The sequence below is a fragment of the Harpegnathos saltator genome, unplaced genomic scaffold, assembly GCF_003227715.2.
Source record: "Harpegnathos saltator strain DR-91 unplaced genomic scaffold, Hsal_v8.6 scaffold202, whole genome shotgun sequence".
NCBI lineage: Eukaryota > Metazoa > Arthropoda > Insecta > Hymenoptera > Formicidae > Harpegnathos > Harpegnathos saltator.
The window spans coordinates 2,022,368-2,599,083 of record NW_020229987.1 but is presented as its reverse complement, the minus strand read 5'-3'; the positions used below and the strand labels follow the sequence as shown (position 1 = coordinate 2,599,083).

Genomic DNA, 576,716 nt, shown 5'->3' with positions numbered 1-576,716 from the left:
CAGCATTACGACCACTGCGAAATTTTTTGGTCCAATCAAACACTAAGGTTCTTGACAGGGTATCATCTTCAAACTGTGCTTGGAGTCTGATCAAAATCTCAGTTGGTTTGACGCCTTCGTTAGCGAGAAATCGGATGATAATGCGTTGCGCAACAGTCATAGGTACCTCTTGTTCAGTCATGGTGCTACAAGGGAACAGCAACTGAGGAATGTTGCGCCCCCCTCCACACATCTCTACCTAACTGCCTGGATCGCCTCGGCCCGCTTGCGGCTCTTTCTGAGCCCGCAGGTAAAAAATCTGGTTTATATTTGAATGACCCTCGTAGCAGAATATCGGTCAGAGTTTCGGGTCCCGTGCATCCCTTTGTTCTCGACAAGTCCTCGTGAAACATTCGTATCCGTATCCGTTGCCGTATCAAAGTCTTCTGTATAATAAACGATTTGACATGTCTGGAGACGCATGATGTATCGTTGCCCGCGTCCCGTTCCCTTCGTCCTGCTTTACAATTCAGCATCCCGTCCGCTTCGGACATTCGCTCGTGGCACTAACAGTGGCCGTCGGTGAGCATTTGATTCGCTCGGAGGAGCACGTGTTAATTAACGCGACGAAACTCCGATTATAAATATCCCTCGAGTCGACGAAATATCTGAACTTTTAAAGAAAGCATCAAAGATAATCACGTTGATGTTGTCATGGGTGAAATCTCATCCTGGTATATATTTTTTATTTTTGAAATAAAAAAAGCCAAACAAATGCAATTAAATGTTATTTGCCATCATTGAATATTAAATGAAAAGTAGAAGAGTTATTGTCCGCAGCGAATAATCTAACATTTAATAAGAACGAGACAAAATTCGCATGGGATGAAATTCCACTCTTTAACGCTACCATGACCTTTAATTATTCTCCGAAAACGGCGTCACAACAACTTTGACACTCTGTACAATTAGTTGCTAACACATTTTCTAATCGTACACATTCCTCTTTAATTAACATAAAGCTAACAAATGTCCGATGCTTCGACAGAGTAATTTTCTTTATTTTCAGTAATCAATAAATAGAGTAAATCAATGTCGCGTACAATTGAAAGGCCTCCTCGCATTCCCCTCGTCGTTCCGGAATCTTCGAGAAAAGAAGAGACGCTCAAGGGCAAGTCTCTCTTGCTTCAACCGCCGCCGAGGCCCGCAATGTTTACATCGCGCCGATTGTGTTGATCGGCTCGCGAGCGACGACACTTTTTGCCCTTCGTATTAATACTCGCGCGCCTCGCGTATTCGACCTCATTCCATCAGCAGCAGCCGTGCGCGACGCGCTCGTCACTTCCGTCTCGTGTAATTGAAAGAAATGTATCTCGTCGGTCCTCGAGATACTCAATCAGCATCGCGTCGGCATCGCGTTGATTAATCGCATGGTCGAATCGCGAATATCGGAATTAGAAGCGTGAGCGAGTGAAATCCGAAGGACTCCAGCAGCCGGGAAGCAGGACGCTGGCAGCGATACGTCACGTTTCCAGGTATGTGGAATCATTTATTATGCGGGAGGTCTTCGATAAAGAGAGCGGACGTTTAACGAATTTTCCGGGAATAAGAAGTCGGAATTTTGTGCTCGGCATTCACGATCTGGCATTCATCATCCGGCTAGTAATCATAACTTTATGGATCTGCAATTACTCTCGTCAATCTCTGTCTGTTTATCTATTTATTGTGTTGTTGTATACAAGAGATATTGATCCAGACAGAGACGGATAACGGTCCATGAACGCGGATCTCTAATTCATCATGTTCTCAATCAAACATTCTGAATAATTCTCAACTGTGTGAGTATACCGGTCTTGTGTAGAATATTCAACGTCTCATATCGATTCTTAGGGTCGTATCCATAGTCGGATCTTATATTTAAGACCGTCTTGAGTTCACGTTCAGATATTCTGTAGCTAATGAAATGATCTATACAGCATCTGAAAATAAACTTAAGACGATCTTAAATATAAGACCGGACTATGAATACGGCCCTTAGACTGTGACCTTTTTTGTTTTCGGTCAGAGCTTCTTTCAAGTTTGTTTACTCTCGTTACGGCATTTAAATGTCCACTCTAAGAGAGTATTTTCGAGAGCACACAACTGTTGTCTCCGCTTCTTGTTGTCGTTTTTTTCGTCAGCTCTTTCAAGCGCTCCAAGTCCTATCTAGACTTTCAATGTCAATAAAGAAAAAAAAAACCGTAGCGAATATTCTCCACTCATCCCGACCAAACATTCTTTCTCTACCGCAACTTACCAACTAGGAACGCTAAATTTTTGTTCCAGACCTTGCGGGAAGCAAGTCCGGCGGACATGAATGCCGCACCGGAGGATCTGGTTCGAGCAGAGCAGGGTCGGCCGGAAGGTAAAGCTTACAAGTTTCCTACACAACTGTGTTCCCCTTTACAATCTTTGCCTTTGCAACTTGTTCCCCATCTCTTGAAAGCTTCATGTCTCATTTAAATTTTCAATGGAACAAAAATATAAAGATAAAAATCCCATATAAAAATATTTACGTATTTTCGATTCGTCTCGGTCAAAGATATTCTCTCTCTACCGCAGATTATCAACTATGAAAATTACTTTTCTGTTTCAGTTGTTGCGGAAAGCAACAACAATCTGGCAGATTCGGATGCCGTACCGGAGGATCCGGTTCGGGCCAAGCAGAGTCGGTCGGAAGGTAAAGTTTACAAGTTTCCTACATATCTGTATTCAACCCTTTACGATCTTTGCCTTTGCAACTTGTTCCCCACCAGCTCTCTTAAAAGCTTCAAGTCTCATTTAAATTTTCAATGTTGGAACAAAAATATAAAGATAAAAATCCCATATAAAAATATTTCCGTATTTCCGATTCGTTTCGATCAAAGATATTCTCTCTCTACCGCAGATTATCAACTGGGAAAATTACTTTTCTGTTTCAGTTGTTGCGGAAAGCAACAGCAATCCGGCGCACGCGGATGCCGCACCGGAGGATCCGGTTCGGGCCAAGCAGAGTCGGCTTGAAGGTAAGTTTACAAGTTTACTATAGTCCTCTGTTTGACCCTTGGCGATCTAGAGCTGGGATATAATTTCCGGCTCGACTTGAATTACGATTGCAGAGAGTAAACTACTCTTTTGTTCGCCCGCACTCGTTGGTCAAATCTGATGAGCGAATGTGAATTTTTTGTTACAGAGTTGAAGCGGAACGTGGCCGGCTCTGACTGCAAGTCGTTTCGGTGAGTAGATGAACAAAACAATATGAAAAGAGAAACAAAATTCCGCATGACGGATGTAGGATTAGATAAAATATCGTTCGAGTCAATGCGAATTGCAAATAGATTCTTGCATGTTGGGATTTTGCATGTTTGTTTGTGACGTTGAATAAAATACATTGCTCGAAACAATCAGGGGATTACTTCATCGATAGCCTGCATTACATATAAGATTTAAAATACCGAATGATTCTCTTTTGATGTTCAGTCATCTGAATAAGAGATATTCATATCTACAAACGCGATATCGTCATCAGCTGCTTTATTTTCATTTTTCAAGCGGGCCGCAGAATTATTTAACGACAATTATTTGACAATATTCAATTGTCCATGTAAAATATATTCATACGCATAAATGCCGATATAGTTGGCTATTTTTTTTTTATTTCCAAAACAGGCTGTAGAAATATTTGGCAATATTGTCCATTCGTCACGATCCCTATTGTCTCGAGTAGCGTATAATGCGCGCAGAAATTGCGCCAGAGCACGCCGAGCTTGAGGTATCCTCGCTCGCGTGCCTTTGAATATCGCGGCCGCAGTTATCAATATACGTGTTTTTACCCGCGCTGCTAACAAAGAAAGCTTAAATTCTCATTTCGCCAAAGTATCGCGAACGTAAGCTTCGTTGTAACGGAACTATCATGCGTGAAAACTTTGCCCCGCTCTCTTTCTTTGCGCTCTCTCGGGGTGACCGGTTTCTGATTGTCTAATCTTTCCTCGCATACATTTGCGAATATTTCACTCGTACATATCAATATTCCCGCATTTTCGCGACTTTTTAGACGCGATCACGAAAAGTGCCGTAAAAATCCGTTGGACGTATCAATAAATTTTCACACGGTTCTTATTACTTCTCGCCGATCGAGTTTATAGAGTCCGTTTCGCAGCGCGTAAAAAGTTTCCACTGATGTCGACATAAAACATTCGTTAATTGACGCAAATATCCGTTCGCCGTTCTAATCACCGTTCTGATATAAGTATCGATCGCGTCACGGAAGTGTGGCGAAAGTGTAGCAATCAACGTGGGACGCGCTGCAAGATGGATGCTGCGCGACATGGAGAGCGGCAGCAGACATGGGCGGACATTGGTGGATCTGGTTGGATGCAACGGATCATCAATATCATCATCGGTGAGCGTTTGACTCAATGCTCGCAGAGAGCTCTTTTATTATTACATTGTGCATGCCGCAAATTTGCATTGACTTTTGTAACAAAAAATATATTCCATGAATTATTGCCATATATTATTGCTATATATTGTTGCCATATATTGTTGCCATATATTGTTGTCATATATTGTTGCCATATATTGTTGCCATATATTATTGCCACATATTGCCATGTATTATCGCCATATATGATATTATGGCCACTTGAAATCGCGGGAACAATCGAGAAAACTGAATTTGCCGATAATCGCAAAGGCACGCACTAGACGTCACGGATGGATGCCAGCAGCCCGTCTCAGATAGTCAATTGTTCCTTCATTTTTCGCCGCATAAAAAACTGCAGGTCACCAGGTTTCACGAAAATAGGTTGATTTCTTGATTTTCGTGTCCATCATATTGGATTCGCCATTTTGAATTTCTGTATTCTTTTAATTTTACATTTTGCATCTGAGAAAACTTCCAAATGTATAAAATTATAACAGATACTAATCTATTCATTTATAGTTTTATTTATAGTTTATATTATAGCACTTCTAGATGTCAGTAACAATGCTAACTATGCCTACTTGGAATTTGACAAAACATGTTATCATTAAAACTGAGCTAAAAACAGACTAAACTGAATCTACATACAATCTATATACTATTTCTTAGAAGAAGAATTCACTTTTACAATGGTGCAAAAGTAAAACGAAAATATCTCCTTTTTTGACTAAGTTATGGATTCTTAAATGCGTTTCTGGTATACTCAGCAAATACAATATTACATGTAATGTGCATGTTAGTTGTAATTTCCTACTCAACAATATAACTGTTATATAACACAATCAAAATGATCAAAATAATAATATCCGTGTAGTCCGAAGGATATTATGTGACACGCAAAATCCGTTTGATATGATATCCAAAGAAAATATTTCAATATATGTATGTACAAGTAATATAAACCTTATGCACCGACGAAATACTATAAATGATGGCCTTACGGGATTTAGCGTACCAGAGAAATTTCGCTGTGCATTAGCGCCCTTTTAGGAATATCATGGCCGAATTGTGTTATATAACACATGTGTTATATCAAACAGTTATATTGTTGAGTAGGAAATTACAACTAACATGCACGTTACATGTAATATTGTGTTTGCTGGGATAGTTACCAGTAAGCGTTAAAGGGTTAAGAAATGTCAACGTGTGTATATATTTATAAAATAAAAATTATTCTAAATTTTCTCACGTCTCGCAATTCTAAGAGACATACACACATACATATTCGACCTGTTTTCTGTATTAATAGTCTTTGATATCTTCTGATACCTTTCTCCCATTATTCCATATCTGTTACCATCCATGCTTATTTCGAGCTATGTTTCATATTTTGGCCACGATATTCCTAAAAGAGCGCTAGTGCACAGCGAAATTTCTCTGGCTCTACGCTTCTCTACGCTCAATCCCGTAAGGCCATCAGTCTTTATATAGTATTTCGTCGGCATAAGGTTTATACTACCTGTACATACATATATTGAAACATTTTCTTTGGATATTATATCAAACGGATTTTGCGTGTCACATAATATCTTTCGGACTACACAGTCATTATTATTTTGATCATTTTGATTTCTTTGATATTCATTAAGAATTATCCAGAACGCAACTACCATGTTGAACGATTCAATTGTGTGAAATGTTTCGATTTTCACAAATTCATATAAAATTTTTCATTTTTCACTAATTCACAGAAGTCTTTCACTTTTCATTAGTTCACGCTAGGAAAAAGATTCATGATCGCTGCTTGAGTAGCTGCAACGTTTCTCCAATCATCTATGTCGGCGCGTTCCTATTCCTCAGATTTCTGTCATTAATAACTCGATAATTATTGCGAATCTCGCAAAACGGTATGGGACTTTTATGTTTGTCTCAACCCAATCTACCCTCACACTTCGGGTTAGCGGCTAATTACCGGAAACTTTGTATGATCTTCATGATATTAATCATACACAATGTCAATTCTTCTTTTTTGCACATGTTAACATGTTAATTCATGTTATAAACGCGTAACAATGTGCGAGACCGTGCTTGTCAAGTACGCTATTATGGTTATAGCATGGACATAAACCGCCTGAAAGTGGATGCAGCACGGACTGGCACAACATGCAGGTTTTACCGCTGAAACCAGAAAGTGGATGTAGCATCGTAGTTCCTCTCTTAAAATGGGTGCAAATGGCGCTCTTTCCCAGTGCGGAAAGTCGGTGTCGCCGAAAACGCCGTGTTAAGCCAGCGGCACACGGTGCTTGTTTTCGTGCTGGATTGCTTGCTGGATGAAAATACTGCGTTCTGATTGGTGCATTTACATCCATCTTCGGAAATGTACCAATCACAACGCAATATTTTCATCCAGCAAGCAATCCAGCACGAAAACAAGCACCGTGTGCCGCTGGCTTTAGGCCCAGTTCCACAACTTGCTTTAAACGGAGTTTAAAGCTAAACCGATGGTTAAAAGCAATAGTATATGCGCATATACTATTTGAACGAAAGTCGCGTGTGACAAATTATAGTAATCAATGTTCCATCGCGCATAATGGAGTAATAATTGAAAAAATAACGAGTCGTTTGAATCATAGCGGCCGACTAAAGAGCAATTTTTTCGAGTATACGTTTTTACGTCGCCACTAAAATAATCGACGAGTATCATATCTTGGAACGAAACGAACCTTCTCCTTCTTCCCTCCTTTAATGGCGCGCAGTAGGTACAAATATGTTCTCGCACGCGCGTGTTTATAATTTATAGAAAAATAGTTCGAAGATGTCAGTTAAGTCAGTCTGCATTTATATAAAATCGTTTGCTCGTACAAGATATTTAAATTCACAATTGTTTTTTGAAATTTTGCAGCGAGATTTATTTGCTCTGCTGTTGGTACATAATATACAACCGCGAATAAAGTATATTCCTTCAGAAAATATTTTAGCGCGCACATTAACGTTTTTTGTTAATCGTTAATTTTTTTGTTAATCTCGATGATATATGTAATCTGAGATACGAAAGAATAATAAAAAATACGTGATCGAATGAGACATGACAAAGTAGACAACGAATTTATCGATGTAGATTTGGATTTCAGTTAAAAGGAGAAAGGTGGGGAGCTCGTAATCGATAAGATTATATTAGAGGCTTATGTACTATGGATAATGTTGTGTCGCTATTTTCTGAGTGAAAAGTATAGATAACGCATATTTCTACTTACATAAGATACTTTTATCAATTTCTACACTTCTAAATATATTTATTAAATTCTAAAGATAGAACACATATATACAATATATGTTCCATCTTTAAAATTTAATAAATATATTTAGATATGCATATATATCTTCCACAAATGAGGAAATATAAAAAATATAGACTAAAAACGAGAAATGTAAATTCATATATTTTATATATACATATATATATATATATTCATAAGATTGATAAAAAATAATAAATATAAAAATTACATTCTAGAAAGTTTGCATGTACTACAAAAATCATAAGGTTAATTAGTCAAGATTAATTACAAGTTGTAAAAGAATATATTTATTTTCTTGTTTTCTTTTTTCTTCTCAATGTCTAAATATTTGTTTATTTACTTTCGAGCGTGGAAAATGTAGGAAAACGCAGTTGTTTCCTATCAAATATTTCATTGATGATAAGAAATGTCTGTCGATATGTAATATATATTATTATAGTAAAAATGAAAAAAATATTTATGACGATAAAAAGTATAGTTGTCACATACATTGATATGATATACATAAATTTTATTGTTTTTATTCATGATTTTCTCTCTCGCTCTTTACGCGCGCTGTGCAGTGCCGTGAATTGCCTCAAGATGGCTGTGCGAATTGACGATCGAGAATCGCAGCGACAAGCCTCCGCGGCAGTTTGTGTCGCGATCGTGCAACAGGTGTTGCATCGTCGTATTTTTCGTGTGTGTTTTCAACGGCTATGCCAATAGATGCTGATAAAAAAAAGTGTTGCGTATTGCATTGTGTGTGTTTCGACGTATCTAAGAGGAGAATCACGACAAAACGGAATGGTGTAGACGCGCGGGCGCCGCCGAGGATTTTTCTTCCGGATCCTCCTGCATACATCTTCTTCTGTCTGTGACTTGCGAAGAAAGTTGTGCGGCAAACAGGTGAGTAAATTTGTCGGCACCTTTCTGAACACTCTTACCGCGGAAAAATGGATTTTCAAATTTGCATGCACCAAACGTGATTTTCCGTGAGCTGACGCTTTTCGAATCGCTTATTGGTTTGTCGTACTTTTCGAAAGTTCGCTCCAAATCGAGCGAGTGTAGACGGTGCGTGCGACGCGACCTGCCATTGAATTCGAATAGAATTCAAATGAGCGGGATATCACGATCGGAATCTACGCCGCGCGCGCGTGGAATCTGTGTCATGTGGTTTTACATTCGTAAGATCATAAAGTCGGAAGCAGTCTTTTAATAGAAATCTATTAATACTATTAGTAGAATATGATACGATATGGTTTATTACATTGATTGTGATGATTTGGAATAGATTTAAGAACGGGATCAGTGCCTCAAGATTTTGTAGAACTGAAATAGTATTATTAGTATAGTAGTATTATATAAGTAGTATTATATAGTAGTATTATATAAAAATACATTTACATTATTAAAATTAAATATTTTAATTAATTTAATATTAAAAACATTAATACTTTTACATATTTACAAATACATTTATCACATAATTATAATATTATACATTATTATAACTTTTATGAATATTATAATTACAGTACATTATAATTGATAGGATACATGAATCATTAGATATTGATAATTTGGAACTGAAATACAAAAAAATACAAAATTACTTAAAAATGAATTACTTGAATTGAAATGAAACAAAAAGAAATCCGACAATTTCGGATCAACTTGTGACATATCTCTTTTATTCTCGAATCTAAAAATTATATATTAATAAATTCGTATGCGCTTACAAAATAACATTTTATCATTTGATTCGGACTTGAGACTCATGTGTTGCGTCTAAATGTATGCAATAAAACAATTTACAATGTAGGAAAACGTATAAAATACTCGGAATTTACTCGCGCTCCAAAAATCCACATATCGGGGCGAGAAATTATATTCAGGAACTAGAATTGTAATTCCAATGAAAAATACATTGAAACTGAATTAAGATTGGGAATCTGTAGATTGCAACGAATATAAATTAAGATGCAGCGTGTGCGAAAGAGTTGAGTATAATCATGGAATGCTGTTTTCAATTTCAATATTTAAGAATTGTCTCATTGGCGGCTGTCGATGACACATCGCAGACGAATGAACTCAACGTAGACGCGATTAAGCACGCTCCTTGTCGTTCAATAATACGTGCGATGCACATTAATGGCTTGCGGTTACATAAAATAACGACTTTCGCGCTTCCCGAGAGTACATACTCCTCACATATGCGCATATCGATTTCTGTCTTTCACTCTCTTGATATTTGTTTACCTCGCTTGCTAATTACTATTTTCTCACTAGATGCGGAACGACATGACGTTTCAATTTGTCAGTTGCTCTATAATTTCACTCCGAAGGATTGCGTTGCCTTCTCTCGGCGATGAGAACGTGAGTTCGGGTTTCGCGTTGAACGATATCATCTCACGGGTCTCGCCTTGTACAAAATTGGCGCGAACGTGAGACCAGGCAGAATCACACTTTTCGGAACGATGACCAACTGAAACGCCTCCGAGCAGATACTTTTGGTACGTTCATTTCTGCCGGGACTCGCGCAGTTTCATAGAACGGAATGACTCAACTTATCTCGATTCGCTGCTTCTTCGAACGTGAGTTCGCGAGGCATATTTAACATACGAAAACGTTCAGCGCAATGAGACATTCGAAATAATAGAAAAAAAAAGAAAATATATATTTAAAACAGTTGTGTAAAAAAATAATAATTTTTCTCGCAGTTAGTCAATATAACAGAGTCGTTAAGATAAACGGTCTTCGTATCAGTGTCGCAAAAGTGAATGGTCGTTAGGCCCAGACGGCTCGTGGCATTCGTATAAAAGAACCCGTTTCTTCTATGCGTGGGTGCTGCAAAAGTGCCGAACCTACGCGCGACTCGCACGCATTTGGCGTGCGTTTAACTGATTGAACGTGATTCAAACGGTGGTGCCGGGAATAACGATTTTATCGGTGAGACTGTTTCGCGATCCCGCACACCCATATGAGTGATTCGTGTATTGATTAATTTTCACTTCAATTTTTATTCCAAGCTTTGTAATTCTTTTCTTTCTTAGCTTTTAATTGATTTTAATTAATTTCATCGATTTAATTTATTTGAACTAACTTTCTGGAATTGATTTATTTAAATTAAGTTTCGTGAAGTAATTTACTCTAATTACTTTCCTTGAATTAATTTATTTCAGCTGAATTAATTTAAATCAGTTGTCTTAAATTTTCCTGAATTCATTTACTTCTCATTTCTTTATTTTCACTCTATTTTTTTGAAATTTTTGCTTAAATTAGTTTCCTTAAATTGATTTATCAGGAAGTGGCGATGACTCGGGAATATGATAAGTTGATATTTGTACCAACGATATTTCACATATTGTATGCTGATATACCAATAACTGCAAATGAATATTCAGAGCCATTATTTATTATTCACGAATACATCCGCTTAACAATGGTATATTTTCTTTTTATTTTTATAATAAATGGACTCTCATGAAAATACTCAAGTTTTTACGATTGGGCACCGTTGTGCGTCCGTAGGAAACCGTATCGGAAAACGTAGGCATCATCCTACGTGTAGAAAGAAAACGGATGGACGAGTAAGCTTCTCATATATCTCTGACATTCTGCAATCTCATTATATAGCGGGTATTCGCGGAACTATTATTAATTGTATTCGGATGAGAATTTTATTGAGATATAAAATTAAAATTAAATAATTAGAGCGTAATTAATTTACTCAAATTAATTCCCTTCAATTAATTTACTCAAAGTGTGTTGAATTTATTTGCTTAAGTCAATTTTCTTGAATCAATATATTTACACAAATTGATTGTTGCAAAACAATTATCACGTAAAAATATTATCAAAAACTTTCGGGGAAATTTTTATATATTAATTAGATAATTTTTCTTTTTTGTATATTTATAGAATCTTATATACTCTGCTTTTTAAGTGTGTATAGTTTTTTCTACGATTGTGATTCGAAAAATATAAGACAAGAAGAAACTTCTTAGAAGTTATAACTTTATTGAGAAAGTTAAATCGTAAAAGGAAAAACAGTGCTGGTAAACTCGTGCAGTGGGTTAAGATAAACCTTATCCTACCTACCTACCTGAGTCGTTGACACTCGAGCAGTCGCGTTACAAATATTTCGTTGTTATCGGCCGCGTAACTCGAGATAAACTGAAGACGCTACAAAGGCGGTATTGTTGTTTCAAATTGGAATCATGGTCGTCGCTTGTGCAACAATCGTCATCGCGTCATTTGCTATGATTATGTACCAAATCGAGTGATAAATATTCTTTTGTTCTCGTAAAGAATATCAAATATATATACACATATATATATATCATTGTCCAGTTTATAAAGAATAGATTATAATTTTATATAGTAAGTTGAATTTTTCTCTGAGAAATTTTTATTACGGAGAATGTAGTTATAAACTAGTCGATAAATCTATAGTGGTGAAAGGTGGTTCGTTAAACACGAGACACCCTATAGAACAAGTAGTTACGCTCTGGTAATGATCGATCGCATCGTATACATATTATATAATCGTTTATTACGCGATAGTGGTATTTATATGATTTTACAGAAGGTGTTTCGAAGCGGCAATAATTGGAAATTTTCGCATTTTCGTCTATTTATTTTCCATTTATTTTATTGATTTTCGATTCATTAGATAATATCATTAGAGAATATCAGAGATACTAATTTTCTTCTCTCCCTTTTCGATATAATAATTTCTACACAATATATAAAATTTTTTATTATAGGGAAAATCTACAATATCATTAATAACATCAATACACACACACACACACACACACACACATATATATATATATATTTTATAGATATCATAATCATATAATATTTTATAGAATGATTTTCAAAATTACTTTTTGCTTTTTATGTTTTATTTTTTATCTTTCACTTTCTTTATGGATTACCTTTCCCGAAATCATTAAATGCGTATAACCGCTTCGTATTATTTGCAATAATTAAGCACTCGATATGGCGACCGTAATCCTCGCGAAAGCAAAGCTAACGGCTGCAAACTTCTCCTTCCGGCCAATTTCGCTCCACTTAATTTGCGCCAAGCATCTGTATCAATTCGCGGTTATTAAAACGTTGCCTCGCGCAAGAACGGTTTCGGTAACGAAGCGCGTAAAAATACACACATGCCGAGCAGTGGCCTATGTAATATAGCGTATAGGTATCGTAAACCGATAAAGCGTGGTAATAAAAGCAAACGGCGATGCGTTATATACGGCGGCTTTAAACACCCTTCCTGAAAGATCACCCTGATACGCAAAGCGTTCTAACAAGATATGAGCGAGCGAATATCCTCAATCCTTCCTAAAGATTGCAGAACTTTCAATGATATTACTCTGATCGGAGTATATTAAATTTTTCCGTGGAAAATTAACGAAAAATATTGCCATAAAATTAACACAGATATCAAAAATTTGTTGAATGATTTTATTTACTTATTAGTAATTTTATAAATACGAAATTTGATAAATTACGTGAAAAATGGCAAAAAGAGATGCATATGGGATTTAATATTTTTTGATTGAACATGGTGCTCAATCCATTCTGTTATTATTAAAGAAAAAAAGTGTGGTTTAAAGTCTGTCCAACTTTTGCAAATCTCTAAAAAATATATTTCGAGTGCTTGCTCTGAGAAAAAAGAACATTTGGTACTTGTGACTATAATTGCGTAATAAAATCATTATAGTTTAAGAAGCAATTTTTCCAGTAAATAGTAATATACTGTTATTGATAATAACTTTATATCTATATTGCTATTTTAGAAGAACAAACTACAGATTAAACATTACTAATACTACAAAACATTACTACTACATTACTGACTATTAAACATTACGTTAAAACAAAAGAAATATAATAGCTGAAAGCAAAAATAATTACAATCTCTAGTAAGATTAACAATTTTTTTTCTGTCAGTACAGTTAATCGTAATATCCAGTCACAGTGAAAAATTCATTCCTGTCATAAATCTACAAGTGTGTGTCGCAATTTTTTTATTTCGCCTATCTACGACCCAACGTACAGTCGTAAAATCGAGCTCATGGCGAGCTACAAATTTTCTGCATTTTCCGCTTAAAAATTCCGCGTTTGGACACCCTTTTCTCTGACTGATCCATTATCCGCTCTCTCGTTCTCGCTCTCGTCATCGTTCGGGAAACAGTCGCTACGAACAGAAAGGAAACGCACTCGAGTGCACCACCACGTATCGCAGTTATCGCTGCATAGCCAGCGTACGTCCTCGTCGATAAGGCACATTGTGCGTCAGTGTGCGTTCACGAATTATCTGCCGTCCGTTTCCGGCAATTGTGCACGAGGCGCGCGTGAGCGAGCGCGAGGAAAAATCTCGCGGACCGACCTTGTTTCTCGTTGACAGCGCAAGTGCAACGGACTGCAGCGACGATGATCACTAATAGAATTGCATTTCTCATTTGCTCGTCTCACGCGGAAGAAGCTCACAATCAGAATGTAGATTTAGGTAGATATGCAGCCTTGAAAAAACATTGTATGAACATTGTTTAAAATGTTTCCTGACAATTTCCTGAAAAGTCATAATATAATAATCGAATTCCGAATACCGAAATGATCTCCCAAAATACAATTTTTTCGAAGTGCGTAATTGTCTCCTCAACAACGAAACATCTCGAATATTTCGGTGAAATTATACTTTGAGAGATTGTCTCCATATTCGAATTTCGGTACTATGACATCTCAATAAAAATTGTTCTATTTTTATATTTTGATACACTTTCTTGAGACAATGCATACATATCTCGTTGTGTAGCCGTATATTAGTTTTTATTTATTTGAATATAGTAAAACTGTATTTAAATTTATGAATATTACGAGGGCAGTCTGAAAAGTTCTCGGCCTAACAATGAAAGAAAATTTTTCTTGCCGTGAAATATGTTTTATTTTTCAATATAATCCCTTGAAACTTCAATACATTTATTCCAACGTCTTTTCAATAATTCAATACCATCATTAAAGTGTGATTCCGGAAGGTTCTTTTCGCTCTGGTGTATAGTGGATCCAAGTTTCATCAACAGTTATGAAACGACACTTGAAATCCATTTTATTTTGCTTAAAACAATCCAAACACGCTTGAGAAATACGCATTCGAATGCGTTTTTGGTCAATTGTTAGCAAATGCGGCACCCATCTTGCAAAAAGCTTTTTCAACTGGTGCTACTACTCTGCTGCTAATGATTTGACAGATCGAATAAAATTTTACATGGGTTTATATCAGAGATGCCACTTTTCAACACAATTATAGTTTGACAGTTTTTAATGCCATGTATGTGTCAGGTCGAGAACTTTTCAGACTGCCTACGTATATTATACTTATGCGTGCCGTTTTCGGGTTGATAGTCCCTTGTTAGAACAACACGGTATATGATTATATTGTTTCGATATTTAGACGTCGATATTTAGATAATATTTAGATATTATGACTTTTCGAGGAATTGTGTCCCTCTTTCCGAATTATGAAGTTACTCATTGATATTTATCTCGTTGGGTTTTTTGTCGTTTTTCTCTCACGTCGCACCAGACTTATTTCATTTATAAGCGACGGTTTCCTGCTCGTCTGCTGGGCAATCTCCTTTCTCGCTACGGCAACGAGCATACGCCTATGGTGGTCCACGCGCCTAAAATCGATTCAGAGAGACACAGACAGGGCATGGACCTCCTATCTCTATAGTGCATTCATGATAACTTTCTCTCTCTCTCTCTCTCTCCCTCTCTCTTTCTCTTTCTTTCTCCCTATCTCTCCTTGCCATCTTGCATATTTCCGCTACGTTCAATTTTACTCACCCATTGGACAAAAAGAATCGAGGTATTTCTAGAGGTTGTAAAATCGAAGAGAAATGAACTTTGACTTGAAAAACTGATATTTTCGAAGATGAAGATAATTCTTCGATCTTAACCTCATTATTTTGTTACCGAGTTAATCGAATATTTTTTCTGTCATTTCTCTATAACTGGCGACAGACCTCACAAAATTTCGTTCAAAAAGTCGAGATTACTCGGTTGCACAATATTACATTTACCGCAGACAAATTTACGTCTTCTGTCAACAAATTTCGAGAGCTCGCTTAGATTGTAACCTATACGAAGAGAATTTCGTAGCACAAGTTATTATGCATTATTATTACCTTTTTTAATCTATTATTTTTCCATTTCATATATACTATTTAAATTTGGGGACTAAAGTTTTATTAAAAAGTTAATTGTATTTTCTAGTCAAATAAATTCACTGATGGTCTACTTCTGCATTATTGGAAAACATTGAAAAAATTTGTTGGTAAAATTGAAAAGAATTTTATATGAAAAAGCTTTAATATTCTTTCAATGTAAAAAATTTAAGAGTTTGATGATTGATCTATATTAACTTTACATAAAGAAACAAATGCTTGCTTCAATACAGGCGATTAATACAAGACAATGTAATATAAGACAACAATGTAGGATAATCGTATTCGGTTTTATGTTCGTATAGATAAGGTTTCGTGTGAATATGGGTTAAATTGAGAGTATGTCGCATATATAATTAGTCCCAACAAATCTCATCCTATATTAATAAATATATTTATATAGGAAGAAAATGATTATAAACTAACACGTTCGCGACAATCAATAAATCCATTGGTTCATTCTAAAGGACGCACAATTTATATTTTAACATATTGCTTCTTTGCGTTTGTTTTATAACAAAAGGCTTTGCTTTCATCTTATTCAATGCAATGCTTCATAGTGTGTGACCCACCGATGGACACGCACGTCTATTAATATAAACCACTGTGACCCACCAGTGGGTCACGATGTCGCGAACGTGTTAATATAAATTAATTACTATAAGTTAATATCCTCTTTCTCCGTTACATTTACGATACAACAATACAACAAAAGAGAACGTTTGCAAACATTTTGAACATTTACGTTGTTTTATGACGCAAATGTCTGAAATTTTCCAACGGCAGTGTATAGTCTATACCAATCAACAGATATTTTTTCATGAGGCGCTAAATCGCCAATAGAATGAAGTCGTGACAGCGGCCATCAAAGTGTTAATCAACCGCGTATAAATATAACCCATCAACGACGAGAGTATACATCGTAAAGCGTGAGCGAGAGAGTCCGTAAATAGAACGTTCCGCTGACTTTCTGTCGAAATTCCGCGAGGGAGGCAGCGGGAACGTTAACTGTCCTCTTAATTTTACGAGCGCTCGTAATGGACGCGCCGGCAAATTATTATGGGGAAAATTTGGCGCGTGGGGACGCGAATGAACGAGCGGGCGACCGTCGCCAGAGTTTTCAAAATGACCCCGAGATCCGTCGAGAGGGAAGTGCGTATTGCGTCTTTATGGGAGTTAGGTTTATTAGGTGCCGTTTTCGGAGCCGCATTCGCGACTGCCTTCGTCGGTGTGCGTGTGCATATCTGTGTGTACGTGTAGTTTCTTACAAATTGCACAGTTGCACATAGTTACAGAGGGTACAGGGTGTCTCGTGAGTTCCAATAAACATGAAAAATTGAACGTTAACGATCATTAGCTGATATCGATATTGTATGTAATTGTAATTGGCGAAAGATTGATGGCATATTTCAAGATAGCTGCATATAAAATCTGCGTTACTGTCTCGGTAATACGCACCGTGTGCGTCTATACCACATACGTATACAATATTTTGAGTCACCGTATGTATGGCCGAATTGTAACGATAGGAATTCCGGCGCTATCGCGGCAGTTTTCGTTCGCAACTTCCGCCGTCAGCATTCCATTTAATCGCGCTACGCGAAAATTCCTTTAACTATAGATATCAAAAACATTGTTCTATAGGGTGTTTAAAAATCAGAAGAAAATAAATTAACTATGCGGGTGGCAGATTTTTTTGTGAGATTCTCGGGGTGAAAAAATCGGCAAAATCATTTCGTCGTATTTTAAAATCACTTTACATATATATAATCTTAATAATTTCAATGATTTAAAAATTATCTTAAATTTTCAGTGTTTTTTAATGTACATCAATAAAACAAACACTAGAACTAGTTTAGAATTGTACAACAACCGCTCGTGCAAATCTCAGATTAAAATTGTCTCAACGTCTTCATATTTTCTTCATGTTATTTTAATTTAAATAATTCTAATTTCAGAATCATCTAAATAATTAAATTAATTAAAATTGTCTAAATAAATTATCTAGATTTTCGAGAGGCTTTTAATGTAAATTTTAAAGCCGTCGGAACTAAATATGTATTTTAGAATTCTGCCTCTATAACCATTCGCGTGGATCGTCTAAAGCGGCACTAACGGTCTGCGCGGCAATAATCCCCGAGGATGGGAGCTGTCCAGCACAGGGTTGAATATGCGTGTATATTCACAGGCAAAGAGATGACGCTGGGCGCGCGCGCGCGCGAGAGAGAGAGAGAGAGAGAGAGAGAGAGAGAGAGAGAGAGAGAGAGAGAGAGAGAGAGAGAGAGAGAGAGAGAGAGAGAGAGAGAGAGAGAGAGACTAGCAGGGTCCTCTCGTTCGCCGCGAGCTGTAACTTTGAGAGAACGTTCGTTAGCATCGGAATCCGAGCGATGCTAATTTCACGTGGAATTCCGGCATCCTACCCCGTTCCTGGTCATCTCGTCTCGAGGGCGGTGTACCGCGAATTATATTAACCACGACCTCAGCAAGCCCTCCTCCCGTTCTTCCCGCTTGGTCCTTTCATGCAGGATCAATTCGATCAGCGAGCGACTCCTCGGATAAATTTTCTATTCGTTTCAATTCAGGAAGAAACAGAGAAGACATTTACTGGGAACGCCGGAGATTTCGTAATCTCGCAAGTTCTAGCTGGCGTAACGTATCGAGTTTGAAATTTGTATGTACGACGCAGGCGACGCGGCGCGACCGATCCGCATTTGACTTTGTAATTTTCGTTGTGTGCGGAGAGTCGCAAAACTTCTGGGTGCCCGCAGAGACCGCCGATCGCACTATTCTCGCAAATATTTGCATCTAATGCTTTGTCCGTCTTCTCTTCATTCGCCTTCGACCTTGATTAGAATAATTGTCGTACTTCCAAGTCGTCACCTCTTGGCCTCGCGGATTTGCATGTCCGTCCGGAGCTTAAGGGATTATTTTGATGTATACAGCATTTGCGGGGAGGGGGAGGGGTTGTATACAAAGAATAATTACAGCTGTTAATATGTTTTTATAGATACATTTATTTATATAAGTTATATAAGTTATATAAACTACTACAGTATCGAATTCTCTCCTTTGAGAGGTTCCTTTCTTTTCGGTATAATGAAAACTTGGTTATATGAAAATTTACTGAGGACTGCATCGATTCTGATTTTATAATTTGACTTATGTATTCTTATATATTAATGTATATTTTCCAAGCATATACTTTGTGCTTCTCTCTGAGACTTTCTCTGAGGAAGTGCCTGCGCACGATGATGTCAAATCTCATTGTTTAAAAAGATATCAAACTCATTAGAGATTTTCTAATACATTTCGATATTGTTTTGCCTTCACGACTATGCACAGTGCGAACTTGTTGTTCTCGTGTCTGTCTGTCAGGTTCTCAACTGAAATACGCGTGTAAACATAAATGATTATTTTAATTGACATATTAATGTTGTTACGTCGTATTGATAATTTGGTTATTTCAATTATAATTATGTTTAAATAGTACTTTAAACTTTTGACATCTAGCGAGTTTTTATTTATTTATTGTGAGTGAAATTCCATTTCAAGAATTTCAAATAGTACGTTTATATGATCAGATTTTAAAACCGATTTTAATAACTCGCGATATCCCAACTAATATCTCACGTTACATAATACAATTGTAACTTAATTTTTTAGACAACATGTAAAACCGATAGGTATAATATCGAGAATTATTAAATTTGTTTTTACTTTTGAAACATAAATTACGGATGTTAATAAACTGATTATCATTTAAACACAATCAATTATTAGATTGAATGTGTATGATTGATGTGTAGATTAGATTTAAAGAGGATGTCATGAAACTTTTTCTGATACTTCGTGTATATCTATTAATACTTACGCAGATTGTCGCATTGTTCCAACAGTTGGTCACGTATAGTGGTTAAAAAGAAATAATAATATCCCAGTTTGGCATCTAACCAAATTATCAATACGACGTAACAACATTAATATGCCAATTAAAATAATAATTTATGTTTACATGCGTATTTCAGTTGAGAACTTGACAGACAGACACGAGAAGAACAATAAGTTCGCTTTGCGCATAGTCGTGAAGACAAAACAATATCTAAATGTATTGGAAAATCTCTAATGGCGTCTGTAAATTGTTTAAATTATTTCTGTAAATAGTTTTGCACTACGGATGAACTACTTTACTTCCATACAAAATTTCAGAATTTTTTGAATTTCCGCGTTCCCTAACTTTTCTTGTTAGTTATTATATTTAATTATTACATCCTCATTTGTCAATTTCTTCAAAACTAGACTGTCAATGAAAAAAAATGAAACTAAATTATTATTATTAGATCGCATTTCTCAGTCATTTATCAAAAAAATAAATTCAAATTTTTTTAAAAATTAGAAAAATATATAACACGATCATGACCTCAAATATTCAAAACTTCCAACGAAATCAGTTTTTTGCACTTATTTTATAAAAGGAGTATGTTATTTACCTATTAATTTATTTTCACAAAAAAGTTGCTTGTTTATTAGGATAATTACCTAACTGATTTTTATTTTTATCAATCTATACTTTTTTAGGAAATATAATTTAATATGAAGGGGATATTGTCAAGTGAAATTTAAATAAATATCATCATATTATATTTTTAATAGCTTCTTTTATACTATTATTTTATTTTATTATAATATTTTACTTTATTATAATATTGCATTCTATTATTACTTTTAGTATATGTGAGTAAAGTGTTATTTACAAAACCTTCATGAATCGTTTCCATTTGATATATCATAGAAAATGAAATTTTTAAGCAAATTAATGTAGTTAGGATAAAACATTTTATGCAATCTGCGTTATTATAACATTACGTAGAAACAAGACGCAAAAACCTATTTAATTAAAGATTAGTTTTACTTAAAATTAATATCTATTCCTTTCGAAAATATTTTAAAATCCTTAATAATATAGAAACATTACAATAATTTCAGTAGAGAAAATAAGTTAAAAATCAATACAACTAGATAAACCATATTTTCGGTTTCAGGAAAATGCAGAAAATTGCCCTCTCTGTTTCTCTCATTTCTTTCTCTCTTTTCTTACAAAAATAAGCTCCTATACTAATTGTACTCAAAGCGTATATAAGAAATCTATATAAGAAATTTTTGCGAAGAATCGAGACAGTTTCGGGTCTTTCCTCTCCATGAAGAAATTAACTGGAATATTCATAAAACGTTTAAAAAACCTACGATGGATATATCAATACGGAAATCAGATCAGCCGTCGGTTCACATAAAAATATTATAATTTAAAGTGATATATTTGAGAAACTATTATATTATATATATTTATGTAATTTAAAATATAAATATAGTAATTTCAGAATTCTATTCTTTATAAAAAATGAAACTCAGAGTTATTTCTGTGAGATGTTAATGGAATAATAATATGAATATTAATACCGATTAGAATATTCAAATATTTGTAGTAAATTTAAAGAGTAAATAATAAAGTGCGTAAAAAACATAATTTAACGATATGACAATTGAATTTGTCGGTTATTTGTTCCCGATGTAATGATATAGAGAAATATTCAAACTTGTATGCAAGAGAAAGTACAGTGGCGAGCAAAAGTTTCGAGCCATAGTGTCTTTTTAACACATTGCATGCGGGTATATTTCGCCGCGGACTTACGCGTAGCGGGCGTTTTTTCATGAATTTCACGGGAGTCATTCAATAAAATCGCAATAAATCGATTACTATTACGTTTTTCTCAACGAAACTTTTTTTTACTTAAAGAAACAATGGAAATCGTTGCCTAACAACACAAATACCATACACACTTACAATGCCTATCGTATTTATACGATACTCGCTCTCCAGCACAAATCTACTAAATACGTACTTTTATGTGACCCGCGCTCTAGTGACAGACTGCAAAAACGTAAAAGTACGTTGTAATGTGTTAAAATACACGACAATATATTTGCTCTAAAGATTAATTATATAAAATAATTGACATAACATTCTTACAAATAATAGTGCAGTTACAAAGTTTTCAAATTACATAGTTTCTATTTATTTAGGCATATAATATTTACATGTTTTCAAAAGTATTGAGCCGTATTCTTGTCGTGACTTTATGAGCCCGGTTTGTTTACGTTTCTTATGAAACTTCTTCGTAAATATTTGCTTTAACTAAGGTTTAGTCTATTGTCTACCGCAATGCCGAAACATACAAGCTTTCAGTTACGCGAAGCCGTGATTAATCTTTCTCAACAAGGAAAGGTTTCTCGCGAAATTGCTAATTACTTATTAATTGATAAAAGTACCATAAATAGGATTATTGCTAAATATAAGTTGACGAACTCTCTAGCTGGTAAACCACGAAATGGTAGACCTACAACTTGCCAACTATTGGGTTGGCAACTAAGTGATTGCGGATTTTGTCGACAGATGGATTTTACACTTTCTTTTGTTTCGTTAACGTGTTCAAAGTACCTAACCTATATTTTTTTCTTATTGTTTGGACTTCTACCTTTCATTTAGTACAAAAATTATATCGATTAGTTCTTTAGTTTTGTTTTTATCCCAATTTAAAAATGGAAGAGCAAGACGTGCACTTCAGACATATTTTATTGTATTATTTCCGAAAAGGCAAGAACATATCGCAAGCATACAAGAAGTTATGTGCCGTATATGGGAATGAAGCCTTGAAAGAAAGGCAGTGTCAAAATTGGTTTGCCAGACTTCGTTCTGGTGATTTTTCATTGAAAAATGCTCAACGATCTGGCCGTCCAGTTGAAGTCGATAAGACCCATATCAAGGCCATTATCGATTCAGATCGTCATAGCACAACACGTGATATTGCAGAGAAGCTCAATGTATCGCATACATGCATTGAAAAAAATTTAAAAAAGCAAATTAAAAATTTTGAATTTTCATTCTTATTTAAAATCCGCAATCACTTAGTTGCCAACCCAATACAATTGCAAAACTACAAAGCGTGTCGATAAAATGATTAAAAGAAAGTCGATAGCAGATGTTAGAAAAACTACCATGGATATTTCTCGAGAACTATGAGAAAAAAATCTTGCTGATGTTAGTCGAGGTACAATATTTCGACGTCTAAAGGAAGTAGGATTTTTAGGACGCGCTGGTGTAAAAAAACCATTAATTAATGCAAAAAATAAGAAAGCTCGATTAGATTTTGCAAGGAAATTTGAACATTGGACTGAAGTTGATTGGCGAAAAGTACTTTTCTCTGATGAGTCAAAGTTTCAGTTATTCGGAAGTGACGGTAGAAAGTATATACGACGTCCAACAGATACAAGATATAACTCAAGATATCAAATTCCTACCGCAAAATATGGTGGAGGTAACGTGATGGTTTGGGGATCATTTTCTTACAATGGAGTTGGTCCATTGGTTGAGATCACAGGTACTATGGACGCTATAATGTATCGAGATATATTGACACAGCATATGTTGCCATATGCAACTCGAAACATGCCACGTGATTGGATTTTCCAACAAGATAACGATCCCAAACATTCATCAAAGCTAATAAAAGAATTTTTCATCATGAAAAAAGTGCAAGTTCTTGACTGGCCCTCGCAATCGCCGGACTTGAATCCTATTGAGCATTTGTGACAAGAACTCAAACTACTTACAGGAAATAAGAAACACTCCAATAAAGCTGAATTGTAGCAAGGTTTGCAAACTCAATGGCAAAATTTACCTCAAGATCGCATTTCTAATTTAATAGCATCAATGCCTCGCCGTTGTGCTGCAGTGATTGCTTCTAAATGCATGGCAACAAAGTATTAAATTTAAAAAAACGTTGATAACATTTTCTGTTATTATTTTTCAATAATATATTTTCCTTATGCATAAAAAAACTTTTTCGCGCAATACTTTTGCACTGTTTGTAATAAGACATTGTATAAAAATAAAGTATTTAAAATTATTAAAAGTTTGTAAAGTTTATACAATTCTAGGATAAATAAATACATTTTGTTTATATATATATGTAAAGCTTTTAGTGCTCATTATGAAATGAATATATAATAATAATTGTATGACTCAAAACTTTAGCACGCCACTGTATATGTGCAGAATTTGAAATAATAAATGTTTTAGTAATTAACTTTGATGAAAGATCGACATGAAATGTCGATAAACAGGTTTTTGAGAGAGTCGTTTTTCAATAAATATTTAGTTTAGTCGAAGATTTCTTAGAACAACCTTATCTTTTATTATATCGTTACGAGAATTTACCTCAATAGAATACACGAAAATATACATACACCTCAATAGAAAAGAATAGATTAAACGATCTACAGTTAAGATTGTGCAAAAATAAGATTGCAGTAGAAAATATAAAATATTAATTATATTTAAAGAAAAATTTGCAATGATTCTGTTCGGAGAACATAATCATTATCGGCAGTAAACAAGCAACAATATTCTTCACTTTCACTTGGTCAGTTCCTGTTCTACGTATTTCTGCAATTAAAAGAAAATTTAATAAGTGCGAAAATTGTTTTTTAAAATGATAATAAAGTAAGTTACCTTCGTTGTTGCATTCATCTAATATTTCCTGATTTTTTTAAAAGTTAGGTTCAGACATAACATCCCGAATTACTTTATAGTTTTCTTCTTTTTGATACACATTGTTCTCATCAATAATCTAGAACAATACAAATAATATTAACACAATATTATATGGTATGTTAAGGCTCCTATGCTATTCTACATATGTTAGATACAAAGATACATACCTGACCTTTCTTCATTATGCAATAGGTTATATTGGCTGTAACACGCGTAATACATAAAAATATAATAACGTAAATGAGAAATTCTGAATTTTCTTTTTAGGACAATATATGTAAGGATATAACACACATATTAACATGAGTTAATTAGGTAACAAGTGAATTGAGTTTGACATCCTCGCTTCTTATCAGAAACGTGCAATTGTTAAACTTATAAACGAATATAAAGATTGTGAAATACATGGAACGATAGATGACAAGAAAAGAGACACAGTAATTCTTACGCTAGTTTCCCGTCAATTGTCCCATTATAAAACTACTATAATAACAAAAAACTTATTCTGTTTCTTATATTTCTTCGAATGTTTTAAAGGTTGATACTTACATCGTGAACATTCTGCAAAATTTTCGGCGCATTCTACTAAGAACTTCTTGAATTCTTATGTCTGGTCGGTGTCGTAATCGTAAATCATCTGTGAAGATGGATCATATCCAAATAAAAAAATTTTTGCATTTCGCCCAAATAATCATGTACAATCGCAATATCCATCGATTTATATTGATATATAACTTGAGTGAATTTATTATATATAATTTTTCATGTTGAATTATTATATTACATTTTTAACAAAAAACTCGGAATAATACGATTTGTTAAATAAAGCTGTTGCATCTTTGTTATTTAAGTGTCATTAAATGTTATTGAAGTGATCTTACAATTTTGTTATCACTCAAATAATTTTAATTTGCATGTAAAGTAATGTATTTCTGTTTTCATTTACAACTTATAGTTCTTCAATATTTATAGTAGAGATGTAATTTTAGAAATAATACTTTTAAAATGGTTTTTAAACGGTATAGAAATAAATTCTTTGATTTGATACCGAAATGTTTTTCACTTATACAGGCTATCTGGGATCTTTTGGAAATCATTGTCGTAGACGACGATTATAAACAAAAAATGATCATCGTATCTTGCGATTTGCATGTATCCAACGGACGACGTCTTCAGTCACATAAAAACTGTTTGATACACGTCGTGTTTCTCCGCAACAAAAAATGAAATATACTCCAGAGGAATACACACCGATATCATTATTGCTTACGGGCTAGCAGGCAAAAATGCGCGTGCTGCAGCTCGCATCTATTTCAGAAGGAACGATTTCTTGGGCGTGCAAGAGATCTGTGGGGAAAAGTGATTTTATGTGCAGTTCAAAAGTTATGTAAATCTGGATGTTTAACTATGCATGCATAACTATAGAGCATAGCTGGTGCATTAGTGCATCTTGTCGTTGAAGACGAGGAAAGGATTTTGTTAACTCGCCTCATACAATTATTTAATTATCTTTGATACAAATATTCAAAAGTAAGTCATTTGTCTTGTCTATTGTCATCATATTTCTGTCGAGTCTCGCTTATCGTTTTCCGTGCGCTCGTTGGCCCACACGTTTTAATTAAAAACTTAATAACTATTGCAATTTTTGCAAAATGATACATGACTTTTCCTCTCAGTTTAATCTGATTAATCTTCACAATCTTTCCTTTCCAAAAGATCCCGGATACCTTATATATATAATATATAATAATAATATTAACAATATAATATAATATTAACAATATAATATAATATTAATATTATAATATAATATTAATATAATGTAACATTAACGCTTAACGCCATATCCTGTGGGTACTATTGTATGAAGTGTAAATTAAATAGCAAACGGAGTATAAAATATATATAATAAAATGTGAGTCAAATATTTATTAAAAAAATAAATATTGTAGTAATATTATTATGAATAACACCAAAATATTACGAAGTAAGTACTTTGTGAATTTGAAAAAAGATTTAGTTGTTATTTTTTACTCACCGTAATGGTTAATATACCCACAATAATAACCAAAGTCTTCATTCTGGAATCTTCTTCTACGAGAATATATAAGGAAATATGTAATGCAATATTAGCAGTTGTTTAAACTGATGTATTGAAACTGCGTTCTCGTATTTATATGCAATTCACCTTTACACATATATATAATATATATAATATGTAATATAATATATATTATATTACATATTATATATGTAAATATATATATATAATATGCTGCTGCATATCTGCTTGCGTCACATGCGTGGTCGCAAATATTCGCGATTGCAATTACGAGCTTATTTTATGATGCAGCAAAAGTGGTTTATATCGAAATCGTGAAATGCTCTATGATAAAAACATCAAAAGAGAATGTCGTGAAAACCAAGAGCACCTATATTTATTTGACCAAACTTTTTTTCTGCATATCGTAAAAAATGTACGGAAAATTAATAACTTCACTAAGGAAAATATATACAGGGTGTTCGTAATTAACTGCCAACCCGAAGTACGAAGGTAAATTGGGTTAAGCTAAAAAGAAAAGTAAAGTACAATTGTGCAAGAATCAGAATAATTATCGAGTTATTAATGACAGAAATCTGACGAGTGAGCGCACATCGAGATTGGAGGAATGTCGCAGCATCTCGGGCCATAGTGTGATCATAGTGTGCGAGATAAAACAACGAATAGCGGCGCATCCTTCCTCTCGCCGCGCACTGGTGACAGTTTCAAAATCAACTGGGCCGCTTTTCGACCCGAGCAGCTGCAATGCTTCTTCAATCATCTATGTTGGCGTGCTCCCACTCCCCAGATTTTTATCATTAATAATTCGATAATTATGGCGATTTTTGCAAAATTGTATTTTACTTTTCTTTTCAACTTAACCTAATTTACCTTCGCACTTCGGGTTGGCAGTTAATTATCGGATACCCTGTAAATGTTGAGAGAGTGTAAGGAATAGTGCGCGTGTTCCTGAGTTAAGTAAGTTACAGTATATCCAGTTGATAATCTTTACTTATGCATTTATTAATTCCATTTCCACTCAAGAACAATATTCCTACCGACTTTATTAGTATCTTTTTAGTATCTTTTTTTTGAAGGAGCTCCAAACGTTTAATAATATCATTGCTTATATTTTATTCATCATTAGTATTATCCATATCTTTATTTAATATCTTTTCCGTTTCCCTTAGTCCACAGATTATAAATTTAAGACTTACTTCGCACTCGTTGATATTACTTTTAACTGAAATGAATAAATTAGAATGTATAGTATAATTATGACCAGTCGCGTCTAATTTAACCGGACATGAGATTATTTTGTCCAACAATAGAATGTATGAGTCAATGAATAATTTGAAATTTTGTGCGATTCTTCTGTCTCTGTATTTTAATTAATATTTACCCTCATTGCTACAAGTGTCCAGCAATTGCAAGCGTACATCAAGTTGCTTCGTGTCATCTCTTCTAAATTTGGAGCGCAGCATATCTTTTATCTTGTCTATATCTATATGTGCACCCGTCATCTAAAATTAGCGCATTAATTGTGACGATGTAGACGTAAAATAAATAAGAATATTAATATTCAAATGTATAAAATATAAATTATGTGTCACGTGATATTATTAATATTTAACAATGTTAATATCTACATCTTAAATTAAAATTCACTCAACAGCCTCAAAATTGAACTTAAATTTTATAAAACAAGAAATCAAAGTCTCTTTTTCCCCACATCGATTAAACATTAGTTGTCCGTTATGAAATATGTATTGCTTAGTAGTTTTCAAATTATTCTTGCATTTGATACTTACTACTTCCTTCTCTTGGAATATGCAGCTGAAGAGGCAGCCAACTTTTAAAACCACATTATCGAAATCGACTACTAGCTTGTCTATCAGAACTCTGTCAAAGTGCTCAAAATCCTCTAAAGAATATCGAGTATATTAGATTGACAACTGTTCGAATTGATAACACGTGCAAATGAAATCTTACCAATTGTTACATGTGTCTTGTTCATGCATTCCAGTACCTTTTCTCTCTTTAATTTGGCAATATTCATCAAACGACCCACGTAATCTTCGCTCATTGTCTGCAACAGGTGAATAAAATTAAGTTCAAGGTCATAACATAGTTAATGGTATGATTCGACAAGAAATTTCGACGGAGAAGTAGCTTTCCGTACCAAGTTTTTATAAAGATGTAATATTTAAAGAGTCGAGAGTTCACGCTTGATTGAAATAAATACTTCTTGAAATCATATCTCTTGTTTTGCGATTAATTACATTCGTTTTCGTTTAGTCATTAACGACAGTTACACGTTTTTCTAAATATATCGCAATGTCAGTCGCAAGCAAATGCAACGCTTATTGCGGCAATGAACGTAAAAGTTGGTTTAACTTTAATTGTTATCACGCCAATTGGAAGCGTCAGTGATATCTGCATTGTATCATTGACTCATCTAATTGACATCGTCTTTATAAAACTTGCAGTTCAACCAGCACTTGTTAACAGTGTCGCGATAAGTATTATTTCTGCTTTGGACAGATGCAAACGGATCTGAATTTCGTTTATGCCTCACTTATATTTATGTATTTACGTAGACACTTACAACAGCGATAATAGTGAAGAGAAGCAAAATCGTTCCTTTCATGTTTCGGTTCACGTGTCACTTTCTTTTCCACTATAATGGTTTCCAATCAAAAATTAATATTTCGCATTCGACCGGCTACTGCTTTCGATATCGCGATATGCGGTACTTATATACACTGCACAATGATAAAACATAAGGTCAAGTTGCAAGTGTATCGGAGGTTATCCTGCGTGATATCGATATAAAAGTCGATACAACGAGAAAAGAATCACATCAGTCGCTGTTCGACGAACCTCAATGAATGTGTTCAAAACTCATACGTTAAATAACAATGGAATTAATGCAATTAGAACATGTTAAGATTCGATTTCCTATTAAACATCGGTACTCTTGTGCTTTTGTATTTTCGAATAAACTGTTGAACTATTGAATGAACTGTTCTCCGGAATATACTAAATAAATTATTCGCAAGGAATAGTTAATATTTTATTGCTTCTTGCTTATGTTATGTGTCTGTACGTATATACCATATGTGTGCGTAATTGTATCTTTTTTATGAATACTTTAAAAATATAAATATTAATAAAAATATCTTCTGTCAGGAACCTGTACGCTGGAAAAGAGATAAATATTTGATAATTGGAGAAATGGCATTTTTATAAATATTTTAAAATTCTATTTCAGATAACTAATAATTATTCATAACTAGTAATAACTATTAGTAACTAATAACTATTTCGTACAACCAAGTTCAGTAAAATTTACAACCGCGCTATTATGACTCCGCAAAGTCACTGTTAGACAAGAACGGGATTAATGTAAACAAAATTCATTAGTATTCGGTTTCTTATTAATTATCGATAGACTCGTGTGTTTTCATTTGAACGAAATGAGCCTTGGACCGTGTCAAACAAGTTAGTTACGAAAGTTTAGTATTTTTCTCTTTCTTGTTCATTCCTATTTGTGCATCTCTTTCATCAATGTCTGTTTTATGAATGTTTTACTTGCATGAATGTTTTGTAAGAATAAATTAATTATAATATTAATTATAAAATTCATATAATTGTCTGACGGAATTAATTAATTAATTTTGTAGAAGGCAGTTATCGCAGATCTTTTCGCTGGAAAGAGATAAATTTTTCAATAATTGGAGAAATTAAATTTCTACGAATGTCCTTATTCCATTTCAAATAAATAAATGCAGGGAATAAAATGTGAATAGTATGTAAATAAAACTTTATTAATGCGAAATTAATAATATTTTCAACAACCATTGATTTGCCCAACAAATATCTTATTACATGTATTGTGTTCTACATACAAGTTCTGGACATATAATAATATACGTCTTACACTATTATTTCACTCATTATCAATGGTGTTCTCGTAGGGACGTTGTGTTTTATTCTCGTCCAAGCGTCGCATTTCCTTTATGAAGCAAAGTAGAAATTTGAAACTTACTTCGCATTCGTTAGTCTTGCTTTTAACTGAAATGCAAAAACGAGAATGTATTGTACATACGGAGAATGTGTATACTATATTGTATATTTATAGACACAGACATATTTAATTTATGCACATAGTTTATGGTCGTGAATATATGTACAAAATATATACGAGTCGATGACTATTCGAGCTGCTTTTTTGCAGTGTAATTTGCATATGTTAATCAACATTACCCCGATCGTTGCACATATCCAATGTTTGATAGACAATCGCAATCATGTCAGGATTAGGTTCTTTAGCTTTGGAGCGCACGAACAGTTTTAACTTTTCCACATTCATAGACGCACCATACATCTGCAATTAATATATATGGACATATATTTGGACATATATATATATGAATGATGTAGACATACAATGAATCAAAATGTAAATATCTATACGAAACGTAAATTACATATGGCATATTAATTAATATTAAATTATGTTAATATAACTTAAACTATAATCAAAACTATTTTCAAAACGGAATTTCAATTCTACAAAACGTAAATGCAATCCTGTTATCTACTTCGTCGAGCGAAAACTAATTGTCCAATATGAATAAATAATTTTATGTGCATGTGAAGGGAGGCTTTGAAAACTTATTTAACGAGAGAATGATTCTTACTATTTCACTCTTTTGGCTTAAGCAGGTGAGGAAACAGCCAATTCTTAATGCCTGTTCGTCGAAATCTACAGTTTGCAAATTGTCGAGCACAATTTGGTCAAAATGCATTATGTCCTCTAGAAAGTATCGAATCAGTATTAGCAGTAAAAGTAGCATTATTTAATTAAGTCGACTTAGTAAAAATTTCAAATGAGTTAGAGTTTACCTGGTGTTGCGTCTGTCTTTCCGATGCATTGTTGTACATCCTCTCTAGTCATCGATAACGAGTGCGCCAATTTTTCCACATAATCTTCGGCCGAGATTATTGTCTGCAATAAACAAGTAGAATCAATATCTACATAGAATAGTGGAGGACACGATGTACAAGAAATTTGAAAATATTGGAAATTTGTATTGATATAGTATCGATAGAATTAGCTAACTGTAGCATTGGAGTACAGGAAAGCAGGAAATGGCTAATAATACTTCATCACAGTTAGGAGATGCTCTAATATTACGTTAATGAAAAAGTATAATTATATTTAGGCGAACTAATACGTGTGCAATGAAATGACATTTTCAATGTATGTCGCCAAATAACGATAATTCAATCAAACAAGATTATATATAATTATATAAAATTATATATAACGATATATAAATTATATAATATTATATATTATTATATGATTCATATATGTATTTTGTCTCTATGTTGCCGTGTATATGATCAAGTCAAATTATATGTGCAAACATATTGAGAAAAATGTTAATCTAAGGAGAGGAGAAATTGTTTCCTTTAATTATACATTTTACATCACGATACATACTATTACATCACGAGCTTGTGTAAATAATTGTATTTGTACAATAGCATTGTTTTTCAATATGAATACATATAATTACGTATAATTAGATATAATTACATATTTATACATAGCAATATGGAAGCAAAATCCGTGTATAATTACACACGATTATTTTTTGTCGGGAAAGTATAATATGTAACATAAACTATTCCACATCTTTGATGTGTCTGCTCGTTTTATTTATAAATAACAACATGAGACACTGCAATTGTGCCTCTGGTCCGAAACCGTTTGATCACATTCTATCATGATTGTTGCTACTATACATAGTTATCTATAATGGCAATTGTCGCGTTATGTTGTCGTCGTAGGCTTTTGGCGCAAACTCAATTTTGTGTAAAAATTATTCAATTAACGTTTTCAATTGACATATATTTGCAATAGTTGAAATTGAATGGGGCCAACTTAGGCTATCATCATCGCAACGAACGTTTTTTCTGCTCGAATCTATTGTTGCTATAGATATAGAAGAACCTTAATTTTGTTTCCATTTTGTTTACACTTACATATTACATATACACTTACAAGAACGACAAGCGTGAAAAAAAGCACAAGTGGACGCTTCATGTCTTAATTCACAGATCACTTCCTTCTACACGATTAACCGATTAGCAATTAATAGTTAGCACCAAACTGATAAACTGACGCCAATATCGCGACTTGCCGTACTTATATACCGCGCTATAATAAAACATATTTGGTCATAGGCATATCGAAGGTTATCACGTACAATGTCAGCATCAATGCAGACTAGATGAAAAGAGAATTCTGTCATTCGTCATTTGACGAGCCCCGGCAAATAGTGTTTCTACTCGCGTGAATACATCGTCAGACAAAAATGAAATTAAGAGAATTTGAATGCACTAGCGTCTAATTTTATCTGTAAAATTGCCTGAAAGAGTCTTTTTAACAAATACGTGGTTTTATAAATCAAATATTGGTAAAACAATATTGTAAACAATTACTGAGTTACACATACTTCTTTACATATGTGCATACATGTGTTACTATTTTCAAGTCCAAGTTCTAGTTTGGGTTCATCATGTTAAGTCGAAGGATTAATATGTCTTTGAACATCATGTTAAGTCGAAGGATTAATATGTCTTTGAATGATTATTTTTATTATCATCTTTTTATCAAACACAGATTTAAGATGCAAGAAAGTTCTATAAAAGTATATCTCTTATAATACAGACGAACTTATTATATGAAACACACGTTATGAGTCTCAGAGACTCACGTGTACTGATACGATAGCTGCGATTTCAAGATTGCACATGCATGTTTGATTTTATTTTTAAATAACATTTTGGATAAAATTTTATTTTTAAATAATATTATGTAGCTCGCCCGCATCCTGTCGCGATCAATACTACTACTGTTCGTGATTCTTAATAATAACATTAGTCGCCTCATATTGTTGTCCCTGCGTCTCTTCCTCCTGTAACTTTATTTTTGTATGACAGTTATTCTATATCAATCGATCTTTATACATTGATGCTTGTGATTGACATGATATTTGTAACGGTTGAATTCGATTCGAGTTTCATGATCATGGTTGCGACGATCTCTGCGCCTACAGAGACTTGACATTACGATAAATATAGAAGGGCTTTAATTGCGTGTGCGTTTTGCTTACGTAAATACTTACCGCAATGATGGGCGTGAAGAGGAGCAGGAACGTTCCTTTCATATTTTAATTTAGGAATCACTTCCTTTTCCGTGATAGATTTAGGTTACCAACTAATTGTTCGCAAGCTTTTAATTAAATTGTTATCAGTATTACAATATAAAGGATTTATATTCCGCGTTAAAATGTAAAACATGGTTAGAGACGTATCAAAGATTATTATATGCATATGAACATATGCAAACGCAACTTGAAGAGAATTTCAATATTCTTCTTTCGATGAAAATGGACATATTTTTATATATTTTAGTGTTTATATTCGCGCAAAATTGGACGAAGGTAGAATTGATGTCATTGGAATATATTATTTCGCGATTTGCCATTAATTATCGACACTCGTAAGAATATAATTATATCGTAAGAATATAATCGACACTCGTAAGAATATAATTAACATCATTAGAATGCATTAGCTTGCGATTTCTTATTAATAATTGCCATTTTAATTTTTCCGTTTCCACAATAAAGTGTTCTCCAAAATATTGGATAAACAATTTCAATTTTGATTGCTATCGAACGATAATTTTTGTCGTCGATATAATACATTTGTCGTCATAATATATTTTTGGAATTGTTTCAAAACAATTTTAGACTCGAGAAATGTATTCTTTTGCAATAATATCTATATTTTATTATAAATTGATTTTAAAAACTATATAAGAGAGAGGTGATGTTTCAGTTAGTGACAGGGTCCCAATTTGAGACGATTGTACTTATTTTTCTTAATAAATTAGCTAATACAAATTTATATTTATTTTAGATATATATACTTTTACTTTATATTTGATATATTGTCAATTATAACAAATTTTGAGAGGGATTGAAAGCCATAGTATATACTAGAACATTATAATTACAAGAGTACTCACGATGATAGTTTGATAGTCGTCCATATTTTAGAAATTGATGTAATTTAATATCTTTGCGATTTATGTGCTCCGCATGTCATAAATTTGAGACTTACTTCGCACTTGTTAATTATACTTTTAACTGAAATGCAAAAGTAAGAATGTATAATATATAATTATGACTACTTATGTCCAATTTAACCAAGCATAAGTTTATTATGCCCAACAACAGAATGCATTAATGAATAATTTTAATATTTTTTTTGCGATATTCTATATTTCTATTTTGATTAATATTTACCCCAATTGCTACAAGTGTCCAGTATTTGGAAATGTGGGTCAAGTATCTTTAAGTTATGTTCTTCCTCACCAATTATGGTACGCATTATCTCCTTTATCTTGTTCACATTTATATGCGCACCCGTCATCTAAAATTAGCGTATCAATTGTACCGATATAGACGTACAATAAATAAAAATAAAAATGTTAATATATCAGATGTACAAATGAATAATCCAAATTTTTTAAAGCAGTTAAAGAAATAATTAATTTTCTCACTCTTTTGCGGTTATGTAGTGTTGACATATAGCTATTAAAAATGATATTTAGTATGATGGAAGACTCAATAGAAAAAAAATATATTCAGTTCAATAAAGTCAAAAACGGCAACAGATAAAGTATATTCAACACTTTTTTGTTAACGAGGGAGAAATCCTCATGGATATTCCGCCTCCTTGGGGGCTGGGCGGGGTTACGTCGGACTCTTACTGACACTTCCCCCGGGGGTGTCTACCAGTTGAGCCGGAGTGGATGTGCTGAGAGAACCGACACCTCATTCTCTTTCCAAGTATATTCGATACTGTACTCTTTTTACTGTACGATTTTCACCAAAGAAAACATGCCACAAAACATACAAATCGATTTATTTCTTTCTCGACGAAACTGTTGTATCGTACTATGTATATGCATTTTGATTTAAAAGCGGTGATTTCAGTCTGATCGACGATCAATATCCTGGAGATTTCGAAAGTGCAACAACGATAATTTGGAACAACTGCTTGCTGAGAAAAAGAAAGAAATGGATTCTGATACACTCTGATATATGAACAGAAATCAACGGCAGCGGCAGCGTGTTTTGCTCTTCTCAATAAGCAGCGTCAACAGTCTTTTTTTTGGGAATAGTTACGGGTGAATGCGTACTCTATGCATACTCTATGACAATCAAAAACACAGAAAGTCATGAATAAATCCCGATGAACAATCAACATCAGTCGCTAGGACCAATCACTTCGGAAAGAAGATTCTGCTTTGCATTTCATGAATTTCTGCATCAAGGGCGTGCTTTATTATGACCTGCTGAAACTGGAAAATATAGTTACTGCTGATTGCTACCAACGCTCATTAATTCGCCTGAGTCAAGAATTAAAACGAAAATGCTTATATAGGATGTCCCATTTTAAAGGGTCCACTCAAATATCTCAGAAACACAGCGTTAAATCGAAAAATGTTTCAGACAAAAGTTGTATGGTTTCAAAGAGTTTCAACATAAAACAACGATATCAGTTTGTTTACAGATGGCGCCACTTTCGAAATATTCACTGATCATTATTTTTTTTAAATGGAAGCCCCAATTTTTTATTATATCATCTTTTTGTACTTAATTTGATAGTTAATTTGAACAACTTTTATCTGGAACATCTTTTTATTTGCTTAATATTTAGACTTTTGTTAATTTGATGATTTTAAAATCCCCAAAGATCGATAAATTAATAAAAGTTAGGATATTTAGGAAATGGGACACCTTGTATACTGGTAAAAACGAACGTTCCGTGAAATTGTTGCATCACAACGCCAGGCCCCATATCTTGCTCTTTTAAAATAAAAGACATTATAATGAATCTTGTTTGGGACGTTTTGCAGCACCTTGGCGAATTCATCAGATATTGCTCCATTTGATTACCACTTGTTCTGCCTAATACACACTTCCAATCAGTGGACGAAATTCGAAAATGGCTTGACAGTTTATCACGTCTCGAGGCACGGTATTTTTCCGAAATGGAATTCATCAGCTGCCTGAAAGCTGGCTTAAAGTTATAGAAAGTAACGGCGAATACTTTGAAAATTTTATTTTAGTTTTTTTTAAAATAAACCTAGAATGTAGCTGAAAAACTTGGATTATTTATTTGTATACCTAATACAAAATATAAATTATGTGTCACGTGATATTATTAGTATTTAACAACGTTAATATTTATAATTTAATTAAAATGCAATTAATAATATCAAAATTGAACTTAAATTTTATAAACTAAATAATCAAAGTCCCTCCTTCCCCGTGTCGATTAAACATTAGTTGCCCGCTATGCAATATATAATATTTGGTATTTTTCAAATATTATTCTTTGCGCTTGATGCTTACTATTTCCTTCTTTTCGAATATGCAGTTGAACAGGCAACCAACTTTAAGAGCCACGTCATCGAAATCAATCTCCAGATTATCTTCGATAATTGCATCAACGTGCATTATATCCTCTAATGAATATCAGGTACATTAGATCAACAACTGCTTGAATTGATAAGAGCTATGGGTTATATTGATAAAAAAGTTCATAAGAGAACAAATAAAATCTTACCAAATCTTATATGTGTCTTGTTGATGCATGACAGAAACTCTTCCATGGTCAGATTGGTAATAGATATTATATTGTGTATGTAATTTATGTCGAAGCTCATTGTCTGCAATAGGCAAGTAGAATTAAGTTCAAGATCATAGCATAATCAAAGCCATGGTTCGACAAGAAATTTGGACGGAGAAGTAGCTTTCCGTACTAAGTTTTTAAAGAAATTCAGTTTTTAAAAAGTCGATAGAGTTAGCGCTTGATTAAAATGAGAAATCTATTTGTTTTCCAGTTTTCTGTTGTTTGTTGTCACTAGATTTCTAGCAAGTTTCATACTTCTTGTTTCGCGACTAATTACGTTCGTTTTCGTTTGTCGTCGTTATTAACGACAAATACACGTTTTTCTAAGTATATCGCAATGTCAGTGGCAAATAAATGCAACGCTTGCTGCGGCGATTAATGTAAAAATCGACTTAACTTTAATTTTTATGATGTCAGTTGGAAGCGTTAGTTATATAGACTGTATTATTGACTAATTGGCATTGTCTTTATAAGACTAGCAGTTGAATCAGCTTTTGTTATTAATGTCGCGTTGAGCGTTACTTCTATAATACTTTGGATAAATGTAGATGGGACTGAATTTCGTTTGTGTCTTGCTTATAATTTAGGTATTTAATAATAATAGTATTTACGCAGACACTTACGGCAGCGACAATAGTGAAGAGAAGCAAAATCGGTCCTTTCATGTTTCGGTTCACGAGTCGCTTCCTTTTCCACTATAATGGTTTCCGATCATCGATTAATATTTCGCACTCGGCCAGCTATAGACTGCTGTCAATATTGCGATGTACGGTATTTATGTATATCGTATAATGATAAAACATAAGGCCAAGTTGCAACCGTGTCGGAGGTTATCTTGCGTGACATCGACATAAAAGTCGACATAACGAAAAGAGAATCACGTCAGTCGCTGTTCGACGAACCTCAGTGAATTGTGTTCAAAACTCATACGTTAAATAACAATGGAATTAATGCAATTAGAACATGTTAAGATTCGATTTCCTATTAAACATCGGCACTCTTGTGCTTTTGTATTTTTGTTTGGACGAATTGTTCTCCGAAATATACTAAGTAAAGTATTCGCAGAGATTTATCAATATTTTATTGCTTCTTGCTTATGTTATGTGTGTATGCGTCTATGCGTGTGAGCGTGTGCATATGTATATGTGTGTGCGTGTCTTTCTTTTTTATAAATGCTTTAAAGTGTAGAAATGAAAAGAGTAGTGAATATTATACAAGACGTGTCTTTATTGTTCGGTCACTTCCTTCGCTCAAATCCCTCTGGTCTCTGGAATTTTTGACGCCGGTAATTGTGTACATCTAGATTATATACATATGCAAGACAAAAGATATTCTTGAAGCTTCTCATGTGAATCTGACGTCGTTCGTAAGTCAAGATAAATATCGGATTCAAAGAGTTATCCACAATCAAACGTTTCACCGCTCGACGTTTTGTCTTAGCGGGCGATTCGTTAACGGCCTTCTGCAAAAGTAAATATTTATCAATATTTAAAAGAATAATTTCTATTGAGGATCTGTGCGCGGGAAAGAGATAAATCTCTTAATAATTGAAAAAATGGCATTTTTTATAGTACAAACATTTTAAAATTCTATTTCGGATAACTAATAACTGTTCTGTATCAAGTTTAGTAAAATTTACGACCGTGCTAATATGGCTCGGTGAAGTCACTGTTAGACAAGAACGGAATTAATGTAAATATAAAATGCATTAGCGCTCGGTTTTTTATTAATCATTGACACACATGCATGTTTTCATCTGAACGAAATGGTCCTCGTCCGGTCCAATAGATCGTGTCAAACAAATTACTTGCGAAAGTTTGTCAGTATTTTTTTGTTTCCTGTTCATTGTTATTTGTACATCTCTTTCACCAATGTCCTTTTTATGAATATTTTACTACATGAATGTCTTGTAAAAATTAATTAATCAATTAATTATAATATTAATTATTAGTTATAAAATTCATGTAATTGTCTAATGGAATTAATTAATTAATTTTGTAGAAATTGGTTGTCGCAGATCTCTTCGCTGGAAAGATATAAATTTTTGAATAATAATTGAAGAAATTAAATTTCTACGAATGTTCTTATCATTCTATTTCGAATAAATAAATGTAGGGAATAAAACGTGAATAATATGTAAATAAAATTTTATTAACGCCAAATCAATAATATTTCTAACTGTTGAATTACCTAACTCGTATCTCATCACATACGTTTAAAAAGTCTGAACATATAATAATATAGCGTCTTATTTTAATATTTCATTCATTATCATTATTGTCCTCGTAGCGACGTTGCATGTCATTTTTGCGTAAGCGTTCTGTTTCATCCGCCATACATAATAAAAATCTGATACTTATTTCACATTCATTAGTCTTACTTCTAACTGAAATGCAAAAATGAGGATATATTGTACACACAACATACTATATACATACTATATTGTATACTTGTAGACACAGTCGTGTTTAATTCATACACGTAGTTTACGGTTGTGGATATATACACGATATATGCAAGAATCAATGGCCGTGTTCAGCAGAAAAAGCTGCTTATTAAGCACTTAGTGATTATGGTTCCTGGTTGTTCATTCTCCTGGATTCGTTAACACGTTCATTGTCGGTCACGCGATATCGCGTGTTATGGCCTCTCACCAAACGGCCGTTTATGCGATTGTTTTTTATTATGAGTGACAAACCAGGACCCTCGAAAAGACTCAGTTCAATGTCAGTTCAATCGTGCAAAAAAATGACTAAAAATAAATAAAAGAGAAAATTTTTGGCCACCACACGAAATTCAAATTTTCAGTCTGACAATGAACGTGTTAAAGATCTAAAAAAATACTCCAGTCATAGATAATAATCACTAAGCGCTTAGTAAGCAACTTTTTCTACTGAATGTGGCCAATGATTATTCGACCTGCTTTTTGTGATAATCGCATATGTTAATCAACATTACCCTGATCATTGCATATGTCCAATATCCGATAGCCTACAGCAAGTTTTTCAGGATTTTTAACTTTAGAGCGTATTATTTGTTTCATCTTGTCCACATTGAGATGTCCATCAGTCATCTGAAATTAGTACACATGGATATGATGATGTAAATGTACAATGAATCAAAATGCAAATATACAAAATATAAATTATATATGACATAATTATTAATATTAAACGATGTTAATATAACTTAAACTATAATCAAAACTATTTTCAAAACGAAATTTCAATTCTACATGCGTAATCCAAACCCATTTTCTTTCTCGTTGAGCAAAAACCAATTGTCCGATATGAATAAATAATTTCATGTGCATATGAGAGGGGCTTTGACAATTTATTTAACGGGAGAATAATTCTTACTATTCCCATTTTTTGGCCTAAACAGCTGAAGAAACAGCCAAGTCTTTTAGCTTTCTCGTCGAAATCTACAGTTTGCAAATTGTCGGTCACAATTTGGTCAAAGTGCATTATGTCATCTAGAAAATATCGAATCAGTATTAGCAATAGGAGTGGCATTATTAAATCAAGTCGACTTGATAAAAATCTCAAACGAGTTAGAGTTTACCTTGTGTTGTGCCTGTCTTTTCGATGCATTTCTGTACATCTTCTTGAGTCAGCGATAACATTTCTGCCAATTTTTCCACAAAATCATCAGCCGAGATTATCGTCTGCAACAAATAAATAGGATCAATGCCTTTGTAGGATAATGGAGAACACGATTAACAAGAAATTTGGAAACTGAAGAAACTTGTATTGATTCTGTGTAGAGAAGTAGGTTTAGCAAGAAGTAATAAGTTTTTATATAGATTATGTTGAAGAGACTCGAGGATTTGAAGTGGAATTGAAGTGAGACATTTCTTTGAACAAGATTTTTGATAGATTGTTGTATCTCTTGCTTTGCTGTTAATTTGTTATCGTTTTGTTATTTACAATAATAAAGTGCGCAAAAGCAGGATGGCTAATAATAATCAATCACAATTATCAGGCGGTCTAATATTACGAAAGAACGTAGTTATATTTAGGCGAATTAATACATACAATGAAATGAACTTTTCAACATGCGTTGTTAAACAGTAATAATCCAATCAAAAAAGATTATATATAATTATATAAAATTATTTATAATTATATAGAAATAATTTAATAATATATATTATATTATATAATTCATATATGCATTTTGTCTCCATACGATCGTGTATATAATCGTGTGAAATTATATGTGTAAACATATTGAAAAAAAGTTGTTAAATTTAGGTTGAAAAAAAAATAAATTGTTTTATTTAATTATATATTACATTACAGGCTGCCGTAAACATAAATTGTTATTTTAATTATATTTTAACAATAGCAATGTATTTCAATTTGCATATACATAGTTACGTATATTTGCGTCAATTTGCATATATACATCTATGTATATGGTAATGTAGAAACAATATCCGTGGATAATTATACACAATTATTTTTTGTCGGGAAGATGTAATGTAAACTATTCCGCATCTTTAACGTGTCTTCTCATTTTATTTTTAAATAACAACAAGATCTGGTAACATTATATCACAATCGTTACTACTATTCATGATACAATTAATCTATAATGACAATTATAATATTGTTATCGTTGTCGTTGTCGAAAGCTTTTAGCGCGCGCTCAATTGTGTGTAAAGATCATTCTACATCTTTAATACTTTTCTACATCTTTAAATCTATTGTTTTACTGTGTGCCATTAACGTTACCAATTGACATCGTATTTGTAATAGTTGAGGTTGAAATAGGCCAACTTGGGCTAGTATCATGGCGACGAACGTTTCCTCTGTTCAAATCTGTCGTTGCCATAGTTATGGAAGAACCTAACTTCGTTTGCATTTTGCTTACATTTACGTATTTATGTGTACACTTACAGGAATGACGAATATGAGAAGAAGCGCAAGTGATCGCTTCATATTTTAACTTAAAGATCACTTCCTTCACGATTAACTGATTAGCAATTAATACTCAGTACCAAACTGATAAACTGACGCCAATATCGCGATTTGCCATACTTATATACTACGCTCTGATAAAATATAAGTTTGGTCACAGGCATATCGAAGGTTATCACGTACGACATCGACATCAATGCAGAGGAGATGAAAAGAGAATTCACCATTTAACGAACCTCAGCGAATAGTGTTTGCACTCGCGTGAATTCATCGTCAGACAAGAACAAAACTAATAGTATTAGAATGCACTAGCGTACAGTTTTGTTAGTTTAAAATTATTTCAGTGAGTTTTTTTTGTCAAACGCGGTCTTGTAAACTAAACACTTGTAAAGGAATATTGTAAGCAATTATTGAGTTACATATGCTTCTTTATATACAGGGTCTGCCCAAAGTTCCGGAATGGTTAATTATTTCAAAAAATAATAATTATTTAAAACAATATTTGAAACAAAAGTTGTAGGGCTTAAAAAAAGCTATCAGATATTGATAACTGTTTGACCTTGGAATGACCTTGAAAAACGTTATCTAGGTTGACATAAAAATCTTAAATGGAAACTCCAATTTTTATTACACCGTCTTTTTCCACCAATTAATTTGAACAACTTTCGTCTGAAACATTTCTTTATTTGCCTAATATTTTTTGACATATTTAAGAATAACTTGGTAACTTTTTTAATATTTAACTTACAATATCTCGCGAACTGTTTGTCGGGATAAAAAAATAACACTAGACTTTTCTATTCTATTTTATTTTAAGAATATATTGGTACAATAATGCTCTATTTTTTTTAATTTATCGATCTTTCGAAATTTCAAAATCATCAAATTAACAAAAGTCAGGGCGCTATTGTAACAATATATTCTTGAGACCAAGTAGAATAGAAAAATCTAGTACCATTTTTTTATCCCAACAAATAGTTCGCGAGATATCGTAAGTTAAATATTAAAAAAGTTACCAAGTTATCCTTAAATATCTCAAAAAATATTAGGCAAATAAAAAAATGTTTCAGACAAAAGTTGTTCAAATTAATTGGTGGAAAAAGACGGTGTAATAAAAAATTAGAGTTTCTATTTAATATTTTTATGTCGACCTTGATGACGTTTCTCAAGGTCATTCCAAGATCAAATAATTATCAGTATGTGATAGCTTTTTTTAAGCCCTACAACTTTTATTTCAAACATTGTTTTAAACAATCATCATTTTTTGAAATAATTAGCCGTTCCGGAACTTTTGGCAGACCCTGTATGTGCATATGTATGTACTATTTTTAAGCCCAAGTTCTAGCTTGGGTTAAAACATGTTAAGTCGAAGGATTGACTTTGAATGATTATTTTTATTATATCTTTTTATCGAACACAGATTTAAGATGCAAGAAAGTTCTATAGAAGCGTATTTCTTATTATACAGAGAAACTTATTATACAAAATACACGTTATGAGTTTCAGAGACTTACGTGTATTGATACGATAGCCGTGATTTCAAGACATGTGACTGAACATGTATCTTTTGATTTTGTTTTTAAATAATATTTTGGATAAAATTTTATTTTTACATAATATTATGTAACCCGCCCACATTTTGTCGCGATTATTACTACTGTTCGTAATTCTTAATAATGACGTTAGTCGCGTTATTTCGTTATCCTTACGTTTCTTCCTCGTGTAAACTTATCTTTGTATGATAGTCATTCTACATCAATCGATCTTTATACACTGACGCTTGTGATTAACATGATATTTGTAACAGTTGAGTCCAATTTGAGTTTCATGATCATTGTAGCGTCGATCTCTACGCCTGCAGGGACTTGACATTACGATAAATATAAGAATGGCTTTAATTGCGTTTGCGTTCTGCTTACGTAGATACTTACCGCAACGACGAACGTGAAGAAAAGCAGGAACATTCCTTTCATGTTTCAACTTGAGAATCACTTTCTGTTTCGTGATAATAGATTTTGTTTAACGTCTAATAGTTCGCACGCTTTCAGTTAAACTGTTGTCGATATCGCGATGTACAGTATTTATATATCGTGATAAAACGTAAAACATGGTTAGAAGCGTATCAAAGGTTATTATATGCATCTAGACATATGCAGACGAGAAGAGAATTCCAACATTCTTCTTTCGATGAAAATCGATGTATTGTGTTTATATTTGTGCGAAACTTGGACGAGAGATTTAGATTTGATGTCATTAAAATATATTATCTTGCAATTTGCCATTAATCATCGACATTCACAAGAATAGAATTAACGTCATGAGAATACATTAGCTTGCGATTTCCTATTAATCATCGACATTTTAGTTCATCTGTTTTCACTATAATAAAATATTCTCTAAATATTAGATAAACAATTTGAACTTTGATCGCTACCGAACGATAATTTTTGTCGTCGACACATTACATACTAGATTAACATATTAGAATTTTTTCTTAAATTATTTTAAACTAAAGGAACGTATTCTTTCGCAATAAAGTATGTATATTTTATTACAAACTAATTTTAAAAACTATATAAGAGAGAGGAGATGTTTCAGTTAGTGACAGTGTCCTAATTTAAGACAATTGTATTTATTTTTTTTTAATAAATTAGTTTATATTTGTTTATATTTGTTATATAATTTTATATTTGTTTTAGATTTATGTATTTTTACTTTAAATTTTGTACGTTGTCAATTATAATAAGATTTTAGACAATTTTAGAGAAATTGAAAGCCGTAGTAAATGCTAGAACATTTTAATTATAAGCATATTATTCACGATAACAGTTTGATAGTCGTCGATATCTTTGAATATAATTTAATATTTTTTCGATTTGTGCGCTCCGCATATTATGAATTTGAGACCTGCTTTGCACTCGTTGGTTATATTTTTAACTGAAATGCATAAATAAGAATATATAATATGTAATTATGGCTAGTTATGTCCAATTAACCAAGCATGAGTTTATTATGCTTAACAACAAAATGTAATGAATAAGTTGAATTTTTTTACCATTTTCTATATTTATATTTTGATTAATATTTACTTCAATCGCTACAAGTGTCCAGTATATGGAAGTTTGGATCAAGTAGCTTCACGTGATGTCCTTCATTAGTAATCATGATACGCATTATTTCTTTTATCTTGTCCGTATCTATATGCACACCCGTTATCTAAAATTAGTGTATCAATTGTGACAATATATATGTAGAATAAATAAAAATATTAATATATTAAATGCACAAATGAATAACCAAATTTTTTCAGAAATTTAAGGAATTTATTGATTTTCTCGCTCTTTTACGGTTATGTAGTGTTAACATATAGTTATTAAAAATGATATTTAGTATGATGGAAGACTAAATATAAAAAAAATATTCAGTAAAATTCAATAAAGTTCAATAAAGTAACAAATGGCAACAAATAAAGTACATATTCGACACTACTTTTTGGGAATTTCAACACAGAAAAAATGTTACACGAACATATGGATTGATTTGTTCTTTTTTCGGTAAAACTGTTATACCGTACGATGTACATTTTGATCTAAACGTTTAAAAACAGTGATTTTAGTTTAATTGACAAACAATATCCTGGGGATCCTGTAAATACGACAACGATGATTTGGAACAAATGTTCGCTGAGAAAAAGAAGGAAAATGGGTTCCGCATAAATTTTAATGCATGAACAAAAATCAACGAACGACAGCGTGTCTTTCTCTTCTCAATAAATAGCGTCGAAAGTCTTTGTTTTGGAAAATCGTTACAGGCAGTAAGGAATATATACTCTGTCTCAATCCAAAACATAGAAAGCCATGAGTAAATCTCGGCGCACTATCAATATCAGTCACAAAGCCCAATCATTTCGGAAAGAAGGTTCTGTTCTGTATTTTATGCATTTCTACATCAAGGGCGTGCTTTATTATGACCTGCTGAAACTGGGAAATATAATTACTGCTAACCGCTACCAATGTCAGTTATCATCCTCTTGAGTAAAAAGTTGGAACGCCCATATACGGATAAAGGAGAACGTTCTGTGAAATTATTGTATGACAACGCTGGGCCACATCTTGTTTCTAAGACAAAAGACATTATGATGAATCTTGGCTGGGATGTTTTGCGGCAGCCGGCCACCAGATATTCATCAGATATTGCTATATCTGATTACCATTTGTTCCAGTCGATGCAACACGCCTTGTCCGATACGCACTTTCAATCTGTGAATGAGATCCGAAAATCGCTTGACGACTTTATCGCGTCCTAAGACAGCATTTTCTTGAGATGGAATTCATCAGTTGCCTGAAAGATGGTTTAAAGTTATAGAAAGTAACAACGAATACTTTGATAGAAAAATTTGCTTCACTTTTTTTTTAAATAAACCTAGAATTTAATTGAAAAATTAAAATTATTCATTTGTACACCTAATACAAAATATAAATTATGTATCACGTGATATTATTAGTATTTAACGTCGTTAATATCTATGATTTAAATAAAAATACAATCAATAGTATCAAAATTGAACTTAAATTTTATAAACTAAAAAATCAAAATTTCATCTTTCCCATGTCGATTAAACATTAGTTCCGTTATGAAATATACAGGGTGTCCCAAAAGTAATGGACCACCCTAATATCTTTTTAGTATTGAAGTTTGAAGAAAAATGATCTATACAAAAGTTGTAGGGATTTAAATGAGCTATCTTATGATGACCTTGACTTTGACCTTAACCTCTATTTTCAATGTCATTTGAAGGTCAACTTGCGTTTTTTAAATGGAAACCCGTATTTTTATTACACTGTTTTTTTCCATTAGTTAATTTGAACAACTATTGTCTAAAATATTTTTTTATTTGTCTAATATTTTTTGAGATATTTGAGGAAAACTTTGATAACTTTTTCAATATTTAATTTACGATTCTCACTAACTATTTATCGGAAGAAAAAGTAGTACTGGACTTTTTCGCTCTATTTAGTCTCAAGAATATATTTTTACAATAGTGCTCTGACTTTTGTTAACTTGCTGATTTTTGGAAATTTCAAAATCATCAAATTAACAAAAATCAGGGCGCTAAAAAATGTAAGTTAACCTTCAAATGATCTTGAAAATAGAGGTCAAGGTCAAAGTCAAGGTCATCATAAGGTAGCTCACTTAAATCCCTACAACTTTTATTCAGGTCATTTTCCTTGAAACTTCAATACTGAAGAGTTATTAGGGTGGTCCGTTACTTTTGAGACACCCTGTATAATTCTTAGTGTTGAGTACGCGAGCGATCGCAACGAAACGATCAGCGAGAAACGTTGATATCGGCAAGAAAAGGGAATGGAGCGACAGGGAACTGTCCAACGACAGAGAGTTTAAAATCACTTTAGTGACAACAAAAACGGATATATACAAAAAAAACAACAAAAGAAAATGTTAGCGCCGTATAGAGAAATGTTTGGCGATGCGACGTGATTCTGCACGGAAACGCGCAAAGAAGTTGCTTCGTTTGCCGACGTGCAGACCGGGCAATTCGCCGAATTGCAAGACAAAAGCCCGCAGTTTGTGAAGAAGTCGTAAACGGGCAAGACCGGAGCATTCGACTCAGAGACCTCTCAAAAAACGAACGAACCTAAGGACAACGGAGAATCTCTTTTTAATAGATTCCGATCCATTGTCCCGGTAGGCCAGGTAGGCCTCTTGCATTGGCTCCCGTTGATTCAATCGCCAGCAACGAATCAGGAATTGCCAGCTTATAGTTCGGCAACCCCCTGCTCCGTTACAGGTGACCGCTTGATAACGAGAGCCGCGATAACGACATGTGCGACACGTGCGGATCACGCATATATGTGCGTGAACATGCAGACGTACAAACCAGAGTGTGTTTGCTGGCACGCTGTTTACATCTCGGCTCGCGCCTTTTGTCTCCGAGCAACTGATGTTAAGTCTTGGCGACACCGTCTCCACGACGGAGCCGGCAACGTGACCATTTGCATCTATGCTCTTACCAACCATTTTTCCTGCAAATCTTTATCCCAAACACTTGGTATTTTTCAAATATTATTCTTTGCGCTTGATATTTACTATTTCTCTCTTTTGAAATATGCAACTGAAGAGGCAACCAACTTTTAAAACCACGTCATCGAAATCAATCTCCAAATTATCTTCGATAATTGCCTCAAAATGCATTAACTCCCCTAACGAATATCAAGTATATTAGATCGACAACTGCTTGAATTGATAAGAGCTATGGCTTGAATTGATAAGAGAGTTTATAAGAGAACGAATAAAATCTCACCAAGTCTTATGCGTGTCTTGTTCATGCATGACAGTAATTCTTCTATGGTTAGATTGGTAATAGTTATTATATGTTCTATGTAACCTATGTCGAAGCTCATTGTCTGCAATAGGCAAATAGAATTAAGTTCAAGATTACAGCATAGTTAATGTAAGGTTCGACAAAAAATTTAGACGGAGAAATAGCTTTTTGTACTAAGTTTTTATACAAATTCAATTTTTAGAAATAGATAGAATAAGCGCTTGATTGAGATGAAAAATTTGTTTGTTTTCCAGTTTCCTGTTGTTTATTATTGATTTCCAGCAAGTTTCATACTTTTTGTTTGGTAATGACTAATTACGTTCGTTTTCGTTTAGTTATTAATGACAATTACACGTTTTTCTAGTATATCGCAATGCCAGTCGTAACGTGTAGACACAACGCTTGTTGCGGTAATAAACGTAAAAATTGACTTAACTTTAATTATTACGACGTCAATTGGAAGCGTCAGTGATATATAAATTGTATTATTGATTGATTGATATCGTCTTTATAAGACTTGAGTTGAATCAGCTTTTATCATTAGTGTCGCGATGAGCGTTACTTCTACTTTGGATAAATGTAGACGGGACTGAATTTCGTTTGTACCTTGCTTATAATTACGTATTTACGTAGATACTTACGACAGCAATAATAGTGAAGAAAAGCAAAATCGTTCTTTCCATGTTCCGGTTCATGAATAGTTTCATTTTCCACGATAATGGTCTCCAATCGACAATTAATATTTCACACTCGGCTAGCTATAGACTGCTGTCGATATTGCGATGTATGGTATTTATGTATATTTATGTATATTGTATATTTATGTATATTATATAATAATAAAACATAAAGCTAAGTTGCAAGTGTATCGGAAGTTTTCCTGTGTGATATCGACATAAAAGTCGATATAACGGAAAAAGAATCACGTCAGTTACTATTCGACGAACCTCAGTGAATTGTGTTTAAACTCATACAAAATTAGCGTTAGATAACAATAGAATTAATGCAATTAGAACGTATTAAGATTTAATTTTCCATTAAACGTCGGTACTCTCGCGTTTTTGTATTTTTATTTGAACAAAGTATTCTCCGAAGTATGCTAAATAAATCATTCGCAGAAATTATCAATATTTTATTGCTTGTTGCTTATTATCCCAGACAGCGCCGGACATCCAATGGATGTATGTTTCACGTCCAATTTATATCCGTATGTCCGATTTATGTTCGTGGACATAAATTGGACGTAACAAGGATGTCCTTATTGAACATCGGATCTGTAGGACGTCCGATGTACGTCCATCGTCCTATGTCCGAAGTTGTGACAAACGTACGTCCTATGGACATCTTTTGTAAAAAAAATAGACATATAACGGATGTCCAATGGACATCCGTGTGCTGTCTGGGATATGTATGTTGCTTGTTGCTTGTTATATGTATATATATGTGTGTCCTTCTTTTCTATGAATGCTTTGAAATATAAATATTTATAAGAATATTCTCTACCCGAGAACTATGTGCGGGTAAGAGATAAATCTCTTAGTGATTAGAGAAATGGCATTTTTACAAAAATTCCAAAATTCTATTCCGGATAACTAATAACTTTTCCGTACGAAGTTCAGTAAAATTTACGATCGCGCTATTATGACTCCGTGAAGTCACTGTTAGATAAGAAAAGAATTAAAATAAACAAAATGCATTAACGTCCGGTTTCTTATTAATCGACACATTGGCATGTTTTCATCTGAACAAAACGCTTCTCGGAACGCGTGAAACAAGTTGCTTGAAAAAGTTTATCTCTATTTCTCTGTTTCTTGTTCGTGGTGTTTGTGCATCTCTTTTATCAATGTCTTTTATATGAATGTTTACATGAATGTTTTATAAGAATTAATTAATTCAATAATTAATTAATTCTGATATTAATTATTAGTTATAAAACTCATGTAATTGTCTAATAGAATTAATTAATTTTGTAGAAATCGGTTATCGCAGATCTTTTCACTGGTAAGAGATAAATGTTTCAATAATTGGAGAAATTAAATTTCTACGAATGTCCTTATTCTATTTCGAATAAATAAATGCAGGAAATAAAACGTAAACAGTACTTAAATAAAATTTTATTAATGTGAAATCAATAATATTTCCAACAACCGTTGATTTGTCCAACTCCTACTCTTTCTCTTGTTATTACATGTATTGTTTTATATAAAATACAATAATATCAAGTTTTATTCTATTACTTCATTATTAGTGGTGTTCTCGTAACGATATTGGATACTATTCTCTTCTAAACGTCGCGTTTCTCTTATTATGCAAACTAGAAATTTGAGACTTATTTCACATTCGTTAGTCTTGCTTCTAACTGAAATGCAAAAAATGCGAATGTATTATACCACAAAGTATTATACCACAATGTATACCACAATGTATACCACAAATGCGAATGTATTATACCACAAATGGTACACAAAGAGAATGTGTATACATTCTATATTGTATTCTATATTGTATACTCCATATTATATATATTGCATATTCTATATTGTATACTTATAGACACAGTTGTATTTAATTTATGTACATAGTTTATGATCATGAATATATGCACAAAATATACACGAGTCAATAATTATTTGAACTGTTTTTTTTTGCGATACAATTCACATATGTTAATCAATATTACCTTGATCGTTGCACATGTCCAATACTTGATAAAATTCAGCAATCATGTCAGGTTTAGGCTCTTTAACCTTGGAGCGCAATATCTTTTTTATATTTTCTATATTTATATATGCACCAGACATCTGAAATTAATATATTCTCGTAGTAGTCTCGTATTCTCTAGTATATAGACGTATATATTAGTGTATATGAATGATGTAGACGTATAATGAATCAAAATGTAAATATATACGAAACATAAATTATATATGATATAATTATTAATATTTAACGATGGTAATAGAATTTTAACTATAATCAAAACTATTTTCAAAACGAAATTTCAATTTTCTACAAACGTACATCCAATCCCATTCTCTACCTCATCGAACGAAAACTAATTGTTTGATATGTATAAGTAATTTTATATGCATGTGAGGGAGGCTTTAACAACTTATTTAACGGGAAGATGATTCTTACTATTTCTTTTTTTTGGCCTAAGCAGGTAAGGAAACAGCCAAGTCTTAAAGCCTTCTCGTCAAAATCTATAGTTTGCAAATTGTCCATCACTATTTGGTCAAAGTGCATTATGTCCTCTAGAAAATATCGAATCAATATTGGCAGTGGGAATAACATTATTCGATTAAGTCGACTTAATAAAAATCTCAAACGAGTTAGAGTTTACCTTGCGTTGTACCTCTTTTTTCGATGCATTTCTGTATATCTTCTCTAGTCATCGATAATGAGTCCGCCAATCTTTCCACAAAATCTTCGGCTGAGATTATTGTCTGCAACGAACAAGTAGAATCAATATCTTCAGAAGACACGATTAACAAGACATGGAGGACACGATTAACAAGAAATTTGAAGATATTAAAAATTTGTATTGATGTAGTATCAATAGAATTGGCTAATTATACAGGAATAATTTAATAATATATATTATTATATAATTCATATATGTATTTTGTCTCTATACAACCGTATATATAATGATGTGAAATTATATCTATGAACATATTGAAAAAAACGTTGTTAAATTGAAGTTGAAGAAAAGAAGAAATTGTTTTATTTAACTATTATATATTTATATATTATATATAATGGGCTGCTATAAATATAAGATATTACTTTAATTGTATTGCGCAATAATATTGTATCTCAATATGGATATATCGGGTGTTTCAGATCATCCGGGTCACCCGATTTTTTCATTAACACGACATTTTAGAGAAAAATATTTCAGACAAAAGTTGTAGGGCTTCAAAGGATCTATTTACTGACGCTATGAATTTGACCTTAGGATAACCTTGAAAAGTCCAGTCAAGATCAACATAAAAACTTTAGACGGATACCCTAATTTTTTATTACTTCATCTTTTTCTAGCAATTAATTTGAAATTTGTCTGAAAAAATTTTTTTATTTAATATAATATTTTAATCTAATATTTTTTTAGATATTTAAGAAAAGTTTGATAACCTTTTCAATATCTAACTCACGATATCTCGCTATTTGTCAGAAGAAAAAGTGGCACTCGACTTTTTTGTTCTATTTAGTCTCAAGAATATATTTTTACAATAGCGCTCTGACTTTTGTTAACTTGCTGATTTTTGGAAATTTCAAAATCATCAAATTAACTAAATAAAGTCATCATCGCGACGAATTTTTCGTCCACTCGGTCCTGTCGTAGCCATAATTATAAAAGAACTTTAATTCCGTTTGCATTTTATTTACACTTATATATTTATGTGTACACTTACAAGAACGACGAGCATGATGAGAAACGCAAATTCTCGCTTCATGTTTTGATTCAAAGATCATTTCCGTCTGCACGATTAACCGATTTGCAATTAATAGTCGGCACCAAACAGATAAACTGATTCCAATATCACCATTTGCCGTACTTATATACTGCGATAAAACATAAGATTTTATCATAGGTGTATCGAAGGTTATCACATGCGATATCGACATCAATATAGAAGAAATGAAATGAGAATTCAGTTATTCACCATTTGATGAGCTTTGACGAATGGTATTTGCACTCGCGTGAATTTATCGTTCAGGCAAGAACAGAATTAATAGTATTAGAATATACTAGCGTACAATTTTGTTCGTAAAATTGCCTCAGTAAATCTTTTTACCAAGTACAGTTTTGTAAACTAAATACTTGCAAAGCAATATTGCAAGGAATTACTGAGTCACACCTGCTTCTTTACATATATACATATGTATGTTACTATTTTCAAGCCCAAGTTCTAGTGTAAAACATCATGTTAGGTCGAAAGATTAATGTGACTTTGAATGATTACTTTTATTATATTTCTTTATCAAACAGCACAGATTTAAGATGCAAAGAAATCATATAAAAGCGTATCTCTTGTTATATAGAGGAATTTATGAAACACACACATGAGTCTTATAGACTCACATGTGCTAATACGATAACCGTAATTTTAAGACACGTGACTAAATATGCATTTTCTGTTTTATTTTTAAATAATATTTTGGATAAAATTTTATTTTCAAATAACATTATGTAACCCGCCCGCATTCTATCACGATTATTACTACTGTTCGTGATTCTTAATAATAATATTCGTCGCGTTATATCGCGTTATATCGTTGTCCCTACGTTTCTTTCTCGTGTAACTTTATTTTTGTATGATAGTTATTCTATATCAATCGATCTTTACATACTGACGCTGTGTGATTGAAATTCCGAGCATTTGTAACAGCTGAATTCGATTCGAGTTTCGCGATTATTGTTGGCGATCTTTGCGCCTGTAGAGACCTGACATTACGATAAATATAGAAGGGCGTTAATTGAGTTTGCGTTCTGCTTACATAGATACCGCACTGCTTACATACTTACCGCAACGACGAACATGAAGACGAGTACGAACGTTCCTTTCATGTTTCAACCTGAGAATCACTTTCTTTTCTGCGATAATAAATTTTGATTAATGATTAGTAGTTCGCACTATTTCAGCTAAACTGTTGTCAATATCGCGATATACGATATACGATATACAGGGTGGTTATAAGTTTACAACCCGAAGTGTGAAGGTAGATTGGGTTAAGACAAACATAAAAGTTCCATACCGTTTTGCGAGATTCGCAATAATTATCGAGTTATTAATGACAGAAATCTGAGGAGTGGGAGCGCGCCGACATAGATGATTGGAGAAGCGTTGCAGCTATTCAGGCCATAGCGCGGCCCACTCGACCCAGCAACTGTTGATCCAGAACGTTGATCCAGAACAGATATCCAGAATGTGATTCATTATTGATAGCTTCACGACCCTTTTTGAACACCTTATGTCACTCAAAAATTCTTGTTCGCGATAGACAATCCTCAAGGTATGTCTTTCTTAACATTCCCAACGTTTGCGTAAAGTTTATTTGGTTCGCGACACAAAATTTGATGCAAATTCTTTGATCAACTAATTTTAACACTGTAAAAATCATTGTGAACAACGATCACCATCTAATAAAAATCATTATCAATTTACTAAGTAGTGTAGCATCATGAAATTTGACACAAATGTCACTGACAGTTGTACCAACTTAAAAAAAATATATAAAATTCCACAAGAGCGTGTTTAAGTAAGAAAGTTTTGTTAGTTTCTGTTAGACAAAATATATTTTCGTTAGATATTTTTTCTTATCTTACAGTTAATTATGTTTATTTCCGTTTTCTTATTAATAATAATTATGGAAATGTCGAAAACGGTTCATAAATGTAAATTATAGTTGTCAGACCCGGTAATAATATACTAGTGAGAGAGTCTAATTATATTTTGGATGTTACGGTAATCGAAGACCTTCGACGTGTTTGACTAAATAGTAATATATTGCTATACATTATAAACCATCACATTTTTCACGTATTTCTCGATTTTATTTCTTAATAACACTGTGATATGTTTACATCCTATTCTGAGCGTAACTATCGTTCGTCTATTATTGAAGCGTAACTATTATTATAAACAAGAATTGTTACATTATATCATTATTGTAATATTTTCACGCGAGTAGATTTTTGTATAAAGTTTAATCAACATCTTTCATAAAATCAGTCGCAAATATTTATATTTGTCGCGACGATGATTGCAAACATGGCTTGATCTTAATTGTTACAAATACGATATGAATGGGAAATGCCATTATTTTAGCTGTTATATCAGTGACGTTTCTAATTAATGTATTTATAATGACAATCTCTGGTCTGTTAGGATCTTGGAGAATATTGTGATTAGTGTAAAAAAGTTTTATTTTCGTTTGCGTACTGCTTATGATATTATATAATGTAGATACTTACGGCAACAACGAACGTGAAGAGAAGCAAGAGAGTCCGTTTCATATTTCTATTTTATTCGGGAATAATTTTTTTTTTTGTTATGAAATATTCTAGTTAACAGCAAATAGTTTACACTCTTCCTATTATAAACTGGCATCAATATTGCGATATGCATTTATATAATACATCACTCAATAAGTTCGTAGGATGACTAATAAACCAATACTAATAAAACAACTTTTAGGCAAAATTTGACTTTATTCATCTACATAGTCTCCTTCAACGCTTCTCTAATATTTCGATGGCTCTTTTGTAGAACGATTTATCTTTGGTCTCAAGATAGGCTTTAGTTTCGGCTTTGAGCGGGTTTCGCCGGTTGCTGTCCACTCAGCTGACTGCCGATTTGACTCTGGAGTGTAGTGATGGATCCATGTTTCATCCATTGTCACATACCGCATCAAAAAATCCTTCTTATTGCGCTGAAACAGCTCCAAACAGCCCGCTGAATTGTCGACGCGTTGCTGTTTTTGATTGAGCAAACGCGGTACCTACTTCGAACCACTGTAACTTGTGAACTAAACGTCCGATTGTCATGAAATTTTGACACGTATCATTTGAAAGTTAGTACTTCCTAAAAATCATATGGATTTGTCAATAGTAACGCCATTTATATGTCATCCTACGAACTTATTGAGTGATGTGTTATAACAAAGCAATAAAAAATAAAATGTAAGTGTTATGTTTATAGATAATGATGTATTAAAGGTTATCGCGTGCGATATGCTTTAATACATTATCGATCGGGACAAATGCAAATACAACAGAGAAATTCATTGGTTAATATTTTATAAAAATCAGTTGTTGTATTTGCATTTGTTTAAATTCAGCGTTAGGGACAAGAGCGGAATTAATATAATTAAAACATGTTAACGTTTGAATTCCTATTAATTATCGATATTTTTGCGCTTTTGTGTTTCATTTTAACAAACTCTTCTGAAACGTGTAAAAGGAATTATTAACGGAGGAATTATTAAAGGAGTTTTATCGATGTTTCGTTATTTGTTTGTAGCAATATTGATTATTCAAGAATTGGAAAAGAAGAAATCTTTTAATAATTTGAGAAATAAAATGTTTACAAATGTTATCATTTTATCTCGAACAATTTTGAAGGTTGTCGCGTGCGACATCGGCAAAAATGTCAATGCGACGGAAGGAAATTCCATCAATTATCATTCGACGATGCTCATCATCGTGTCGTGTCATATTTACATTTGCACGAAGTAATTGTAGCACAAAAGTGGAATTAACGTTATTAAAATGCGTTGATGTTTTATTTCCTATTAATCACCGACACTCTTGCGTTTTCGTGATTCTTTTTAGATGTGATTTCCAGAAAATGAGTGCGAATTGAATGGGTTGTGAAAGTCTTCTTGCTCGTGTTGCATGCTTTTCTTTCATATTTTGTTATATGAATATTTTGTAAAAATATCAATTATCGGGGATTTTTTCGTTAGAAACAAGACAAATCTCTGGCATAATTAAAATGCAAAATAATTAGAGAAGTAACCATTCTCAAATGTTTTCACAATTTTACTTCAAATAATGAAATATAATACATAAATGAAACTTTATTAACGCAAAGTAATCCACATTTCCTGCAAATGTTAGGTTGCCTTCTCGTGTATCATCATGTATCATTTCTTATTTTCTTTTTAACTTTGTTAGTAGCTACGATCTATAGTGATTTATCTTTAAATCTAGAAATCGAGTTGTTAGCAATCTCTGTCAAATTAAATGAAGTCCTTCGCATACAGCAATAGGAGAGATTTCTCATACAGATCTGGATCTTGATTTGACTGAAACATATTTGCCTAGAATAATTTTTGTGATATTCTACTTGTCCTGTTATTATTTCCTCGATTATAGCGTCAAATATCGCTATAATCGTCGTTTTTGAAATATCCCATTTCATTCGCATAACATACTGTGGCTTTGATACCGAGCTTGCATTCGTCAGTTTCACTTTTAACTGAAATGTAGACAGGGGAAGGTATAATGTTACGAATAATTAAATTGAGTAATGAGTAAATTATATACAAAAAATGCATAAATCAACAAGTGATGTGAAATTCTTAATGATGTTTTGCATATATTTCGATTAATATTTACCTTGATTGTAGCATGTGTCTAACATTTGGTCCCATTTTGGAAAATCATTAATTCTCTCTCCCCACTTTAATCTAGTGTATACTATATTTTTAAATTTGTCTATATTGATATTTGTACCTTTCACCTGAAAATGAGACATAAACAATATAAAGACAGTATAACAATATAAAGACATATAGTAAATAAAAATTTTATTATTCACATTATATAATTATGTAATTATTCGGCATTCAAATTATATAATTATTACCGTAAATTATGTAAATGTATATTAATTATATAATTATAGTCATATGATTATTATCATTAAATAGTATTAATTTCCATAACTTAAAGTAAACTATAATCATAAATTTCAAAATTCAATTTAAATCTTATAACACAAAAATCAAAACTTATTCCCTGTCAACTAAAAATGAATTATCTGATATAAATAAGAAATTTTGCATATGTATATACGCAAGTGCGTGCGTATGTGTGTGCGTATGTGTGCGTATGTGTCTGTTTATATTTATATAACTTCAGTCATAGTAACTTCTTTCTTATAACTTTAGTGAGATTCAAATAGTAATCACTAATTCCGTTATTGAAATTAAATGCTGTAAAGCTAAGTCTATTCTCCAACACATCGATAAAAACTAATCGTCTGATATGAATAAATAATTTTGTTTTATGAGGGGAATATATTTTTAATAAATTATATATCATGTTTGACTCTTACTACTTCTTTATTCTGGCCAAAGCAGGTGACAAAGCAGCCAATTCTTAAAGCCTTTTCGTCGAAATTTGTAGTCTGCATATTGTCTTTCACAATTCGATATATGTTTGTTAATTCCTCTAAAATATAATAGTCGGCATTAGTAGCAGTAAAAGAAATATCATCGTTTGAATTGTTCGAATTATTAATATTCATTTACAGTATTACTAATTACAATAATATTGTAATAATAATAATAATAAAATTAAAATACTATTATAATACTAATAATATTATTAGTCATAATTACAACTCACCGAATACTGTATTCGATTTGTTGAAGCACTTCTGCAAATCCTCAATTGACATTTCTAAGTTTTCTGCCAATTTTTCCACCTCTTCGTTACTCATTGCCTGCAACAGGCAAATAGAATCAAGGTCTTCTTATGATAGTCAAAAGAACAATTCGAAAAAGAATTTGAAGACAAAAGGGAGGCAAAAATGTTGCTGTGTCAATGGAATTGAATAGCATTGCCATAGTTATAAAGTGAATTTTTCACATTCAATAGCAATATTACATTTAATAGCAATATTATTGGAACTGACGTATTATATATAATTTTTATAACACGACTAATTATTTTCATCGATATTATTTTTCTGTCGAGATTTATAGAAATCATAGTGCCATTAATTTAATATATTGGAACAATAATACTTGTTTTAGAGAAAAGTAATTTTTATTGCGCGAGTAACAAAATTTTACATAAATTGTGTAGTAAATCGAAGATTTGAAGGGGGTTAGAATGAAAAAACCCTTGAACAATATTGTCGGTAGATATTTTATTATTTATTTTACTATTAATTATCTTTGCTTCCATTCTGTTATTAATAATAATTATGGAAATGTAGAAAATGATTCATAAATGTAGACTGTAGTTGTCAGACTCGATAATAATGTGTTGGTGAGAGAGCATCTAATTATATTTTGGACGTTACGGTGTCAAAAATCTTCGATGTATTTGATTTAATAGTAATATATTGTAATATATTGTTATATATTATAAACTATCCTATATATATATTCTTCATGTACTTCTCAATTTTATTTCTTAATAACACTGTGGTACGTTTACATCCTATTGTGAGCATAACTATTGTTTCTCATTATTGAAAACAAAAATTACATTATACATTATGTATATGTATGTGTGTATGTATTGTAATATCCTTACGCGAGTTAATTTTTGCATAGAGGTGAATCAACATCTTTCATAAAGTCAATCGCAAGTATTTATATTTGTTGTGACAATGGTCGCAAACGTGGCTTGATTTTAATTGTTATAAATATGATCTGAATGAGAAATATTATTAATTTAGTTTTCATATAGTGACGTTTCCAATTAATATATTTATAATGACAATCTCTGGTCTATTAGGACTTTGGAGAACAATGCGATAAGTGTAAAAGAGTATTCTTATTTTCGTTTGCGTGTTGCTTATGTTATTATATTGTTGCGCTCACTCTCGCACTTGCGCTTGCACTCAGGTAAATGAAAACACTCGCGTAAGAATAACAAGCTTTACTATTTACAGCGCAGCTCACTCAAGCTTTAAACAAGAATAATTCTCTGATCTACAATTCTCGCGTCTGTCTACGATGACAGCTTGCCGGAAACTCTCTGTCAGCTGTTGTTGTTTTCTTCTTATCGATTGTCCGTCGTCCAGACAATCTTCGTTCAGTTGTCAAAATCAGCATCAGATGCCTAAGGCTTACGGACAACGGACGCTGCCACAAACCTTGTGGCTCAGACACAACAATATAATGTACAGGGTTTTTCAATTGGTGCGGGTCGATGATGGCAGCCTGTGGCGGCCATGTTGTTTTGGCGGCGTCTGTCTAACCTGTTGTTTATTATTCAGTCACTGATGCCAAATCCATGACCATGACAAGTTATACGATTGAGCAGCACGTCCAAATGATAAAACTTTATTATCAAAATGAGTGTTCGTTAGTACAAACGTTGCGCGCGTCGCGCCCATTTTACGGCAGACGCGGTGGCCCTTCAAAGTCGACTCTCCAACGTTTGGTGGCCAAATTCGAGACGACCGGTTCGGTAAACGATCAGCCAACACCCGTACGTCAAAGGAAAGCCAGATTGGCCGAGAACATCGCCGCTGTAAGTGAAAGTGTGCAGGAGAACCCGAGGCAGTCAATTCCTCGCCGTGCACAAGAACTCGGCCTTTCGCAGACTTCAACTTGGCGAATTTTGTGTCGGGACTTGGGCCTGCACCCGTACAAGATTCAACTGGCCCAGGAGCTCAAAGTTAATGACCATAGACAACGCCATTTGTTTGCTGACTGGGCTTCGGAGCATTTAGAAGAGGACCCCAATTTTGGCCGAAAAATCATCTTTAGCGACGAGGCGCATTTTGGATGAATGGCTATGTTAACAAGCATAATTGCCGTATATGGCACGACGCCAACCCACACGAGGTTCAACAGGTAGCAATGCATCCACAAAAAGTTACTGTTTGGTGCCGATTTTGGGCCGGCGGCATCATTGATCCGTACTTTTTCGAAAACGACGTTGGTGAGGCCATCACCGTCAATGGCGAGCGCTACAGAACGATAATAACCAATTTCTTTTGGCCCAAATTGAACGATATGGACGTGGACGACATGTGGTTCCAGCAGGACGGCGCTACGTGCCACATAGCGGACGCCACGATGGACATTCTGCATGAACGATTTGAGGGTATGGTTATCTCTCGCAGAAGTGACGTGAATTGGCTACCAAGATCGTGCGATTTGACCCCGCTAGACTTTTTCTTGTGGGGTTTTCTGAAGTCGCAGGTCTATGCCAATAAGCCGCAATCGACCGATGCCCTTAAAGTCAACATAACCCAGGCCATCGCTCAAATTCAGTCGGATCTATGCGGCAGAATCATTGAAAATTGGACCACTCGGATCCGTGCCACCGTGAGAAGCCGTGGCGGACATTTGAACGATGTTATATTCCACACATAATGGCATACATGGGCCTTTCAAATAAAAAAAGAATTTCGTTAATACCTCACACACATCTTGTTTTATTCCATTGCAACATCGACCCGCCCTTATTGAAAAACCCTATAGATACTTACAGCAACGACGAACGCGAAGAGAAGCATGAGAGTCCGCTTCATGTTTTTATGCTATTCGGGAATTATTTTCTTCTTTGTGATGAGAGATTCTAGTTAATAGTTAATAGTTTGCACTCTTCCTGCTATGAACTGGCATCAATATCGCGGTATGCAGTATTTATATGCAACGATGCAATAAAAAATAAGTTGTGAGTATTATATTTGTAGATAAAGATATATTAAAGGTTATCGCGCGCGATGTCGGGACAAATGCAAATATGACAGAGAAATTCATCAGTTGATATTTGATGTAAATTAGTTGTTATATTTGCATTTGTTTAACTTCATCGTTAGGGACAAAAGCGGAATTAATATAATTAAAACATGTTAAAGTTTGAGCTCCTATTAATTATCAATATTTTTGCGCTTTCGTGTTTCATTTTAACAAACTCTTCTGAAACGTATAAAATGAATTATTAACGGAGTTTTATCGATGTTTCATTACTTGTTTGTAGGAATATTGATTATCCAAGATTTCCGTGATGGAAAAGAAGAAATTTTTAACAATTGGAGAAATAAAATGTTTACAAATGTTCTTACCATTTTGTTTCGAACAATTTTGGAGATTATCGCGTGAGACAATTGGAGACATCGGCGAGAATGTCGACGCGACGAAACTAAATTCCATCAATTATTCGACGATGCTTGTCATCGTATCGTGTCATATTTACACTTACATGAAGTGATTGTTACACAAGAGCGGAATTAATGTTATTAAAGTGTGTTAACGTTCCATTTCCTATTAATCACCGACTCTCGTTTTCGTAATTCTATTTAGACAATGTAATTTTCGGAAAATAAGTGCAAATTGAGTGGATTGTGAAAGTCTTTTAATATTCCGTTGATTTTTGCTCATGTTTGCATGTGCATGCTTTTCTTTCATGAATATTTCGCTATATAAATATTTTATAAAAATATCAATTATTGAGGATTTTTTCGTTAAAAACAAGAAAAATCTCTGGCATAATTGAAGTGGAAAATAATTAAGGAAATAACAATTCTCAAATGTCCTCACAATTTTATTTCAAATAATGAAAGACAATACATAAATGAGACTTTATTAACGTAAAGTAATCCACATTTCCTGCAAATGTTAAGTTACCTTCTCGTGTAGCATCATGTATCATTTCTTCATTTCTTATTTTCTTTCTAACTTTGTTAGTAGTTGCGAACTAGTGATTTATCTTTAAATCTAGAAATCGAGTTGTTAGCAATCTCTGTCAGATTAAATAAAATCCTTCGAAAGGCATACTAGCAATTGGAGAGATTTCTCACACAGATCCGGATTTGTTTTGACTAAAACATATTTGCGTAGAATTATTCTTCGTGACATTCTACCTGTCTTTCGCGTATATGTACGCGATATCTTGTGAGCTAAATTTCAATTTTCTCTTACTCCCTCTTTCTTCGGTTAAAATGTCACGATACGTAAAAAGTTAAGACACAAACAGCTATGCGATAATTAATTTTTCATTACACTTACCTTCCTTCACACAACGGTCTACAGTTGCGTATATAGCGTCTTGGACGTCCTGAGGTACATTAACATGAGCTTCTTTGCCATACAATTTATCTTTCTGGATCTCTGTGCCAACAATCTAAAATAATTGATAAGAAAATACATCCCATTTGCACTTTCATATTTGAAATACGTCATTGCAGATATACAGTATTAAGCTGTCTGGAAAGCTCGTATGATTTTATTTATGATTTTTAAGTATATGTAAAGAAAACATGTGTGTGAATATTATACGGGCATTGAATATTACATTGAAGATATTATAAATAATGATATTGAAAATTCTAGATTGATGGAGGAAGATTATAGAACAAACAGTGCATATGCAAAATGTCTCTAAATTTGTTGAGATTCATGAGACAATATTGCGCGTTTGAAACATGTTCATTATTGTAATAGTTTACATGAATAACTGCGTATATCTGTAAATTTATGTAATTTAGCTTTCGATGCCATAATTTTTCCGTATTTTCTTAAAATTTCTTGTTGTTGCATCGTCATTAGTCTCGTCGTTTGTTTCTACATTATTATATTCGAGACTTATACTATTTCCTACTATAGGAATGATGTCAATGATTGTTTATTAGATATACAAATGTATAATTCGAATTTTTTAAAGCGGTTAAAAGTAAAAGATGTCTTATGCAGTTTCCTCCCGTTCTTTAATGACTTCGAAGATTTTATCCAGTTCCCCTTTTTTTTTGAGTCTTCAATATTTCACGGATTTTATCAAACTGATTTTGGCCCTCTAAAGGCTTTACACATATAAGTTGACGTTCAGATATAAGATTTATTTTTTATTGATGAACTAGTGTATACTTTCATGGAACTTAAAACAGGACAGATATACAGATCAGATTTATTGAAGAAAAAGAGGGAAAAAAGACCCTAAGGTAATATAGCCAGTTCATCAATAGCAAATAAATTTATAATCAATCCTGCTGAAACATTTTATCGATAAGCTCTTCTTTCGTGACTTATATATGCGCTGATAGTTTCATTATCCCACATTTCAGTATTGTTCAGTTCTTCCTTAATATCAATAGCTATTTGCAGCTCGTCTGGCGAAGATATCGTTTATCGCCTTCTTTAACTACTTTGCATTCGTCTCGTTAGCGAACTGCATTAGCGTAATGTTTGTTCGTCGCTTAATAATAAACGTATACATGCCACAACGTCGGCATTGTTCTCGTCCCACTCTTCATTTTTCCTGGCATCTTCCGATGATTGGTCATTCTAACTAGAACTAAGAGGACTTAAAAGTCTCTTTAGTTACAAGATTTTATCTTCATGTCAGTTAAAATAATTGCTACTATTAATAACGGGACAACGGGTAATGCCGGTTTTTATCATTTCTCGAGTATTAGAATTCTAATCTCGAATGTCGTCTCCTTGTCTTTGTCGAACTGTGTTCTTTAAATATGTTCATCTTCCTATACAATTTCCATTCCAAGAGCCATGATAATAATTATATTCTGCTACCAAATAGTTAGGATTCAAGAGGCGATATTGCGATTAAAATATGTTTAATATATATATATATATATATATATATATATATATATATATATATATATGATATTTGATACTATATAATACTAGTTAATATTAATCTAACATTTTAACACTAATATTTAATACTATAATAGCTCGTGGTTAACTTAATATAAGGCGGACGGCCATTATACAAGATTGTCAATTATGATTATATAACTAATTGAAGAAAACAAAAAGTCGCTTATGAAAAAATGCTTTAATCAGTACTTATAAACGTAATTAATATTATCCATCGATTTATTAATAGAAATAAGCCAATATTCCAGAATCTGTCCCTTTAATTTTATTAAGAAGTTCTCTAAACAATTTAGAGTTAATTTGTATTGTACGAAAATGTAAGCAACAGTTTCCGGGATACAAGCAATTCAAAAGTGGAACTTTCCATACATTAGATTTCGGTCGACTAAGTGAACAACAAAATAATTTTTTTCGTTCTATTTTAGGTGAACTTTATCTCAATAGGATTCTAGGCTCAATAGGATTTAGGGCTTGGCTACAAAAATAATTTCTGTTGAAAACAGAAAAATTGCTTTTAATAATAACTTTTGACATGATCGTTAAGAAAAACTGGTCTTAATTGTTCCCGTAAAACTTCTCGGTAAAATTAAACTCGTAAGTTCTGGAGCATCCTGCATAATTAAGTTTGGATTTATCATGTTTCAAATTTTAACTTGCAAATATTTCCGAAAAATGTTGCATTAACTTTCCAGACAAACGAATATTAGGTGAAATAACAACGTGATAACATAACACTTTGTGAATACTCACCAAGTTACGCTTTTGCAGTACACATGCCGAGAAGCAGCCGTTCTTCTTCGCCCTTTCGGCGTCTTGATTGTACGTACCGTCCTTTATTTCGTCTTTCGTGATAAGTTCGTCTGGATAGAAAATAAAAATAATAGAAAGATAATAGCTATTATCTGTCATTATATTCCATCGAAAAAACAACAGAACATCCAAGACAATAAATTTAACGATACAATTATCATCGTATTCTTAATTTCACGATATCTTGGTGTACATTTCTTTTCTTTTTATTTCAATCAGTTTATTTCGCGCTGATATTTCGCGAAAGCTATAGGGAAGAGATAAGAGTCATACAAAACACCGAGATTAAAACTGATTTCATGTACCTTCTGTCATATTCGCACTCCTATAACATGCCTGTATTTCCGCACGTGACAGCTTTGCACCATGTAAAGCTGCGTTACCGATAGTGTAAGCGTGGGAAATCATCTGGAAAATAGATTACTCGTTATAAATTAGAATATTGCAGAGTAATTGATATGCTAATACAAATTTTAGACAAATTTTAACTGTTTGAACTATTTTAATATTTCGTAATACATGGTGAATATCATAGCATGTACTAATTCTAGCACAAATAATTTATCTATATTTACTTAATCGAGTAAATTAATTAATTTAATAGGTAATCTTATTAAAAATATAACTGATAAACTATATTATATCCAAGCAATATATGATGGCAATTATCAGAAAGAACAATTAGACGACAGAAAGATCAATAATGAGTTTCAGCCTAGTATATGTGTTAGTTTTATTGCAACTTGACATATATATTCTTATATTTAATGTAGTTAATTTGAACTTAAATGGCCAAACAGTTTCGATACATTTTACGAGAAAAATGGCGATCAATTGATTCGATCAAGCTAGGATTCAAACCGTTTGCTAGGTTTGCTCTAATGTTTTATGTAAGTGCATAGCTTTTGGGTGCACTGAATTCAGGGTGCGTTTAACAAGGCTAAAGCGGTATAATATATTCTAAATATCATAATAGCTACTTACGACAGTTGCCAGCAGGCAGACAGAGAGTATAAGCAACTTCATATTTCTTATCAGAGATAAGCAGGGTACAACACGTAGGTTTGGCACAACAACGCAAACTGACGAGGGCGATCACCAACTGGCACTTATATCATGTGGTCGCACATCTAATATGGCGACTGTTCACGAGGAAACACTCTCGAGGAGGAAAGCTAGTTGGTGGAAATACAATACGTGGAAGAATCGTATCATATACGGGCACGGTCAATGCACGTTCAAGGAAAGTGCCGCGCGTCCCTGGGGGATTCACGCCGATCGCGATTTGCGTCAAATGACCTTCGGTCGAAAATACCGCTAGCTACAAAGTGATTTTTGCACTATGTAAACCGGACAAACCGGTCATTGCACTGAAGATCACATCATCGATCTATCGGCTCACGGTGTGATCTGCTAAGGAGCAGTTCACCTTGTTTCGAGTTTTCGAATTTCATTCGGAATGCAAATAGATCGATATAACAACCTTTGATATCCAGTGACTTAATAGTAAGGTTTGCTCAGTCATTCATATCGTTGCGGCATATTCGTTTATCACGACCAGTAATTGTTCAATGAAGTGCGACATTGCTTAAACCATTTATTAAAAAATCGTGATATTTGTGACGTAAAATAAAATATAAAATGTGTAGTAACATTCTATACATTCTTGCTGTTTTGTTGAATAATTGATAGTTACAATGCGCGGATGTATTTTGAAATTTTAGGAAACGGTGTTTCGTTGACGATCAATGAAACTTTACTCAAAACAATGAAAATGCTGCTACTCGGTATCACAAGAATGAATGCTTTTTTCTCATTTTATATTATCATATTATATTTTATATTGTCATTTCCCCGGAATGCTTAATAGTTATGGTGTATAAATATGTGCGTGGTCGAGATATTCAGAACGAAAGAGTCTAGATAAATGAAAAAATCATTTGATTTCGAGTGAGTTTGTTATCATTTTTCGAGTGGAATTTTACTCGGAAAAAGTTAAATGAATATCTCTTAATTTATATTCTCTTAAGTTTGTCGGAGTAGAATTTTATACGAATAAAAATTCACTCGTAGCAATTGTGAGAATATTAGAGCAAAGTAATTTCATTGACAATAGAATGCATTAGATTTATTCTTCATTGCAAAGTAAAAATTTACTTTTCAATTTAAAGATAAAAAAATATTCGCTTGATGATTCAGAGTGGAAGAATTGGCTTTGCACAAATAAAAAATTATTCGATTTCTAGTGACCTGTTATCACTTTTGTTTTTTACGTACCTAGCTGTGCTTTTATTCGAAATATAAAGAGGAGATAAGATACATAAACGAGAAAATCTGATAATCCTACTCGTATATAAACTTTAATAAAGCGGTAAAGTTATGCAATCTACATATATAGATTACAATGGGCTTAGGTCGATTAAAATATTCGAGACTTTCCGTTTGCAGATCTTAATCTCAACTCAAAATCAGCAATGTTTGTGCATGGGATCAATTGTTGATATAGTCTTCTAAAATCCCTCCTATTCTCTCTCTCTTTCTCTTTCTTTCTTTTATTATTCTCGACTAATAGGTAATTTGAGAATTCGGGTTTAGCTTTTGAACACAGCCGAAATATTATACATAAAAAATAGATAAAAATAAAATAAGTAAAAAAATAGATAAAATAAAAAATATAAATATATATATAAATAGTAAATAAAAATAGATAAAATAAAAATTTAAATACCAAAATATCTCGATTATCGTCTATTGATGTGTTATTAACAATCGAATCTACGAATTACATTTTATTATCGGAAGAAAATGAACGTGAGGGTCGACGTCGCAGCATACATAGGTTATCATCTTAAGAAAATTAATCATCGGGGTTTTCCCTTTTAAAATCCGAGTTAACGATTTCTTGGTAATAACCTCGTGTAATGTGCGAATGATACTTCTTCATCAACATGTTGTTCCATTTTTATGTATTGTTTGCTGGAATGAGTTATAAAAACGTTATCTGGCGATAAATTCTGCGATTTATTGCGACTTTGATTTAAACATTAATGGGTATATGGCGGGTATATGGTATGTGTGTGTATATATATATGTGTGTGTGTGTGTGTGTGTATGTTATATATATATATATATATATATAACAAATAGTTTAGCGCACATTGACACATTCACATATTAAACAAGTTATCGATTAATTCAATTGCTGTGTCTGATATTTGTACGTTTATTGCGAATCTAAAAGAACGACATCTTAAACCCCGATAATGGAAATTTGTGCCTGTTACTTTGATGCCCATTGCCCCACGCGATTTCCGGTCCAGATAGATGCAACGTCGTATCGACACTTCTCTTTACTTCTTCTCATCTTCGTCTTTCTCGTTTTTTATTAAGCATATCATCATCCCCATCGCCCTCATTTCCCGATCCAGTTCTTTGTCATTGTTTACTGAAACAGTCAAATACAGAATCATGAGTGGTCGGTTTGAATTCATATATGGTGAGGTACTTCAAAATTATTCATAAAATATTAGATAATTATTAATAGTTCGAGATTGATTTTTGCAAAATAATTCGTAATTCTAGGATAAATTTATTTATTTGTTTATTCATTTATTTACGAGAATAATCCTTTTAGTACGATATTAAATATAATCATCTAAATATAATCTCAGTAAAAGAAAAAGAAACAAGAAAGAAAAATGCGAAAATCATATACAAAGAGCAAATAGTTGATCGACAAAATATTAAAAAAATGTCTACTATTAAGTTAAAAAAGTGTATATTTTTTTTTAAGATAAGATATATATTCACTAAATTTTCTTCCTACCCAACAACAAGTGTTTTATAAAAATGTTTTATATAAAATATTTTATAATGTTTTATACAAAATATTTTATACAATTGCATGAAACTAATACATAAAATATAATAAATTATATAGAAAGATACAGGGTAGTTTGTTTGTGGTGAGTTCCTTAAATGGTAGCGTAGTAGCAAATACGTTAATATTAAATTCTCATAGAAAATTATGAAAAATATATGAAAGATCAAAAGGCGCGAGAACTTTTAGAATTGTAATTGTCCGGCTTTGAGTTTACTCACGTGTATTCAGGCATTCCTTTACTTCGTCCTGCTTAACGTGGTATTTACTATCCTTCTCTATAGCTTCCAGTATTTTATCCACATTCAATTTCGAGTCTACCATCTTAAATTAATATGAAAGGACATATAATAAAATTAACTTAATGCGGCAGAAGAATTATTTTAACGTGTTGTACAAGTCAGATATTTATGTAGTGCTATCTAACTTCTTCGAATGTTAACACAAAATTATTATAATAATGAATTACTGCTCTAACACATCATTACTTCTTTCTTTATTTGACTAATCAACACATAGCAAATTAATAACGTATACTATTAGATAATCCTAATAATCTAAACATATTATGTGTTAACATTCTTTAGCGGGTTAATAATTTCATAATTGTAGATTACAAAAGATAACTTAAACAAAATAATAAATAGGGTATCGACCTCTTAAATAAACATTTTGATCGTCATTTCGGTCACCAGTAGAGAAACTTCCGAAAAATTTAATGTATAAGATATGTTTTCAACTTCATTTCTTATTTTATTCGTTTCTCAATCAATATTCTGCTTGCTGGCCAATTGGCTTTCGTGAACTACTGTTGATTGCGTCTTTACAGAAACTTAGTAATTCGTTTATTTCTTTTTCCTCGTAATTGTATTTCTTTTTTTATGAATGTTGAATATGATTTTATGTAATAGTTGAATCGCAAAGATTGCGAAGGCGCTGTTATTACCATTTCTTTCTTCTCCAACATGCAGGCTATGAATCTATTGGTCTTTTCCAAAGATTTCTTAGTTTCATCGTCAATGTTATCATCCAGTGTGTCCAATTTGTCGATCTTCTCTTTTATAGCCTTCATTTCCGCTGTTGTAAAAAATCTCTTTAATTATATGACATATCCAAGGACGCATATTTTTACATCAATTTTTATATGCATTTTGAAATTGAATCTTGTGTTATTTTCACAAACGACTTACATTCTGTAGTTTCCGCTTCGTCTAGGCACAACTGCACAGTTTGCACGTCAGACTCGAAATTTTCTGCCATTTCTTTTAATTCCTTTGCATCTTCGGCAATTGCCTGAAACAAAAAAATAACACAAAGTTACAATAAGCGTAGTTGCAATATGGCTGTTAAATATTCCGTAAATTCCCAAAGAACATTTGATTCAGGGTTAATATTAGCGACATCTGTATAATCAATTATTTATGAAAGATTTCATAAATAGTTGATTTATACAGATTTCATTTTTATCACCTTTTACTTGAATTTTGTATGTGTGTGTATGTGTATAGTATATAGAATGTGTATGTGTGTAGTATGTAAGTAACATTTTATGTTATCTTTACAATATATTGTAACAGATTATTTTTCTTGTGTTATTTGTCTGCATAAGATGTGTTTAATTTATTATGTTATTAATTGAAAAGTAAGACTTTCTCTGTAAACTTTTAAATATGTTTTATTCTAAAATATTTGATTACTTAAAATATTTGAGTATTTCTAATATTCTAATGTACAAAATAATAAGTTATTATCATGATATTTGAGACCTTCACAATGTGCAATTGCGTTTTTTATGGACTTGTTTCCAACATTTTAGTTCATTTCATCAGGAAAGAGAAGAGAAACTTGATAATATTACGATAAGATACAATAAAGACAGTATCAGGTTGCTCTTTCCTCAAATGAAGTGAATCGAAATATTCATGAAACGTTGGAAACACATTTACTAAGAAGAATGTTTTTAATCCGGAAATCAAATCCAGCAAGACATTACCATTATTGAAATATGTTATGATTAATTATAAAATAATAATAAACATTAATATTATATAATGTTTGAAGCTTTCACGGTGAAGAGAAATATTGGAATGGTTTTCCAGGTTGAATTCGCTTTTTTTGTGGATTTAATTCTAACGTCTTGTGAACATTTTTATTCACTTTATTAAAGCGAGCAACATGATATTATCACGATTTTCCTGACAAAACGAATTAAAATGTCTATCAAATGTTGGAAAGAAATTCACAAGAAAGAACGTAACGCCAACCTGGAAGTTAAATCTAGTAGTCATTATCATCAATATTACAATTATAATTAAATGCAGACAAAGTATATTAATAACATATTTATTTAGGTTATTTTTATTTTATATATATGTATAGTGTTTGTTTTTGTAAAGAAACTCACGGAAGCAGCGAAGACGAAAACGAGAAACGCGATTCTCTTCATGCTGATTAGCGTTTTGCAAGGGCAACTTTGCGTAAAGTCAGAAACTGATTCGCGCACACACTGAACCTGAGATTTTCTATGACGCATTTTTATAGTGCGAATCCCACACCCGGACTCGGCCATTCGGTCGTTGTAATCTTACGTCACATCACAATCGACAATTCCTGTACGGCGTTTGCGGATTTGCGGAAGCGCACCGGACATAATTGGTTGGCGTATCAGATTTGCATAAGTTTCGATGGCGTCGCCGATATCGTGTGCACCATACCGTCGTCGTCATTGCTTCGCATTGTCTCGCGTATGAATGTGTGAGTGTGCAAATTGGATATCGGCCGATGTGGTGGTGCGGCATTTGCATTGCAATTGTACGCGAAGGTATAGAGCACGTTATACAGTGTTACGTTCGACGAACGTGTTTAAAACATGTTCAGCGAGAGAACGCTATTCTTGCGGACGGTTTGCTGATTTTAGATAACGTGTTCATAAATGCGGATGTAACTAAATTTGTCGCGGAATAGAGACAATGGAAACATAAGGTAGTGTTCCGCGAGACGCGGGATAGATTTTCTGCAGAATAAAAATAAGAAATTGATATTTAGAATAAAAATCTATTATTTATTATTATTTATTATTGTTTATTATTTATTATTATTTATTATTATTTATTATTGTTTAGAATTACTTGAAGTTACATTTAATTATATTTCATGTGTTATATTTTACATTTTATTTAATTATACTTTATATTTTGAAGTTTATTTTATATTTTAGAATTTGGAACTCAGAGAGAGAGAGAGAGAGAGAGAGAGAGAGAGAGAAAATTTTGAGAATGTAATTAGAAACTTAACATTTAAAATTTAGTTAGTTTTAAAAAATCATTGGTTGATTAAACGATCACTGTTACACTGATTTGTTACTTTTCAAATCGCTTCCATAATGTATACGATAGCGATAAAGCCTTTAATTAAGATAAATAATGGCCGGTGAAACTGAGCCTAAAGCCGATAGTCGCTAGTGCGAACGAAGGACGTTCCACGAGCTCGAAACGTGCGCCGCTTAAAATAATCATGGACATCGTTTAATCATAATTAAATCTGTCGCCAATATTATCACACTGTCGCTCAAGAACCGAGTTACTCGAATCGCTTAATAAGATTTTCCAATAAATCAGATAAATTGTCATTAAACAGAAGTGTACACGCGGGATTCATCGATTAACTCTGTAGCGAAGAGGAGAAATAATAACGCATTGCAAAATAATAACGAATGATGATGAGCGATGCAAATAACAACGGCAAATTACGATGACGATAAGTGATAAAAATAACGATAGCAATTACGGTGACCGTCCAAGGTCAGGCAGTTCGTGCAGCTCGTGTGTCACGTTATTGCCCGCAATAGGCACACAAAGCGCAGACAGCCGTCGCGCGACCGTCCGATTTTGCGCGTCCTCTGTCACGGTTAAACGGGCAAGTGGCTTCTGCGAAAGCGAGACTCGGCCTTGCTCTGCACCTCGGAATTGGTCGTTCGGCAATAAAATATCGGCACAGTATGCAAAACGGCTCTAACGCGTGAACTTCGTTCATGCGAAACCACGGAGGATTTGAAAGCTGCTCGCGTTTTCCTCACAGCGCGAAGATGCGTCACCGTGTTTCTCCGTCGTCGTTTTTCGCGGTTTTCTCACGCATGGATTTTCTTCTCTTCACATTCCTCGCGCCATGCATTTAATGTGGCAATTATGACAGACGATTCTTGAAGCGAGAGGCCACTCGATCGATATCGCGAACCGGCACGATTAATGCCAATCTGCGTGGTTGAGGTTTCAGGAAATTGATGTGGAAAAAATGTCGGGCAAGAATTTACGTCGCAGACGAATAGTTTTTATTCAAAAACTATTCTATCAAGTCTGCTAGGACTTCATCAATTTTGAAGTCTAGCTTGTGAAAATCTCCTCTTCTGCGAACGTTCCATAATTCTAGAGCCATCGTCGCAGAAAACTCAGTCGCTTCTTGGCTTCAAATTAGTCCGTTGATTCTGTTTGTTTTTTATCAAGCTTGGAGTCTAATTTGCAAAGAAAAGAAAATATTTTTCCGCCTAATGTTCATAACCTATGGTCCATCGTCGAGGAAATCCCGTGAGTGAATCATCCTCGTCTCCAAATTATTCTGGAAATATATTTAGTTTCCCTTACTTCTAAAATCTCACTGATATAAGAGATATCTTTCTAATAATCATAACTCAAAAAGTTATTTTCAAGGGGGACATTCACAATCGGGCCGTCTTCGTTTCTGAATCATTCCGTCCGTTCCGTCTTTGTTAATCCTAAAGTTGAATATGCGAAAAAAAGACATTTTTCGTCCTAACGCTCGTAACTCAAGAATTATCGTCAAGAAAACCTCGCGAGCTAGTCTTCTCTCGTTTTTGAATTACTCCGTCCCATCTGTTTGGTCTTCATTAACACTAAAGTCTAATTCGTAGGAGAAGGCACAATTTTTTTTAATGATCACAGTACAAAGAGTTACACCGTCGAGCGAATTGTCTTTGGCTGAGCGTTTTCGAAAGGAGAGCGCTCCTTACTTCGCGGCATGGAAGTCGCTTTTAAAGCCGGCCATTTGCCAGGGTCTACATTGACCCCGTCTGCAACCCCTGTTCCAGCTCGAAGCAGCTACAACTTTACGCGACGCTGCATGTACGAGCGAACTTCCCACCGTTACCGACCACCATTATAACCGGCGACGTGAGTCGCTTATACGATATCTCTCCCTCAGTCCCACCCTCTTCCCCCCTGCCACGCGTTTGCACACATTTATACACGCGCAGCCACGTGAGTACACGGAGTCGCGATCACCGCGTACTTCATGTACGTACACATGTTACACAACCGCGTTGGCAGAGGCACGTTCGCGCGAATATACCGGTCGGCCGTTAAAACCGCGTCGCGCTTTATCACCGGCGCGAGCCGCAGCCGCAGCCGCGGAGGCGGCTGCGACGCTAAATAATTCACGAGTGCGTTAAGGTCGCCTCGGTTTATTCATAAGCTCATGCTCAGGTGCAGCGGATGCAGCGGCGGAAACAGGTCGTTAGGCATTCGGGCCTTCGTTTCGAGAACGGATGATATGCGAGGCTGAAAAACGACGTCGACGGACGAGTCATTCGATCTCTAACAGTTCTTACGATGTTGTCTATTGTCCTTTCTTTAGCGCAGTGTTCTTCTGAGTAACGCGTCTGACAGGTGGATACGCAATGTCTCGAAAGAATGTATCGAAATATTGGGAATCAAAAAACTGAGAAGATTTCCTGAAAAGTCGACTTACGGGTCGACTGAAAAGTCGATCTTGTCCTTCGGTCGTTGAATCAATTTCTGATCTTGGCGTATGAACCAGACTTTTAAAGTGCTTGGGCTTGTTTTTCGGTACCGTGATCAGTTGTTATCTTTTATTATAAATAGAGATAGTACAAAGAGAACATGATGCGTTATGGTATCGAGAGACTTATTGCACGACTACTGATAACTTATGTGCAGACGTTATGGGCACGTATAAAAAAAAATACGTATAAAAAAAAATAAAAAAAAACTCATTACTAGTTACTTCAAACTCATCGAAATATTTTTTTGAAGAGGGAAATTTCCGCGGATTTCCTTGTAATTATTTTCTTGTACAAAAGACAGAGTTTCATTGCCTGAATTTTATTACATTTAATTACTGTTTTATGAAACATGGAGTAAGATTATTCGAGATTTTTTATGATTTGACTTTTAATACGGAATAGTGCAATTTGTGGACAACGATTGAGACAATTTGTACACATAACGGACGAGACATGCAAAATTTAGTCAATGATAAATTTTTGTTCGAATAAAATTTCCTTCAAATTACGAATAGGGTTAAAGTTATGAATAACGATAAACTTTTTTATGGATAACCTTTTATGGATAAGTGTTAATGTAAATATTTTCTAGGACAATTAAAGTTATCACTTATTACCTTGTTGGAATAACTATTACTTGTTTTCTTTTAATTGAGATTAATTATGTTTAATTGAATATTTTCTAACATATCAAAAATTCTTCATTAAATTCCATTAATATATATATACCATTTACCAAAGAGATGTGTAAAAATGTTTGGGAAAACTATTGAGAACGTTTCATCCGTTTCATACAGTTGACTTGGAAAGAATCGAATTCGTGCTTTTATTCCGCTTTGTCGAGGATAGACATAATCGGTTTATGGCATCTGGTAGCTATCGCCGCTTGTTTATCACCGGTGATTTCGCTTGTCATCACTGCAATTAAAAGAAAATTAACCAATTATGGAAATTATATTATCTAAAATATTAATAAAATAAATATTACCGTCATTATGACATCTTATATACGTTGCGCGCGTTCGTTCTAATTTAACCTTGTCGGATGTAAAGTCCATTAATGATTTCAAAATCAAATCCTTTATGTTTTCGCTTCTTTTGTAAAGCGTCTGAAATAGATGATAATATAATTTAATTACATTGTGTAAAGTGTAATAATTACTAAAATTGATATTACAAAATTAATATAATGAAATTGGTCCATTTTTTACAATTAGAAAGATACGTATATCAACTTTATCTGTTAGAAAATTAATATTTAGATATAAGTAAAGAATTCTTTGTATTGAAATGACTTTGGCATGGAATGAGAATTGATTTTCTTGTTAACAATGTTGAAATTTATTTCTATGTGTTTATTATATGGGCAATGAATCATTTCGAAATTTTAGTAAAATAAAGAAAATATATTTTTATGTCGTTATAATTTGATAAAAAATGTATGCGTCATTTTAATTTACGATTCACTGGTATCTTTTGTATATATTATATTTTAAATTCATAACAACTTTACAACATAACAAAATATCTTATGTTCGTTTTAACTAGAAAGTCCGAACTTATGTATTTTACAACTTAATTTTATATACACACACATGCAATTTTATGTATAATATTGTATATCAATTTTAAATTCAGAGAGAGCATTTTACGTATATATATATTAAACATAAGTATACATACTGCAGCATATCGGACCATCGCGCATTTGAACGAGTTAATGTGGGGCTTACCTGTAAAGCATAAATTATAGATACACTAACGTATTCGCAAAATTTTTAGCTCTCATTTCTTGTTGAGAATAAGACGAGATAATTTGTTATTATGTTTCCAATGTTTTCAATGAAGAATGTTTTCAATGAAGGATGTAAAATAGATGAATGCAATACCCAAAGAAGTAGCTAATCATTCATAATTTGCCAAGTTCGCCGAAATATACATTTAGTTTTTCGGATTAATGCTTTCTTTGTTGAATATAGTTATTTTTATACTCTTCTTATTTAGTTATATGTTTTAATTGAATTTTTACAATTAGTATTGAAGTTATTGGCTCATCGATGATATTAACACTGTCGCGTTATCTGTTATCTTTTATCTATTCATGTTTTTCTTTTTTTTTAATCATAAAGCGGTAAACTAGAAAATTTTCAGATCGAACAAAACTTTTGAATTGACCTAGTAGTACAATAAACACGTTTTTGATAAAAGGGAAAGAAACTGCAAATTTCACACAATATCCCACCGATTATTATAAGGTAACATTAATTAAATTTTGATATGAAATTATGAGAAGTTAATTTCAATGTTTTATAAGATGTATTTCTTAACATAATTGCTTTTAATACTCACTCGGTGACGAGCCTGTTTCCGCATTACATTTCATGAGATGATCGTTGAAGTCTCTCATCAAAGTTGGAGCATAAGCAATTAAGCAATTGCCATAAACCACCTGATACACATAATTTAAATATATAGAAAATTGTTTCATATTATTTTAACATAAATGTTATCACGAGATTGATCGATTTTTATTCGAGCTAGACCCGATTTTTTTATTCACAAGAAGTAACACAATATAGATTAAATTGTTATTTTTGCTTTCTAACAGAGAGAGAGAGAGAGAGAGAGAGAGAGAAAGAAAGACAGAGAGAAAGAGTATATGAATATTACATAAATGTCGGTATAGTGAGTAGATACATAAACAACGCGGTATTTAAATATGAATGAAAATTTGTTGCTGTCTTATATAGAGGAAAATAGAGTTTATATGTATTTGATAGTTTCACATTCATAAACTTCTAGTGTTTTATTACCATTTAAGAGGTATATAAGATATATAAATAAAATGGTATTTTTTAAAATAACCTAAGCGGACCTAAGCGGTTAAGAAAGAATTTCTTTGATTTAATATCGAAATTGAAAGAGAATTCAGTAAAAGCTTTGCATATCCATTCATATCAATTTTTGAATTATGAGCGTCATGAGAATTATATTGCTAATTATGACCTAAAGGTCGCAAGTATCTTTCATAATTTGTAATTTCGGTCGAGTATATTATCGCAACGTGTGGTTGAAATATTTCAATAGTAAATTGAAATAGAAATAGTTTGTATTTAAGTGTAAAATACTATATTTACAATAATATAGATTGCAATGTTTCTTCTTCCCGCTCACTGCTAATTTACTGTTCGATTTTACAACTAACATTTATTCTTATTTATCATCGTTTGTTTGAAATATTCCTTCGTACTTACCGTGACAGCCAGCACACACATAATAACTGCAAAAATCTTCATTTCGAGTCTCTGGAAGATATACAAAATAATACAACAATTTGTAGTACCTGTTTTTTATCGTACACTGCGTAGTATCAAAGCTGTAGCTGCGGATTTATAGAGAATATGAAGCGTCGCACGCGTTACCACATACTTTGCTAAATAAAGTGTGCCTTACCACCTGATTTATGTCGTTGGAAAATGATGTGAGTGTTGCAAAAACAATGATAAGACGGTCAAACAGAAAAAGATGTGAAATGTATGATTGTGAAATGTTGTGTTTGATATTTGGGTTCCGCTAAAATACAATATGATGTAATGTATTATATATAGGGTGATTCAAAACAACCTTCCATTATTAAAAGTATAAAATCCTGATAAAATTCTAAAACAACTTTTCCTCTTGCAAAATTTTGGCAAAAGCTTAGATTTTAAATTATTAAAAAAAGTAGTAGACCTATTGCGGGTCGGGTACGGGAGGTAGACAGGTGCGGCGCAACTCACCGTCAGACGTGGGCGCTAACGCGGAGTACCCGCAGCAATCAGCTGATCACACTACACATGTTATACACTAGCTACGTTCCAATATTCATTGCCAGCATAAAAATTTGTATTTTCTGTGACGTTAGGTGATTGTTATAACTGGCAAAAATTTTGGAAAACAGCCAGGATTGTACGCGCACACACATGCAAGCACATTCTCGGTCTCTCCGAGTTTTTCTGTCTCCTTCTCACTCATTCACTCGTATTCATTGCACGACCAATGCGAAGCGGCGGTCGTACGTGGTGGGGGATGGACCAATGGACGTCCCGCGACGATTGTATAAATGCGTTGAAACAATCGATGCGTTAATCAATAATCCTGCGGTTATTGGAAGCGTTAACGTCAAGACGATATGGCAGCATACACGAACGAAGAATATTATGACATGCTATTGACACTCGGAGCCTGTCACGGCCAGATCGCCACTGCTGCTCGAAGATACGCCGAGCTGTACCCCAACCGAGCAAGACATCCGTCGCACCACGTTACAGATACAAAATACAGATTTTTATGCTGGCAATGAATATTGGAACGTAGCTAGTGTATAACATGTGTAGTGTGATCAGCTGATTGCTGCGGGTACTCCGCGTTAGCGCCCACGTCTGACGGTGAGTTGCGCCGCACCTGTCTACCTCCCGTACCCGACCCGCAATAGGTCTACTATTTTTGTTAATAATTTAAAATCTAAGCTTTTGCCAAAATTTTGCAAGAGGAAAAGTTGTTTTAGAATTTTATCAGGATTTTGTATTTTTAATAATGGAAGGTTGTTTTGAATCATCCTGTATACACCTGTATACACTAAATACAATACAATATGATGTAATATGGTGTAATGGAATAACAATATAAGAGTTAATACCCAAGTATTTGCATCAAATAAATAAAAAGGATAAATAATAGATCATATGTGAAATTTAAAGATATGACAGTTAAACTTGACAGTTATTTGTTTGCGATGATATAATATAGAGAAATATCTTAATTTATGCAAGAGAAAATATATGTGTAGACATTGAAATAATAAACATTTCAATAATCAACTTTGGTCAAAAAAATTGATATGAAATTGATATCGCTAACATAATCATACATATTTCCCGCACAAATGTAATGTAGTTTACATAATGTAAATAATGTAAAAATGCAGAATTTATATAATTAGGATATAATACGATAAGAAACAAAATTAAAATTGTAAATTATTGTTGAATTACGGAAAAACAACGTAGAATTACGAGAAAGAAACACAAAGAATCTATCATGTACTTGCGACAGGTTTTTATAAACTTACTATTCACAATAAGGGTAGCAAAAATTATGCGGTCAGTCTCCATTATGGTTTCTTTTCTTATTTTTTCTATCATGGTTACGACAAATATTCTTTCAAGAATATCCAAATACGCATGTCAAAGTATAAACTCTCTGCTGTTATTAATACTTGTAAGCGTTTCCTTTGCAAATATCTTTAGCTGTACGAAACAACAATTACAACTTGATATTCCGCTTAAGATAATTCACATGTTTCCGAAATAAAATTATTGCATGGTAAGGAAAAACTATTATTTCCATACCACGAGAGCTTAAATTAAATTACAGACTTCTGCTTATCGGAACCTTATCGTGAATTCATGACTAATTCTTTATATTTTATTTTCGTAAATATCTTATTAGAGAATTAGGAAGATGTGTAAAATACTTAGCCATTATGTGTTACGTTCATAATGTATGTGCAGCAGTGTAATACGTTCTTTGTAATTATGTGATAGAAAAATATGTTTTTTAACGATTTTACGATAGATTACGACGCGCCTTCTATCGTAATTACATTTAGTGATCAATTTTATGTCAATTTTATATCGTTGATGTATAATTGACAACAATGAGTTTTCTTTTCTTAGTTATATGATAAAAAACTTTGAATTTCTCTTATCGTTAATATTACACTGCTTATGACAGATTTCCGATACTTTTTTCACGATATGCGGAAAAAAATGTTTGGTCCAATGAATATAGAACCCCTCGGTTTCTACGATTTTTCTTTTAATTTTTTTTTATAACAACACTTTTACGATTTCAACATAAGCTATTTTTACTGCCTCATAAAATAAACTCATAATTGTAATCACGAAACGTATCGAATCATAGTGATCATATCGATGTGAATATAAGTGTGTTGCGTCATTGAAACGTAAAAGCGCCGGGGACAAGAATAACGCTCCATTACACATATGTTTCCTTAAGCTAACGTTAATAAGGCTGCTAAACATTCGTGATTACAATATTATTTTATGAAACAGCACAAATTGAGCTTTATCTATTTTAATATTTAACAAATATTTAACGACCATATCAATGAAAATTTTGGCAAGGTTGTGCGGAACGTAACAGTAAAGAAAGATAAGCACACGTGCTGCTATACTCTTCATCCCCTCGCCGTGTGACAGCAACAGTTGCTAGAACAATTAAGTCACGCTAGAAAATAGTTGAAAGAGAATTAAGTCAGGCAAGAAAATAGTTTCTTTTCTCTATGCGCGTTCATTCACGCGACTTTTATAATTAATAACTTGATAATTATTGCGAATATCATAAAACAATACTCGAAACGAGACTTTACGTCGTCTTAACTTTGTTCGTCTTAATCTGTTCTACATTCTGACGAAGTTGTGGCACAATTATTCTGGGACACCCTGTAATGTAATAATAAAATGTATTCCTTTCAAAATTATTTAAAATGCACTTAAAGAGTTGGCTCTGAACATTCTGTGCTGCTCAATAACTAACTACAAAGGTCTAAATATTATTGCAATGAAAATTTATTCATAATCCGCATATAATACATACTTTATTCGTCATTTTGTGAGGAAATTATTCGAATGTGAGTTTATTATTAATCAAATTCTTACGTAAATTTTCAATTCTCTTTGCTATATGCATATGATGTTTTTAATCGTTATCAATTAATTATGTGACGTTCCTCCTTATTGTAAGGCAAGATAAAAATTCCTGAAATACTTTTCTCTTTACTAGATAAGTAAAATGACAGTGAAATATTTAAATTTAAAGTAAAGTTACGATTGGTCCAATGTAAAACATTAATCTGTACATGTAATATATCACACTTAAGCCGAAAATAAGTGACGCGTCTGATGTTTTAAGTGCATCTTCATTTTGTAATAACTTCTCTCCACTTTTGCAAAATCAATGTTTCACAACCAAGTCATGTAAACTATGCATACAACGATAAATTGCTCACTAATTTGCATATAATGCATATGCGTCACTCTACTACTATGTACTCTAATGTATGTGTCAAAATAACTTGGTTTTGCAGTATATAGCTTCGATGCAAAATAGTCTACTATCTACTATCAATAGTCTTTCGCAAAGCATGTGAAGATTTTTATAATTATGGATGTATTATTATAGATGTGCTAGCCATTATGATAATTAACAAGTAGAGAATAAACTTTATACGTCGATAAAATTTCGAAATTATTAATATTATTATTACCTTACGACAATGTGAATACTTAGCTTACATTTTAACACATATATTTTTCGATTGACGATGACAGAAAGTAAGGAGCGAATATAATAATCTAATAGTTAGCTACATCTTGTAAACACAAAATGCATGAATCATAAGCATCTGATATCGCAATTGTATGTGATTATAAAGCGAAATAAAACAATTTGCAAATAAGTTTTGATGGGATTTTTCTCAATCTTTTATAACGTTGTTTTGTAGTTTCAACGTTGAACATTTATAAAAATTTAACCAGAACATAATCAAGTATAGCCAGAAATTGAACCTGCCACTGAGAGAATATTAAAGTTCACAATCGAAATGCATTAGAAAATCGTGGAACACTTTTGTCTTCTTGTATGTGGATTATAAATAATGCAATAAGCGTTACGAAACATATTCACGAAGGAAATTTCCGCATGAGAATTGATTTGTCGCAAAAATATATTGTATGTTCTTGAAATAACCGAAGAGGAAAAAGCCATCTATGAGGAAAAAGTGGAACAAATACTGAATAAAACCTGAAGGTTACATTTCCTACGTAACAGTTTGATACATTAGTAATACAGTTATTATGGTAATTACAACGGATCTATTACCATTGTAATAATTGCGAACGCTAAATACAGTTGTGAAAGAATAACAACGAAGTAAAAAGAAGAGGAACTGTATTAGAATGTATTGCTATTAAAATAAATCATTATGTTAAAGGTATTTAAAGTTGCAGAGCAACATTTCTAAATTGACTTTTGTTCGACAGAGATCTTTAGAATACAAAATTTGTTTCAACAATATATTTATTATGAATAATATTGCATTGAATATTTTCGTAATAAATGAGAATATCATACACAAAATAAAAAAGAAGCAACGTAATTCGATTCTTAAAAAAGCTTATCTTAATTTGTTTCTACAATATCTTAAATATGGTCGTTCACCACATATAATACTTGTTTAATATTGCATGATAACAATTTTAGTATATTAGAATGTTAGAATATTACTGGATAGGTATGTTGAAAATAAATATGTAATACTAGGTGCGCAACTAAGTTTCCGGGTTTCACACATGGATAGCTCTAACGACACATGTAGTCGACATACATGTCTGAAGTTGTGTTTTTTTTATACGAGCTCGTAGCTTGGACATCTGTTAACAATAACCAGTCGTAATAGTAACACATATCGCAACGCAAAAATATTTTTTCTAACAACGAAGAAGTCGAATTTTGTGCCAAATAAACAGCATTTGCGGGAAGCTTTGCTTTTCTGTTTTAACTTGAAAAAAAGTGCAGCTGAAGCATGTTGTTTGCTTGAGGAGGTCTACGGCGAATATGCACCATCGAAAATTACCTGTGAAGATTGGTTTAAACGCTTCAGAAGTGGCGATTTCAACACTAAGGACAAGGGGCGTTCCGGAAGAGCAAAAACAATTGAGGACGCCAATTTGCAAGCGTTATTGGATAAAGATGATACGCAAACACAAGATCAACTTGCGGAGGCATTAAACATGACTCGCAAAGGTATTTCTAAACGTTTACATGCCATGGGAAAAATTGAAAAGGAAGGAAAATGGGTCCCGCATGAGTTGACTGAGAGACAGATGGAAAATCGAAGAGCCACTTCCGAAATTTTGTTTTTGCGGCATGAAAGAACGAGTTTCCTGCATCGAATTGTTACTGGCGATGAGAAGTGGATATATTTCGAGAATCCCAAACGTAAAAAACCGTAGCTTTCACCTGGCGAAGCATCAACATCGACAGCACGGCCAAATCGTTTCGGAAAAAAGACAATGCTCTGCGTTTGGTGGGACCAGAAAGGAATCGTGTACTATGAGCTGCTGAAACCGGCCGAAGCTGTGAATGGGCATCGCTATCGACAACAACTGATCAATTTGAACCATGCATTGCTCGAAAAACGGCCAGAATGGGGCACGAGACACGAACGAGTGATATTGCAACACAACAACGCTCCGTGCCATCGCACTTCCATCATCTAGGACACCATCAAAACGCTGAAATGGGATCTGCTACCGCACCCGCCATATTCGTCAGACCTGGCCCTTTCCGATTATCACTTGCTCCGGTCGATGGCGTATGGCTTGGCTGGGCAACACTTGGCCAATTTCGAAGAAGTGCAAAATTGGTTGGATGAATGGTTTCAGTCCAAAGACTTTGTTTTATCGTCGCGGTATTTATGTATTGCCAGAGAGATGACAAAAATGTGTAGCTAGCGAGGGACAATACTTCAAATAAACCATTTTTTGTATTTCTCTTGAAATTTTTCATTTTTCATTGATCAAAAAAACTCGGAAACTTAGTTGCACACCTAGTATAACCATTGAAATATTATACCTCATCATTTCGCAATAGAATACGCTAGCTGGTATTAATGTTTCATTTTGCATAAGGTATGCCACAAATTGTTTTATCCTTGTTTTTGCAACATCAGCGATCTTTATATAAAAATGCAAGTCAGGTATCAAGAATAAATCAGTGACAAACATACGATACCAATATATACAAGATGTGCAAATAGTTCCTGAACATCGTAATATTTCAGAAAATGTAAGTTTTACAAAAAAAATGTTTTAGATAAAAGCTATAGATTTTAAAAAGGTTTATTTACTGATTTTATCAGTTTATGATTTTAAGTCACTAAATTTTATGATTTTAATGTCACTAAAAATAGAACAAGATCACTTTGAATTTTTTTTATATAGAATTTTATATAGGATTTTATTATGTAGGATTTTATGTAGGATTTTTTATATAGGATTTTTATATAGGAGTTTTTTATATAAGATTTATATATTTTATCACATATCTAGCTCTATTTGAGATCCTTTATCAAAGCACTACATTTTATTCGCTTTTAGTTAGTTTCGAAGTTATCAAATTATTTTATATATACGAGTAAATAAGATATCGGCGATACTAATTTTACTTAAGATAAAATAAACGAGGACATCACACTATTATATTATGCTTATAGAAAAATGGTGAGTAAATACGTATATAGCGGATTTCCATAAACAAAGTAAAAGATAGAGTCGCATTGAAAATATTCAAAATGACTCTGATGTTACCTTAACAACACCATTCAAAGTCAAATTCCATAAAAATTACATTTTTCGAGATATTTTATTGTCCTGAAAGTTTTTGCACACCCTGTATAGTCTACATGTTAAAGCAGGTTGCTTATAAATACGAGAATACATCTCTAATTGAACACAGTCTACTACAAGGAGCCTCTACAGCTGCATCAAGTATTTTTTTACAGGCGTTTTCATAAAATCCAAAATGAAGTCTTTGATTATTATCGTGTCTGTATTAACTGTTATGGTAAGTAAAAAACAATAAATAAATCTCTTTTTAAACTCACAAAATACTTCGTGATGTTTTGGTGTTATTCATATTCTTTTTTTAATAAATATTTTACTCTCATTTTATTGTATATACTTTATACTCCACTTGTTTAATTTACATTTCATACAATAGTACTCAAAAGATATGGCATTAGGTGCATTGTTAATATTATATACAAGGTGTATTGTATAATATTAGCGATAAGTTCAAGATTCAGGGTTTAAAGTTCAACATACTCATATCTATCACTAGATACAATAGCCGTCATATAATTATAAATTAGATCATTCTGAATAAAATGTCCTTTACCATTTTGCAAATAAATGCGCAGATTTTCAAGTTATCAATTAAAAAAGCCTCTGGATGTGGTTATTTTCAATTATTAATAACTTAACAACTATTACGATTTTTGCAAAATGGTACATGATTTTTCTTCTTAGTTTGGTCTGATTAATCTTCACAATTTTTCCTTCCCGAAAGATCTTGGACACCTTGTATAAATGTGCGTTTTCGATTTCGATGAAACTTGGCATATTTATAAAGTAGCCAATAATAAGAGACCCATATTTTTTTATCGGCAATGGTTCAAGCTTAAGGGGTGGAACTGTCCCTTAAAGTTTCATCCTTTATGTTATCTCGACAATTAATTATTGCAGATAGGAAAAGACTTTTTGAACGAAAACTATATGATTTTTTGTACTGCCCAATTTAAAAAGTTTTTTTTTTATCTGCAATAATTATCGGGATAGCATAATGGGAATGAAATTTTGAGAGGCAGTTTCACCCCTTAAACCTGAGCTATTGCCGATAAAAAAAATATGTGACCCTTATTTTTGGTTATTCTACAAATATGCCAAGTCTCGTCGAAATCGAAGACTCACTTCGCGGATGTTCCTTGTACAGTGAGTGTAAGTGAGAATTTAAATAACTTATACAGGGTGTCCCATTTAACCTGACAAATCGTAATATCTGGAAAACTACATGTCGGATCAAAAAAAGTGGGTAATGAAATTTGTTCATCTCGAAGGGGGACATCCAATGATATCAAACTCGACCTCCTACCCCATTCCCGGGGGGTGGGAGTGGGGGGTAACTTTGAAATCTTAAATGGGAACCCCCATTTTTTATTGCAGATTCGGATTCTACGCCACAAAATACGTAAGTTTTGTTCGAAACTTTTTTTTTGATTCGTGATAAATGGTGCTGTGATCGCAAAAAATTAGATTTTCTGCAATTCTCCAAAAATGATCATTGGATTGAAAAATAAAAAAATACCTATTCAATATTTTTAAAAATATTTTTAAAAAACATAATAACAGTTATTCCCCCCATCCCCTCGGGGTAGGGTGGGTGGTAACGTTCAAATCTCAAATGAGAACCCACATTTTTCATTGCAGAATTAGATTTTACGTGAAGTTTTTATGGAAACAATTTTTTTCATTCGTGATAGATAGCGTTGAATTTTTCCGAGAAATTACTTTTAGCGTTGCCCAGGAACAACGACGAAGACGTAATAGCTTTCTGTTCCCTTCGGGGTGCTTGTTTTAGGTGAGTCCCCACGTCTCTCACCATCGGGGTGTTTTGCATAATTAATTTGTTAGTGGCATCTCTCCATCGTCCGCGCCCATAGAACTTAAGAGACGATCATTATTAGATACTTACCTTTCTAATCAGGAGAGGTGCTTAATCAATTTTTGAAGAGTGTTCCATGCCACTATCATTCTCTTCTGACTTTGCATCATGGACCGAGGGGATGGAGGGGAATAACTGTTATTATGTTTTTTAAAAATATTTTTAAAAATATTGAACAGGTATTTTTTTATTTTTCAATCAAATGATCATTTCTGGAGAATTGCAGAAAATCTAATTTTTTGCGATTACAGCGCCATCTATCACGAATCAAAAAAAAGTTTCGGACGAAACTTATGTATTTTGTGGCGTAGAATCCGAATCTGCAATAAAAAATGGGGGTTCCCATTTAAGATTTCAAAGTTACCCCCCACTCCCACCCCCCGGGAATGGGGTAGGAGGTCGAGTTTGATATCATTGGATGTCCCCCTTCGAGATGAACAAATTTCATTACCCACTTTTTTTGATCCGACATGTAGTTTTCCAGATATTACGATTTGTCAGGTTAAATGGGACACCCTGTATAACAAGATGAGACGTTCGGTATGCAATAGGACTTTGGTATCAGGCAAATATATACATTAACTGACAATTCGAAATATCTATTATGAAAGTATTTATCGTTTCGTTTTAAACAATTTTTCAAGTCATTTTTGTATGTACTTTTATTGTGCAAAAGCATTCTTGATACTGTACGAACAATATGGCGTAAAATTCGCAGAAATAAGTCAATGCTCTGTCGATAATGCTTTCAGTTGTGTTACATTTCTTTTTAAGATTAAACTTTAGTACATATTCTTTATTTTTATTTGTTTTGGTGTCATTAATCCTGTTAGACGAATGGTTTCAACATTGAACGTTTGCGAAAATTTCGACAAAACCTTGCAAAATGCAACGAAGAATTTGGCGGGCCGATATGTAAGTATCTGAATTTAAAATATCCAAAGAAATATAAAATAAAAACAAGATAAACCTTTGTTGTAACGATGATTTAATAATGGAACTTAGTAATAGAACAGTTACGGGAAACTGGCATGAGATCACAATGTCTTTTTTGTATATCAAAGATACAACTTTATTCTATATTATTCTATTATATATATAATATATCATCTCTGCTAAATCTCTACTATCATTACAGCTGAACATATCGCCGAAAATGTTTACTGCGCAGCGAAAAGTGATGGTCAGGTATATTTGTATTAAATACATATTAATCTGCAAAATAAGCTTAACACTCATTTGGTTAATAAGATTTCATAATTCTATACACATTTTTTTCTGGAAATTGACATGAGGCTGTCTTAGTGCTTTTTTCAATATAACATCTTCTTATCTCTTAAACTAATTAAATTAATAATGCGTATTATAATAATGCGTGTATTATAATAATGCGTGTAATATAATAATGCATATATTTGGAATATTCTAATAGTTACGCAACATATTAAGATTACTTAGTCAATTAGTGATTATGGAATCTTTTCAACTTATAAGGATTATCTGTTTCACCTTTTTTTACGTCTTGCATTCTATGTAATCGTCCTATGACAATATTATTGAATATTATTGAAAAGCTTATAATTATGTAAAGAGGCGAGTAATATTATGTGAAATTGACTTTAAAAGCATAATCTATTTTTATTGTTTATTGTTTTTACATTATTTGTTTATCATTGTTGAATTATTTATCGATATTAAACGAATATCATATTAAGAAGGTAGACAATAATCATTTTCTTAATAAAAAGTATGTAATATGGTTCATTCACATATATAAGAAAAGATGTTATTTTACATAATACAGTCAGGCATACAAAATAATTAGACATACAAATAATCCAATGTATTCCAGGTGCTTGATTCCAAAGGCGAAATTATCCAACAAAAAGTGTTGAAAGCATATGAAGAGGGTATCTCCGACACAAATAGATTGCAACAGGCAACAACAAAATTCAATAAGTGCTACGACGAAGGTAATCGATTCTATTGGCGTATTGAATAATAATTATCGATATTACCGAATATTCTAATTGAAGGGCTGCAGAGTGGAAATACCGGTAAGGAGCAAACGTTGAAAATATTCATGTGCAGTGCGGACACTTTGGATCTCTTCGACAAAATAGATTAAAAACATATCGCAAATTCTCTTCAGGATGTTATACAAAATGTGCTCTTCATATTTTTTATCGAGAGTTTTCAATGAGTTTTCAACTTTATGTATATTGTTTCTTTATTGAATTATATTGAGCTAATTTAAAATTACTAATTTCATACATCTTTCCTTTATTGGATTATATTAAACTAATTAAAAGAATATGTTTAAATTAAAGAATCATACTGAACGAATTCTATATCCTAAGAAGATAGTCACCCGAAGAAAATATTATTGCTCCCAAATAGTTTTCCGAGTTAAAACATGCGCAACGTATGCATTAACCGTTAACGTGTTCGATTTCTATCGCTTTATAAATAAAAATTACGGCAAATCTGCTAATTAATGAAATTAAAAATGTAATAAGGAAAGAACACGTTATTAAAGTTTATTTATTTTATTCCTTTAGTTATTTACTAAATTTAATAATTCATTTGAATAGAATAAGTGGCTTAATATAGTTTTGTTTATTTATTAAGATAGTATTTATCGTTTCGTTCTGAACAATTTTTCAAGTCATTTTTGTACGTACTTTTATTGTGCAAAAGCATTCTTGATACTGTACGAACAATATGGCGTAAAGTTCGCAGAAATAAGTCAGTGCTCTGTCGATAATTCTTTCAGTTGTGTTACATCTACAAGTTAGGAAATATTAATACAAAATTGTGGAACGTTCAAAAATTCAGCTAATTTTAATCAGCTAATTTTAAGCCTGGCTTTTCTCCTTTTTAATTGTAATAGTTTTCCTAATTTAATGGTACTTAAGTAAAAAGTGTCTTCATTTTTGGTATATGAGAAAACCGCTCATTATTCTATATTATTAACGACATTTTATGTGCATTTGGAAATTACTGTCAAGACTTTCTCGTTTCTAATAAAGAAATCTCAATGTTGCTATCATTGATTCTCGTTAATTATACCAGTCCAACAGGATATGAATTCTTACAACATAATTATTATATTTATAATTTGTGCGTCACAGATAAGCCTTGTATCGATGTTGTCAGATGCATATCAGAAAAAATGGCAAGATATGTCTTTTTGCATTTAACATATGTCAACTGGCAGATATGCCATTCCCATTCTTTCCTTCAAATAATCAATACACAATAAATTAATAATCAGTACAGTTTAAAAATGTTTACAATCCAATCACATTGCATATTAACCTTTTGCACTCACAAAGAGACCCTCAGACCAGTTAATAAAGGATTTTGATGGCTCTTGAATATATTGTAGAGGGACCTCCCCTGTGAATGAGGGTCAAAGGGTTTTCCTCAATGGGCCTTAGTTTCGGAGAAAAAATTTTGAAGTTCCACACGCCATAGAATACTCGGTACGTAGCAACAACTTACGAGTCAGTGAACGTGGCGCAGCGACTGCGGTTGCGGCTAGTACGTTGTAGGACCCAAGTTCGGTTCTGATCACTTCTTTTTTATCAATTAGCAAGGAATGTTCACAGCATATATCGTGATATTCGTAATAAGTAAGAACTGTGTTATGATTATGTAGTATTTAATATGTAGGTCAATTCTAGGGTAGAAAACTGAAATGCGAAGAATTGGTGGAGACAAATGGTATTTTATTATTGTATGCAAATATAGTTATAGTAATATTAAATAATTCTTACATCACAGATTCCTCTGTATGAAATGAACAATTTTCAGGGTGATACTTATCATAGAAACAGGAAAAACATAAATTCACAGAGCACCATGCACATCGTATAAAAGCATTTTCCTTACAAGCACATGGTTGTTTTAAAAGCGAGACCGGAAAACAAATCATTAACATTCGAAAATATATTTCTCTCTGCATACATTGTGATAAATAAGAACATATTCGTAATAAATAAGAACAGTGATATTATTCATACTTCACTTATAAATCCCGTTTTATAGTATCGCAGTCGATTTTAAATATTATTTGTTTTGTATCCAATGTGTTAAGCATTGCTTTGCTCTACACTCCAATATTTTGATGGAGACAGTATAGCAGAGGATTCAACGTGTTTGAATTTGGCCGTTGGTTTCTCGTTCGCATTCGACCCGAAGCCTAACAAAGAAACCTTTGTCAAAAGACCGTGGTACCTGATTTAAAAAAGAGTGGGGACGTCGGCTCCTTCGTTAGTAAGAAGCAGCAGCCTTGTTCACTTTTACTTGTTCAGGGCTCCCGAGAGAGAACGATCGAAGCGGTATTGTGTACTGGATAATTTTGATACAATGGAATTAGACGACAAATTCAAGGGAGAAGTGACAAACGCGTTTAAATATTGTGAGACCTTGATGCAGAATAACAATTTATTAACGGATACACCTCCAGACGAAATTTCTTCTTCTTCCATCTCGCTTTTAAAATAACCATGTGCCTGTAAGGAAAATGCTTTTATACGATGTGCAAGGTGCTCTGTGAATTTATGTTTTTCCTGTTTCTATGATAAATATCATCCTGAAAATTGTTCATTTCATACAGAGGAATCTGTGATGTAAGAATTATTTAATATTACTATAACTATATTTGCATACAATAATAAAATACCATTTGTCTCCACCAATTCTTCGCATTTCAGTTTTCTACCCTAGAATTGACCTACATATTAAATACTACATAATCATAACACAGTTCTTACTTATTACGAATATCACGATATATGCTGTGAACATTTCTTGTTAATTGATAAAAAAAAATTGATCAGAACTGAACTTAGGTCCTACAGCGTACTAGCCGCAACCACAATCGCTACGCCACGTCCGCTGACTCGAAAGTTGCTGCTACGTACCGAGTACTCTAGGGCGCGTGGAACTTCAAAATTTTTTTCTCTGAAACTAAGGCCCATTGAGGAAAACCCTTTGACCCTCATCCACAGGGGAGGTCCCTCTACAATATATTCGAGAGCCATCAAAATCCTTTATTAACAGGTCTGAGGGTCTCCTTGTCAGAGCCATCTCGCGGGTTATCTACCAACAACTCAGCGGCACTCTTTTAGGAAAACGTGCAAATAGCAATCATGTTATGTTAAATGTGTGTAGTTTAGTTAGTGTAGTGTAGTTTAATTAGTGTAGTGTAGTTTTGAAACCAAGTAATTTATTGTAATGATATTTGGTTTATATGAATCTTTAGACGTTGAGGAACATATTTATAACAAAAAAGTCAAAATTTTATATCTTCTAACGTGTGGTAACGTGTGAAATAGTGACCAATATGCATTGTAGGTTCGTTTTACCATTGTTCTGTAAACTAAATAAATGGGTCGGAAATTTCTAACTGTAAATTACGAAATCACAAAATGAAATTTATTAAAAGAATATTACTTTTTCAATTCTACTTTTCTGACTTAGTGCAGATAACAATCTGTGCTGTACGATACTTCAAGACGATCTGCTTTCAGCTTTGAGAATCTCTTTTTTTCTTGAGCTACAGTCTAAAACTTGTTTGTTTATCTTCTCAAATAGCACCATATCATGTGGTATATCACCGCATAAAAATATGTGTTTTTGAAAAATTTACGCTCACATAAGTTTATCTTGTATAATCATTAATAAAATCTTTATATCCCTTGAAAGGGAATCCGAGTGCAAAGGATTAAGATTTGTGATTATTGGATTTTCAGACCTCAAAATATCAAACATTTTCGATGTATTGTATGAATAAAAACCAAGAAAGCTTATTATTGCCAATATAAATATTGGCATACATATTTTCATTAAAAATTACTTTATTTCTTATTCTTATTCGTGAAATATAAGTTCATTTCACGGATTATTACCATAAAATCGATATTTAGATAGAGCGATACTTCGACAATCATATTTTTCCAAGTCCCGTAAGGATCAAAGAATTGTGAGCCTTGGTAGTGGCTATCCGCTGTGGTAGTTCCAAAAAATGTTAACGTCCTGCAGTTGGTGGTGTTGGGAAGCAGGTCGAAGTTGCCAGCGATATATAAGAAGGTTCTAGTTACGTGCATTTTGGAGCAAGATTCATGGTCTAAATTTACTAAATATCAGGTGTAGTAAAAAGAAATCCATTATTTTTCCAATAGATGGCTTTAGTTATCTGTATCTTGCGTTGTATAAGTCCGATCGGGTTCCACTAGATGGCGTTAGAAAGATAAGATTTCGTACTAAAAAAACCTTTCTGACAGTTTTGTGATTAGTTGACTCCGTTTTGTTTGAGCGCGCGTCAAAGATGGACACTAGCAAAGAGAAAATACGCTATATTTTATAGTTTTTCTTCGATAAAGGCGAAAACGCAAGCCAGGCGGCTGAAAATATAAATAGTGTTTATGGTCCAGATACTATAACAGCCAATCACGCGCAATTTTGGTTTCGTCGATTCCGTTCTGGTAATTTCGATGTCAAAGATGCACCACGCACTGGAAAGCCAATTGTCGAAAATATCGATAAAATCATGGACATTGTCGAGTCCGACCGTCATGTAAGCACTGTTTCGATTGCCCAAGAGCTAAAGATTGCACAAAAACCGTTTGGAACCATTTGAATAAGGCTGGATACAAAAAGAAGCTCGATGTATGGGTGCCACACGAGTTAACGAAAAAAAACCTCATGGACCGAATTTCCATCTGCGAATCGCTGCTGAATCGCAACAAAATCGACCCATTTCTGAAGCGGTTGGTCACTGGTGATGAAAAGTGGATCACTTACTACAACGTCAAGCGAAAACGGTCGTGGTCGAATCGCGGTGAGCCGGCGGAAACGATGGCCAAGCCAGGATTGACGGCCAGGAAGGTTTTGCTGTGTGTTTGGTGGGATTGGCAGGGAATTATCTACTATGAGCTGCTCCCCTACAGCAAGACCCTTAATTCGGAACTGTACTGTCAACAATTGGACCGTCTGAAGGAAGCAATCGCCCAGAAGCGGCCAGCTTTGGCCAATAGGAGAGGAATTGTGTTCCATCAGGACAACGCCAGGCTACACACATCGATAGTGACTCGCCAGAAGCTCCGGGAGCTTGGTTGGGAGGTTCTTATGCATCCACCTTATAGTCCGGATCTGGCACCAAGTGATTACCATCTGTTCCTGTCCATGGCGAACAATTTTGCTGGTGAAAAATTCGTTTCAAGAGAGGCTTGTGAAAATCGACTGTCTCAATTTTTTGCCAATAGGGACGAGGGCTTCTATGAGAGAGGCATAATGAAATTACCTTCAAAATGGCAACAACAATGGCAAGTTATCGAACAAAACGGCGCATATTTGACCTAAATCGGATCATTCTAACTATGGTAATTAAAGCCTTCAATTTCATGCAAAAATAATGGATTTCTTTTCACTACACCTGATACTTACGACGACTATTATAAACTAAGGATATATGCAAGTGATAAGGCTGCTAAACATTCGTGATTATAATATTATTTTATGAAACAGCACAAATTGAGCTTTATCTATTTTAATATTTAACAAATATTTAACGACCATATCAATGAAAATTTTGGCAAGGTTGAGCGGAACGTAACAGTAAAGAAAGATAAGCACACGTGCTGCTATACTGTTCTTCCCCTCGTCGTGCGACAGGAACAGTTGCTAGAACAATTAAGTCACGTTAGAAAATAGTTGAAAGAGAATTAAGTCACGCAAGAAAATAGTTTCTTTTCTCTATGCGAGCTCATTCACGCGACTTTTATAATTAATAACTTGATAATTATTGCGAATATCACAAAACAATACATGACACGAGACTTTACATCGTCTTAACTTTGTTCGTCTTAATCTGTCCTACACTCTGACGAAATTGTGGCACAATTGTTTTGGGACACCCTGTACAGTAAAAATTTGAATAAATTAATTTGAATAAATTCTTAATAAAATTACGCGTAAACAAGAAATAATTCTTTCGTTTGAATACATTTTATCATGTATATGTTTTGGAATAATTAAAATGATTGAGAAATATTTTAAATGCGTTTGTAACGAAATTCAATTTGGGAACAAATATATTTTATCCAGACGTTACTATTATTGTCATCGTTATTATCATTACTACCATGTATTCGCATGCGCTACTATATAGTTTGCTAAATAATATAAAATTTACCTTACTATCTAATTTATGTTATTAATAATGGCGTTAGTCTTGCTAAAACAGTGATGAGTGAAGAAAAAAGTGAAATATTCGATTTGCGTTTGACACTTGTATTTCGTTAAAGTACAATATGATGCATATAATGGAATAACAAGGTGAAAATTAATACCGTTTGGAATATCCAAATATCTGCAACAAATAAATTTGAAATAGTAAATGATAGAGCATATACATATAATTTAACGATATGACAACTGAAATTGACGATTATTTGTTCGCGATGTATTAATATATTGAGATATATTATAGAGAATATTATAGAGAATATTATAGAGAAATATCTAAACTCATATACAAGGAAAAGTATCTGTGGACTATAAAAAGAAAATAAATATTTTAATAATCAACTTTAATAAAAAGTTGACAAAATTGATATCGTTGACCAAATATGTATTTATGTATTATTGTTATAATTTTAACGTCAACATGTTTAAAAAAGGCTATGTGTGTTATATCAAAAATTAATTTTGCCCAAAAATAGTTTGTTATGAGATAATATATAACATCTTGATAGTGTTGCGTATTGTCATAATTAACTCTGTCGCTATGATTGTCGACGTGTAACATGTGAGTTAAGAATTGAGCAACTTAGAACGGGACAATATTGCGGCAACACGGTAAACGCACGTAGTTATGAAATATTGAAACGTAAATACTCTCTTGTCCTATATCCGCTCTTGATTTATTTTTGTTTAGTTTACTTTTTGTCACAACTTAGCCTATGTTGATTCGCTTGAATAATAATGAAACATTATCCAATTTATCGAGTTTTATGAAATTCTCCAACAGGATCGTGTCCATTATAGTTATATCAATTTATTGCAGACGATGTGAATTTACAAGCTTTGAATATTTATTAAAATCAAAAGTCATTTTGTTGAAAATAATACGGTGCAATTTTAAATATTCTTTAAGCAGCGATTTTAATTAATAACATCAAATAGAAAGAATACATGTATAGATTTGTAATATTTTCCGATAATCTTCCCTTTGTTCCGATAATAAATAAATAGCTATAAAATTGACATGACCAAATCACATAATAATAAGGTAACTTATTAAATTAATGTTTCCGTTATTTCTTAATTATTTTAAAAAAGGAAAAGTTTTCAGAATATTTGACAATTGATCATATGTTATTTTGTAAACATCTTAAATCATTGAGCAAAAAATCATTGATGAAATGTTACTACAATACAATGATATGGGGAAACTTTTTAATATATTGTTTAATATATAGTTTTTAATAAAAAGAGTAGCATTATCAATATATCTACATCGCTTTAATATTTCTACAATACGTAGTTTTACAATATTTGAATGAATCGTATCAATATCGAATCACTAATCTTTTTAAGATGCTGCTATATATGGATTTTTTAAAAAAGTTTAAATGTGCTGGAAATATGAAATTGTATTTGTCATAATAATTGAGAGACGTGATGAAAAAGCGTTAAATCGTTGATATTATTAATATTTTCAATAAGAAAATCATTGCCAATTATTTATTGCCAATCTTTACGTTGCTCTTATGAGTCAAATAATTATAATTTATTATGATTGAATATCAAATAGGCCTCGGTACAAAAAGATATTTTAGTTTAATTTACAAAAATAAATTTATGCACGAGTGTGCGTTTTTTTGCATATATAATTTCCTTGCCTCATGGGCAAATTTGCTTAATGATAATATTTCATTTTATCTAGTAAGCTATAGAGTTGTTGAATCAATCAATTGATTTTCACTAAAAGTGAAATTTTATATATAATATGCAATATATATTTTGCTAATCTGGGACTCGAACCTGGATTTTTACTTTTCAGATCGAGCACTGTACCTGCTTAGCTGCCGAAGTACCGGCAATATTTAATGTAACATTGAAGCTTATAAACATTACCTAATTCTAACATTACATACTCGCTTTTGGATTAAGAGCGAGCATAAATAATACACTTTTTTGCCGGCATATTAAATAGAACTAAATAAAATAGCATTAATTTTCTCAAATATATAAACATTAAGAATGAGTTCTTGGTAAATAAAAACTATATAAGGGCATTGATAGTGAATAATTTCCTGCGGGAAGATAATAATAATATTGTCGAATATTCTGTAAGGAACATTCTGGAAGGAATATTCAATAAGGATTAAAACTTCTGCAGATTGTATCTGTCGAACGCATGTTGGTTTCACTTAGGAAAATTACAAACAAAAGTTTAAATTTTTATAATTGAATTTAAAAGCTTCAAACTATATTTGAAAGATTCTTCAGAGAAATTTACATATATAATATATATATGTGTGTATGTGTGCATAGTAGTTGCATTGTATGAGGCGTTATTAATAGATCTATCTTTTAACATCATAATGTTAATAATATTATTTTCATGTGTAATTGTGTACATGTATAGCATATCATATAATAGCAAAACAATAATAAGTATATATAAAGAGGGCGAAATGTATATAATATATAAAAATATTTATTTATTTATTAATGTGCTTTAATATGTTTTTCCATTACTATCAAATACAGTTATACTTTAGTAAATATAGGTAATTATGTGTTATATGTATTTTAATATTAATCATAGAATGTCCATCCATAATGGATGAGGTAGTGAATGTGTTAATAATATCTTCGGTTGAATTTTTTTTAACATATTACGAATATAAGGTGAATATTACTGGTGAATAGCGAATAACTTTTCGTTGCCACGATTTTGCGAGGAATTTCTTTCTTCGATAAAGATTTTCGTTTAATCATAAGTTTCTTAGAACAATTTTATTTTTTATTGCATCGTTACTACTAACATATACTTAACCAAACAAAAATTGAACCGTTTACAGTTAAGATTATATAAAAAAATCCTAACGAAGGATATAAGGTGTACATTGTTTTCAGAGTAAAATCTACAATTTCCTTTTATTCTTGTTTGTCAACAAGATATGAAATTGGCACTGTGCACGTGTAAATTTTGATTGTTGTGTCGTAGTTGATATTTGCGCCTTGCATTTCTATAATTAAAAAGAAATATATGTACAAAACGTTTTTAAAGCGATAATAAAACGGGTTACCTTCTTTCAAGCACTTATTTAATATTTCCATGCTTTCTTCCAACCTGGCCGAATCAGAGATCAAATCCCGAATCATTTGCTCGGATCTATCTTTTACGAATAAACCATTTTTATCGAGAACCTAAAATAACCAAAATAATGGTTGCACCATTATGTTATATGTTAAAACATACAGGGTTTGCCAAAAGTTCCGGAATGGCTAATTATTTCAAAAAATGATGATTGTTTAAAACAATGTTTGAAATAAAAGTTATAGGGCTTAAAAAATGCTATCAGATATTGATAATTGTTTGATCTTGGAATGACCTTGAGAAACGTTATCAAGATCGACATAAAAATCTTAAATAGAAACTCCAATTTTTATTACATCGTCTTTTTCCATTAATTAATTTGAACAAGTTTTGTCTGAAACATTTTTTTACTTGCCTAATATTTTTTGAGATATTTAAGGATAACTTGGTAATTTTTTTAATATTTAACTTACGATATTTCGCTAACTGTCGGGATAAAAAAATGGTACTAGACTTTTCTATTCTACTTGGTCTCAAGAATATATTGTTACAACAGCGCCCTGACTTTTGTTAATTTGATGATTTTGAAATTTCGTAAGATCGATAAATTAACAAAAAATAGAGCATTATTGCACCAATATATTTCTGAGATCAAATAGAATAGAAAAGTCTAGTACCATTTTCTATCCCAACAAATAGTTAGCGAGATATCGTAAGTTAAATATTGAAAAAGTTACCAAGTTATCCTTAAATATCTCAAAAAATATTAGGCAAGTAAAAAAATATTTCAGACAAAAGTTGTTCAAAATAATTAGTGGAAAAGGATGGTGCAATAATAAATTTAAGTTTCCATTTAAGATTTTTATGTCGGCCTTGATAACGTTTCTCAATGTCATTTCAAGGTCAAATAATTATCAATATTTGATAGCTTTTTTCAAGCCCTACAACTTTTGTTTCAAACATTGTTTTAAACAATCAGTATTTTTTGAAATAATTAGCCGTTCCGGAACTTTTGGCAGACCCTGTATGTTGTTCTGTTATTATATTAGATACAAAGATATATACATTGCCATCTTTGTTCAACATGCAATAGATTATTTTGCCAGTGGGTTTAGCTGTAAAGATAAGTATATATAAATATACAGAATGTCTCAGAACTTTGGGACACGGGCTCCGTAGGGACATAGAGCTAAGTGAGAGGAACAAAACAGTCCTATAACATAATGTGAAAATCGTAATAGTTTTTTAGTAATAACCGCGTAAAATTTGGCTTTTTCCATGCCCAGCGCGGCCTATAGACGCTCCGCGGCAAGCTGTGTGCGCAAGGGCTAAGTGATAACGCGGCTCGCGCTGACCATCGCGCGGCGTCAAAGCGCCAAGAGCAAGACGCTATCGCGACAGTCAGCGCGAGCCGCGTTATCGTTCAGCCCCTACGCACACAGCTTGCTGCGAAGCGTCTATAGGCCGCGCTGGGCCTGTAAAACGTCTAACTTTGCGCTGTTATAATTAAAAAACTATTACGATTATTACATTATGGCAAAGAACTTTTTTGTTCCTTTCACTTAGCTCTATATCCCTACGGAGCCTGTGTGCCAAAGTTCTGAGACACTCTGTATATATAGGGTGGGGGGTTATAAGTTTACAACCCGAAGTGTGAAAGTAGATTGGGTTAAGACAAACATAAAAGTCCCGTTTTGCGAGACTCGCAATAATTATCGAGTTACTAATGACAGAAATCTGAGAAGTGGGAGCGCGCCGGCATAGATGATTGGCGAAGTCGATCCAACAACTGTTGCCGGTGCGTGGCGAAGGGAAAGACAATACGCCGCTATTCGTTGTTTTATCTCGTCGAACCTATGTCTCGCCGCACGCCGTCAACAGTTGCTTGGTCGAGTGGGCCGTGCTGTGGCCTGAGTAGCTGCAACGTTTCTCCAATCATCTATGTCGGAGCGCTCCCATTCCTCAAATTTCTGTCATTAATAACTTGATAATTATTACGAATCTCGCAAACCACGCTTGCTGAATCACGCTTGCTTCTTACCAAGAACGTGCAGTTATTGAGCTTATAAACGAACATGAAAGATTGTGTAATACATGGAACGATAGATGACGAAACAGGAGCAAACACTGATTTTTACGTTGATTATTCATCGATTCTTTCATTACGAACTTGTTACAATACTAAAAACTTATTTTGTTTATCATATTATTTCTTTCGGGTTCTAAAGTTTGATACTCACATGGTGAACCTTTCAATTCCTTGCTGCATTCCGCTAAGTTAGCGTAGTATTTGTTTAACCGGTCGTTCTCGATACTGTAAACCACCTGGTGGATATCTGGAAGAATCGATCATACCCAAACGTAAAAATGTTTTTATTTTGTTTAAATAATTATGCAGATGTGGTATTTAATAGTTTTTATGCTTCGAACATATTTTTGATGTACAATTTTCATGTTAGATTATTATATTCTCTTACAAAGAAAATCAGAATGGTAGGGATTGTTAACAAGAGATTCGTGTTCCTTTTTATATAAAAGATATATAAATTTTGTTTTTCCTTAAATAATTTCAATTTATATCTAAAGTAATATACTAGAGTTTGCATTCAAAATCTACAGGTTTTTAATATCTGTGAAGAAAAGTGCGATTTAAAAAAAATATAGTACTTTTAAAATAGAATTTTAAATAGCATAGAAATAAGCTGTTTGTTCAGATGATTATATTTCTTTTGTTAATATATAATATTAATGTTAAAGCTGCCGCTATATGCATTAGGCGCTATTGTATGAAATATCTTTATTATATGAAAACAATCAGCAATCCGAATATAAAATGTATATAAAATGCATTTAGTAAGTACTTAAGATTACAGCAATAATATTATTATGAATAACATCGAGATACCGCGACTGCTTCGTTTGTTTGAGAGGAAATTTATTTGTTACTTTGTACTTACCGTTATAGTTAATATACCTACGATGATGATCAAGGTCTTCATTTTGGATTCTACGAGAACAGGTAAAGAAATATATATTACGATGTTTGTGCATGTATATGTATGTATGTGACTTTTTAACGTAGATTGCTGATACGTTCCAATATTCACTTCCAGTATTGAAACTGTGTTCGTTTTCAGAGAGTGTATGTGACATGAACTATAGATTTTCAGTATTTACTGGCAGTAAATATTGGAACGCATCTTATATTGCATTGAAACAGCATTCTCATATTTATATGTAATTTACAGTGGGGGGCATGCATTATAAAAATTAGTGCTCCATTTTATACTTTGATCGCAGTCTATTTGATTTACAGTTTTACAATGTGATGAGATACTACAAATTATATATAATTCTCACGTTGGATCATTATATTACATTTCTAAAAGAGTAATTTAAAATAACACAGATATTTAAATCATAATTGTTAAGTGTAGCCGTTGAAATACTAATACGGTTCAGAAATGAGTTTTCCGAATTGATATGGAGAAATTACCTTACGATGACTTTTGCAGATATGTCGAAATGTTGCCACGTGTAGTTTTGTATTTACTGTTTAGACCGGAATATCGCTATATTCAGGTTTAATCTTTGTCGTTCTTAAATGCTTCAGAATATTGTTATCCCAAAAGCGATGAACATGCTTTTATAAGTAATATGATGTAAATGTCATTGTACAAATATATTATCTTTTTTCGTTAAATATTACGTTATCTCAATATTAGCAATTTACTCTGTCGCTCAAATACGTATGAGGATAATATACAGGGTGTCCCATTTTAATGTCCCATCCCAAATAATTCTTCAGTATTGAAGTTTCAAGGAAAATGATTAAAAGTCAAAAATCAGTAAGCTAACAAAAGTCAAGGCGCTATTGTAACAATATATTCTTGAGACTAAATAAAGCAAGAAAGTCTGGTACCACTTTTCTTCCGACAAATAGTTAGCGAGATATCGTAAGTTAAATATTGAAAAAGTTATCAAGTTTTCCTCAAATATCTCAAAAAATATTAGACAAATAAAAAAATGTTTTAGATAAAAGTTGTTCAAATTAACTAGTAGAAAAAAATAGTGTAATAAAAAATAAGAGTTCCCTTTAAAAAACGCAAGTTGACCTTCAAATGATCTTGAAAATAGAGGTCAAGGTCAAAGTCAAGGTCATCATAAGATAGCTCACTTAAATCTCTACTACTTTTATTCAGATCATTTTCCTTGAAATTTCAATACTGAAGAGTTATTTGAGGTGGGACATTAAAATGGGACACCCTGTATACAGGATGAGTAAAAAATATGGAAATCCGTAAAAACCATAAAAAATATAAGTTTTATAAAAAAGTATTTCGGATAAAAGTTATAAGACTCAAAACGATGTATTTACTGATCTTATCAGTTTGACCTTGAGTGAGGTTGTCAAAGTCAGGTCAAGGTCAATTTAATTTCTTTAAACAGAACCATCATTTTCATTATATCATCTTTTTCTAACAATTAATATAAACAACTTTCTTTCAAACAGTTTTTTATTCGCCTAATATTTTTTGAGATATTGAAGGAAAACTTGATGACTTTTTTAATACTTAACTTAAGATATCTCACTAACTATTTGTTGGAAGAAAAAATGGTACTAGACTTTCCTACTCTATACTTTTAATAATAGAAGGTTGTTTTGAATCACCCTGTATAAACATAAATACGACGAAACCAAAAGATATCCATTTCTTAATGGTCGCGCAGTATTTAATCTTTATAATATATATATGTGTAATATATAACGCCTGAAATATGTGTGGCCGATTATAAAGTCAAAACGACGAAGACGATAGCGTGTAGATAATTTACAATATAAATACGAAGTGTTATTTTTCATGAAAATATTTATATATGATATGTCTCATGCGTCACTATGCTATTATTAGAGATTACGAAGACTTTGGGAACAAAATTTGGTTTGTTTTCAATGTTACTGTACAATTTCGACATGTTTTAAGACGCAGATTCGTAACTAGTACTGCTTATATCATTACTGTTTTCGCCGTGTATAAAATGTAGTATATATTTAAAATATTGAAACACATAGACCCCTTCTAATTAATAGTTTTATCAAAATTTATTAAGAGTATTTTCTTATTATTATTTAATATAATGCTGAAAATTTGCGAAAATAATTTAATTTTATTCATTGGCATACAAGTTTGGAGCAGTAATTATTATCCGAACTTCGTCTTTATCACTGACATTTTACAAAATAGTGACAGTGTAGATAAATAACAAAAATAATATTTTGTTTATTTATTGGTCTATGTTTAAAACAGAAACTATTTTCTTATTTTAAAGTAATTAAAATTAGATAATTGATATTCAAGAATAATTAGTTTAGTATCAAGAGTAATTAAAATTGAGAAAAAAATAATTTAATAGAATTTTTAACTGTCTGTATGCTTGAAAAGAATAAGGCATTGAAATAATCATATTATTATGTAGTGGAATTTAAGGATGTATAATAATATTAAACAAATATTAGGTGTAGTAAAAAGAAATCCATTATTTTTTCAATAGATGGCTTTAGTTATCTGTATATCGCGTTGTATAAGTCCGATCGGGTTCCACTAGATGGCGATAGAAAGATGAGATTTCGTACTAAAAAAACTTTTGTGACAGTTTTGTGATTAGTTGACTCAGTTTTGTTTGAGCGCGCGTCAAAGATGGACACTAGCAAAGAGAAAATACGCTATATTTTACAGTTTTTCTTCGATAAAGGCGAAAACGCAAGCCAGGCGGCTGAAAATGTGAATAGTGTTTATGGTCCTGATACTGTAACAGCCAATCACGCGCTATTTTGGTTTCGTCGATTCCGTTCCGGTAATTTCGATGTCAAAGATGCACCACGCACTGGAAGGCCAATTGTCGAAAATATCGATAAAATCATGGACATTGTCGAGTTCGACCGTCATGTAAGCACTGTTTCGATTGCCCAAGAGCTAAAGATTGCACAAAAAACTCTTTGGAACCATTTGAATAAGGCTGGATACAAAAAGAAGCTCGATGTATGGGTGCCACACGAGTTAACGAAAAAAAACCTCATGGACCGAATTTCCATCTGCGAATCGCTGCTGAATCGCAACAAAATCAACCCATTTCTGAAGCGGTTGGTTACTGGTGATGAAAAGTGGATCACTTACTACAATGTCAAGCGAAAACGGTCGTGGTCGAATCGCGGTGAGCCGGCGGAAACGATGGCCAAGCCAGGATTGACGGCCAGGAAGGTTTTGCTGTGTGTTTGGTGGGATTGGCAGGGAATTATCTACTATGAGCTGCTCCCCTACGGCAAAACTCTTAACTCGGAACTGTACTGTCAACAATTGGACCGTCTGAAGGAAGCAATCGCCCAGAAGCGGCCAGCTTTGGCCAATAGGAGAGGAATTGTGTTCCATCAGGACAACGCCAGGCCACACACATCGATAGTGACTCGCCAGAAGCTCCGGGAGCTTGGTTGGGAGGTTCTTATGCATCCACCTTATAATCCGGACCTGACACCAAGTGATTACCATCTGTTCCTGTCCATGGCGAACAATTTTGCTGGTGAAAAATTCGTTTCAAGAGAGGCTTGTGAAAATCGACTGTCTCAATTTTTTGCCAATAGGGACGAGGGCTTCTATGAGAGAGGCATAATGAAATTACCTTCAAAATGGTAATAAGTTATCAAATAAAACGGCACATATTTGACCTAAATCGAATCATTCTAACTATGGTAATTAAAGCCTTCAATTTCATGCAAAAATAATGGATTTCTTTTTACTACACCTGGTATATAGGGTACACCATTTTATTCAATATATCCGAATATTTGGAAAAGGGGAAGCTTTTCAAAAATATATGTCAGACAAAAAGTTTTATGGCTTCGAGGAAAAAAGTGAGTACACTATTAATTTAATTGTAGATGGCGCCACTTTAGAGATTTTATCATAGCGGCAATTTCTTACATGGAAATAAATTTTTTTTTTAATAAAAGTTGTAACTCATAATGAAACGAGTACAACAGTTTCTTGTTTTTGCAATTGGATCATTTATCAGTGAGTTATAGCCTTCCAAAACTTATAATTTAAGTAAAGAGCTTCCATCCTCATACAGTCTCTCTCTCTCTCTCTCTCTCCCTCCCTCTCTCTCTCTCTCTCTCTCCCTCTCTCTCTCTATCTCTCTACCTCTCTCCCTCTCTTCCTCTCTCCCTCTATCCCTCTCTTCCTCTCTTCCTCTCTCCCTCTCTCCCTCTCTGTCTATCTGTCTATCTCTCTGTCTGTGTATGTATGTGTGTGTTGCGCGTGTACGCGTATGCGTGTGTGTGTGTGCGCGTATGCGTGTGTGTGCGCGCGTGTGTGCGCGTGTGCATGTGGACGCGCGCGCATGTGCATGTGTGTTGTACTTATCCGTTATCTGAATTCTGTTTGATTGACACATGCACACACACACTAATACACACAGATTTAATTGTTTACCAATGTACTTTATATATTGGGGACTTGAATAAGTTCCCACTGTTTTTTCGTGAAAATGAATGCTTTATTTAAAAAAATTAATAAAGGACATGTCATTGAAAGTATTGTCCATCGCTAGCCACTACTTTCTCCCATCTTTCTGGCAACATATGAATACCATGTCGAAAGAAAGATTCATCTTTTGAGGTTATCCACGAATTAACCCATTTTTTGGCATCTTCATAAGAATGGAAGTGCTGCTCAGCCAGGCCATGAGTCATCGATCGGAACAAGTGGTAATCGGAAGGAGCAATGTCCGGTGAATACGGCGGGTGGGGTAGGACTTCCCATTTCAGCGTTTCCAAGTAGGTTTTGACCGGTTTTGCAACATGTGGCCGAGCGTTATCATGCTGCAAAATTACTTTGTCGTGTTTTTCCTCGTATTGTGGCCGTTTTTCCTTTTGCCTAATGCTTTTAAATGTTTGGCAACTGTTGTGTGATCAACTCCTAATGATTCTGCAAGTTCATTTTGTGTCTGACATGGGTCTTCATCGAGTAATGCTTCCAATTCTTCGTCTTTAAACTTTTTCGGTGCGCCAGAGCGTTCTTTATCTTCAGCATAAAAATTATTATTTTTAAAGCATCGAAACCAATCTCTGTATGTTGTTTCCGACAAAGCATGATCGCCGTAAGTCTCCACAAGAATTCTATGTACTTCTGCTGCAGATTTTTTTGAAAAATATAATGCAGTAAAATTCCCTGCAAATACTCTTTTTTTTAGCACGAAATTCGATATGTTTAACGCTACGAAAAAATATGTTGTTTATGCTTCGGCGGAATAACATATACTGTCCCTTCGAGCCTAATGGTGGAACTCCACTATGAAATAGGCTGTAGTATTGCCCGATGCAAAAAGGCTAAGATAACACCATCTGTCGGGAAACAGCGACAATTTATTCAAGTCCCCAATAATATGCTTTCGATTAATTAATATTAAACTCAGTTATAATTTAATACATATGGATAATTGCATGTTGCACATATTTTAATATTTATTGCATAAGTTCATTGGTGACCGACGAAACAATGAATACATTAATAATGTCTCCGGAGATAAATGTTTCTCAATATATTATGGATATAAAAAGAATATTTCTGGTGAAAAAATGAGTCATTTTTCAATGCGATAAATCTTTGTTGACGGATTTTTGAGGATGTCTTTTTCGAAAAAAGTTTTGTTTAACCTAGTCGAAAGTTTCATTAAATAATATAACTTCTTATTATATCGTTATTACGCAAAGATATATTTCAACGAGAAAAGACCAAATGATTTACAATTTTTACAAGATTGCACAAAAAAATTGCAATAAAGTATATAAACTGTACATTATATTCAGTGGAAAATCTATAATTCTCTTTTATCCTCTCTTATCTGGATCAACGAGAGACACAAGTGGCATACCGCACTCGATAAGTTTCATCGTTACATTGCCTGTGAGGTGCATATCTGCAATTAAAAAGAAATATATGTATGAAACTTTTTTAAAGCGATAGTAAAACGGGTTACCTTCTTCCAAGCACTTATTTAATATTTCCAGGCTTCTTTCCAACTTGGACGGACCAGAGATAAGATCCCGAATCATTTGCTCAGTTCTATCTTTTATGAACATACCGTCTTCATCGAAAACCTGGAACAATAAAAATAATATTGACATTATGTTGCTCATATAAAAGCACATATGCTGTTCTATGTTATTACATATCAAATACAAAGATACGTACATTTCCATCCTTCTGCAGCGTGCAATGCATTATTTCGGGAGTGGGTTTAGCTGTAAAGGTAAATAGAGATAAAATTGCGTATCTACGAAATTTCAAAAATTTTTTTCGACGATTGTATAACCAATATGAGCCAATTGGGTAACAAGTCATTTGAATAAACATCCTCGCTTCTCATCAAGAATGTGCAATTATTGAGCTTATAAACAAACATGAAAAATTTTGTAATATGCAGAACGATAGATGACGGAACAGGAGGAAACACTGACTTTTACGTTAATCTTTCATTGATTCTTTTATTACGAACTTATTACAATGATAAAAATTTATTTTGTTTATCATATTATTTCTTTCGGGTTCTAAAGTTTGATACTCACATGGTGAACCTTTCAATTCCTTGCTGCAATCCGCTAAGTTAGCGTAGTATTTGTCTAACCGGTCGTTATCGATACTGTAAACCACCGTCTGGAAAAATCGATCACGCCCAAATGTAAAAATGTTTTTATTTTGTTTAAATAATTATGCAGATGTAGTATTTAACAGTTTTTATGCTTCGAACATATTTTTGATGTACAATTTTCATATTAGATTATTATATTCTCTTACAAAGAAAATCAGAATGGTAGGGATTGTTAACAAGAGATTCGTGTTTCTTTTTATGTAAGAGATACATAAATTTTGTTTTTCCTTAAATTTCAATTTATGTCTAAATTTCAATCTATGTCTAAAGTAACATACTAGAGTTTGCATTCAAAATCTACAGGTTTTTAATGTCTGTGGAGAAAAGTGCGATTTTAAAAAATATAGTACTTTTAAAATAGAATTTTAAATAGTATAGAAATAAACTGTTTGTTCAGATGATTATATTTCTTTTGCTAATATATAATATTAATGTTAAAGCTGCCGCTATATTCATTAGCCGCTATTGTATGAAATGTCTTTATTGTATGAAAATAATCAGCAATCCGAATATAAAATGTATATAAAATGCATTTAGTAAGTACTTAAGATTACAGCAATAATATTATTATGAATAACATTGAGACACCGCGACTGCTTCGTTTGTTTGAGAGGAAATTTATTTGTTACTTTGTACTTACCGTTATAGTTAATATACCTACGATGATGATCAAGGTCTTCATTTTGGATTCTACGAGAACAGGTAAAGAAATATATATTACGATGTTTGTGCATGTATATGTGTGTATGTGACTTTTTAACGTAGATTGCTGATACGTTCCAATATTCACTTCCAGTATTGAAACTGTGTTCGTTTTCAGAGAGTGTATGTGACGTGAACTATAGATTTTCAGTATTTACTGGCAGTAAATATTGGAACGCATCTTATAATGCATTGAAACAGCATTCTCATATTTATATGTAATTTACAGTGAGGGGCATGCATTATAAAAATTAGTGCTCCATTTTATACTTTGGTCGTAGTCTATTTGATTTACAGTTTTACAATGTGATGAGATACTACAAATTATATATAATTCTCACGTTGGATCATTATATTACATTTCTAAAAGAGTAATTTAAAATAACACAGATATTTAAATCATAATTGTTAAGTGTAGCCGTTGAAATACTAATACGGTTCAGAAATGAGTTTTCCGAGTTGATATGGAGAAATTACCTTACGATGACTTTTGCAGGAGATCTGTCGAGGTGTTGACACGTGTAGTTTTGTATTTACTGTCTAGATCAGAATATCGCTATATTCAAGTTTAATCTTTGTCGTTCTTGAATGCTTCAGAATATTGTTATCCCAAAAGCGATGAGCATGCTTTTATAAGTAATATTATGATGTAAACGTCATTGAACAAATACATTATCTTCTTTTATTAGGTATTATCTCAATATTACCTCAATATAATATTCTGAACATTATCTCAATATCAGCAATTTACTCTGTCCCGTAAACACGTGTAAGGATAGTATACAGGGTGATTCAAAACAACCTTCCATTATTAAAAGTATAAAATCCTGATAAAATTCTAAAACAACTTTTCCTCTTGCAAAACTTTGGCAAAAGCTCAGATTTTAAATTATTAAAAAAAGCGGTAGACCTATTATAGGTCGGGTACGGGCGGTAGATAGGTGCGGCGCAACTCACCGTCAAACGTGGGCGTTAACGCGGAGTACCCGCAGCAATCAGCTGATTACACTACACATGTTATACACTAGCTACGTTCCAATATTCATTGCCAGCATAAAAATTTGTATTTTCTGTGACGTTAGGTGATTGTTATAACTGGCAAAAATTTTGGAAAACAGCCAGGATTGTACGCGCACACACATGCAAGCACGTTCTCGGTCTCTCCGAGTCTGTTTTCCAAAATTTTTGCCCATTATAACAATCACCTAACGTCACAGAAAATACAGATTTTTATGCTGGCAATGAATATTGGAACGTAGCTAGTGTATAACATGTGTAGTGTGATCAGCTGATTGCTGCGGGTACTCCGCGTTAGCGCCCACGTCTGACGGTGAGTTGTGCCGCACCTGTCTACCTCCCGTACCCGACCCGCAATAGGTCTACTACTTTTTTTAATAATTTAAAATCTAAGCTTTTGCCAAAATTTTGCAAGAGGAAAAGTTGTTTTAGAATTTTATCAGGATTTTATACTTTTAATAATAGAAGGTTTTTTTGAATCACCCTGTATAAGCATAAATACGACGAAACCAAAAGATATCCATTTCTTAATGGTCGCGCAGTATTTAATCTTTATAATATATATACGTGTAATATATAACACCTGAAATATATGCCTGAAATATGGCCGATTATAAAGTCAAAATGGCGAAGATGATAGCGTGCAGATAATTTACAATGTAAATACGCAATGTTTGCTTTTCATGGAAATATTTATAAACAGGGTGTCCGGAATGTGATCATTAATATTTTGTATACTGGTAGAACTCGTTAAAACAATTAAAAACGTCCTATGTCATTTTACAATTTTTTCAATATTTATTCCGTAATTAGTTAAAATGCGTAAACGAATGAGCACACGAGAATGCGACAGGACGGACTCTGTGTATAAGAAGATGGCTTACCTCACGCGGCGAGAGACAACCGTAAGCGACAAGAGGCGTGCGCGCACGACGAGGAACGAGCGAGCGAACAAGGGACAAGAGGCGGCCGCCCAGCGCTCTCTACGCGCTCATTGACTCACATGTTTTAATTAATAACTCGATAACTATTGCCAATTTGACATTATGGTACATGACTTTTCTTCTCGGCTACACCCAATCTACCAGTACACAAAATATTAAAGATCACATTCCGGACACCCTGTATAATATATGTCACGCGTCATTATGCTGTATTGTCAGAGATTACAAAGATTTTGGGAACAAAATTTTGATCGTTTTCAATGTTACTGTACAATTTCGACATGTTTTAAAACGCAGATTTGCAACTCGCGCTGCTTGTATCATTATTGTTTTCGCCGCGTATATAATGTACTTTTAAAATATTGAAACACATAGATCTTCTAACTAATAGTTTTATTAAAATTTATTAAGAGTATTTTTTTACTATTATTTAATATGATGCTGAAAATTTGCGAAAATAATTTAATTTTGTTCATTGGCATACAAGTTTGGAGCAGTAATTACTATCCGAACTTTGTCTTTGTCATTGGCTTTTTACAAAATAGTGATTGTATAGGTAAATAACAAAAGCAATATTTTGCTTATTTATTGGTCTGTGTTTAGAACACAAACTATTTTTTTATTTTAAACTAATCAAAATTAGTTAATTTATATTTAAGAATAATTAGTTTAGTATCAAGAGTAATTAAAATTAAGAAAAAAATAGTTTAATAGTATTTTTAACTCTCTGTATTCTTGAAAAGAATAAAGCATTGAAATAATTATAATATTGTGTAGTGGAATTTAAGGATGTATAATAATATTAAACAAATATATAGGATAGGCAATTTTATTCAATACATCCTGGAAAAGGGGACGCTTTTCAAAGCAATATTTTAAACAAAAGTTTTATGGTTTCGAGGGAAAAGAGTGTTGACATTATCAATTTAATTGTAGATGGCGTCACTTTAGAGATTTCATCATAGTGGCCATTTGTTAAAATGGAAATTGATTTCCTTCTTGAAATAAAAGTTGCAGCTGACAATGGAATGAGTATAACGGTTTTGCTTTCTGAAATTGGATTATTTGTCAGTGAGTTACAGCGTTCCAAAATTTATAATTTAAGTGAAAAACTTCCATCCTCATACAGTGCCCCCCTCTCACTCTCTCTCTCTCTTTCTCTCTCTCTTAAATTGATTTTACGTTTAACGTCACGTTCTTTATTCAAATTTTCATAATTTTCTCCAAACTACAATCAATTTATCGAAACCACATATTAAATTTTAATTAGATCCCAGGAAATTTTTTATATAAATATTAATATGATTATTCGTAAGATTACTCTCCTATAAAGCTGCTTCATTACGTCTTACATTTAATTTATCATAATTTTCACCTTTAATGTACGTTTCGCTGAAATTTAATAATTCGGCCAGGTGATCGCAATTCTTCCAGACGAGAACAAAGCTCTCTCTCTCTCTCTCTCTCTCTCTCTTCCTCTCTCTCTCTCCCCCCTATCTTCCTCCCCCTCCCTCACTCTCCCCTCCCCTCTTCCCCTCTCGTCTTCCTCCTTCCATCTCCCACACCCCGCTCTCCCCCTCCCTATCTACCCCTCCCCCCTCTCTCACTCTCTCTCCCCCTCTGTGCGTGCGTGCGTACGTGCGTGCGTGCGTGCGTGCGTGCGTGCGTGCGTGTGTGTGTGTGTGTGTGTATGTGTTGTTCATTTCCGTTATCTGAATTCTGTTTGATAGCGTACACGCACACAGACACAAATAAATACAGATTTAATGATTTACCAATATACTTTAATATGCTTTTACTTAATTAATATTAAATTCAGTTATAATTTAATGAAGGTGGATAATTGCATGTTATACATATTTTAATATTTATTGCATGAGACATTTATCGGTGATCGACGAAGCAATGAATGCATTAATAATGTCTCCGGAGATAAATGTTTTTCAATATATATATTATAGATATAAAAAGAATATTTCTAGTGAAAAACGAGACATTTTTCAATGCGATAAATCTTTTTTGACGGATTTTTGAGAATGTCTTTACGAAAAAAGTTTTGTTCAGCCTAGTCGAAAGTTTCTTTAAATAATATAATTTCTAATTATATCGTTATTACGCAAATATTAAATATTTCAACGAGAACAGACCAAACGATTTACAAATTTTACAAGATTGCACAAAAGAATTGCAATAAAGTACATAAAGTGTACATTATATTAAGAGGAAAATCTGTAATTCTCTTTTATCGTCTCTTATCTGGATCAATGAGAGACACAAGTGGCGTACCGCACTCGATAAGTTTCATCGTTACATTGCCTGTGAGGTGCATATCTGCAATTAAAAAGAAATATATGTATGAAACTTTTTTAAAACGATAATAAAACGGGTTATCTTCTTTCAAGCACTTATTTAATATTTCCAGGCTTCTTTTCAACTTGGACGAATCAGAGATAAGATTCCAAATCATTTGCTCGGTTCTATCTTTTATGAACATACCGTCTTCATCGAAAACCTAGAACAATAAAAATAATATTGACATTATGTTGCTCATATAAAAGCACATATGCTGTTCTATGTTATTACATATCAAATACAAAGATACGTACATTTCCATCCTTCTGCACCGTGTAATACATTATTTCGCGAGTGGGTTTAGCTGTAAAGGTAAATAAAGATAAAATTGCATATCTACGAAATTTCAAAATCTATCTACGAAATTTCAAAAATTTTTTTCGGCCATATGTATAACCAATATGAACCAATTGAATAACAAGTCATTTGAATCAACATCATCGCTTCTTATCAAGAATGTGCAATTGTTGAGCTTATAAACGCATATGATAGATTGTGAAATATGCAGAACGGTAAATGACGAAACAGGAGACATTGATTCTTGATGTTGGTTTTCAATTGAGTTTTTTATTATGAACTTGTAATAACAAAAATTTATTTCGTTTTCCATGTTTTTTCTTCCGGGTGTTCTAAAGTTTGATACTCACATGGTGAACCTTTCAATTCCTCGTTGCATTCCGCATATTGAGTGGTAAGGAAAAACTATTATTTCCATACCACGAGAACTTAAATTAAATTACAGACTTCTGTTTAACGGAAGCTTATCGTGATTTCATAACTAATTCTTTATGTTCTATTTTCGTAAATATCTTATTAGAGAATTAGAAAGATGTGCGAAATATTTAGCCATTATGTGTTACGTTCATAATGTATGTGCAGCAGTGTAATACGTTCTTTGTAATTATGTGATAGAAAAACATGTGCTTTTTAACGACTTTACGATAGATTACGATGCGCCTTTTATCGTAATTATATTTAGTGATCAATTTTATGTCAATTTTATATCGTTGATGCACAATTGACAATAATGAGTTTTCTTTTCTTAGTTATATGATAAAGAACTTTGAATTTCTCTTATCGTTAATATTACACTGCTTACGACAGATTTCCGATACTTTTTTCACGGTATGCGGAAGAAAATAGTTTGATCCAATGAATATAGAACCCCTCGGTTTCTACGATTTTTCTTTTCATTTTTTTTATAACAACATTTTTTACGATTTCAACATAAGCTATTTTTACTGCCTCATTAAATGAACTTATAATTGTAATCACGAAACGTATCGAGTCATAGTGATCATATCGATGTGAATATAAGTGTGTTGCGTCATTGAAACGTAAAAGCGCCGGAGACAAGAATAACGCGTCATTACACATATGTTTCCTTAAGCTAACGTTGATAAGGCTGCTAAATATTCGTGATTACAATATTATTTTATGAAACAGCACAAATTGAGCTTTATCTATTTTAATATTTAACAAATATTTAACGACCATATCAATGAAAATTTTGGCAAGGTTATGCGGAATGTAACAGTAAAGAAAGATAAGCACACCTGCTGCTATACTCTTCTTCCCCTTGCTGTGCGACAGCAACAGTTGCTAGAACAATTAGGTCACGCTAGAAAATAGTTCAAATTTTCTCTTCTCAATGCGCGCTCATTCACGCGACTTTTATAATTAATAATTTGATAATTATTGCGAATATCACAAAACGATACACGATACGGGACTTTATGTCGTCTTAACTTTGTTCGTCTTAACCCATTACGGTCCATGCTTAAATCAGTAGAGATATGAAAAAAGTAACTATTGGGTTTCTGGCATGGGTCCTAGCAATGATTACTGGTGCTTCGAATTGGTTGAAAAAATACTTTTGTAAACAAATTGTTGTAAACAAATTAAGAAAAATTAATTTTACAGATAGACAAACCACGCCAATCTATTCTACTAGAAAAATCACTAATGAAACGTGTTACATTTTCGATTTTCCGTTTCATTTGTTGTTAAAAAGTTACAAACAATCTCTATATGGATGTACTCGCTCCAGCCCATGCCTAGATCAGTAGAGATATAAAAAAAGTAACTATTGGATTTCTGACATGGGTCCTAGAACTCAATAGTTATTTTTTTCATATCTTTATTGGTCTAGACATAGGCTGAAGCGAGTACATCCATATAGAGATTGTAATTTTTGAACAACAAATGAAACGGGAAATCGAAAATGTAATACTTGTTTCTTTGATGATTTTTCCCGTAGAATCGATTGGCGTGGTTAGTTTTTCAGAAAAGTTAATATTTCTTAATTGGTTTACAATTTGTTTAAAAAAATTTGTTTTCGACTAATTTGAAGCACCAATAATCATTGGTAAGACCCATGCCAGAAACCCAATAGTCACTTTTTTCATATCTGTGCTGGTTTAAGCATGGGCCTTAATGGATTAATCTGTTCTACATTCTGACGAAATTGTGGTACGATTGTTCTGGGACACTCTGTACAGTAAAAATTTGAATAAATTAATTTGAATAAATTCTTAATAAAATTACGCGTAAACAAGAAATAATTCTTTCGTTTGAATACATTTTATCACGTGTATGTTTTGGAATAATTAAAATGATTCAGAAATATTTTAAATGCGTTTGTAATGAAATTCAATTTGGGAACAAATATATTTTATCCAGACGTTACTATTATTGTCATCATTATTACCATTACAATCATGTATTCGCACGCGCTATTATATAGTTTGCTAAATAATATAAAATTTACCTTACCATCTAATTTATGTTATTAAGAATGGCGTTAGTCTTGCTAAAATAGTGATAAGTGAAGAAAAAAGTGAAATACGCGATTTGCGTTTGATACTTGTATTTCGCTAAAGTATAATATGATGCGTATAATGGAATAACAATGTGAAAATTAATACCGTTTGGAATATTCAAGTATCTGCAGTAAATAAATTTGAAACGGTAAATGATAGAGCATACATATAATTTAACGATATGACAACTGAATTTAACGATTATTTGTTCGCAATGTAATAATATATTATAGAGAAATATCCAAACTCATACATAAGGAAAAGTATCCGTAGACTATAAAAAGTAAATAAATTATTATATATAAATATTTTAATAATCAACTTTAATAAAAAATTAATAAAAAATTGATATTGTTGACTAAGTACGTATTTACGTATTATTAATTTTATAATTTTAACGTTAACATGTTTAAAGAAGTCTATGTATATTATATTAAAAATTAATTTAGCCCAAAACAGACGTCGATTGAGCTGGCACAGCCATTTCAGCACAATCGCATGGGACTAGCACAGAAATTTAGTGCTTTCTCATTGCTAATTTGTTGCACTATTCTCGATTTTGTTGCTCCAGCCATTTCGAAGAAAACAGTAGCCATGCTAGCTTAACATTAAAATTAGCACAGCCATTCCAAAAAAACAATAAAAAACGAATACATATTTTTAAACTGCGATTTTATTGCTAATTTGTTGTTGTTCTATTCCTGGTTATATTGCTCCACCCATTTCGAAAAAACAGTAGTTGTGCTTGCTTAAGATTTAAGTTAGTACAGCCATTCGAAAAAAAAAATTAAAACGAAAAACGAATACATATTTTTAAGCTACAAATTTGTTGTTAATTTGTTGCTTTATGCCTGATTTGGTTGCTCCAACCATTTTGCCAAAAATCGGTGTGTTAAACAATAGTCAGGAACCTATAGGTATATGCTGGCTACAAAAGTAAAGTACTCGAAAAAATTTTGTTGCTCGCCCAATTTCGGTCTCAGTATATTATATGATTTTATTGCTTTTAAGATATCCCAGTTTCACATTTGTTGCTCACAATATATGTTTAACCGTTTGAGTCCCAGGGGGTATTGAAAAAACACTGTCGAAGAATCCCAAACAGCGTAACCGCGCTTTCTATAAATGAGTATGAAAAGACCCAAGCAGCGCGATAGCGCTTGTTTTATTTTAGGTCGAGAAATACCAAGCAGCGCGATAGCGCTTTGTTTATTTTACATCGATGAATCCCAATCGGACCAATACCGCTTCTTGTATTTGTTAGGTAACGCGATTCTCGTCTTTTTCTCATCGCTCTGTCACATTTATTGTAGTTTGCAAAGCGATCGGACGTATTCTTGCGTAAGTGTTTCTCATTGTTAATAATTGTGTGTTTCAAAATGATTAGACGAAGCAACGGAGCAACGAAGCAAAAGGAATCCATCCAACATGTTTTGATAAACACCGATGTTACAAATTATAATTGTTACTCTCCATTTAAATTATTTGTTCATAACACAAAAATATTGTTAATTTGTAATTCGTTATTTTATAAAATACATCTGTATTATTACATATGCATACTGTAAATTTATAAATATTTCAAGTTTTGTTCGATAAAAATTATTGAGAAGATAACAATGAAATAAAAATTTTTATTTTGTAATGTATTATTGCATTATTATAGTATTATTCTACCTATTATAAAATGTACTATTTACATTAAAAGGATCGGTGTGATATACTTGCTTCAGTAAATCTGAGCGCGCGACTTCGACAATCGGTAACGCACCGTCAGTTGTCCACAATGATCGAAATGTACTGGGTTTTCTCGACATAAAATCTGAACAGCGCGATCGCGCTGCTTGGGACTCAAACGGTTAAACAATAGCCGAGAACCTATAAGTGTGTGCTGGCTACAAAAGTAAACTACTCGAAAAAAATTTATTTCTCGCCCAATTTCGGTCTTAATATGTTGTTTGATTTTGTTGTTCTTAAGATATCCCAGTTTCAAACTTATTGCTCGTGGTATATGTTTAAACAATAGCTGAGAGAGAACTTATATGTTAGGTGTGTGCTGGCTACAAGAGTAAACTACTTGAAAACATTTGTTGCTCGCCCGATTTCGGTCTTAATATGTTGACTGATTTTGTTGCTCTTAAGATATCGCAGTTTCGAATTTGTTGCTCACAAGCAACAAATTTTTCTCGAGGAGTTTACTCTTGTAGCCAGTACATATTTATAAGTTCTCAGCTATTGTTTAAATGTATATCGTTAGCCACAAATTTGAAACTGGGATATCTTAAGAGCAACAAAGTCGGACAACATATTAAGACCGAAATTGGGCGAGCAACAAATTTTTTTCGAGTAGTTTACTTTTGTAGCCGGCATACACCTATAGGTTCTCAGATATTGTTTAAACATATATTATTAACAACAAATTTGAAACTGGCATATCTTAAGAGCAACAAAATCAGACAACATAGTGAGACCGAAATTGGGCGAGCAACAAATTTTTTTCGAGTACTTTTCTCTTGTAGCCAGCACATACCTATAGGTTCCCGGCTATTGTTTAACATACCGATTTTTGGCAAAATGGCTGGAGCAACAAAATCAGGAATAAAGCAACAAATTAACAACAAAATTGTAGTTTAAAAATATGTATTCGTTTTTCGTTTTAATTTTTTTTTCGAATGGCTGTATTAACTTAAATCTTAAGAGTCATTAAATGTTATTTAAGTGACCTCAATTTTGTTATCACTCAAATTTTAATTTTAATTTTAATTTACATGTAAAGTAATTTATTTCTGTTTTCATTCACAACTTATAGTTCTTTAATATTATAGTAGAGATATGATTTTAGAAATAATACTTTTAAAATGGTTTTTGAACGGTATAGAAATAAATTCTTTGATTTGATACTGAAATGTTTTTCATTTATACAGAGTGTCTGGATCTTTTGAAATCATTGTCGTAGACGACGATCATAAACAAAGGATTATCTGTATCTTGCTATTCGCATGTATCCGACGGACACTCTTCAATCGTAAAAAATTGTTTGATGCGCGTCGTGTTTCTCCGCAACAAAAAATGAAATTTACTCCAGAGGAGTACACACATACGATATAATTATTGCCTATGGGCTAGTGGGCAAAAATGCGTACGCCGCAGTTCGCATCTATGTGGAACGATTTCCCGAACGTGTAAAATCCGTGGGGAAAAATGATTTTATGTGCAGTCCAAAAATTATGTGAGTCTGGATGTTTAATGCATAACTATAGCACAGCTGGTACTTAGTGCATCTTGCCGTTGAATAATAATACTAAAACATCACAAAGCAAATACTTCGTAAATTTGAAAAGAGATTTAGTTGTTATTTTTTACTTACCGTAATGGTTAATATACCTACAATGATGACCAAAGTCTTCATTCTGGATTCTACGAAAACGTGTAAAGAAATATGTAATGCAGTATTAGCGTCTGCTTAGACTGATGTATTGAAACTACGTTCTCGTATTTAAATGCAATTCTCCTTTACACGTACAACGTGCTACTGTATATCTGCTTGCGTCAACATGTATGATCGCAAATATTCGCGATTGCAATTACAAGTCTATTTTATGATGCAGCAAAAGTAGTTATTTTGAAATCGTGAAATGTCTTACGATAAAAAATTGAAAGAGGAAATCATAAGAACCAAGACCATCTATATTTATTTTCCAAACTTTTCCTTCTGCGTATTGTAAAAAAAGTGCAGAATATTAATAACTTCAATTAAAGAAAATACATGTACAAATATGTAATATCTTCCGATAACTTCCCTTGATTTTAATAATAAATAAGTAGCCTTAAAATTGACGTGAAAATAATATATAGTTAATAAATATCATACAGTTACAAGGTGAGTTACTTATTAAATTAATATTTCGGTTATTTTTTGATTATTTCAATAAAGGAAAAGTTTTTGTAATATTTTACAATTGATCACATGTGTCATTTTGTGAACATCGTGTACAAAAGTTATTGGTGAAATGTTACTGCAAAAGAGCATGAAAATATTTTATGTTTAAATAAGTTCTCTAAATTCTTAAAAAATGATTGAAGCTTATTTATATTAATTAATATCATTAAATTTGTATTCAACTAATTTTTTTTTGATTCTATAAATTCTTTAATCTCCTTAATTTCAAAATTCTTTAATTTTACAAATAAATCAGCGAATGAAGAGTAAGCAGTAAATAATTTTTTATTCAGATGTATTTGTTTTATACATGTTTTTGAATAACTTAAACTTTAATGGGCAACATTGGGATAAACTTATCACGATTATTGTCTGCTTTTTCTTAATCAGGAATTCATTTAGTTTCATTAAATATTTTATTGAATCATGTTATTACGAATAAAATCCAACATAGTTCAACCATAGTTTAAATAGATTAGAAGAAGAATAGATAAAAATACATAGAGAATCCCAAAACATAGAGAATTCTAAAATATTAAATATAAAAATAATATTTTTCATAATATAGAAAAACTAGTATATTTGTATAGTATGAAAAAGAATGCTATACTTTTTATGGTATTGTATGTTCTATGTCAGAGGCATCAGTTTCGATAAAAGGCATAACTAGCACAATACACGTGATAATTTTCATCTTCTGCTTTTCGTCAGTTCCTCCTTCTCGTATTACTGCAATTAAAAGAAAACTTGGTAATTGTGAAAATTATATTTCAGAACTACTTTAGACTTACTTATTACACATTAGATTACAAACAAATAGATTACCTCTATCGTAGCAGTTGTTGTACATCGTCAGCGCTTGTCCCATTTTGTTTGCGTCAGGGATAACGTCCTCAATCGCCTTCAAAACTTCTTCCTTCATAAATTCGCCGTTTGCGTCAAAAATCTGAAATTAAACAGATCAATTATTTCTTATGTATAATTGTAAATGATATATACCTTTTTAAAATATATATCATCCATAATTATCTATAATTATCTATCTCACAAATAAAACATATAATATTTGTTACTAACAATTTTTACCTAAATTGTTTGATTTTTTAGATAACAACTATTAATAACAAATGTTATACATTTCATTTAAATTGCTCTCTTATTATTTCATTCATATTATTATTTTTCATATTGTTATATTCATATTATTATTATATACATATTATTTTACATATATCACCTAAATTTTTCAATTTTTCTCTATTGTGTAATTATACCTAACAATATAGTTATCAATATTGTCAAGAGACAATTACTTTTATTGCAATATACGAAGTACCAGTGGTCTTTTATAAGAACATATATTTCTATTTATATTTATATTATATTTTTCTTTTTTTACCGCTCGTAAAACATATTGAAACGAGGTGAGATATTCATATCTCAACAATAGCTGAACCGATTGACGTTTTTTTAGTCCCAATCGATTCAGCCTTAAAAATTAGGAAGAAAAGTGTCCTAGTGTTTTTTGTGACGTGGAGACGTTGTCTCCAAGTGTATATATTTTAAGATAAAGTCCAAATTACGGAAAATTACGATTCAGTAAGAAAGTATAAGAAAGAAACGCTAGACCGCTAAGGAGAGGGGATTTGTGCATCTCGTTTTTCCGTCACCAGAGGCGTTACGAGCGCGTTGAAGAAGCAAAGAGCAGCGAGTGCGAGTGAGCAAGTGATAGAGAGTAAGAGAGAGAAGAATATTGCTAGAATATAGGAAGTGAAAATGTGTGACAGAGAGAAAGAGAGTGAGAGCGAGAGAGAGAGTGAGAGAGAAAGAGAGAGAGAGAGAGAGAGAGAGAGAGAGAGAGAGAGAGAGAGAGAGAGAGAGAGAGAACGGGAGAGAGAACGGGAGAGAGAACGGGAGAGAGAACGGGAGAGCGAACGGGAGAGAGAACGGGAGAGAGAACGGGAGAGAGAACGGGAGAGAGAACGGGAGAGAGAACGGGAGAGAGAACGGGAGAGAGAACGGGAGAGAGAACGGGAGAGAGAACGGGAGAGAGAACGGGAGAGAGAACTGGAGAGAGAACGGGAGAGAGAACGGGAGAGAGAACGGGAGAGAGAATGGGAGAGAGAACGGGGGAGAGAACGGGGGAGAGAACGGGGGAGAGAACGGGAGAGAGAACGGGGGAGAGAACGGGGGAGAGAACGGGAGAGAGAACGGGAGAGAGAACGGGAGAGAGAACGGGAGAGAGAACGGGAGAGAGAGCGAGAGCGAGAGCGAGAGCGAGAGCGAGAGCGAGAGCGAGAGCGAGAGCGAGAGCGAGAGCGAGAGCGAGAGCGAGAGCGAGAGCGAGAGCGAGAGAGAGAGAGAGAGAGAGAGAGAGCGACAGAGAGAGAGAGAGCGACAGAGAGAGAGGGAGGGAGGGAGGGTGGGAACAGGCGAGAAAGAGAACGGGCGAGAGGGGTGAAAGAGAGAGGCATAAAAAGGTGAGAATGTTGATATGGGTTGATATTGGGTCTGGGAAAAAGTTCGTGGCGTTTTTCCCGATAGATGGCGTCAATTGCAAATAACTCAGGAAATACAGATCGCAGCGACACCACTAAACGCTCGTTGGAAAGATGACACTTCGAGCGTTACTTTGGGCGTATAAACATCGAAATTGGTGTAGTAGTTGGAAAGTTGTTTGCGTTTGGAAATGGAGAAAAGTAATGAAAAATTGCGCTATATTTTGCAATATTATTACGACAAAGGGAAGAACGCCGCGCAGGCTTGTGAAAAAATTTGTGCTGTGTACGGTGAAGGTACTTTATTAAAATCTGCTGCGCGGAAATGGTTCGCTCGCTTTCGTTCTGGTAATTTTGATGTGAAAGATGAGTCACGCTCTGGTTGTCCAATCACTGAAAAAGCTGATGAAATTCTTGAAAGAGTCCAGCAAGATAAGCATATCAGCAGTGTCGATATTGGTATGGAGCTAGGCATTGACCACAAAACTGTTTTGAACCATTTACACAAAGCTGGCTACAGAAAGAAGCTCGATGTATGGGTTCCTCATGAGTTGAGCGCGAGAAACATGATAGACCGAATTAACATCTGCGATGCGCTGCTGAAACGCAATGAAATCGAGCCATTTCTGAAACGTGTCATAACCGGTGATGAAAAATGGATCACGTACGACAATCGGAAGCGTCAAAGATCGTGGACAAGGGATGATGAGCTGTCACAAGCGTTCGCGAAGCCAGGATTGACACCGAAAAAAGTGATGCTGTGTGTGTGGTGGGACTGGAAGGGAATCGTCCACCATGAGCTACTTCCAGTTGGTCAGACGATTGATTTTCAACTCTACTGTGGACAACTAGAGAGATTACGCCAGGCAATTGAAAGAAAACGGCCCGAATTGAATAATAGGAAAGGTGTTGTCTTCCGTCATGACAACGCCCGACCACACACTTCTTTGATGACCCGTCAAAAATTGCGAGAGCTTGGTTAGGAAGTTTTGATGCATCCACCGTATAGTCCAGACATAGCACCCTCTGACTATCACTTGTTCCGATCTCTGCAGAACTCTCTAAATGGAATTAAGCTGGTTTCAAAAGAAGCCTGTGAAAACCACTTAATTCAGTTTTTCAAGCCAAAACCACAGATGTTCTTCACCGATAGCATTATGACTTTACCCGAAAAATGGCGAAACATTGTCGATAATAATGGAGTATATTTGGTTTAAATAAATTCATTTTCACACTATAAGAAAACCAGTTGAATTTTACTAAAAAAACGCCACGAACTTTTTCCCAGACCCAATATGTTATGGCGCACGTCATTTGATTGCCGATCAGCTGATGCTGAGCAGACGATGTGATGAGCTATGTCATCGAAAAATCAATACCGGTGTTTATCGACTCGTCGTCCAGGGTGATCGTCCTTCAATTATAGGACCGCTTCATACAATTTATAAGTGGTGCAGGTATTACGCGATCTAGCTGGATAATTAACAAGTAAGTATAAATTAATAACATTTATATATTATTGATATATGTACGTGACGTATATATAAAATTTTAGAAATTTCAAATTCAAATTATTTTTTTAAGGTATGTATGTGTATATAACATAAGTTTTTACAAGTAAAACTGATACAAGCGCAACATGTATTGTGTTATATTTAGAAATTTCAAATTCAATTCTTTTTTAAAGGTATATATATGTACATAACAAGTTTTTACAAGTAAAACTTAAAGATCATACATAAGATTTTACAAGTAAAACTTATATAAAACTTACCTTTTTAAACAAAAACGTAAAAAAAGGCGCCAAGTACAAGCGCAACACGTATTATGTTATTTTTAGAAGTATTAAACTCAAATTATTTTTTTATTGTATATATGTGTACATAAGTTTTTACAAGTAAAACTTATAACTATAATAAAACTCTGCAACACTTTTCTACTGTACAAAAGAAAGGATACATTAGAACAGTAGCGCCAACTGAGAAACCTAATATATATATATGATTATTGTATACTTAACTTAATATTTTTAGAAATCTCAAATTCAAATTATTTTCATTTTTAAGATATATATTATGTACATAACATAAGTTTTTATAATATATGTACATAAACTTTTAAAAGTAAAAATTATATCGTATTATAAAAATTTAACACGTTTGTTAATAGTGTCCAATATTAAAAAAAATATCTTTTTAAATATTATGTATATAACATAAGTTTTTATAAGTAAAACTTATCAAATTATTTTTTTTGTAAGATATATATGTACATAAACTTTTAAAAGTAAAAATTATATCGTGTTATAAAAATTTAACACGTTCGTTAATGGTGTCCAATATTTAAAAATAAATATCTTTTTAAAGGTTATGTTATTCAAAATATTCAAGAAAACCTATCTATAAAAAATGTCCATAACATAAATTTTTACAAGTAAAATTTATCATTATTTATTAGAACACTGAATTATATGGTTATTTTACTTGTTATTGTAACAAATTAATTATTATAACAATGCAATAAAAAATATTTGATACAAAAAATTTTGGCGTGGCTGCACCAAAAACTATATCGAATAAAAACTTGTTTAATACATATATGACAGGTTAGACATCTATCAATAATATTCAGTTTATATAGCTTTGAGTTTCATATAAAAACCTTGCTTTTTACATTGTTGAATTTTGTTGAAACATTGTTGAAAATGTCGAATTTTGTGTTAACCAAGCAGCATTTGTAGTAGGTTTTAATTTTCTGCTTTAATTGGAAGAAAAGGGCTGAAGCCCATCGAATGTTTGTTGAAGTTTATGGTGACGCTGCTCCAACTGATGAATCATGTAGGGACGTTTCAAGGATGGAGATTTCAGCGTCGAAAACAAGCCTTGCTCCGGATAGCCAAAAAAATTCGAGGACAAAGAATTAGAGGCATTACTCGAAGAAGATCAGAGTCAAACGTAAGAGGAGCTTGCAGAATCATTGGGAGTGACTCAACAAGCCGTTTCCGTACGATTGAAAGACATAGGAATTATTCAAAAACAAGGAAATTGGGTGCCTTATGAACTGAAACCGAGAGACGTTGAAAAGTGTTCTTCATGACAACGCTCGGCCTCATGTCGCAAAAGTCAAAAAATATTTGAGCGAAACGCTCAAATGGGATGTTTTACAGCACCCGCCGTATTCTCTGGACATTGCTCCTTCTGATTATTGCTTGTTCTGAAGGATGCAGCACGATTTGGCAGGCCACCGGTTCACTTCTTTCGCAGATATCGAAAATTGGCTCCAAACTTGGATCGCCTCAAAAGACGAGTCATTTTTTCGAGATGGAATTCGAAAATTGCCTGAAAAATGGGAGAAAGTAATAGCCAGCGATGGAAAATATTTTAATTGATCTATTCATTCATTTTGTTTTGAAATAAGTACATCTTTTAACACAAAAAAACGGACTGAACTAATTTGTACTCCCAATAACACAATACATGTTGTGCTTTTATAAGTTTTACTTGTAAAAACTTATGTTATGTACACATACATACCTTAAAAAAATAATTTGAATTTGAAATTTCTAAAATTTTATATATACGTCACGTACATACATCAATATTATATAAATGTTGTTAATTTATACTTACTTGTTAATCCAGCTAAATCGCGTAATACCTGCACCACTTATAAATTGTATGAAGCGGTCCTATAATTGAAGGACGATCATCCTGAACGACGAGTCAATAAACACTGGTATTGATTTTTCGATAGCATAACTTATCACATCGTCTGCTCAGAATCAGCTGATCGGCAATCAAATGAAGTGCGTCATAACATACCAACGTATACCAACATTCTCACCTTCTTATGCCTCTCTCTTTCACCCCTCTCGCCCGTTCTTTTTCTCGCCTGTTCCCACCCTCCCTCTCTCTCTCTCTCTCCCCCCCCTCTCTCTCTCTTTCTCTCTCGCTCTCTCTCGCTCTCGCTCTCTTTCTCTTTGTCATACATTTTCACTTCCTGTATTCTAGCAATATTCTTCTCTCTTTTACTCTATCGCTTGCTCACTCGCACTCGCTGCTCTTTGCTTCTTCAACGCGCTCGTAACGCCTCTGGTGTCGGAAAAACGAGATGCACAAATCCCCTCTCCTCGGCGGTCTAGCGTTTCTTTCTTATATTTTCTTACTGAATCGTAATTTTCCGTAATTTGGACTTTGTCTTAAAATGTATATATTTGGAGACAATGTACACAAAAAACTAGGACACTTTTCCTCCTATTTTTTAAGGCTGAATCGATTGGGACTAAAAAACGTTGATCGGTTGAGCCATTGCTGAGATATGAATATCTCACCTCGTTTTAACTCGCAGTTTCGCGTATAATGGGCACAGTGTGCCTCTTGATGGAGAAACAATTTGATCGATTAAGTTCAGAATAGTCTATGTACGCTCGTTTACACAACGATTTGAATTTTTTTTTTCGGGTAGAATAGATGTTCATGAATATAGTCACGGACGTTGTATATTTTATACATTTGAAGCACAAGATTTTTCAATTCTTCTAGCACTACTGTAACAACAGTTGAATAAGAGATAATACTTAAATGCATTAACATGTTGACACGTTTGCACAATAAAATTCATTTTTATCTTATAAATTATCACTTCTCTTTCGGTCTGTTCTAATCGATCACTGAATAACCTCGTCAATAGCGGCCGTTACCTTGATCATTTGATGGCATCTTAAAAAGTCAGCGGAAAAAAATATCCGAACTGTTGTGCATGCGAATGTACATAGATAGGCAGTATAGTTCTAATATTTAAAATAGACAGATTATTAAAAGTTTTCAACTATTACTGAAATATTCCGTAATTAATTATTCAAAGACGTGGGGACGATCAAATCAATAATCAAACGTTTTTAACGACTTTATGTAAATGTTCAAAAGTGAACGTGTACAGTTATTAGATAACAATAATTCCGTTACAACACATGTTAAAGTTATATTGTCAGTTAGTAATATATAATATACTGGGTGTTCCGTAAGTCGAGGTCAATCGCTCGAGAGATGAATAGGGAACCACAAACAAGAAAGAAAATTGATACAAACATAGGTCCAAAAATGCGAGAAAATGTTTTCGATGCTAAGCAGGCTGTACCTCCACGCGGTGCATCCTGGGTAGTACTAAAGCAGCCCGCAACTTTTATTTGACTTTAGTTGTGTTTTGAAACTCATAAAAACCATCGAAATTCCAAAACCAAAAAAATTCGAAAACAAAGCAATTTCAAATTTTAACATAAAAATAGCGATAACTCGAAAACAACGCATTTTTGGACCTATGTTTGTATCAACTTTTTTTCTTGTTTGTGGTTCCCCATTCATCTCTCGAGCGATTGACCTCGACTTACGGAACACCCTGTATAATACGTAATACATACCCGGCCATCTTCAATCAACATGCAATTGAGCACTGGGACAGTGGGATTATCTGTAACACACAAAAAATGTGTTATAATATAATTAAAAGATGTTAAATTTTAATTAGATGCTAAAACGCAAAGCAATCAGTTATAACAACACCGTCGCTCTTTCTGTCAGAAACAAAGAACTGTAAAGCAGCTTCCAAATAGACATGAAAGATCGTTCAAAATATAGAGATTATTAATCTCGTGCTAGTTCTTTCTGGTTGTCTTGTTATGTGTATTAACTTTTCCGTTATAACAAATATTTATTTTCTTTTTCATATTAATATGCCTTTAAATTTTATAAATTTTTATACTTACCCGTTGTTGATAAGTGTTGATATTTTGTCGTGCAGTTCTCAAAGTTATTTCTAAACTTTTGTAACCGTTTGGGATCGAAACCGTAAACCACCGCCTAATAGGATTCAACATACCCAAACATAAAATTTTATTCATATTTGCTCAATAACCGACTATAATCGTGGTATTTGTTAGTTTATAATAGGAGTGGATTTTTTATTTATATGTTTAAAAATTTATATGTATAAAAATTTATTCATTTTTTTCATATTTATATATTATACTTCATATTTATTATTATATTTCATATTTATATACTTAACGTTGAATTACATTGTTGCGCCAACGTTTTCGAATGGAATTACGTGATCGTTAGATTGATAATCCCAAAGAAGATGATAGCAGTCTGATAGATGAAATGGATGTTCCCTACGATAATGAAGAAAAACAGGAGTTGCACACATCACGTGCTGACGTGTGTCAATTAACCGCTTAGCTGTCAGTGACACATGTATGGGTAAATAAAACTCGTGCCACTTTTGCTTTATGACACATACATATGAGCATCTTCAAAAAAACATATTTATACTATTGCAATTTGATTGTGCTTTGGTATTTATATGTTTTTGGGGTCACTGAATCCGAATCTGATATCAGATTTCCAAAATTCAAAATGGCGGACCCAATATGGTGGTCAAAAATTCGAAATCTTAAAATAAAACATATTTATACTATTACGATTTGATTGTGCTTTGGTATTTATATGTTTTTGGGGTCATTGAATCCGAATCTGAAATCAGATTTTAGAAATTCAAACTGGCGGTTCCAATATGGTGGACCAAAATGCAAAAAGTTATTTTTTTAATGATACTCGATACTCTGGGGTTTTTGAGATCGCCGAATCCGAATCTGATGCCAAATTTTCAAAATTCAAAATGGCGGATTCAATATGGCGGTTGAAAATTCGAAAAATATTTGGATATTTATAAAAATTGGTATCTTGTGGTTTACTGAAGTCGCTGAATATAAATCTAATACGATATTCTAAAATTTCGAGATGGCGCATTCAGTATACAAACCGAAATTCGAAAAAGTAATAGAAATACATAAAAAATAAGAGTTTTTTTCAACTGATCTTAAATCCCGCTCTCTGCCGTACTCAGAGTCATGAAACGAGGACGTGGCGGTTTTCGTTTACCTCATATTTTTTGTATTTTTAATGTTTTTTATTTTTTGTATCTTTAATGTTTTTTATTTTTTGTATTTTTATTTTTTAAAATTCTTTTTGTATTTTTAATATTTTGTATTTTTAATGTTTTTTTGTACTAACTTTTTTGTATTAACTTTTTTGTGTTTTATGTATTTTAATTTTCTTTATTTTAAAACCTTGTATCCTTTTTTTGCTTCGAGATTTCTTTTTTTAGTTATATGTTTTACGTGCCATAATGGATGTGCCATTTTGAATTTTCAGAATATGGTTTTAGATTTATATTCAGTGACTTCAATAAACCACAAGATACCAATTTTTATAGAAATCCAATGATTTTTCGAATTTTCATCGGCCATTTTCGATTCGGCGTTTTGAATTTTAAAAATCTGATAAGATTCGGATTCAGCGATCTGATCGGGTATAATTAAAATAAAAAAATATATAAAAAAAATAAGTTTCTGCGTTTTAGTCCGCCATATTGAATCAAAATGGATCCGCCATTTTGAATTTTGAAAATCTGACATCAGATTCGGGTTCGGCATTTTCAAAAACCTCCGAGTGTCAGGTACCATTCAAATAAAATAACTTTTTGTTTTAGTCCGTTATATTAGATCCGCCATTTTGAATTTCAGAAATCTGATTTCATATTTGGATTCAGCAACCCCAAAAACCGTTATAATGAAATTTGGGTGTAGTTTTGAAAGAAAAAAATCCAACACACTTTTGGCACGAAAAGTTATTTTTTGCCCGACTGTTAAGCGGTTAAGAACGCGAAGTTACAAAACTGTAGATGGCAAGTGACAGAATTTGCAGATAATCTGATTAAAAGCTTGTCATTTTTACGCGTTCGTTTTTTCTTCCGTGTGAGTGTAACAGACGCAATAGTATTATATAGGGTGAGGAAAAGATATCGAGACTCCGAAATATATCGAAAAATATAATTTTTATGGAAAAATGTTTCAGACAAAAGTTGTAGGGATTCGAGTAACGCATTACTTAGTAATATCAGTATTACTTTGAATAGCGTTGTCAAGGTCACATGAAGGTCATCTTAAATTTCTTAAATGGTACCCCCTATTTTTATTACATATAATTCTTGTAGCATATCTCGAGGGCTTTCCAAAACACTATAACTTAATGGTTTTTCGTTAAATATTTTGCGAATTACAAGATAAATTCTTGTAGCACTTTTTCAGATCTTTTCAAGCTTACCCACTTTACCCACTTTAAGTAAGTCATTTCGAAGTTATCGAGCTTTTTATGGTAAGATATCTAGCTCATGAAAAGCGAGATCGCCAATTATCCACTCAATTCAAACGAGACTGTCTAGCCAACTAAGGCAAGACTGTCCAGCCAACTAAGGCGAGACTGTCCAGTCAACTAAAATAAGACTGTCCATTCAACTAAAATAAGACTGGAAAGGTTTATTGCAATTGTTTAAAATGTCCACCATCAACAGTTTGATAAAAAGCTACTCTATCGTAAAAAGATGAAATAGCATTTTGAATGTAATCAATAGAAATAATAGCAGCTTCATCAAGAATCCGATTTTGTAAATCATCCAGATTTTGTAGATTCGTTTTATAAACTCTGTTTTTTAAATAGCCCCACAGAAAGCAATCAAGAAGTGACAAATCTGGCGATCAAGGAGGCCATTCTACAGGTCCTCTTCTGCCTATCCATCGCTGAGGAAATACTGTATTTAGATAATTACGGACGTCCCTCGTAATGTGGCGCAGCACCATCTTGCTGAAATCATGTATTCTCGAAGTCGTCACCCGTGATTGTTTGTATCGCTGGAACTATTTCATTTTTCAGCATATTCTCATATTTTATCGCTATTAGATTGCCTTCAATAAAGAATGGACTTATGAGAACATTATTCAAAATGCCTGCCCATACATTCAATTTCTGTGGATACTGCGTATGTGCTTCTTGAATCTAGTTAGGATTTGTATCTGACCAGAATCTACAATTGTGTCGATTAACATAGCCATTTAACTAAAATGTTGCTTCGTCTGAAAAGACTATATTTGACAGATAGTTAAGATCTTCATCTATTCTTTCCATTATCAACTCACAAAATTCAATGCGCCTATCAAAATCATCATCATTTAGCTCTTGCATGAGGTAGGCTTTATAAGGATGAAATTTATTAAGCTTTAATATTTTAAGCACAGATTTTTTATCTAGATCATTTTGCTACCCCATTTTGCGGGTAGAATCATGCGGATTTTTTATGAGGGATTGTAAAACATCTAATGATTTTTCTGCATTTGTTGCTGATGCAGGTCTACCTGATATTTATTTACGATTTTTCACGCTATCAGTTTCCTCAAAACGCTTTATTGTCCTCTCAACAGTAGATTTTGAAATGGCGAGTATTTTGATCACGAAATGTTTCATTAAAAAGCTACTTTACATCATTATACGACCTTAATCGATCATCCCATCCCTTCATTATCAAGAGAAATATGCGTTCTCGCTTTGAAAGACATAATATATTGACAAGCGGAAGAATTAGTCAAACCGAATAAATTAATACTTGGATCAATTCAAAGTTTTTCTAAAGACAATGCTGAAGAATAATGACTGAATGAAATGCAAGTGACGACAGCTAATGCTGTTTCTTAACTGTTGCTCGAATTCGAAAATCGAAATATTTAATATTCCTTTCACTGTGTATTTTAAGAAAAAGTCGAAATATACGCAGGCGTGCAACCTCCATGCAGTACATTTTGGGTAATGCTAATGCCGGCGGTACTGTAACTTTTAAATCTTGTAACTCGCAAAATACTTAACAAAAAAACATATAGTTATAGTGTTTAGAAAATCTTTCGAAATAAGCTACAAAAATATATAATGAAAAATAGGAGGTTCCATTTAAGAAATTTAAGATGACTTTCACCTGACTTTGACAACGCTATTCAAGGTCATACTGATATTGCTGTGTAATATATTACTTGAAACCCTACAACTTTTGAAACTACAACCCTGCAACTTCTGAAACGTTTTTTCATAAAAATTATATTTTTCGATATATTTCGGGGTCCCGGTAATTTTTCCTCATCCTGTATATATCTCTAACGGAGAAAATTATATAATCATGGATTACTAATAAGGCCTGCTTTTTTAGTATTTCGGCGGATATAAATATAAATTTTACAAATGTTTTATATTTATATAAAAAAGATCTGGCGTTAACAACAAGACTTTTAGAATGTATTCAAGAGGTTCAGAAATGTACTCTACGATTTAACATCGGAACATTTTGTAATAAGGTATAATATTAATATAACATTATCGCGTAGTACTTTTTTGAGTATTATTACATAAAATGCCCTAAATTTACCTAAATTAACAAACAAGCAAACAAACAATTAACAAATAAATAAACGGATAAAACAAACACAAAACACACGTGATAAAATATAAGCCGTGTACGAATCATAAAGTAAAGTAATAATATTATTAATAATACTGAAATGACTATAAGTATTTCGTGCATTCCCGACGAAATTATTCGTCCGTTGCTACTTACCGTGATTGCCAATATACCCACAACAATCATAAAAGTTTTCATTCTTGATGCTATTAATGCGCCCAAGAAAGTATCAAATGCTGAGAAGTTTAAACGTAGACTGCATTACATCGAAACTGCATCAGTGTTTTTATAGGCAATTCACGATTACGGATTGCTTAAGTGTACAGTTTGTTATAATATAATATGTATCTATTTTTAGCCATGATGCATTCAACCTATCGCAAAGTGCGAGTTAATGTTAGTGTTATAAGGATAAAGATAAAATAGAAAAAGAAAAAATGATACTCATATGTGAATTGATCCTCATACACATATCACATATATTTCTCGCACGTGTAATGTAATTTACGTAATATAAATAATGTAAAAATGGTTGCCGATTAAAATATTTTTATGTAAGCAGTAAATAATCTGTAGGTTATCTAGTCCGAAGATAAGAAATAAAGTCGCAATGGTTGCTTTGTATGTGACGTTGTTAATATGTATACTCTGTAACATTATAACATTATTAACGTTATTTTCATATTATTGTAATTATGTGCATGTATAGTATGTCACTTTAACTAAACAACAATATGTACACCCACGGTAATCGATTCTGTCCCTTGGAAATTTTCACAAACTGAGAAGTGACTACGTTTCTACACTACTCACAGTCCATGCACGATTAATAAAATAACTAAAACTTACGCTCGCTTATGGAGGATTGAGGCTTGGTCTACGATACGTGTCGTAAATTGTAAGCCGTAAGAATTGGCGAATCACAGTCAATTATTATAAAAATAATCGACTATAATTAGCCACTTCTTACGGCTTACAGCTTACAACACCTATTATAGACCAGGCCTCAATCCTCCATAAGCGAGCGTAAGTTTTAGTTATTTTATTAATCGTGCATGGACTGTGAGTAGTGTAGAAACGTAGTCACTACTCAGTTTGTGAAAATTTCCAAGGGACAGAATCGATTACTATGGGTGTACATATAAAAATAGCGACATTTATTGCGACGCTAATTTCTTAACGCCGACAAATTGCCATCTGCCCACGCGTCATGGTCTCTCACTCCAAAAAAAATATGTTGGGCGCCAGTTGCGGACAGCCGCACCACCGTTCACCAACGCTAACCGCTGAAAGATGCGACCGCGACGCGGGATTTCGACGGGACCGGTAGCTCCTTGAGATTGAGTCGGTAGATGGGATGAGTTAGGCCGAAAATGGGGAAAGCGTGAAGAAAGACAAAGAGCGGCGTTCTTACTATCGAAATCACAATTTATTATCTCGGGAATCGGCACGCTCCGAAACCCAGCGGGACGATACAATTTTCCTCCGCTCTTTTCCGCGAGATCGATACCGCTCTGCGCAACACAATTCAATGCTCCGACGAGACACGCAAACGGAACACGAAGAAGAAACAAGTGAACGGTCTTACAAATTCGGCAATCTCCCGGCGGCGTGGTCCTGGCTAGTCGTCGTACGGGTCGCTTCCGCCTCTCACTCACAGGTCTCGGTGCACGGCAGCCAGCGCAACCCGAATTTCTCCTCGCTATTCTCCAGGCCACGGGTCGCTCACGATAGTCCTTTTTATTTTTTCGGCACGGTCGAAACACTCAAAAACTTATTTTCTCGAGAACAAGCGGAACACCAGAACTTTTCTTCGTCGAGAGCGGAACACCAAAATTCTTATCTCTCGAGAGCGGAAAATGAATATGCCTCTTTCGAGAGCGAAAAACGGAAGCTGAATCTGATCTCTTCTTTTCGCCGTTTTTCCAGAAGGGGTTCCTCTCTTTCTCTCCGTTCTCTTCTCTTCTCGTTTCGTTCGGCGAAAATCCTTCTGCGAATCGCGGTTGTCGATCCGCGTGACGAAGTCTCTCTCTCTCTCTCTCTCTCTCTCTCTCTCTCTCGCTCTCGCTCTCGCTCTTTGTCTAGCTCGTTTTTTTCCACGAGCATTATCCCGGGGCCGTCTAGCCGCTGTTTTTTGGTGAACGGGCCACGCGTCGTGATCATGCTCGACAGTATCCCGCCTCGCTCGTTCCGTCTCCTTCCGTGTTGTCATAGTGGCCTGTCTAACAATACCAGGTATGTAAATATGAAACCGGAATTTTTGTATAGAAAATACACGTTTATTTTATGAAAATGATAAAAAATATTTTATTCGAGCGATGCCCATCGCTAGCTATACATTTTTCCCACCTGTCTGACAATTTGTGGATGCCACGCCAAAAAAACTGTTGCTCTTTTGAGGCAAACCAGTCATCGAGCCATTTTCATACATTTTTGTAAGAAGTGAAGCGCTGCTCAGCAAGTGCGTGTCCCATCGATGCAAATAAGTAGTAATCGGAGGGAGCCAAGTCTAGTGAGTAAGCCGCATGCGAAAGTATTTCCCAACTAAACTCCTCAATCGTTTCCTTGACCAGTTTTGCTGTGTGTGATGGTGCATTATCATGAAGCAAAATCACTTGTTGCCTTTTTTGATAATCTGGTCGTTTTTCACGCAAAGCTTGATTCAAATCAATCATTTGTCGGTAGCGTTCAGTATGAACGGTTTCGCCAGGTTTTAGCAGCTCATAATAGATCACACCCTTCTGATCCCACCAAACACAGAACATTGTCTTCCGTCCATAGCGATTTGGCCTTGCAGTCGATGTCGATGGTTCGCCTGGAGTTACCCATGATCTTTTACGCTTAGGATTCCCAAAATATATCCACTTTTCATCGCCAGTCACAATTCGATGAAGAAATGACTTTCTTTTGTGCCTGGCGAGCAGCATTTCGCAAGTGGTTTTTCGGTTTTCCTGCTGTCTTTCATTCAGTTCATGTGAAACCCATTTTCCCATCTTCTGGATCTTTCCCATAGCTTTCAAACGTATGGAGATGGCTTCTCGTGTCACATTTAATTGATCCGCGAGTTGTTGTTACGTTTGAGCGCGAACAATTCGCTTGCAATTCGCTGTCTTTAAACTTTTTCGGTGGTCTTCCACGTTCTTCGTTTCTCATGTAAAAATCGCCACGTTTGAATTTTTTAAACCACTCAAAGCACTGTGATTTACCAAGAGCATGCTCACCGTAAGCTTCGATACGATTCTGCAGTAGTTTTCTTCAAGTGGTAAGAAAATCAATGCTGTCCGCAAATCGTAGCTTCTAGGCACAAAATTCGACATGTTCAACGTTATTACAAACTATGCTGTTGTATGAAACTTGTATTGTTGTGAGTTGAAAATCTTTGTCAGATATCAACAAATGGAAATGGCGCCAATGACACGGTTTGACAGTAACTACATTGACTACATTGACATTGCCATCTATGGGCAAATTCCGGTTTCATATTTACAGATCTGGTAAATACAGCAGCGATAATCTCTTTCGGGATGACATAAAATTTTCTAATGCAAAAAGAGAAACGAGAGCAATCACCTGATGGACGGGTGACGAGCGACGTTCTCCACTTCCTCTTGCTCCTCCAGTCCTGCTGGTCGGTTCGGGAGGTCCAGGGGCGCAAAATCGTGGGACGCGAGACCGTCTCACCTGCGCGCTCTTAACACTAATTGCCGTTACTCAAAAGCTTATAATTTTTCGGGGAATCATCTCGAGCTCCCCATTGACCGCGCGAGGAATTCTGCTCCTCTCCCCGCGTCGTGACCGAAGGCTTGCATACTAGTGACGGATGCCCCCGCGACTGCCACGTCACATTATATAATATATAAAAATAATAATTTGCTCATCAATGTACTTTAATGCTATTCCTTAATTAATATTAAATACCGTCATAATTTAATAAATATGGGTAATTGCGTGTGTTACATCCTAGAGGAGGAGTGCAACTTTTTTGTTCGCAGGAAAGGCGAACCTTGTCCGTACACACGTGCCAGAGAACGGGTCAGGAATCCGACGGGTCCCCTTCTGTCACTGACGTACTGAAAGGTATATCGTATCTGAAAGGTATGTCGATTAAGGATAATTAAAATGATTGAAAAAATATTTCATGCAATACACGTGAAATAATGAAACACATTATCATCAGCCTAATTAGAAAATCTCCTAACTTCAATTTTTGACAAAATTAAGATACTCATGTTGTTCAATTTATCTCGTCGACTTTGTCGATCGAATAAAATGAGTCTCAATTTTGTCAAAAATTGGAATTAAGAGGTTTTCTAATTAGGCCGACGTTATGTTACCTCTGCAAGCGTGTAGTGTGACAATACAATATATTTTATTAATTGCTGAATGAAATATAACGAAGGGCCTAACAAAAATTATGGAGTAATAATTTATAGGATAGAGAGGAACAATACAATAAATTATAGAAGAATAATATGTTATTATATATATTTCTAACTTTGCTTTGTATACACGGCATTATAAATGCTCATAAATAAATGTACAACTTATAATTATACATAATTTATAATTATATATAATTATATATAAAATATGTTCGCATATTATTATACATAAAGATATAAAATTATATATAAATTGTCATATATAATTACACGTATTTATATATAAGATGATATAATTTATATATGAGATTATATATATAACCATATATAATTATGTCAAATTAAATATTATTTTATTTAATTATATTTAAACAATTTCCCGAATGATAGGGGAACTTGGGGTATAATGAGACCACGGGGCATAATGGAGCATGGTCGAAAAGTTTTTACGGAGATGCTGTCATGCAATAAAACGTTTTGCCATTATTACTGTTAAATATCTCTTATCACATACCATTATTAATTGTCATATTATTTTTAGTTGAAAGATGCTACAAATTGTTTAATGCGTTTGCTACGTTCTCCGCATCTCTATTACAATTTGCTACGTATATTTACACAAGTTAAACTATGACAAAATTCTTTTTTCGTTTTCGTATGAACATCAACGTTATTAAACCATCTTTTCTCGTCATTTTAATCAAATTACTGTACAAACACCGATTATCTCTAACGTTTTATATTACATAATCCAAACTTACATATGTCTGGATATAATGAGATTATACCATTATGTTCTTAAAACATTAAGTTATATTATTTCTGATCGTATGCTTGTTTTATTTTATATAATGAATTATATATATTTTTTATATATTATATATATTTTATATAATGAATACGAAATATAAAAGCTGGACGCTAGCCAGCTGAAAGCTAGAAGCTTGCGTTTCAAATTTTAGGGGATAATTTTTTTGTTAGCAATTTATTTCTGTCAAATTAATGTCCGAATACGTTTTCATACATATTGATTCAATAATTTTTATTAATATTATATAAAACACTTTTTAGTTTAGTTATACGCGCTTTATAATTGTCGTTAAAATTTTATAGGCATCTAATTGTATATATAATTGTCAATCTTAAATTTTATAATATATTATTAAATTATATTATGCGCTAAATAGGTGAAATCATATTTGATAACATTTAAGCGATAATATAAAATTCATTCACACGTATACATAATAATGTTTTACAATAAACATATTAGTATATCTAGTTAATATTTTTTAATATTGTGTTATATTATCAAGATATTCAATGCACTTCATGCATAACGCGCTTGCCCTTCTTTATTCACTTTGACTTTTCTGTAAAATTGCAGTATAAACATAAATTTCACAAATATGTGATTCAGGAAACAAACGAGAATAAAAAGACAATTGAGCTAGTACACTGTTAATCGTGCGTCAATTATTTATTTTTAATAATCATAGTTAAAATCTATAAATATCCATACGTATGTTCCAGTCGTAATTTTTCGACTTTTTTCAATAGTAAAATATAAAAATTATAATTCGTGACATTTGTGTGATAGTTCATTCGGGAATCGTGGAGATAACATATTTTATAATTATATCGTGCATATATGTAAGTTTGTGTTATTCGGAACTTGTCTGTGTAGAGTCCTTATTTATAACAATGAAGGATTTATAAAATATTCCGTCGGCGAATCCGGTCAACGAAAGTTGAGTATTTTCATGATTAGATAAACGTTACTCACCAACAGTAAACGCCGAAGCTCCGCTATTTGCAAGTATTATGTGTGAAAAGTCAAAACCCTACAGCGCCCAATGGCCTCGATAATAAACGTGATTCACCTGTAGGTTAAACAAAAATAAGGAGCAACGCAGATTCGCCAAGAAAAACAACTTCAACAAAGTAATCGTTCACCAACTGAATCAAACACAGACAATCACAATGAAATCGAGCACGTGGTTCAATAATAAACAATAACCATTATTGGCGTGCGATAAGAGATATAATAAACATTGACTATTATTGGCGTGCGTCCACGTTCAAAAATCAAGGACGAGTGACGAGTACCGGACGGCAGAAAGACTTAAAATGTATCTCGAAAACTCTGTTTGTAAACAGGATGGTACATTATAATCTATCGAATATTTTGATGATGGATAGATAATTCAGAAAATATACATTTGAAATTCCTGTACAAATAGCGTGCCCCACACGCATTTGCTACGTTGTTTGTACATGGTATATATGCGATTTATCTCTGCTCACATGTTTATTTTGTGTAAAGGACTGGTCTCACGATTGTGTTAATAATTTTCTATACGCTAACTTTTATGAAGTTGCATATGGAACATTATATGACATCGTTCATGATTTTGAATTGTTAGTGTTATTGTTTTGTCGAAATCATGAAAGTTGTCATGCAGAGCTCCGTGCACAACTTCATAAATTAACATATAGCAAATCATTAACACAATCGAGCATCGTGAGACTAATATCATATCATTACGATTAATTATAGTATAAGAAAATATGCACAAACAGTCGTGAAGCATAGTGCAATTGCAGAGAAATATCACAGCGTATCTACCTATAGTATCTATCTACTCGGGCAGCGCGGCACATATATCATGAAGTTTTCTCATTGCGTTTTGTCCAAAATATTAAATACCATTTTCTAATATTATACATGGATCGATTTGGTATTTAATTCTCTACAATTTTTGTCCTTATAAAAACTTAAAAATTTTGCCAGAGTAAGGAGAGAGGGAGGGGAGTAGTTCAATATTTGAAATTTTGAAAAACTGAACACATGGTTGCAAAGAGCATAAAATATTGCAAAACTTTTGTCTGAAACTTTTTTTCATATGACTCATAATTTAGAAAATATTTGATAAAAACGATAACGGCTATTTTTTTCAAGGGGTGGTTTCCCCCCTAAACATGCTCCGAAGCCGATATAAAAAAATATGTATTCCTTAGTTTTTGATGCTCTACAACATATCCGAAGCCCATTTCAATCGATGAGGGACAGTTGTGACACTCTCCTTGTAAAGGTAGTTATTCTTGGAAAACACTGTGCACTTGCTACAACTGAGTCACGCTTTATCAAAATCTGAATATCTGAATCTGTATGTCTGAATCTGAATACTTGGATATTTGAATCTGAATGCTCGAGTACGAAACTTGGATATTCGAAACTTGAATATCTGAATCTGGAATTGAGCGCGAAACTGAGTCTGAACCTGAGTCTGAATCTGAGTGCCCGCAGAGGCGTATGTTGCGGTTTTTATACTGATGATCGGAAGTAGGACCCACCAAGGTGCGTAGAGAGATGGCCCTTGGAGAAGGAGTGAGGCCCTAAGGAAAGCCCAATGATGTCAAAGATTTAATTAGTAGATTTTTAGTATTGGTCCTGGTTGACCTTAGTGGGAAAAAGTCTTAGCCATTAGAAGTTAAGAGCGAAGTTAAAAGACATCGTGGGAGAAGACAATTAGTTCTAGAAGACATGGATATAGATGGGATAAGGAGTGGAGCGTGGATGTCTCATAGTTTTGGGTGGATAGGTTATAATTGGCCGAATGGATTAGGCACGACAAGTGTGATGGTGGTGGATTCTTGTAGGGTAAAGAGATGTATACAAGCCAGCTGGAAAAGTCAAGATACCGAAAATTAAAGGCTGAGATCAGACTTTACGATTAAGCTTTGTTGTTAGGCAGCATATGGTTTTAGATTAAGGAGATATAGGTTTCAAAGTATTAGAGCAGGAATGTTTCGAGTTGCTTTGTTCTACTGGAGATCTGTTAGCGCAGAGTTTCAAATTTTGTAGCTAGGCCGACGGACACACTTGACGAACACTACCCAAATATAAACTCTACATTTTTACAACAGGGCACTGTTTCCTGTTATGAAATTTTCCTGAATCGCCTTTCATTTGGCGTGACGGCTGTTCGCCAGATGGGTCTGTTTCCTATGTCCATTGTTATATTAGGAGAATAGAAGTTCGAAAGGAGAGACAGAAAAGAAAAAAAAATTTATAATTAATTGTCCGGAGTTCGCAGGACGTAACACGTGTTATACGTATTATTTAAAGCATAAGACGTTCATCGGTAATCGACGAGGCGGTAAATGTGTTAATAATATCTTCTCGCGAAAATGTTTTTGAATATATTGCGAATATAAGGTAAATAGCGAATAATACTTTTCATTGCGGTAATTTTTTTAACGGGTTTTTGAAAGAGTTGTTCTTCAATAAATATTTAGTTTAGTCGAAAGTTTCTTAGAACAATCCCATTTTTTATTATATTGTTACGAAAATATGTACCTCAATAGAAAAAGATCAAACGATCTATTATTAAGATTGTGCAAAAATGAGATTGCAGAAAATATAAAACATTAATCACATTTAGAGAAAAATCTGCAGTGTTTCTTATTCTTGTTTGGAGAACATAACCATTATCGGCAATGTACAATAGGCAATATTCCTCGCCTTGTCCTCGTCAGTTCCTTTTCCTTGCATTCCTGCAATTAAAAGAAAATTTAATAAGAGCAAAAGTTATTTTTCAAAACGATAATAAAATAGATTACCTTTGTCGAAGCACTCATCATGTATTTTCATACTCTTTTCTAAGTTAGCAGAATCAGAAAAAATATCTCGAAGTACTTTATGGGCTTCTTCCTTTTGATATATATTGTTCTTATCAATAACCTAGAACAGTACATATAATATTAATATAATTATATTGCACGTTAAAGTTCTTATACTGTTCCATATATGTTAGATACTAAGATACGTACTTGACCATCTTTCTTCAACGTGCAATAGATTATTTCCTTAGTAGGCTCAACTGTAACGTAACGTAATACATAAAGATACTGGGTTATTTTATACTTAAGGAAGTAATTTCGGTTTTTTCAAATAGATGGTGTTAGTTGCCTTTTTAAGCAATTAATTTTATTCTAAATTAGAAAATCATTTTACATTTTTACGATACATATTTCAAGCTTTATTTGAAAAACAAGTTGTTTTGGAATCTGTCAAATTGTTTTTGTTTGGCGTCGCATCAATGATGAAAAACCAACGTGAACATTTTCGTCACATTTTGCTTCTTTATTACCGTAAAAGCAAAAATGCAAGCAAGAAAAAAATGGTGTGCAGTGTATAAAGAGAATGCGTTGATTGAACGCCAGTGTCAGAATTGGTTTTCGAAATTTTATTCTGGGAATTTCGACCTCAAAGATGCACCACGTTCTGGAAGACCAGTTAAGGCTGATGAAGACCAAATAAAGACATTGGTGGACGCAAATCGTCATTTAACAACACGAGAAATTGCTGAGAGATTAAATTTATTGAATTCGACCGTGCATGAGCATTTGAAATAACTTAGTTTCGTTTCGAAGCTCTCAATATTTAGGTTCCACATATTTTCAAAGAAGAAGATTCGATTCGTCGAATTACCACCTGCGATTTACTGTTGAAACGTGAGGAAAACAATTCATTTCTGAAGCGACTCATAACTGGAGATGAAAAATGGATTATGTATTATACAATACAACAATATTAAATGCAAAAGATCATGGAGCAGACGTGATGAACCAGCTCAAAACACATCGAAAGTTGATATCCATCGAAAGAAGGTTATGCTCACTGTTTTGTGGGATTGGAAAGGGATGATTTTTTTGAGCTGCTACCAAACAACCAAACGATTGATTCGAATATATATATCAATTAGACAAATTGAATGGTCCCATTAAGTAGAAAAAACCAGAATTGACGAATAGAAAAGGTGTTGTGTTTTATCATGACAACGCCAGACCTACACAAGCTTAATGACTCGCCAGAAGTTGCTAGCGCTTGGATAGGATTTGTTACCGCATCCACTATATTCATCTAATCTAGCATCATCCGATTATCACTTGTTTCGGTCACTGCAAAATTCTTTGGATGGTAATACTTAAATGAAGGTGTCAAAAACTACTTAATTCAGTTTTTTGCCAATAAGGATTAGAAGTTCTACGAACGTAGAATCATGTTATTACCTCAAAGATGACAAAAAGTGTTAGAACAAAATAGTTAGTATTTAACAGAATAAAATTTTTTTTCCATTAAAATCGTCTTTCATTTTCATGCAAAAAACCGAAATTACTTCCTAAACAATCTAATATAATAACGTAATTGAGAAATTCTGAATTTTTTATTTAGAATAATATATATGGATATAATTAACGCTAGTTAATTAGGTAATAAATCAGTTGGGTTGACATTCTCGCTTTTTGCGAGGTATTGTTAAGGAACGCGCTATTGTTAAGCTTATAAACAAACATAAAGATTGTGAAATACATGGAAAGATAAATGACAAGAAAGGAGATACATTGATTCTTACGCTAGTCTCCCGTTGATTGTCCCATTATTAAACTATTATAATAATAAAAACTTATTTTGTTTCTTATATTTCTTCGAATGCTCTAAATGTTGATACTCACGTGGCGATCCATCTAATTCCTTGATGCATTCTGCTACAGCATTTTTAAATTTTCGTGTCCTGTCGGCGTTGAAACTGTAAACCATTGTCTGTAAGGATTGATCATATTCAAACATAAAAATTTTTGCATTTTGCTGAATAACTGTATATAATCGCGATATTCATCGATTTATAACTTGAGTGAATTTTTTATGTACAATTCTTCACGTTGAATTATTATATTGGGTCTATGCATAATTCCGTAGTGGAATTCCAACAGATGTCGTTCGCAGTTGTTTTCCGCTCGCACATGTGTCAAACATATGAAATGTCGTACATTAATGAAAGCTGAAATTTGTGCCGACATTTTAAGAAAGTATTCATCGAGATCCGTGACGTGTATGAAGTTTAATTATATTTTGAACATGGAAGGAAAAAACGCGTATTTTTGGAGCATTTCGCTTTTTTATTTCCGAAAAAACATAACACGTCGCAAATTCACAAAAAGATATGCGTTATGTACGGAGAGAATATCGTAAGCGAAAGTATGTGTCGAAAGTGGTTTGCGAAATTTCGTTGCGGAGATTTTAATCTCCAAGGTGCTCCTCGCTCTGGTCGGCCAGTCACTACTGATGTTGATCAAATCAAGGCTTTAATCGACTCCGATCGGCATTTTACGACTACAGAGACCGGACATAACCTCAACATTGACCAATCAATTGTTTCAAGACATTTACGGAAGCTTGGGATGGTTAACAAGCTTGATGTTTGGGTACCGCACGAACTGAGCGAAAAGAATTTAATGGACCGAATTTCAGCTTGTGATTTGCTGCTCAAACACCATCAAAACGAACCATTTTTAAAGCAGATGATCATGGGCGATGAAAAATGGATTGTCTACAACAGTCAGTCTACAACATGTCAGTCGAAAAAGATCATGGTCGAAGCGCGGGGAGACTGCTTAGACGGTCGCAAAGGGTGGATTACACCCGAAGAAGGTCATGCTCTGTGTCTGGTGGGATTAGAAAGAAATCGTTTATTATAAGCTGCTGCCACCTAACAAAACGATTGATTCGACCAAGTACTGCTCACAACTGGCCAAATTAAAGTGAGCAATCGATCAGAAGCAGCCCAAATTGGCGAACAGAAAGAGCGTTGTGTTCCACGAAGACAACCCTAGACCACACGTTTTTCTGATGACCAGGCAAAAGTTATTGCGGCTTGGATGGGATGTTTTGATGCACCCACCGTATAGTCCGGACCTTGCACCTTCAGACTATCACTTGTTCCGCTATAGAACAATTTGAATCATAAAATCTTCAGTTCCCTGGACGTCCTCAAAAACCTCAAAACCCACTTGGATGACTTTGCCAAAAGATCTCAGGACTTCTATGAAAGAGGGATAATGAAGATCGTGGAGAGATGACAGAAAGTCATTGAACAGGAATGGAACATATTTAGTTGATTACAATCGCTTTTCTTGTTATAAATATTTTGCGTTTGAAATTTATTTGATTTTCGCTACGGAATTATGCATAAACCCATTACGTTCTTGACAAAAAATTTCAGAGTAATACGATTTATTAAATAAAGCTCGTGCATCTTTGTTATTTAAGAGTTGTTAGGTAGTATATAAGTAACCTTAATTTTGTTATCACTCAAATAGTTTTAATTTGCATATAGAATAATGCATTTTTGTTTTCATTTATAACTTATAGTTTTTCAATATTTATAATATAGATAAAATTTTAGAAATAATACTTTTAAAATGGTCTTTGGACAGTATAAAAATTAATTTTTCGATTTGATACCGAAAGATTTTTCACTTATACAGGGTGTCCAGGATCTTTTGGAAAGGAAAAATTGTGAAGATTAATCAGACTAAACTAAGAAGAAAAATCATGTACCATTTTGCAAAAATCGTAATAGTTGTTAAATTATTAATAATTGAACATAACCACATCCAGAGGCTTTTTTAACTGATAAGTTGAAAATCTGCGCACTTATTTGCAAAATGGTAAAGGACTTTTTATTCAGAATGATCTAATTTATAATTATATAACGGCTATTGTATCTAGTGATAGATATGTGTATGAGTATATTGAACTTTAAACCCTGAATCTTGAACTTATCGCTAATATTATATACACCTTATATATCAAGAGACACGGTAGTGTCTCACGCCAAGTACGCGCGAAGCGAGCAAATGAGCGCGAACTTTACGCGACAGCTTGAGTTAGGAAATAACCAAATAGCTGTAGCTCTGTAACGGTTGGTCAGATCAAGTTCTAAGTAGGCGCAATCGAATCAACAGGAGCTTATTACATAAAATATACGGAAATAAAATTTATTTTTGCCCTAAATGCTTTCATTACTGAGTTATTTGTAGTCAAAGATGAAAAGTGTAAATTTCATATTAAGAAAATCCGTCGTCGGATGTTCCTTAACAACACAATATATATGTTATTTATTGATTTAACAATATATATATGATTATTTTATTAATTTAACAATATATATATATATATCTTTCTTATACATATGTTTTAATTTTATTATCTCAAACTATATATATATATATATATATATATATACACATGTGTGTGTGTGTGTGTAATTTATTAATTTCCATATTTACAGGCACGCACACACACACATACATACACTCATCAATGTCAAGTTGACACACGCAAGCATGCACGCACGCGCGCGCGCCCCCCCCCACACACACATGCGCGCGCGCGCGCATACACACACATACGCACGCACGCACGCACACACACAGTGTTTGAAACCTATTTTTTCACGTGTAAAAATTTATTTTTTTATAAATTTTTATAAAATAAACTTTCTTATAAAATAGAAAATTAATTTTTAATAATTAATTGTGGTCAAATTTATGTTGCACTATCGCGAGTAACATCTAAAGAAGGAGGGCATTTAAATAATTTTGATCCCTCATCAGTAAAAACAAATGAAGAAGTAATTATTGAGTACAATCGTTTAAAACAAATATATAAGGAAGACACAAAACAAATTACTATACCAAAAAGACGTTATCATAAAGTAAAATATGTTATTTGGATATTGTAAAAAACGGTTTCTTCTGTTCAAGAACCATATCAAACTCCATATATTAATGATAGGGTTATACGTGGTTTTCAAAATACAGATAAAGTTTCGTGTTATGCAAATACAGTATTATAATGTATATTACATACAGAGGATATTAGAAAGCAATTATTTAATTCTTAGCCTTTAAATGTTTTAGATAAATTAGCATATCAATATGAACATGGTTTAATAAATAAATTAGATACATATGCAATACGGCAGTCTTTAGGAGAGTATTTTTCTAATAATGTAAAACATGATGCAATAGAATTTCTTACAGCTCTTTGCACAAACTATGATCATATAAGGAATATAATAGAATACAAAGTAAATACTATAAGTCGATGCAAATGGTGTAATAATACTAAATTTAATACAAAAAATAATATTATTATTTCAATTCCTATTAACGATTTAAAAGAAAAAAGTTATAACCTTCAGGATTTGATAAATATTACGTTCTCACATTGGCATAAAGCATTTAATAAATTATGTGAACAGTGTGCAAGAAATGACATAATAATTAAAAATGAATTAATATTATCCAAAAACATAATTATAATACATATTATACTGTTTTCATTAAAAAATGGTAAATTTTAAAAAACATTTAAAATAAATTTGCGCGCTGTTCTAACAACTAAAATAAAAATCGTTGGACAGATTTATGAAGTAATAAGTGGTATATTTCATCGTGGCTCAGATACTGATAATGGTCATTATACTAATATATGTAGAGAAGGGACTTCTAATGTTTGGATTGAAGTTGATGATATGCAAATAAGAAAAAGTAAATGGCCAAAAAACTCTAAAAATATTTATATACTTTTCTTGAAACGTGTTGCTAATAAATATAAATAATATATACATATATATATGTATATATATATATACACACCCACATAAAATTTATTTCATTTGTATTACATACGAACACAAAAAAAGAACTGATATCCGTAAAAAACTTACCTTATTTAAAATAAGGTTAAAAAAAGCGCCAAGTGCTAATATAGGTGTAGTAAAAAGAAAACCATTATTTTTCCAATAGATGGCTTTAGTTATCTGTATCTCGCGTTGTATAAGTCCGATCGGGTTCCACTAGATGACGTTAGAAAGATGAGATTTCGTACTGAAAAAACTTTTCTGACAGTTTTGTGATTAGTTGACTCAGTTTTGTTTGAGCGCGCGTCAAAGATGGACACTAGCAAAGAGAAAATACGCTATATTTTACAGTTTTTCTTCGATAAAGGCGAAAACGCAAGCCAGGCGGCTGAAAATGTGAATAGTGTTTGTGGTCCTGATACTGTAACAGCCAATCACGCGCAATTTTGGTTTCGTCGATTCCGTTCCGGTAATTTCGATGTCAAAGATGCACCACGCACTGGAAGGCCAATTGTCGAAAATATCGATAAAATCATGGACATTGTCGAGTCCGACCGTCATGTAAGCACTGTTTCGATTGCCCAAGAGCTAAAGATTGCACAAAAAACCGTTTGGAACCATTTGAATAAGGCTGGATACAAAAAGAAGCTCGATGTATGGGTGCCACACGAGTTAACAAAAAAAAACCTCATGGACCGAATTTCCATCTGCGAATCGCTGCTGAATCGCAACAAAATCGACCCATTTCTGAAGCGGTTGGTCACTGGTGATGAAAAGTGGATCACTTACGACAACGTCAAGCGAAAACGGTCGTGGTCGAATCGCGGTGAGCCGGCGGAAACGGTGGCCAAGCCAGGATTGACGGCCAGGAAGGTTTTGCTGTGTGTTTGGTGGGATTGGTAGCGAATTATCTACTATGAGCTCCTCCCTTACGGCAAAACTCTTAACTCGGAACTGTACTGTCAACAATTGGACCGTCTGAAGGAAGCAATCGCCCAGAAGCGGCCAGCTTTGGCCAATAGGAGAGGAATTGTGTTCCATCAGGACAACACCAGGCTACACACATCGATAGTGACTCGCCAGAAGCTCCGGGAGCTTGGTTGGGAGGTTCTTATGCATCCACCTTATAGTCCGGACCTGGCACCAAGTGATTACCATCTGTTCCTGTCCATGGCGAACAATTTTGCTGGTGAAAAATTCGCTTCAAGAGAGGCTTGTGAAAATCGACTGTCTCAATTTTTTGCCAATAGGGACGAGGGCTTCTATGAGAGAGGCATAATGAAATTACCTTCAAAATGGCAACAAGTTATCGAACAAAACGGCGCATATTTGACCTAAATCGGATCATTCTAACTATGGTAATTAAAGCCTTCAATTTCATGCAAAAATAATGGATTTCTTTTTACTACACCTAATATATATATATATATATATATATATATATATATAATTAAAAATTTAATTTTACCTTTTTTAAAAATAAAATAAAATATTCTAAAAGATATTAAAAAATTATTCTTAAAATTTAATTATATTTTTATATAATTTAATTTAATAATTCTAAAAAAACAAAAATATATTATAATAAATAAATCCAAAAAAATAATATTAATTAAAAAATATTATATTTATAAAATAACAAATAATGAAAATATAAATATAATAAAAAAATTAATTATAAATTTAAAATATTAAATATACATTTTCGACAATTTTAAAACTTTTTAAATAACAAAAAGTTACAATAGATAATAAAATTGAGAACTACAAGAAAGCACTTCGCGCACCCAGAAAATAAACGTTCTGGACATTATTTTCCGGGCACGCCAAGTGCTTTCTTGTAGTTCTCAATTTTATTATCTATTGTAACTTTTTGTTATTTAAAAAGTTTTAAAATTGTCGAAAATGTATATTTAATATTTTAAATTTATAATTAATTTTTTTATTATATTTATATTTTCATTATTTGTTATTTTATAAATATAATATTTTTTAATTATTATTATTTTTTTTGGATTTATTTATTATAATATATTTTTGTTTTTTAGAATTATTAAATTAAATTATATAAAAATATAATTAAATTTTAAGAATAATTTTTTAATATCTTTTAGAATATTTTATTTTATTTTTAAAAAAGGTAAAATTAAATATATTTTTAATTATATATATATATATATATATATTAGCACTTGGCTTAACTTATTTCATATCAGATATTTTGTAGAAAATACTCTTTTTGTTGAATCTTTTTAAAAAAAGGTTATTTATACAAGTCGCATGCACTTGGTGCTTTATTTAACCTTATTTTAAATAAGGTAAGTTTTTTACGGATAATATTAACAGTGCACCTAATGTCATATCCTTTGAGTACTATTGTATGAAATGTAAATTAAACAACAAGTGGAGTATAAAGTATATAAAATAAAATGCGAGTAAAATATGTATTAAAAAAAGAATATGAATAACACCAAAACATCACGAAGTATTTTGTGAGTTTAAAAAGAGATTCATTTATTGTTTTTTACTTACCATAACAGTTAATACAGACACGATAATAATCAAAGACTTCATTTTGAATTTTATGAAAACGCCTGTAAAAAAATATTTGATGCAGCTGTAGAGGCTCCTTGTAGTAGACTATGTTCAATTGGAGATGTATTCTCGTATTTATAAGCAACCTACTTTACATGTAGACTATACAGGGTGTGCTAAAACTTTCAGGACAATAAAATATCTCGAAAAGTGTAATTTTTATGGAATTTGACTTTGAATGGTGTTGTTACATCAGAGTCATCTTGAATATTTTCAATGCGACTCTATCTTTTACTTTGTTTATGGAAATCCGCTATATTTTACTTACCATTTACTTACCATTTTTCTATAAGCATAATATAATAGTGTGATGTCCTCGTTTATTTTATCTTAAGTAAAATTAGTGTCACCAATAGCTTATTTACTCGAATATATAAAATAATTTGATACTAACTTCGAAACTAACTAAAAGCGAATAAAATGTAATGCTTTGATAAAGGATCTCAAATAGAGCTAGATATGTGATAAAATATATAAATCTTATATAAAAAGCTTCTATATAAAAATCCTACATAAAAAATCCTACATAAAATCCTACATAATAAAATCCTATATAAAATTCTATATAAGAACTGTTGGACAGGAATTAGGCGAAGGCAGTAATATAGAGTACATACGCGTAGACATAGTTCTCGTATTTGTTAACTTTACCCAGTCGTATAAGAATACATTATCGCGTATACTTCCGCACAGCTGTTCACACACAGTCAACAGTACGCTACTGGAGCGCCGCCAGGTGTTCGCTTTCGTGTACTCGAATTGCGGGTTGCATAACCGATATTACCGCCAACAAAAACAATTCAAAGTGATCTTGTTCTATTTTTAGTGACATTACTTAAGATCATAAACTAATAAAATCAGTAAATAAACCTCTTTAAAATCTATAGCTTTTGTCTAAAATATTTTTTTTTGTAAAACTTACATTTTCTGAAATATTATAATGTTCAGGAACTATTTGCACATCTTGTATATATTGGTATCGTATATTTATCATTGACCTATCGTTGATACCTGATTTGCATTTTTATATAATGATCGCTGATGTTGTAAAAGCAAGAATAAAACAACTTGTGGCATACCTTATGCAAAATGAAACATTAATACCAGCTGGCGTATTCTATTACGAAGTGATGAGGTATAATATTTCAATGGTTATATTATATATTTGTTTCTAAAATACCTATCCAGTAATGTTCTAACATTCTAATATAATAAAATCGTTATCACGCAATATTAAACAAGTATTATATGTAGTAAACGACCATACTTAAGATGTTGTAGATACAAATTAAGATAAGCTTTTTTAAGAATCGAATTACGTTGCTTCTTTTTTATTTTGTGTAAGATATTCTCATTTATTACGAAAATATTCAATGCAATATTATTCATAAGAAATTTATTCATAATAAATACATTGTTGAAATAAATTTTGTATTCTAAAGATCTCTGTCGAACAAAAGTCAGTTTAGAAATGTTGCTCTACAACTTTACATACCTTTAACATAATGATTTATTTTAACAGCAATAAATTCTAATACAGTTCTTCTTCTTTTTGCTTCGTTGATATTCTTTCACAATTGTCTTTAGCGTTCGCAATTATTACAATGGTAATAGATTCGTTATGACCATAATAATTATATTATTAATGTATCAAAATGCAGGGAAGTAATGCGTTACTTGTAACGCCGTTACTGGTCTCGTTACTTTTTTGAATAACGATTAGGTAACGCCGTTACTTTTTGGTGTCAATAACGAAAAAATAACGGCGATACATTTTTTTTGTAACGAGTAACAAAACGTCCGTTACTTTAATCGTTACTTTTTAATTTTTATAAAATTAAACTTAATTGTATTTAATTTCTATGCATTTTTTGTTTTATGCTGGATTTAATGAGAACCAATAAAGATGGTCTCACATATTGTCATCCATTGGCCGTAGTTATACAGAAAGGTTTAAAAGAAAGGTAAGTTGGTGTAATTTGGTTAATACATATGTTCATTAAACAACATTCATCTGGTCAAAAAGAAAAATCAATATGTTCATATTTAATTTTTTTGATTTAACTTTAGGTTTTGTACTACACTCGAAAAAGAAGAATTGATAATTGCCAGCTGTTTGCATCCCAAATTGAGTTGGTTAGCTGAAGATAAGTGAAAACTTGCGCAAACGTATTTAGAAGATTTATAAGGAATTTCTTCAATTAAAAATTTTTTGATGTCTGATAAGCACAATAATAACGATGACTTCTTTAATTTTAAATAGCAAACATCAAATGAGAAATCTGCCTATGATGAATGGCAAAGATTTTTAAAGTCAACAGGCACTAATGTCCAAATATTAAATTCATATCCATTAATTAAGAAACTTTTCATTAAGTACAATACTAAATAACATAAAATAATAAAAATATATATATATATATTTCTAATCGTCTTATGTCCGATTTATATCTTGTCTTAGCATCTTTCTTATAATCCTGGATTTACAACAAAAAAAAGTAACGGAAAGTAACGAAATAAAATATCATTACTTTCAAGTAACGGTAACACGTTATTTTTTAGAAGATCAGTAACGAGTAACGGTAACGAGTTACTTTTTACCGAAAGTAATGGTAACGGTAACGAGTTACTTTTAAAAAATAACTTTCCCAACCCTGTCAAAATGTTACGTAGGAAATGTAACCTTCATGTTTTATTCAGTATTTGTTCTACCTTTTCCTCATAGACGGTTTTTTCCTCTTCGGTTATTTCAAGAACATACAATATGTTTTTGCGACAAATCAATTCTCATTCACTTCCTTCGTGAATATGTTTCGTAACGCTTATTGCATTATTTATAATCCACATACGAGAAGACAAAAATGTTCCACGATTTTCTAATGCATTTCGATTGTGAACTTTAATATTCTCTCGATGGCAGGTTCAATTTCTGGCTATACTTGATTATGTTCTGGTTAAATTTTTATAAATGTTCAACGTTGAAACTACAAAACAACGTTATAAAAGATTGAGAAAAATCCCATCAAAACTTATTTACAAATTGTTTTATTTCGCTTTATAATCACATACAATTGCGATATCAGATGCTTATGATTCGTGCATTTTGTGTTTACAAGATGTAGCTAACTATTAGATTATTATATTCGCTCCTTACTTTCTGCCATCGTCAATCGAAAAATGTATGTGTTAAAATGTAAGCTAAGTATTCACATTGTCGTAAGGTAATAATAATATTAATAATTTCGAAATTTTATCGACGTATAAAGTTTATTCTCTACTTGTTAATTATCATAATGGCTAGCACATCTATAATAATACATCCATAATTATAATAATCTTCACATGCTTTGTGAGAGACTATTGATAGTAGATAGTAGACTATTTTGTATCGAAGCTATATACTGCAAAACCAAGTTATTTTGACACATACATTAGAGTACATAGTAGTAGAGTGACTTATATGCATTATATGCAAATTAGTGAGCAATTTAACGTTGTATGCATAGTTTACATGACTTGGTTGTGATTATAAAACATTGATTTTGCAAAAGTGGAGAGAAGTTATTACAAAATGAAGATGCACTTAAAACATCAGACGCGTCACTTATTTTCGGCTTAAGTGTAATATATTACATGTACAGATTAATGTTTTACATTGGACCAATCGTAACTTTACTTTAAATTTAAATATTTCACTGTCATTTTACTTATCTAGTAAAGAGAAAAGTATTTCAGGAATTTTTATCTTGCCTTACAATAAGGAGGAACGTCACATAATTAATTGATAACGATTAAAAACATCATTATGCATATAGCAAAGAGAACTGAAAATTTACGTAAGAATTTGATTAATAATAAACTCACATTCGAATAATTTCCTCACAAAATGACGAATAAAGTATATATTATATGCGGATTATGAATAAATTTTCATTGCAATAATATTTAGACCTTTGTAGTTAGTTATTGAGCAGCACGGAATATTCAGAGCCAACTCTTTAAGTACATTTTGAACAATTTTGAAAGGAATACATTTTATTACATTACAGGGTGTCCCAGAATAATTGTGCCACAATTTCGTCAGAATGTAGGACAGATTAAGACGAACAAAGTTAAGACGACATAAAGTCTCGTGTCGAGTATTGTTTTGTGATATTCGCAATAATTATCAAGTTATTAATTATAAAAGTCGCGTGAATGAGCGCGCATAGAGAAAAGAAACTATTTTCTTGCGTGACTTAATTCTCTTTCAACTATTTTCTAGCGTGACTTAATTGTTCTAGCAACTGTTGCTGTCACACGGCGAGGGGAAGAAGAGTATATTGTCATGGCATTGTATATTGGCATTGTCATGAAGCAGTATCACTTTACGACGTCCTTTGCCAGTAAATGGCCTCTTTTCTTCAAACGCATCGCTCAAATTGCTCAATTGTTGCTGATAGCGATCTGCCGTTACTGTTTCACCCGGCTGTAACAACTTGTAATAGAATACACCTTTCCAATCCCACTATATGCAAAGCAAAACCTTCTTGGCGTGGATATTGGTCTTTGGCGTCGATGTCGAAGATTGACCAGGGTCAACCCATGATTTTTTACGCTTCGAATTATCATAAATTATCCACTTTTCATCACCTGTAATGATTTGGTGCAGAAAATCCTTTTTCCAGAACCTTGAAAGCAAAGTGAGTGCCGTGTCACGCCGTCGATTTTTGTTGTCTTCGGACAGTGCATGCGGAACCCATCTGCCTTCCTTTTGAACTTTTCCCATTGCATGTAAACGTGTGGAAATGGCTTGTCGCGTAACGCCAAGTTGCTCTGCAAGCTCCTTTTCAGTTTGTGCAGAGTTTATATCCAACAATGCTTGCAGTTCGTCCGTTTCAATCTTTTGAGGGCGTCCAGCACGCGGTTCATCTTCAAGACTGAAATCTCCTTGGCGAAATTTTTGATACCACCTTTTACACGTAGCATAACTTACAGCGTTCTCTCCATATGCAACACAGATCATTTCAGTGGCTTCAGCAGCATTTTTCTTCAGATGAAACGCGAAGTGGATGGAAAATCGAATATGCTCTTTTGTTATTGCCATCGTGAACACTGCTGATTTTAAGGTTATGTGCATCAAACGCCAAATCGCACGATGTTTCGAAAGACCAAATGTCACTGCTTTAAAACCGCAAGAGGGCGGGAAAATTAATGCAATTTAAATTGTGGTTTCAGTAGTATGAAATCTAGGGCTCAGAACTTTTTTGCGCTCCTAATATGATATGCGGATTATGAATAAATTTTCATTGCAATAATATTTAGACATTTGTAGTTAGTTATTGAGCAGCTCAGAATGTTCAGAGCCAACTCTTTAAGCGCATTTTAAACAATTTTGAAAAATTTTAAATTTTTAAACATTTTAAACATTTTCCTTACATGTTTCGATTATTGCAAAGAATATTGCTACAGCCTCAATAGTCAAGTTGGTTAAGAAAATAAGTCATTTATAAAAGGCTAACGTCCATAAGCAATAATAATTAAATATAGACCGTGATGTAAGTATATCACACAATTTGAATTTTAAATAAGTTCTTTGTATTTTCTATTATAAAGAAATAAAAAGAGAGCTCTTAAAAGACGTTAATACAAAAATTATACTTCTAATCATTGTTACAAATATGTATACACCTATGTATACGCTTGATCAGTAAATTATTCTTTAAGTTCAATGATACTATTTAATTATCACGTAATTATGCAATATTTAGAATAATAGGACGCTTACAGCTCGCAAAACATATTACTATTTACATTTGTCTTTATTTTCAGATAATATTGTGCAATCAGACAATATTTTATTCATTTATTATGTAAGAAATAAAGGCAGTACTTATTTTATTAACTTTTCATTATTTAAGCAATATAAATACGAAAGTAGGTTAAATTCCGGTATTGTTCATAATTGGTTCTTATTATTTAAAATTGTCTCAAGCACAGTCTTAAAATGTCGTAAACTAATCACAACAGAACCGTATGAGCGTCTTAAAAGACACTACTTATGATTACTAATCACGGACTAGGTACACGCGAGTGAGGCGCTTGCGCCGGCCCTGAACGCTACATAGATAAGAACGCCTATCCATTAAATTTAACACGTTCTCCTGCAAAAACTACTTGTCGGACGCAATTTTGCTAAAGGAAAAAGTTGTTTGATTTAGCATAAAGTATCATGTCCTGTACTCCGAATGCGGGAATTTCTGATCACCCAGTATATACGATTCTTTTTTAGAAAATATAGATAAGAAAATATATAGTAAGAAATATAATGTAGAAAAACTTATTTCGGATTCTTTTGGAGAAACTTATTTTGGATTATAAACATCTAATATTGCGATTGCTTACAATTGTTAAAACAAATGAAACAATTTTTATACGTTTTAGTGTATTCCACAGATTAGTTCACAGATATTCGACGCTTAGCAAAATTTTATTAAAATTTACTCAGATACACTTGTGAAATGAACGTGCCGTTAAATAAATAGCAAAATTCGGCATATATAAAAAAAAGAAGATATTATAAAAAAAGTTTTAAGATATTGTCAACTAAAACTATGTGCGAATAAGTAAATACAATATAAATTAGGTTATCGTATATTAAAATTTAGTCCGCAGAAGAACATAAACATAATTTCTTTTCTCCATTGTATGTTAGCGCTAACTGTTGGCGATTATATCAGTCATGCGACCCGCAATTCTAGTACACGAAAGCGAACACCTGGCGGCGCTCCAGTAGCGTACTGTTGACTGCGTGTGAACGGCTGTGCGGAAGTATACGCGATAATGTATACTTATACGACTGAGTAAAGTTAACAAATACGAGAACTGTGTCTATACGTATGTACTCTATATTACTGCCTTCGCCTAATTCCTGTCCAACAGATTATGGGCCCAGAGACTCGCGAACAGTGCTAATCGTCGAAAATTCGAGACAGAAAGGAAATCTCGATCTGTGCGATCGAGACCGACAACCATGATCAACAGTGTAAGAGCCACAGCGCGAGGGAAGTACAACATTCGTGCAAAAAGGAAGGCAAAACGTGCCAGGACGCGATAAGACAAATACGGGAACTTGTGTTTTCTGTATATTTTCGGTGGCGTTTCATTCCTATCGTACGTCGAGCGTAAACGCGCATGCGAGGACTCTCGTTATTACCGTCGGCCGTGTAATCGTCGTCATAACCTTTCTTTCGCGCACGCCAAAACCCGACGAAAGATGAGTGTAAGTAACGTTATACGCATCGAGGCGCTCGGACGCGAAAACTACGATACATGGAAGATGCAAATGCGAGCATTGTTAGTGAAAAATGATGCCTGGGGTTACGTAAGCGGCGACATCGTGAAGCCCGAGCCGACCGCAGCAAATGAGAGAGAAGTACGAGACTGGATCGTAAGAGACGAAAAGGCCAAATCTGATTTGATATTATCCATAGGAGCAGGCCAACTCAAATTAGTAAAGAATTGCCAAACGTCTCGCGAATTGTGGATTAAGTTAGAAAACACATTCCAGTCCAAAGGACCCGCTCGCAAGGCCACACTGCTGAAAAGCCTGACATTACAAAAAATGAGCGGGGACGTGCGTGAGCATCTCCATGAATTTTTCGATTCGGTGGACAAACTCGCCGAGATGGACGTGACAATCAATCCTGATCAACTCGCTATCATGATGCTATACAGTTTGCCTCTAAGTTTTGATAATTTCAGGATCGCCATCGAAAGCCGAGATGAACTCCCTACGCCCGAAAACCTACGTACTAAGATAATTGAAGAAAATGACGCAAGAAAGAGCTCAACGGTATCGCATCAACAACAAGATGCGTTGCTCATTTATAAAAAGAGACAAGGAAAACGAAACGAAAAATCCACAAATAAGGAGGATCTGAAGTCGGCGTTCAAGTTCAAGTGCTTCAACTGTCACAAGAGAGGACATAAGGCATCTGAGTGCTCTCTCCCTAGGACAGACGAGAAAGATCGAAGAAGACCTCCGCGCACATCTCTCTTGTCTACTAAAAACGTATCAGATGCTTGTCAGATCGTAGGGAACGTCAACGGGAATACATGGTGTATTGATAGCGGCAGTACATCTCATCTCTGTCACAACGTAAACTTATTTACAGAAATTGACAGAAGCAAATCGGGAACACTAAAATTAGCCAGCGACGCATTCGCGGAGATAGAAGCCAGGGGCACAGCCCAAATCGAAATGAACTCGAACAAAAGGAAAAATCATATGGTCCTAAACAAAACTTTGCATGTTCCAGATCTCAGGATGAATCTGTTGTCAGTTTCCAAAGTAACGGACAAGGGTTACACCGTGACATTCGACAGAGAGAAAGCTGATATAGTCGATCGAGAGGGGCATGCGATACTGACTGCGAGGCGGATCGACGATCTTTATCTATTTGACGCAACGTCGCAAAATAGTTATCGTAACGCCAAGGCGCATGCGGCGCGAGCCAACGAGTCGAGGGTATCGAGGAGCGCAGTCGAAATCTGGCACCAACGAATGGGCCACTTAAACTATCGAGATCTCGTCCAAGCATCAAATAGCGGAGCTATACGAGGGACTGGCGCGTTGAACGATACCGGAGTTAAGGACTCAACCTGCGAAATATGTATTAAGGGAAAGATCGCCCGTCGTTCCCAAAGGCTTCAAATCGAGAGACCGAAAAGTTAGGAATTGTCCATACAGATATATGCGGTCCGATGTGCGCGAACGGTGGATCTAAATACTTTATCACGTTCACCGACGACCACATCAGATGGACGGAGGTTAGATTCTTAAAAGGCAAGGATCAAGCGCTTGAGGGATTTAAAACCTACAAATCATCGGTCGAGAGACAACATGGTATGAAGATAAAAACCCTCCAATCCGATAATGGCCGCGAATATATAAATAAAGAGTTCGACGAATATCTGAAGTCGGAAGGCATTAAAAGACGACTCACGACTGCATACACCCCCGAGCAAAATGGGGTAGCTGAGAGGAAAAATCGAAGTCTAGTGGAATCCGCACGCTGTCTTCTGTTGCAGTCTGGCCTGCCAATTAGTTTCTGAGCCGAGGCAATATCCACTGCTAATTACGTTAGAAATCGATGTCCCACAAAAAAACTTAACGGAAAAACCCCTCATGAAGCTTGGAACGGCAAGGCACCGACAGTAAGCTATTTTAGAACTTTCGGATGCAAAGTATTTTGCATGAATAGAGCTCCGAATAAGGGCAAATTTGACGCTTGATCGAGAAGCGGTATATTCATCGGATACTCTGAAGAGACAAAAGGTTTTCGAGTCTGATTACCGGAAGTCAAAAAGGTCGAGATTACTCGAGATATGAAGTTTCTTGAAGAATCGTTAGACCATCGAAAAGTAAAAACATCTAAAGACTTTTACACAGATACCTCTCAAGACGGACCTCAGGACATAACAACAACGAGTCTCCCCGAAATCGAATTGATCTCGGGAACGGACGACACAGAGCGGGTACATCCAGAAGAAGATGCGGAAGAGCCAGTGGAAACGTTCGAGTTGAACAAGGACGAAGCGTCAGGTCGTAGACGAGGACGCCCCCGGTTGATAAAAACAGGACGACCCGGCAGACCTCGGAAAGACTACGGCTGCTCGACCAACGAATTAAGAGAATCCGCCGGCGCGGCCGAAGTCAACATAGAGGAGGTTTTTTCGAACGAGGACTCATTAGAGTGGAAGAATGCAATGATATCAGAAGTGGTATCGTTGCTGAAGAACACATAGAATCTGGCCGTAACGACGAGCAAGTAATTGGAAGTAGATTCGTTCTACGAAGCAAGTACAATCCCGACGGGTCCATCGAGAAACGTAAAGCACGTGTGGTAGCACGCGGTTTCCTACAAAGACCTGGAGTGGATTTCCATGAAACCTTCGCCCCAGTAGCCAGAATGAGTTCAATACGTGCTGCCGTAGCCGTTTCCGCTCAAAAAGATATGAAGATCAGGCAACTCGACGTGGTATCGACCGCGTATCTCAACGGTAACATTGAAGAAGTCATCTTCATGGAACCGCCGGACTATCTGGAGGATATTTTGGAGCTGATAGCCCGATCCAGGAAGGAAAACTCCCACGTCAAGGAAAAAGCCGAGAAAATGCTGAACGTCCTGAAAAAATCTGACTTCGTCTGCTGGACGAACCTGGTATTTAAACTAGACAGTAAACTACGAGAACTAGGAGCGGTCCTGTCGAGTGCAGATCTATGCGTTTATTATACCGGACCAGTCGAAAACAGGAGCTTTATCATTATCTACGTGGACGACATCCTTCTAATGTCACACGACGACACCGAGATTGAGAGGCTAAGGAACGGTCTCAACGCCGCTTTCAAGATCATGGACTTAGGCAACGTTCGATACTGTTTGGGTCTTGAGTTTACGAAGACGAAGAACGGAATTGCCTTAAGTCAACGTGGATATATTCTCGATCTCCTCGACAGATTCGGTATGCAGGAATGCAAACCAGTATCGACTCCGATGGAAGTGGGTGCAAATCTGACGAAAGGAAAAGCTGAAACGGCCGATCATGGATCGAAGATGCCTTATCGAGAACTAATAGGGGCACTCATGTACTTTTCCATAGGCACTCGACCCGACATATCGTACGTGGTTAGCTATCTGAGTCAATTCAATGACTGCCACGCCGAAGTCCACTGGAAAGCTGCCAAACGGGTATTACGGTACTTAAAAGGAACCGATAATTTAGGTATTTTGTTTTCCAGGCAATGCAATTCTCCTGTCATGTACGTGGACGCCGACTGGGGAAATTGCTCCATTGATCGCAAATCTTATACCGGTTTTGCGTTGATCATGAATGGTGGAGCTGTCAGCTGGGAGTCTCGGAAGCAGCAAACGGTGGCATTGTCGTCCACAGAGGCCGAATACATGGCCCTGTCCGAGGCAACCAAAGAGGTCATTCACATGAAAAGATTGCTCCAGGAATTAGGTGCGATTACAACTGGGATCGTAGTAAAGACCGACAGTTTCAGTGCTCTAAAGTTAGCAGCCAACCCTATTCATCATTCACGATCGAAACACATCGACGTTCGGCATCATTTCGTACGTGATGCTGTGAAGGACAAGGTCATACAAGTTCAACACGTGCCTACTCAAGAGATGGCAGCCGACGCACTCACCAAAGGTCTGCCTAGAGGCAAGCACGAGCACTGCACTAACCTTCTAGGTCTTAGACTCGTCCTATAATCGAGACCAATTGTGGTTCGAGGGAGAGTGTTGGCGGTAATATCGGTCATGCGAACCGCAATTCTAATACACGAAAGCGAACACCTGGCGGCGCTCCAGTAGCGTACTGTTGACTGCGTGTGAACGGCTGTGCGGAAGTATACGCGATAATGTATTCTTATACGACTGAGTAAAGTTAACAAATACGAGAACTGTGTCTACGTGTATGTACTCTATATTACTGCCTTCGCCTAATTCCTGTCCAACACTAACGATACAATAAAATAATTGTCCTAAAGATACATTTGTCAAGACTAAATGATTGCTTGTTAAATAGAATAGTCAATAGTCTAAAAAGTATGTAATAAAATGTGTTCTTTTCAAAATTGTTTAAAATGCGCTTAAAGAGTTGGCTCTGAACATTCCGAGCTGCTCAATAACTAATTAAAAAAGTCTAAATATTATTGCAATGAAAATTTATTCATAATCCGTATATAATACATACTTTATAGTCATTTTGTGAGGAAATTATTCGAATGTTTATTATTAATCAAATTCTTACGTAAATTTTCAATTCTCTTTGATATATGCATATGATGTTTTTAATCGTTATCAATTAATTATGTAACGCTCCTCCTTATTATAAGGCAAGATAAAAATTCCTGAAATACTTTTCTCTTTACTAGATAAATAAAACGACAGTAAAATATTTAAATTTAAAGTAATGTTACGATTGGTCCAATGTAAAACATTAATCTGTACATGTAATATATTACACTTAAGCCGAAAATAAGTGACGCGTTTGATGTTTTAAGTGCATCTTCATTTTGTGATAACTTCTCTCCACTTTTACAATATCAATGTTTTATAATAACAACCAAGTCATGTAAACCATGCACACAACGATAAATTGCTCACTAATTTGCATATAATGCATATGCGACGTCGTTGAAGTTTGCAGCGTTCTTGGAGTGAAAATTGAAAATAGCCTTTATTTAAAAAAAATCACTTAATATAAATGTAAATACATATAAAAGATAAATTTATGTTAAATATGACATGACATTATAAGAAAGTTGTACTTCGCGAAAATTACGCACATATAATCATTCATACAGATTATTTCTGGCACTCACAGCGCTCTGTGCCAAAAACTCACAATGCATTTTCACTCTCTGGCATGTGGGAAAATAGAAAAAAATTAGTTTAACAGCAATATCATCCCGGGACACTTTCGTTCTCCCCGAAAATGGTGTGCATACCACCACACTCAGACAGATTATAATTATTTCCAGCACTCATAGCGCTCTGTGCCGAAAACTGACAATGCATTTTCACTCTGTGGCATGTGGAAAAATAGAAAAAAATTAGTTTAACAGCAATATCATCCCGGAACACTTTCGTTCTCCCTGAAAATTGTTTATTATAACTTATAAGGATTATCTGTTTCACCTTTTTTTACGTCTTGCACTCTATGTAATCGTCCTATGACAATATTATTGAATATTATTGAAAAGATTTATAATTATGTAAAGAGGCGAGTAATATTATGTGAAATTGACTTTAAAAGCATAATCTATTTTTATTATTTATTGTTTTTACATTATTTGTTTATCATTGTTGAATTATTTATCGATATTAAACGAATATCATATTAAGAAGGTAGACAATAATCATTTTCTTAATAAAAAGTATGTAATATGGTTCATTCACATATATAAGAAAAGATGTTATTTTACATAATACAGTCAGGCATACAAAATAATTAGACATACAAAATAATCCAATGTATTCCAGGTGCTTGATTCCAAAGGCGAAATTATCCAACAAAAAGTGTTGAAAGCATATGAAGAGGGTATCTCCGACACAAATAGATTGCAACAGGCAACAACAAAATTCAATAAGTGCTACGACGAAGGTAATCGATTCTATTGGCGTATTGAATAATAATTATCGATATTACCGAATATTCTAATTGAAGGGCTGCAGAGTGGAAATACCGGTAAGGAGCAAACGTTGAAAATATTCATGTGCAGTGCGGACACTTTGGATCTCCTCGACAAAATAGATTAAAAACATATCGCAAATTCTCTTCAGGATGTTATACAAAATGTGCTCTTCATATTTTTTATCGAGAGTTTTTAATGAGTTTTCAACTTTATGTATATTGTTTCTTTATTGAATTATATTGAGCTAATTTAAAATTACTAATTTCATACATCTTTCCTTTATTGGATTATATTAAACTAATTAAAAAATGTTTTTAAATTAAAGAATCATTTAGTAATACTGAACGAATTCTATATCCTAAGAAGATAATCACCCGAAGAAGATATTATTGCTCCCAAATAGTTTTCCGAATTAAAACATGCGCAACGTATACATTAACCGTTAACGTGTTCGATTTCTATCGCTTTATAAATAAAAATTATGGCAAATCTGCTAATTAATGAAATTAAAAATGTAATAAGGAAAGAACACGTTATTAAAGTTTATTTATTTTATTCATTCAGTTATTTACTAAATTTAATAATTCATTTCTAACTGAGTTATGTTGTGTTGAGTACAAATTAATCATACACTTTGTTGTATCGTATATGTTAATGATATTTATTTTGAATACACAAAACTATATACGTGCGTACGTCAGGCGCGCAGAACAACATGACAGACAAGAAGATGATACAGAGAAGGAGAAAAGAAGGGCCGATTCACATGGGAGAGAGAGACGAGCCGTTCGCATGAAACGCAGAACATAGAAATAGGACCAAATAAAAGTATGGTAATTCTTAACGCGATATACGAAAATAATCTGTTTTGCCCTAACGGAGTAACGCATTGATCAACTAAACATTATTTTCTCCAACACTCCTCCTATCAATGTGTCCGTAGTACATACAATGTTTCTTCTATTTGATCAGATTTAGCAAACGCATACGTTTACATTAAACAAACGCAAGTATAGGATAAACAAAAGTAACTTATTTATATTTAGTCAAAGATGTAATCTTGTACTAATTTAACCTTAATAATTTTACATTCTTCGTGTTTTGCCTTAGTTAAGGGTTTCGTCAACAAATCCACTATCATTTTATCAGAAGGTAAATAGTTTAAATCAATTTCGCCTCTTTCTCTAACTTCTCGCGAATAGTGATATCTAATATCAACATGTTTACTTCGGCCGTGAAATACGTGATTTTTGTTCAATTCTATTGTATTTTGGTTATCGCAATATATCTCTGTTGCACTTTTTATACTAGTCTTAAATCCCATATGTTCTAACAACTGTCTTAAGTATACTACTTCTTTACAAACTTCCGACAGAGCTACGTATTCTGCTTCCATTGTGGATAAAGCAACAGATTTTTGTTTTCTCGATTCCCAACTTATTGGGATGCCAGCTAACATAACTACATTACCGCTACACGATTTTCGGTCTTCTACGTCGCCAGCCCAGTCCGAATCTACATAAGCTTGCATTTCTTTACAATCTTTAGTGTATGTTATACCGTAATCTATAGTATTTTGTAAATATCGGAGTACTCTTTTCGCGAGTTTCCAATGAATCTCATCAGGATCAATACAAAAACGACTTAATGCACTAGCAGCAAATGCTAAATCTGGACGCGTTGCATTAGCTAAATAAATCAAACAACCTATCAGTTCTCGACATGATTTATGCTCTATGCGTTTCCTTCTTTATTTACTGAGTTTGATTCGACCCTTTTTGTTAATTTTTGATTCGTCTCAAGCTGCGTTCATATTGGTCTACAATTTTCCATTGCAAACTTTTGTAAAATATCTGTGATGTACCTCTTCTGTGTTAACTTTATTTCAGCTGTAGGTTCATTTCTTTCTATATTTATCCCAACATCGACTCGCCTGTTTTAAACCATAAAGTTGTCTTCTCAGCAGACAAACCTCGTCTTCTTGTTTTCGAACTTCAAAAGCTTCTGACTGCTCCATGTAAATTTCGTCTGTTAGATCATCCTGTATACAGGGTGTTTAAAAGTTTATCATGCAGACGAAAGTTGGAGATAGATTGGGTGTAGCCGAGAAGAAAAGTCATGTACCATAATGTCAAATTGGCAATAGTTATCGAGTTATTAATTGAAACATGTGAGCCAATGAGCGCGTAGAGAGCGCTGGGCGGCTGCGGTAGCACGTAGACATTTGATACAGGCGGAGTCAGCGAGTGTCGATAGGCTAGCGCGCGCAGCGAGGGGCAACGTAAGCGACAAGAGGCGAGCGCGCGCGACGAGAAGCGAGTGAGCGCGAACGATGAGGAACGAGCGAGCACAAGCGACAAAAGGCGAGCGAACGAGCTATAAGGAAAAAGCTCTTTGTCGCGTTTCTTGTCGCTTAAGTCGCCCCTCGCCGCGCGCGCTCGCCTATCACCGCTCGTTAACTCCGCCTGTACCAAATGTCTACGTGCTTACTGCGGCCGCCCTCTGCTCTCTACGCGCTCGTTGGCTCACATGTTTTAATTAATAACTCGATAACTATTGCCAATTTGACATTATGGTACATGACTTTTCTTCTCGGCTATACCCAATCTATCTCCAACTTTCGTCTGCATGATAAGCTTTCAAACACCCTGTATATAAAAGTAATATGATATTATCAATGTAAAATAATCTTTGATTTCTCTAGATCTCTGGAAACAAGAAAATTGTAAGTTGAAAGATTCACTCTGCATCTTTTATTTATTTCAACACAAATATTTACTCTAACGTAATTATTCTATGGCAACAATTGTATATAACGTACATTTAACGTATTGTATTTAACATATGTATTTTATGTATTGTTTTATTGATATGTTACATCCATATATTAAATAGTTGGTTATAAAACAAAAGAATACTAAATTAACACTTATTAATATATTAACCTTAGCGCTCCATTGGCTCCGGTACGGAGCTCATTTGTTCAGTAACTCCGGTGGCTCCGCTGCAGAGCCAAATGTTTTTAACATGATTACGCTTAAGATGCTATGTCATCGTCGGCGTTGGCAATTGTTATCTGTAGTTAAAACGTGCTAAGTCTGTAATATTGAGGTTAAATTATTTTACGACTTTTTTTATGGTTAAAAACATGGAGACGATTGAATGTTATGATGAAAATTTAGAGCTGAGTGATAGTGAAGACGTATTTGATTTTCAAGTATTATTATTATTATTATTATTTTATTATTATTTTCAAGTATTGTTTTCAAGAAAAGGATGGCAGACTTCAAACTGGTGAGTACTGTGACACTTGCCCAAGTAAACACAAAATATACATGGGAGATGTTTCCAAAGATATCACACGATGGTGAATTATAAAATTAAAAATTTATATTTCATTTGTAAGAGGAATATACATATTTATAAAATAAATAAAATCAAAAACATTCACAAGCACGTAATTCCTTCCACATAAAATAAGACTTTTTCTCAGACGCTCCGCTGCAAAAATGTGCCGGAGTTGCTGGTAGGCAGTGGTACAAAAACGCGCAGAGCGCTAAGAGTTAAAAATATTACTGATAATTCTGACCATATCTGCGTCTATAGCATCTGCATCTATAGTATCTGCGTCAAAGAGAAGTCACACAATTGAAATTATACCTGACAGTTAAAATATATTTCTCCTTTTTATTCCGTTGACTCTTTTTCACTCTTTTTTTTTAAACTGCCTTTAGTGTTTATAATAATTATCATCACGAAAGATAATAATTTTAATAATGTCACATAAAAATGTAATTTTCACGATTATTCCATGTTTGCTATATCATTTCTATATAGACGGAAATTTTATGCGATCTTCATTTATCATTAGCAATAAATATTTTGTAACGCTTAATATTATTCTCCTTCAACAAAGACAATAGAGGCTTGGGATATTTTAAGTTGTTTTTTATTAAGCAACGTAATAAACGTTATGTAATTAAAGTGGATGACAATTAAAAATACGTTCCATATATATCGAGAAAAATTAAACATTTGCATGATATTCAATTAATAGTGATAATTTAATTAGACATAAATAGCGAGATTTAATTAACTTATTTTCGAGAAAAGTTTTCTTGAACTTTACAAATTAAAGATAAATAACGCGGATAAACATTAATCAAATCTTTCTTCTCGATAAATCTTTTTAAACGGGTTTTTGAATAAATGAAACTATTAATGAACGATTAAAGTGAGCTTGAAACAATTCAGACGCATCTTGTCACACAACTATTCAGACAATTATTTTCCATCTTGCTCGATATCGATATTTTTAGTATCAAAAGTTTTTTGCGAAAACAGCAACTTTTTTTTTAACTGTGTCATGAATATAAAAGTCAACAAAAAGAGGTCAAACAATACAAGAGCTATAAAACAATTGTTGGAAGAATTCAATAAAAATCCAGCATTTCTTATGATATATGAAGTAAAGCTGATGTCACTGTGGTCGGCTAAAGAAACGTATAATTGGCATGGCGCATATGGCTATGTTTTCCGTACGATTAATTCGTGATGATGCCTTTTTAAACTCTGTAAATGAAAAGAGATATGATAATTGCAAAAATTAATTATTAAAATGGAGTAATTATTTTTCAAGAAAATAAATCTTTTAAAATTATCTATTTTTCTAAAAGATTATCTATTTATGAATATTATCTTTTTATAAGGATTATTTATAAATATTATAAATATCATAAAATTATCTGTATTTCATAAAATTATATTTTAATTATCTTCTGATAAAATCAACAAAAACCGTTTTTGTAACATTCGTTGAATAACGCTTGAGCCTCTCTCATTGATTCCTTGTCAGCAATAACATCCTTAATAAATCTTAAGGCTGCGCTTACTCTAAATTGGCCATGCGCATTCAAAACCTGAAATAGATAAGATTGATTGCTTTTTTTTGTATATCTCAATGTCTACAGCTCTTCTGGTACATAAGTGAGACTTCGTGGATATGGATTACATCGAAAATGTGTCGCGTGTAATTAATACTGACAAATTACATTCGATGTCAATATATATATTTTTGGAATATGGTATAATTAAAATAATTACACAAAATATAATTATGCAAAGGGTAAATTAGCTATAAATAAATATCCTTCTTCTCCATTAAATTTGGAAACCTTACGATATATATATATATATATAACAAAAAGAAACGTCTTGAATATACACATATGCCCGTGTCCGATTAAATTAGCAGATCTTATAATCATCAGTTGTTACAATAATCTTAATATACAATGTTACTAGATTATTTTAGAATCTATTGATCATATAGATCATATAGAAGAAAAGTTTTAATATCGCGAAACATATAGTTATTTTCAGTGCCAATTATATTTTCTTGTTGTTCTAACAAAGTATATGTACATTTGGTTATTGTTACTAACACTGTAACATTTAATACATAAATATTTCATATCTAGTTATATAATTCTTTCATTATAGCGATTATAGTTGCATATATTAAACATCTTACATATTGTCAATATAGTAACATAATTGCACCATATCTTAAGATTATTTTACTAATAAATGTATATTAAATAGAAATATACGTACCTGTCCATCGTGTACCATTATACATAGTAATAAATTGCTAAAGAGTGCTCCTATAACGCAAAAATTACAGCAATAATAAAATTGAGACACTTTGTTGTTTGTTTGAATGCTATAACTAACTCGAGCCGACTAGTCTCAGAAATGTTCTTGTTCTCCCAATTAGAAATGCAAAACTATGGTTACCAAATATACGTACGTAAAATTGTTAACAAAAAATCAAAATAACAGCATGCTTGACGAAATAAAAAGGCAATGCAAATCTAAAGCTATTTTTTATCCAACTTTCTAATTGTGAAATAATTATTTAGACGATTATAACAAATTCCATAGTTTGTAACCACATCAACTAAACTTTATTATTTAAAATTATTATGCTCTATAGACATTCTAGCTTTAATTTTTGATAACGACAGAATTTTGCTTCAAAAAGGTAGCACAAAAGAGTACTTGAATGCCTACAATCGTCTTTCATATAAATGTTTATCACGAGTTTTTGCAGGCATCCTGTTGCAGGTTAAATTCTAATACCGGCGTCTTAACGTACATCGTGTTTATTTCTTTGTCTAGATCTTTATAATCCCTGACTTTTTGTAATTTATTTTTTATAATTATCGAAATTTAATACTTACTTGTCTTAAGTTTTTGTTGGCAATTATGTACATGCTCCACAGCTTCCCATGCACGTTCAACATTATAACTGTAACTCATTATCTAAAAGGATAAATTGCACGTAAACATATCATAATTTTTTTATTTCAATTTAGCAATCATGTGAAATTTCAGTGTCAGAAGTTTATAATTTATACGATTTTTTTTTTACAATTTTTTAAGGAATAATAAACTTTGCGATAGATTATAATATTCTCTTACTATCTATTATAATAATGTCTTTTACAAAAAACATTTTCCACGAAAAAAATAAGTGTATAAATATTTAAGAAAGAATATCGTCACATTGTTTAAATGAGGTTTTAGTTTTTGTTCTCTTGCAAATTCAAATACGAATATAAAACTTTTTATTATTAATTAAATTATTTAAATTACTTAAATTACTTTATTATTAATTAAATTAATTAAATCTACAAATTGAACATATATAACGTTTCCAAAGATTAAATGTTAAGTTAATATAATTAGTATATAATATAGTATATATAGTATATATATATATATATATATATATATATATAGTATATAGTATATAATATAGTATATATAGCATATATAATATAGTATATATAATTAATAAATATATAATTAGATGTTAAGTATAATAATCTTTGCATTTTACACAAACTGTTTGATAAATAGGTATATCGATTTATTATCGGAACTAATGATAAAGTATTATATTAATATCATAATATTAATATAATTTATCGTAATATAAAGGCAATCATTTCAAAAGGAATATTCATTACAGAAGTACTACTACATAAAATATTTAAATTAACGTAAAAAATACAAAAGATATATAATACGATGTAAAATTTAAGGTAATTTTACGATGTAAGATTTAATTTATTTATTGAAGTAAAATAATAATTATAACTATTAACAATATTGTTGAAATATATTTTGTAAATTTATAACAAAAAAACTTTAGTTGTTTGTTTTGTAATTACTGACCGTAAAGAACAGTACACCAACAATAATCAAAATTTTCATTCTTAATTTTTTGAATATATTTAAGTAAGTAACAAATTGAAGTACACGGATTTTGAATATGGACTAGTCTTCGTCAAATGAAAGCCGCGTATTTATAGCTGACACGCTTTACATACACGCAGGCGCATTATGTAATGTTTGTTATTCTTTCTTTTAATTGATATGCTTTACATTATATATCGATTTATAATAGTATATAAGAGTATATAATAGTATATAGAAGTATAAAGTAATGCTGATTTCGCAGAAACTAAGGTAAAATAATGAAAAGGAAAATGGATAATGAAAAGAAAAAATCTGTGATATCTATTTTCTACTTAAATATAATATGTATAATATGAGTAATATGTAAATTAATATCTAATAAAACTGCGATATGCAAATGGTAATTATAATTAGATAATTATTTTAAGAGATTGAGAACAAATATATTGACAATTTGGTAATTTAGTAATTTGACTATTTAAGTTAGGATTTATTTTTCACGTTGTAGTGACAAATAACAGCTTGAAAAATAAATAATTTAAGCCATTTTGCGACTTTATCAACTCAGATTTGATACTTGATAGATAATCAAATCGCTGAAATAAATTTTATCAGTTTATATCATAATTTTTTTAATGTAAATACGTTTTATTGAATTGTCATCGTGAACATATAATTCAAAAGAAAAAGACGAAGTAATATAAAGGAAAAGTTACACACAGAATTTGAAAAACGAAAAAAGATATGTAAAGAATGGTCCGTAATACTGTATGAATACTATATGAAGTCCGTAATACTATATGAAGGAAAATCTACAATTTGTTTTTAATCCTGATCTGTGAAAGTAAGTAACTTTGGCAAGATTTCCATATAGTTGTAGTCTTCCTCCTTCAGGTACCTTATTATGGGAAGTTTGCCTTTAAACATCGCAATTAAAAGAGAATTCGTTTATTGCATAAATTTTTATTAAGATAAAATAATTATTCTTCAAGATTATATTTTTTCAGATTTTTCAAAATAAATTATCTATCAACAAGATCGAATACCTTCATCGTAACATTTCTTGAATATTGTTTGTGCCATTCTCAATTTGTTTCGGTCGGTAATAACATCTTCAAGTAAGATAAGAATCCATTTTTTCTAATTATGTCATCTTCGTCGAAAACCTGAAATAGGTAAGACCGATTGCTTCTTTTATATGCCTCGTGATATCATATAAAATTTGTAATATATTATTGTAAATCATTAACTTTTATGTATATATATATCTTTTTCATATATTTCCCAGCAAACACAATATTATATGTAACGTGCATGTTAGTTGTAATTTCCTACTCAACAATATAACTGTTATATAACACATGTGTAGGAAATTGTAACTAACATGCATGTTACATGTAATATTGTGTTTGCTGGATTCATTAATAACATATTAGTACGTTGTGTTTTAATATTGTATTATATTGTGTGTTAATATTGTATTATAACAATATATTGTTATATCTACTATTCATAAAATTATTGCCTCTTTTTATATCGTAGAATATAAATTTATATTTATAATCTATTAATGAATTTTTCATTTTTCAACATTGTGTCGCGAGACTATTTTAATTGTGCGCGTGCAATTTGTGAAACATGATTAATATTTCAAGGATATATATTTATATCTATATTCATATCATACTTCTTTTCTTTTACTCATAAACGTTACATCGAAACAGTTCTTTATAAATTCAAAACACGTTGTAACTACCAATTGGTAGAATAATCTTGATATATTATATAACTAGACTATTAGACTTTTTCGACTGCATACATGTATTGTTAATTTATTATTTATTATTATTTTATTTATTGGTAATTTAAGAAAGTATGATCAATAGCTCAGCAAACATAATAACGCATTGATGAGGTTGTTGCCGTCGTTAATGTTATTTGGTATTATTATTCATGCTTTTGTAATAGTCTTTTGTCCAGAGAAACAAATATGTACGGTTGTAAACTAATACTTTAATAATACTATGTATAAAGAGTAATTTGATAGTGTATGTAAATTACAATGTATATTGAATACAAATGTACATACTCGTTCATCTTTGAACATTGCGCATTTGAATGCTTCAGCATTGAATTTATCTGCAACGTACAAATTAAAGATATAATAAGACAATTGAAGAATTTTCTGTTTAAATGCTGTAATTAATGCGAATTAATCGGTAGTAGCGTTCGTGTTATCATTGTTTAAAAACGTGAAGCTTGAGCAGTTATAAAACAAACACGAAAGATTGTTAACAGTATAGAGCAACAAGTATACACTGGACAAAATAAGGATACACTGTGAATCTGAAACGATTTCCTTTTCAACTGTTAAATTATGAAATTATTATTATAATTTTACTGTAACGTTATTTTGTTTTACAAACAAGCTTGAATGTTTTTTTAAAAATATTTGTCCCCAATATTATAATTGTGATCCAAGGGGGGAATGTAATTTATTTTATTTTAAAATAATTATTTTATTAAATCTCTCTCTTTCTCTCTCTCTCTTTCTCTCTTGATTGATCGACAAACTATCTAGTAATATCGTTGACAAATTAAATAATTCAGAAAAATGTGAATCAAACTTCCTTATGTAAACTTTTTATACTTTCTTAATAGCTTAGTATCGACGACAAAGCCTTCAATATGTGTCACAAAAGAACAAAGCTCGGACTTTTATTACTTTTCATGTAATTATCTTATGTAATTATTTCTTGTAAATCTTTTTCAGTGACATATTGTTGCCGGTTCAGTTCTGATAATTCTATCGTAATAAAATCCCCGATATTATGATTTTTATTGTATTTATTTGTCTGCCTAAATCTTTGTAATTCATGATTTTATAATTTTTTAGGATATGTTGCTGTAGGTAAATTTTAATACTCACCCGATGGCACATTGAATACTTTGCAACAAATTGCGTAATTCTCCTTATAATTTTTTGCACTATAGTAGTCGTAGCCACAAACTGCCGCTTGAAAGGCTCGATTGTACCAAAACGTATAAAATTGCTTATAATAATTATTTATAATAATTGTTAATAATAATAATGGTTCATCTTGTCTTAGTACTTTATCTACCGACATCATTAATGTATAGTAAGCCTATTAATAAGCCTATTTTTAAAAGGTAAGATGTTAATTATTGTATGCAATTACGATATCAGCGTTTATAATTTAAATAGATTTTTTGCTCACAAGAAGAAGTAACAAATTTTACGATTAATTATTATATTCTTCTACTATAATCTATAGTATTGTGGCTTCCCACAGAAGAACTTAAATAAATACGATTTAAAGAAAAGAGAACAATATTAATATCTTGTTATTTATTAAGCATATTTAATTTTTGTTATCTCGCATATGCCAAACATGTACTAAAAATTTTTTAAGATAAATTATATCTACGACTCGAACATACAGGATGTCATCGAAGAATATTGGACGTTAAGAAAAAAGCAAATTTTGAAATGGATGTAAATTATTTAATATTGAGAAATACTTTGAGTTAGGTGTTATATTAATATCAAAGCTGTCGCTTCACTCTTTCTGTACTACTGTAAGAAGTGTTTTAATTAACGTGTATTGCTATAAGAAGTATTTTAATTAATGTGCAAACTAAACACAAGAAGCATGTAATAAAATATAAGCCAATTACTCATTAAGAAAAATAATAATTATATTAACAATATAGAGTCGAAAGATATGCCGCGAATATATCGTGAGTTTGCAAAGAAGTTCACATGTCACATGTGACTTACTACAACGGCCAATACACCTATAGTAATCACCAAAGTTTTCATCTTGGATTCTCTCAATTCTTTCAAGGAGGAAATAAATTTGATGCAAGCAAATTTAATCGTAAATCTATATCTCGTGCCAAAAATAAGCCGCGTATTTATAAGCGATTCTTATTTATAAGTAAAAATATTATTATACGTATGTAGCCCGCTTTTTTGGTGACCTTTCAGCATAATTTATCTGATTTGTTTTGCTATAAGATAACATCGAAATTAAACGAAAAAACCTCTTATCATTTTGCAATCAGTTATGATAATTATTCAGATATTAATTGAAAAAATGTGTTAACTCAAATGTATAAAAAATTTGCTTCGTGAGACAGATGTTTTCGTGACACCAGCCGATAATTATTTTATCGAGTCGTTATTACAAACATAGAATGTAACGGAAATATCAAACAATGTTTAGTACAATATTGCTAATCTCGGAGAAAAAGAAAAGATCGTTTTTATGATGTATTCGTGGAATACGATTTGCTTGTAATTTAGTTGTCGAAGAATTTAGTTTCACAATTTGCTTATTGATTATGTTCCCCAGTCTGAAATTAAAAATAAATTTATGGCAATAATAACGAAAATAAATTTTTGACGTGAAGACGCTCAAATGTCTTTGTTGTAATAGTTTATCTTCGTCGGAGATATCATATTCAAATATCTCGTCAAAACTTCCTTCTTTATGTACTCGCTATATTCATGTTAAAAATCTGTAAAATATTAAATCAATAATTTAATGCTTACTGTATTATGTAAAAAGATCTTTCGATAATAGATTTCTTTTGATAATAATTTTCTAAACCATAAAGTTGAGGACCTTCTTTAAATCTTTTAATAATAATAATTATATTAATGTGTAACGTTTTAAAATTAACAATGTTATCATATCACCTATCATATATATATATATATATATATATATTCGAATTATTTAATAATTATTTCTCATATTCAGTGACTAAATTTTTAGTGTTGTTTCAGCACGGGATCACTTTAATTGTAATTTGTAAAGCAAAAGAAACATTCTAAACTTTATGTTTGCATTTACATTTATTTATATTATGTATTATGCTATACTTTTTATTTTTGATGAAATCGTTAAACTAGATAAATACAGAAACGATTAACAATCTTTCCACCAATATGTGTTTTTCCTTACTTCTTGAACGTTATACATTCTTTATTTTTCATATGTTTCTTATGTCCCTTACTTCTTATGTTGCTTATGCCTTCTATTCTTATCTTTTCTTACGTTCTTTCTATCTCTGATTTAAATTATTTGTGTATACCGCACTTTTTCTTTCATCACGCGTGTCCCGCGTGTGTTTTGGACACAGTACGAAGTCGTTATAAGATGGTATCGAAAAAAATTATAGAAAAAAAGAGAGAAAGAGAGAGGGGGGGTTAAATTAAACCGTTACTTCGTTGTTTTGCTTTTTCTTGCCTTACTCCATATTTCAAGTATATTAATATTCGGATCTCAAATTATCCGATTGTAATAATCGATAATAGATAATTAGATATTGGATAAATGTGACGCTTAAAATTCCGGTTTATTTGGGTAAAAATTGAAGGATCGGAATTAAAATTTGGATCCGGATGCAGATATAGATTTGTAACGAAAGCGGCCAAACAAATGCGTTCACAGTAATTTAGATTTCTCTCATAATTAGCAATTAATAATTAATTATTTATATTAATGTTATATATTAACCTATAGTCTTTTCAACATTTGCGCTTCTTTTGCTAATTGCGCGTTATATATGTAAGCGGATAATACTTTGTACTAATGCGTATGTAATATAATATCAAAATTTTATTTCTATTTTGAATACATTCCCGATTTCTCGATTAACAATAATAAGAAATGATTAACAATAATAAGAAAATATAGTTATAAAATTATTTATATTAGCTCGTCGAGAATTTTTAGTAACTTTTGATTTATTGAATGATATGAAATCAGAAAGGTGAAAATGCAATGTATAATTCTGTGTAATTAATACGCAATAATTAAAAAACATTCCATATGTTGAAGATGATTGAAAATTTACATGAGATTAATATAAACACACACATATTTTCGAACAAATTTTGTTCAAGTTTCAAGTGTTGTATAAGGTAAATATTCTTCGTGAATAACGATTAATCCTTCCATTTCAATACATCTTTTTAAACGAATATTTAAATTACTCAAATTGTTAATATATAGCTGTTTAAATGTTTTTAAGACTAGTCGAAGATGGAACGGAAGATGGACGAGTCGAAACATATCTTATCACATACTTACCAAATGATTATTTTCCGCTTTGTTTGATATGGATACGTTTAATTTTGTCAAATATTTTTTCTCAAAAAATCATATTTTATTGAATGTTTATTATAAACATACAAATTAACAGAAAAAAGTCAAATGATAAAGTACAGATAAAGTTATACAGAGAATTGATAAAAAAAAGAAATGTAGAGAAAGTATTTTTTATATTGTATGGAATAAAATCTACGATTAGTTTTAATTATTATTTATCAACTGAGGTAGAATCGGTAAACTACACTCCATAATCTTTGACGTTTGGTTAGCTGTGATATTTTCGGTAGATAATTCTGTAATAGAAGAAATCAATAAATGCTACATTTCTTAAGACAAATAAAAGTTGTTTGAACAAATTAACCAAAAATTATTTTTTAAAATATGTTTTATTAAAATTAAATACCATCGTAGCACTTCTTGAAGGACACAAATGCCATCGTCGCTTTGTGTCTTTTAGGAATAACATCCCAAATTAAACTCAAGACTTCATCCAATATAAATAAACCATTCTCGTCAAATATCTACAACAGATAGAACCAATTACTTCGCATGTCTTATACTTATTATATAAAATATTAACATTTTATGTATATATATAGTTCATATATATTTGTACATAATATATATCTATAATTTACTCATCTTCTGTATCTTTTGTTATTGAGCTATTAATATATGCTGCTCATTTTAAAGATAATATTGTCATATTCACTTTGTATTTTACCTACACTCATTTGAGTCTTTTTATAATATATAATAAATTCTCTAATATTACAGTTTCGCGAGATAACTATACCAATATGATATATAAAACATAAGTCACATTTCAAGAATATAGGCCGGCGTCTAAATCCATATTGTATTATTTTTTTGCCCATTTGAGAAGAACATATCGAAACATTTGATTAAAATCGAGAACATTTTAAAAGAGGGATCATCAATCGGTAGAATAATCTTGATATATAATATAACTAGGTTATTAGAAATTTCTGGCCGTTGGAAATTTTTATATATTATTTATTGATTGATCAATGAAACAGAAACTGTAATTTGTAAGCACATGTTGATATGTTAAATGTATTATTAACTCTGTTATTGAAATGTTAAGAGGCAAATATTATACAAAGAGACAAATTTATATGAATATAAAATATTAATAATTTAATTACAGTACATGTTAAAGTTACATTGTGAAGATACATTAGACAAATATATACGTACAAAGTACAAATATATACATACTTTGCTATACTTTTCCAATACGCAAATGAACGTGTCACCATTTAATATATCTGCAACGTAGAAATTGTGAATGTAATAATGTAACAGAGAGTTTTTCGTCTTGTTTGTCGCAAGATTTTACTTTAATTCTACTGCGAACTATTAGCTATTAATGTCAATTATCTTCTAATAGACATTGTATTTACTTGTCTGTCTTGATTTTTATTATTCAGTATCTTGCAATTTATTATGATGTTTCTTTACGTAGATATATAGAATTTTAATACTTACTATTGTTCAATTTCTGATTGCATCTCATGATATTCTGTTGAAACTTTCGTGCACGTTTAGGATCGTAACCATGAACCAATACCTGAATGAATTGATTGCATTAAAACATATATAGTTTAATATAATTTTAACGTAATTTAACAATTGTGATTTAATAATTTAACAATATGATAGAACCACTTGATGTTTATAAATCGGATGGTTTTTTTTTTAAAAGAAATATTTGATTTCGCGATATTATAGCTTGTCACGAAGAAAATCACAAATAGAAGTTTTAAGAAAAGGACATCATTGCATTATTAATAATACTGAGATATAAAATTAATATTTTGAGAAATTAAACTCGCATTATTCGCAACTTACCATAATAACCAATATAAACACGAAATTTGACAAAATCTTCATTCTCGATCTTTTCAGTATATCCGTAAGTATACATATAAGTGAAGAATTTGGCGAAATGGATTTTAATGGTTGACTCTTGCGTTAAAAGTGAGCTACATATTTATAGCTAATACATAGTCACGCAGGCGCATAAATCTTTGTCTTGATTCGCGATATACGTTGGTAAAAAATAATGCTGAAGGAACTAAGATAAAACGTATAGATATAGGAGACCAATGGAAATTATTTGCGAATATGTGTGCGTATTTGTTTTTCATTCAAATTAGTATCTAATACAATATAAATTAATATCTACAATGAGACTGTAATGAAATTAAAAAGTAAAGCGTAAGAATATATCTTGGTAATTTAGTAATTTAGCAATTTATCTTGGCTATTTTTATTAATGATAAATAATCATCTTTAAAATAAAAAGTTTAAGCCGACTAAAATCTAACATTTATTAAATAGTCAAGTTGCTAAGGTTGCTTTTACTCGCAATCTATCTTATAATAATTGTAATCTTCGTAACGCACTCAAGCTCTTAAAGAGATTTCCCACGATAAAAGCCTTCTCCACTAATTTATGTTTTATCGTCATCTATAATAATTAAGATGAAATATAAACAACAGATAATTGTCTATCTTATTCAAATTGATTATCAGATGTTGTCTTTAATTAAATGAGCTTTGTATCTGTAACATGATCAAAATTTCCCACAAAGTTATAATCATTTATACAGCTAAGACTTTATTCTTATTAATCTCCAATAAGATAAAAAGTTAAAAGGTCTCTTCCCTCAATTAGCAATTAATAATTAATTATTTATTAGACAAGTGCAAAAATTTTGATGGGTTTTGTAATAAAAATAATGTATGTGAACTGAGTGATTTTATTAAAGCTGATATATTTATTTTATAAAATAATCGCCGTTGTTTTTTATTAGCTTTATATTAAATATTGTATTATACATTTACAAACAAATAAATAACTGCCATAAAATAAAAATGGTCAGTCACAACATTATTGATAAACCGATTAAAATTTTTGCATCCACGCATTATAATGATATTATATATTAATCTCTTATTTTAACATTGTTATTTTTATTTTAATATCCGTATACTTCTTTTGCTAATTTCATATTACACAATTTTATGTGGAATTTCTGTTTTAAACGCGTCCCCGATTTGTTAATTGATTAATTAATAGTCATGAGAATCAAATAATTAGAAAATTGCAGCTAATCTTAAATAATTTTTAGTAAATATAAATCTATGTATAGAATGTAGTATAGATCTAGATATATAATGCATTTATTGCGATAAAATATCTGTGAAACAGAGTGATCAGCACGTTATACAGGGTGTCTCAGAACTTTGGAATACGGGCTCCGTAGGGATATAGAGCTAAGTGAGAAGAACAGAAAAGTCCTCTGCCATAATGTGAAAATCGTAATAGCTTTTTAATTATAACAGTGCAAAGTTTGGCATTTTCCATTCCCAACGTGGCCTATAGACGCTCCGCGGCAAGATGTGTGTGTAGGGGCTGAGCGATAACGCGGCTTGCGCTAACCGTCGGACGGTGTCAAAGCGCCAAGACGTCATCGCGACAATTAGCGCGAGACGCGTTATCGCTCAGCCTCTACGCACACAGCTTGCCGCGGAGCATCTACAGAGTGGTTGATTATAAGTGGTTGATTATAAGGTTATAAGTTGCCAACCCGAAATGTGAAGGTAGATTGGGTTAAGATAAACATAAAAGTCCTATACCGTTTTGCGAGATTCGCAATAATTATCGAATTATTAATGACAGAAATCTGAGGAGTGGGAGCGTGCTGACATAGATGATTGGAGAAGCGTTGCAGCTGCTTAGGTCGCAGCGCGGCCCAGTTGATCCAGAAACTATTGCCGGTGCGCAGCGAGAGGAAAGACAATGCGCTGCTATTCGTTGTTTTATCTCGCCGGACCTACGTCTCGTCGCACGCCGCCAAGTAATTTTGTGAGATGATTCAGAGGCAAACAAATACTATAAACACGAGACTGTTCAAACGATTGTTTTTTTATTTCATTTGATAAATACATTTATTTTTATCAATAATTTCTTTCACATTTTATTAAATTACTGTTATGGACATATAAATCAACAAAGAAAATTGAGCATGACATGAAAATTAAATGTACAAAACTTATACAAAACGTGTACAAAATGTTATACAGAAAATCTATAGAAAAAAACGTCAAGATTGAGGAAGAAATCTTATATTGTTATACAATATTATATTACAATGTTATATATTGAAATACAATCTTATATTATTATATGAAGCAAAATTTGCAAGTTGCTTTTAATCTATGTTTCGAAAGTATTGAGACATATCCGAATCCAACAAGGTGCACTTGATAATCTTTATTGTCTGTACATCTGGCATATCAAAGTTAAAATATTCTGCAACAGAAGAAATCAATAAACGCGCGCAACAATAATTTTTTAAAATAAATAAAAATTGTTTTTAATAAATATTTTTTAAATTTCTTTCTTTAATTATATTTTATTAAAGTTAAATACCAGTCGTGTAGCAAGCCTTGAAAATATCATATACTTTTAACGCATCATCTGCTTTAGGTATAATATCCCAAATGAAATTTAAACCTTTATTTAATACCACCCGACCATCTTTGTCAAATGCCTGTAACATATAAAATTCATTACTTTTCATATTTTATAAATGTTATGTAAAGTGTTAACTTTATATGTTGTTTACTAATTGTACGCTCCATAAGATTAATCCTGCCATACACATTTTATCTAAAAATCTTTGTAATTCTTTTTTTGCAATGTATGATAAACTTTTCAACAACATTATGTCGTTAAACAACTATGCTAATACAATTTGTGAAACATAAATAATTGTTTCACGACATTAATGTATGTCGCGTATAATATCTTATAATATCTTATATCTTCTTTTTGTTCATTTATAAAGAGTACATTGAGACATTCGATTAAAATCAAGGATATTTTGGATTAAAATCCAAAACATTTGAAAGCATTCAAGATAAACAATAGAATCATTTTAATATGCAATATAAATAGATTACTAGAAATATTTAGCCACTCGAAATTTTTGTTTATTACTCATTGATTATATGACTAAAGAGACATGAGCCATATTTCAAAGGAAAGTATTAAAAACTTTACTGACGCGATTTCAATATATTATTTGACATTATTAATTGGGTATTATATTCTGGATACGTTAAATTATTAATCAATCACTAATAATTTTACGTTAACGAATAACGAAAAAGTACGAATGTAAAATACTAATAACTTAATTATTGTTTACGTTAAAGATGTATAAACTGTATTAGATATGTAAAAATATCTTAGACACAAATATACGTACATGGCGATCCTTTTTCAACGCGCAGTAAAATATATCAGGACGAAAAGAAACTGCAATTCAAAAATGATGGATGTAACAGTAGAAAATTTTTCTTTCTGAATATAACATATAAATATAGCGAAAAACTATTGAGCAATTATCAAACGACCATAGAAGATTACTAACAATAATGTGCTTGACAAAATGAAGAGGCAATATGAATCTGAATTTATTATATATCTTCTAGGACTATACAAATATGAAATAATTATTATAACACGACAGTAATTTTATTTTTATATGTTTATTTCAAAATTTTGCAAACATTCCCATCCAGAATCGCGTGAGAACTAGATATAATTTATTTCAATATAAATATATTACTAAATTTCTTGACGGAGAATATTGTTGAATAATACATTTAACAGACAATACATTTAACAAAGAAAGCAGTTTGTAATCACACTATCCACATTTCGTTATACGAAATCCTTTCGCTTTCTTAAAACACTGGTTCTTTGAACGATAGAATTCCGTTGCCAATTTATTAACAAATAGTAACAAGCAATAGGAAGAGAACTCGTGTGTCTATTACCACGTTTCTTACAAGTATTTGTGTCGGGTTTATGTTATTGTCCTGTCGCATATTAGATTTTAACACTTGGTGTTGTTTCTAACATATATTGTATTTATTTGTCTGCTTTGATTTTTATTATTCATTATCTTACAATTGATTATGATGTATTCCTTTAAATTAGCAGAATTTTAATACTTAACCTTCCGTCTTGCCAAACTGAGTGCTGCATCCTGTCAAATAGTAATAGAACCTTTGTGCGCGTCTGTAATCGTAACTGTGAATCATCCTCTGAAAAGATTGATCGTAATAAAGCATATCATATATGTTTTATCTTAGCTTAAAAATCGTGTGTAATCGAACTCTTCATTGTTTATCAATGGAATGGATTTTTTAGAAATTAATAAATAATGATAAATTATTAAATATTCCTTCCATCACGCAGTATATGTTTTCACAGAGAAAATAAATACGAATATTTAATAAAAGAATATAATCGCAACATTATTTAAATAAGAATTCAGTTTTTGTTGTTTTGCGAATTCAAATATAAACTTATAAATATACACCATTTATATTATTATCAATATGCAAAGAAGTAATATTAATAATATGCCAAAATATAAAACTACGTAGTATTTAGTTTGCAAAAATATTTTCGCCTTATTTACCGTAACGACCAGCACAAACAGAATAATCGACAAAGTTTTCATCCTCGATTTTTCTTTTTTTCGGTACATTTAAGGAGATAACGAATTTTTAGTGAGATGGATCTTAACACGATTAATCTGTTTATCGAAAGTGAGTTGCCTATTTATAGGTAATTCAACATCACGCAGGCGCATCAATTTTTGTTTTGATACAGAATTTACGTTGGTAAAAGGTAATGCCGAGATTATGGAAAAACAAGGATGAGACGTGTAAATAAAGGATATTCCAATAGAAATTATTTGTAAAAGTCTATACATTACATTTACATTAATATTGTGTCCGAGCCATAAGGCAGCGTCCGTTGTCCGCGAGCCTTAGGCATCTGATGCTGATTTTGACAACTAAACGAAGATTGTCTGGACGACGGAAAATCGATAAGAAGAAAACAACAACAGCTGACAGAGAGTTTCTGGCAAGCTGTCATCGAGGACAGATATAAGAATTGTAGATCAGAGAATTAGTCCTATAAAAAGCTTAAGCGAGCTGTGCTGTGAATAGTAAAGCTTTATATTTGTTACGCGAGTGTTTTCATTTACCTGAGTGCAAGCGCGAGTGCGAGAGTGAGCGCAACAATATTTATAAAATATAAATTATTTATTAGAATTCCTATGTGCAGATTATAATGTAATTAGAAATTTAAACAGAAGAAGAATAAATGTACATATAACTTAGTAATTTAGTAATTTAGCAATTTATTTTAATTGTTATTTCTTATGATGTGATGAAGTAAAAAACATAAAAGTTGCAGGTAAAGATATCTTATCATACATTTTATTAATATAATTATTTTTCGTCTTGTTCAATTGGAATATGTTCAGTCTCATTGAATGTTCTTTAGAAAATAATATTTTTTTATTAAAGTATTTTCATGAATATATATAATTCAGTATAAAAAATTTAAATGGTGCATGGAAAAGATTATGAAACAAATATAAAGAAAACATTTCGTATACTGCATGAATCAAAGTTTCCAAATAATTTTTATTCCGGATTTTCGAACTGGTACATAATTGACAAACTGTATTGAGCAATTTGTCATATCTGTTCGTTGGGAGTATATTCGCTTTCAGTTACTGTAATTAAAAGAAAAGTTGATAGTTTTAAAACAATATATTTTAAGACAAAGGAATCATTTTTTAGAACATATTTGCATTTAATTTTTAGTTATCTTTTAACAGAAATGAATACTCGTATCGTAGCATTCCATGAATTCTTGCTTCGCTAATTCTAATTTATATATATATATATATTGTATATATATATATATATATTGTATATATATATATATATTGTATATATATATATATATATTGTATATATATATATATATATGTCAAAGATATATATATATATATCAAAGATAACATCTTCAATAAATCTTAATGTTTTATTCTCTGTGAACCGGCCATCATCGTCAAATACCTGCAACAGATAAAATCGATTGCTTTGCATACTTCGTTATATTCTGCAAAATGATAGCTATATATGTATAATTGATCGATGTTATTATTGAGTTATTAGTAAAAAAAGAACGATTAAAACGGAACATTATAATTGTCTTTGTTTCTATAATAGCACGATTATGGCGCATTGCATGTCAGACAATTCTTAATAATTATGATTTATTTTCAATGAGTAATCTTGCCAATCTGTGATTAAATACCACTCTATTTTTTATTTTTACGTGAAAAATCTGGAATTAAATTTAAACTTAACAAATCATTATTTATAATAATTGTAAGTGTTTATTTGTTTATTGTATGAAATAACACTTAATAATTAATTTTACTATTTAGTTTTGCAAATGAATACGTATATATAAAATGAATTTCTACGCTGTTATTTATTTAATAATGCTGCGTTCCGATATTCATCGTCAATACTATCTATAGTTTTATCCATAATTCGTGTTATGTACGTTATAGATGCTATTATAAGTAATATATACTTATACATATATAGCAAATACATATAAGCAAAGTGGAAAAAGATACATAGGACAGAAAAATATGAAACACGACATGATATTTCATCTTACTGTCAGGACAAAATTAATTAAAATTTGATTTTCAAAATTGATTTAAATAATTTTCTTTTACTCTTTTTGCCGACTTTTTTTCAGTAATGATAATATAAATTATGAGTAATGGCTGGAGCAACAAAATCGAGAATAGAGCAACAAATTAGCAACAAAATCGTAGTTTAAAAATATGTGTTCGTTTTTCATTTTTTATTTTTTTTTTCGAGGGGCTGTGTTAACTTTAATGTTAAGCTAGCACAGCCCCTGTTTTCTTGGAAATGGCTGGAGCAACAAAATCGGGAATAGAGCAACAAATTAGCAACAAAAGAGCACTAAATTTCTGTGCTCCCATGCGATTGTGCTGAAAGGGCTGTGCCAGCTTAATAGACGTAACTATTTTCCAGAATTCTTCAAATTGGGCTTTAAAACTTTTTATAGTATTACGTAAAGTTTGAATTAATAATTTTACATTCCCAAAGTTAAGTTGGTTCTTTTGAATAACGATATTTACCGCATCTAAATGACTAAAAATTTTCTGTAAAATGGATATCATAAAAAAATCAAAAGATTCCATATTTTTTAAAAAACCACTTGCTTTCGCAGCTGCGTCAGATGTATCGGATGAGGAATAATCACTGAAAAAATCTTTCAAAGTATTGTAATTTTCATAAATTGAATGTATAGATGCGTATCGTACTGTCCAGCGAGTAGGACAAAATGATCTTAAATTTCCCTTCTTATCTAAGTTTTCTTCTTTTATACCTGCACATAAAACATAACAATACAAAAAATAACATAACAATACAAAAAATAAGTAGTATATAGTTATCGTATTAAAATAAAAAAACGAAAATAAAGAATAAAGGTTTTTCTGTCTGTTATAGTATGTACCTTTAAAAATTGCTAGCCTTTTGGGTGAATCTTTTATGAAATTTATTAAATCTTTTATAATATTTAACGTGTCTCGACATTCTGTTTTGGACTTGACTGAATCTCGAACAACTAAATTCAAATTATGTGCCGTGCAGTGAACGAAAAAAGCCTTTTCTTCAATTTCCAAAATTCTGGCTTGCACTCCATTGAAAATACCAGACATATTCGCTGCACCGTCATAGCATTGTCCACGAATATTAGAAGTCGACAAATCGAATCGATGTAAAATATCAAGAATTATATCCGTCAAAATCTTTGATGTCGTACTGTCAGTATTATAAAATCCAAGAAACACTTCTTCTATTTCTATAGAATCATTTACAAATCTAAAATGCAAAGAATTAGTAACATTAAATTAGTAGACCTAAAATATCGATCGTTATATGTCATGAACATAGTATTAAATAGATGTAATCTTAGTGAATCCAAGTTTAAATTATTATACCGTAAAAGCTATGAATCTCAGCATAAAAATAATTTTTTTTATTTCAATTTTGTTAAAACTGATTTTTTGCCTGCTGTGATCAAATTTTCTATCAATAAATATTTTTATGAGTTCATAGTTCAATATTTAGAATAAAGTACATTATTTTTAAATAAATAAATTTTATTTTAAATAGATAAAAATTCATACCTGACACAAAAACTGAATTGTTCTTTAGTAGTGATATCGCTCGTCTCGTCCGCAATAATAGAAAAATAAATCGCGTTTTTCACATTTTGAACTAGTTTGCGTAAAACAGAATGACTCATTATGTTCAAAATTTCATTCTGAATTTCGTGAGACATCCATTTATATGAATCTTGGCTCAACCATTTCTGCAATTCTACTGAATCTTTGGATCTTAGATTTAATAAATTATTAAAGTTACTCTTTTCATCGGTATGGCCTCGAATTGGAATACCTTGGACGCCAAGGTAACGTAATGATGATATTATTTTTAACAAACAGGATCGATTTTCCCTTATTTGTCGTAATTTTTCGCTTGAAATACTTGCTGCTACGTTGACATTCGTTTTTAGACTGACAAATTTCAGTACAGCTTCTTTATGACATGCTGACATTTCATGGATTCGAAATTTTTCAATAGCTTTTTTCCAATTCGTAAATCCAGCCTCGATAAATATATTTTCTATTTTTGAGGAAAATGTCAAAATACCTTTTTCGTACACAGTCTTACACACATTACATAAAGCTACCTTCTTTTTCGAATCGTATATCAACCACGTAAATTTTTCAATCCAAGACGGCAAAAAATGACGTGTAGACTTAATATTACATAACCCTATGCTTTTCGATATAGTAGGCTGACTGTCGGCGGATTTGTTGGATTCACTAATATTTTGAGATTTCTCGGTACTGACAGACTTACGCAAGACGAATTTATCCATTTTACATAAATTGGGATAAAACCACTTAAAAGAAAATCACTTTGACAAAAGACAGATTACTAAGTTCACGTCTCTGTACAAGATGTCGTAATATAAATACTGCAATGCGACATAGTCAAGTGAGCATCATTTATCACCTAAACTGTCCGAAAAAAATTGAAAAATGCCACTCTAACTCAGAACGCGCAGCAGTCCTGCCATCCAGTCTATCCGTGAGACGAGCGCTTGGCTATCTACGGCGCGCCGAGCGAAAAAAGATGTCATGCCGTCCTTCTTTCTCTCACTCAACCTTGTACGCTGGGAAATTGAGCCCGCGCATTGACAAGCAATAACAGCTCAATTCTGAATAGAGTAAGGCATGCGTAATATTTTTTTCATTTGTATTATTTGGTTGTTAAATAACCAGTAAAGAGGGTAATAATAAAATTATTGGGGGGGCGTCGCCCCTCCAATAAAATTATTGGGGAGGCCAAAAGTGCTCTGCCCCCCCTAAGTCGGCGCCTATGCCTACAAGTAAAAGTCTAGCGGATGGAGATCCGGGAAACATAGAGGCAACGAAAGGTCTATCTCTTTCTAGGTTCTGAGTTTCTTTGAGTATTTTTCAGGTCAATCTCATTTTATTTAATCGTCAATATAAACATATTCAATTTAATAGAAAATAAACCAAACACCAAGTATGATTATAGGCAATATTTCAAAAAGAAAAAAAATTGTTTCATAATACAGTATGGAAGAAAATTTGAAATTCGCTTCTTTGTTTATTTTAGTTTGTCAAAGAAAGAGAAAATCGACAGAGAGCACTTGGTAATTTCCTTCGTCTGATCCATGCCGGTGGTTTTCTTTTCAATTTCTGCAATTAAAACAAAATTACTTAATTATAATAAGAAAACAAAATTTCAGAAAAATTATTAAAATGTTTGTGTAAAATAGAATTTGGAATTATAAAAAGTTCTCTGCAAGACAACAATAAAATCAATTACCCTTATTGTAGCAGTTAGTAAAAGTTTTCTTCGCCTTATTCAATGAATTTTGATCAGAAATAGCATCTTCCAATCCCTGCATCGCTGCTTCAAATTTATATTCGCCATTCTCGTTAAATATCTGTATTTGACAGCGATTTATTACTATATCAATTACTCGTAAGGAGTATTGCTGTATATAAAATGTAAGATAATTCACTAAAGCTGATATATGTTACGTATATTTTATTTTAATGGGATATTAGCTCATATATGATGACATATCTTTGAAAATATAAAGTATATGAAAAATATTTTATATAAAAATTTTAAGATATTTTATTCCTTTTATAACAGTGTATTGGCGTTTTCGAAAATGTCGGTCTTTTTTAGAATTTGTTCTAATTTACTTTAATTCTCACCCGTTACTTTTTTCGGAAGAAAATACTAAAAAATTGAGTTTTTACATTTAATTGTTCGAATTTACTCTTAAATGGAGATATATAAACCTAAATTTAAATATATATACCCACATTTGAGAGTATATTTGAACAGTTGAGTGTAAACACTTTCTCAATATTTGAGTGCTTTTTCTGTAAGGGATCTTTGTAATCTTTTTTCTAAATTTCTTTCTAACTTAAAAATTTTTAAGAACAAAAATTAAAGAGCCGAATTCATACATGTAGAATAATATATTTCTACGATTCAATTTCTGGGAAAACTGAATAATAACATCGTACTATTGACGTCGCGCTGTAAGTAAGTATTGCGTTATTTATTTTTACTATATTCAATAATTGCCTCTAATACATATTCTCATATACTACAAAATAAAAACGGATTACTTTTAATGTACTATATAACTATACTATATATAAATATACTATAAAACATACTACATATATATTTATATTTAAATTATGTAGCATTAAGTTTTATTATTGAAAAATTATATAACTGCGTTCATTACGTTGGATATAGACAATATATAATATTTCTAACAATTGACGGAATGGTGTCGATCTACAGTTTGATTGTTATAAATACTAAGCATGTTTTTCGAATATAATATAAATCTATAATATAAATCTGGAATCGAGCAAAGTCAATTTTTAAAGAATTATTATTATAAATCAACCAACATTTTAAGGATAATTTTTATAAAAATATATTATACGTTTCTCGAGAAAAATATAAATAATTTCAGCACTATTGCGCAATTTAGTTAATATATCTCACTGTAGCACTTAAATATCAATAGTTAATAAAATGAGTTTCAGTAACAAGTACAGGACAGTAGCTGTCCTTATTTTAAAGACACATCTTAGCTAAGACATTGTCTTAACATATTCTAGTTCTTATTGCTAAACTTTTTCTTATGCGTGTATTTGCATCTATATCCAATGTTCAATACCTATGTCTATACCCAATGTTCAATATAAACGTCAACATCACGTATTTATTTTCATTTGCGAAACATATCTAAATTTATTTATATAAATATACTACAACTGTTTTCGAAGTTCAGAGTGTATATTCTACATACATTAACCAGATTAACTATTAACAGATTTGCCTGAATGTGCAATGTAATGAGATAATTGGAATTTTTTAATATTACGGATAAATCAGTAATAGAATGCAATAATTGCTCTACGTTAATGTTAAAGAATGAAAATGTAATTTTATGAAGACCTGGTAACTTAATTATATTATGTGTTACGTTTACTTAGCATACTTTAAATACAGTTATACATACCTTACCATCATTTTCTATAGCGCATATCACCGTTTCGAGACTTAGTCGATCTATAAAGCATAAATTGCAAAAGAAATATTTCAATTGTGACATTCTGAATTTTGTTTGGATTTTATAACTAATACGATTCAAATAACTACAACAACGTTGTTTTCTCAGTCGCAATCGAGGAATTCTTGAGAATAGTTTCCAGACAGATACGGAAGATTGTTCAGAATACAGAAAAATAAGCGCTTTTTTGATGAAAGGTAGTAATATCACGAATCTAAAATTAGTTTTCTTTTGAACTAGGCTATAACAATAGTAATTTTGTTCTTCGTATTTTATATTATATTATACAAAGTGTCCAGGATCTTTTGAAAACGAAAAATTATGAAGATTAATCAGATCAAACTGAGAAGAAGGGTCATGTGCCATCTATCCGCAATAGATATTGAACATTGAACTCTATATCTTGAACCTGTCACTAGGCACAACCTGTCACATTATTATAGATTATGTCATTCTGAACAAAAAAGTCCTTTATCATTTTACAAATAAATATGCAAATTTTCAAGTTATCAATTAAAAGAGCCTTTAGATGTGGTTATTTTCAAATATTAATAACTCAACGACTATTGCGATTTTTGAAAAATGGTACATGACTTTTCTTTTCAGTTTGATCTGACTAATCTTCACAATTTTTCGTTTCCAAAAGATCCAGGACACCCTGTATATACTTACCGCCCTGTAACCTGGTTGGGCTCTTTTCGCACTTCGATAGATTACGGAGGAATTTTTCTGATCGCTCTTCATTGTAACCATAAACTACCGTCTAAAAATATTGATAATATAATTATAAATATATCCGCAATATACAACAGTTATTTTGTATTAACTGAATAATCGAATACTATCGCGGTATTTGTCAATGCATAACACAACTGAACTTTTTGTTTGTAAAATTTTTGTAAACTTTTGGTTTGTAGTAAATATCGAAATTTATATGCAGTTTGAATACAGAACGCGTGTAATGAGATGTGAGTTAAATATACGCTATTAAAAATACTTCTTGAAATCAAAATGTTTACTTGCTTATTGATACTTACCATAACTGCCAATACACTAATGATAATCACTATAGTCTTCATTTTTAACCCTTCTAATACGTTCAACGTTCAACGGAGTATATTATCGCATGAAGAAGTTTAGTTGTAGACTGCGTAACATTGTGGCTGCTGCTGCGAATTTATAGAGTGATATGCTTTGCATATGATTACTTTTTATGAAACGTTTGACTTATAATTTCTATAATGCTTTGTATATGATTTGCTATCATTATTACTTTTTATGAAACATTTGATTTATGATTTCCACTTAAAACTGATGTTGCAAAACGACGTCAAAACGACAAAAAATAAAACTTAAGCGGATTATATAATTATTTTTTTAGTTTTAAAGCGATATATTTTGTATATGAAGTGTTGTATCTTTCATTTTTTAACACGTGACTGTTTAATATGCCCATTAAACAAATGTACTCTACTACGACGTATGGATGTTGTAGTCAAAAAACTTGACCAGTTGCTAGTTTCTGACTATCACGATGTATTAGGGGCTTGCATGTATTCTGATCATTTTTTCACTTTAAAAAGGCATTTATTGAAAAAAATCGGTATAATATATTTCAATCAAAATATTTTCCATCATTTTCTACAACTTTTTCCCATCTTTCTGGCAACATGGCGATACCGTGTTGAAAGAACGATGTTGGTTCGGAAGCGATCCAATCATCGATCCATTTTCGCACTTCTTCAGCATTTCGAAACCGTGTGCCAGCCAAGCCATGCTGCATCGATCTGAACAAGTGATAATCAGAAGGCGCTATGTCTGGTGAGTACGCTGGGTGAGGCAGAACTTTCCATTCGAGCTGCAACAGTGTATCCTTCACAACTGTTGTAACCTGAGGTCTAGCGTTGTCATGCAAGAGGATGACTTTGCGTCTGTTACTCGCTATTGCTGGTCTCTTTTGCAACAATACGTCGTTCAATTTGTTCAATTGACGTCGGTAGACATCTGCAGTAACAGTTTCATTCGGTTTTAGCAGCTCGTAATACACTACACCGTGCTGATCCCACCATACGCACAGCAAGACTTTATGGCCACGAATATTTCTCTTTGGTGTCGATGTGGATGGCTCTTCTGGACTAACCCATGACTTTTTGCGTTTGGGATTGTTGTAGTAGATCCACTTTTCATCGCCAGTAACAATACGCCACAGAAAACTCTTCTTTTTTTGCCTGGCAAGCAATGAAACTGCGATGTTGAAACGGTTCGAAATGGCATTTTCAGTCAATTCGTATGGTATCCATTTTCCCTCCTTTTGGATCTTTTCCATCGCATGTAAACGTCTGGAAACAGTTGATTCATCAACTGCTAAGCTGTCTGAAAGTTCTTTGAGAGTTTGAGCTGAGTTTTCGTCCAATAAGTCTTGCAATTCGTTGTCTTCGAACTTTTTTGGTCCTTCAGGCCGTTCTTTGTCATTGACATTAAAATCACCACTTTTAAACCGTTGAAACCAAAACCGACAATTGGGATATGACGGAGCAGCATCACCATAAATTTTAAAAAGTGTTTGATGGGCTTCGGCAGCAGATTTCTTCAAATCAAACAACAAAAGTAATGAATGTCGAAAATGCAATTTTGAGCGTTCCATGATTAGCGTCTGTATACACTGAATAACTCAATAATACTAAATGGTAAACTGTTATTTTATGTAGAGAAATGTGAAAACCATCGAATTTAACAGTTAGGTTAGGTTGTTTTACATTGATACTTCGCATTTTCACCAATATATGGCGCTGATCAAAATACATGCAAGCACCTAATAATATATCATATACAGGATGTCCGGAATGTGATCATTAATATTTTGTGTACTGGTAGAACTCGTTAAAACAATTAAGAAAGTCCTGTGCCATTTTACAATTTTTTTAATATTTATTCCGTAATTAATTAAAATGTGTAAACGAATGAGCGCACGAGAAAGCGACAGGACGAGCTCTGTGTATAAGAAGATGGCTTACCTCGCGCGGCGAGAGATAACCGTAAGCGACAAGAGGCGTGCGCGCGCGACGAGGAGCGAGCAAGCGAGCACGAACGACGAGCAAGCGAGCGCAAGCGACAAGAGGCGGCCGCCCAGCGCTCTTTACGCGCTCATTGACTCACATGTTTCAATTAATAACTCGATAACTATTACCAATTTGACATTATGGTACATGACTTTTCTTCTCGGCTACACTCAATCTACCAGTACACAAAATATTAATGATCACATTCCGGACACCCTGTAAAATGTTTAATATCTATTCTAATAATACAACGTTAGTGCCGAGGAAAATCGTATTGGATTGATGAATAAATATACTATACTATTTTCAGATTCAATAATAATTCAATAACAAACTAAAAACACAATTTTTTTAAATGTAATATAAGTAATAGGTAAAATATATGAGTAATTGAAAGAAGTTCCTTTCAATATCTTTCAATATCAATTTTTATGATAACAATTCGTGAAATTTACATATACTTCACAAGTAGGAATAAAAAATAAAGTAATTTTGTATGAAAATATGTGTGTCAATACTTACAATAAATTTTTTAGGTTTTTATTTATACAACATATCGAAAATGTTAGATATTTTAAGATCTAAAAATTCAATAATCACAAATCAGCAGAATAATCTTAATATGCAACGTAATTGGGTTATAAAAATGTTTAAACCACACTGATTATTAATTTATTATATATTGATTATTTAAAGAAATAGAAATGGTACATTAAATCATAATCTGTCCCTTTGATAATTTTACGTTAATGGAAACGTATATGGTGTGTGAAACATTATATTAATTAATCCATGTTAAGGTTATTCTGACAATTGACATAAATATAAAAAGATATATCTTGCCATTCCTTCCTGATATGCATCCAATAACATCGATACAGGACTTATCTTTAACGCACAAATTATAGATATAATAACTGAGTTGTGAGAATTCATATTCTGTTCGGCTGATGTAATTAACGGGAATTAATCAATAGCAACATTGACATTACCTTTATTAGAAACGAGAAATACTTGACGGTGGTTTCCAAACACACACAAAATATCGTTAATAATATAGAATAATGAGTATTTTCATACAATACTAAAAATGAAGACCTTTTGATATTATATAAACTACATTTTTCGATTATTTAATTACGGAATTATCATTACAATTATTTTATTTTCATTTTGTTATATTTCTTTAGGCATTTTAATTATTATACTCACTCTATGACTCGTTACATTTCGAAAAGTTCTGATTGAACTTCTGGATCTGCTTAAATAAAGTACGATTATAAATTACAATCTCTAAGGATTTATCCCAAACAAATATATAAAAATTTTGTTTTTATTTAATAATTAATTGCTATTAAAAGCGAAACTAGAAAAAGAAATTCAGGCTTTATATTTTCGTTGCGTAAGGAATGTTGAAAGCGAAATGTTTTTTCTCGAACTGTTTCTTCTGAAGAATATAAATGTTTTTATTTAAGTATCATTAATATACAGTCGAAAAGGAGAAAAGTCTGGCTTAAAATTAGCTGATTAGTATTAGCTGAATTTTTGGATATCCCATAATTTTTTGTTAATATTTTCTACTTTAATAAATAAACAAAACTATATTAAGCCTCTCATTACATCCAAATGAATTATTAAATTTAGTAAATAACTGAAGGAATTAAATAAATAAACTTTAATGACATATCTTATTTTTTATTACATTTAATTCTACTAATAAGTAGATATACCGTAATTTTCACTTATAAAACGACAGAAATTGAACATATGAACAGTTAATGTATACGTTGTCATATATGCTACGTCGTTTTAATTCGGAAAACTATTTGGGAGCAATAATATTTTCTTCGGATGATTATTTCCTTAGGATATAGAATTCAGTATTATTAAATGGTTTTTTAATTTAAACACATTTTTTAAAATTAGTTTAATAGAATTCAATAAAGAAACGATATATAATTAAATTAGTAATTTTAAATTAGCTTAATATAATTTAGTAAAGAAACAATGTATATAAAGCTACATTGAAAACTCTCGATAAAAAATATGAAGAACATATTTTATATAACATAAAGATATAAAACTTACCTTTTTAAACAAAAAGTAAAGAAAGGCGCTAAGTACACGCACAACACGTATTGTGTTATTTTTAGAAATCTCAAACTCAAATTATTTTTTTTTTTAAGATATATATGTATGTAACAAGTTTTTAAAACTTATAACTATAATAAACTCTACAAAACACACTGTTCTACTGTATAAAAAAAGTGATATATTAAAACAGTAACGCCAACTGAAAAACCTGACATATATATATATATATGATTATAGTATATTTAATTCTTTACTCAACATAAGGGACAATGTTTGTGCTTTTAGTACTGTGCATCGTACCACACCTGAGTGTGTACTTTTAGGCAATGTAATTAATTATTTCCGTTATACAAGTAATAAGTTTATAGAAGTAAAACTTATACCTCTAACAACAAATTAATTATACGATGCAATAAAAAATATTTAATGCAAAAAATCTTGGCGCGGCTGCACCAAAAACTAATTTTGTTATGATAGTAATGTTTAATATTTTTGACTCTTTAGTTTAATTATATAATATTATTTTCTTATTAAAACTTGTTTTGAAACATCTATGCATAACATATGTACGTACATACGATAACATTGTATGTACGTAACGATATAAATACTCTGAAATGAGACACTTTTTGTCAAATATTAGTACTTTGCGGCAAGATACGCCGATGAGTATTTACGAAGAAAAATTGAAAGATAATTTATTGAATATTATACAGCAAAGTGTGTAGAAGATACCGTATTTATTGCGGAGTAAGAGACATACCTGGATATTAATAAATATTTAAAATTTTAATGCCTCTATATACGTATATGTATGTAATATGTCAATAACTCATATGCATACCTTCAAATTCATGCCTACCTTCTTCATCTGTTATATAACACACTTAAAAATAATGTGATGTGGAATATATGTTATAAATAAAAAAATGTTCGGCGGCCCGTGTTTGTGTTAATAGTTTCTGAATTACTTTATTTTGTTGTATTAATTAAAATGCGTTCAAAAGATAGATAAATATATGTCACCATAGCACCAGTTTGCGTAGCGATATAACGATTAAGCGCTCACGCATGTTATTGACCTTGCTTATGGTACCACTTACACTTATGAAATTGCAATGTCCGTTTAATTTAAATATAAAACATTATATATGGATAGATTCAGAATGAAAAATACTAACTTTTACTTTCATATAATGAATTGATAAATAAATTAATTAAGCCTGATATGGTCATTTTGTTAATTGTTGAAAATATTTTTTTATTTTAACCAAGCATATTTTATTTTTTATGAAAAACTGTGCAACTTTTGTTTAAAAGGTTTTTTTCTATCTGCAATAGTTATCGAAATAGCATAAAGGGGATAAAACTTTGAGGGATAGTTTCACCCATTAAACCTGCGCTGTTGCCGATAAAAAATATACGGGTCTTTTATTTTTGGCTATTTTATAAATATGCCAAATTTCGTCGAAATCGGAGACACACACTTCGCGGATGTTCCTTGTTAGTATCTTTTTCTCGCAAAATTGACAAGTAACACATTGGAGAAAGAAACCTTCAAGTCAGTATTAACTGAATTTTGTCATTTAATAGAGAAACAAGTCGATGAAGTCGATAAACTTTATTCGCCGACCGGTTTACTATGATCTGTACTTACGAAATGCGTTTTAATATATTATAGAATTTACGAGGGAATTTATGTATATAGAAAACTTCCGAAAAAAATATATAAATGTATAATATATTCAGAATGTTATATATATATATATATATATACTAATATTTATCAAATATATTTGTAAAGAATCTTTACTTTTATTATGAGTCTTCGATGGAAGATGCAGCTGACAAACCACACATGATAATTTTCATTGTCTGGTCATTGCCAGTGGCTCCGCTTTGAACAACTGCGATTTAAAAAAAGTTAATAGTTGATAGCTATAAAAGATATTTTCCAAGAAGAAAATAAAATCCATTACCATCATCGTAACACTTGGTCAATATTAATCGTGCCAGATTCAACATGTTCGGGTCGGAAATTAAGTCGTCTAATTTCTGCAAAGCTAATTCCTTTATATATTCGCCATTCTCATTCAAAATCTGGAATTCCCCAAAATCGGACCGATTATTTCATGTCTTTCAACTTTATATATTACGTATTGGACAAATTATACAATCAGTAGAAAGAAGGTTATATGAAATACTCTTATCGCGATAAATTTTAAAACGCATTTAGAAATAGAAGTTTTTCAATAATTCTCGGAATATAAATTTTTTGTTTGAACACTCACATTTTGAAATTGATTGAGATTAAAGTATTAAAATCTGTCTTTTATTAACTGTTCACTAAAAAAGAGTCATGAGATATTTTGTTTGTGCATTTTTTAATAATCATTCTGCTATTGAATACTAAATAAATGAATACTTCTATTGAATACTGAAGATCAAAGCATAAAAAAAGAATAATATTTTCTTCTAGATGACATTTTAAAGTCATCTAAAAAAAATCTAAATAAAGGTATTTTACACGCATCTTTAAAATGTTATTTAAAAATTCGTACTCCTTGAGACATCTGCATTAATTGTGATCAATATATTATAAATATCTTTTTAAAAAGTAATATTCAATATTTGTGGCAATAAATATAGCAATAAATTTGGTAACAGATCAAAGAAAGGAGGGCGAGAGAGAGAGAGAGAGAGAGAGAGAGAGAGAGAGAGGGAGAGAGAGAGAGAGAGAGAGGGAGAGAGAGAGGGAGAGAGAGAGGCAGAGAAAGAGAGGGAGAGAGAGAGGGAGAGAGAGAGGCAGAGAGAGAGGGAGAGAGAGAGGGAGAGAGAGGGAGAGTGAGAGGGAGAGAGAGAGTGAGAGGGAGATGGAGAGTGAGAGGGAGAGGGAGAGGGAGAGGGAGAGGGAGAGGGAGAGGGAGAGGGAGAGGGAGAGGGAGAGGGAGAGGGAGAGGGAGAGGGAGAGGGAGAGGGAGAGGGAGAGGGAGAGGGAGAGGGAGAGGGAGAGGGAGAGAGAGAGAGAGACAGAGAGTATGTATTGAATATATAAATATAAATGTATACTTACTTTGTCATCCTTTAACATCGCACATTTAATTGCTTGGAAATGGAATCGAACTGTAACGTATAAATTACAGATACCATAACGCAAGGAGAAATTTTGCAATTTATTTATGTATTAGCGGAAGTTTTTGTTACAGTATCATCGTCGCTCTACCGATAAAAAGCTCACGGAAGCTTTAAAGACTTTTAAAAATTTTTAAGACGCGATTGTCACTAATACAATGAACGTATTCTCGATCAAAAAGGAAAGAAAAACTCTAACTGATTTTTCTTTCATTGTTCAATTATGAAAACGTTCTAATAAAGAAAATATTAAATTATCTCTTCTTACCACATTATCTTTTTTCTCTTCCGGATTTTATAAATGTTATCACTCACCAGATAACTCGCTCGATTCCTCTTTACATTCCATGAAATCTTGTCTGAATTTTTCTAACTGTTCAATGTCGAAACTGTAAACCATCCCCTGAAAGAATTTAACATCCAAATGTATAAAATTATTTAGTTCGAGTTTATTAATCGAATACAGTAGGAGCTTCGATTGATTTTTGACTCGAGTGAATGTTTTACTTGTAGGAAGCATCAAATTTCATTGAATTATTACCTTACGTTTACAACAAATAATTAGGAAATGGCATATTACAATTTAATTATTAATTCAAATTTTGTAGTTTCAAATGTTTTTAAGTGTGGACCTAAACTATTTTATTACTACCTAAATCCAGAATTAAAAAATTATTGTTATTTATAGAAAAGATATGGCATTAAACAATGTTTTTAAAACATACTTAAGTATTTAATTAATTTTTATAGAACATTGTCTTCACACATGGTTTAGAAACATAATAATTTAGAAAATGCATGTAATAAAATGAAAATTAAAAGCACTTATTTAAATAAAAAAATAATAATATCAATAATAACATGGAAATATGTCTTTAGTATTTCGTAAATTCTCAATAAACTTTGATTGTTCAAAATTTACCATAACGGCCAATACACACACGATAAACACCAAAGTTTTCATTCTGTATCCTCCAAGTATGTTAAAATAAAATGTCTAATGCACTGTCAAAGACTTCTTGTAACAAACTATTGCATCGAAGCTGCAGCCATATATTTATAGGTAATTTATAGGTAATTTACAAGTAATTTAGAGGTAATTTATAGATAATTTGTAGGCAATTTATAAGTAATTTATAGGTAATCTATAAGTAATTTACAGAGATGCCAATACGCTATATTATTCTTGATTTATTTGATATGTCAAATTTTAATTATTAAAGATCAAAAGCAAAAATCAACATTGAAATTGCGGGAGGTAGAGTGAAACAATAAACAATTTTCAATTTTCTAACAAGAATATGAAGCGTCTTTTTTCGAACATACTTCTTACATACTTTCGAACTCCCTACTCAAAGTTATGCATAAAAATCACGTTACAAATAAAACAATAAAGAGAACAATAATTACAGCTTACGGTAAATGTGGTATAATAAATAATAAATTTAAATCAGTAGTAACAAATGTAAAATCGAGTTTTGGATAATGTATTATATAGTGTTATTCAAGGCTATACATATATTTAATATATTTATTACACATTTCTGATACATTACAAATCTTGAAACAAGTTTCTCTTACGCTTAGTTAATTTTTATAAAACATTGTCTTCACAAGCTCTGTAACAATTACTATCGCGAATTCATATTAAAGTAATAACTCGTATGTATAACTTTCATATTCATCCTATTTTGTCGTCCTCTACAACTGATTCTTATATCATCTTTGCCAGTCACCAGAGACTTATTATGTTATCTTGAATGCTAAACACTGAGCAGGAAACACATTATAGCGTTTTACATACATAATTTTCTTTCAGGAAACTTGATCATTAGCAACAACACGTAATATACTTTATAACGTAGCAATATTTCTTTTTTTTTATTCGACGATTAGTATCCTTCCTAGAATGACATATTTTGCATATCAAGTTTGCGCTTTATATTTTATTAACTTGGATCAGACACTTATTGAACAGGTCAATGTAAATTATGATCTCATCGCTGTTTTGATATAAGTAAGGATAAGAAAAAGATAGATCGACAAATTTTGACTTTTTCGAAATATTAGGTGTACAAATGAATAATCCAATTTTTTCAGCTACATTCAAGGTTTATTTTAAAAGAAAGTAAATTAAATTTTTCAATCAAAGTATTCGCCGTTGCTTTCTATAACTTTAAGCCATCTTTCAGGCAGCTGATGAATTCCATCTGGGAAAAATGTTACGTCTTTGGACACGATAAAGTCGTCAAGCCATTTTCGGATCTCATCCACTGATTGGAAGTGCATATCGGACAAGGCGTGTTGCATCAACCGGAACAAGTGATAATCGGATGGAGCAATGTCTGGTGAATACGCCGGGTGCTGCAAGACGTCCCAGCCAAGACTTATTATGGTGTCTTTTGTATTGGAAGCAATGTGTGACCTGGCGTTGTCATGCAACAATTTCACTGGACGTTTTCCTTTGCCAGTATACGGGCGTTTTCGTTCCAATTCTTGACTCAAGCAGATTAATTGACGTTGGTAGCAGTCCGCAGTAACTGCTTCACCCGGTTCCAACAACTCATAATAAAGCACGCCCTTGATATCCCACCAAATGCAGAGAAGAACCTTCTTTCCGAAGCGATTGGGTTTTGCGACCGATTTTGATGATTCTCCGCGATTTACCCATGACTTTCTGCGTTTCGGATTGTCATAGAGTATCCATTTCTCATCGCCCGTAACGATTTTCCACAAGAAAGACTTTCGACGCTGCTTATTGAGAAAAGAAAGACACGCTGCCACTCGTTGATTTTTGTTGGTTTCAGTGAGTTCATGCGGAACCCATTTTCCTTCTTTCTGGATCTTTCCTATCTCATGTAGGCGTTTGGAAATTCATTGCTGCGTTACTCCCAACTGTTCTGCAAGCTCTTTTGTGTTTGTGTCGAATTCTCGAACAGTTGTTCCAAATCATCATTATCGCACTTCAGAGGGCCTCCAGGGCGTTGTTTGTCGATTAGATTGAAATTACCGCTTTTAAACCGCTTAAACCAAAATGCATACATCGTACGATACAATACCTTCGCCGAGAAAGGAACAAATCGATTCGCACGCTCTTGCAGCATTTTTTCCTTGTTGGAATTCGTAAAGAATGCAGTGTCGGATATGCACCTTATCTGTTGCCATTTTCGACTGTACTGAACTGAATACTTTTGAAGGTTATGTTAGGCCTTTCGCCAAACTATATGTTCTTTTTAATAGCTATATGTCAACATTGCATAATCACAAAAGAGCGGGAAAATCTATTCAATTTAAAATTGATTTCATAACTGCTTAAAATAATTTGGATTATTTATTTGTACACCTAATATAATGCATTTCGGTACGTAAAAATTTCTTAGTATTGACATAATGCTGTACCGTACATCTCCATTATCATCCAGCATCGCGCACCACTCATCATTACAAGAAAATTGTTAATAGATTCTTCTTTAAAATTTTTAAACGAAAATATAATACAAAAGTACAATATATAATAAAAACAATAAACAAATTAGTACTTCTAGAAAAATATGCGTATGTAATATATGTGAAATAGAAATATTTAGCTAGAGATATATATATTTACAGTTTGAGGTAATAATTGTAATATTAACATAATTATAACATGAAACTTACGTTACAAAAAATAAATTTCTTTATTAATAATCTTTAAACCAACAATGATTAACCATTAAAATATTTTTACGTTTTATTTAAAGAGATAGTCTTAATAAATGAATAAATAAATATACATATATATATATATATATATATACAGGGTGTGGCAAAAGTCTGGAAACACTCAAATATCTCTTAAAAAATGAAATTTAGAAATTTAGAAAAAAATGTTTCAGACAAAAGTTGTAAGGTTTAAAAAGACGCATTCAACGGAAATATCCGCTTGGGCGGACCTTGGGTGGCGTTGCCAAGATCAGGTCAAGGTCAACCTGATATTTGTAAATCGAATCCCCCATTTTTTATTACATATTCTAGTAGCTTACCTCGAGAGCTTTTCAAAACACTATAACAAAGTGTTTTTTCGTTAAGTACTTTCCGAGTTATGAGGCACGAAGTTTGCAGTACCGCCGACATTAGCATTACCCAAGATGTACCGCGTGGAGGTTGCACGGTCGGATTTACATCTCGTGTGTGCATGTGTGTGTGCGTACGTGTGTAAAGTGTAAAAGTGAGTGAGTGAACGATTGAATGAGTATACGTCTACAAATATAAATGTTTGAATTGTTGACCTTCTTCAATTTGACACTGTACCCGGAAGTACGCACTCAGACGACCGATCGTAACCAAACTGTATCAATCAATATCCACAAAAATTTATGTATGGGCGGGAATAGTTGGAACGCACATAATATGGCCATTCTTCATTGATGGGACTCTAACGGCTGAAAAGTATGCTGCCATGCTTCGAAACGATATTATTCTTGCTATTCGCAATATTTTCGGTTTAAATTTTAATACAGTTTGGTTTCAGTAGGATGGTGCCTCTCCACATTTTGGATCGCAGGTATGATAGTTTTTAAACGACACTTTTCCTAAAAGATGGATAGGAAAGTGGGGACCAATCGAGTGGCCACCCCGATCACCTGACATGAATCCCTTGGATTTTTTCTTTTGGGGTTATTTAAAAGATTGCATTTACAAAACAAAACCTCGAAATTTGGATAATTTGCGACACCGAATTACCACTGAAGTGACATTAATTACCTCCGAAACATTGGAAAATGTTAGTAGGAGCTTTCATGATCGACTGCTTCAGTGTCAAGTTGAAGAAGGCCAACAATTAGAACATTTATATTTGTAGATGCATACTCAGTCAATCGTTTACTCACTCACTTTTTTACACACGCACGCACACACACATGCACACACGAGATGTAAATCCGACCGTGCAACCTCCACGCGGTTCACACATCTTGGGTAATGCTAATGTCGGCGGTACTGCAAACTTCGTGCCTCATAACTCGGAAAGTACTTAACGAAAGAAAACTTCGTTATAGTGTTTTGAAAAGCTCTCGAGGTAAGATACTAGAATATGTAATAAAAAGTGGGGGATTAGATTTACAAATATCAGTTTGATCTTAATCTGACCTTGGCAACGCCACCCAAGGTCCACCCAAGTGGATATTACTGTTGAATGCGTCTTTTTAAACCTTACAATTTTTGTCTGAAACGTTTTTTTCTAAATTTCATTTTTTAAGAGATATTTGAGTGTTTCCAGACTTTTGCCACACCCTGTATAAATATATTTAAAGATGAAAAGCATATCTCGTTACTTTATTAAAAGTAATATACCAAAAATTTTTTCTATTCTGGAAATGTATGAAATGTGTATCTTTGTTCCAACAAGGATATTTGTATATATTTGAATATAAACTATAATATAGAAGCATACTGTTGTATGTTTCTCTATTATCCAAGTTTATTCGAGACAAGTCTGCTTATTGAACGAAAGTTCTTAATTCGTTATACATTTAAATACCAATTGGATCGTGTCAACATTTACTAAGATAAGCAGGGGGACTACTTGTAAACATTTGATTAGTGTTCATCAAACAGTTATCGAATCAACATCTATATTGAATATATAATTTCGTTACAACTATAGGATTTGGTAGGTTTCGCTCGCTATGTTTCTAAAAATATTTCTAAACGTCAATTATATATATATATATATACATATGGTATATATATATATATATATATATATATACACACATATATATATATATAAGACTTTTAGAAATATATATGTATATATGTATATGCAGATATATTGTTCTGGAAGTAATGGCACAAAGCATAACGCCTCAGCTACGAGATCCAGCTATAAACTATAGCTACTTTTTCCATCCGAATATTTGTTATATTTGCAAGTCGGAAGACCAGGGCACATTGAAACCGTGTCTTCAGTGCCATATGATCTCTTATTGCAGCGAAGCGCACAGAATGTTGCATCGTGAAAAACATGCAATATTCTGCCAGACTATAAAATATTTAAAATCACGGATGAACATATGCGATACTCGTAATATGACGATGTACGAATGGATCACATCTAGAGAGAAGAGTATAGAATATATGGAAATTGTGCTAAGACGTCAATTGACAACGATCGAAAAGCAAATTATCTTATTAACTAAATCATGTGTTATTTGCCGTCAACAGGACAACCTGGTCGCTTGCGCATCCTGCAAATCCGTCAATATGTGTCCCGATCACATATCTACACCTAATGATCATAAATGTTCTCAGCTACGACTTTGTCTCAACTTAGATACTCATAGATCCTCGGTAATTTATCAAGATAGAAGAATTTCGACGAAATTTCTGGATATAAACATGCATTCTGTTAATAACATGCAATCATATATAAACAAGTATCTGAACATAAATAGTGATAAAAATCCTTTTGTTTGTCCTTATATTTGGTCCTTTGTAGATTACATAAATACTGAAAAGCTTTCAAGACCGCTGACATTATTGTATACTTTGCAGGATGCAAATTTATTACGGTGTATATGGGTACGTGCTTTCTTCATCATTTATATTATCGCTGGAAGTTTCTTAGATATGCACAGTTTGTCAGCTTGGGAAGTCATTTTACATCAATTTTGTCCAGGCTCAACATTGTTAATTGTAATGATAGAGCCAAATTTACCGCAAAAATGTGAATCGATACGGACTTGCTATTCTTGCATTCGCCGAAATAAGAAACTTCAATATGAATATCATCCTATGTTATACTACAGGTACGCAGATCTGTTACATACAGAACCAGATATAATCATAATGTTTCATGCCAAATTTGGGAACGACGAGCTATCCGTACAAAATATAAAAGCACTACAGCGTGAAGGCTGTCCTGTACTTCTGACAACTGTATCGAAAAGTAAAGCGCAGGACGCCATAATGCGGATACAGGAAGTACTAAACATACCCATAACACCTATTATTAATAAACAAAATAAATTCGCGTCTTGTAGATCATACAGAGACCATAAGAGTGGCTCTGTGATTTTTCCTAATGAATATGTAATTTTCTATCAGGATTTATTTACTTTGAATAATCTAGCCGAGGTCAATAAAAGCACTGATGGTTAATTATATCGACAACTGGCGATATCGTTACAAACAATATACAAGAGAGTGCTATGAAAATAACTTGTTTTATAATTCTGTAATATAATTCTGTAAATTATATATATATTTTTTAAAGCATATTTTGAAAACGTTTTGATCGCAGCTACATTATTCTTCTTCAAAAGGTTTTTTCAAATGCTGATCAAGTTAATAACACATATTTTAAATAGTAAAAGTATCTACACAGGTATGAGATGATACAAAAACCATAAGAATAATTATGTGCTCTCACACATAATAAATATTTAATTACTTATAGTAATATATATTTTTCAAGCGATCGAATTCGAGTCAGAACTGCATCGCTCGTATATTATTATTTTATTGTTCGATATATTTTGATCTCTCTTTTTGAAAGCGTCATGAATAAGATGCAAAGCGGAATTTTATTATGTATAAACTTACCTATGTGATGTATTTAAATATGAATCCAAATGATTTTATTAAAGCATATTCCAAAATAGCATTTATCATATTTATATTCTTTTCTTCAGGAATAAGACAATTGTTCTTATACATATGATAGCTGTGAGATTGTTTTATAATTAATGGGCGATGTTTTGGTCTTTTTTTGTAGGACCGTTTAATACCCTCACTCAAATTTTACTCGTGATTTCATATAATGCACTACGATTATACACTTACAAACGAACTGTTGCAATGTCTGATATTGACTTTTACTGTTTTAAACATATTGCATAATATCAAAAAACAGCTATATTGCATAATATCAAAAACAGAAGTCCTAGAAGTAAAACAGAAGAATAGAAGTAAATTTGACCTTTACGTCGCGAATTATATTTTTATTTTAATTATTTTCAATATATAATATATATAATATATATTTACTTAATCATCGGTATATTAAAAATGATTCCTAACGGCGGCAAATCGCACCGATTTTTAGGAGAAATATGTACATCCCAGAAAGAAATTTCTCTGTTTTAACATTATTTTCCATATTTGCAACAGTTACCATCGCATATTCGTATTAAAGCGATAAATGTATGTAAGCTCTGGAGACATAGACATGGGTTTATGCGAACTCCGCATGATTATCTCCTTAGACGAGTATCTCTTATACGATCCTCCTACCGATCATTAACTCAGCTATGAGGGTGGTCCGATAAGTACTTAGCCTACAAAAGAAAAACGAAAATTTTGGAAAAGTGGCGATTTATTTCTCAACATAGTCTCCTTTTAGCTCGATACACTTGACCCAGCGATGCTCCAACTTCTTTAACCCGTCTGAAAAATACGTTTTCTCGAGGTCTGCAAAGTAGGCCTCCGTGGCGGCGATGACCTCCTCATTCGACTCAAATTTCTGCCCGGCGAGTGACTTTTTCAAGTTTGGAAACAAAAAGAAGTCGCACGGGGCCAAATCTGGAGAATACGATGGATGGGGCAGCAGTTCGTAGCCCAATTCGACCAATTTGACCGTGGCGAGGGCGGAGGTGTGAGCCGGTGCGTTGTCATGGTGGAAGAGCACTTTTTTCTTCGTCAAATGGAGCCGTTTTTTCTGCAATTCGGCTTCGAATCGGCCCAGTAATTCGGCATAGTACAGCCCTGTGACCGTTTTGCCCTTCTCCAGGTAGTCGATGTAGATCACACCTTGTGAATCCCAGAAAACGGTGGCCATCACCTTTCCGGCCGATAGGACAGTCTTCGCCTTCTTCGGAGCACGTTCGCCGGGTGAAGTTCACTGTTTCGACTGTTCCTTGGTCTCTGGTGTATACCAGTGGATCCATGTTTCGTCGACGGTCACGAAACGACGCAGAAACTCCTTCGGATTGAGCTTAAATAGCGTCAAACACTGCTCTGAAATGGTCTCACGGTTGCGCTTGTTGTCCGGAGTGAGCAAACGCGGCACTCATCGCGCCGACAGCTTTCTCATGCCCAAAATTTCATGCATGTATGACCTACGCGGTCTTTTGAGATGCCTACTATCTCAGCTATCTCGCGCACCTTCAATCGGCGGTCTGTCAATACGAGATCGTGGATTTTTGTCATGTTATCCTCCGTGGTAGCCATTTTCGGGGCACCTGGGCGTGGCTCATCAAAAACCGACGTGCGACCACGTTGAAACTCGTTAAACCAATTTTTGACGGTCGCCATCGAAGGAGAAGAGTCACCGTACACAGCATCCAAGCGCTCTTTGATTTCGCTGCGCGATTTCCCTTCCAAAAACAAGAATCGAATCACCGACCGATATTACTTTTTTTCCATTTTTCTAAAATCCGCGGACACGCCCGCTTCCACACGCGGTCAAAACAAAACTACGAGTCCTATTCGACTGAAATTTCGACAGTAGCCGTCTACGAGAATGTACTACACGATAGTAAATTTCTCTTGCGATAGTGGCGCCATCGGGCGGTGAGGCTAAGTACTTATCGGACCGCACTCGTATATATATATATTTAGTAAACTTATCAATAACATAATATCAATAAAATAATAATAGATGATTATAATTCTTATTGGTTGAATCCAACGATCTAATCTAAACGCTTCCAAATAATCTAAATGGTAAGTGTATAATAGTAAATCATTTTTGGTCAGTTGATTAAGAAAACCTTCTGTTTACTCGTTTTCTTATTGCCTAAAATACAAGGTACATAATTAGCGATCACTTCTAGTCTTTCACATTTTCAGTTTTTCTTGTTAACGTCGGAATGTAAAATTCTTGTTTAATAGCTTCCTCTATATGTTTTATTATGAAATGACCTTTACTATGATCATCATAATACATATCTTGCGATACCACGAATAATTCCCGACTGTTTTTGTACTTATGTAATATATTATTGCGCAGAAAGTAATCATTATAAGGTTTATTCTTTAGGACTTCCATAATAGCCTGTATTTCTGGGTCATTTTTCAATGCGTTTTTACCTCTAATTACAATATTGTTTTCATGGTTAATTGTCACAACCGGATAGTGGCTAAGCATATCGACATATTTCATTTTAATATTGAGTCTATATCCGACATTAAATTCTTCAATCAACAAAGCTCACCTTGCAATTTTAGCCGATAACTTGACCTTATTCATCGTATGCTTGAAACAATGCAATCTGTGATAATTTTACATTTTAAACCCAATAGATAGTGGCGGAATTTCTCTAGAGTTCTTATCATTGCTAGAACTTGAAGCTCATAGCTTGTATATTTGGATTCTGCTTTTGTCATTTTATGATTCATATAATATACAGGATGAAATTTATTATCATCAGGATTCTTTTGTAATAAGATTACTCCAAAGCCGTCTTGATACTTGTCAATGTATAATTCCGTTTCAAATTTTGGATTAGAGATCTTCAAAACCGGATTACGGCTTAAATCTGATTTTCATTGCTCAAAAGATTCTTCTTCCTTAAAGTCAAACAAATGAATTTTCTTTCTTTAATATATCACTCAAAGTCTCATTTTAATCGAATAAGATTTAATAAATTTTCTGAAATATCCTGACAATCTGAGAAAACTCTGAATATCTTTCAATAAACGTGGCTTTGGAAAATTTAAAACAGCTTATACTTTACTGAGAGACGGATGAATTTCACCGTTTTTTATCATTTGTTCGAGATATTCAATTTTAGATTGCAGCATAAACTGACATTTATCTTTATTAATATCTAAGCCATAATTACTTGATTTAACCCTTTAACTGCTAAGGTCGAGATAACTCGAGTATGGAAAAAAATGGCGGCCTTGCTACGATGGAGTTTACTCGATTTGAACTTTCAATGTATAATACTCATTTAATTTAGTTTGTAAAAAGCAAGCTTTGAATTGAACGGGCATATAGTGTCATCTTATAATTATAAAATATTTTATAATTGTAAAAATAACTCAGCAAAGAGGGTCATATTGGTCATTTAATATCTCAGCAGTTAAAGGGTTAAAGAACTTTCGGTAAACGTCCAATACCTTCTTCTACATTAGATGCAATTAATTGAATAATAATTAAATAATCCAAATAGATTAATCAAATAGCATAATTAGCTAAAGATCGAAAAATGTGATTAATAAATCTTCGAAAAACAGGTGGTGACCCACCCCAGATAGCCAAACCTGCGCGAGCAGATTTCGAACAAAGCCTGCTATCATAGTTTGATGGCAAATAGGCAACAAATTTAACGCAGAATTTGTTATATCAAATTATGCCGCCAATCTGCGATCAAATATGCGCCAGATCCTGCTGTCGGATATTTGACGGCAGATTTGTAGCAAAAATCGCGTAAGACTTGCAGTAATTTGATGGCAGATTGGCGGCAGAAACCGAGCAAACTCTGCGCGCAGACTCTACGCGTAGTTTGGCAGCAGGACCTGCGCGGTTTCTGCCGACAATCTGCTCGCACAGCCTGTCACACAGGTCCTGTCGACAAAACACAAGCCTAATGAGGACACAAATGGCTATGGTTTTGATGTAGAGATCTGATCGAAATTGGCGTCAATCTGCACGCATTCTGCTAGCATTTTGCTTACTGGGACATAACACAAAACGTCCAAGGGACATCCCAGGGATGTCCTAAGGACGTAGGATGTCCTTAGGACGTCTTTGGGACATCCTTTGGACGTCTGTGCTATGTGGAGAGTTATATAAAATCAAAGGGTATTTTTAAGAATTGGTATTTTCCCTGATGTGAATAACAAAAACGGTGTATGTCTTTGCTCTTTTACATTAACGTAAAAAAATCCATTCCGAATGTCGATCATATTGAATACACGAGAAGAAAGAATAAAATTAGAGAATAATATAAAATAAGACAGCATATAAGAAAATAAGAAACGCATAGGAGTCATTTGTCAATGCATGGCATTTATTTACCACTCTAACATGTAACATAGTTTATATGATATAAATATTGCACAAATAAATACCGATCAAAATACTAGATATGAGCGATAATTTAATGATTATGCTATGCGTTTCGTCCGAGTAGAAAACATGTAGTCATGTCGCATGACTCTCCTGTAATGAACAAGCATCTTTAAAGATAACCGCCAAAACAAACAATTTAGCGTCCCGCTCGGTGCCGCGCGCGGCGCTGTCCGTTGCGCGCGCGCGCATCTTTATTGGCTGCGTTCAGCAGAACAAAGTGATTAGTGAGCGCTTAGTAATTCTCGCTCCTGATTGGTAAATACTTCTGGGTCTATGAAGAATCTAAAAGAATTCTCCAATCACAGACAATAATCACTAAGCGCTCACTGATCATTTTGTTCTACTGAACGCAGCCATTGTGTTGCTTGTTTTCCCGAACAATAGCATTGAGTGTTTCCTCTCTTTACGATTATGGGAAAGCACTCTCATTCAAAGTCCCGGAAACGGCCTCGCTTCCGGCCACACCCTAATCTATTACTTTCTTCCTTCAGGACTCCACGGACATTCTAGCGAACGTTCTCCGGACACCGATTCATCTCACGGATACAGAGGTAACATATCCTCCAGATCGAAGCGTCCGCGTGACGAATCCCGTGGACAACGACACTGCTCTTCCAGTACGCATTCTCGTTCATCAGAACGTCCATTGACAATTTTCTTGAAGAAGAAACTGGATGCTCTTCTCAATTTACTCATGCACTTAGGCTCAACCCGCACGGATCGGCAGGAGGCCGATTGTGTCAAACATAACCTCTCCATCGGTGCGGTCGGTCAGGAAGCTTGCACGGCGGAAATAAATCCTTCGCTTGGGGATATAGAAAATTTTAACCTTGTAGGTGAGCCTGAGTTAATGTTTTGAGGCTGTCCGTCGAGGCAAGTCCAGTGACATCATTTCTGGACTACGAACCATTACCCAGAGTTTGGTCTTGTTCGCTAGATCCTCTCATAGCGAGGCTGTCCTTAGAAGCATGCCCAGAGCCGCCCATCTCATTCTTCTTGAGAATAACGTTTCTCTGGCTCTATGCTTACTTGCAATAATATGTTCAGCGACTGGCCTTAGCAAGAGGAAATGAAGGAGATAGCTCATTCTTCTGTTACTTTTGCGAAATCCTCTCTTCCGGACACGACGTCACACCTGGGCAAGATGAAGTTGCTGCGTTTAAGAGAGTATTATTGAGGAGCGATCCAGATGATGCAGCCTCAGGTCCGCCAGTCCATAAGCTAATACCTGCGACGTGGTCCTCCATCTTTATCAACGAGCTTAGCTTTAAGCAAAAAAAAAATATGCGACTCTCCAGAATTTATCTCTTGCTAAAGCTTCGGTCCTTAATATCGAGGTACGTCGAGCTATTCTTTTTACAGTGGTTAGGCGAGATGTTTATCAAGTCGTCACTCAAAGTGTTGTTGAAGCTGCAATTGCAGCGTAGGCACATCTCCTATTCAAATTGTTGAAGCCAGAGAATCAGTGGGAGGCCAAACGTAATTTTGAAACTGCAAGCGATGCTAGCCACTTAATTTCTCAGGTTCAGCATCATATATCTAAGGCTAAATATGGTCTGATTAGGCCTATGTTAACTTCATCTGCTAAGAACGCTCTTGACGCATCGTCTATTGACAATCAACTTTTTGGTGAACAATATTTAACCAAAAAATGAAAGACATTGCAGCAGCGGATAAGTTAGTTCGCAGTTTTACCATCCTAGCTCAGGCGCCTGCAAAGCCGAATACTGCGAATAAGAGCCGACCTTTCTTTACTCATAAATCTTCATTCTAGGGAAATGCAAGAACCTTTGCCAACAAATCAACGTCTCGTTATCCGGCAAAGGATTATATCTCAGTCGACAAGACATCGGTTGAGCTTTCAGATAAGGAGCCATCGCATATAGAGGTAAGCATTGCGGGCAGGCTTACTCATTTTTTCGAGACCTGGTCATATCTCACAAACGACTCTGTCGTTTTAAGCGCAGTTTCAGGCTATAAAATAATTTTTCTTATAACCCCTGCTCCTCGTCCGTATTTACGGGAACCTTGGTTGAGTTCATTGGAACAGATGCTGTGTGCAGAGGAATTAAAGCGCTTTATCTGCAAAGGCGCCATCGCCGAGATCACTTTTTACGGGGATCAATTTCTCTCTTCATATTTTCCCATTGATAAATCCTCGGGTCAAAAAAAAAGATTCACTTTGAATCTGAAAATCTTCAACAGATACATTCTTCCACCTCATTTTAAGATAGAGGATCTCGGGACTGCTACCCGTCTGCTGTCTCAAAACTGTTTTATGGCAACATTAAATTTAGAAGATTCTTATTTTCTAGCGCCAATTCATGCAGATTATCGCAAATATCTCCGTTTCTCTTTCCAGGGACGCCTTTTGAGTTCTAGGCGTTACCTTTGGCCTCTTTACAGCTCTGTACATCTTACAAAAATATTACGACCTATTGCAGCCCACCTACGCGAACGAGGTTTTTCTTGTCAATTATCTACCTTGATGACTTCTTGGTTTTCGGGGAATCGTTTAAATAATGCTTTGCCAATGTAGACGCTACTCTGAACTTACTTAATAGTCTCGGTTTTGTTATTAATCCCCAGAAATGTAGACTTCTCCCGGCGCAAGAACAAGGATGTCTTGAGTTTTTTGGTGAATTCATCTACTCTGAATATAACGTTACCTGAAGATAAACGTTTAGCTATTCTGGAACGCCGCTAGAAGTATTTCAAGAAACGTTCCTGCAAAATTCGGAATTTTACTAGTTTTGTAGGTACATTGCATTCTATAGGTCGTGCGGTTTCCTACGGCCTAATGTACCTTCGCGATTTCGAACGAGAGAAGTTTCTCGCCTATGTTGACTTCACCAATGACTACACCTTTCGCCTGTGTAGCGATTGCTACAAAAATGGAACTTCTCTGTGGAAAATTTTTCAGATGCCCCCCTTACAGATTGGGGTGCATCTGTCGGTACAAAAAAGAATTTACGGGTGGTGGTCATACTCGGAACGCAGAGAGCATATAAATCCTCTAGAATTAAGGGCTGTGGAGTATGCTCTCAGATCATTTGCGAGTCATTTACGCTCCCAACATATCTTGTTGCGCATTGACAATATAACCACTATAGCGTATATTAATAAGGGTGGCTCCTGTCATTTTCCCAAGCTCCCAACTCGCCAAGTCAATCTGGCAATGGTGCGGAGCATGTGACATATATATATTTGCTTCTTATACCATATCAGCTCTGCTGACAATGTCGTGGCGGACACAGAATCTCGCTCCATAGGTGCCGAATGGGAGCTTGCTTCCTCCTTTTTTTGCAAAGATTAAGAAACGATTCAGACTATTTGACATTGATTTATTTGCCACTCATAACAATGCAAAATATGATACCTTCATTTTGTGGTTTCCGGATCCCTTTGTTTTTGCAGTCTACGCTTTTATTTTGGATTGGGGGAATTCTAATTGTACGCTTTTTCGCACTTATTACTAAAAGCCTGCGGAAGATCATAGACGATCGGGCGGAGAGAATTCGTTCCCCGATGGCCAGCTCAATCTTAATTTCCCCTCTTCCACCAATTATATACATCGGATCCAATTCACATTCAATCTGGCACAACGTTTCCTTGGTAGGGAAATTATCCGGCAAGCGTTTTGACATAAAGGTTTCTCAGACGACGCCATAGAGATAGCCCTCGCATTGCTTGCGGCCTCGACGCTGTCACAATATACTAAGCCCATTCAATTGTGATGGAATTTCTGCATTCAGCATCAACTTGATTGGTTTCGCCCGGCAATAATACTAGTTCTCTTCTTCTTACCTTTGCAGCTTTGCAACGTTAGCGCTTACGGAACCCTTAATTCGTATCGTTCAGCGCTCTCGCTCATCACGGATATTAATCTTGGCTCAGAAGATAAAATATGGCGTTTTTTCAAGGGTGTTTCGGTTTTAAAACCTTCTAAACCCAAGTATGCACTGACATGGGATCCAACGCCTGTCTTTGCATACTTGGCCTCTCTCTGGCTCCATGAAGCCTTGTCTTTAGAACTCGCAAACTTGCCACCTTGCTAATTTTAGCTTCCGTACAGCGTGTACAGACTCTGGCATTAATTAAGCGAGAAACTACTGCTATTATTAAAGTACCTGATCGTATAAAAAAAGGAAAAAAAACCTTCGGTCCGAAGTGGCCTCAGCCGGTCATGTTTTTCCATCACTTTGATGATCAGTCTGCCTTGTCAATTTTTTCGTTAATGTGTTTATATATTAGTAAGACAGCGCATAATTCTTCAGAGTCCTTTTTTCGACCTTATTTTTCACCTTTAAGAAGCCTGTCTATACCGTATCCGCTCAGACTATTAAGGTGCGAATAACGCTGTTTGAAGGAGAAGTCGATACTTCAATCCTTACGACTCACTCTACTCACGCCGGCTCTTTGACTGCGTTTCGTAAAGGTAATTCTGTTGACGATATTTGGAAAGCGGCAGGCTGGTCGTCCACTTCGTCAACTTTCACGAATTTTTATAACTGTCCGTTATTACCCACAACTAATGTTGCTGAGGCGATTATCTTGAATCCTTAACTGCATATACTGCGAGCTTATTCCTTTTGCTTGGAAATTGCATTATGCTAGGTGTTGCACTAGTAATTTTTTTATTTTACTTATGCATATTTCACCTCGTTTGTTGCCTATCAGACGCATTGCGTCTTTCGTTCTTCGTAATGTCTTTCTGTTGCAAAAGAAAATACAGTATCTCATGGTCACAATCGTGACTTTGAACAGCTACATGTTTTTTTACTCGGACGAAACGCATAGCATAATTATGTGATCAAACAAACTCCTAAGTGAAGTTTGATCATAATTATGCGTATGCTTTCGTCCGAGTAGAGTCACCCTCCCTTTCTTTGGAACTTCGTTCGTCGTTCCCTTCTACTTTCGATTTGTGACGGCTTTGAACTATGAAAATGCGTGTATGCGCAGCGGACAGCACCACGCGTTCGGCACCGAGCGGGACGCCAAATTGTTTGTTTTCGCGGTTATCTTTAAAGATGCTTGTTCATTACGGAAGAGTCATGCGACATGACTACATGTTTTTTACTCGGACGAAAGCGTACGCATAATTATGATCGAACTTCACTCAGGAGTTCGTTTGATCATACGAAGGCAGTCTGAAAAGTTCTCGGCCTAACAATAAAAGAAGATTTTTTTTGCCGTGAAATATGTTTTATTTTTCAATATAATTTCCTGAAACTTCAATACATTTATTCCAACGTTTTTCCAATAATTTAATATCATCATTAAAGTGTGATTCCGGAAGGTTCTTTTTGTTCTGGTGTATAGTGGTGGATTCAAGTTTCATCAACTGTTATGAAATGACGCTTGAAATCCATTTTATTTTGCTTAAAACAATCCAAATATGCTTGAGAAATACGCATTCGAATGCGTTTTTGGTCAATTGTTAGCAAATGCGGCACTTATCTTGCACAAAGCTTTTTCAACTGGTGCTACTACTCGAATGATTTGACAGATCGAATAAAATTTTACATGGATTTATATCAGAGATGCCAATACAATTTCCAATACAATTATAGTTTGACAATACAATTATAGTTTGACAGTTTCTAATGCTATGTGTCAGGTCGAGAACTTTTTAGACTGCCTACGCACAATTATCTTATACGAAGTAGTGAGAGATGATATTTTATTATAGTTGAGCTACACATTACACGTTATTAATATGGCTATACTGTAATATTTTAATGATAATAACGTAGTTGTGTGTCACATACAATTGTCTAAGTATGATCTTTTACATAATTTTATAATAATAATAATTGCTAAGTAACAATACATAAAAATAATGTGATATTGTGGATAGATAACATAAATAATCTTTGATTTCTGCAAATTTCTGGAAACAAGAAAGTTGTAAGTTGAAAGATTTATTCTGCATCTTTCATTTATTAGTACTTAATATTACAACACGAGTATTTACATTAACATAATTATCCTATGGCGACAGTTATATATCGCGTACATTTAATATATTGTATTTAACATATGTTTTATGTATTGATTTATTGATGCGTTATATTAAATTGTTAGTTATACTAAATTAATACTTATTAATACATTAAAAATATTAATATATTAATATATTAATAAAAAATTAATATATTAAAAATATTAATGATAATTCTGACCGTATTTGCGTCAAAGAGAAAAGTCACACGATTGAAACTATACCTGACAGTTGAAATAAATTTCTCTTCTTTACTTCGATGATTTTTTCTTCAAAACTGCCTTTAGTGTTTATAATAATTACCATCGCGAAAGATAATAAATAATAGTATAAAATATTTTAATAGCGGTATGTCACATACAAATATAATTTTCACGATTATCCCATGTTTACTATATCATTTCTATATAGACAGAAATTTTATGCGATCTTTATTTATTATCAGTAATAAATACTTTGTAACGCTTAATATCATTCTCCTTTGACAAAGACAATAGAGACTTGGGCTACTTCAACTTGTTTTTTAATAAGTAGCATAATAAATGTTATGTAATTAAAATGAATGACAATTAAGAGTACACATCAAGAAAAACTGAACGTTTGCATGATATTCAATTAATAGTGATAATTTAATTAAACATTAATTAAGACAGCGAAACTTAATTAATTTGTCTTCGAGAAAAATTTTCTTGAATTTTATGAATTAAAGATAAATAATGCAGATAAACATTAATCAAACTTTTCTTTTTGATAAATCTTTTTAAGCGGGTTTTTTAACTAAATGATACTATTAATGGGCGATTGAAGTGGGCTTGAAACAATTCAAAACAGACACATCTTGTTCAGACAATTATTTCCCATCTTGCTTGATATCGATATTTTTAGTATCTTTCGGACAACAGCATTTTTTTGAACTATCATCATAAGTATAAAAGTCAACAGAAAGAGATCAAACGATATAAGGGCTGTAAAACAATCGTAGAAGGAATTCAATAAATAAATAAAATTGCTAGCGTTTGTTTTAATACACAAGATATATATGAAGTAAAGCTGATGTCATTGTAGTAGTAGGCTAAAGAAATGTATTATTGGTGTGGTACATATGGCTATGTTTACCGTACGATTATTTGGTGATAATGTATTTTCAAGCTGTTCTGTAAATGAAAAATTATTATTAGGATAAAAAATTACTTATTAAAACGGAATAACTATTTTTCAAAAAAATAAATCTTTTAAAATTATCTATTTTTCTAAAGATTATCTATTTATAAATATTATCTAAATATGCTAAAATTATCTGTATTTCGTAAAATTGTCTTTTAATTATCTTTTAATAAAATCATATACCGTTTTTATAACATTTATTGAATAACGCTCGAGCCTTTCTCACTGACTTCTTGTCGGCAATAATATCTTTAATAAATCTTGAAGTTGCATTTACATTGAACTGACCTTTCGTCAAAACCTGGAATAGATAATATTGATTGTTTTTTTGTATATCTCATTGCCCACGGCTTTGTATCTTATACATAGGTGAAACTTCGCAGGTATGGATTAGATCGAAAGTATACCACTTGTAATCGACACTGACAAATTACATTTGATGTTAATATATATATTTTTGAAATATAGTATAATTAAAATAATTACACAAAATATAATTATGCAAAGGGTAAATTAGCCATAAATTAATATCTGATAATTCTTCATTAAATTTGGAATGATAATTCTTCATTAAATTTGGAAACCATACGATATATATATAACAAAAGGAAACGTCTTGAATATGGTACACATATATAAATATATGCTCGTGTTCAGTTAAATTAGCAGATCTTACAATCACCAATCGTTACATAATAATTTTAATATACAATATTACTAGATTATTTTAGAATCTCTTGATTATATAGATCACATAAAAGAAAGTTTTAATGTCACGAAAACTGTGATTATTTTCAATGCCAATTATATTTTCTTATTATTCTAACAAAGAGTATATGTATATTTGGCCATCGTTACTAACACTGTAACTCTTAATACAGAAATGTTTCATATCAGGCTATATAATTCTTTCATTATGCGATTATAATTGCAAAAATATTAAACATTTTATTTTCAGTGTAGTAACAACTGCACTGTGTCTTAAGATTATTTTACTAATAAATGCATATTAAATATAAATATACATACCTGTCCATCGTTTAATATTATACATAGAAATAGATTTCTAAAGAGTGTTCCTGTAATGCAAAAATTACAGTAATAATGCAATTGAGAGACTGTTTTTTGCTCGAACGCTACAGCTAACTCGAGCCAATCAGTCGCAGAAATATTCTCGTTCTCTCAATTAGAAATGCCAAACTATAATGATCAAATGTATATACGTCAAATTGTTAACAAAATAAAACAAAATAACAACATGCTTGACAAAATAAAGACAACGCAAATTTAAAGCTATTTTTTATCCGACTTTCTAATTGTAAAATAATTATTTAGACGATTATAATAAATTCCATAGTTTGTAATCACATCAACCAAACTTTTATTTAAAATTATTATGCTCTGTAGATATCCCGGCTTTGATTTTTGATAACGACAAAATTCTGCTTCAAATAGGTACAAAAAAGAACTGGAATGCCTACAACTGTTTTTCATACAATTGTTTATCACGAGTTTTTGCAGGCGTCCTGCTGCGGGTTAAATTCTAATATCCGGTATCTTAACGTACATTGTGTTTATTCCTTTGTTTAAAATTTTATCATACCTGATTCTTTATAATTTATTTTATATATGTATCGGGATTTAATACTTACTTCTGTCAAGTCTTTGTTGGCAAATATGTATATACTCCATAATTCTCCGTGAACGTTCAACATTGTAACTGCAAGTCATCGTCTAAAAGGATAAATTGCACATAAACATATCAGAATTGTTTCACCTCAGTTTGACAATCGTGAAATTGCGATATCAGAAGTTTATAAATTTTACGGTTTCTTTTACAAGAAATGGCTAACTTAGCGATAGATTATTATATTCTCTTACTACTTATTATAATAAAGTCTTCTACAAAAAAAATTTTCTACAGAAAAAAATTAGTATTTAAATATTTAAGAAAGGATATCATCACATTGTTATTTAAGTGAGATTTCAGTTTTTACTCTTTTGCAAATTCAGATACGAATATGAATCTTTTTATTGTCAATTAAATTTACAAATCGAATATATATAATGTTTTTGAAGAAGATTAGATGTTAAGTAATAATCTTTGAAATCTACAAAAGCTATTTGATAAGTACCTATATTGATTCATTATCGGACGATTCGAATTAACAATAAAGTATTATATTAATATCATAATATTAATGTAACCTATCGTAATATAAAGGAGTTATCGCTTCTTTTCAGAAGGAATATTAATTACATAAGTATTGTTACATATTTAAATTAACATAAAAGAAAAATCCAAACATTATGTAATACAATGTAAAATTTAAAGACTTATTGAAGTAAAATAATAATTATAATTATTAACAATATTGTTGAAATACATTTTATAAATTTACCAAAAAAAAAACTTTATCCGTTGCTTGTTTTATAATTACTAACCGTAAAGAAGAGTATACCGACAATAATCAAAATCTTCATTCTTAATTTTTTGAATATATTTAAGTAAGTAATAAATTAAAGCACACGTATTTTGAACATGGAATAGTCTTCGTCGAATGAAAGCCGCGTATTTATAGCTGACACATTTTACATACACGCAGGCGCATTATGTAATGTTTGTTATTCTTTCTTTTGATATGCTTTACATTATATATTGATTTATAATAATATATAAGAGTATATAATAAAAGAGTATATAAGAGTATATAATAGTATATAAAAGTATAAAGTAATGCTGATTTCGCAGAAACTAAGGTAAAATAATGAAAAGGAAAATGGATAATGAAAAGGAAAGATTTATATGTTGATCATTTAAGAAAAAATCTGTAGTATCTATTTTCTACTTAAATATAGCATATATAATACGAGTAATATGTAAATTAATATCTATTAAAACTGCCATATTCAAATGGTAATTATAATTAGATAATTATCTTAAAAGATTGAGAACAGAAATATATTGATAATTTGGTAATTTAGTAATTTGACTATTTAAGTTGGGATTTATTTTTCACGTTGTAATGACAAATAACAGCTTGAAAAATAAATAATTTAAGCCATTGTGCGACTTTATCAACTCAGATTTGATACTTGATAATCAAGTCGGTGAAATAAATTTTATCAGTTTATATTAACATTTCTTCAATACAAATATGCTTTATTAAATTATTATCGTGAACATACAATTTAATAGGAAGAGATGAAGTAATGTAAAAGAAAAGTTACACACAGAATTTAGAAAACGAAAAAAAATAGAAAAAGAATGGTCCATAATACTCTATGAAACAAAATCTGCTCTATGAAAGAAAAAGAAAATTTGTTTTTAATTCTCGTTGAAGGTAACTATCACTGGCAAGTTTAGCGTACAGTTGTAATCTTCCTCCTTCTTGTACGTTATTATGGGAAGTTTGCCTATAAACATCGTAATTAAAAGAGAATTTGTTTATTGTATAAATTTTTGTTAAGATAAAATAATTATTTTCCAAGATTATATTTCTTCAGATATTTTGAAATGAAATATCTATCAACAAGATCGAATACCTTCATCATAACATTTTTCGAATATTTCTTGTGCTCTTTTCAACTTGTTTTCCTTCCTAATAACATCTTTAAGCAATGATAAGAATCCATCCTTTCTAATTATGCCATCTTCATCGAAAATCTGAAATAGATAAGACCGATTGTTTTTTTTATATGCCTCATATCATATAAAATTTGTAATGTATTATTGTAAAACATTAACTTTTTTTATATATTTTTTTTCATATCTTTTATTAATGACATATTAGTACGTTGTGTTTTAACGTCAATATATTATTTTATGTGTGTTATCCATAAAATTATTGATTCCTTTTATATTGTAGAATATAAATTTATATTTATAAATCAGTAAATTTTTTAACAATATTGTGTCGCGACGCTACTTTAATTGTACGTGCGTAATTTGTGAGACATGATTGAACATTTCAAGGATGTATGTTTATATCTATATTCATATCATATTTCTTTTCGTTTATTCATAAAGATTACATCAAAATAGTTTCTTATAAATTCAAAACATCCAGTAATTACTAATTAGTAGGATAATCTTGATATATTACTTAACTAGATTATTAGAGTTTTCCGTACGCGCACATAGTTAATTTATTATTTATTATTATATTATTTATTGATAATTTAAGAAAGTATGATTGATAACTCAACGAACATAATAATGTATTGATGAAGTTGTTGCCGTCGTTAACATTATTAATATGACATTATGTTCTATAAGTATGTTAGATCAATACTTTGGCTCTGTGATAGTCTTTTGTCCGAAGAAATGAATATATACGGTTGTAAATTAATACTTTAATAACACTGCGTATAAAGGCTAATCTGCCGGTGTATGTAAATTATAATGTATGTTGAATATAAATATACATACTCGTTCATCCATAAACATTGCGCATTTGAATGCTTCGGTATGGAATTGATCTGCAACCCAGAAATTACAGATATAATAACACAATTGAGGAATTTTCTGTTTAAATGTTATAATTAACACAAGTTAGTCAGCAGCAGCAACATTCTTGTTATCATTGTTTAGAAACGTGAAATTTGAGTAGTTATGAAACAAACACAAAAAATTGTTAACGATATAGAGCAACAAGTATATGCTGAATAAAATAAAGGTACATTGTGAATCTGAAACGATTTCCTTTTCAACTGTTAAATTATGAAATTATTACTGTAATTTTACTATACTGTTATTTTGTTTCATAAACAATCTATACAGCACAGAAGTTGCAATAATATTGCTGCAACGTTGAAACAATGTTGCAATATTGCAGAAACGTTGCAGCAACATTTTTTTAACTTTGTATGCTATATTGTGCTTGCTATATGGAAAACTTGAATATTTTTTTAAGAATATTTGTCCCCAGTATTGAATAATTGTCTTGTGAAAAGAGAAAATGTAATTTATTTTAAAATAATTCTTTTATCATATTAAATCTCTTTCTATTTCTCTCTCTTTCTCTCTCTCTCTCTCTCTCTCTCTCGATTTATCAATAAATTATCTAGTAATTGACAAATTAAACAGTTTATAATAACGTGAATCAAACTTCGTTATGTAAACTTCTTACACTTTCTTAATAGCTTAGTATCGAAGACAAAGTTCTGCTTTCAATATGTGTTACAAAAGAACAAAGGTCGGACTTTTATTACTTTTCATGTAATTATTTTATGTAAGTGTTTATCGTGACATTTTTTCACTGGCATATTGCTGTGGATTCAGTTCTAATATTTTATTCTGTCGTAATAAAATCTCCGATATCATAATTTACATTGTCCTTATTTATCTGCTTGAATTTTTGTAATTCATAATTTTATAATTTTTTAGGATATATTGTTGTAGGTAAATTTTAATACTCACTCGTTGACAAGCCGAATGATTTGCAACAATTCGCATAATTCTCCTTATAATTTCTTGCAATTTCGAAATCGAAGCCACAAACTGCCGCCTGAAAGGTTTGATCACATCAAACATATAAAATTGTTTAAAATAATTTATAATAATTGTTTATAATAATTGCTTATAATTGTTTCATTTTGTCTTAACATTTTACCTACTGATATCACCAATGTATTATTAATAGGCTTTTAGAAGGTAAAATGTTAACGATTGTATGCAATTACGATATTAGCATTTATAATTTAAATAGATTTTTTGTTCACAAGAAGTAACAAATTTTATTACTATAGTCTATTATCTATAGTATTGTAGCTTTTCACAAAGGAATTTAAATAAATATGATTTAATGAAAGGAGAACAATATTACTATCTCGTTACTTATTAAACACATTTAATTTTGTTGTCTCGCGTGTGCTAAATGTGAACTTAATTTTTTTAAGATAAATTAAATTTATGACTCGGACATACACAATGTTATCGAAGGGAATTAGATGTTAAAAAAAAAGGATTTTGAAATGGATGTAAATTATTTAATATTGAAAAATATTTTGAGTTAAGTGTTATAATAATGTGAAAACTGTCGCTTCGCTTTTTCTATATTGCTATAAGAAGTATTTTATTTAACGTGCAAACTAAACACAAGAAATATGTAATAAGATATAAGCCAATTACTCATTAAGGAAAATAATAATTACATTAACAATATAGGGTCGGAAGATATGCCGCGTATATATCGTGAGTTTACAAAAACTTTACGTGTCACTTACTATAACGATCAGTACACCTATAGTGATCACTAAAATTTTCATCCTGGATTCTCTCAATACTTCCAAGGAGGAAATAAATTTGATGCAAACAGATTTAGTCGTAGATCTATATTTCCTGCTAAAAGTAAGCCGCGTATTTATAAGCAATTCTTATTTATAAGCAGAAGTATTATCATATATAGTCCGCTTTTTTGATAACCTTTCAGCATAATTCATCTGATTTGTTTTGCTATAAGATAACATCAAAATTAAATGAAAAGGCCCTCTATCATTTTGCAGTCATGATAATTATTCAGTTATTAAATAGAGAAAACATGCTAACTCAAATTTATAAAAAATTTGCTTCATGAGGCAGATGCTTTCGTAATACCGGCCGGTAATTATTTTATTGAGTCGTTATCATAAACATAGAATGTAACAGAAATATCAAACAATGTTTAGTATATTGCTAATTTCAGAGAAAAAGAAGAGAGCGTTTTTATGATGTATTTGAAGCGTGGAATGTACGGCTTGCTTGTAATTTAGTGTATTGAAGAGTTTAGTTTCACAACCAGCTAATCGATGATGTTCGATGAAGTCTGAAATTAAAAATAAATTTATAGAGATAATAGTGAAAATAAATTTTTGACATGAAGACGCTCGAATGTCTTTATTGTAATAATTTATCCCCCCCAGAGATATTATACTCAAATATCTCGTCAAAGCTTCCTTCTTTATGTACTCGTTATATTCGTATAAAATATTAAATCAATTATTTAATACTTATTGCATTATGTAAAAAGACTTTTTGAAAATGGTTTTCTTTTGATAATAATCTTTAATTTTCTAAAACCATTTTAATATAAAGTTGAGAAACGTCATCCTTAAATCTTTTATTAATAATAAATACATCAATATGTAACGTTTCAAAATCAACGATTTTATCATATCATCTATTATACTTATATACATATATATATAGTATATGTATACAGGGTGTTTGATAGCTGATCATGCAGACGAAAGATTGGAGATAGATTGGGTGTAGCCGAGAAGAAAAGTCATGTACCATAATGTCAAATTGGCAATAGTTACCGAGTTATTAATTAAAACATGTGAGCCAACGAGCGCGTAGAGAGCGGAGGGCGGCCGCAGTAAGCCCGTAGACATTTGATACAGGCGGAGTCAGTGAGTGGCGGCAGGCAAGCGCGCGCGGCGAGGGGCAACGTAAGCGACAAAAGGCGAACGCGCGCGACGAGGAGCGAGCGAGCGCAAGCGACAAAAGGCGAGTGAGCGCGACGAAGAGTGAGCGAGCGCGAACGACGAGGAGTGAGCGAGCTATAAGGAAAAACCTATAAAGAAAAAGCTCGCTCGCTCCTCGTCGCGCGCGATCGCCTCCAGCGAGGTTTTCGAGGTACCTCCTGACAGGTAGAACATTGGCGGAAAAAAGTGCACGATCAACTATGCGAAAATTCGAATGAATTCCTTGCAGCATTCCAAGAACTTTTTGTCTTCTGCAATTTCCCCCAAACCCCACCATTCTCGAGTAAAAAATTCAGAAAGTTTGAAAATTTCTATTTTGGAGGCTAAATAAGTGAAATTAGTTTGCGTTATAAAAAAATGCTTCAGACAAAAATTTCATTTTTTTTTACGTAGAATCGATTGCCGATGTGAAAAATAGGGGTTCCCATTTAAGAAAAAAAAGTTGATCTTGAATGACCTTGAACCCTTCACCCGAGGTAAAAATTGTTGATGGCATCGAATGTCCCCCTTAGGACTGAGCAACATTTGTCTGACATTTTTTTCTGGAAAATATCATCCCCGAATTTTATTCAGTCGGTCGGATTAAAATGGGACACCCTGTATATATATTAGGTTAGGGAAAAAGAAATCCATTATTTTTCCGCTAGATGGCTTTAGTGCTTTATATTACGTGATGTATTAATCGCATAGGTTAATATTTATACTCATTGGAAAAGTGACATTCCGTACTAAAAAAAATTCTTTAACGGTTTTGTGATTTGTCGATTAAGTTATGAGTTATAGCACGTAAAAGATGTACGTCAACAAAGAGAAAATTCAGTATATTTTACAATTTTGCTTCGATAAAGGCTTCGATAAAGGCGAAAATGCAAGCCAGGCGGCTGAAATTGTGAATGGTGTTTATGGTCCCGATACTGTCATAGCCAATCACGCGCAATTTTGGTTTCGTCGATTCCGTTCCGGTAATTTTGATGGAGGTCGTTTCTGGAATTGGATCCTCACTTATGTGTAAATGGAAAACTAGTTGATTAAATGTTAAAATTGAAGGCCTCTAACCTCTTGACATTATGCGTTGATAAAAATCAGAGACAGATCTTCTTATTATATCTTGGTCCATCGAGATACACTCTCGGATAATACAATTTCGGAGTTCATATAAATTATTTGGCTTTATTTCATAGATTCTACTCTTCAGATAACCCCACAGGAAATAGGTGAGGTCAAGAGGTGATAGATCTGGGGATTGAGGAGGCTATTCGATTTCATTTTTCCTTCCAATCTATCGACGATGAAACTGATTATTAACAAAGCCACGAACAATTATGACCTAATGAGGTCCTGCTTCATCTTGTTGAAACCAAGTTTGTTCAAAATTATCACCTGCAATCTCTTTTATTCTTAGTATTTGATTCCTTAACATATTCAGATATTTTGCGGCGTTCAAATCACTATCAATAAAAAAAGGACTCACTATTGAGTTATTCAAAACACCTGCCCAGACATTCACTTTCTGTGGATATTGAGATTCTTGCATCCAGTGTGAATTAGTGTCACTCCAATATCTGCAGTTGTGTGTATTCACTTCGCCCTTTACAAAGTACATTCGTTAGAAAATACTATAAGAATTATTATAAGAAAATATTATAAGAAAAATCCTGGTCCCTGTCGTTCAAATCTATCATTAATTCATAAAATTCGATTCGACGAATGGGGTCGTCTTCATTGAGTTCCCGAAATAAATGATCTTCATACGGATGGAATTTGATTAACTTCAAGATTCTATGAACGAATCCTCGAGTATTTCCATGCTGTTCAGCTTGCGAATAAAAAGGTGAGGGTTTTCTACAAATGCTTGTGCAACCTCCATCTGTCTATCCTCATTTGTAGCTGATTTAGGCCGTCCAGATCTCTGACGATCTTTTACTCCACCAGTAGTTTCATATCGCTGCACAGTTCGAATGACTGTAGATCTGGAAATTAACGGCTGACCATTATTTCGGAACGTTTGATTAAATATTGTTTGAGTTTGCGAGTAAGAACGTTGAAGGTCACCCCAACCTCGCATCATTAATAGGGATAATCGTTCCTGCTAATCGTACATACGCCATAGTTTAGAGATAGAAATTGACTGAACATAAAAAGACACTTGGAAGATTTCCAAAAAAGACTGTTTAATTCGAGAGAAACTTTTTATAATGGAATGTTCTGTAGAGAAATACGTAGTTGCATCAGAATAACGTCAGGTGAGTATAGTCAATTTCATTCATAATATTCTACTAATGACAACATGAATGAGCCTTTATTTTCTAACATTAATCCATATTACAATTTTGATTCTGACACGAAATTTATACTACTTTGGATTTATCCTAGTCACACTCAACGAAACAGCGAGAAACTCCCTTTTGATTTATTAAACTTGGACTAGGTAACACTAGGACCAGAAGTCCATAGGAGAAGTGGTAGAATCGGCTGCTCAGTTGATCACATGATTTAAAAGCTTGAACATTTTTTGCAGGGCTATCTGAACTGTATCTGTAAGTCTATAAAACAAGTCCGAATAATTTTGATGAATTTAGAAATTACATTAAAAATGATTTTTTTCGGCGATGTTCTAATTTCGGAAGCTACTTAGATCTTGGATCATTACGATCTTGCCTTCAGTGGCTGAATCACATGGGATCTGAAAATCCAGCCTACTACGCAGGCAATGGTTACCTAATATTTTATTCAATCAAGTGAACATTGGTAGCGTATTCCGTTACTGCACGGTGCTTTCAAGGTCAAATAATTATTTGTCCTTTGAATGACCCTCAATGTTTGCCTTGACTCCTACAATAACCTGAATGTTTAACAACCTGAACGCGCTCTTCAGAATCCGAGGTCAAAAGTAGGGGTTCCTATTTAAAAAACACGAGTTGACCTTTAAATGAAAATTACCATGGAAAGGTCAAGGTCAAAGTCAAGGTCACCAGCTTATAACCTTCTTTGATTCCAATAAGTTTTATTCGGGTCATATTTCATAAAAACTACAATTTATCAGCTATTTCGTACCAATAACATATTTCAATGATACACTTCAAATGACCTTTACAGTTCATTTCGACCCGATATGGGGTCATATAAAAAGTCTAATCGAGCACTAGCGTAATGGTATAGAAAACGAGATATGTGAAGCTATTGTTGCGGCTTTCGATACTATTACGCCGGACATGGCGCTAGCGCACCATGCGACGCGCAATATTGTACGAAGGGCCGAACTCGGTATACGAGAGAGAGGACAGCACTTCGAACAATTCTTACATTAGATTGTAAGAGTGGATTAGGCCTACCGGGGAACCACTATAAAAAAATGCAGTTGAATTTAGTTGTTATTTCTTGCAAAATGAGGATAGAAAAATTCTTTAAAAGAATGATGAAAAAATTAAGCCACCTAATGATGTTATGAATTGAAATTTAATGTTTAATCAAGCCGGTTAATGAATTATCAACTTTACTCACAAATGAAATAAATTTTACTCATAAATTAATTTGTATTGCTTAATGATTACTAAACTAATTATTGCCAACTTGAATAATGCAGTATGTTTCTATTTGCATCTAATTAATGAGTAATGCTATAATAAGTGAGCAAAGATTGAAAAATATTTCATATTGAAGAAAATTAAAACGACATATTATAACATTATAAATAAAATAAGAATTATGCCCCTATGTCTCGTCCGGATGGAGAAACTACGTAGTCGTGCCCTTGCACGGGCCTTGGCAACAGAATTCAAAAAACCCGCCATTCAGAAGTAAACGTCGTTCTGTGCGGTGGCGCCCGTAGCCGTGGCGCCCGTATTTCCGTGCGCTGCGCGCGCCCTCGTTCTTTATTGTGTTCTGTTCGTTAGCCTTGGTAACATGTTGGTTAATTTTATCAGTTTCTTTCAGTTAATTTGTGCCAATTCTCTTTTTCAGCCATGCCTAGGCATAAAAAATCTAAAGAATTCCTCCTCGAGACACTCGAGAAAGCAAAGGCGCGCGCATACGCATAGTTCAAGATTACTCGGGGGACAGGCGATCGCGGGACCGTTCACGCAGTTGATCATGGAATGCACGTCCATCTTGTATTTCTCGGACGCCGAGGATCTGTGTTCTTGACGTTCCCTCGTGGAAATTCTCGATCGAATGCGTGAGTTTATCACCTCCAGAGAAGTTGAGTATAACCTCCATTCTAAGGAGTACTTTGGAAGTTATGTCATTCTCAGAACTGTCCGCAGGAGCCCCTCAAATATTCATCAGGGAGGTTCTGGTACTACTTCCTTACTTACGCCACAGGTTCTAAACCAGATTGTAGAAGAGCAGCCGGTCGCACAAGCGACCGGGCAGTTGTCCCACCAGGTATGTCCTCTTGTCGACCCAGCAATATATGATAAATCCTGGCAAAGAGAGGACATAACCGATTGTCTCTTCTATCTGGCTACTCCGGTTTTTTCGAAAGTCGATAAGATCGAGCCTCTGGCTCCTGGCACTGTGGTTTACGCTGACACTCTTGTCAAAGAGATCACTCGGAGGACAGGCGATCGCGGAACCGTTCACGCAGTAGATCGTGCACGTCCATCTTATATTCTCGGACGCCAGAGGATCTGTGTTCTGGATGTTCCCTCGTGGAAATTCTCGATCGAATGCGTGAGTTTATCACCTCCAGAAAAATCGGGCATAACCTCCATTCTAAGGAGTGCTCAGGAGGTTATGTAATCTTCAGAACCGTCCGCAGGAGCCCCTCAAGTATTTCTTCACTTCTTTATATTACGTTCGAATAGCTTTCGAAACAAAATTCAAGAGGTGTGCGAAACTCTCGACGATTTTCTCGATATACTTATCCATTTATAAACGACGTATATTTAAATAAATTTTGAAAGCTGAGCGACGAGAAATAATTATGCAGCAGTAATTGCAATTTTAACACATTATTTTTAGTTTGGAGATCAATTGCAAGATTGCACCATGACAGAGTGTGAAAAATATCTTTAATAAAATTTGTATATAATCTGAAGCTATATACATCCAATGATTTTATTTATATCTCTTCCAAGGCGATACGAAAATCTAATCGTCAACGTAACCTTTAGTCGTTGACGTATAACATTTAATATCGATTAACCTTTGCAACCTATTCACAGTTTGCGCTATTTTCCCGATTTCTGAGAAAGCAATTCCTCTTACTTTATTTTGCATCTAGTCTCTTTATAATTAAAAAGGAATTAGTACCGTTTACGCACGAAGCACTTTCGTGCGGCTATTGTAAAATAAATTAGTTGATCACACTTATCTTGCTGTCGAGGTCGAGACATGACATTGTAGATAAATTTATCGACTCTCTTAAACATATATTCGACCTGATGCGAAGCTTCAATTACTACCGCGGACAGCTTACAAGGGACATTCGGCAACGCGGAAATTCAAAAAAATCTGAAACTCTGCATAATTGTAGAGCAGATATACCTAATAACAAAACAATTTTTCGTTGGTGCCCAAAAACGGTTTTAAGGGTGGAAACAACCCCTTGAACAAAGTTGATTTTTGTCTTTCTAAGCGAATATTATCGAAACTATTAAAGATATGAAAAAATGTTTTAGACAAAAGTTTTATGGTTTTAAAAGTACTTTATTATGCTATATTTAGATTTTTTAAAAATGTAAAATTGTGTATAAAATACCCCCCTCCTTCTCTTTTTTCAAATTGTTAAAATCAATTGTCCAACCAAAATAAAGCTTATTTTATGACAAATTCAACCATATATAATAACATTATGTTTGGAAAAGGCAATATTGAAAAAAAAATTAAACATGCTCTTATATGTATGCTACGCGTACCAAACTTAAGGATTCGCTACTTGACGATGGCATTTCTTTCTTCCTCAAATCTTCCTCATAATTGCAAACTGTAAAAGATAAGGAAGGAAGAAAATAGAAAATCTAAAAAAGCAATAAAGTTGATGTTAAGAAGTAAGTTGAAGAAGAACAGCATGATAAGGAGGACGCAGAGAGAGTGTATATAACCCTAATATAGATAATCTTTTAAATTCAATTGTAAAGAACAAATAAGGAAATGAATGATATGAAGAAAAAAGGAGAACACACACGGATTTAATAATGAAAAATATAATTTATAAATTTATTCAGTGTACATTTGTGTGTATGTGTTTTGCTTCATTCAGTATATAGGTTTTATTAATTAAGTAGTCGATATAGATATTCGAGTGAAAGATATCTTATATTTTGGTATGGATTATAATATATACAAATTTTACAAGAATTGAGGACAGTAAAATATTATTTATTCTATATAATTATTACAATAATGATATTGCTCAAAGAAATGTTCAAAACAAAAATATTGCTTGCACCATGCACAACGTATAAAAGCCATTTTACCACAAATGCTACATTTTGGTATACGTTTTTCTTCTTTAAAATAACAATAATCGATTGGATTATGAAATTTTTCAGGCCGTGTTGATAAATAACCACTTTTATACCAGCTATATCTAAATAAATTTCGAAATCTTGGAGAAGACAGTTGATTATGTGTTAAAGATTGCAATTTTATTATGTTATTACGTAAATGTAAATTTATGTCGTAATTATTTATAATAACACTATCAGAAAAGCTTCGAACAAAATTTTTCCAGATTCTGAAACCAAAAACATCTAATGGCTGTATAAAAGCAGTTGTTTTTTTTGGTATTGTTAGAATATTTACATGTTTGTCTTTTGGTACAAGTTCTTCCAATTGGTTCGGGCAATGTCCTGTCCATGAATCAAGCAGTAGTATACTTTTCTCTCCAGTGTTTGGTAGATACACTTCTTGGAACCAATTTTTGAAATGTTCAGTTGTCAATTTCCCTGATTTTGAAGCCGCAATGTAAATATTCACTGGTCTAAAAAGAGTTTGTTCTACTTGTGGTCCAAAAACACCAGTAGATTCTTTTAATACTATATACAAAGGCGAAAGGAGATGTCCATCTGCAGATATAATAGGCATAATGGTGTAGCTATGAGTCATAGCAGATAAAGATTGGATAGTAGCTCCAACTGTCTTCACTCCTACATTAGCTAATGTTCTTCCTGCATGTATTTCTAAATTAAAGCCACTTTCGTCCGCATTATAAGTTGATTCAGCACCGATTACATTAATATGTGGCTTTACTGTATTTACAAATTCCTCAGCGTTTTGACGTATAGTTAGATCAGTTAAATGAGAAGACCGCGTTTTAAATGCAGTTATTTTACGTGATGTAATACGATGTGCCTTTTTAAAATTCCATATCCACCAATTTCCTGCTTTAAATGAAGAAATATCCACTTGTTCCTTTGCTTCTAGTGCCCATTTTCGCAGATTTATATCATGAATAATAAGTCCTCTATTAACAGCTTCTTGGAATTTTATAAGAACATATTCAGCAATAACTACAAGTTTGTCTGTATTTGAACCCCCACGCATTACATGTTCTTGCCATCTGTGCAATTGTTGAATAGATTTTACCTAGAAGAAAACAAATCTCAATATTAAACAATTCGAATTCAAAAATAAAAGAAGTTATATACGAATTAAATGTTCACGAAACATCAAATTGTAAAACTTAAAATAAAAAACAACGCGACTCTAACTATATAATTTACAGCTTTGGTCATAAGTATAAAGCATCTCTAACTCATTGTATTTTCCTAGAAATCAATGCATATACTCATAGTAAATATATAATCTCTTTACAATAAATATTATATTAATATTTTATAATATAATGTGTATATTATATTTATGTATATTATATTTATATTATATTTATGTATATTATATTTATATTATAATTTATATTATATTAATATTATATTATATTACAATAAATATTGTAAAATAAATATTATTTTCCACATATTCTTATATTATATTTTTTTATTATATTATTTTTCGATATACTCGTATACTATATTATGTTCTCCATATATTCATATAGTATGTTTTTGTTACACAATTTAAATAAATTTTTTGGGATGCTTTATACTTATAGTCAAAGCTGTATGTACAATGACCGACAATGATGCGTTCCGCGAGAGGGGAAATAGAGTTCTCTCTGTCGCGGAACGAATCACTGCCGGTCACTGTACACCGTAAAAGCCTCAAGTATTTTACTATATATTATTCTTCTTATTTTTTAATTAAACTTTACTTTTCTAAAACGATGTTGTACAGAAGTAAGAGATAAATGTCCTTTCTTTCCACTCTTCCAAAATTCGATTGCCTTTTTCTTATAATTTAAGTTTACATTTCCACCTTCATCATCCACAGTGCAAACTTCATTTCCATAATTATCTTCTTCAGCATCAATATCGTACACATCTACAAATTGTACGTCATGCGGTTCTGATGGATCGTCAAAATCAAGTCCCCACTCATGTTCGATCGTAATATCGTGATGTATAGCATTCTTTATTAAATCAGTAATTGTATCATGGAGTTCCACCTCTTGATGATTAACAGGAGTTATTGCAATATTTGTGAAATGAAATGTCGCAATTAACAAATTAATAACATTAGCTGGATTTATTACTGACATTATGATACAAATCTTAAGGATATTTTAATTAAACATTTCTCACAGCAATAATAATATACGTACTGCTTCAATAACTGCTTCAATAACACTGAAATGTATTCCAAAATGGACAGCTTTTATATGCAAATGAATGAAGATAACATATGTCAATATAATGAACCTTGATTGCACTGTACTTGATAAAGAGTGCTATTTTGGTCGGACAGTCATAAAACTTGTGACAAGTGTTTTGCATGTTGCCATGATGTACACACACGTGCGCACGTACAAAAACACACATACACACACACACATATTTATTTATATTTACGCGTGTCGTTTAAATTAATGAAAAAGGTAGCCGCAATGTTGGCAAAATAAACGTCTATTACGTGAAATTTTATAATTGATAACATTTTTAAATATTAGTGACTGTATCCTTATCATGCTATTTTTCTCCTACTTACTTCTTAACATCAACTTTATTGCTTTTTTAGATTTTCTATTTTCTTCCTTCCTTATCTTTTACAGTTTGCAATTATGAGGAAGATTTGACGAAGAAAGAAATGCCATCGTCAAGTAGCGAATCCTTAAGTTTGGTACGCGTAGCATACATATAAGAGCATGTTTAATTTTTTTTTCAATATTGCCTTTTCCAAACATAATGTTATTATATATGGTTGAATTTGTCATAAAATAAGCTTTATTTTGGTTGGACAATTGATTTTAACAATTTGAAAAAAAGAGAAGGAGGGGGGTATTTTATACACAATTTTACATTTTTAAAAAATCTAAATATAGCATAATAAAGTACTTTTAAAACCATAAAACTTTTGTCTAAAACATTTTTTCATATCTTTAATAGTTTCGATAATATTCGCTTAGAAAGACAAAAATCAACTTTGTTCAAGGGGTTGTTTCCACCCTTAAAACCGTTTTTGGGCACCAACGAAAAATTGTTTTGTTATTAGGTATATCTGCTCTACAATTATGCAGAGTTTCAGATTTTTTTGAATTTCCGCGTTGCCGAATGTCCCTTGTTAGTGTAAATTATAAGAAACGAAACTAACATACTCTTGATTATATCAAAGACTTAAGAAATGCTATCATTGAAAGTGATCAGAATCTTTATAAATGTGCTCTCTTAATAATCAAAATAGCGTGCATTGATTCATTTGTTCTCGAATCGTTCTTCGAAGGTCTCTCAGCCGAATATCCTACGGAAAATCGGACCGGAGAATATGGGAGTTTAAGCGATGTGTATAATAAGGCTATTCTAGTTGATAAACGATTGAAACGTGACCGCGCGCGAGCGCGAAATTCGCAAAATCAATCGTCAAATTCTTCCGCTCCTTCGTCTTCTCGTTCCCAAGAGTCCGACCGGTATACGAATCTGCCCGTCACACTTCTAACACGCGTTTCTGCCCCTCAAATGTCCTCGTCTCCTAGCGTATCGCAACGAAATTCTGATCCTTTCCTTCATCTCTTGTCGAATAGACATCGACCGGCATATTTACCATTGCGGATTGCACTTACACTTGCATATATCCTTAGTTTATAATAGTCGTCGTAAGTATTTAATAAATTTAGACCATGAATCTTGCTCCAAAATGCACGCAACTAGAACCTTCTGATGTATCGCTGGCAACTTTGTCCTGCTTCCCAACACCACCAACTGCAGGACGCTGACATGTATTGGAACTACCACAGCGGATAGCCACTACCAAGGCTCACAATTCTTTGATCCTTACGTGACTTGCAAAAATATAATTGTCGAAGTATCGCTCTATCTAAATATCGATTTTATGGTAATAATCCGTGAAATGAACTTATACTTCACGGATAAGAATAAGAAATAAAGTAATTTTTAATGAAAATATATATGCCAATATTTATAATAAACTTTTTTGGTTTTTATTCATACAATACATCGAAAACGTTTGATATTTTAAGATCTGAAAGTTCAATAATCACAAATCTTAATCCTTTGCACTCGGATTTCCTTTCAGGGGATATAAAGATTTTATTAATGATTATACAAGATAAACTTATGAGAGCGTAAATTTTTGAAAAACACATATTTTCATATGGTGATATACCACATGATATGGTGCCATTTGAGAAGATAAACAAGCAATTCTTAGACTGTAGCCCAAGAAAAAGAGACTCTCAAAGCTGAAAGCAGATCGTATTGAAGTATCGAGCGGCACAGATTGTTGTCTGCACTATTGTAAGTCAGAAAAGTAGAATTGAAAAAGTAATATTCTTTTAATAAATTTCAGTTTGTAATTTCGTAATTTACAATTAGAAATTTCTAACCCATTTATTTAGTTTATAGAACATGGTAAAACGAACCTACAATGCATATTGGTCACTGTTTCACACGTTACCACACGTTAGAAGATATAATATTTTGACTTTTTTGTTATAAATATGTTCCTCAACGTCTAAAGATTCATATAAACCAAATATCATTACAATAAATTACTTGGTTTCCGGACTATACTACACTAATTAAATTACACTACACTAACTAAACTACACACATTTAACATGACATGATTCCCGTTTGCACATTTTCCTAAAAGAGTGCCGCTGAGCTGTTGGTAGGTAACCCCGCGAGATGGCTCTGACTGCAAAAGGTTAATATGCAATGTGATTGGATTGTAAACATTTTTAAACTGTACTGATTATTAATTTATGTATTGATTATTTGAAGGAAAGAATGGGAATGGCATATTTGCCAGTTGACAAATGTTAAATACAAAAAGACATATCTTGCCATTTTTTCTAATATGCATCTGACAACATCGATACAAGGCTTATCTGTAACGCACAAATTATAAATATAATAATTATGTTGTGAGAATTCATATCCTGTTGGACTGATATAATTAACGAGAATCAATGATAGCAACATTGACGTTCCCTTTATTAGAAACGAGAAATTCTTGACAGTAATTTCCAAATGCACATAAAATATCATTAATAATATAGAATAATGAGCGTTTTTTCATATACTAAAAATGAAGACACTTTTTACTTAAGTACCATTAAATTAGGAAAACTATTACTGTTAAAAAGGAGAAAAGTCTGGCTTCAAATTAGCTGATTAACTGATTAAAATTAGCTGAATTTTTGGACGTTCCATAATTTTGTATTAATATTTCTTATCTTAATAAATAAACAAAATTATATTAAGCCACTTATTCTATTCAAATTGTTGGAGAAAATAATATTGTTTAGTTGATCAATGCGTTACTCCGTTAGGGCAAAACAGATTATTTTCGTGTATCGCGCTAAGAGTTACTATACTTTTATTTGGTCCTATTTCTGTGTTCTGCGTTTCATGCGAACGGCTCGTCTCTCTCTCCCATGTCAATCGGCCCTTCTTTCTCTCCTTCTCTGTGTCTTCTTCTTGTCCGCCATGTTGTTATTCTGCGCGCCTGACGTACGCACGTGTATAGTTTTGTGTATTTAAAATAAATATCATCAACATATACGATACAACAAAGTGTATGATTAATTTGTACTCAACACAACATAACTCAGTCACAAATGAATTATTAAATTTAGTAAATAACTGAATGAATAAAATAAATAAACTTTAATAACGTGTTCTTTCCTTATTACATTTTTAATTTCATTAATTAGCAAATTTGCCGTAATTTTTATTTATAAAGCGATAGAAATCGAACACGTTAACGGTTAATGTATATATACGTTGCGCATGTTTTAATTCGGAAAATTATTTGGGAGCAATAATATCTTCTTCGAGTGATTATCTACTTAGGATATAGAATTCGTTCAGTATTATTATTATCAGTATCAGTATTATTATTATCAGTATCAGTATTATTATTATCAGTATCAGTATTATTATTATCAGTATCAGTATTATTATTATCAGTATCAGTATGAAATGACTTTTTAATTTAAACACATTTTTTTAATTAATTTAATGTAATCCAATAAAGGAAAGATGTATGAAATTGGTAATTTTATATTAGCTCAATATAATTCAATAAAGAAACAATGTACATAAACTTGAAAACTCATTGAAAACTCTTGATAAAAAATATGAAGAGCACATTTTATATAATATCCTGAAGAAAATTTGCGATATGTTTTTAATTTGTTTTGTCGAGGAAATCCAAATTGTCCGCACCACACATGATTATTTTCAACGTTAGCTCCTTACCGGTATTTCCACTCTGCAGCCCTTCAATTAGAAGAATATTCGATAATATCGATAATTATTATTCAATACGCCAATAGAATCGATTACCTTCGTCGTAACACTTATTGAATTTTGTTGTTGCCTGTAGCAATCTGTTCGTGTCGGAGATACCATCTTTATATGCATTCAACATTTCTCGTTGGATCATTTCGCCTTTGGAGTTAAGCAACTGGAATATATTGGATTATTTTGTATGTCTAATTATTTTGTATACCTGACTGTATTATGTAAAGATGTAAAATAACATCTTTTCTTATATATGTGAATGAACCATATTACATACTTTTTATTAAGAAAATGATTATTGTCTACTTTCTTAACCGTTTGAGTCCCAGGGGGTATTGAAAAAACACTGTCGAAGAATCCCAAACAGCGCAACCGCGCTTTCTATAAATGAGTATGAAAAGACCCAAGCAGCGCGATAGCGCTTTGTTTATTTTACATCGATGAATCCCAATCGGACCAATACCGCTTCTTGTATTTGTTAGGTAACGCGATTCTCGTCTTTTTCTCATCGCTCTCATCACATTTATTGTAGTTTGCAAAGCGATCGGACGTATTCTTGCGTAAGTGTTTCTCATTGTTAATAATTGTGTGTTTCAAAATGATTAGACGAAGCAACGGAGCAACGAAGCAAAAGGAATCCATCCAACATGTTTTGATAAACACCGATGTTACAAATTATAATTGTTACTCTCCATTTAAATTATTTGCTCATAACACAAAAATATTGTTAATTTGTAATTCGTTATTTTATAAAATACATCTGTATTATTACATATGCGTACTGTAAATTTATAAATATTTCAAGTTTTGTTCGATAAAAATTATTGAGAAGATAACAATGAAATAAAAATTTTTATTTTGTAATGTATTATTGCATTATTATAGTATTATTCTACCTATTATAAAATGTACTATTTACATTAAAAGGATCGGTGTGATATACTTGCTTCAGTAAATCTGAGCGCGCGACTTCGACAATCGGTAACGCATCGTCAGTTGTCCACAATGATCGAAATGTACTGGGTTTTCTCGACATAAAATCTGAACAGCGCGATCGCGCTGCTTGGGATTCAAACGGTTAATATGATATTTGTTTAATATCGATAAATAATTCCTTACATATTTCAGTCTTTTTTTTAATTAGCGCAATATATAATTCAACAATGATAAACAAATAATGTAAAAGCATTAAACAATAAAAATAGGTTGTTTTTAAAGTCAATTTCATATAATATTACTCGCCTCTTTATATAATTATAAACTCTTCAATAACATTGTCATAGGACGATTACTTAGAGTGCAATTTGCAAGACGTAAAAAAAAAGTGAAACAGATTATCCTTATAAATTCAAAAGATTCCATAATCACTAATCGACTAAGTAATCTTAATATGTTGCATAACTATTAGAATATTCCAAATATATGCATTATTATATTACACGCATTATTATAATATACGCATTATTATAATATGCATTATTAATTTAATAATTTTAAGAGATAAGAAGATGTTATATTGAAAAAGGCACTAAGACAGCTTCATGTCAATTTCCAGAAAAAAATGTGTACAGAATTATGAAATCTTATTAACCAAATGAGTGTTAAGCTTATTTTGCAGGTTAATATGTATTTAATACAAATATACCTGACCATCTCTTTCCGCTGCGCAGTAAATCTTTTCGACTAAATGTTCAGCTGCAATGATAATAGAGATTCAGCAGAGATGATATATTATATATACAACACAACATAACTCAGTTACAAATGAATTATTAAATTTAGTAAATAACTGAATGAATAAAATAAATAAACTTTAATAACGTGTTCTTTCCTTATTACATTTTTAATTTCATTAATCTCTATAATAGAATAATATACAGGGTTTTTCAATTGGTGCGGGTCGATATTGGCAGCCTGTGGCGGCCATATTGTTTTGGTGGCGTCTGTCTAACCTGTTGTTTATTATTCAGTCACTGATGCCAAATCATCATGACAAGTTACACGATTGAGCAGCACGTCCAAATGATAAAACTTTATTATCAAAATGAGTGTTCGTTAGTGCAAACGTTGCGCGCGTTGTGCCCATTTTACGGCAGACGCGGTGGCCTTTCAAAGTCGACTCTCCAACGTTTGGTGGCCAAATTCGAGACGAGCGGTTCGATAAACGATCAGCCAACACCCGTACGTCAAAGGAACGCCAGATCGGCCGAGAACATTGCCGCTGTAAGTGAAAGTGTGCAGGAGAACCCGAGGCAGTCAATTCCTCGCCGTGCACAAGAACTCGGCCTTTCGCAGACTTCAACTTGGCAAATTTTGCGTCGGGACTTGGGCCTGCACCCGTACAGGATCCAACTGGCCCAGGAGCTCAAAGTTAATGACCATAGACAACGCCGTTTGTTCGCTGACTGGGCTTCGGAGCATTTGGAAGAGGACCCCAATTTTGGCCGAAAAATCATCTTTAGCGACGAGGCGCATTTTTGGATGAATGGCTATATTAACAAGCATAATTGCCGTATATGGCACGACGCCAACCCACACGAGGTTCAACAGGTAGCAACGCATCCACAAAAAGTTACTGTTTGGTGCGGATTTTGGGCCGGCGGCGTTATTGGTCCGTACTTTTTCGAAAACGACGTTGGTGAGGCCATCACCGTCAATGGCGAGCGCTACAGAATGATGATAACCAATTTCTTTTGGCCCAAATTGAACGATATGGACGTGGACGACATGTGGTTCCAGCAGGAGGGCGCTACGTGCCACACAGCGGACGTCACGATGGACATTCTGCATGAACGATTTGAGGGTATGGTTATCTCTCGCAGAGGTTACATGAATTGGCCACCAAGATCGTGCGATTTGACCTCGCTAGACTTTTTCTTGTGGGGTTTTCTGAAGTCGCAGGTCTATGCCAATAAGCCGCAAACGACCGATACCCTTAAAGTCAACATAACCCAGGCCATCGCTCAAATTCAGCCGGATCTATGCGGCAGAATCATTGAAAATTGGACCACCCGGATCCGTGCCACCGTGAGAAGCCTCGGCAGACATTTGAACGATGTTATATTCCACACATAATGGCATACATGGGCCTTGCAAATAAAAAAAGAATTTCGTTAATACCTCACACACAGCTTGTTTTATTCCATTGCAACATCGACCCGCCCTTATTGAAAAACCCTTTAGAATAAAGTTGTATCTTTGATATACAAAAAAGACATTGTGATCTCATGCCAGTTTCCCGTAACTGTTCTATTATTTTTTTTTTTTTTTTTTTTTTTTTTTTTTTTTTTCGTATTACATCAGTTCTTGCATTTTGCAAGGTTTTGTCGAATTTTTCGCAAAACGTTCAATGTTCAAACCATTTCGTCTTAACAGGAATATAAATGACACCAAAAACAAATAAAAATAAGAATATGTATACTAAAGTTTAATCTTAAAAAGAGATGTAACACAATTGAAAGCATTATCGACAGAGCACTAACTTATTTCTGCGAACATTACGCCATATGTTGTACAGTATCAATAATGCTTATGCAACAATAAAAGTACGTACTAAAAATGCCAGTTTCCCGTAACTGTTCTATTACTAAGTTCCATTATTAAATCATCGTTACAACAAAGGTTTATCTTGTTTTTATTTTATATTTCTTTGGATATTTTAAATTCAGATACTTACACATCGGCCCGCCAAGTTCTTCGTTGCATTTTGCAAGGTTTTGTCGAAATTTTCGCAAACGTTCAATGTTCAAACCATTCGTCTAACAGGATTAATGACACCAAAACAAATAAAAATAAAGAATATGTATACTAAAGTTTAATCTTAAAAAGAGATGTAACACAATTGAAAGCATTATCGACAGAGCACTAACTTATTTCTGCGAACATTACGCCATATTGTTCGTACAGTATCAATAATGCTTCTGCACAATAAAAGTACGTACTAAAATGACATGAAAAATTGTTCAGAACGAAACAATAAATACTTTCATAATAGGTATTTCGAATTGTCAGTTAATGTATATATTCGCTTGATACCATAGGCCTATAGCATACTGAACGTCTCGTCTTGTTATATAAGTTATTTAAATTCTCACTTACACTCACTGTACAAGGAACATTCGCGAAGTGTGTGTCTCCGATTTCGACGAGACTTGGCATATTTGTAGAGTAACCAAAAATAAGGGTCACATATTTTTTTATCGGCAATGGCTCAGGTTTAAGGGGTAAATCTGCCTCTCAAAGTTTCATTCCCTTTATGCTATCCTGATAATTACTGCAGATAGGAGAACTTTTTAAATTGTACAGCACAAAAAATGATATAGTTTGTGTTCAAAAAGTTTTGTCCTATCTGCAATAATTATCGAGATAGCATAAAAGTGAGGAAACTTTGAGGGACAGTTCCACCCATTAAGCTTAAACCATTGCCGATAAAAAGAAATATGAGTCTTTTATCTGTGACTACTTTATAAATATACAGAGTTTCGTTGAAATCGAAGACCCACACTTCACGCATTCCTTGTTAGACATGTATGATGTCTAACAAGGAATAAGATTTTAGCTTAATTTACAATATATATCTAAATTGATAAGAAGTCTGATTTCCAAATCGGAATGCTTGGAGCAAGATATAACATTAACACTAAATCTAGTACCTTGCTTTCTGACTATTGCTATAAAAATGTCAAAAGTAACATGCAAATCACAAAAGGCATGCGGCAAAAGATAAGCCAAGTGGTTATTGGAGTAAGAAGTAATAATGAGACACTGAAATATTGCGAATATAAATGTGTGAATCACAAATATGCTTTATTCGTTGCTTGACACTTACCATAACGGCCAGTATACCCATAATAATCAACAAAATCTTCATTCTAAGTTCAGTAAGTATATTTAAAGCTCTTCAAACAAGACTGTCTTGCATCGAATGTGCAATCGTGTATTTATAAGCGATTAATGGGAACGCACATATGCTTTATATAATATATACTTTTCTATGCTGCTATAAGCTGTCCTTAGCCGCAATTCATTTAATTTGCATTATTAAGAAACCAATATTGCGAAAATAAAGATAAGATATACGATAAAGAAAAGAATTTACATATATTTATCATATGAGAACGCGTAACATTCATTTTCCCCTCAAAATTAGTGCATGTAATATCATTAATATATAAATTGATATTTATTGGAATATGCACGTGCAGGCGATAAGTTAAGAAGTCAATGAAAGGAGCATGCATATAACTTAATGATTAAATAATTTAGCAGAAATTTCGTATATTTTTCTTGCAAAATTATGACAAGTAACATATTAGAGAAAGAAAACTTCAAGTTAGTATCAACTGAGTTTTGTCATTTTGTTCATGTAAAATTATTATCATTACATTACATTATTGTTACGTGCTGGAGGAGGACGCAACGTATATTCGCGTTTGCAAGTCGCGCACGTACTTGCGTATGCGCAGGCAGGTCAAGGACTAAAAAGGTCCATTTATTCCAATCGTGACGTAGGATGGTTCACTTTTAGGTCAGATAATTAAATCTCTTTACCTGGGATTGGACCACGAGTAAATAGTTGGAGTCGGAAATGAATTGGAAAGGGAGTAATGTGATTTAAATCATAAAATAAAATTAATATAAATTATAGAAAATTAACGGCACATTTTATTGAAGTTGAATTAGGAGCAAATTTAAAACGACTTTAACAAATATTGCCAGAACGAAGTTCTTTTTTTTTTTGGTAACGCAGGGGAAATCCATCATGGATACCCCCGACCCTTTAGAGGGGTCGGTGGTTATGTCAGACTCCTACTGACTAAAACCCCTGCGAGATGTCTACCATTCGGACCGTTGTGAGGGGAGTTAGGGGAACTGCTCCCGCATTCCCTCCCCAACACCCCGGCCCCAGGGCTCTTCGGGAGCCCCACGCCATCGAGTACCGCGCCTTGTCCCATTCAGGGAGTCCAGGACGCGGTCCCCCGGTCGGTTCCCCGACCGGGTTGGCCTTCCGGTTATTACTTGGAGGGGAGGACATCCACCCTCCCTCCGCGCCCCCAAATTGCTCCCCTCCAAAGGAAAGGGGGGCGGGGGAGTGGAGCCCAGCGCCAAACCGGGCTTCCACTCCCCCTTCTCCTACCCTATCCGACGCCTAGGGGGGAGGCGGGCGGGCATCTCGCACCCGTCGCCCTCCTCCCCCCGCACGTCCGAAGACGAGCCCGAGGCGGCGAGACGGCCACCGTCTAGCCGGCGCCCTGTCCTCCTCGGCTGGCGTCCCCTCGGGCCCGCTGCCCAAACCCGGGGAGCGCCGCCCTCCCCTCTGCTGCCTGCGGCGGTCTCCGGAGCGACGCTCCCACTCGGCGGCCACCTTCCGCGACAGAACACTGCGACAAAAGGAGGCCACCTTTCCCCATACCTCTTCGCTCCCGCACATGACTCTTGCCATGCACGGGAGCGACAACTGATTCTCCCCGCACCCCACTGCCCGGGCCAGGACACCGCGCTCCCTGCTCCAAGCTACACACTCGGCCAGGGTGTGGTGCACGGTGTTGTCCGGCTCCGGGCAGTGGTGGCACCCGGTGGTGGGCTCCTTCTTTATCTGGTGCAGGTAATGATCAAAACATCCATGTCCAGTCATCACTTGCACCAGATGAAATGTAAGTCCGCGCCCCCTCCTGCCTGCAAATTCTGCAAGGCAGGGGCGGACAGCCGTCGTCGTCAGCCGCCCGAACTTCCGCGGGGCGGACATCGCGTCCGCCCACCGCTCCAGAGTTCGGGCAGCCACCCGGGACCTCAGGGCCGTCAATTCTCTGGTCGTTAATTCCCCCCTTTCGCGGAGCTCCTTGACTCTCCAATAGAGGATACTTCGTTCCTCAGCAAGGAGCTCCACGGGGGGGGGGAGCCGACCAGGGTCGTCGCCGCCATATATGAAACGGAACGGAACCCCCGAATTGTCCTCACAGCCACCGCCCTCAGCGCCTGGCGCATTAGGCGTTTGCTTTGAGCAGTGGCCAACAATTGGGACGCACATATTGGCGCCCCATAGAGGGCGATCGAGAGAACCACTCCAACATATAGGCGGCACGCGTGCCAACCCGGACCCTCCTGGGTCTGCATTAGTCTGGCTAGGGCCAGACCTGGCTTTCTGACCCGGGGGATCCCTGAAATGGGCCCTGAAGTCCCACCAGCCGTCCAGCGTCAGGCCCAGATACTTTATGCTGGGTCCGACGCGGACGCGGACTCCGTCCACCACGACCTGGATCTCCGGTGGCGCCCCACGGCTGCCGTCGTGAAAAAAGACGGCCTCCGTTTTTTGGGGCGCCACCTTCAGACCCAGGTCACGAATGGTGCCCACCACCGATGCCAAGGCCACCTCCGCGTAGAGGCGGGCCTCCCACCGGTGGGTGGGTGATAACGTTCAAATCTCAAATGGGGACCCACATTTTTCATTGCAGAATTAGATTGTACGTGAAATTTTTATTGAAACAATTTTTTTCATTCGTGATAGATAACATTGCACTGCCTTTTATAATAAGCCGTAGTTCGCCATACACCCACAGTGGCGCGTCAAGCAGTTCCCTCTTCGATTCGGGTTCCCATTTGAAATTTGAACGTTACCACTCACCCTACCCCGAGAGGATGGGGGGGGGAATAACTTTTATTATGTTCTTAAAGATATTGAACAGGTATTTTTTATTTCTCAATCCAATGATCATTTCTGGAGAATTGCGGAAAATATAATTTTTTGCGATTACAGTACCATCTATTACGAATCAAAAAAAAGTTTCGGACAAAATTTACGTATTTTGTGGCGTAGAATCCGTATCTGCAATAAAAAATGGGGGTTTCCATTTAAGATTTAAAAGTTGCCCCCAACCCCCACCCTCAGGGGGTGGTGTGGGAGGTCGAGTTTGGTATCATTGGATGTCCCCCTTCGAGACTAACAACTTTCATTAACCACTTTTTTTTATCCAATGCATAGTTCTCGAGATATTTCAATGTCTTCAGATAAATCGTGCACCCTGTATATATATATATATATATATATATATATGATTATTGTATACTTAATATTTTTAGAAATCTCAAATTCTAATTATTTCCTTTTTTAAGATATATATTATGTACATAACATAAGTTTTTACAAGTAAAACTTATCAAATTATTTTTCTTTTAAGATATATATGTACATAAGCTTTTAAAAGTAAAAATTATATCGTATTATAAAAATTTAACACGTTTTTAATAGTGTCCAATATTTTAAAAAAATATCTTTTTAAAGGTCATTGTTATTCAAGAAAAACCTAGCTGCAAGAAATGTCCATGGCATAAGCTTTTACAAGTAAAATTTATCATTATTTATTAGAACACTGAGTTACATGGTTATTTTACTTGTTATTACAACAAATTAATTATTATAACAATGCAATAAAAAATATTTAATACAAAAATCTTGGCGCGGCTGCACCAAAAGCTATATCGAAGATATATACATACATAAAAGTCAAATTCAAGTCAACAAAACAAACAAAAGTCAAAAAAAGATATCATTGACATTTCGTCAATTATAATAAGAATAACATCTTTGAATAAAAAAATATCAAAATATATAGAATATATACACATTCAATATATATATTCTATAGTGAAGGTTTGTAATTTATTAAAATACTATAGAAACTTAAATAAAACATTACACCGTATATGTATAAAGAGAATTTACAAATACATTTTATTATAATAAAAATGCTGTCATGTATGTATTAAACAAGTTTTAGTTCAATATAATTTTAATATTTTTATTTTAATATTTTAGTTTATTAATTAAGATTTATTTTATTTTTTATTTTATACTTCTTTGGATGTTTTAAACTTAGATACTTACACATCGGCTCGTCAAATATTTCGTTACATTTTGCAAGGTTTTGATGAAACTTTCGCAAACGTTCGATGTTGAAACCATTCGTCTAACAAGATTAATGTTATATTAATATAATTAACATCAAAACAAATAAAAATGAAGAATATGTATACTAAAGTTTAATCTTAAAAAGAGATATAACACAACTGAAATCATTATCGACAAAGCACTGACTTATTTCTGCGAACTTTACGCCATATTGCTCGTACAGTAACAAAAATGCTTTTGCACAATAAAAATACGTACAAAAATGACTTGAAAAATTGTTCAGTGACGAAACGATAAATATTTTCATAATAGATATTTCAAATTGTCAGTTAATGTATATATTTGCCTGATACCAAAGCACACCGAACGTTTCGTCTTGCTATATAAGTTATTTAAATTCTCACTTACGATATAAAAATATGGGTCCCTTATTTTTGGTTACTTTATAAAGATGTCAAGTTTTGTCGAAATTGAAGACACACACTTCGCGAATGTTCCTTTTTAGACATATACTTCGCGAATGTTCCTTGTTAGATATAGATATATGATGTCTATAAATAAGACTAGCTTAATTTACAATATATATCTAAATTGATAAGAAGTCTGATTTCCAAATCGGAATGCTTGGAGCAAGATATAACATTAACACTAGATCTGGTACCTTGCTTTCTGACTATTGCTATAAAAATGTCAAAAGTAACATGCAAATCACAAAAGGCATGCGGCAAAAGATAAGCCAAGTGGTTATTGGAGTAAGAAGTAATAATGAGACACCGAAATATTGCGAATATAAATATGTGAATCACAAATATGCTTTATCCGTTGCTTGACACTTAACGGCCATTACACCCATAATAATCAACAAAATCTTCATTCTAAGTTCTGCAAGTATATTTAAAACTCTTGGTCTCAAACAAGACTGTCTTGCATCGAATGTGCAATCGCGTATTTATAAGCGATTAATAAGAACGCACATACGCTTTATATAATACAGAGCTTGACGCAGTTTGCATATTCGTACCGATTTTGAGAGTCATTGCCTACGGTCTCTCCTCCCGCTCTTGACGTCTACGCAATAGTAATTAACACGTGACACTCTGTCTCGGGTACAACGCATCTGTAACGCGACGTGGTTCTCACATCATATGTAAATTGATATTTATTGGAATATGCACGTGCAGACGATAATTAAGTTGAGAAGTCAATGAAAGAAGCATGCGTGTAATTTAATGATTAAGTAATTTTCCAGAGAATTTAACTTAGTATCCTTTTCTTGCAAAATTATGACAAGTAATACATTGAAGAAAAAAAACTTTAAATCGATATTAATTGAATTTTGTCATTTTGTTTATGTAAAATTATTATCATTACATTACATTATTATTACATTGGGAATTCTAAGGCGGCTCTCATGAATATTTGCTGGTTTTGCTGAGTTGCTGCCGTTTAACGAAGAACAATGCTTATTTTGTTGGCGTTAATGCCGGATATGGGAACACCCAGTATGTATATCAAAGGAAGATTGAAAATTCGCGTAAAAACTATGATTAATAATAATTTTTTACTAAACATAATAAACAAAATCAATCATCAATGAACATTGCGTTTAAACATTAGACATGAAAAGGAAATTATGGTACAAAATCCATAAAAGTAATACGTGCTCCCATGCGTAATAAACATTTAATTATTTATATTAATATATATTTTTCAAGCGATCGAGTTCGAGCCAGTATAGCGTCGCTCGTATATTATTATTTTATTGTTTGATATATCTTGATCTATCTCTTTGAAAGTATCATTATAAATAAGAAGCGAAATGGAATTTTGTTGTGTATAAATTTACTTATGCGACGTATTTAAGTATAAATCCAAATGATATTATTAAAGCATATTCCAAAATACTATTTATTATATTTATATTCCTTTCCGCAAGAATAAGATAATTGTTCTCGTATGTATGATAACTATGAGATTGTTTTACGGTCTATGAGCAATATTTTGGTATTTTTGTGTTGGACCGATTAACATTCTCGCTCAAATTTCATTCGTGATTTCTCATAATGTACTACTATTATACGCTTACAAACGAACTGCTGCACTGTCTTATGTTGACTTTCATTATTTTAAACATATTATATAATATCAAAACACAGATGCTGTAGAAGTAAAACAGAAGAACAAAAATAAATTTGACCTTTACGTCGCGAATTATATCTTCAATTTTAATTATTTTCAATATACAATATAATATGTTTATTTAATCATCGATATATTAAAAATGATACTAACGACGGTAGATTTTACCGATTTGGAGGAGAAATATGTACATGCCAGAAAGAAATCTTTCTTTTGAGTTGGCAAATAAGTTCGTTCGGATTTTTAGAGTAGAATAAAATACAATTTTTTGATACACAAGATGAATTTTAATCAATTATATATTGGCCATCTTTATCGATGACCTGTAGCCATCTTTCCACCAACTTCATTATGCCGCATTCGTAAAACGTCTGGGGCTTATCAGCGAAAAACTAATCTAGCTGTTTTTTAATGGCCTCTTCATCCTTGAAGGTTTTCCCGTTCATAGAGTTCTGCAGCGACCGGAATAAATGATAATCGGAAGAGGCAAGATCCGGTGAATATGGAGGATGAGACAAAACATCCCAGCCAAGCTGAAACAATTTGTTCCGAGTAGTCAATGACGTATGAGGTCTGGCATTGTCGTGATGGAAGACGACACCCTTGCGATTTGCCAATTCTGAACGTTTTGTGTTGATTGCTTGGTTCAATTTCGTCAATTGCGAACAGTATACAGTTGAATCAATCGTTTTGCCTGACGGTAACACGGTTCGTAATAGATGACATCCTTGAAATCCCACCATACGGAGAGCATTATTTTCTTCGGATGCAATCCCGCCTTCGAGGTTGTTTGCGGTGGCTCGCTGCTGTGCCCCCATGATCTTTTACGCGTTACATTATCGTAGACGACCCATTTTTCGTTACTCGTCACCATTCATTTAAAAAATGGATCGTTTTCTTGGCGTTTTCGTAGCGAATCACAGATGGATATGCGTGTGGTCAAGTTAGCTTCGGTTTTAATTGATGCGGCACCCAAACATTAAGCCGAGAAATATATCCCAACTGACGCAAATGCTTTTCTACGCTTGTGTGGGATATATTCAATGTCGTAGCAATCTCTCGTACCGATTGGGATGGATTTAATTCGATTATAGCCTTAATGTCACTTGAAATAATCTCAGTCGGGCGACCGGAGCAGGGCGCATCATTGGCGTCGAAATCTACAGAACAAAAATTGGTATACCACATTTGGCATACGCGTTCTGTTAAGGCATCATCTTCATACACACGGCATATCTTTTCATGAGCATCCGCAGCTCGTTTGCCTTTTTTGAAATAATAGAGCAAAATGTGACAATAATGCACGTCATTTATTTCCATGTTCACAGCTACGCAGCACACACAATACTGATGTTAGCCAAACCAAACACAGCACAACATAAATAGTGAAACATAACCTTTCCAATGTATATTCGATTTGCACGATAGCGCTGAGAAAAAAAGCGAATCCGCACAAAACTTACACTGAAACAAAAACCGAACGAACTTATTTGCCAACCCAATACTACATTTTCCACATTCGTAACAATTACCATTCATACATTTATACTAAAGCGATAAATTGTTTATATAAGTCTCCACATTTATGTGAATTTCGCAGTATTATTTCTTCAGACGATCGTCTTTTACACAACTTTCTCATCGTTAACTCAGCATATTTCAAGTACAAAATTTCGCGCAAAAATATATTGTAACGCCTCACCTTTTTCATATCACTTTATTTCGAAGAAACCAACAATTAATATCATTGCACTAACACCTGTGTAGTCGATATGTTTCTAAATAATTGCGCTGCGTTTTGCATACCAAATAATACCTTCATTCGTTATTATTGACTGCATTGAATCTATCCGATCTAACCGGTTTATTAATTTACATTCATTTATATTTCAACATCTAAAGACTGTTCCAATTAATTATGGAAAGAGAGAAAAGAAAAATTAATGAATTCTTTATACCATAAATGTCGCGAAGCGAAGCGTTATGTAAAAATGTATCAAAATATTTCAAACTAGCTTGGAAGATATGTCATTGACACCACCATGTCATTATGTTCTTTTAACATTAGAACTACCAAAATAACTGGTTTGTAGTTTCTTATAAAAATTGTTCTCACTTATAACGGTGCGTTTCATATCTTTAATTGACGTTGAAAAAGATTTTACAAGTAGATATTTTCCACTTTCGTCAGATATTTAAAAAAATCTGTTATTTTTTTAACTACTCTGGTAGAAGTAGATTATTCAAATAATTGATAGATATCAGGTATAGTAAAAAGAAATCCATTATTTTTCCAATAGATGGCTTTAGTTATCTGTATCTCGCGTTGTATAAGTCCAATCGGGTTCCACTAGACGGCGTTAGAAAGATGAGATTTAGACGTGCTCGAGTCTGGGACCGGGAGCAAAAGTTCCTGTTGTGGCTCAATTTCTGCGTAACGAGCCGATGTTGTTGATCGATGCGCAGGGGGCTTGAAGTTTCCCGAGCTCCCTGAATGTTGAATAGGTTGTCGACGAGCTGGCTGAAGAAAGGCCCTAGATGCTGGTGTTAAGCCTGACTTTGTCAGATCTCTGCTTGCTCTTGCGTAAGCTTGCGCCGACTTTAAGTCTTCTGCAAAATTTGTCTCAAAAAGCCAGTCGTCTACTGCAGAGTAGTCTGTTGCTGATTTACCCACAAACGTCAGATGAGGTTTAATAAAGGCCTGCCTAGTGAGTGATAACCGAAATTGAAGATCTGCTAATAAATGTATCCCTTCGGCCAAATTGGATAAGGCGTTTTTTAGATTGCCCTCTGAGGGAAGTTGAAGCTTCAGGAGTTCTGAAGCGCCTGTCCCTAGAGCGTTAAGATAGGCCCCAACCTGTTTCTGTGTTCTTGCTTGAAACTCATCTCTCCTAAGTATACTTTGACGTTTGGCAAGGGCTGATGATACCTCCTTATTAATTTTGGGAGGACCGAGGCAAAGAAGATCGCCCCTGAGTTAATGTTTTGCCAGAAAACTCTGGCGCATCTCGTTTAGTCCCGAGCGCATTTCGTTTTTCGCTGCATTGAGGATAACCGGATCCTAAGTTGAATCACTTGTCGAAGGTTGATCTCCCTTGAACAGTTCTTTCACCAGCGACGTGTTATCCTCTTTGGGCGGAAGTAAGACATCTCCACTCGTTTTTTGAGAAAGATCATCAAAGGTTACCCTGAGATCTGTAGGCCCTGATAAATGCCCTACTGCAACAGACGGGGAGATGAGAGGTAATGCAGATGAGACAGTCGGTTATGTCCTCTTTTATAAATTGGGAAGAGAACATAATACGTCACTCAATAAGTCCGTAAGATGACATATAAATGGCGCTACTATTGACAAATCCATATGATTTTTAGAAAGTACTAACCTTCAAATGATACGTGTCAAAATTTTATGACAATCGGACGTTTAGTTCACAGTTTAGTTACAGTGGTTTTAGTGACGCACGACGTCGACTCGTTTTAGCAAGGCTTCAGTTTCGGCAATCACTTCTTCACTGGAGCCAAATCTCTTTCTTTGGAGCTTTCCCTGCCGATTTGACTCTGGAGTGTAATGATAGATCCATATTTCATCCATTGTCACATACCGCATCAAAATATCCTTTTTATTGCGCTGAAACAGCTCCAAACAGCTCGCTGAATCGTCGACGCGTTGCTAAAACGAATCGACGTCGTGCGTCACTAAAACCACTGTAACTTGTGAACTAAACGTCCGATTGTCATGAAATTTTGATACGTATCATTTGAAGGTTAGTACTTCCTAAAAATCATATGGATTTGTCAATAGTAGCGCCATTTATATGTCATCCTACGGACTTAGTGACGTGTTACCTGGTTCGCAGCCCCGGTTCTCGAGAACCGTCTGCTCATCTGTCAGAAACACCTCTGCAGGAGCGATGTTTTCATCGCCACTCTCCTGAGGGATCAGAGTGTTCAAACTAGAGTGTCGAAGCTAGTGGGTCAGAATACTAGTCTGGTACACTCTGTTGCTTCATAAATGTGAGGATTTCCTTTAACACCTCGGTTAGATTATCTCGCGATGTCGGATGTAAAGGTGAGCCCTCTCTGGACGAAGATTCTAAGAGCACGTGTTTCTCGGACTCACGACGCATATTGCCTCTCCTAATCTGTACCGGACGCTCTCGCGTTCTGCCTCTAGATCTACGTTTCCTTTTGCCTGATCGATGATGCGAGCGGCTTCTCTATCTATCTTTAGGCATTCTGAATAGACCCTGAAATAAGAAGGCTACAGAATTAAGCACACAAAGCTAACTGAGGAAAGACGAACTACTGGCGCTACGGACAACAAAAACACAATGAAGTCGGGGCGGCGTGCGCCGAGCGTGGAGAGCGGTGCGTAGCGCCCCTGCCGGTTTTCCGCCGTAGCGAGCGTTTTGAACTATTGGCTGTTGCGCACCAGAAACGCTACTACATAGTCCATCCGGACGAGACCATTAGGCATAATTAAATAGTATCATTAAACTTAAAGAATAATTTACTGATCAAGCGTATACATAGGAGTATACATATTTGTAACAGTGATTAAAAGTAAAATATTTGTGTTAACGTCTTTTAAGAGCTCTCTTTTTATTTTTTATAATAGAAAATACAAAGAACTTATTTAAAATTCAAATTGTGTGATATACTCACGTCACGGTCTACATTTACTTATTATTGTTTATGGACATTAGCCTTTCAGTACGTACTTTCCTTACATGTTTTACTTTTAATCACTGTTACAAATATGTATACCCCTATGTATACGCTTGATCAGTAAATTATTCTTTAAGTTTAATGATACTATTTAATTATCACTTAATTATGCAATATTTAGAATAATAGAACGCTCACAGCTCACAAAACATATTACTATTTACATTTGTCTTTATTTTCAGATAATATTGTGCAATCAGACAATATTTTATTCATTTATTACGTAAGAAATAAAGGCAGTACTTATTTTATTAACTTTTCATTATTTAAGCAATATAAATACGAAAGCAGTTCAAATCCCGGTATTGTTCATAATTGATTCTTATTATTTAAAATTGTCTCAAGCACAGTCTTAAAATGTCGTAAACTAATCACAACAGAACCGTATGAGCGTTTTAAAAGACACTACTTATGATTACTAATCACGGACTAGGTATACATGAGTGAGACGCGCGCACCGGCCCTGAGCGCTACATAGATAAGAGCATTTATTCGTTAAATTTAACACGCTCTCCTGCAAAAACTACTTGTCGGACACAATTTTGCTAAAGGAAAAAGTTGTTTGTTTTAGCATAAAGTATCATGTCCTTTACTCCGAATGCGGGAATTTCGGATCATCCAGTATATACGATTCTTTTTTAGAAAATATAGATAAGAAAATATATAGTAAGAAAAATAATCTAGAAAAACTTATTTCGGATTCTTATAGAAAAACTTATTTTGGATTATAAACATCTAATATTGCTATTGCTTACGATTGTTAAAACAAATGAAACAATTTTTATATATTTTAGTGCATTCCATCTCATTAGTCCACAGATATTCGACGCTTAACAAAGTCTTATTAAAATTTACTCAAATACACTTGTGAAATGAACGTGCCGTTAAGTAAGTAGCAAGATTCAGCATACCTAGAAAAAGAAGATATTATAAAAAAGGTTTTAAGATATTATAAATAAGGTTTTAAGATATTGTCAACTAAAACTATGTGCGAATAAGCAAATACAATATAAATTAGGTAATCGTATATTAAAATTTAGTTCGCAGAAGAACATAAACATAACTTCTTTTCTCCATTGTATGTTAGCGCTAACGATACAATAAAATAGTTGTCCTAAAAATACATTTGTCAAGATTAAATGATTGCTTGTTAAATAGAATAATCAATGGTCTAAATAAGTATGTAATAAAACGTGTTCCTTTCAAAATTGTTTAAAGTGCGCTTAAAAAGTTGGTTCTGAACATTCCGAGCTGCTCAATAACTAACTAAAAAGGTTTAAATATTATTGCAATGAAAATTTATTCATAATCCGCATATAATACATACTTTATTCGTCATTTTGTGAGGAAATTATTCGAATGTGAGTTTATTAATCAAATTCTTACGTAAATTTTCAATTCTCTTTGATATACGCATATGATGTTTTTAATCGTTATTAATTAATTATGTGACGCTTCTCCTTATTATAAGGCAAGATGAAAATTCCTGAAATACTTTTCTCTTTACTAGATAAGTAAAACGACAGTAAAATATTTAAATTTAAAGTAGAGTTACGATTGGTTCAATGTAAAACATTAATCTGTACATCTAATATATTACGATTAAGCCGAAAATAAATGACGCGTCTGATGTTTTAAGTGCATCTTCTTTTTGTGATAACTTCTCTCCACTTTTGCAAAGTCAATGTTTTATAATAACAACCAAGTCATGTAAACCATGCACACAACGATAAATTGCTCACCAATTGCATATAATGCATATGCGTCACTCTAATACTATGTATTCTAATGTATGTGTCAAAATAACTTGGTTTTGCAGTATATAGCTTCGATACAAAATAGTCTACTATTTACTATCAATAGTCTCTCGCAAAGTATATGAAGATGATTATAATTATGGATGTATTATTATAGATGTGCTAGCCATGATAATTAACGAGTAGAGAATAAACTTTATACGTCGATAAAATTTCGAAATTATTAATATTATTATTACCTTACGACAATGTGAATACTTAGCTTACATTTTAACACATACATTTTTCGATTGACGATGACAGAAAATAATGAGCGAATATAATAATCTAATAGTTAGCTACATCTTGTAAACACAAAATGCACGAATCATAAGCATCTGATATCGCAATTGTATGTGATTATAAAGCCAAATAAAACAATTTGTAAATAAGTTTTGATGGGATTTTTCTCAATCTTTTATAACGTTGATTTATAGTTTCAACGTTGAACATTTATAAAAATTTAACCAGAACATAATCAAGTATAGCCAGAAATTGAACCTGCCACCGAGAGAATATTAAAGTTCACAATCGAAATGCATTAGAAAATCGTGGAACACTTTTGTTTTCTTGTAAGTGGATTATAAATAATGCAATAAGCGTTACGAAACATATTGACGAAAGAAGTCTCCGCATGAGAATTGATTTGACGCAAAAACATATTGCATGTTCTTGAAATGACTGAAAAGGAAATAAAAAAAGCCATCTACGAGGAAAAGGTGGAACGAATATTGAATAAAACAGGAAGGTTACATTTCCTACGTAACATTTCGATACATTAATAATACAGTTATTATGGTCATTATAACAGATCTATTATCATAGTAATAAATATCATAATAATTGCGAACGCAAAAGATAATTGTGAAAGAATATCAACGAAGTAAAAAGAAGAGGAAATGTATTAGAATTTATTGCTATTAAAGAAAATCATTATGTTAAAGGTATCTAAAGTTGCAGAGCAACATTTCTAAATTGACTTTTGTTCGACAGAGATCTTTAGAATACAAAATTTGTTTCAACAATGTATTTATTATGAATATTATTGCTTTGAATATTTTCGTAATAATGAGAATATCACACAAAATAAAAAAGAAGCAACGTAATTCGATTCTTAAAAAATTTTTCTTAATTTATATCTACAATATCTTAAGTATAGTCGTTTACCACATATAATACTTGTTTAATATTGCGTGATAACGATTTTATTATATTAGAATGTTATATTAGATTTTATTATATTATTATTAGATTTTATTATATTAGAATATTATATTAGAATATTATATTAGAATGTTAGAATGTTACTGGATAGGTATGTTGAAAACAAATATGCAATATAACCATTGAAATACTATACCTCATCACTTCGTAATAGAATACGCTAGCTGATATTAATGTTTCATTTTGCATGAGTTGTGCCACAAGTTGTTTTTTCCTTGTCTTTGCAACATCAGCGATTATTATATAAAAATGCAAATCAGGTATCAACGTCAACGATAAATATACGATACCAATATATACAAGATATGCAAATAGTTCCTGAATATCGTAATATTTCAGAAAATGTAAGTTTTACAAAAAAAATGTTTTAGACAAAAGCTATAGATTTTAAAAAGGTTTATTTACTGATTTTATCAGTTTATGATCTTATGTAATGCCAAATAATGTAAAAATAGAACAAGATCACTTTGAATTTTTTTATACAGAATTTTACATAGGATTTTATTATGTAGGATTTTATGTAGGATTTTTTATATAGTATTTTTATATAGGAGTTTTTTATATAAGATTTATATATTTTATCACATATCTAGCTCTATTTGAGACCCATTATCAAAGCACTACATTTTATTCGCTTTTAATTAGTTTCGAAGTTATCAAATTATTTTATATATACGAGTAAGTAAGATATCGGCGACACTAATTTTACATAAGATAAAATAAACGAAGACATTACACTATTATATTATTCTTATAGAAAAATGGTAAGTAAATACGTATATAGCGGATTTCCATAAACAAAGCAAAAGATAGAGTCGCATTGAAAATATTCAAAATGACTCTGATGTGACCTTAACAACACCATTCAAAGTCAAATTCCATAAAAATGACATTTTTCGAGATATTTTATTGTCCTGAAAGTTTTTGCACACCCTGTGTAGTCTACATGTTAAAGCAGGTTGCTTTAATAATAAATACGAGAATACATCTCCAATTGAACACAGTCTACTACAAGGAGCCTCTACAGCTGCATCAAGTATTTTTTTACAGGCGTTTTCATAAAATCCAAAATGAAGTCTTTGATTATTATCGTGTCTGTATTAACTGTTATGGTAAGTAAAAAACAATAAATAAATCTCTTTTTAAACTCACAAAATACTTCGTGATGTTTTGGTGTTATTCATATTCTTTTTTTAATAAATATTTTACTCGCATTTTATTTTATATACTTTATACTCCACTTGTTTAATTTACATTTCATACAATAGTACTCAAAAGATATGGCATTAGGTGCATTGTTAATATTATATACAAGGTGTATATAATATTAGCGATAAGTTCAAGATTCAGGGTTTAAAGTTCAATATACTCATATCTATCACTAGATACAATAGCCGTCATATAATTATAAATTAGATCATTCTGAATAAAAAGATCTTTACTATTTTGCAAATAAGTGCGCAAATTTTCAAGTTATCAATTAAAAAGCCTCTGGATGTGATTATTTTCAATTATTAATAAGTTAACAACTGTTACGATTTTTGCAAAATGGTACATGATTTTTCTTCTTAGTTTGGTCTGATTAATCTTCACAATTTTTCCTTCCCGAAAGATCTTGGACACCCTGTATAAGTGTGCGTTTTCGATTTCGACGAAACTTGGCATATTTATAATGTAGCCAATAATAAGAGACCCATATTTTTTTATCGGCAATGGTTCAAGCTTAAGAGGTGGAACTGTCCCTTAAAGTTTCATCCCCTTTATGTTATCTCGATAATTAATTATTGCAGATAGGAAAAAGCTTTTTGAATGAAAACTGTATGATTTTTTGTACTGCCCAATTTAAAAAGTTTTCTTTATCTGCAATAATTATCGGGATAGCATAGTGGGAATGAAATTTTGAGAGGCAGTTTCACCCCTTAAACCTGAGCCATTGCCGATAAAAAAAATATGTGACCCTTATATTTAATTACTCTACAAATATGACAAGTCTTGTCGAAATCGGAGACACACTTCGCGGATATTCCTTGTACAGTGTATGTAAGTAAGAATTAAAATAACTTATACAAGACGAGACGTTCGGTATGCTATAGGACTTTGGTATCAGGCAAATATATACATTAACTGACAATTCGAAATATCTATTATGAAAGTATTTATTGTTTCGTTCTGAACAATTTTTCAAGTCATTTTTTTTTGTACGTACTTTTATTATGCAAAAGCATTCTTGATACTGTACGACCATTATGGCGTAAAGTTCGCAGAAATAAGTCAGTGCTCTGTCGATAATGCTTTCAGTTGTGTTACACCTCTTTTTAAGATTAAACTTTAGTATACATATTCTTTATTTTTATTTGTTTTGGTGTCATTAATCCTGTTAGACGAATGGTTTCAACATTGAACGTTTGCGAAAATTTCGACAAAACCTTGCAAAATGCAACGAAGAACTTGGCGGGCCGATGTGTAAGTATCTGAATTTAAAATATCCAAAGAAATATAAAATAAAAAATAAAATTAACCTTTGTTGTAACGATGATTTAATAATGGAACTTAGTAATAGAACAGTTACGGGAAACTGGCATGTGATCACAATGTCTTTTTTGTATATCAAAGATACAACTTTATTCTATATTATTCTATTATAAATATAATATATCATCTCTGCTGAATCTCTACTATCATTGCAGCTGAACATTTCGTCGAAAAGCTTTACTGCGGAAAGAGCGAGTAGCGGAAAGAGATGGTCAGGTATATTTGTATTAAATACATATTAAACTGCAAAATAAGCTTAACACTCATTTGGTGAATAAGATTTCATAATTCTGTACACTTTTTTTCTGGAAATTGACATGAAGCTGTCTTAGTGCTTTTTTCAATATAACATCTTCTTATCTCTTAAAATAATTAAATTAATAATGCGTGTATTATAATATATGTATATAATTATAATATGTGTATGTAGTATATTATTAGGAGCGCAAAAAAGTTCTGAGCCTTTTTTTGCAAAATTCAAAATTTATTTAAAAACAAACAAAACTATATTAATCAACAAAATATTCCCTGTTTGCATCGATGACCTTTTGCCATCTTTTGGGCAGCTTGCGAATTCCCTGATGGTAGAAGCTCACCGGCTTCGAGGCGATAAAGTCATCATTGCATTTTCGTATCTCTTCAAGTGTCACAAAATGTGTATCAGCCAAGAAATGCTGCAGAGACCGGAATAGGTAATAATCGGAAGGCGCCATGTCTGGGCTATACGCCGCGTGCGGGAGAAGTTCCCAGCCTAACGCAAAGATATGGTCCTGAGTCACTTTCGCAACATGTGGTCGGGCATTGAAGCAGTATTACTTTACGACGTCCTTTGCCAGTAAATGGCCTCTTTTCTTCAAACGCATCGCTCAAATTGCTCAATTGTTGCTGATAGCGATCTGCCGTTACTGTTTCACCCGGCTGTAACAACTCGTAATACAATACACCTTTCCAATCCCACCATATGCAAAGCAAAACCTTCTTGACGTGGATATTGGTCTTTGGCGTCGATGTCGAAGGTTGACCAGGGTCAACCCATGATTTTTTACGCTTCGGATTATCATAAAGTATCCACTTTTCATCACCTGTAATGATTTGGTGCAGAAAATCCATTTTCCGGAACCTTGAAAGCAAAGTGAGTGCCGTGTCACGCCGTCGATTTTTGTTGTCTTCGGACAGTGCATGCGGAACCCATCTGCCTTCCTTTTGAACTTTTCCCATTGCATGTAAACGTGTGGAAATGGCTTGTCGCGTAACGCCAAGTTGCTCTGTAAGCTCCTTTTCAGTTTGTGCAGAGTTTATATCTAACAATGCTTGCAGTTCGTCCGTTTCAATCTTTTGAGGCGTCCAGCACGCGGTTCATCTTCAAGACTGAAATCTCCTTGGCAAAATTTTTGATACCACTTTTTACACGTAGCATAACTTACAGCGTTCTCTCCATATGCAACACAGATCATTTCAGTGGCTTCAGCAGCATTTTTCTTCAGATGAAACGCGAAGTGGATGGAAAATTGAATATGCTCTTTTGTTATTGCCATCATGAACACTGCTGATTTTAAGGTTATGTGCATCAAACGCCAAATCGCACGATGTTTCGAAAGACCAAATGTCACTGCTTTAAAACCGCAAGAGGGCGGGAAAATTAATGCAATTTAAATTGTGGTTTCAGTAGTATGAAATCTAGGGCTCAGAACTTTTTTGCGCTCCTAATATAATGCATGTATTTGAAATATTCTAATAGTTACGCAACATATTAAGATTACTTAGTCGACTAGTGATTATGGAATCTTTTGAATTTATAAGGATAATCTGTTTCACCTTTTTTTTACGTCTTGCAAATTACACTCTAATTAATCGTCCTATACAATATTATTGAACAGCTTATAATTATATAAAGAGACGAGTAATGTTATGTGAAATTGACTTTAAAAGCATAACCAATTTTTATTGTTTATTGCTTTTACATTATTTGTTTATCATTGTTGAATTATATATTGCGCTAATTAAAAAAGAGACTGATATATGTAAGGAACTATTTATCGATATTAAACGAATATCATATTAAGAAAGTAGACAATAATCATTTTCTTCATAAAAAATATGTGATATGGTTCATTCACATATATAAGAAAAGATATTATTTTACATAATACAGTCAGGCATACAAAATAATTATACATACAAAATAATCCAATATATTCCAGGTGCTTGACTCCAAAGGCGAAATAATCCAACAAGAAGTGTTGAAAGCATATGAAGATGTTATCTCGGACACAAATAGATTGCAACAGGCAAAAACAAAATTCAATAAGTGTTATGACGAAGGTAATCGATTCTATTGGCGATTCTATTGAATAATAATTATCGACATTATCGAATATTCTTCTAATTGAAGGGCTGCAGAGTGGAAATACCGGTAAGGAGCAAACGTTGAAAATAATCATGTGTAGTGCGGACATTTTGGACCTCCTCGATAAAACAGATTAAAAACATATCGCAAATTCTCTTCAGGATGTTATACAAAATGTGCTCTTCATATTTTTTATTAAGAGTTTTCAATGAGTTTTCAAGTTTATGTACATTGTTTCTTTATTGAATTATATTAAGCTAATTTAAAATTACCAATTTCATACATCTTTCCTTTATTGGATTATATTAAACTAATTAAAAGAATGTGTTTAATTTAAAGAATGATTTAATGATACTGAACAAATTCTATATCCTAAGAAGGTAATCACCCAAAGAAGATATTATTGCTCCCAAATAGTTTTTCGAATTAAAACATGTGTAACGTATACATTCACCGTTAACATGTTCGATTTCTGTCGCTTTACAAATAAAAATTACGGCAAATCTGCTAATTAATGAAATTAAAAATGTAATAAGGAAAGAACACGTTATTAAAGTTTATTTATTTTGTTCATTCAGTTATTTAATAAATTTAATAATTCATTTGAATAGAATAAGCAGCTTAATATAGTTTTATTTATTTATTAAGATAAGAAATATTAATACAAAATTGTCCAAAAACGAACGTCCAAAAATTTAGCGAATTTTAATCAGCTAATCAGTTTATTTTAAGCCTGGCTTTCTCCTTTTTAACTGTAATAGTTTTCATAATTTAATAACTTAAGTAAAAAGTGTCTTCATTTTTAGTATATGAAAAAACGCTCATTATTCTATATTATTAACGATATTTTATGTGCATTTGGAAATTACTGTCAAGAATTTCTCGTTTCTAATAAAGGGAACGTCAATGTTGCTATCATTGATTCTCGTTAATTAGATCAGTCCAACAGGATATGAATTCTCACAACATAATTATTATATTTATAATTTGTGCGTTACAGATAAGCCTTGTATCGATGTTATCAGATGCATATTAGAAAAAATGGCAAGATATGTCTTTTTGTATTTAACATTTGTCAACTGGCAGATATGCCATTCCCATTCTTTTCTTCAAATAATCAATACATAAATTAATAATTAGTACAGTTTAAAAATGTTTACAATCCAATCACATTGTATATTAACCTTTTGCATTCAGAGCCATCTCGCGGGTTATCTACCAACAGCTCAGCGGCACTCTTTTAGGAAAATGTGCAAACAGGAATCATGTTATGTTAAATGTGTGTAGTTTAGTTAGTGTAGTGTAATTTAATTAATGTAGTGTAGTTCGGAAACCAAGTAATTTATTGTAATGATATTTGGTTGATATGAATCTTTAGACGTTGAGGAACATATTTATAACAAAAAAGTCAAAATTTTATGTCTTCTAACGTGTGGTAACGTGTGAAACAGTGACCAATATGCATTGTAGGTTCGTTTTACCATTGTTCTGTAAACTAAATAAATGGGTCAGAAATTTCTAATTGTAAATTACGAAATCACAAACTGAAATTTATTAAAAGAATATTACTTTTTCAATTCTACTTTTCTGACTTACAATAGTGCAGATAACAATCTGTGCCGCACAATACTTCAATACGATCTGCTTTCAGCTTTGAGAGTCTCTTTCTCTTGGACTACAGTCTAAAACTTGTTTATTTATATTCTCAAATGGCACCATATCATGTGGTATATCACCGCATAAAAATATGTTTCTGAAAAATTTACGCTCACATAAGTTTATTTTGTATAATCAATAATAAAATTTTTATATCCTCTGAAAGGGAATCCGAGTGCAAAGGATTAAGATTTGTGATTATTGAACTTTCAGATCTTAAAATATCATATTAAACGTTTTCGATGTATTGTATGAATAAAAACCAAGAAAGTTTATTATTAGGAGTACAAATAAGTTTCCGCCGTTTTCTATCAAAAATTAGGAATTTATTGTGAAAGAACGGTACATTACGTTTTATTCAAAGTATTGTCCATCACTAGCCACTACTTTTTCCCATCTTTCTGACAGCATTCGGATACCACGTCGGAAGAACTCTTCATCTTTTGAGGCTATCCATGAATCGACCCAATTTTTAGTATCTTCATATGATGTAAAGCGCTGCTTAGACAGGCCATGTGCCATCGACCAGAACAAGTGATAATCGGAAGGAGCAATGTCTGGTGAATACGGAGGGTGGGGTAGGACTTCCCAATTAAGTGTTTCCAAATAGGTTTTGACCGGTTTTGCAACATGTGGCCGAGCGGTGTTATGTAGGAGAATAATTTTGTCGTGTCTGGAGTAGTAATGGGCGCGTTTTTCCTTGAGTGCTCGGCTCAATCTCATTAATTGTGTTCGGTAGAGAGCTCCAGTAATGGTTTCGCTCGGTTTGAACAACTCATAATACACGACATCAAGCTGATCCCACCAAATACACAACACGAGTTTTTTCCATGAATATTCGGTTTGGCTGTCGATGTTAAAGCATGGCCAGGTGGTCCCTATGATTATCTCTTCTTTGGGTTATCGTAGTGGATCCATTTTTCATCACCAGTGACTATACGATGCAGAAAACCCTTTCTTTTATACTTGTCAAGCAGCATTTCACACATGCAAAATCGGCGTTCAACATCATTCAGCTTCAGTTCATATGGAACCTAATTTCCTTGTTTTTTAACGATTCCCAACGATTTTAAACGATGTGAAATTGCTTGTTGAGTCACTTCTAATGTAAGTGCAAGTTCTTCTTACGTTTGGTACGAATCTTCCTCCAATAATGCTTCTAATTCCATGTCTTCGTACACTTTCAGCCTTCCACTACGTTCTTTGTCTTCCACGTCAAACTCACCGTTTTTAAACTTTTGAAACCACTCACGACAACTTCTCTCACTTAAAGCAGTCTCACCATATGCTTCTACAAGCAATCGATGCGCCTCAGCTGCAGATTTCTTCAAATTAAAGAAGTAAATCAAAAATTCCCGCAAATGACGCTTATTCGGCACAAAACTTGACATTTTCGCACGAAAAAAATTATGTGATGCTGATACGGAGTCACTAATACTTCAAGGTTGTGTTGTTACCAGATGTCCAAACTTACGATATTACGTTTTACATTTGACAATTTCAACATAACCTTTTGATGAGGCCATCTTTTGTCAAACGGCGGAAACTTATTTGTACACCTAATATAAATATTGGGATACATAGTCTCATTAAAAATTACTTTATTTCTTATTCTTATCCGTGAAGTATAAGTTCATTTCACGGATTATTACTATAAAATCGATATTTAGATAGAGCGATACTTCGACAATCATATTTTTCCAAGTCCCGTAAGGATCAAAGAATTGTGAGTCTTGGTAGTGGCTATCCGCTGTGGTAGTTCCAATAAATGTCAGCGTCCTGCAGTTGGTGGTGTTGGGAAGCAGGTCGAAGTTGCCAGCGATATATGAGAAGGTTCTAGTTGCGTGCATTTTGGAGCAAGATTCATGGTCTAAATTTACTAAATACTTACGACGACTATTATAAACTAAGGATATATGCAAGTGTAAGTCCGCAATGGTAAATATGCCGATCGATGTCTATTCGGCAAGAGATGAAGGAAAGGATCAGGATTTCGTTGCGGTACGCTAGGGAACGAGGACATTGGAGGGACAGAAGCACGTGTTAGAAGTGTCCAATCAATCACGTGATCACTCATCTGAGCGTGAATAACATCTGAGACGTGAATTCGTCTCATTTTCACGGTTTTTCATTATTGACTTAAAAATAAATGTAGGTACGCGTCTTAACTCGACTCGCACGACATATACCTTTTGCGAAATTTCTAATATTTTTGTTAGCCCTATGAAGATTTTACTCACTGTTTTCGTCATCACCATCATGCATATAGTAGCATTGCAGCTTCCGGCCTAGTACGAAGTTACCTTTGTTCGCTTCGTCGACCATTTCTAGGTTGGAATGAAACATTAGAGGCTTATCGCCTTATTCTCATTCAGACGAGGTTTACTAACATTTAATTGTTCTCACTTGGAAATTACGATTCGACGTTCTCGCCAGTGAATATCAATACCTTACTCGAATACCGCAAGCGAAATATAACTAATGAAATAATAGTTTAGATAAGATAGAATAAAATAATTTTAGTCAAGAGTGTGACAGAAAATGAGTATTGTTCTATTAATATTGAACTTGAAATTCATTTTGAATTTTAAGGAGATTCCTGTTAAAAAATATTACCGACAAAATATTGACTGCTTTCCGGGAAATTCATGTTGTTTTCGTTACACGACAAATGTTTTTATACAATAAAAGTAAGTGTGAAAATCAATTGGAGCATTATTTAATACATGTTTTTAATATCCTCGTAAATACCCAATTTTGCAGTCAATGGAATGTTGAACGCTCGTTACAGTTAAATTTGGACGTTAATAATATGATCAAAAATTCTGATAAGATTTCTTTGGCGACATTGTCACGCGAAATTCGAACAATTTGATTCCAACAAACAAATTGACCCATGTGCGATATTTGTTACGTATTCGAATCGATGCTCACTCTCTCCATATAGATTTTCCTTACTGTCTGGAAAATCTCTTTGATCTGTTCAAAAGTCAATCTTTTCTGCGAAAGAAAGAACGTCAATTCACACCATTTGTCACTGATATATCGTCTGTGTTAATGTCAGGAGTAAAATCAAAGCGAGACTTGAATTCGAAGCTAAGTTCGAGGCAAATTGTCATTTCGAGAAATATATTTGTTAAATGCTTTCATTTATCGAATTTATCGAATCAATAACGAACTCAGCGGTTTGAAATCTGAGCAGTTTTGCGGACATAGAACCGGAGAATTATTTGAAACTTGTGAACAATGGTAGCAGATACTTTGATTGAATATGATATCTAATATTTCGTTACCTTAAAATTTGGAGAAGTGAGCCTTAAAATGTAGCGAAAGAGGGGGCAGAAGATATTATTTTTTCCTGTTACACATTTAAAATTTTTCTCTTATCTTGATACGCAAAGATTAAGGACTTTTAGAGCTTGATATTCTTATATAAGATTATGTATTAATAACAAATAATACATGCTACAGTTGTTTATGTAACATCATTTTATTATTAAATACATGTAACTTAAAGTTTACTTCTCAACTTCTCTACGTATTTATGAGTGATAATCAGACATTTATTTTAATGTTAATAAAAGAAATACGGCTAAGAGAGAAAGAGAGAGAGAGAGAGAGAGAGAGAGAGAGTTCGCTGAATTTCAGCCTCTAACTAAACTAGCCTCTAATTTATGGGAAATTCAGTTCAAATTTTTATCAAGCAAATCTGACTGGCCAAATCTAAGTAATGGCGATGTCTTTATTCAAAATAATTCAAATACGTGCACGTGTTCTTCGCATCATGAGATTTACGTTCTGGGCATCCTGAAAGAGACTCGTCGTTAGCACGAGCGAAACGAAGAGAACGACGTTCCTCATCTTTGCATGCTGTCTACGGTTTTATTAATTCTTTTCTAATTCTTTCGTCTCCTTTCGTACCACGATGACCCTCATTCTTGCAGTTAGGCCTTCTTTTGGAAGATCGCGTCATGCACAAATACGTCCGGTCGTTTTTATAGACAGTAAAATAAGCAGATTTACAGAGCAAGAACCATCAATTTTGATCTCACGTTCCGTCAAAAGTGGCATATCTTGATACGTCTAAATTATCATTCGGTCGATGTAATTAGCGATACTTAGCGCAAATAGCGACACCGAGGGCTCCTATTGTTATAGCCGGATGTTGGACGAATCACAAATATATTATACAAGTGATATTACGGAATTATTAATTCACCGCAAAATCATGCGGGGGAACAAATCCTGAAAGGAAGAAAGCCGAAAATACAGAAGTTCCTAGACGTCGTGAGTCTTCACCATGCATGGAAGTAAATCGTTTAATTGTAAATTTATTTACATATTTATCAATTATGCTATAAACAACCGACGAATTTGCAGGTCCAAGTGAAAATAGAAAATGTTAAAAGATTTAAAAATATTTAAAAAGTATTGCCTTCTTTTTAACTCAAAATATATGTTCATCGTCTAAGTTTACGCAATTATTAATTAAGCGAGAATTGGTGGTTTATCAACTTGGGAAATTTAATTTGAAAGATTATTTGTATCATGTTTTGGCAAAAATGTTTGTTAAGACATGACCGTTCAAACTTAAATAAAAATAAAAATAAAAGATTTAAAAAAAATTTTTTAATATTAAGAAATATCTAAGTTTAACTCAAAATATAAAAATCGTTTAAATTTAAGATGTTTTGCTATGTTACGCAACCAATTCTTCAATTTCATTTTTATAAAATTCTAAAAATTTCAGAATTCTACCGATTAATACACGCATAGTTATTTCTAGGATTACTGACGATTCCATCAGCTTTAAAATTTTAATCAAACAGTATTACGCGCCTTGTTTCGGCGAAGATGTGACGGACGCGCATATGGTGCGGCCCTCGTTGAGACACTACCGCGCTTGAGAGTTGACAATAACTTAATTTACGTAACTATCTATCTACGTAATTATCTTACGTAACAATTTCATTAATTTGTCTAATAATTAATGTAATAATTAATGTAATAATTAATTAATGTAAAAAATTAATGTAATAATTTGTGTAATAATTAATAACTGTCCCTTATACTCGGTACAAATCCTATCGCTGATATACAATCTGAGAGGCATTGTGATTCATCAAGCGTTTCTTTTGAATACTTTGCATTTATTGCAGCATTTGAAGGGAGAGAGAAGGGAAGTTTCCGGAAGCTGCGTGTATTTGTACAAGCCTCCTCGTTATCCTTCACAAAATGTTCCTTCACAGAATGTTTCTTTTGAAAAATATAAATATTTTTACTTAAATATCATAAATTTGGAAAATTATTATAGTTAAAAAGGGGAAAAGCCAGGCTTAAAATTAGCTGATTATCTTATTAAAATTAGCTGAATTTTTAGACATCCCACAATTTTGTGTTAATATTTCCTATCTTAATAAATCTAAACAAAACTATATTAAGCCACTTCATTCAAATGAATTATTAAATTTAATAAATAACTGAATAAATATAATAAATATACTTTAATATTGGGTGAGTGCAAAAGTTCGTGCGGAGTTTGTGAGTAAAAGTCACACAGTGATTAGGCAAACAAAAATCTTTATTCAATCAATGATATATTCTCCATCGTTTTCTATAATCTTTTCCCAACGTTCTGGCAGCATACGGATGCTTCGATCATAAAAACTGCGCGGTTTAGATTCGAAGAACGAAGAGACGCCGTTTTTTAAAGCCTCCAAAGAGTCAAAGTTTTTTCCATTTAAATAATTTTGCAATGACCGGAACAAGTGATAGTCAGATGGTGCGATATCAGGAGAATACGGTGGATGCGTTAAGACATCCCATTTCAGGCTCTTCAGTTTGCGCAGCGTCTTTTTCGAAACGTGTGGTCTGGCGTTGTCGTGATGAAAGACGACTCCCTTGCGATTTGACGAAATCGGACGTTTCTCTTTTATTTCTCGATTCAGATTGGTTAATTGGCGACAGTACTTGTCCGAATCAATCGTTTCGCTAGCGGGGAGAAGCTCGAAATAGATTATGCCCTTGCAATCCTACCAAACAGAGAGCATCACCTTCATCGGGTGCAAACTGGCCTTTGGCATTGCGTCACCATGCTCACCTGATTGTTTCCATGTCCGTTTGCGCTGAACATTGTTGTAGAGGACCCATTTCTCATCGCCCGTCACTAGTCGATCCAAAAACGACTCGTTATTGAGCCGCCTGAGTAAAGAAACGGCTGCAGAAATTCGCTTGATTTTGTTCTTCTCGGTCAGCAAATGGGGCACCCATATATCGAGCTTCAAATCGAATCCCATCTTTTTTAAACGCCGAAAAGCGGTTGATCGGTCAACGTTTAGTGCTGTAGCAACTTCTTCTGTTGAAATTCGCAGATTATTGAGCACTAAAGTACGCAAAACATCGTCATCAATGTCAGAAGGTCGACCAGAGAAATTTAGCAAACCATTTTTCCACAGTTCGTTTAGCTGGTGCTCATCCTGATAAACATCCTGAATGTTTTTTACGGCTGCGGCAACGTTTATTCCCTTCCGAAACTCGTAAAGCATAACATGCCGTAAATGCACCTTATCGATACTCATTTTTAAAGTGATATTTCTCGAAGCAGTTTGTATGAAAACAAATGATTTTTTTTTTAATAACAGCTGAAGACGTCACCTTTCCAACGTTATATAATATGTAGATGGAAGTATTAATGACAACACTTTACGACGCTTATAACTCCATCTATTGAAACTCCGCACGAACTTTTGCACTCATCCAATAACATGTTCTTTTCTTTGTTACAGTTTTAATTTCATTAATTAGCAGATTTATCGTAAGTTTTATTTATAAAGCGAAAGAAATTGAATACATTAAGGATTCTCGTGTAACCGGTTCAAAAAATCGATTTTTTTTTATGTAAATCTATAATTATCTATTTGGAGAATATATTCCCAAAGTTTTAAATCAGTATCTTGTCTCTAATCGGAGTTATAAAGAAGTTTAGAGCTACGCGTCGAGCAGCTAGTTGAAAACGTGAGAGCGGGTCGGTCGGTTTCCAATATTATTCGCCTCGGAACACATTAAACTTTAGGTAAACCGAACTATCTCGAGTAAATATTTTTGTTTATAGTTTAAATTTCAAGTATGACTCATTTATAGTTTAGATAGAAGCAGTATTTCAGCGGTAGTAAGAGCATATGTACATTGCCTTGTTCAGTCGTGCTTTAGATTTTAATCCGTGTAGAAGTGCTCCGAAAGTTTTTGCACACGAATAAAAATGAACCAGTTACGAAAAGAAAGCAGAGGAGATCAGCGTCTTTATTCACATCTGTTAAAACGAAAATTCAGAGACAATCAGTATACGAAAAAAGATGATGCTTCAGTAGGCTTCGCCTACTGAAAAACTTATACTGAAAATCTATATATGAAGATTTGTCGAAATCTGTTGGGAGAGCATACGTAAACGAGAGTTTTAACTCAATCGTTTGGCGCTTAGCCCCCAAACACTTGCACTCAGGCATAAAAACCGTTGAAATCGCGGCTTATATTGCCGCGGGCTTATTCAACAAGGGCTATTTTGCCATTCTAAAGTTGATGGATGTCCTAGAAATAAAAATTGGACCACAATGTAAAAAATACGCCGATTCATACGATGCCGCGCAAATCAAGCGCTCAGAGTGAGCCAGCCTCAGCAGCAGCAAAGAAGCTCGTGCAGCTCTTAGATTGCAGCAAATCGAACAGCAGTTTTTCGAGGAATCGGAAGGCTTATTATACGGCCTTGAAATTGTTGATTAGCTCAAAGTAACTGTAAGTATTTAAACACTAATATTTTTCTCGAACGAAAACTTTAAACGCGTTTTTCTCAGAACGACGTTTTTTAAACTGGTGGAATAGGTAGCTCAAAAACTACTTAACTTATCATGTTCACCCGACGTATGCTTATAACAAAATGTTTTTTTCAGCGACTCTGTACCTGTCATAACAATATTTTTAATTTAACTTTTAATAACTTTTATAGCTTAATCAAAGTGGATTTTTATGAAAAAAATCGTACTTTATTTCTGTATGCCACAATTTTGTCAATTTCAACTTTCTTTACATCATATTAGGTACAGTCGCTATATTTTGATGTAAAATGAACAAATCTTTTTGGCTTGTTTCAGGCTACTATAGCCGGAGCTAGACGTTTCACCGTTTGATGCCTGCATTGCTCAAATGGTTGGAAGCACACTTCTATATTTATATATATATGTATATAATATTTGGCATTACAAAAATTTTTTTTACTTTTTCAAACATCTATTTCATCGTATAAAAAGGTGCAAGTAATTTCAATAAATAGTTTCTGAATAAAAAATCTTTAAAAATCACCTTTATTTTAGCCATTTACACAAGAAGCCCCCTTAACAGTTAGTGTATACATTGTGCATATCATGTCGTTTTAATTCGGAAAACTATTTGGGAACAATAATATCTTCTTTAGATGATTATCTCTTTAGGATATAGAATTCGTTCAGTATTATTAAATGAATCTTTAATTTAAACACATTTTTTTAATTAGTTTAATATAATTTAATAAAGAAACGATATATAATGGAAATTGGTAATTTTAAATTAGCTCAATATAATTCAATAAAGAAACAATGTACATAAAATAACATTGAAAGTTCTCGATAAAAAACGTAAAGAACATATTTTGTATAACATATCCTGAAGAGAATTTGCGATATGTTTTTAATTTATTTTGTCGAGGAGATCCAAAGTGTCCGCACTACACATAATTATTTTCAACGTTTGCTCCTTACCGGTATTTCCACTCTGCAGCCCTTTAATTAGAAGAATATTCGATAATATCGATAATTATTATTCAATACGCCAATAGAATCGATTACCTTCGTCGTAACATTTATTGAATTTTGTTGTTGCCTGTAGCAATCTGTTCGTGTCGGAGATACCATCTTTATATGCATTCAACATTTCTCGTTGGATCATTTCGCCTTTGGAGTTAAGCAACTGGAATATATTGGATTATTTTGTATGTCTAATTATTTTGTATGCCTGACTGTATTATGTAAAATAACATCTTTTCTTATATATGTGAATGAACCATATTACATACTTTTTATTAAGAAAATGATTATTGTCTACTTTCTTAATATGATATTCGTTTAATATCGATAAATAATTCCTTACATATTTCAATCTTTTTTTAAATTAGCTCAACATATAATTCAACAATAAAAAACAAATAATGTAAAGAGAATAAACAATAAACAATAAAAATAGGGTGTTTTTTAAAGTCAATTTCACATAATATTATTCGTTTCTTTATATAATTATAAGCTTTTTAATAATATTGTCATGGGACGATTACTTTAAATGCAATTTGCAAGACGTAAAAAGAACGTGAAACAAATTATCCTTATAAATTCAAAAGATTGCATAATCATTAATCGACTAAGTAATCTTAATATGATGCGTAACTATTCGAATATTTCAAATGTACATATATGTACAAGCATTGTTAATTTAATTGTTTTAAGAAATAGGAAGATGTTATATTGGAAAAAAGCTTCATTTTAATAACTATGACAGCTTCATATTAATTTCCAGAAAAAATGTGCACCGAATTATGAAATCCTATTAACCCAATGGATGTTAAGTTTATTCTGCAAGTTAATATGTATTTAATACAAATATATGTACCTGACCGTCTCTTTCCACTGCGCAGTAGAGATTTTCAACGATGTGTTCAGCTGTAATGATAGCAAATTCAGCAAACATGATAGATTATTAATAATATAGTATAGAGTTGTGTCTTCGATATACAAAAGAGACATTCTGATCTCATGCTAGTTTCTCGTAATTGTTCCATTATTAAATTCCATTATTGAATCATCATTACAACAAAGGTTTATTTCATTTTTCGTTTCATAATTCTTTAAATATTTTAAATTTAGATACTTACATATCGGCTCGCCAAACACTTCGTTGCATTTTGCAAGGTTTTGGTGAAACTTTCGCAAACGTTCGATGTTGAAACCATTCGTCTAACAGGATTAATGAGACCAAAACAAATAAAAATAAAAGATTTTTTAGCTTAAAGTTTAATTTTAAAAAGAGATGTAACACAACTGAAAGCATTATCGACAGAGCACTGACTTATTTCTGCGAACTTTATGCCATATTGTTGGCACAGTATCAAGAATGCTTTTGCATAATGAAAGTACGTACTAAAATGACATGAAAAATTGTTCAGAACGAAACAATAAATATTTTCATGATAGATATTTCGAATTGTCAGTTAATGTATATATTTGCTTGACACCATAGTCCTATAGCATACTGAACGTCTCGTCTTGTTATATAAGTTATTTAAATTCTCACTTACACTCACTATACAAGGAACATTCGCGAAGTGTGTGTCTCCGATTTCGACGAGACTTGGCATATTTGTAGAATAACCAAAAATAAGGGTCACATATTTTTGTATCGGCAATGGCTCAAGTTTAAGGGGTAAAACTACCTCTCAAAGTTTCATTCCCTTTATGCTATCCTGATAATTACTGCAGATAGGAAAAATGTTTTAAATTGTACAGCACAAAAAATAATACAGTTTGTGTTCAAAAAGTTTTGTCCTATCTGCAATAATTATCGAGATAGCATAAAAGGGAAGAAACTTTGAGGGGCAGTTTCACCCATTAAGCTTAAACCATTGCCGATAAAAAAAAATATGAGTTTTTTATTTGTGACTACTTTATAAATATACAGAGTTTCGTTGAAATCGAAGACGCACACTTCACGCATTCCTTGTTAGACATGTATGTCTATAAATAAGATTTTAGCTTAATTTACAATATATATCTAAATTGATAAGAAGTCTGATTTCCAAATCGGAATGCTTGGAGCAAGATATAACATTAACACTAGATCTGGTACCTTGCTTTCTGACTATTGCTATAAAAATGTCAAAAGTAACATGCAAATCACAAAAGGCATGCGGCAAAAGATAAGCCAAGTGGTTATTGGAGTAAGAAGTAATAATGAGACACCGAAATATTGCGAATATAAATATGTGAATCACAAATATGCTTTATTGCTTGACACTTACCATAACGGCCAGTACACCCATAATAATCAACAAAATCTTCATTCTAAGTTCTGCAAGTATATTTAAAACTCTTGGTCTCAAATAAGACTGTCTTGCATCGAATGTGCAACCGCGTATTTATAAGCGATTAATGGGAATGCACATATGCTTTATATAATACGGAACTTGTTGCATATTCGATTTGCATATTCGAACCGATCTCTGAGAGTCACCGTCTACCGTCTCTCCTCCCGCTTTTGACGTCTTAGCAATGATAATTAACACGCAGCACTCTGTCTCGGATATGATCTATAACGCGACATGGTTTTTATATCATTAATGTGTAAATTGATATTTATTGGAATATGCACGTGCAGACGATAATTAAGTTGAGAAGTCAATGAAAAAAGCATGCGTATAATTTAATGATTAAATAATAATTTAATAATTTAGCAGAGAATTTAACTTAGTATCTTTTTCTTGCAAAATTTTGACAAGTAATACATTGAAGAAAGAAAACTTTAAATCGGTATTAACTGAATTTTGTCATTTTGTTTATACAAAATTATTATCATTACATTACATTACATTATCATTATATTAAAAATTTTAAGGAGGCCCTCATGAATATTTGTTGATTTGCTGATTTGCTGCCGTTTAACGAAAAACAATGCTTATTTAGTTGGCGTTAATGCCGAATATAGGAACATCCAGTATGTACATCGAAGGAAGATTGTAAAGTCAAAATTATGATTAATAATAATTTTTTATTAAACATAATAAACAAAATCAATCATCGATGAACATTGCGTTTAAACATGGCATGAAAAGGAAATTATGATACAAAACCCATAAAAGTAATACGTGCTCCCATGCGTAATAAACATTTAATTATTTATGTTAATATATATTTATCAAGCGATCGAATTCGAGCCAATGTATCGTCGCTTGTATATTTTTATTTTATTGTTTAATTTTATTGTTTGATATATCTTGATCTGTCTCTTTGAAAGTATCATTATAAATAAAAAGCGAAATGGAATATTGTTATGTATATATTTACTTATGCGATGTATTTAATTATTATGCGATATAATATTATGCGATGTATTTAAGTATAAATCCAAATGATTTTATTAAAGCATATTCCAAAATACTATATATCATACTTATATTCCTTTTGATAGGCCATAATACTTCGATTCCATCAAAAATAAATACTCCACAAGTTCCTTTTCTAGATTTTCAGGAAGTATTGGCCTTCTTCCTAGCTTCTTCATAACAACGTCTTCGGGTGACAATTGTGTTTCTTGAACCAGTCTATGCAATATCGTTTTCGGAATCTTTTAACTACTTTCTTAAGCCCCATCTTTTTTTCTCTGATTAAAGTAACAGCCTCTTATATTTTAGCCTTATCCCAAGCCTGTCTTTTCTTTGGTGGTGTTGGGTCTATAGTTTTCCGTGGCAATAGTGGCACCTATAGACGCATATAACCAAATTTTTTAAAACGTGTATGTAATATGGAACCTGGGTCCATATTAAAAGCATCTTCTGAGCCCATAATGCAAACATCATCATCTTTAAAAACAATACTGGTTGCAGCAAAACAAAGAGGACTAAATATTATAAAATACGTAGGAAACTTAGATTACACTCTATACTTAAAGTGTCTGGCTTTAAAAGTTATCTATTAATCATAAATAGTTTTAAATAAACATAGTTTTATATACCTTTCAAACATTCGGAAATTAACGAAAGAGAAATATGCTTACTATTCGATCACGATAACAGAACTAGTGAATCTAGCGCTTTAACGGCCCAAAGGGTAACCTAATAAACAAGTTTCAGCTGTCGCCCATAGAGTGCAGCTCAAAAAATTTCAGATATTGAGGGGTTCCATAATATCAGCAGGGTTCCATATTATCACTTTCTCCTCTATTTATTTGTCTATAAGGAGAATATATTATTTCATATTATATATTTCACATTTTCAGATTGCAGGGTTCGATATGTCATTCTGCCTGTTTGTCTTCACCGCAGCAACCTGAAAACATAAAATATGCAATGTGAAATAACATATTCTTGTTTGGGCAAGAATATATATAAAAGAAATCTTTTAGATGGTGTATTTATGTGGTGGTTGGATGTGACCTATCGATTCTGTTTCTGCTTAATAATAAATATGATCCAACGCTGCAATTAGAAAATGTGAAATATACAGTACGAAATAATATATTCTCGTTAGGGGCAAATAAATACATATAAATACATATAATAATAAAAGATATATTTTATAGTATTATATGTTACCTGATAGTGAATATGTTGTGCTTCTGCTCAATAGTAATGTCCCAACGCAGCTATGTGTAAATATTAAATCAAATGCAGTTGCCTGTAAATGTCAAACATACAATATGACGTAATATATTATTGTTTTATTTACAAGAATACGTATAATAATGAAACATAAAATAAAAGAATAAATTTCATTCATAGATCAACAATCAATAACCAACCTACTTACCTGTTCTAATGTGCAGTAAAATTCCGTCACATATATTATGCATATCTTGATTTCCTCTCTTTCTTCCTCGTTTTCTCGTTCGGCTTTTCTTATAAGCTAATCAGCGATCACCACTTTTTCTGGTAGCATTCAAATATCACTACATATGTCAAACACACTCGTATACAACTTTCGAATTATAGCGCTTCTGACAATGAGCGAACTCGTTCGTGGCGCTTCTGACGATGGGTTCGTAACGCCTCTAACAGAAGAAATGTGAGATGGACATTTTCGATGGGATATTTTTAATAATGCTAGCGATAGCGAACGTGAAATCTTCGTAAATTGAACTTTGGACTAGAGTATTTCGATTCACAGGATACGTAAAGCAAAAATAAATACAGTTTTATTAACTAATTTAGACCCAAAGAATCGATTCAGACCACTCAGAACTGCATCGGTTTAGTGATTATAGCGGAACTCTAAATTGTGCCCCCCTCCAACTAGTTGGTTCGCGTGTATACCAGGTATGTCGGTAATTTCTTTCCGGTTTTTTCGCTAAAGAAAACACGTTATTTACAATGGATAGTTAAAATATATTTATTCAAAGTATTGGCCATTTGATTCTATACATTTTGCCCATCTCTCAGGCAATTTATGGATGCCATTCCAAAAGAACTGTTTCTCCTTTGAGCTAAACCATTCATCGAGCCATTTTTTAACTTCTTCGAAATCGGCGAAGTACTGCTCTGTAAGCACGTACCCTATTGATGCGAAAAGGTGGTAGTCGGATGGAGCCAGGTCTAGAGAGTACGGCGGGTGCGATAAAACTTCCCATTCAAGTGATTTCAATACTTCTTTGACTGGTTTTGCTGTATGAGACGGCGCGTTGTCATGCTGCAAAATCACCTTATCATGTCTTTGAGCGTATTGTGGACGTTTTTCGATCAATGCACAGTTCAAATTGATCATTTGTTGTTGGTAGCGATCAGTATTAACTGTTTCTCCAGGTTTCAACAGTTCATAATATACGACACCAACCTGGTCCCACCAGACACAGAGCATGGTCTTGCGACCAAAGCGATTTGGCCTTGCAGTCGATGGGCCGCCTTCGCCAGGTGATAACCATGATTTTTTTCGCTTGAGATTTTCGAAATAAATCCATTTTTCACTACCCGTTACTATTCGATGCAGAAATGACTTCCTTTCATACTTTTGAAGCAGCATTTCACTGACGATTTTTCGATTTTCCAATTGCCTGTCATTCAATTCATGTGGCACCCATCTTCCCATCTTTTGGATCTTTCCCATCGCTTGTAATCGTTCACAAATTGCTACTCGGCTCACATTCAACTTTTCTGCCAATTGTTTTTGAGTTTGTGTTGGGTCTTCATCCAATAACTCCTGCAATTCCGCATCGTCAAACGTTTTCGGCCTACTAGGACGTTTTTTGTCTTGAACGTTGAAATTACCACATTTGAATTGTCGAAACCACGTTTCACATGTTCTTATGGTTGGAGCATGCTCACCGTAAGTCTCTACCAGCAAACGATGACTTTCAGCGGCTTTTTTCTTTTGATTTGACAAGAAAAGTAATGCGTGCCGCAAATGCACGTTTTCAGGCACAAAACTCGATTTTCAAAAAATTATTAATCTATAACGCTGTTATTTTGGCGGAATGTAACTTGTGTAGTTTTGAGGTTAATGTCAGTAGAATAAAATGACATATGTATCAAATCATAACATTGCATACTTATGGCTAGTGACATCTGTTACAAAAACCGGAAAGTAATTACCGACATATCTGGTATATCACGGTAGTCAACACGGCAGCTCAGGAGCGTATATGGCAAAAAACGTACCTTGGCGCAAACCACCGTGGTTTTTGGTAACTATGAGATTGTTTTACGGTCTATGAGCAATATTTTTGTATTTTTGTATTGGACCAATTAACACTCTCGCTCAAATTTCATTCGTGATTTCTCATAATGTACTACTATTATACGCTTAAAAACGAACTGCTGCACTCTTATATTGACTTTTATTATTTTAAACATATTGCATAATATCAAAACATAGATATTATAGAAGAAAAATAGAAGAATAAAAGTAAATTTGACCTTTACGTCGCGAATTATATCTTTAATTTTAATTATTTTCAATATACAATATAATATGTTTATTTAATTATCGATATATTACAAATTATTACTAACGACGGTAGATTTTACCAGTTTGGACGAGAAATATGTATATCCCAGAAAGAAATCTTTCTACAACATTTTCCACATTCGCACATTATCGTCGCACATTTATATGCGATTCTAAAGCGATAAGTTGTTTATGTAAGTCTCTACATTTATGCGAATTCCGCATGATTATTTCTCCAAACGTTCGTCTCTTACACAACCTTCTCATTAACTCAGCATATTTCAAGTGCGACATTTCGCGCAAAAACATATTGTAACCTTACCTTATTCATATCATCTTATTTCCAGGAAACCAACAATTAATCATTGCACTAACACCTGTGCAGTCGATATATTTCTAGATAATTACGCTGCGTTTTGCATACCAAGTAATATCTTTATTCGTTATTTATTGACTGCATTGAATCTATCCGATCTAACTGGTCTATTAATTTATATTAATTTATATTTCAACATCTAAAGGCTGTTCTAATAATTATGGAAGGAGAGAAAAGAAAAATTAATGGATTCTTTATACCATAAATGCCGCGAAGCGAAGCGTTATGTAAAATATCAAAATATTCGAAACTAGCTTGGAAGATATATTATTGACACTTCAATTTCATTATGTTCTTTTAACATTAGAACTACCAAAATAACTGATATTTAGTTTCTTATAAAAATTGTCCTCACTTATAATGGTGCATTTCATATCTTTAATTAATATTGAAAAAATTGTACGAGTAGATATTTTCCACTTTCGTCAAATATTAAAAAAAAATTTGTTATTTTTTTTAACCGCTCTGGTAGAAGTAGGTTATTAAAATAGTCGGTAGATATAATGTTAAAAAGTAATGTGAAAACACAGGAGTTATGTGTGATGGATATATAGGGTATTTGAAAGCTTATCATACAGATGAAAGTTGGAGATAGATTGAATGTAGCTGAGAAGGAAAGTCATGTACCATAATGTCAAATTGGCAATAGTTATCGAGTTATTAATTGAAACACGTGAGCCAATGAGCGCGTAGAGAGCGCTGGGCGGCTGCGGTAAGCATGTAGACATTTGGTATAGGCGAAGTCAACGAGCGTCGATAGGCAAGCGCGCGCGACGAGAGGCAACCGTAAGTAACAATAGGCGAGCGCGCACGACGAGGAGCGAGCGAGCGCGAACGACGAGCGAGCGAGCGCAAGCGACAAGAGGATAAGCTTTCAAATACCCTGTATATGTATATACATGTACATATATATTTACATACATACACACATACATACATACATACATACATATATACATATATACATACATACATATATATATATATATATGTGTGTATACACACACACACACACACACACATATATCATATATAAATCTCGTTATAATTTTTCGTTGCTAAAGTACAATGCTGAATAACTGCGAGTTTTTATGTTGCTTCGTTCGATCGAATAAGCTGATTGTTTCCGCGTTGACGATAAATGAATAATCATTTCGGCCTTCCAGATGCGCCGAAGGATCCACAAAGAGAGATGTCTTCACGGATAGAACATGAGCTGCAAAAGCAACGCTTGTTTGAAAGCTCTCGCTTGTAACGCATACGGAAAAAATGGTCATAAAATGCGCGAGATGATTCAATCGATATTTGCATATACACGCGTGTCTTACCGAGGCATCGTAGTCGTAAAAACATTTAGTTACTTCATACGCCAATTGACATCCTTCCAATGACTGCTCAGCTGTGAGAGAGAACGAAATGCAACCTTTTTGCTATTACATGTCACTATAATGACTTCATGTTAGGTGATTGTTTCATGGATATGCGTTGGCTCGTATAGAGTATAGCAGAATTTAAAAAGTGGAACAATTTTGCGAGGAATCATATTGTCAAAATTCGAATACCGAGACAATCTCCTGACATGCAACTTTCCCCAAATATTGGAAATGTGTAATTGTCAAAATGATTGTGCAAAGTTAAAACACTGAAATCAATCCAACAAGATAATAGTTGAAAAATTATTATTATTATTATTATTCTTTTGAAAAAGATGCACTTTAGGAGAACGTTTCCGGTGTCTGAATTTCGGATATTCTGGGGATTGTGTTACTTTCTGAATTTCCAGATTTCTCGGAACAATGCATGTTGAGCAGTGATCCACTGAATGTTTATTTAAGATAAATCGTCATATCGTCATGTTTTAATTTTGCACAGATGCTTTATCAAAAATCAAACTGTAAAAATAAATTTCACTCACCAACTGGCCCGCAGTGTTCTATTGCTTTCAAAACTGGTTCCACGTACTTTTCTTCCAACATAATCTGCACGGTCCTAGTAAACGATTGTCGCTGTACCTTATCGTCCTTCGACATCTACGATGAATAAATCAAGGAGTAATAGGAAGACAATCTTCCGCTTATTGAATTAAAACAACGCGAGGTTATCGTCCAAAAAATTATTCGTTCAAGACCTCGATGTAATCGAATGTGATGCGAGATTACGACGCTTAAACGAGATTAGAAGTATTCCAATCAATCACGTGATAAGAATCACTCATCTGAACGTGAATAACATCTGAGACGTGAATTCGTCTCATTTTCGCGCTTTTTCATTGTTGTCTTAAAAATAAACGTAGGTACGCGTCTTAATTCGACTCGCGCGACATACACCTTTCACGAAATTTCTAGTATTTTTGTTAGCCCTGTGAAGATTTTACTCACTGTTTTCGTCATCACCATCATGCACTTAAAGTAGCATTGCAGCTTCCGGTCGGGTACGAAGTTACCTTTATTCGCTTCGTCGACCATTTCTAGGTTGGAATGAAACATTAGAGGCTTATCGCCTTATTCTCATTCAGACGAGGTTTACTAACATTTAATTGTTCTCACTTGGAAATTACGATTCGACGTTCTCATCAGTGAATTAGTACCTTACCCGAATACCACGAACGAAATATAACTAATAAAATAATATTTTAGATAAGATAGAATAAAATAATAATTTTAGTCAAGAGTGTGACAGAGAATGAGTATTGTTCTGTTAATATTAAATTTGAAATTCATTTTGAATTTTAAGGAGATTCCTGTTGAAAAATATTACCGACAAAATATTGACTATTTTCCAGAAAATTCATGTTGTTTCCATTGCACGGAGTTGCAAATGTTTTTATACAATAAAAGTAAGTACGAAAATCAATTGAAGCATTGTTTAATACGTGACTTTAGTATCCTCGTAAATATCCAATTTTGCAGTCAATGGAATGTTGAACGCTCGTTATATTTAAATTTGGATTGGACGTTAATAATATGATCAAAAATTTTGGTAAGACTTCTCTTGCGACATTGTCACGCGAAATTCCGGACAAATTGACCCATGTGCGAGATTTGTTACGTACTCGAATCGATGCTCACTCTCTCCATACAGATTTTCCTCACCGGCAGTAGAGTCTCTTTGATCTCTCCAAAAGTCAATCTTTTCTGCGAAAGAAGGAACGTCAAATCACGCCATTTATCACTGATATATCGCTTGTGTTAATGTCAAGAGTAAAGCCAAAACAGAGACTTGAATTCAAAGCTAAGTTCAAGACAAATTGTCATTTCGAGAAATATATTTGTTAGATGCTTTCATTTACCGAATTTATCGAATCAATAATAATTTCAGCGGTTTGAAATCTGAGCAGTTTTGCGGACGTAGAACCGGAGAATTATTTGAAACTTGTGAACAATGGTGGCAGATACTTTGATTGAATATGATATCTAATATTTCGTTATTTTAAAATATTGAAAAATGAGCCTTAAAATGTAGAGAAAGAGGGGGCAGAAAGTATTACTTTTTTCTTTTACATATTTAAAATTTTTCTCTTATCTTATTATGCAAAAATTAACAGCTTTTAGAGCTTGATATTCTTATATAAGATTATGTATTAATAACAAATAATATATGCCATAGTTGTTTATGTAACATCATTTTATTATTAAATACATGTAATTTAAACTCTTCTTCTAAACTCTTCTTCTAAACTTCTCTACGTATTTATGAGTGGTAATCAGATATTTATTTTAATGTTAATAAAAGAAATACGGTTAAGAGAGAGAGAGAGAGAGAGAGGGAGAGAGAGAGAGAGAGAGAGACAGAGAGAGAGAGAGAGAGAGAGAGAGAGTTGAATTTTAGTCTCTAACTAAACTAGCCTTTAATTTATGGAAAATTCAGTTCAAATTTTTATCAAGCAAATCTGACTCGCTAAATCTAAGTAATGACGATGCCTTTATTCAAAATCATTCAAGTACGTGCAGGTGTCCTCCTTCTTACGAGACTTACGCTCTGGGCATTTTGAAAGAGAGTCGTCACTAGCACGAGCGAAACGAAGAGAACGACGTTCTTCATCTTTACGCACTGTCCACGGTTTTATTAATCCTTTTCCAATCCTTTCGTCTCCTTTTATGTCACGATAATCCCCGTTCTTGCAGTTGGGCCTTCTTTTGGAAGATCGCGTCATGCACAAATACGTCCGGTCGCTTTTATAGACAGTAAAGTAAGCAGATTTACAGAAGGAGAACCGTCAATTTTGGTCTCACTTTCTGTCAGAAGTGGTACGCCTTGATACGTTTAAATTATCGTTCGGCCGACGTAATTAGCGATACTTAGCACAAATAGCGACACCGAAGGCTCCTATTGTTGTTATGGCCGGATGTTGGACGAATCACAAATATATTATGCAAGTGATATTACGGAATTATTAATTCACCGCAAAATCATGCGGGGAACAAATCTTGAAAGGAAGAAAGCCGAAAATACAGAAGTTCCTAGACGTCGTGAGTCTTCACCATGGGAGTAAATCGTTTAATTGTAAATTATTTACATATTTATCAATTATGCTATAAACAACCGACGAATTTGCAGGTCCAAGTGAAAATAGAAAATGTTAAAAGATTTAAAAATATTTAAAAAGTATTGCCTTCTTTTTAACTCAAAATATATGTTCATCATCTAAGTTTACGCAATTATTAATTAAGCGAGAATTGGTGGTTTATCAACTTGGGAAATTTAATTTGAAAGATTATTTGTATCATGTTTTGGCAAAAAATGTTTGTTAAGGCACGACCGTCCGAACTTAAATAAAAATAAAAAATATTAAAAAATTTTTTAATTATTAAGAAATATCTAAGTTTAACTCAAAATATAAAAATCGTTTAAATTTAAGATGTTTTGCTATGTTACGCAACCAATTCTTCAATTTCATTTTTATAAAATTCTAAAAATTTCAGAATTCTACCGATTAGTGCACGCATAGTTATTTCTAGGATTACTGACGATTCCATCAGCTTTAAAATTTTAATCAAACAGTATTACGCGCCTTGTTTCGGCGAAGATGTGACAGACGTGCATATGGTGCGGCTCTCGTTGAGACACTACCGCGCTCGAGAGTTGACAATAACTTAATTTATCTTACGTAACAATTTCATTAATTTGTCTTTAATAATTAATAACTGTCCCTTACATTCGGCACAAATCCTATCGCTGATATACAATCTGAGAGGCATTGTGATTCATCGAGCGTTTCTTTTGAATACTTTGCGTTTATTAAAGCGTTTAGAGGGAGAGAGAAAGGAAGTTTCCGGAAGCTGCGTATATTTATACAAGCCTCCTCGTTACGTGAAAATTTATAATTCCGAACATGGAGACGTGCGGTGTGTGTGTCACACGTTTGCGATCGTCATACTTGTGTTTGTGATCGCCGTGAGATTTTGCGGCGGGTCCACCGAGCTCGCGCGATGGCGCAACATCTCGCGGCGCGATTCCACGAATTGCACGCGATCGTGTACTTCTACGTTTCATGATGCCGCTAAGAAAGAAATGACCACAACTCTTTATTACATCCATGCTGCGTCTGTGTAATCGTGTTGCAATCGAATAATCATTATGCCTCCGTACGATTGCGCTCAGGGGAAGAAGAAGTGGTCCGGGTCATTATTGTAGCTGCACTTAACGAAGTTGAAGGTCGTTTCGCAATCGTCACCAGTGGGTGCTGTAAATATCAAGCAATTCAGTATTCCGTATGTTTCAAAGCGCGGGCCTTGCATTCTCCGCGTGACCGAGGAAAAACAACATCAACAAGCTCACCGAAAAGTACAATGAAAAAATATGACGAAAATTGCAACGAAACTTTTGTAATCGTGGACCATAAACAAATATGACCGAAACGTATATTTACGTCGTGATGGACTTACGTTCCGCCGCGCAGATTTTTGTGGTCTCCTTCATAAGCACAGCAATATCGGCCGGCATCATCAAGTCCAGCTGCTTAAGCATCATTCCCTCGTCCACACGTCCGTTTTTATACTTGATTGAAACAAAAAAAACGTATATGTTTAACCATGAACAATTATTCTCACCACATTGGCGCTCAAAAGACGTTGTATCTCGCTTACAGTTCGTATTGTCTTCATTATGCAATGCGTGTAACATTTTAACGAGCGGTCGTCCGGGAACTCTCCCTTCTGAATTGCGAGCACCGTATCTATAAAACAGAAAATATAACGAAGTTTAAAGTTTGACATAAGTCGCGTGATGAATTTCAGTGACGGCTATTTTCCCAGAACTTTTCGCAGCACTTCGTCATTCAAATCACTCGTGATTCGAATCGCTTATTCTTAAACAGCAATTTGTCGAATCGAATTTCTCGCTTTTTAATATATTAAAATCCAACGAGAGAATTTTTATTACAAAACTACAGCATCGAGAAAAAAATGTTCAATATTTGTGATTATAACTGAAAATTGAAATAAATATTTATAATTAAGGAAACTATTTTTATAATAAATATTTCTATAATATTAGTAATAACAATCTTATATGTATATATGTATATTGTTAGTTTTTTGTTAAAATAATAAAAAAAATCAGACGTTCAACCAAAATAGAAAAAGTAAATTAAACTACTGAAACAAATTGACGCTTTAGCGAATGGCTCTTTTGCATGCTTATCTTTTCAACTTTAGTCGGAAAAAGTATTATTGGTGCGGAAAATAATAATAATTCAAATCAAATTATGATATGTTGAATATCATAATGATTTGAATACTACCGCGTCTTGTCAAGTTGCATGTGAGATGTAATGAATTGCATCTATACATAATTAGTTATACAATAAATAATAAGTCGAATATGGAGCGAGGTAAAAGATACTTCTATTTTTGGAATTACGCTTATTAAACGCATCTTTGAGAAACTCAATTGTTAATTATTAACGTGGCCGTTGACGTGTACTAACACAACTTTTTCGATACAAAATCACAGAAATCAGTCAAGTTGTGCATTTGGTCGTGATTTTGTCGACTAATTATTTACTCATTTAGTCGGCTTATATTTTATTTTGTCGTTAAATTTCTCTTTGCCGGGAGATTAAAAATGAGGCGAGCTCGGGTTGGAAAATTCAAGATCTCTCGGTGAAACGCGGATATAGCGCAATGTGGGTTTCAGAACAGTGTAAGGCTAAAGAATAGTGTCTGCGTGGACGTTATGCAAAGTCCGCAAGATACGCTTGGAAGCGGAAATTAAAGCGTAGATCGTTACGATTTCTTGGCGAAGTCGCACGCGCAGCTCCGTATTCGCTTTCATTGCATCGCGACTTCGTTTCAACGCGACGATGATTCTCCATTTTCCACTCAATTTCTTCCCACTTCTCCCCGATTTTACAAGATAAATCGCGGAATATAGCCGACGCTCACCCATATTCGCGTTCACCTTCGACACGCACGTGTTCCGTAGCGTCGCCGCAGTCTTCTCTATCTGTTCCATCGTCATCGCCTAAATCGAAATAAAATTCAATTATTTTAATATATGACTTACATGATATCATTGTTTGTCAAAACATTCAAAAGAATCATCAATTAATAAAATCGCAGAAATGCAACGCATGATGGAAACAATTGCTTATTTATACAATAGAGTCAATTAGTGGACTCGTTCCGAAAGTATGAAATATATCCGGCAAAATATTCGCTTTTCTTTTACTTTATCTCACCATTTTTATTTTTGACGGAGGAGGAAAATTGATAAGCGAAAAATTGAACAAAATTTGATGAAGGAAACAAAACTAGGAAAGCATATATACAGAAAAATTTGTGTACAAAATTCTGCAAAGAAGACATGAAAGACACATGACAGCACTATTCACTATTTCTTTAACAATTCTTTAACGGGATAATGAGTGACTTTTGGAATTGAATAATAATAATTATATAAGGGAGATCAAGTGAGGTTTACCCAAAGTCTATATCGAGGCTATACGCTTCTTGTATATATTTATTGCGAGAGTGACAGTGAAAAGGAGATTGCAGAACGTTCTTTTCAGGATTTAAGAAGAGTACCGATATCTTGGAAGGAACGCTTCGTTTGTACAAGCCGTTATCCCTGCAACTTTGTTTTCCTTGACATAACGACTTGGTAACGGCGTTATTTCTTGCGATCCCTTTTTCACTATTTCTCTCGCGATAAATACACAAATGAAATGCATGGCCAAGATGACTTAACCTGGTTTCATCCGACGAATTACTTTTAAGAAATCAACTCTTTAGCCTTGCCCCTTCGAAGAATGCAACCACGCGTTTCACATTAAAATCATCACAACTGAACCACGACTTACGGCGTTTGCCTGCTGCATCGCGACGAGTGCGATCACGAGCGCGCATATCAGCGTACGGGCGCGCGTTTCACTGGCCATGCTCCTCTCGTTCACGCACAGGGGGTTGTAAAGTGGTGTCTCAATGCCGCTGAATCCCGGAAACGTAAGCGATAAGCCGCGTAAACTAGCTGTCGTTGCATCTTTATATAGACTGACGACTGTCAACGAGTCGTCCACGGCTAATATACGGGACGGCGATCTCGTTGAGAGGCTAATTTCAGAGAATTTGCAAAAATTTGTACTCTCGTGGCATCGTGAGGGCGTAACGCGGTGAGACAAGACACTGGGTGAGGGATGCGGCGGGAAGTGAAGAGGAGAGACGAGTTTCCGCGATTTACATGCGCGATACAAGGAAGGAGCCGATGTTTAACCGCGAACCGGCAATCGACGATTCGCGATTCGCCTAATAATATGAGGCCCCGTATCGAGACTACATATTAGCGTCGGTTGTGACTGCCTTATTCGCAATTTGAGAATATCGTGAGCACTTTCGCACGACCTTCGTGCGGGACGAAGCAGCGCTTGGGATAATAACCGAATTAGATTTGGTATTGCTTCAATTCAAGATTGGGACTTTTCCTTCATGTTTCTATATTTTGTAATTTTATATAATAAATTTATTATATTAATTCAACAACAAATTTGTTAAAAAATACATTCGACTACGGAACGAGATTATCCAAATGTTTTAATCGTTATTTCGACCCTTCTCAATAGGAAAGGAAGAAAAGAGTTTTCTCACAGCATAGACAAAATTCCTTATGTCTCCAAATTAGGACAAGACCCTAAAACGGGTAATGATGACTATAACGAGTTCTTTGTTTCAACGGATGACGAGTAATAATAACTTCTGAAAAAAGTAACTTTTCCAATTCTGGCTTCAGTCAGATTTTCAATTTTATTCGACTCGTCAAACCATCAAACGCAGTCGCGATTCGACTCTACCTTCGCTCTAGTCGGGAACTGTTCGGGCCGAGAAGCCGACCCTTCGGCGGCTGCAGGAGGATCCTCGTGCTAATGTCGAATCCTTGTATCTCACAGAGAGAACGGGACCGTCCGCGTTGCGGACCGACAACCACCCTTTGCAGCCATCCCAGTAGTTCGTCGGCTCGGCCATTAGTCCAAGAGCTTCTTCCCTCCGCGGCAGGTCGATAATTACATTTTTTTCTGCGTACTCCTACCCCTTACCTACGTCGATTCGTTTTTGTCCTGTTGTGTCGTATTCGACACTTTCACTTCGCTGCGATTAATTTCCACGTGCTCGTTACACACTCGTAAACATAATTCGCTTGGAATGTCTGCCTTGTTTCGTCGGTTTGGAATTCCCGAGAATCTTTAAAAGAGATATTAAAAGCTCCTGCTTTTTTTATATCTTCGCGAATTGATGTCTTAATAATTCAAAAATCATAATAGCAGCAACTTAAAAACAAGAGTGTAGCTTTTAGAGTTTCAGAATCATCTAAAAATATTTTTTGAGTTCTTTGTAATAATTAATTAATTATTTCTTTGTAATAATAATTAGTTCTTTGTAATAATTAATTAATGTTTATAAACTAGGCAATTATGTAATCAAATATCTAAGCGCTTATAGGTTATTCAAACTTGTAAATATTATATAACTACACGAAGTAAAAGAAATATTTCTTTATATAAATCAATATGCGTATGAAAGTATTAACATAAGATTGACAAAATGTAAATCTTTTGTTAGATATTTCATATTTTATATTTAATTTTGACATATTTTCATACAAAAACTAAGTCGTAAAATATTTATTTTTTCTTGAACTTGCATTAATATTTTGACATACAAGATGATTTACGTGATAAATAAAAAGAAATAATAATAAGAAATAGTAAGAATAAATAATTGAATATACTTGAGTACTTAAGTAATTTGTAATTTGTATAATTAACCTGGTACCTAGATTGGACATCATTATTATATCTCATCATACAAATTGAAAGAGATATAATAATAACTGAATAACAATTGAGAGAGATGAAATAATAATATCCATGCCTCCGAGAAATTTCAAAAGAGACATCGTGGAAGAAGCTTGAATTTCCAGCTAAGAAAAGGACATTCAACTGCAAGAACATTGGTCTCTCTCTCTCTCTCTCTGTCTCCCCCCCTCTCTCTCTCTCCTCTCCCTCTCTCTCTCTCCTCTCTCTCCTCTCTCTCCCTCTCTCTCTCTCCTCTCTCTCCCTCTCTCTCCCTCCCCCCTCTCTCTCTCCCTCCCCCTCCCCCTCTCCCTCTCCCTCTCCCTCTCCCTCTCCCTCTCCCTCTCCCTCTCCCTCTCTCTCTCCCTCTCCCTCTCTCTCCCTCTCTCTCCCTCTCCCTCTCCCTCTCCCTCTCCCTCTCTCTCCCTCCCTCTCTCTCTTTTTTTCTGACAATGATCGCGTGAAGGGGGGAAGGAGACGAAGAAATGCGAGTAATAAGAAACGGCTAGCAAGGATATTATGAACTGCGTTAAAAAGGTGCGATCCTGTTGAACGAAATGCCATGCAGACATCTCATGAGAACAACGTGACCCTTCCGTGACGGCGCGGCTCAATTATATGCCCTTAATTAGCAGCAATAACGTCGACCATTGTTGTGTGTATTCGCTTGTATGTTTGTGTGTGTGTCTTATTGTGAGACAGTAATTCGTAATTAAAATCCCGCCGATAATATACCGTCAAACTTGCGCAACCGCGAGTGTAGTTGTTTACATAATGCGCGGTACACGCGAGTGTCAAGCGCAGCCCTCTTTCTCGATATCTCTCCCCGATAATGGCGTAGAAGATTTATTAAGCGATCTCCCGTGAACTAACGTAGCAAGGTCATGCTCGACAAAAACAGCATTGAAGAACGAGCCGACCCGAGGGTGTTTCACACGAGCGGCTTTGCTTCCCGAAGAAAGTCGCACGGCGCACACGGTACTCCAACGCGACTGCTCGCGTACCTCCTGCTATTGCCCCTCCTCTTCAAGATGCGGCCACTCGACGTCCTTTCATTAAGCGTATGACCTCGATCGCGAACTTAGTCCGCCGTCATTAAAACAACGTGTGTGTTCGACTGTACTACATAGGGAGAAAGGGACAGACGACAGAAATGATGAAAGAGAGAATGGAGCCGCGTTGACATATTCGAGAAACATATCGGCGGCGAGCGGGCGAATTAATTATAAGTGCGTCGACGCGAACGATCAAAGCGGGACAATAATCGGGCGAAAGTTTCGCAAAGGTATGCCAAATTAATCCTCGCGTGCACAGCTGCCACACCCGGCCCACGTCGGCGTCGGCCTTTTGTGATGCTAATTGGCTTTCAATTAAACTCAGAAACTCGACCCACCATCGGCCGATGGTGGGTATTGTTAGTATCACGGCGATTTCGGGAGATTTCAAGGGATTTTCGATTGCTTACGAAATCTCTCCCTCTTCCTCCCTCCGTTCTCCCGGAATTGCTTTTTTCTTTGTGTACTATTGTGTCGAATTTCCTTTCTCTACAATTTTTCTACAAATGAAAGAAAGAAAATCAGCGGCGTGGTGTAATTCATCGGCGATCGAACGACTGCGCCGTTCCAGGGTTCAAGAAAAAGAGATAAAGAGAGAGAGAGAGAGAGAGAGAGAGAGAGCACAGAATAATATATTTATTATTATTATTATATAATTAAATAATTATACATAAATTGTATTAATTTGTAGATCTTGAGAAAAATGGTCAAAAATTAATTAAAGAAACTTTTATTTTTTATCTAATTAATGAAAATGGTTATGATTAATTTATTTTATTACTTTATATTATATACAATATAAATTATATTTATCATAATAAAATTTTATAAACTGATCACTATGATACTTTTAAATATTGTCATAATTAATTATTTCTTATCTACCTCCCATGAATCTAATTCTATAAACTTTTTTATAAAATATAAATCCCTCTAGCTTGGCTTTTTTGCTCTTCTGTCTCTCTCTCTCTCTCTCTCTCTCTCTCTCTCTCTCTCTCTCTCTCTCTCTCTCTGCCTCTCTCTGCCTCTCTCTGCCTCTCTCTGCCTCTCTCTGCCTCTCTCTGCCTCTCTCTGCCTCTCTCTCTCTCTCTCTCTCTCTCTCTCTCTCTCTCTCTCTCTCTCTCTCTCTCCGCCTCTCTCTCTCTCTCTCTCTCTGCCTCTCTCTCTCTCTCTCTCTCTCTCTCTCTCTCTCTATCTCTATCTCTATCTCTATCTCTATCTCTCTCGTTCGTGGAATTTCCGAACGGAAGTGACTAACTGACGATTTCATCAGACTTGCATCGTGCTTTGTTGCCAATGCGTTTTTCTTCGTGACCATTTGCGTCCATCCACTTACCCGTACTTACATATACGCGCATATGCAAACGCAACATATACACATGCCACATACACTTCCGGGATTTAGAAACGTCGCTTGAAACAGCGATAAACAAATTAAAAGTAACTACGCAACTCATGTTGGGGAATAACATGTGTTATCGCGAAACAGACTGTTCGTATCCGATCTCCGTTGCCTGATTATGCCGATTATACAATGAGCGGCTTCTCTTTACTCGTAGCTCTTTGCTCTTTGCTCGCGACTCGTACGTCTTGTGATGAATAATCGTTGTTAAAAATATATCTCTTTGTTGATCTTATTATCGACGCCATTCGCGTTACGTCACTTTTCATCAATGAAAAAAATTATATAAATATTATCATTATTTTGATTACTCTCGCTCTGAGACAGAATCAAGAGCGAACATACTTCATTCCGTTGCAATTTTTATTTTGCACGGATAAACGATAAAACGCAAGTGTTGATAATTTTCCAAATTGATAATTTATATTTCTCGTTAACACGTTTAACGCCACGTCATTTATATTCTGAATATCTCCTTATAGACTTATTTATTTAAAATAATTTAGGGCTCAATTGATATATAATCAAAATAATTTACTAAAGCACGTACTAAAAGCTTCTTTATGTACGGATTTTGTTAATTGAGGACGAGTTCAGGGTTATATATCTATTGCGCAAATGAATTATGAAATAATTATGTCGTTCGAGATATTCTGATTTATTACAGACTAAATGTCTAAACTAGATAGAGGAATGAATCATCTGTGCAAGATAATATGATTTAAAGGAGATCAATTACGACTAATCATGTCATCACCTTGAGCAGGACGGTCGATTGAATATTCGATTATATTGATAATATATCGATTGAATATTTGCCTCAGTTTCAATAAGTTTTCCATCACGAAAGGATGTATACTTTATCGGCACTGATAATGACGCGCTGCGGACGGAAACGCGGCGACGTTTAGTCAAGCAATTAGAAACATCTGTGCTTATGTAAGAAAATAATAACATTATTCTGCCGCTAATTCCGCTAGTACAGCGAACCGACCAATCTCGCGTTAATTATTAGCTATTTGCATATATTTTAATGTTTCTCACACATCATAAAATAGTTAAAAAGTCAATATATGCACGGCCAGACATCACAATATCAAAAGGAAAATCTCATGACTTTTGTCTTTTAATTCATCGCGAAGTAGCTCTGTCTTTATGCTTTTCTCTTTCGTTTATGCACCGAAATGCGTTACACAAGAAATTAAATTATATTGATACAATTAATTAAGAGAGAATGTAAGATATGTTTATAATATGGCTTGCTCGGCGTTCAACTTACCGTTATGAAATATTACACGGGCCAGTCGAAGCCAAACTGCAGATGTTAATGCGTAAATTTACCACTAATTTCTGATGAGAAAAAGAGGAAAGAAAGAAGATGGAATTTGCCTTAAAAATTAACGAGGAAAGGATCGAAAAGCGATGGAGTCAGACTGAAGAATTTTGATGATAGGAATCGCATACGCTCATCTTAACTTTAATCTCACATTGATCCTCCGAAATGACCATAAATTTACGCATTTAACATCCGCGGTCTGGTTCCAATTAGTTCCAATTAGTTCTTTCATTTAACAACAAAATTGCAAGTTATACTGTATACAGTTTACATAATAAATTTAAGAGAAATATATGCAGAAGACTAAATAAAAAATAAATAATTAATGAAATTAGTAATGAAATTTGAACAAAGTATATGATGCATAAAATGGTACGCAATATGTATACATTGCACAATTAAATTTAAAAAGATTAGGACACGAAATAAAAATAAATAATGAAACTTAGATAAAGTAATGTATATTACACACAAGATTGTACAACATGCAATTCGCATTGTATAAATAAATTTAGGATATATCGGTATAAGACACTAGATGCGGGAAAAAATAACGAGACTAAAGTGAAACATATATTATATACAAAAATATATCATGCAATCTGCAAAATATAAAAAAATCTAAGAGAAACAAATGTAGACAGAGAATGCTAAAGTGCCTTCGTAAATTGTCGTTACTTGAGATTTGTCTCAAATAAGATGCACAAATTTGAATTTAGAGTCAGACTTAAATTTTTCGGTGATTTTTCGAAATGAAAGTATAATGTCATAAGTTCTATCTGAGAAACTCAGGTCTAACTTTAATTTCAAATCTTGGTGTCTCACAGAATATAAGTTTCAAGTAACAGATATTAACACGGATTTGAGCGTGGAAAGAAATGATGAAATTTAGATAAAGCAACCTATATTACATGTAACATGATGCATCTCATGTAATTCGGAACACACAATAATATAATTTATACATACATTATAATATTATAATAATTCGTATTCGTAATTTCTATAAAAATAACATGATTGTACAGAATTGCGTTGTTTTGCTTGATCAATAGGAAATTTTACGCTGGGAAATTTGAAGATCCGCTGTATGCTGATGAGCCAAGTCCAGGCCGTTAGCACTAATATCGAGTGTGGTGTGATTTTGCTCACAAAGTCGATTACAATGGCGGGGATTAGCATGACAAAACAGCGGCGTAATTTCGCGGTGATTGACGGCGAGACGATTGGATTTCAGGCTCGACTTCTTACGAGCCGCGCGTTGCATGAGGCGTTTCTTCATTTCCGCGAAGCTAATTAAGAATAGCTGAGAGCTGAGATACACGCGAATATCATTAAATTGTCTTATTAGAATAGAAAATTATACGCGGCTTTTCCAGTCGTTGCATGAAAAAGCATTTTGCAATCATTTCCTTTCGCACTAATTTGTCGCCGATAATTCAGCCGCTCTAACGACGAAAATGCGTCCATTTTTTGTAAAATGATGCGCGCTTATGCTATTTCTGAGTCGGAAGCTCGTACAAAAATACATTAAAGCTATATGTGAAATATAAATAGAATATAATCGCAGGATATAAGAAGAAAATCTTATAACAATAAATATCGAAAGCTATTGGAATGGTATTACTATTAGAAACAAAAACGAAATCGATGAAAATTACCAACTGATTGATTCGCGTTACTTTATTTTTCAAATAAAAGATAATAATAGTAATCAAAAAGCGGGTAAGTCCACCTCAGATCTTAGGACTATGTAGATCTCATCGATCCATTATAATAAAAATAAAAATAATAGTAATTATAGCAGAAGCATTAAAAATAAAAATTATTGGTCGCAAAAATAAAAAGAAGAATAAACGATAATATAGCGTTCACTAATCTTCAGCGGGAAAATATTTTCCATATGGAACAGCAGGATATAAAGAAAAGATACTTACACATCCCATTGTTCTACTGATAATCTCATTGCGCAAACTGAGGTATGTTAATTAGCGAACAGTCACGAATAACGATGAAACACAAACGGTCGCGTTGGCGCATCGCGTGCGCTGTCGGTGTCTTCGCCGAGACAATTTTCTGAGGTGCATTTCTATCTATAGCGCACTCTAATCTTTCATCGGTTATCGAGCATGACATTGGATCACGGACGATTGCGGCAATCGTAACAAACTTCGTTGCCGGGGAGCAAGAGAGAGAAAAGAAAAACGAAAAATAAGAGAGAAAGCATGACAGCTACGCGCCTGCTCTTCGTGCAGTCGCAAGAGGTAAGAGAAAGAGCGCTTTGAAAATATAAAATTATAAATAGAATCCCCCTGCGAATTCCACCGCGAATTACAAATCGTCCAAAACACTTTCCCCGCGTGCGACCCCCGAAGAGGCAATCCCCGATTTATTTCGAACTTTGCGCCCAACGGTTACGTGAATGACGATCAACAGATTGATCCTTATGAGCTTCAGTCGAGGGTTGACACGATTTCTTGCCGACGCGATCACCTTCCCGTAATCCCCGTAAACGATCCGATCGCCAGAATCATTGACGCGTTTCAAATCGTTGTCTGTCAGCTCAGTTGCTTAAACGACAACAGCAGCAGCAGCGCAGCGATACGCCAGTAGCAACGACGGCGACGACCGCGATGGTACTGATGGTGGTGGTAGTTAGGTTTATGGTGGCGGGAGAGACGGTTGATGGTGATGATGACGTTAATGCTGGGACCAGTGCTGGTGCCCGAGGCCCTCCGTGCTCTCGTCGTTGTCGTCGTCTTTTCCGTCGTCGTTTCTCGCTAAAAATACCGCTAATTGTCCAACTGGAATCTCATGAACCGCGCGGTCGTCGCGCGAAGCGCTCGTCCGTCTCGTATCGCCGGCGAAATCGATTGTTATCGCGAGTGAATGTGTTCCTCAAGTGTCCGTGAGCAATTCACCTCGTCGTTCGTCTATTGACAACGTCGGTAATTGGTCATAGACATAGAGCAAAGTCGCGCACAAGTGTGTGTATGTGTGTACGTGCGCATGCATGCGCGTCGTGCGTGACACTGCGGTGTGACGCCAAGTGATTTGCCAACACGGTATGTTACTTTTTTCTATTTCCGTTCTGTTACTTTTTGTAAAAAAATTTCAACAATATCATGATGAATCCGTTTTTTATAATTTGCTAAATGTCAAGCTTTAAATTATATTTCGACTGTCACGAGTAAGCTTCCCAGATACGAAAACTGAAAAAAGGTGAACTGACTTCCAAAACAGCTGGAAAGTGTAGCTTGCAAAAGTATATTTTTTGAAGATTATATCAATAGATAAGAAAATATTTAATAATTTAGACATTTTTAATATTATCTGGACATTAGCTATGAATATTGATAGTAAACTCTGGGCTGTCTAGCTATGAAATTGGCAACCTTGCTGTTGAACTAATTAATTTATTATTACAGCCACGATATTTGGCTTTTTAATTTTAGATAAAATTATTAATCACAAAGAATTCATTAAGAATTCCTCATATGTTTAGAAATTTTGCAGAAATTACTAATACATTGTTAGAAAACCTTCCAAACACAACACAGGAGACACACATATATCATACACATATATGTTATAAAACCATGTTAATTTTACACTATTGATAAAGAGATACAACCGAATGGAATGATTTAGATCAGGAGCAAAATGGTGATTAATAACACGACTCTGTTAGATCTCTTTTTTTGTTTATATCCCGAGTCGAAGGCTAGAAATTCTATTAGACTTAAAATCTCCATAATTTATTCCCTTGCAAACACGTGCGTGTCGACGATTACTCTGGATACTCGTTGTTATGTCACTAATTATTATGCAACTAGCGTAGCTTAGCAGACATCTTCGTAATCAAACTGCGCAGTACTTATCCATCATTAATCAAGTGTCTACAACGTCTAGAATAAAAGTCTCGTTCGAGTCGTGCATATCGTCTGACTTATTTACATCAGAATGATTCACGGTGATATATTTTAAAGAGATTCTATTATTTATAATATCCGTCGTTAAAATTATATTCCTGTGTAATATAAATTTAATGTATTTAATGTTCATAGAGCGTTTATTATTTTCTTATAAAATATATACGTGATATATTGATATATTAATGTTATAATATTTATTATAAATTAAATATTACAATATAATATAATATTGCTATATATGTTGCATTATATACAAGAGATATTCTAAATTTCGCGATTCTAATTTTTTCTTTTCTCTAATTTCTCTGAATAATTAGCAGATTTTTTCAGCAGAAATGTCAGAAAGGATCATTATTAATGGAAATTTTTCACTTCCCAAAATATTTTTAGTAACTAATCTCTAAATTAAACATTTGTAATAATATTTCGTTAAATAAACTCCCCTTGCAATTTAGTTAATTTAATTTGCAAAAATTTAATTCGCGGGAAGTTTTATTTCTATCGTTTCGATGTTTCGAAACTTATTAAAACTTATTGATACTTTGGCGTCTGCGTAGAAGATAAGTCAACTCTAAATCGTTGAGAAAACCTCTCGATAAAATTAAAATCGCAAGTTTTACGACAATCTATGTATTTATATCTCCGGAGAAAAGAAAAGAAATCAAATAATAATAAGGACCGGAACGACTGATAATAAATTAATTTGTTGTCTTTCATTGGTGCTTCCTCTATCGAGATTTCGTCGTGCGTTCTTAATTTCCTCATTTTCTCCTATTCCCTTGAATGAAATGACGTTTTACTACTCCAGGCGATGTTCGCACAACGAATTTCGCACGCCGGCGTTGATTCATACATGCTCGCGCGCTCGCGCACTTTCAGATGTTCCCCGCGGAATTTGCGGAGGCGTTTACACCCGCTGCTTCGTCGTTTCACCTGCCTTGAACTGCGGCCGACTGACTAAGGGATTTTCTCCTCGCTCGTATTCAGAGAACAGGAAGTACGGTCGGCGCCTCGGCGGAATGCGCCTTCCGTGCCACGAATCTGCGACCTCTTGAATATCCATAGCCGAATTTGCGAATGTTTAAGTTCTCGGGAGCTCCGAAAGTATAATCTTCGCCCGACGATTCATAATATAAAGGAAGAGAAAAAGAGACGAAGAGAAATCACAAGAGGAAGAAAGAAAGAGAGGGAGTAGGGACGAGAATTTCATATTTTATTATCCTTGCATATTGTTACACTCATTGTCAGAGAAAGAGCCGTTTCTTCTCCTCTGACCTCACCCCCTCCTTTTTCCTTTGCATTACCGTTCATGGTTCTCACATTCAACGACACTCGGATGTACGCGTGAGAGAAAAATAGGCGGTCCCGAGGAAACGAAAAACAATACCGTAATCGCTTACCTCGTTCGGGCTTGAACTTACCATATAATCGCAGCGTGAATGATTATTATTATGTACGAAGAGTCGTACACTTGCCTCGCGGTGTCTAGTTTCATTAACGGTTATCGTCACCGTGGGTTCTTCTCTTTCCTGCAAATTGACAGGAGGCGACGCGAGAGGTCGTTGAAGCGGTCGGGAGGTCGCTCAGAATTCGTCGTTCACGTTCCAATGTTCGAGATTGATTTTTGGCGAAAGAACAACCGAAGAACGCAACGACATGTCTAACATCCTTTTCTACCAATGTCGATCCGTCTGAAAGAATTCAAGCCTTCGTCTCAATAGACTTTAAACTCTAGTCCAAAGGTTTAATCGATATTGTGTAGAAACAGACACAAGAGCGACGTTCTTTAGGCGCTATGCACCGCGCGAATACATCACCTTGTCCGTTGCCACCTGTTGCCACCTGTTGCCGCGCGGTGCAATCAATTGCGATGTGAGATCTCTTCGTCAGTTGATAGGCTCACTCGCTGACTTTAACGTAGAATTCTTTTGCTGCTTCGATATATTGAAATAGTGAAGACTAAGAGTGAAGTTGTATTTACTGCATCCGTCTAGAGAGCGGCAGATAGAAGACCATTGATCCGCCAAATTCCTTTTTTTCTAATAAGAATTGTTAAGATGTGGTGGGGTGACGAATACTGTGAATGTTTCAATGGAAAACCACTGAAGAATATGCCGACGGAAGATTAACGGACTCTTATCTGCTACCGTATGGGCTGGCAGTGTTACTTAACATGCTTCACATGCATGCCAGCTTAACATGCCAGAATAAAATTCCTCATTCATTCTCCCGATAGTCTCAAAGGTGTAGATTTCCAGTTGCATTTCTTTAACACGTTGGATACTATGGCAGTCATCAGTGATCGGCATATTACGAAACTACTTCGTCTCATTAAATTACATGTAAAGTATAATTATGTGTATCTAAAAAAATATGATATTTTAGTAGGATTTAAATTTCGACTTTGATATTCACCAATTTATTTTATCGTCTCTTTGTTAGTTGTATGCAATTGGTTATGTTTTATACGTAAATTAGTGAAACACGATACATTAAAGTGTCGGTCACTGCTGACCCCCATGGCAATCAACTCTATCAAAGGCTGACGAGTAAACGAGGAGCGAATTCTAACACGAGACCTCGAATACCTCCGTCGACGTGATTCTCTAGACGAGTTCGTTGCTGCGAAACATTAACGTGAACTCGGTGAACACGCATGTAGTCGTCGGTCCCGTTTCTCTGTCGATTGGTGTCGATTGAAATTGCCTCACTTGCGAAATCGTTTGCACGAGTTTCCACAATGACGTCAGACAGTTCAAAGGACCGCTCCTCTTGTCAGTAATGCGCGTTTCATCGTCTCACGAACGTTCTCACGAACTCTCGCTGCGGTGTTTGCGTTCATAAACTCATCGTAGGAAACAGAACCAGGATGTGCAGCCTTTGTTGCGTAATAATGCGCGTAATAAATTAAAATGCGTATAATTGCTTACAGTTATCTCCTCGCGAAGATCTTTCGTCTCCACCTTCGCCTTCACCTTCGCTTCCGACGTTTAAGCAGTCGAATTTGAGTAGGAATATTGAGTAGAAATTGAGAAATTGAATACTGAATATTGAGAAATAGAATATTGAGGATTGCAGATTATACAGGGTGTCCAAAAAATCTCAGACCAATAAAATATCTCGAAAACCAAGCATTTTAGAAAATAATGTTTCGGAAAGTTATATGGTTTCAAAGGGGACATAAAGCAACTATATCATTTTGTTTACAGATGGCGGCACTTTCAAGATACTCACTAATCATTACTTTCCTTAAATGGAAACCCCAATTTTTTATTATATCATCTTTTTCTACCAATTAATATGAATAACTTATGTCTCGAACATTCTTTTATTTGCCTAATACTTTTTGAGATATTTAAGGAAAACTTGGTCATTTTTTCAATATTTAACTTACGATATCTCGCTAACTATTTGTCGGAAGAAAAAGTGGTACTAGATTTTTTTATTTTATTTAGTCCCAAAAATATATTGTTACAATAGCTCCCTGACTTTTATTAATTTATCGACTTTTGGATATTTCAAGATCATCAAATTAACGAAAGTCAGGGCGCTATTGTAACAATATATTCTTGAGACCAAATGGAGTAAAGTAGTCTAGTATCACTTTTCCTTCCGACAAATAGTTAATCTCAATCTAAAGTTGTTTCGTTCCGGCGCTGGTCAGGTTTCCATCTTTAATTTGTACTTCTTAAAATTTGTAATATTTATACCGGGAGAAATAAATATCTGCAATATATAGAATATTTATTCGGTATTAACGACATCTTTTTTAGATATTTATTTTTAAGTATATTTTTTATACGAATTTAACTCACTTGCAAAAGATAAATATATCTATCTATTTGACTTAATTATTACAAAAACAAATATATTTGCGCTCAATTACGGTTAAATTGAATAACAAAAAAGAAATCATATATTTTTGACATATTTTATTACATTTGACACATAAAACTGTTTACTGACGTGAGCATATTTTTCAAATCTTTTAATAATATAAATGACACTAACAATGACAAGAACTCGAAATTGAAAATCTTGACAGACGATCTTTTAATCTTTTATGTTTCAAATATTGTAGAAACATTTTTTATAAAAAAGTTTCAAATTTATTTAATCAAAATTTCTTATGAATTCAGAATAGCTTATAAAACTCACTCTCAACTCTTTTGGATTTTGAAGCAATTGTGTACACAACTTAGTGGCATTTAGTTTATATTTAGATTTGAAGGCCAAAGGTCGCGCTACTAAAGAATTCTATAAGAAATTTATCTTGTAGCGCCCTGCAAGAGCAGTGCAAGGGTTAAGATCCCGAAAGAGTAATTTATTACGCGCGCTTTTCCTTGAGATAAGAATCTTCCGAGTTTCAATATGAAACTGCCTCTCGTCATACAAGTAAAAAGCATGACAGATAACATAGTCGCGTCGCGACTTCAGGAACGCGGATATGTTGGACTTCCGATCTGTAATCTGTAGGCTGGCGTCAGTGTGGCGCTCCCGCAGTAAATATCAATAGCGAAAATCTCACTCTATGATTAGTGGCTTTCATTGCAAGAATCTCATTAAATGCTACGCTACTGCGAACTCTTCCCTGCTAATAGATGATTCTCAGTCGGACGGTAACTGGTTAAATTTTTTTCTACTGCGCAAACAAGCATACGCACAATCGATTGTTTTGAGTTGATTATGATCGCATTGGATTTCCCATTTTGTCTATTATCGTCAGACAACAGCATTCTTGTTTAGTGTTGTTCGTTCATTACGTTCGTCACATATGTGTGTGTGAAATAGTAGTTTCTTTACTAGAAGCTAGAGATGTGCGAATCAAGAATTTTTATGTCGAATCGAATCGAATCGAATCTCATTTTTTAAATTCGAATTCGAATCGAATCGAATGAAATCGAATTGAATCATTAAAAAATTTATTAATTAAATTTATAATAACATAACTATTAAATATGCAAATAATAATGGAAGATTTTAATATGAAAGGGAATATTGATATTGTAATATCATCTTAAAGTAAAATACATATTTAAATATTTAAAGTAATTTATAATTAAGTTGTTAATTATAAGTTAAGTTAATTACAAGAGTTCAAACATACAGGCCCAGATGGCCCGTTTTATAGCTGATGCACGCAAACGATAATGTATTTGATTCCTATTCGAATTATCCGGATTCGTATCATAGAGATTCGGATTTGAATCGAATCGAATTACATTAGATTCGATTCGATTCGATTCGAATTCGAATAGTTCGCACATCTCTACTAGAAGCCTAAAATTTTTTTCATGCTAACACTCTTTATCGTATTTGCATCAGAAGCGAATGTATTCATTTCATTCATTTCGTATAGCTATTATAACGAAAGTAGAAACGTTCACATGCAGTCGAGATTAGACCGAATTACAAAAATCTGTTTTTGCTATGTTTTGTTACATTTGACGCTAGTTTAAAAAAGAGAAATTAAATAATATGAATCTTGATAATCACAGTCGATGAAAGGAAAATAAGATTCAGCACAATTTTCAAATCTCTTGATGACGCAAACGGTTTAACTTTACGTCGGTGCACAGAAAAAATATTTTACTCTTGAAGAAAACCGATTATTCAATTTATCTTCTTTCTTTCAAGTAATGATTATCTTCAACAAAGAATATTTTCTTAATAATAGTCTCTTCTTAAATATACTTATCATAAATTTTAGAAAAACTCAACAGATAAATTTGTTCTCTTTTAAAAAATATCATAAAATTTATACTCTCTCGTAGAAAAAAGAAAGCAGATTGAATTTTTGTTTTAATTTAATATTTTTCTTTAAAGTCCTAAACTCACTAATATTTAAAATGCAATTTTGAATAAATTTGACGCTTATGACAAACTTGTGATAGATTTGCAGATATATAAACCAATGAAATTACTCGAAACAAGTAACATTTGTTTGCGATACAATGAGTACTTTTTTTAAACGTGGGATATGCAGGTACTCGTGTTCGCGCGCGCGCTCGTCGTGTAATGTTGCAAATGATGTAAATATCGCAAATATTATTTGACATGCTAATGAAACAATTGTGCGGCATAGCAGAATTCATGCCTTCTCATGGAATTTATTAGCCCTTCTTCCGCCATGATTTTTGTAATGAGAGGGAATCACGTAAATACTTCACGCGTCATGACTTATTCACGAATTATTCCCGTTTGTTTCGTTTTCCCATTGCGCCTCCTCCGTGATGCTGAGAGAAACAGAGATCGAGTTCGCCTTCGGGTTTGTTATCTTCAAGAAGGTCGCGGCCTTGATAACTCCCACGGCATAATTTCGCGACTTCCTTGTAGATTAACAAACTCGCCGTCGGCTTATGCGTCCTTAAATTTTCTTGCGAAACTGCAATCGCGCGGCGGAACTGCCCTGAGAAATGCTGAGAGAGAGAAAGAAAGAGAAAATACATTAAAAAGATAATTATACGTAATAATTATATAATGTAATCGCGCACATTTAATCGCGCTGATTTTCTTTTCCGTTGCAGATACATCGTTTGTGAAGCGGGTGTAACTCACGAAAAGTGTATGTGCATATGTGTTCTATTTCTGCCTTCCTCTTCAATAAAGTGCGGTATAATTTGTTAATTAAGTTTCGCCTGAGAGTGCCGCGTAATGTGATACGTGTTGTGACTTATATGCGAGAGGAAGATGACGTCTTTGGTGCAGAGGGACTCTACCGATGGCGGGGCGCAGAAGAAGAGGGAATCTATCAGCAGCAACGCATCCAGTTACTTATTGGTGAGTGGTGAGGAATAAGTTAGTAAAGTTAGTTCTACCGATATATAAGTCGCAAGATTAACGTGACGATTCGTATATCCCGAGATAAAAATTTCAAATTCAAACGCGAAGTTTTCAGCCTGATCGGTAAACAACTTGCACTTACGAGTTACTTCTTCCTCATTAACAATTTGGCAACGGTGTTATTATTTTTTTTATTAGTACGATAACACATAACAAGTAACGATAACATAAAATTACATTTTTGGGGTAAAAGTAACGAATATCATCGTTATTTTTATCGTACATGTGAAATAGGTGCGCACGCTGGAAATTGCAGCGAATTGTAAAATTGAGTGTCTTAAAAATTTGGGAAATTAGGAGAGCAAAGGGAAAAGTTAGAAAAATAACGGAAATTGTAACGACGCTTTTTGACGATAACGAGATATCTTTCAAAATAATAATCGTAACAAGTTACTTCTCTCAATGGATGACGAGTAAGAGATATCGAGTTACTTTGGAGTTAACTTTCCTCATTTCACAATTTTTTTTATATAACTTTCTTTCTCATTTATAAAATTATGTATTTTATTTCATATTTATCTCCCATATAAGTTAATTCTTTCAATTATCCTCGTAAACAATTAATAAAATGTATGACTTGAAGTATTAAGGGAAAATTAAAGAAATAAAAACTCATTGCAAATACAATAGCACAATTTCAAGGGAAAATCGAAATTGACTGAATAAAGAGCAAAGAGAAAAGGCTAATCGAGAGGGAGAGAGAGAAGGAACACTCGTCACTTTTCTCAAGACACTCTGTAGGGCTGGCGATTCGCACGTATCACGAAGCGAATATCCGCGGACGAGAGGTTCTCTAGGCCGCGAATGAAGCCTATCCTTTGCCGTACGAGAAAAGGAAATTGCGTGACGCACGAGAGAAACTGACGCCATTTGTCACGGGGGAAAATTTTCGACGGGCGCGCGAAAAACTCCCATCCTCTTCCTCTTCTACGTATTTATTACCGGCGTCTTCGCTTTGATTACCCGCACTTGCTTGCGTGCGAGCATGCATGCGTTATTTCTACATATATATATATATATATATATCTTTTTTATCTCCCTACGCATCCGCACGAGTTGAGAATTCAGATCGTTCTCTCATCCTCAGTCGAAAGAGGAAAAGAAAAATTGCGTGACACCGCAATTTTTTGCCAGAGGGATGAAGATAAAAAGCGGGGAATCGAAAGTACGGGACCGTCGAAGTGAGGCTCCACGAAGGACGAATACATTTGCGAACGATTGCGCAGACTGTTTTAAATTCCCTGCGAGGCGACATCGAAGCGAGGCATTCTCAGATACATGTTGTAGATTGATATAAAAAAATAAAGTATAATCTCCTCATAAAAGAATTCGAAAGGGTGATACAGACATTTCAATCTTCCGAGTGATATATAAATCGTCAACATATAGGAAAATTTATCTTGCAAATCGTGGAAATGTACAGCTTAGTGTTTTGTTTGGTGACTTATTATTAGGGCGGTCATACGATTAAAAAACAAAAGCAACGTATGTTCAAAATGTTCTTTAGAAAGCTCCATTTTTAAGATTAACGCGATTTTTACTGCGTTTATTGTTAATAAATGATTAAATATCATGGATTAATATTAATACTTTGACAGCCGCATTTTTCACAAAAAATTTGCTTTTGCCGCCGGCATATAATGACGAAAACTACTGGCTACTGTTGGCACTTTTTGTAAACTTTGTTACAAATTGTTGAAGGCATGCTGTTGACATGTTGTTGCAAATTCGGACATAATTAGTATTTAGTAAATAAAAAGGCGTAATTATTTCAGTAATAGATTTGTCATCATTCTGACTATAATCTCACTTCCATTGTCTCATTCTTCATCACTGTTGTCTGATATCTGATCGCTAACATTTAATAGGTTATCAGCATACACTTCGTCGTCTCTTATAGAAAAAAACACTCAAATATTGAGTATCTACATTTAATTGTTCGAATTCACTCTCAAATATGGGTATATACATTTAAATTTGAGTGTATATAGACTCAAATAATAGTCGTTAAAGTGCTAAAGCATTAAGAAACGATAGCTGTGATTGAAGTGTCTTCGACAAAATTGATATTAGTGTTATCTCTTGCAAAATCTTCAAAACTAAATCATACTCCTAATAGTATCTACGAGGATACCTTGTAGAATAAGTGTTTTAAAGAGAAAGAGAGAGAGAGAGAGAGAAAAAGAGGGAGATACATTAGTTTTATACCAAACTTTATTAACTTATTTAAAAATATATTAAGAGATTTTCTTTTTATACATGCTGTAGATTGGTAATGAAAAAATAAAATATAATCTAATCAAAAGAATTTGAAAGGGCAATGCAGGCACTTCAATCTTTCAATTATCTCAAGTGGTATATAAATCGTAAATATATAGAAAAATTTTCTTGCAAATCATCTTGCAAATCGTGGAAATGTATAGTTTGGCATCTTGTTTGGTGACTTGTTATTAGGACAGACATGCGTTGTCTCGAAAAATAAAAATCTCGAAGTTCGGAAAGTAGGATAATTTACCGGAAAGTTAATTCCGAAATCTGAAACAACTCTCCAAAATACAATTTTTTTTCCTGAAATATTGAGCACGCAAAATATTATTTTAGGAAGTTACACCAAAATTAGTACAAGACGAAGTATCGAAAAATATAACTAGCTCAAGTTAGCTAATAATACTAACAATAATAATAACAACAATGAATAAAAATAATAATTTTTTGCTACATTGTTGCCTTATATTAATTTTATCATTGTAATTTCTCGAGAGACGACTGCATGTTTCCAATATCTCGATGAAGTTGTATTTCAGAAAATTACTTCGATATTCGGATATCGGGATTTTTCGGGAGATTGTCCTGCATTCCAAATTCCGACAGATTTTCTTTTTCCTTTTGGAGTGATATATATCCGCCGTTATTCGTGCGATTGCCCCGTCTGTCTCGTTTGACGGTTAATAACCTTTCTTTGACGGCGCTACGGTTCGCGTAGCAGACAAAATCTATCATTCTTCACGTTTCTCGCAACGTTCAGGATTACTTAAACATCGGACAGTCAATATAGAGGGAATATTACAAACGTCGACGGGGGATTGTATGAAAAGTAAAGCGCGCGAGTGCGCGCTAGAGTAGCCCGGGGACGGAAAGTGAAGTATCATCGAGATTCGTCGAGGAGAGGAGCGAAGAGAAGGGGCGGCAGGACGAAGGGGAAAGCAGAAGGGAGGACTCGACGAAATACGAAGTCGGCGAAATCCCGTTTAATGCAAATTTCGTCATGCACACCGGGACGAGATATATCGTGCCTTTGTAGAATTAATGTTCGCAATGTTTCCTTTTCATTTCCGGCTTGTCGTGGAGGCCGCGAAAGAAGGAGCGCGCGCGCGCGAGAGGGAGAGAGAGAGAAAGAGCGGACAATTGCGGAGATGGTTTTCAAAATGTGATGGATCGCTCGGACGGACTGTATACCAGAGGGATCGGCCTCGTGAAAATCGATCTTCCATGTCGACGAATTTCGCTCGTAAATAACGCGAGTAATCCGAGCCTTCGCGTCTCGACGAGACACCTACGTTTTCAATAACGCGGCAGCATGTAATTTTTTTAGTACTCTGTGTATGTGTACAATTACGTTTTACTTTTTAATTTATTACACGATTGGTCCACAGGAATAATTCATTTGCCGCAGTAGTTTATGGTAGTTATTTACAGTAGTAATAATTTATATGTACTAATAATACAAGAATATCGCGATGAGAACATCACGACGCTACCAATAGCTAATCTGGAATTTTTACATCTCAATTACACTTTGAATTATAAAATATCATTCTTGTCTACAATGTCACTAAAAAGATTTTAATCACGACCATTCCGATTAAGATGAAAATTGGTGCAGTCGATCCGGAATTTGAACGTTTTTTTATGCATTTGGTATATTTTTTCCCCTATAAATTACTCCTAACTTATTTACAATAGTGATAAATTGTAAATTACTATTGCGAATCGCTACTTCCAAATAGCTACTACAAATTATTACTGTAAATAAATTACGTAAGAGACTGAAAGGTAAAAAGCAACTAGTAGTTCAAAAAGAAAAAAGTAAAATATGCTGAGAATATTCTAGCAAGGAGATATCTCATTGCATATTCGATTTAAATAAAGATATTTCGTGAATTATTTGCAAGCTTTTATTTCACGTTCGAGAGGAATGTTCACGTTCTGTTTCACTGAGTGACGTTGAACCATTTCATACATTTAAATCCAAGAGAGATGAGCGATAAAAGCGCTTGCAATATCGGCGAGCAAATGAATGCTCAAATTATAGATGTAGGATCCTGTCACAAATTAGAGACAATCCGAGGCGGCGGGCTTTGTGTTTCACGCACGGTCACCCGCATGTGTTAAATAGGTGGGGGACGTGTAGGTCACTACACGAAACTACTCGTGAATATTCAGCGGAGCATTAACTACTCGCGCTACGCAGCTCACAGGAGGATGAAGACCACCATCTGTTCTTATCCGCGCTCTGAGTTAAAGCATTTTTAAGCTGCAGGAACAGGGTAACCCCTAATATATGCGAAGGATTACTGCATGTATAGTGTATAACATTAATTATATAATAAAATAATTGTATTAAACAATATGAAAACGCGCGTTGTGTTAAATAATAATAATAATAATAATAATAATAATAATAATAATAATTCAGAAATATATTTGTATAGTATGAAACAATGTCGGAAAAATTTTTTAATTCTTAAGAATTGCAAGAACGCTTATGAAGGATATTTCTTGTTAAAGCAATTTATTTAAAATTTTAGTTCAAAGTTGGGGAGCATATGAATGTTTCCTGAAAAGTTTCGCTCGTCTTACATAATAATTTAATAATAATATTAAGCGCGATAGAGAAGAGAGAATAAAAATGCAAATGAAAGTACAGAGGTTCGTGCCTTAACGACAATCGTGAGAACGACGAAATAACAAGTTGGGGTCTAAATCGGTGGAATTTCTCATGAACGACGATAAAAATTGTTTAAACAAACGAAACTGTAAATTAACGAGCGGACATCACGCAACTCTCACCCATGCTAGAAATATAGTTCTAACCGTGCGGCTCGTAACTCTGTTCAAAGTTAACTCCATACTCAGCGTAAAGGGATGACGGATACTTCTCTCCACTCCTTCCCGAGTTTCATGCAATTAACAACGACTGATAAGCGAGCCGTAATCAAAGTTTCGCAGCAGCGCGGCGGAATTGTCCATTTGTAAAATGTCCGCTGTTATTCGGAATGCGGATAAAGCGATCTTGCGTTGCCTACGCGATTATGCGACGTACATTTCATCATCGTTAAGGAGGTAGTCCTCCCTTTCATCATAGAGAAAGAGAGAGAGAGAAAGAAAGAAAACCACCGTACAAAAGAGAAAAATATTTCTAATAATATAAAGTGTAAAATAGTGAGTGAAGTAATATACAAAATATAAAATATATTTTATTTCTCTTTTATTATATAGATACTTTATTATTATCTTATTTTCAAGCGAACGCTTGTAAATTTTTCCAGTAAATTGTCATTTATTATTTGATAATATTTAACATTGACTTCCATTAAATCACATCACGCTGTGCCGTTTCAGATATTATAAAGTATATCCTTCTTTTCTTTTATCACGGATATGTTATTATTAACTTATTATTTAACCAAAGTTTGAGTTCTTCAATAAATAATTTATTATTTAACATGACAATGTGTTTGTCTTCCGCTGAATCGCCCAATGTGTCGCTTTGAACGTAAACTCTTCCGACAGCTTAGAAGGCGTCAGACAAAAGAAAAAGAACACGCTGCGCAAAGTGGTAATTTTGCAAGGTCCTCTCTCTCTCTCTCTCTCTCTCTCTCTCTCTCTCTCTCTCTTTCTCTCTCTCTCTCTCTCTCTCTCCCCCTCTCTCTCTCCCTCTCCCCCCCTCTCTCTCTCTCCCTCTATCTATCTCCTCTCTTTTTCTTCTTCTTCCCGTCGCGACGACGCAATTTCGCGACAGTCGCCTCTTCCCCCCTTTTGGTTGACCGTTTCCGGGGGGTAGACTTGAAGGGGACGAGCTGTCTGCTTTAAGTCGTCGACTTAAAGGCGCGCTTTCTCGCGCGCTTGCTAGATCGAAATAATCCGCAGCCGGGCGTCGTATGTTCTCGAGGTTTCGACTTTTAGCGCCGCGGCGCGGGCCCCTTCCAAATAATTTAACATCGTTTTAAGCTGATTGAAGGCGAGATTTATCGCTCCTCCGCGCGTTACTCCCTGAGGATCGCGCTCGCGCCTACGATTCCGCAAGCGTGAAGGACGCGCACAAGAGGAACGTAGTCGCCGCGAACCGCTCCTGGACAAAATACCCCTAACAGGCTCACTCCTTAGAAGTATCCACATGAATATTCTCGTGTCTCGAGGGTCGGGAATTTCTTTATGTTTCACTCGAAAAGATGACGCAAGAACGAAGAGGTTACCACGAACGTCGAGAGATCGATTTTGACAAGCCGAGCGGGAACTTACGATGGAAGGAGCCGAGAGCCGCGCTCCGAACACGCGTTTTCTGTTTTGATCAGATGTTGCTATAGCAATTCAAGTCGGCCGCCGTTCCGGCAGTCCGGGATCGATTCTCCGACTGCCGGTGGCAGTTGGTGCCTGCACATTCGCGGGTATTAAAGTTCGGTTCAGTCATCCGCGCTCTACGGCGACACCGCCGAGTGTAACATAGTGCTATACACGCGATACAGTTTGTAGCGAGTTATATATCAGTTAGTATCTCAATACGGTAATATCTTCTATGATGGGACTTTGAGTTGACATTCGAAAGTAAAGTTCACTTTGAATGAAAGTTTTGCTTAAGCGGGGTTTTTAACATATTAATAATATTAAGATGACATAAATAGTATTATTATAAAAAAATATATATAAATACGTGGTATACAATGTATTATATATAAAAAAATAATGTCACGGTTTTAATTCAATGCAATAATAATAATTCTAATAAAGTTCATTTTAAATCAACCGGAGGACTACTGGTTTTTCACACAGGATTCTATAATTTATTTTATAAAATATTCGAGTTTTCCTTCTACATCGGTCGGTTGCTTGAGAGACGGTGAAATCTGTCGTCGAATCGCGATAAATGTCATCGAGTGATCGTCCCTGTCACGACGCGCGAGATTGAATACAAACAGACGCGAAACGACGCACGGCAGGATCATCCCCGAGTCCTTTTTCCTCCCGCGACGGCTTTGCAGGCGGTTGGGATTTCTCGGAGAACTTCTCGTCTGCAAGTCGCGATATTCTAATAACGTTGGGCGGCGTAAACAACCAGCGAATGAAATTTGAAATTGTCAAAGGCGGGTTTTTTTTTTTCTAAGCGTGGGATGTCATAAGGACAGTGAACGAATAACCGGAGAGAGATATCTTGAAATAAAATTTTTTCTTTATATCGTGAATAAGGATTTTGGGGGAAAATATAGAATAAAGAATATAAGTGATGTAATGAAAATGAATATTCAGGGATCGTCGACGACAGTTAATTGAAGAAGAAGATATCTAATTGCCTCTCTCATGATTATAATCCTTTCTCTGAATCAGAAAGAATAAATCAAAAAGAAAAATAATCAGAAAGACAGGAACGATATTCGCCAACGAGTCGAAATAATAGGGAAAATGTGGATTTCGCGAAATCCTGTCACGAATATTTATTTATTTATTTATTTATTTGTTTATTCGTTAGCGCGACTTTTGACATATTGCAGAATGAAAATATTCCCTAAGTTTCTTGACGTCTCACTCAAAACGAGATGGGGGTTTATTTGAAGCAATAATAAAAATATTGCCACTTGTAATCACAAGAATAAGTTTTAAACTCAAAGTGATCAACTCAAACTTGTAATTTCAATTCAGTTGAGTGTTTAAATCAAACTTATATATAGTTTCTATTCATAGAAGTGAACGTTAAGTGGATCGATTAGAGTAAATTTATGCCAGTGAGACAGTAAAGCAGATGCCTCCTTCCATTTTCAACGAAAATATTCGAAGTGGAGGATTTATTCTGTGCGAGAACGTGAAAAGTTACTCGAGTTCAAGTGAGTAAACTGTCAGTCTTCCTTTTCCCCCGTAAAATACGCGTTAAATTTAAAGAAAAATTTAGAGAGTATAAACTATACAAATTTTAAAATTATACAAATTTTAAAATTATTTTATTACAGATAGAATATAATTCTAGAGATTATTATCGGACACAATTTGTCTCAGGAAAAACTTCGCTACTGTGCAATATTCTCGCATAGGCAATTCCACGGATTTTCGCTTGATAGATCAGAGCGCGCACGTGCGCCTGCCTGCTTTTCCGCGATCTCACCTCGTGAGCGTAAAGTTCATCGCGCAGGTCGGCGAGGGGACGCGCGCGTGAAGTTTCTCGCAAAGTTGCTCGACCCAGCTGAGTGAAATCGTGTATCACGATCCCCCGAGAAATGTCATTTCTCGAGGCCGCGTTTCGCTTCGCGGCCGCGCGACCACGATCGCCATCGGAACGACGTGCAAATTTGGAAACGGGGTCGCGAGTCATCGCTGAGTATTTTGACAGTTGTTTATTTACGGCCGTCCCACACACGTGCGTGTATATGCGCGTATATGTGTACACACTAGTGTTGCGTACATCGGCGTTGGATTGCAGGAAAACGACCGGCTTTTGTGTGTAATTGTGCATGCGCGATCGTGTTGGCGCTGGGTCTTCTCTCGTGAGCGAGTCGTTGGATGGATCGCCTTTTCGGGAAGTTCCAACGAGAATTTGGCTGTGTACTTTTTTTTCCTTTTTTTATTCTTTTTTTTTTAATGCCCTGGATATGTGAGCACACACATGTATGTCACTATTTAATTAATCGCCCACTCGGTGATAAGACGTTTCGTCGATGTGCCAACCGTGTGTATTCCGTGCAAATTTCGCGCAGTAATATAATCACGTAAATATAAAGAAAACTGATCTCATTGCGAGATATTTTTATTCTTCTTCATTTCTCTGTTACGGTATTCCTGTATTCTTCCGCAGCATAATTGAAAATTGAAAAGAAAAAAGGCAAAAGTCCAAAGTGATTATTTATATTCGTTGATTGGACAAAGAACTTCAGCTTTAAATCAGAGATGTAGCACGTTTAATCTATTTTATCTATTTAATATCTCTCTCTGTAATTAAAATGAGTTCATGAAGTTTATTAAGATGTTGTTTGTAAGTTTGGCTTGTTCAAAATTGGAAACCAGTGACAGGAAACGAATTGTTATTTTCTCTTATTCTTTCTCTCTCTCTCTCTCTCTCTCTCTCTCTCTCCCCGCTTTCTCTCCTTCTCTTTCTCTTTCCGCTGTATTTCATTCAGACAATAAAGAGAAACAATTTGCGCCATCGATTGCATCGGACATGGAAAATAAATGCGTCTCGTGCGTGCCGCGGATATTTCCGCGAACTCCCGGCCGTGAGATCTCTCGTTCCTCTGCGATTCGTCACCCGAGCGCAACGTGCGAATTTTAATTACTACACACATGCTATCAACGAGAAAAAATTTTCTTCATATTTCTTGGAATGAAATTCCACCCGGAAATTAGAACGACAGCCGAGTTACTCGAATTCAAAGTACTCAGATATCCGGATAATATCCGAGATACTCGCTTGTAATACTTGAAACTGGTATTATTAGAAAAGACGATATAACATTGCGTTTCTTATTACCTTCGAGACACATTGTATAAGCTGGCCTTCCCGCCGGTCAACCGGCAGCCCGGCGCGATCCTATTAAACGCATTCTTGCGACGGCGATGCAGTGGACATTCGACTTTTGCGGCGAACACATGTTATCGCCGCTAACCGTACGATCTGCAACGTGTTTGACGTTTAATTGTCTTCTTCGCGTCTGCGGATATATTGCGTACGCGCGTGAACGTGAGATAAAGAAGAAAGAGAGTGTGTGTGTGTGTGTGTGTGTGTGTATGTGAGGCCGCCATTTGTTGCGTTGTTCGTAGGCACGTTGTTCCCTATCAGCTTCAGCGGTTATACAGTATGTGTGCAAGTGCATTATGTGGTCGGCGCATCGTCCATTACGATAACGAGCAGTATCACCGGAGAACAACCCGTTTAATCACCGTCCATGTTGCATTGTGTTGTGTGCCTAATCGCCGTTGTTCTTCCACGTCCACGTCACCGCCGCAAACTTCGGAACAGAGGGGGTGAGAAAGAGAGAGAGAGAGAGAGAGAGAGAGAACGCGAACGTATATTTATAGACATCTAATAAAGTTGTGATAAGTCCGTTATATTAAGGTAATGCGTATATCAGCATGTGTGTATTGATACAGAACCGCGATTAATTATAAATTAATTATAAATTAAATGTACGATAATCGACAACGACCCGCGGAGGCAGTTTTGGTAACTGTCAAACGGGAAAAAATAAATAATGCCAACGAAAGAGGGAATCGATAACGTATGTGACAGTTCTTTCTCCTCCTTTCTTCCACTCTTTCCATTCCTCTTTCCCTTGCAAATTGAGACGACACGAGTCAAAAGGACTCGATGGTTAACCGAATACTTCTGTTAGTAGTGTGATTTAGTTTTAAAGACTTTTTTTCTCAAAAACTGATTTACTTAAATAAGATAATGAACGAATACCTTAATCAAAATATTTTCCTTCGTTTTCTACAACTTCTTCCCACCTTTCTGGGAAGAGATGAATTCCGCGACGATAAAAAGATTCTTCTTTGGAATTGATCAATTTTTAACAAATTTTCGCACTTCTTCGAAATTGTGAAAATATGTATCCTTTAGAACATGTTGCATCGACCGGAACAAGTGATAATCGGATGAAGTAATGTCTGGAGAATACGCGGGTTGCGGCAAGACTTCCCATTCCAGCGATTGCTTCACTGATAATGAAGTCGAGCATTGTCGTGAGAAAGATCACTTTACGTCGTTCACTCGCAATTGGTGATCGTTTTTAGTCCAATACTCGCTTCAATTTGTATAATTGTTGTCGATAACGATTAGCGGTGACAGTTTTATTCAAATTTAACAGTTATTAGTACATAACACCTTCTTGATCCTATCAAATACATACCTTTGAACCGTGAATATTGCAGTTCGAAGTGGATGTTACTGGTTGGATCAGCCCATGATTTTTTTTTGTTTGAGATTATCGAAATAGATCCATTCCCAGTAACAATTCGATACAAAAACTCTTCATTTTTTGTCTGGCGATCAATGAAATCAATACAAATGTTCAACCGGCTTGCAATGGCATTTTTTGACAATTGATGTGAAACCCTTCTTGTGATTTCCCTTCTTTATGAATATTTCCCATATTATGTAAACGTTAAGTAATACGATCAATATTTAATTCTCTGGTGAGTTCTGAAGTAGATTGTACTGGATCTCCATTCAATAATGCTTGCAAATATACATTTTCAAACTTCTTTGGTTATCCTGAGCGATCTTTGCCGTCAACATTGAAATCACCATTTTTGGATCATCTAAACCAATATTCATATGTCTTAATTGGTGGAGCAACATAAGTTTCTATCAGAATTCTATGACCTTCAGCCGATTTCTTCTGATTAAAAAACAAAAGTATCTTCAAACAACTATCTTCAAAATGTTCTTTAGTAAGCTCTATTTTTAAGATAGTATTAATACGATTTTTATTGCATCTATTGTTAGTAAATGACTATAAATATCATGGATTAATATTAAAGCATTAAGAAACAATAATTATGATTAAAATGTCTTCGACAAAACTGACATTAGTATCATCCCTTGCAAAACCTGCAAAATTAAATCACACTCCTAATATTACCTACAAGGGTATCTTACATAGTTGTTTTAGAGAGATTGAGAGAGGGAGAGAGAGAGAAAGAGAAAGAGGAATGCATTGACTTTATATCAAACTTTATTAACTTATTTAAAAATGTATTAAGAGGTTTTCTTTTTATGAGAAATAATTTTTATATATATCGAAATTGCAATTATTATATTAATTATTAGAAATACAAAAAGAACATTTTATTTTGACTTATATTTTCGTTTATATCAGATTCGAACTATTTGCTCAATTAATATTTAAAATGCTGATAGATATCTTGCATTTTCTACTACTATAGTTGTCCAATACTCTACGAAATATTTAGTAAATAGGTACGTTGAACTATTTATCGCTATATGGCGCACGATTGTTTTTCTTCCTCGCAGTTCAAACTTATTCAATATTTGTATAAAGAAAGCAATATGTAAGAATATCCCATCGTAGATTACGTTCGACTTTGTACGCATAGTGCGAAGCAATAATAATTTTTAGAAGTCAGGGCTGTCATTTGTCGCTCTGGCTCGATAATAATCGACAAAAATCATTTTATTTCGAGTGAATATATTTTAGAGTAATGATCTCGTTTTATCGTTAAAATTAAGTAATCGTTTCAAATTTTAAACTGTTATTAACGTCGTTTATCACATTATTTCTTGTCATGCGTTCACACGTATTATTCGAAAAGAAATATATCCCAGGACAGCGATAAAGGATTTGCTTGTATCAGAGGCTTGCAAAAATTCGATGGATATTTCTAGTTATATTTTTATTATTAACACGTTACACCAATTTTAATCGACTTTTCGTTCAGGCGACGCGTGAACATACAAAATATAAACAAGAGATGACGAGGTGCAGGGTGGGAAAATGCCGGCTTACCAAGTCTACTAACGAACTATCAGTTAGACAAGACACAGGAAAATTACGTTCTATAAAACACTTATCTATCTATCGATTATTTTAAAAAGGATTTACCCATAAAACTAATTCAAAAACACTTGATCGAAAAATAGCGAAAAATTTTACGAAGAATGTTGTAACTTTTTGTAATGCCTGCAAAAAAACCGTATCTTTGTTTAAAGTGTTTTAATAAAACCATTAATTAATGATAAGGTATTATTTTCCGCAGGAATCAGCGCAGTGCTTAACATATTAAAACATTCCTGGATAAACGAGATAAATTCATGTTTGAACGAATGCACGGTTTGCTCTCCTTCTCTCTCTTTCTCTCTCTCTCTCTCTCTCTCTCTCTCTCTCTCTCTCTCTCTATTAAATTAATTACTATATACAATTAATAACGATCATTTTGCTGAATAGAATATTCTATTTAAAAAGAACATTGCAATGTCTCATAAATATTAAAAAATAAATAAAGAAATAAATTTTCAGAATATTAAAATGTTTCCGAAAAATTGTATCAAATTCGTTTTCAAGAACTTGGATAACAATCATATATTATTCCCTTTTATATAAATGCCTACTCTTTCCCTAAAGGAAGGGGTATAATGAAGAAAATAAGGATTTTAGACAGCATTGAACAGTTAGTTGATAATGTGTCAATAATAAACCGTACATGCAATGTTCAATCGAAGTCTCAATCATTATCCGTTGCTTTCTCTATCATCTTATGGGTAATTATCTGATTTCGCGTTTGTGAAATGACTCATTTTACGATAAAACCATCGACTATTTATCAAGCTTTAGTTAATAGTTTGCTCGAAACATAACAACGGGCAGATAAAGGTACCGATTGAATTTGACCGAAGGACGCGGAATCGCGTGAGTTGAACAAGTACCCGTCATTACGTAACGGCGTTGCGTGCCCGTAAGCTTCTCCTTCGGCGAGCAAGCAATGGCGACGGTGGCTAGCAGCCGCAGCCGCGACGGGAGTTGATTGGATCTAATCCGTTTAATTCGGGGAATGAGTTTCAGTGGACCATTTTAATTCGAGCGTGCCGCGTCCGTCGCGCCGGGTTGCTTCTTTTCTCTCGTTCACTCTCCCCCCCTCTCTCTCTCACTCCCCCTCTTTCGTTCTCTCCTATCTTCAAGTGCACTTGTAAAACTTCAGCGCAACTCAAGAGCGCTTCAGCCACGCCATCGTGATATCGAACAGCCTTTTACATTCGTCGTCCTTTAATGATCAACCAGGAACTCGAAAGTCACACAGACGGCCGCCCGACGCAATTCGCATCCGTTACAATCTCGAGGGAGAAGTTTCTTCGCTCGGGGGAGCTCCTCAGACCCGCTCGTCTCGAGTCGATGGAACCGACTGGTTTCTAAGAGGAATCACAGGGAAATAGATCAGGACCAACGCGAGTAAAGAAGGAAAAAGTTTAGCGGTTGTGCACTCGTTCCATTTCCTCTTGACTTATTAAAAACGAATCGATCAGGGACAAAACTTGTCTTTTTAAACACAAAGCGAGTCTAAACATCGTTCGCCGCGAAAGTAGCGAATTCGATTCTCGCATAAGTCGACACGAAGATCACATTATCTTCTTTTACATAAATGTCTGCGTTTTGGGAAATAAAAGGGACAGCCGGAAACAAGGATTAGACAGCACTGAAAACAATTGACTCGCTTCTTTTATTTCTCAATGCCAGCGTACGAATTTTTCTCATTCCTCATTCGTGTGAATGTTGACTTTGGACAAATGGAAGAAAAATTCATGGAACTCGTCGAAACTGAAATTTTCCTTGCCGCAGTCTGAAACTGAGCACGACCGAGGACGCGTGCAAAGCCGGAATAAACGTTCGCGCTGGAGAAACCACGTGGAAATACAATCGCGACTCGTATGCATACATTCGGCGCGCATTCGGTGAGTCCATGGGGTTCCGGTGGAGCATGAAACCCCATAAAGTGGCAAGCCGGCCGAATATCCCGGGTGTTGGAGCTCCTGCTACCGCGGAATCGATAGATTCGCCGTGAAACGCAGACTGAGAAAGACTGGCAGGGAAGCCTTTGTCGATCCGAGGAAGCGAAAAATCCAGTAACTACCAGCAGAATCCGTACGAATGACGCCGGGCAATCGCGATTCGTTTAATTGGATACACACCGGGTGTACCGTGATGACACGTGCCCGAAGTTTGCCGCGAAGATGGATTTTCTGTCCATCAACGCGGACACGATTTAACCCTCCCGCGTTTGGCAAAACGGTACGCTGTTCTGCCGATTTCAAAGCGTTCGGGTTTCATTAATTTGCAATTGACCGTTTGGGATATAAAAATTTCCCAGGAATATAATTTGAAAATGCGTAAATGCATATTTTAATAAATGTAAAATTTTCTTCCCTTTACTGTGATATGAATTTTCTCTCTTTACTAAGTTTCTTCATTCAATAACACTTTAGTAATTTTTGTAACTTTTGTTCCCAGCTTTACTATGTATGACTATGTTTCGCTTCGAAAACATTCAGACCATTTTCGATAATTTATAGTCGACAGACTAGAACGTAAAAATTTCCCATAAAAACGTAAATGTAAAAACGTAAAAAGAAATACATTTCGAATCTTCGAACGCGCGTATTTTAGTCAACATAGTAATTTTCTTCCTCTTTCTCTTTGAGTTTTTTTCCCTTTCTAAGATTTGTTATGCACTAAAATTTTAATAATTTCGCTTTCAGCACTTAACGTTGTTTTACTGGTAAGAAAGCGTTCGATCCAGCTTCCACTAACTCGGAATAATTTGCTCAGAGCATAAAATTTTTCCAGTAACGTAATTGAAATCTTTTGATAAGCGCATTTTAATCGTCTCTATTAATCTCCGAGTTTTCTTCCCTTTTTGAGTTTCTTGATCAATAACGTTCTAATAATTTTGTTGTCGATTTCCTTACGTTGTTCTGATTCGGAAACATGCGGATCAGTTTTCGATAATTTATAATATAATATAAACATATTAATACATAATTTTTTAGGACATAATTTTTCTCTTTTCAATAGGAGATTTCAGAGAGCTTCAATAGAATTTTATTAAAAAATCCTAATTATAAAATAATTCAAATAAAATTCTAAACACGAGTAAGATCAGCATATTTCCCACTGTTAATTAAATTCCCCAAGTCTTAAATTTAAATAAATACACCTCGTTTCGCGCGCGCGACTGGCTCCTCCAAATTACTCATACGCTTTACTATATAACGCTCAACGGATCGGCTGAAACACGAAAACAACAGCTCGAACGCAATTCTTCCTCCAGAGAGGCTCGTCAATCTTAATTTGAATAATTTAACCGCCTATCGAATTACTCACAGTGCGATCAGAACGATTCCGGCTCGCTATGAAACTTTCAGGAGAACACGAACGCGTAAACGCTCGTGACATGACAGTGGCCGTGTCACGCGGAAGTCGATGGTACACGCACTGATAGATTGCGGTTCGTACTATCTATCGGAGGCGAAATGGCCAGCGAAGAGGTGAAGGGCCGGGGGGGGGAGGAGAGGAGAGAAGGAGAGCGGATCACGGGATATCAGCGGCGTGGTATATCGCAATTACATTTTCGCGATGACCCCTCTGAGCTTGTTTCTGGGGGATAACTTCCCTCCCCCTCCCCCGCCGCCCCCTCGCCAATCCCCTTTGCCAGCACCCTCCGTGGAGGGTGGCGCCGCTCGTATTTGAATTGCGCTCTCGCACGCGCATTATTGCGTACCGCAAGTGCGCGCTTGTATTTACGCGAGAGCGGTGGCCCGCTAATGACTTCGCGTCGATGAGAAAGGGTGGGCTGAACCGGCCATCGATGCGGAACAAATTGTACCGCCGGTCTCATCCTCACTTCACGAGGACAATCCGTGTATTGGCAAAAAGTCCGTAAGAAGCTTGTCGTATGAAGTGAAATCGCACTGTTTTCTGGTGAGTTCCATTAGTCGAAGCAGCTGCTATTCGTTCCGACGCGCTTTTCTTGTCCGGAAGAAAATTCCCACACGGAGGAAAATGATTAGTTGAGTTGACGCGACGTTGAACGAGTAGAAGGCGCTTTGGTTTAAAGAAGAGAGATTTCTAGGAACCAAAAATTTAGTTTACTTTAAGACAAACGTGTTCGGTTCTTTTATCGTCGTGTTAATTCGCTCGGCTTTTCTTCTCCATCTCCGAAAATTTCTTCGTTTTACGGTTTCCCGATTAATTAATTACAGTTACACGTAAATTACAATTTTATATTAAGTTAGCAATAATATTTTAGGTAGCACGTATATTTTGTAGTTTGATTAATAATGTTCTATTCATCATTTGTCAGCAAATAGCGCGATATTTCCAACTGTATACACACGCACGATACGTTTGCTCGATAATTAAGGGTACGCGGAACACGAGGGAGGGATGTTATTCAAATGTCTCAGAATTACGCGTTGATGCCGAACGAGATGCCGTACATCATGAGACGGTAATCGTGAATGATGTATAATGGTCGTCGCGAGAATGTTCTTCCTTGTCGAGTTATCCTCGACAGGCTGCTCCTGTATTTGCGTTGCGCCGACGAATCGCGAGGCCGGAAAATTAGAAGGTTTCCCGTTCGCGAGCACTCTCGCAGTGTCAATATTGAGCTTTTGAGGGAAGCGATCCGATAAAGCTTCCGCGACCGTCGCAGCACGTGCGCGCCAGTACACGTGTATGGACTCGAAAATCCGCGCGAATGACGGATCTCGCTCGATGTGTCCCTCCTCCGTCGAACGATAAACAGAAGATTCGATCGGGAATGATAAATGAATTCTGTTGGGAAATATGTATTTTGCACAGATCGTATTAACAATAGTAACAATTCCCTTTATAAATCGTAATGATTGTATTAACAATCTAAAAATTTACAATTAATTTTAACGATCTTTTAACGTACTCACGAGATAAAGTAATTAGGATAATTAGGGTAATTATCCGTTATAAATAGTAATAATTCCAAACTGTTTTGTCAAATAACAAATAAAATAACAAATGAAATAACAATAAATGAAATTAAAAATCAGTTAAGAGGATCACACATATTATCTAAAAATAAAAATATATCATCCAAAAAGAAATACTAAACATATAAGATACATGGAAAATTGAATCTTTAATCCGATACTCGATATATGAGAGTATAAATATAAGTTGTGATTTTGCACTCGTTGTTTCTACGGTTATTTCCATGAGTTAGTTTCACCATATTTTAATAATTATAATCCGAATTTGAATTTTTTGTTGTGCAAGCGCTCTTGTTATCGATTCTCTCGAGGTCGACATACAAATTTCGAAATGCGCAGGTTCCGTAATGACAGCAACGTTTTATTCATCAGTCGTAGAGAGCTAGTTGAGAGCTATGTTGACCTATTACTGAAAGTCTATTTGAGCTTGGGCCTAACCCCGTTTATGCTTCTCTCTGTTTCAGCTACTTAACTCTTTGGCGACCGATTTGGACTGCATGCTGAGTGAGCTGTGCACAACGCCTGATTCCTACGACCGGTGAGTCCCTCTCGGTTCTTTTTTCCTCTTCACCTTCTCAAACCACCTCTCGAGGTCAAGTGCGGATGACCACTGGCCGCTTCGAAGCGCTAATCAATTGGGGAAACCGCATTCGAGTGTACGTCTCTTTATTGTCGTAGCTTGCGATTCGCGAAGAGATCAAAGTTCGATTAAAGCATTTATCACTTTAATTAAAGAATTATAAAACTAAATAATTAAAGAATTAAAGAACAAAAAAATTGAAGAATTAGAGAGTTAAAAATTTAAGGAATTAAAAGAATAAGAAAATAAAGAACTAAACAACTGAAAAAAGTTGAGAAATTGAAGAATTAAGGAATAAAAAGATTAGAAAGAAATGAAGAAAGATTTAAAAGATTAAAAATTAATCGAACGATTATAAAATTATAGAACTTACATATTTTCCAATTATCCTGAATTGTCAAATTTATATGATCAAATTGATAGCACAAATTCCTTTAAACAAAGCTGCAAATTTGTAACGTATTTATGTGCAATATTTATCGAGTTATATTTTTCCGAGGCGAAGAAAAATCGCAGTGCGGTTTCTTCGCTTGGGAAAAAATTCGGGCCGCGCCATAACGAGAGAACGAGTTTGAGGGGGGAGGAGAACACATTAACCGCCCTCTCTGCTACGTGGCGTCGGTTAAATCGAATTAATTCCTGTAATTTATGGCGAAAATCTCGCCATGCACGCCGAATAATTTCCATATCGCGAGGAATCCTCCTCGTGATCTATGAGAGAGACCCCGCTCACAATATCCTGCGGACATTATGTGGTGTATACCGGGTGGGCACAGCCGCTCATTAAATCTCAAATGAATCATACGCGCCCCGCTGTAAATCGATTTGTCCAATTTCGCGGTTTTATGCAAATTCCGACTATCTGTGACAAATCGCAACTGGCCACGGATGAGTTTCCCCCGACGATCGCTCGCCATTAAATGCCCGATCTCGCCGTCCCGTTTTGGCTCGGTACTTTTACCGAGCGAATATTTCTCACTTCCGCTATCGCTGTTTGACGGAACATTTCCCCATTTACGTTTATACACAACGTTCCATTCTTCTTTCTGCTCGTCGAACGTATTGCTTGTGAAAGATTCAAGGTTCGATCGTTACGATTGGAAGCACTGTATATACAGATTCCCCGAATATATAGATGGTGCAAACGCGGTAAGGGTTAAACCTTAAGATTTAACACATCTGGGGTGCGTCGTATTCACTACGGGAAGATGGACGACGCCTTTCTGTGAAAGGACGCGAGATTTCAATGGATTCCACAGGGGGGTTCGAAAACTCGCTCGAGTTTTCGGCGCTCCGCGTGACTCGACTCCGTGAGACGCATGATTAACTCGCGGCAATTAGCAAACGGAACAACGATTACGCGTGTTTCGTTTGGTACAAACGCGCCAGAGCTCAGCTTGCAAAGTGGAGCATAGGATCAGCGGGGCGAGAATAATGAAGAACAATAGCCTATTCGAATTGTCGTTCCGCGGTAGAAATAGCATGCGGTTTGCGCGAGCGCCCGCTCAGTTATTGCCCACTATCAATGTATTCTTATTAGTTGCAAAAATACTGACAAGAACTCTTGATAGAGTTTTATTCAGTGACTAAACTAGCTTACTGTGCGATACGTAGACCGATTCTTTCCAAGATATAGGGTACTATTCAGAGACAACGTGTAAAACCGTAATAATCTTACTTTAGTTCTGGCTTAGTTAGTCCTTTGGTCTGGCCTCTATCTATGAACTAACAATGAACTAAGACTTTATTATTCAGAGACATTTTTCCGAAATAGTTTAAGTTTGGTATCCGGACTAGGGAAATTAAACTCTTCAAATAGTATTCATAGTAGGATCTTATATTTATTCTTCTTAAATTTGTCTTTGGTCTTAAATTTATCCTCAGATACTTCGTAATCGTATCAATGAAATGCAATCACCAGGGAATTGTCAAAACGTGACTTTTGAAGTTCGTGTTTATATTTTAAGACTCTTTTTTTTAATTTGGGACAGTAAAATTACTCTCAATAGATACATCAAATACAATTAAGTAGAAAGTCTAATTGGGCCACAGAGGAGAAAAGTTTCCTGACGAATTCTATATTAAAAAGGAAGAACATTGTGGAGAAAAGATGTACGATACGAATACGAATAAAGTCAAACAAAAACATTGAAAAGAAATTCTTGATAACATCAATGGACATATCAGGGCCTATACATCTGTAGCAATTAAAAGATTAAACCAATCTTAGACTGTTACTTAGACTTAGGTTTAAATTAAATTTAAACTTAATTTAGATTAAATTTAATTTAGTTTAAATTTAATCTTAGGGTTTAATACAAGACTAAATCATGAAAAGTATCTCTGAATATAAATGTTAGTCTCTTCTTATACTATTATTAGACTACGATTAAACTAAAACTCATTTTGTCTCTGTGTCAACAAACAATTTCGTCTGAAACATTTTTTATTTGCCTAATATCTTTTGACATATTTAAGGAAAACTTAGTAACTTTTTCAACATTTAACTTAATTTAATATCTCGCTAACTATTCGTCGAAAAAAAGATAATACTAAACTCTTTTACTCTATTTAATCTCAAGAACATATTATTACAATAGTGTCCTAACTTTTATTAACTTATCGATCTTTGGATATTTTAAAATCATCAAATTAATAAAAGTCAAGGCACTATTGTAACAATATATTCTTGAGATAAAATAGAGTAAAAAAATCTAGTACTACTTTATCTTCCAACAAATAGCGAGATGTCGTAAATTACGTATTGAAAAAGTTATCAAATTTTCCTTAAATATCTCAAAAAATATTAGGTAAATAAAAAAATGTTTCAAACAAAAGTTATTAAAATTAATTAGTGGAAAAAGATAGTATAATAAAAAATTGGGGTTTCCATTTAAGAAAAATAATGATCAAATAATATTTGGAAAGTGATGCCATATGTAAACAAAATTACATGTTTTTTATGTCCCCTTTGAAACCATACAACTTTTGTCTGAAATGTTTCTTAGTATCCTTCATATTTTTCGAAATACTTGCCTGGCTCATTTATAATAGGACACTATCATAATAATAATATTACTCATAAAAGGCTTCTCGTACTATGACTTTAACCAATCTTGAAATTTTTCAATTAGCAATCACACACGAAATATGAAATACCACTTGTCCATTTTATAAGCAGTATAATTTAATTATTAATCAGTTAAATAGTTTTTTTTGTTCGTTTACTGTTCTGATCTCGTTCAATATATGGATTCCGATTTTGCATATCTTTCATACGCAGTAACTGCAGGAAAAGTGTTTCATATTGATCGAAGTCCCAACTAGTTTTATTTCTCGAATATCTGACAAAAGTTAATGTAACTGTTCAGTAACTGCATTCAGTAACTCGAAAATTGCATTAAATTTCCACCAGGATCTTTTGTGTGTGTATTCGCAGGAAAAGGGGGAGAGCAAAAATACCTCCCATATGTTCGGGGGCGGATCTTTGTACAATTTAGGTGAAACTACCACGAAAAGTCAGAAGCTGCGCAATTTTCCTGAAGATGCAAAGTAGAGGCGGATATTACGAGATGAAGCTGTGCTCTCCGGCCGGAAACGACGGACGGCTGGCAGGCCGCGCGGCAATTATGCATAATATTACGACACTAATTCTGCGCACATGTTACGAATTAGGTCATTTACTAGCCGTCGATGCTAATCTTGCACATATTCGCGATACTGGAATGGGCACCGCGCAGTCATTAGACGATACGTGATGACGGAAAACTGTGTTGAACTTTGAGTCTCCGCTTGAAACAAAATTGCGGGATAACACAGGAGGGAATATTTTTGGGTGTGGAGAGTGACAAGTTTCACGTGTGAAGAGTCTTGCACTGTTATACAGGATGTTATAAAAGTCCTGGAAGAGCAGAATAACTTGAAAAATATGAGTTCTAGAAAAAATTCGAAGTACTAGGTTTTTATGATTTTTTCCTGGCTATCTGACGGTGACCTTGGATTTGACCTTGACAATGATCTTGAAGGCCATTTCAAGGTTAGGTCAATTTTTTTAAATAGGATCCCATACTTTTGACCCCAGAAATGGAAAGAGCGGAAAATTTTACGTTCAGATATGACCTTGAACACTGCAAAATTGATCTCTGAAGGTCACATAAAGGTCTAAGCTTGTTTTAGGCTGAAAACGCGAATATCTTCGAAAATGCACCTGCTAGGGAGCAATGTTACGCATAAGAATAAGAATGTAGAGGTCAACGAGGGACATTCAGTCGTGGCCTTGCCCTTATTCTCAAGGTCATGAGTTAAGATTATTATTAAGGTCAAACCGGACTTTTTAGGACTGAAAATCCATACTTTTAACCTAAAAGTGTCAAGATTGAAAAATTTTACTTTCGGATATGACGTTTTCAACCTTGACCTTGTCAAAATTATGCGTTTTACTTCACTGATCGTGAAGTCTATTGAAAGTAAAGCGTCTCGGAACCCGACCACTGAAGGCAAGGTGTCTCAAATCCGACCATTGAAGGCAAGGTGTCTTAAACCCGACCAGTGAAGGCAAGGTGTCTCAAACCCGACTACTGAAGGCAAGGTTCAGTTAGTCCCGGCCACCGAAGGCAAAGCATCTTGTAACTCGACCTGAGATTACAAGAGGTGTTCAAAATGTTCCCCATTGACCGTTTGAGAGTGTGTTTGACAGGTCAAGGTTGAAAACATCATATCTGAACGTAAAATTTTTCAATCTTGACACTTTTAGGTTAAAAGTATGGATTTTCAGTCTAAAAAAGTCCGGTTTGACCTTAATAATAATCTTAACTCATGACCTTGAGAATAAGGGCAAGGTCACGGCTGAATGTCCCTCGTTGACCTCTACATTCTTATTCTTATGCGTAACATTGCTCCCTAGCAGGTGCATTTTCGAAGATATTCGCGTTTTCAGCCTAAAACAAACTTAGACCTTTATGTGACTTTCAGAGGTCAAATTTTGCAGTGTTCAAGGTCATATCCGAACGTAAAATTTTCTGCTCTTTCCATTTCTGAGGTCAAAAGTATGGGGTCCTATTTAAAAAAATTGACCTGACCTTGAAATGACCTTCAAGGTCATTGTCAAGGTCGAATCCAAGGTCACCGTCAGATAGTCAGGAAAAAATCATAAAAACCTAGTACTTTACATTTTTTCTAGAACTTATATTTTTCGAGTTATTCTGCTCTTCCGGGACTTTTATAACACCCTGTATATAAAAATTACATGCCAAAGTTCTCGAATTTAGAGACTTTTCATAATTTTGCACTTAGGAAAAAGAATCACGAGATTCTTATCTCGGGCAGATTAGAGTTGCTTTCTTCATATAATGCGGAGCTTTCAAATAAATTGACGGAATAAGATTGAATTTTATTCTCCGGTGAGATCGTCCGAAGATTGATTAATCAATTAAACACCCGCTACTTCGACATTCGATATTGCAAAAAGTACATATTTTTCTTTCCGTTCCGTTTGGAAGAAGTAGTTTTATTATATTTAATATATGATATACAGTTTTAAATTATATATTTAATATATTTTAGACTAAAATGATTTTTTCAAGCTTCTCTCGATCGCGAAAGGACGAGATGCTGGGAAAATGTCTTTAAAGTATCAAAAAGATTTTTCAAATTTAAATGGCGCATAAATCCACCTGTTTTTTCCGCGTTTCTTCGGATTGGAGTGGCATTTAAATAGAACGCCGTTCTACATTACAACATACTCCGACACACTGTTAGAATAGCCGAGTTTTGAAAACAAGCAAAAAAATTCGACTCCACAGCGCTTTACAGATTCTATCGATGTATTCGGCAGTGGGAAAAATACATACGCGCGGGCGCGAAATGCACGTCGTTCTCGGGATTTGAGTGCTCCGATGTCATACTACTGCAAATTGCGCACGAGAGAGTGTGAGTTCGCGGCGACAGCTATAAAAAAGTTTTTAAAAATAAATAAAAATTCGCACATGTGTCAACGACAACGAGCGTTTTTTTCGGAAACGCTCTTTTTCACTCTTCTTCTTCTATCTCGCTCTCTCTCTCTCTCTCTCTCTCTCTCTCTCTCTCTCTCTCTCACTGCTATCCGCAGGGGCGAACATCGATGTTTCCATCGCGAATTTGACGAACAAAAGTGTCGAGCGTGTCGGCGGCGGAGGACGACATTTCCGGCGTATATGAAAACAACGCGGGGGAAAGAACGGAACGAGCTCGATATCTTTATCGGAAGCAGAGAGACAGCGAGAGAACAAGAGAGAGCAAGAAGGGAGTGGAATGGAGAGAGGGAGGGGGAGAGAGAGAGAAAAAGAGAAAAAGAACGAACGGATAGGAGAAAAATTGGAAATTTCATTCGCAAAACGCGTTCGTGTCACTCCTCCGTTCCGTCTCGGCTAATTTGCATACAACAGTGGCTCGCAGCCGAAAACAGTGGTAACGCGATTTCCAACTTTATCTGCATTCGATCGCGTATCGGATCGTGGATCTGGCAATTTTTCGTCAACGCGATGCTCGCTCGTACTTATTCGCATGTCGCTTGCTATTCGCCGCCCAAAGGGACATCTTGTCCCGAGGCGAAATGAAATACTCCGCGCAACTTCGTAGTATTCGCCAAGTTGCGTGTTGGTCGAAGTAAGCAGCACTCGAATCGACGCGTTCGCATCCCGTCTAATCTAAGAAGATTGACAGTGGAGGATGGTGATGGAGAAAGACGGAATTTCTCCTCGTGCCCACTTCTCTCGCCGCGTCTATAGGGTGCGATTGTGAGCCACTGTGCACAGTCGATATACGAACGTATAAACCGAAGGGCGGGCTCGATCATTGCTGTTATTCCCGTCACGTTCTGCGCAAGGATTAAATGCCGCGACGTGACGCGTTGAAAAGCGCAGAATGAAACGATATATGTATCGCTCAATTTTTTAAAGAGACGTAATCCGGAAAATTCTCCAATTTCCACCGGAAGTCTCGTCCACAGAGAATATCGGAATTACTTTCGTTTTTTAACATTATGTTTCTTCCTTTTTTGGATATTATCTTATTTCGAACATTTACTTCCATATATCCGTGACGTGAAAGCGTATATTTTATTCAGCGAAATGAAGTCTCTTTCGCCTTTCCTCCCTTTCCTCTCTCTCTCTCTCTCTTTCTTTCTCTCTTTTCTCTTCGCGTTCAATGTTTATTATTAAATAAAATAATAATACACGGGAGCGAACTTAAAATTTCGTTAAATTTCACCCGGGGGATGAGAATCCTTTCTGCTTTTCCTTTCCTCTCTCTTTCTCTCTATCTCCGAAAGTCCGCTGAAAAAGAAAAATGGACCGTTCTGTAGATCGTCAAGTATGAAATCCCTCAAATTACTGCTCGGACAGCTGTTAAGAGGGAAGGAGTGGATAAGCGCGAGACTAAAGTGAGCCACAGACTGAATCCGGAGTTCGCCGTGTTGTTAAGAATTTGAAGTGCACGACTGGACAGACCGGAAAGAGAGAAGGGGAGACGGAAAAAGGGAGACACGCGTAATACACTCACGCTCTCGGGAGACTTTTGATCGACGACGACGTCGTAAGCAGATTTCCTGGCTGGTCCCGCGCCACTGTCACTTACAGCCCTTCGCATAAGGGGTAGGCCAGAGAAAGAGAGGGTGGCAGGGCGAAGCGTAGAATTGAAATGAAATTCCGAGCTCGGGCCCTTCTTCTTCGACCACGTGCGTACTGCTCTCGCGGTTGAATTATTATCGGCTGGTAATCCCGCTAAAAAGTTCGCCGTCATTCCTCTCCTCGTTCTGAATATCGTTTAGGATGTTAGGTTGGAGTGAAGGACTCGTCGCGAAATCGAAAACGCGCGAATGCTACTTCGCAGTAATTTCCATTTCGTACAGAGGCATCTTTTTTAAAACAGGATAAAAAAGAAGATAAAAAATAAGCTATGTTCACATGTTCCCCTACGCATGTATATTTCGGAAACAGTGCATAAATCCAAAATTTTAGCGGTTATAGATATACATACGCACCAAATATTTATTTTGAAGCTTTCTTTAGGAAGTTTTAAAAAAAAGTAAAACCGAAATTCAAATACACTCAGTGCGCCCGAGCCACGCTAAAATAATTGCTAATGATATCAGGTACTCGAGTCAAATGAGAATAATTCGTGCGAAAATAATGTAAAAAAGAATGAAATAATAATGCACGGGAAATGAAATAATAATACATACATATATAATAATACATATATACAATAATAATACACGGAAATAATAATAAAATAGTATAATATAAAATATAACATAATATATAATAAATAATATAATATGAAATAATAATAAAATAATAGTAAAATAAACGTTAGGAAAAGATGTGATAAACATCGAAAACGATTATAATTTATAGAAATATTAATAATTGTTTCTCAATCACAAATTTTTAATGATAATAGTAATGAAATAACTTCTTTATCTTACTTTATCTTACTTTAGCAATAATGAAACAGTACATGTCGTATGATTAAAGTTATCCTTTGTTTTTACTCTTCAAATAAAATATATCTCGCGTCATTTTCCACTTTCTAGCATGTTTTCAGTTTCGGGATATTTTCTATCGTCTTTCAACTATTTCATCCCACGTCCGCAAAATGACTCGTCTCTTGAGCTTATGAAATCGTCGACCCAATGAAATTCTTTTATGTCTTTCTCGGGGGTTTCAATGATAAGGGATAATTTCTTACAAAGATTATTCCGGGGTAATTTTACACCTAATTGCGCCACACAAGTTTCTTGATATCACGCTGCCACTTTTGCAATTGCTCGTGATTTCCAGCGACTCTTCTTCGCATTGTTAGGCCTTTGTGATCGAGAATGCGTGCGTACATTTTAATAACGGCCTAATGGCCGTATTAAGAATTTAATAACACGTTCCACCGACTTAATGACGCATTTCTCTCCACTGGCATACAACGCGTACTCGCACACATTTTATACCCGAATATTTCCCCTACCATTAAGCGAGTACATCTCGACAAACGTGGATTTCGTGAGTGCAGCAAATCCGCTTTTAATGCGTGCTCCTCCTTTCTATCTTCTCTCGTTCGGCGATATACGCTCTTGACGTGGAAAAATAATGCAATTCCTCATCTCCTCGTCCTCCCATACCCACCTTGTCCCCCGCCAAGCTCAGACACCAGGCTACAGCTGCGCGATTGCGACATTAGATTCGCGTTAGACTGGACCAGAGAACATCCGGAGCGTTCGCTACGAGGAGAGAAGAGATAACATTCTCGCCAGGACACGTAAAAACGCGTGTTTACTGCCTAGCTTTACCGCCGTTTCCCCGGCCTCTGACTCGCCTCGAACGACCGAAATGGAATTCCTATCCAGGCCAGCCGTGAAATAAAATGCCGCACCGCGAAGATGTATGGAAGCCCCTTTCGTCTTTTGTGTCGGATAAATCGATTTGGGATATTATATATCGTGTGTATAGTTATTAAACTTGTTCGAAGACGGCCGCTTTAGCGATGGACGCGCAGTATTGAGATCCACATTCACGTTAAATGTCATGAAGCCATGCGTATTGGAATGCTCGTGTAACGAGTTCATGAGAGTGCACTTTTCCTTCTTTTGATTAGTGAGTCAAAGTAGCACACGATTTATGTGATACGGTTCTCGTGATTGGCAGATCATATGATAGAACAAAAAGTAAAACAAACCGAATTTCAGGGTTAAATTTTGTTGTATAAACCGCGGTCGAGTCAAGTTGAAGAAAAACCGATGCGGATAAATGATCTGTTGTTGAAATGCTAACTACAAGTCAACAGTAAAAACTGGAGCATTGAAAGAAGCATAAACATCTTACCGAAAGAATTAGGATAGTTAGTCCGCCAAGCAAAAGCCTGAGATTGAAATCGTTTGATTCGATTCGAGTTGTTTCAACCGATCCGCTTTCTAACGGTGTATGTTGGAGAGATCGCAAGTTGTACCTCGTTTGTACGATTATAATTGCTCGCCGACAGAGTGTGCTAAATTTAAAATAATTTCTTATCGACATAGCAAAACAAAAGCTTACATCAGCACGGTCATATATGTCGAATCGGGTTCTGGAGACGAGTCAAGAAAATTGGGATTACATATTGGGTTCATAGCGAACGTTAAATATATCTTACCGACTTTCAAGTTGAGAAACAATGTCACAAGCGCGAGGTTTGTAAAAAAAAAGCGGAACTTACAATCAGAAAATTATGTTTAACATCAAACGTACGTTAGAGGCCCCGGAATACCCAGAACTATGCAATGAGTTAGGGAACGCAGACTTGCGACGTTGTTCGAGCTTCTCCTTGAGCGAAGTTAAATCGGTAGACGTGCCTCGCAACTTCGAATTCCCCGCACGGCACGACGTCGCTTCACAAACCGAGGTTTCCCGCGGTTCTTCAGCATAGAGGCAGACTTCCACAGAGGATCGGAGAACCTGTGACGAAGAGAGGAGAGAAAGAGCACGCGAGGAGGGAGAGAGAGAGAGAGAGAGAGAGAGACAGAGAGAGAAAGAGAGAGAGAGAGAGAGCAAGAGCGAAAGAGGAATCTGATGGAGTTTGAGCTACGATGCTCACGGGAGTTGAGATGTTCTCGTGGAAGCTGCATCTTGCGGCTATATACCAAGACGAACTGCTACTGGAACGGCAGCGTCCCCCTTGTGTATGCGGTCGCGCATAACCACGCCTAGGAGCCTTGCAGACGGCGAAACCGTCCAGGACATCGCCTGTCCGAAATTTATGGCGCTATCGCGTCGCGGCTTCTCCTCTGCTATTGGCAGTTTTGGGTGTCCTGAGTAACTCCCTCGGACGCAGGAAGTGGCGTCCGATAATATATCGACGTGGGCGCTCGTTAGAAAAGAATGATTGAGGATGTAGGAGGCAGATCGTGTGATGGAAAAACGCCCGTGAAGTGCAGAGAAGATCGAGGAAGGATTTTAAGAAACGACTAAAAGATGGCTAATATCGGTATCTTGCCGATAGGCCCCCTAATGAAAATGTAAGCACGGTCGATCTTATTGAAAAGAAAATAACTAATGTGTTAATACAGGCTAGATTAAATGTTTCAGCGTGTTATCATCTCGTTACTGGCTTACTCACTGAAATGCAGAGTCGACTTTCTGATCTAGCCGTTATCCGGCTATTACATATCGGATATGTTAAAATAGACAGCTATTGGCACTTTGAAATTGGATAGAATGAGATGGAAATTGAAGTTGTGTTATTCCATAGAAATCATTAGCTAATTTATATAGCCGCTAACAGATATGAATATTTCTAACAGATGTAAGCATTACATCAGTGGCTAATAGCGATGCTAAGTACAAATTTATTACCCCGTAACCATACAATCAGAGTCAACTTCTACTCGGGTCTTATTAGTCGTTAACGAAGGTTGGCCTTCAACCCGCATTAAAATGAAGAGAAATTCGAGAAATTAAGAGCGAATGGCGGGAGAAGTAGAATAATACGTCAGGGGGGGGGGGAACGTCGAACTGCTCCCAACTTTTAATTCCCCAGAAAGCAGATGACGACAGATGAGCCTAAGACGACGGCAGTGAGTTCGGGCGACGTAGGTCCGAGCGATTGTTCGAAGGGTAGAGAACAAGGGTAGGAGAACTTCCTACGAGAACTCGGGGCGAATCGCTGTCGGTCGATCTCTTTGCGAGGAGAGAGGAACGTTGATTTGCAAGAGTGAGAGAGAGAGAGAGAAAGAAAGAGAGAAAGAAAGAGAGAGAGAGAGAGAGAGAGAGAGAGAGAGAGAGAGAGAGAGAGAGAGAGAGAGAACTGCGCGAATCGCGAGGCTCGACTCCGGCTATCCATGCGAGAGAGAGGAGGAGAGAGAGGGAGAAAGAGGAGAGACGATCGAATTATCGGGAAACTCGATACAGCGACGCCGGGGATTCCCGCCGCGGCTCGGTTTCTCCGGCTACACCGGATATTCCCCTGATTTCTGACAGCTAACGCGAGTCTGATGTTTACCGAGGGGACCGTTGCCGCCGCCGCCGCTGCTGCGAGTATGTGCGCACATCGCCACCCTTATATATATCCGTGGGCACCCCATATCGTTAGCGGATAGACAAAGGGTGCGTCGCCGGAATACCGGGTATGCCCCGAAGGCGTCGCTAATTCCGTCGATAATAGATTTCGCAGCGCAACGCAGCGCACTGTGCGCCCCCGTGGCTCACGCCTCGCTCGCGCAGATTACGCCGGAAAACGGGAGCGTTTGAATTTTTCGCAGGTTTTCTCCCTCGCTATCCTAGTTGCTGTCGCATCTTCATGAGGAAAGGAGATACCGGCTTGGAGCGTGTTATTAAAAATTCCTCGGTTTTTTAATCACCGCGAGGCTGAGCAGAAATGCGAACCATGCGCATGGCAATGTTCTTCACTGAAACAATGGCGCGCAATTCTTCCCCGACGAAATTTAATCTATCAGAGACAGCGCGAGAGCTGACTATTGCTCGGGCCGCGAATGTCGTTCGCCAATCGTGAGGCAATAACTGCACTCACTAAAGCTAACATAACAATAACAAACAATAACAACGATGACAATGACGATGACAATGAATTAACATTAGCAATACGTTAGTTTGAGTTCGTAGAAGCCGATTCTTATCCTAAATTCTGCAACAACTTTCTAATCCAACGATAACTTTGCCGAATTCAAGAGCACGCTCTTAAAAAAGATAAGCGGCGTCGCTAACATGTGTGTGTGTGTGTGTGTGTGTGTGTATGTGTATGTGTGTGAGAGAGAGAGAGAGAGACGTCTGCTTTTCGCGGTACTTCAAGATTAAAGATCTCGACGCGCGCTGTCGCGACACCGTGCGGAGTATTGTCGGTCTTTAATTAACTCTCACGTCTGCTCCCGTAACTCCTGGTTGGTATGCAACCTAGTCTAACAATCACCTAATTTCCGCCAGCCGTCAACGACAGTCGTCGCACCGTCGAAATGTCGTTTGAAACAGAGTCGCGCTCTGTCGCCGACAGACATCAGACCTCCGTCATTGCGATATTCGCGGGCGCGCGTTGGTGTACAGGGCGACACAAATGGATCGGTTCGAGATACAGTTCCTTTCCGACATTCTTTGCTCTTTCTCTTGTCTTTATTTGGAGAAAAAGCGTTCTCGTATCAATTGAATAATGCAATGAATATTAGCAAGAATTAAAATTATTGTCGTTATAGAGAAAGAGAGAGAAGTGAGAAAGTTTTTGTAGGATTTTTGATCGTATTTCTTTTGTTGACACGACGTTAACCAATGAAGGAAAATTCCTGTTTGGGCAAATGCACAATTTGCTTAATTTATTATAATTAATTATACTTCTTATAAATTAATTATAATTAATTATTTATTGTTCTCTACAATAACTGTTTTAGAGAGAAAGAGAGAGAGAGGGAGAGAGAGAGAGAGAAAGAAGAATGCATTAGTTTTATATCAAACTTCATTAACTTATTTAAAAATCTATTAAGAAATTTTCTTTTTATAAGAAAGAAATTTTTATATATATCAAAATTGCAATTATTATGTTATTTATTAGGAATACAAAAAAACAGTTTTATTTCCATTTCGACTTATATTTTCCTTTGTATCAAAATCGAATTATTTGCTCGATTAATATTTAAAATACTCGATTAATATTTAAAATGCTGTTAGATATCTTGCATTTTCTATTACTGTGGTTGTTCAATATTCTACAAAATATTTAGTAAATAAGCTCGTTGAGCTATTTACCGCTATATGGCGCACGATTGTTTTCCTTTCTCGTAGTCCAAATTTACTCAATACTTACATAAAAAGACGTAAACAATATGTAAGAATATCACAGTTCTTTTGTAATAGTTATATGTAAATTTTTAGAAGTCGGGACTGCTATATGCCGTCCTGACTCGTAATAATTGACAAAAATAATTTTATTTCGAGTAAATATATTTTAGATTTAATGCAATGGCCTTATTTTATCGGTGCAATTGAGTAATCGTTTCAAATTTCAAGTTGTCGTTTATCATCATGTTATTTCTTATCTCACGCGTATTGTTCGAAAAGAAATATATCCCAGAACAATAAAGGATCTACTTGTAACAGAGGCTTACAAAAGTTCGATGGATATTTCTAGTTATGTTTCTATAATATTATTAACATACATTAAACGCTACACCGATTTTGATCGACTTTTCGTTTCGGCAGTGCATAAACATACAAAACATAAATAAGAGATAACGAGATGAGAGATGGGAGAGTGCCGACTTGCCGAGTCGACTAACGAACCGTCAGTTAGTCTCAAGCCACAAGAAAGTTACGTTCTATAAAGTATATTTATCTATCAATTATTTTAAAAAGTATTTGCCCATAAAACTAATTCAATAATATTTGGTCGAGAAATAGGGAAAAATTTAACGAAGAATGTTGTAACTTTCTGTAATGCCTACAAAAGGATACTGTACCTTCATTTAAACTGTTTTAATAAAATCATTAACGAATAATAAGGTATTATTTTCCGCAGGAAACGGCGTAGCGTTTAACATATTAAAACATTCCTGACTGAACGAGATAAACTCATATTTGAACGAATGCACGATTTGCTCTTTCTCTCTCTCTCTCTCTCTCTCTCTCTCTCTCTCTCCCCCTCTCCTTCTCCCTCTCCCTCTCCCTCTTCCTCTTTCCCTCTCTCACACACATACACTTTCTCTCTCTCTCTCTCTCTCTCTCTCTCTCTCTCTCTCTAGGATATTTGAGACATTGTGTTATTAATATAATTTAAAATAGATATTGTTAGGAACATTATATGCCACGCAAGTAATATTATGCTCCTAGTAGATTACTTTCGACGTTTGCGAAACTACCATATTCCTATAAAGTGATTAGTTACGTCACGATCCACTGTCAGAGTCATGTACGATCGTTATCGATCGTTAGCAGCAGAAGAAGGGAATCAGGACTTGTGCGAAAGGGTCTTCGAGTGGAACACATAGCCAGCGGCAAATCCTTCCCTCTCTTCCCCCATGTAACCAATTTATGGTCTACATCGATTACAACACCCTCGATCGTGGTGGACACGGATCGTTATCTTAATGATTATATAGATGTTTCGTACAGCGAAACGCAGAATCAATGAGAAGGACGTTTTAACCCTTCCGTATTTTTGCCACTTGGGGAGATACGATTTATAAATTATATTATTCATTTATTCGTGAATTGAAGATAGGAGACCAAGGAAACATTCAAATATTATTTAAATCGTATCAGTATTCAAAGGCTCTTGTTATATTATAGCTCCTTAATTCTTTAAACGAAGTACAAAATAATCCTCTAATGATTTTGCATCAAAGATAATCCCTCAATTATTTTATACTAAAATATAAAAAATCTTTCGATTTTTGTACCAAAGTAATGCACTCGAACGCGAATTCTTGCTCAAACTTACCTTTGTTATCTGAAATTACGTGGTTTTATTGTTTCGCTAATTTCGCTCGAATTTAAATCTCCGAGATTCCGTTCGCTCAGAATTTCCCGACGCGGCAGACGGATTAGGAAGGGGACGCGGAACTGGCGGCGAGCACTTTCCCGGCCGGGAGGATGCGACAAAGTGTTTATATATTTAATCGCGATCGGCGGTGGGCCCGTCGCTTTATGGAGCGTCGCGCTATAAAAGGGTCGCGCGCGGCATTCGAGCGGAACGATAACGCCCGATAGCTCATCTTTTACGTTCCGCAATCGCGGCCTTACCCTTCTTTCTTGCTCCTCCCTCTGTCCCCACGCTCTCACTCTCCTCTCTCTTCTTTCGCCCTCGCCCCCATTTGCTATATATTTCTCCTTTCTTCCGAAGTGCCATTAAAGGGGAAGAAAGGGACCGGTCCGCCGAATTTCCGCGCGCGCGAGCGAGAGTTTTACCTCGGCTACGAGCGCGTGTCCTCGCGCAATAAAGCTTTCGCTCGAGCGGACAGGAAAAACCCCGGAACGTGGTTCCGCGAGGTGAAAAGGAAAAGAAGGAAACGCGGGGGAAAAAAGAGGAAATGGCGGGAGTCGTGATTTTCCATCGACGCGCGGGTGAAAGTGAGATATAATCGATGTTACCCCGTAATAAATAAAAGAGATGCCGTGTAAGAGAAATTTCTCAGCGCGAGAGTACACTCCTGAATTTTTCTACGTCATTTTCGTATTGTAGATATTTATTGATTTTATTATTGCTATCTTTATTGATGGAAAAACGAGTCTCTTAATGCTATGACATATACACGCGAAGGTGATGTAGAAAGTGGGAAAAAAATACGAGATTTAAAAGCATCCTTTCGTGGTCTCAAAATGTCTTTTACTCGGATAATAGAAAGACAGCCGATCAGTGGAATTTCAGTCATTTATATACAGCTAATAATTTCGTTTGTGTAAAATGAATTCTCCAATACGTCGGCTTCAAACAGCAATATTTAAGTGAAAGAAATTCAGAAAGCAACAAGCATGTATTCTTATATTTATATCGGAGTAAATTCGATTTCAATATTTCTTTCTCATCTCGGAGATGAATAATTATATGGTTTGCTGTACGATGTAAAATTAAAAGCCAATAGCAGAATATTCATGCACTGTTTATTCTGCTCGGAATTAATTCATGCAAAGAAAAAGAAAGAAAGATTCATGCCAGAAAAGAGAGAAAAACGACAAACGATGTTAAGGGAAAAATCTCCGGGAGCCACTGGATTGCACATACTACTGTGATCAAAAAGTATCCGAACTTTATTTTTTAAAAATCGCGGGTAAACTGTAAATCAAATCCGTTAGCTTTCTTAAGTTAATACACATGTCTTTCACATTTGGTGAAAAAATCATGGCGTTCCTTCAAGCCGTTTGAAAATGGCAGTTGTTTATGTCAGTGAAGATTGTTGTGCACGGCGATTTTTACGATGATGTCAAAAAATATGGAGCAAAGAATTTGTTTAAAATATTGTGTTGCGAACGAAATTTCGTTTACAAACACATTCAAAATATTGCAAAAAGCTTATGGCGATAATTGTTTATCGAAAACAAGTACGTTTGAGTGGTTTAAGAAGTTTCAAGAAAGACGAGAATCCGTTGAGGACGACCCACGGCTCTGGAAGACCATCAACGGATGACGCTCACATTGAGAAAGTGAAAGAATTGGTGCTCCAAAGTCGTCGATTGACTGTGCGAGAGATATAGCAGATGAAGTTGGAATGTCATTTGGATCGTGCCAGCACATTTCGTCCAATGTACTGGACATGAAACGGGTGGCATTACGCTTGATTTCGAAAAACCTGAACACACCATCGCATACCTCGACACTTGTGCCTGAATTTCTGACAAAAACTCAACGAATGTCGTTCCGCAAGCACCGTATTCACCAGACATAGCCCCCTGCGACTTTTTCCTGTTCCACCTACCGGAAAAACCACTTCGCGGACAACGTTTCGAATCGATTGAGGACATCAAAGAAAAATCGCTACGTGAATTGAAGGCCATATCGTCTACCGCGTATGAGCGATGTTCCCAGGATTGGATCAAACGCTGGCATATGTGCGTTGCAAGCAACGGGGACTATTTTGAAGGAGACTATAGGAATTTTGATGATTGAATTGTAATTTTGATTTTTAAAAATAAGGTTCGGATACTTTTTGATCACAGTAGTATGAAGAAATACTACGAAAATACGCCGGTATATTACGGAAGAAGGCTCCTTTCCGTAATGTCTCTCGCTCGCTCGCTCATTCGTTCGTTCACTTTCACACAGTCTCTCTTCCGTCTCTCTCACTCTCTCTTTCTCTCTTTCGTCTCTTTTCCCTTCTCGAAGACAAAAATGAAAAGGGAACAGCTCGCGCGCGCGCGTAGCCGGCAACTCAATCGATAGCGGTCCACCCTTGAATTATGCACGCTCTGGTCGGCAGGAAACGAAGCGTCTTCTTTTAAGGGTCGCCCACACGGTTAGCGGTCTCCTCCTGCAAACTTCAACGAGTCAATGTGTTTTGCTTTACCGACACTGCACCGTAAGTACACGATCCTTTCAGCTTGAGGACACGAGATTGCGAGCAGCACTAAGAAAAAAAGGAACAAAAAGAGATCGAGGCAAAAGGAACAATTAAAGACGAGGAGAGGAAAAAAGGAATGAACTTCTACGAAAGTATGAATTCTTTTTTCATACTAATACTATACAATATACTATACAGTAATATCATTCCTTATTTATTTATTTAATAATTCGTTTTGTTCCGTCGTACGGTCTTTTCATAATCGCTCTCTGGGACGTTGCACGAACGAGGAAATTCACTCGAGCTTTTTTCCGCGTTCTTGCGATTGATTTGGCGGCGCGTCCGATGTTTGCTCGCGACAGTCTGGATAGGTGCAATTTTTCAACCGACTGTTCCGATATTCTCAGTTCGCTTTGTGACGCGATGCGACGCGACGGGACGCGCCGGTCTCCGTATCGGGTCGCGGATTTGACAGGAGCTCTCGATGAACAAGATCGCCTGTCTGCGGCGCGGAGGAGCGATTACAATTGCGATTTGCGATTCGATTGTATTCGCATTCGTTTGTCGTCCGCAGACGCGATGCACCTGTTGCAAACGCGTTACACCGGAAAACATGCGAACGTTCGTTCAAGCCGGCTGTTCTCACAGGGACGACATGAGAGTGCTTTGATCAACATGAATTGGCGCAATGTCGAAGGTGATCGAACTAAGACGCTGATGTTAGGCAACGGGATACCCTATTGACCCCGCCGTCTCGGAACGAAACGCGCTCTGGGAAGCGGGAAATTAAATTCATCGAGAGCAAATCGGGTTTACGTACGCACTCAGCCACCAAAAGGACCTAACGAACCAAAAAATGGGCCTCGGTAGAGGTGGCTTACGTACTACAACGTGTAATTCGGCGTGTTATTCCCGCCGAGATTTCAATCCAAATCCCCACGAGCGTCGAGATGCCTCAAAACATCCCATAAATTTTAAGTAATAAATATAATGCTATATTTCTCATACGTGTTGTCGATCATACACTCATTTTCGAGAGAAAGAAAAAAAGGAAGAAATGGAACATTTTAATAGAGAGTCGATTTTTCAACTCTTTCTACGAGAGGAATCGGAAATGGATCGGTCCGAAGTACAGTTCTTTTTCGACATTCTTTATTCTTTCTCGTATCTTTATTTGGAGAAAAAACTCGTATCAAATAACGCAATAAATATTAACAGAAATTAAAATTATTGTTGTTATAGAAAGAGGGAATTGAGAAAGTTTTTGTAGGATTTTTGATCGTATTTCTTTTATTGACACGACGTTAACTAATGAAGGAAAATTCCTGTTTGGACAAATGCACAATTTGCTTAAATTAAATTGATTATAATTAATTATTCATTGTTCTTTACAATAATTGTTTTAGAGAGAGAAAGAGAGAGAGAGAGAGAAAGAGAGAGAGAAAAAGCAAGGAATACATTAGTTTTATATCAAGCTTTACTAACTTATTTAAAAATGCATTAAGAGATTTTCTTTTTATAAGAAAGAAATTTTTACATATATCGAAATTAAAATTATGTTATTGATTAGGAATACAAAAAAAGATTTCATTTCAACTTATATTTTCGTTTATATCAAATTCGAACCATTTGCTCAATTAATATTTAAAACACCATATGGTGTTTTTAAGTTAACAGTAGTGGTTTGTCATTGACATTCGCCGATTTTTTATTTTGTTACAAAATAAAAAATCGGCGCTTGTTACAAAATAGCGACGAGTTGAAATTGAGATTTCTATAATTGCGAAAAATTTTCGTCTTTCTGAAGTTATTTTCTTTTTCAACGAGGATCGATAAAAATAATGAGATCGTTAACGATAAAAGAAAGTTTCTGAGAGTATTGTGTAAAAATGTGAGAGCGATCCATCGATTGTTTTTTGAGATATCGTGTCCACCGTCTTTGAAAACCGTGTTTCGAGAAAACGCGTTTCAAGTTTAGTTCAGCTATTGTTAACAGCAGAATTTTGCAATTTACCTCTAGTCAATTCCGGGGCTATATGAAGTACCTTCCACTTCAGTAGTAGCATCGCTTCACGAAAACCTCTGTTGATGGCGAGCAATTCTTCTTTCGCACGTCGCCTCCTGCGCTTGCATTTCGGCTATATCGATGCGCGCTCAGTCTTGATATTCATAATATGCGACACAATTGTGACCAATATTAATTTCTAATGCATGCATTATTAATAAATATGCGACAGCACCTTCATTAAAAGTGCATGCAGCAATATTCGAAACAATTTCAAATCAAATTGTTCATATTTTCATTTACGTTTAGCATAAATCCACTGACGCATCTCTCCAGTAAATTGTCACTAAAAAGTTGTTCATATATTAGACAAATGGCTTTAATCACATCATCGTGCATCGGCGATTTATGTTGATATTGCTCCAAAGTTCCTTCGGCTTTTGCTCGCTGCCATGAATACCACGAGTCTGATCCTGGAGGGCAATTTTGATGACGAGACTTTTCATTTGTTGACGATTTGTGATATAGCGTAGTGTATATTGCGTCCTTCATTTTTATTACAGAATCACAATTCCGTCAGATAGCGAAGCCATAATATATTGTAAGTTCATCCATGAGCTTCCCAGTCAATTTTAACGGTTTTCTCTTTCTCCATGTACGCAGAAGGGAACATCAAACAATAGAGACCCGAAATCAGTGCCTCCAGAAACATGCGCACACAGAAGAATGCCATGTTCGTAAGCGCTCTACTGGCCGTGTCAGGTAGTAGAATTCGACCGCTCGAACGCTCGATCCCGTTTTACTCAACTCTCCGTAATTTCGTCATTTTTGCAGATATCTATATGAAATTTTCAGGATATATCGAAACTTGAAGCTTTAAGAAAATGTACAAAAAATTCGATTTTTTTGACCCTGCTAGATGTATATAATCTCTTAATTAATGGGGCAACACCATCACAAGTTTCTATCAGAATTCTATAACCTTCAGTCGCCATTTTCTTCTGATTAAAAAACAAAAACAATGTATGTTGAAAATGCTCTTTAAGAAATTCCATTTTTAAGATTCATTAACTTATTTACAAATGTATTAAGAGACTTTCTTTTTATAGGAAAGAAATTTTTACATATATCGAAATTGCAATTATTATGTTATTTATTAGGAATAAAAAAAAACATTTCATTTAACTTATATTTTTGTTTATTCAGATTCAAACTATTTGCTCAATTTTTAACATGCTCAATATTTAAAATATTGATAGATATTTTGCATTTCCTATTATTATAGTTGCCCACAAAATATTAAGTAAATAGGCTTATTGAGTTATTTACCGCTAGATAGCACACGATTGTTTTCTTTTCTCGCAATCCAGACTTATTCAATACTTGTATAAAAAAATGAAAGCAGTATGTAAAAATATAACTACTCAAATATGAATTTTTGGAAGTCGGGATTGCTATATGCCGTCCTGACTTATAATACAACAAACAAAAATAATTTTATTTTGAATGTATATATTTTAGAGAAAAAAAGAAAGGAAAGAAAAGGGACATTTTAATAGGGGGTCGATTTTTCAGCCCTGTCCACGAGCGGAGGAAAGTTTTAGGGTGCGCAGGTGCACTGGTCAGCCTAGAGGCGATTTCGTAAATTACCATGTTACAAATTACGAATCGAACACACGTTGGGGGATTGAAATAGATCAGTTCGTTAATGAGGTCATTTAGTAGGCGCAACATACGATGAATTGCGGAAAAGTGCGAAAACATTCTCTTACCGAAATCTATGCGGACTGTTTTGCTTCGAGTGAGCCAGTAGAGATATTTTTATTATAGCTTGTCTTCTCCTCCAACTATCTCCTACAATTATCATGTTCTCTATCGAAATTTTTATCGCATACAACATATGTCATCGCGATAGTATTAATCCTCTGTCTCTCTCTCCCCCTCCCCTCTTTTTCTCTGTTTGTTCTCTGTTCACTAGAACTTCACTAGTGTTTGGTCTCACTAGAGACAAATTGCGATAAGACTATTATTACGGAGTATATTCGAAGAATCGCATGCGTGTATATATATATATATATATATCCGTAAAAAACTTACCTTATTTAAAATAAGGTTAAAAAATGTGTGTTTGTAGGTGTTTGAGTTTATATGTATTTGAGTTTATGTGTGTGTGTGTGTGTGTGTGTGTGTGTGTGTGTGTGTGTGTGTGCGTGCGTGCGTGCGTGTGTGCGTGCGTGCGTGCGTGCGTGTGTGCGTGCGTGCGTGCGTGCGTGCGTGCGTGTGTGCGTGCGTGCGTGCGTGCGTGTGTGCGTGCGTGCGCGCGTGCGTGCGTGCGTGCGTGCGTGCGTGTGAGCGTGTTTTACGTGTATTTGTATATGTGATTGTGTGTACGTACATACGTCTGTGTGTTTGTGTGTGTATATATGTGTGTGCGTGTATGCATGCGTGTGTCAACTTGAAATTGATGAAATTAATAAATTACATATATATATATATATATATATATAGTTTGAGATAATGAAATTAAAACATATATATATATATATAAGGAAGACATATATATATATATATTGTTAAATCAATAAATAATATATATGTTGTGTTGTGAAGGAATATCCGACGACGAATTTTCTTAATATGAAATTTATATTTTTCATCTTTGGCTACAAATAACTCAGTAATGAGAGCATTTAGGGCAAAAATAAATTTTATTTCCGTATATATTATGTAATAAGCTCCTGTTGATTCGATTGCGTCTACTTAGAACTTGATCTGACCAACCGTTACAGAGCTACAGCTATTTGGTTATTTCCTAACTCAGGCTGTCGCGTAAAATTTGCGCTCATTTGCTCGCTTCGCGTGAACTTGGTGCGAGACACTATACCTATTCTATCCTTGACGATTTTTCCTCGTCGATATAACATCGATGTCGTTTCCTCCCTGCTACGCCGAGAGGGAAACGCATCAGATAAGAATTTCAGCTGTAAATCAGCACGGCGTATCAGATCAAACGGCGGAGTCAGCGGTATGCAAGAGCAAGCACGAGATGACATTTGGCGAAAGGGTTCTCTCAATGTACGAGAACGAGAGAGACGGAATAAAAAAGGAAGATCCAGCAAGGGTAAACGGAGACGGGAGAGGGAGAATAGGAGATTCAAAAGCAGGATATGATCCATGAGTTGAAAAAAACTCCAATATCAGTTTCTAGTTTCCTCTTCTTTTCTTTTCTCTTCCTTTGTTTTCTTTATTTTTGCTTTATCTCCTTTATCTTCGCTTTCTTTCTGTAATTTTCTCTTGTTCCACTTTTATTTTACTTTTATTATTACGACGACCGATTAATCACTAAAAAATTAATAATTAGATTCTTACATAAAACATTTCTTTGATTGATTTAAATGGCATCTAATGCTAATTTTTTCAAAATATAAGCAGCTTCAATTTCCTGCATGAGAAATTTTCTAGGGCATAATTGAGATCTGATTTCCAAAAAAAGAAAAAATAAGATAGGAAATTTCCTATTGGAAAATCTACGAAGAGCCGGATTAGAAGTATAATGTTTTAAAAATGCAATTCTAATTGAGAAACTCAAATTCCATTTTCTCTAACGAGTTTTCTGTACTTTTCTCTTTTCCAGTTTCTATTTTACATTTATATTAAATAAAATATTTGAAACATTTTGAGTATTTACATATCCTGCAAGTATAAATATTTAAAAAGCGCAAGTGTCCAAATTATTTCAAATATTTTGTTTAAACTCAGTTAATGTGTCTACATACTTCAATCTCTGTACTAATAATTTAGAATTGGAATAAGAGTGAATGTTACAATATAATCTATTTATTTATTAGGTATGTGAATTAATTCGGTCCATCGGTGGTCAATTGCTGTACTATGTAATTTTTTAACCTTTAATGTCTGCAAAAGGCTTTATTTTTTAATTTTCATATCTGGCAATAATATTCAGTTGATAAATGTTTGGGTTTGTAACAATAATATCGTGTTCACCTGATTCGAAAATGTCGAAATTCGAGCCAAAAAAGCATCATTTCCATCACTGCCGTCAAACCATTACTGCCGAATTTTACCAACAACAATTGATCCGTTTAAACAACGCATTGAACAATAAGCGGCCGGAATATGCAAAGAGACACGACAAAGTGATCTTCCAGCACGATAACTCTCGGCCACATGTTGGAAAGATTGTGAAGACCACCTTGGAAGCACTTGGCTGGGACGTTTTACCTCACGCGCCGTATTCACCAGACATTGCTCCATCCGATTATCACTTGTTCAGATCGATGGCACACGGGCTTTCAGACCAGCACTTCAACAATTATGAAGAAAGAGAGAAATGGCTCAATGAATGGATCGCTTCGAAGGACAAGTCGTTTTTCCGTCACGGAATCCAACAACTGCCAGACAGATGGGAAAAAATAATAGCAAGCGATGGCAAATACTTTGATTAGTGTACTTTTTCATGTTTTTTCATACTAAAGTATTTTTTGGAAGAAAAAAACGGACCGAATTAATTCACATACCTAATAGAACAAGTTAGGTAATCTTATTTGGATCTATGTTAATAAAAATATGCTCAAACAATAATGCATAATAAACTATATAATAAATAATTATTTGACAAAATAAATTTGACAAAATTATTTGAAAAAATAAAATCTGTTTAATTATAATATCCACTTTTGTCCAGCAAGCTATAGATCTGTGGAAAATTTAAGCAATTTAATTTTTCATGTGCAAAAGTACTGACGTTATAATGACGAATGAAAAAAAATCGCCATAATATTTCTATTTTCGTTTTAGATGGAAAACTCATATTTAGATTAATAATAACATTTTCCAATTGGTATTCTAACTAATTATCGAATAAATCTGGATATTTTAACTGAAATTAACAATGTATCTGAAAAAATCTTGAGAAATCTTTATATATATATATATATATATATATATGCAAAAAAATATAAAGTCCCAAATATGCTATTCTCTAAGTGTAAAATTCAAAACTTTTTAAATTTCTTCTGATCTTCATTTATTTATTTTTACATTAAAATTTCATTTTTCTGCTTTTTTATTCTTTATGTACTATAATTGTTATAAAAATAAGATTTTCTGTTTAACATTATATCGACGTTACCGATAGAAAAAACGCAAGTTTCCATAGTAATATTTCCGTTTCGTTCTTAAACAGAGAATCCGCGTTTAGAATAAGAATTCGCAATAAATATCATGATCGGATAATCAATTTTAAGCTAAATTGGGAAGTTGTAATCAGAATTTACGTCACATCTGGGAAAATCCTGAGAAATTTCCATGCGAATGCACTTGCGCAACACCATTTCCATAGTATTACGAATTATTCGTCGGGTCGAGTTGGATGTTCCAACTTCACGCTGTCGCGTGAAAAACACATATGCAGGATTTATTTATCGGGCCCGACATCGCGGAATGCACCGGGTGGGGTTCGACAAAAAGCTGTCCGGTTTTTCAGCGACAACCAAAGAGATCACTGTGTTTTGTACTAAAATCCCCCACTTCTCTCTCGTGTATTCGGATTATATTTATTTATAATTTAATCTGCTCGAAATCCAGAAACTGATGGAAGCCGATTAGAGGAAGCTCTTCACTCCCTGATCTATTTCCGTCTCTGTCTAATGTTAGAGCACGCGAATGCACTGTCTCGTCTACTGCTGCCGCTGCTGCTGACCGGGACGTATTGTATCCTCGGCGCCGACCGATGTCGTATCGGTCTCTGCGATCACGTTGTTATTAATATAATTAATAATCCCTGTTGATGCGCGCTGATTAAGTCGCGACGCGTAAGTGCACAGAAATGAGCGCGACAACAGTTGATATCTCTTACGGAATATTCGGTATCTTAATATGGTGAAAATAGTATTGGTGTGTGTGTATGCGTGTGTGAAATAACATCGATCCTGCTCGTTAACGAACGATTTAATCTCGCGTTAATTCACCGGCTACGCGTGGGTCAAACCGCGAAACGTGAGTTGAAGACGCGCGAGTGAAGTGCGAAGGTCACGCAAGCGAACAGTATGCTGGTGTTTTGCGACGTGATTGTCGGTTTGGTGGACGCTAGGCGGAAAAGGTGAGCCCCTTTTAACGATTGCAGCAAGTTCGAGCGTTTGCGATCGAGAACTTAGTTGATCCCGGGGCGGAAAGGAGACTTCTCATTCGTAAACATAGAAGAGTAACTTTATATCCATTGCTTTCTCATATGCAATATATTAATTATTAATTATTTAAACACAGGAAAGTATATATAAGAAAACGTGTGTGTGATTAAGTGATGTAAGCAATTTTGATGACATGCGATTGGAATCAACAATTTTTAGATATTAATTTTTTATTATAAGCGCCTATTGTTTTTAACATTTATTTTCTTAAACCCGCTAATACAGCTCATCAAGTTTAAATCAGGGTTCGTGCATTTGAGGATAATCGAGGATATATTGAGTATATATATATATTTTTATTTTTTACTTCTGTTGTTGTGTGTAAGTTTCATCGAAATCGAACTATTTTTATTTCCCTGTCATTTAGGGCACAAACAATAAAACATTGTTTGCCATGTGAATGATTAACCGCAACTATCAAGTCTCACGTTTCTTATGATACAGAAGAAAGTAAAATAATCTATCGATTCTACTTGTTTTTTGATTCGGCAATATATTCCTATATTAGGTCATAAAATTGGTTTCATTTCCATTACAAACAAATTTCCATTAAAACATGTAAAATTTATTTTGTTCTTTCAGTAGTTGCTTATTTCGTATCTCAATTAAATATATAATCATAGACCACAGTTGTTGATTATCAATACTAAAATTATTACGTGCAAATATATATATCTGGAACAAATAATTTAGATATTAATTAATGAATAATAATATTATAAAAGTCAATATAATAATAAATATAACGATGTAGTTTCTCGCATTTTAATAAATTAAAAAATAACTTAATGTACACGAATATACACATGAAGAAAAATTGGAAAAGTTAATAAATTGCTATAGAACTTTGTAATATAAAATTTACCTGGTCCAGCTCTTCCTTTGAATATACACTCATAATAATATGACTAATTAAAGTGCCATTACCAAAATCATTAAATCTATAAAATTGACAAACATCGGATTTAGTCTCAATAGACACAACATTTACAGTGATAAACAGCATAAATTTCTCATGGAAAGTAATACCTGAGTATTGCTGTATTATAATTTTCTAACACATATTTCATCACAGCATCTTTTCTCGCGTGTCTTTTTACAACAGAAATATATAATCGTCTTATTTCTAATTCTGCTTGTTTTTCAAAATTTGAATTCAGCATCCAATATAAATAACTCGTAATGATGTTTGTTTCTTCTGAACAGACTAAGTATTGTACGAAATCCGAACTTTCACCTTGAACAATGCTTTGCAAAATCTCTTCTGCAAGCCAGTCTGTTAACATCATTCCTGTGCATAATATCCAGTCTTTCCACATCAGGTTAATTCTATGATATACGTGAAAGAAATAAACAGTCATAAGAAAAACTTCTCGATCTTATTTCTCAACTAGATATTTCATCCATCATGATATATACACTAGAGATATTATATAAAACTAATAAAAATTAACAAGTGACAATTATTAAAAAAATTTACTCGTACAATTCAGGATTATGGATAGACTTTTGCAATTGATTACTGGCAGCTTTTCTACAGTTCCAAAGACCAAGTTTACAGGCCCACTTTAATGCTAATAATCTTAATGTACTTGTCATATGGTTTTCCTTTGCACTTTCTTCGTATGTTACATGTTGAAGAAGTCCATGTAGGATATTTAGAAAATGTTGCTTCTGAAAGTCGTTACGTAACATAAATCTTGCATAAATATCTTCTTATTTATGAAGATGTCATTTCTATGCAAGTAAACACCAAATGTGCAAATCACTTTTAGATTTGCACACGGAGTGCCATATTTTCTTATTTCTTAGGATTTATAGGTAAACATGTATATAAAAATATAGCAAAGAAACTTTATCAATGGAATTTAAATACTCACTGTTGCATTTGCTCTTAAATAATTTAAATAAACCGACATATTATCCAGAATATTAAACATAGGATACCACCCTATGTAATTCGTCTCCCGCTTTAAATATCGAATGATATCAATGAAGACAAATGAATCGAGTTCACCTTTAACCGCATAATAATACGAGTCACTAATCAATTGAGCGCGATTGAGAACAGGTATATTTAAATACTTGTCAAACTGTAGATAAGAGGAAATCATTAACCAGTTCCTGTAGTCATAATTAACGCGATATAAACCTGTCATGAAAGAAGTTAGGTACATGAGTTATTTTCAATTGTGCTTACCAAAAAATATTTTTGGACGTTTCATTTATCTATCATCAAATTATTTATTAACGTTGTAAACATTTTTAAAAAGAACGATTGAACGGTTTTTGAGGCTTATATAACGGGCAAATTCCTTTACAAAACGTATGCATATAATACATATGTATGTACGTTAATTTGTATATATTAATATAGTTATATTATATTATGTAATTAATATATATTTAATAATATATGCCCTTTATATAACATGTGCATATGTACATGTATATGTGTGTGTTTTTATATACACACGCAAGTAGATAACATAAAATACTCTACTGTACATAACTCGTATTACCAATAGTCCGAAATATTCTACACAAATATTGTTACTATTATAATTATTAAACTATTATAATTATATGTATGGACTAGGTGTAGTTTTCTTCTAAGATAAGATAGAATTATGAAGTAAATCGCAAAATATGTCATAGAAAGTGTTAAACAAAATGTGATAAGTTGATTAGATTACACATACCGATTTGTCCTACATTAAGTATGTAAAAATCATCTCTATCGATGTCATTAATAATATCCATTTGCTTTTGTCCAAACCAAATAATATTTGTGATATTGTAAGAAGTGAGATTTGATTTTGTAATATAATTTATAGGTATCTTCCATTTAGCCAAATCGTCAGAATTATCAAAAGTATAGCATATTATGCGCCGACGATTATTACTCTGGATGCTCAGTACAGGGTAGTACTTTGTCGTTAACCATGAATCTATGATTTCTTTTATTGTATATCTGCTCTTGTTTTCATGATTATAATACTTTTGCATAATGGTCCATAAATTATAAGTACTGGCGTGAAACAATAACAATTAAATTATAATTACAAAATTTAAACGTTGTCGATATTCTTCTTCAATATTCTTGCTAATATTTAATTAAAATATGCTAAAATTTATATATATACATATATATATCAATTCTTTATTAAATTTTGAACTGATTCATATAGTTATCAATTTAATAAAGTTAAAGTTAAGTTAAGTTAAGTTATCAATTTAATAACGTTAAAGTTAAATTAAGTTAAAAATTTAATAAAGAATTGTATTTCTTTACATTTATTCCGTATAATTTATAATGTTTGAAATATATAAATGGGATTTTGAGAAACTATACTAATACGCTTATAATTACGTTTCAAGTAAGATAAAATATAAGATTTCATTATAATAATGTTAGTCATACACACCGGCTCACTTTTACATATTCTTCAATTGCCTGTTGAAAAATTTCCGGAGTAAGAAGGTGGTGTAACATATGTATTAGTACAAATGCTATAATAATTTATATAAAAATGCATATATAAAATTCATATAACTTAAAATGATTAATTAACCGACTGATTATGATTAATTAAATATGAAGTTTCACCTTTCTTGTGATATAAGAGAGAGTAAAGTAATCCATCAATTCCATTATCCATCTTAGCTTTATGCATAATAGGTTTCGGCTCTAAAGAAACATCAATATTTAGTACAGTCTGTAAATTTTGAACTAGGAATAATTCTGTTAATCTTTCAATATCTTGTATCTAAAAGAAAAAGAAAATATAATTTATCACATTTAATACCAATTTAATATTATAAATGATATTGGTATTGTTCAAATTAATAAAAAGACAAAGTATTACCGCGATATTTATCAAAAATATTTACCAGTTCTTAAGTATTTTTAATAGATTAATTTAGCTAAATTAACAATATATATTAATTGCAAAAGAAATTTGTTTGTGTTTTACTAGTTCTGACTTGATTCTGAACAAGGTATAACCTGAGCTGTAATATAATAGCTGTAGAACGACGCTAAGATTTCGTTTATCCAAATGTCATTCTCTAATTTCAAACTGACAAAACCGACGAACCATTGGCGTGCCACTTCGTAAGCTACCAATGTCGTTACACTAATATTTCGACCAAAATAGTTTGAAGCTTCGTCGTACTTAATATCTTCTTCTCTGTAAATCAAATAGAAATATGTTTTTTCTCAAAGAATCTCGTCGTTATTAACATGTACAATTTAAGATCCCTGTTTATTATAATTAAGAATTATTTATGAGCCCTGAGTGAAATAACTAACAATTAGCTTAAGGCATAAAAGGCTTAATGTACGTGTGTATATGTAATTATACGTAGAAACTAGATCAATATCAGAATTATTACACCTAGGATTCTACGGAAATATGTGAAACAGAAACGTATTTTTAAGCAAATTTATTATATTTTTCTTCACCAAACATTTTAAAAAAGTATATAGTTCATGTAGTTTGTCATACATATATTTATATATTTATAAAAATGTTTGTTTATTCTTAGTAATTTATATAATTTATAAAACACCGTATTTCGTATTTGATTTTGTCTGTTCTTATGAATATAAATATTCTTTCTCAATACTGTCAACTTTGATACAAATATATGTTCTCGAAATTTACGTTTTTCAAGTTTCTTTCCGATGTTAACAATTTATATAAAATATTAATATTTTAAGAATGTATGTTAAGTACCTATAAAGAACGAGCTGGCGTCCTCCTGCAGATATCATACCATTCAGTCCATTAGGAACGATAATATAGTTAAGTTTCTCAAAAACGCTTAACGTTCTTATATTTGTGTATGCAGAAAGATAGACTGTGGCTGAATATGCTATATTATGTGCGTATTTAAACGTTTTCCATATATCTGTTTGAAACCACATGGAATTGATGCCTTGATAGCTAGTATATGTTGTTATATTACTGATTATTACAATCGCTAAGAGATATATTGACATCGATGGAGTTTCTCGAAAATACGTCCATCGTACACCTTGCAATTCTTCAGTCGTCCTTAATATAGGCATGTTCGAAAAAACAGTATAATATATAGGATGATTGATTGAAATGTTGAAAATTGCTGTTATTGTCGGATTGTCCCAGCATGGAAAAAAACTTCGTATCGCATTTCGTGTATATAGGTTCGTGATAAAGGGCCTATTGGATTTTAAGAAAGAACCATTATTAAAATAACTTCTGTAATCATTTAATCTAGATAAATAACATGTTAGTATATGCTTGTAAAATACGCTTATTATAAAATCTGTGTTTCAATAGCCGATTTTGAGTAATAAAGAAAATATCGGAATATTGAACAATAGCATATAGCAAATGACAATTTTATTATGCGATTGTAATATTTCTTCATTTACTTACCGGTAATTATACTCACTCGAATACGGAAAATAAATATTGTTTTCATTTTTAGATAAAATTGAAATGAGTTCGAGATATAAATAATATTGTCCAATATCTATGTTTCTTTCAAAAATTATGATTAAAATGTCATTTTCTTTGCAATGTTTAAAGTCCAACAGTTTATTAGGCTTATATCTACGGTCACGATAATGATGACTCAATGTTGACTGAACCGGTATGATTTCTGCGTTATGACTAATCGTTTCCATACCACGTACATGCAGATTTATGTTTGTCGTCAATTCTTTGATATGAATCATAATTTCAACCATAGTTAATATAATTCCTTCTTCCGGTTTTATCGTAAGTTGAATGTTATATTTCCTTGGCTTTACTTTAGTGATTGATGAAGGACCAGTTGTAAGCGAGCAATTCATGATATCCTTGAGATGTATATCAGCCAATGCCAAGGTGATCATGAGGACGATACTTAACAATAGCTTTAAAAATACCACCCCCATTGCAGCTGCAAATATATGCACGAATGGTTTATTTTTTAACTGTAAAAACTACTCAGTACTTGTGAAAACAATTATCTGTGTTAAAATATCGTTCTTTTAATATCTTTTATAACAAGACAGAAAAGTGGAGTAAGAAAGACAAAACAGGTAGCGCTGTCTATCTAAAGAGGTAATATATCATATATGGATCGAGAAGCATCTTTGATCGCACGGTACACTTTAGGTAATGCTAATGCCAGCGGTACTGTAACTTTCAAGCGTCATAACTCGAAAAGAACTTAATAAAAAATGACTTTATTATAGTGTTTTGGAAAGCTCTCGAGATACCTACAAGAATTTCCAATAAAAAATTAGGCATTCCATTTAAAAAAACAAAGTTAACCTTCATATGACCTTAGGATCGCCACCTATGGTCAAACTGATATGACTATTAAATAGATTTTTTAAACCGTACAACTTTTGTATCAAATATTTTTTCGTATCTTTCATATTTTTCGAAATATTTTAGCGTTCCCGGACTTTTTGAGGACCCTGTATATATATATATATACATATATATATATATATATACATATATATATAACTATATATATATATATATAGTTATACATATATATACAGTTATATTTAATCATCTTGTTTATACATACTTTGAAAAGCACTTAAGTAAACAAAAACCGTACAGAACACAATATAAACACAATGTCGTTTGTATGGTTTGAGATAAAGAGATTAGAAAAAGTCACAGTTATAATATGTACATAATATGCGGGATGTAAAGATAATACTTTTAACGAGCATTGAAATAATTTTTCGTGGAAAATGAACAAAAATAAAATTAGATTAATAACCAGTTAATAATAACATATCTTGTTGACAAATATAATTTGGAATTTCGGTGGCATCTACACACAATATTCGTTAAGAAAACTGTTTGATAATATATTGACAATGAGTCACTCGCAAAAGACAGAACACTTGAGTGTGATATCTTGAACATAAAAATAAAACATAAAAATAAAACGCAAACTATACTAAGGACTGAACATGTTAAAATACATATTTGTATCATTTGATTTCATCTGCGATATATAGAGTGTTTGTAATCTTAATTTTATCGAAAATTTCGCTGAGCAATTTGGAGATAACCTTTTCTTATTAAAATTATCCAGTGTCATAGTGTTATGAGCAAAATTATTGTTCATGATCACTGGTCTATTTTTATCATAACAGTTGTAGCTGAACTCTAAATTAAAATTTAATTAAATTGAAGACTTGAAGTTTATTGAAAATAATATTTTCGTTATCCATTTAGTCGTTCAAAGTTTATTTAGTGAAAATCCTTGCTTTGTTTCAATTTTATTTATGTCTTCAATACTATTACTTAACGTTTCTGATCAGGAAAAATTGACGTTATATTGCTCAGAAAACTTCTAGATGAAATTAATGTTGTGAATTTTTAAACATTCACCTGTATAAAAAATAGCTACTTCAGTAAAAAAGACGTGTGTTATTAATAACTGCAAAAATGATATGTTCAAGTATAAATGTCCACGTTTATCATATTCGTTTTTAGAAAAAGCGAGGGTTATATATATTTCCTAGAAAATATTTATAGTGTCTTAAAATCTGGAAAAAACACTTAGATTTTCTACTTTTAATGTACATCGCCTTACATGCCAAACAAATGCTGTACGAAAATATTTTCTTGCAATAATTAATTATATACATTTGACTATTGGTTAATAATTAATTGTATACATTTAACTATTATTACCTATAGCTTCAAGAAAAAAATAACTTACGATTATTATATCTTGACGGACTTACTTACAACTAATTTACTTACAACTAACTAACAATAATAGTAGTTATTATCGTTATATATGTGCGAAGTAAATAATGGCTAAATAGACTGATTATACATAGGAGACGCCTCTTGTATCGTTGCGTACATGCGTACGAGTATATTTATCGAGGCGACATCTATAAAATTGGTAATTGAAGCGATTTATCTGGAAAAATTGCACGTTCGCCATTAAACAATATATTATGCAATAAGTTATCCAGATGAGTTATTTAGATTAATTATAGTTACGAGTTATCTAGATGAGATAGAGAATGTGAAAGAGAAAGTATGTGTTTGATTGCAAATGACAATATTGATCATAATCATAATGACAATTTTCAGATATCAATTACTAATTATAAGCCGTCAGAGAAAGACTTTGCTTCTTTGTGTTATCCTGAAACATGACCCTTCTTGTTTATTTTATTCTTTGATCTTAATCGGGTTATTACATTTTATTCCAAACTTACAATAGTTGCAGCTAAACTAACAGTTAAAATTTATACATACGAAAACATTCGTAATAATGTTTTCGCAAGGATATTTTCAGATCGTAAAAATATTTTCACCGAAATAATGAAACAATATAATTTATTTAATAACAATAACATAACAATTATTCTACATGAACATGTATAGTTCAAAGGTTACAAAGTATATACACCAGTTCTTCTACATAAATCGCTTTTATAATAATCTCGTTCCCTTCATAATATTTCTCTTTTTCGTAATATTTATCTTCTTCGTAAATATTTTCCAACATACTGAATGAATAATTACTCATACTCTTAATTATGCAAGAATATATTATTTTATTTCAATATATCAAATGTATGTTTTAAATAAAAATTTGATGTTATAAAAAGTCAAAAGTCATATAATCTCTATGGTATGTAACTATCATGATGATTACCATTGTAATATTTCAATTACACCATATTATATATATATATATATATATGTCTCCCTTTCTCTGCTGAATGTGCAGATTATATTGATTTTAAAAAGTTTCTAAACTTATAATCTACTTTCCCTAAATATTTTCGCCATGTCTGCAACAACATTTTAAAGGACAAAGATAATGTATCATTCTCAGATTTTAAACGTACGTATTTATTGCGTGCAAAACTTTCTACCTGAAACAAATAATTGAAAATTTATCAGCATTAAATTTTAACAGCTTAGTTTTGCGAGATAATGATATATTACATACGACATTTCTTGTTTTTTAATACTTGAAACAAATTAATATACACAATAAACATAGAGAGGGAAAAAAGAGAATAAACAAAATTATTTAATAGATGAATAAATAATTAAAAAATTAGACATTATGAAATTTACCGATGTGAGTTGATCATCCTCATACACGTTTAGAATCATATCGCTTAATAAAAGGCCGCCACGAAAATCAATTGGAAATCTGCAATATTATAAAAAGTTTGATTTAGTATTAATAGACTCAACTACATTTTACGATAATAAATAACGTACATTCGAAAAGGAATACCTTTCTAATAATTTATCATAATTCTTTATCACATATCGTAGAACAGGGTTTTTCATCACATGTTTTTTAATAACATAACGACATATCTGTCCTATAGGTTGTATTACTTTATCAAACTTATTCGTTTCCAACATCAAATCCAAAATGTGTATAATAATCGTTGAATTCTCAACACAAGACAAGTATTCTATATTTTTATAAGTTACGTCTATCTTCATAAAATTTAACCACACTTCTATACTTGCTGCCATCAATCCTGAACAAAGCACCCAGTCTTTCGACATCGACGAAATCCTAAGATATTTGTAAATAGAAACAAATATTTATAACGAAATTTCAACTTCCGATTACTACTTAGTTACATAATTTATAAGACGTCGAACAAAAGATATGAGACAAATATGTAAGAAGAATGTGCCGATTGTAAAAGGAATTACTTGTTCAAGTCATTTTTATATGAGTTAGTCTTCATATAATGTATCAACTCAGCAGTTGCGGCATTTGTACACGCTGGCACACCTAGCTTACATGCCCACCTCCGCGCTAATAATATTAACGGCGTCGTCATACTATTGTCGTCTAATTTCGGTTGGTATCCCACTGCATTAAGAAGACTATTTAGGATTTCCGCAAAACTTTCCTAGAAGCATTGTATAATATTGTATAAAAACCTTATTTTTTATTTATAAATATAAAATATTCTTAAATATGAAAATTAAGTGCTTATTCAAATCTTTCAAATTTCCATTTCAAATCTTCATGTTTTCTTTTAAGTAACTATATCCATTAAATAATAACAGAGAGATGATGTTAATGAAATGTGTTTTTACTTACTCTCACATGTGAAGCCCATGACAGTTTAAGAACGGTGGACATGTAGAACATAATATTAAACATAGGATACCACGCTATGTAATCCCTCTCTTGTTTTAGATATTTAATAAGATCCATAAAGAAGGATGCATTATATGTGTATGTTATCATAAAATAATACGCATCGTTGATCAGTTGGGCGCGATTGAGAACCGGTATGCGTGTAAACTCGTCAGACTTTAAGTAAGAGACAATCTCATCCCAGTAATTGCGTGGATATTTAACACGATAGTAACCTGTCTCATAAAATAAAGTTTGTTTATAAAATAATTTTTATTTTTCTTATAGAGAAATGTTTCTGGACAATTGATTCGCTTCTAGCTCAATCACAAATTGTCCTTGTGAAAATTTTCCGTAGAAGCGATTGCATGTTTCGTGACATATAATCCACCGTCAGGAATTTTACAACGTACAATATGTTCGACGCAATGCGTAAGATACAACATTCATGTGCAGGAAAATCATTTAAATTGATCAAGCAAATCCTCTAACATTGCATAAATTTTGCAACAACTATCAACACATTTTGCACTGACCAAGTAGAAACCAGGTTTCTGCCGGTTGTACGTAGGTTATCTGAAAATTTCTCGGCTTAACAATGAAAGAAAATTTTTTTTGCCGTGAAATGTTTTATTTTTCAATATAATCTTCTGAAACTTCAATATATTTATTCGAACGTTTTTCCAATAATTCAATACCGTTATTAAAGTGTGATTCCGGAAGATCTGCAAAATATCCATCCATGGCTGTAATAACTTCGTCATTTGATGTAAAACGCTTTCCAACCAGGAATTTTTTCAGGTTTGGAAACAGATAATAGACAGAAGGAGCCAAATCTGGTGAATACGTTGGATGTTCAAGCAATTCGTACTTTAATTCGTTGAATTTTGCCATTGTCAAAATACTTGTGTGAACACGTGCATTGTCTTGATGGAAAACGATTCTTTTCTTCTTTAAAGCAGGTCTTTTCTCACGAATTTTTACATCCAAGAATTTTAGATCCAAAAGGTTACAATAATATTCAGAGTTAATTGTTTTACCTTTCTGAAGATAATCGATCAACAAAACATCTTTGTAATCCCAGAAACCTGTTGCCATAACCTTTCCTGCTGATGGAACCGTCTTTGCCTTCTTTGGTGCACTTCCACCGGCTTCAATCCATTGTTTCGACTGTTCTTTTTGCTCTGATGTATAGTGGTAAATCCAAGTTTCATCAACAGTTATGAAACGACGCTTGAAATCCATTTTATTTTGCTTAAAACGATCCAAACACGCTTGAGAAATACGCATTCGAATGTGTTTTTGATTATTAGCAAATGCGGCACCCATTTTACACAAAGCTTTGTCATATGTAATTCTTCATGCAAAAGATTTCCAATTCTTTTGAGATGCCTATGGCCTCAGCTATTTCACTCCCCGATCATCTAACACCATATCATTGTTGAATGTTTTGTGGCGTTGTAGCAGTTTTTGGACGACATTCGCGTGGATCATCTTCGAGGCTTGTACGATTTAAAAAGAACAGCCCATTTTTTCACAGTGGAAAGTGAAAATGATGCATCCTTATACACTTTTAACAATTTCGGATGAATTTCTGTTGGTGTTAAACCATCCAAAACAAAGAATTTAATCACTGCACGATATTCAATTTTTTCCATTTTAAAAAAGACAGTGATACGTCAATATTAAACTGGTGCTACTATTCGAATGACTTGACAGATCGAAATAAAATTTTATATTCCAATATAACTTTCCAATTATAGTTTGACAGTTTCTAATGCCATCTATGTGTCAGGCCGAGAAGTTTTCAGACTGCCCTCGTAACATCAACATATAGGCCAGGATAACGGATTGCTTGCACCCATAGACATAGTATATCTAAACTGAGCGTTCTCCCAAATTTCAAGAGTGGAGGTATAACTCTCATAGAAAAGGAAGCACTCTGTTTTTACTGCTCGTTCTCTCTCGCACAGTCCCGATGGGAGGGGAATAGGGGCGGTGGTTACTGTACAGCACTGTACAGCAACTGCCTCCCCTATACCCCTTCCATCGGGACTGTGCAAGAGAGAACGAACAGTAAAAACATATATATCCTTTTCTACGTGAGTTATATTCCCATTCCTTGCACACGCAGTCTAGATATACTATGTCTATGCTTGCACCCATTCCGACGATAATGCAGAGTTACATTATTGTCCGAATAGGCAGGTAACCTGTCATATTGATGTATATGTTGATGTTATACCTTGTATGTCACCTATCATACATTACCTATCGTTGTCAAGAAATTATTAATAGATTCAAATATTTGCGAAGAGATTTTACCTAATGAACTTATTATGAATGAATATGAGGTAATGAACATCACCTATTCGCTAATTTTCTTTAATTAATCTCTTAATAATTATTATAATTGCTTGCAGAATGTAAAATAATTTTCGTCCCGTTTGATGAGTTTCACCAGCACAAGAAGGGATGTACGAATTACGTCGGATACCCTTTATACAAGTAGATCACATCTAGTTGTTAATGCACGTATATAATGAATATATAATATCAATAGCTTGAATTTTTGTAAAATTGTTGTAGAATTGTCCTAACAATGTAAGGTTTCTAACAATTTATTCTTACCAGATTGGTTTAAATTAACTATAAACAACTGATGTGGTTTCGGGACAGGAATAAAGCAATCGTTCCGCCTCACCCAGGTCACTTTCGGCTTAATGTAGAAGCTAAAATTTGATGGCATAAAATAAATATAAGGTAACTTCCATTCAGTAGGATAAAAAATAGGTGTTATAGCGCATTTTGCTATCGGATCATCATCATCATCAGTTAAAATATGCAATTCAGGTTGATGTTTTAATGTTAACCATGAATTCATTATTTCTTTTATTGTATATTGGCGATCTTGTGTTTTAGGATAGACTTCTTCCAAAATACTCCACAAGTCCTTGGTTCTGTCAAAAAATAACAATATAATAATTTATATTTCATTGCCATTTAAAATCTATGTTTCAACAAGATTAATAGAAAGAAATTGTATCAAAACTATTAATCTTTGTTTCCAAGGTTTTGCATGTAGTGTGTTAGAACAATTTTTACAGCTCGTGGAGACATAGAGGGTTAAGACAAACACAAAAGTCCCATGAGTTGCTGGATCGACTAGGCCGTGCTGCGGCCTAAGCAGCTGCAACGCTTCTCTAATCATCTATGGTGGCGCGCTCCCATTCCTCAGATTTCTGTCATTAATAACTCGATAATTATTGCGAATCTCGCAAAACGGTATGGAACTTTTATGTTTGTCTTAACCTAATCTACCTTCACACTTCGGGTTGTAAACTTATAACCCCCCATCCTGTATAAGTTACAATTTTTTATACTCACCGTGTGTATACATATCTCTGAACTGCTTCTTCAAAATTTTCCTTTGTGACTATATTAAGCAGCATACGAAGTAAACCGAATGCTAGGATAATAATACGTGTGAAAATAAGTTAATTATGGGATAATCGAATAATCATCTAATATTCAGTATTCATAATATGGAGAAAGACTTGACCTGACTTTCAATTTAGTATTGTACTCTTTGTGGATTTGTTTTCGATATTATGGGAACATTACAGTTTACTTCTCTTATCAGAGGGACAATTTAAAACTTTCAACTTGTTCTTCTCTTTGAAGAAGTGAGCTCAAATATTTATAAAATGTTGAAAATTAATCAATAAAAAACACAAAATTAAAAAGAAATTAAATTTAAAATTAAACAGAAAATCAAGTTTAATAATCGCTTAATTATCACAGAAAAGATTATTACAGAATCTCAATTCAAGTGTTCAACCACTCATCCGCAAATAAAATTCGTTAAAATAAATAGCAGAATCCTTATCATTTTGTAAACTATCACGTAAAGTATCGATAAAAGAAATAAAGATACTTTTTAATTTAAAAAAGAAAGAAATATATTAAAGAAGTAAGATTGTGCACGCAATTGACGCTATGGGACAAGCTTTGTAAAGTGATCTAAAGTATACAAAAAAATAAGGATTTCGCTATTTAATTTAACGAGCTCTACCAATAAATGAATGGGCGGACATTTAAATCCAAATATTATGCATATACTGAGAGATCTCACCTTTCTTATGATATAAGAGAGAATAAAGTAGTTCATCAATTCCACTAGCATCTTCTTAGCTCTATGTATAATTGAATCATTTTCCATAACAACGGCACTATCAAAAGCTGGTTGTATAATTTGAACTACAAACAAGTCCATTAATCTCTGATTTTGTCTCTGAAAACAACACATCGTGACCATCGCGGCCAGAATAAATAAATGCTATTTCGCAATTGATATCAAATATATTTTTGAGTGCTTAAATATTTTTACAGGAAGAGGCTCTAACTGCAAGTGGTTTGCGTCTTATTAATTTTGGTGACATAAAGTACCTGATCTACAATATAATAACTATAGAATGATGCGAGTATCTCGTTTATCCAAAAATCAGTTTTCATATTCTTGCCGACTATACCAACGAATATTTGACGCGCCATTTCATATGTTATTAATTTTCTAACATCAATTGAACGACCCGGATAATCTGAAATTATATTATACCTAAGATCTTTTTCCCTATAAAATAAAAAAGAAATTATTTTCATTGAAAATCTTTCAATTACTTATATACAAGTTAAAGTATGCATATACATACTAAACTTATATTCTTTTTGAGCTATAAGCAAATTATCATTTGGAAATATTATTTTGGAAGAAAATTTTAAAACACTTTATTCTGATAGGTAAAATTTCGAAGACAACGTATGTTTTTTCCATATCCAAGATCGCATTCTACTAGTGTAATTTATGAACTTTAGAAACTCATTTCACGTTGCAATATGTATGGTGAGAATGTGTATATGTTCTGTATTTCATTATTGTGTGAAATTATTGTAGTAATAAGAAAGAAATTAAACAAAACTAACAAGCCTTATAATAAAAAATTGTAACCTTTTTTCGGAAGGCAATATATTGAAATTGCATATCTCATCAAAAAAAAAACAAAATTGCTATTTTAAAAAAATTTTTTAAATAAAATTAAAAGCATTACGATAATTTATATAGTTTACGTATTATGTCAAAAATAATATGATATTATTTATATATTACAGAATGATAAATGGGTTTTAGTTCATCTTACATTTGTAGTCGGCATAATCTTACAGAGTAATAGGCGTCTTAAAATTAAATTTGCTTTTTAAAAATTGTGCATACTTTTTTTCGTCATACCCAACTTTAGCGAATATATACGAATATGTTATCAAGTTTTATCATATTAAGAGATATCTGTCTGCTGTTTAACCCTTTTATTACCAGCCACAAATATGTACGAAAAATGCGACAGCCGTTTTAATATGTATGTGCCATTTGACACTCAGAAGAGAGATAGTCTGAACGTAAACAAATGAGGCCGACATATCGGCTTGCAAAAGAATTAAATAAGAAAATTGTAAGCATATATATTATATACCTGTAAATAATAAGTCCGGGTTTTCCTATGGATCTCATTGGGTTATTTGGAAGTACAACATGATTTATTTTTGGAATAATGCTTTTCGCATGTAATTGTAATTTCATGGTAAGATACAACCACGTTGCTTCTATCGTTTCGTATGCGTATAGAAGTGCTTTTCTATTATTTGATTTTGTCTTCACTTTATGCCACATAAAATGAACGTCGCGATTCTTAGGATCCTTCGTAATATCATCGGCCATCATTATGGCCAAAAGAGAAGTGGACATAGATAGGATTTCTTGAAATTGCGTCCAATGTGTGCCAAATTCACTAGATGTTACCTTCAGTATAGGTAAATTGGAAAAAACCGTATATTCTATAGGATGATTAATTGAGATGTTGAAGACTAATTTAAATGTCGAATTATCCCAGCATGGAAATAATCTTCGTGTAGTGTTCGGTGTGTATAGATTTGTGAATAAAAACCTGTTACATTTTATTAAGAGATACTTAATAAAGACAAATTTTTTATTGTTATCGCAAGAACCATTAAGTAATTGTGATATTACATTAATGTCATTATACATTTTCTCAGCAATATAAAAGGCACAAAATACATGTTACTCATAGCAGTTACATCCTTGTACGGGATGATATAACACTGATGTAATGTTACTGTACTTAATGTTTACTGAATATGTAACATAGATACATGAGTAGCTGTATACATTCACAGAAATGGCGCGTTCATATTGCGTTTTATATTACAAGTATATTGCATGACTTTCCAGACACTATACGTTATTCTTTATGTAAAGGTTACAACATGTTTAACATGCTTAGAAAAAATATATGATAGTATATTTTCTAAAGATATCTTGACAAGAATTATATTACATTTTATATTTGCAAAATATCTTGAAGAATAATTCCGATCTTTTTTTCAATTTCATATATTTCTTCCAATAATCATGATACCAAAATGTTTCTACAGTTTCAAAGCTACATATGAGTCTAAAAAGTTTACTTGGCATTTATTCAATTCTTTTGGCGTGTATGTAGATTTTTACTAAGTTTTAATCGTAATAGAAGTATAATTTATATATAATATTATATATATAATAGTAATAGTAATATAATAATAATAGAAATATTAAGTAAAGTATTGCCATAAAAACTATAGTAGTTTAAGAATATAGATAAAATAGATCTTCTGATATTTTATTATATCAATTTTTTGTATCAAGATTTACTTCTTTTACAAATATGAAATATTATAATTTATGCGGTCATCAAGCGAAAAGTCCGTAATATGTTACTGGTTTTTTAATGTATTTTATGTTATAAATTGAAATTTTATGTTTAAAAATTAAAATCAGAAACTAACTAATTATTTTTAGTAGATACGAATTACATTGTCTATATTTTCATGCATTATTTTTTTTAATTATTATATATACTAATACATTTACTTCGTTACTACTTGTTATATACAACATGTCATTGTAAATCGAATAAAAAGTTCTCGAAATATTATTCTTTGCTGAGGATGAATTTTTCGAAATTTTTCTTTGATATTAAATAGATTATAATTCGTATGAAACACGTATAAATGTTTCAAGAATATTTTGAAAATTTTTTAGTTGCATGAAATTACATGAAAAATCCTATTAATACATCAATGTATGTAAACATTAATCGATAGTCAATATAGTATATAATGATATGTGCGAATTTATAGCACGATCACAATATTGAATTTACTTACTCATTACTACCCTCAATCCGTATGTATGGATACATGATGTCTCTATTTTTTTATCTAACTTAGAAGCGTATTCTATATGTAAGGAATATCGTCCAATAATGAAGTTTGTGTTGTAAGACAGAATCAGAATATCATTACCACAATATACAAAATTTTGTAATTCAAATGTGAACGTAGCATTAACTATCTTTGGTTCAAACTTAGTAATTATTGTATGCTCACGATCAATTTGTAATTTGTATGCATTTAGAATTATCCTGTTTATTGGTTTTTTTATATCAATCAAGATATCAGCTTTGCCTAACAACATTTTTATGAACGGCTTTACTATAAGCTGAATGTTGTATCTTATTGGCTCTACTTCATCCATAGGTATACGCCAATCAAGAGGAGAGCAGTATTGTGCAAGCTTATAGACATCCCTGAAAGTAGAATCAACGGCCATCATGGCGGTAAACGTTAGGACCACGCAGAAGAATAATTTATAAAATATCGTTCCCATTTTTGCGTCAAATATCTGTATCAAAAAGTTGTTATATGAAGAATCTATTAAGTATATATGAAATGTGCATATGAAATATATCATTTTTTAATTTCGATTTTTATCAAATTAGAAGGAAAGATCTAAAACAATTTAAAAATATAAAACAATTTGTAGCAAAACAGAAATATTGACATCTATTAAAAAGATTAACATTCATTTAAAAAATAATATGTTAATATATATATAATTATATATATATATATGTATATATATATATATATATATATATATATACGTACATTTACGTTTCCCATTTAAACTAAACAGTTATTTTAATCTTCTACTTATTTTATACAAAAATAAAACAAATCCAATAGAAAAACAAAATAAGTCACTAGTATACATATTATTTTAACAAATACAATTTTAAATTTCGACCGCAATTACATACAGTAACAAAGAAGCAAGTCTGCAATAATATTTAAGGTCAGAAACAGAACATTAACGTACGTTATCTTAAATATACAATACAAAGTTTAATATAGAATTCATGTGGAAGAAATAATATATTAAAATTCACAATTGAATTCCTGCCTGCTGCTATTTGCAATAAAGAATATATATATATATATATATGCAATAACAATATATATATATATATATTGTTTACTTTATCAAAAAACATAAGGGTGCTTTTGGGCTGCGAAAATGAATAAATAATATTATCACATAATATAAATAACGTTCGTTGGTGCCTGTTTCTTGAAAGTATATATGATAATTTTGTGAAGAACATTTATTGTATTCTAAAATTGAAGAATAACATTTATAGCTTTCTGGGCCTTGCCATATATATCGAATTTGCACGAATAAACTTTTGTTCCAAGAATTAGTATGCTTAAAAGAATAAGTTAAAATTATCGTCTTACCTTCTCGACAAATCACTGCTAACGACGATAATAGTATATGATGTTATATGTTTGAAGAGAGAGACAATACTAAACCATTATATGTTTAAAGAGAGAAACAATACTAAATCATCATCATATGTAACATGTGTTTACCTTATCGGTAAACACATACGTGCGAGTGATCTATCAAATTGAAATATATTTCATTTCTGTGTGAAACAAATTTTTTCAGAAAATTACTCAGCCACTGCTAAACATAATTTTATGCAATATAAGAAATTTAGATAAAAAAAAGAGTAAAACAGAAACAACGCATTTTGTTAACGCAATTAATTACACTGGCTTTAACGATTATGGCAATATTTAAATGCCAGTAGCTAATTGTAAACTACTTTATCATTCAGTAGTAAATTTATCACTCATTTTCTTGTGTTATTTGGTCTTGCGTTATACAACAAAATCCATCTTATTTATTAAATGTATCATATGCTTAGTTAATTACTGCAGTATTATTACAGACTTTCATGAAATATTATAAATACATTTCTATTTAAAAATAACATGAATCTAATGATTCACAAATATATTATTGTTATGCAACATTAACAGTTCCACAAATAATATTAAATACATCGAGCATTATTTATTTCTTCCGATTTACGTAATGTGAGATTTTGCCCGTTTCTTTATCGAAACGTGAATAGTCGCTCGAATAGCCCGAAGTCGTGGAAATGGACCATATTCTGGTATCCTGCAATATGTTTATGGGTATTTTGGATGCAAAATGAGAAAGGTGAGTTTGTTTTATTATTCACAAGCAATTTCGTGATTGTTACTTTAATAATAAACTTCTAGGAGAACAGTCACATGACATAACCTAAAAGGTTAAAGTATCTGGTTCTTGCCGAGATACGAGGATAGTTTTACAGGTGCCTACTACTATCGAACGGTCATCTACAACGGTTGTATGTAAAGAGATATACTGTAGTTGGTGTGTTACAAAGTGAAAATTAAATGATCACTAATAAAGAAAAAGATAAAGAATAGTTCTTGCAAAAAAGTTATACATGCTCTTTCTTAGGCATTCCCTCTTGCTCCACTATATCTCACTATTTACGAAATCGATTTTTGCATTACATCAAGAGGCACGGTAGTACCTATATTACGCGAAACTGCGAGTTCAAACGAGGTGAGATATTCATATCTCAGCAATGGTTGAACTGATCGAGGTTTTTTTAGTCCCAATCGATTCAACCTTAAAAAATAGGAAGCAAAATGTTCTTGTGATTTTTGTGTACGTTGTCTCTAAATGGAGATATTTAAGATAAAGTCCGAATCACGGAAAATTTCGATTCAGTAAGAAAGTAATACCTTTTTAAACAAAAAGGTAAAAAAAGGGCGCCAAGGTTTAAACAAAAAGGTAAAAAACAGGCGCCAAGTACAAGCGCAACACGTACCAAATAGTGTTGTAGAGTTTTATTATAGTTATAAGTTTTACTTGTAAAAACTTATGCTATGTACGCATATATACCTTAAAAAAATAATTTGGATTTGAAATTTTTAAAAATAACACAATATGTGTTACGCTTGTACTTGGCGCCTGTTTTTACCTTTTTGCTTAAAAAGGTAAGTTTTATATAAGTTTTACTTATAAAAACTTATGTTATATACACATTTATACCTTAATAAGTTATACAGAAAGAATATACATCATATTGTGTGTAATAAACGTATTTTATATAAATAGTCGTTACAACAAAACAAATTATAATATAGAGAGAAAACATTAGAAATTATTTGTGCGTTTGTACTATATATTAATTTGCTCATCAATTTGACAGATAACAATACTAGTTTCTTTTTCATTGTTTTAAAAATGTTTAAACTTCTTTTGCACTTTACTTATTTGATTTTGTCGTTCTTCACTCCATATGTTGAATATAGACCGATCAATATAAATGTCTTTTACAAAATGAATTATTATTCCCTCGATCTAAAACAGATTTGTATAGATTGATTTTAAAAGATAATTTAAATGCAATAACTGGTGTTAAATAATAATCACTTGATTAATAATAACAATCCAACATAAAACTGATAAATCGCAATATTGACTCCTGAGTTTTAACAATTAAAACAGCTTAACGTACGCGAAGAATACAAAATCAAAAAAAATTATGTCAGAGATAAATATATAAGTAGAAAAGTCAGCATTATAAATTTACCTTATGGAATTGTTCTTCGCAATACACATTCATAAGGATATCACTCAATAGAATATTATTATCAAGTTCAGCTGGAAATCTATGAAATTACAAAGTACACGATTTAGTCTTAATTGATACAATTACATCTCACAATAATAAAAAGCGTACAATTTTCAAAATAAAAAGTACCTAGTTAGTGCTTTCTTGTAATTGAGTAACACATATTTCAGCACGGCATTTTTCCTGACATGTTTCTTCACTATAGATCGATATATTTTTCCCATGTTTAATCCTGCCTCCGTCCCAAGATTCGTATTCAATATCAAATTCAAATAATATATAATGATATCTTCATTATCTGAACAAGACAAGTATTCAAAAAACATCATATTTTTCTGTTCGATAGCAAGGTGCAAAATATTTTGCCACAAAGTTATATTTAAAGTCATTATCCCCGTACAAAACATCCATTCTTTCCACTGAGGAATTCTATAACATACGTCAAAAGAAATAAACAATAATAAACAAAATATCTAAATCATCAATTATGGTGTGAGAGATGATATTAAAAATACTATTAAAAACATGCTAAATTGATGCTTGTAAATTATATTAGCTTATTGGAAACATGATGATATCATAAATAGCGGTTTTAAACAATAGTTACGCGTCATATTCAGTATTATTGAACAAATGCGATTGGAATTTGTCCCTAATGACGTTTCTACATTCCTCGTGACCCAGCTTGCATGCCCACTTTTGTCCTAATAATACTAATGCCGGATTTATTTTGTCTTTATTGTCTTTTTCTTGGTTTATTATATTTTTTAGAAGTCCATCGAAGATATCTAAAAAAACTATCTGGAAACAATTATATAACGTCCATTTTGTTGTATGTTACGGTACACATGATAATAAACGTGTAATGCAGAGATACATCTCTAGATTTGCTTGCGGAGTATTGTACCCTTCTCCGACATTCTTTTGAACGACTGTACATATAGAAAAGTGTTGGAAAATTTTATTTGTAAAATTTACTTTTACTCACCTTCACCATTGCATTTTTTGGACATTCCAAGTAAGTTGACATATACGACAAAATATTAAACATGGGATACCATACTATATAATCTAACTGATATTTTAGAAATCGAATGATAATGAAGAAGATATCAATGTTTAATTTGCCTATTGTTGTAAAGTAGAATGCATCATTGATAATCTGTGCACGATTGAGGACATGTATCTGTGTACTACCGTCTCTTTGGAGATAATCAGAAAGTAATAGCCAATTTATTTTATCGTAATTAACACGATAGTAACCTGTCATAAAAGAAATTAAGTATGTACTTTCGAGAAATTGCTGGCGATCACAGTTTATCAAAAATTTATTAACAAATAAATATTCATATATGGTTTTATAGGTTTCTTCACTTTGCATAAAAACGTACAAGCTAACATGAAACTACAAAATTATATTTCCAAATTATCGTTAAAATCTTTCATATTACTAAATTGACGAGTTTCTCATATAAACTAAAATTATCGTAGAAATAACATTTGGTAATTATTTACATCAACGGACATCTCATGGATCAGCTTTACCTTGACATATGTTATAGATAGATATCAAGGATACATTCTTGAGTAACTTTTTTTAATAAATTAATCGACGCTCGTGCTTTATTAAAAACTTATTAACCAAAAAAGTAAGGAAAATATAGCAATGATTTCACCAATGGGGACCACCTCCCGATCTCAAAAATTTTAGTTATATGTTATATAGATCATCACTCTAAGTAATGCTGGAAGGTTTTAGCTGGCGGTCACTGTTTATTAAAAAGTTATTAAAAAAATGTTGGTGGGAAATATATAGAAAAGGGTACACTTCACCGATTTTTTTCATTTTGAAATATGTTATAAAGGATGAATTCTGAGTGACTTTTCCTAATACAATTATATAGGGGTTGCTTAAAGTTTCTGAAATATTTGACTTTAAAGTTTTATAATTGTACGTTGAAGTATATTTGAAGTAGAGGTAAATGTATAAAAAGGGATGCACCTCACCTGATTTTTTTATTTTGAAATATGTTATAAAGGATGAAATTCTGAGTGACTTCCTGATACAACTATATGGGGGTCGCTTATAGTTTCCAAGATATTTGATTTTAAAGTTTTGGAATTTTGATTATCCTGGAATTAAATTCCAGATATCATAAGCTGATGTTATTTACAGTACAATCCAAACAGTTAATCCAAACATAGTGTATACATAGAAATATAGGAAGCAGTATAAGCCCCTTCACCCCATCCTATTCCCCCACCCACTCTTCCACTGTACCAGTACAAGCAGTATGTTTACAAAAGTGATTGGTTACGTTCAGCGGAGAAAACTGTTCCACTATCACTCAGTAGCAAATGTTCATGATTGGAGAATTCTTTTAAATCTTTGATAGGTCCGAACAGATGTACCAATCAAAGACGGGGCAGGTGATATGGTGGTGGGATGGGGAGTGGTGGATAGGACGCGCGTAGCGCGCCGTGTTAAATACACTTGCAACTTACGCATATACCAAACTTCTTTTGTTAATAACTTTTTAATGAAGCACGAGCACTGATTAATTTATTAAAAAAAGTTACTCAAGAATGTATCCTCTATAACATATGTCAAGGTCAAGCGTGATCCGTAAGGTGTCCGTTAATGTAGATAATTACTTAACATTTTAGCAACATTTGTTAGGGCTTCTAAATAAGATTTGTGTAAGATCTGTAGGAATATTGTTCGAGTCTTTTGCCTCATGCGATTGCCTTAACAAACGAGCATGCCAAGATATTGACCCCTAGAAAAATTAATACAGTTCTTTCTGCAAGTTTGAGTTTAAATGTATAAAGAAATTCATGAATAAATATGTCAATGATAAGTTTAACAATTACTACCGTATGGTAAGTCGTGGTCTAAAATTGTAAAGTGATAATAAATACAATAACTTGTTAATAATTTTTTTTTAATATACAATGGCCATCAATTAAAATCTTGTGAACATTAATCACAAATGACTTTCTACAACATAAATTAAGATTAAATTATACTAAATTATAATATATATATATAAATAATATATATATATAATATATATATATATAAATAATATATATATAATATATATATATAAATACACTAAATTATAATAAATTCTACAACATAAATTAAGAACCAAGATCATCAGAAGTCATTTCCATAAATTAAATGTTCACCTTTTTATCTTTCTACAACATACGAACACTGCTTTGAAAATGCTACTTTTTAGAATTAGATAAAAAAACTTCGATTCTTTTCAAGAATATGTACAAACATAGGAACTTTTATAGAATAAATAATGAAACATTATAAGTTTATTAGTCTGTACTTACCAATTTGTTCTATATTAGCTATGAAAATATAATTTGAAGAGACGTTAGTAATTAATTGCGTCTTAGTTCCGTTGTACCAAATAATCATTCCAGTATTGAAGGAATCGAAATTTGACATAATTGAATAAGTTATAGGTATCTTATATTTGGAATTCTCATTAAAGTATGACGCACTGTATTTCACTACTTCGTTTTTATAATCACGAGAAAAATGTATTTCAGGATGGTGTCTTTCCATTAGCCATGAGTCCATTATTTCTTTTATTGTATAACCACCATAATATGTTTCATGGAATTTTCCCAAAAATTCAAAGAAGCTCCAGTCGACACTGTCAATAACAATAACAATTTTACTGTGTAAATAAATTTTAATCTTTAATTTTTCCGTTGCTAGCATTTATATTACTATTCAAAAATAAATTATAACGAAAATTTTTAAAATAAATTATATTATTAAAGAAATGCATAAACAAACGTGTCATTTAACTGCTTATATACCTATGCATGTATAATATATTATAACTGTGTACATAATATAAGAATAATATAACCATATGTTATCGTATGCAAACTGTTCAGGACATTATTTGATAAAGAAGTCAAATATTTTTTGCTTAACACATTACAAATTAATAAAAATGTAAGCATCACAAGCGTATAGTTTACTTTCATCAAATCAAATAATTTACAGATACTTGAATCGTAACAAATATTGTCTAGACCCCCGATAACCAATGATTTAGTTTAGCATGTTGCTGGATAAATGAGGAGATTCAAATTTGAGACTCCTGACTAAGGCAGTATGTTTTGCAAATTTAACGAGAATTGATTAATGCTGAATATTTTTATTAATTAGTTCTGAGGGTAGTGAGTTTTTCATTAATATTAATGAATAAATAAATTAATGAAATAATTAATGTTAAATCGTGATCGAATATTTTTCAGATTTGTTTTATAATTTGTCTACTCATTTATTAAATCCATTAACTTTTTATAAAATTAATGAATTTATAAATTCAAATTAATAATAAATTACTAATAAATTAATGAATAAAAAATTAATAATAAGTTACGGAATTGTTTGGCGTAGAAGATTTACTCGCCGCATACATGAATTTGGAAAGATATTCATATTCCTGCGTCATTATACGTTTAAACATTATAATCCCGGAATTTAAAATTATCAGCAATAACACCCGCACGATTGGCTTTCATATTCTATGATTTCTCTTACTTTTGTTGTATATTAATCCTTTGCACTCGGAGCCATCTCGCGCGTTATCTACCGACAGCTTGGCAGAAAAATGTACAAATAGGAATCGCATCGTATCAAATAGTTTTGAGACCAAGTAATTTATTGTAATGATAATTGGTTTATATGATTTATATGAATGATATTTGGTTTATATTTATATGAATCTATAGACATTGAGGAACATATTTATGATAAAAAATCAAAATTATATATAACGTGTGGTAACGTCCGAAGCAGTCACCGATATGCAATGCAGTTCCTTGATGCATATTGTACAACAGTAATTTGTTTAGCGTCTTTCACTTGGTGTTTTCCTATTTGAGCAAACAATGCAGTCCCATTTTCAAGTGTTGACATTAGAAAAGTGCTGATACTGCTATAAACGCACTTTACACATTCTCTTTCTACGTAACATTGGTTGATATATTTTTACATATACCTCAGTACATATATCATATTTTGATTTGATTTTTCGTGACATTTGAGTGAAAACTTCAGAAAATATGCATTTTTGACAAATTTGCGCTCGCATAAGTTTATCATGTATAATCATTAACAAAATCTTTATGTTCCCTCAGAGAGGACATCCGAGTGCAAAGAGTTAAAAGAGCCTGTGCTTATAAGTATTTATGATATATTTAATATTGTAGAAAATCAACTCACTATATAACATTCATAAGATATTCCTTGATCATTGCATGAAACTTTAACGGACCGACAAGATGGAGCATCATGCGAATTAAAGCAAATGCTGTGATGATCCAGACAATAATGCATATGAAAAATTCAGATAGTTTAGAAATATTTTTTAATTACAGTTTTTAACTATCGTAAATCTTACCTTTTTTATGATATAAAAGAGGATAAAGTAATCCATCAATTCCATTATCGTCCTTAACTTTATGTATAATCGGTTCACGCTCTAAATAAATGTCACTATCCAGAGCAGTCTGTAGATTTTGAACTACAAACAGTTCCATTGCCTTCTTTTCCCACACCGTAAACTAGAAACATAAATTATTGCGCTGAATTTAATATAATATTATAAAAAGTAGATTTATATGAAATTAACATTGTGTTTTAACGATAGAAGCAGGTAGTTATACTTTTTACTAATACTACTACTTTTTACTAATGACATAAAGTAACCTCCGTTAAAATGTAATAGTTGAAGAACGACGCAATTATCTCATTCATCCACCAAATTTCCTTTGGATATTGCTTTGGAAGATTGCTGAACATTTGACGTGCTATTTCGTACGTTATTAGTTTTGCAATTTCCACACGTTTGCTTGGAAAATCTGAAGTTTTATTGTACGTAACATCTTTTTCTCTGTAAATTGGAAAGAGTTCTATTTGTTTGGCTCTTTTCGTAATTAATATGTCCAATTTAATGAAGCTTATATGTATATTACGTATATTGTGTGAGGCTTAACTTATTTTTTCTGAACAGAATAGAACTTGTTTAATATAACGGAACTTCATATTGTATAACGGAATGTCATACGATATCATGACATTTAGTCTCATAATGACGTAACATAGACACATCAGTTTTAATAGTATATAATGTGACAAAAATCCTTTGTATCATAACACACGCACACACATTACATACTTTTAACTATTATACGAGTATATGCTTACATCCGCAAAATTGTTATATATTATCATTTAGCTATATTATTTAACAAGAAATTGAATGTTATTGAAATATCTAAACTCTTCTTTTTACTATCTAAACTTTTTAAGATTAAATTGTTATTAATCAGCAAATTATGTATGTATTTACTACCACACCAAGAATACTTTATAAGATCTTAAACAAACTTAGTACGCTTTACGAAATTACATAAAGGATTATAAGATTGATCTCAAATGTATTACAATTATTGTTAGGGAGATTTCTTTTGGATTAATAATTTAAATGATAACATTTTAAGCAGAGACCTGCATACCTGTAAACAATAAGTCCATATTTTCCCATGGACTTAATTGGACTATCTGGGATTAAAACATGATCAATTTTTGGCAAGTGTTTCTGTAGGATTTTATCAGTAATATTCATGTGTGTATAAAAATATAACGCTGTAAATTCTATTACTGAGCTTGCGTATTCAGATAATTCCATTATCTTTGAACGGCGCCACAATCGATGATACTTGAAACTGTCATATTTTTTTAGATCGTGTGCTATCACAAACGCTATAGAAAAAGGAGATAGATAGGGAATTTGATCGAAAATTGTAGTCTGCAATCCCTTGTCCGTTTTTCCGTAATGTAGAACATCGACTTTGTTATTATTTGATAAAATCGTATATAATTTATTATGTTGGACTGTAATGGAGAAAGATGATACTAGTTCCGTTTGGTCCCAGCATGGAAACAATTCTCGTATCCCGTATGAATTGTATAAGTTTATGATGATCCAGCTATCTCATTTTAAAAAGAAACTTTTTAAGTCAGATATAAATATTTAGTATAATTTATATACATTATTAATTGGCATATATTTGTAAGAATAGCATAAAAAGAATTTTTCATATTAAATGCATATAGCATCATGCTTTTTTTCACTTTTATAAGTAGAATTTATGCTTATTTTTAATATAAATGAAAATTACTAATATAATTGAAAATTACTAGCTTTCAGCCGTAGCAAAATATAATATTCGTATGTAAAAACGTATATAAACGTACTTAGTATAGTAAATTCGAATTATGTTGAAGTATTTTATATAAATCAATCTAAGTTGCTGTCGTGGAATATTTGGTACAAAATATTGAAGTTAGTGAACTCTATGTATGAAACCATACAATAAAACAATGTACACGAATTATTTTGCACATTAACATGTATATTAATTTCATTGAAAAAAAAATAATTAAACAAAATAATAGAATAATTATAAAGTATTAAAATTAAAATATTAATATAAATATAATAATAATATAATTAAAAAATTAAAATAAAGTGGAAACATTGATGTCTGTGGATATACATATTATATAACCATAATAACGACTTGCATAAAATTCTATATTTATCAATGATGTAAAAATATTTCTGAGAATTTATTTTTATATTTAAAAGTGCATTTCACAACATTATAATTTCATTATTGTTATTCACAATCAAATTGTTATTCACAATGACTTATATCACGACTTATATAAGATGTCCTATTTTAATGTCCCACCTCAAATAACTCTTCAGTATTGAAGTTTCAAGGAAAATGATCTAAATAAAAGTTGTAGGGATTTAAGTGAGCTATGATGACCTTGACTTTGACCTTGACCCCTATTTTTAAGGTCATTTGAAGGTCAACTTGCGTTTTTTAAATGGGAATCTTTATTTTCTATTACACTGTTTTTTTCTACTAGATAATTTGAACAACTTTTGTCTAAAACACTTTTTTATTTGTCTAATATTTTTGAGATATTTGAGGAAAACTTGATAACTTTTTCAATATTTAATTTACGATATCTCGCTAACTATTTGCCGGAAGGAAAAGTGGTACTAGACTTTCTTGCTTTATTTAGTTTCAAGAATATATTGTTACAATAGCGCCTTGACTTTTGTTAACTTACTGACTTTTGGAAATTTCAAAATCATCAAATTAACAAAAATCAGAGCGCTATTGTAAAAATATTTTCTTGAGACTAAATAAAGCAAGAAAGTCTGGTACCACTTTTCTTCCGGCAAATAGTTAGCGAGATATCGTAAGTTAAATATTGAAAAAGTTATCAAGTTTTCCTCAAATATCTCAAAAAATATTAGACAAATAGAAAAATGTATTAAACAAAAGTTGTTCAAATTAACTAGTAGAAAAAAGCAGTGTAATAAAAAGTAAGAGTTCCTGTTTAAAAAACGCAAGTTGACCTTCAAATGACCATGAGAATAGAGGTCGAGGTCAAAGTCAAGGTCATCATAAGGTAGCTCACTTAAATCCCTACAACTTTTATTTAGATCATTTTCCTTGAAACTTCAATACTGAAGAGTTATTTGAAGTGGGACATTAAAATGGGACACCCTATATATCACATAAATAGATTATATCGAAAGTGGTTTCAAACTCTTCTTTGGCTTGATTCTTTAATTTGTTACAAAATAGCTTAAATATTATGGATTATTTTATCCTGGAGAAAACATTTGTTAAAAACATACTTAGCGGACTTCGAATCTTTATGTCGCTTACCGCGTTAGTTTTTCCAATTCAAACTTCTATCGAAGGTTAAACGCCATGAGAGACGCAATATCATCGTTTATACCAATGGGTAATATAACAAGACACCGTCATGTTGTATAAAAAATATATGTTATGTTTTAGATTTGTGTTACAAAATATCTATTGATATATTATGAAATTTTTAATAGCAATTTTTCAATAAAATAATTTCAAGAACTACGATTATAGTTCTACATCAGATAAGACGTCATTGTGTCTTTGCAGGCGTTATTAGACGCAAATGTCCGAACTCTAATTATAATATCTTGTTAATCAAACAAAAATATTTTATATTCTAGTCATAGAAAACATTCTAAAATCATTTATATATATATATATATATATATATATTAGGTATACAACTTTGCTTCCACCGTTTTCCTATAGATGGCTTTAGCGGTAAGTAGTGGTCGAAATAAATAGATCATAGACGTCATGCAATAAACTTGGGCATCTGTCAACATAACCCCATAGAAACATTAGTCGATTTGTGTCTGCATCATAAAGTTATTCTCGATTGAAAATATCAGTTTACGAGCCAAATTCTCGTCATTTGCGGGAGGTTTTAATTTTCTGCTTCAATATGAAGAAATCTGCGGCTGAGGCTCATCGAATGCTCTCAAATACTTATGGTGAGGCCGCTATTAGTGAAAGAACGTGTCGTGAGTGGTTTCAATGCTTCAAGAACGGTGATTTTCATATCGAAGACCGGCATAGCGGTGGAAGAAAGAAGGTTTTCGAAGATGCAGAATTGGAGACATTACTTAATGAAGACTCGTGTCAAAGTCAAGAAGAACTGGCACGATCATTGGGAGTGACTCAACAAGCAATTTCAAAACGCCTCAAAGACATGGGAATAATTCAGAAGTAAGGAAACTGGGTGCCGTACGAGTTGAAACCGAGAGATGTTGAACGGCGTTTGTTTGCTTGTGAACAGTTGCTTGAGAGGCAAAGACGGAAGGGATTTCTGCATCGCACTGTGACTGGGGACGAAAAATGGGTTCATTACGATAACCCCAAGCGCAGAAAATCATGGACATATCCCGGCCATGCTTCCACATCGACGACCAAACCGAATGTTCACGGCTCCAAGATCATGCTCTGTGTTTGGTAGGACCAGCTCGGCGTAGTGTATTATGAACTGTTAAAACCGACTGAAACAATCACAGGCGATTGTTATCGAACGCAATTAATGCGTTTGAGTCGAGCATTGAAAGACAAACGGTCGCAATACAACGAGAGACACGATAAAGTGATTTTGCAGCATGACAATGCTCGACCCCATGTTGCGAAAGTGGTCAAGACATACTTGGAAACGTTGAAATGGGAAGTCCTACCCCACCCGCCGTATTCTCCAGACGTTGCTCCCTCTGACTATCACTTGTTTCGATCAATGGCATACGGCCTGGTTGACCAGCACTTCCGGTCTTATGAAGAAGTAAGAAATTGGATCGATTCGTGGATCGCTTCAAAAGATGACCAGTTTTTTCAACGCGGGATTCCTATGCTGTCCGAAAAATGAGAGAAAGTAGTGGCCAATGGACAAAGCGATGGACAATATTTTGAATCATAAATGTATAACCAGTTTTTTACAATAAAGTCTCGAGTTTCGAGAAAAAACGGCGGAAGCAAAGTTGTACACCTATTCAGGGATTTTATAAATTTTTTTCTTTGAATATCTCTTGTTATAGTTTATTACATCATGTGAAGAAAATAAATTCGTTTCAACAACATTATACAGTATTGATAAATGCTGTGAATTTTGAAAATTCGTACTTGGGCATTTGAAATATATTAGAATTTGCAAAAAATTTATGTAAATTTGTTAAAGAAACTAAGACAAACTTTAAAACATATTTATATTGAACGGTTGTATGAACGATTCCGGCAATGTTTTTCTCCAGGATAGCAATTGAAGTGCCATAAATGAGCAATGGCTAACAAAAAATAATTATAATTGCAATCTTGGGATTATAATATTTCATTTACTTACTTTAGATCTTTAGTCAAATCTTTTGGATACACAATGTGGCTTTTTTTCCAATGGAAATTGTTTTCTATGTGTAAAACATGTTCTCCTTCGGGTATTAAATCGGAAAAGCTCAGGGTCAAAACTTCATGTTTAGCACAATATCTTAGTTTGTTTGGTCTATAAACTTCATTCTTCTCATCATTACACTTCCATAGTACATCAGACTCTTTATACACAAAATATATTATGCACAAAGCATTTTTCAAATCCGGATTGCGTATATGAAAACTTATATCTGCTGTTGGTATTTCAACTTGTATTTTAATATCAGTTATGACCGATATCATTTCAAATGTAAATGATGGATAAAGTTTTATTTTATATCCTATTGGCGCTACTTTTGTAAGGTTTATTCGCCCAGAATTGATTGTACATTTTTCGATATTTTCTATAGTAAGTAGATCAACCAGATTAAACAGCAGAACACCGCAGAATATTCTTAAGTATATTGTCCCCATTTCTGGTCCAAAAATCTCTGTATGAAAAATTTATTTTTTAAATTAGACAACACGTTACTTAAATAATGCATAACATTTATATAGCAATGCTACCTTTTAATTTTGATTTTGTTACATGAAAAAGAAGAAAGAATATATAGAAAAAACGAATCACTAAACTAAGCAAGGCAGAGTTAGTACCGTCTATCAGACAAAACAATACATGTTGGTCAATATAAGATATATTTGTCTCAAATATTCTAAATAAAATAGGTATCATAACATTTTGTTAATTTTGTAAACCATGATTAACCTGACAATAAAGTGAAATTGCCGTAATACTTATATGTCGCAAGGAATTTCATGAAAGGCATTTGGGTCAGATTAAGTCGAAACATTTAAGACGTATCATAAACGAAATATAACATAAACACGATATTGGTCGAATAATTGAAGATCAAGAAATTAGGAGATCTCATGCAATAGCTATGCGCTTTATGATAAAGTTATAATATTTTTACACATTAACATAGACATTAGAGTAATTTCCTATAATAAATAATAAGAATTACATATATACTAAAACGTTAGTTAGAATATGATAGTATAAAGAAACACAGTATTAAATTTATTTTCTTGGAGTTGACACAACTTACCTTCTTTAAGGAACAATACAAACTAACGGTGATAGTTGTGAGTATCGTTATATGTAATAAGTGAATGTTGACCAAATGAAAATAATATTTCACGTAAGAAATGTCCTTTACAGTTAGACATTTACAAACACGTGATTTACAGAAACAATATGTAATAAGTTTCCTTCCAAAACGATTTGTTTAAAACGGTTTCGTTTACACAACCTTTGTTAAACATTATTTTATATAACTCACGTATTTAGATAGGAAAGAAAATGTAATTAGAAAAATATATGATTGACTAATTTAACCCATAACATTAATCAAAACAAATTACTACTGATAATTTTTAAATAATCTCTGATTATAAACAGCTATAAATGTTAGTATTTACTTTTCCAAACAATCAGCACAAATGCAATTCCTCGTGTTCATTTTAAATATTAATGTCATAATAAACGGAAAAGTTTCTATTAAATATATAATATACTATATATTATACAGGGTCCTCAAAACGTCCGAGAACGCTAAAATATTTCGAAAAATATGAAAAATACGAAAAAATATTTCATACAAAAGTTGTAGGGCTTAAAAAGATTTATTTAGTAGTTATATTAGTTTGACCACAGGTGGTATTGCTAAGATCATATGAAGGTCAACTTTGTTTTTTTAAATGGAACTCTCTATTTTTTATTAGAAATTCTTATAGCTTATCTCGAGAGCTTTCCAAAACACTATAAAATTATATTTTATTAAATTCTTTCCGAGTTATGACGCTTGAAAGTTATAATCGGCATTACCCAAAGTGTACCACGCGGAGATTGCACGGTCGGAATTACACCTCGCATATGTGTGTATGTATGTGTGTGTGTCACTACGGAGATCAGGACCCTACGGTTCGTCACTCTCGCAGTATTTTAAGACTCCAAACCTTCTCCGTAGTGTGTGTGTGTGTGTGTGTGTGTGTATGTAGGTAACATTTTCGAAGCTATTGTTTTTTACTTTTTCAATTAATCAAATGTTCAAAATGTCTTTCTTCTACTGTTTGGCAATGAGCTAAACGTTCATAGAAACTATTGATCACATGGCTTATTTGTTCTAAAGTGATCAGAGATGCTTCCTGCATTATTTGATTCTTCAGGTCTTCCAAATTACATGGTTTCGTCGCATAAACCTTATTTTTGATGTGTCCCCAAAAAAAGAAATCAAGAGAAAATAGATCAGGTGATCTAACAGGCCACTCAATGGCATTTCTTCTACCTATCCATCGATTAGGAAAAGAACAATTTAAAAATTCTCGAACTCGTACCTCAAAATGAGGTCCTGCTCCATCTTGCTGGAACCAAACGTTTTGCATGTTTGCGTTAAATAAATTTTCAATTTCAGGATTGATATGATCTCGCAATAAATTTTCATATTTTTCAACATTTATCATCTATGAAAAAATCATCATCTATGAAAAATGGGCCTATAATATCGCGACTACAGATCTCTGTCCAAACATTCAATTTTTGTGGATATTGTGCGCGAAAATCATTCATCCAATGTAGATTTTCGTCACTCCAATATCTACAATTGTGGCAATTAACAGCACCATTTATTTAAAGTATGGTTTCATCAGAAAAAATAGCAAAATTCAAAAAGTTAGCATTATCCTCACACCGATGCATCAGTTCTTCACAAAACTGAATTCTTCTATCAAAATCATCTTCTATAAGTTCTTGAGCGATAACAATTTTATACGGATAATATTTATGCTTTTTTAAAATGTTAGAAACGCTGCCTTCACTGATATCATGGGCTTGTGCTGTTTTTGATACGGACAAATGACGATTTTCCTGCAGTGATTGAAAAACATCCAAAGTCTTATCGTCATTAGTTGCGGATTTTGGCCTTCCGCTACAAGATCGATCCTTAGCTGTTCTCGTTCCAAAAAAAACTAGTCACTGTTCTGCAAACGGTGGATTTAGAAATAGGAGATCAGGATCAGGATGTGTAACATTGAATAGATCAGCTACTTCTTGATATGATCTAATACGGTCACCAAATCCTCGATAAATAATAAGTATAAATAATAAGAAGTAGCAATATTCTTTCTTTTTCGGTCAATATTTTTCAGAGAAAAATGTAATATTATAATCGGAAAAAGAAACAAAAAAGACAAAAAGCGAGATACGAGCGAGCGCAATTCGTTTTTGGAATATGTGGACCGAGAAACATCTTTAATCGCACCTCCGCGCGGTACACTTTGGGTAATGCTAATGCCGACGGTACTGTAACTTTGAAACGTAATAACTCGAAAAGAACTTAATAAAAAATGACTTCATTATAGTATTTTGGAAAGCTCTCGAGATAAGCTACAAGAATTTCCAATAAAAAATAGAGAGTTCTATTTAAAAAAACTAAGTTGACCTTCATATGACCTTAGCAACGCCACCTATGGTCAAATTGATATGACTACTAAATAGATCTTTTTAAACCCTATAACTTTTGTATCAAACTTTTTCGTATCTTTCATATTTTTCGAAATATTTTAGCGTTCCCGGACTTTTTGAGGACCCTGTATATATATATTCTATAACTTGTGATATTTTCATATAATCCTTCAAATTTATATTTTACGACAATTAATTAATAGTTTAATTAATAGTTGCGAATATATTTCTAGCTTCGATAATATAAAAATATACACCATAAAATACGCAAAATAGTACGTAAAATATCCTACACTTCTTTCAAATATTTTGAATAAATTGAATATATTCTGGCTTCAGCTGATATAGTATTTTTCAATATACAAATGTTAATATTTTCAAGAAAAATTTTTCTTCTCTGAATTAAATTCTTACATTGTGTACATATCTTCAAATCATAGTGGTTCCTATCACCAATGATGCGTGTACATGCGAAAATGCCAAATACAATTTTAAATATAATTTTAATGCAAATCAGAATACATTATACATGAAAGATCGAAACATTAAAGTCGAAAATACCAAATACAATTTTAAATATAACTTTTAAATAGAAATTAGAACATAACGTATATAATATACCGATCGACATCAAATCGCTCTTTAATCACATTGTTATAAATTCGTATATTCAACCAATCTGTTCATATCAATTTTGTCACGTGTGAATTTTCTTGACGTGAGAGACAAAATTTACATATAAATCATATATAACTTATAATTTATGTATAATTATATATGATTTTATATTATTATTAATTATTATTAATTATTATTAATTATATGTAATCTTTTTTATTGGAGAATGCTTAGAATATTAACATAAAAATATTGGTATCTCTGTATGAAATAATATAATTTTACAACGGTGTTTTTTTTGGACAGACAATCATGTCGCGGTAAATCATCGATGATGCTATATTTACATTGCGAAACATAATCTGTAAACACTGTAATAAAGTGCAAAGTCGTGGATGTAGACTGTATAACTGGTCCAAACCGGTGTTATCGATTTAATGGACATTAAAATAAAAAATAAGGACATTCTATAATTTGCAACTAACTTCACATTCAAAATCTTAATTAAAAAAATAAAAACGTTGCACTTCCAAGGGATCAGAATTCTTTGTCCTTCACAAATGAAAGATTAAGTTTACAGATAACAACTGCGTCTGAAGAAACGCTTACAATATACGGGTATGAAAAAAATAATATTGTAATTCAGGAATTACGAAGTAAAAATTAAGAGTTAATAGTTTTTGAGAGAAATTCGTACGTCTCTTTTCTTAGATACGCTTACTTTCTTCGAAATATCCATTTGCTCCGTTAATGTTTACATTATGAAACTTTAGAAAAATATATATGTTAATTATGCAATATGTATATGCTTTATATAAATATTTGCTATTATAAAAGTGCAGTTTACAAAGTAGAGAGTAGAATTCGTGCATTTGAATTGTATTTGAATAATTTGTTTGCTGATTCGACAGATTAAAATTCTCATTATTCATAACTTCCATTGTTTTAAAACATTTCAAACTTTTTTATTATTTGACCTATTTGATTCTGTCGTGCTTCATACCAAATATGAAACTTACTATGAATATTAAGATCCACAATCTGATATTTAGTTTTTATTAGCTTAAATATCTAAAACAGATAATTTGAATAAATTTATTAATATTGAATAATAGTTGCTCAGATCTATATATAATCAATTTGCGACATATTCTTTCACGTTTAATAACTAATGCAGCTGAATGTATTCGGAATGAATATATTTAATAACCACGCGGCTCAATGAAAATATAAAATTATATAAAATTATTGTTTGGATAAATAATTAACTCAGAATATCAACATTGTAAAATTTACCTTGCTTAATTGTTTTTCAGAATTCAGATTCATTAAAATATAACCCAATAAAGAGTCATCTTGAAATTCATTAGGAAATCTATAAAATTACAAAATATTAGATTTAGTCTTAATAGACCACTATATATGATGATAATAAAAAAGATCATGAAAAGGAGTACCTACTTGGTTATTGTTTTATTATAATTCAGTAACACATAATTCAACACGACATCTTTCCTAATATGTTTCTTCACTATGGAACGATATATTTTTGCCATGTTTAATTCTGTCTTTATTTCAAGGTCCGAAGTCAATATCATATCTAAATAACGGTTAATAATACGTGTATCATTTACACAAGACAGATACTCAAAAAGCATCATATTTTTCTGTTCGGTGGCATCATGCAAAATCTCCATCCAAGAATCTAATTGTATATTCATCATTCCTGTACAGTATATCCAGCTTTCCCACTGAGGAATTCTACAGCATGCGTCAAAAAAATTAATAGTAATAAAAACTTAACTTTCGGTCTTATTCCCTACATAATTCATCAGTTACAACGTGTGAAATAATATTAATGATTAATAACTATTACAAATATTTAATTACTAAATTAATACTTATAAATCATATTATGTTATTTGATATTATTAGGTGTGTGAATTAATTCGGTCTATCTGACGGTCAATTGCTGTACTATGTAATTTTCTAATCTCTAATGTCTGCAAAAGGTTTTAATTTTTAGTTTTGATATCTGGCAATAATATTCAGTTGATAAACGTTTGGGTTTGTAACAATAACATCGTGTTTATCTGATTCGAAAATATCGAAATTCGAGCCAAAAAGCATCATTTCCGGGAACTTCTTATTTTCTGTTTTCATTTAAAAAAAGCAGCCGCTGAAGCTCATCGAATGCTCGTAGAAGCTTATGGTGAAAGTGTTCCCACCGATAAATCATGCAGAGAATGGTTTCGACATTTCAAAAGTGATGATTTCAATGTCGATGACAAACCTCGTCCAGGTCAGCCGAAGAAGTTCGAGGACGAGGAATTGCAGGCGCTAATCGATGAAGATCCGTGTCAATCGCAACATGAACTCGCGCAATTGTTGAATGTTGATCGATCAACAATTTCTGTGCGTTTGGCAGCCATGGAAAAGATTTACAAAGAAGGAAGATGGGTGCCATATGAACTGAAAGAAAGAGACATCAAGAGGCGAAAAGCCATGTCTGAAATCTTGCTTGCCAGGCAAAAAAGAAAAGGTTTTTTGCATCGTATTGTGACTGGAGACGAAAAGTGGATATATTTCGATAATCCCAAACGAAGGAAATCTATTAGTGATCCAAGAAAACCATCCATATTGATACCAAAGCGGAATATTCACGGGAAGAAAGTATGTATGCTCTGTATATGGTGGGACCAGAAGGGTGTAGTGTATCATGAACTATTAAAACAGAGCCAAATCATCACTGCCGAACTTTACCAACAACAATTAATCCGTTTAAACAATGCATTGAAGAATAAGCGGCCGGAATATGCAAAGAGACACAACAATCTTCCAGCACGATAACGCTCGGCCACATGTTGGAAAGATTGTGAAGGCCACCTTGAAAGCACTTGGCTGGGACGTTTTACCTCACCCGCCGTATTCACCAGACATTGCTCCATCCGATTATCACATCGATGTCTTCACGACTTCACACGGGCTTTCGGACCAGCATTTCAACAATTATGAAGAAAGAGAGAAATGGATCAATGAATAGATCGCTTCGAAGGACGAGTCGTTTTTCCGTCACAGAATGCAACAACTGCCCAACAGACAGATGGGAAAAAATAATAGCAAGCGATGGCAAATACTTTGATTAATGTACTTTTTCATGTTTTTTCATACTAAAGTCTTTTTTTTTGGAAGAAAAAAGCGGACCGAATTAATTCACACATCTAATAAAAATATCATGATGTCATAAAAAACAAATATTAAAGATATTAACTTACACGTGTAATTTATAATTATTATGTATATGTGCCTTGAATTTATTGGTAATTGCATTAATGCAATCTGTATGACCAAGTTTGCAAGCCCACTTCATTCCTAGCAATCTTAACGCTATTCTCATATCTTCTTCATGTGGTTGTTTTTCATATCTAATATTTCGAAGAAGCCCATTCAAAATAATCAAAATTTCCTAGAAACAGTACACAACATCAATATGCATGTTATAGTATGTGATAACAAACGTGCAAAGTGAAAAAATATTTCTAGATTTAAATGCAGAATGCTATACTTTTTCTCGACATTTCTGAACAACTAAAAATGTAAGAATTAATTTGGAAAAATTTATTTGTGAAATTTATTTCTACTCACTTGCAACAAATATTCTTTTGAAGGCTCTCTATCAATTTCTAAGAAAGTCGACATATAAGACAGAATATTAAACATAGGATACCATACTATGTAATTTGTCTCACTCTGTAGAAATACAATGACATCAAAGAAAACTGAGGTTTCTACCTGTCTTGTTATTGTAAAATGGTACACATCATTTACAATCTGTGCACGATTGAGAACAGGTATACGTTTACTGCTGGACTGGAGGCTTAAGGAAAGCAGTAACCAATTTCTTTCATCGTAATTAACACGATAGTAACCTGTCATATTGAAAATTGAGATATAAATTTAAGATATTTTGGATTGTGTTTATTGAGAAATAGTTGACGATCATTGTTTACTAAAAAATGATTAACAACTAAATGTTGATATATCATTTTATTAATTTCCTCGCCCCATATAAAAAATTGCAAGCCCATATAAAACAATTAAATTATAAATCTAGCTTATTGTTCGAAGCTTATCTTTCGTCTTACTAAATTGATTAACCAATCCTATATTAAAATAACGTTTCAATAATATTAATTAAGGCTTCAATGCAAGACGTGTATTCTGTTGATGTATTGTTCAAATCTTTCGCAATGAAATTAATAAATATGTTATATATTAGAATAAAAATCTTGTAAGAGAAATTGATCAACAATTTCTTTAAAAGGTTTACGTTCTAGTGAAATATTGTTTGATACTTTCATTTTATTAATTAGATGAGTCTAAATACTACATATTCTGAAATATTAGATCTCGAAAATATGATACAATGCTTTATGCAAAGCTTGGGCTTAAACACACACACACACACACACACATATATACAGGATCTCCCATTTTAATGTCCCAACCCAAATAACTCTTCAGTATTGAAGTTTCAAGGAAAATGATCTGAATAAACGTTATAGGGATTTAAGTGAACTACCTTATGATGACCTTGACTTTGACCTTGACCTCTATTTTCAAGGTCATTTGAAGGTCAATTTGCGTTTTTTAGATGGGAACCCTTATTTTTTATTACACTGTTCTTTTTTCAACTAGTTAATTTGAACAACTTTTATCTAAAATATTTTTTTATTTGTCTAATACTTTTTGAGATATTTGAGGAAAACTTGATATCTTTTTCAATATTTAACTTACGATATCTCGCTATTTGTCGGGAGAAAAAGTGGTACTAGACTTTCTTGCTTTATTTAGTCTCAAGAATATATTGTTACAATAACGCTTTGACTTTTGTTAACTTACGGACTTTTGGAAATTTCAAAATCATCAAATTAACAAAAATCGGGGCGCTATTGTAAAAATATTTTCTTGAGACTAAATAAAGCAAGAAAGTCTAGTACCACACTTTTTCTCCCGACAAATAGCGAGATATCGTAAGTTAAATATTGAAAATGTTATCAAGTTTTCCTCAAATATCTCAAAAAATATTAGACAAATAAAAAAATGTTTTAGACAAAAGTTGTTCAAATTAACTAGTAGAAAAAACAATGTAATAAAAAATAAGGGTTCCCATTTAAAAAACGCAAGTTGATCTTCAAATGACTTTGAAAATAGGAGTCAAGGTCAAAGTCAAGGTCATCATGCGGTAGCTCACTTAAATCCCTACAACTTTTATTCAGATCATTTTCCTTGAAACTTCAATACTGAAGAGTTATTTGGAGTGGGACATTAAAATAGGACACCCTGTATACATATGTATATGTGTATATATACATATAGAGAGAGAGGAGAGAGAGAGAGAGATTTAGGAATATTTGAATAATAAATCTAGTCAAAATCGTTTTGTAATTAATGAAGAACAAAATATGGAATAATGATAAATATCTAGTTGTTATCAACTTTTGATTAGCTATTTGTTAATAACTTTTTAATAAATAATAACAGCCAACTGAACTCTTTTGAACATCACTCAGGATCATGATTTTCACAATATATATCAAAGATCAAGATTACTGGAAGCTTTCATAAATGAAATATATATTAAATAATTAAGAATGTTATATTGGTTTCTTATTATTTATTATATCAGTTTATTATATCAAGATGAACGATGTCAATTATAAGTTGATTGTTGTTGCGTTATTTTTAACATAGGACATTATACCTTTTGAAAAATATAAGGACGTTTTATAAGTATAATTCCCTAAGATATCATCGCGAACTAAGTAGCATTACCGGTTCTTGTTCGATCATTGAGTTAAAACAACGTCGGTCATGGGAAAAGATAGTGATTGTTGGATTGAAATCATAAGACGACATATTTCTTTTATTATTTAGCAAAAAAATGTCATGCCTTGATTCACTTTACCTTATCTATTTCTATCAAAATTTATTATGAACAATATTTTGCAGTAATAGCGTAATAAATCATAATAATTCATAATTAAACACTGGCCAAGTAATTACTGAGATATTGATAGTATTTAATCGTTGCAAATTTCTTAGTAATTCCTAATATTAAACTTCTACAAGGATTATGGGATAAATAAGGAAGAATTATGTATTAATCTATACTTACCGATTTGATTAATGTTAGCTATAAAAAAAGAATTTGAAAAGACGTCCTTAATGAATTTGTTTTGCTGATCTTTATGCCAAATGATATTCCTATCTTGCAATATGATATCTGATATATTCGCATAGGTTATAAATATGTTGCGTTTGGAGTTGTTATTAGGAAATTGGACGTTATATCTCACTAAGTCCAACTCATATTTACGAGTAAAGTGGATTTCAGGATGGTGTTTTTCCGTCAGCCATGATTCCATTATTTCTCTTATTGTGTAAACATTATAGAGTTTTTCAGGATATTCTTTTTCCAAAAAATCAAAGAAGCCAAAACTGTCGATGCGAGAAAAATTCAAATTTAATTCTTTTCTATGTTAGCATCTGTTACTTTTAAAAAATAAATTAATAGGAAGATATACAATGTCATTTAATCGCATATATATATATATATAATGTATGTGTATAATAATATAACTACATGTAATTATGCATACAAATCATTATTCAACAAAGGAAATCGACAATATATATTTTCTTTTTTCTTTCACATATTGTAAATAATTAATTAGAATGTATACATATATATACAGGGTGCACGATTTATCTGAAGACATTGAAATATCTTGAAAACTATGCATTGGATGAAAAAAAGTGGTTAATGAAAGTTGTTAGTCTCGAAGGGGGACATCCAATGATACTAAACTCGACCTCCCACCCCACCCCCTGGGGGTGGGGGTTGGGGGTAATTTTGAAATCTTAAATGGAAACCCCCATTTTTTATTGCAGATACGGATTCCACGCCACAAAATACGTAAATTTTGTCCGAAACTTTTTTTTTGATTCGTGACAGATGGCGCTGTAATCGCAAAAAATTATATTTTCCGCAATTCTCCAGAAATGATCATTGGATTGAGAAATAAAAAATACCTGTTCAATATTTTTAAAGAACATAATAAAAGTTATTCCCCCCCCATCCTCTCGGGGTAGGGTGGGTGGTAACGTTCAAATCTGCATGACGGTTGCCCAGCGCATAACTCAATAGCAGCACGGGAAGTATTAGACCGTGATTACAATGGTCGGTGGATTGGCAGAGTTGGCCCGATTAATTGGCCTGCTAGGTCGCCTGATTTGACATCGCCGGATTTCTTTCTGTGGGGTTACCTAAAAGATAAGGTTTATCAACAAGTGCCAACAACTCGTGAAAACATGGTAGAACGCATAAGAAACGCTTGCGCTGAAACTCCCGCAGATATGCTTCTATCCTGTGTACAGTCATTTGAAAAAAGGATCAATAAATGTATTGAAGTTGAAGGTAAAAATTTCGAACACTTACTCTAATTAATTGAACAGTGAGAGGCAAGGGGATTCACATTAAAAAAGCACCCCGATCTGTGAGAGGCAAGGGGACTCACATTAAAAAAGCACCCCGATCTGTGAGAGGCAAGGGGACTCACATTAAAAAAGCACCCGAAGGGAACATAAAACTATTACGTCCTCGTCGTTGTTCCTGTGTAACGCTAAAAGTAGTTTCTCGGAAAAATTCAACGCTATCTATCAAGAATGAAAAAAATTGTTTCAATAAAAATTTCACATACAATCTAATTCAGCAATGAAAAATGTGGGTCCCCATTTGAGATTTGAACGTTATCACCCACCCTACCCCAAAAAGATGGGGGCGGGGAATAACTTTTATTATGTTCTTTAAAAATATTGAACAGGTATTTTTTATTTCTCAATCCAATGATCATTTCTGGAGAATTGCGGAAAATATAATTTTTTGCGATTACAGCGCCATCTATCACGAATCAAGAAAAAAGTTTCGGACAAAATTTACGTATTTTGTGGCGTAAAATCCGTATCTGCAATAAAAAATGGGGGTTTCCATTTAAGATTTCAAAGTTGCCCCCAACCCCCACCCCCAGGGGGTGGGGTGGGAGGTCGAGTTTAGTATCATTGGATGTCCCCCTTCGAGACTAACAACTTTCATTAACCACTTTTTTTTATCCAACGCATAGTTCTCGAGATATTTCAATGTCTTCAGATAAATCGTGCACCCTGTATATACATATATTTAATATTGTGTATAAGCAACATAACACCCGAACATAGAACTTATATTTCCAAGGTACTATTATAAAATAAAATAAAATGTTATTATATGTATATTTATAATATTGCATTAAACCAACTTACGATGATAGCTTATATCCCTTAATGATCTGATGAAACTTTTTCTGACCGACAAGATAGAATATCATGCGCATTATTGCGAATGCTATGATAATCCAGACAATAATGCATATGAAAAAAGTTTAGATAGTTTAGAAATACTTTTTAATCACATTTACCACACGCACGCAAATCTTACCTTTCTTGTGATATAGAAGAGGATAAAGTAATCCATCAATTCCATTATCGTTTTTAGCTTTATGTATAATTGGTTCACGCTCTAAATAAATCTCACTATCTAGAGCAGTCTGTATATTTTGAACTACAAGAAGATCCGTTATCCTTTCTCCCCATATCTAGAAACAAAAGTTTTTATGAATAATTTTATGTCACATTATGGGAGTTATTCATATTAAAAGAATGAAAAAGCGCTGCTTAGTCACTTATGATATGTTTGTCGTTTTGCTTCTCTTGCGGTATTAACATTAGTATTTAACAGCAAGAGCGAATGATTTTCGTTTTCTAATACTGATGGCATAAAATAACCTGTTGTAACAAGTAATAGCTGTAGAAGGAAGCGATTATCTCGTTTATCCACCAATCATTCGTTGTATACTGGTCTATAGATGAGTACTGGTAATAGACGAACGCTTGACGTGACATTTCATATGTTACTATCTTTCCAACTTCAATAGCTCGACTAAATAAGTCTGAATCTTCATCATATGTAACATCATCTTCACTATAAATTGGAAAAAAATATTTGTGTATGTAAATTCCTGTTTTGATTGTTATGAGTAATTTAGCTTGTTCATTTATATGCTCATGATTTGTAGGTTTTAACATATTTGTGATTAGAAAGTCTAGACTTTGTCTGTCAATTAATAAGATCTTAAACGTTTAGGTTCATAACGACACAACATATAAAGACATGACATCTTTTACTGGAACATAATGCAATTGAAATTTCTATATTATATCAGACATATACACGCACACGCGCGTTCTCTCTCTCTCTCTCTCTCTCTCTCTCTCTCTGTGTGTGTGTGTGTGTGCGTGTTTTTTCTCTAGGGCTATTGCATTACAATAAAATAAACAAACTATATTCTACATAATTATGTATAAAACTACAGAATAAATTGAAGAGAAAGTTTGTCAAATGAACTATAATGAATATCTTAAAGATATTTTTTGGCATGAACAATTTAGTTACATACTTGTAAATAATGAGTCCTAATTTTCCCGCGGACTTCATCGAACTCTTAGGAAGGATGACATAATTAACTTTCTTAAAAATATGCTCCATATCGAAGTTTGTGCCCCAGTCAAAAATTAATATGATCTTATATGTCAGTGTTTGCACATATCGGAATTTTTCCGTTAGTTTTTCTGTTTTCCTATACCATAGACGATGTAAAACATCATCTGTGATATCTTCGATCAATGCAAATGTAAATAAATGAATGGACATCAAATTAGTTTCATCGAAAAACTTCCACGGTGTTTCTTCCCTTCCTACCGCGTTCGAAAAAACTGCGTATGATGAAGGATACTCTACTGAAAGTATGAAGCGTACAAGTATAGTCGGATCATCCCAGCATGGAAACAATTCTCGTACCGCGGTTGAGTCAAAGAGATTCGTCACCAGCCACCTAGCGTATTTTAAGAACATCTTTTTGAAGAAAGTACATATTTAGCCATGATATAGGTTAAATGTACGACTGACTACCATCATTCTTTAGACATATGATTTATACGAAAATTTTAGTGCTTCATATCCAGGAGAAAAATTTGCTTTAATGTCTCTATAATTTCTAAGAACATCTTGTATTTTATGCTTACAGAACATTCTAAAAAGCATTCGAAACATGCTGTCGTCGAAACATGCATCGAACATTTGTATGACACACTCATAGAGCGGTGTATATATTCAGAACTTCCTATTTCGTTATATACGTATGTTGTAAGATTGAAAGAAACTCATGGAGAAGAGAATATTAATTTATAATTATTTTTCCTTATAAAAATATATTTATTGATATTAAGCGCGATTTATTGAAACAATTATACGTGACACGTTTTCGACTTAATGTACACGCAAACTCACCTAAAGGAAAAAACAAGGTCATGGACGATTGTTTCGCATTATTATTGTACCTTGTTGTTTTACGTTCGGGAAGCGAGTGCTTATTTTCTGCATATAAATAAAACTTCGCAAATTAAGTCGAAAACGTATTCTGTACAGTTTGTTGTGACAAATTATAACTGATATTGATAAATATATTTACGTAAAAAGGAATTAACTATAAATTAATATTCTTGTCATAAAATCAAATGAAATAAATATATAACATATTTACAAAGAAAACGCGTTTACAAAGATTCCAAATATACACACGCTTTATAGTACATGTATCCGAAAACTTTTCGACGATAGAACATGTTCGAATTTTATTGTCTACTACGGATTTGATGTACAAGGTTACATATCGCAGAGAATATAATTTAGAAAAATTGTTCTCTAGTTTAGCAACTAAAATGTCGCAGATTGATATCGGTTAATAACACATAATATTGCTTACAATCCAATTTCTTTCTTTATTGCTATCGTATTATTTTGTCATTAACTTACTTCTTTTCCTTGTTTGTCCTGGAATATGAATAAACGATCTTATCTAAATTTTTATTGAAGTCAGAATGATATGTTATATATAACACATGTTTCCCAATGGATATGTCACTTTTAAAGATCAATAGCATAATATCATCTTTGGTACAATATTTGACTTCCTTCAATTCAATAGCTACGTTCTCTTCAGCACAGTACTCAAGTGCATTAGGTTTCAAAATCATCGTGCATAAAGATTGTATTTTTATATTGCGTGCGTGCAGACTTATATTTCTCGTTGGTTCTTTGACATTTATTGTGATAACATTACTGCCTGCCAGGATACCTCTATGCGGCAATGTCATGTGAAAAGTAAGATCGTATTTTGTTGGTATTACATTATTAGATAGTCGGCCAGAAGTAAAGGAACAAATACTGGCATCTTCCAACGTGAGGTCAACCACAGTGAACATGAAGGCAATATTAAAGAGTATTTGTAAAATTGTTGTCTTCATTTTTGGCACAAGTATCTGCATGAAGAATTTATTTGTTAACCGAAAGAACTGTTAAATACATAAAACATTCACGACAAAAATTTAAATTTCATTCTTATATGAAAAAAAATGTGAGGGAGATAATCGGGAAGGATGGATACAAAGAACAATGCATGAGAACGTGTGTGCGTATTTTCCTTATGTGTGTGCATCTATTTGATTTGATTATATATATGTATATATATATATATATATATTGCGAATCGTCAAATCAAAGAGATATTCAAATATTTTGTTAATTTTGTTAAGTAGGGTTTAATTCGGCAAAACAAAATTTCTATAACTTCTATATATCATAAGAGACATCTTGAAATGCATTTAAACAGGTTTAAACTTATTTAAAACTTGTAAAACAGACTTAAACTTGTTTAAAACTTATAAAACAAACTTGTTTAAAATATATCAATAACGACATACAAAATTTTCTTTAGTTGAATAATTTGAGGTCAAAAAATTAAAAATGATAATTTTTAATATCTACGTTACTCCCGGCGAATATTCAAATGATTTACCGTGTATACGGTAAATAACAAGAAATAAGTTAGGCTAAAAGTGTTCGTGCGATTACATGTAGCGAGGGAGAGTTTTAAATTTAGTTCTCTACAATACGTATATAGAGTCGTAAAAAAAGTTTGATGATATACGGGGTCACACATATATACTGAATAGAAGCTAAACAATTTCGAACGTTACTTCGAGTATACATTGCAAAAGTGAGACGAAATTTATGTCGACTAATAAACATACTAAAATATATTTTTATGTGTTTGAAACATCCATTTGATTTCAACTGCGATTTACAAGAAATGCATATATGTTGCTTTAGCAAAGAACTCTGCGGTTTAATAAATAAATATTTACGATATTTTCTTTTAGAATATTTACTACTACTATCTAATATATAATGAGACGCCCGAAATGACGTAACACTTACGTTCTTTATTTGTTGCATCGCTTTGTATATCGAATTCGTTAAAAAAAAAACATTTCTTTCTAATTATTATTTATACTTGATACTTCAGTTGCCTGGGAAAATCGGGAAAGACCTCTATCTACATCTTGCAATTCAAGGAAAAATATACAATTAATTTTTCTTTCTCCGATATTAAATTTGCATGGAAACATTCTTTAATATTATTATTTATGCCTGACACATCGCATCGATTACTTCTGAGAATACAGCAAATATATAAATCGAAATTGTAGTAACTTACCTCTTCCGTAGATTACAGTCAACTAACGACGATAACACTTGTACATATATATATATATAAGAAGTGTGTGTAAGCCAAATAAATACAATATCGGACGTAAGAAGCGTGCCCTAGTTAGATATACCAGGTGTGTCGGTAATTCCTTTCCGGTTTTTTCGCTAAAGAAAACACGTTATTTACAATGGATAGTTAAAATATATTTATTCAAAGTATTGGCCATTTGATTCTATACATTTTGCCCATCTCTCAGGTAATTTATGGATGCCATTCCAAAAGAACTGTTTCTCCTTTGAGCTAAACCATTCATCCAGCCATTTTTTAACTTCTTCGAAATCGGCGAAGTACTGCTCTACAAGCGCGTGGCCCATCGATGCGAAAAGGTGATAGTCGGATGGAGCCAGGTCTGGAGAGTACGGCGGGTGCGATAAAACTTCCCATCCAAGCGATTTCAACACTTCTTTGACTGGTTTTGCTGTATGAGACGGCACGTTGTCATGCTGCAAAATCACCTTATCATGTCTTTGAGCGTATTGTGGACGTTTTTCGATCAATGCACAGTTCAAATTGATCATTTGTTGTTGGTAGCGATCAGTATTAACTCCTGTTTCTCCAGGTTTCAACAGTTCATAATATACGACACCAACCTGGTCCCACCAGACACAGAGCATGGTCTTGCGACCAAAGCGATTTAGCCTTGCAGTCGATGGGCCGCTTTCGCCAGGTGATAACCATGATTTTTTTCGCTTGGGATTTTCGAAATAAATCCATTTTTCATCACCCGTTACTATTCGATGCAGAAATGACTTCCTTTCATACCTTTGAAGCAGCATTTCACTGACGATTTTTCGATTTTCCAATTGCCTGTCATTCAATTTATGTGGCACTCATCTTCCCATCTTTTGGATCTTTCCCATCGCTTGTAATCGTTCACAAATTGCTACTCGGCTCACATTCAACTTTTCTGCCAATTGTTTTTGAGTTTGTGTTGGGTCTTCATCCAATAACTCCTGCAATTCCGCATCTTCAAACGTTTTCGGTCTACCAGGACGTTTTTTGTCTTGAACGTTGAAATCACCACATTTGAATTGTCGAAACCACGTTTCACATGTTCTTATGGTTGGAGCATGCTCACCGTAAGTCTCTACCAGCAAACGATGACTTTCAGCGGCTTTTTTCTTTTGATTTGACAAGAAAAGTAATGCGTGCCGCAAATGCACGTTTTCAGGCACAAAACTCGACATTTTCAAAAAATTATTAATCTATAACGCTGTTATTTTGGCGAAACGTAACTTGTGTAGTTTTGAGGTTAATGTCAGTAGAATAAAATGGCATATGTATCAAATCATAACATTGCATACTTATGACTAGTGACATCTGTTACAAAAACCGGAAAGTAATTACCGACATACCTGGTATATGTACAAGTAAATTATCTACCGAATAAGCGACACTTACTGTATCCTTTTAATCTATAAACTATGGAATGTTAAAATTAATTTTGTCTATTAACGAAAGTGTATGCCTTTTCTGATGTTTTTCATTCAATTTCCAGCTTAATTTTAGCATGATCGTATATCAGACGTATTATTAAATTTCATAATGTTGAAGACTCGACATAGTGTTTCATTTTAAGTAAATAAATGTTATACGTGCAATGTGTACCTGTAAGCAATAATTGCGAGTCTTCCCATGGATTTCAGAGGACTACTCGGAAGCACGATATGATCTACTTTCGGGATAATGTCCGTTCACGCTGTTTTCAAGTTTCTGGTAAGAACAATGCTATTTCTGCTATTTTTTTTATATGTATGTATGACTTTATCGTACATTTTTGGTGCCACATAAAATGAATGCCGAATTCTATAAAATCCATCATATCCATCATATCATCGATTATAAAAAAGGCCAAAAATTTGAAGGGAATGTAAAAATCTATATATAGTATATATGATCATCGCATGCCAAGCTGTTCAAGGTTAATTGTCTTTGCAAGCTTGTTGGAATAAATTTTATATGCAGGATGTTTAATTACAATTTCAAAGCTTGTTTTCATTGCATCGTCCCAATATGGAAATAACTCCCGTATTGCGTGTGATGCATATAGATTCGTGACCAACGTCTTGTTATATTTTAAGAAAATGTATCTGATAAAGATTAGTGTTTGGTTATTCTGTGACTTAATTTTTGATGAACATTTGCAAAAATGGCGTTGATATAATATAATATTTCATATTAAAAGCATATTTCATGACAATTTAGTTATATACGCTATATACCATACGCAAAAGTTATAATGCCTTTAATTGTAGTATGCCTTAAATAATTGTAATCATATATTCTGTAGATTAAAAACATTTTCTACTTTTAACATTTACAAGTGTTTTGGAAAATAATTCTGATTTCTTTTTTACTGTTTTCGTAAGTTGTGAAATAAAATATTTTAACAATATCAACACAATGTCATTATTTAAATGTTACTTGTATATTACGTTCTAAAGAAGTCAGTCCAAGATATCACAAATAGCTCGAATGTTTGTAACAGCACGAAAACATTATAATAAATTTTTAGATCAAATAATGATCTTGCTGAAATTATGAAACAATACAATTTATTAAATAGTAATAAAACAAAAAACATGAAATATATTATAACATATATAGTTTTAAAATTAGAAAATATATATGGAGTAACTCTTTCCGTATTATTTTTCTTTTTTTCTCCTTGATATGCTCCTATTTTCTATATAAATCTCAATCATCATACTGAAAGAACGATCACGATTGTCCACTGTATCAATCGTGCAAGAATATAAATTATTTTATACCAAAAATGTGTGTTTTCCGTAAATGTTCATGTTACCAAAAGTCAGATTATACATATCACATACGACAAATTAACTATAGATTAAATTAACTCAAATTGTTTACAAAATAATTAAGTTATTAGTTTTCCAGATAGTTAGCTAAAAAAAATGATATTTTTCATATCTGAAGATGTGACATTTAATATTTATAAGGTTATTTGTAATATCATTTTCTTTCTTCTAACTTTCTTTAAAAAATTCTACGGATGATTTACTTATAGTGGAAACCAAAGCTATTACCAACGATAATGGCAATAATAGAATCATAATGTTAGAAACATTGGGAGTGTAAAAGAAACCTGAAATTTTTAATTTTACATAGTTAAACTCTTTGTCTCAAGCGATCTCAACATACTAGATGAAGAATATAACTTAATCCTCTTGCAAGCTATTTGAATGTATCTATCCAGATTAACTAGAAGTTATTCATCATTTAGAACATGCATTTTCTATAACAGTTGCAAGTGTTACGCCAGTTATTGCAATTACTCTATTTGATATTGATTTGTTTGCTGATTCAACAGATTATGTGATACAATTATTTCAAAATATACTAAACGTGTCCAACAATGTCTTTAGTTGCTTTTCCCGTATTGTAATGGATTTCGCGAATGCAATGCCTACTGGTTCTTGCGGAAACTGAGGGTATTTCTTCAATGTAAAATTCCTTATCTAAACACATAATTAGATATTTTTTTAATATTATATGATAACAACACAATCTGTATAATAAAGTGGATTAGGGCACAATTTTTTTGTTTTCTAATATTTGAAGTATATTAATACATGCATCGTACACATGAAGCACAAGCAGCAAAAATATCGAATAAGAGATGCACTTTCCGCGACTTGGACCTTGGCATATATTATCAAAATTATGTTTCCGAATAACATTTAAAGGATTTTAACCATCGTTCATTATGTATTGCAATATTATTAACAAAAGAAGTTTTATAAATGGGATATAATTTTTTAACACAGTGTATATTTAAATATAGTAAACAATATATGTATAGAGAAAGGGGTTACGTCAACAAATTTAAGCATACATCTATATTGCCTGACATATTTAATTGTACACTATGTAAAAAAAATTAGTTTTTAAAATTATTAATTTAATTCAATTTATCAAACTTTCCTTGTTGATAAATTTTTAATAAACAATGAGCGACGAACGAAACTAAAAACTGTTGAAGATTATCCAGAAGAGTGATTTTTATAATACATATAAAAGATAAAGTGATAAGAGATAGAATTCTTATTCAACATTTTTGCCTTATAAAATGAATCAATGAAATTACGTAACAGATAAATAAATGATTAATTTAACATTGTAAGACTTACCGTTTCGAGTTGTCTTACAGTGTATACATTCATAATCATATCAATTAATAAAATGTCAGGAGTATAGCTAATTCGAAATCTGTAAAATTGGTAAACATTCGATTTAGCGTTAACTTCGTTTCATGTTGATAAATAATGGCCACTTGATAATTTAATCTTGATAATTTTATAAGTAAATTATGAAAAAGCACACCTTTGCAGTATTTCATCAAAATTTTCTAATACAAATTGCAGCACAGTATCCTTCTTCATGTTTCTTTACAACAAAACGATATGTTTGTCCCATAGGCATATTGAAATATTGCGTTCGCATCATTAAAGTCATGTAATGTATAATGATCATTGGATCTTCAGAACAAGATAAGTACTTTAAAAATTCCGTCATCATCCGTCATCATTGAAGTTAACGACTTCAATAAACATACTTTGCCAAAGTTTTATGTCTGCCATCATCAACCCCGTACAAAGTATCCATTCTTTCGACTGTGACGGAATACTATGGCATTTATGAAAATAAATAAATATTTGTAACGAAACTATAGCATTCGCAATATTGTTTCTTAGCTATATAATTCATCAAGCATATTTCAGAGAATATTAAAAAAATATCGCAAGGGAAATATACGTCGATTATAAAAAAAATTATTAAAAATTTACTTCTGAAGTCTGTTACTATTTATATAATATCCCAAGTGATTGCCTGCTGCTGTTTGACATATCGAATTACCAAGTTTGCAAGCCCATTTTCGCCCTAATAATTTTAACGAATCCTTCATGGCATCATTGTACGAATCTATGTAGCCCATTTGAGAAAAAAGGCTCCCCAAAATTCCTAAAAAATGTTTCTAAAAACCGTTGAATGAGATTAAACTTTTATAAGCACTTTATTATTTATGAACGTGTTAGGATGCGGATTAATACGTGATGTCAAAACATTTTATGACTTGCTAACAAAATATTTTACTATTGCAAGTCTATCATTTTTATATATTAGGTATACAACTTTGCTTCCGCCGTTTTCCTATAGATGGTTTTAGCGGTAAGTAGTGGTCGAAATAAATAGATCATAGACGTCATGCAATAAACTTGAGCATCTGTCAACATAACCCCATAGAAACATTAGTCGATTTGTGTCTGCATCATAAAGTTATTCTCGATTGAAAATATCAGTTTACGAGCCAAATTCTCGTCATTTGCGGGAGGTTTTAATTTTCTGCTTCAATATGAAGAAATCTGCGGCTGAGGCTCATCGAATGCTCTCAAATACTTATGATGAGGCCGCTATTAGTGAAAGAATATATCGAGAGTGGTTTCAATGCTTCAAGAACGGTGATTTTCACGTCGAAGACCGGCATAGCGGTGGAAGAGAGAAGGTTTTCGAAGATGCAGAATTGGAGGCATTACTTAATGAAGACTCGTGTCAAAGTCAAGAAGAATTGGCACGACCATTGGGAGTGACTCAACAAGCAATTTCAAAACGCCTCAAAGACATGGGAATAATTCAGAAGCAAGGAAACTAGGTGCCGTACGAGTTGAAACCGAGAGATGTTGAACGGCGTTTGTTTGCTTGTGAACAGTTGCTTGAGAGACAAAGACGGAAGGGATTTCTGCATCGCATTGTGACTGGGGACGAAAAATGGGTTCATTACGATAACCCCAAGCGCAGAAAATCATGGACATATCCCGGCCATGCTTCCACGTCGACGGCCAAACCGAATATTCACGGCTCCAAGGTCATGCTCTGTGTTTGGTGGGACCAGCTCGGCGTAGTGTATTATGAGCTGTTAAAACCGACTGAAACAATCACAGGCGATTGTTATCGAACGCAATTAATGCGTTTGAGTCGAGCATTGAAAGACAAACGGTCGCAATACAACGAGAGACACGATAAAATGATTTTGCAGCATGACAATGCTCGGCCCCATGTTGCGAAAGTGGTCAAGACATACTTGGAAACGTTGAAATGGGAAGTCCTACCCCACCCGCCGTATTCTCCAGACGTTGCTCCCTCTGACTATCACTTGTTTCGATCAATGGCATCCGGCCTGGTTGACCAGCACTTCCAGTCTTATGAAGAAATAGGATTAATTCATGGATCGCTTCCAAAGATGACCAGTTTTTTCAACGCGGGATTCGTACGCTGTCCAAAAGATGGGAAAAAGTAATGGCCAGCGATGGACAATACTTTGAATCATAAATGTATAACCAGTTTTTTACAATAAAGCCTCGAATTTCGGAAAAAAACGGCGGAAGCAAAGTTGTACACCTAATAAGAATATATTCTTTATAAAACAGAAAAAGAAGAAATATCTAGTTAAAAATGTGTTATGCATTGTCGTATATATTCTATGTTATGTTAAATAATACACATATAAAGAATATACAAAGGAGGCAATACATTTTTTTTCCGTATTAGACAAGATTATTTTTTGCTGAAATATATAATATCTATAATAAAGTGTGTATATAGAAATTTAAAAGTTATTTCTTTGAATTAAGAAGAAATAAATATAAGATTCTTATTCAAATTTAAAGTAGCATATATCAAATGACGAACTAATGTCCGCCATTATCATTTCCAACGTGACGGAATATAAGTAAGCAAACACGACGTCTGCCATATATTCACACCTCAAATCCCTTGAATTTGCAGGGTTTGTATATGATGTATATGCACAATGATTAATATAGTAAAATTGTACAATAGTTTGTACATTTATTAATATATAATTATAATATAATTAATGTTATATATTAAATTCATCACGAAAGTTAATATGTTTATATGAAAAAAATAAATAGCAATTATTTTTTTGTCATTTCAAAAAATATTTTCTCTTAATTTCTGATTTACATTTCCACTTAAAAAAAAAACATATTTTGCCTTGAACAAATTATTATTTTCTTTTAATGGAAAGAATATATTCTTTATCGATACTTGAAAATAAAAATAAGTCTTTTGTTAAGAAATACTTACTATAATTAATGTTTGTTTCAACTAAAAATGACAAATTGAATGTAGTTAAATAATCTATTAGTACTTATCAAACAAATAACTTTTTTACTAAAGTATAATTTTTTGTATTAAGATATTTTCTCTTTGTATACTTACTTTCACATTTGCACTTTCTGCGAGTTCGAAGTAAGTCGACATATTAGACAAAATATTAAACATAGGATACCACGGAATAAAATCCAATTCTTTCTTTAGATACATAGTAATATTAAGGAAGATATATTGATCAAGTTCTTTTCGCATGGTAAAATAATATGCATCATTGATTAGTTGAGCGCGTTGATTGCATACCGTTGATTGCTTAACAAGAAATACTTTTAAACAGTTAAAATGTAATACTTGTATCATAGTTACATATCGACTTTGCGAAATGCTTCAAAGGGAATGATTATATGTTTATGAATCTTATGTAATAATTAAAATTTCAAAATATACAGAATATCTGATACGAGACGCAGCAACATGCACATGCAAAACGCATAAAATTGAATAGTAAAAGAGTCTCCGAATTGTTCGATATTTTTTAAATAAAACGTAATTAAGAAATGTTTTTATAATTACCACAAAAAGACTATTCAACATATAAATTATACCTCATACTCGGACAAAGCCGCTCATACTTCATAATCGGAAATATCCGTTCTAGGTGAATGATAACTGATATGAAATTACTTCTGCGACTTCTACACGAAGCATGCTCAAATATTAATTAGAACATATTTAACAAAACTTATCTTACAATTTTTCACGTACTACATATTATTCTTAAATTAATTCTAAATTAACAACTCCAAAGACTGCACGACGATACGACGGTAGAGAATTTTGTTATTCCATTCGCTGAACAACATTGCATACAAATGTTAGTATGATAATTATCACACAACTAATATGATACAAATATATGTAATATAAGCATATCACATCGAATTCTGAGTACATAATATAACATCAATAGCCAATATGTTTAGCAGAATACTTTACAAATAATGTCATATTTGTAATAACATATCACATGTGTCTGTTTTTTCGAAGAGTATATGTCAACAAAATTGTACATATAAATAAGGTTGTCATAAGCTGAACAATCAGACTTAATAAATGTATCAATCTGTGCTTACCAAGTTGTTCCATGTTGAATATAACGAAATCTATTGGACTAATCTCGATAAAAACTTGTTCTCTATCCCCTATAAGCCAAATGATATCCGAAATTTTATAGGAGTTTTCCTTGAGTTTTGTCTGAGTTATGTAAGTTATAGGTAACATCAATTCAGGATCATAATTAACGCGTGGAGTGCAAAATATACCCCACGTATCATAATTACGACGGATAAATACTTCAGGATACTGATTTGTTTCCATCCATTTATTCATTATTTCTCTTATTGTAAAGCCGCTTGATGGCTTTTGAGGATATATTTCTTCCAAAATGGTCCACAAGTCCTTGGACCTAATGATTAATAATGCAACAGATAGATTTTGTCGGCAGTCTCTGTTTCTTTAGCAACAAGCATACTATATTATTAAACAATTTATACGTATCATTTAACAATTAATATTACATCATTTAACCGTCCATCTATTAACATAATTTAAGAAATGTGCATAAAAGCACGAAAGAAATGAAATCACAAATATTACTATAACCAATTTAAATTATGCTCCAATAAATAGTCGCAATTTTTCGCAAATATATCATATAGATAATAAAACTTATAATGCATAATTAGTTTTCAAGTAAAATCAAATATCAATATATAATTAAAATATCACAATTTGTCACTCACCTTTCATCTATATATATCCTGATGGCCTCATCAAAAGTTTCTGGAGTGAAAATATAATACAGCATGCGAATTAGAGCAAATGCTACAATAATTCACACAATAATATATATAAAATTAAACGTATTTAGGATAATCTAACTATAATTAGTAATCATTACCTTTTTTGTGATAAAAATGGAATAAAGTAAGACGTCAATTCCACCGGAATGTTTAGCTTTATGCATAACAGATTCTGTATTCAACGAAACGTTATTATCAAATGTTGGCTGTATAATTTTCACTACGAACAATTCCATCAATCGGTCTGATTTCCATATCTAGAAATATGAAACTCTGATTAAAGGTTTACTACAATTAACTAAATAGAAATATTTTAATTTACAAAAAGCCTAAAACTATTTAAAAAACTATTTCGCCACTGACAATAATTCGATTATAAAAGATTATATATATTATAATTATGCACATACAAAATTCTCTCTACATATAATTATATGTAAATTATATTTATATAATAATACAGGTCCCATTTTAAAAAACACACCTCGATAATTCTTCAACGAAGCATTTTCAGCACAAATGTTTCGAACAAAAGTTGTATAATTTCAAGGGGGACATAAAACAATTATACTATTTTGTTTACAAATGGCACCATTTTCGAGATATTCACTGATCATTACTTTTCTTAAATAGAAACCCCAATATTTTATTATACCGTCTTTTCCAACCAATTAATTTAAACAAATTTGTCTGAAACATTTTTTTATTGGTCCAATATTTCTTAAGATATTTGAGGAAAGCTTGATACTTTTTCAATATTTAACTTACGATATCTCGCTATTTGTCAGAAGAAAAAGTAGTACTAGACTTTTCTGCTCTGTTAAATCTCAAAAATAGATTGTTACAATAGCGCCCTGACTTTTGTTAATTTGATGATTTTGAAATTTCCAAAAGTAAATTAACAAAAGTCAGGACGCTATTATAACAATATATTCTTGAGATTAAATAGAGCAGAAAAGTCTAGTACCACTTTTTTCCGACAAATAGCGAGATATCGTGAGTTAAATATTGAAAAAATATCAAGTTTTCCTTAAAGATCTCAAAAAATATTGAACAAATAAAAAAATGTTTCAGATAAAAGTTGTTTAAATCAATTAGTAAAAAAAGACAATATAATAAAATATTGGGGTTTCTATTTAAGAAAAGTAATGATCAGTGAATATCTCGAAAATGATGCCATTTGTAAACAAAATAGTATAATTGTTTTATGTCCCCCTTGAAATCATACAACTTTTGTTCGAAACATTTGTGCTGAAAATGCTTCGTTGAAGAATTATCGAGGAGCGTTTTTTTTAAATGGGACACCCTGTATATGTATGTCTATCCACGAAAGCATTTTTTCTCGATAGACACAGATATAATTATATATGGCTATATAGAGAGACAAAATTTTTACATGAACATATAGTCACTTTTCGTAGAGAAGTGTTAACAACTAGTGTTTAAATATTTTTACTAGAATAACGTGTTTTAAAAGCAAAAGCAATTTTATATTTTGATAATTCTGATAGCATAATATAACCTCATTTGCAGTAATGTAACTGTAGAACGAAGCGAGTATCTCGTTTATCCATATATGAGTAATATTTAAGTAAGGGCTCACTAATCCGACAAACACCTGGCGTGCCATTTCGTATACTATTAATAATGTAACATCAATACGTTTACCAGAAAAATCTAAACCTTCAACATAAGTAATATCTTTTTCCCTGTAAAATAGGAAGGAAAAATTATTATATTACCGAAAATGTCTTTGCCATCGATATACATGGTTTAAAGTATTCGTACATGTCACCAATTGAATTCATAATCACACCTTCACACACACACACACACACACACATACACACACTCACACACACACACATATACACCTGTCCTGGTTTTAAAATTAATTCATATATTCTTTATATAAAATATAAAAACAGAGTACGCTATACGTTGCAACATATATTGGCAGAATATATAAATATTTTATGCTTTGAGTTTTAAAGAAATTGCTGTTGTAATATCGAAAATGTTAATAGAGATACAATTTTTCAAATCTTCTTTTCAAAAATAAAGATTGAGTATTTCCATGAAAATTATATTAACATCTGGTTTACTTTAAATTGTAAGGAAATCTGTATATAATCCGATATAAATCTGTATATAAATAAAATGAAAAGTATTAGAAAAATTTATTACGCATTTTGTGGAAAATATTACCCCACGTTCGTAAGCATTTTATGATTCAACTAATAAGCACCCAATAAATATCACGTGCAAAAGAACCTGATGCCTCCTTTTCTTCTATAAACTAATGAATATTAAAATTAATTTGTCTATTAACGAAAGTGCATGTGTTTTCTGGTATTTTTCATTCAATTTCCGGTTTAATTTTGGCATGAATATATATTAAACATATTATTAAATTTCATAAGTACAAGTTTTCGACATAGTATTACGTTTTAAATAAATAAACGTCATATGTGCATTCTGTAATGTATAACTGTAATGTAAATTTTGTAAACCTATAAACAGCAAGTCCGGGTCCTCCCATGGATTGCATAGGACTATTCGGAAGCACGATATGATCCACTTTCGGAATAATGTCCGTCCACGCTGTTTTCAAGTTTCTAGTAAGATATAACATCACCGCTTCTGCTTTTTCTTGTATATATCTATATGATCTTATCGCATCCTTTTTGTGCCATGTGTGGTGAATACCTTGTTTTTCACGATCTCTCCTGATGTCATCAACTGCTAAAATAGTCAAAAGATGAGCGGGGATGGGAAGAGTTTCATCAAAATAAATCAATTGCATGCCAAGCTGTTCAAACTCTGTCTTCCATTCAGGCTTATTCGAAAGAATCGTATAATCTATAAAATGTCTGACTGTGACTTTAAAACTTATTTTTATTGTCGGATCGTCCCAGCATGGAAATAATTGCCGTATTGCGTTTGGTGTATATAGATTCGTGATCAACGTCCTGTTGTATTTAAAAAAAACATATTTTATAAAGGTTATTATTTTATTATTAACTTATATATATTTTAATAGTTGATATGACGTTCTATATTAAAAGAATATTTAACAAAATATTAAATAAATATTTAATGATTTAGAAACTATACAGGATGGGGCAATAACTATTAGGACCTTAAATATCTTAGAATCTATAAGGCCCAGAAGAATATTTATGTAACCAAAATTATACGGTACAAAGGCGGCTATCATATAGCGATAATAATTTTTGTCCAGGTGGAGGTGCTTAGGAGATACCAAGGTCAACTTGCATTTTTTAAATGGGAACCCTAATTTTTTATTACACTATCTTTTTCTAACAATTAATTTGAACAACTTTTGTCTAAAACATTTTTCCATTTGTCTAATATTTTTTGAGATATTTGAGGAAAACTTGATAATTTTTTCAATATTAAATTTATGATATCTCGCTAACTATTTGTCGGAAGAAAAAGTAATACTAGACTTTCTTGCTTTATTTAGTCTCAAGAATATATTGTTACAATAGTGCCCTGATTTTTGTTAATTTGATGATTTTAAAATTTCCAAAAGTCAGTAAGTTAACAAAAGTCAGTGCTCTATTGTAACAATATATTCTTGAGACTAAATAAAGCAAGAAAGTCTAGTACCACTTTTTCTTCCGACAAATAGTTAACGAGATATCGTAAGTTAAATATTGAAAAAGTTATCAAGATTTCCTCAAATATTTCAAAAATATTAGGCAAATAAAAAAATGTTTTAGACAAAAGTTGTTCAAATTAACTAGTAGAAAAAACAGTGTAATAGAAAATAAAGATTCCTATTTAAAAAACGCAAGTTGACCTTCAAATGACCTTAAAAATGGAGGTCAAGGTCAAAGTCAAGATCATCATAAGGTAGATCACTTAAATCCCTATAACTTTTATTGAGATTATTTTCCTTGAAACTTCAATACTGAAAAGTTATGAGGTTGGTTCGTTACTTTTGGGACACCCTATATTTATTTATTTATATAGCAAGAGACACAACAATTTTGAAAAATAATGTTAAAAATGGTTCTTATTGAAGACATATTTATTACAACTAGCAATTATTATAACTATATCCACACATTAGTTCACATTATACTAATTTTCTTTATTATTATTGCAATTTCTTCTTTGCAGCCTTAAAACATATTAAACTTGTCTAGTATGTTCTTTATTTGTTTTTTGCGGTGGTCAATTAAGTTGTTAGTCATAGTCAAAACAATATGAGTAAATAAATTAGAATGGTGTTCAGTAAAATTTTGTATCTAAAACAGATAATTAATTTAGTTATTAATAATGATGTAATAATAACTCAGACTAATATAATAATGATCTGTCAATATATGTATAATTTCTTATCTTTTTAAATAATTAAAACAAAAACATATATAAAACGTGTACAAAGACATAAAATAATTTAAACAATCAATAAATAACTACAGAATGTAAAATTTACCTTATCAAGTTGTTTTTCGGAATACACATTCATAATAATAGTACTTAAAAAATCTTCATGATCATAATGTACATTAAAAAATCTATAAAATTATGAAACATCGGATTTAGTAGCGGAAAGCAATTGCATCTCATGATAGCAATATAACTTATATTTTTCAAGAAAAGGATTACCTTCTTTTTATAGTATCATAATTCTGCAATATATCGTTAAACACGCTATCCTTTCTTACATGCTTTTTCAGAACAGAAAGGTAAATGTCGTTTAACTTTGTTCCTATTTGCTTTTCAAGATTCGTTTCAAGCATATGATGTAAATAATCTAGGACAATATGTTCACGATCAATACAAGATAAATATTCTAATAACTCGGTATTGTTGTGGCGAACACTTTCGATTAAAGCATTGTCCCAAAGTACTGTGTCTAACAACATCATCCCCGTACAAAATAACCAGTCTTTCCACATTGAAGGTATTCTACGGCGCATATGAAGAAGAATAAACATTTGTAAAACTTTTATAATAAAAATATAGTCGTTAACTACGTTTCATGATAACATAATTTATCAATCATGATGTGAGTAATATTGAACAAATAAAATTTAAAAATGTAGGCAATAATCGTAAAAAGAATTACTTATTCGGTCTGTGGTATTGGAAATATGTGCCTAATTTATTGGTAGCGGCTTCTCTGCACCTCGTATGACCGAGTTTACAGGCCCATTTTATTGCTAACATTCTTAACGCTTTTGGCATAGCTCTATTATCATAATATTCAAAATCATATTCATCATCTCTAATAACTCCATTCAAGATATCCACAAAGTATGTCTGCAAGTTGTGACATAACATCATTTTTGCATTTATAAAATTAAAATAATAAATTGATTCGGTAAAAGATTTGTAAATGTAGAATATACTGTACCCATCCAAGACTTTATAATATTTTTTGGTAAACAGTGCGTATAAAATTGATGAATTTTATTAATAAATTTGTCTCTATATATATATACCCACCTTTACAAGATTACTATCTGAATATTCAAAGAACTTCGACATATATGATAAAATGTTAAATATAGGATGCCACGCTATGAAATCTTTCTCCCTCTTTAAATATTGAATAATATTCAAAAAGATAGACGAATTGATATCACCTTTCATCATAAAATAATACGCATCACTAATGAGCTGAGCACGATTGAGAACAGGTATTTGTAAAAAATTGTCGAACTGTAGAAATGACGAAATTCTATACCAATTCCTGTGATCATAGTTAACACGATAATATCCTGTTAGCAAAAGGGAATTAAACACATGTAACCGCAGATTATAAGATTCATCGTTCTACTTAATAAATATTATTTCTAAACGATCAGTTTCCTTTTTCCAACATGCGAATTAACATTATAAAATTTTTTTATAAAAATGCGCGTGCTTTCAAACGAATATATTTTATAAAATTTATTTTTTTCACGAGGGAATTGTATATTTTTTTGTAAATATGTGTGTGCATATATGTGTGTAAGAGAGTGTATATTATGATTAAACACATTTATTCATCGATTCTGCTTAAATCAGAGTTAAGCATTCGTGACAGTCTTTCGACATCTGACACACATACATACACCACGTACATGCACATGCAATACTATTTGATAAATTATACAAAACTATCATCTGGCATGGCAACTCAAAAAAAAACTGACCAAGTTACATAAACAACTGTACATAAACTAGTAAGTTTCTTCTAGGTTTTATAACTTTTACGCACACGAATTTTTTTGCACACAAAATACATGTAGCAAAAGTTATAGCAACACATATATGAATATTATAGTCAGTAATGTAGACAGATAATATGGATTTAAAACTGTTTTATAATAGGCGTATTTTCATAATGTCGGAAAGATGTTTATAAAACATCTTTGAAACATGTATGTTATCTAGATAAATAACCTTTACGTATATTTTTATATGTTGCGATTTCTCTGAAGAAAAGTAGACGAGATTATATAAATCTAAAAACATAAAACATACAATAATACTTATAAATTTAATTATTAATGCTCACCAACTTGTTCTACATTAAGTAGGATAAAATCTTGTGTATTAATGCCATCGATAATTTTCTCTTTTGGCCACTCGAGCCAAATAATATTCGATGTATAGGTAGAAATAAGATTTGACTGTGTAATATAAGTTATAGGTATCTTCCAACGATTCATCTTCATTTCATCATTATTAAATATTGCATAACACATTGCTGTTTCCTCTCCAAAATTACGATAGACGTACAGGTCAGGATGATATTTTGTCGTTAACCACGTATTTATTACTTCTGTTATATAGTTGCTATTGTTTTAAAGATATAAATGTTCTAAGATCTTCCACTATTTAATGATACTAATAAAGTAGTATTATGTAGGGTGTCCCAGAATAGTTGCTACAGAGCTCATAAAGTGGATTAAAACAAACATAATCCCGTACCGTTTTGCAATATATAAATGTAGAGATAATATAATTATTAATATAGAGAGTTCAGATTATACAGAGTATCTGTAAAGTCCGACCCCACTCCTGGATCTTAAAAACGACTTTAAATATGAAAAAATATTTCAGACAAAAGTTGTAAGATATTGAGGGGGACACATGATAAAAATATGGACTTGACCTTGAGTGACTTTATTAAGGCCAGATTAATGTGATCGATATTTTCTTAAATAGAACCTCCTATTTTTTATTGCACATTCTTGTAGTCCGTATCGAGACGTTTTCAAAACACTACCTATTTTTATTTTCTGCGTAAGCCATTCCCAAGATATGAAGCTTCAAAGTTGATATATCACCGGCATTCGCATTACCCAAGGTGTACCGCGTGGAGGTTGCATGGTCGGATTTTCGCCTCTTGTGTGTGCGTGCGTGCGTGCGTATGTGTGTGTGTATGTGTGTGCGCGTGTGCGTGTGTGTGCGTGTGCGTGCGCGTATGTGTGTCACAGTAGAGATAAGGACCCCACGGTTCGTCACTCCCATAGTATTTTTTGACTCCAACTTTGACTACCAATAATCCAAAGGTGGAGTCGGACTTTACAGATATTCTGTATATAATTCAACAAAGGATTGCATCTTTCGAATATATTACAAATAATTAATAATATTGTAAATGCACATAATTTTCTCGAAAAATAACACAATTATTATGAGCATTATTAACTTTTATCATAATAAAATTATATTAACTTTTATAACAATAACAATATGATAATAAAATTTTAATATAATTAACTTTCAAACATTAAACGATACGAAAGTATAAAACGAAATGTTATGGAGGAATATTGTAATAGTAAAAATTACGTATACAAATTACATTTCTTTTTATAAAATTTTTATAAAGCTGTATTATACCGATATTATGATATAAATTACTACAGATATAGTAAACGACGAAAAACAAAGAACAAAATATTCAAGTAACTAAAATGTTGCAAAATGCCAAATATAACTATCTTTATATAAATATATACAATAGTAATTTTTATCATGTATTCATTCATCATATACATTCTCTATGGTCCAAAGTTACAAAATCTTTTGTAATTTTTACTATAATATTTCTTCCTTTTATGCTTATAATATTAATAATAATGCATTAAGCTCACCGTGAGCGTAGATATTTGATCATAATATCTTCAAATGTTTCCGAAGTATTAAGATGGTACAACATGCGAATTATTGCGGTTCCTACAATGATTTATATGGTAATAAATGTTAATTTTATTAGTTTAGAATGATCTATTAATTGCATTTAGTAAGCCTCACCTTTCTTGTGATGTAGACGAGTATAAAGAAGTGCATCAATTTCATTAGCACTGTCATCTTTGTATATGATAGGATTAAACTCTAAATCAACGTCGCTATCTAAAGAAGTCTGTAGATTTTGAACTACGAACAATTCCATTAATCTGTCTTCTTCCCAAATCTAGAAACAACATTTTTGACGCTTAATTTAATACGATTTCGATGTAAGTATTCGTATTAACGAAATGAATGGGCATTTTCACTAGATCGTCATTAATTATTATATATATATATATATATTTACAAATTCTTAAAATATTTTTATAACATGAACAATTGTTTTAACTGCAAAGTGAACGAAGTGAAAAGTTTGCATTTCAATAATACCAGTTATATAAAATAACCTTGGATGAAGCATGAAGACTGTAGAATGACGAAAATATCTTGTTTGTCCACATGTCGATGTACATATGCGAGTTGGTTAAATGTTCAAACCATTGACGCGTTGTTTCATATGATATTAACTTTATAATATCAATATATCGACCAGACATATCTGAATCTCGGTCAAATATAACATCTTGTTCCCTAAAAAATGGAAAAATTGGATTTATTTAAAAAACATCTCTTGTTGCCATGATTTCGCAGAATTGACGGCTTTCATATTTGATTAACTTAATTCCGTATTATTTAATGTCGTACTTATTTATTGATTGCACAAAGTGAGAAATAAGTTACTCCTTTCTTTTTTAGGTATTATTTGTTAAAAATGTATATATAAAAGAATAAATAAAAGAAAAAAAAAAGAAAAAATGTATATATAAAAGAATAAAAATTTCTTTATTCTTTTTTAGTAGGAATCTTGAAAATTTCAAGTACAACATATTTGTTTCCAATATTCAATTATGCTCTAATAACGAAACTACTTCGTTTTCGCTACTACTCAGGTCGCAATTATACAACATTGTAATATGAATAATAGGCATTCTAAATATTAAACGTTTTGAAAAATGTTAATTTTGAGGATTGATAATGAATGGATTACTTCTAAAAAAAGCATTTTTCTACCATGGAATCTATTTATTGCTAGAAAGATGAGAAAAATTTATTGCAAGTGAGAAATATTTTGATTAAAATAATTTAAATAATAAATAATAAACAATCTATTCATCGTTAACTCTCAAAATTAGCTGAAATGTTTAATAAATTGTTAGATAAATGTAATGTGTAAAAAATATAATCTGTTTGATAAGAATGTGTCTGGCAGAACTTGATAAATAATTTTTTGTAATAACTTGAAAAAAATATACACATGATTAGAATCGTGATTTTATTTTATTATTATATTTTTTTATTTTTATTATATTTTTATTATATACTTTATTATTATATAATAACTTGTTTAGTTATTTTTATTATCATTAATTACTTGGCATCTCCGAAGCGTATTTTCAATTAATATTATGACATATTCGTATCGGGGCTTCTAGCTCTGATCTGATTGCACCTGATGATGCAAATTGCAATGTTTGCGAAACGTCGGCACAACGCGATATTTATCCGAAAGAAACACACCCTGATTGTATCAATGGCCGCGAAAGCCTAAAAACTAATATTATGACATATTCTTGAGATAAATATCTCCAAAATTTAATTAGTAGAACTAACTTATTTAGCCTTCCAAATTTTCTTTCTCTGAAACTTAAGCTTTATCCAGAATGAAACATTTTCGATGGAATTTATATCTGATAATAATGACAGCTAACCCAATAATTTAGCATTATTTTCTTGTTTCCATGCAATACAAAGATGACTTCGATATTTAGGGTTATTGTCTTCTTGTAGTATTAGTTTTTCGTTTTACTTTATAAACCACTTTGGTCAGATGGCAATAAAACCTTCTTATAAATTTTGATCATTTTAGTTGCGTGTAAATTGTCTGTGAAGGTATACAAAATGCCAAATCTCTGCTTTAAGAAGTAGCCCCAAACATTCATCTTTACTGGATATTTAACGGTCCGCTAGACGAGTCTATTAGTACGAGTACACCAAATTGGAGTGATAGAAGTCTTTGCCCAAAAGAAAGTTTTATCAGAAAAAATTACATTGCCCCAATTGCGATCTACATTTTCTTGCGCCCAAGCAATTCTTTTCTTGACGTGTTTTTCGAATGGTAGAGGTTTCTTCCCTGTTCTTCAATATTTCATATTATGAGCACGTCGTCTTCCTACTGTGTCATATATCTTTTATTGTATCATATGATATATTTAAACTTTGTTTTCTTCAATATTGCTTGTCCGCTTCGCAACGATAGATCAGTATTATTTGCAAACGTTCATAGAATCAGTTTTATTCTCTTTGTTCATCGTTTTTTACGTTTACAGAATCAAGTTTTGGTAAGTCATCGACGTTTTTCATCTCTAAGTAGCGATTCACTCATTTATTTAACTAAATGCCTCAGACTTTCTTATATACTTAGCAGTTGCTTGGTGCGATATTCTTGGTTTTTTTGGATGTGTACAGAAAAACACAGTTTTGAATCGCGATGCATATGTAGAATACATGACGAAATCTCACTTTTTGTCTCAAAGATCGAACAACAATTAAAATTTTCTCTGCAAAACATCTTCGAAGTATCTCTCTATTATCTTCTTTTAGAATTTCCCGTCTAACGGTTTCTATGTAAATGTTTTTCCAGATACGCTCTTACTAAACAGACTGTGTACAAGCATGCGATTCATCATATTTTTTAAAAAGGAATAGTGTTTGTTTTTAAATACAAGAAATATATTGGAAGTAAACTTAATATATAATATGTATACACTTGGAGTTTTAAGAAAATTTGTAAAAAAAATGAAAATAAAAATAATTACGGAAATTTAATATATATTGCTTTGTAAGTAATATCTCAAAATAGTAAATTCCATTTATGACACCATCTTATTTTACATGTTTAACATTAACTAACTAACGCGTGTACAAAAACCTGAACGAACAACATCATAGAATTTCCAAATGCTAAGTACTTTTCTATCCTTAATGACTTATATATTTGAGAATATTTTAACTATACATATTGCATACCTGTAAATTATCAGTCCACAACGTCCTATGGATTTTATTGGACTATTTGGAAGTATAACGTGATTGATTAATGGAACTACTGACTTTCCCAAGTTCCAGTTCGTGAAAATTTCTAATGTGATATATTTAATTATCTCGGATGCCAACTCCACTGTTTTCGATACATTCTGCTTATTCCATACATAATTGACCCCGCTAGATACACTTACGATATCATCGACTACCACAAGAGCCAAAAGATACGTAGATATTAAATGAATTTTAGCGAAATTTGTCATCAACATATCTGGATTTATAAGCAATTTCTTCAATATAGGTGCATTTGACAAAGCCACATATTCTCTAGGATGTTTGATTGAGATGATAAAGGATGATTTTATTCCTGGTCGATCCCAACATGGAAACAGTCCTCTTATTGTATTCGGCGCGTATAAGTTCGTGAAGAACCACCTATCACATTTTGACAATAAGCTTTTGGTATAACGATAAACTTTTAGTTGTTATACGATCTAATTAAATTAAATTGTATGTTGATGTGTACGCGTGCATGTGTGTTTACAATGATTATATAAATATGATGTTCTACAGTTAAAAATCGTGACTGTTTATATGCCATATACTTTATATGAAAATTTCGACGCATTGCAGCATACTAAATAAAATGTTCATAATGTAACCAAATTTTTTTAAAGATTTTTAACTTTCTTTAATTTTTAATTTTTTTAAGGATTTATAAAAAATTTAAAAAGGCATTCTTAATTTGTTCAACTTATCGTATGTTTAATTTATTTCACAATTATTTATCCGCGGTAAAATATAAACGATTTTATTATATTTATTTTATTTTATTAATTGAAATATTAATATAATTAATATAATTAATCGAAACATTAATATAAAAGAGACAGAAATATCAGAAATGAGCAATGATCAATAGCAAATAGTGACTATTATCAGGTTACAATATATTCATAATATATCGATACTTACTTTCCAGTAACGTTATTCCAAACATATGGATAATTGGAAGAAGTTGCATTTTTATTTAAAAAAATGACGAATTCCATGTGTAACAGATGCTTCTCAGGATATATAATATCATTAAACAAAAGTTCTAAAATATCAACATTTTTACAATACGCATAATTTAATAGCTTATTTACTGTATGCTTTTGTTTATGTGCCAATTTAAGTGCTATACTGCTAAAATTTACTTCTATTTCACGAGCATTTAAGATTATCGATTTTGTCTCTTTATGGACGTTAATTATAACATTCATTGTGCCCACAACAACATTTATGTGTGGCTTTATTGTAAAATTGATATCGTATCTTATTGGCTCAATAATCCCGGTCGGTATTTGTGTAAAAGTGTCTGAACAATTTATAACCATTCCCATCGTATTAGCCATCATAATGATAAAAATCAGGACAACGCTGAAGTGTAGTTTCAAAGATAACACATCCATTTTCACCATAAATATCTGCACGAACAATTCAATTGTTATTTGAAAAAGCCATTGAATAAACGCAATACGTTGCATCCTTCTGCAGTTTTGATTTTTATGATAATAAAATGTGATAAAAGAGTTAGGCAGAAGTTAGTCTTTTAATACAATATAATATTATATTGAAATATATTATATATAGGACTCTATAATATTATAATTTACTATATATAACATTATAGTATCCTATATATAATATATTTTAATATAATATTATATATATGCGGTTTATTATAATATATTTAAGGATATTACGTTCATATTCCGCGCACATGATGGACGCATGTCGATTATAACTAATTGGGTATAATCAGTAAACACAATACATCTTTCTTAACATATCTTTCTTAACAATATATATTTCTTCTCTTTTCGGTGCTTTATATCGTATTTAAAATAATTTCATTTCCTAATAATTTGTTATATTAGACATGCGTCGGTTACTTCAAATTCTTAAAATTGAAAATATAATCTAAAGTTATATCTTACCTTCCGGAAGACGTTTCATTACAAACTAACTAACAAACATCGATGTTTTGTGTTCTTATACATTCCAATTGGTAGACCATCAAATTATAATAAACTTCAATTATTGCATACAAGAAATGTCCTCTGTCGGTGTATGCATGTTTACAAATAATCTCCTTTATAAATTTAAAATATACTTTTGAGAATATACACAATACGTGCGCGCGCGTCTGTTTTAACGTTTTACATGTGGGACAAACCGATCTCTCACGATAAACCAATGTTACATATGTGGGACAGCAACTTTTTTCGCATGTCCGTATAAATAAATTAAATTTCTTTTTACATAATTATATATTGTAAAAAGGAATATGTGATGACCAGCAGCGAGAGTTCCACAAATAAACCGAACGTATTAAAATGATTCTGTTGTTGTATATGATTCTCCAAAAAATTGTACTCTTATCATTTTATAATTACACTATTATATTATATTAATTATTCCTTATTGAAATGTAGGTTACACGTGCGAGGAAAGAGTGAGATCGCGGAAGCAGACTGTGGGCTTGTTTTTGGCGACGTAATCATCGATTCAATGGATACCAAGCGAGAGAGGTAAATCCATCTTTATGTTTACAAGCAAATACTTCGCCGAGATTTTAATTAGATCCCTGCTGAAGCGGAAAAAACAAATATTATAAAATCATGTTCTCATAAAAATATTGATGTATACTTTGAGGAAAAAATCATAAAATATATGTTTAATATAATTTATTAAAAATATGAATAACAATCTTTGATATTATGTACATATGTATGTATATAAAATCCTGATGTAAATAAAAACATATGTATATATCTACATAGATGTATTACATATATGTATATATAAATATGTTTATATATGCATATAATATAAATATATTTTTTTATTATATTTTTATTTATTTTATTATATTTTTTACTTATTATATCAAAGAAAGAGAATATTATATTATATCTTACATTAAATATATTTATATGCGCAATATATTTATATTTTATATAAATTATGCTACATTATGATTTACTAATTAATCTAACAATTAAGATTATTTATGATTTGAATGGATAATATCATAATTTATTTTAATTACTTTAACTTAAATATAAATATTTAAATAACTAGATATCATATCCGGTTGTTTATCAAATGAATCTGTTTGAATGAATGATTTCTATTAGATTTCCATTCTCCCAATTTTAAAAATAGTTATACTCGTCTATTATTTTATTTATTCGATTAATTCGTGCTTCTAATAAGTACTGTATATTCTCATAATTACTATCATCTGTTGGGAATTGCTTTGCAAACTCTCTTATCTAAAACAAATTTTAAAAAACATAAAGATATAATTAAATGTCAAAGCCTAAGGTAAGTCTATTATTTAACACCAACAAATGGCTAATTGATTTGACGTAACAAAACTCAGTATATATACAAAAATAATTAAGAAGTAAAGATAAAGAGAAAAGATATATTTGAAAAAAATGAATTTTACCATGTCGAATTCTAACGAATATTTCATATTCATAATAGCATCACCTAGTATTTCCATTAGAGTTCTACCAAACCTGCCAAATTAGAATAACAAATTATCGATAAATTCAGCTTACTCTCGTGGTCATGCACTATTAATATTTTTTTGAGAACAAAAATCACCTGAGCGATATATTTTTATAATTCTGTAAGACGAATCTAAACACTATCTCTTTACCCACGTGTCTTTTTAGTAGAGTATTAAAAATTCTGAAACGCTCATCACTATCTAGAAACTTTTTCTGGCTCATCGAATTCAGATCATCGTATACCAGAAGGAAATTTAAATAATACAAAAGAAGTGAATCTTCGTTGCAACAAGTTAAGTACATTAAAATCTCCAAATCCTTATTCTTTATTCCGTTGTTCAGCATCTGATGCCAGGTGTCGAGGCTTACCATTTCCATGCCCGTGCAATAAACCCAGTCTTTCCAGTATGGTACAATTCTATGACACACGTGAACAAAAATAAGAATTTACCACAGAAATTAAATTTTTGATTGAGCATGAATAGTTGAACAATTTGCAACAAACAAATTGCAAAATATTGTAAGATAAATATATTGCAGAATAGTAACGATTGTAAATAAAATTACTGATATGCCACTGGATTCTTTATGTGCATGTCCAGTCTACTGTTGGCAGCTTTTCGACACTCTTGATAACCGAGTTTGCAAGCCCATTTTACTGCCAATAATCGTAACGACTTCTTCATGTCATCATCATCAGGTTTTTCATCGTAACCGATATTCTTAATGAGTGCACTCAAGATATCTAATATGTGTGGCTAAAAGTCATTAAGTAATATTAATCTTTGTTAATACATCTTCTACCACTGTTCATTTGTAAGAAATCCTTTCCACAGATCTTCTTATATTTGATATTATGTTACGTGATTGCGAAAAATAAACTTGATTTGTTTACATGAATATAGAAAAAAATTATCATTATCACACATACATGATGTTGGTCTCTCGTAAGAAATTGGTTTATCAAATATATGTAATACCGATAACGAATATATTAATTACATTAGTTCATAATAACTATATACAAAATAATTATATACAATTATATAATTGTAGCGTTGTATATGAATTTCCAAAAAAAATTATTGTCATTTTTCGTTATTCAATTTCTGTCATTCAACTTCCTACAATGTTGAGTATGTGGTTATTGAATAGCATCATGAAAACGACTATAAACGTAGATATTTAAAAAATTAAGGCGCCGTTAAAAAGTATGAAGTTGACCTTCATTTTATCTTAACACTCTGCCCAAAGAAACCAATAACATTATCTCTCTCATAACATATCTCCTTTGAAACCTTAAACCCTACATCTTTTGTCTCAAATATTTCTTTTCATTTTACTTTCTCTTTTTACATATTTAGACGTCTTAATTTAAATGCCGTATCCTGCATAATTATATCTAATTGTATATAACTTTATAATATTTTAAGCAATATTTGTTTCACGTATAAAGCAACGTACGCATTTAAAACTTATCAATATTTAATGATAATATTATTACTTACTGTCACAAATCTATCATTTGTATTTTCGAAATAATCTGACAAATATGACAAAATATTAAACATAGGATACCATGCAACAAAATCTGTTTCCCGTTTAAAATATTTCATGATATCGAAGAAAACCGAGATTTCAACTTCATCTTTTGTCATAAAATAATACACATCATCGATGAATGCAGCACGATTGAGGACGTGAATATCGGTATAATTGTCGAACCGTAAGTAAGAAGAAATTTTTCTCCAGTTTTTGTTGTCGTAATTGACACGGTAGTATCCTAATATATGAAAAATAAATTGATTTTATTAAACCACTGTTAGATATTTTTATCATATCTGTTAAACAATTTTTACGAATGTAAATATTTTTCATTTCTATGTCAACGTACATAAGATGTTGATAAATTAATGTTATAACACTTATAACAAGTGGGAAGCAGGGCAGAGAGGAAGGATGAAAGAGACTTGAAAGTATTAAAATATGGTCATCGAGAAGTGCATAATTCTTGAGATACATTCTATTTTAATATAAGATATTTCATGGTGAAACAAATTAGAATAAGATGTTAAAAATATCTCGGGAAATATAATTCAACTTTTAACGATTTTATTTCAATTTTTTTGAACACAGAATGCGACTTGAGGGATCAATTTATGTCAAAAATATTGTATGATTCTTTTCATTTGAAAATTGAAAAGCGGTTAATCGGTATGCAGACATACTTGCAAAATCTCTTCCAGCCCGTAATACAGGAAAATAGCATTTTCTAACATGAGTATATTAAATAAAAATGATCGGCTTCGAATTTCTCTATCTGCTGCCGAACATCCTAACACAAATTCATTAACATGTTGTACAAATAATGTATCTTGCATGCTGAGCATATTGTGAAATAATTTACGAAAATATAATGAATTTATCAATCACGCGGTCAGTACTTACCAACTTGTTTGTGATTTAATATGATTATATCATCTATTTGAACATCATCTAAATCATCACTTATGGAGCATTTGAGCTCCGTAACATGAACAGTTTGTCGGTGAGGGATGGTTGACAGTTTGCTATAAGTTACAGGTATTATCCAGTTACTGCCGTCCTCACACGATGCTGAAACTATTGTCTTAGAAGTACTAAAATTAGTTTTCAAATACAGTACAGGATATTGTTTTCCCTTTAACCATGTATGCATTGTTTCTTTTATATTATAGTCACTTTCCTCTGATTTGTCATAAACTGCTTGTGCTACTTTCCAAAAGTCGTTGATGGTGGCAGAACTGGACTTACTGAATCAAAATTTAATAACGTTGATAACATGTGAATTTTGCAATAGTTCAGACAAACAATACATTTTTTATAATTTCATTTATCCGGAAGTCAATTTACAAGAGTTGACATCGATAACACTTTTTGTTATAATAATATACGCTAAATGATTATTAAATATACAAGTGTCCTATTTTATACAAATTCGTTTGCAATTCTATTAATATATTACGATTTATAACTGTGTAGATTAATTAATTCAACTTCTTTTTATATCATTAATCGGTATAACGACCGAACGCACAAATATCTCTAAAATAAGACACTAAAATACACACACACACATACACACGCGCACACGCGCGTATATATGGTAGATATAAAAATATTGCAATACATTACTCACTATTTGCTCACATATCTGTCGACAACTTCTCGGAAATTTGGAACTCCGAGAAGATTTTGCAACATGCGAATAAAGATGGCACCTAAAATGATTCACATTAAAGTAAGACGTGGCATATTGAGTCCAGTTCAAATAAAATAATGTTTGCGACAACCATGAACTTATATCCAAATTTCACCTTTATTGTTACTCAGATGAAAATAAAACGTCGTGTCGATCTCGTTTGCATCGATTTCAGCAATATCTTCGTATGTTTCTGCAATAGATTGCATTTGGAGCATAACATCGTAACGAAATGTAGGCTGTAGCGTCTGGACGACAAAGAGATGTATGTACATAGGATCTTGCTTCATCTGGAGACAATAATGATTGCAAACAAATGAATGTAGAAAAATGTATTTAAATTAGTAAAATAGATAAGCGCTGTTTCATTGCTGTTGAAAATATTCGCACGGGTTTAAGATAGTTGCCACGTGAAATAAATTTTCCAGAAATCCACATAGGTAACTTAAATTACCTATTAATCGAAATGTTATCTGCTTGCGTAATTAAAAAATAATCAAACGTTCAAAAACTAAGATGTTTGCAATTAAAGTTAATTCTTTAACTTTAAAGCGTGTTTCTTTATCTTTATATCATCATCAGTATCAATTTTGTATTTCTACTATCACAAATTCCACTATTACAAATTCAGAGTTTTAGTAAAAATTTATTGTGATATTGAAAATGAGATATCAGTATTATATAAGGAAAAAATCAGAATTTTTGATCATTTAGTTTTGAAAATAACTGTAAACGTATATAACTTATAGTAATACTCCAAGTACGAAAAGAAAAACAAAAAAGAAAATATATTCTTTTTCAAGACTTCACGTAAATAGATTGAAAGAAAAAACGAATATAACAAAAATGGACCGAAATAAAGAACTGCTAAATATTAAAGTACACCAAAGAGGTAATCTCCTAATTGAAAATTTGCATTGGTAAGCGGAAGAAAATAAATCAATTACAACTGTTTTTAAATACAATTGGATATTTCTTCGCATATTTCATTGGCAAAATGGTGGTGTAGCTAGTTTTTACATAAGTATAATGCTTTATCTCTACACTATAAGAAATAATATGTTAAATTTAATATATTTCATGTGTCTCAAATTATCCACTTTCATTTATGTATTAATTTAACATACAGCAAATATGTTAAAAAATAACACACATAATATGTAAAAAATTAACACAAAAATTTAACATTTGAATGCCGTCAAGAATCATAGTTTGTATTAAATTGACATACAATGAATGTTACTTCAACATTTGGGAAAAGTAATGATCTATGATTTAATGAAATGAAAATGTTAGATTGATATAATCTATGTATTAAAAATCTAATCTTCACATACCAGAAACGTTAATATTATACATTTAACCCAAGATAACTGTTATAATGAAGAAAGTAACACATTTTAGGTGTTGACTTCAACATATAAAATACATATAAAATACATGTATGTCATAGCAAGTATTCATGCATTTATATATAAATTGTGTTATTTTAATACTTGGAAATGTCATTTTAACACTTGAAAATAGATAATCTTAATTTAACACAAGAAAGTCTAGGTACCATAACAACGATATGTTAAATTAACACACAACTATGTAAAAAATTTAACACAAAACTTTCTGCACACAAATAATTTTAACAAAAGTACGAAATGTTTTTAACTGTGTATAAACCTAAATTTTCACCTAAATTAATCGATTCTCTATAAACCCTTCTTCATCCAAATATCTATAAACTTCCTTTTACCAAAATTATTCGAAAAACTTGCTTTTGATCGTACAAATTACCTCGAAGTAATAAGTGTACTTCCACAATAAAAATGAGTTGACATTTCGCCGATATCATATTACCTTGGCTACGGTATAATGAGAGAAGTACACGGCAAGTGCTTCTCCTAACCAGGAATCAGTCCACCAAGATGGACTGACCACCCCCAAAAACCATCGACGTGCTATGTTATGCGCCAGCTGTTTCGCTATAGCAATTTTGCGACCAGAGAAATGGATTTTTTCATCATATGTAAAATCTTGCTCTCTGTAAAATATAAAATTACCATTATTACACTGAAGATCCTTGCAATGAGTCATAATCAGTCGCCATTTTATGCTTTACATATGACTACAAACATATTAAATTTTTAGCAATTTGATAAAATTTCGATCGCTCTGCACAAAGAATCTTTTTCTTTTATCAATTATTTTCAACTGTATCATGTTTTTTCTAATATACAGATGTTTATATAATACGCAGTTTATCAGTAGAATTTATCTCGCTAGAAGACATAATAAATTAAGAAAGAACATTATTTTTTAGTTTCTAAAATATAAAAATAGCATATAATTAGACTATAATTAAATAAATAGATTATAATTAAGTAATACGTTCATGCGCAAGATTTTGATATATATTCTTCAGTTAAAAATACCGTGATTGTGTGTGTGTGTGTGTGCTATAATTTTTATTATAAAATTCTTTCTATGCGATTTGAGATACGAAAGCGAATAACAGATTTTCGAGCATTAAAAATTCTTTTATTCAATAATGATTGTACGTTTCTCTTGGATTTGACCATACACGAATGCCTACCATCAAATTTCAGTGATAACAGTGATTTCTTGAGGTTCCTCTACTAGTTAGGTAATAATTCAATTATGTGAATTGCGTACCTGTAAAGATAAAGTCCACAACATCCTATGGACTTCAATGGATTGTTTGGAATCATGATCAAATTTGTTCTGCGTTTCTTTTCTTGTACGTCCGTAGTCAAGGACAAATAGTCTCTGACCGATTCAATGATATTGCGTGTGTAATGCAACAAATCTGTTACTTCCTCTCTATACCATATAGTGCTGACCGCAAATTCTATAGGGTGGCTGACGACATCGTTGATTATCGTGATCATTATGGAAGAAGGTGAAATTGCGGCCGTGGTTTTAAAATACGTGACATGTATATCGTGTTCATCATCTTTGTCCACTCGTCGTATAGGCGTATTTGAGAAGACAATGTAGCGGCCCGAATGCTGGACGGAAATGTTGAAGAAAGCTTTCATCGCTGGTTCGTCCCAGCATGGAAACATCTTTCGGGCTTCATTCCGTTCAACAAATGTTGTAACCATCCATCTATCACATATCAATGACGTACGTTTGATCATGACATATTCTCGGCCATTGCATAATATAAACAAGTCAATTCGTTGGAGTATAAACATAAAAGTGTCTTAGATATAGCATTTTATAATTTTGCATCACAAATTTCTTGAGATCTAATTAGAATCTAATTCAATTTTTGAAATTTATATAGGACGTACCATTTTAAAAAAAGCACTTCGATAATTCTTCAACGAAGCATTTTTAGCAAAAATGTTTCGAACAAAATTTGTATGATTTCAAGAAGGACATAAAACAACTATACTATTTTGTTTACAACACTTTTGAGATATTCATTACTTTTCTTAAATAGAAACCCCAATTTTTTATTACACCACATTTTTCTACCAATTATTTTAAACAACTTTTGCCTGAAACATTTGTCTAATATTTTTTTAGATATTTAAGGAAAACTTGATAACTTTTTCAATATTTAACTCATAATATCGCGTTAACTATTTGTCGGAAGAAAAAGTGACCTTTTGCTCTACTTGGTTTCAAGAATATATTGTTACAATAGCGCCATGACTATTGTTAATTTGGTGATTTTGAAATTTCCAAAAGTCAGGGTGCTATTATAACAATATATTTTTGAGATTAAATAGAGCAAAAAAGTCTAGTATCACTTTTTCTTCCGACAAATAGTTAGTGAGATATCGTCAGTTAAATATTGAAAAAGTTATCAAGGTTTCCTTAAATATCTCAAAAAATATTAGCCAAATAAAAAATATTTCAGACAAAAGTTGTTGATATTAATTGATAGAAAAAGACGGCGTAATCAAAAATTGAGGTTTCCATTTAAGAAAAGTAATAATCAGTGAATATCTTAAAAGTGGTACCATTTGTAAACAAAATAGTATAGCTGTTTTATGTCCCCTTTAAAATCATACAACTTTTATCCGAAATATTTTTGCTGAAAATGCTTCTGAAGAATTATCGAGCTGCGTTTTTTAAAATGAAACATCCTGTATACGTAGTTCAAGTTGGAACAGTAATATTTGAAATACGCGATTCTAAGCAGGAAATTTATATTTTCTTCTAATATTTTCTGCATTAGAATTTTATGTCTTTATATTATTATTAAATTAAATACAATGATTAGTACGAAAATGGAATTTTCCTTATTTGATATAACAAAAATTTTACTGATATATACAAATACATTATCGTGAGCGACTTATGCATCTGGGAAAATCCTAAAAAATTTTTATACAGGATATTACATAATTTATCTAAAATTTTCGACATGTAACAAATACGATACGCGAAAATCGATCGATTCGTTAAAAATGAATAGAAGCAAAGAATAGTATTTTGAAAATAAAAAACGTGTCTGTGATCTATGAGCATCAATAAAAGTAAGTTGGATGTAATATTTCAGGAGTAGATATACATTGTCCTGAGAAAAGATATACGTGAAAATTTCCTGAAGTTATAGTAATAATCCGGATACTAAATATCGGGATAATTTTTCAAAATACAATTTTACGGAATAATTGGAATTAACTTGTTGCTCAAATCAAGTGCACTTATATCTTATTTATGTACAGCAAAATTGTATTAAACTTATATACCTGTGTATATTGTTTTCGAAATAAAATTATATATTTTGGGAAAGAATTATATATATTTTGCGAAAATTATTTTGTTTATTATCTTAATATATACACAGAAATTATGTCTATTCACCCTAATTTTTGGATTTCAATATTTGGGTTTCACGGAACAATACTTGTTCGCTACATTTCACAATATTGCAAACTTTATATGAAACTCTCGATATCTAATAGTGGTATTACCGTCGAAAATAGATAACAAACAAGACAATAAATAACAGCGATATTTCGTAAATAAAAAATGCGATCGCGGTATTTTCACGTTTACTTACCTTGTACTTATTTCATCCTGAAGGTACGGATATTGGATGAAGCCTTTGTATCTGGACAAAGGAGCTGTGAATGACATATATAGAACGTAATATCCACGATGCAATTCTTTGTCAAAATATAACTCTAAGATCTGCGATACGGTACAGTAACTATAGTCTTGCAGTTTGTAATCATCCAAAACAAAATCGCTGTTTTCACCGTTGCCATTATTACCGTTTTCACCGTTATCGTTTTCATTGCCATTGCCATTGCCGTTGCCGTTGCCGTTGCCGTTGCCGTTGCCGTTGTCGTTGTCGTTGCTGTTACCGTTGCCATTCACAACGTCCTCACTCCATGTTTTATTAAATTTTGTGAGGTGCAACTCATAACCATTTATTTTGAGCTTGTGGGCATGTAAAGCCACAATATTGGTTGAGTTTGCAATTCGTATTCTGATATGGCTTTCACCGATGATCGTCTGATAATGTAATCTTATGTTGAATTTAATATTATATTTTAGTGGCTCCACTACGTTCGTTAAACGATCATAAGAGGTAGCTTCTAAGCAATTTCCGACGTCTCTATTGGTGAATAATTCCATCGCCTGGATAAATACCAGGCTAATATTTAACAGCAGCGTTAATAGTAACGCGTCCATTTTCACATCCATCATATCTGCACAAACGATTTATTTATTAGCTGCGAAGGAAATTAAATATGAAATAACTTGCAATGCAAGATCGGATTGAATCTCGATTTTTACAAAAGAAGCAGGAGGAAGAAAAGCACACAGAAATAATGTCGTTTGCCGTAACTACGAAAAGAATTAACACTTACTAGAAGAATAATATTTTAGTCATTTATAATATATATAGCGACTACACATGTATCAGGTAGTGAGTAAGCATGGTAATGATTCTTATAACGAGCGACTGTATCACTATTTACGTGGAGAGCAAACTAAGGATAACGAAACAATAACAACAGGTACGTGTCTCAAAAGGCATTTCGAATCCTGGAAGAAATTACACAAGTTAGATACATGATGTAATAAATTTACATAATTATAAATTTACTATAACTATAAATTTACATTTACTATAAACTATACATTTACTTTTACTATAAACTGTACATTTACTTTTACTATAAACTATAAATTTACTATCGATCTGCTGGTTCTTATAGAAATAAATATAAAGATTAGGCAATTGTTATATTATTTACCTATTGTGTGTGCATGTGTGCGTGTGTGCGTATGGTGCATGTATGTGTGTGTACGTATACGTGTGCGTATGTATGCGTGTATATGTGTATGTACGTGTGTGCGTGCGTGCGTGTGTATGTGTGTGTATATATATATGTATTATATATATTAATATATATGTTATATATTTTACTATATACTATATGATAATACCATGGCACACTTTTAATAGGTGATGAAATAATTTCTTCCGAAAAATTACGAAAAAAGTTTAATTTAAATATTAGTTATTAAATTAAATATTAAATATATAGTTTATAACAAATATAATTTTAAACCTCACTAGCTTAACCGCAAAAGATCTAAATTTAATAATATAATATATGGTAAATTATAATCTAATGCATTTTTATTACATACAATGAATCACCAAATGAATAAATGCAAGAATTTGAAGGTATAATACAATATGTGAAATAAAAGTTATATCAAAGAATATATAAAAAAAAAACACAAGACAAACATTTCTTTCTCAAGGCTATTATTTCAGGAAATTAGAACTTATAAATATTCTAAAATCTGTTTCTTATATTTTCTCTTTCTGTTATCTTGTATATTGCTTTGCACGGATTAATTTTCTTCTTAATCAATTATATTTAACGCATTTGTTGCAACTAGTTTCTACAACTGGAAATATAATTTGAGATTATTGTATCTTACCTTTATAACGGTCCACTACGAACTAACGATGATAAGTACGGGATGCTACTATAAGTATAAAGTGCTAACCAATCAAATTAAACCATTATGGATACTGAACTTATAAGAAATGTCTTCTGTTGATAAACATACGCTTGTAATCGAACAACTGAGTCAATACTATGTTCTTACTAAAGATATTTTCGCTCAAGAGAATACGTAATTATTAATAACAATTATTTTAGTTTAAATAACGAGAATATGATGAGAATGCGTACGCGCGCACATACAAAATAATGAAATTGATAATATCTGCTATAACGAATATGACAATTTTCAAAACTTAGTTATCAGACTATAATTGCTACCATTTTTTACATTCATATTTTTATACAGTTTGCGCGTGTATGGATTCCATCTTATCTATTTCAAAACATGTTATTAAAACCAGTTGTTATTAAAACCAGTTGTATTATAAATATCTATATATTATCTCCAAACTCTCTTTTTGAGAAATCATTGCAAAATAATGACGATGTCGCTAATTTACGTATTTCCTCACGTATACAAATGCCAAATCATATGATTAAGTTATTTTACGATACGTATAAAAAATGTTACATGTCTTTTTTACACAGAAATATTTGTACAAATAGACTGTTGAAATAATATAAATATCCATAAACAATAAAATCATATTCAAAATAAATAATTGTTTTTATAAAACTATATACACACTGGTTACTCATACTATATTACTTTATAGTTTATAAAGGTATAGCTTATAAGGGAGATCGAGAGAAAGAGAGTCAAAAAGAAAGAGAGAGAGAGAGAGAGAGAGAGAGAGAGAGAGAGAAAAAGAAAGGAGTAAAGAAAATATAACTACATTATATTACAACTACGAGTTATGTTATAAACATAACGTCGTTATATTTTCACACGCTTTGTTTGAGTGATTAATTATCGACATAAGAATATCTGGACAGAGCATAAATTGTTAACTTAAATAAAGAGTGTGTATCAATTTGATTGATTATGATAGATGACTGATAGATACAAGCGTGAGAATGTATGAGGACGTACAGTAAATATTCTAGTAACGATAACATCCATTACGACAATCGCTACTTGATACAAAACCATCGAGCAAATTATTATATATGAAAACAAATGTTACCGCATTTGTGCGATTTATTTGATGTTAAATATTTGATAAAATTGTTTATATTAAATTGTTATAATGTGTTTTACAGGATACTTAAAATTAATATTTAAATGTATATTTTTATTCCAGGTTTATCCCAGCATGGAAACATCCTTCGGGCCATGGTCGGACTCGGTAAGAATATGTAAAACTATCTATTAAAATTTGATAACAATAAATTTTCAGCCACTCAATAATATGAATGCATTCACAATTGTAAACTGTAGGTACATTCTTAAAAATGCCGTTTTTAAATGAATCGTCATTTCGTTATATTTTGTAAAGATATATTTTCAATAATGCTTTCGACTTATAAAAACGATAATTGTGAATAATTATGAACATAATAATATAATAATGATACTTAATGTTTATTTTCTTACTTACTTTATAATTTAATCTGACGGCACACGAACTCTTGGGAATATTCAGAGGAAATTCCTAGAACGCTGAGACGTTCTCAGAATATCTCATTAGGACGTCTTCTAAATATTTTTATTGTTAGACTATTTATTTATAAAATTAAAATTAAAGGAAGATATATTATTTTCTCTCAAGAAGAATGATATATTATTTTCTTTCAAGAACTAACGATGACTTTAGAATTAAATAAAAATTTCATACTATACAGAGTTTTTATCTTAATGAAAATATACATCTAAAATTTACACTTGCCCATAGTAAAAATATATTCACAATGTACGAATTATAAATTCTTCACTATCTTGTATCAATAGAGCGTATCTAGATCTCAAACTATATCTAATGACAATCAATTTCCATTTTGCAAATGTTTAAATTTATCATTTTGACCGAACTTTGATCGAGAATTTGTACGTGTCCTAGAAAATAGTTATATATAATTATGCCCATTTATATATGATTATATATAAATTATACAAACTATAACGTAGAAAGGTTAGGAACAAATGAAATAACGTATACAGGTTGTCCCACATTTTAATGTTCCACTCCAAATAACTTTTTTATTTTTGATTGTAGAAAACAATATTTCAGACAAAAGTTGTATGGTTTTGAGGAGAGCATAAGATGATGCCATTAGTTTGACATTGAATAGTTTCTTGAAGGTCACATAAAGCTCATCTTTAATTTCTTCAATGGAATTACCTACTTTTCATTTATTCTTCTAGCTTACATCGAGAGCTTTCCAAAACCCTATAATTAAGTACCTTTTCGTTAAGTACTTTTTAAGTTATAAGACAAGATCGAAAGCACGATCCGACCAGTCAAGACAAGATCGGGTCATGTATAATTATTGTAAATGTCCGAAAAGACCGCCATTTACTTGGATACAAATGTCCAATCTACGGCGAAAATCATCCCGCATTTTTTGAAGGACATCTGCGTTTAGGTTCGTACAGAGTGTTGCGTCAACATACAGATCAGTACGATGGGTTACCTGCCGCACGTGGCCGGTAATGCAGGGCTTGCCGATATATTTACATGCCTACTACATGCAATGAAATGTGCAATACTTCTAATTATCACAATCGTAACGGATCCGCACTATATATATATATATATATAATTTAAATTATTAAAAAAACCTAACCTACCCTAACCTAACCTAACCTAATATAATATTTTTTTAATAATTTAAATTATATATATATATATAATTTTTATAATTATAATATAATTATTATATAATATAATTATATATAGATATATATATATATATATATACAGTATCTATAAAGTCCGACCCCACCCCTGGATCTCAGAAACGGCTTTAAATATGAAAAATTGTTTCAGACAAAGTTATAGGATATTGAGGGGGACATATGACAAAAATATGGAATTGACCTTGACCGCGCGCGTGTGTGTGTGTATGTGTGTGTGTGTGTGTGTGTGCGCGCGTGTGTGTGTGACCGGCAAAAAATAACTAATGTAAGAGGAAGGAAAAGTAGAATGGTGGAGAGAGACAGTGAAAGAGGGGGGGGAATTTTGACTAAAGAAATACATATACACAAAATTGGTCCTTTTTAGAGCCACACATACGCACACGCACAGTGAAAAAGGTTTGGAGTAAAAAATATTACGGGAGTGACGAACCGTGGAGTCCTTATCTCTACTGTGACACACACGCGCACGCACGTGCGCACACACACATACACACACACATACACACACACATACACACATACACACACGCATGCACGCACGCACGCACACACACGCACGCACACGCACACACACACACACACACACATGCACGCACGCACAAGAGGCATAAATCCGACCGTGCAACCTCGTACACCCAAGGTGTACCGCGTGAAGGTGTACCTCCACGCGGCACATCTTGGGTAATGCGAATGTCGGCGGTATGTCAACTTTGAAGCTTTATATCTTGGGAATGGCTTGCGCAACAAACAAAAATAGATAGTGTTTTGAAAACGTCTCGACAAGGGCTATAAGAATATGCAATAAAAAGTAGGAGGTTCCATTTAAGGAAATATCAATCACATTGACCTGGCCTTGATAAAGTCATTTAAGGTCAAGTCCATATTTTTGTCATATGTCCCCCTCAATATCCTATAACTTTTGTCTGAAACAATTTTCCATATTTAAAGCCGTTTCCGAGATCCAGGGGTGGGGTCGAACTTTATAGATAGATAGATACCCTGTATAGTGCGAATCCGTTACGTGAATCCGATCGTGATAATTAGAAGTATTGCATATTTCATTGCATGTAGTAGGCATGTAATTATATCGGCAAGCCCTGCATTACCGGCCACGCGCGCCTAACAGGCAGGCAACCCGTCGTACTGATCTGTATGTTGACGCAACTCCGTGTACATATCTCTCGAATACGTTCCTTCATGTTTTCCGCTGTTGTTGGCTCTTCCGCATAAACTTTTCTTTTACGCATCCCCAAAAGTAAAAATCGAGAGGGGTTAAATCAAGTGATTTTGGTAGCCATTTATGAGTCCGACTACCCATTCCAATCCATCTATTATTAAATCTATTATTTAAATAATTTGTAATATTTCGGGACCTGTGAGCTGGTGCTCCATCCTGCTGAAAGCACATTCGGTTGAGCAAGTCATTATTGACATGTCGCAAAAGGTTGGGCAGATCATTCTGAAGAAATACTAAATAATATTGCGCGTTTAGATTCTGTTCAAAATAATATGAGCCTATGATGTCATTTCCAAGAATACCTGCCCAAACATTAATAGACCATTGTCTTTGAAATTCTTGGGTCCTTTGCCAATAAGGATTTTGATCAGAATAATAATGATAATTATATCTATTAACGCCCCTTCTGTTACTAAACGTGGCTTCATCAGAAAAGAACATATCTGCGATAAAATGTGGATTTCTTCGAATTTGATTTAAGGCCCAGTTACAAAATTGCAAGCGTCGCTCGAAATCCCTCTGTTTTAATTTCTGGGTTAAATGGATATGGTAGGGGTGGAATCTATTTATTTTAAATATACGATTTGCTGTCGATTTCGATATGCCATGTTGTCCCTCGATTTTCTAGTAGAAATTTGGGGATTCAATACAGTGGCACTCAAAACAACCAATGAATTTGCTTCACTTGACCCAGATTTTTGTCGTATCCTTTTTAAACTGCCCTGCTATGCCCTCTCGGTGAATTTTTTTATTGTCTTTCTACACAGATAACGTCTGTTAGGATACCTTTCAGCATACAGCCTTTCCGCTGCACCGTAATTATTTCCAGCCTCACCCAAAATACGAATCATGTCGACTATTTCATTTGGCGGATAATCAGCCATAATTACAGGACTACTAAAAAATTTCGTAACAATGCTCAAAATATTACATTCGCCAAGAAAATATCGATGCTCTTTAACGTGTGTATGGAATATACTTGAGTAATGGGTATACTTGGATAATGAAGTATACTTCAGGTCAAAACGTCAATAGGTTATCATAGTCAAAATTGAACCGAAAGTTCAAAAATCCAAGAAATTGATTTTTTGAATTTTAGGCTGAAAATGACACGTACTTTCGATATTGCCTTGACCTGTCGGATCGTGCTTTCGATCTTGCCTTATAACTTAAAAAGTACTTAACGAAAAGGTATTTAATTATAGGGTTTTGGAAAACTCCCGATGTAAGCTAGAAGAATATGTAATGAAAAGTAGGTAGTTCCATTGAAGAAATTAAAGATGAGCTTTATGTGACCTTCAAGAAACTATTCAATGTCAAACTAATGGCATCATCTTATGCTCTCCTCAAAACCATACAACTTTTGTCTGAAACATTGTTTTCTACAATCAAAAATAAAAAAGTTATTTGGGGTGGGACATTAAAATAGGACACCCTATATTCCTTAATAAAATAGGAAGCATTTCTTAATAAAGTTAAGCTCTTTATAATGTCTTTATAAAGTTATGTTCTGTCTCTCTCTCTCTCTCTCTCTCTCTCTCTCTCTCTCTCTCTTGTCTTCTCCCGCCCTCTACCACTCTCTTTCTCTATCACACTCTTTTTCTTACGAGCTTTCATTTCTATAATATAGGGCGTTATAGTTTCTCAGAAAAACAATTTTTGCTTAATAAAACTGAACAAAAAGAGATATTATCAATATTATATGTAGCTGAAGATATTGTAAATATTATATGCACGAGGTACATCCAAAAAGTAAGAATACAACAATTGTTTAAAATCGAAAAACGAATATATTTTATTGAAATTTACATGGTATGTGCCAAAATATGTTATTATTTCTCCACATAATCGCTGAGGTCAATGCACTTTTGAAGCCTGGGCACCAGCTTTTGTATACCCCGTCGTATACCGTTCGCTTCACCTCCTGAAGCCACTTTGTCACAGTCTGCATGACCTCCTCATCGTTCGAAAAGCGCTATCCACCCAAGAACTCCTTCAATTTATTGAAAAGATGGTAATCCGAGGGTGCCAGGTCAGGGGAGTAGGATGGGTGAGTCACAATGTCCCATCCAAACGATTTTTGCGGTGTTCCGGAGTCAACATTTTTGGTATCCACCGTGCACACAACTTCTTAAACCCAAGTTTTTCAGACACGATTCACCCAGGAGACTTCGTGAAACGTGTGGAAAACTTTCTTTAAGGGCGTCAAGAGTCACACGACGATCATCGCGAACTTTTTCTTCAACCTGCTGCACAAGCTCTTCTGAAATGACAGACGGTCTCCCACTCCTTTCTTCGTCGTGAGTGTCGGTACGGCCTTCCTTAAACAACCTAACCCACTTAGTAACATTCTGACGATTCATTACTTCGGATCCGTAAGTTTCCACGAGCTGGCGATGGATACTGGCCGCCGATTCGTTATGCAAAGTGAAGAACCGAATGACTGAACGAATCTCACACCTGCTGTAGATGGAGCGAACGGAGGACGCACTGGTTGACGTATTAGGCTGCTGCGACGATATTTCGTAACTGACTGAGGCGCTCGATGGCTTATTTTGACCGTTACGAACCCCTCTACACGTCACGGGTGCCAACTGTATAATAAAAAAATCCCTACATCTTACACAGCCCTTGTATTTTTACTTTCTGGATATACCTCGTAGCTGAAGAAAGAGAGTTAACGAAGATATACTGAATATAAAAAAATTAACTCTCCATGTGCATCAGGAAATAACAAGAAACATTTTTAACCGAAAATGTGTTATAATTTTGATCTCGGTATATCTACAAATTTATTACACCAATTTGTAGATAAGAACTTGGAATTTTCTAATACTGTATAAGTTTCATTGATTTAATCGACTATCCAAAAAGGATGATATGACAAATCAGTTGTCATATTAAATTTATACCTAACACAACAAATTACAAATACTATGTGTCAGTATTCAGTAATAATGTAAATATATAGTAAGTGTATTATTAATTTGAGTCATATCTGAAATAACCGGCAAAGCTAGCCTAAAAGAATTATTATAAATGTCTATATTACAACAAAAAGAGATTTTCAAAGAAAGAATAACATTGTATAGTTTATGGCAGAGCTCGGCAAAATGTGCAAGCGACGGCCGATTTTCGACTATCTCCGCCCACCGTTATTCCCTTTACCTCGCCGCTCCGCGCGCTGCCTATAAGCCGTTCGAGCCTCAGGGGCGTGTTTCCAACAGTTTTCCACGTCACCCATGAAGTACTATTGTTAACGCGTTTTTTACTATTGTTAACGGTTTTTTTTTTAAGTGGTATCCCCAGTGAGCCTAATCCACTGATGACTGTAACAACCCGTAACTAATTGAACAGAAGCGAAATAAAATATGTTAAATGAAGAATATTCAATTCGATTTTCGGCGTCTTTCATTGGTAAGAGTGGAAACGTCAATTTGGATATTGCATGTAGCGAGCCGCATAAGACATGGTAAGGAATCGTCGCTTAAAGAAGAACACTTCTCATTTTTTATAAACTGCATTTTTGAAAAATGAAGAAGCCTACTGGGGATACCACTTAAAAAAAAACGCGTCAACAATAGTACTTCATGGGTGACGTGGAAAACTATTGGAAACACGCTCCTGAGGTTCGAGCGGCTTATAGACAGCGCGCGGAGCGGCGAGGTAAAGGGGATAGCGGTGGGCGGAGATAGTCGAAAATCGGTCGTCGCGTGCACATTTTGCCGAGCTCTGGTTTATATTTCAATAGTATCAGTACTTAATTGTATAATATAAAAACAAAAACGCAATAAATTGTATAACACATATATATTTCTTTTTATAACTGTGTCTGCGTACAATAACATAGTATAATAATTATTACAAATGTTTAGAAAAGAATAATATTTCACTGGTATAGTATTTCTAACGGTTTTTGGCTCAATTTAATTTGATGAACGATGTTAATAACTAAAAGTACAATATATAACATGAAACTAAAATATAGTACTTTACAATAAAAACATATACAGCACATATATTATTTTATAATTATATTATATATATATAATTATGAAATAATAAATATTGTCCTGTAAATTTATTCCCATAACGATGTGCATATATTTTTCCTAACAAATTTACTGCGCTCCGCATCGTCCTAAATGACAGTTTTACTTTTGCGCTTAGGCAATAATCCGAATTTTAACATAAGCCGAAGTGAAAATATATATGCCATCCGACATTGTAGCTGCAACGGGAGACTAAAAAAATATCAATATCTTTATTACATTCTCATCTCCCAAATATCATATCATATTATCCTGTATTATCACTTTATTTTTGCATCAAGATACCATGAGAAGTTGTTAACAGTGTCATTCATTTAAATGACAATCCGGACTATTTTAATTTGCTTGAAAAAAAATGTGTGCTGACCATTCTGCAGACAAGTGTACTATATATATACATGTGCAAATGAAAAGTTATGATTAAATTGTACATACTAATTATATAATAATAATAATATAATTAATTAATATTATTAATTAATTAACATTATTAATATAACATATATTTATAATATATATTGTAATATATATTATATATATATATTGTTATTATTATTATTATTATTATTGTATTATTGTATTAATGTTATTGGTGTTACATTATTAATATATAATTATAATATAATTATATAGTAACACATTATTATCATGTATTATATCATGTATGTGTACAATACGTGTAAATAAACAAACAGAAAAATGTAACGATAATGTAATAACAAGATGTAATCAAAATGTAATAGTAAAAGGAACACATCGAACAACAATTTTGAACCCAGACGTCACTATGCAACTTGTAATAACCTTCAATTGATACTGATTGTTTGAATTCTACTACATCTTGTGAACTCCCTCGTTGAGAAACTATACGTCTTTTTTAATACAGTCCTTTTTAATACAAAAATAAAGTTCCATTTTGCTAATTCTTTGCTTCTGTCTTTGTATTATTAAAAATATATCTCTCATATTTAAATTTAATACATAGAGATATTTTTGTACAAAGTTCGTGATCTGGAACAGGTCATTTTGATATTTTTATAAGAAAGTTCAATTTTATTTTTATTTTTAATTTCTAACGTTAATGAAAAATAGATTATCATATATATTGCGTGTTTGAAAACGAAATATAAATTGAGTAAAATAAATATTAGATGCTATGCAAAATAAGTTAAAAATATATACCATATCAAAACGTGTATCAAGATATTGATTCATTATTATATCACCTATCAGTTGCATGCTTACAAAAGTGCCGCGCAACCTACAAATTAAAAATGATCAAATTAATTCTTAATAGAGGCACTATTCTTTCTCGCGATCAGTTACTGTAAGTATTTGTAAAAGAAACAATTACCAGTATCCTACTATTAAATAATTCTCTAGAGAGTGTTTCAGAACTTCACGTATTATTATGTGTTTCTTCATAATAATACGATAAATTTCAATTAGCTGGTTAAACAATAGCTTACTCTTAGGTCCGAGTGAGAACAATATGTTCATATACTTCACGATAATCTGTATTTCTTCCGAACAAAATAAGTATTTCAAAATATCTATATCTGTACTATTTTTAAATTTTTCAAACATAATCTCCGAAATAGTTTCGTTCGCCGTCAACATGCCGAAACAATATGTCCAATCTTTCCACCATGGTAAAATTCTACGGTATACGGAAAATATCAATCATTAGCAAAGTTTGAGTTTCGATCATATAAGCGATTAAACACATAGCGCAATAGATGAAAAAACATATTCATGAAAATTAACATTGCTTGTAAAGATTTACTTGTTATTATTAGGATCTAAGAGATGCCAATCCAATTTTTTCTTAGCACTTATCTGGCAGTTGATATGCCTGAACTTACAAGCCCATCTTGTTGCTAATAATCTTAATGCTTTGTCCATTTTATTCTCATAAAATTCTTCTTCGAATTCCAATATTTTAAGTAAACCGTCCAGCATTTCATGTACCACTGCCTAGGTCACACCAAGGAATATTGATACCATATTAAAATTACATTTGATATGACAATATTATAATTTAATTTTAATTTAGTACCTCGCACTATTTATCAGAAACTGATTTTTATACGCATGTGTAACTACGAATATATCTATTACATTTATATGGTATACATACATACATGCATATATTCACTATCAAATTTTTCTTTTTAATATCTTTCTAAGATAATCCATCTTCAATTATCCTTAGTGCTTTTTTATACCCGGTATTTTTATATCCGGTTTTTTTATACCCGATAAGCTACGCGTTTCCTAATTAATTTATTTGATAGTATCTCGCGTTATTTATCGGCAATCGTTTTTAAATGTACATGTAATTATGCTTATACACTATCATATTACTTATATAAATATTTATATACGAATGCGTATATTTACTATTAGAAAAATTTTATTTTCTAATATTTTTTCAAGATACTCCATTTTTAGTGCTGTCATGGTTTTCATGTCCGGTATATATCCTACACATTATATATAGACTACGCATCTTTTAATTAACTTATTTGACGAAATTCAATAATATCTACCTTCGTAGATGCTGATTTTGGATTATTCCAAATGGGCCACATGTACGATAGAATGTTAAACATTGGATACCAAGCTATATAATTTTTGTCCTGAGATAGATGACTTGCGATTTGCCAAAATATGGATGTTGGTACATAGCCTTGTGTCATAAAATAATATGCGTCATCAATCAATTGCGCACGAGCAAGGACATCTATTTGATGAAATGGACCATTTTTTAAAAAATTTGCGATTCGGAGCCAAGCTTGTTTGTCATAATTAACGCGATAGTATCCTGTTGTAAATTAAATAATAAACATTATAATATTTCTGTTAAATAACTTATGATTGTATTGTAAAAGTTTACAAATTGTAAAAGGTTACAGGTAAGGTAAAAGAATGTATTAACTCAAAGATGTATTACGCTCTAAAAAGTGACAGCGTCACAGACTTTATCTGGTACACTCACCACTTTGTTTTATATTAAATATAACGAAATCAACATTTGAGTCTTCAATAATTTCAATAACTTTAATAACTTCAATTGAAGAGTTAGTTATCAAAATGGAGCTAGTTATCATACTGGAGCTGTTACGGTTGTGGACAAACAAAGTGCAAGTTACTGGTATTTTCCAAATAGATTTTCTCATATCGTCACTTCCAGTGATATTAAAATTCACTACATTATTTGTACGATTGTGATGAACTTGCAAAATAGGATAGTATTTTTGAATTAACCACGTATGCATAATTTCCTTTATTTTAAACTTTTCACTTTGTTCATTATCAAGCACACTTTGTAAAGAGTCCCAGAAATCGTTAGGAGTAATTGAACGAAACTTACTGTAAAGAGAAAAATTCAACGTTTTTGCCTGCGTGTACGCACACGTGCGTGCAGATATGCTTTGTGTCATTAATAACGTGTGAATTTTGCAATATAAATACTAAACACATTTTTACTTAACCACGTATTCAGTTGAACGTTTTAACGTAAATACATTAATTATATATACGAGATACGTAATAAATGTACCAATTTTAACTTTCATTAATTAATGAACGTAAATGTAAATATAAAATTGAAAAATATCATTTCTGTCATACATATAGTTATCATTTGAAGCAACATCTAATAACGAAGAAAATAATGATATTACAATGTGTTACTTACAATGTGTCCAAATATTTTCTGACAGCTAATTGAAATTTATCTGGTGATATCAAATGCTCTATCATACGTAAAAGAGCAAAACCTACAATAAAACCGTACGTTGCAGCATAATAAATTTATTTATTATTTAAAGTTTAAATAGAACATAAAAATCAAGTAGCATAATCTATACACTGTTTCCGTTCAGAAACATGTGAGCATTTTTTTTAATCTCCAAACACTCACCTTTATTATAATACCAATGAGAACAGAGAGCAACATCAATTTCATCCACAACCTGTATATTATATTCGGAAAGAGCTTTCATTTGACAATTAATTTCTTGGTAACGAGTTTGTTGAAGAATTTGAATCGCATAAAGGTCCATTAATTGTAAGTGGCTGAAAATCTAGAAATCATTATTATGGTAGAACAAATATAAAATATGAATAAGTGCAGGAATTAAAATTACGTAAATATCATATTCCAGCAAACATAAATATGTAACGGGTATATCATTGTAATAGAACGAAATATAGCATGTTATATAATATAACAAGTCAATTGTAATCAAGTTACAAAAGTTATATGTAAGTAAATATAAGAAAGTTACAGTATATATTAGATGCAATTTTCCACTCATGTAAAATTGCAGTATTTATGTAACATGAATGTAATATGTTATTAAAATGTTGCAGAATCCTTATATTAGTTACTGAAAAATTATAGATAACAGTTATGAAGTTCCAGAGAAATGTTCATAACTGAAATACAAATTATATACTTTCCAGTAACTATTGTTATACATGATGTATGACGGTAACATATACATCCCTCGTGTACACAAAATCAAAATATCTGTCATATAAATTATTTCTACGTTACATACAGTTATGTTCCATACTTTATGAAGCTTATACAGAATTGAAAAGCAGTTAGAAGAATTTAAAAGCTTAATTAAAAGGAATTTAAAAATTTAATTACCAATTAATTTAAACAACTTTCATCTGAAACATTTTTTTATTTGCCTAATATTTTTTCAGATATTTAAGAAAAACTTGATAACTTCTTTTCAATACTTAACTCACGATATCTCCCTAATTATTTGTCAGAAGAAAAACTAAACCTTTTGCTCTACTTGGTCTCAAGAATATATTGTTACAATAGTACCCTGACTATTGTTAATTTGATGATTTTGAAATTTCCAAAAGTCAGTAAGTTAACAAAAGTCGCGGCGCTATTGTAACAATATATTCTTGGGACTAAATAAAGCAAGAAAGTCTAGTACCACTTTTTCTTCCGACAAATAGTTAGCGAGATATCGTAAGTTAAATATTGAAAAATTTATCAAGTTTTCCTCAAATATCTAAAAAAATATTAGACAAATAAAAAACTGTTTTAGACAAAAGTTGTTCAAATTAACTAGTAGAAAGAAACAGTATAGTAGAAAATAAAGATTCCCATTTAAAAAACGCAAGTTGACCTTCAAATGACCTTGAAAATAGAGATCAAGGTCAAAGTCAAGGTCATCATAAGGTAGCTCACTTAAATCCCTATAACTTTTATTCAGATCATTTTCCTTAAAACTTCAATACTGAAGAGTTATTTGTATTGGGACATTAAAATGGGACACGCTATATATACAGGGTGTTCGATTTAATCTGTCCAGCCCAATATTTCATGAACTAGCAAAGCTAGAAGAAAAATCAAAAAAGGTTCTTCAATGGCCTTACTTCGGGATGATCTTCCGTGCGGTGGAACCGTACCTTTCCGTACCGGATTTCGAGGGGGGGAAGAGGCGCTCCAATTTTTAAAATGGAAACCCTGTACGAAAATAACAGCTGTTATTTTGCTATTGATAAGGCTCGAAAAGATGAATCCAACGACCTATATTTTTATATGCTTATTGTAAAAATGACGGCCGCTATGATTTTTTAAAATAACTTACGAAGTTAGAAGAGGATTTTTGTTTAAAAAATTTGAATGTCCCTCCCCCCTCGAAGTCCGGTACAGAAAGGTACTGTTCCACCACGCGGAAAATCATCTCTAAGTAAGGCCATTGAAGAACCTTTTTCGATTTTTCTTCTAGCTTTGCTAGTTCACGAAATATCGGCCTGGACAGATTAAATCGGACACCCTGTACTGGGTATCTGAGACCACCCGTACACCCCTTTTCTTTCCAAAATTAAATATTTTGTAGAAAAACATTTTAGATAAAAATGGTATGGTTTCAAGGGAAACATAAAAGAACTATATCGGTTTGTTTACAGATGGCGCCACTTTCGAGATATTTACTGATCGTTACCAATTTACCAAGTTTCCTTCAAATATCACAAAAAATATTAGGCAAATAAAAAAATGTTTCAGACGAAAGTTGTTCAAATTAATTGGTAGAAAAAGATAATATAATAAAAAATTCAGGTTTCCATTCAAGAAAAATAATCAGTGAATGATCAGTAAATGATCAGTGAATATCTCGAAAGTGGCACCATCTTGGCGATTGTAAACAAACCGATGTAGTTGTTTTATGTCCCCCTTGAAACCACACAATTTTTATCTGAAACATTTTTCTACATAATATTTAGTTTTAGAAAGAAAAAGAGTATACGGGTGGTCTCAGACACCCAGTATATTTAACCTTGTCCACGATGTAATGACTGTAAAGCTTCGAAAGTGATTCGCCTAACCACAGATCGGTCCACCAAAACCCGGTAATCACTCCTCTAAACTGCTCACGTGCCATTTGGTATGAAATTATCTCGGTTATATAAAGTTTGCAGCCAGCGAAATCGAAATATCCATTATATAGAAGATCTTTTTCACTGTAAATTATAAATTAATATGATCATGTAATGTTGATGTAAGTGCGTATAACTTTACTACTTTATAAATTACATAAGCGTATAAAGTTAATTCAAAGTCTTTAACACAACGGAACACTTTAAGAACACAAAATAATAATAACATTACATCAGTTTTATCGTTTTATATTCAATTATATTACAATCATATGCAACATATGTTGTAGCGCACTTTCATCATTAAACAGTAAAATAAAATATTGATGTAATGTTACAATTATTCTTTACTTATTAGATTGTAACGTATTGAGAAGGAATTTCCACATATTGCTGTTTTAGATTGAGCAGAACAGATTTTTTTTTATTCAGCATAATATCGCCAACATGAGTATAATATCGCCGAATTCATAATATTCGGACTTCTTTTAGTGTTCAACAATATATATTACAACACTTGAATTATGTACCGGTATATTATAAGGCCAAAATATCCTATTGGGTTTATTATATTACTTGGGAACAATATGTGATTCCTCTTTGGCATATTGAGTAAACCCGTCATGAATATCAAGAATACCTTGACCTGTTCAATTGTTCTTAATGTATGTAGTAATGTGACTGTCTCTAGTTCGGAGCGATACCAAATTAAGTCAATTTCATCTTCAGATGTTTCATTACTTTTGACATTGTTTTCAACCAGAGCAATCACGATTGTAGTAGGGGATATCAAAGGTGTTTCATTAAAATAAGTCCAGCAAAAATCTTGCCTACAATCTTTGAGTATTTTGGGCATATTTGAAAAAGATCTGTATTCCTTAGGATGCTTGACAGATATGTTGAAAATTGCTTTTATTCCGGGCTGGTCCCAACAGGGAATCATTCTTCGAGCCCCCCTTGTCTCAAAGTTCATAATAAACAACCTATTGTAAGGATATATTATTGTAAACATAAAATTTTCAACTATTTTATAATGTAAACGCCGCCAAAAATAATGTTATAATTGTCTATACGTAATCTATGAATATTCTATATGATATTCGTATAAATTCTGTATTATTCGATATGAATGTATTGTTTACATATGGTCAGATAAAATCAAATGAGATAAAATATAATTTATATATTTATACGATACAAATAAAAGTTATATAAATGTTTGTTTTTGCCGTATTTTAACATTTTTTATTAATTTACACACGGAAATATTTATTTTATTAATTTACACACGGAAATTTTATTAATTTACACACGGAAATTTTATTAATTTACACACGGAAATATTTATTTTATTAATTTACACACGGAAAGAATTGTTCATAACTATTTTATTGTTTAAAAAAAATGTTTAGCAAATCAGTTTTATCACACCTCTTTCCCTTATCATAATTATATTAATCAACATAACAAACATGACATTTTAACCAGATGAGCCAAATAGAAAAGAATATTTACATGTAACAGTTACTAGTACATTTAATGATTTACGCTATTTTTTACCTTGCTTTCTCACAATTTGTATTTTCATTGCTATACTCGTACTCAAATATACTTTTCATGGGAGAAGCAACTTCGGAGTAAATTGTTAAGTTATAAACTCCTGCAATTATAATTTTATCAAACTGCAAGTCCAAGATCTGCGATTGTCTGCAATAATAGTAACCGTGGACCGTGTAAAATTCTAATGAGGAAGTATTTATATTCTTTAGACTTATCATATTTTCGAGGATACGCAATTCATAAGCGTACAATCTTATGTCTCTAGTTGGTTCGTCAACAATGAGCATAATACTAGTTGTACTGGTAGTTCTATTATAACTCGGATGTATATCGAAATTTATAGTATATCTAATTGGCCGTGTTTTATTAATCAATAGATGATCATGTGGTGAAGCATCCAAACAATCTTGCTCGTCCATGTTTAAATATTGATCTTTATTCGTAACGAAATTTGGAGACGTCCAATGAGCAGCGCACATCGAAATGTAGCTTAATAATAATATCAGAGATTCCATGTTAATGTTTCGCAGAGACATATGTCTATCTATACAAACAATTTATTTGTTAACTAATATTAAAATATTAGTTAATGATAATGTTTAATATTAGATCATCCTTACATTGTTAGTTAATGTTGATGATAAAGTAAGAAGAATAATACGAAGAATATAAGTTCAAAATTTTTTACCTAAATATATAAATATGTAAATGTTCCATATATGTTATTCTTATTCCTAATGTTTGTTGTCTTCTACACAGGAAAAATAATACTTCCAAAGTCGTAATCCACTCGCTAAACAAAGAGAAAGTGAATACGATACCAAGCAATAATTACAGTTACATTTCGAAAAACGCTCTGGCACAAAATTAATTAAAAATAAAGAAATTTGCAAGGAAATATAAGTTGTTGTTGATGTTCTGAGCAATTCATATGGAAAATATCATATTTCATAATACTATTCCGAAATGTTCACGAAATAACAAATTTATAAACTATAGTAACATAACGTAAAAATTGATAATGAGAATTAATTTAAAAATTTACAAAGCAGAACAAATTTTTTAATGATTTGTTATATATATATATCAGTTATTATATTAATAAATAAGTGAAACGTAATAAAAAAATATATATATAATATATTGAATTTAAAATTATATATTCAGCAAACGAGAAATTGTTTTGATTACCGATGCTTATATATTTAACTTAAAAATTCTAACAACAAAAGAATATAACTACTTATTCACAATTGATATACCTTTCCTTTTCAGCGAAATGCAACAAACTGACGATTAAAGAAATATGTTGTCTTTATAAGGAGAACGAACTAGATATTTGTATATATATTTGTATATATAAATAGGACGTATCTAATATTCGTGCACTGTTATGACACATAACAAATGTTCAGAAGCCGTTAGTGATTATTGTGCCAAAGCGACATAAATTAACTTTTAAATCCATCTAGAGTAATGGATAAAATACATCTGTTAAATTACACGACCGCTAGTAAATAATATTTCATATCAGAGTCTTCCATATAAAACGCGAAAATTATCAGAGTATAATTGATATACCAAGAGATATCACAATTAACGAAACATTATTTAATAATAAAACTATTTTGGATGACTATGCATCCATTATCGTTATAGCCTAAGCAGTATAAACGTCTAAGACGTCTTTTTAGATATGTTGAAATGGATGTACTTGTTCCAGATACGTTTTGAATGTATTTAATAAATATTTTAATAATATGTAATAAATATTTTAAGCATTTTCTATTGTCAAGGGATCTTTATAGATTACCTTTTTAATCTGTCAAGATAACTTTCATCTAATTCTCTTCCCGGCAAAAAATAATATATATATATATATATTTATGTTTAATTATATATAATTATACATAAATTATACAAAGTGTAACAAAATGGTTAGTGTCAAATGAAACAACTTAATCATTATTTAAAAATAACGAGACTTTTCTTATACAAATTTATGTCCTATGAGCTTTCGTTTCAATGAGTTAAAGCGTAAAGTTTTTCGAAAGAAAAGAAAACAATTTTTATTTAATAACTTCTGAGCAAAGAAAGATATTACAGTTTCTATCTGTATTTCAAATTAATGAAGGTCTACTAAACATAATAAAATTATCTCTCCATATGCATCAGGAAACAGTAAAAATGCTTTCGAACTCAGAATAAATATCAACAAGCTTACTACATTTACTTATAGATCGAGAATTAGAATTTCCTAACTTTGCACAATCTTCATTGGTTTAACTTCTATTCCCAGACAGCACACGGATGTCCATTAGACATTCGTTATATATCCATTTTTTTACAAAAGCCGTCCATAGGACGTACGTTTATCACAACTTCGGATATAGGACGTCCGATGGACGTACATCAGACGTCCTACAGGTCCGATGTCCAATAAAGACATCCTTATTACGTCCAATTTATGTCCACGGACGTAAATCGGACATACGGACATAAATTGGACATGAAACGTACATCCATTGGATGTCCGGTGCTGTCTGGGTCGATTATTCAAAAAGGACGATATATCAAATCAGCTGTCACATTAAATTTATACTCGTTAAATTTATATATTGTAAATTTATATTTTTCTCTAATGCTTAGCTAACTTTAACGCGTTTATCTTTAGCTTCTAAGATAAAAAGCAAAATTTCTTAATATTTACAATACACCGAACCTTTTCAGTCGAGAACGCAACAAATTACAAATACAACGATGTCAGTATTCAGTGTTGATGTAAATATATTGCCAGATTATATCCGTAAATTTAACTTGTAACATGTAATATAAATAATATATAATCAAATAATTAACCTAAATATTCCAAATATTATCACATACTGTTTTAAATAATATTGTTTTAAAATATTTTGTTTAAAATATTGTTTTAACTATTTTAAATCATTTTATAGTATTTTAAGTTATTTTAACTATTTTAAAACTACAATAAATGCATATATTACGTCTTTCGCTTTAAACTCAGAGTGCAACATCCATATATTCGCAATTGATATATCATACTTTCGACAAATTGCAACAAACAAAAATTGAAGCACGATTACGTCGCTAGACATACGATCATCAAGATAAATATATTGTTAAAGTAATTTGTACTAATATATCAAAATCATGTTGATTTATCTAAGAAATTATGTGGTAGCTGTTATATTATTATATATATTATTTTATATATTATTTTGTACTAGATAAGCTTACCAAATAAGACACAAAAAGGATCAGAGAATGTATACTAAATTGTCACAATTGACAGAATTAAGCATAAGGGTTGTGATGATATTTAAAGTCGATATATCCAATATTGCAATCATTATAGTCTTTATATATTATAATTGTCTAAAAGTCATCTTACAAATACCTGTAACATCTTATATCTCTAAGCAACTTCTAAACAATTTTTAGAAATTCCTAAGATATGTATTAATTATCCATACTGTCTCTAGAGTTTATCTTCTGCTATTTGTCTGCATGACTTTTATTTAATTTATTTCAAATATTACTATCATCCGGCTGTAATATTGTAAATAGCAAGTAATATTGTAAATGGCGAGTGTATTATTAATTTGACAGTCACATCTGAAATAACGGACAGAGCTAGTCTTAAAAGAATTATTATAAATATCTATTACATTACATACATTATAACGAAAAAAGATTTTGAAAGAAAGGATAACATTGTATAGTTTATAGTACAACTGTACAACTGTCAGTACTTGTATAATATACTAACTGTATAATATACAAACAAAATCGCAATGAATTATAGAATAATACATACATATTTTTTTGTAAGTTTGTCTGCGTACAATGACATAGTATAATAATTGTTATAAATGTTTAAATTTTAATAATATTTTACTGATAAAATAATATTTCTAACGATTTTTGGTGCAATTTAATTTGATGAACGATATTAATAACTAAAAGTACAATACATAACATGAAACTAAAATATAATACATTACAATAAAAAGATATATAGCACATATATTATTTTATAATTATATTATATACCTAGACAGCACACGGATATCCATTGGACGTCCGTTATATGTCCATTTTTTTTACAAAAGACGTCCATAGGATGTACATTTGTCACAACTTCGGACATAGGACGTCCGATGGACGTACATCGGACGTCCTACAGGTCCGATGTCTAATAAGGACATCCTTGTTACGTCCAATTTATGTCCACGGACATACGGACATACGGACATAAATTGGACGTGAAACATACGTACGTCCATTGGATGTCCGGTGCTATCTGGGTATACAGGTTGTCTCAGAACTTTAGCACACAGGCTCCGTAGGGACATAGAGCTAAGTGAAAGGAACAAAGAAGTCCTCTACCATAATGTGAAAATCGTAATAGTTTTTTAATTATAACAACGCAAAGTTAGGCGTTTTTCACGCCCAGCGCGGCCTGTAGACGCTCCGCGGCAAGCTGTGTCTGTAGAAGCTGAGCGATAACACGGCTCGCGCTGCGTTCGCTGACTATCGCGCGGCGTCAAAGCGCCAAGACACCATCGCGACAGTCAGCGCGAGACGTGTTATCGCTCAGCCCCTACGCACACAGCTTGCCGCGGAGCGTCTATAGGCCACGATAGGCGCGAAAAACGCCAAACTTTACGTGATTATTCCAAAAAAATCTATTACGATTTTCACATTATGGTAGAGGACTTTTTTGTTCCTCTCACTTAGCTCTATGTCTCTACGGAGCCCGTGTCCCAAAGTTCTGAGACACCCTGTATATAGTTATGAAATAATAAATATTGTTCTATAATGCTTATAAATTCATGTCCACAACGATCTGCATGTATTTTTCCTAATAAAATTACTGCGCTCCGAATCGTTTTAAATGACAGGTATTGCTGACGCGCTTATGCAATAATCAGTTTTGATATAAGCCGAAGTGAAAATAGATGAGCCATCCGACATTGTAGCTGCAACGGAAGACTCAAAAAAATAACAATTATTATGTTTTCATCTCCCAAATATCACATCATATTGGGTGAGTGCAAAAGTTCGTGCGGAGTTTCAATAGATGGAGTTATAAGCGTCGTAAAGTGTTATCATTAATACTTCCATCTACATATTATATAACGTTGGAAAGGTGACGTCTTCAGCTGTTATTAAAAAAAAAATCACTTGTTTTCATACAAACTGCTTCGAGAAATATCACTTTAAAAATGAGTATCGATAAAGTGCATTTACGGCATGTTATGCTTTACGAGTTTCGGAAGGGAATAAACGTTGCCGCAGCAGTAAAAAATATTCAGGATGTTTATCAGGATGAAGCACCAGCTAAACGAACTGTGGAAAAATGGTTTGCTAAATTTCGGCGCGGAGAATTTAACCTTGAAGACGAGCCACGCTCTGGTCGACCTTCTGACATTGATGACGATGTTTTGCGTACTTTAGTGCTCAATAATCCGCGAATTTCAACAGAAGAAGTTGCTACAGCACTAAACGTTGACCGATCAACCGCTTTTCGGCGTTTAAAAAAGATGGGATTCGATTTGAAGCTCGATATATGGGTGCCCCATTTGCTGATCGAGAAGAACAAAATCAAGCGAATTTTTGCAGCCGTTTCTTTATTCGGGCGGCTCAATAACGAGTCGTTTTTGGATCGACTAGTGACGGGCGATGAGAAATGGGTCCTCTACAACAATGTTCAGCGCAAACGGACATGGAAACAATCAGGTGAGCATGGTGACGCAATGCCAAAGGCCAGTTTGCACCCGATGAAGGTGATGCTCTCTGTTTGGTGGGATTGCAAGGGCATAATCTATTTCGAGCTTCTCCCCGCTGGCGAAACGATTGATTCGGACAAGTACTGTCGCCAATTAACCAATCTGAATCGAGAAATAAAAGAGAAACGTCCGATTTTGTCAAATCGCAAGGGAGTCGTCTTTCATCACGACAACGCCAGACCACACGTTTCGAAAAAGACGCTGCGCAAACTGAAGAGCCTGAAATGGGATGTCTTAACGCATCCACCGTATTCTCCTGATATCGCACCATCTGACTATCACTTGTTCCGGTCATTGCAAAATTATTTAAATGGAAAAAACTTTGACTCTTTGGAGGCCTTAAAAAACGGCGTCTCTTCGTTCTTCGAATCTAAACCGCGCAGTTTTTATGATCGAGGCATCCGTATGCTGCCAGAACGTTGGGAAAAGATTATAGAAAACGATGGAGAATATATCATTGATTGAATAAAGATTTTTGTTTGCCTAATCACTGTGTGACTTTTACTCACAAACTCCGCACGAACTTTTGCACTCACCCAATATTATCGTATACTGTGACTTTATCTTGACCAGATACCATGAGAACTTGTTAATACAGTCATTCATTTATATGACAATCCAGATTATTTTAATTTGCTTGAAAAAAATGTGTGCAGGCCCTTCTGCAGACGAGTGTATTATATTATATACATATACAAATGAAAAGTAATAACAAAACTGTACATATTAATGATATAATATTAATAATAATAATATAATTAATATTATTAATATAAATATATATTTATAATATATATAATACATATTATATATATTATAATTAATACTGTATTATTATTATCGGTTACATTATTAATATATAATTATAACAATAATATAATTATATAGTAATACATGTTATTATCATATAATATACCATGTCCAAATATGTGTACAAATATGTATAAATAAACAAATAGAAAAATGTAACAATAATGTAATAACAAGATGTAATGAAAATATGGTGGTAAAAGTAACATATTGAACAACAATTTTGAACACAGACGTTACTGCGCAAGTTGCAACAACCTCCAATTTGGACACTGATTATTTGAATTCTATCATATGTTACGAATTCTCTCATTAAGAAACTATAAATCTTCTTTAATATAGCTAAAAAGAAATTCCAATTTGCGAATTCTTTGTCTTCGGCCTTGTATCATTGTAAATATGTCATGTATATTTAAGTTTAATACATTGAGCCATTGTTGTACAAAGTTTATAATCTGAAACATGTCATTTTTATAAAAAATCTCAAATTCATTTTTATTCTTAATTTCTAATTTTGACGAATAATAAATCATATATTGCATGTGTGAAAACGAAATGTGAATTGAATAAAACATATTAAACGCTGTGCAAAATAAGTTAAAAATACATACCGTATCAAAATGTTGATCAAAATATATATTCATTATTATATCACCCACCAGTTGCTTGCTCAAAAAAGTGTCGTGCAACCTACAAATTAAAGAACATCAAATAAATTCTTAATAGAAGCACTATACTTTCTCGTGATCAGTTAATGCAAGTACTTATAAAAGAAACATTTACCAGTATATTATTGTCAAATAATTCTCTAAAATGTGGTCCAAAATTTCATCTTTCCTTACGTGTTTCTTTATAATATTGCGATAAATTTCAATTAGCTGGTCATGCGATAGCCCACTTTTAGGTACAAGTGGCAATAATAATTGTATATACTTCTTGATAGTCTGTATTACTTCTGAGCAAAATATATATTTCAAATCTGTACTATTTTTATATTTTTTAAACATAGTCTCCGATATAGTTTGGTTCACCGACACCATGCCGAAACAATATGTCCAATCTTTCCACCATGGCTGAATTCTACGGCGTCCGAAAAATATCAACCATTAGTGAAGTTATTTATAAGTTTCAATCTTATAAGCGATCAAATACATGGCGCAATAAATAACAAAGAAACATGTTCATAAAGATTAATATTAGTTATAAAGATTTACTTGTGATAGTCAGGATTTAACAGATGCTCAATCAATTTTGTCTGAGCAGCTGCGAGGCACTTTGTGTACCAGAACTTACAAGCCCATCTTGTTGCTAATAATCTTAACGTTTTGTGCATTTTATTCTCGTACATTTGTTCTGTGTATCCCAATTCTTCAAGTAAGTTACCCAATATTTCACATATCGATACCTAGGTCACGTCAAGGAATATTGATACCACATTAAAATTACATTTGACATGACATTAAAATTTAATTTTAATTTAGTACCTCGTGTTGTTTATAGGGGACTGATCTTTATAAGCACATATAATTATAAATAAATCTATTATATTTGTGTGATCATATATTAGGTGTGTGAATTAATTCGGTCCATCTGGCGGTCAATTGCTGTACAATGTAATTTTCTAACCTCTAATATCTGCAAAAGGCTTTATTTTTTAGTTTTGATATCTGGCAATAATATTCAGTTGATAAACGTTTGGGTTTGTAACAATAACATCGTGTTTATCTGATTCGAAAATATCGAAATTCGAACAAAAAAAGCATCATTTCCGGGAAGTTCTCATTTTCTGTTTTTATTTAAAGAAAACAGCCGCTGAATCTCATCGAATGCTCGTAGAAGCTTATGGTGAAAGTGCTCCCACCGATAAATCATGTAGAGAATGGTTTAGACGTTTCAAAAGTGATGATTTCAGTGTCGATGACAAACCTCGTCAAGGTTAACCGAAGAAGTTCGAGGACGAGGAATTGCAGGCGCTAATCGATGAAGATCTGTGTCAATCGCAACATGAGCTCACGCAATTGTTGAATATTGATCGATCAACAATTTCTGTGCGTTCGGCAGCCATGGGAAAGATTTACAAAGAAGGAAGATGGGTGCCATACGAACTGAAAGAAAGAGACATCAAGAGGCGAAAAGCCATGTCTGAAATTTTGATTGCCAGGCAAAAAAAGAAAAGGTTGTTTGCATCGTATTGTGACTGGAGACGAAAAGTGAATATATTTCGATAATCCCAAACAAAGGAAATCTATTAGTGACCCAAGAAAACCATCCATATTGATACCAAAGAGAAATATTCACGGGAAGAAAGTATGTATGCTCTGTATATGATGGGACCAGAAGGGTGTAGTGTATCATGAACTATTAAAACAGAGCCAAACCATCACTGTCGAACTTTACCAACAACAATTGATCCGTTTAAACAACGCATTGAAGAATAAGCGGCCGGAATATGCAAAGATACACGACAAAGTGATCTTCCAGCACGATAACGCTCGGCCACATGTTGGAAAGATTGTGAAGGCCACCTTGAAAGCATTTGGCTGGGACGTTTTACCTCACCCGCCGTATTCAACAGACATTACTCCATCCGATTATCACTTGTTCAGATCGATGGCACACGGGCTTTCGAACCAGCATTTCAATAATTATGAAGAAATAGAGAAATGGCTCAATGAATGGATCGCTTCGAAGAACGAGTCGTTTTTCCGTCACGGAATGCAACAACTGCCAGACAGATAGGAGAAAATAATAGCAAGCGATGGCAAATACTTTGATTAGTGTATTTTTTCATGTTTTTTCATACTAGTCTTTTTTTGGGAGAAAAAACGGACCGAATTAATTCACACACTTAATATATATATATATATATACACAGGGTGTCCCATTTTAAAGGATTCACTCAAATATCTCAGAAACACTGCGTTAAATCGAAAAATGCTTAAGACAAAAGTTATTTGGCTTGAAGGGGGACATAAGAAAGTGATAGTATTTTGTTTATAGATGGCTCCACTTTCGAGATATTCACTGATCATCAACTTTCTTAAATGGAAATCCTAATTTTTTATTATATTATCTTTTACTACCAATTAATTTGAACAACTTTTGTCTGACACATTTTTTTATTTGCTTAATATATTTCTTGAGATATTTAAGGAAAACTTGGTAACTTTTCCAACATTTACCTTACAATATTTCACTAACTATTCGTCGAAAAAAAAATAGTATTAAACTTTATTATTTTTTTACTATCAAGAATATATTACTATAATAGTGCCCTAACTTTTGTTAACTTATCGACCTTTGGAATTTTCAAAATTATTAAATTAATAAAAGTTTGGACACTATTATAGTGGTATATTCTTGATAATAAATAAAGTAAAAAAATTTAATACTATTTTTTCTTTCGACGAATAGTTAGCAAGATATCGTAAGGTAAATGTTGGAAAAGTTACCAAGTTTTCCTTAAATACCTCAAAATATATTAAGCAAATAAAAAAATGTTTAAATTAATTGGTAGAAAAGTTGTTTAAATTAATTGGTAGAAAAAGATGGTATAATAAAAAGTTGGTATTTCCATTTAAGAAAATTGATGATCAGTGAATATCTCGAAAGTGGAGCCATTTATAAACAAAATACTATCGCTGTCTTATGTCCCCCTTCAAGCCAAACTTTTGTCTTAAGCATTTTTCGATTTAACGCAGTATTTCTGAGATATTTAAATGGATCCTTTAAAATGGGATACCCTGTATATATATGTTTTCCAAAAGTAACGGACCCCCCTCTATCTCAGAATTTATGCATTATAGGGAAAAATGACCCCGACAAAAGTTTTAGGGTTCATAAAGTTCTGTTTTTTTACGACCTCAAATTTAACCTTGATCTCAACCTTGAAAGTCATTTGAAGAATTTTATGATATTGAAATTTCCAAAAGTCAGTAAGTTAACAAAAGTCAAGGCGCTATTGTAACAATATATTCTTGAGACTGAATAAAGCAAGAAAGTCTAGTACCACTTTTTCTTCCGACAAATAGTTAGCGAGTTATCGTAAGTCAAATATTGAAAAAGTTATCAAGTTTTCTTCAAATATCTCAAAAAATATTAGACAAATAAAAAAGTGTTTTAGACAAAAGTTGTTCAAATTAATTTGTAGAAAAAAAACAGTGTAATAAAAAATAGGGGTTTCCATTTAAAAAATGCAAGTAGACCTTCAAATGACCTTCAAGGTCCAGGTCAAAGTCAAATTTGAGGTCACAAAAAACAGAGCTTTATGAACCTTAAAACTTTTGTTCGTATCATTTTTCCCTGTAATGCATAGATTCTGAGATAGATGGGGGGGGGTCCGTTAATTTTGGAAAACTTGGTATATTCAGTATCAGAGAAATTTTACTTTCTAATATCTTTCCAAGATAATCTATCTTCAATGCTGTAATGCTTCTTTATGCCCGGTTATACAGGGTGTCCCATTTTAATGTCCGATCCCAATTAACTTTTCAGTATTAAAGTTTCAAGGAAAATAATCTGAATAAAAGTTGTAGGAATTTGAGCTACCGTATGGTGACTTTGACTTTGATCTTGAGCTCTATTTTCAAAGTCATTTGGAGGTCAACTGCGTTTTTTAAATGGAAACCCTTATTTTTTATTACACTGTTTATACTAGTTAATTTGAATAACTTTTGTCTAAAACATTTTTTATTTGTCTAATATTTTTTGAGATATTTGAAGAAAACTTGATAACTTTTTCAATATTTAACTTACGATATCTCGCTAATTATTTGTCGGAATAAAAAGTAGTACTAGACTTTCTTGCTTTATTTAGTCTCAAGAATATATTGTTACAATATCGCCCTGATTTTTGTTAATTTGATGATTTTGAAGTTTCCAAAAATCAGTAAGTTAACAAAAGTCAAGGCGTTATTGTAACAATATATTCTTGAAACTAAATAAAGCAAGAAAGTCTAGTACCACTTTTTCTTCCGACAAATAGTTAGCGAGATATCGTAAGTTAATTATCGAAAAAGTTAACAAGTTTTCCTCAAATATCTCAAAAAATATTAGACAAATAAAACATTGTTTTAGACAAAAGTTGTTCAAATTAAATAAGTAGTAAAAAAAACAGTGTAATAACAAATAAGGGTTCCCATTTAAAAAACGCAAGTTGACCTTCAAATGACCATGAGAATAGAGGTCAAGGTCAAAGTCGAGGTCATCATAAGGTAGCTTACTTAAATCCCTACAACTTTTATTCAGATCATTTTCCTTGAAACTTCAATACTGAAAAGTTATTTGGGGTAGAACATTAAAATGGAACACCCTGTATATTACCCGTTACATAGACTACGCGCGCTTTAATTAACTTAATTGACAAAATTCAATGATATCTACTTTTATAGATCCCGCTTTCGGATCATTCCAAATGGGCCACATGTACGATAGAATGTTGAACATTGGATACCAAGCTATATAATTTTGTTCGTAACGTAAATAACGTGTGATTTCCCAAAATGTAGACGATGGTATATAGCCTTGTATCATAGAATAATACGCGTCATCAATCAATTGCGCACGATTAAAGGCATTTATTTGATAATATGTACCATTATTCAAAAATTCTGCGATTCGAATCCAAATTTCTTTGTCGTAATTAATGCGATAGTATCCTGTCGTAAATTAAATAATAAACATTATAACATTTCTGTCAATAACCTATGATTGTGTTGGCCGAAAGAGTTACAGATAAAATAAAAAATGTATTAATTCAAAGATGTATTACACTCTGAAAAGTGACAGCGTCACAGACTTATCTGATACACTCACCACTTTGTTTTACATTGAATATGACGAAATTAATTTTTGGATCTAGGTCAATAATTTCAGTTGGAAACTCAATAAATATTTCAATAGTCTGGTTATATTTTCCATCATAGTCAAGTACAGTACCAGTTAATGGTATTTTCCAAATGGATTTTCTCCCACCGATACCTCCAGTGATATGTAAACTCATTAAATTATTTTTAACATTGTGAAAGACGTGAATTACAGGATAATATCTTTGAGTTAACCATGTATCCATAATTTTCTGTATATTATACTGTTGACTTTTTTTAGCAGCAAGCTGATTTTGTAACATGAACCAGAAATCGTAAAGAGTGCTTAAATCAAACTGCCTGCAAAGAGAAAAACTCAACGTTTTCGTGTGCGTATACGCACACGCGCACGCACATATGCATGTTCGTGTCATTAATAACGTGAATTTTACAATATAAATACTAAATACATTTTTATTTAAGCAGATGTTCAATTGAGCCTTTTAAGATAAATGCATTAATTATACATAAAAATATAACTATTTTAACCCCGTTTCATTAATAAAGATGTTAAATTAGATATAAATCTGGAGAAGTGTCCTTTCTATCTTACATGTAGTTACTATTAGAGCAGTGCTTAACAACGAAGAATATAATGAATATGATATTACAATTTGTTACTTACCGTGCGTCCGTATATGATTTAATAGCTTTTTGAAAGTTATCCGGCGTGACTATAGACTCTATCATGCGTAAAAGAGCAACACCTACAACGAAACACTACGTTGCAGCATACAAATTTATTTAGTTTAAATAAAACATAAGGACCAAGTCGCATAATTTATATAATATTTCTATTTAGAAACATATAAATAGTTTTTTCTAAATCTCCAATCAATACTCACCTTTATTATAATACCAACGAGAACAGAGGTCAACATCAATTTCATCCGTAAAGTGTATATTATACTCGGAAAAAACTTTCATTTGACAGATAATTTCATAGCGTAGAGTTTGCTGAAGGTTTTGGATTGCATAAAATTCTATTAATTGTATGTCGCTGTAGATCTAGAAAACATTATTGTGATAGAACAAATATGAAGTATAGACAAGTGCACGAATTAACGTAACACATTATGTTCCAGCGTGTATTCGACGTCGATGAAGATTAATGAATTAATGTTGAACGTTCAACAGTTTATCGAGCATTTCAACGTCAAATCAACCTCGAATCAATATTGTCGAACAAAGCAATTGTAATCAAATTAAAAACATATAAGTTACATGTAAATAAATATAAGAAAGTTACAGTACATATTAAATACAATTCCCCACTCGTATAAGATTACATTATTTATATAACATAAATATAATATGTTACTAAAATATTGTAGGATCCTTATATTAGAGTCACTGAAAAGTTACAGATAACAGTTATGGAGTTTCAGAGGAATAGTTATATAACTGAAATAAAAATTATACACTTTCCACTCGTGTACACAAAATCAAACTATCTGTCATGTTATAAATTATTTCTATGTTACGTATAAGTTATGTTCCATATTTAATGCAGTTTATACAGAATTGAAAAGCATTTAGAAGAACTTAAGAACTTTTAAGACCCCAATCATGTGCTTTTAAATTTAAAAGTATCTCACACTCTGGTAATGCTGACAGATATATATATATTTAACCTTGTATATGATGTAATGACTGTAAAGCTTCGAAAGTGATTCGCTGAACCACAGATGGTTCCACTGAGATCCGGTAATTATTCCTTTAAATTGCTCACGTGCTATTTGGTGTGAAATTACTTCGCTTATATAAATTTTGTGGCCAGGGAAATCGGACAATTCATCATACACAACATCTTTTTCTCTGTAAATTAATATAATTATATGATGTCGATATGAGTGCGCATAAGTTTACAGCTTTAAAAATTACATAAGCATATAAAGTTAATTTAAAGTTTATATCACAACGAAACACGTTAAGTATAGAGTAATAATAACGTAACATCAATTTATCGTTTCCTATTCCACAATATAACAATCATGTGCCACATATGTTGTAACATTCTTACATCATTAAATGGTAGAATAAAATATTGGTGTAATGTTACAGTTATTCTTTATTTATCAGATACGCAACATAATAAGAAAGAATTTCCGTGTGTTGCTACCAGTCTACTAGATTAATCAGCTATTAGATTTTCATTTAGCTATGATATATGGCCAGCGTGAGTATAATATCGTCGAATCCATAATATTCTTTTAGTGTTCAACGATACATGCTATAATACTTGAATTATGTACCTGTATATTATAAGGCCAAAACATCCCATTGGGTATATTATATTGCTTGGGAAGAATATATGATCTCTCTTCAGCATATTGAGTTCATACGTTCCATACGCCTCGAATACAATGACCTCTTTGATTATTTTTAGAGTATATTGTATATTCTTCAATCCGGAGCGATGCCAAACAAAGTCAACATCTGATGTTTCAATAAGTTTCACTTTATGAGTGACGATGTCTTCAAGCAGAGCAATCAAAATTGTTGAAGCAGATATCAGTGGCGTATTGTTAAAATATGTCCAGCAAGAAGTTTGGCTACAATTTTTAAATATTTGGGGCATATTCGAAAAAGATCTGTATTCCTTAGGATGCTTGATAGTTATATTGAAAATTGCTCTTATTCCGGGCTCGTCCCAACAGGGAAACATTCTTCGGGCCCCCCTTGTCTCAAGGTCCATGGCGAACAACCTATTGTTATAAGGATATATTGTAAACATAAAATTTTCAACTATTTTATAATGTAAATGCCGCGGAAAATAATGTTATATTTGTCTATATATAAACTATATGAATATTCTATATGATTTCTGTATAATTCTATATTATTCGATATGAGTCTACATATTGTCTACATATTGTCTATATGTATGATCAAATATATCAGATATAGGTCATATATATATATATATTTGATTAGATAAAATCAAATAAAATGAAACATAATTTATATATTTATCAATACTGAGAAAAAGATTTCTATATAAATGAAAGTTACATAAATGTTCATTTTCGCTGTATTTTGACATTCATGTAATTGACTTACACGCGGAAATAAGGATTGTTTATAAATATTTTATTGTTTAAAAAAAGTTTTTAACAAATTAATTTTATCACTCCTTTTTTCCTCATCATAATTACATAAATCAATATAACAAGCATGATATTTTAATTAGATGAGCCTAATAGAAAAGTATATTTACATATAACACTTAGTAGTATATTTAATGATTTGCGCGAGTTCTTACCTTGCTTTCCTAAGATTTATATTTTTATCGCTATACGCGTACTCAAATGTACTTTTCATGGGGGAAGCAATTTCAGAGTAAATTGTTAAGTTATAAAAACCTGCTTTTATATTTTTATGAAAACTTAAGTGTAAGATCTGCAATCGTCTACAATACTGATAGCCATAAAATATGTATTTGTCTGTGCCAGTTAGACTCTTTAGACTTATATTGTTGTAGATACGCAATCCATGAGCGTACAAACTTAAGTAATTAGTTGTTTTTTTAACAAGAACCATAATATTAGTGTTACTGGCAATTCTATTATTATTCGGATCTATTTCGAAATTTATAGTATATTTAACTGGCAATGTTCCGCCAACGAATAAACGAGATGGAGTCTTGAAGCAATCTCTCATGTTTATGGTGAAAAAATCATCTTTATTGGTAACAAAACTTGGAGGAGACGTCCGAAAGGCGACGCATATCGAAATGTAGCTTAACAATCGTATTAGAGATCTCATATTAATCGTTTCGTAAAGATATATATGTACCTATATGGACAATTTATTTGTCAGCAGAACAAAATATTAGTTAATGATGAGGTTCGTTTTAATATTAAACCATTATTGCACAATATTGATAATTAATGTTGATATTAATCTAAGAAGAATAATCAACAGAAATATATAAGTTCAAATCTCTTACTTAAATGGATATATGTTCCATATGTGTTCTTTCTACTCCTAATATTCGTTATTCTCTACTGTACGCAGGACAAATATGACTTCCAATGTTGCAATTCATTTGCTAAACAAAAAAAAGTGAATACAAAACCAAACAATAATAACAGTTACGTTTTAAAAGACACTTCGGCGCTAAATTGATTAAATACGATGAAATTTGCAAGGTAATAATATATAAGTTATTATTGATGTAGTGAACAATTGATATAAAAATATCAAATTTCAAATAACACTTCGAAAGTTCATTGAATATAATAAACTTGAATAACATATCGCAAAAATTGAAAATAGAATAATATAACAAGAATAATCGTGAAAACAATAAGAATTGTTTAAAAATAATTATAAATTAATAGTCATTTTTATTGATTTATTATAAATCACTAATTATATTAATAACTAAATAGATCTTGATACAATTTATATGATTACTTAATTACATTTAATAACATTGATATTATTTCTTGATAAAATTTAATACAATAAAGTTCAAATTAAAATTGTATACATCAATAAGTAAAACAAATTTAATAAATGAATATATATGTATATAAAATACGTAAAAATTAAACTAACTAGATATACAGGGTGTCCCATTTTAAAGGACCCACTCAAATATCTCAGAAACACTGCGTTAAATCGAAAAATGCTTAAGACAAAAGTTGTTTGGCTTGAAGGGGGACATAAGACAACGATAGCATTTTGTTTATAGATGGCTCCACTTTCGAGATATTCACTGATCATCAATGTTCTTAAACAGAAATACCAACTTTTTATTATATCACCTTTTTCTACCAATTAATATGAACAACTTTTGTCTGAAACATTTTTTTATTTACTTAATATATTTTGAGATATTTAAGGAAAACTTGGTAACTTTTCCAACATTTACTTTACGATATCTCGCTAACTATTCGTCGAAAGAAAAAATAGTATTAGACTTTTTTATTTTATTTACTATCAAGAATATACTACTATAATAGTGCCCTAACTTTTATTAATTTAATAATTTTGAAATTTCCAAAGGTCGATAAGTTAACAAAAGTTGGGGCACTATTATAGTAATATATTCTTGATAGTAAATAAAATAAAAAAAGTCTAATACTATTGTATATCAGTTAGCGAGATATCGTAAAGTAAATGTTGGAAAAGTTACCAAGTTTTCCTTGAATATCTCAAAATATATTAAGCAAATAAAAAAATGTTTCAGACAAAAGTTGTCAAGTGTTCAAATTAATTGGTAGAAAAAGATGATGTAATAAAAAATTGGAATTTCTATTTAAGAAAATTGATGATCAGTGAATATCTCGAAAGTGGAGCCACCTATAAACAACATGCTATCGCTGTCTTATGTCCCCCTTCAAGTCAAACAACTTTTGTCTTAAGCATTTTTCGATTTAACGCAGTATTTCTGAGATATTTGAGTGGGTCCTTTAAAATAGGACACCCTGTATATACACTCAGCAAACTTCGAAAGTCTATACGATTACCGATGCTACACTTAGCTTAATTCTAATAACGGAAGAATACTCGCATTCGCGACTGCTATACCTTTTTTATCTGGCGAATCGCCGCAAACTGACGGTTAAGGAAATATGTTGTGTTATTATATACGTAGGACATATCGGATATTTGAGTTAACATTCTGTTATGGCACATAATAAATATTTTCAAACGGCACGCTTATGATTATTGTACCAATGACTTATACCTGTTAAATTGCATTACCGTTAATTAACAGTATTTTATATATCAAACGAGTTTGCCATGTGAAACTCGAAAATTATCACAGAATAAATATATTAAAATATAAAATATATATATAATAATCATAATTAATGAAATCTTCAATAAAAATTTTTAATGACTACACCCGTTGTCGTTATAGTCTAAGCATTATAAATGTCTAAGATTTTTTTTAAATTGTTGAAAAATGTCCCGGCCGGTACGCTAGACGGGCCTAGTAACATGATGCGCCACTAGAGGCGTTATGAGGGTCGGTGCTTCGAGGGGGGCGCGGCGAAGCGAGCGGACAGAGTGTGTGACGCACGGAGAGTATACCTCCTCGAAATAATAAAGTAATCACAAGAAAAAGCGTGTGGCGCTTCATTGCCCCTTCCGAGAGAACCATTAAATAACAAATTTTTGACGACCGTGACAGGGTCCGGGGGGGAGAGTGAATACAGTGTGTGTGACGTACGGAGAGTGTACCCCCTCGAAACAATAAAGTAATCATAAGAAAGAGCGCTTCATTACCCCTTCCGAGAGAACCATTAAATAACAAAAAAGATATATTTCGTTTTAGATGTATTTTAAATGTATCTGAACGTATTTTAAGGCCCAACTTTCGTCTGAAATATTTTGTTATTTGCCTAATATTTTTTGAAATATTTAAGGAAAACTTGGTATCTTTTTTAATATTTACCTTACGATATCTCACTAACTATTTGTTGGAAGAAAAACTGGTGTTAGAAATTTCTACTCTATTTATTCTCAAATATATGTTGTTACAATATTGCCCTAACTTTTGTTAACTTGATGACTTTTGGAAATTTCAAAATCATCAAGTTAATGAAAGTTAGGGCATTATTGTAACAACATATATTTGAGAATAAATAGAGTAGAAATTTCTAACACCAGTTTTTCTTCCAACAAATAGTTAGTGAGATATCGTAAGGTAAATATTGAAAAAGTTACCAAATTTTTTTAAATATCTCAAAAATATTAGGTAAATAAAAAAATCTTTCAGACAAAGGTTGTTCAAATTAATTAATAGAGAAAGATGGTACAATAAAAAATAGTAATTTTTATTTAAGAAATTTAAGATGACCTTCCCGTAATCTTGATGACGCTGTCCAAGGTCGTATTAGTCCAAGGTCGTATTGCTATGTGATGGGTCACTTAAAACTTTACTACTTCTGTATTCGACATTTTTTTCTATCTTGTATATTTTCAAAGTTATTTAAGGGATCCGGCCTTTTCTCCCCACCCTGTAGATTTATAGACAGCTAATACGTTTTCCTCGGAGTAAAAAATATTGTCTATCGTTAGGTGCACGCACGGCACAAACGTTCCGTTTCGACTATAATTGGTACAAACCACTCTCGTATATGAAACATACCGTTTCTCTTTTTCCTTTTTCTCGAGTGCTACCGAACCTTTCCTCTCGACTGACATTAGTATCTTCACGAGATTCCTCTACTTCTTTTTCAATGTTTAATTTTTCTCTTCTGCATTAACACCTTCATTTTTCTCATCTCCTGATGCCCGACACTCGCCTTTCGCCGTCGTCGTTGACATTGCGAGTATATTCGCGATATTAAATACACCCCCGGGGGGCCGTGTCCCCTCACCTTATGGGTGGTATCTCGCCAGTGCGGATGGGTGCGGCGGGCCATAAATTCGGCGGGAGATACATTTTTCCCCATATTATAGCGACCTCTCTGGCGACTACGAAAAATCGCCGAGAGAGTCGAGAGCCGTTGTTTCGCCCTTCGCGCGAAAGGGCGCGGAATCCGACTACGGCGGTAGCGTCGACTACGGCAACACCAGTGGATTATCGAATACGAAGGAGGCCATCCGAAACAGGCATGAATCTTGCAGGACTCGGGCGTGGAAGAAAAAAAAACAAAGAGGAACAGCGAGAGAAAGAGAGAAAGAAGAGGAGGGAAGAGGATGCTTATCCGTCCCGTCGATTTATGGTGATTGTATATCACGCCTCGCTCGAGAGACGGATAATCCGTCGTGTTGCACGAGATAAGTGTGTACGTAGTCGCGCACTCGAGACTTTCTCAGGAGGATGAAGCAACGTGTGGATCACGGGTATACAGGGTGCCCAAGAAGGGATACCCTTCAGATCCGCGTTCCTCTCGCGGGGATGGCGCGTCCACCGTCATTACCGTCGCGCGCGTCTGCGACCCGGGCGAGAATGAAGAGTGCGAATAAATGTGGGAAAAAGAATGATGGAAATACCAACACTTCTCCACTTGGCTCCGTAAGAATATATGTGTGTCTTGCCCTTTTCTCCCGTATTTTTACACATCTTTCCCGCACTGCTCGTCACTCTTCGTCTTCTCCTTGCAAAATAAAGACGCGCGTTCGTGGACTCTTGTTTCATCCACGGAAGAAACACCTTCTATATTCTTTGTCATTTTTTCAAATAGCCGTAAATTTCTTTTTTGTCTTATTATTAAATCAAGTTTCCGCAAGATACTATATTTATCCCTTTCGTCATTCTCTGGTTGCACTTTACACAGAGTTTCTCGCTTTTTTGTAACTCTCGTGTCACTTTCAACGTCACTCCGTTGCTTTCACACATCTCCTGCACTGTTCAATGCACTTTCCGCACGTCTAATAACACTCTTCTATAACTCCTCATGAACATCGCATATACACATCCGACACTCTCCATTACTCTTTATTACACCCTCTTTTAATTCTCTCTGAACCCTTTCATTTTCACCAGGGGAGGATCGAGTGAAAGATAGGAACGGCGGAAACCGTGGGGTTTCCGGTTCGAAATCGAATGCGCGCAGACAAGATCGGGCGGAACGCGTGTTTCTCAGGTGACGCAGCGAAGAAGGAGAGCGCTCTCGAAGAAGCGCTTTCTGGGACACCCTGTACGCGATTCTAGGCTCGGAGAGAGACATACTTTCGTTCGCGCAATCGCCGCAGAGGTGGCTGGAGCATATTTCACCTGGCCGGGATTATCCGAAGGCGCCGTTAATGTTTCAGCGTTGCCGCTGCGTTATTCCTCGTGGAAGTGGGACTTCTACTCTCCGCCGCTTCGTTCCATACAGTGCGACGCGGCAGTCTCTCGTTCATTTCTCTCGTTCATCGATAAAAGAAAAGTCGGCTCGTGTAACTGAATTTCGGTCACGACGATCGAAATGTCGTGTTTCTTCTTGGAGAGAAGAGACAGACGGAAACTCGGTTGTAGCAACAGAAAAATTCACGTAGCAGGTCCTCGTCGCTCGCTTTGAACGTCCAGACGAATGTTCAAACTATTAGGAGATTGAATTAATTCTGGTCTTATTTTGTCAATTTTTTATCTTTATTTTAAAGAAATGGTTAGATTTACGATCAATCAAAATATTTTCCGTCGTTAGCTGTGACTTTTTCCCATCTTTTTGACAACATGGCGATTCCGCGACGATAGAACGATCTGTCATTCGAAGCAAACCAATCAGACAACCATTTTTACACATTTTCGTAATTATTGAAATGTATATCTGCCAAAGCGTGTTGCATCGATCAAAATAGACAGTAATCAAATAGTGCAGATCTGGACGGCTGAATCGTTGGACGGCAATATAGACGAGCATTATCGTGTAAAAGAATTACTTTGCATCTATTGCTGGCTATCGCTGGCCTTTCTTGTATCAATTCATCATTCAAGTTATTCAATTGTTGCTGATATTGCTGCCGTGTAACTGTTTCATTCGGTTTTTAGAAGCTCATAGTACACCACACCTTCCATATCCCACTAAATACAAAGCATTGCTTTGTGACCGTGAACGTTCCGTTTTGATGTTGATGATTGTACTGGATCAACCCATAACTTTTTTCACTTTGGATTATCAAAATAAATCCACTTTTCATTTCCCGTTACAATTGTCACAAAAAACTCTTTTTTCTGTCTTGCAAGCAAAAACATGACGATATTCAAACGATTTGCAATGATGCTTTCACTCAATTTATGTGCAACTCATTTGCCTTCCTTTTGAATTTTTCCCATGACGCGTAGGCATTTAGAAATTGTTGATTTATCAATGCTGAATTGTTCAGCCAATTGTTTCTCCGCTCGAACAGTGTTTTCATTCAATAATACTTGCAATTCAGAATCTTCGAATTTTTTTGTTTAACCAGTACGTTCTTTGTCGCTCAAATCGAAATCACCACTTTTAAATCGTTGAAACCAAAATGTACAGTTAGAATACCATAAATATTGGAGCTTGATTACCATAAATTGTAACAAGCATTTCATGAGCTTCAGTTGTCGGGTTTGCCAGATTTTGACATTCGTACTAATCATTAACTTGTTACTAAAGCCATCAATTGCTAGGGACCAAAATTAATTCAATCTCCTAATAATATTTTCGTTCCCAGTAACGGAATAAGGATTATTTCTTTTATATACAGGATGTCCCATTTTAAATCACCCAGGCAAATATCTCGAAAAATATGGAAGATACAGAAAAATGTTTCAGACAAAAGTTATATGGTTTCAAGACATAAAACAACTATATCAATTTGTTTATAGATGGCACCATTTTCGAGATATTCGCTGATAATTACTTTTCTTAAAAGGAATTTCTTTTTCTACCAATTAATTTGAATAATTTTTGTCTGAAACATTTTTTTATTTACTTAATATCTTTTAAGATATTTAAGGAAAACTTGGTAGCTTTTTCAATATTTAACTTATGATATCTCGCTAACTATTTGTCGGAAGAAAAAATAATATTAGACTTTTTTACTCTATTTGATCTCAAGAATGTATTGTTACAATAGTGCCCTAACTTTTGTTAACTTATCAACTTTTGGAAATTTCAAAATCATCAAATTAACAAAAATCAGAATACTATTGTAACAATATATTCTTGAGACTAAATAGAATAAAAAAGTCTAGTACTATTTTTTCTTTCGACAATAAGTTAGCGAGATATCGTAAGTTAAATATTGAAAAAGTTACCAAGTTTTTCTTAAATATCTCAAAAAATATTAGGCAAATAAAAAAATGTTTCAAGCAAAAGTTGCTCAAATTAATTGATATAAAAAGATGATATACTAAAAAATTAGGATTTCCATTTAAGAAAAGTAACGATCAGTGAATATCTCGAAAGTTACCTGTGAAGAAACTGACATAGTTGTTTTATGTCATAAAACCATGCAACATTTGTCCGAAATATTTTTCGAGATATTTGCCTGAGGGATTTAAAATAGGATATGTGTATGTATGTATCGAAACTAATACCTCGAAACTAAAATCCTATCGCGAATTCCGTCCTGAATTACCCATCGGCCAAGACTCGAAAAAAAACATTCGAAGGATCTGTCGCGCACCGAGTGGTGTGCTCTGATCATTTATTCAATTGCCGCGAACTGCCAACGCGAACGGTTCCCATGATCCCAATGATCCATCGGAGAATAATCGCGAGGATGTCTCTCGCGACACGAAAAATCCCCCTCAATAATTCGCCACGACGCGGCGCGACGTTTCCGCCGCGTGACGAATCGCCGGTGTCCGACTAGGCGCTCGTCGAGCGTTTCTCTTTGCGGAACGGTTCCGCGTGGATTCGTGACCACGTCAGTTCGTCAGGAGTCCGTCAGCTGACTGAAAGAGTCCACTCATAGTACTAATAAGCCCGCTGAAAGAGATTTCCGCCGCTAATCTTTCTCTCTCTCTCTTTCTCTTTCTATTTTCCTCCTCCTGCCTCCGCCCGCTTTTCACTACACGCTTCCATCGACTCTCATCCCGCTAGATGCAAACAAGGAGAAGCCTCATAACGTCGTAAACGCGAACTGCTCATCTCGACGATGACGAGTGCCGCAGTAAAACGGCTGCTCGACGCGACTCGGACAGCTGACCGAGAAACTAATCGCGCTGTCCATACGCACGATGATTAAACCGTTAGAGGCCGTAATTGAGTGCATAACGTAATAACACGTGGGGTGTTTGGCACGATTGGCAGGGTTTCTCATGGCGGAGAGATCGCCTCGCGCATAACAATATTAATAAATGCGCGAAGACGGAGAAGAGGATGAGCGGCAAGGATAACATCGCTGCTGTTGAGCCGCGTATTTAATTGCTTTCTCCGGACGATTAACGAACAAAGAAGAGGGTACACCGCGCATACACACACACACACACACACATACACACACATTGAATGAACGGACGACGGCTATTTGTGGAAGCCGACCGACTGGCCGAGAGTTACTCGGCACCGTGCGACCTTCAGCCTTCTAGCAATCGCGGGGAAGCGGCTCCCGGTTTCTCGCCAGGAAGGTTTTGCAGCTACCTTCCTGCCTCATATAATCGTCCTCGTCCTCGGAGTCCAACTGGTATCCTACCTTTCCTGCGCCGGATTTTTCTCGCCGGATCCTGTTCTTTGCGCGCCGCCTGGTAACTCCATTCACGGAGAAGAGCGCGATCGCGCACGAACGAGCGGTCGAGCAAACGGGCGCGCGAAGACATGTTTCTTCAGCTTCGAGAATATATTCCGATCAACCGAGCGGCCGCCAACACGCCACTTTCGGCATGAGAATCCGACGACGATCCGAAGTGAGTCTAGCAGGCCTGACGGCGTACTTGATGCGCCGACGCGCCCACTCGCGTACCTCCTTGAGACACGAGACGCTCGAAGGTTGAGGAGACGTCGACCCGCGTTCATCTGTAAAAGTTCGCAGACAAGCATCAGTGGATCCGAATCTCCTTGCGCTCTCGTGCTATTAATATTCTTCTGATTAACCTTCTTGAAGAATGGAGTTGGCCTATGTTAATCGCTGTACGGGAGAGCGAAACATGCATTATAAAGATGGACAGGTCCGCGTCGAGTTGGCGCGAAAATCGCTTCATCACGTCATGCACAATTTATACCGCATTTATAAAAATTATTCGTGTCAGTTTCGTGCGCGACCATTATAACGAACGCTCGTTGCGAAAGAAGTAAAGAAATGGAAGAGTTATCAGAAATGAGCCAAGAGAAATGAGAGAAAAAGATAAAGAAACCAGCTCGCAACTTAGACCAAGGGGGTCTGGAGAAATAAACGCTTCCGGATTCTCGTGGTAATCCCAACAGTCGTAATGATCCTGACGTCCTGAAGTCATCGGACGTGCAGCTCTACTCCTCTTCCTCGAGATATCCCGGACCGTCGAATAATAGACATTCGCGGGACGACGACGACGATGAGAGAGGGCACGACGTTTATTCAGGAGGAGCAGGAGATTTTTCTCCTAATTGGATTTGCCCCTCGGGGGAGCGGAGGGCGCGCTCTTATCGCCAGAAAGAAGGCACCCGGTTCGGAAGCGCGAGCTCTCCGGAGCTCTCCGGCTACTTTATCGACATCCCGGCGACAGGAAGCTGAAAAACGAACGAGACCTGAGGAGAGGAGGAGTAAAGTCGCTCCTAGAGTAGAAAGGAAAAAGAAAATAGAGACGTCCTCACTTTTCCTCCCGTTATGCCTTCGAAACGCGCTACTTTGCGCACCGTGCGAAAAAATCTGTCTCTGCCCGACTTTCGTCGAATCACTTTTTACCGATTTAGTAAAGTGGATTAAACAATGCTAGCATAAAAAAAATATTGTTGAGCTTACAGTAAGCCATTCACACTATCGCTCAAAAATATAGAGCATTCTGTAATTCCGCAACGAAGTTGTTCTCTTCCTTGCTCTTACAAGTATAATTACTTTATCGAACCATTTCATCGAATTTTATTTCCTCGAATTCTTTTACTATTATTTTCTTCCACAAAAAAATTATAATGTACGACAAACTTAGCGAGTGGTAGTGTATGACTCACCATGAACGCAAGAGTTCACGCGCGCCCGATTTTTCCTCGAGCGCGACTCTCTTCCCTCCCTCTTCTCGCGCCGTCCTTCTCCTTCAGATTATGAACACATCCCATCAACGCAGTCGGACTTCATTTCCCGCGATGGCCGCGATTAAACACTTGGCGGCGCGTGAACGCGCGAGCGGCACAAAGCGGCATGCACATGATTAATCCGGCGAATTACAGCACCGCCGTTTCATCGGGCCGCGCGATTACACGCTAATGCCCGCGTCATTATGCAAAGCCCAGATCGATTGCAACGCAGGACACACGGCGGGGGGCCTTTCCTCTCTCGCTCGGCGCGCCGCTCCGTTTCGCGAAAATGCAATGCGAGGTGCAGCGCGAGCGGCTCGCCGTTCGTTCGGCCGGAAATTCGCCCGGGCGCAATAATCCGCGAAGCGCACGTCGCATTCCGCCGTAGCGTCCGGTCGGCGGCGATTAACGGCAGCGTTCGCGTTTTCCTGATACGCGCGCAGACGTGCGAACAAACCGCGGTCGTGCTAATTCATAAATTCCTTGTTATCCGACGATCGCGCATGCTCGCTATTTATTTCCGCACTGAGAGAAAAGTATATGATATTCGGAACTATAATGATATAGTAACTGAATTATAATCCGAAATATCATATTTATTACCAGTAAGTACTACCATAATATCGGTAATAATTACGATATAGGCATAGTATAACCAACTATATAATATTTTTACTAAGAATTATAGTAAATTAAATTAAAATTATTGTATGGATACAAATATAAAATGGTAGGTAAAGTAACTCTTTTATATAGTCAATATTACCAGAATATTTACTAAATGATGATAGATGTAACTATATGAATATTAAATCTCACTATATTTGTGAATGAGAAATTACTATATATATGGTAAAAGTAACTGAACATTTATTTAAGACAATCATTGACTATATATTTGTGTTTATTCTACTATATTTTGCAGGTTCCATGAACTATAAAAATATGGTTGACGCCAAAATGAACTATAAAATATAGTGAGATTATAGTTAATTCAACTATATTTTTCTATCAGTGCGCGTTTGTCCTCTGTTAATCCAGTTCGCGACTCACGCTCAATCAGCCGCTCGCTTGTCTACCTTATTTATCCTCTTATTTTGTTTTTGTACCACAATCAATAAGGGAAAATGCTATGGGTGTGAAAACTTTGCCGACAAAATACTGACGCTTTCTCCCGCAAGGTGCGTAATTTCGTGCAGAATTACAGTTACAAAAACTGAAAACGATAAAGAGATTTCGAAATTAACATCTCAAGCTGTCAATTAGCATAAATTTGCCTGCTACACCAAAGTTCAACAGCTTATAAATATCGAACGTATTAGGTATTTCGGTTAATTTCCGCTGTTCGTCTTTATTAGATGGCTCCAGCTGCAAATATCGTGAATCGTGACAGCTGGAACTCATACTATATTAAAGATTAGACGTTTTTCAACAGAATTCAGCTCACCAAGATTTATTTTTGCAAGCAGTAGTTTCTAAATCAATTCCAAATTAAAAACAAGAAGTTGTTTTTCGGTATGTTCTCCTCTGCTACCTTAATATAAAAAAAATTACAGCTGAAGCACATTGAATATTAATGGGAACTTATGGTGATTCTGCTCCATCAGAAACAATGTGTGTAGAGATTAGTTTCGACGATTCAAAAGTGGTGATTTTGATGTGAAAGACAAGAAACGTCCAGGTCAGCCAAAAAGGTTTGAAGACGCCGAACTGCGAGCACTATTGGACCAAACTCAATCTCAAATATTCAAGGAATTGGCTGAAGCACTAAATGTCGCAGTTTCGACAGTTTCTGATCGTTTACATGTAATGGGAAAAATTCCAAAGGAAGGAAAATGGATGCCACATGAACTGCACAACACTGTGTAACATGCTGAACATCGAAGCGAACATGCTGAACCTTGTATTCATCGCCACTACTCTGACTTCCAGACAGAAAAAAAGTTTTTTGTGCCGAATTATCACTGGTGATAAAAAATAGATCCATTATGACAATCCTAAACGCAAAAAATCATGAATAGACCTAGGCTAATCATCCACATCGGCACCAAAATGCGATATTCATGGCCATGAGACATTGATCTGTTTTTGGTGAAACCAAGAAAGCATTGTGTATTATAAGCTCTTAAAACCGAATGAAACTGTTACGGCTGACCGGTAGCGACAACAATTATACAGTTTAAACCAACGTTGGATCAAAAACTATCACAAATCGCACAAAACAAAAGAAAAGTGATTCTGTTGCATGACAATGCTCGGCCACACGTTGCAAACGTCGTCAAGGAAACGCTGACAGAGCTCGAATGGGAGATTCTTTCGCATGTCGCGTATTCTCCAAATCTGGCCCCGTTTGATTACCACTTGTTCCGTTCAATGCAGTAGACTTTCATGACACACGCTTTCGAAATTACTAAGAAGTCCGAAAGTGGATGGATGAATAGATTACTTCAAAACCTGAGTCGTTCTATCGCCGCGGAATTCCTTTCTCACCAGAAAGATAGGAAAAAGTAATACAAAACGATGGAAAAGATTTCGATTGATTAATCAATTTAGTTTGTAATTGAAATAAATGTATTTTTCAAACAAAAAAACAGCAAAAATTAACCGACACACTTATTTAATATTTTCCCCGCTCAGGAAAATTAAAAAAAACAACATTGTTGCTTTCCTTATACCCTTCCAACCAAACTTAGAAACTTAAAAACATAGGAAATATTTGCAGGAAGATTTTTATGTACACGCGTGGTTTTATTTAGCTTTCCGCTAAATACGATAAAACAAAAATTTATATAAGATCTATATGCAGAGAAAATAAGAAAAAAGTAGCGTGATATATCATGCCAGTGTTTGTCCAACATTTTGCTTCGACATTATTAGCGTCTTTCGTTCTCTTGGTACCTCTTGATGAGCTTCTTAACATCCACCGCTCGCATGCGCTCTCTATTTCCTCCCGCCTCCGTCCTCTGTTAATTTATCTCTCCACTTGTTCGTTCACTCAGCCGCACGCTTATCTACTCCCTTATCTTTGTCACTGTACTGTAGTCAGGTGACTAAACTCTCGCGCTAGAACTTGCGTTTCCCAGACAGTCTACCATTTACAAGCCGAAAACGCTCAGCGCCGTGTCAGGCGCAGAATGTAATGTGTGCATTTGTTCTCTTTGAGCATCGGGTCGAAACAGTCGGCGCGTGACCATACACAGAACGATAAATGAATAATTAATAAAAATTATTATTATTATCTACCTACTCGCGCGCTCGCGCATGATCATTTATTTATTTGGTGCAGATTTATTCGTTTCTTCAGTTCTATCAAGTTTAGTTAACTTTTTCCGATGAAATTTACATAGCTCGGAGCAAAATTTGAAATTGAGATATTCTCCTACTCTTTTGCGGTTTTAAAATGTTGACATTTAACTTCTCGAAATGACACAGAGTTTGGCATTTGATGCACATAATCTCAAATAATCAGTAATGTTCACGATGGCTATCAATGAAGGACATATTCGATACGCGATGCATTTTGCATTTCACTTAAACAAAAACATTTCTGAAGCAATGATTTATGCTGTTTACGGTGAAAATGCTGTGACCAATCGCATGTGCCGAAATTAATTTGACCGCTTTCGAAGTGATGATTTTAATCTTCACGATCAACCACGTTCCGGTCAGTCAAAAAAAATTTGAAGACGAGGAGCTGCAAAATTTACTGAATAAAAATATGACACAAACACGATAAGAACTTGCGGAAAAACTGGGACTAAACCAGAAAGCTATTTGCAATCGTTTACCTCATATAGGAGAGATACAGAAAGAAGGGAAGTGGGTTCCACACCAAATAACCATTGACAACAAAAATCGCCAATTGACCACATGCGTTACCTTGCTCGCCAGACAACAAAAAAAGATTTCTTGCACAAAATCGTAACGGTTGACAAAAAATGGCGATTATATTGATACATGAAAATCTTAAACGCAAAAAATCATGGGTAGACCCTAGTCAACTGACAATATCGGCAGCAAAACCCAAATATTTCGGAAAAAAGCTCTCTGTATATGGTGGGACCAGAAGGGTGTGCTTTATTATGAGCTTTTGGAATCGGGTAGAACCGTTAAAGCAGAGATTTATCAAGAGCAATTGATACATTTGAGCGATGCAATTGAGAAAAAAGGCTATTTACTGAACAAGGCAGCCGTAAAGTCATCCTGCTGCATGATCATGCTAAACCGCATATAGCAGAAACCACAAAGGAAACCATCTTACACTTGGGCTGGGAAGTTCTCCCACGCGGCGTATTCTTCAGATTTGGCTCCATCAGATTTTCACTTGTTTTGATCGATGCAACACGCACAGTCTGATATATATTTTTCGACAGTAAAGGCCATCACACACAAATGAACGTAAGCAGTAAGACGTAAGCAATAAAGAAACTGACCAATCACAATCAATTGTTCTCGTAAGTTTTAAAATGGCGTCCTTAAATTTCGATTGTGATTGGTCGATTTGCTTACTGCTTACGTCTTACTGCTTAAGTTCGTTTGTGCGTGATGGCCTTTAACGTACGAAATTTCATCGATGACTTTCTAACCTCAAAGCCACTAAGTTTCCATGGGACGTGATGGGACTTGGGCAGCTGCTCAATAAATGGCGTAAGGACACCGATAACAACGGAAGATATTTCACTGATATTTCATTTGTTCTATTGATTTTTAAGTAAAGATCGAAACGTTGATTCATTGATTCTTGTCGAAAGTCGGCAAGAATCAACTACTAGACCTAACAATCGATAACAATTTCGCGAATTAATATGAGCTCGATTTTTCTTAACTAACTCTTTCTTCATCTCTATCTGCCCCTCTCCTTGTCTATCTCTCTCTTTCTCTCTCTCTTTTTGATTATGGATTTCTCTCATTTCTCCGCTTCAGCGTTGATTCAGAATAAGAAATACGGAAAGTAAGCTCGATCGAAGAGACGATTGAGAATTCTAGTTTCACATATCGCTCCTCTCCCATCCCCGACTCACCCTCTACCTCAGAAGTCCGATTTTCATTTTCTTTTTATCCATTTCCCTCGAAAATATCCCTTTTTCTTTTTCTTCGTTTCTTTTTTTCTTTTTTTCTTCGTTACTTGCGTGGCCAGGTGACTCCAAAGCGCGCACTCGCTCACGCACACACAAATGCACATTCAGTCGGCTCCGACAAGGTGCAGGAGCCTCGGCTGAGTCCTGTCCTTCTCCTGTGTATGCGCGTGAATGCTCCTGTATGTGTGTGTGTAAATGCACGCACTGCGCTCGCTCTCTCACTGCACTCTCCCCGCGATACTCGTTCGTGGACTATAGACGGCGTATACAAGGTGGCCCGAGTCAGCCGCTAAAGTCCCGGCTGCAGTAACTATAGTGTTTAACCGAGCCTGGAGTTGTTAGTTGATTCGCGACCGCCAGCCAGGCAAGACACACTCGAATCTCTTTGTTCCGTTTCGTTCTCTCTCGCGTACGCCCGCGCATCCGCCGACGGCTGGCCCGGCCGATTCGTAGTGAAGAAGTGAGTGTCTGGTATTCGGCGAAGGTATTCGGATAATTAAGAAACGGGGAGGAGGGAGGGCGAAAGAGGGTGAAAGTTCGGCGCAAGCTGGAAAAGCTCGGCCGCTGCGCGACGGCGATGGACTCGGCGGCGAATTTGAAAATCGCCAGTCTGAGTAATTTCAGCGCGATCGGCGAGATCGCGTACCGCCGCTGCGCGCAGGAAACGATCCTCGCGAGCGATTATATTGCACACGCGAGTATCTCGCGCGCGCACTCTCCGCGCGTCAGCCGACATTACTTGAGCGCGGTGCGTGCAACGTTGAGTCGTGACGCTCCGGGTGTTAACACGGAAGAGGGAGATCGCGATCGAGCGGAAGGCGCGCGAGCGTCTCGCTAAAGCTGAAGGCGTTTAACGCTAAACACGCTAAAGCCTTTGTCCGCTTCTCTCTCTTTCTCCTTCTCTTTCTCCCCTTCCCCCTCCCCCCCCCTCTTTCTCTCTCTCTCTCTCTCTCTCTCGCTCGCTCGCTCGCTCGCCAGCACACGCTATAAATAATTCCGCCGACGATCACACGTCGGAGCGGAGCGAGCGCTTCGAAGTGCAATGGCATCCGCGCGCTGTCAATTTCCGTCGCGATTCCGCCGCCGCGGGATCTCGAGAGGATTTCGGCGAGAATGAACTCCGAAGAGTTCAATCGATTCTTTTTTTTAATAAAAACACGCGACGCCTCCGTCGCGCCGTAGCGAGTCCTCTCGCCATCCGTTTGTGAGAGAGAGAGAGAGAGAGAGAGAGAGAGTGAGAGACAGAGAGACGGAGAAGAGAAAGAGACGGAGAAGAGAAAGAGAGAAAGAGAACGCGAGATATTAATATCTCTCTTTCTCTTGCGGATGAGTCAACCGATCGCGGATGAATCGGCGGCGACTGGGACGACGAAGTGCACGACGAGGATGCGGGTTTACGTCAGCGACCGAACGAGAGCGAGCTCAGTAGCGTGTTCGTTATCGCGGGCGAGGAAAACGCGCTACTCACGATCGCCGTCGCGAAATTCGCGTATCGATATATATATATATATATATACATATTTCGTTTTTTAATAGCGACAAAGATGCACGTGGGCGATCGAGCCTGGTCGCCGCTCGCGCCGCTTGAATTCCGTTAGATCGCGCGCGCGCGCGCGCGCACCGGGGAATTTTAATTGAAAACTGCGATCTCTCGACGGGCGCGCCGGGGCCGCGAGAGGAGAGCGAAACGATATCTCGTTGGAATTTTAAAACAAGCACTCGCGGTTACGCACACCATCGCCGATCGTTCTAGCGTAGCGATGGAGATTTTCGCGCGTGCCGCTACGTGGTGGTGGCTGCTGTTTCCAAGCGTGAACTCCCGAGCCGCGTCAATATGTTTCGCGAGTAGAGAAGCGGAGGGATAAAACGTTTTCGCGTACAAACGCGCTTCATTTCCGAAAGCTGGGAAAGTATTATAAAGGAAGGAAATCGGTTGGAAAGCAAGTTCGATCGCTCCACTTAGAAGCGATCGTAAAGTGAATCAGTGAACAATGCCCCTGTTGCGTCAGCAAAGAGCCTATTCCATCGATAAACAGTAAATATTCACAGTGACTTTCGGTAGAATCATTCCCGCTTTATTCTTCCATCTTGCATCTCGCTAACTTTGACCAATCAAAGTAACATTTCACCGTATTAAAGTGAATCGGCAAAAATGTTTCTGATCGAATCAGTAAGATGGACCGGTGGATAATCGGTAAATATTAAAAAGAAACAGTCCCACTTTACTCTTCCGTCTTACTTGGCCGCTGATGTTGGCCAGTCAACGTAAGATTTCACCAGAAAACTTCACCCTAGTACCCAAATTTATTACGCACTGCGCCTAGTCCAACCTTGTGCCTTGTCCAACCTTCCCGGCGATGGAATTAATGCCCGTTCGTTCTATCAATTGATGCTATCAGCGAGAGCTTACTGATCGCACTGCTACACTTACAACTGAACCGTCAGTTGTAAGTATAGCGTTTCAGTGAAAAGACCTTCGCACCTTAGGGAATAGATCCGAGAACGGCCCGTCTCGGGCAGCCGGGAAGTCGGAAAAGAAGAAAATCGAAAGCAAAGTAAGTTTGATCACTCAACTTGCAAGCGGCCTGCGTATAACATCGAACATCGAGAGAAATCCGAAGAGACTCTCTCGGGAAGTCCGGTTGACTCGTTAAGCGAAAAAAATCGCCTCGCTTTAATCGCCGATTCGCGGCGATTCCAGGCCTCGAAGGAAACGCATCGGACGCGCTCGCTCGCCTCAGCGCGTATTAATCTCCGAACGGATGATGATATCGGTAATTGAAAGTCCGTCGTCTGGTTAATTAAAAAAGCAAATAATTAGAGCGGCTCTCGTACGAATCGCGCTTAATCGGGAAACGGTATCGATAATTGGCGGTTGGCGGCCCGTTGGTTAAAAAAAGAAAAGCGAAAGAAAGGGGGAGGGGGAGAAAGAAGCTGCGCGAGCCGAAATATCGAAATAGCCAGTCGAAGCGCGCGATTGCGCCAAGCGCAACCGAACAATTAAAATTCCGCTTCGAGCGGTCGGGACTGCGGAGAGGCCTCGTCGTTTAAACACATCGCGAAGGCCTCGCGTCTCCTTTCAGCGCGTATTGCGCAGCCTTCCTCGCTTGGGAACGACGTCGTCGATAGCATCGGCGACGGCTGTAATATACATTTACATTCGCGTCGCCGGCGAATTTACGGCGGCCGGTCTGCGTCGTCCTCGATAAAAGCGCGCCTGATCGCGCGCGCGTGAACACCCGTCGAATGGCCGATGCCATTTTCCACGATTGAAAACGACTGAATCGAAATCGTGGACGAGGATATCGTCGGGAACTCGTGAACTCACGACGTTATCCCCGTCGTCGTCGTCGCCGGTCGTCCGTCGTCCTTGTCAATGGAGCAATTGGAGCGACGACGTCGTGGTCGTCGTCGTCGTCGTCGAACCCGACGTCGACGTTGTTACGCGCGCGTCGTTGACTCCGATTAATCCCGTAACGAAGGAATGTAGGGTAAACAGGGGGCACGAGGGACCCCTCGAGAGCTAGTCGGAATATAAAACTCTTCGGAGAACAAACATCTGTCGAGACTCCGTCTTTTGTGTCACGATCCGTTGGAGACACGCATCGAGGAAAAATGGAGAGCGGAGAAAGATCACGTCTCGCTTCGAAGTGATGTCCGATGGGTCCACTCGATCATTTATTTGTCCATATTTATTCCTTGAGACGCATAAATTTACCGGTCCTCGATAATTTTCAAAGTTAAACAATGATTTTCAGTCTTCGAGTCAAGATACGGTTCCGACCCCCTGCCGATCGTTAGTATTTCTAAAAAAGCTTTTGTCGAGCGACAGTGAGACGCTAGTGACGGCATAACGGTGTTTTACGAAAGAAAGATTCGGAGCCTGGGTTAATAACAAGAGAGACCAGTCGTCGGTCATCTCAGCCGATCACCAGTCAAGATCTTTATCCCGAGTACCGAATTATTTTCAAGGAAATAATCTCGCCGTCTCGTCGTTACTGAACGCGAAAGTCTCGTAAATATAAAATAAACGTGCTCAGTTTGGTAGCACAGATCGGCGATGTTCAAGTCGAACCATGAGCGACGAAGGGCGAGAGTCTCGCCTCAACGCGAGGAGGACAGATGACGATTAAATATAATGAGCCGCGTGACCGCGCAAACCGGAAAGGATAAATAGACGACGCTCCTCGGGAAGAACGGTCCGTGACAAAAAGAGAAAGAGAGAAAACGCCAAAGAGTGCGATCGCTTCTCTTCGTGGCGGGAGGAAACGTAAATTGTCATTCTCGAAGAAGGATACGCGCCTCGAGAAGAGGCAAAGAAATTGCACGGGGTTCTCCAGCCGCTCATTGCTTATCATCCGCGTCTATTAGCAAGTTCCAGGAATCCGACTGTTGCGATATCGTGCGAACCCGAATAGTCCTCGATGGTCCCCGTCGTCGGTACAAGATCTGAGGACATGCCGATCGTGCTAATCGCCACATGAGGACAATGAGCGGACGTTGCTCGCACAACGTTCCTCCACCATCGTCCGGATAACTCGGGATAACCCGCCGGTGGAGCTGGACCGAGCAGTCGCAGAGACACCCCGTATAGGAGTGCTAAATTTAGGCGAAAGAATTCGCGCGTGGCGTGGCCGCGGGAGGAGCCCGCGACCGTTTGCTCCCGCTTGATTTTCACAAAACGCATCCGAGTCAACGTCTCTTCGGACTCTGAATCGCGCGTGTATCTGCCTATCTGGCAATCTGTACGGTGGGTGGGTGTATGTGCTTGTGTGATGGGGCGAGAGTGCGCGAAGCCGCCGCCGGCTTGTCGAACAGCCTAGGAAGGATGCTGATCACCAAGTACACGACGATCCTACTGCAGTCCACCAATCAGCATATCATCAGGTGAGCGCATCAACATATCTACCTTGAGGACAAGAATATAAGCGTTAGGTGTAACAAACAACGGATCATTACAGGAAAAATTAACGGAGGAATTACACAGGTATCCCGGTAAGGGAAATCTTCCGTAATAAAACGATGATATTAGGAGGTTGAATTAATTCTGGTTTTATTTTGTCAATTTTTTTAGCGTTATTTTAAAGGAATGGTCAAATTTCAATCAATCAAAATATTTTCCGTCGTTAGCTGTGACTTTTTTCCAACCTATTTTCGCACATCCTCGTAATTATTGATGTGTGTATCTGCCAAAGCGTGTTGCATCGATCTGAATAGATGGTAATCAGATGGCGCTAGATGTGGAGAATACGCTAGGTGCGGAAGGATTGCCCATTCGAGCTCTAACAATGTTTGTTTAACGATTGAAGCAACATATGGACGAGCATTATCGTGCAGAAGAATCACTTTGCGTTTACTGCTGACTATCGCTGGCCTTTCTTGCATCAATTCATCATTCAATTTGTTCAACTGTTGCTGGCATCGCTTCCCCGTAACTGTTTTACTCGATTTTAGAAGCTCATAGTACACCACATCTTCTATATCCCACCAAATACAGAGCATTGCTTTGGGACGGTGAATGTTCCGTTTTGGTGTCGATGTTAATGATTGTCCTGGATCAACCCATGATTTTTTCGCTTTGGATTATCAAAATAAATCCATTTTTCATCTCCAGTTACAATTCATCACAAAAAAACTATTTTTTGTGTCTGGCAAAGACATGGCGTTATTCAAACGATTTGCAATGGCACTTTCACTCAATTGATGTGAGACACATCTGCTTCCCTTTTGAATTTTTCCCATGACGTTTAGAAATTATTGATTTATCGATGTTGAGTTGTTCAGCCAATTGTTTTTCCGTTTGAGTGGTGTTTTCATTCAGTAAAGCTTGCAATTCAGAATCTTCGAATTTTTTTTGACCAGTAAGTTCTTTGTTACTCAAATCGAAATCATCATTTTTGAATCCTTGAAACCAAAATTTACAATTGAAATACGATGGAGCTTAATCAGCATAAGTTGTAACAAGCATATCGTAAGTTTTAATTGCCGATTTTTTCAAATCAAACAAACAAAAAAGTAATGAGTGTCGAACATGCAAATGGAATAATATAATGGATCCGAAGATAATGGAAAACAATGGCGATTACTTACTAAGATGAATAAATTGTTTTTACTAAAATTACTTAGTCCACAAGCACAAAAATTATTCTGCTATAAAATCTTTTGTGTGCAAAATGAAGATTTATTTAAATTATTAAAATAAAGTAAATAATTGTTTTTTCGTAAAAAAAGCTACCATTTTAAAAAATATACAATTTCTCATTTGAAAAAAATAATTGTATATTACAATACAAATAAATATGCGTTACTAGCACCGAGTAAATATTTTTTACATTTCAAATATCTTTCTTCTCAATGTAGATATAATTCGAGAACTAAACAAAAACTGTAACTAGAAAATTCATAACGAGTGTTTTCTTTTGTTGTAATACGCCGGTTTAAACACAGAAAGTCTAAATAATATAAAATATAAAAAATATAAACAAAAAGTATAAAAAAATCTCAAAAGAAAGAAACTAATAACAGACATGATGATTGAATAGTGAAAGTATAAAAATAACAATAAAGCAAGATATTGACGCGATTCTTCCTTTTGATCTTTTCGGTCGTTGAGAGATTAATTCTTGTTTAAGGACATCTCGTATCTATCTCCATGTTCGTTTCGGGGAGCCGCGTCGATTCCCCGAGAATTCCCATGAATTTTCACCCTCAAAAGCGACACCATCGTCGTCTGATAATTACGCCTCATAATTAATAAGAACTTTTAATGATACCAAGCCTCTAATTGGAAGGTGGATTTAATTTCGACGATTAATTTCCGGGATAATCGAGTCAATCCGGTTGGAAGGAGAAGAGGAGAGAAGGAAGGGACGCGTGAGAGAGATAACTGAAGCGAATTTCTTCGAATGTAGAGCAAACGGTAACTTTGGTATTCGCGAATCGTCCGGTGCATATTTAAGTCACCGCTGCAGCCGTTGCGTAGGAAGTTACCGGGACCGTTTTAAGAGATCATTAAATCCGCGAATCGCGAATTTCGCCGCGAGTCACGCGGAAGGAAAACATCGTCGCGAGAATCGCGAGATTCGCGGGCCGACGATTTCCCCGAACTAGCGCAGTTCCCGCGAGAGAAAAGGAAGAAGAAGAAGAAGAGACAACGACATCTCGTTCGCGGTCGCTACGAGGAAAAGAAAGCGAGATCTCGCGAGGCGCGCAATCGCGAACGCATTGCAATAGTTTTCGAAAGTTCGGCGTTCTCGCGTTGGCGCGCACTTGCGAGCGAGCGAGCGAATGCGCCGTAAATCTCTTCTTCGAACCGCATACGTGCACACCACCTACCCTCTTCCTTTCCCTCTCCCCCTTGCCCCGTTCCTCGGATACCAACGGGCTGCCGCCGGCGGGTAGGCCGGACAAGGCCGCTAATGAAAGCGAAAAGGAATTTATCGAGGATATAAATTGTCCTCTCCGTCCACAGCGCCTCGCAGGAGGCCCGAGGATCGATCGGCAGGACTCGACGGAGGCTCGATATCCTCTCGTCGCCGTCGCCGTCTGCCCGTCCGTCCGTCCGTCCGTTCCTTCGTTCGCTCGTCCGTACCCGGGGAGGAAGGAAAAAAAATGAATCGCGCCCTTTATTGGTTTTTCTCCCTTTCCGGTCCGTGGAACCAGCTCCTGCGGTTCTGCGAAAGGGGACCGCGGGAGGCGGAGGAGACAGCCGATACTCCGCTTTAATTAGACGCCATAGGCACACTGCGAGAGAGAAAGAGAAAGAGAGAGAGAGAGAGAGAGAGAGAGAGAGAGAGAAAAGCAGAGAAGACAGATAGAAAGAGAGGGAGACAGAGAGACACGTCGATAGGTCATCATAAATGCCGCGACATTTATACCGGCTGTCAAGACGAAAAGGTCGCATCAGACCCGTAAGAAACGCAGTTCCGTGAACACGCACCACATTCGCACCGTGTTAAACACGGCGGGGCTGCACGCCCTCCTGCAACGAGAACGAGGTGACATTTCGCCGAGGCGAGGTTTCCTGCCCAATATCCTGCCTTTCGTCGCTCGTTCTCTGTCCTCTCATTATCGTCCAGTTATTTGACGTTACATTTCATCGGAAAATAACCATCTGTACCAACGGCGAAATAGCAGGAAGAGGGAGGGCAGGGGTAGGGAGAGGGGGATAAATCCCAGGCTCGTTCGGTGACGAACGAGCCGGGCAATCGATTCGTGATTTGTATGCGCACGTCACGTCCTCGCCTAATTTTTTCCCCGGACGTAGGCGAGCGGGCGAGCGGGCGGGAAACGGAGCGACGACATTACGAGGCAGTCGATGGCCCTCCTAATTACGGCTATGGGGTTGCAACGAGGAGAGCGGCCGGATCGAGGGTTCCTCCCGCAGGAACTAACGAGCCGTCGTTACGACGCGCGAGCGGGCTGCCGAACGACAGAGCGAATGTATTCCACTTACGCTCGGCTAATATGCAAAAAGCGGCTTCTAAAACGTAACGCGAGTGTATCCATTCGGCCGAATATTCAATTGCGCTCGTACTACACCCCTTTTTGCTTTAACTCCGCGAGGCCGACGGGGTGAGCGGGCGAAAGGGTAGAAACGCCACGCGGATTATCATCTCGCGAGCTTCCACGGCATAAATTAAGCCGGCCCGAACGAGACGGCTGTTTCAGCAGTCGCGCGGAGTTTTCCCAGGTGCGTGCTGCATCGGGGGAAAGCCGGGAGTGAAAATCGTCTCACTCAGTCGCAGGAGTTGCGCGATGTGAGATACCTAGAGACGGTTTCGCAATGTCGCGTGCAGAGCCCGAGTGAATTTCAGCCGAGAGAGGATTCTTTTGATCAGCTCGCTTCTGGCCACCGCTGTATGATCGGCGAGTTTCAATAAAATTTAGTGTCACATATATGTAAGCCCCGCGCATACACATCGTGTGTATGGAAGCCCCTTTGACCCTTCGACAATCTCTTCCGCCGATTTAATCGTGCGGCGAAGGGTCACGTCATTCAGAGGCCGCGTTTTATTATGGTCGATGAGCGATCGAACGGGTGGAGGTCGTTGCCCCCCTCCGGCCGGAGTCGGAGTATTAAAATACCTCGGCGAGGGTAATTAGTCGTGAGGGACATCACGACCGGGTTGGCAGAAATGGTATCATCGAGAGAGAAGAAGAACGATGGAAGAACCAGCACATCATTAGCTCCTCGTTATCGACGTAGTTTCCGTCCAAGTTTTCAATCGCCACTCGTGTGTAATTTCGTTCTTAAATAATAATAATTATCTAGATAGTGTTATGTTAGATTGGGGCAAAGAGTTGTTCGCCGGATGAAATAGAAAGCGAGATTGTTCAACTTCGAAGGATTAATACTCTTTACGAGCAAAATAAACAATGCCGACTTGTAATTTTTTCAAACACCTAACAGAGACTTCTTATTTTTTGCACAAACTCTCTAACGGTTAACGCACAAACTCTCTATGAAAATTTAATAGAGAAATGAGACAAAGCTTTCCCAACAAGATATATTTAATTATTTCCGCTCGAAGAGCGCTTTATAATGCCATCAAACACTTCTTATAAGATTCGGAAAACGGCTGTTATAGTTTTAAATCTAATTTTAAATTAGAGATCGTTAATTTTAACACTGATTTGAAACCTGATAAACGCCGCTGATGCACCTTTTGGATTTAATAAAAGATTAATCGATTAGTATCGTCACGGCGCTTTTTGAAAGCAAAAGATTAAAACGACGCTTGTGCTGCTGAAGCTTTTCTTTTCTTGAGGCTTTAGCTTACTCGAAGCTTTCGCTTCCGAGGAAGTGCTCGTGTAAATTACGCCAGCCAGCTGCCAAGATTATAACTCTCTCGTCTCGTCAAGATCGGTCGCGAAAGTTTCGCTAAAGAGGGTTGGATCGGATCTCGCGAATTTAAGGCCGCCGCTCTCAGTATGAATCGCTGCTTAATTCAGCCTTAATTTTCACGAGCGACAACGGCTTCCGCCGCGATTTCGGGGAAACTTTTATATCGCCGCAAATTGCTCGAGGCCGCCCTTGACGTACACACGCAACATACGCACACTCATGTACGCGAATCGATGGTTACTTTTTAATTAAAAGTTTCGCTTTTAAAGCGAGACCTCGTCCAGACAACGCGTCGCTAAATACATTTTGTCGACGCTCGACACATCGTTACGAAATGTGCGTCAATCAATTACGTCATCTAATTGCGCGCGCGTTTTGGATATTTTAATATTAATTTTTTTTTCATTCATCTTCTGTCCGTAAAAGAATCCGTCTTCATATTTATCTCTTTCATGCAACTAATAAAATTTTTAATTATAATTTATAGCATATTATTTATGTGGTGCATTAATGATATGATTTTTACGCGTGATATTCAAAGTTTTTTCTTGAAAAATTATTTTTCTTTTATGTTTAGCGCATAATAACATCTAGCATTTGACTTTTGTTTATCCAATTCAAGTATTATTTTTATTTTAACTATGAATCATACAATTAAGGTTGTATGATCAATTATTAGCTTTATCAGAGATAACAGACAAAAAACTTGCTTAATATAACAATCCACCTTTCCAGTTTTATTTAAATTAAAGTTATATTTAATAAATTTTATTTAATAATCAAATTTTCTCCCTTTTCTCTCTCCTCCATCCCTCTCTCTCTTTTTTTCTCCTTTCCCCTTGATTAATCAGCCTCTACTCAATTATGAGGGAATACCTATTGAGGAGCAACTGAGTATCAGGTTGCTTTTCTCCCTGATGAAATGAACTGACATATTTGCGAAACGATGGAAACAAAGTCGCAAAAGGCTCTACATCGCGACTTCGTATATCAAATTAAATACATCTCCCACATTTATCAATTACAATGTAAAACGATTCGCGTGAACGAGGTGTCCGCACGCACGTCGTTCCACGACACGTGCGATCAATTATGTTGCCTAATGACAATAATCGTTCTAGAGTCGACGATGATATTAATATCCACTTTCAAATATATCAATTATGACTCTGCGTGCCTCAGGTGACCGAAGTGTCCGCAAAGCACGTCGTCGAAAATACGCAGGCTTTTCCATGTCCGTCCTGCGACAGTTTCCGATAAGACGCAACCGAAAGAGGTGGAAGGGCGAAAAGCACGATAATAAAGGTAACTGGAAGGGCGGCCGCGACAAAGCGTGCATAATAACGACGGATTAATTCATTAAGCGCCGCTGTCGCGCCGTAGATGCGCCGCGACCGCGCTTTCCTCCTGCGAGATCTCCTCGTTCTCGCTCTCGTTCTCGTGGAGTATCCGTTGCGGCGTCGCGCATTTTCCAAGCGTCGCTTGGTGCTTCCACGACGAAAGATACGTCCCCGGGGACGCCCTCGGCGGGGTCGGGAGTCGGCTCGCTATTAAGCCCGTGGGATAAGACCTGGCACTTCACTTCGTACGCTCTCTCTAATTAAATTATTCCGAAACGCGGAACCGCACGCTCTCACACTCGCACGCGTAAGCAAACACCTATCTACGAGACTCCATAGAGACGTTTACAAGCTTGTGCACGTGCGCGCGCGCGCGCACACACATACACACACATACAATGAGCGAGAGCACACGAATACTCTGCGTGGCCATCCACGTGATGCTGCGGCCGCACCTGCGATAGAGGAAAATCGAGTTCTCGAAGCTCCCAGACGATCATCGAACCGCGACATTTATAAGTAAATCAATTTTTCCAAACTGGAAGAGACAGGAAACCATCTAATTCTCAAGGGTTAAAATTAGTATATGACTCTGTCTAACAATGCCGATACCAATTTAAGACTTTTGAAGAGTATAAAATAAAAATGCCGGAGGAATTTAATAAAAAATCTTCATGTCGCAACCACGACCTCTTATGTGATCCTTAACATTCGCAAGTGAAACATTTAATTAATCGTAAATCATCGTTCATTTCCAGAAGAAAATCCACTCCTAAGGAGTGAGTTTATTAAAATCGAGAGAAAAAGATTTAACTTTTTAAATTTAAATAAATATGAGATCTAATTTTCCTCTCCCTTATGAAGTGTTTTTAATGTTTATTCATAGTACATTATATATTATATTTTCGTCAAGAATATTTACGAATTAAAGGGGAAAAATTTAACGTATCTAAATGTACATAAATATTATATTTAATTAATATGAAGAAAGAAATAATATAAAGAAAGAAATAAAGAGAGAGAGAGAGAGAGAGAGAGAGAGAATTAAAAAGAATAAAAAAAATGAAAAGTAGATTCAGCGTAGATTATTTAAGATGGCAAGATAATTATTTAAATTATCTAATAACAAGAGATAAACGGAGAATTTAAAAAGATATGCCAGATATTTAACAATAATATCTAGAAATGCGAAAAAAGAAATACATCACACGTACGGAAAAGTAAATTGGCTCTTTCTTGACACAATCTCCAGTGTCCAAGTGCTAATATAGTTTGCTCCCAAGATCGTTCGACGATGCGCTGGACGTTTCTTGCGAACAGTAGTGGCCGTCAGGAGAATGGCTCTATCCGGCGAGTCATTTTCCAAGTGACTCGATGAGTCGCTCCGCGAAAATATCGACGTCACTTCGCCCGTGCGAGCCGTCGCGAGCATCCGCCGCGCTCGATTCTCCGCGCGCAAATATAGATACTAATTTATCGCAGTCCCCGTGCGCGGCTATCCCATGAATCGAGACAAATCACCCGGCTAGATAAAACCTAGCGCGGCAAGATCGCGCCGGTAATGGGCGCCCCTGTGATAAATATCAGCTCGTTCGTTCGCCGTCTTATTTGCCCCGCCAGGGTGTGCGTACGTCCGTGAGCGTGCGTACACACCGACCGATAAACGTTGACCGTTGGCCATCGGACGGGGCCGGGTGATTGAGCGAGTGAGAAAATTTCTTCCCTTCATTCATTTATATATTTTTTTATTTACATATGTGTGTATGTGTGTGTGTGTGTGCTATCTATTATATGAATGCTGAACGCTTTTTTTAACACCCTGTATATATACACGCGGGAAAAATAAGCTGCCTTTTCCTAAAAAAAGAAACCAAAGCGCAACATGGTTATATATAATATTTGTTTCTGTCAAGAGAAATTCATTTTCCGAAACCTTCCGTCGGTTCTCTTCAGTTTACATGTGAGGAGGAAGGCAAAGAAATACAGAGAAGAGATAAACCACCCTCTCTTCCGGAAAAAAAAAAAACCAAAGTGAGCCAATATGGCCACGTAGCATTTGTCTTTATAAGAAGGAATTTATTTTCCAGATCCTTTCATCGGTTCTTTTCACTTTTCGAATGGAAGATGAAGAAATACGGAGAAAAAATAAGCTGTCTCCTTCTCCTGAAAAAAAATATCCCTACGTACAATATAGTTGCGTAGTATTCATCTCTGTAGAGAGAAATTCATTTTTCGGTTCCTTCCATCGGTTCTTTTTACTTTTCGAGTAGAGAGGAAGATGAGAAACAGAGAGAAAGAAGAAGAAGAAAAGAGAGAGAAAAGGAGACTATATGCATTTCTTATATCGCTTCGCATCTGCGGGACGATTTGTCGTCTGCCACGCGCCTCGGCGTTCCGCCTGCTTTTTGCGCACCCTCCTCCCTCTTCGCTCACAATCCGTCATATCTCGAGCTTCGTCTCTGTCAAAGAACGACAGCGTCAGCCGACAGACGCCGACCGAGCGCAAGAGCGGGAGCAGGAGTAAAAGAGGAGCAAGAGGAGCAGAAAAGAAGCCGGGGAAACGATCTAAGCTCGCGGGAAATCGCGTCACGTACGCAGCGACGCTCTCCCTTTGGTTTCGACTGATTGCTTTTTGAATCGGAAAATCTTCCCCAGCCGCGCCACATCGCGACCGAAAATGCGAAATGACATGCCTCTCCGTCTTAGCGAATTTCACAAATTCGGGGGAGCCGAGGCCTATCGGCGAGTAAACGAAAGTGCGAAGCGAGGCTCTCGGTTGACTCCCTGTCCCGGCTTCCTCCTTGGGGGTTTCCTTTGGATCTTTCGAGCCAAATGCGGAGTGAAAAGAATCCTTGAATGGCGTTCAAGGTGAAATATAATTATGCGTTAATATCTCGAACAAACATTATACGAGAAAAGAGAGAAAAAATCTTCCACTAAAGAAAAAGAAAGAGAGAGAGAGACAGACAGGGAGAGAGAGAGAGAGAGAGAGAGAGAGAGAGAGAGAGAGAGAGAGAGAGAGAGAGAGAGAGAGAGAGAGAGAGAGAGAGAGAGAGAGAGAGAGGACCGTCCCGTAAACATCTTATGCCGATTAAACGTACCCTTTTTCCGAAAAAAAAAACATCTTCGCGTCGATAGAGGTATTACGCGTCGCTCGAGCACAAGGAGGGAGGGATGGGAGACGGACTGGTGATTACTTGACAGCGGACTCGCTCGTCATGCCATAATTCTCCCTGCAACAACCCTTTCATTCCATCGTCCCCGCGGATCATGCGCCGTCGAACAAGAAAAAAGAAAGCCCCGATGGACAGTTCGCGAGCGGAAAAACTCGCTCGCTCGAAAACTCGCAGGGGTGGTTTTTCGGGATCTCTTTACGATCCTTCTCGGGCCAGACCCCTTCAACAGAAATTTTTTGACATTCGCCAATCCCCATCCCCTATCGTCGCGGCTTTTATTTCGTATATAGGGTGTACGTTAGACTCGACTATCCTCTGAGAGAGAAATATATAATTAAAACAATGTTTATTATTATTTACTACTTATCTTTCGAATAAAAATATATACGTGAAGAAGGGTGGCGACTGACTGAAACGTTTATGATATATGAAACGAAAAACCGTTAATAACTAGATTAATAAATAATTCGTAAATATACTATCTCTAACCGTCACATATGTTATCAAGGACATGACCCTGAATAAGCTTTGGTAAAAGGTTAAGTCGATGCTCAGAATTCATTAGAAAGTTAGTGACAAATCTATTTTGGAATTTGGGAAACTATATTAATTATAGGTAAAATATGTATATAATACACATGTGAGGGACTTTGCCTTTGTCCTGCACCCTTACTCCCAAGAAACTTGATCCAACCCTACCCTATATTATTGTAACTTTGACAAATAAAATTCTGATACAAGACGCTCATTTTTTAAACTTTTCTGTTAATGACTTTTTAATGAACATGAACGCGATTAAAACTTGTTAGAGCTCATTCAGGACTATGTCCTTGATAAGGTATGTGAAGGTCAGAAATGTCGAAGATAGGCAACAGTATAATATTTATGTATCAATAATTCTTACATGTCACACCAAAATAAACAATTGAGACTTTTATGAGTCAGATATTTATATCCGCGTTTTTAAATTTTTTCAAAGCCTGTCTCTGCTACCTCCTTAATCTCGACTAAATATTTTCACGCGCAATGCGTAAATTAAGGAAGAAGCTCTCACGCTTATCCCTATCGTCCTTCCTGTATACAACAATGTTTATAGAACATTTTTCGAACTTTTCGACGAGAGAGGTACATGGTTAAAGTTTCGACGGTCCACAAAGTTCATAGTACATGGTGTACAACGTAGCCAGACTCGCGGGAAAGATGAGCGGCGCAACATCTCTTGAATTTATACTCTTATGAAGTCTGCCTCCTCCTCCTTCCTGCGCCTCTATCCTCCCGACACCCAAACGGTATATTTCCGCGGCCGACAGCGGGGTGGGGAATTCTTCGTGAGAGGGTTCGCTTAGTTGAGCGAGAAAGTTGGCGAGAATTTTTCCGCCGACGCACCTGAGTCCTCCGAGGATCTTAGCCGCGCGCTTAACTTGTCCGGAACGTTGGCGTTACGTCCGAGAAAATGTCGCGAGGACTTATCCTCAATTTAAACACGATTATGTGGAACGCGCGCGGAACCATGTGCGAAAAGGAAAGTATCTCGTTCGCAAAACTTCAGTGACTGTACGAATAAAATCTCCCTGATAATAATCAGTGACACGATGCTCCTCTCAACGAAGGCGACACCAATTCTCTCTCGGTTCAATTAAGGTCCCTTTTCTCGGGGCGTTGGAACATGGCCGGTTATTTCGGTCGCGATATTCAGACGCGCCGCTGAGGGTGTCTCCCTGCCGTCTGGCAAAATTTCCAGCTTGACACCTGTCCACCAGCGCGTGAATTTCGTCTTCTCTCATCTTCGTTTAGTCTAGTTCGCTCTTCACTTCTCTCTCTCTCTCTCTCTCTCTCTCTCTCTCTCTCTCTCTCTCTCTCTCTCTTTCTGTCTCGTATTTTCCGGCCACAGTTTCTCGGCAGTCTCATTCAGGCTGACGTACGCTCGAGTTCCATTCATCTCCACATTGATCCCGACGGCACTTCGGGGCCGAGAGTACATAGATATTCTTAAGTTGCTGCCGCACGAGCTGAGGATTAGAAGGGAAGCTGTAAAGGGGTTCTCGTAGCGAGAGAAAGGAGAGAAGAGAGCAGAAGGGGCAGTCGAGGCGGAAGAGATTTGTAGCGACCTGCGTGGATTTTACCGCCGCTTGGAGATAGGGGATAGGAGGCAGCACAGTACAGGCAACGTTTCGTGGAGAACGAAACCGACTTCATCCTGCCGCCCCCGTCGTCATGAGAAAAAATCATCAAGGGTAGGAGGAAGACCGGAAGACAAATGATCATTCCGAAGAGCTCCGTAAACTAAATTGCAAAAAGCCGACGAAGAGTCACGGCGATGGAGTCGTATCAAAGATCGCGCGAAAGTGACTCTTTCTTCTTCTGCTGATCCAAAGAATGCTCCGTAAAGCCTCTTATCTTCGTGGTCGATGAATATCCGAACTCTGAACTCTAATCACGATAATTAATTGATTGATAATTTTCACGCGAGAGTAAATATCAATTAAATAATCACTTGGACTGATCTACGGATCTTGCGGTAAATTCGCAAAAGGTCTTCAACGATCTGAGAAAGGTGTTACTCGATGTTGATTCTGAGGATTGCGCCAACGACTTTATGCGGGGTAGCCTCGAAACTGCCCTGAATCAAGGGGTTTCCAGGAAGTTGAACAAATCGACCAAGCGCAAAAAGCATTTACGATTTTCACTGTCCGGACGCGAAAGAAACTTTCCGTTCACCGCCGCCTTCGCCGCCACTACCGCCGGAAGAAAAAGCTTTTATTGCCACCCCACCCGCGCGCGAGGTGTACGGGGTGATATACACAGGGTGAGCCGTTCGATCACGAGGGGAAGGTAATTTCGCGTGAAGAGTTGGACGAAAACGTGGAATAAAATACTCCTACTTCTTTAAATCAAATTCAATCAAATTATGCCGTGTACACCTCGAGTTAAATTGAGAGGCACCGACGTGAAACAAAGTTAATTGAATTTATTTCCTGCCCGAAAGGCCAACAAAAAAGGAACCTCCCGAATGGCCACAAAAGAGGGGAAACAAAATTTCAATCTTGAAAATCAATTCATCGGTATCTCCCCTCCGCTTCGAGTTCGCGTCGTTATAATGGAAGGTGCGTTCTTCGTTTTAGGACACTCTGTACGGTTTACGCGCCGTTAGACAGAAAATATATCGTGGTGGCGGGGAGCGCGGTAATCAGTGCGTGTCGACATTGCCACCAGATAAATAACGCCTAGCGCGTTGTAATTTTCAGGTCGCCCGATGTAATTTCCAACGCTCCCGATACAGGATATCATTCTCGCAGTCGCTTCGAGAGAAAAGCTCTTCAAACGACTCTCGCGGCCTACTATCGTTCATTGTCGAGACACGTTATCAGTCACGGCTCATTATCGCCTAAGATAACGCGCCTCGACATTGTAATAAAATACGCTGTTAAACTCTCTGCCTTTGACCGTAACCTTTCCATGATTTTCGTCCTCATTTTTAAACTTCATCCTCATCCTCGTTTGCATCATTATCCTCATCGTAGCCTTAAACCTTATCCTGATCCTCGCTTGCGTACTTATTCTTGTCCTTATTCTTTTTCTTATCATCTTCCTCGTCGTTGCTGTCGTCCTTGTTCCCATCCTTATCCTTGCCTTCATCATTACCATTATCATTATCATTATCATCATTATCCTCGTCATCATTTCTGTGATACTCGTGCCGTGTATTTTCCCTATTCTTATCGTTATCCTTAACCTTATCATAATCCTCATGCTCGTTAACTTCATTGTCTTTCCCCCATCCTTATTCTCATCCTGTCCGTTATTCTTGTCGTTATCTTTATTATCCTTGGCTTCATCATTACCATTATCATCATCATCATCTACATTCGTCTTTATTTTTGCTGCCTTTTCTATTCTCATCAATATCCTTAACCTCATCATCATCATCATCATCCCCATCCCTATTTTCATCTTTACCTTTAATATTATATTCATCCTTATTTTCATCTTTATTACTACTATCCTCGTCGTTCGTCCATGTCCTTATTCCTGTCTTTATCCTTATTCTCATTTCGTCCTCATCGCCATTCTAATTTTCATCCTTATTTTTATTCCTATCCTCATCATTAATCTCGCCATCCTTAACCTTGTCTTTATCCTCATCACCAATGTCATCGTGTCTTCATCCTTTACTTCGACTTAACTCCCTTATCTTTGCTCCTATTACTAATATCATCTTCATCCTCAGCCTATCTTAAAATAATCATCCTCATCCTCATCCTAATCCCAATTATGGTTTTCATCCGTGATTCCGCCCTTATCCACATATTCTTATCCTAATCATTATCTTCACCCTTGTCGCTTAACTTTCCCTATCCTTATCATTAATATCGCCGTCCTCACCCTCTACTTCGACTTAATCCCCTTACCTTCGCCCCTATTATCATATTTATCCTCAGTCTATCTTGAAATAATCATCCTCATCCTCATCCTAATCCCAATCATTGTTTTCATTCGTGATTCCGCCCTTATCCACATATTCTTATCCTAATAATTATCCTCACCCTTGTCGCTTAACTTTGTTCCTATCCTCATCATTAATGTCGCCGTCCTCACCCTCTACTTCGATTGAACCCCCTTACCTTCGCCCCTATTATCATCTTTATCCTCAGTCTATCTTGAAATAATCATCCTCATCCTCATCCTAATCCCAATCATTGTTTTCATTCGTGATTCCGCCCTTACCCACATCCTTATATCAATCATTATCCTCACCCTTGTCACTTCATCGTCATCACTATCTGTGATAGCGGGGGCGATGGCGAGAGCGGTAGTGTCAGAGGGATAATAGGACGACCACCGGTCGTCCAGACACAACAGATGCCCGCGACACTGTCCACCCGTCCATCCGTCCGTTCGTCCGTCTGTCCGTGGCAACGGGCCATCATCATCCGGCGTTTGGACCGGTTCGAATACTGCGGTCCCTATGGAGACGGCCGGCGGCGGGCGGCGGTAGCAGTGGTGGCGGCGGCGGCAGATCGAGCATCTCTAGAATGAAACGGCGGCGCACTTTGTGCGCCTGCGTGCCACTCGACGCACCCATCCGTCCATGCGTCCCCTCTGCTCCCTTTCACAATGTATCGGGGGACAACCGTCTCTCGTACCGCCGTCGCCTCCGCCGCCTCCGGCAGTCGCGTCCTCGTACGCCACCGTTTACGTGTCGTCGCGACGGACGCAGTGCGTCGCCGACGGGCGTCACGGCGCGTTCCGTCGCCGTCGAGTTTGTCGTCGTCGAGTTCTCATTGTGCGTCGTGTATCGCGCTCGATAGTGCGTCGCCGAGTGCGTGCGAGAAGCAGACAGTGGCAGCGGGAAGAAAGAGAGAAAGAGAAAATAGGGACGGGGAGAGAGCCGGTACGCTCCAAGCCGCCGGTGCATTCGCTCGCACGGCGACTCGGTGACGACTAAGCTAATCGTGATAGCGCGATTAGGTATCGGCGGTATCGGTCACTCCTTCGAGCGCACAGCGGCGATCTCGAAGGTGTGCTGATACGCACCTGTCGTCGTCATCGTAGTCGCCGCGAGTAGCAGTGAACTGTCGATTGCGAGTTATCGCCTGCGTTCGTCGACGGAGTCGAGGCATGTTTCCGTCTTGATATGTTGTGTGTTGTTAACTATCCGCGGATAAATAAATCCGTTCGGTTCTCAGTTTGCCGGTGCCAGACTGCGGTGATCTCTCGCGATCCTCTGTTCTCCTTGCTTTTTTCTTTTCTTTTTTTCTTGTGAGCTCTCAAGCGCATATAGCGAGCGAACGAAGTGCTTCACGCTTTGTTCTTATTGAAACGAGAGTCGTCAGATCCTCTTGAGATTGGAGAACGCGATCGGTCTCATCGCTTTAAGCCTTATGAATAAATCCTCTAAGGGTCGGGCCGTACTTGTTTCGTTTCTTCCTGATTATGGACCTTTTTTGTGGCTCGGCTGCTCCGAAACCGAAGAGAACAGAGAGCTTCTTCTCCGTCGATTAATTCGGAGTGGAAGATCCCAGACGAATATCTCGGTTAGCCCGCGATACCAAATAAGGGACTCGGTGATGTGATGCTTCTCTCATTCTACCTGTACGGTACACGAGCATAGCGGGATCTGCTGATCGTCCTTATCGATAGATAAGAGCCGATAGTGACTCTTGTCAGGAAGCACGTTGTCAGCAAACAGGAGTAAAATACGTCAGACAAACGAGTAAGAGCGAGAGATAGTCGATGCAGATGCGATTATCATGAAACAGAATCGGTCAAATCGAGAAAAAATTCAGGTATACGGGATACTGATGATGAGAAACATAATGATGGAGCAAACACGCGTGGAGTGACAAAACTCCAGATATTCAGGGGGCACACAAACTCGCGACGAAGGCGCGACGAAAGACTCACGACATCGCGTAACAATGCGCATGAGAAGGAATCGAAGCGCGGATGTCCGCGGATATAAGACGCAAGTGAAAAAAGGGTGATGAGAGATGACGCACACGCGGAATAAGATTACGGCGCGGAGCAAACAGTCGGCGGTTTATCTACGGCTACTTTCGAAAGCGCGACCGGCCGGTTATTGATTGCCGGTGATTTTCGCGGCGACGCGGGAGGGAAATTGCTACTGTCGTTTTCGCGAACATTACGCGGAAATCGTGCCGCCACGAGCGACTTCATCTCACTTTCGCCGCGCGGTATCACGAACGGCGCGGCGCCTCTCTCGTCCTGTTCCTGCCTGATTGCGCGCTCGTCTTCGTTACTGCCGGCCGTCCTTTTCCGCTGGCAGATTAAGAAGCAGTCATGCGGGCGGGCAAGGAAACGGGCAAGCGGTTTCAGGCAGGCAATCGCGCGACGTAGCTCTGCGGCACACTCACGCGACCCGTACCGGAAGTGCCGCGAAGGTCGTCTTGACCGTATCGAAAGGACCCACTCGCTCTCGTTTCGTAATAAAGACCGGACCGAGTTAGCGGACGATTTCTTCATTTTTCGCCGGCTCATGTTTCGCTGTGTTGTTCTTCGCGCGGGCGCGCGTGTGTCACGCTGTCAAGGCGCAGCACATGGGGGCCGGCCGCCGAAGCGGCGGTCGCTGTGTAATTTGGTCGTCGGGATGCGATAATTTATCGCAGTCTTCGCTCCAAATTGGCCGAACGCTCGTTAAAAGGACATCCGAGAGCGTCCCGGCTGAGCGCGGCTGCACTCGCAGAATCGGCTCTCTCGTAGTGTATCTAATTTGCAATTCAAGACGTATAATTATGTTACGTAAACGCACGTATGTGTGTGTGTGTGTGTGTGTGTGTGTGTGTGTGTGTGTGTGTGTCAGTACCGTCGGACGAGAAGAAAAAGAAACGGGGAAAAGCTAGGAGCGAGAAAAACATGGAACGCGTAAAAATAATTCGCGACGCGCGAGTGAGAGACGCTTTCTATTTCCGTATAGCCCGCGTAGCCCGCGGGATGCCTGGAATTCTGCCTTCATAATGACACGCTCGCGATATTGTTGGAAAGTCGACGGCAGCCGGCGTTATTTAAACGACGCCGGGCTTTTCGCTCGTTTATCCGCATGAGACGGCCGTTCGTTCGTTCGTTCGCGCCGCGAATCATTCGTGATGGTATGTGCGGTCACCGCACATCAGGTGGAAAGTTGCGCGATCGTTTATTAAGGATCTGTGTGCGCAGCGATGGAGAGATTTATGCAGAAGAAAGAGAGAAATGGAGAGGGGGAGAGAGAAAGCACTATCTATTGTGCACACAAGAACACTTCTAAAATCAGCCGGATATTAAAGAACAGTGGGCCTAAAATCGAACCTTGAAATACATTGGAATGCAAATAGACGATAGTCAGTAAGTTATTATTTAAAGGATCTCCGTTTTCCTGAGACCTGCGCTTCAAACATGAACGAATACTTTCATCTCGTTGCGGAGTAAGAAAAGTTCTCTCTTTCTCTTCATCGCCTTAAATTTATTCAGAGTCAGTTTATTCAGTTAAGTTTATTCAGGATTGTTTCAAGTTTAAGTCCAGGTTATTTCAGGATTACCGCACCAGGATGTGGTAACTCTATCAAGTGCCTTCGACAAGTCAGACAGCATCAGTGACCATTCTTAGATTATCTGCAATGATACACCCAAAAAAAGTAATTTCAGAACAAGCGGAATCATTTAAATTTTAGAGGATCTTATTCTTATACATGGACTCAAGAGGATTCGTCTAAAATTAAGAGGAAAATATTATAAACACATTATTCTTAAAGTTAGAGGAATTATATGTATATGTATAATGCAAATCTTATTGATTTTAATATAAATTTCTTCTTATAGACAGATTATTTAATCTTTTTTTAAAAGGATTATTATCTATTCTTACTGGTTATACTGGTTAATTTGAAAAAAATTATTATAGTGTATAGCAAAAAGTAATATATATAGATGTACTTCTGGCTCCAGTTCTACAATAGAGTAGGCACGAATGAAATAAGAACAATAACAAACAAATTTCCAATCAGTTTTATTATGAACTTCAAGCAACAAAGATGTTCATCATAATCAATTGTATGAAACATACTTAAAAGAAAGAATATATTAAACTTCTTGCAATAGATAATAAACTGTATTTGATCAAATATGGGTAAATTATCTTTGGTATATGTTACAGCAACACACGTACCTTTTTTAAAAAGCGTTCCAAATATTCTGACCCATGAGCATATGATTATTTTTTCGTTCATGTCTGGAGTTAAATGACTGAACAAAAGAAGCCGACATCCAATTCAACATATTCCTCTTCACATAAGAGGAAAATTAATTGATATAGGAAAATATAATTGAAAAGGAAATCCTCTTGAAATAAGAGAAAAACAGTTAGAATAATATCTAATAAATTTTAGATGAATGGTTCACTTTAATCGCTTTATCGTAAAAGAAATCCTTTTCCTGTAAAAGGCTTCGCTTAGAATATAAGACTATGGAAAAAATCACTTTACAAATAGAATACTTTTTTGGGTGTAGTTTCCGTAAGCAGATTCACATGGATCACCCAAGTCATGTTTCATAACTTTGAATTTGTTTACGATCAATTCTTGCAAGAGCCCTCGAGATTACGGAAAGGAAAAATTACAGAAAAAGAGAGAGAGAGAGAGAGAGAGAGACACTTTAGAAAGTACTGCTTCTAAAGAGGAATCTTGCGAGGAAACGGACATTGGAACAGACATCCGGAGAAACATTCAAGTGTTAATCAGGCGATCGTCGTCGCGACACGCTAACGACGACGCATAATTTCCGTTTCTATCTGTTGCAACCGTTTCTCCCGAGCTCTTTCGAGGACTCGCGGACATCGCCTTGCGGAGGCTTCTCGCTCTCGATCTTCCGATCTCTCTTCAGGCTTCTCCGTCGTCTCCGCGAATTTAATTGGCGAGCAAATCTCAGCTCCCGTATTCTCAGGCGGAAAAGAGCGCGGGCCGCGGAAAAGGCGCGCGATAACTTCGTAGCATCAACAATGCAGCAATCCGGCAACGCGCCGATTACTCATCATCGTATCGCGTCAGCGTTCACTGGCATTCCGATCGTGTCCGGCCAGCTGCCATTCACGGTGGGCCCGTAGATAAAGCCGTTTTATTCGCGATAAGGGGACGCGAGATCAGCTCCTTCCTTCGTCAGAAGCCGACGTCGAGTACCGCTTCGCGTTATGATCGATTCGTGACGCGCCGCTGAACAGCACGATTTCGCGATTCGCGCTCGCATGACGAGCGAACGAGAGAAGAGAAAACAGAAGCTTCCTCTCGTAAATCTCTCGCTCGCGAAACTTCCGCCAATCGATAAATTTTTTATCCATGAATGGCCTTTGAATGTGAGACTCCGAGCCAATATCAGGAGCGAGAAATAGAGGAAATAAATTTTGTCCTTTCATCACTCTCATCCTTTGAATTCACTGTATTTCTCTAGCACAGTCTGCGGGAGGAATTTTAAATATATATTACCCATAAGAAAGAGAAGTCCTGAATTCTTCCAAGCAGTAACCGACCTTTCGCGAGCCACCCTATACAAATAAAATCTCTCTTTGAGCAATTCTTTCAATTTTCCCGTCTCCGCCAGTTCGAATATATCACTTGGCGCTTCTGCGAATAAATCAGCCTCTCTTGATCTCCTCTTTGTCCGCAAACGAGAGTTTCCTCGAGAGTCTCTCTAAAAATACCGATCCGAGACGGAGTTCGGAAATTAGCTCGGGACGCGGTACGGCCGTCGCGAAAGATTAATAACAACGCGCTCTTGATACACATAACGCGAGACGAGAAGCTCGAAGAGAGCACGGCTCTCGACAAGCGCGTCGTATCTTTTTCCGTTTCATACACGGTGACGCAACAACCACGGCGTCCTTCCCGCCTCTCCCTCCTCCTCCTCCCCGCCACCGCGGCATAATTTTTCTCTTTTTGCTTTTTCTTCTTTTACGACTCGTGTCAGTGTCAGGTGGCGTTCAAGGATGTCCGAGCGAGCAAGAGAAACGATGTCGCGCTTATTTAGCTACGAGCGCTTATCAAGCGGCCCGTTTAAGGGACGGGAGGGAGTGCGTATGATTTATCGTCGAAGCGTACTTACCTTCATAATCAATCAGGCGTGAATAACAGATACGGAAATGTGTCCCGACTTTGCACCGGCAGGAAATCGCTTCGAATCCACCATGGCGGTGAACGTAATAACGCGCTCGCTACAGGAAATCGTTTGAGATGTGTCGGAGAGGACTCTCCTTTTTTCCACCACACACTTCATCATATCTCTCCGCCGTTTCTCCTGCCCGACGATAATGCAGATTGTGATTCTTGTGTCTCCTCCCGTTACTCGTACGGTAACGTATCGTGAACCGTCGTGGTCAACGACCCTGATGAAATTCCTGACGACTCGTGCGGAATCTTTTTTCCCCCCGCGAAAAGACGATGTACGATTTCGGGAGGCCTCCGGCTGTTCCCGAAGAATACAACTGGGTCGTTCACTCGTGCCTCGTTGATCTCAGTTTACCTGAGGCTCATTGCATCGGGACATTTCCGTCTCGGAGAAATCGACCTGAAACCTTGCCGAAGGACACGTGCCTGTCGTTGAGATCAAAGTAGCTACTTGGGAAACACGCGCATTCGTTCGTTATTGACATCGGCGCGATTTGTCGAACCCCTAATCACGCGTAATTGCGAGGGCGCGATTTTTCGACGCACTCGCGGCCGCATCGGTGCGCCAGCGGGATTCCAATTAATTCCGCGGCCATCGATCGTCATTAAGTCCTTCTCGTCGCAGCGTGTCGCGTCGCCAATATCGACGCGCTCCGCGTGCCGTGCGTGTCGGAAACTCGCGGAAACCGAGTGTAACTCTCCCGCATAACTCTCGATCGCACCATCGCGAGACTATCAATCACCATTAGAATTCACTTTTTTCCGCGGCTGAGGGCTCCGTCGCGAAATTAATGATGCGAGATGAATTATTACGGTTTGCGAGAGCATGCACGCTCGCGCGCGCGCGCGCGTTAAGACCCGCTATTCGCGAAATCAGTTCGTTGCTGACACTGAAAAGATGCACACACGCATATACATTCTTTTAATATACTCTAATATATAAATATAAGAGGATATATATAAATATATGGAGATATAATATAAGAGGAATATAAAGAAGCATAGAACATAAATATTAGAGATAATATTATTTATTAGGAGTATGATTTAGTTTGGAGGGTTTTCATAGAATTCTGATAGCAACTTATGGCGATGTTGCCTCATCAATTAAGACATATGAATATTGATCTAGACGACTCAAAAGTAATGATTTCAATGTTAACGGCAAAGATCGTTCGAGACAACCAAAAAAGCCTGAAAATGCAGATTTGCAAACATTATTGTGAGACAAATACTTTTTAAAATAATCGATAGATAGATATGCTTTATAGAACGTAACTTTCCTGAGGCTTTTTTTTAATTGGCGACTCCCGGTGACTTTCGGCATTCTCTCACCTTGCATCTCCGTTACCTCTTGTTTATATTTTGTATGTTCACGAGCCACCTGAACGAAAAATCAATCAAATTCGGCGTTTAACATGTGCGTAGCGAGTAGCGACCTTTAACGAGTGCGTAGTGTTTACGTGTTAATAATAGAAACATAATTAGAAATATCCATCGAACTTTTGCAAGCTTCTGATACAAGCAAATCCTTCGCTGTTCTGGGATGTCTTCTGGGATTCCTTTTCGAATTGCACGCGTGAGTGCACGATAAGAAATAATGTGACAATAAGCGACAATTTAAAATTTGAAACGGTTATTTGATCATACCGATAAACCAAGACCGTTGCTCTAAAATATATTCACTCGAAATAAAATCATTTTTGTCGATTATTATGAGCCAGGACAGCATATAGCAGCCCTGACTTCTAAAAATTACGTTATATATATTTGCTGGGATTCTTGATTGGTCTTCGTCCTTGAGATACTTGGGTGGGATACTCTTACACATTGTGTCCTTTTATACAAGTGTTGAATAAGTTTGGACTGCAAGAAAAGACAACAATCGTGCGCTATATAGCGGTAAATAGCTCAACGAGCCTATTTACTTAATATTTTGTGGAGTATTGGGCAACCATAGTAGTAGAAAATGCAAGATATCTATGAGCATTTTAAATATTAATTGAACAAATGGTTCGAATTTGATATAAACGGAAATATAAGTCGAAATGAAACGTTTTTTTGTATTCCTAATAAATAACATAATAATTGCAATTTCGATATACGTAAAAATTTCTTTCTATGAAAAGAAAATTTCTTAATACATTTTTAAATAAGTTAATGAAATTTGATATAAAACTAATGTATCTCTCTCTTTCTCTTTCTCTCTCTCTTTAAAACAATTATTCTACAAGGTATCCTAAAGCTAAGGTCATAAAAGGCTAAAGGTCATAAAATTGTAATAGAAATTTATAGTGATGTTGCTCCATCAATTAAGACAGATGAATATTTTTAGATGATTCAAAAGTGGTGATTTCAATGTTAATGACAAAGATCGTTCAAGACAGCCAAAAAAACTTCAGAATACAGATTTGCTAACATTATTAAACGAAGATTCAGCACAATCCACTTTAGAATTTGCTAGAGCATTAGATGTTGATCGTACAACAGCTAAATGTTTACATGATATGAAAAAGATTCACAAAGAAGCAAAATGGGTTCTACATGAACTATCGGAAAATGTCATGAAACCGGTTAAACATTTGCATTTCGTTGATCGCCAGATAAAAAATGAAGAGTTTTTGTTTATCGAATTGTTACGGGGGATGAAAAATGAATCTATTTTGATAATCCCAAACGAAAAGAATCATGAGTTGATCCAAGCCTACCAGCAACATTCACTTCGAAGCTCAATATATTCACGGTTCAAAGCTATTGCTGTATATTTGATGGGATCAAAAAGATTGTGTACTATGAACTATTAAATCCAGATGAAACTGTCACTGCTGATCGTTATCGACAGCAATTGTACAAATAGTAGCGAGCATTGGACTAAAAACGATCTAATTGCGAATAAACATAAAGTGATTTCTTCACGACAATACTCGACCTCATGTTGCATTATCAGTGAAGCAAACGCTATTAGACTTGGAATGGAAAGTCTTATCGCACCCCGCGTATTCTCCAGACATCGCTCCATCCGATTATCACTTGTTCCGGTCGATACAACATGCTCTAAAGGATATACTTTCATAACTTGGAAGAAGTGCGAAAATTTGTTGAAAATTGGATCAACTCCATAGAAGAATCTTTTTATCGTAACGGAATCCACCTTTTGCTAGAAAGATGGGAAGAAGTTGTAGGAAAACAAAGGAAAATATTTTGATTAAGTTCGTTATCTTATTTAAGTAAAACAACTTTTGAGAAAAAGATTCTCAAAATTAAATCACACTCCTAATAATATATTCGATATCTAGTACAACTGGACATTTGATGCTGAAGTTCGAAGCTTCGACTTTGATGGTTCAAATCTTTGAAATTCGTACCCATTTAGTTGCACGTACTTTTCAGTTTTCGAGATTCCGAATATTCAAAAATTTGAATATTCCAATACTCGAAGATTTGCTCTTTGAAATGTCATTATTCGAATGCAGCGCCTCAAAGTTTCAGAAATGCGAAAGACCGAAACTTCTAATATAATTGATGGCTTCATTCTATATCCAATGCTGCCGCGCGGGATTTTTTCAAAGGAATTGCGAGTTCCACAGGAAACTCGCGTTCTTTTTCTACTTATCGTGTCGTATTTCTCACCGTCTCATCCCGCCCCGCTGTTTAATTTTCTCGGCATCTTCTCGTGCGGCCATTATGCCAGTTGAGATCGAGCCACCGGATGACGGAAGAGACGCGTATCAGGTTAAACGTCGAAAAGACAACCGAAGGAGAACAAGGAGTCGAGGTGATGTTTGCGTCAGCGACTTCCGCCATGTGCTCTTACTTTCTGGTCACCTTATGTACTTTCTCGACCGGCCAATATCTACGGGCCTCTCCGGCCTCTTCTTCCTTCTTCTTTTTTTGTCATGCCTTCTTGTCCGGCGACGATATCGATAATAACACGCGTTCCTCGCTCCCTTCCGCGAGCCGTTTCCTCTTTTTATGTTTGCGAGCAGCCAGCCACGAAGGAGCCTTTATCGTAGAGAGAACCGGCCAGCCCTATATTCGGCTCAGGCATAACCTCGTGAACGTTATTTTTTAGCTGCTGTTGTTCTCAGGAAGGAACAGCGAGAAATGGGAAAAAATGGTGTGTAAACGGCACGGATTGCATATGTAGCGCCCATCTCCGCGGGGAAAGGCGTCCCCTATTTACGAAACACGCCTGACCTTATGAGACTTTAGAGATCCTCGCAAGGATTTTTTCTCGAAGAAAGATAATTTCACCTAAACACGTTTTTTCATCGCCGTCGCGAAATCAGAAACATTCCTTCCGGCTCGAGCTTTGAGAAAAAAGAATCTGTTCACGTCTGAGAGAGAAAGGAGATTCCGTGGCAACCTGCGCACACGTAACAGTATATCCAGAGCGTGTCTGATAACTCGCATGCCAACACTCGTGTGCAGGTAGAACGGATTAATTGACAAAGTCCTCTACTGCTCTGCGATAGTCGAGCGGCGCGTGTCAAGCTGCACCTCATTGTCTATACTGTCTATACTTAGAGTCATCAGAATATTGCAAACAAATCCACAGGACGTCTTCCTCGAACTGTCCCCGTACAACTCGTTCTACCGCTCACTCATTCGTTCATTCTTTAATTGGTCTCTCGATAATTATTACGAAGATTCCGTGAAGCGTCCGCGGAGTCACCCATATTCAGTTCAACAATAGAACTACCAAGAATCACCGCGACATATTTCTATCGGAGCGGTCGAAATGGCAGGATTTTGAAAAAAAAAAGAAAAAAAGAAACACTATGCAAGGCCAAAATATTTATTTACTTTTTTCAATTTTATTCAACGTCCGTTAGAGATATAAATTTGAGTTATTTTTCTAAGAAGTTAGGAATTAACGGTTCTTTTTCTAGTCGTTTGGTAATTCTAACAAGTTCTTGTATCTGCGTGCGAATTATCAAGCACTCTGTATAAGTGTCTGCAAGATAAGCGATATATAAAATAAATGAATAACGAATGAGAGGGCTCCTAAATTAATGAGTGCTCCCCTAAGAGTCGCGGCTAATTAGATACGACGACGTCCGCGCCCGTGGTGTAATTCAGTTTCGGCGATGCCGGAGCGGAAGGTGTTAACCGAAGCTGCCCAAATATTGTCGCGAGGCAACAAATACCAGCCAGGACGAGACCCGATTTCCCGGCGATATCCCGGCGGAGGAACTTTCCTGCCACACTCGTTGTCGGACGCGACTACGCACTCGGGCTCAATTTATTCCGACAATCGAAACTTTTCGTTTGTTTGTGTTAAGCGCGCGCACTTTAGATAAGGATCCGCATCGCGAGGGGTAGCAAACGCATACTTCTCGTCGCGCGATGGCCCCGTCTGCGCTCAAAATCGTTGCGCGATTTTATCGCGATTATCGTATTTCGACGGCCGATCGTAAAACCGCGAGCAGACTGTCTCGATCGTATTAAAAAGCAGAAGAAATCGGAACTTTTATTTCTCGTCTCCCTAGAGCTCGCCGCGCCGAGACGCAAACATCCGCGTAAAATTGAAAGCCCGCTTCTTTTTTAGATGTTTACGTTTGACGGTTCTTTGAGAAAATTGCACGCGCTCACGAGCGGGATTCTGTTTATCTCATTATCCGTCGGACTTTGATAAAACAAAAATATAAAATAATATATAACGTGAAGAAAAATAGAAGACATATAATTTGTGATTAATTAAAGCGAATATATTGAATTATTCGTAATGTTTTTACCAGGTATCGGTATTAACGTACTCAGTGATTGTCATGTATTTTTAATATCACATTATTCCCATGTAACCTCAAGGGTAACAATTTCTAAGCAATATCTGAAAGAAAAAGCGTCAAAACTCTCTCATCTAGAGAAGGTGCTAACGATCACACATTTCGCTACGAGTTTTCCAAACAACCTTATAATAATGAGCGTGGAGGAAACCCACGCTGGTCAGCATTGATTTACTGTTGAGAAATCAAGCGGTCGAAAGTCCGAGGAAAAGAACGAAAGGACATCACTTATCACTGGGTGACTTTATTTTCTCACCGCTGTCTGGTGGCTCGTGGTTTACTCGTAACGAGATTCCCATCCCGAAAAAGCGGGGCAAGTTGACCGTCGATAATCGCGCAACGACGCAGCTCGCAAGCGATACTTCACGACCGAGTGATCGATCGACCGGTCCATTTTTCACGGACCCATTCTCACTGGCGAATCCGTAGGCCATCGTGCGACCGGCATCCGAGGGACCGGACGCCGAGCTCCTTCTCTCGACCTTCGTGGAACCGAAAAACCTTCCTCGACGCGCGTGGCCGCGTCCGTGAAATGCGTCGTCGCGCGTCACCGATCATCGCCGCGCGATCGTCGTGAGAGAGGTGCGACCGTCATCGGCGCGAAGACACGAGGACCCTGTAGCTTCGCCACGATGCTGCCGCCGATCATCGGTAACATCAACAGCAGCGACATTCTGACGTTGTACACGAATCCGAACAACGGCAGGAACTCGACGGTGGAAACGCGAGCGGTCAGTCGCGGTCGTTACGCGGAGATCGGCGTCAAGAGGTAAACGAGTTCTCCCTTTATAGTCTGTAAGTTCATTGAGTGTTTTTCAAGATTGTCTGCTTCACTTTCGCGTGATCATCTTGACGCAAGACCAAATGTAATTTATTTTTAACGTAACACTTTTATCAATAAATAAAACATTTTTATCTTTTTTTATCAATCTGTTTGCCGTTACGCAAATGTCGGCGTAAAATATTAAGTTTTCTTTTTTTTTGTAGACTTACTTGGACTCATTTCTCAAAATTGTCGGTTCAATTCGCGTGACCGTCTTGACAGGGCTGAATATAATTTATTTTAACGTAACTTTATTAAGAAATTTTTTGTCGGCATAATAACGCAATATTTAATTAAACGATTAATAAATTAAATAATTTGTAAAAATTAGTCAGTCTTTGTCACCCCGCTTCCCCCATTTTCAATACAAATGACAAAAGAAAGATTAGAGAAAATGTTATATAAAAATATAACATTAAAGGCCATCACACACAAATGAACGTAAGCAGTAAAGAAACTGACCAATCACAATCAATTATTCTCGTAAGTTTTAAAATGGCGCCTTTAAATTTCGATTGTGATTGGTCGATTTGCTTACTGCTTACATCTTACTGCTTTAATTCGTTTGTGTGCGATGGCCTTTAGAGCTTCTATTGCAACGTTTCTTACGCTTTTTGTTTCTGCCAGCGTCCTTTTGCGGACTAAATTATTTAAATATACAGAGTGCTCTAACTACATTGTGTATTTATCATTCAGCCTAAAATTTTACAACCGACGAACATTCTTCGTTCCTTATCGTATTACAACACGCTGGTGCTTGATCTCGCATATTGATGACGATCTTACGCGAGGATTCTCGCGAACCGAGCAGAAATGGGGACGCTCGAAACTTCTCACAGTCTGGATCCGTAAAAATCAAAGCTACAAGACGGATGTTGATCGTCCGACTCGCCTTCCGGCCATGATCCGTGAACACTGATATCGCGGACTAAAGCGTGTAATCGAGCCCGTTAGATCTATCGATCTTACAGTCTGAGCGATCGACTGAAGACGAAGAAGGAACGAAAGGAGAAGAAGTGACCTCGCGGCGGTCCCGCGTCCTGCGGCCGGCGCGAGGAAATCGATTTTAATCAGCAGTTAATATGAAATATGATAGCAAAGTGGTCGATAGAGAAAGAGACAATGGGAGGAGGGGTAGGAATGGAGGGGAAGGGGGAAGCTCTTCGATTTATTCTTATGTAAGCTGCTTACTCGTAATCCGCTTACTCTCCCACGAATAGGCTGCGGATGAGTCTCATTACTTCTTCTCTTCTTCTCGCGGGGCGCAGGATGCCTCCTCCCCCCTATTCGCAAAAATCTTCACCGTTTGCACGAGAAACAGGATCCCACGTCGTCGACGTCATTGAGAAATTTTGCGCGCTTCAATTATCGTCTATTACTGCGGATCCCTCATATTCGATAAATTTCTATCTTCGGGGACACAAAACGCGCTCGTGATAAGATTCCTCCGCCTCGTAGACGCGCGCTCATGAGAAGAAGATGTAATTGCTTCCATATGGTAGATATTCCCGCGAAATATCTACGCGGAGAATTAAAGGATGCGGCCTTGGGTGCCCTCCGGTGCATTTTCTTTATTCGAAGGAACCGAAAATATTTTCAAATCTCCAGAGCGCGAGGACACCGGAGGATAATAATATCAATACGGGGAGGGCTTCGCTTTGACGAGGTCCCCTACCTTCCTCCCCGACCTTCCTGTCGCGTAGATTCCTTCATCCTACGTCCCGATCCCGGCGGAAACCCATTTCCACGCTGGAAATCGAGTCTGACTTGGAAATCCTCCGGGGATAAAGGAGGAACTCGTCTTTCTCTCCCTCTCGCTCTCCTTCCTCGCGGATCTATCGTGTCGCACGCCTTTGGAGAGTCCTTTGAAAGTACATCTTCGCATGAAGAGAGATCCTCTGAACAGCGTCACGAGGATAACGCTCCTGCGTGTCCTTCCGCTTTTCCTTAAGCCGCTCACTCGCTCGCTTTCGAAAACTAGCGCGACTCGCGACTGTCCCGTGCACGCGTCGTTTGTCATCGCGCAGGAAAGGCGAGGATGTTGCACCGAGTAGCTGCTGTGTCGTACAACGGGGTGAAAGAACGCGCGTGGACGACATCTTCCTCTGGAAGCGCGCCAGAGCCGTAACGGGGAGAACCGTTTGTGCGCAGACACGCGACCAAAGAGACACGGTCTCTCTTCAGGACGCCTCTCTCGCGGCGCACAAATAATTGCCCGTGCTTCTTATCGCATATTCGTGTCCGTTGTGTAAACACGGCTCCCCGATTTTTATATCTCTCTGTGATACTGCGCTGCGCATGCGGCGTTATCTCGAGCGGAACGAGTGTCGGGAAAGTGGACGCGCCAACCCGAATCGCTGTTTTCGCGGGTTGAATGAATTGCTAGTATTTTGAAAAGTGCAATATTGAAGATGCGTTCTCGCACTGAAAAAATTGTATTCTTATTTTAAGAATTTCCCACTTAAGTTTAGGATAATTTCTTCTAAAATAGGCACCAAGAACATTTTCTTAACTTAAGAAGAGAATCTTCTTAAGAATGTGTTAGTACTAGATATTCTTAAGAAATAATCTTAACGGATATTCTTAATGTATATAAATATTAATACAACCATATACGATAGATCAAAGTAAGTAAAAGCCAACGCTGCTATCAGATCGCAACTTCAAAATGAAATTTAAAAATGTAGTGTCGCAAAAAATTAAGGGGGTTAATTAATTTAATATTAAAAATTAGGAATCAGAGTCTGCTCGACGCGGAAAGTTTATTCACCGTGCATACACTTTCTGCGTCGAACTGATTCTAATTCCCAATTTGTAATGTTTAATTAATTAACCTCTTGCACTATTAATCCTCTTGTAATGCTACATTTTTTAATGCAAGTTTAAAGTTGCAATCCGATTTCAATGTTGGATTTTATTTACCTTTGATTTATTGCATATAATTATACTGCGAAAGCTGTTTTTGAGATAAAAAAGCACACATACTTTTGTATAAAGGCATAATGCACAACGCATAAGAAAATGAACTAATCAATCTTTCATTTCAAACGTGGCGATAGAAATGAGGATTCTGATTGGTTCCTTTCCTTATTGTGTATTATGCCTTTATTTAAGAGTATGTGCTTCTTTCTTAATGACCGATCGACGACTTGTTTCTTACTAGGCAGTTATTCTAAAAAAATATATTCTTAATTTTAGTATGTATTCTAGACATATCGAAAAGAAGAAAATATTCTTATAGATTAAGAATATCTGTTAAGAAAGTTTAAAAAGTATAAAATTTTCTTAAGAATACAATTAAGAATACAATTTTTTCGGTGTGGGGAGACGCCATTTAGCGCTATTTAACGCTATTTATTTAACAAGCTGTTCGCGGAGCTAGATGATAACGCTAACATGACAAACGCTATCATGACGTCACCAATGGTAGCATTGTATGCCACAAATGTACGCTATCAACGCCATTCCCTCCGAGGTAATGCACTGATAACGTTAGGATTTGTAAGTTCTGTGAACGTCGAAAACGCTGTAAATTACATACCTGTCGCTGCACACCTTGATTGCCAAACAATGCTGGTATATACTCAAAACAGAGTAATTTCAGAACAAGCGGAATCATTTAAATTTTAGAGGATTTTATTCTTTTATATGACCTCAAGAAGATTCCTCTACGATTAAGAGGAAAATATTACAAATACGTTATTCTTAAAGTAGAGGGATTATATGTATAATGCAAATCTTATTGATTTTAATATAAATTTCCTCTTATACACAGATCACACTTTACAAATAGAATACTTTTTTTGGGTGACATATTTATCATTTTATTATTTTTATTATTCTATTATCTACTTATTATTTACTATTTCATTATTATTCGTATGTACGTATTGGCGTAATGGCGTTTAAACAATTTTCGAAACGTTAAAGAACTGAAGAAGTGTCACCTTTAAACTGTGCAACCTAATGATCTACCGACAGGTTGAACAGTTTGAACTCGCAGACATTTCGGAAGTTGATAATCAACGCCTATTTGTTATATTTGTGTAGTTACTTTGTAGCCTCGTCAAAACTAAATTGTAAATAAAGAAAATGCAACAATATAAATATTATATAGTATTATATAGTATAAATATTATATAGTAATCCAAGATCTCTCTACAAATTAAAAAAGTATAATACAAAACCTCAAATGTACAAGCTTTCCGACGAAATCAACTTTATGTACCTAGTTTAAGACGTTTATATTATTCCATTAACTTTTTGTTCCACGATAATATATTATTTGAGCACTAATTAAGATGTTCACTTTAACTTTATGTGTACAGGCTGCAATACCTACACTAAGTTAACTTGTTATACCTTGTTATCGTTATATATATATACGTTAACATAAAGTAATAGCTAATGGACCAACACAATTAATATTCATATCACCAAAATATAAATAAACTTCCGCTAAACGACAAATTATCCGCTGGACATTCGATGTAGGATACAAGACACAGCAACTGTAGCATCGTCCTAAAAAATCGCTCAACAGGAAGTCGTTGAAGTAGCGTATAGCAGCAAAAAATATTAATTAATAATTTCCCGATGAGAAATATACGCGAAATGCATATTTCCCGATCGCCGTTTCGCGACTAAAGAGGCAATTGTGAGAGAGAGAGAGAGAGAGAGGGGGAGAAAGAGAGAGAGAGAGAGAGAGAGAAAAAGAGAGAGCAGATGGTAGTAATGCCGGGCGTTCGTGCATCGTTTCGAAAAAGAAAAACGCGCTCCGATATCGCGAGGAATCAAGAGAGCGAACAGAGTGAGCCGCGTGTGACGGCTCTCTGAAAGTAAATGGGGCCGGCCCGCTTTTCTCGGTCCATCCAGAAGGGATTGACCTACCGGGTGACACTCGTGATAAATAGAGAGTGAGCGAGAAAGAGAAAGAGAGAGGGAGAGAAAGCAAAGCAAAGGGGAAGGACCACAGAAAGAGAGAGAGAGAGAGAGAGAGAGAGAGAGAGAGAGAGAGAGAGAGAGAGAGAGAGAGAGAAAAGAAAGAGAGAGAGCAAAGCACGACAAAGCGAGCTCATTGTCGATCGATCACTCGCCGTTATTCCGACGCGCCATTAAATTCCGCTTCTCCGTCGACGGAGAAATATAAGGATAATGACATCAGTGTTTACTCACTCTCTCTCTCTCTTTCCCCCCCTCTCCCCTCCCCCTCTGTCTCTCTTTTACTCTGTTTCTCTCTCGCTATCTCTCTCTCTCTCTCTCTCTCTTCTACCGTATTTACCCGGTAAATTCAATCTTGGCTCGTACGTCGGAACCATTTTCTCGAGCGGAATGCAATTTCCACGACGTTGCATCTGCGGAGCTTTTCACTCTTCAATCCGCAAGTCCCCGAATATCGATTTGCGTGAATCTTCCGCGGCGAAGCCTTTGAATTGGCTAGGTGGATTCGAGCGAAAAGAGAAGTAGAAATAAGGTCGAGACGCGCAAGGAAGACACGGGATTTCCGTCTGCTCGTGGGCTCGTTCACGTGTACGCAAATGAAAGAGGTGAGAAAGTAAACTGGCCGGCTGGCTGACTGGCAGGCAGGCAGGAAGGAAGACGGAAGAGACCAGGGGATGGGGGAACAGAAGTCAGGTGTTTAGAGTGACTTCCTTCCGTGCATCGACCTTATCCGGTTTCTTCTTGTAGAGCGGTGCGAAACCGAAGCCGAAGAGCCGCCTCTTGGGTTTCAGCCTCTGAGACCGAACGAGTACCGGTGCCAGCTTATGTTACTCTGCTGTAATACGCGACACTCGTCTCACCCGCTAAGCATTACGGGCCGTTTCGGCACAGTGCGCTCGTATGTCGCTTTTTATATCGAAATTTCTTGCGCTCTCCTCGCGTCGAGCTCGCTCTCACAAGCCGGTCTTGAGCGACTCGCGACTCCGGACGAAAAATCTCAGGGCTGCTAGAAAAAAAAGAAATACCAAACAATGGAAAGAAATGGAACGTAAAGTAACGAGACAATAATGGATTGTTTTCTACTACAGACACAAATTTCGGATGACACGATTGAAGAAACAGAGATGAGAAATCTCTTAAATGTCCAGTTATGAGAGGTAAACACGACTATATAAAAGTCCACGGCCAATTGTCCAAATTTGTGATATGTACTTTCGGTTTTTTGATGATATAATTGCGGTAATGTTCTCACTGGCTCCTCCTGTTTCTTGCGATTAAACAAAAATAAGACAATGAGGATCTCATTACGGTGAGAACAGAATTAAATCAGATCACCTCACAGCGGCGACACGAAGGAAGGAGGGAAGGTGAACTGGCGCGATTCTTTGTTCTCCGCCCTTCTCCGTTTCTTTTAATTTAGAGCTTAATTCACAAATATGTTCCGTGTACTTTTTTTATCGATCTGCTCCGCCATCGAAGCACTATCGTCTCCTCTCCCTTACTTCCCGCCTTCTCTGTCTTAGATCATCCCACAAACTTTTGTGGGATTAACTACCAACTAGATAACTAGACTGCTGACTTTGGACAATGGAACGGTGATAGGAAATAGACGTCATATAATTTTGCGTGTGCACGATGTGCATACTATCTGTGTGTCTGTCTTTACGACTAATTTTCTAATTAGGAAAATAGTTATTCGTATGTTTCATTTTATTAAACTACAAATATTTGTCTTTCATGCTTCTTTATATTTTATTTCCTTTTGTTACGTATTTTCTAAACTAATGCTTATTGTCTATCAACACATGTACTACTAGTTGGATACTTTCGTCCTTTGTACGTTAAATTAGATTTACTTCAATGCATTCAGTTATACAGGGTGTCTCATTTTAAATGAGCCATGCAAAAATCTCGAGAAATATGAAAAATACTAAGAAACGTTTCAGACTCTTGTTAATTTGGAGATTTTTAAATCATCAAATTAACAAAAGTCGCGTTATTGTAACAATATATTTTTGAGACCAAATGGAATAAAAAAATTTAGTATCACTTTTTCTTTCGACAAATAGTTAACGAGATGTCGAAATTTAAATATTAAAAAGGTCATCAAGTTTTCCCTAGGCAAATAAAAAAAATGTTTCAAACAAAAGTTGTTAAAATTCATTGGTAGCAAATGATATAATAAAAAATTGGGGTTTCTATTTAAGGACAGTAATAATCAGTGAATATCTCGAAGGCCATTTGTAAAGAAAATGATATAGTTTTTTGTTTTATGTCTCCCTTGAAACCATACAACTTTGGTCTGAAGCGTTTCTTAGTATCCTTCATATTTATCGAGATCTTTGCCTGGTTTATTTAAAATGGAACACCCTGTATATTCAGTTATAACATACAATGCTTGCGTGCTTAATTACATTGTGCATTATGAATTCTGCTATTGTGACCTCGGCAGTAATTATACATGTGTGAGTAAACTCGGAATAACGTAACGAATAATATAACGTTCTATACATCCACCACTTGGAACAAGTTACGTGAAAGTCAGCAGTCTAGTTAGTAGACTGAGTCAGTATATAGCCTGTAGATCATCCGCGACATATAAAAGATATTCCTTCGGACTGATTCGCATTGCGAGCCGCAGCGACGACGTGATGTATGATCAAGCCGAAGAAAGTTTGAAACTTCGGGCAGGAACTTCTTTCTCGTGCTGCCGGAACAACGGAAGAGAGCTAGAGTAATACTCTCCCGCAGGAAAAGAGGCTCGTTCGTTTAAATGTGTGTGTGTGTGTGTGTGTGTGTTGGTACGTCTGTGTCGAACATAACCGAGTTATCGGGCGCCACCGTGGGATCGAATGGTGGTTAATCAAGAGAGATTAAATCGACCGTCGCGGCCGGTGGGCGGAGAGGATGTCTCATCCTTTCTCCCCGTCGGACAATACCGGATATTGGCGGAAGCCATCCCTCTCTGTTCGACGAGTTAATTAAGTTCGCTTATCGGAATCGACGATTCCGCGCGACGCGCCGTAACGACGCGTCGCTCGCGACAATCGGTGGCATGAATCCGCCGCGAAATAAATCAATGGGGAAATTGAAGAAACGCCAAAAAATTCCCCAAATTCTATCCACGTAAAAAAAAAGGAAACATGGAATTCTTGGACAGTTTTTTTTTTATGTCGCAGGATCTCTCGAAATGTGCGAACGTGAAAGTTCCTATCGACACAACAACATAATCTATCGCTTTGACAACAAATTAACCGAAGGATGGAGGCTTACTGCGAATTTCTTCATCTACATATCTGAATTATATAATACATAAGTAATACATATTAATTACGTCTCACCGCATTTTTGCGTCATTATATAGACCTTGTGTCATGCGCTACGTTAAGAAGAGCACAAATCTAAAGCCAAAGGTCGTAAAAAATTTTTCAGCGGTCACATAAACGAGCAGCGAAGGCATTCAGCGCGTAAATCCCGTTCCCCGAACTCTCACGGCTTTTTCTCGTCCTCCTTAATTTTCGCAAAACCATCGCCGCCGCCGCCGCCAATAGTCCTTTTCACTGAGCGATGAAAAACTTCGCGTCTTATAACAGATGAGGTAGCGGGAGAGTCGCTGGGAGCGGAGGAGAAGGGCAAGAGGCGTCGGGAGAGAAGCCGAGAGAAAACGGCCGGAGGAAAAAGGACGAGACGGTTTACCGGCGCTATTTTTCCGGTCGATGATCATCATAATCGACAACTTTTCCAATCCCCTTTCACGCGAGCGCCGGTTGTTCCTCTCGTGACTGAAAGCCGTTAAGAGAGCACGCTAGCTACACCACTAGCCCGCTTTCCGCCGCACTTTTCCGCCGCTGCTGCACGCATTCGATTATCGCGGCGGCGCGGCGGAAACGCTCGATACGCGACGATACTTCCGTGACGGACTTCTCGTGAGAAATGTAGCTCGCGAGTTGAGCGAATATAACGACGTGGAAGCGAGATCGCCGCGATCCCCTCGCTTCGCACGAGGACGAGGAAACCGCGATATTTATACGGCGCGCGTCCGGAATCGCAGACGTGCACGGCTTCGACGACACCGTGGATTTCGCAGTGCCGCCATCGCGCGCGCGCACACACACACATACATACTCAGTATGCAACCGAGATTTGGCGGCATTCCAATTGTAACGAGGCGACCCTACGTCTGGAATCGCTCTTGAGTAAAGCTTCGCGCGCTTTGAATACAAAACTAGATTGCGATTCTCCTATATTTGAATAGATAAACCTGTGTCTTTCTCTCTCTCTCTCTCTCCCACTTCCCCCTCCTCTCTTTTTTTCAGTGCGTCTCTCGTTGCCTGGAACCTTGTCGCACAATCAGTCCAAATGCAACACGGCCGTAAACTCGCGGATGCATGCATAAACGTCCCTCGAAATGACTCCGACAATATCCCGGTGAGATAAACACGGTCCATCCAGCTCCTGAATTTCCGGCTTCGAAGAGATTCGCGCCGCGATTCCCACGTATGATAATAATACAGTCGCGTCGGCGGGAAGTCGGCGGAAGGATGCGGGTATTCAAATTCAACGCGGCTCCTTGCTTACGAAAACATCGAAAATGTCTCGGGACATTTGCACGGCCGCCTGTCGTCCACGCAGCGCGTCCTTTGATCATCCCTCCGAGAGGAGACGTCGGAGCTCGAACTTTCATCCCGTAAGTCCCTCGTCCCCTCCGCCGTCAATCAACGCGCACACGCCGCCGGTAGTCTGAAGTCGCGGCGAGGAAAGAAGGAATCGCGCTCGGCGTCTCGGCAAAATTTAATTAGGGAGAGATGTGGCGTCTCTTTGCCCGATTGTCGACGTCCTCGCGATTGTATCCCCCTTTTTTTCCTTCCGTCGTTCCTTTTTCCTCTTCTTATCCCGGTAAACCACGATAATCGCGAAGAACTTTGGATTCCCAGCGCGGCGGCAGGATCAGCCACGTCTCGGCTAATTAGCCGTCTCGACCGCGTGAGCGCATCGCGGTGCAGCCGAGTGCGACGCGCGACGGCATGCCCCGCTCCGAATAATTATGGCCGAAGCTAATTTGTCGCTGGAACTTCCGCGCGGCGTCTTCCAGCAGCCGAAGAAGGAGCGCGGCAGTGTCTCCTTCCCTCCGGAGCGCGCGCGCGCGAAAGAAGGCGCTAGGGATCTCTCGCCGCCACTTCACGTGGCGCCCTTGTTCTCGCGCCTTGCGCCGTGCGGAGGGCGCAACCCCTTTCTAGAGACGGGCCAAATGCACCGAATGCACCCCGCGGCTCGTTAATAAAACGTTGCCGTGCGCTCGCAGGAGCCACCACGTGTTGAGAACCTCCATCGTCATGGCAACCCCCGACTTCGCAGACGACCGACATCACCCCGTTGGTCCACGAATGTGCCCCCGCACGTTCCTGCCTCCCCACCCTCCTGCCATCATTGTCATCTCTAGTTTAACCGATAAGCACTCACGTCGGGTCAATTTGATTTTTCCATCTTTTCCTCTTCCTTTCTTCTCTTCCGTCTCTTCCTTTTCGTACATCTTATCTTATATATATGTAAAGAAAAATGGGAGAGCGGCTTGCATACCAAACTGCTGCTTCACAATACATGTAAAATGGGGGTGTAAATAATATCGTGTTCTGTTTCTGGATATTACAACCTATTATATATATGTGTGAATTCTATGTATCACAATCTTGTAATTATCCTTAATTTTCTCTAATCAATTTTGTAATGTCCCTCTGATGTAGCTCGCAAGTTAGCCAATGTGAAGTAAGAAAGCGTCTATGAGAATGTCGAAATATTCATGAGACGTATTCGTAAACTTTGTGTCTCATTGTTTCATTTTCCCAAGTATTTAACAAATTCTTGCGTATTTAATACGAACAATGGATATGTATGAGAATGGCAGTTTGGCAACTGCCATGTTAAAAAAGTCTATATTTTTTTAAAGATTACAAATGATTTATCAAAACAATGTACGTAAAATTTATTAAAATACATGTAAACTGAATTCATACAGGAAAAAGTGTGTTCTGCAATATAATTATATTTCATTCTGAACAATTTTGATATTCTTCTTATATGCAGTTCATAAAAATCATATTTAATAATATTTAATAAAAAATAATATTTAAAATATTATTAATTAATTTATTAATTTATTAATTTAAAATGTTATTAATTAAATATTATTAATTAAAATAATATTTAATAAAAAAAGAAGAAAAGAGAAACCAATATGAGCCGAATATCCTCTACTACTTTTTATATGTTCACACTTTATATATATATACGTGATCAATATTTTTTTAATATAATTATATAATTATATATATATATATATATACATACAGAGTGTCCCATTTTAAAAGTACCAGGCAAAAATCTCGAAAAATATGAAAGTATTAAAAAACATTTCAGACAAAAATTATATAGTTTCAAAGAGGATATAAAACAACTATATCATCTTGTTTACAGATGGCGCCACTTTCGAGATATTCACTGATCATTACTTTTCTTAAACGGAGACCCCAATTTTTTATTATATAATTTTTTCTACCAATTATTTTGAACAAATTTTGTCTGAAGTATCTTTTTAATTGCCTAATATTGTTTTAGATATTTTTTCGAAAACGCGACATTTTAGAGAAAAATGTTTCAGACAAGAGTTGGTATGATTCCAATTGTGACAAAAATCAGGGTGGACGGGTGGCCTGAAACACCCTGTATAATTCTTGTATAAATCGTAAGTCACTCAATCAATGTAAGGCGAACGAGCCAATTGGAGCCAAGCCACGGGTGCCGTGCGTAATTCCAATGAAATCCCTCGAGAGGACCGATTCACAAGGCGAGTGTACGCGATCACTGCTTTCTGAATTTTCCCTCCCGACGCAATTTTCTCTTCCTCCATAATAACGAGAACTCTCGCCATCGACATATACCGAGTGTCGCGCGAGCAGAGGGGACCACCGGCGCGGCGGGGGGAGGGGCTTTGTTCGCTGGTTCTTTCATGGCGCCTTTCAAACTTCGAGAGCGTAAGAAACGCTCGTGTGCGCGCCCGCCCGCATCCACACGCGACTTCCGGGCTTTCGAGCTAAATTAGATGGAAAAACCGGCATTTCCATCCTTGGATCCGCTCGAAGGCGTCTAGCCACCCCGTCACACTCGACAGCCGATAAGGAACTCGCACCGATGAAATCGGGATCGCGCGAGATCGATCGCAGGTTCTCGCCTGCTAACTCGCAGCGGTTCCGCGCGCGCGACCCAGTTGCAGCAGCTACGAATGCTGCGATCGCAGTTGCAGCGGGTCGCAACGATTGATCGCGTGCACCGGTCGGCCGGCCCGCCCGCTTGCCTGCCGGGCCGATGCGTTATCGGGGCGCGTGTGGGCGCCTTCTCGCGTGGGAAAACCAGCAGCGTGCCACATTTGCGTAACGGCGGCCGCACCACGTCGTAAACCCGTCGTAAACCCGGCCCGGTCTAATTGACGAGGGACGCGGCGGGGGTAATTTCTTCGTTTCTCCCTTGCCTCCTCACCTTCCCGTTATCCTCACCCTCTCTCTCTCCCTCTCTCTCTCCCGACAAGTCGCGAGGCGAGCATGGTGACGGCAACACGCAGTTTTTATTAACTCCCCGCGCCTCTCGGCGCCTTTGCCGTGTTGCAGGAGCGATGTCTTCCTGGAACCGTATCTGCAGCAGCACGGAACCGTTCAGGTCGTCAACTCGCCGAGCACGCCGCCGCCGAATCCGCTGCAGCACCGTCAACTTGCGCAGCTACATCATGTACAGGTGAGTTACTCCACTAGCAGCGCCGGTGCCGAGATTAAAGAGAACGAGTAAAAGTGCAGGGGGAGGAGATGGGCAAATAATGAGACGGACGATCGTATAAGCGACAGCGTAACGTCGTTTGTTCGCATAACGACCCGCGACTATAATAATCACGCGCGCACAGATTCGCGGCAACAGCAGGAGCAGCGGTAGAGTGTCGCTGCTGCATTCGCTAATGATCATTCGCGAATCGCTTCGCCGACGGAAATAGACCGTTGGACTAATTGATAACATTTGCATGCATACGGCGGTATCCGCGCGCCGCCACTCCGTCGCACCGAAATATCGAGTTTAATTAAGCGTTACCGTAACGTGCAATTTAAATACGCACGCGGCCAGCAGCGGGTATATTAAATTTCGCGACGTCGCCCTCTCTCCCCTCCCGCCCCTCCCCCCACCCCTCGCCCCCGTCTCCGCCCCCCGTGCCCAAAGTGAAAGTTTTTGTTTCTAGAATTACACAGAGCCACAGAGGCACAAACATACGCGGCAAATATAATAACGCGACGTGAAAGGTTCTTTTTTGTCCGCCGACACAAAGGGAAAATTGTAATTGCGCGCGCGGGGCGAGCAGCAGAAGAGCGGGAGGGGAGGGGGGAGGCAAGTATGGAGACGCGCGTTTATAAAAATGTCAAAAAATATGAATTTCAACGTCTGGCTTGGCGGCGACGGGGAAATCGATACACCGACGTATGATTTCATTATTTTCCGGTTTCCCTAGGATTTCATTCCGGCCGCTTTACATCGTTACATTTTGCGCCGTTTCGCGCTGTGTTTTGCTCCATTTTCCGGGTTTATTGATCGCGCGCGCGCGCGCGCGTTATATCCTCCTCATTGCGGGGCCGCAGCGAGACGGCTCTTCTTCGTTCTGCGCGAAATCAACGACGTGTTTTCAATTTTAACGACAGCGGCGATTAGCACGCTCGCGCCTAATTGCATCGCCGTCGGGCGAAGGACGTAATTGTTTTCATATTCTCATGCGCGACGACAATCACGATGCGAGCCGGGCAAGTTCGCCTCAACACGCGATGCAATGTGCGCCCGCGCGCCTCGCTACGAGCCGGCCATCGCTGGAGAATACGCGCGAGTCACTTTGCATTCAGAACGAAACGGACGCGTCGAGGAGCACGCGACGACGTCTCACGACGCGGTCGACTTTTTCTGACGAGCAATTAAGGGATTTGCAATTAGCTCGTTCGCTCTTTCCGTCCTTCACTCTACCTCTCCCCTTCTCTCTCTCTCTCTCTCTCTCTCTCTCTCTCTCTCTTCTCTCTCTCTCTCTCTCTCTCTCTCTCTCTCTCTCTCTCTCTCTCTCTCTCTCTCTCTCTCTCTCTCTCTCTCTCTCTCTTCTCTCTCTCTCTCTCTCTCTCTCTCTCTCTCTCTCTCTCTCTCTCTCTCTCTCTCTCTCTCTCTCTCTCTCTCTCTCTCTCTCTCTCTCTCTCTCTCTCTCTCTCTCTCTCTCTCTCTCTCTCTCTCTCTCTCTCTTCTCTCTCTCTCTCTCTCTCTCTCTCTCTCTCTCTCTCTCTCTCTCTCTTCTCTCTCTCTCTCTCTCTCTCTCTCTCTCTCTCTCTCTCTCTCTCTCTCTCTCTCTCTCTCTCTCTCTCTCTCTCTCTCTCTTCTCTCTCTCTCTCTCTCTCTCTCTCTCTCTCTCTCTCTCTCTCTCTCTCTCTCTCTCTCTCTCTCTCTCTCTCTCTCTCTCTTCTCTCTCTCTCTCTCTCTTCTCTCTCTCTCTCTCTCTCTCTCTCTCTCTCTCTCTCTCTCTCTCTCTCTCTCTCTCTCTCTCCTCTCTCTCCTCTCTCCTCTCCTCCCTCTCTCTCCCCTCTCTCTCTCTCCTCTCTCTCTCTCTCTCTCTCTCTCTCTCTCTCTGTCTCTCTCTCGCTCAAATAAACAGAGGAATAAGTGCTCAGCACGCGACGCACGTCCGCGTTTAATCCCTTTAGTCGGAAACGCCGGCGTGTGTCAGTCTGCATTTCAAATTAAATTATACTCGAACCCCTTTACTCCGAAGCCGCCCCCCTCTCTCTCACCTTCTCCCTTTAACCCTCCTATGTCGGTCTCGCGCTTTCTGTTCCGCTTCGTCCGTCATCGATCTCTGCTTTCATCCCCTTTCATCGATACGGAGCATGATAAACAGGAAAAGAGAGAGAGACGTGTTTCACGTCGAATCGAAATTAAAAATTGCGTGCCGTTCGGTCGGTATCGATCGGAAAGATCGAGGAGATGCAATCCGCGAATCGAGCTCAATTTCTCTCTGAATGCTTAATCTTCCTCACGATGTAACGTCTCTCCCGCTCCCTCGAGGCGGGAAACACGCTCGATTATCGCTTTCTATGGCACTCCTCCGGGCCGTAAAAGAGAGTTGAGGGGGAAGAAGTGGAAGAGAATAAGCGAGAGGATGAGTGGGACTGGTGGGGAGTGATAAATAAATCGCGCAACCGGGCATCGGCTCTGCAAATTGAGATAACTGAGCGTGAGTCGACCACCCGGTAGTATAATGCGGAATTAGGGGTTGCATTGTGCTGCGTAGCTCACCCGACGACTGGACAAGGGGGGATTTATGCCCCGCGGCTTAAGAGACGGAGATTTTCCTATATTCGCAACGGCGGCAAATTGTCGAAAATCCGAGCGATTTACGATAAAATGGCGATAATAATAGCCATCTGAAGGCGAAAATGAGAGCCGCAGCCGTTTGAGATTTTCATAGATGGAACTCGCGGGAGATTTGCGCTTGTATGCACAAATTGTTGTTGATCAAATTAGTTGCCATCCTGTTGTCGAAGACACGAACGAAATTAAAATTGGTCCGTAATCGATGCGCTTCGGAAAAATCAACATATTTGTTGAGGATAGAGATGTGGGAATCAAGAATTTTTATGTCGAATCAAATCGAATCGAATCATTAAAAAATTTAACATGACTATTAAACATGCAAATAATGATGGAAGATTTTAATATGAAAGGGAATATTGATATTGTAATATTATCTTAAAGTAAAATATATATTTAAATAATTAAAGTAATTTATAATTAGTTATTAATTATAAGTTAAGTTAATTACAAGTTAAGGATCAAACATACCAAACAGGCCCAGATGGCCCGTTTTGTAGCTGATGTACGCAAACGATAATGTATTTGATTCCTATTCGAATTATTCGGATTCGAATCGAATTCTATCTAATTACATTAGACTCGATTCGATTCGATTCGAATTCGAATAGTTCGAATAAATCTCTAGTTGAGAATAATATAAAATAAAAAAAATATATATATATATAGGGTTATCCAAAAAGTCATTGCGTTTATTTACGATAGATGGCTTTAGTTGTATATTTAATATATTGGACGCGTTTATAAATTCATGAGTTCATACGCGTTTGACAGCTGACACTTATAGCTTCTATTAAGGAAGAAAGTGCGCGAGTCGATCAACAATTATCTTTCTATAACGTTTTGGAAATAAAAAGTCAATACGAGCATTTTCGCCAAATTTTACTTGATCACTTCCGAAAAGGAAAGAATGCTATGTAAGCTTGTGAAAAGCTGCGTAAAGTTTATGGTGAAGCCCTAAAAGAACGCCAGTGTCAATATTAGTTTGCTCGTTTCCGTTCTGGTGACTACAACGTGAAAAGTGTACCTCGCTCAGGTCGGCTATCGGAGATTGATGATGATAAAATAAAGGCATTAGATGAAGCTAATCGATCTAGTCCTATCATTCGTGAGCTCGCTGAAGCACTAAAAATATTGATTGGAAGCGTTTACCTTCATTTGAAACAACTTGGTTACGTCAGTAAGCTCGATGTTTGGGTCCCGCACGAACTGAAAGAAGTTCATCTCATAAAACATCTGCGATCAATTTTTGAAACGTGAACAATTCAAACCCATTTTTGAAACGCATGATTGATGGCGATGAAAACTAGATTGTCTACAACAATTTGAAGCGAAAGCGATCGTGGAGCAAGCGCGATGAGCCGGCTCAAAGCACGTCAAAAGCAGACATTTACCAGAGAAAGGTTATTCTCTCAATCTAGTGGGATTAGAGGGATGTGCTGTTTTTCGAGCTCTTAACAAGGAATGTTACAATCATTTCGGACATATACTGTCAACAACTCGACGAATTGAACGAAGCAATCGCGGAAAAGTGGTTTATAATTGATAAATCACAAAAGAGTAGTCTTCCATCGTGACAACGCTTGATCACACACACAAGTTTGATGACTCGCGAAAAATTGTTGGAGCTTGATTGGGATATGTTGTCTCATCCACCATATTCGTCAGACCTCGCATTATCAGACTACCATTTGTTTCGGGTTTTGCAAAATTCCTTGAGTGGAAAAGCGTTTGCTTCAGATGACGCTATCGAAAGGCACTTGGTTCAGTCTTTCGCTAGTACAGATAGGAAGTTTTCCAAGAATGGAATCATGAAGCTTACCGAAAGATGGCAGAAGGTCATCGAACAAGAAGGGCAATACATCATTGATTAATGTTCATTCTTTGTATAAAATAAACGGTCTTGAAAATCACCGGAAAAAACGCAATGATTTTTTGAACAACCCACATATTTGTTACATATGTTAAAAAGAAAATGAGAGAGCGAGAGAAAAAATAAAATCCTTATTTATTAGAATTGGTTCTTTAGTTTGTTTACTAGATTATTAGAATTAAGTTATCAGACATTCATATATGAGGGGGAGAAGGAGAGAAACGATTTTAATCGACAAACTGCGATCTTTACGTTCATCAGTGATTTCGTCCTCTTCCAGAGCGAAGAATCGCTCTCGTCGGAAGGGTCGGCCACCTCGGGAGGATCTTCGGCGTCCACGGAAGATTCTGGCAGCGAGGTGGCCTGCGACATCACGCTGATTGAGAGGCTCATCCGCTCTCACCCGATCTGGTTCCTTCCGGGCATCCAGAGGGCCGGCGCCTTTCACTTGTTGCAAGGCAAGGAGGAAGGGGTAAGAAAATATACTTAAAGATTGTATATTGCTAAAGGTAGATATTCTCAAACCCGTTTCAAGGGTTTTAAGTTCAAAGGGAAAGTAATTTTAAAACGAGTCTCTTCCTGTCGCGCGCGGATGAACGGACGAAGATCTCCCACGACGAGACTTATCTCTATCTCTTAAGATTCTCTCTGTCTAAGATTATCTCTTTCGATGTTTATCGCAATAATCTATTGCAAGCTATCTTAATCTTAATCTTAAGAAAAGGAACATTATCGCCAATATCATCTATTTATGTAAATCACAACGTATCGTAAACTTTGTCGCACAATAGCCAAGAGAACTATACAATATTAATTGCTCGACAAACTTCGTTTAATGTCTTTCTTTCGGGTTTCTTACGATTTTACGATACAGATCTCTATATTAATTGATGTTTTGAGTTATACCATGTAAAAAGAAATTTTTAATTCACCTCATTATTATACATGACATTAAAGTTTTAGGGTTTTTTATAATTTATCTACAAACTAATCGTTGTATGAATATATTATAACATGCATTTGAGAAAAATGCAAATATGTCATTATATTAGCGAAAGCAGAAAATTAAAGTGCTATGCTTAATTATGCTTGGCGCAACTTCCGTTTGGTTTAAAATTGACGCGAAAGAAGTCCCGGCCGTAGCGTTTATTGTTCCCAGATTAGCATCAGCCGAATTAAAAAAGAATTAAAAAAATATACGATAAATATATGCATGATGTAGGACAGATTTTAGAAAGTCCGTCTTCAACGCGCATCTTTACTAATCTTCAGGGATTTGGATGTATGCTACTTGCGCGAAAAGCGAGAGAGATACAGTCTCGACAATCGCGAAATATAAACCCCGTCGAGATTAATGAGACGAACGCGACGAAAGACGCCCGACGTCTCCGCATTTACTTTTTTCCTTTTCGTTTCCTTTTTTTCTGTCGGTAACGCGTAATGGCGCGCACAAAGTCTCCCTCCCACGTTGTAATCAGCGCGGAAATGACTGCGAGTGAGCGACCGGGGCATTGTTTCTCCCCAGGCGACTCATTGTTTTACGCCTTTGTTGATCGTCGTTGGTTGCGCCCCGTCCTCCTCCCTTTCGTCATTTCCACCCCTTCACTGATGGATCTTTGCAACCTTCTCCTCTTCCCTTCGGGCAGCAAGTCTGCACAACGGTGGCTAACGAAAGAATTGTACCGCCGAAAAACAATGCAGCTTACAATTACTCGTTCATAGATCAGACATCACTGTATCTTCGTCCCTTATCCGTCGAAACACCGGCCGCATAATGACAAAGCGCGAATTCTCTCGTTACCGAAAGAGCCTGCGGATTCGACGGAAAAATCCGCGTCGTTTGGAAGTAGTTTCGGACAGACGGACTCATCGATGGACGAACATTGTCTCAAAAATTAAAATGCCGAAATTTGGAAAGTGGTTAAATTTCAAACAGATTCAGAAAATGATAAAGTTATTAGAGTTATTTGCACGAAGTTTGTGGCATTTTCTCTCGACATTTCTTTGATACTCTTGTTCATAAATTACTTTGATACATCGTGTACATTTAAAAACAACTCTCAAACTTCTCAATGTGCAAGCTCCTATATAGAAGTTTGCAGTCTCGTTAACTTCGCATGTTCGTAAATTTATAAGAAAAAAGTATCAAATTTTATACGAAGGACTATAGAGAAATATCTACTTCATCGAAAGTCATATTGAAATTCATAATCTGAAAGTGCAAGAGAATCTAATAAAGATAAGTAAAACAACGTTCCTAAAATATCGATAGCATGCAGTTGTCTCTTAGGATATAAACATTATAAAATAATTCTAATAGTTAAAAAAGTAAAATAATAAATTTCACATATACATAATAATTTTTCACTATGTAATGTAACAATAACATTTTATGATGTTTATATCCTGATGTTTACAGTATTTTCAAGTAAAATATTTTAATTCAAATTAGCAAATTAATTAAATGTCCGCTGATTTAAATGAAAAAGAGAGAAAATTTTATATAAATAGCTTACAGATAAGTATTTAAATAAACTTCGTATTTGCTTATTGATATTATTTACTTATTTTTCTTAAACCATTTGATTCGTTATTTAAAACTTTAATTGTGTTTTTATTAGAGATGTACGAATTAAGAATTTTTATGTCGAATTGAATCAAATCGAATCTCATTTTTTAAATTTGAATTTGAATCGAACCGAATCTATGAAATTTCATTCTAATTCGAATCGAATCGAATCATTAAAAAATTTAACATGACTATTAAACATACAAATAATGATGGAAGATTTTAATATGATAGGGAATATTGCTATTGTAATAGCATATTAAAGTAAAATATATATTTAAATATTTAAAGTAATTTATAATTAAGTCATTAATTATAAGTTAAGTTAATTATAAGTTAAGGATTCAAGCATACATGCCCAGATGGCCGATTTTGTAGCTGATGCGTGCAAACACTAATTTATTTGATTCGTATCCGAATCTTCGCGATTCGAAATTTTCGAATTATTCGGATTCGAATCATAGGGATTCGGATTTAAATCGAATCGAATTACATTAAATTTGATTCGATTCAATTCGATTCGAATTCGAATAGTTCGCACATCTCTAGTTTTTACAAACATGTGTATGAATTAATTTTACTCTTTTATACACAATTATATGTCTAAATATTTTAAAAATAATAGTGACATATTTCTCTATTATTTGTCAAGAATTATCTTTCAAATTTAATTTTCAAATCTTTTAAACCCTTTTCATACCTTTCAAATAATTTGCAAAGTAATTCGCCATACCGTTACTATATTTTCTTTTTCTTTTTCTGAAATTATTTTAGAATTAGTTACGCAGAGTCAATATTTTATAACAGAACGATATTTTTATTTGTATTTTTTTCTTAATATAACCATATTATTGCAGCTTTACAAATATTCAAATTTCGTCATATAATTTTATAAATATTTTCCTATTGAATAATATTAAAATCGTACAACCAGACAATGTACTAAAAAATACAGCTTCTCGAAAAGAATAATTTAACAATAATAATAATTATGATACGTATCGACTTTCACATGGTATAACGTACGAAAATGTTTAAGTAAACGACCAAGTAAAGGCCGACTACAGATGTTAGACGTGATCATTTCAAGCTAATAATTACTTTCTTTACTATTTAATCAGACAAATAAGGATCTCATTTTTCGATTTGTCGCAGAACTTCGTGGTGCGACAGTCAAGCCAAAGCGACACAATGGCGCTCTCCGTGAGACTGCCAGCCGGCAAAGGGCCTTACATCGAGCACTACCTGATCCAGGCGAATAAGGGGAAACTGAGTTTGGAGACCAGCGAGAACAGGTTCGACAACATACCCTCGCTGATCGCCCATTACTCGCAATGCTGGTGAGTGCCCCCGTTTTCTTCCTCGCCCTTCGCGTTTACTCCGCTCGCGACCAATCGCACCCGTCTGTAGGAGGGTGAATTTATTTGGCATCTTGCTAATTTCACCTTAGGATTATAAAGTGAATCGTCGATGGTCTATTATGAAAATAAAACGTCTTTTTAGCACCAAATAGTATATTATCACACCTCTGAGAAACATTAGACTGACGTGAAAGTTTCGTTGTTCTTATCTGATCAAGTTGAACATGAAATTATCCCATTTTTCGAAGGGTCAATAATTTTTATAGATAAAATAAACAATACGAACTTAACGCATTCTCAGCCACCTAACAAATGCGTCCTTAATTTGGACCATCGTTTGATCCATCGTTAACATTTGGTAAAGTCAAAATTTGAAGACGGCGAATCTTTTGCATTAATCAAATGTGAAGAAATATGAACAAACGGAAATGCAGGATGGATTCAAAAATTCCTGGATTCCTGCGACAAAATCCTGCAGACTTGTACTAGACTTTAAAATTACACGCATTAGACCTCAAAACTATAATAAAAAATTGTATTCACCCCGCATTGTCGATGTAGGAAAACGAATATTAGAAATCAGGAAAAAGAGAGAGAAAGAGAGAGAATGCAGAAACAATATTTTACTTACTCATAGATATGATAAATCGACAATATACAGTCAATTTATTTACGTTACACAATAGAAAATCAGATAAAGGATTAAAAGGTTAATAAGATGAGATTGATAAGATTCCTTCATTCACTGTATTTTTCATGACAATGTCAAAGCCTGGCGTATGATAAATTTTTTAAAAGCTTAATATTTAAAAGCGACTTTTCTCAAAATGTGATAGTCTTCAAAGCGTTTAATATTTATTAGAATTTTCTATTAGTATTTGGCTGTACGTCAATCAAATTTTTTTAACAGAACTTCGGTCTCGTCCAGTATATCCACATATGATGATGAATATTGCAAGTTCTGTTTGATCGTTACGTGAAGAAGCCATCCGTGTGACGAACGGTCAGAAATTTATTCCGCACTCTTCGCTCGTCCATACACGAGCGATCACCCTCTCGCGGTTACACCGCAGTTTACCGCATACCCTGTGTATTAACTATATGAACGAAGGTTGCATTGTATGAAAAAGAAAAGGGGAGAGAGAGAGAGAGAGAAAGAGAGAGAGAAAGAAAGAGAAAGAACTCCCCTCGGTTGAATTCGGTAACTCAAATCGACCGGTCTGTTTCTGTTCGCGGCAAGCAGTGACGAGTTGCCAGTGCAACTGACGTTGCCGCGGGCGATGCGGGAAGCGAAGAACAGGCAGCAACTGTCGTCGCTCGCGTTGCTGGGCCAGGAGTTTTGGCGCTATCCCATGGCGAATCCGAAACCACCTGCAGAAAGCAGCAGCAGCAACACGTCCAGTCTCAGCAGTTTCCACGGCGGTGAGTTTCCCCGACTGAGCAATGTGAAATACCGCGGAAACAGTTAACGGCGAAGTCTGGCTAGAAACCGCGAAAATTCGGCTCGTTCGTAGGATTTTTTTTATTTTTCCCTTAGCGCAACTTTGAGACACGTGTACGTATGTGTTATTAATTTCCGCAATAGTTGATTTCGCATCATCCACTCTTATGTCTTTGTTCGAAGGATTACTTGGGTAACATGCAAATTAACGGGATATACTCAGATATCTCCGGAGGCAAAAACCACAATTAGTACCCGGATGATTACCGGTCATTTGTTATTAATTTCCACCACAGCCGGTTACTCATAATGAGCAATCTTATATCTCATTTTTTAAAGTACTATATTCTATTCTTACAGAAATTTATTATTGGCTGTAATAAATTGGCCAGTGATAATAAATAATTTTATCACTCGTACGAGTAATTTTATTACTCATTTTTAAGGTATTATATTCTATCTTTACAGAAATTTATTACTGACTGTAATAAATTAGCTAGTAGTAATAAATAATTTTATTACTTGTATAAGTAATACTACCTATTACTAGCCAATTTATTACAGCCAATAATAAATTTCTATAAGGGTAGAATATAGTACCTTAAAGAATAAAATATAAGATTACATATTATAGTATAAGTAATCAACTGTTGTGGAAATTAATATAATGGCAAATGACTGGTGATCAAGTAATTTTATTACTCATACGACTAATAAAATTACTGATTATTACTGGCCGATTTATTACAACCAATAATAAATTTCTAAAGTTAAGGTAAAATACTATCGACACGCTAATTGTATGAATATCCGAATAACTTGTAAATTAACCGGTCATATGAGTATTCGAAGAGATATCCGAAGGACTCGAGTATCTGACAAACATCACTAATTCAAGACAAAAGCCAACGAGTTCTTAGATTCTCGACTATACCGCGAGTTACGCTGTTTATCACTATTCGCTGACAGCGCGCGAAACAAGGATATTTATTGCGTGTATCCTTTCTCCGCAGGTAACAATAACCATCATCACAGCAACAACAACAATAACGCCGACACACCGACTACGGAGAGCATAGTGCTGAATCTCGCGCCGATATCATCCCACGATACGCGTAAGTGAGACATTGACTGCCTTGCTTCACCATTCTTATAGCTGCTCCTTGCGTGCTTCTTCGCACAGTGGCTGTTACGTTGATAGTTGATTGCTTAACGACTCGGCATAATTAATAGGTGCACTATCTATCGACATACCTATCTGTAATATCCACACATAAAATAACCAAGAGTGGAATAATCTCTGCAAAATTTTTGTATAATTTTATAATTTTTTATAAAAAAATATTGCATCAATTAATATTAATAAAAAATAAAATATACAATAGTAAAACGAAAAAGAGGAGACTATAGGTTTAAATTGGAAGAAAATAAAAACGGCAATAAAAAATTGACGAGACGGTGGAAATGGAAATAAGATCGATATTCTCTCTTCATGAAGAATCGCAGTAGCCTTAACTTCGTGAAGATAAAATCGTATTCCTTGACTTTACAATCTGTACTATCGCACGTGATACAACGTAGATTAAAGAAAATCTTTTATGGATCTACATTTTCATTTGTATTTTTACGAAAATCTCAAAATGTTTCTTTTTATTTAAAAAATTTGTATTTTTCTTTTTTTTTTTGTTAAAATTGTTTATCTTTTCTATATTTTTCTCGGCATCGATTACTCGGACACTCGGTGCAAGTCTCTCTTTTTACGCGCGACCCACATCTATATTTGAAATTTCCAAAAATCCGCCAGAGAGAGAGAGAGAGAGAGAGAGAGAGAGAGAGAGAGCAAATTCCTCGCCACGAGTAGCTTCGTCCGAAAATCCGGCCGAAAATAATCCGTCAGCCGACGGGCGTAACATATTCCCGTCGGAATGCAGGCACATCGTCACCGACCACCAACACTATGACGACCTCGACGTTCGTCGCGTCGTCGTTGCTACGTCAACCACGACCCACTCCGCCCAACACCCTGAACCTAACGACCTTCAACGAGCCGTTGGACACGCGGAGGGAGCAACGTGTACCATCGTCGCCGTCGGACAAGTTGTCGCAGCAGCTAATCTCACCGAATCTGGTGCAGAGCGTACGGTGCCCGTCGCCAGTGGTGCACAACGTAGAGAATAACGTGCTGAGCCCGGCGCAGGACTCGAAGAGCGGTAGCTTCGACACCCTGAAGAACGGCACAGAGTTCGCCGGCAGGAGCGGCAGCAAGACCTTCTCCAGCACGTCCACGTCGACCATGAGCGTGCATCACCTCCATCATCATCATCAGAGCCAAAGCCTGTCGTGCACGACGTCGCCCGTGTTGCCGCCCGACATCAGGAACGTCGTCGCCGAAAATCATCAGGGCGCAACGCAGTGTGTGAAGACGCCGCCGCCGCCACCGCCGAGGTGGGCGAAGCCGGGCTTCAGTCAGAGCCAGAGTAACTTCACAGTGACCACCACGGTGACGTTCAACGTGAACCAGACAACCAATGACGTGAACACCTCGCAGGTAAAATGAATGGGCAAGCGTTCCCGTTCGGAATTGCCGCGTGAGAGCTCCATTAAAATTATCTCGTTTAATTATCGAAAACAATAGCCCTCTCTCTTTATCGAGGAGACGACTATCGTCTGCCGATCACTCGGAAAACCTATTCATCGAAAATTCTTCGTCTTTCCCTCACCTCGAATGATCGACACGACCGGCATATCTCGATTTATCAGTGCATCGCGATTTTTATTGTATCACTTACTCGGAGAACTCCGACAGAAAGTTACACCGGGTGTGAGAACAATTCCTGCAAAAATGGTGACATTGAAATTAGTTCTCGGTGTTTGTGTATAAAACATTTTAATGCGTAATATTTGTTTGCGTCCTATTAGTGCAACATTTTGTTGGCAACATAATGTTGGCATTTTCGCAGGAATTACTTTTTTGTTTGGTCTAACTTTCCAACATCTTCCTTTCTGTAAGGAATACAAGTTTAAATATTTCATTGTAATGTTTTTACGGTGGTAGTCTTATTTGATTGGCGAGCGCATGAACTTTGAATTTTTTTTATAATTCTTAGTAAAAATAATTTTGCATGGTTTCTCCACATCTCAAAAAGCTTGAAAGATGTCAAACAAGCGTACGAAAAATAAGTAATTCGTCGAGAAGCAAGTATGAAAAGAGAGAAATCCGTCCGGACAACTATCGATCGAGACGCTTATGTTGCTCTTCTGTCGGCAGCAAAACACGCCATCGGATCCCAATACGTCGCTCTTGAGCCCGCAGAGCGCGACCTCCTGCAAGTCGCTGACATCTAGTTTCTCTGGGATCAAGTCACCGCTCTCACCCACGACCCCAGTTTTGTCACCCACGTCCAAGCTAGTACCAAACCCACTGAACGCCAGCGGTCTAAAGACATCCAATGTCCTCTCGCCGAACACACCCAACTCCAGCACTAGCAAGTCGAAGAGACGTCGCGATCGCGAGAACCGCAAGAACTCGCAGCACTACCAGGAGTCGGATATCCTGGACTCGTATTATCGCAGCTCGCCGGCTGATAAGATCTCCGACTATGAGGACATCTGGAACACGACAGATCAGTCGAACCATTCGACCTGGTCGCCCAACGAGAACACCAAGTCCTCGTCGTCCAAAGACAACAACAGGATCGCTTGTACCCCGTTGGACCGTCTGAGGAGCTCGAACGACCGACTGATGACGGCGCACGAGAGGATCGTGAGCCCCGGCGAGAGGAGCTTGAACGATCGTCTGCCAGGCGAGCAAATGCAAGTCCTGAGGAACGACAGGTTCATCCTAAGGAGCGACAAGCTGAGCTACAAGGAGACGACTAGTCCGGAGCTCAGCAGTTTCAAGCCCGCGCCGGAGCTGAAAAGTCCCGCCGATCAAGGCTCGCCTGAAGAGACCGGCATGGGGAAGCGGCCCGATCTGCTATCCAGAGTTTGTGAGTGCACTTTCTCATCTCGATTCGACCTACACTTCGAAGTTTCTCAATTACCTCTTCAAATCGTCCAGGTCGTTCACACACCTTCTCCACTACAATCCATATAAAAATCTTCCTAACAGCTCATCTTGTACTTTTTTATATATAATAAAGTAAAACAGATTCAGTTCATATAGCATAGAAAGAAAAAAAGCGCTATCATATAACGCTGGTCTCTCATGTGTGAGATCGATACATCACATATGTGTGACGTTGACAACAAACATGTTAATGACTAACTACTCGAAGTAGGTAGGTTGTTTGATAATTTTTGAGCCTAACAATGAACTTATATATTTTACTTATATTTTCGGGCAAAACGGATTATTTTTCAATATAGTCTCTTTTCAGCTCGATATATTTTATCCATCTCTTTTTTTAGTCCTTTCATTCCCTCAACAAAGTAAGTTGAGCTAAGTTCTGCAAAATACTCGATTTATAACGGCAATCACTTTCTCATTGGTCACGAATTTTTTTTCCTCTCAGCCATTTCTTCATGCTTGGGAATAAAATTCGTAGCGTAATTCATGTAGTTTGGCCATGACGATTGCAAATGTGTGAGCTGGTATGTTGTCCTGGCGAAAAAACACTTTTTTCTTCTTCAAATGCAATCGTTTCTTGCGATTTCTTCCCTCAAACGTTCTAATAATGATACATAATATGCGCCAGTGATGGTTTTTCCTTTCTGAAAATAATCGATGAGCAATATGCCATAGCTACCCAAAAAGGCTATCGCCATAACTTGCATGAAAGATCCTTGCCGATTTCAAGTTAAAAATTCGTTTGACAGATAAGTGTCAAGTGAATAACTGCAAAGTAACCAAGAGACAACAAAAAAGGGAAATTACGAAAATGTCACTCCGGAAGAAAACAGTAAAATTAGTGGAATGTTTCTCTTAATCCAATCGGCTAATTTCTCCAAATCGTTTATTTATATAGTTTTCGAAGAAATGAAGCGATAATGACGTTTCTAATGTTCAAGCTTTCTTATCTGATGATCTTCCTTCTATTGGGTTGGCAACTAAGTGATTGCGGATTTTATCGACAGATGGATTCTACACTTTCTTTTGTTTCGTTAACGTGTTCAAAGTACCTAACCTATATTTTTTCTTATTGTTTGGACTTCTACCTTTCATTTAGTACAAAAATTATATCAATTAGTTGTTTAGTTTTGTTTTTATCCCAATTTAAAAATGGAAGAGCAAGACGTGCATTTTAGACATATTTTATTGTATTATTTCCGAAAAGGCAAGAACGCATCGCAAGCACACAAGAAGTTATGTGCCGTATATGGGAATGAAGCCTTGAAAGAAAGGCAGTGTCAAAATTGGTTTGCCAGACTTCGTTCTGGTGATTTTTCATTGAAAAATGCTCAACGATCTGGCCGTCCAGTTGAAGTCGATGAGACCCATATCAAGGCCATTGTCGATTCAGATCGTCATAGCACAACACGTGATATTGCAGAGAAGCTCAATGTATCGCATACATGCATTGAAAAAAATTTAAAAAAGCAAATTTAAAATTTTGAATTTTCATTCTTATTTAAAATCCGCAATCACTTAGTTGCCAACCCAATAATATCTTAATTTCTAACTGATCGGCCTGAGTTGGTTTCCTTTTGAAATTTTGACAATTCATCTTCAATAACTTCGCTACGAACGTCCCAACGGTCAACCTTGGTTGTTCCCTTTGTTTCCTTTATTTGATTAAATAAAGTATAAAAATAAAGACATATATAAGATATAAGATATAAATAAAGATTAAATAATAATGAATATCAACCTTCTAAAGCAACATCAGGTACAACAAATATGACTTTACAAACATGACTTACAATATTCAGTCTGATTACGAACTTATTCCCACAGGCAGTGCTAATTCGTTGAACAGCCCGAGCACGGTGACGCCGCCACGGAACAAACTGGGCCTGGTGCTAGGCGCCAAGTCAGAGAGCAATAGTCCGCAGACACCTGAGTCTAAGCAGAGTAGTCCGTTCTATGCGGAACCGGCGGACGCGATCGTCACCTCGCAAGGTGCCGCTATAATTCCGCGAAGGAGAACGCCAAGAGGAAATCCAGCGACGAACAAATACAGACACAGCGAGCCCGGTTGGCTGCAAACGCCGACTGGGAACAACGGGAACCAGCTGCTGCATCCGATCGACTGGGAAGAGCCCGAGGAGACAGAAGACAAAACTCCGCTGATCTCATCGTCGGTCGACAACCTGGCGAAGCGCCTCCACGGCGCCAGAGAGACGAAGAAGATACCGCGAGCGAAACCCGTGCAGCCACCCAAGATCAGGACGAAGGTCTTCAACGACACCTCGTGGGCGGTGGACTCCAGCTGGGAATTTATAGGTACTTTCTCTCGTCGCGTGCCTTCACAATACGTGGCGGTACGAAAAGTCTCGAGCGAAAGATTTCTTTGACGAAGAAATTCTTAGTTTCTTCTGGACGAGAATTCTTCTCATTGAATCAATTTGCCTCACGTTCCTCTTTTTTTATTCTGATTTCCTCCATTTCAATTCGACGTAGTGTATTTTTCTTGCTCTTGTAATTCAATATAGAGTCTCATTTTTTTCTTCTTCAATTTGTCATAAAGCTTTGTATTCTTCTTTTCTTTTTAATTCGACATGTGGCATTTTCTTCTTCTTCTTTAATTCGATATAGAACTTTGTGTGTTTTATGTTTTTTTTTAATTCGATATAAAAGATTTTTTTAAATCTCGACCAGGTAACGACACAGAAGACTGCGAGCCAGACTACGACTGTGATGCTGACTACGAGGGCGACAACACAATCGCGAGAAAGTTCCCGGACGAGGAGTGCAATAACAAGGACATTGTTGGGAACACTTTGACCGTTCAAAGTATCATCCTGCAACGGTGAGTCTTTTACGTTCTCCAAGAAATTACAAGATAGCTTCCATACTTCTCTTCTATACTTCATTCTTCCGGTATGAAAACCGACTGAAATTTGTTTTAATTTATATGGAAATGTTCTTCATTAATTTTTTTATATATTTTAGATATGTTCTAAAAATAATATTTTTTTACATATGTAACAACCTCGTAAGTAATTCTCTTTTGATTACGAGTGAATACTTTCCAGACCATGAAGAAACTGTTTTGATTAACAGAGTATCTCCTGGCATTTAATGTATATTATAAATCCTAACATAAATTTTTCAAAAATGTATATGAGAATAAGATGTATAACTAAAAATTAAACTTTTACCAAACTTAAATACATAACTATAAAAAACGTCGAGTACCAGAAAACTACCATAATAACTTACAAGAACAGCAAGAAAAATGCTTCTACGAGTCCTTCGTGGAAACGTTGAAATTCGAAGTCGACGATTCGAACGTGATCGTCGCTCGTACGGTGGCACGAGTAAACAAAAGCGATCTCAGATTTGTACCTTTCGCCCGCAGGTACCCGGAACTGCTGAAGCCGCCGGACAATACATGTGAGACGCTGTACAGCGACCGGAACTCGTCCTACGATAACGTGGAGAAACGCAACGTGGAGCGCGAGGACACGCTATCAGAGGAGTACTCGCGGAAGGATCGCACGTACGACCCTTCCGAGTGGGAGACCATGCTGGACACAGACGAGAGTGACGTGGAGAGGATCAAGAGGAACAAGAGCTTCAAGGAGCGACTCGACCCGCTTTTGTGTAAGTGCTTAGCTCATTGTCTTGAAGAAAAACGAATACGTACTCACCGACACACATATACACAAACATAGGGAGAGACTCACATAGAAATACAAACCCAAGCTAAAGCTTCGCACCGAACATCTTGTTGCTTTACCACGGATATTCGTGTCCTCATCGTGGCGTTTCATATACATATTACCATTAGGAGGAATAATCCAATAAGAGGAGGCAAATAAATGAAGACATGAGTAACTCAGGTATCCCCCTCCTCCTTTCGCTCCTTCTGTCTTTTCCCCTTATACTTCTTCCATCACCTTAGACCTCTGCGCGATGCACATCGCCGTGGACTCGCGAAGATGCCCGTTCAGCGGAGAGAATTAGCACGCGTATGCATGCGTGCACGCTAAACACAATGGAGACACGTGCATGCACGCACGAATCGTTGACCGCACGCGCCCACGAACCTTGAGGAAACGTCTCTAACCGTAATTACCGTGTCGCGCAACCAGCGGATTACGCAACACGGAGTCCATCCGCCCGTCCGTCTATTTGTCCGTTCGTTCGTTCGTGCAACGTAACGTCATTGTTCTTTCTGCCCGCAATTATCAGCGGAAACACACGGAAATTGACTTGCGTGCTACGCGGATACGCCGCGAGTTGCGCGCTTCTACGGTCGTTATCTCATCCTCTCGAAAAGGGAACGCGTCTGACATTGTTATTTTCTTCATTGTAGTTTCAGCTAGTTCAGCTGAAGCTTTTTCGGGTGTCGATGTAATGATTGTATATTAATACATTGACTGCCACAGAGGTCACCGACAGGCGTTGTAACACCCTCGTGTCTCATCAATTTACATGTGAAACGTAACAAATTGTTGCGTTTATCGTTTATTTGTTGTTTAACAAATTGACGCAATGAAAATATAACGTAGCGAAATGCAAAAAGTTAAATAGACCTAAATGGACCAAAAATTAATGGAACAAATGGAATTTAAGTAGGGGTGAAATATCTCATGCACAGAATTCAGTGGACATCTAAGCTGCTCCGCGGATCAGAGAGAAACAAAATCGTCCTTGCTGTGGGAGTAAATACATCTTGCAGCGCGATGACGAAACAACAGAAACGATAACGGTTGGAAGCAGAATCGTAGTTCTCAACCGGCGAATGAAGAAAAGAAATTAAAATCCAGCAAGCCGTTGCTATAACATTGCGCGCGTGCAAAAGATACAATTGTATCTGAAGAGCACTAAGTTCCCGCCATGCACAGCCAACAGAGAGTCAATGAAGCGAGCTGGCGAACATGTTCATCTTAAATCGCTTATTTATTTACTTATTCATAGTGAACTACTTGTTTACTTATTTACTGTGTCTCTGACGAGTTTTACTGGCGCCCGAATTTTACTCGAGCATTGGAATGATCAATGGCGACCAGCGCGGCAGTGAACGAGTTAAGTCGTTAGAAGAGATGAAATTCACCTTTGCTCGAGACAAATGGCGAGAATGCGTTTGATCAAGTAGCTCAATCGAAGGTCAAATCGACACTGTCGATTCGCGACGATCTGTTCGCTAGAGAGAGAGAGAGAGAGAGAGAGAGAGAGAGAGAGAGAGAGAGAGAGAAAGAGAGAGAGAGAGAGATATTATGAGAGAAGAGGAATCGGTACGCGTCTCATACGACGAACGATGCGTCAGACCGGAAGTATTCATGGCTGAGTTTTCTTACCCCGCGCGATGACGCGATTCTCTCGACCCGTTTCGACGAAAGAACGAATTATGACAAAGCGCTGATAATGACCGCTTTTCCCGACCTCGCATCACTGTATTTGCTCGCCAACTACATAGTCGAGCGTGTTTATAGCGAACGATAATGCGGTGCAATATCTAATTTATGGGGCAATCACAAGACGAAATTTATAATAACGCTGTCTAGTTTGCGCTCTCACGAACATTTCGCATAACATTTCCCTCTTTCTCTCTAATACGCGAAATTATGGGAAAGGAAAGTTTAGAAACTGAATTGACCCGAGTTGGTCAAAAAAAGTCTCAAGGTCAAGTCTATATATCATAAAGGTATGCGTTCAGTGACTCCCGCCATAAGAAAGCTTATTTTGCTTTCCACTTTTTCAAGAGACCCTTTTCCCTTCTATTCCTCTCTATACTTCTCTGATTAGCTGCGCCTTTCGAATCGTGACGACCAAGGGCACAGGGCCTTTCTCACACCAGCGACAATCGTAAAAACACTACAACACGATTCCGACATTGAAGTCCGAAATGAACACGTCAACGTTATGCTGATGTACTGAACATCACGCTACTCTTGTTTGCGCGATAGGCAAGTAGACAAGTCGAGACGGACCTTCGAGACGATCACCCTAAGACGTTAACGGCACCTCAGAGTCTTCTCAGCATCTGCTGAGACCAATCGGCCGGTCAGTTGATCATGGCAGTATCTTCGCGTGCCTCGCAACGGCAACTTCATGAGTGAATGAGTAAGTGACCCGACGTATGCGATACCGGAGTGTCAGTGCGCTACCGAGGAAACATGAAAGAAGCACGACACAGCCTCTCCGTGTCCGCGTGTGTCTTCTCTCGTGTGCGTGTGAACGAAATCTAAAGTGAAGATCCGCCTGAGAACGCTCGACGCGCTCTCCCACGTGCGATAAGGAATCGTTAAATCGCCGATAACAATTAATTGTCGAACGGGACAATTACGCATAATTGCCGGGGCAGTCTCGTGAGCGGTTCTCTCGGCAAAAATACGCGAACAAGATTCGCGAGAAGTGCGGACTCATCCGAATTAATTGGTGTTTAATTTGCTCCAATCTATCGGAAAGTTTCTTCTGCCGGACGGACGGCAAATCGAGGGCGATTAATCGCCATCGGCGTTGGGAAGGCAAAGAAGAATTTGCTCTAGAAGATTATTAGCGCATCAGCAAATCTATTGGTAGATATGAAAGATACCGATAAAAAGGAGGAGACGTTTTCACTTGGAGAACGCTTTATGTGCGAGTCGATTTCTCACGCCGATTTCATAGTAACTGATAAAGGTAACGACCGCTCACGGATGACGCGACGTAAGAAGATCACGTTGAAGACTGTCTTCTTCTGGCAATTCAGAAGATGGCTTCGGGAGATTTGCAGGAAACTTGAGAAGTGCATACGTAAGAATATAGAAATTACTTGACGATCTAACAAACAACCGATGACTTTACTGTCACCTAATTGGTTCTTAATCTACTCTTAATTCCTCCTTTTAAATAAAAATTTACGTACAGTCCAGTTTTAATAAAGGAAGGAACTTCTCTGCACTCTGTGTGCAGTTATTTTGCGATATCCTGTGTATTTATACAAACACATATGTAAATGTTAATTATTAAATAGAATTATACAGGATGTCCGGGATTTTTCGGAAACGAAAAATTGTTAGAAGATTAATCAGATCAAACTGAGAAGAAAAGTCAAGTACCATTTTGCAAATATCGCAATAGTTATTAAGTTACTAATGATTGAAAATAACCACATCTAGAGAATCTTTTAATTGATAACTCGAATATTTACTTATTGCACTTATTGAAAATTTACTTACAAAATACAATACTTGACTACTTTTCTTTTCAGTTTGACCTGATTAATCTTCACAATTTTTCATTTCCAAAATTCCCCATTTTTCATTTCATTTTTCATTTCCAAAATTTCAGTTCCAAAAGATCCCGGACACCCTGTACATTAGCTATATACCAATTATACAGTACTCATATACTATATTTATATAATTTACAAATTTTATTTCTCCTATGTATTCTAAACCAAAGAACGGGCTTTTAAGCTGTTTGTATCACAAAATAATATCATCTACATCATATTTATATACATATTTTCATGTATTCGGCGTATTTTCTTGTTTTCTTTTTTTCTTTACATCTTTAAGATATTTGGAGAGAATTATTTTCCGCAGCACCTCCGCGACTGCAAGCATTGAGGAATCGCGACGCAGGCGGCACCGGCTTCACCATCAGGGCTTACGCACTGCGGTTGGCTGCCGATAAGGCGACGACGTTCTCGCAGAATATCGACAACTTCATTCAATGCACGAAAGAAGGCAAGGAAGCCAGTCCGCACGTGGTGACGCGCAACATGCGACAGTTTATGTCGGGCATGAAGAACTACCTGGTGAACGGCGAGCCCGAGTTCGAGCGTGAGGTGGAGAAGGTGCGGCTGAAACTGCGACCAAACGAGTTCCTCAATATCGACGCGATCCTTGAGGAGGTGATGATGGGTCTGGTGGTAACTCCGTTGCGGGAGCACGTCTACAAATTGTTCATCGAGCACTATGCCGCCACCGGGTCTCTGCAAACCCTCGCTGAGAACATCCAGCATGCCTACGGCAAGCACATGCACGAGCTCGGCGTTCGAGTAAGTGATCAACGAGGAACAAAATCGAATACAAGTCAACGCGAGGCTTGTTGAAACGTTTGTTTTAACGTACCGACTCTTATTTACCTTTTATTGATTATCCTTTCTTTATGATTGTCAATAACAATTTTATTTGCAGCCTAAGATTATACCTCCTTCGGAAGACAATCTGGATCGCATTCTCAAGTGCATCGAACGACTGCAGAAGGTCGATTCGCCATTGGACAAGCTGGAGAATCTGTTAGCGGCGATCTCGGCCCTCTTCAACTCTGTAAGTCTTTCGCTTCGAATCTTCTCGAACAATAAATATCATAGCTCGTAGAATTGTATGAATGTGCGGGCAAATGGCAATAATAATTGAATCGGTGCTCATCGTTCGATTCCAGGTGAAGCAGGCAAACTCGGGTCGTCATGTAACATTAGGCGCCGATGATCTCCTGCCGATGGTCGTCTGGGTGCTGGTGCGCGGTAAGATGGTGGATGCGGAAGTTGAAGCCGAATATATGTGGGGTCTTCTGCATCCCTCACTGTTGACGGGCGAAGGTGGATATTACCTGACGACGTGGTCGAGCGCTGTACATGTCCTCAAGACCTTCAAGTCGAGTCAGAACACTATGTCGACGTTGAACGTAAGTCACACCGACTGAAAAATTGTGTTTCTTTTCTTCATTTCTGCAAGATCGACATACTTGTTGCTCTTGTTATTCTTCAAGTATTCATTGGTGTGTGTGTTTTATAATGTAGTAGATATTAAATATCAAGCGATTATAATTAATTGATCCATCACGCTCAACAAAAACCACATGTCTGAAAGATTAATATCTCTGCCAAAGAAACAACAAGATTCCGACGTGAAAACTGACAGCACATAGTCGTCCACACATTAATTAATCGAAAAACATTCAGATTCAGAAAAGTATTCAGATTTTCTCTTGTCGTAAACGATCGTCGTAAGGTGATGACCGGCTGTTTGTTTCTCGAGTTTCGCATTTCACATCTCCAATGAAGACAATAAAAGACTATTTATGAAACAAATGTATGAAAAAAAAATTCATTTATTTCCCGTTCCGACATCAGGACGAAATCCTCTAGTCTCGATCGGTTCAGATTGATGAAGCTTTCAACAAACTTCTCCCAGTCAATTTGTGTTGAACCGAAAAAGAAATCACAGTTTGCCGATCCGCACTTTTCGGTACCTTCCGATGTCAGCGGAGTTATTCGGAGTTATCATTCCGATCCTTGAACCAATACAGGCGTAGCCTCACTTTATTTCCTGATATATAGTTCCTGCAATAGCAAACAACGTCGAAATCGCTTCTGGACAACGAGTCAACGAACTTCACCTATAACTGCAAGTGAACGTTCAGCTTCACGTTCAACTGAAATATTCTAATTCCTGTGATTGCTAACAACGCAGGTGTGAACTTGTCCTTAGCCGATACTGAGAACAATACAGGACAGCATTCAAAATCTTCTTTGGAACATTTTAGGGTGTCTCGATGTTCTGTTAACGAGTTCATAAAGTTCCAATTGGGTTTTCAGGGTTACGGAACGCCGGATTGCTCGTCTGTACTGCGAATTTTAGTGCCCGACGAGTTGCACGGCTCCCTGAATACCAGGACGTTGCCGGTGCGACCTAACATGAACACCCGGGAGATCTGTCGCATCCTCGCGCATAAAATAAGGTGCACCAATCCTCAGGATTACGGGCTGTTCAAATTGGTGGAAGGGGAAGGTGATTATTCAACGTATTTTTGTAACGTAGACGAGGCATATTATAGTGCAATATTTTAAAAGCAAATGATTTACACACGCGAATATTGAAAAATATGTTTTTTTTAATTTTGCTAGTTACTTTCTTAGTTTGTTTCGGTAATTTTCGTCAACTATCGAATTTGTTTGTTTAAAGCGAACCTTTCATCGAAATAAGTTTGGCTTTCGTCGATTTTAGCATGCAATAATTCGCACTCTTCGCACAAAATTATTCGTTACAGAAACTTTACTCGGGGATCACGAGTGCCCGCAGGAACTCTCCCATTGCCTTTTCGCCTACAAGCGGATCGACGCGAAGATAGCGTGGCCCAAGACCAGTTCTTAAGATCGCAAGAATATCCTCATCCATCAGTTCATAACTTCACCGAGAATACGTCGTCATAAATCAGCACCTATCGCCTTCTTAGAAATGTAATCTCGCACATCTAGCTCATCGGAAGGCGCAATGTTTCTTCGCTCACTGTTTCTCTACAGGTGTATCTATCAACTTCTTCCAACGTGCATAAAAAGGTTTCTTCGAAGCTTGCTGTATGAATAGTATTTGGATTCGCGCGATGTCGAGAGGGCGTAAGTTGAAAATCCTGCTGCCTCTTCATTTTATATTTTCTTATTTTTTTGTATGACCCTCTAGACTTTTTATAAACATTCTAACTTTCTCAAAAATTTATTTAGATTTTTTAATCCCAATTTTTAGAATGTATTTTGTAAATATTTCGATGAAAAGTTTGAGAAATTTGTGATATATTTCTCAGCGTTCCTCAGATTTTTTTTCAGAAATCAGAGTCTCTGAGAATATTTAAAATATTTCCATAGGATCTTTCTCAAATTCGTCAGTGAAGAAATATACTTAAGATAAAGGATAGTTTGTGTGTCAAATACATACTTCGCATAATCATTGATAACAAAACTGTCGCAGTCATTAACATCGTTATATGAGCGACTCGTATTTCTTTCAATTTTTTCAAAATGCGAATTTTATATCGAAGCCCACTTGACATTGGGCGATGTGTTTATATTCAATTCCGCGACAGGAATTTTAATGTGTTCGAAATTTCTCAGCGGAAATTTTCCCTTCCTAGCACTGCCATCTCTAGAAAAAAATGTGCGAACTTTTATAAATGAAAAACTAATAGCAGATAAAGAAGAGAGAAAAAGAGAGGAAGAGAGAGGGGGGGAGGGAGGAAATATGAATGTGTGTGTGTGTGTGCACATGTGTGCATGTATGTATGTGTCTTTAAACACTTGAGCAAATATTTTGGGTACTTAAAAACGTGCAACGGAGAGACTATTTGTATCCAATGTGGTTATCCTAAATTAAATTAGACTTAATATAAACCTAAGTCTCTCTCTCTCTCTCTCTCTCTCTCTCTCTCTCTCTCTCTCTCTCTCTCTCTCTCTCTCTCTCTCTCTCTCCTCCCCCCCTCCCCCCTTCTCCTCTCTCTCTCTTTCTTTCTCTATTTAGAACAAAAACAAATCTCGAGCAGTATTATTGTACAATCGACATTACGATGTATCCGCGTATTATTTGATCACAGAATAATTCGGCACCATTCTAATTTTCAACGGGTATTGGATTTGTCAATTTCCACACATACAAATACGGTACAACAAAACAATATAATACAATAATTATTAAAATATATAATTATATAATTAAAGTAAAATTTATTCTAAAACTCCTCTCAGCTTTCTAATCATTTGTTTTAAATCTTTATCGTAAACACTACGAAGCTGATGCGAAAATTGTGATTGGTTTAAAAATTTTAGTCAATTCTTTTCTCAGATCAATTCAACTGACACAAAAGATTTACTCACAGTGCCAGAAACTTTTATCTGAATCTCGGAATTCCTGATAAACCGCTGAGAATTCATTAACATTCACGGTGGAAGAAATTGTTTATCATATTGCTTGTACAACCGAAATTCTCGATCTTTCGCGATGTATCAGCTTTCACTATAGTCGACACGACGGAATGGACCATTGATTGAATCTTATCCGAATGCAATGAGAAAAAAAGATGAGAGTGGGGAAAAAACTGTGAAATTCGCGCGCGAACGTGCGCGTGCGTACGTGCGTGTGTGGGTGCGTATGTGCAAAACGATAATCTCGCAAAGAGCATATATTTCGTTTCGCGCTTGCACCAAGTATATACAGTGTGTATTGCGAAAAATCATACATATTACTCAGTATTCGATGTCTCGTGGACGTTTGCAATAATAAATAAAAAAGGAAGGATCGCCGCTGATTATGGCAGGGGCGGTCCCGGACGAGCAAAGTGGGATTCGAGTCCAGAGAACATTGGTAAAATTGAAGGAGCAAAGAATCCAAAATTAAAATCGAACGTATTAGATCAAAATTTTACGCAACCTTATTAATCTAAGGTTGTCAAAAGATTTTATACTTGTCTTTTTGCCGATGTAAATGTAAAAACTAACTAAAAATTAAAAAATGTAATAACTAACAATCAAACAGATGCATTTAGTAATCAATTTGAACGGCCAGTTTCGTTCTCCCTTCTACTTTTGTCAAAACTGTGCAAGCTACGTATGTAAATAAAAGGGCAAACAGATGCATCGAAAACGACATATTAGTTTCGTCAAATGTGTCATTAATATGCAATGCAATTCGCTCTCTTTAATTGTTATAATATTAATATACTGATACGTACGATCGACGTAACGATCGACGCGAATGATCTCTAGACTCGAAAGCGACTTCGCGAGTACAATACTTTATATACGAAAGACAAGAATCGAAACGCGTATACGTTTTCTATAATCGAGCGAGCAGAAAAAAGAAAAAAAAAAGGAAAAATCATAAAGTAAGTCTTCTCGATGCGAGGACGCGTTTTAGAGTAGAGAACGAAGAAGAAGACTAGCTTAGATTCTATTTTAAGTACTTTTTACGAACAAGTGAGTCGCGAATTACTAAGTAGACATAAGCGATCCGTAACTCTTAATCGAATTTCTTATATAATCTTAGTTTCTGCCCTTGTTTTTCCTTAAATTGCGAATTGTATACATTTTCTCTATGCGCGCGATATAACATGTGACTTCACTTTCTTCTCCTCTTTTCAACTTTCCGACAATAAAACTTGCCAGGCTGATTTGGACATCGATCGAAGGCTGTGTTGTAATAACTCCTGTTATACCGTATGTGTCCGTGAAATTATATAGTAACGATAATAATAATTATCGTTATCGTGATCATTTTAATTCATTCGATAACTATTATTATCGTTAGCGGCTCTTGCGCTAATAATGTAAGCCGCAATAATACGTAAACGGAGTGATACAAAATTATTAGGTGGTATTTAATGTAGACCAACGATTTTCCGACATTTTTGCGCAAAAACGAATGATGTTAGAGATATTTTTTTGCTGGACAAGGAGAGATCAAGAGAGCGGGAGAAAGAGCTCTCATGTAAATCGGCCTCGCATTTTTATTGTCTTAGAATGTGTATGTACTCGTCATATATATATGTAACAATTAGCAATCTATAAATGTACATTTCCTCGTCATCTCTTCACCTTTTCCTCCGTCACTCTCTTCCTTGCCCTTCTTCTCTTTCACTTTCAATATCAATTTAATTTATTGAATCGCGTCTTTAATCGCGTTATACCTTGTATAATGTGACCTTATACAGAAACACAACTGCACTTTCACTCCTTATTTGATTAACTAACACAATTATTAATTATTATAATAATGTCGATAATGCTTCTAATAATGCTAGTCAAGCAGATACAAATGAGAGAGGTCTGTAAAAGTACGTTGTTTAAGTGTATCATTCAATTGCGATATAAGTTTCATCATTCGTTGAAGAAACGAATTATACCATTAGTTTTATCGTTATTATCCTTTCTCGTTACTCATCATCGTCATCAACACTGTCATCATTGTCATTCTTCCCATTGTAATATGTAACTCTATGCTCAATAAACACTTTTCTATTATTCAAACAGATTCACATGTTTATTATTATCGCTTCTTTTCGATCAATACGCATAACTGGGTTGCATTATATGAAAATTTATTCTTATAACCGCGTTCTTTATAATTTATTTTCTCTCATATTCGTTCACGCTCTCTTTCGCCTTATTATATATGTATGGATCCGACATTCGATAGTACATAATTTTTGTCGTTACAAAATTTTTAAATTTAGCAGAATTATTAAGAATGGAGATAAATTTAAAAATGTTGGATTTTCGAAAAATTGAATATATCTTTATAAAGAGTATAAAAAAACTATGAAACTTTTATATAAAACATTTTTTTGATATATTTCATAGTTTCAAAGATATTCGCTGAAAATGAAAAACTGCTATTTGCAAAGGGTTGCCTCAATCCCTAAATCTTAATAAGAGCGCATATAAAAAATGTGTCTCTTATTTTTCGATTCTCTGTAACATATTCCATGCCTATTAAAATCGGCGAAGGACAATTCCGACGATTCCCAGGTTAGTTCGATGGTCGGCGCTTCTCCACTTCCTTCCGGCATACGTTTTCTTCGTTCACTTTGTTTTTGGTGCCCCGGTGGCCTTGTCGTTCGCGGGAGATCAGGAACTCTTATATTTGTTGGGACGTGAGATCACCTCTACAACACGGTGCACGGGAAAGGTTAAAAAATATTTTGGAAAGTAAAAAACACATAATATTATTAGATTTTTAAAATCTTCTGTTAGTAAAGAATAGTATGTTTAATCAAGTGAAATTTTTTATTCTGTCCTAGCAATAAACCCGGAATATTACTGAAAGATTTCTAATAAGTAATCCATTGTTATTATTTCGAAATTAATTATAAGTATAAAGTGATAACTTCTGTAAAATTTGAAAAAGCCAAATTTAATTTAACTCTTTTCAAGAATTTTGTTTCTTAAAAAATCGTATTATTTAGTTTATCTTGCCTTGCGATCATTAACATGTGCATCGCGATTATTCAGTTTTAAGAAGCAAAGCAATTAAAAAAATTAATAACTTTAATTTCTTGATTTTAAAGCTTCGTACCTTGATAACAATAGATACTAGAGCATACATTTATACTAGAGCATATATAAACTTTTATTTTTTTTTTAATAATTAATCAATTCTAGAGTCCGACCGAAAATTCACTTTCGGTTATGGCTAGTTTTGGCCAAAAAAATCAGACTTTCGGTTTCGACCAAGATTCAAAAGGAATTTCGGCAACATAAATGAAATTGATCAAGTTATAACTTGTAAGATTTTAATCTGCATCGACGCAGCGTTCGCTGCAATTTTTCTCCTTTTTGTTTATTTTCATTTGCCTAATACCTAATATGTTATGTTTTTATGAATGTCACTTTCTGAAAATTCGTCAGATAAAACTGTGAGTACTTTTTCATTTCTTTGTTTTCTTAGAGTGATATTGTTCTATTAGTATTTTTTCGTTTATATAACATGATAACTGCTTAAATTATAACTTATTACAGAGTAAAATAAATAATATTCGTGGCTTCGCGAGTATACCAGTTTGTAAATAAAAAGCGAATAATTTATAATACTAAAATTGTAATATTATATGTAAGTATTTCGATAATTAAATTACATTTATAAAAAATAGTATATGGTAGATATGCACGCGCACGTGTATATATGCCTTCCTAGTTTTCGGTTTCGGCCGAAATTTAAAAAATGTTTCGGTCGAACTCTAATCAATTCACAAATTATTAATCTCGAATTTTATCAAGAACAATAATAAAGTCGAACTATATCTCGGACAACATTTAAGTGAGAATTAGGTTTGAAATTTGTGTAAAACATTACTTCGAATATGTGAATATCTTTCCTATAATATTATAAATAAATGTAAGAACGCACAAAAAAGTTTCAAACTCGCTAATAATATAGAATAAATGTAGACACACACACATATTGCACGTGTCAATTATAATACTTTAAAAATAAGTTCGAAATCCAAGTCTTTTTACATTTCTGACGAAACTTGTCCATATATGTATATGTATTTCCTACTTGAATTAGAGATTGAAATCGGTATGATTTCAATTAATTCGATTTTCAATATAAATGCAAGAGAATTATTACAGTTGATGCAAGAAAATGTACAAACGCGCCAGTTGTCACGTTATCATTTATCATGGCCAAAGCAGATAAAAAGTATAGAATATGTTATTGTTTGTCTACAGTGTCGAAATCTGAATCCCTTGAAATCATACCGCTTTCCATTATTGAGTGAACACGTCATTACGCTGAAAGTGGACCCTGGCACATATTTTAATCGCAATTACAAAAGCTCATATTGTAGCAACATAATGGTATATATTTAGTAAATATATACCTTAAGGTATATATTTAGTTTTACGAATAACTCCTTACGATTCGCCAGAAACTTTACAGAAACACATTTTATTCTCTCCTCCCGTTTCTCTTGTCCAACAACAAGAAAGCTGACGAGAACCTCTCAAGAAAAATATCTACCAACTCGAAGCACTATACACATTCACGAATTATTTCGTATGAGGTAACATTCGAGTGGATTTTGTTTTCCATTTTTCTAATTCATATTTATCATCTTCCGTTCCATTACTTTCGAAAATGACATCCCGAATAGGCATAGAAATATTATTACGTTGAATAATGAACTGTCGACACTAGTACGCAACACTGAATGAAATAATCAACAGGCTAACAATATCCGTAATATTTTTTTACTGCCACAAGTTAGTAGAAAGAGTCTGTCCTGGTAACGTGGCAGAGGCAGGTTTACCCGTTGTAGTGACAAAGTTCATGTCACCCAGAGATATCTGCGACATTTGTTGCGGCAACTGCAACATTATTATAAATTATTATGAGATTAATACTATACAAATAACTAAAAAATCTGATTCAGTAAAAATTATGCAAAAAATATATTATCTCATAATGTTCTTCTAAATATTACATCATAGTATTCTTGGACCGAAATGGTTCAATATTTTGTTGTTAAAATTTAAATAACATTGTTTCTTAATTACTTCAATTTTTAGCGAACATAAGTTAATCAGCGAGAGACATTTTGAGCATAAGCATTGCATAGCTGCTCTTGATTGGTTTTCAAAACAAATGTGAAATATTTTATAAACTATTTACACTTTTTAACAACTTTACCCTTTCATATTTTTATACACAGAATGACAGGTGAAATCGATTATGTTATAAAAACAAAGAACAGAGAAAGCTTAAACAAAATTCCATGACATTTTGCATATTTATTTATTGGCGCACTAATATGCAATAATATCATCAATCGACTTCTCTCGTCATCTTACGTATAAAATTATTAAGATGAAATTATCGAAAATTAAATAATTTATGAGATATTTCATAGCCCGTATTACAAATTATCAGAATAAAATGTAAAATATACCAGAAAGTATTAATTTTTCGATGATTTTGCTTTAATACTTTTATACGCAGAATAATAAAAAAAATTCATTTATGTTGAAAAAATCTCATGGTTTCATTAAAAAATTAAAGTTAACTTTCATGTTATCTTAGCGAAGTCACTGACAGTAAAGCAAGTAACATTGTTCCGCTTCATGCAAACTTTTGATTGAGATTGTTGGTTACACACACACATAAATGTAATGATTTGTTTTGATGAACGCATACGAATATAGGTTGATTGTGACATGCATATGCATATGTCGGATTCTTTTCCAAATTAATCTTCTTTTTAACCTATTTTTTACTTCGAGGATAGTTTAACATAAATCAAATATATATAATAGATTTCAATATAAAGGGAGATTTATAAAAAAACATGTTATCCAAAAAATTAAAAGATATCTCAACAATGATTTTTTATTTCAGTTGTTATTTATATAAAAGAAGAGTTACTGTAAAGAAAACAATTATTGTATTCTGTAATAAAAATGAAAAAGAATATATGTGTATGTGTGTGTGTCTGTATTGCACACATATATATGTATACACACCTATCAATAAAAAAATTGCATTTTCTTTATTGCTATTTTTTTAACAAAAATAAAAATATGTCTATTATTTTTTAATTGTTTTACTTGTCTTTATGATATCTATATGTAAGGATTTAGAAACATGATGTAAGGATTTAGAAATATCTATTTACACCTATTTATTTGTGGGATCATGCGTATATTGTCGCCGCATCTTTATCATTCTACTTTTTGTATTTATATTACTATAAATTACGATTATATTGCTAAAACTAAATAATCAATACTTTTGATATTTGGATATAGCACCTGCATATTAATCTTTAATACTATAGTAGATATTTTATAAAACCTAACATTCAATTTAGAACTAATAGAATTTGGAAATTTAGAAATAATAATAGGAAAATAAAAATTAAAGAGAAAGGACACGATGACAACCTAAAGAAACACGTATAAAAAATGTCAATTTTAATTGTAAATATCTCATCTCTCCAATGATTGATATTTTTCTAATTGCATAAGCAGTTAGATATTAGGGAGTTTTTACAATACTGTCTCTCAGGTACAGTAAACATAAATCGTGAACGTTACTCGCTCAGAAATAACATCGCAATGTATGCGACTAATAGCATTCATGATTTATGTTTATCATATCTGAGTGACGGTATTACAAACACTCCCCAATATTTCGATATATACGCAATGCAGATTTCATTAAATTCTTATGAAACTCATTTCATAATACAACTATTTTAATTAATTGCTTAATAATTATTGTACAAATTTACAAAATGGTAGAAAATTATACTGTTGATCCTAATATGTATGCCGCAACGAAATAATAGTTTGTACAGTTTTTGCCAGACTATTAAAAACATCAATTACATCATCATTATCATTTTTCACCTTTTATCATATTTCATCTGTTTAAAACTGAATTCAAAAATTCCAAGAAATTAAAATTCTGTTTACATACTTGAGCAGCGAATGTAGCAGTTTGTTGTTGCTGTGCTGTTAAGTTGAAGAATGGGTTACTACCAGGAGCTGGTTGGAGATTCTGAGTTAACATGCCACTCCATCCGTTATTACTAGCGATATTACTTTGTCCTAACTGCATCATCTAGAAGATCAGAATAAATTAAAAAGGCTTTAAATGAAGAGATAGAACATGAGACCTGTTAACATATTAGATCATATATTGTTAGTATATTCAACAAAATCACATAAAAAGTTATATACCATTTGAGGTGGCATTGTAACAGCAGCATTTGGTACACCATTCATTTGATTCATTTGTCCCATATGTAAGCAATTGCTTAAAGGATTAGCTGTTACCGCACCTATCGAACTAGAATTTGCTATAAGTGAATTTTGATTTATGGGTATTGGGTTCGTAACTGATATTTGTGTTGGAAGTTGGCCAAGTTGAGCCAAGGAACTTTGTTGTCCGAATGCACCCACATTCGTCATCTGTTGTTTATATGGTATAGAATGAGGATATACTGGCCCTGAAATATATGAAATAAATAAACAATTCAAATTACTCAGTGAATATAATTTTTATTTTATACACTACCTGGGACACCATAAATTGTTGATTGGTGATTCGGTGTGCCATACAATGCTAAAATACTGTCCTTTGTCATTTTATTTTTTTCCTGAGGTACTGACCTAAGAGACGTTTGGTCAAAGAAACTTTCTTCTTCATTTTTACTTGTGACAACAGCTGTATTTGCATCAGAAGCATCATTTCCAGATGTTACTACTGAAGCAGGTGGTGCAGACAAGAAGGATGAAAATATGTCATCACCAGAACCATTTATATTTGTCTGGTTAGCTGTTGGTGCATCTGTTAATAATGTTATGAAAAATTATTATAAACTTTTTGAATTTTACATATTAAATGAAAAACCTACCAAGACCCAAAAGATCCAAAGTTGCAGAATTGCTTGTTCTATCCAGCTTAGGGCTAAAGTTGACAGACCGAGGTTTTGGCAGTTGAGGCACTACTTCTGGTTTTTTTATAGGTGGAAGTACATTCTGATTGGTAGCTCCTTTGGAGCTATCTTTTTTTCGTCTACGTTGCCTCTCAGCTTCCTCATCAAGTTCTTTATCCCAATTTACCTACAATAATTTATTCAAACTTAAAATAATAAACATGTTATAATAATCTATCAGATGTAAAAACAGATGTAAAATGAATATATAAATAATATATATAACATATAAATATTATTTATTGTTTGATAATTTTTTTGGTCCTCAAATCTTATTGAGTTTTATCATGATTTATCTATAATTAAAAAAGTAATCTGTATAAAATTCTTTTAGATACATATATATTTTTGTTTATATATTTATTACAATTATATATTAAATAGAATAAATGTCAAAATAAGTGCAATAATCGTACTTTTGGTAAAGGAGGTGGCACCCATTCTCTGGCTATATACTTTTTGTGTTCATATTTTGCACGGATGAAACTTTCAAGACTACAATCTGTTTGAGGTCTTCGAAAACTATCTGGAAGGTTTGCTTCATAGACTGCTCTGGCCCGAGAATTACCCATTTGTTGTAAACTCTAAAAATATGAATTAAATATTGAATTAAATATAAAATACTTGCTATTTCGTGACTGTATATAAACTACATATAATATTATAAAAATGTATATATACTACATATATTATTATAAAAATTATATTGTAATTATTATATTGAGTTATATAATAAATAACTCATATCTTTTAAATAAAATGACAATATAATAATTATGTTTTTGTCACTAAAATTTTATGAAACAATATACAAAATATGACAAAAGACCATAGATCAAATATATACACACTTTTTAATAAAATTATAACAATATAAAAATACAATCATTTAATCTAAAAAATATGAAATTTATTATACATTTCAATATAATTAAAATAAAAAGGAACATAACAAGTTTTGTAACTGTATATATTAGTATGATGTTTACTTTATATATATAATTTGCAACATAAATACAGCATTAGAAATTAGAAATTATAATCTTTTTCATAAAAAATATGAAAGGTAAATATTTATATTAAGAACAATCTTACTTCATATATATATTATCAAGATCATCCTTATATTTATTATGTAGTATGAGTAATTATTGCATGATTAAAAAATTGTTTATTGTCTATTAAAAAATTATTAATAAAAACAATTTGGAAAATATAACAAGTATTATCAGCTACAGAATATAATTTCAAAACATAATTTCATAAATCTTTTGTCTTATTAAATTAATAAGTCTACCATGTATCAAAAATGGAGAAATTATAAAGATTAGCAAAGACCTTTATATAAAATGAAATTTCAGTCAATATATAAACTATTCTTTATATATATATATATATATAGATTCATCAATTTAGTAAGGTAAAAAATTTCATTAATTTAATAAGATATAAGTCAATAAAAAAATGTGAAAAATAATGAGAGAATATAACCATAAAATGAAACCCTTCAGAATCAATATTTTCAAATTGTTCTTTACTCTAAAGAAGTAAGCTGGATTTGTTATTATCTGAAATTGGATATCAGATATTATATCAAAGAAACTGTTTATTAATTAATTAATTAATTCATTTATTCATTCATTTATTCATTGAAGATATAATTATGTTGAAATAAAAATTCACACAAATATGCAATGTAATGTTATGAACAAATCCTATAACACAAGATGTTAGCACATGTTTTATAATTTTTTAATAAACAGTAAGATACAGTTAAAATCTTTCTATAGATACTGAAAAGAGTATCTATAGAATATCATTATTTACAGTATCATCATTTTTGATGACTTGAATAACATATGAGAAAATCATTATCATTGGTAAAATTATCTTTAATGTAAATATTTAACATAATCCTAAATTTTTTAAATCATTCACTGATTTTTATATAAAAATAATTATATATTGTTTATATAATAAAAATAAAATTTATAAAATATAGAGATATGTTTTTAGATGTTTCCTAATATGAACTCTAATCAATTATAATTGCCATCTTTTACTAAAATATTACAGTTTATATATTGGCGTACCACTACTTGTTCTGGTGTCCATGTGTCCAGATTAACAGACTTGACTTTGCTTATGTGAACCCCAAGATTTCTATGTATGCCAGCACATCGAATACATAAAAAAATTCCCAAATTCCAGCTAGCCCATCTTGGTCCTGTCAAATGCAAACTTATTATTAAACTATATAATCTAAGAAAGATGTTAAATCTACAAAGTTAAACAAGTAAAAATAGTAATATAAGCATTTTACAATAATATAATTTATCAGTATTTACACATCCGCCACTATATTATTAATAATGAATTTTTATAAAGTAATAATCCATTAGAAATCATTGTACAGCAACCATAGATTTTCAAGGTAATCTCAAAGATCGTGAAAGTAACGTGAGTTCAGGAAAAAATGATGACGTTAAGTGACAGCGCTGACAGCATGTCAGCAGCGGAAATTAAAAATCCATAACGTTTAGATGCACTGTAAAACTAGGTCGCTTTGTCTTTCGTGATCGATATCGATGAATTAATTGGTAAATCTAAATAAGTATTAAATACAAATAAGAAGCATTCTATCGAGTAACAGACTGTGCCAAGAGGAAGAAGATGCGAAAGAAGAGCACACATAAAGAATATTCTGATGCCGTATCAAACCTTTCGCGTCGCAATCAACGCAGTACTTGTTGTCCTCATCGCGGAGCATTTCCGTCAATAAATTTTGACATTTCTCTTGTATTTGCTTAGCGCGCTCCTTTTCCAGACGGGATGTCATTTTCGAGTCTTAACAAACACCGTACCCTCGCGCGATTACGAAACAGTATCGGAGCAACTAATTAGACAACATACGCTCATACGCTAGACGACGATCGACCAAGATTAGTGCGATATAATGACGGTGATAACTGCTAGCAACTGAGAACGACTGTGGCGAGAACACCCCTAGTAAACGATTTATCAATCAATATAAAGCCTGTATCAATATAAGTATTGTGAATTGGAACTGCAGATTGGGAATTCAAGATTATCCAATCATACTTGCGCATTTTCTAGAGAGACACAAGTAAAGCCAGCGGCACACGGTGCTTGTTTTTGTGCTGGATTGCTTGCTGGATGAAAATACTGCGTTCTGATTGGTGCATTTCGGAAATGCACCAATCAGAACGCAGTATTTTCATCCAGCAAGCAATCCAGCACGAAAACAAGCACCGTGTGCCGCTGGCTTTACATAGGCTGCGTTTCGATATTTACTGCCAGCACTGAAAAACTATAGTTCATGTCACATATATTCAGTTGTTCAAAGTTGTCAGTAATTTTGAAACAGCCTGAATGTAGTAAGTAGATACCATATTCGATTACTTTAGTGACAAAATTAAAGAAAAAGTCAGTATTGTCGAGACTTTCACCTGTATTCAGACCTTATATTTAAGACTTCCTTAAGTTTATCTACAGATGGTCTGTAGCTAATAAAATAATCCGTGCAGCATCTAAAGATGGATATAAGAAAGCCTCAAATATAAGGCCCAACTATGGGCCGTATTCATAGTCGGATCTTATATTTAAGACCGTCTTGAGTTCACGTTCAGATATTCTGTAGCCAATGAAATGATCTATACAGCATCTGAAGATGAACTTAAAACGATCTTAAATATAAGACCGGATTACGAATACGGCCCTATAAATACGAGTATAAGGCCCAGTTACAACAACATTATTTTAGTTTTAAGTGAGACTTAAACATAAGTCTATCTTTATCTTTCTTACTAAATAAATAAAGACAGAGATATATTTAAGTCTCACTTAAAACCAAAATAATGTTGGTGCAACTGGGCCTAAGAGGCCTTCTACAATAAGCAATTAGTCAGCTATATGCTATAAGCAAATTGACCAATCACAATTGATTATTTAAAAAATAATCGACTGTGGTTAGTCAATTTGGTTACAACTTATGACTAATAGCAGAGAGGAACGTGAGAACGGCCAACACGGTGATTTCGACGACACCGACTTTCCGCACTGGGAAAGGGCGCCATCTGCATCCATTTTGAGAGGGGAACTACGATGCTACATCCACTTTCAGGTTTCAGCGGTAAAACCTGTATGTGGTGGCAATCTGTGCTACATCCATTTTTAGGCGGTTTATGTCCGTGCTACAACCATAATAGCGTACTTGACAAGCACGTTCTCTCACATTGTTACGCGTTTATAACATGAATTAACATGTTAACATGTGCAAAAAAAAAGAACTGACATTGTATATGATTAATATCATGAAGATCATACGAAGTGTCCGGTAATTAGCTGCCAACCCGAAGTGTGAGGGTAGAATGAGGTGAGACAAACATAAAAGTCCCATACCATTTTGCGAGATTCGCAATAATTATTGAGTTATTAATGACAGAAATCTGAGGAGTAAAAGCGCGCCGATATAGATGATTCGAAAAGCGTTGCAGCTGCTCGGGGCAGCGATCATGAATCTTTCCCTAGCGTGAACTAATAAAAAGTGAAAGACTTCTGTGAATCAGTGAAAAATGAAAAATTGTATATGAAATTGTGAAAATCGAAACGTTTCACACGACAATTGAGTCGTTCAACATGACAGTTGCGCGTTCTGGATAATTCAATGAATACCAAAGAAATCAAAATGATCAAAATAATAATGTCCGTGTAGTCCGAAGGATATTACACGGACACGCAAAATCCGTTTGATATAATATCCAAAGAAAATGTTTCAAAATATGTATGTACAGGTAATATAAACCTTATGCACCGACGAGATATACTACAAAGACTGAAGGCCTTACGGGATTTAGCGTGCCAGAGAAATTTCCCTGGTGAGGCACCCGAGTGAAAGAGACGTCTCGCATTTAGCGCAGTAAGATTTAATGGAAACTAATACTTTTCAATCCTTTTCTTCGGATCAAAAAGATTCAGAATTCAGACATATTCAAAATGTCAATACTTTTTAATACGTTTCAATTCGACATTTTATACAGGGAAGCAGGACGAAGGGAATGGGATGCGGGCAACGATACATCATGCGTCTCCAGACATGTCAAATCGTTTATTATAGAGGAGACTTTGATACGGCAACATATATTCGAATATTTAATCGTCCCGTGGACTACTTATATATAATAAAAAAAATTAACGCGGATAAATAAACGATTCGTACCAATTTTTCTTCTCTTATAAAGAAATGAGAGAATAAACCGGTACCGAAAATCGAAGGCCGATCAATACTTAATTTATTCATCAAATTAACGCGGACTAATGGACGATTCGTATTAATTTTCTGTTTTCTTATAGAGAAATGAAAGAGTAAATCAGTACCGAAAATCGAATATCGATTAATACCATAAATCAGTGTCAAAAAATAGCACACGTGCAATGATAATTTGTTCTTATTTTTCAGGTACATACCCCTCTAATCTTATTTAACACATTAACTCAGATAAACGAACGATTCGTATCAATTTTTCTTGTCTTATAAAAAAAATGAGAAAATAAATCAGTACCGAAAATTGAAGACCGTTCAATATCTAATTTTTTCATCAAATTAACGCGGATAAATGAACAATTCATCTGAATTTTTTCTTTTTTTATAGAAAAATGAAAGGAGAAATCAGTACCGAAAATCGAATACCGATCAATATCGAATTTATTCATCAAATTAACGTGGATAAACAAACGATTTGTATCAATCTTTTTTTCTTTTATAGAGAAATTAAAGACTAAATCAGTACCGAAAACCGGATATTGATCAATACTATAAATCAATGTTAGAAAATTGTCTAAGTGCAATGACAAGTTGTCTTCATCTTGCAGGTATTTACCCCACTAATTTACTCAACAAATTAAGTCGGATAAAAGAATGATTCGTATCAATTTTTATTCTCTTATAAAGAAATTAGAGAATTAGTCAGTACCGAAAATTGAAGACCGATCAGTATTTAATTTATTCATCAAATTAATACGGATAAATGAACGATTCGTATGAATTTTTTTTTCTTATAGAGAAATGAAAGAGTAAAGCAGTACCGAAAATCGAATATCAATCAATACCAGAAATCAGTGTCAGAAGATTGTCCAAGTGCAATGACAATTTGTTCTCATTTTTCAAGTATTTATGCCTCTAATTTACTCAACAAATTAACTCGAATAAACGGATGATTCGTATCAATTTTTCTTGTCTTATAAAGAAATGAGAGAATAAATCAGTACCGAAAATTGAAGACCGATCAATATTTAATTTATTCATCAAAATAACGCGGATAAATGAACGATTCGTATGAATTTTTTTTTCTTATAGAAAAATGAAAGAGTAAATCAGTACCGACAATCGAATATCGATTAATACCATAAATCTATGTCAGAAAATTGTCCAAGTGCAATGACAATTTGTTCTCATTTTTCAGGTACTTACCCCGCTAATTTACTCAATTAAAATTTACAAATTAACTCGGTTAAACAAACGATTCGTATCAATTTTTTTCGTCTTTTAAATAAATGAGAAAATAAATCAGTACCGAAAACCGAAGACCGATAAATACTTAATTTTTTCATCAAATTAACGCGGATAAATGAACGATTCATATTAATTTTCTGTTTTCTTATAGACAAATGAAAGAGTAAATCAGTACCGAAAACCGAATATCAATTAATACCATAAATCAGTGTCAAAAAATTGCCCACGTGCAATGACAATTTGTTCTTATTTTTCAGGTACTTACCCCTCTAATCTTATTCAACAAATTAACTCGGATAAACGAACGATTCGTACCAATATTTTTGTCTTATAAAAAAATGAGATAATAAATCAGTACCGAAAACCGAAAACTGATCAATACCATAAATCAATGTCAAGAAAATTGTCCAAGTGCAATGACAAGTTGTTTTCATCTTGCAGGTACTTACCCTACTAATTTACTCAGCAAATTAAGTCGGATAAAAGAACGATTCGTATCAATTTTTATTCTCTTATAAAGAAATTAGATAATCAGTCAGTACCGAAAATTGAAGACCGATCAATATTTAATTTATTCGTCAAATTAACGCGGATAAATGAACGATTCGTATGAATTTTTTTTTCAATACCAGAAATCAGTGTCAGAAGATTGTCCAAGTGCAATGACAATTCGTTCTCATTTTTCAGGTACTTACCTCTCTAATTTATTCAACAAATTAACTCGGATATATAAACGAACAATTCGTATTAATTTTTTCTTCTCTTATAGAGAAATGAGAAAGTAAATCAGTACCGGAAATCGAATATCGATTAATATCGTAAATCAAAATTTATATTGCTGTTTAATTCCATCGTCGCAAAAGATTTGACGTTTTTTCTATCCTAGTCCTAACTTGTTGAAAATTTAGTACTCATCTCTATTTGACAAAAGTACGTCGGACTTTCTGTACTAACTAATATAAAAAATTTTTGTTCATTCTTATTTTTTCTACGTCTAATATTTTAATACCGAATCTGTCGAAATGAACCGGTCTGCAGAAATCCCGGCAAGACGTTTCTCTCTCTTTCTCTCTCTCCTCTCTCTTAGTCTCTGAATCGCCGCTAACAATCGAAAACCGCAAGCGGAAAGTAATGAAAATTTATTCATCCAACTAAAACGTTCTCCGTGTTATTTTTTAAGCGTTGGATAAATACCGATCCGGCGTTTTGTCAAATATCTAACAAAAGTATCTCTGTTTTTTCCTTGTCGACATTCAAATCGATAGTTTTCTACAAGTTAGGATTTGATAAAAAAAGTCTTTCCCGAGTCGAAATGTTAATTCTACATTGATCCTGCAAATTGCATCCAATTTGAAAAACCAATGCAGAATATCTAGATGCGCAATAGTGAACAAGCTTTGTCCTACCTGAACGTTACATCTGGCTACTCTAGCAGTCTCGCCCATGATGAGTCTTCAACAGCGACGTATTCCGCAATTATTTAATACTCGTTTATCTCGATAATGTATATGTAGTTAATCCTTATATTCTTAATTTAAATGAGCAATTTTTGTTCATGTTGATTATATATTCGCTTAACAGCGCAAGAAAGAGACCAAAGATAAAAACGTAAATAGAACTGCCTTTGTTAGAACTGCGCGTGAGATAAATATATAAGGATTAAATAATCATATAAGAATTAGAGGAAATGGGAGATGAAAAACACTTTGTATTCTCATCATTCTTAAAGTTCTTTTTTCCTTTTTTCTTCTCTTTTTTTTCTTTTTTTTTTTCTAATGAGAATGATGAGAATTGTAGCTCTCAAAAGAGCTGAAGCTGCAAAGGCAAAGACAACGGTTATGTCTAATAATGCTGTTTCACTAATAGAGATTTTAATTCAGATTCGGTACAATAAGAAAGATAAACAAGAATGAGAAACAGACATTCTAGCAGATTCTAAACGAAAACAGCAATCTGAGCATTATTAGACGAATAAAAATCAACACTTGTAAAATTTATATCAAATTCTAAGATCATTATTCGTAGTTTTCTAAATTATGTGCAATTTTTCATTGAGAACATAATTACAAATTTGTATTCATAAACCTTAGCTTGCCTCAGCAACCTTGCTTGAATAGACATTCATATTTTATGAGAAAAGAAAAGTAGAACTCATGTTATGTGAAAATAGGTTAACGAATAATCAAATATCAAGCTATTTTATCATTTTTCAGATGATAAACTATGAATGCTGATCTAATTTCGACTCGGGTATGTCCTTACTTCAAGTAAGGTCCGTTAAAATCAGAAAAATAATAATGCGTAATAATAATAACTCAAGGTACCTCGAATACCATACATGATGTATCGCTGTCCTCGGCTACGTCTCTCGGCGCGCTCCAAATCCTCTCTCCATCCTGACTTCTCGATCCGACGTCCTCCTTCTGGTCTCCGTCGCAGCACCCCCGGATACTCCATCGTAGCACTGGCGACGACACTGACTCTAGCTCTAACACTCGCGCAAATAAGATTCGGGGACAAAGAAACGCGTATTAACCGACACTCGTACTATTCTGCATCGCGGTATGCGCGTCGTTCGTCGGCCCGAGGCGCAATGTCCTTTCCGCAATCATGGAATTATACATATATAAGCGTACGAAACCAAACAATCGGGAAGGCCCACGGTTACCCCCCACCTTGTCGATCAGTGTTGATGCCTGCGTCGTCCATTAGCTGAAAATGAAAACAACTCGTGTTTTCAAAGCATGCCTGTGAGAGACTTGCTTCAAACTTCACAATGGCCGCGTTCGGCAGAAACAGCTGCTTACTAAGCGCTTAGTGATTATCGCTCCTGGTTGGTTCATTCCCTTGGATTCGTTAAAGATCTAAAAGAATACTCCAATCATAGTTAATAATCACTAAGCGCTTAATAAGCAGCTTCTTCTGCTGAACGTGGCCAATACTTATTTATGTCTGTTCCAAGAATCATATTACGCCGAATTCAAACTGTCTCTATTGACATGACATACACGAGATCTGCGATCGCATCATTGATCTTTCTTTGGACAAGAAAATCCTGAGAGGAACGCTGTTCGAGAATATCACATTTTATGTTTCAGGTGCCTTGCAGATTATCGAATCCGATGTAACAGATCAGGGAAAGTATGAATGCGTCGCTATGAATAACACCGTGGGCACGGAGTACTCCAAGTCAATCACGTTATACGTGAAACGTACGTATATTTAATATTATATAAAACTTACCTTTTTAAACAAAAAGGTAAGAAAAAGGCGCCAAGTACAAGCGCAACACGTATTGTGTTATTTTTAGAAGTATCAAACTCAAATTATTTTTTTTATTGTATATATGTGTACATAAGTTTTTATAAGTAAAACTTATAACTATAATAAAACTCTACAACACTTTTCTACTGTACAAAAGAAGTGATATATTAGAACAGTAGCGCCAACTGAGAAACCTAACATATATATGAATATTGTATACTTAACTTAATATTTTTAGAAATCTCAAATTCAAATTATTTTCTTTTTTAACCCAGATAGCACACGGACGTCCACTGGACGTCCGTTATATGTCCATTTTTTTTACAAAAGATGTCCATAGGACATATGTTTGTCACAACTTCGGACGTCTATCGGACATGAACGTCCGATGGACGTACATCAGACGTCCTACAGGTCCGACGTCCAAATAAGGACATCCTTGTTACGTCAAATTTATGTCCACGGACATACGGACATAAATTGGACGTGAAACGTACATCCATTGGATGTCCGGTGTTATCTGGGAAGATATATATTATGTACATAACATAAGTTTTTATAATATATGTACATAAACTGTTAAAAATAAAAATTATATCGTGTTATAAAAATTTGATACGTTTGTTAATAGTGTCCAATATTTAAAAAAATATCTTTTTAAATATTATGTACATAACATAAGTTTTTATAAGTAAAACTTATCAAATTATTTTTTTGTAAGATATATATGTACATAAACTTTTAAAAGTAAAAATTATATCGTGTTATAGAAATTTAACACGTTTGTTAATAGTATCCAATATTTAAAAAAAAATATCTTTTTAAAGGTTATGTTATTCAAAATATATTCAAGAAAACCTAGCTACAAAAAATGTCCATAACATAAACTTTTACAAGTAAAATTTATCATTATTTATTAGAACACTGAATTATATGGTTATTTTACTTGTTATTGTAACAAATTAATTATTATAACAATGTAATAAAAAATACATTATATAAAAAATACATTACATATAAAAAATTTTGGCGCGGCTGCACCAAAAACTATATCGAACTAAAACTTGTTTAATACATATATGATAGCATTTTTATTATAATATATTCTATAATGAAGGTTTATAATTTATTTATTATAATGCTATATAAACTTAAATAAAACATTATACCGTATATGTATAAAGAGAATTTACAAGAACATTTTATTATAATAAAAATGCTGTCATGTATCAACACTATCCTCACCATAAATTTCGACTCTCAATTCCCAGTAGAAGTGGAGATATCAACATTTAAATTCAAATTTCAATTAAAATTAACTTAAAATTTAAAAATATAACCTTCGGTATCTCCTAAACGGCTCAAGATACAGGAACGAGCTTTTGCCTCAATATAGTCCTGTATCAACCCTATTCTCACCATAAATCTCGACTCTCAATTCCCAGTAGAAGCGGAGATATGAACATTTAAATTCAAATTTCAATTAAAATTAACTTAAAATTAAAAAATGTAAACTTCGGTATCTCCTAAACGGCTCAAGATACAGGAACGCGCTTTTGCCTCAATATAGTCCTGTATCAACCCTATTCTCACCATAAATCTCGACTCTCAATTCCCAGTAGAAGCGGAGATATGAACATTTAAATTCAAATTTCAATTAAAATTAACTTAAAATTTAAAAATGTAACCTTCGGTATCTCCTAAACGGCTCAAGATACAGGAACGCGCTTTTGCCTCAATATAGTCCTGCATCAACCCTATTCTCACCATAAATTTCGACTCTCAATTCCCAGTAGAAGCGGAGATATGAACATTTAAATTCAAATTTCAATTAAAATTAACTTAAAATTTAAAAATGTAACCTTCGGTATCTCCTAAATGGCTCAAGATACAGGAACGCGCTTTTGCCTCAATATAGTCCTGTATCAACCCTATTCTCACCATAAATTTCGACTCTCAATTCCCAGTAGAAGCGGAGATATGAACATTTAAATTCAAATTTCAATTAAAATTATCTTAAAATTTAAAACTGTAACCTTCGGTATCTCCTAAACGGCTCAAGATACAGGAACGCGCTTTTGCCTCAATATAGTCCTGTATCAACAGTATCCGCACCATAAATTTCGACTCTCAATTCCCAGTAGAAGCGGAGATATGAACATTTAAATTTAAATTTCAATTAAAATTAACTTAAAATTTAAAAATGTAACCTTCGATATCTCCTAAAAGGCTCAACATACAGGAACGCGCTTTTGCCTCAATATAGTCCTGCATCAACCCTATTCTCACCATAAATTTCGACTCTCAATTCCCAGTCGAAGCGGAGATATGAACATTTAAATTCAAATTTCAATTAAAATTAACTTCAAATTTAAAAATGTAACCTTCGGTATCTCCTAAATGTCTCAAGATACAGGAACGCGCTTTTGCCTCAATATAGTCCTGTATCAACCCTATTCGCACCATAAATTTCGACTCTCAATTCCCAGTAGAAGCGGAGATATGAACATTTAATTCCAAATTTCAATTAAAATTAACGTAAAATTAAAAAATGTAACCTTCGGTATCTCCTAAACAGCTCAAGATACAGGAACGCGCTTTTGCCTCAATATAGTCCTGTATCAACACTATCCCCACCATAAATTTCGACTTTCAAATCCCAGTAGAAGCGGAGATATGAACATTTAAATTCAAATTTCAATTAAAATTAACGTAAAATTTAAAAATGTAACCTTCGATATCTCCTAAACGGCTCAAGATACAGGAACTCGCTTTTGCCTCAATATAGTCCTGTATCAACCCTATCCCCACCATAAATTTCGACTCTCAATTCCCAGTAGAAGCGGAGATATGAACATTTAAATTCAAATTTCAATTAAAATTAACGTAAAATTTAAAATGTAACCTTCGATATCTCCTAAACGGCTCAAGATACAGGAACGCGCTTTTGCCTCAATATAGTCCTGTATCAACCCTATCCCCACCATAAATTTCGACTCTCAATTCCCAGTAGAAGCGGAGATATGAACATTTAAATTCAAATTTCAATTAAAATTAACTTAAAATTTAAAAAATGTAACCTTCGGTATCTCCTAAACGGCTCAAGATACAGGAACGCGCTTTTGCCTCAATATAGTCCTGCATCAACCCTATTCTCACCATAAATTTCGAATCTCAATTCCCAGTAGAAGCGGAGATATGAACATTTAAATTCAAATTTCAATTAAAATTAACTTAAAATTTAAAAATGTAACCTTCGGTATCTCCTAAATGGCTCAAGATACAGGAACGCGCTTTTGCCTCAATATAGTCCTGTATCAACCCTATTCTCACCATAAATTTCGACTCTCAATTCCCAGTAGAAGCGGAGATATGAACATTTAAATTCAAATTTCAATTAAAATTATCTTAAAATTTAAAAATGTAACCTTCGGTATCTCCTAAACGGCTCAAGATACAGGAACGCGCTTTTGGCTCAATATTGTCCTGTGTTAACCCTATTCCCACCATAAATTTCGACTCTCAATTCCCAGTAGAAGCGGAGATATAAACATTTAAATTCAAATTTCAATTAAAATTATCTTAAAATATAAAAATGTAACCTTCGGTATCTCCTAAACGGCTCAAGATACAGGAACGCGCTTTTGCCTCAATATAGTCCTGTATCAACACTATCCCCACCATAAATTTCGACTTTCAATTCCCAGTAGAAGCGGAGATATGAACATTTAAATTCAAATTTCAATTAAAATTAACGTAAAATTTAAAAATGTAACATTCGATATCTCCTAAACGGCTCAAGATACAGGAACGCGCTTTTGCCTCAATATAGTCCTGTATCAACCCTATCCCCACCATAAATTTCGACTCTCAATTCCCAGTAGAAGCGGAGATATGAACATTTAAATTCAAATTTCAATCAAAATTAACGTAAAATTTAAAAATGTAACCTTCGGTATCTCCTAAACGGCTCAAGATACAGGAACGCGCTTTTGCCTCAATATAGTCCTGTATCAACCCTATTCTCACCATAAATTTCGACTCTCAATTCCCAGTAGAAGCGGAGATATGAACATTTAGATTCAAATTTCAATTAAAATTAACTTAAAATTTAAAAATGTAACCTTCGGTATCTCCTAAACGGCTCAAGATACAGGAACGCGCTTTTGCCTCAATATAGTCCTGTATCAACCCTATTCTCACCATAAATCTCGACTCTCAATTCCCAGTAGAAGCGGAGATATGAACATTTAAATTCAAATTTCAATTAAAATTAACTTAAAATTTAAAAATGTAACCTTCGGTATCTCTTAAACGACTCAAGATACAGGAACGCGCTTTTGCCTCAATATAGTCCTGTATCAACCCTATTCTCACCATAAATCTCGACTCTCAATTCCCAGTAGAAGCGGAGATATGAACATTTAAATTCAAATTTCAATTAAAATTAACTTAAAATTTAAAAATGTAACCTTCGGTATCTCCTAAACGGCTCAAGATACAGGAACGCGCTTTTGCCTCAATATAGTCCTGTATCAACCCTATTCTCACCATAAATCTCGACTCTCAATTCCCAGTAGAAGCGGAGATATGAACATTTAAATTCAAATTTCAATTAAAATTAACTTAAAATTTAAAAATGTAACCTTCGGTATCTCCTAAACGGCTCAAGATACAGGAACGCGCTTTTGCCTCAATATAGTCCTGTATCAACCCTATTCTCACCATAAATCTCGACTCTCAATTCCCAGTAGAAGCGGAGATATGAACATTTAAATTCAAATTTCAATTAAAATTAACTTAAAATTTAAAAATGTAACCTTCGGTATCTCCTAAAGGCTCAAGATACAGGAACGCGCTTTTGCCTCAATATAGTCCTGTATCAACCCTATTCTCACCATAAATTTCGACTCTCAATTCCCAGTAGAAGCGGAGATATGAACATTTAAATTCAAATTTCAATTAAAATTAACGTAAAATTTAAAAATGTAACCTTCGATATCTCCTAAACGGCTCAAGATACAGGAACGCGCTTTTGCCTCAATATAGTCCTGTATCAACACTATCCCACCATAAATTTCGACTCTCAATTCCCAGTAGAAGCGGAGATATGAACATTTAAATTCAAATTTCAATTAAAATTAACGTAAAATTAAAAAATGTAACCTTCGGTATCTCCTAAACGGCTCAAGATACAGGAACGCGCTTTTGCCTCAATATAGTCCTGTATCAACCCTATCCCACCATAAATTCGACTCTCAATTCCCGTAGAAGCGGAGATATGAACATTTAAATTCAAATTTCAATTAAAATTAACTTAAAATTAAAAATGTAACCTTCGGTATCTCCTAAACGGCTCAAGATACAGGAACGCGCTTTTGCCTCAATATAGTCCTGTATCAACCCTATTCTCACCATAAATTTCGACTCTCAATTCCCAGTAGAAGCGGAGATATGAACATTTAAATTCAAATTTCAATTAAAATTAACTTAAAATTTAAAAATGTAACCTTCGGTATCTCCTAAACGGCTCAAGATACAGGAACGCGCTTTTGCCTCAATATAGTCCTGTATCAACCCTATTCTCACCATAAATCTCGACTCTCAATTCCCAGTAGAAGCGGAGATATGAACATTTAAATTCAAATTTCAATTAAAATTAACTTAAAATTAAAAAATGTAACCTTCGGTATCTCCTAAACGGCTCAAGATACAGGAACGCGCTTTTGCCTCAATATAGTCCTGTATCAACCCTATTCTCACCATAAATCTCGACTCTCAATTCCCAGTAGAAGCGGAGATATGAACATTTAAATTCAAATTTCCATTAAAATTAACTTAAAATTTAAAAATGTAACCTTCGGTATCTCCTAAACGGCTCAAGATACAGGAACGCGCTTTTGCCTCAATATAGTCCTGTGTCAACCCTATTCTCACCATAAATCTCGACTCTCAATTCCCAGTAGAAGCGGAGATATGAACATTTAAATTCAAATTTCAATTAAAATTAACGTAAAATTTAAAAATGTAACCTTCGATATCTCCTAAACGGCTCAAGATACAGGAACGCGCTTTTTGCCTCAATATAGTCCTGTATCAACCTATCCCCACCATAAATTTCGACTCTCCAATTCCCAGTAGAAGCGGAGATATGAACATTTAAATTCAAATTTCAATTAAAATTAACGTAAAATTTAAAAATGTAACCTTCGGTATCTCCTAAACGGCTCAAGATACAGGAACGCGCTTTTGCCAATATAGTCCTGTATCAACCCTATTCTCACCATTAAAATTAACTTAAAATTTAAAAATGTAACCTTCGGTATCTCTAAACGGCTCAAGATACAGGAAGCGCTTTTGCCTCAATATAGTCCTGTATCAACCCTATTTCACCATAAATTCTGACTCTCATTCCAGTAGAAGCGGAGATATGAACATTTAAATTCAAATTTCAATTAAATTAACTTAAAATTTAAAAATGTAACCTTCGGTATCTCCTAAACGGCTCAAGATACAGGAACGCGCTTTTGCCTCAATATAGTCCTGTATCAACTATTCTCATAATCTCGATCTCAATTCCCAGTGAAGCGGAGATATGACATTTAAATTCAAATTTCATTAAATAATTAAAATATTAAAAATGTAACCTTCGGTGGTATCTCCTAAAACGGACTCAAAGATACAGGAACGCGCTTTTGCTCAATATAGTCCTGTATCAACACTATCCCCACCATAAATTTCGACTCTCAATTCCCAGTAGAAAGCGCGTTCCGGAGATATGAACATTTAAATTCAAATTTCAATTAAAATTAACGTAAAATTTATAATGTAACCTTCGAGTATCTCCTAAACGGCTCAAGATACAGGAACGCGTTTTTGCCTCAATATAGTCCTGTATCAACCCTATCCCCACCATAAATTTCGACTCTCAATTCCCAGTAGAGGTGGAGATATGAACATTTAAATTCAAATTTCAATTAAAATTAACGTAAAATTTAAAAATGTAACCTTCGATATCTCCTAAACGGCTCAAGATACAGGAACGCGCTTTTGCCTCAATATAAGTCCTGTATCAACCTACCCCACCATAATTTCCGACTCTCAATTCCCAGTAGAAGCGGAGATATGAACATTTAAATTCAAATTTAAATTAACTTAAAATTAAAAAATGTAAACTTCGGTATCTCCTAAACGGCTCAAGATACAGGAACGCGCTTTTGCCTCAATATAGTCCTGTATCAACCCTAATTCCCACCATAAATTTCGACTCTCAATTCCAGTAGAAACGCGCTGGAGATATGAACATTTAAATTCAAATTTCAATTAAAATTATTAATCTTAAAATTTAAAAAATGTAACCTTCGGTTACTCCTAAACGGCTCAAGATACAGGAAGGCGCTTTTGCCTCATAATAGTCCTGAATCAACCCTATCCCCACCAAATTTCGACTCTCAATTCCCAGTAGAAGCGGAGATATGAACATTTAAATTCAAATTTCAATTAAAATTAACTAAAATTTAAAAATGTAACCTTCGGTATCTCCTAACGGCTCAAGATACAGGAACGCGCTTTTGCCTCAATATAGTCCTGTATCAACCCTATCCCCTACCATAAATTTCGACTCTCAATTCCCAGTAGAAGCGGAGATATGAACATTTAAATTCAAATTTCAATTAAAATTAACTTAAAATTTAAAATGTAACCTTCGGTATCTCCTAAATGGCTCAAGATACAGGAACGCGCTTTTGCCTCAATATAGTCCTGTATCAACCCTATTCTCACCATAATTTCGACTCTCAATTCCCAGTAGAAGCGGAGATATGAACATTTAAATTCAAATTTCAATTAAAATTAACTTAAAATTTAAAAATGTAACCTTCGGTATCTCCTAAACGGCTCAAGATACAGGAACGCGCTTTTGCCCACCATCAATATAGTCCTGTATCAACCCTATTCTCACCATAAATTTCGACTCTCAATAAGCGGAGATATGAACATTTAAATTCAAATTTCAATTAAAATTAACGTTAAAATTAAAAAATGTAACCTTCGGTATCTCCTAAGATACAGGAACGCGCTTTTGCCTAATATAGTCCTGTATCAACACTATCCCCACCATAAATTTCGACTCTCAATTCCCAGTAGAAGGGAGATATGAACATTTAAATTCAAATTTCAATTAAAAATTAACGTAAAATTTAAAAATTAACCTTCCTATCTCCTAAACGGCTCAAGATACAGGAACTGCTTTTGCCTCAATATAGTCCTGTATCAACCTATCCACCATAAATTTCGACTCTCAATTCCCAGTAGAAGCGGAGATATGAACATTAAATTCAAATTTCAATTAAAATTAACGTAAAATTTAAAAATGTAACCTTCGATATCTCCTAAACGGCTCAAGATACAGGAACGCGCTTTTGCCTCAATATAGTCCTGTATCAACCCTATTCCCCACCAATAAATTTCGACTCTCAATTCCCCAGTAGGCACGGAGATATGAACATTTAATTCAAATTTCAATTAAAATTAACGTAAAATTTAAAAATGTAAACCTTCGATATCTCCTAAACGGCTCAAGATACAGGAACGCGCTTTTGCCTCAATATAGTCCTGATATACCCTATTCTCACCCAAATTTCGATCTCAATCCCAGTAGAAGCGGAGATATGAACATTTAAATTCAAATTTCAATTAAAATTAAACTTAAAATTTAAAAATGTAACCTTCGGTATCTCCTAAATGGCTCAAGATACAGGAACGCGCTTTTGCCTCAATATATTCCTGTATCAACCCTATCCCCACCATAAATTTCGAATCTCAATTCCCAGTAGAAGCGAGATATGAACATTTAAATTCAAATTTCAATTAAAATTACTAAAATTTAAAATGTAACCTTCGGTATCTCCTAAACGGCTCAAGATACAGGAACGCGCTTTTGCCTCAATATTGAGCCTGTTTAACCCTATTCCCA

General features: G+C 34.3%; 33 protein-coding genes and 2 long non-coding RNA genes across 55 annotated transcripts; 4 read left to right on the top strand and 31 right to left on the bottom strand.

Annotated features, from left to right (window-relative positions):
• Positions 1–24,263: 24,263 nt before the first annotated feature.
• LOC105186868 (uncharacterized) lies at positions 24,264–29,354 on the bottom strand. 3 transcript variants are annotated; one of them, XM_025298053.1, is made up of 9 exons: positions 29,205–29,354; positions 28,589–28,685; positions 28,408–28,520; positions 27,999–28,119; positions 26,594–26,649; positions 25,105–25,192; positions 24,723–24,757; positions 24,514–24,631; positions 24,264–24,447 (listed from the first exon to the last, which is right to left on the bottom strand). In XM_025298053.1, exons 1-6 carry the CDS (start codon positions 29,244–29,246, stop codon positions 25,160–25,162), a joined length of 462 nt encoding a protein of 153 aa, XP_025153838.1. In that variant the 5' UTR covers positions 29,247–29,354; the 3' UTR covers positions 24,264–24,447; positions 24,514–24,631; positions 24,723–24,757; positions 25,105–25,159. The 3 variants fall into 3 exon arrangements, with proteins under 3 accessions (XP_025153838.1, XP_011145656.1, XP_011145654.1); XM_011147354.3 differs by lacking the exons at positions 24,264–24,447; positions 24,514–24,631; positions 24,723–24,757 and adding an exon at positions 27,814–27,839; XM_011147352.3 differs by lacking the exons at positions 24,264–24,447; positions 24,514–24,631; positions 24,723–24,757; positions 25,105–25,192; positions 26,594–26,649 and adding an exon at positions 27,599–27,839.
• A 1,051-nt stretch (positions 29,355–30,405) lies between these two features.
• Positions 30,406–32,821, bottom strand: LOC105186866 (uncharacterized). Its single transcript, XM_011147349.2, has 5 exons — positions 32,676–32,821; positions 31,508–31,610; positions 31,303–31,418; positions 30,866–30,986; positions 30,406–30,673 (listed from the first exon to the last, which is right to left on the bottom strand). Exons 1-5 carry the CDS (start codon positions 32,715–32,717, stop codon positions 30,549–30,551), a joined length of 507 nt encoding a protein of 168 aa, XP_011145651.1. The 5' UTR covers positions 32,718–32,821; the 3' UTR covers positions 30,406–30,548.
• A 115-nt stretch (positions 32,822–32,936) lies between these two features.
• On the bottom strand, positions 32,937–38,265 carry LOC105186867 (uncharacterized). Of its 3 annotated transcripts, XR_003112807.1 has the most exons (7): positions 38,011–38,265; positions 37,322–37,424; positions 37,108–37,220; positions 34,990–35,116; positions 34,710–34,830; positions 33,802–33,908; positions 32,937–33,726 (listed from the first exon to the last, which is right to left on the bottom strand). XR_003112807.1 is itself a non-coding variant. In XM_011147350.3 (6 exons), the coding sequence occupies exons 1-5, from the start codon at positions 38,050–38,052 to the stop codon at positions 34,754–34,756; spliced, it is 462 nt and encodes a 153-aa protein (XP_011145652.1). In that variant the 5' UTR covers positions 38,053–38,265; the 3' UTR covers positions 32,937–33,908; positions 34,710–34,753. The 3 variants fall into 3 exon arrangements, 2 of the variants coding, with proteins under 2 accessions (XP_011145652.1, XP_011145653.1); XM_011147350.3 differs by having other exon boundaries at positions 32,937–33,908; XM_011147351.3 differs by lacking the exon at positions 33,802–33,908 and having other exon boundaries at positions 32,937–33,597.
• A 1,289-nt stretch (positions 38,266–39,554) lies between these two features.
• Positions 39,555–44,381, bottom strand: LOC105186864 (pheromone-binding protein Gp-9). 2 transcript variants are annotated; one of them, XM_011147348.3, is made up of 5 exons: positions 42,292–42,423; positions 40,952–41,054; positions 40,747–40,862; positions 40,346–40,460; positions 39,555–39,773 (listed from the first exon to the last, which is right to left on the bottom strand). In XM_011147348.3, the coding sequence occupies exons 1-5, from the start codon at positions 42,331–42,333 to the stop codon at positions 39,649–39,651; spliced, it is 501 nt and encodes a 166-aa protein (XP_011145650.1). In that variant the 5' UTR covers positions 42,334–42,423; the 3' UTR covers positions 39,555–39,648. The 2 variants fall into 2 exon arrangements, with proteins under 2 accessions (XP_011145650.1, XP_011145649.1); XM_011147347.3 differs by lacking the exon at positions 42,292–42,423 and adding an exon at positions 44,244–44,381 and having other exon boundaries at positions 39,557–39,773.
• Positions 44,382–50,797: 6,416 nt separating this feature from the next.
• LOC105186863 (pheromone-binding protein Gp-9-like) lies at positions 50,798–53,201 on the bottom strand. Its single transcript, XM_011147346.3, has 5 exons — positions 53,074–53,201; positions 51,999–52,101; positions 51,794–51,909; positions 51,336–51,456; positions 50,798–51,014 (listed from the first exon to the last, which is right to left on the bottom strand). Exons 1-5 carry the CDS (start codon positions 53,113–53,115, stop codon positions 50,881–50,883), a joined length of 516 nt encoding a protein of 171 aa, XP_011145648.1. The 5' UTR covers positions 53,116–53,201; the 3' UTR covers positions 50,798–50,880.
• Positions 53,202–55,854: 2,653 nt separating this feature from the next.
• On the bottom strand, positions 55,855–61,802 carry LOC105186862 (uncharacterized). The gene is made up of 5 exons (XM_011147345.3): positions 61,630–61,802; positions 58,800–58,896; positions 58,507–58,622; positions 57,786–57,909; positions 55,855–57,645 (listed from the first exon to the last, which is right to left on the bottom strand). The coding sequence occupies exons 1-5, from the start codon at positions 61,669–61,671 to the stop codon at positions 57,545–57,547; spliced, it is 480 nt and encodes a 159-aa protein (XP_011145647.1). The 5' UTR covers positions 61,672–61,802; the 3' UTR covers positions 55,855–57,544.
• An 872-nt stretch (positions 61,803–62,674) lies between these two features.
• LOC105186861 (pheromone-binding protein Gp-9-like) lies at positions 62,675–66,757 on the bottom strand. Its single transcript, XM_011147344.3, has 5 exons — positions 66,557–66,757; positions 65,878–65,980; positions 65,513–65,622; positions 63,152–63,266; positions 62,675–62,964 (listed from the first exon to the last, which is right to left on the bottom strand). Exons 1-5 carry the CDS (start codon positions 66,596–66,598, stop codon positions 62,894–62,896), a joined length of 441 nt encoding a protein of 146 aa, XP_011145646.1. The 5' UTR covers positions 66,599–66,757; the 3' UTR covers positions 62,675–62,893.
• A 1,548-nt stretch (positions 66,758–68,305) lies between these two features.
• Positions 68,306–71,975, bottom strand: LOC105186860 (uncharacterized). Of its 2 annotated transcripts, XR_850046.3 has the most exons (6): positions 71,857–71,975; positions 70,643–70,745; positions 70,399–70,529; positions 69,674–69,776; positions 68,857–69,017; positions 68,306–68,548 (listed from the first exon to the last, which is right to left on the bottom strand). XR_850046.3 is itself a non-coding variant. In XM_011147343.3 (5 exons), the coding sequence occupies exons 1-5, from the start codon at positions 71,896–71,898 to the stop codon at positions 68,923–68,925; spliced, it is 474 nt and encodes a 157-aa protein (XP_011145645.1). In that variant the 5' UTR covers positions 71,899–71,975; the 3' UTR covers positions 68,575–68,922. The 2 variants fall into 2 exon arrangements, 1 of the variants encoding a protein (XP_011145645.1); XM_011147343.3 differs by lacking the exon at positions 68,306–68,548 and having other exon boundaries at positions 68,575–69,017.
• An 843-nt stretch (positions 71,976–72,818) lies between these two features.
• Positions 72,819–78,695, bottom strand: LOC105186859 (uncharacterized). Of its 3 annotated transcripts, none has more exons than XR_003112808.1 (6): positions 78,522–78,695; positions 77,617–77,716; positions 76,951–77,000; positions 76,256–76,376; positions 75,997–76,185; positions 72,819–74,063 (listed from the first exon to the last, which is right to left on the bottom strand). XR_003112808.1 is itself a non-coding variant. In XM_011147342.3 (5 exons), the coding sequence occupies exons 1-5, from the start codon at positions 78,561–78,563 to the stop codon at positions 76,094–76,096; spliced, it is 405 nt and encodes a 134-aa protein (XP_011145644.1). In that variant the 5' UTR covers positions 78,564–78,695; the 3' UTR covers positions 75,949–76,093. The 3 variants fall into 3 exon arrangements, 1 of the variants encoding a protein (XP_011145644.1); XR_850045.3 differs by having other exon boundaries at positions 72,820–74,063; positions 76,004–76,185; XM_011147342.3 differs by lacking the exon at positions 72,819–74,063 and having other exon boundaries at positions 75,949–76,185.
• Positions 78,696–85,832: 7,137 nt separating this feature from the next.
• Positions 85,833–89,874, top strand: LOC109503743 (uncharacterized). The gene is made up of 5 exons (XM_025298056.1): positions 85,833–85,956; positions 88,446–88,527; positions 88,751–88,800; positions 89,465–89,585; positions 89,649–89,874. The coding sequence occupies exons 1-5, from the start codon at positions 85,915–85,917 to the stop codon at positions 89,738–89,740; spliced, it is 387 nt and encodes a 128-aa protein (XP_025153841.1). The 5' UTR covers positions 85,833–85,914; the 3' UTR covers positions 89,741–89,874.
• An 11,312-nt stretch (positions 89,875–101,186) lies between these two features.
• On the bottom strand, positions 101,187–102,569 carry LOC105190476 (uncharacterized). The gene is made up of 3 exons (XR_850354.3): positions 102,450–102,569; positions 101,911–101,960; positions 101,187–101,289 (listed from the first exon to the last, which is right to left on the bottom strand). It is a non-coding gene; the product is annotated as an uncharacterized LOC105190476 (long non-coding RNA).
• A 5,151-nt stretch (positions 102,570–107,720) lies between these two features.
• On the bottom strand, positions 107,721–109,980 carry LOC105190477 (uncharacterized). Its single transcript, XM_011153241.3, has 6 exons — positions 109,838–109,980; positions 109,299–109,348; positions 108,576–108,663; positions 108,202–108,251; positions 107,987–108,107; positions 107,721–107,926 (listed from the first exon to the last, which is right to left on the bottom strand). Exons 2-6 carry the CDS (start codon positions 109,338–109,340, stop codon positions 107,838–107,840), a joined length of 390 nt encoding a protein of 129 aa, XP_011151543.2. The 5' UTR covers positions 109,341–109,348; positions 109,838–109,980; the 3' UTR covers positions 107,721–107,837.
• Positions 109,981–120,837: 10,857 nt separating this feature from the next.
• Positions 120,838–133,571, bottom strand: LOC112588367 (uncharacterized). The gene is made up of 5 exons (XM_025298054.1): positions 133,425–133,571; positions 128,695–128,788; positions 128,350–128,399; positions 121,261–121,381; positions 120,838–121,164 (listed from the first exon to the last, which is right to left on the bottom strand). The coding sequence occupies exons 1-5, from the start codon at positions 133,464–133,466 to the stop codon at positions 121,049–121,051; spliced, it is 423 nt and encodes a 140-aa protein (XP_025153839.1). The 5' UTR covers positions 133,467–133,571; the 3' UTR covers positions 120,838–121,048.
• An 8,247-nt stretch (positions 133,572–141,818) lies between these two features.
• Positions 141,819–150,800, bottom strand: LOC105185214 (venom allergen 2-like). Its single transcript, XM_025298055.1, has 5 exons — positions 150,679–150,800; positions 144,173–144,260; positions 142,487–142,536; positions 142,277–142,397; positions 141,819–142,210 (listed from the first exon to the last, which is right to left on the bottom strand). Exons 1-5 carry the CDS (start codon positions 150,718–150,720, stop codon positions 142,119–142,121), a joined length of 393 nt encoding a protein of 130 aa, XP_025153840.1. The 5' UTR covers positions 150,721–150,800; the 3' UTR covers positions 141,819–142,118.
• Positions 150,801–167,947: 17,147 nt separating this feature from the next.
• On the bottom strand, positions 167,948–171,299 carry LOC105182116 (uncharacterized). Its single transcript, XM_011139298.3, has 5 exons — positions 171,179–171,299; positions 170,179–170,260; positions 169,550–169,599; positions 168,732–168,852; positions 167,948–168,505 (listed from the first exon to the last, which is right to left on the bottom strand). The coding sequence occupies exons 1-5, from the start codon at positions 171,215–171,217 to the stop codon at positions 168,414–168,416; spliced, it is 384 nt and encodes a 127-aa protein (XP_011137600.1). The 5' UTR covers positions 171,218–171,299; the 3' UTR covers positions 167,948–168,413.
• Positions 171,300–171,964: 665 nt separating this feature from the next.
• Positions 171,965–174,316, bottom strand: LOC105182115 (uncharacterized). The gene is made up of 3 exons (XR_849680.2): positions 174,132–174,316; positions 172,249–172,368; positions 171,965–172,119 (listed from the first exon to the last, which is right to left on the bottom strand). It is a non-coding gene; the product is annotated as an uncharacterized LOC105182115 (long non-coding RNA).
• A 3,214-nt stretch (positions 174,317–177,530) lies between these two features.
• LOC105182114 (uncharacterized) lies at positions 177,531–179,440 on the bottom strand. Its single transcript, XM_011139297.3, has 5 exons — positions 179,224–179,440; positions 178,861–178,942; positions 178,591–178,640; positions 177,752–177,869; positions 177,531–177,641 (listed from the first exon to the last, which is right to left on the bottom strand). The coding sequence occupies exons 1-5, from the start codon at positions 179,263–179,265 to the stop codon at positions 177,550–177,552; spliced, it is 384 nt and encodes a 127-aa protein (XP_011137599.1). The 5' UTR covers positions 179,266–179,440; the 3' UTR covers positions 177,531–177,549.
• A 2,089-nt stretch (positions 179,441–181,529) lies between these two features.
• Positions 181,530–184,094, bottom strand: LOC105182113 (uncharacterized). The gene is made up of 5 exons (XM_011139296.3): positions 183,878–184,094; positions 183,410–183,497; positions 182,654–182,703; positions 181,813–181,933; positions 181,530–181,692 (listed from the first exon to the last, which is right to left on the bottom strand). The coding sequence occupies exons 1-5, from the start codon at positions 183,944–183,946 to the stop codon at positions 181,592–181,594; spliced, it is 429 nt and encodes a 142-aa protein (XP_011137598.1). The 5' UTR covers positions 183,947–184,094; the 3' UTR covers positions 181,530–181,591.
• Positions 184,095–188,904: 4,810 nt separating this feature from the next.
• LOC105182112 (uncharacterized) lies at positions 188,905–192,199 on the bottom strand. Its single transcript, XM_011139295.3, has 5 exons — positions 192,069–192,199; positions 191,704–191,794; positions 190,981–191,030; positions 189,243–189,363; positions 188,905–189,112 (listed from the first exon to the last, which is right to left on the bottom strand). The coding sequence occupies exons 1-5, from the start codon at positions 192,108–192,110 to the stop codon at positions 189,021–189,023; spliced, it is 396 nt and encodes a 131-aa protein (XP_011137597.1). The 5' UTR covers positions 192,111–192,199; the 3' UTR covers positions 188,905–189,020.
• A 5,749-nt stretch (positions 192,200–197,948) lies between these two features.
• On the bottom strand, positions 197,949–200,360 carry LOC105182118 (uncharacterized). The gene is made up of 5 exons (XM_011139300.3): positions 200,239–200,360; positions 199,632–199,719; positions 199,258–199,307; positions 198,164–198,284; positions 197,949–198,091 (listed from the first exon to the last, which is right to left on the bottom strand). The coding sequence occupies exons 1-5, from the start codon at positions 200,278–200,280 to the stop codon at positions 198,003–198,005; spliced, it is 390 nt and encodes a 129-aa protein (XP_011137602.1). The 5' UTR covers positions 200,281–200,360; the 3' UTR covers positions 197,949–198,002.
• A 4,782-nt stretch (positions 200,361–205,142) lies between these two features.
• Positions 205,143–206,456, top strand: LOC105182111 (uncharacterized). Its single transcript, XM_025298058.1, has one exon. The coding sequence runs from the start codon at positions 205,143–205,145 to the stop codon at positions 206,454–206,456; it is 1,314 nt and encodes a 437-aa protein (XP_025153843.1).
• Positions 206,457–218,088: 11,632 nt separating this feature from the next.
• On the bottom strand, positions 218,089–221,183 carry LOC105182110 (uncharacterized). The gene is made up of 5 exons (XM_011139291.3): positions 220,994–221,183; positions 220,201–220,282; positions 219,578–219,627; positions 218,732–218,849; positions 218,089–218,538 (listed from the first exon to the last, which is right to left on the bottom strand). The coding sequence occupies exons 1-5, from the start codon at positions 221,030–221,032 to the stop codon at positions 218,441–218,443; spliced, it is 387 nt and encodes a 128-aa protein (XP_011137593.1). The 5' UTR covers positions 221,033–221,183; the 3' UTR covers positions 218,089–218,440.
• A 446-nt stretch (positions 221,184–221,629) lies between these two features.
• Positions 221,630–225,347, bottom strand: LOC105182109 (uncharacterized). The gene is made up of 5 exons (XM_011139290.3): positions 224,777–225,347; positions 223,971–224,058; positions 222,981–223,030; positions 222,095–222,215; positions 221,630–221,965 (listed from the first exon to the last, which is right to left on the bottom strand). The coding sequence occupies exons 1-5, from the start codon at positions 224,816–224,818 to the stop codon at positions 221,877–221,879; spliced, it is 390 nt and encodes a 129-aa protein (XP_011137592.1). The 5' UTR covers positions 224,819–225,347; the 3' UTR covers positions 221,630–221,876.
• A 4,262-nt stretch (positions 225,348–229,609) lies between these two features.
• Positions 229,610–231,198, top strand: LOC109503744 (uncharacterized). Of its 2 annotated transcripts, none has more exons than XM_025298052.1 (2): positions 229,610–230,192; positions 230,269–231,198. In XM_025298052.1, the coding sequence occupies exons 1-2, from the start codon at positions 230,113–230,115 to the stop codon at positions 230,756–230,758; spliced, it is 570 nt and encodes a 189-aa protein (XP_025153837.1). In that variant the 5' UTR covers positions 229,610–230,112; the 3' UTR covers positions 230,759–231,198. The 2 variants fall into 2 exon arrangements, with proteins under 2 accessions (XP_025153837.1, XP_019696453.2); XM_019840894.2 differs by having other exon boundaries at positions 229,613–230,192; positions 230,281–231,198.
• Positions 231,199–272,503: 41,305 nt separating this feature from the next.
• On the bottom strand, positions 272,504–275,394 carry LOC105189919 (uncharacterized). The gene is made up of 5 exons (XM_011152323.3): positions 275,265–275,394; positions 274,122–274,203; positions 273,860–273,909; positions 273,046–273,166; positions 272,504–272,979 (listed from the first exon to the last, which is right to left on the bottom strand). The coding sequence occupies exons 1-5, from the start codon at positions 275,304–275,306 to the stop codon at positions 272,888–272,890; spliced, it is 387 nt and encodes a 128-aa protein (XP_011150625.1). The 5' UTR covers positions 275,307–275,394; the 3' UTR covers positions 272,504–272,887.
• A 5,905-nt stretch (positions 275,395–281,299) lies between these two features.
• On the bottom strand, positions 281,300–285,775 carry Obp6 (odorant binding protein 6). The gene is made up of 6 exons (XM_011152322.3): positions 284,249–285,775; positions 283,326–283,407; positions 282,652–282,740; positions 282,189–282,303; positions 281,602–281,672; positions 281,300–281,489 (listed from the first exon to the last, which is right to left on the bottom strand). The coding sequence occupies exons 1-6, from the start codon at positions 284,312–284,314 to the stop codon at positions 281,472–281,474; spliced, it is 441 nt and encodes a 146-aa protein (XP_011150624.1). The 5' UTR covers positions 284,315–285,775; the 3' UTR covers positions 281,300–281,471.
• A 3-nt stretch (positions 285,776–285,778) lies between these two features.
• On the bottom strand, positions 285,779–289,797 carry Obp5 (odorant binding protein 5). Its single transcript, XM_011152321.3, has 6 exons — positions 289,560–289,797; positions 288,576–288,825; positions 287,659–287,737; positions 286,360–286,448; positions 286,159–286,270; positions 285,779–285,956 (listed from the first exon to the last, which is right to left on the bottom strand). The coding sequence occupies exons 2-6, from the start codon at positions 288,651–288,653 to the stop codon at positions 285,871–285,873; spliced, it is 444 nt and encodes a 147-aa protein (XP_011150623.1). The 5' UTR covers positions 288,654–288,825; positions 289,560–289,797; the 3' UTR covers positions 285,779–285,870.
• Positions 289,798–297,030: 7,233 nt separating this feature from the next.
• On the top strand, positions 297,031–548,710 carry spri (Src homology 2 domain-containing protein sprint). 6 transcript variants are annotated; one of them, XM_025298043.1, is made up of 20 exons: positions 297,031–297,416; positions 304,814–305,066; positions 323,331–323,404; positions 421,389–421,484; positions 433,937–433,981; positions 524,127–524,250; positions 529,047–529,238; positions 532,491–532,675; positions 533,940–534,118; positions 535,151–535,252; positions 536,069–536,685; positions 537,406–538,126; positions 540,034–540,522; positions 540,898–541,048; positions 541,601–541,845; positions 545,778–546,235; positions 546,375–546,506; positions 546,622–546,864; positions 547,778–547,970; positions 548,230–548,710. In XM_025298043.1, exons 2-20 carry the CDS (start codon positions 304,977–304,979, stop codon positions 548,331–548,333), a joined length of 4,440 nt encoding a protein of 1,479 aa, XP_025153828.1. In that variant the 5' UTR covers positions 297,031–297,416; positions 304,814–304,976; the 3' UTR covers positions 548,334–548,710. The 6 variants fall into 6 exon arrangements, with proteins under 6 accessions (XP_025153828.1, XP_025153829.1, XP_019700094.1 ...); XM_025298044.1 differs by lacking the exons at positions 297,031–297,416; positions 304,814–305,066 and adding an exon at positions 313,208–313,225 and having other exon boundaries at positions 548,230–548,709; XM_019844535.2 differs by lacking the exons at positions 297,031–297,416; positions 304,814–305,066 and adding an exon at positions 314,963–315,353 and having other exon boundaries at positions 548,230–548,709.
• LOC105189925 (aminopeptidase M1-A) lies at positions 352,266–358,005 on the bottom strand. The gene is made up of 7 exons (XM_025298046.1): positions 357,390–358,005; positions 355,082–355,589; positions 354,398–354,862; positions 353,665–353,848; positions 353,266–353,425; positions 353,084–353,168; positions 352,266–352,686 (listed from the first exon to the last, which is right to left on the bottom strand). The coding sequence occupies exons 2-7, from the start codon at positions 355,582–355,584 to the stop codon at positions 352,320–352,322; spliced, it is 1,764 nt and encodes a 587-aa protein (XP_025153831.1). The 5' UTR covers positions 355,585–355,589; positions 357,390–358,005; the 3' UTR covers positions 352,266–352,319.
• Positions 358,401–368,695, bottom strand: LOC105189915 (glutamyl aminopeptidase-like). Of its 3 annotated transcripts, XM_025298050.1 has the most exons (12): positions 368,511–368,695; positions 367,098–367,614; positions 365,345–365,815; positions 364,266–364,417; positions 363,952–364,110; positions 363,204–363,285; positions 362,448–362,776; positions 359,778–360,052; positions 359,381–359,583; positions 358,944–359,237; positions 358,778–358,856; positions 358,401–358,569 (listed from the first exon to the last, which is right to left on the bottom strand). In XM_025298050.1, exons 6-12 carry the CDS (start codon positions 363,266–363,268, stop codon positions 358,423–358,425), a joined length of 1,392 nt encoding a protein of 463 aa, XP_025153835.1. In that variant the 5' UTR covers positions 363,269–363,285; positions 363,952–364,110; positions 364,266–364,417; positions 365,345–365,815; positions 367,098–367,614; positions 368,511–368,695; the 3' UTR covers positions 358,401–358,422. The 3 variants fall into 3 exon arrangements, with proteins under 3 accessions (XP_025153835.1, XP_019700103.1, XP_025153836.1); XM_019844544.2 differs by having other exon boundaries at positions 363,952–364,417; XM_025298051.1 differs by having other exon boundaries at positions 363,952–364,417; positions 365,345–365,670.
• On the bottom strand, positions 370,298–382,784 carry LOC105189914 (thyrotropin-releasing hormone-degrading ectoenzyme-like). The gene is made up of 12 exons (XM_011152318.2): positions 382,720–382,784; positions 381,588–382,101; positions 377,324–377,797; positions 376,515–376,698; positions 376,207–376,369; positions 376,029–376,116; positions 374,111–374,439; positions 371,748–372,022; positions 371,367–371,560; positions 370,889–371,188; positions 370,718–370,796; positions 370,298–370,485 (listed from the first exon to the last, which is right to left on the bottom strand). The coding sequence occupies exons 2-12, from the start codon at positions 382,082–382,084 to the stop codon at positions 370,363–370,365; spliced, it is 2,706 nt and encodes a 901-aa protein (XP_011150620.1). The 5' UTR covers positions 382,085–382,101; positions 382,720–382,784; the 3' UTR covers positions 370,298–370,362.
• On the bottom strand, positions 411,630–420,952 carry LOC105189923 (thyrotropin-releasing hormone-degrading ectoenzyme-like). Its single transcript, XM_025298045.1, has 12 exons — positions 420,891–420,952; positions 419,884–420,377; positions 418,894–419,343; positions 416,214–416,397; positions 415,831–415,990; positions 415,671–415,752; positions 414,083–414,363; positions 413,026–413,300; positions 412,646–412,839; positions 412,183–412,485; positions 412,010–412,091; positions 411,630–411,818 (listed from the first exon to the last, which is right to left on the bottom strand). Exons 2-12 carry the CDS (start codon positions 420,369–420,371, stop codon positions 411,693–411,695), a joined length of 2,625 nt encoding a protein of 874 aa, XP_025153830.1. The 5' UTR covers positions 420,372–420,377; positions 420,891–420,952; the 3' UTR covers positions 411,630–411,692.
• LOC105189911 (glutamyl aminopeptidase-like) lies at positions 422,031–432,700 on the bottom strand. 3 transcript variants are annotated; one of them, XM_011152314.3, is made up of 12 exons: positions 432,664–432,700; positions 430,757–431,411; positions 428,386–428,841; positions 427,570–427,753; positions 425,834–426,008; positions 425,656–425,737; positions 424,926–425,269; positions 423,986–424,260; positions 423,045–423,235; positions 422,572–422,895; positions 422,411–422,483; positions 422,031–422,231 (listed from the first exon to the last, which is right to left on the bottom strand). In XM_011152314.3, the coding sequence occupies exons 2-12, from the start codon at positions 431,407–431,409 to the stop codon at positions 422,112–422,114; spliced, it is 2,877 nt and encodes a 958-aa protein (XP_011150616.1). In that variant the 5' UTR covers positions 431,410–431,411; positions 432,664–432,700; the 3' UTR covers positions 422,031–422,111. The 3 variants fall into 3 exon arrangements, with proteins under 3 accessions (XP_011150616.1, XP_011150613.1, XP_011150614.1); XM_011152311.2 differs by lacking the exon at positions 432,664–432,700 and adding an exon at positions 431,574–431,748; XM_011152312.3 differs by lacking the exon at positions 432,664–432,700 and adding an exon at positions 431,500–431,581.
• LOC105189922 (aminopeptidase M1-C-like) lies at positions 444,639–450,351 on the bottom strand. Of its 3 annotated transcripts, XM_025298048.1 has the most exons (6): positions 450,024–450,351; positions 449,450–449,554; positions 448,762–449,250; positions 447,732–448,184; positions 447,102–447,285; positions 444,639–444,872 (listed from the first exon to the last, which is right to left on the bottom strand). In XM_025298048.1, the coding sequence occupies exons 2-6, from the start codon at positions 449,476–449,478 to the stop codon at positions 444,651–444,653; spliced, it is 1,377 nt and encodes a 458-aa protein (XP_025153833.1). In that variant the 5' UTR covers positions 449,479–449,554; positions 450,024–450,351; the 3' UTR covers positions 444,639–444,650. The 3 variants fall into 3 exon arrangements, with proteins under 3 accessions (XP_025153833.1, XP_025153834.1, XP_025153832.1); XM_025298049.1 differs by lacking the exon at positions 450,024–450,351 and having other exon boundaries at positions 449,450–449,616; XM_025298047.1 differs by lacking the exon at positions 450,024–450,351 and having other exon boundaries at positions 448,762–449,305; positions 449,450–449,513.
• Positions 548,711–553,932: 5,222 nt separating the features above from the next.
• On the bottom strand, positions 553,933–560,939 carry LOC105189910 (stromal membrane-associated protein 1). Its single transcript, XM_011152309.2, has 8 exons — positions 560,668–560,939; positions 560,040–560,173; positions 558,363–558,530; positions 557,866–558,073; positions 557,526–557,798; positions 557,189–557,457; positions 556,926–557,069; positions 553,933–554,815 (listed from the first exon to the last, which is right to left on the bottom strand). The coding sequence occupies exons 1-8, from the start codon at positions 560,783–560,785 to the stop codon at positions 554,699–554,701; spliced, it is 1,431 nt and encodes a 476-aa protein (XP_011150611.1). The 5' UTR covers positions 560,786–560,939; the 3' UTR covers positions 553,933–554,698.
• Between the last annotated feature and the right edge of the window lie 15,777 nt (positions 560,940–576,716).

Excerpts from the sequence above, each read along its gene's own strand:
- LOC105186868 (XM_011147352.3), bottom strand. The coding sequence starts at position 29,246 with ATGAAAGGAACGATTTTGCTTCTCTTCACTATTATCGCTGTT. Across the intron at positions 28,120-28,407 it reads TATTCCAAGAGAAGGAAGTA|ATGACGGGTGCACATATAGA; the intron begins GTAAGTATCAAA and ends CGCTAATTTTAG. Across the intron at positions 27,840-27,998 it reads GGACACTTGTAGCAATGAGG|TTAAAAGTAATATCAACGAG; the intron begins GTAAATATTAAT and ends TATTCATTTCAG.
- LOC105186866 (XM_011147349.2), bottom strand. The coding sequence starts at position 32,717 with ATGAAGCGTCCACTTGTGCTTTTTTTCACGCTTGTCGTTCTT. Across the intron at positions 31,419-31,507 it reads AAAGACAGACGCAACACCAG|AGGACATAATGCATTTTGAC; the intron begins GTAAACTCTAAC and ends GATACTTTCTAG. Across the intron at positions 30,987-31,302 it reads TAAGCCAAAAGAGTGAAATA|ATGTATGGTGCGTCTATGAA; the intron begins GTAAGAATCATT and ends TATTAATTGCAG.
- LOC105186867 (XM_011147350.3), bottom strand. The coding sequence starts at position 38,052 with ATGAAAGGACCGATTTTGCTTCTCTTCACTATTGTCGCTGCC. Across the intron at positions 37,425-38,010 it reads TCTTCACTATTGTCGCTGCC|ACAATGAGCTTCGACATAAA; the intron begins GTAAGTGTCTGC and ends TGCCTATTGCAG. Across the intron at positions 35,117-37,107 it reads TATTCGAAAAGAAGGAAATA|ATGACGGGTGCGCATATAAA; the intron begins GTAAGCATCAAG and ends CGCTAATTTTAG.
- LOC105186864 (XM_011147347.3), bottom strand. The coding sequence starts at position 44,285 with ATGAAAGGAATGTTCCTGCTTTTCTTCACGTTCGTCGTTGCG. Across the intron at positions 40,863-40,951 it reads AAAGACAGGCACAACACAAG|ATGACATAATGCACTTTGAC; the intron begins GTAAACTCTAAC and ends GATATTTTCTAG. Across the intron at positions 40,461-40,746 it reads TAGGCCAAAAAATGGGAATA|ATGACTGATGGACATCTCAA; the intron begins GTAAGAATTATT and ends TACTAATTTCAG.
- LOC105186863 (XM_011147346.3), bottom strand. The coding sequence starts at position 53,115 with ATGAAGCGAGAATTTGCGTTTCTCATCATGCTCGTCGTTCTT. Across the intron at positions 52,102-53,073 it reads TCATCATGCTCGTCGTTCTT|ACAATAATCTCAGCCGAAGA; the intron begins GTAAGTGTACAC and ends TGTTCGTTGCAG. Across the intron at positions 51,015-51,335 it reads GGACATGTGCAACGATCAAG|TTAGAAGCAAGACTAACGAA; the intron begins GTAATATTGATT and ends TTTGCATTTCAG.
- LOC105186862 (XM_011147345.3), bottom strand. The coding sequence starts at position 61,671 with ATGAAGCGGACTCTCATGCTTCTCTTCGCGTTCGTCGTTGCT. Across the intron at positions 58,897-61,629 it reads TCTTCGCGTTCGTCGTTGCT|GCAATGAGTAACGAAGAGGT; the intron begins GTAAGTATCTAT and ends TGCCTGTTGCAG. Across the intron at positions 58,623-58,799 it reads CAAATCGAATACAGTATTCG|AGGAATTAACAAACATATAT; the intron begins GTGAGTTGTAAT and ends ATTATATTTTAG.
- LOC105186861 (XM_011147344.3), bottom strand. The coding sequence starts at position 66,598 with ATGAAGTTGCTTATACTCTCTGTCTGCCTGCTGGCAACTGTC. Across the intron at positions 65,981-66,556 it reads TCTGCCTGCTGGCAACTGTC|ATGATTTCCCACGCTTACAC; the intron begins GTAAGTAGCTAT and ends TCTATTTTCCAG. Across the intron at positions 65,623-65,877 it reads GAGTGCGAATATGACAGAAG|ACGAACTTATCACGAAAGAC; the intron begins GTACATGAAATC and ends TTTTCTATCCAG.
- LOC105186860 (XM_011147343.3), bottom strand. The coding sequence starts at position 71,898 with ATGAAGAGAATCGCGTTTCTCGTTTTCGTCTTCGCTGCTTCC. Across the intron at positions 70,746-71,856 it reads TTTTCGTCTTCGCTGCTTCC|GCAATTGCCGAAGATGCAAA; the intron begins GTGAGTTTCTTT and ends TTTTTGTTTCAG. Across the intron at positions 70,530-70,642 it reads CGAAGCGGAAACTACAGAAT|CGGAAATGAAGGCTATAAAA; the intron begins GTAAGTCGTTTG and ends TTTTTACAACAG.
- LOC105186859 (XM_011147342.3), bottom strand. The coding sequence starts at position 78,563 with ATGAAGATTTTTGCAGTTATTATGTGTGTGCTGGCTGTCACG. Across the intron at positions 77,717-78,521 it reads TGTGTGTGCTGGCTGTCACG|GTGGTTTATGGCAATTGCTT; the intron begins GTAAGTACGAAG and ends TATGTGTATCAG. Across the intron at positions 77,001-77,616 it reads GGAAACAGGCTCGTCACCGA|GTAAGCCCCACATTAACTCG; the intron begins GTGAGTATTAAA and ends TATGCTTTACAG.
- LOC109503743 (XM_025298056.1), top strand. The coding sequence starts at position 85,915 with ATGAAGTCTTTGATTATTATCGTGTCTGTATTAACTGTTATG. Across the intron at positions 88,528-88,750 it reads AGAATTTGGCGGGCCGATAT|CTGAACATATCGCCGAAAAT; the intron begins GTAAGTATCTGA and ends CTATCATTACAG. Across the intron at positions 88,801-89,464 it reads CAGCGAAAAGTGATGGTCAG|GTGCTTGATTCCAAAGGCGA; the intron begins GTATATTTGTAT and ends AATGTATTCCAG.
- LOC105190477 (XM_011153241.3), bottom strand. The coding sequence starts at position 109,340 with ATGAAGACCTTGATCATCATCGTAGGTATATTAACTATAACG. Across the intron at positions 108,664-109,298 it reads TAGGTATATTAACTATAACG|ACGGTGGTTTACAGTATCGA; the intron begins GTAAGTACAAAG and ends CGATTTTTCCAG. Across the intron at positions 108,252-108,575 it reads GGAATTGAAAGGTTCACCAT|CTAAACCCACTCCCGAAATA; the intron begins GTGAGTATCAAA and ends TTACCTTTACAG.
- LOC112588367 (XM_025298054.1), bottom strand. The coding sequence starts at position 133,466 with ATGAAAACTTTTATGATTGTTGTGGGTATATTGGCAATCACG. Across the intron at positions 128,400-128,694 it reads TCAACACTTATCAACAACGG|ATAATCCCACTGTCCCAGTG; the intron begins GTAAGTATAAAA and ends TGTGTGTTACAG. Across the intron at positions 121,165-121,260 it reads CAACAACTGCTACGATAGAG|TAATACGAGAAGGAGGAACT; the intron begins GTAATCTATTTG and ends TTTTAATTGCAG.
- LOC105185214 (XM_025298055.1), bottom strand. The coding sequence starts at position 150,720 with ATGAAGTCTTTGATTATTATCGTGTCTGTATTAACTGTTATG. Across the intron at positions 144,261-150,678 it reads TGTCTGTATTAACTGTTATG|ACAATGGTTTACAGTTTCAA; the intron begins GTAAGTAAAAAA and ends CAATCCTTACAG. Across the intron at positions 142,537-144,172 it reads GGAATTAGATGGATCGCCAC|TTGAGCCTACTAAGGAAATA; the intron begins GTGAGTATCAAC and ends GTTACGTTACAG.
- LOC105182116 (XM_011139298.3), bottom strand. The coding sequence starts at position 171,217 with ATGAAAATTTTGATTATTGTTGGTGTACTGTTCTTTACG. Across the intron at positions 169,600-170,178 it reads CCAACAAAAACTTAAGACAA|GAGCACTCTTTAGCAATTTA; the intron begins GTAAGTATTAAA and ends TTTGCGTTATAG. Across the intron at positions 168,506-168,731 it reads CAACGAATGTTACAAAAACG|AGTTTAAAAAGGCATCATCA; the intron begins GTTTTTGTTGAT and ends TTTCATTTACAG.
- LOC105182114 (XM_011139297.3), bottom strand. The coding sequence starts at position 179,265 with ATGAAGATTTTGTCAAATTTCGTGTTTATATTGGTTATTATG. Across the intron at positions 178,641-178,860 it reads CAATCAGAAATTGAACAATA|ATATATTAAATGGTGACACG; the intron begins GTAAGTATTAAA and ends TCTACGTTGCAG. Across the intron at positions 177,870-178,590 it reads TATTGGAAAAGTATAGCAAA|ATATTTGACGAGAATGGTTT; the intron begins GTATGTATATAT and ends TATCTGTTGTAG.
- LOC105182113 (XM_011139296.3), bottom strand. The coding sequence starts at position 183,946 with ATGTACCGAAAAAAAGAAAAATCGAGGATGAAAACTTTGTCGATTATT. Across the intron at positions 183,498-183,877 it reads TGTTTGTGCTGGTCGTTACG|AGGATGATTCACAGTTACGA; the intron begins GTAAATAAGGCG and ends CAATCTTTTCAG. Across the intron at positions 182,704-183,409 it reads TCAGTTTGGCAAGACGGAAG|TTTCTTTTCGTCCTGATATA; the intron begins GTTAAGTATTAA and ends TTTGAATTGCAG.
- LOC105182112 (XM_011139295.3), bottom strand. The coding sequence starts at position 192,110 with ATGAAGACTATAGTGATTATCATTAGTGTATTGGCAGTTATG. Across the intron at positions 191,031-191,703 it reads CCCAACCAGGTTACAGGGCG|ATCGACTAAGTCTCGAAACG; the intron begins GTAAGTATATAC and ends TATGCTTTATAG. Across the intron at positions 189,364-190,980 it reads CTATAGAAAATGATGGTAAG|ATATTTAACGAGAATGGCGA; the intron begins GTATGTATAACT and ends TGTCAAATACAG.
- LOC105182118 (XM_011139300.3), bottom strand. The coding sequence starts at position 200,280 with ATGAAAACTTTGGTGTTTATCGTGTGTGTATTGGCCGTTATG. Across the intron at positions 198,285-199,257 it reads CGATGTTAAAGGATGACAAA|ATTTTGAATGAGAATGGCGA; the intron begins GTAAGTATACAT and ends GGGGAATTCCAG. Across the intron at positions 198,092-198,163 it reads GACCAAGTGTTACGATGATG|TTGTTCAAAGCGGAGCCACT; the intron begins GTAATGGATTTT and ends TTTAAATCGCAG.
- LOC105182111 (XM_025298058.1), top strand. The coding sequence starts at position 205,143 with ATGGCACAAAGCATAACGCCTCAGCTACGAGATCCAGCTATAAACTAT.
- LOC105182110 (XM_011139291.3), bottom strand. The coding sequence starts at position 221,032 with ATGAAGATTTTGATTATTGTCGGTATACTCTTCTTTACG. Across the intron at positions 220,283-220,993 it reads TCGGTATACTCTTCTTTACG|ACGATGACTTGCAGTTACAA; the intron begins GTTAGTAATTAT and ends TTATCCTTTTAG. Across the intron at positions 219,628-220,200 it reads CCAACAAAGACTTGACAGAA|GAACACTCTTTAGAAATCTA; the intron begins GTAAGTATTAAA and ends TTTGCATTACAG.
- LOC105182109 (XM_011139290.3), bottom strand. The coding sequence starts at position 224,818 with ATGAAAATTTTAGTGATCACTATAGGTGTACTGATCGTTATA. Across the intron at positions 224,059-224,776 it reads TAGGTGTACTGATCGTTATA|GCGGCAGTTTGTGGCTTCGA; the intron begins GTAAGTGACACG and ends CAAACCTTTCAG. Across the intron at positions 222,216-222,980 it reads CAATGTTTATGGATGAACGA|ATTTTCGATGAAGATGGCAT; the intron begins GTATGTATATTT and ends TATCTATTTCAG.
- LOC109503744 (XM_025298052.1), top strand. The coding sequence starts at position 230,113 with ATGCACGTCCATCTTGTATTTCTCGGACGCCGAGGATCTGTGTTCTTG. Across the intron at positions 230,193-230,268 it reads GGAAATTCTCGATCGAATGC|AACTGTCCGCAGGAGCCCCT; the intron begins GTGAGTTTATCA and ends TGTCATTCTCAG.
- LOC105189919 (XM_011152323.3), bottom strand. The coding sequence starts at position 275,306 with ATGAAGATTTTGTTGATTATTATGGGTGTACTGGCCGTTATG. Across the intron at positions 273,910-274,121 it reads AGTGTTTGGCGAGCCGATAT|CTGAACACATCGTTGAAAAT; the intron begins GTAAGTATCTAA and ends CTATCATTACAG. Across the intron at positions 272,980-273,045 it reads CAATAAATGTTACGACGAAG|GGCTGCAGAGTGGAAATACC; the intron begins GTAATCGATTCT and ends TTCTAATTAAAG.
- Obp6 (XM_011152322.3), bottom strand. The coding sequence starts at position 284,314 with ATGAAGAACGTCGTTCTCTTCGTTTCGCTCGTGCTAGTGACGACTCTC. Across the intron at positions 283,408-284,248 it reads TCTTTCAAAATGCCCAGAGC|AAAAGATTGACTTTTGGAGA; the intron begins GTAAGTCTCGTA and ends CTTCTTTCGCAG. Across the intron at positions 282,741-283,325 it reads GAGAGTGAGCATCGATTCGA|AAATGGTCGACGAAGCGAAT; the intron begins GTACGTAACAAA and ends ATTCCAACCTAG.
- Obp5 (XM_011152321.3), bottom strand. The coding sequence starts at position 288,653 with ATGGCCAGTGAAACGCGCGCCCGTACGCTGATATGCGCGCTCGTGATC. Across the intron at positions 286,449-287,658 it reads GAAGGTGAACGCGAATATGG|ATACGGTGCTCGCAATTCAG; the intron begins GTGAGCGTCGGC and ends TCTGTTTTATAG. Across the intron at positions 285,957-286,158 it reads AAAAATCTGCGCGGCGGAAC|CACCCACTGGTGACGATTGC; the intron begins GTAAGTCCATCA and ends TGATATTTACAG.
- LOC105189925 (XM_025298046.1), bottom strand. The coding sequence starts at position 355,584 with ATGGGGGTGGTATTTTTAAAGCTATTGTTAAGTATCGTCCTCATGATC. Across the intron at positions 353,849-354,397 it reads CGCCAGCTCGTTCTTTATAG|AGAAGAAGATATTAAGTACG; the intron begins GTACTTAACATA and ends TTTGATTTACAG. Across the intron at positions 352,687-353,083 it reads GAATATGTAAAAGTGAGCCG|TACTTATAATTTATGGACCA; the intron begins GTGTGTATGACT and ends GTTTCACGCCAG.
- LOC105189915 (XM_019844544.2), bottom strand. The coding sequence starts at position 363,268 with ATGCTGCTTAATATAGTCACAAAGGAAAATTTTGAAGAAGCAGTTCAG. Across the intron at positions 362,777-363,203 it reads CAGAGATATGTATACACACG|AACCAAGGACTTGTGGAGTA; the intron begins GTGAGTATAAAA and ends ATTTTTTGACAG. Across the intron at positions 358,570-358,777 it reads AGGATGATCAACTCACATCG|GTAGAAAGTTTTGCACGCAA; the intron begins GTAAATTTCATA and ends TATTTGTTTCAG.
- LOC105189914 (XM_011152318.2), bottom strand. The coding sequence starts at position 382,084 with ATGGGGACAATATACTTAAGAATATTCTGCGGTGTTCTGCTGTTTAAT. Across the intron at positions 372,023-374,110 it reads AGCTAATATAGAACAAATTG|GTTACTATCGTGTTAATTAC; the intron begins GTAAGTACAGAC and ends CTTTTATGACAG. Across the intron at positions 370,797-370,888 it reads TACAAGAAAGCACTAACTAG|ATTTCCAGCTGAACTTGATA; the intron begins GTACTTTTTATT and ends GTAATTTCATAG.
- LOC105189923 (XM_025298045.1), bottom strand. The coding sequence starts at position 420,371 with ATGGTGAAAATGGATGTGTTATCTTTGAAACTACACTTCAGCGTTGTC. Across the intron at positions 416,398-418,893 it reads TGTGGACTGATAATTTACAG|GGAACAAGATGTTATATTTG; the intron begins GTATGCAATATG and ends TCCATTTTTTAG. Across the intron at positions 412,486-412,645 it reads CAATACCACAGACCGAATAA|AATACCTTCAATGTGGAAAG; the intron begins GTAATTCTTTTT and ends TATGCGCCGTAG.
- LOC105189911 (XM_011152314.3), bottom strand. The coding sequence starts at position 431,409 with ATGATGGATGTGAAAATGGACGCGTTACTATTAACGCTGCTGTTAAAT. Across the intron at positions 427,754-428,385 it reads TGTGGACTTTATCTTTACAG|AGAGCAAGATTTTACATATG; the intron begins GTACGCAATTCA and ends TATATTTTACAG. Across the intron at positions 422,232-422,410 it reads ATTCGTTAGAATTCGACATG|ATAAGAGAGTTTGCAAAGCA; the intron begins GTAAAATTCATT and ends AATTTGTTTTAG.
- LOC105189922 (XM_025298047.1), bottom strand. The coding sequence starts at position 449,297 with ATGTCTCTGCGAAACATTAACATGGAATCTCTGATATTATTATTAAGC. Across the intron at positions 447,286-447,731 it reads TTTGGCCTTATAATATACCG|TGAAAAAGATCTTCTATATA; the intron begins GTACATAATTCA and ends TATAATTTACAG. Across the intron at positions 444,873-447,101 it reads GTCATTACATCGTGGACAAG|ATTTTCAGCCACTTACAATT; the intron begins GTTAAATATACT and ends AATGATTTCTAG.
- spri (XM_011152317.3), top strand. The coding sequence starts at position 499,385 with ATGTATCGGGGGACAACCGTCTCTCGTACCGCCGTCGCCTCCGCCGCC. Across the intron at positions 540,523-540,897 it reads CTCCAGCTGGGAATTTATAG|GTAACGACACAGAAGACTGC; the intron begins GTACTTTCTCTC and ends AATCTCGACCAG. Across the intron at positions 541,049-541,600 it reads CAAAGTATCATCCTGCAACG|GTACCCGGAACTGCTGAAGC; the intron begins GTGAGTCTTTTA and ends TTTCGCCCGCAG.
- LOC105189910 (XM_011152309.2), bottom strand. The coding sequence starts at position 560,785 with ATGACATCCCGTCTGGAAAAGGAGCGCGCTAAGCAAATACAAGAGAAA. Across the intron at positions 558,074-558,362 it reads TGCCACCTCCTTTACCAAAA|GTAAATTGGGATAAAGAACT; the intron begins GTACGATTATTG and ends AAATTATTGTAG. Across the intron at positions 557,799-557,865 it reads TTTGGATCTTTTGGGTCTTG|ATGCACCAACAGCTAACCAG; the intron begins GTAGGTTTTTCA and ends CATTATTAACAG.